The 576,716-nt window shown below is 33.1% G+C and overlaps 11 protein-coding genes and 3 long non-coding RNA genes across 22 annotated transcripts; 7 read left to right on the forward strand and 7 right to left on the reverse strand.

Moving 5' to 3' along the window:
- The first annotated feature begins 17,986 nt into the window (after positions 1-17,986).
- Positions 17,987-31,376, forward strand: LOC145328003 (gamma-soluble NSF attachment protein-like). Of its 2 annotated transcripts, XM_080171538.1 has the most exons (14): positions 17,987-18,132; positions 18,808-18,851; positions 21,068-21,149; positions 21,845-21,948; positions 22,204-22,251; positions 22,898-22,983; positions 23,279-23,360; positions 23,842-23,889; positions 24,372-24,417; positions 25,713-25,772; positions 26,570-26,623; positions 27,988-28,014; positions 28,778-28,845; positions 29,589-31,376. In XM_080171538.1, exons 1-14 carry the CDS (start codon positions 18,076-18,078, stop codon positions 29,701-29,703), a joined length of 921 nt encoding a protein of 306 aa, XP_080027664.1. In that variant the 5' UTR covers positions 17,987-18,075; the 3' UTR covers positions 29,704-31,376. The 2 variants fall into 2 exon arrangements, with proteins under 2 accessions (XP_080027664.1, XP_080027663.1); XM_080171537.1 differs by lacking the exon at positions 27,988-28,014 and having other exon boundaries at positions 26,570-26,650.
- Positions 31,377-33,671: 2,295 nt separating this feature from the next.
- Positions 33,672-35,664, forward strand: LOC145328408 (uncharacterized). The gene is made up of 4 exons (XM_080172048.1): positions 33,672-33,782; positions 34,306-34,983; positions 35,110-35,187; positions 35,503-35,664. The coding sequence occupies exons 1-4, from the start codon at positions 33,672-33,674 to the stop codon at positions 35,662-35,664; spliced, it is 1,029 nt and encodes a 342-aa protein (XP_080028174.1).
- Positions 35,665-35,786: 122 nt separating this feature from the next.
- On the reverse strand, positions 35,787-38,262 carry LOC145327682 (uncharacterized). The gene is made up of 2 exons (XM_080171239.1): positions 37,842-38,262; positions 35,787-36,979 (listed from the first exon to the last, which is right to left on the reverse strand). Exons 1-2 carry the CDS (start codon positions 38,235-38,237, stop codon positions 36,575-36,577), a joined length of 801 nt encoding a protein of 266 aa, XP_080027365.1. The 5' UTR covers positions 38,238-38,262; the 3' UTR covers positions 35,787-36,574.
- A 35,001-nt stretch (positions 38,263-73,263) lies between these two features.
- Positions 73,264-121,198, reverse strand: LOC145327683 (uncharacterized). Its single transcript, XM_080171240.1, has 13 exons — positions 121,043-121,198; positions 114,620-114,656; positions 112,149-112,180; positions 109,479-109,533; positions 108,329-108,379; positions 107,830-107,888; positions 94,318-94,375; positions 93,457-93,518; positions 80,973-81,015; positions 78,336-78,405; positions 75,461-75,531; positions 74,695-74,782; positions 73,264-73,479 (listed from the first exon to the last, which is right to left on the reverse strand). Exons 1-13 carry the CDS (start codon positions 121,098-121,100, stop codon positions 73,288-73,290), a joined length of 876 nt encoding a protein of 291 aa, XP_080027366.1. The 5' UTR covers positions 121,101-121,198; the 3' UTR covers positions 73,264-73,287.
- A 12,077-nt stretch (positions 121,199-133,275) lies between these two features.
- LOC145328012 (uncharacterized) lies at positions 133,276-135,112 on the reverse strand. 5 transcript variants are annotated; one of them, XR_013882312.1, is made up of 2 exons: positions 134,206-135,112; positions 133,276-133,954 (listed from the first exon to the last, which is right to left on the reverse strand). It is a non-coding gene; the product is annotated as an uncharacterized LOC145328012 (long non-coding RNA). The 5 variants fall into 5 exon arrangements; XR_013882311.1 differs by having other exon boundaries at positions 133,276-133,963; XR_013882309.1 differs by having other exon boundaries at positions 133,276-133,970.
- A 6,523-nt stretch (positions 135,113-141,635) lies between these two features.
- PAN3 (Poly(A) specific ribonuclease subunit PAN3) lies at positions 141,636-345,458 on the reverse strand. 2 transcript variants are annotated; one of them, XM_080171543.1, is made up of 29 exons: positions 345,435-345,458; positions 170,885-170,959; positions 170,089-170,169; positions 169,372-169,446; positions 168,094-168,163; positions 167,423-167,479; positions 166,730-166,813; positions 166,008-166,072; positions 164,272-164,403; positions 163,603-163,704; positions 160,925-161,179; positions 160,466-160,546; positions 159,493-159,602; positions 158,951-159,035; positions 156,478-156,551; positions 155,606-155,683; positions 155,100-155,178; positions 154,281-154,363; positions 152,337-152,390; positions 151,960-152,021; positions 151,295-151,369; positions 150,758-150,903; positions 150,167-150,279; positions 148,954-149,036; positions 148,346-148,415; positions 145,489-145,593; positions 144,729-144,768; positions 144,185-144,268; positions 141,636-142,073 (listed from the first exon to the last, which is right to left on the reverse strand). In XM_080171543.1, exons 2-29 carry the CDS (start codon positions 170,891-170,893, stop codon positions 141,939-141,941), a joined length of 2,487 nt encoding a protein of 828 aa, XP_080027669.1. In that variant the 5' UTR covers positions 170,894-170,959; positions 345,435-345,458; the 3' UTR covers positions 141,636-141,938. The 2 variants fall into 2 exon arrangements, with proteins under 2 accessions (XP_080027669.1, XP_080027670.1); XM_080171544.1 differs by lacking the exons at positions 163,603-163,704; positions 164,272-164,403; positions 345,435-345,458 and having other exon boundaries at positions 170,885-171,003.
- LOC145328004 (uncharacterized) lies at positions 146,175-147,728 on the forward strand. Its single transcript, XM_080171539.1, has 2 exons — positions 146,175-146,771; positions 146,916-147,728. Exons 1-2 carry the CDS (start codon positions 146,431-146,433, stop codon positions 147,631-147,633), a joined length of 1,059 nt encoding a protein of 352 aa, XP_080027665.1. The 5' UTR covers positions 146,175-146,430; the 3' UTR covers positions 147,634-147,728.
- On the reverse strand, positions 172,954-175,203 carry LOC145328005 (uncharacterized). Its single transcript, XR_013882305.1, has 2 exons — positions 174,438-175,203; positions 172,954-173,936 (listed from the first exon to the last, which is right to left on the reverse strand). It is a non-coding gene; the product is annotated as an uncharacterized LOC145328005 (long non-coding RNA).
- UbcE2H (ubiquitin conjugating enzyme E2H) lies at positions 177,082-184,794 on the reverse strand. 2 transcript variants are annotated; one of them, XR_013882306.1, is made up of 9 exons: positions 184,643-184,794; positions 184,254-184,296; positions 183,733-183,909; positions 182,335-182,481; positions 181,770-181,829; positions 181,393-181,511; positions 178,616-178,694; positions 178,011-178,152; positions 177,082-177,231 (listed from the first exon to the last, which is right to left on the reverse strand). XR_013882306.1 is itself a non-coding variant. In XM_080171540.1 (8 exons), the coding sequence occupies exons 3-8, from the start codon at positions 183,802-183,804 to the stop codon at positions 178,078-178,080; spliced, it is 552 nt and encodes a 183-aa protein (XP_080027666.1). In that variant the 5' UTR covers positions 183,805-183,909; positions 184,254-184,296; positions 184,643-184,794; the 3' UTR covers positions 178,009-178,077. The 2 variants fall into 2 exon arrangements, 1 of the variants encoding a protein (XP_080027666.1); XM_080171540.1 differs by lacking the exon at positions 177,082-177,231 and having other exon boundaries at positions 178,009-178,152.
- LOC145328007 (uncharacterized) lies at positions 187,725-221,643 on the forward strand. The gene is made up of 9 exons (XM_080171541.1): positions 187,725-187,876; positions 189,006-189,086; positions 189,465-189,535; positions 189,656-189,713; positions 189,848-189,971; positions 190,387-190,729; positions 190,932-191,114; positions 213,015-213,077; positions 221,143-221,643. Exons 1-9 carry the CDS (start codon positions 187,835-187,837, stop codon positions 221,243-221,245), a joined length of 1,068 nt encoding a protein of 355 aa, XP_080027667.1. The 5' UTR covers positions 187,725-187,834; the 3' UTR covers positions 221,246-221,643.
- On the forward strand, positions 228,582-232,022 carry LOC145328008 (uncharacterized). The gene is made up of 3 exons (XR_013882307.1): positions 228,582-228,711; positions 229,079-229,212; positions 231,003-232,022. It is a non-coding gene; the product is annotated as an uncharacterized LOC145328008 (long non-coding RNA).
- A 20,756-nt stretch (positions 345,459-366,214) lies between the features above and the next one.
- LOC145328010 (brachyurin-like) lies at positions 366,215-368,803 on the forward strand. Its single transcript, XM_080171542.1, has 2 exons — positions 366,215-367,108; positions 367,453-368,803. Exons 1-2 carry the CDS (start codon positions 366,254-366,256, stop codon positions 367,651-367,653), a joined length of 1,056 nt encoding a protein of 351 aa, XP_080027668.1. The 5' UTR covers positions 366,215-366,253; the 3' UTR covers positions 367,654-368,803.
- Positions 368,804-481,170: 112,367 nt separating this feature from the next.
- On the forward strand, positions 481,171-494,478 carry LOC145327684 (struthiocalcin-1-like). The gene is made up of 8 exons (XM_080171241.1): positions 481,171-481,204; positions 481,525-481,614; positions 482,904-482,977; positions 483,532-483,626; positions 483,966-484,043; positions 487,382-487,448; positions 492,390-492,487; positions 494,159-494,478. Exons 2-8 carry the CDS (start codon positions 481,535-481,537, stop codon positions 494,207-494,209), a joined length of 543 nt encoding a protein of 180 aa, XP_080027367.1. The 5' UTR covers positions 481,171-481,204; positions 481,525-481,534; the 3' UTR covers positions 494,210-494,478.
- A 19,300-nt stretch (positions 494,479-513,778) lies between these two features.
- Positions 513,779-548,341, reverse strand: LOC145327685 (uncharacterized). Of its 2 annotated transcripts, XM_080171242.1 has the most exons (12): positions 548,226-548,341; positions 546,089-546,135; positions 545,052-545,108; positions 540,202-540,265; positions 533,522-533,612; positions 528,342-528,464; positions 517,540-517,677; positions 516,680-516,765; positions 516,221-516,299; positions 515,480-515,599; positions 514,940-515,030; positions 513,779-514,347 (listed from the first exon to the last, which is right to left on the reverse strand). In XM_080171242.1, exons 2-12 carry the CDS (start codon positions 546,132-546,134, stop codon positions 514,244-514,246), a joined length of 999 nt encoding a protein of 332 aa, XP_080027368.1. In that variant the 5' UTR covers position 546,135; positions 548,226-548,341; the 3' UTR covers positions 513,779-514,243. The 2 variants fall into 2 exon arrangements, with proteins under 2 accessions (XP_080027368.1, XP_080027369.1); XM_080171243.1 differs by lacking the exons at positions 545,052-545,108; positions 546,089-546,135; positions 548,226-548,341 and adding an exon at positions 544,950-544,962.
- Positions 548,342-576,716: the final 28,375 nt, after the last annotated feature.

The raw sequence follows: 576,716 nt of genomic DNA on the forward strand, positions 1-576,716 counted from the left end.
GTATGTAGCAAAGTTAAAGTAGGGGCCAAGTCCAACTATTATATCCCTATTTAAAACCATAGACTAAATACTAATAGTATTTTAATAGCGTAGCTACTCTATTAATAGGGTGTATCCGTAGGTAAAGTTTGCTAGTTAACGTGTATATTTACCATTGAACATTAATTGTAAATTGGTAAGTACTACTGTTTTGTTAAGCTCAAAATAAAATTATGTATCGTTTCAAAATCATTGCAATACATCGTTAAATCTTTAAATAAAGCTCATCTGATTCCTTGGTTCGTTGTCTGATGTTTGTAAAGAAACGTAAAGAAAAGATTGGATGCGCTGGCATTTGTGACGTCATAAAAATACGTCTAAAAACGAGGGATAAGAGGAGAAGTGGGAAAGGAAACCCCTGAAAATGAGACGTCACACATGACACTTAAAAGATTGAAATCATAAATATAAATATAATAATGTAGCTGAAAAATAAAGTATTACAGAAGAACGGACATACAGAAGAACATAAACCAACGATCACTTATATAAAAGCTTTGCAACTAAAAGACAATCTAAATATTTTCCAGTCTTTGAAAGTGACCATCTTTTGAAAATGGTAGTGCTATTTTCAGACCATTTCAACATTCCCTTCAAAATTGAAAGGGATAAGGCATAGAATCTTTTCAGTTTAGGAAAAAACTAATACTTTCACAAAAGACACAATTGGAGGATTTGTTGGTCTATTTTCATTATATCAGCTTTAAAAACTTTGAATTATTTAAAAACAAGCTTAATTTTCTATGAATCTGAAACGTGGCAAATTTTGAGATGTCAAAAACGTCAAAAATTGTGAAAATTCATGGAGATTTCTCAGTTCTCGGCTTCAGGGACCCATATGGAACTTTAAAACTCATTTTAGAGTATGGGTTGCGCTGACAACCCAAGCTGAAACTTCATTCACTTTCCAAAAAGTTAAAGAACGTTGTTCTAGCTCAACTGTGGTCCTAATAAGAGCCTCCGTGTCTAAGGGTAGCTCGAAAGTTGGGTGAATTTGGATCCTGCGTTTACTCACGTTTCTAAGGAAATGTGGCCTCCCAGCAGCCTGATCTTATTTCAATGGACTTTGAAGCATGCACCAATAGATGTGCCCATACCACTAAGACCTCCCTAATTGCTACTAGGAAGGAGAACATTTTGACCTGGACCTGCCTAATAGTCATATATCTATTCTGCCTCCAAGTTTTTAAAATTCAATAAAATCTTTAAAATTGACGGTTTTATGTTCATTTGTTTAAAAATTGCAGGGTTCCTTTAATCAATGTTTATGACAAAGATATTCTTAAAACCAAACATTTTTGTATTTTTAGAAGCAGTAATAAAGAAATTGTACTTTTAAAAATTGGGTATAGATTTTCAGTCTATTGGGTTACAGTCAAATACATTATGCCAAATAAATGGAGAAAAATAGCATCTTTTCTCTAAATCAAAATAAAACTAAATTTATTCCATTCTTTAAATCCCTTTATTTGATAACCCATTCTGAATGTTGGTAGAACTTGTGATTATTTCAGCGCACACTTCTATATATCTATACTAGCGGCTACGCCCGTAGAGGACTCAAGAGGCACTTGAGGAGGGGGAAATCGAATTTTATAACCCCATTTTTAATTTTAGTTTAAAAAATTTAAAACAATTTTTTGGGGGGTATTTTTTTATTTTTTGGGGGGTTGGGGGTGTCCCACTCCCCAAGAAAATAATTATAAACCTTCCCGGGACCTATGAGAAGCTACCCTGTTATGGAGAACCCGATCGGTTAAGCGGTTAGCGAGATCCTTTGGTACAGACAAACAGACACACAGATACACAAACAGACAAACATCCTGTTACTTTTGTATAAGAATATGTAACATACATTAACCTATAGGATGAGCTAAAGAAAATCATGACAAATCTAAATTTTCAAAATTCAAGCCATCAGAAGAAAAATAACAACCGATGATTACTAAGGGAAGCCATTCTCTCCTTTGCTGTCCAAACACCCGGGGTATTTGGTTAAGTAACACCCAATGGACAACCAAGTCTTTAATAGCACTATCTTTGTCTGAAAGTCTTAACTGTGCATGGTAATAAATTGCGCCTGTTTTGTGCCAAGGAATTCCTCTACTCTAATTATTAACGTCGTGCATCTGACCTAACAGCAATAGGAACCATTTTAGTTATGACGCTGTGCTAGGCCAAAAATCAAACCTTTCACCTCCTCGACGACGAGCGGATGGGCTACATGTTGAGCATCGGTTGCTTTGCTATAAATTCAGCATATAAATACTCTTTTTAAATGGTTACAATGCATGTATTTGTATATTATTTATTGCTATTCCTACACTTACAAAATATATTTTCTCCCATTGGCCCCCCACTGATGAGCCAATCCCTTCTCCCACACCTCTGAATATTGGCCCCCCGCTGGGCAATCATCTATCCCCCCCCCCCTACACAACTCCCCATCCTAAAATCTCCGACGTCACTCTCCCCCCCCCCCCCTTGTCTCGGGTCTCATGATTTTTCTCCATTCTTAAAGAAAAAGAACATTATTCTGAAGAAAAAAAGATAAAGATAAAAAATAGAAAAGCTACTCTATAATTCCAAATATTTGTTTGTCAGTATATACTTTAGAAATATTTTGATTTAGACGTAATTTACTCGGCTTCTATTAAGGATAAACAACTATCTTATGTGTGTGCATACATAAATTTTATTCCTCCAATAATTCTAATGAGAGGAAATGCTATATTGCTGCTTTTTTAAGAAATTGGCTTTCAAAGTTTCTTGTAAAGATAATTATGCACAATCTCCATATCAATTTTTTCCATTATTTATAAGCTGTCTCTTTTCCAAACTTAAAAATTCTCTAAAATATTCCCCATCCCAATGTTTTGAGCTCGCGCCATTTTATAGTATTTATTTATTGCCCTTCCAAATGACTGGTTGATCAGATTAATAGGAAAATTCTCCCTGGTTTTCCCATATTCCACCCCCCATTATAAGAAATTTTCCCCCACTGCACCGTGATTTTTAGAAACGAAGCTACTCCATTATTCACTTTGTCTGTCCGTCCGTAAGTCGGTCAGCCAGTCAGTTCGTAATGCCATCTAGGAAATATAATTTTATCAGCTCTTATACAAGATAGACAGCTGATTCCGTACGTCTATGATAGTCCAGTGTGTAATTTACTTTATCTGTTGGTCTATAAGTCATGCTACAAAATATGAAACTTAAAAATATGTGAGAAAGGTTTCGAGATTCTTGATTTTAACACATGCTCTTTAAGACTTCGTGTCTGTATTCCTATTTATGATTGTTTGTAGTTCGCTACTTATGGATGTTTCATACTTGTTTTTTTCTTGGATACTGTATATACATATATTTCTATTGTGCTTATAACAGAAAAGAGAGAGAGAGATAGAGAGTGTGAGAGATAGAAAGAGAGAGAGAGAGAGAGAGAGAGAGAGAGAGAGAGAGAAAGAAAAAAAAAGAGAGAGAGAGAGAGCGAGAGAAGACAGAAAGAGAAAAAATATGAATCAAGAATTACAAAGTCATTCTCACCTCTACTGATCCAAATATCCTACCAAATATCCTAAACTTATTTACTGTATGATGTTTGGTAAATCATGTCTTTTGGTCAGGGGAATTTTAATAGACAATCTCATAAAACAGTCAAAGGATCAACTTTTTTTTCAATAACTCTAAAATAATAACAGATCTAAGGATAAAGTAAATTGTAAAGGAGATTCTCTATGGTTAAAAATTCATTGCAACTCTTTGGTGAAGAGTCAGTAGATGCTTTTTGATCAGAGCAATAATGGGCAGTTAGAATCATTGGAAAAGTGGGGGGGGGGGGGCAATGGAAGTATGGGGAAATAATGATCAACACAATATAAACAAAGGGGGGGGGGGGAATTGTAAGAAAAGTGCTCAAATGAAAAAACTGAAAAGAAAATAATGTTGATAATGAGATAATGGGGAATAATTTTATGATTGATCAAATCAATACAAAAATACAAGGATGGCAACATCCATAAAAGCGAAATTCAAGAAATAAAAACAAAAATTAAGGCGGACTGAAACTGACATCCTCTCTTTACCTCTTTTAGGTACTATTAGAGTGGCGCAGCCGCTAGTTATTTTTATACCCAATAATAAAGGAATCGCCAATAAAATGAAATAACGTATTACATTTAATTCCTAGTTTATGGCTTAACATGCAAGGTTTATAATCTATAGGATAATTCTAACATGCGTAAAATTTCGATTAGAGCTATCCACAAAAATCGTGCATAAAATTTAAGTGTAGAAAAGTTTTGCCTTTAATAAAAATATGTACAAGAAGAGAGAGAGAGAGAGAGAGAGAGAGAGAGAGAGAGAGAGAGAGAGAGAGAGAGAGAAAGAGAGAGAGACAGTGTGTGTGTGAGAGAGAGAGTAAATGTAAAAATGAGCATTTATTTTGATCTTCGCCTCTCCCTATTGTTATAATTCTCCCACGATAATTCCCCCAAAACTAAGAATAATAAATAAATAAAAGTCAAGAATAATCAAATAAATATAATAACAAAATGATGAATAATGCTTATTACACTATTACATAAAGTAAATAGTGGATTAGTTCGCACGAATTTCTCATTAAGAAATTTATTTTAAAAACTTCAAATTTTTAACTTTATTTAATTCTATGAAATCTTTTTGATAGTAATTTTTATTTACTTATATGATTCTAAAATTACAAAGCAATAAATTGGCTGTCTATCTGCCACAGTAATAGAATGTATGTGTGTCTATCTATCTTGAAAATTTTCCTTAGAATTTAATTTTTTTTTAGCCTAAAGTGTCAGAAAGTGATTTTTAGACGTTCTCAAATACACAAAATGATAGCATTAATGCATTATTTCATTTCAAAAAGGCATAAGTTTAATTTTCATGAAAACTTATTTTGTTTAATAACTAAATTCCTAAATGATTTAATATCAAAGTCTATTTAGATTTTGACCTAAATATAAAAGACTATAAATATATATGGTTTATTTTTTATGAAAAGATGAAATTGGTCATAGAAACATAAACTCAGAAAACGCCATTTACTGCAAGGCTTTGCAGTAAATTTGTTTTCAATTTTAAGTCTGGGATGGCCTTTGGATATTTTATTTCCCTTCTCTCTTTTAATACAAGGCCCCCAGAATTAAATGCTAGAAGTGCATTTGCTATTCCTATTATATGATGTAAAAAGGATCTTTGATTGGAATCATTCGTAATGATCTCGCACTTAATTGATTGATTTCTCCAGTTTAGTGAAGCTTCACATAGGACCCTGAAGTATTTTAGCTAATTTTATTTTCTTAAAGTCTTTGGGTGGTTTTTATGCAATTTTAAGAGTAGCATTTTGTGAGATTAATCTGTATCAAAGTGTTTATGGTTATAAGAAGGTGTATTGAGTGGGTAAGTTACTACTCCCTTGGGAGATATATTTATCAGCATTAAATAACAGGTCAAATAAACATTCAGGATAGATAGATAGATACATAGCCAGGTAGATAGATATAGATGGAAATAAATAGATAGGTAGATAGATGAATAGTCAGATGGATAAACAAAAGGATGAACAGATAGATGGGAAGAAAGATGGATATATAGATAGATATATAGATGGATATATAGATGGATATATAGATGGATATATAGATAGATATATAGATGGATATATAGATGGATATATAGATAGATATATAGATGGATAAATAAATAGATATATAGATGGATATATAGATGGATATATAGATGGATTTATAAATGGATATATAAATGGATATATAGATGGATATATAGATGGATATATAGATAGATATATAGATGGATATATAGATGGATATATAGATAGATATATAGATGGATAAATAAATAGATATATAGATGGATATATAGATAGATATATAGATGGATATATAAATAGATATATAGATGGATATATAGATGGATATATAGATAGATATATAGATGGATATATAGATGGATATATAGATGGATATATAGATAGATATATAGATGGATATATAGATGGATATATAGATAGATATATAGATGGATAAATAAATAGATATATAGATGGATATATAGATGGATATATAGATGGATTTATAAATGGATATATAAATGGATATATAGATGGATATATAGATGGATATATAAATGGATATATAGATGGATATATAGATGGATATATAGATGGATATATAGATGGATATATAGATGGATATATAGATGGATATATAGATGGATATCTAGATGGATATATAAATAGATATATAGATGGATATATAGATGGATATATAGATGGATATATAGATGGATTTATAAATAGATATATAGATGGATATATAGATGGATATATAGATGGATATATAGATGGATATATAGATGGATATATAAATAGATATATAGATGGATATATAGATGGATATATAAATAGATATATAGATGGATATATAGATGGATATATAAATAGATATATAGATGGATATATAGATGGATATATAGATGGATATATAGATGGATATATAAATAGATATATAGATGGATATATAGATGGATATATAGATGGATATATAAATAGATATATAGATGGATATATAGATGGATATATAGATGGATATATAGATGGATATATAGATGGATATATAGATGGATATATAAATGGATATATAGATTGATATATAGATGGATATATAGATGGATATATAGATGGATATATAGATGGATATATAGATAGATATATAGATAGATATATAGATGGATATATAGATGGATATATAGATAGATATATAGATGGATAAATAAATAGATATATAGATGGATATATAGATGGATATATAGATGGATTTATAAATGGATATATAAATGGATATATAGATGGATATATAGATGGATATATAAATGGATATATAGATGGATATATAGATGGATATATAGATGGATATATAGATGGATATATAGATGGATATATAGATGGATATATAAATAGATATATAGATGGATATATAGATGGATATATAGATGGATATATAGATGGATATATAGATGGATATATAGATGGATATATAAATGGATATATAGATTGATATATAGATGGATATATAGATGGATATATAGATGGATATATAGATGGATTTATAAATGGATATATAAATGGATATATAGATTGATATATAGATGGATATATAAATGGATATATAGATGGATATATAGATGGATATATAGATGGATATATAAATGGATATATAGATGGATATATAAATGGATATATAGATGGATATATAGATGGATATATAGATGGATATATAGATGGATATATAGATGGATATATAAATGGATATATAGATGGATATATAGATGGGGGAAAAAAATTATGCAAAATAGCAATGAAGGGCAATGGCCCAGTGAATCCAGGGAATTGTGTCCCAAACCGGTCGCCCATCTATATATCCATCTATATATCCAAATAAACTTTTGTTCATTCTATGTGGACTATATATAGATGGATATATATTCAGTAAAATTATCTAAAGGATCACATAGATAGTTAGATATTCAGATAGATAGATAGATAGAAATATTGTACTGCCTAGGGAGATATATTTAGTAGGATTAGCTAAAGGATTACATAACAGGTCAAATAAGCATTTAGATAGATAGATAGATAGATACATATTCAGATAGATAGATAGATAGATAGAAAGATTGTACTCCCTAGGGAGAAATATTTAGTAGGATTAGCTAAAGGATTACATAACAGGTCAAATAAACATTTAGATAGATAGATAGATACATATTCAGATAGATAGATAGATAGATAGAAAGATTGTACTCCCTAGAGAGATATATTTAGTAGGATTAGCTAAAGGATTACATAACAGGTCAAATATACATTTAGATAGATAGATAGATAAATAGCCAATTAGATAGTTAGATAGAAAGATTGTACTTCCTAGGGAGAAATATTTAGTAGGATTAGATAAAGGATTATTAATAGGCCAAATAAACATTTAGATAGATAGATACATAGATAGATAGATAGAAAGATTGTACTCCCTAGGAAGATATATTTAGTAGGATTAGCTGAAGGATTACATAACAGGTCAAATAAACATTTAGATAGATAGATAGATACATATTCAGATAGATAGATAGAGAATTAGATAGAAAGATTCTACTCCCTAGGAAGATATATTTAGTAGGATCAGCTGAAGGATTATATAACAAGTCAAATAAAAATTTAGATAGATACATACATACATAGCCAAATAGATAGATAGATAGAAAGAAAGATTGTACTCCCTAGGGAGATATATTTAGTAGGATTAGCTAAAGGATTACATACCAGGTCAAATATACATTTAGATAGATAGATACTTATTCAGATAGATAGATAGAAAGATTGTACTCCATAGGGAGATATATTTAGTAGAATTAGCTGAAGGATTATATAACAGGTCAAATAAACACATAGATAGATAAATAGATACATAGCCAAATAGATAGATAGATAGATAGAAAGATTGTACTCCCTAGGGAGATATATTTAGTAGGATTAGCTAAAGGATTACATAACAAGTCAAATAAACATTTAGATAGATAGATAGATACATAGCCAAATAGATAGATAGATAGATACATAGCCAAATAGATAGATAGATAGATAGAAAATTAGATAGAAAGATTCTACTCCCTAGGGAGATATATTTAGAAGGATTAGCTAAAGGATTACATAACAGGTCAAATATACATTTAAATAGATAGATACATATTCAAAAAGATAGATAGATAGAAAGAAAATTAGATAGATGGATTGTACTCCCTAGGGAGATATATTTAGTAGGATTAGCTGAAGGATTACATAACAGGTGAAATAAACATTTAGATAGATAGATACTTATTCAGATAGATAGATAGAAAGATTGTACTCCCCAGGGAGAAATATTTAGTAGGATTAGCTAAAGTATTACATAACAGGTCAAATAAACATTTAGATAGAAAGATACTTATTCAGATAGATAGATAGAAAGATTGTACTCCCTAGAGAGATATATTTAGTAGGATTAGCTAAAGGATTACATAACAGGTCAAATAAACATTTAGACAGATAGATAGATACATAGCCAAATAGATAGATAGATAGATAGAAAATTAGATAGAAAGATTGCACTCCCTAGGGAGATATATTTAGTAGGATTAGCTAAAGGATTATATAACAGGTCAAATATACATTTAGATAGATAGATAGATACATATTCAGATAGATAGATAGAACGATCCTACTCCCTAGGGAGTTATATTTAGTTGGATTAGCTGAAGGATTATATAACAGGTCAAATAAACATTTAGATAGATAGATAGATACATAGCCAGATAGAAAGATAGATACATAGCCAGATAGATAGATATATAGAAAGATAGATAGATAGAAAGAAAATTAGATAGAAAGATTGTACTCCCTATTGAGATATATTTAGATAAACATTTAGATAGATAGATAGATAGATAGAAGATAGAAGATAGATAGAAAGATTGTACTCCCTAGGGAGATATATTTAGTAGGATTAGCTAAAGGATTATATAACAGGTCAAATAAACATTTAGATAGATAGATAGATAGATACATATTCAGATAGATAGATAGATAGCAAGTTGGTGAAATGAGAGATACATATTCTGATGGAAGAAGATTTAATATTAAGGTTTTTTTTGTTTATGCGCTAGATTTCGGGAAGGTTCACATGGGTCTTCGGATGGTTTAAGGCAATCTTATTTAAGTCTTGGTATTATTTTAGGCTATCTTTTGGCCCTTTCTTACTCCTTCGAATGCAAAAATCTATAAGCTTGAGGAACAGCCTCTAATAGGTTATATAGGACCATGATAAAGATAGAATAAGAAGAAATGTTATACTTGTTTTGTAGAGGTTTTGTGATTTTTCCCCACAAACTAGATAGTAGTGATTTATATCTTATCTATAATACAAAGTAGAACGATGTCTGTCTGTCCGTCTGTCTGTCCGTCTGTCTGTCTGTCTGTCTGTCTGTCTGTCTGTCTGTCTGTCTGTCTGTCTGTCTGTCTGTCTGTCTGTCTGTCCGTCTGTCTGTCCGTCTGTCAGTCTGTCCCATAAGATCTCGGTAACCACTGAACCGATCGGATTCTACTCTTCAGGGTATATACCTATTGGTCCTGTGGTGGTTTTAAGCTATTTTCTTGGGGGGTGGGACAACCCCAACCCCCCTAAAAATGAAAAAAATCCCTCCCCCCAATTTTTTTTCTATTATTTAAAATTAGTGGTGGAGTGGGGGCTTCTCACCAGGTACTTAATTTTTTTTCTCATTAATTACCTCTTGGGGCAAAGCACCCAGAGGCTACGGGCGAAGCCGCTAGTTTTATAAAAAGGAAAGTTTTTTTTTGTCTGTATAGCTTAAGATTTTAAAAACTACTGAACCGTATGTGTTATAGATTTCAGGGAGGGTTTATGCTTTTTGTTTTGTGAGGGGATAAAATTAGGGGTTTCATTTTAATTTAATAAGGTGCTTCCAAAATTGTGGGGTTGGTTAGAGCAAAATAAAATTTGTTTTAGGGGGAAGGTAACCACTCCTTTACCTCCCTCCCATTTGGACGTGCCTTGGTGGGGTTTAGTACTCGACTGAGCAATTTTAGAAAACTGACACATATTTGAATTATATATTCTATATCCTTATAATAAAGTAACAGGATGTGTGTTTGTCTGTGTGTTTGTGTGTGTGTACCGAAGGATCTCGCTAACCGCTGAACCGATCGGGTTCTCCTTAACATTGTAGCTTCTAATAGGTCCCGGGAAGGATTATAACTATTTTGAGAGAGGTTACCATGCCAACCTTCCAAGAGAAATCGCCCCTAGAAAAAAATTACCCCCCCACCTCCCAAAAAAAAATTATTTTATTTTTTAATTAAAATTCAAATGGGGGGCATCCCCCCGCCCCCAAAAAAATTTCCCCCCACCCAAAATTTTTTTTTACTTTTTCTTTTAAAATCTAAAATAAAAAATTAGGTTATAAAATCTTCCCCCTCCTCAAGTGCTTCTAGAGGCCTCTAGGGGGCGTAGCCGCTAGTTATTCAAATTTGAACAAAACTATCCTAGTCTTATTTATATTAAAATTATTCCTTTCAACCCTTTTGTTTTAAACTTTGCAAATGCAAGCCCAAATTTTTTAAGTGTAACAAAAATTCAAATAAAATTATATTAAATGTTTTTCTGCTCCTTAAGATTACTATAAACAAGGATGAAAACATCCATAAAAGCGAAGCTCTGAAACGGTAGGACAATCGGACATTAACACTTATATAGTGTCAGAACTGAATAATCAAAATATAAATGTATAAGAGTCGAAGCTAAATTGTAAGTAAATTTGTAGAAAAACTGCTTGATACAGGATAATGATTATGGACATACTTACATTTTTAGGACTTGATTATAAAGTTGCTTCACTTATAATATTTGACTTTGTTGTCCCAGGAATCTAATTACAAAAAAACAGATCAAACAGATAATTAGATCACATAAAAATTCGTTGTTAAAAAAGTAAAAAAATCAACATGTTTAAAATGGACGTACGGACATTCTGGTAATGATTAAGAGTTGCTACGCTTTCTAAATCGTACCTAACTACTAAAGGAATCACCATGCAAAGTTTGAAATCGATAGGACAATTCTAACATGCCTAAATTAACAAAAAAAATATCCGTTACGGACGGACCGACCCTTATTATAGAAAAGCTTCGCTTTTAGAAATTGAAGAAGTAGTTTATTTAAAGAATTGAAACCACCAAACATCCAACTACTTTTTTTTACAGCAAAATATTTTTTCATTTTAAAAATGTTGTGCATATTTGGTAATCATGCAACCATTAAAAAAGTCAAAGGGTTGACTTTTATTGTTTTAATAACAGAGTTTTGTCAATAACTTTATAAAATACATCTTTTATCATGACATAAATGGATCAGTTGCCGCATTTTTTATATTAGCGGGTCGCGGCTAGAATCCATTACAAAGCCGCCAATGCTAATCCGCCAAATACAGCTGCAAACATATAACCTTTTTTGGAGAGAAACTACTCTGTAATTATCTTCGCCTGTCCGTCCGTAATGCTATGGGGAAATAGTGAATTTCTCCGCTGATATTCAAGACAGACCGCTGAATATTTTGGTCAAGATTTCCTATATCCATAAGCATCTAATAAGTAATTTATTTTGTCAACCAGTCTATCAGTCATGCTACAAAAAAAATATCAAAATACATATTAATAGAATCTAACAGTTTAACAGGGTTCTTCTCCAAACTCTTATCTGCAATCAGTTCAAGAGTAAAAGTGCCAGCCCAGCCGCAGTAGAAGAAAAATAGTCGTCCGTCAATCCTTGATGAAATATGCTTAGCAATTAAATTATACCTTTTTATATAATACCAAAATTCCCTCTATCTACCTATCTTACCTTTTGTTATGTGGATTTAAAAAGCTGTTTAATAGGCTACTTTATTTGATGGCAAATTATGAAATTTCTGCTTTAAGTGCGTTCTTTTTATTTACATAACCATCTTACGCTAAGAGTGTCATAAAAAGTAACGCACATTTCTAAGAAAAATTTAAATACAACAAAAAATATATTTTTTTAATATGCAAGTTAGAAGCTAGAAATGCCGCCACTAGTATACAATAATTTTTAAAACAGTGTCAAAACTGAATAAGCAGAATATAAATGCATAAGTCTAAACAAAATTGTAAGTAAATTTGTTGCTTAACTACTTAAATACAGGGTACTGTTTAGGGACATACTTATATTTTTAGAACTTGATTATAGAGATGTCTAGAACACAGTAATAGTGTCTGACTCATTATGACGTAACAAAAAAAATTAGCCAATGAGAGGCCACTATAAATTTTACCATTGGTCAATAACGGCCTCTCATTGGCTAATTTTTTTTTTGTTACGTCATAATCAGTCAGACACTATTACTGTGTTCGATGTCTCGCTTGTACCTTGTGGCAACAGGAATCAGTACTCCAAAAATCAGATGAATATAATAATTATATATAATAGATCTTTTCATGAAAATACACTTTTTCGAATTTTAGTCTTCTGCTAACCTAAAAAGTTACTTTAAGAGCCTAGAAATACATGTACAAAATTTCAGCTCTCTATCTCTACTGGCGACCTAGCGCCAGGCATGTAAAATATCAACAGATAACGGTAGCACGGCGGTTTTAACAATATCTCAGCAATGTGCAGGTTTTAAGCTCTTCTGCATATTTCAATCTAAACACATAAGGACAAAGGTATATTATCCAAAAAATCTTTTGTCAAAGTCTACTCTACACCTAGCGCCAGTCAGTTTTATAAAATCATGTATTTTATACCTGTGAAAATAGAAATCGCCAGCGCTAGGTGTAGAATAGACTTTGACAAAAGATTTTTGGGATATTATATCTTTGGCCTTATGTGTTTAAATTGAAATATGCAGAACACCTAAATTCATCTTTCAAGCCATTCTCTGAGCATTTTAATTTTTTTTTATGAAATAACGGTATTTCAAAACTGCCCTTTGAAAAGGCCTAAAAAATATCTTTTTTTGTCACTTTTTCACTGCTTATAGTTACAACTTTTTAAGATATTATGCTCAGTTAAAAAAAATCGGCGCCTCCAGCACCAAAACCTGCAAAAACTGGCAGTTAAACTTCTGTGCCCCTACTTGCCCCCCTCTTCGGCCAACAGTAGTTATCTCAAGAAGTAAAAGAGATATCACACAGAAAGAAAACTTTTTAATTATAACTGAACTAAGTAACCATTACAAATTTTTATTTTGGGACTTTCCTTCTAGGGGCTTGTGGAGCAAAAGACCCCCCAAAACACTAAAAATATGAGTTCTGAGCTTATTTTTAAAGATATCAACCTGATTGTTTTTGAAAACTTTGTTAACATAATGGAACTCAGTAACATTTACAGATTTCATTTTGGGACTTTCCTTCTAGGGGCTTGTTTGGCAAAAGACCCCCAAAAACTAAAAATATGAGTTCTGGACTTATTTTTAAAGATATCAACCTAATTTTTTTTGAGAAAACTTTTATCACATAACCAAACTCAGCAACCTATACAGATTTTATTTAGGGACTTTCCTTCCAGGTGCTAGTGGAGCAAAAGACCCCCAAATATACAAAAAAAATTGAGTTCTGAGCTTATTTTTAAAGATATCAACCTGATTTTTTTAAAGAAAACTTTTTAAATAAAACTGAGCTCAGTAATGTTTATACATTTCATTTTGGGACTTTCCTTTTAGGTGCTTGTAGAACTCAGAATAAGCTCAGAACTCATAATAAGCTCAGAACTCATATTTTTATTGTGATGGTTTTTTTTGACCCACTAGCCCCTAGAAGGAAAGTCCCAAAATGAAATCTGTAAATGTTACTGAGGTTGGTTATGTTAACAAAGTTTTCAACAAAAAAATCAGGTTGATATCTTTAAAAATAAGCTCAGAACTCATATTTTTAGTTTTGGGGGTCTTTGGCTCCACTAGCCCCTCAAAGCAAAGTCCCAAAATGAAATGTGTAAACAATAATGAGTTCAGTTTTATTTTAAAAGTTTTCAACAAAAAAATCAGGTTGATATCTTTAAAAATAAGCTAAATATCTCTTAAAATAAGCTCAGAATTCATATTTTCATTGTTTTGGGGGTCTTTTAACCCACCTGCCCCTAGAAGGAAAGTCCCAAAATTAAATCTGTAATGGTTACTGAGTTCAGTTATGTTCAAAAAATTTTCATTGAAAAATCAGCTCAATATCTCTAAAAATAAGCTCAGAACTCATATTTTTATTGTGTTGGTTTTTTTTTGACCCACTAGCCCCTAGAAGGAAAGTCCCAAAATGAAAGTTGTAAATGTTACTGAGGTTGGTTATGTTAACAAAGTTTTCAACAAAAAAATCAGGTTGATATCTTTAAAAATAAGCTCAGAACTCATATTTTTAGTTTTGGGGGTCTTTTGCTCCACTAGCCCCTCAAAGCAAAGTCCCAAAATGAAATGTGTAAACATTAATGAGTTCAGTTTTATTTTAAAAGTTTTCTTTAAAAAAATCAAGTTGATATCTTTAAAATTAAGCTCAGAACTCATATTTTTTGTGTTTTGGGGGGTCTTTTGCTCCACTAGCTCCCGGAAGGTAAGTCCTAAAATGAAATCTGTATAGGTTGTTGAGTTTGGTTATGCGAAAAAAGTTTTCTCAAAAAAAATTAGGTTGATATCTTTAAAAATAAGTCCAGAACTCATATTTTTAGTTTTTGGGGGGCTTTTGCTCCACAAGCCCCTCAAAGGAAAGTCTAAAATGAAATGTGTAATGATTACTGAGTTCAGTTTTATTTACAAAGTTTTCTTTTAAAAATCAGGTTGATATCTTTAAAAATAAGCTCAGAACTCATATTCTTAGTTTTTTGGGGGATCTTTTGCTCCACAAGCCCCTAGAAGGAAAGTCCCAAAATGAAATCTGTAATAGTTACTTAGTTCAGTTTTATTTAAAAAGTTTTCTTTCTGTGTGTTGATATCTCTTTTACTTCTTGAGACAACTACTGTTGGCAGAAGAGGGGGGCAAGTAGGGGCACAGAAGTTTAACTGCCAGTTTTTGCAGGTTTTGGTGCTGGAGGCGCCGATTTTTTTTAACTGAGCATAATATCTTAATAAGTTGTAACGATAAGCAGTGAAAAAAGGAACAAAAAAAGATATTTTTTAGGCCTTTTCAAAGGGCAGTTTTGAAATACCGTTATTTCATAAAAAAAAACTAAAATGCTCAGAGAATGGCTTGGAAGATGAATTTAGGGGTTCTGCATATTTCAATTTAAACACATAAGGCCAAAGATATAATATCCCAAAAATCTTTTGTCAAAGTCTACTCTACACCTAGCGCTGGCGATTTCTATTTTCACAGTTATAAAATGCATGATTTTAGAAAACTGACTGGCGCTAGGTGTAGAGTAGACTTTGACAAAAGATTTTTTGGATAATATACCTTTGTCCTTATGTGTTTAAATTAAAACCTGCACATTGCTGAGATATTGTTAAAACCGCCGTGCTACCGTTATCTGTTGATATTTTACATGCCTGGCGCTAGGTCGCCAGTAGAGATAGAGAGCTGAAATTTTGTACATGTATTTCTAGGCTCCTAAAGTAACTTTTTAGGTTAGCAGAAGACTAAAATTCGAAAAAGTGTATTTTCATGAAAAGATCTAATATATAACATACAAAACAATTAAAGAGTTGCTACGGACGGACGGAGTTACTGACCCTAATTATAGAAAAGCTTCGCTTTTAAAAATAAGACATTTTACAGAAGGAATCCGCTCAAAATGTCGTCATACACGGAAAACTTTTAGAGGATTTTCTAAATTAGAGGCTGCTGCACGTAATAGATGGTCCAATAAACCATCCCATAACGTCTCCCAGAGGAGGGGGAAAGGAATGCAAGTGGAAGGGGGGGGAGGATATTCCCCCTGGTATCAGCTGATTTGTCATTCATAAGTAAACATTATAGTAAACTTTTATTTGTGATTCTATTAGATAAAAAAATAATATTATAAATAAATAATTTGATTAATATTTTCCTGTTTTATTTGTTCCATATTGGTTTATGTATTTTGATGTTTTTGTTTTATTCATAACATTATTATTCTTATTCTTTTAATTATTTTGAATATTTTTAAAGATATGAATCATGTGATAATATTTTTGTCAATATTTTTTTTTATATTATTGATGCATTATTTTATATGGTTTTAACTTTTAAAAATAAAATGGTAAATGATAATAAATAGTATAAGTAAAAGAGAAGTAAAATATATTCTAGACAAGGATGACAACATCCATAAGTAGCGAAGCACAAAAATTGTGAATGGGAATACGTAGAAGTAGATTTAAAGTTTATTTATTAAAATCAATAATAGATTTATTGGAGAAAATAAACATGAAACCTTGTTTTATTTTGTATGATGAAGATGGTTAAAGTAAATTACATACTAGATGCACATAACAATGGGAAAAAATATTTTGAAACTGTTAATGCAGAAAAGTTTTAAAATTGGACCAAAAATGCCAAAGATATGGGGAAATATATCAACATATAAAAATAGCCCAAAACCTGCCGCCATTGTTTCTTTTCTTAAAACGCCAGAAATTTAATTTTAATATCTTTAACTGAAAAATTTATGAAAATTGGACTATAAACACCAAAGATATGGGTAAAAATGTGAAAAATATAAAAATAGCCAAAAACCTGCAAAAAGGCAGTCTGACCGTCATTGTTGTTTTCTTCAAATGACGGGAAATTTGTTTTGATAACTTTAACTGAAAAAAGTTTGAAAATCGGACCATAAACACCAAAGATATGAGGAAAATTTGGAAAATATAAAAAATAGCCTAAAACCTGCTAAAAAGCAGTCCGACCACCATTGATGTTATATAGTTAATTGTGCTCCTTAATGATGGGAATGTTGTCAAAAAATTTCAGCTCTCTATCTTTTATAGGAGCCGAGAAAATCACGTTTCCCCCAATTCATTAATTACGGACGGACAGACGGACGGACGGACAGACGGACGGACGGACATTGTGAATTATAGTGTAGCTTCGCTACTAAAAAAAAATAACATGAAGTCTATTTTTTACATTACCAAAAAGTCTTAGTAAATTCTACACGGATATGGTTCTCTTTAACTGTGGAGCTTTCTATAGGTTCCTGAAAGATTACTTTGGGGTATCCTCCTACCGTCAATTTATATTAAATCGTCCCTAGAATTAACCCCTACCCCGCAGTTACCAGGTGATTTATATTGTAAAGACCAAGGACGTCCAATAGGGGGGGGGGGGGGGGTGATTACCCCGTCCCCCATTTATCAATTAATTTTATATTCTTTCAGACAAATAATTTGGCATGAAATATCGATGGTCTCTATAAAGATCTAAAATAGAAACGGATAGAATTTAATTTTTAAAAATCCTTTAAAATGTCATCTATCTTGGAGAAGAAGAAACAAGAGGAGGCAGAAGAGCATGTCAGACAGGTTTTATTTATAGAACTAGCGGCTTTGCCCCTAGCCTCTAGAGGCTTGGGCCAAAAGAGGTTTGATAAAACCAAATTTTTCGTATTTTAGATTTAAAATAAGAATGTAAAATTTTTTTTTATTTTTTGGGGGGGGAGGGGAGGGTATTTTTCATTTTTTAGGGGGGTTGGGGGTGTCCCACTCCCCAAGAAAACAGTTAAAAACCTTCCCGGGACCTATGAGAAGCTACACTTTAAAGGAGAACCCGATCGGTTCAGCGGTTAGCGAGATCCTTCGCTACAAACAAACAGACAGACATCGTTCTACTTTGTATTATAGATAGCTTCGCGTAATACTAGGGGCGTGCGCAAAGATTTGCCAAGGTAGATTCCCTTGAAGGGGGTTAATGAAAATGTCTCTCTCACTTTAATTAAGTTTATAGACGTCCAAGGGTAGGGGTAAGGGTGTTTAGTGTTTCCTCCCTCAAACTTTAAAACCCCTCAATTTACCACCCTCAAACCTTTGAATCGTCTCATTTAACCACCTCAAATTAAAAAAAAGATTACATCATTGCATATTTGCAGTAGGTGAAAAGCCTGAGGCCCTCAAACAAAAAAGTAAACAAAATGAAAAAGGAAGAACCTTTCTCAACAATTCAAAATTTGAAATGCATTGATTTCTATTATTTTTGATTAGGCAGAGAAATATTTGAAGACTTCACCTTTAAAGCTCAAATTTAGGTAAGAATTTATCTATTTTATTTACTAAATATCTCAACCGTTTAGGCCATTTATAGCCGAAAGTGAACCATCTCTAATACAAAGTAGTACGATGTCTGTCTGTCTGTCTGAAGCCTAAGATCTCAGTAACCACTGAACCGATTGAGCTCTACTCTTTAGGGAATACTAGCTGCTACGCCCCTAGAGGCCTCTAGGGGCACTTGAGGAGGGGGGAGTCGAATTTGATAACCCAATTTCTTATTTTAGATTTTAAAAGTAAAAAAAATATTACATTTGACGTTTATGTTTGCGTTGAACTCTCTTTCTAAAATTGAGAACGTAAAAAAATTCGTTTTTTTGTGAATTCTCTTGGGAGGATGGTGGTACCCTCCCCCAAAATAGTTAAAAACCTTCCTGGGACATATAAGAATCTACCCTGTTAAGGAGAACCCGATCGGTTCAGCGGTTAGCGAGATCCTTCGGTACAGACACACAAACACACAGACAAACAGACATCCTGTTACTTTAGTATAAGGATACTGATTCTGTGATTGTTTTAAGCTATTTTCTTGGGGGTGGGACTTCCCCAACCCCCAAAAATGAAAAATCCTTTTCTTTTTAAAAACTAAAATTAGAAACTTTTTTACTGTTTCTTTTTAAAATATAAACATAGGTTGATCAAACCTCTTGGGACAAAGCCCCTAGAGGCTAGGGGCGAAGCCGCTAGTAAATAAATATTATAAAAACGCATTGTGGATGCTTAGTTTTGTTTAATCAAAAGAAGGTGTAACAACTTTTTTTTTATAGCTAGCCGGTTCTTTTAGTAAGTAGTAGATGTAAAATTTTTCATAGAATTCAGATATGCAATCGGTTTTTTTGTAGACCTCTTATTTTTTAAGTAATTTAAGTTTTTTAAAAAAAGATTAAGTCGATTTTAAGGTACTAAAACGCAACAAAAAAAAGGAAGAAAATGTCCATTATGTACAAAAATAGTAAGATCTTTAATTTGACACCTTACTTTTTGAATTTTTCAGGTAATTAAAGAAAAAATTGATTTTTTTAAACCCACGAGAATAAAAACTTTGAACTTAATTTTATCATTTCACAGGTAAAAAAATATGGGTTCATATATACCTTCAGAATCAGAAAAATATTACGAATCCATTGTAAGCAAAATTGAAAAAAAGTAAAAAAATAAAAAATAAACAAATGGCCAATTATATTTTTTGTTCAGGCAACACTTTCGTCTTCCCTTTTTTACCCCCTCTTTACCCCCTTTCCATTTTTATACTCAATTCAAGAATTAAGACGTTGCCTGTATAATATAATATGATGTTTTCATATAATTCCTTTTATTGTAGTTTATATACTATATTGTAAACTTTTTATTTCAATTTTGCTTAGAATGGATTTGTAATACTTTTCTCATTCTAACAGTATATATAATGCCTATTTCTTATGCCTGGGGAATGAAAAAAATAAGTTCAAAGTTTTTATTCTCATGGGTTTAAAAAAATCGATTTTTTCAATAATTACCTGACAGAATTGAAAAAGTAAGGTGTCAAATTAAAGATCTTACTATTTTTGTTCATAATGGCCATTTTCTTTCTTTTTTTTGTTGCATTTTAGTACCTTAAAATCGACTTAATTTTTTTTTAAAACTTAAATTACTTAAAAAATAAGAGGTCTACAAAAAAAACCGATTGCATATCTGAATTCTATGAAAAATTTTACATCTACTACTTACTAAAAGAACCGGCTAGCTATAAAAAAAAGTTGATACACCTTCTTTAGAATTACAAGCCACAAAACAAGAATGAATTTTCCAGTATGGCTTATAAACAGATTAATATCCTCTGAATTAAAAATCATGTAAAGCATCGTATTACAGATAAGTTTTCACGAATATTAAAAGGAAAATCATAAAACCAATACCGGGCTAACAAAACTGTTTTTAATTTTTCATTTTAATATCCGCGGAAATATGTGTATAATACGATGCAAAAAAAACTATTTCTAGTCCCGAGTTTGAGCCAGCAGGAGACGAGTATGGAAGGGCTGGACAGAATTATTTATCTATCTATCTGTCTATCTGTCGACCTATCTATTCTTAGTCCCGAGTTTGAGCCAGCAGGAGACGAGTATGGAAGAGCTGGACAGGCATTATCTATCTGTCTATCTATCTATCTGTCTATCTATCTATCCATCTATCTATCTATTTATCTATCTATTCTTAGTCCCGAGTTTGAGCCAGCAGGAGACGAGTATGGAAGGGCTGGACAGGCATATAAAGTCGCCAAGAAATACAACGATGCACTGGTAACTAATTAATCCTTATAATAAAGTAAAAGGATGTTTGTCTGTTAGTTTTGAAACCTCAATGCCTTTTTCAATATAATGTTATTTTTATATTTAAATGATTCTATGATTCATTCTGTAGGAGTGGAGGTGTGTGATAAAAAGGGTGTGATGTATGATATTTTAGCCAGCTGCAAGTAATCCAAGTAATAATTTATAGAAGATATTATTTAATTTTCACCCAAATCTAGATACAATATACCAAAAGCAATAATGGATATAGCATACGTGGATAGTGTGACATGGAATTTTTTTTTTGTCCCCAATTAAGGTTGCTAATATAGTCCTTAAATATTAGCAAATACATTACTCTATGGTCAGGGGGAGGGGGTGAGTTATAGTCAAAAGGAGCGGTATATTAGCCAGCTCTGAGAACCATTTTATCAGGGTATTGCAATATCCACAATTTCGATATCTATTCCTTGAATTGTATTAAAACTTTGTTCAATTATGTGGATTACAACCAGCTTATACCAACAACGAAATAAGTTCGGAAAAAATCCCTTAACCTAAACGTGATTTTCAACTGTCGTTGGGGGGCAACACTTAGAATTAGAATTGATGACCTTTTTACCTGCCCCCCAAATATTATGTTAGATTTATTTCGCTTGTTGGCAACACCTTTTTCCTGGATTAAAATTCTTTGATTTTTGTAGACATGTTACCTTAAAGCAGTTGACTGTTACAAAGAGGTGCACCAGCTGTTCCAAGCTGCCAGGATGCTAGAGAATAGTGTCATGGTTGCAAAGGATATGGACAGGTAAATAGATAGATAGATAGATAGATAGATAGATAGATAGATAGATAGATAGATAGATAGATAGATAGATAGATAGATAGATAGATAGATAGATAGATAGATAGATAGATAGATAGCCAGATAGACAGACAGGCAGACAGACAGACAGACAGACAGACAGACAGACAGACTGACTGATATATAGCAATATAAACAGTGCTCAAAAATTGTAAATAGTAGAGAAATAAAAACTACTAATATCAATTTCTGATACAGGTTATCCGATATTTCTGACTATGCAAAAAGAGGTGCTTTAATGTACAGGTATACAAAAAATGTTTTTAATAGCACATCTATTCAATAAATAAGGTATGTCCTTCTAAGTCACCGAACTTACATATTTCCTTTGCAAAAGTATAAATTTCTGGGTGAATATTTCCTTTCTTATTATTAAGACATTTTATATTTTTTTGCTATTTGTATGTTTTGTTTATTCTATTGGTTTTACATTTTGCGTGATATATAATCGATATGAACTAATTAAATTGAAGCTTTTTATCAGGGTTCGGAGCCGCGCCTCAGCCGCGCATAAGCCTCAGTTTTAAACCTGCTTGTGAGCAGAAAAAGAAATTTTTGAAAGAAGGATTGTCTACTAAAGAGACAGTTTTATACATCCAGCTAAATTTTATAGTGATAAAATGACGATTTCACTGAGGCTTACACGCGGCTTACGCGCGGCTTCCGATCCCTGCTTTTTATAGTGCATATAAAAATTTACGTAATACTGGCTTACAATTGGTTAATTAAAATGTATACTGGCCTGCCATTGGTAATTTAGTATGTGTATTGTCCTATCATTGGTCATTTGTATTGTTTGACATCATGTTATTAGGCTCTATAATATATGCTGCACTACATATTTGTCATTTCTCTAAACTTTAAATTTAAAAAAAGTTTTATAATTTTAAAGACAAGTGAACAAGCCTGAAGCAGCCGCCCAACTGCTGGACAAAGCCGCCAAAATTGTGGCCGATTCTAGACCAGAAGATGCAATAGGTAATATGAATTAGTTTTCCAGTAAGGCTTCGAAACCGATTAATATCCGATTGATTAGAACTGGTTTTAGCAATGCTGAAAAATCATGTATAGCATCAAATAACAGACAATTTTTCACGAATACTAAAATAAGAATAATAAAATTATTGTCAGTTTTGTTAGCCCGATTCTTTAGCCATTCGGGGCTAACCCCCCCCCCCCCCCCCCCTTCCACCGCATGATTTCGTTTTAGGGTTTTTAAGCTAAAATTAAGGCATCATTTAGTATTTTATCAACCAATTAAATAACTGTTTAGATCTCTACGAGAAAGCAGCTGAGACTGTAGCCGTTGAGGACAGACCAAATGTGGCCGCTGAATATTGTGGTAAAGCTGGCAGGTATAATAATTCAGCAGTTGTAATATCTTAAATGATGGCAACAACAAAATTCAAACAAGTAAGATAACATCAAAAGCAGCGAAAAATATTTAGTAAATTATAAAGAAAATTAATTTTAAATGGACTGACAGAACAATTTATACAGTAAATGCACATTAATCAGAGGTTTTTTGTTTTGTTTTTTAAATGAAATTTCTGAATATAATCTCAAGTAGAAGAAAATAACTCTTCTCCTAACACAGTTCGATATTTACACGGGACTCGGCGGCGCACTCAAGTCTCAAATTAATAAACGTTTGGGTCAGGATGCCTAAAAATATATTGTACAGTGTGTTTTTTTATGAGAACTTATTTGAAAGCAATTTTGCCCCTCTTATTTATTATAAGCTATTAACCATTAAATTCTGATAACTGTAAGTGGGGTAAAATTGCTTCAAAAAGTTCTCATACAAAAAAACACAGTGTAGTTTAATGTTTTCAGAATAGCTGTGAGGTTAAAGGCATGGGACAGAGCCATTACAAGCTTAAGGTAAACAACAACAAAAAAAAACACGGGTGGGTGATTGAAGGGGGCATCAATCTCCTACCCAAAAGTCTGTAAAATCGAGCAATTTGAGCCCCCCTTTCAGCCCAAATTCATTATTATTATTTGATTCTTTATTTGTCTTTATCATTTACTTACAAAGATTACATTAAAAGTATAACAATATTAATTTAAAACTCATTTAAAATATTCAAGTTGGATAAAAATTGTTTATGTACACATATATAAAAGAATATCATTTCAAAATATCAGCCCAAATTCGGTTCATACCCTTTCTCCTGAAAAACAAGATTGCCTAAAATGGCCCTTCGTAACATAATGTACATGTTTTACCCAATGATAAGGCGGGATTGTTCACACTCTGTGTTATTAAAGGTCCAATTTACTGATTATGGATCAGGATCTATTAATTAAGTGCTTAAATATTTAATTAATGGCATACTAGTGCATTTGAATAATTTTTTTAGAAATGAGATTAAATACAGACAAGAAGGAGGCTCAACACCAAAAATGGTAAACAATATTTTTTGTAGAGAAATAAATTCTAAACAAGGATGACAAATCCTTAAAAGCGAAGCTCTGAAAATGTGTGACAGATGAATATTAACTCTTGTAGAGTGTCAGAACTGAATATACAAAATATAAATATATAAGTTTTGACAAAATTATACGTAAATTTGTCGCAAAACCTTTTAAATACAGAATTCTGTTTAAGAACATACTGACATTTTTAGGACTTGATTCGCTTATTATATTGTACCTTATTGTAATAGAAATCAGTACTCCAAAATTCGAATCGATCGGATGATTATATCACATAAAAAATTGTTGTTAAAAAAGTTAAAAATCAACATGTTTACAATGAACGTACGGACATTCTGATAACGATTATAAAGTTGCTATGCTTTCTAAATCGTACCTAACTTCTACAGGAATCATCATTCAAAGTTTGAAATCTATAGGACAATTCTAACATGCCTAAGTTAACGGAAAAAGCTATCTGTTATGCACGGACGGACGTACGGACTGACCCTAATTATAGAAAATATTTGCTTTTAAAATATGAGGGGAGGGGGGCATAACCCAACCCTGCAGTGGCCTAGCCCTGTGGGGCTATCCTATATATCAAATAAAACCATACCTAACTTGACCTATAGAAAACACAAACACACGTTATTGTTTTTAAAAGTGAGGCTTTTCTATAATTAGGGTCGGCCCGTCCGTACGTCCGTCCCTAACGGATAGCTTTTTTCGTTAATTTGAACATGTTAGAATTGTCCTTTGGATTTCAAACAAACTTGGCATGTTGATTCCTGTAGTAGTTAGGTACGATTTAGAAAGCGTAGCAACTCCATAATCATTACCAGAATGTCCGTACGTCCATTTTAAACATGTTGATTTTTCAACTTTTTGAACAACAAATTTTTATGTGATCTTATTATCCGATTGATCTGATTTTTGGTATATTGATTCCTGGGACAACAAAGTACAATATTATAAGAGAAGCAACTCTATAATCTAGTCCTAAAAATGTAAGTATGTCCATAAACATTAAATTCTATCAAGCAGTTTTTCAACAAATTTACTTACAATTCTGCTTTGACTCTTATACATTTATATTCTGATCACTCAGTTCTGACACTATACAAGTGTTAATGTCCGTTTATCCTACATTTTCAGTGCTTCGCTTTTATGGATGTTGTCATCATTGTTGTTATATTAACATGAGGCCGAGGGGGGTCAGTTTCTGTGCTCTTTGAGAGGGAAACTGTCTAAAATTGAATGCATAATCATTAACTATGATTCAGGCTGTTATGGGATTACTGTTGATAGAGCTGAAGAGAGGTGATAGAGTTGCCGCGGAAAAGGTATTTTTTTTATCCCAGTATGGCCTTGAAACCAATTAATATCCACTGGATTAGAACCGGTTCTCAGCCTTACTGAAAAAGCATGTATAGCATAGTATACAAACAAACAATATTCCACGGATATTAATATAGAAACCATAAAATTAATACAAGTAATATCAGCCCGGGTTTTCTGCCCCTCGCTCGGGGATAACAAAACTGGGTTTAATCTTATAGAATTCATTTTTATATCAGCGAAAAGCTGTCTTTATTACGATGCGATAAATAACTATCAAAAAATCATCCAAATGTGCTTAAACTTGGATGTAAATAAAATTATTTAGTAAGTGAACATAAAACAAGGATGAGTTTTCCATACAGACGAAGTTCTAAATCAGATGGTAGGACAAACTAACATTAACACTCGTAAATTGGCAGAACTTTAATATAAGCAGAATAAAACTTTATAAGTGTACACAAAACTTGAATTGAAATCAATTTCTACTGACATAGCAATAGTATACGTGGTACATTAGAGTAAAACACTAGAAGGGGTTAAATAAATATATCTCCCATTCGCAGTGTCCTTGTGCCGACTCTCAATTGGGTCTTTGAAAATCAACCAATGGTGTCGGTTATATGAACACAACCAAGTGGCAGAAAACAATTTGGTAGCAGACAATAAAGGTCATTGAAAAGGGGAGGGAGGTAGTTATCTGTATAATACATCTATACTATGGATCTGTTGGTGATACAATAATTAACGTCTCTTGTATTACACGGGTTGGATCAGACTTTCCAATATGAAACTATTTCAGGTATGGAGAGAGCTTGGAAACTGGTGTGATGGTGACATGGCCAGGGCTGTACAGAATATTATTCAGGGGTATGATGAACAGGTAAGTGTGATGGAGACATGGCAAGGGCTGTACAGAATATTATTCAGGGGTATGATGAACAGGTAAGTGTGATGGTGACATGGCACGGGCTGTACAGAATATTATTCAGGGGTATGATGAACAGGTAAGTGTGATGGTGACATGGCCAGGGCTGTACAGAATATTATTCAGGGGTATGATGAACAGGTAAGTGTGATGGAGACATGGCCAGGGCTGTACAGAATATTATTCAGGGGTATGATGGACAGGTAAGTGTGATGGTGACATGGCCAGGGCTGTACAGAATATTATTCAGGGGTATGATGAACAGGTAAGTGTGATGGTGACATGGCACGGGCTGTACAGAATATCATACAAGGGTATGATGAACAGGTAAGTGTGATAGTGACATGACCAGGGCTGTACAGAATATTATTCAGGGGTATGATGAACAGGTAAGTGTGATGGTGACATGGCCCGGGCCTTACAGAATATCATTCAGGGGTATGATGAACAGGTAAGTGTGGTGGTGACATGGCCAGGGCTGTACAGAATATTATTCAGGGGTATGATGAACAGGTAAGTGTGGTGGTGACATGGCCAGGGCTGTACAGAATATTATACAAGGGTATGATGAACAGGTAAGTGTGATGGTGACATGGCCAGGGATGTACAGAATATTATTCAGGGCTATGATGAACAGGTAAGTGTGATAGTGACATGACCAGGGCTGTACAGAATATTATTCAGGGGTATGATGAACAGGTAAGTGTGATGGTGACATGGCCAGGGCCTTACAGAATATCATTCAGGGGTATGATGAACAGGTAAGTGTGATGGTGACATGGCACGGGCTGTACAGAATATCATACAAGGGTATGATGAACAGGTAAGTGTGATAGTGACATGACCAGGGCTGTACAGAATATTATTCAGGGCTATGATGAACAGGTAAGTGTGATGGTGACATGGCCAGGGCTGTACAGAATATTATACAAGGGTATGATGAACAGGTAAGTGTGATGGTGACATGGCCAGGGCTGTACAGAATATTATACAAGGGTATGATGAACAGGTAAGTGTGATGGTGACATGGCCAGGGCTGTACAGAATATTATTCAGGGGTATGATGAACAGGTAAGTGTGATGGTGACATGGCCAGGGCTGTACAGAATATTATTCAGGGGTATGATGAACAGGTAAGTGTGATGGTGACATGGCCAGGGCTGTACAGAATATTATTCAGGGGTATGATGAACAGGTAAGTGTGATGGTGACATGGCCAGGGCTGTACAGAATATTATTCAGGGGTATGATGAACAGGTAAGTGTGATGGTGACATGGCTAGAGCTGTACATAATATCATACAAGGGTACGACGAACAGGTGCAGTGATAATTTTATAGTAGCGATGATACTCTATAACGGTAATTTTTAAAATTCGTTCATTATCTTCATTGATTGTCATTTTACTTATGGCCATTCATCCCTAATTGCAGCAATAAATTGAAAATCTATGACCCTCATAGCATTATCTAGAGACTGGAAACCAAAGTGTTATAGAGATGATTTTAATTTTCCAGAATCAAGAACACTAAACTAATATAGCATTACTAATGTTAAACCAGCTGCTAGCAAGAATATGACTGCCCCTTTTTATTCTGTTTATTTCTCTTGCCCCTTACCCCACCTCCCTTCTCCCTTCTCCCCGTCTGCTACATTCCAAACTAACACAACGAGTGTTTATCTCCCTTGCCCCCACTTCCCTTATCCCTTCTCCCCGTCTGCAATATTCAAAACATACATAACGAGTAGCGGCATTTCATGCGCAAGTCCCCAAACTCAGTCAGAAACTGCTAAATTCTTGCACATTCCCTTTACGCCAGTCCCCAAAGTCTGAGACTCATAAAAATTGAATATTTGATCCATTGTCCCCTCCCTTACTCCCTGATTGATTATAGTGTTGCTACGGTTTCTGACTTGTACATGCAATATTATTACAGAAATCATAAAGCCAAGTTTTAAATCAAAAGGACAGAGCTGAATTAACGATTGGATCTATCCGTTACTGACGGATGTACGGACAGACACTAAATGTCAGATAATTTTTAATAACAATCCTAATGATTAACCTTTCTGTATTATTAAGGATGGAGATATGGTGAGTGCTGGCATTGATTCTCCTGTTATTCGCAATCTGGATCTAGATTTTGCAAGGTAAAACTTTGTAAAACATGATGAAAATACGATCAGAGATCTTAAGGGATAAGAAAATGGACAATAAGTTGATGTAAACCCCTTATTATGATAAACAAAATGAACCATCTTAAGTTTAGACTAAATGTCGAGCACAGTCCCTTATTTTGAAAGTTAGTTTTTTGCTTTTTTGTTTAATACTTCAGATCACGTAAATTTGGGTGCTGGGTAGTTTCGCAGGGTTAGGTCATCGCAGGCAGGAGTAGACCCTGCAGGGAAAGTACACCCGCGATGGTTAGGCATACAAGGGAAAGAACTACCACACCGCTTATTTTCAATTTATTTTAAAAGATATTTTTACGGTGGGGGTCAGTGCACAAAAGACAATTTGAGGAATAGCACAAATTCGAGAAATGAATAGGCATCTTAATATATATTTTCTCGTATTCATTTGAATCCGGTGGATAGGAATTGGTTCTCATCCATACGAAAAAAACTATGTCTAGCATCGTATTATATCCAGCTTCCTACTAATATATAAAAATGGACAATCATAAGATTAAAACCAGTTTTTTAGCCCGTGCCTTCAGCACCTAGGGGCTAAAAAAACTGGTTTTAATATTATAATTGTTCATTCCATATCCGCGGAAAGCTGTTTATAATACGATGCGAGAAATAACTATTACATGTTCAAACACTTGTTCACAACAGTCAAATTTAAATTTCATTTAAATCAAGCAAATTACTTTTCAAAATATTTTTAGATTATCCCGCGAGTTGCCGCGTCCAGCTTCCAAAACAGCTGACGGAGGAGATGGGGAAGGCCAAGGGGGAGGGGAGGGCGAAGAGGATGATAATGGCCTCAGTGGACTTTGCTAGAGAGGGGGGGGGGTGGTAACAAGGGGGAAAAGTTTTATATACTTTGGTCTTTTTTCCCAAAGAGCCTAGCGACCACATAAACAACCCCCAATAATGTTTTTTGTAAATAAATTGAAAAAAGGGACCTTTTTTCTCTGCGTGTCTAACCCCTGCGGGGCTAACATATACACTATCCAATATCACCAAACCTAACCATCATTTTACTTAAACACACAAAAAAAAATTCTCCACTTATTTTCAATTTATTTCAAAATAAGGAAAGGGATTTATGTTTTCGGGTATCGTTCCTTTCGTGGCAGCTCACCTTAAGGGGCGATTCTTCGTATTTTCACAGTAGCTTTCCTCCTATTTCTAGCCATTTTAAAAATACGACGAATCCCCCCTTAAGGGGCGTTGCCACGAAAGGGACTATTCCCATGTTTTCCACTGAGTACTATTATGGAAACCAACTAAGAATGATTCCCATTTACATTTTCGTGACAACTTTCCTAAAACAATTAGAGACTTGGATTAACTTAACAATCATACATAGACAAAATATTATTACATTTACGTCACAAAGATAAAAAGTTAGACACTATTACTAGGTTCTTATGCTTATTGTTAAGGATCTAGTGCAGTTAACGGTAAAATGTTCTGGGGTGTTAGCTGGTAAACGGCTGAACGTAAATGTCATATACACCGGTTTAAGCGGCATGAAAGGGCCTATAAATAATCTGCAATAGCCAAGATCCAATGAAGCACTGATTATTTGTAGGCCATCTTTCTTTCGGTTAGAATTTCATGCTAGCATAATTTTCGGGTAGTTCATAGATTTTTTGAGATAATCGTTGCCAGGAACATTTTACCGTTAACTGCACTAGATCTGCCGTTTGAATCCACCCTTTCCAATTGTTAAAAGCGAAGCTTTTCTATAATTAGGGTCGGTCCGTCCGTACGTCCGTAAGGAGTAGCTTTTTTCGTTAATAAAGGGTAGCAACTCTATAATCATTACCAAAATGTCCGTACGTCCATTTCAAACATGTTGATTTTCTTACTTTTTACTCAACATATTTACTCACAATTTTGCTTCGACTCTTATACATTTATATTCTGATTAATCAGTTTAGACACTATATAAGTGTTAATGCCCGTTTGTCCTACCGTTTCAGTGCTCCGCTTTTATGGATGTTGTCATCCTTGTTTATAGGAAACTACATATGATTGTTTGTTAACTTTTAAGGGTGTTTCACAATGTTATATAATTAAAACACTGGCATTTTTGGTATCTATGAGTTATTTCTCCCCTTTAAATATTACGTGATAAATAGTTATTTATCGCATCGCATTATAGACAGCTTTCCGCGGATATACAAAATTTGACCCTCGGGGCTAACAATACTGGTATTGATTTTATGATTTTTTTATTATTCGTAGAAAATTGCCTGTAATACGATGCTATGCATGTTATTACAGTATGACTTAGAACCGTTTAATTGGTTTCGAAGCTATACTTCAAATATTTTTGAAAAATTATTTTGAATTTTTGTGTGAAACGAAAAATATTATCATGTCAGTTGTATAATAGACATTCAATTAAATTAATTGTAAATGTAGATTGCCTATAATTTATCATTGTCTTTTGTTATAACATTGTTGCAGTTGTTTTAAAAATAATAAAAAGATTAAAAGTATTGTAAATTTTTTTTAAAACTTGATATTTAAAAAAAAGTTTTCTATAATTAGTGTCGGTACGCACGTCCGTCCGTACGTAACGGATAGATCTTATCGTTTATTTAAAAAAAAACAAGGATGACAACATCCATAAAAGCGAAGCTCTGAAATGGAAGGAAAAACGAACATTAACACTTGTGGAGTGTCAGAACTGAATAAACTTGATATTAAGTCTATACAAAATTGTAAGTACATTTGTTGCAAAACTGATTAAATTCACAATACTGACGATTTTAGGATTTGATTATAAAGATGCTTTAATTATAACACTATACCTTGTTGTAATAGGAATCAGTATTAAAAAAAATCAGACGAATCGGATAATTTTAACATACAAAAATTTATTGTCAAAACAGTAAAAAATCTGCTTGTTTTAAATAGATTACATAAAGTATTAAGATTTTTTTCTGAAGATTTCTATACGTACTTACAGAACTAATTGAGTTCTTCCTTTTAGGGAAGCATAGGTCCCGGAATGGTTTTAAGCTATTTTATGTTTGGATTTTAGCCTTGGAATGGTTTAATGCTAGTTTTTCTGCTCCTCCTTAACCCTTTGAAGACAAGAGTCCCTAGATGCATGGGGGCACCTGCTAGTTTATTATATAATAATTAATGCATAAAGTTTTTTTTTCAATTGTTACACTGACGGATCTTGCTAACCTTTCAATGTAGCTTCTCTAAGGTCCAGTGAATGTTAAAAAAACCCTAATAATTATTATGATCAGTTATATTAAATTACACCCCCCCCCCTGAGAGTTTGTCCTTTCTTTAAAACTAAAATTAAAAATTGGCAAGGATTAACACCATCCGCCCCCCACCCGTCAAGTGATCAAAGAGGTCTCTATGGGTATAGCCGCACGACTTATATGATTTGATACTCATTATGAAGCTAGATATTTTTTGAATTATCCTTCATTAACACATTCCATTATCTGGCCAAACATGTATTCGGCACAACCATAATAAAATGTACATTATTCAAACAATTCAAACCATTTTCCAATTCAAAGTGGAAATTTGCAATGAAAATAAATTTATTTTATGTAAAAATTATAGCAAAATGAAATAGAAAAATAAGTTTTATATTTTTTACATATTTCATAAAACAGCCAAAAAATATTAAATAACTATTATTTTTGTTGATTATTTGCAACAATAGAATAATATTCCTTATGTTGATGAATTTAACATTTATAACAAAAATGACCTGGTAAAAAATATTGTCAAATATTGATTTTTCTGCACAGTTTTAAAAATACCCCTCAAAATTAATTAGTTTTTATGAGTATAATATCTTTTAATGTTATATTTGCAAAATTTTAGTCAGAACATACTTGCCGACATGAATAAACTTAAAGGTTTCAGGTGTTTACTTCAGGTATGGCGTAATAAAATTAAAGACAATTTTAGCAATTTTAAATATCAATACAAATTTTTATGAAAATCTATGTGTGTGTTTAGCCATAGTTTCTTAGGGTTTGGACCTAGTCATGGAGTAGAACTAGACACTTTTGAATAGCTACAAGGGCCAATTCAAGCTCCATGTTCAAGTACATAATGACTTGACTTGTTGTCACATGATAGTTACTCTTTATTAACTCACTTTTACTGAGTATGGCAGGTGTCCTAAATTAAGTCACTGAAACGAATGATGCTCTTTGCAGGGATAAGGGCAGTACTGTTATTAAGTACAAAACCAAGGGGAAGTTGCTTGAATGTATTACAACTGCAAAAATTTAAATTCTTGAACTCGAACAATGACCACTGTAACTTGGTGCATTGTTACAACTATCATGGATGCAAGTTCGAGTCTCACCAAAATCAAATTGAAAAATAGCTTTTTGATGTTGCTACAAAATTATTTTAAAATATTTTTTGTTTTTTCCAAATATTGCTTAGTATCTCAGAGAGTGAAATGATATTTTGTGTATGGAGTTCTGATATGAAAGCCTTCAGACTGGAACTGATAAAGGCTTAATTGAAAGTTCAACTCTACCACTGAGCTATGATGTCCGACATTTAAAAATATTTTGTGTAACTTGTCTTTTTTGCACTGAGTCTTAGCTCATCTATAGAATGTTGGTTACTATACCCATATGTCGCCTGTTTGAACCTACCTGAGAGGGGAGGCTGTTCTGTAATTATTCAAAATTAGAAGTTTCTGTTTAGTAAAAATTGTCGCAAATATAGGTTGTAAATGATATATTTAGGTGATTGCAACATTTATGTTTCTATATCAAATGAGAGATGCAATAATGAAGATGCAGAAAGTACCAATGATGCTATCAACAGATTCACTTAACATAAAAGATGTTAATCCGCCACTGCTAACTATTTGCCCTTTGAGACAGTACAATGTTTCTAAGGTTTGTTATATTCATTTTGTTTTTTCTCAGTTGATCAAAAGAGGTTGATATTTTTAATGCCTTTTTGAAAAATCATTTGTATACCCTCTGGGACCTATAAATCAGCAGGAAACATAACTCTGATTTGATATATTTTTTAATAGTGCAAGCTACTCTATAACTAACCAAGGTCTGTACATCCAAAAAAAACTCTAACATTGGCCATAGCTGGGCTATAATAATGGTTCCTGCAGTTTTGAATTCATATAATAAAGCCTAATCAATTTATAGGTATATATAACTTGGGTCAGTTTATCTATCCTTTTTGTACATCTTTCTGTCCAAGAAAAGTAACAAATAGATTGGTATGTATATAATAGATCAGAAATAAGCATTATACCTTTGGCTAAAGTATAACTAGACAAATGGTCTTTAATGTTATTTTATTATTTCAAAAGGCATCAGTTTTCATGAAAAGTAATCTTATTTTCAACAATATTGCTATAATATATTGATTTATATTAATTGCAATATTATTATTTAGATGTCACGTTTTGGCTATGATCATGAGTACTTTTTGTTACTTGGTGGCGATGCCTTTGTTGATGAAGAAAGGAATTCCTCGTCTTGGGGAGCACATGTTAACATGACCTTTCATGATTTGGTTGCTAATAGCACTGATCATCATGATCATTACAAAATTATAGAATATAATGAATATCTTGAATTAAATCCAATTCTCAATCCAAAATTTGGATACTGCCTGGAAAGCAAAAACTACTCTTTGGATGTAATATCAATTAATCTTTTTGAAAAATTGGATAATGATATGGTTATCTTTCTAACCGACAACTCTATGAGCTCAAACTATGGAATTTACTACCCATCACAAGATGGAGTAATGAAAATTGAGACACAAAAATCTCTTGTCTATACATACAGAGCTGAAATAACCAGCTATGATAAGAAACTTTCAGCTGATGAGGATGGATGTATTAATGATAAAAATTACAAGCTTAGCCAATGCATTGAAGAAGAAACATACAAGGACTTGAACACCAAGTATGGGTGTGTACCTGCTTGGCTCTCATCTAAAAACCCATGTGGAGTTGTCATAAGTACACCTTTTATGGAGTACTTTTCTTTGAACTATGTTGAACAATACTTTTATCTTCTGGATACAACAGCACAAAAGAAATGTAAGCTACCATGTGAAGAACAGGTATAAATCATTGTTATCATTTGGAAAGATTTTTACAAACTAAACCAATTTGAATTTTTCATACAATAATACTTTTTTGTAACATATGTTTTAAATAAGTCATTGGTGAATTTTTATTTTCTCCAGAAAATCAAAATCCAAGTTTTGGGAGCCCACCCTAATTCAGCACCTGGATCATTCATCAAAATTGAATTTAATCAGAGGGTATGTATATTTTGAAATAAATAGTAAGGTTTTTTATTGGAAGCTAGAGATCTTCATATTTTCTGGTCCAAATTGGTTGTACTTCTTAGGGAAGCCTTAACATTTGGTGGTTTCTTGACCTAATATATTTGGGTGATAGAGTTTGGCATCCAATTGATAATGCTCTGGCTTCTCTAGAGTATAACTTAAATCCCAGGAGAATCCTGCGCTAATGGTAAATGTAATTCTTGACCTCCCTGGGTACTTTCCTAGAGGCTAGGAGTGAATCAACTAGTTGTTTAAATAGCAAAACGAGCAAATAAAGATCATTCTTAGGTAACCAGATTTGTAAAGCTACCTAACTACAACATACTCAACTTCTTGGTGGATGTTGGCAGTTCAATGGGATTGTGGTTGGGACTTTCTGCATTATCTCTTTATGATAATGGAGTAGGAACTATCAACTATTTCAAATCTATTGCAAGAAAATTTTATTGATTTCTTTTATGTGTATTATACCCAATAAGTAAGAATCTAGATTTTTTTATTGATACTGTCAAGCATTATGTTAAGTTTAATTTATTTTTTTTTATCTTGAGGATTGCTTCTAGTATCTGATATCTTTATTTAACAAATTACCATAATATAACATTCACTAAACTTAGCATAGTTGAATACAAATAGTTACTTTAAAACACATTTATTGATTCTGCTAATTCACAATATCTAGAAAAGTCGTCATACTTTGGTATGTGGGTAAGAGAAAAATATATTGCCTCTTTCTTTTTTTATAAGCTAAATGTAAAGTTAAGATTAACACCCCTTCCTTCCCTCAAGTGCTCACAGAAGTCTGTAGAGTCTGTAGTAAGTATAGAAGTAATAGATTACAAGTGACTGGTTCAGCTTTGATAAGTTCCCCATACTTACTTTTGAAATAGTAAGCTTTTTTGTCTGTAGCGAATGATCTCGCTAACCACTGAACCGATATGGTTCTCCTTTTACAGTGAAGCTTCTTATATGTCCTAAGATGGTTTTAGGCTATTTTATTCTTATAAATTAGTTTGTTAATGGTTTTAGGTTATTTTTCTGCCCTTCCATATCCCTTTTGAGTATATAGCTCCTAGATGCTAGGGACGCAGCCGCTAGTTTTAAAATAAGGAAGAAGGTGAGTTTATCAGTGCATAAGAGTTAATTTTTGTGATAGCGCCAGCTTAGTTACTGAATTGTGCTGTTAACTTCATAATCTTCATAAGCTGGTGGCTGTTGGATTATGCTTTAATTAAACACAGTCAAAATTATTAAATTGGAAGATAGATACTGGTGCAGGCAAGAAAAAGGAGTTATAATTAGTATGCCATATGATGATTCGGCTCCTGTAGGAAACTGTCTTAGTGGATCATAGTCATTATCAGACTACATCTTCATTTGGTTCAATAACGCCATTCGCCTGTTCTTCTGGATTGGTACTGAAGTTAGACAACACAGCTGGAGTCTGAGTCAACTGTGTTGGTAGTGATGACGTCATCGCAGCTGGAGTCTGAGTCAGCTGTGTTGGTTGTGATGACGTCATCACAGCTGGAGTCTGAGTCAGCTGTGTTGGTTGTGATGACGTCATCACAGCTGGAGTCTGAGTCAGCTGTGTTGGTTGTGATGACGTCATCACAGCTGGAGTCTGAGTCAGCTGTGTTGGTTGTGATGACGTGGCAAGATGATTTCCAGTGCAGGGGCAGCAGGCTGATACCACAACCCTTTCAATATCATGCTCTCCTGGATTGCATTCTGGACATATGCAGTATGCCATCAACTTAAAGACCTGAAAAGAAATTATGAAATTAATTTTCATTAATAGTGGAATTTCAACTCTTAATGTAATACTATAAATTTTACTGACAACTTTCTCATATATGTGGTTTCTTATGTTTAAAGCGCCATAGTTAGGTAATTGATGATTTTGTATTATTACTAGCAGCTACGTCCTTAGAGGCCTCTAGGGGCACTTGAGTATGTAGGAATTGAATTTAATATCTCAATTTTTTGGCTTTGAGAACAATATCGGATAAGTGGTTAGCAATATCCTTCAGGACTAACAGACAAACATCCTGTTACTTTATTTTAAGAATATATTAGAGACTAAAGCACATACATACCTAAATCTTTTATTTTAGGAAAAGATATGAATAGTTATTTCTCGCATCGTATTATGAACAGCTTTCCGCAGATATGAAATGTACAATTATTTTAAAGATTAAATTAAGATTAAAACCAGTTTTTTAGCCCCGAGATGCCGAAGACACAGGTTAAGAAAACTGGTTTTAATTTTTCGATTGTACATTTTTATATTCATAGAAAACTGGATACAATACGGTGGATGAGAACCGATTCTTATCCACCGGATATTATTCGGTTTTGAGTGAATACAAGAATAGTTATTTCTCGCATCGTATTATAAACGGCTTTCCGCGGATATAGAATGTACAATCATAAGATTAAAACCAGTTTTTAAGCCCTGAGGTGCCGCACGGGCTAAAAAAAACTGGTTTTAATCTTATGATTGTACATTTTCATATTCGTAGAAAGCTGGATATAATACGATGCTCGACATAGTTTTTTTTGTATGGATGAGAACCGGTTCCTATCCACCGGATTCGAATGAATACGAGAAAAATATTTCTTACCACAACAAACAAGATGAATGGTAGCATTAGTACTTCAAAAGAATTGCAAGCAGCAAAGGCCACCAGGTAAAGTTGTGTTCCACTCAACCAGTAGCCATCCCCCAGGTAAGCTTCTGGATTGTTCATGTCTCCTCTCATAAAGGGCACCAACAGAAGAGAGATGAGTGACAGCACAAAATTTAGCAGAAACCCAATATAAAATTGACCCTTGTTGACCAAACAACATAAAAGTATGGTTATGAAGCTTATTGTAACTGCCATAAAAAGAACTGGCGGAATAATAAAACCGTTCAGATTCGCAGTACTATCTACTATGATGACTATCAGGTGAAGAATTAACATAAACAAATATTTTATGTAACGAGCTTTAACCTTCTCCAAAATATTACAATTCATTTTGTGTAATTTAATGTTTGTTTAAAAGATGGGATTATCTACTGACTATAAAACAAAAATCTACTGTTTTATATTCTAAAGATAACAAAATTATGGAATAAGGGATAATAGCTAAACATTTCTAAATAGGAAATAACTGTTTGTACAGATTTAAACTTTTTTCCCCCCAAAATACTGATATTAGAATAAAAAAGAATGACAACATCTATAAAAGCGAAGCTCTGAAACGGACAAACGAACAATAACATAAATAGAGTGACATAACTATAAAATCAAAACATAAATATGTAAATGTCGAATAAAAATTTTAAGTAGATTAGTTGAAAATCTGCTTAAATATAGGATAATGTTTAAGGACATACCTACGTTTTTTGGACTTGATTATAGAGATGCTTCGCTTATAACATTGTACTTTGTTTTCCTAGGAATCAGTATTCCAAAAAACATATCAATCGGATAATTTTATCACATAAAAATTTGTTGTTAAAAAAGGTTATAAATCAACATGATTAAAATGGACGTACCGACATTCTGGTAACGATTATAGAGTTGCTACGCTTTCTAAATCGTACCCAACTACTACAGGAATCACCATGCAAAGTTTGAAATCGATAGGATAATTCTAACATGCCTAAATTATCGAAAAAAGTTATCCGTTCCTGACGGACGGACCAGCCATGGACGTCCAAGCTTTTTATTTGGGGGGGTTAAAATGGCGCGCGAAGCGCGCCGCAAATTTTTGTTACCCCCCCCCCCCCAAAATTTTTACTCGGGGGTAAAATTTGCTTTGGGGGGGGGTATCTACCCCCCCTGAAATCTGTTGGCACCCCCCCCCCTAAAATGTAAATGGGGTGGGGTATAAAATGAAAAAAAAATTTGGGGGGGGGGCTAATCACCCCATTACCCCCCCCCTTGGACGTCTATGGGACCAGCCCTAATTAACGAAAAGCTTCGCTTTTTAAAACTTAGTTTTTGCATACATAAGCCCTGAGATTTGATAATTCTAGTAGCCATCAAACTATAGCAAATCATAGCATCAGAAATTAACTGATTAAAAAAACAAGGATGATAAAATCTTGAAATTATTTTTAAAATATTTATTAAGGATTCTATCTCATATAGAAGCCAAATTAAACAAACATAAAGAGTTATAGATCAGATACCATTTAGACAAAATTGTATTCCTAAGAAAATTTCAGCTTTCTTTCTCTAATAGCAACAAAGTAAATCACGTTTACCCTCATAAATTACGATTAAATTCCTTTTGGTCACGTACCAAAGGACGCTCAAAGGTGTAGGGCGAGGTAGGTGCCCTACCCCTCCCAAATTTATTTTTTTTAAAATACACTTGGAAATGTTGTGGACACCATCAAAAATGTTCGAAATATGTTAGATTTTATCCCTCCCCCTATTCCAGAAAAAAATCTGAATTACACTTTTCCTATTAAGACCTCCCCCCTCCGCCCCCCCGCCCCCCCCCCCCCCCAACAAAAAAGGTCGGACGTTCTTAGCCTAACCCCAATTGAAGAAATGTCTTGTACATAACGTAGGTAGGTTACACATCAACAAGGATGACAACATCCATAAAAGCCAAGCTCTGAAACGCTTGTAAAGTGTCAGAACTGAATAAACAAAATATGAATATAAAATTTTTGACAAAATTAGACGTAAATTTGTTCCAAAACTTCTTAAATACAGAATTCTGTTTAAGGACATACTGACATTTTTAGGACTTGATTATACAGATGCTTCGCTCAAAATATTGTACCTTATTGTAATAAAAATCAGAAATGCAAAAATCTGATCAATCGGATGATTTTATCACATAAAATTTTTTTGTTAAAAATGTAAAAAATCAACATGTTTAAGATACAAGTACGGACATTCTGGTAACGATTATAGAGTTGCTACGCTTTTTAAATCGTACCTAACTTCTACATGAATCATCATGCAAATTTGAAATCGATAGGACAATTCTAACATTCTTAAATTGACGAAAAAAGCTATCCGTTACGGACGTACGGACTGACAGACGGACGGACTGATGGACGGACTGACTAACTGACTAATGAACAAAGTGAAATATAGAGTAGCTTCGCTACTAAAAATTACGTTGATAACAATTATGACGATGCTATAATTAGGTAAATATAGATTAGTTATTTTAATGACATAAATGATAAGGTCATGCGTATTATATATGCAGAAATGACATATTTATTTTATGACAGATTTTAAAACTTCCAAAAATCAAAGCTAACAGACATGTACTCAAATAAAGTGAAAGTTGTAGCTGGCTAAAATAACGATAAACCACTTTACCCCATCCCCTACCCTCCTACTGGATGAACGAACTGACCAATAAATAACGTCCCATGTTAGCAACCTAAATTGAAGACATTTTTTACCCTGTCATAATATCCACGTATATTCTACATCCATTGCAAACTTACATCTTAAGAGTGATTATAGATGAACTTCGCGATCTATGTACATTTATTGATCTAGCCATTTCACAATATCTGTAAAAGTCGTCATACTTTGGCTGTAAAATCAAGGATGACAACATACATAAGTAGCGAAGCTCAAAAATAACAAATAGACATCCAGAAAAAAACGAACTATTGAGCAGTGTTAGGAAAAAAACATTAAAAGTAAAATAAATCACAAAACCTTTTATATTTATAATGTAAAAATCTAGGAATCAATCTAGCACTCCAACGAATAAGCAAATCTTAATGAAACTATGTGGGAATATGTTAAATCTAAATTTATTTAACCCCTGAATTTTTTCAGCCGTATATTTTGAATAGAATTATAAAAACTTAAAAATCTAGGAATCGAACTAGCACCCTAACTAATGTGCAAATCTGACGAAGCCCAAATTACATAACTTTTGCACTACGTCGTCTTCCTGTGACGTCATATTCTCCATCTCTTTTTTTGGGATTTTCTTTTCCACTTCTCCTCTCATCTCCCTCATTTTATGACGTCACAGGAAGACAATGTGGTGCAAAAATTATGTATTTTGGGCTTCGTCTGCAAATTTCAATGAAACTTGATATAAGTATGCAGAATTTGGTCTTATCTTGAATAGGAGCCGAGAAAATCATGAAATCATAAAAATCTGGGAATCAATCTAGCACCCCCAGTAATTGACGAATCTTAATGAAACTTGGTGAAAATATGAAGAATGTAAACTTATTTAATCCCTGAAAATTTTAGTCGTCTATCTTGAAAAGGAGCCGAGAAAATTACGTTTCCCCCATAGCGTGACGGACTAACGGACAAAGTGAATTATAGAGTAGCTTCGCTACTAAAATTTATGGTGTAGTAACTATTCATTAAGTTGACTTATCAATATCATGAAAACTAATTTCTGAAATTGTTACTATACTACATGGCATTTAGAATTTAAATTATTAAAAACGCTCTAAAACTTATAAAATGCGCAACATCTGGCAATTTTCTTGTAAATTTTCTGCCCTAGGCGATTTAATATATTTTTTTCTGATTCTATTGATTCTACTGACAAAGATTGTGTAGCCAGCCTATTTGCCAGCTACCTAGCGGCTTTTAAAGTTATTAGCTCGAAACATTGATATTGTCATTTGGTCTTGATCCGTTAATATGAAAAAATCAACTACTATATAAAAGCACTAGCGGCTGCACCCCTAGCATCTGGGGGCTCTTTTATATCTAAGGAATATGGAAGGGCAGAAAAATAGCCTAAAACCATACCTACCCAGACCTTTTTATAAATATGAAATAGTCTAAAACCATCCCGAGACCTATAAGTAGCTTCACTGGTAAGGAGGACCATTTCGGTTCAGCATTTTGAAGAAAACTTTAAAAGGTTTAGTGATTTTTTTTAGAATTTATTGTTAGAAGAGCTACCCCTGTACTGAACAGTAATGTACAGAAACTTTAAGGGATAAGACAATGGAGGTTACATTGATGTGTACATCTAAAATGATGATAACCTAAATTATACCTTCTGTAGATTTATATTCTGGATGAAATGTTTTGACAATATTAGTTTAGAGCCACCCAATCACAATTCAATAAAAGTACCCAAAGTTTTTGATACAACAAGTAAGATAACATTGTTATAAAACTTTGGACACCAGTGTAATTTACAATTTAATATCCCCTCCCCCTGCTAATGTATTAACAATTAGGAAACAAATGTTATTAATGAATATTAATAATTATAAATATTTATGAAAAATTATGCAATATTAGTCGTAATTGAGATCAACTGAAAATTGATTACCGATTTCTTACTTAATTTCCGAAGTTGTACAACAGATAACCCAACTATTGTAAACGCTTCTCTGATCAAAGGAAAAAGCGATATAATGTATAAACGATTTAGAAATTATACATTCAAAATTTTAATTTTTCAAATTTAATTTTTTTTGGAAGTTTAAAGCCTTTTTAGCTAGTAAATATTGAGATAGGATAAGGGTGCTATGTACACAATCGGAAACTAGACTTCAGCTGAACGTAATTGATTCATATTTGGTTATTTAAAGCAATGCTTCCTACTGTGCTTCGCCCATAGCCACTAGAGGCATTTATTTTGAAATTTTAATACAGATATAATGGTAACAGGATGCCTCACTGACTGTCTGTACCAAAAGATCTCATACACCTAACATTATTTGTATCTTATTATTTGAAAATTTATTTATAGTATGGCTTCGAAATTGATTAATATCCGCTGGATTAGAAATGGATCTCAGACATACTGAAAAATCCTGCATAGCATCGTAGTGCAGACAATTTTCCAAGATTATTAAAATAAAAATCATACAATTAATACCAGTTTTGTTAGCACGGGCCTTTTTCATTATAATATCCGCGGAAAGCTGTCTATAATACAATGCGATAAATAACTATTATAAATTGATTGATTTGTATATACAAAAATAGATGGATATAAATTGATTGATATGTAAATTAACTACAAGAGTATTCTATTAGGTGTAAGAAATAAACGTCTAACAATGTTACTAAATCCTTATACTAAAATAACAGAATGTCTGTCTGTCTGTGTGTGTACCGAAGGATCTCGCTAACCGCTGAACCGATCGGGTTCTCATTAACAGGGTAGTTTTTCATAGGTTTCGGGAAGATTTATAAGTATTTTGGGGGAGGGTACAACCACCCTCCCAGGAGAAATCGTCCCTAGAAAAAAAATTTACAATTTTTTTAACTAAATTTAAAAATGGGGTTATCAAATTCGACTCTCCCCTCCTAAAGTACCCCTAGAGGCCTTTAGGGGCGTAGCCGCTAGTTAATATATAAGCCAAGAAGATTTATGATAATGACTCTTTTTGATGACTAATTTCATTGGTTTAAAAGTTTGGACTCTACTAGTTTGGAACCAACTAATTAAAATCTAATTGAAGTACCCAAAGTGTTGGAGTCTAAGAATACAAGCCGTCTTTTAGATCTAAACTTACAAACATACACTGTCAAATACAATACTTAATACAAGGGACATAACTTCTGTATTAAAATGACTCTACTGTAAAAGATCTCGAAAACTTCTGTTCATGGGGTGAATTTTGAAGATGATTAAAGTCCCTCCACAGATTATGACGTCATACGCTAGAATAACCAATGAGAGGCCAGCATAAATTTTACCATTGGTCAATTACAGTGTATACTGGCCTCTCATTTGCTATTCTATTGTATAACGTCATAATCTGTGGAGGGACTATAATCATAATTACAAACTTGCTAAATTGTATGAACATACAATTTTCTAGAATAGTTGGGGAATGGATATAAAACACGTGGATATATTAACAGGGGAAAATTTGTCGTCAATTTAGGTTGCTAATATGGACCTTATTTATTGGTCAGTTCGTTCATCCAGTAGGAGGGGAGGATATGGGGAAGTGGATGGGGGTAAAGTTATTTTAGCCAGCTGCGAGTATCACTTTATTAAAATGTGGTGCAATATCCAAGTAATTATATATCGGATGGTTGGGGTTACACATTTCTGACCATTTTCTTAATGTATTGTGTTAAAGCCAAGTTTAACATAGATAGATAAATAAGACACAGGGTGTCTACTTAATGAATATAGAAATCTTATCACAATGATTTCGAAGGTGCTTTGACTTTTGTGTCAGAACCTAAATTGGGACATTTCATTACCCTATGTTAGGTAACTTCATTTCACTTTTCAATAAAATTTAAAATGCAGCGGTTTTTGAGAAAATTAGATTTGAAAATTTTAAGTTAAATTTTCATCCCCTAGGAGTTATCGCATAATTATGACAAGAAAAGCAAAGATTAATTGATGCGCTAGTACCCAAAGTCAGGCAGATGCACATTCCCTTTAAGCCAGTACACAAAGTCTGAGACTCTTAAAAATTGAATATTCGATCCATTGTCCCCTCCCTTACTCCCTGGGTTTTGTGATTTTATATTATTTATCCTTTTCTTATTGTTCCTCGCTTTTTAAGCCCACAGAACACTTTCTCTATTACTTACTTTGTCCGTTTAACCATCCATGATATTTCTGTGCTACGCTACTATGATTGTAATTGTCCTTTTTAACATTGAAAGACAGAGATAAAATTTATTGGACACACTGTAAAAAAAAATAGATAGATAGATATTTGGCAATTTCTCTTCAACTGTTTGTGGACCACAAACACACTTCTAACACAAAACGAGTTAGAATTGCCCTTTACATTTCAAACTTTTTACAGCAATTTTTTGAATGATATAATTAGCCTATTCTTATGATTTTTTAAACAAAGATACAATAATTCAAGCGAAGCATGCCTACACTGAAGTCCTAAAAATGTAAGTATGCCCTTAAACAGAATCCTGTAATTACCCAATTCTGCAATTTGCTTATGTTTTGGGTTCGATATTGTTAAGATTTTAGAAAATATTTAAATGAACCGAGAGGGATTATGGGTGTAATGTGGTCTAAATTCCGGTTTAAGGGATTATACCATAGATAGAGATAATGTATTGTATCTTAGCCAAGTAATTAGTCAAGTATTTACCTCATATGAGAGATAATTAGAGTCATCATACCTGCTACAAGTAATTAGTCAAGAATTTACCTTATATGAGAGATAATTAGAGTCATCATACCTGCTACAAGTAATTAGTCAAGTATTTACCTCATATGAGAGATAATTAGAGTCATCATACCTGCTACAAGTAATTAGTCAAGTATTTACCTCATATGAGAGATAATTAGAGTCATCATACCTGCTACAAGTAATTAGTCAAGTATTTACCTCATATGAGAGATAATTAGAGTCATCATACCTGCTACAAGTAATTAGTCAAGTATTTACCTCATATGAGAGATAATTAGAGTCATCATACCTGTTACAAGTAATTAGTCAAGTATTTACCTCATATGAGAGATAATTAGAGTCATCATACCTGCTACAAGTAATTAGTCAAGTATTTACCTCATATGAGAGATAATTAGAGTCATCATACATGTTACAAGTAATTAGTCAAGTATTTGCATCATATGAGAGATAATTAGAGTCATTACACCTGCTACAAGTATCTAGTCAAGTATTTACCTCATATGAGAGATAATTAGAGTCACCATACCTGCTACAAGTAGTTAGTCAAGTATTTACCTTATATGAGAGATAATTAGAGTCATCATACCTGCTACAAGTAATTAGAGTCATCATACTTGCTACAATTAATTAGTCAAGTATTACCTCATATGACAGATAATTAGAGTCATCATACCTGCTACAAGTAATTAGTCAAGTGTTTACCTCATAAGAGAGATAATTAGAGTCATCATACCTGCTACTAGTAATTAGTCAAGTATTTACCTCATATGAGAGATAATTAGAGTCATCATACCTGCTACAAAAAATTAGTCAAGTATTTACCTCATATGAGTGATAATTAGAGTCATCATACCTGCTACAAGTAATTAGTCAAGTATTTACCTCATATGAGAGATAATTAGAGTCATCATACCTGCTACAAGTAATTAGTCAAGTATTTACCTCATATGAGAGATAATTAGAGTAATCATACCTGCTACAAGTAATTAGTCAAGTTTTTACCTCATATGAGAGATAATTAGAGTCATCATACCTGCTACAAGCAATTAGTCAAGTATTTACCTCATATGAGAGATAATTAGAGTCATCATACCTGCTACAAGTAATTAGTCAAGTATTTACCTCATATGAGAGATAATTAGAGTCATCATACCTGCTACAAGTAATTAGTCAAGTATTTACCTCATATGAGAGATAATTAGAGTCATCATACCTGCTACAAGTAACTAGTCAAGTATTTACCTCATATGAGAGATAATTAGAGTCATCATACCTGCTACAAGTAACTAGTCAAGTATTTACTTCATATGAGAGATAATTAGAGTCATATTTTTGCTCTATCACACCATTATCAGTTTAAATCTTATCTTATAATCTTAATCAGAGATCTTAAGGGATAAGACAATGGACAATAAATTGATGTGCATCCTAAATAGAGATGAACATAATAGGCCTCCTATAGATTAAGATAACTAGTTGAAAAGATTGAATATTATTAGATAAGATGTTTATAAAACTTTAGGTACCAGTATATTTTACAGTCCAATGTCTCCCCCCCCCTCCCCCCTGCTTTTTAATCCCTTTTCTTTAAAAACACTTAAAACATCGGAAGACCTGGTTCAATGTTCATGTTGTATCGAGCAAATTTTTCGGATCTTTTACAGTAAAATTTACCAAAAATAAAACTATTTCTAAGAGCAACAAACGAGCACCGATTGCGGGTTTCTTTTTTTACAGGCGTTTAATAAGAATTATCTAATATTAGATAATCTAGATTATTTGTAGGCCTTCTTAGGCAATGTACAGGCAGATAGCAAATAGCACCCAATATTTTTTTTAAAGCGAAGCTTTTCTATAATTAGGGTCGGTACGTCTGTACGTCCGTGACGGATAGCTTTTTCCGTTAATTATGCATGTTAGAATTGTCCTGTCGATTACAAAATTTGTATGGTGATTCCTGTAGTAGTTAGGTACGATTTAGAAAGCATAGCAACTCTATAATCATTACCAGAATGTCCGTACGTCCATTTTAAATATGTTGATTTTTTACTTTTTTAACAACAAATTTTTATGTGATACGATTGATCTAATTTTTGGTATACTGATTCCTTGGACAAATACAATATTATAAGAGAAAATGTAAGTATGTCCATAAACATTATCCTGTATTAAGCAGTTTTTCTATAAATTTACTAACAATTTTGCTTCGACTCCTATACATTTATATTCTGATTATTCAGTTCTAACACTATACAAGTGTTAATGTCCGTTTGTCCTACCGTTTCAGTGCTTCGCTTTCATGGATGTTGTCATTCTTGTTTTGTAAATAATCACGTCTAGCAATATTTTACTTTTAACTGCACTAGATCCAAAATTTCAACATCTTTTTTCTCTCAGGGATAAGGTAGAACAGTTCATATGATTTTCTGAGCTTCTGTTTAAGATAGACTGCTCTATAACTAACTTTGTCCGTTTCTCCATATATGATTTTTGTGCTTCGCTATTAATGGATGTTCTCATCTCTTATATTAAAGAAAATAAGAAAATAGTCCTGGCCTAAAATATTTTTTAGAAATGGATCAAAACATTTTATTATTCTACACCCTTATCTATACACTTTTTCTCTCTCCCTCTCTCTTTCTCTCTCTCTCTCTATCTCTCTCTCTCTCTTTCTCCTTCTCTCTCTCTCTCTCTCTCTCTCTCTCTCTCTCTCTCTCTTTCTCCTTCTCTATCTCTCTCTCTCTCTCTTTCTCCTTCTCTTTCTCTCTCTCTTTCTCCTTCTCTTTCTCTCTCTCTTTCTCTCTCTCTCTCTCTCTCTCTCTCTCTCTCTCTCTCTTTATCTCTCTCTCTGTTTTATTCTATTAAACTTATTTTGCTTTCATCTTTTGTAAATCTTGTAAAAGAATTTGGAAAATTCAATCAATACCATGGAGCAAATATTTAAAGAGTTGTATACAAGCCACAGTGGGATCTTTTGCCAAAAAACGGGACATTTAGAGTAGACAAAAGTAAACTTCAATAAATAAGCTTGTATTTGAAGAAATGATGTAATTTCTTTTGCTTTAACTCGGAAATAACTTAAATTTTGCCTCTGTTAACTTCTAATGTGCATTTGGTACGTACGTCTTGCTGTTTTGGAAGCTACCCTATTTTTAAAAAATCTATAAAACTTCATAACTTTAGTTAGGATAGGAATATTTTAACAAAATCAACGTCTATGTAAATATTTCTTCAATGCAAACAATGTTTGTAAACAAGAATATGGCGTCAGGTGCACCCATTTCGAGTCCCGGCATTTTTAGGTAGGTCCAGTATAAGTAAAATAGGACACTTATAAGGCATGTTTTCAAATATTTTTTTTTACAGATATAAACAACAATAACATAATTTTCAAAACACTTTTGATTTTGTGTTAATACCTTTATTCTAGGTCTAGCTATCTTCATTTAAAGTTTGTATAAGAATATAAGCATAATTACTTAAATTATATTCTCTCTCAAAGCGTATATTTCTCTCTCTCTCTCTCTGATGCGTATATAATGTTTTTGCAATATTATAATTAATCTCCAATTTGAATTTCTGCTGGACCAAAACCAGTTAGAACTACAAATTTTTTTAAAACACATGAAATTTAGCAAATTTAATTGCTAAAATAAAAGTTTTTTAAGTCATCTTTATTTAACGACTCCTTTATCCCTTAAATGTCCATTAAAACCGCGAGAACGGCAAAAATCGTTAAAAATCACGCCAACGGCGGCAAATAACGGCGAAACGGTTCGCCAGAGGCAAATGATGCATGAGTCAAGAAAGATCCGCCTTAATAAGCTTGAAAATATTGCAGAGATGACTTTGGGCTCTAAAATGACTCCTTCCCCCTCTAACGGGGAAAAATTTGAAATTAACAAGAACGAAATTGTTCAAACCATGCAATGTAAAATGCTCAATTACTCAAAAACGGACAAGAGGCCCTAGGTTGTGAAAACTGTTTTATACACAATACATGTTGTATATTAATATTATTATTGCAAAACCCGGGGCCTCCTGTCCGTTTTTGGGTAAAATGGAGAAAACTGATTTTTTGGGGTTAAAAATCTTAATATTTTTGGTGAAATTTTCTCACAAAATGTCAATTTACACCACCAAAAAAATATTTTTTTAAATTTTTTCTTTAATTAGACATTGGTACAGGTATCTGAAAAGTACCTCAATAAATTTTTTTTTCATAAGATGAACATAAATGTATTTTTTGTTGCCTTGAAAAAATTGTGTTTAAAAATCTGGAAAATCATCAAAACTGAAAAGAAAATTTTCACTACCTTTTTTAAAAATGGCATAAACCGGCCAAAAATTAATATTTTTAAAAAATTTCTTTTCTAGCTGTCTACTTACAGCCATTATTAGGTCCTAGGATAGATAAAAGTCGATTGGATGTCCCGATTTTTTTCAAAAGATCCCACTGTGCAAGCAGAACAATCAATAGCATGAAGCAAATATTTAAAGAGTTATATACAAGCAGAACAATTAATAGCATGAAGCAAATATTTATAGAGTTGTATACAAGCAGAACAATCAATAGCATGGAGCAAATATTTAAAGAGTTGTATACAAGCAGAACATTCAATAGCATGGAGCAAATATTTAAAGAGTTGTATACAAGCAGAACAATCAATACCATGGAGTAAATATCTAAAGAGTTGTATACAAGCAGAACAATCAATATCATGGAGCAAATATTTAAAGAATTGTATACAAGCAGAACAATCAATAGCATGGAGCAAATATTTAAAGAGTTGTATACAAGCAGAACAATCAATAGCATGGAGCAAATATTTAAAGAGTTGTAAACAGGGCAAATACTGATCTTATTATATAAAGTATTGTAGGGAGACAAAGTCACTAAAAAATCCGCCACGTGACGTCATAAAAATTAGGGATTATCCATCTCTTTTTTAGGGGTTTTCTTTCCCACTTCTCCTCTCATCTCCCTCATTTTAATGACGTCATGTGTCTTATTTTTTATGATATTTATGATCTCCATAACTACTGAAACGATTAAGTTCTTTATTTTAGGTAGGCTTCACATAGGTCCTTGGTCAAAAAAAACTTTTCCGAATTTCATTCTTCTGCTAACCTAAAAAGTTATTTAAGGGGTCTAGAAATACATGTACGTGTACAAAATTTTATCTCAATATATCTACTGACCAACAAGCGCCAGGCCTCTAAAACATCAACAAAGAATGGTTACCAATATCTCAGCAATGTGAATGTTTTTAGCTCTTCTGCATATTTTAACATATATGGCCAAAGATATGGAATAAAAAAAAGCTTTTGTCAAAGTCTAAAACTAGCATCAGTCAGTTTTCTAAAATCATGCATTCCATCTGTAAGAAAAATCTCCAGCGCTAGACTCGTAATAAAGGCACAACAATATTAATGGCATTTTCTAATTTAAAGCAAGGTTGACAGCATCCATTAAAGCGAAGCACTGAAACGGTAAAACAGACAGACATTAACACTTGTATAGTGTCAGAACTGAATAATCAGAATACATATAAATGTACAAGAGTCGAAACAAAATTGTAAGAAAATTGGTAGAGGATAATGTTTATGAACATATTTACATTTAAGGACTTGATTGTAGAGTTGCTTCGCTTAAATTATTGTACTTAGTTGTCCAGGAATCAATATATTAAAAATCTGTTCAATCGGATAAATAAATCACATAAAAATGTGTTGTTAAAAAAGTAAAAAAAAAAACATGTTTAAAATGGACGTACGGACATTCTGGTAAGGATTATAGATTTATAACGCTTTCAAAATCGTACCTAACTACTACAGGAATTACCATGCAGAGTTTGAAATCGATGGGACAATTCTAACATGCCTAAATTAACGAAAAAAGCTATTAGTTCTGGATAGACGGACGGACCGACCCTAATTATAGAAAAGCTTCGCTTTAAAAAAAATCTGTAGAACCCCTAAATTCATTTTACAAGCCATTCTAATAAGTCTAAAAATGTTTTATGAAATAACGGGGTTTCCAATTATTTTTTGAAAAGGCCTATCATATTTTTTTGTCACTTTTAACACTGTTTAAATTTTTCCTAGCAGAATGATGTGCACGCCCTTGGGAAGATAGAACGCTGAATATGAAAAGGGTTGCCAATAATGTCAATAAACACGTGAATAGAATACAAATTGATACATTCAAATTAAAATCTTAAACAAAAATTTCAAAACTGAATTTTCAAGAAATTGAGTTTTTACAATTTTGACAGGTACGTTAAACAGATGCAAAAATTATATTCCAGAATGGCTTTGAAAACGATTAATATCCGTTGAGTTAGAACTGGTTCTCAGACAGGCTGAAAAATTATGAATAGCATCGTATTAGAGACATTATCATTTCCACGAATATCAAAATAAAAATCTTAAAATCAACACCAGTTATCTTGGGACTTCAGCCCTCGGGGCTAGCAAAAATTATTGGGAATAGTCCCTTTCGTGACATCGCCTCATAAGGGGCGATTTGTCGTATTTTTAAAATGGCTTTTCATAGGTTATTTTAGGTTAGGTTAGGTTATATTGGGTTAGGTGATTGCCCCTCAGGGTTAGGTAATTGGCCCCGCAGGGGCTAAAAATACGAGAAAAGCTACTTTGAAAAATACGAAGAATCGCCCCATAAGGTGTGATGTTACGAAAGGGCCTATACCCAAATGATTTTAATCTTATACTTCTTTATTTAAATATTAAATAATACGATGCAATAAATAAATATTCTGCCATTGATCTTCCTCTCACTTGAGAATTTGTGATTCTTATTGGTAAGAAAAGCCAAGATAATTGAATATAACTTTTACATGTAACACACAGAGAAAGGAAATAGAATTAACCAACACAACTTTTTGGTTGGGAGGGGTCACCCAACCTTCATTTTAATATAGCCTTAAAGCCCCAATAGTTAAGGGGGGAGGTCTCTACGATTTTTTTATTTTTCAAAAACAAATAACAAAAAGATTGCTTGATTTTGAGAAACTAGCCTAAAAAAGGGTTTATTTTACACCTCTCTTCAGAATTGGAGGGCATGTTTACTCTTTTTTCCATACCCTTAAAACTCACATTCCAATGGCCTAAAACATACTGAAATTTAAATTAAAGATTCTAAAAATTGTAGACCTTCAGTTCAGTGTTTATAAAGATTAACATTCACACAGACAAATGTCTACTTTAATAATTTTTCAATAAAACGTAATCTTTTCTATGGTAAGTGCATTTACCCAGATATGAAAGAAATCTTTAGTTTATCTATTAAAGTAAAACACTAGAGGGAGAAAGGGTTAAATAAATGTATCTCCCCATCGCAATCGTCTTGTGCAACTTTTCTATTGGGTCATTGAAAATCAATGGTGTCGCTTATATTAACACAGCCAAGTTGCAGAAAATAGTGTAGAAGCAGAAGAAAGAGGTCTTTGAACAATGAAGGGAGGTAGTTGTCTAAATATACAATACATCTATACTATAGATCTGTTGTTTATCTAATGCTAAAAACTAAGGGATAAGGCAATAGGTATAAATATCAATATGTAGATAAAAAATTAATGTCAAATCTAACTTTAATTTGGTGGGAATCACAATAATCTAACCCCCTTCCCCCTCCCAATTAGAGGCACAGACAGGAGACACATTTCCCCTCCTACTAAACCTAATTGGTATAAATATAATTGCAATTGTAAATAAACAAGGATGACAACAAAAAAAAATTATGGATGAACAGTTTTATAAAAAAACATTAGACTAAAAAATCACGAAACCTTGTAAGATTTATAGTATGAAAATCCAGGAATCGATCTAGCACCTCAACTAATAAGCAAATCTTAACCCTTTACAGTCGGGCCCCTTGCCGCACCTTAATCAGTCGGGGGGGGGGCGTTCAACGCCCCCCCCTATTATCTCAGTTCCTATTAGAGCTAGAGGGCTAAAATTTTTTGTGCAAGTCCCCTGTGTTATGATGAATTTTCGACCTTTTGTAAGTCAAGGTCAATTTTCGCTTCCTTCACCCTTTTATTTAACAACCTTTGTTTTTAGGTCCTTTTTTACTTAAAAATTTCAAACGGCTGTAATTTTTTTATTTTTGAAGCTAGAAGAAAATTTTTTTTGCAGAAAATGTTTATTTTTATGTAAATTTTATGTTTGAAATATCAAAACATAAATTTCAGCGGCCGCAGCTGTACTTGGCAGCTGCCAGCCGCCGCAGTCGGCGGTCGGCGGGAAAACGGCGGCGGATCTTTATGAAATTTTAATACATTATGTAGACATGTAAGAAAAGCTTAAGTTTAAAATTTGAAGTCTCTAAGTCAAAAATTGCGGCCACAGGAGCCTTTTAAAGATTTCTGGAGACCTGGAGGATCAGGACCTGCAGGATCATACCTGGAACCTGAAATTGACTTGAACACCTGTATTTAATATGAGGATGTACTACTAGAGGATATTTTAGTATTTTGGTAAGATAAAATGCTTTGTTTAAGTCAAAAAAAATATTTTTGATCTTTACCTGGATGACCCTGCCAGGTTTGCTGGCATCCTGTGCCCGCCAGGATGGAGATATTCAAAAAATTCCAACTTTCAGTTATGTGTCATACCCAAACTTAAAAAGTCAAGCAGTTTGGGCCCTTTATCTTTCACACACAGAAAATGAGATAGAAAAAACCGGAGGGGGGGGGGGCGTTCAACGCCCCCCCCCCCCCCCCCCGACCGTTAAGGGTTAATGAAACTTTGAAGAGATATTTGTATTTTTTTACTTATTTAATCCCGAAAAATATCAGCCGTTTATCTCAAATAGGAGTAAAGAAAATCATGAAAACTTAAAAATCTAGGAACCGAACTAGCAGCCCAACTAATAAGCGAATCTCGATAAAATTTGACAATAACATGCAGAATATGAAAGTATTCAATCCCTGAAAATTTCAGCCGTCTTTCTTGAATAGGAGTTGAGAAAATCATGGAAAAGTATGAATAATGTTAACATAATTAATCCATGAAAATTTCAGCTCTCTATCTTTAGAGGAGCTTAGAAAATCACGTTTCCCCCTTTCTTACTCTGACAGACGGACGGACATTTAGAATTATAGAGTAGCTTCGCTACTAAAAAAAATCAATGTTTAAACCTAACTTTAATTTGGTGGGAGTCACAATAATTTAACCCATTAGAGGCAAAGAAGGCACAGATCCCCTGCTGCTAAATCCCTTGCAAACAAGGATGACAACATCAAGCAAAGCAATGAAACGGTAGGACAAACGGACATTAACACTTATATAGTGTCAGAACTGAATAATCAGAATATAAATGTAGAAGAGTCGAAGCAAAATTGTAAGTAAATTTGTTGAACAAACTGCTTGATACAGGATAATGTTTATGGACAATGACATACTTACATTTTTAGGACTTGATTTTAGAGTTGCTTCGCTTATAAAATCATACTTTTATGTCCAAGGAATCAACATTACAACATACCATAAATCAGATCAATCGGATGATTAGATCACATAGAAATTTGTTGTTAAAAAAGTTTTTTTAAAAATCAACATGTTTAAAATGGACGTACGGACGTACGTAATGATTATAGAGTTGCTACACTTTCTATAGGTTAGAATTGTCCTATCGATTCCAAACTTTAGCAAGTCTATAACCGTTACCAGAATATCCGTACGTCCATTTTAAACATGTTGATTTATTTTATACTTTTTTTAACAACAAATTTTTATGTGATCAAATTATCCGATTGATGTGATTTTTGGTATACTGATTCCTGGAATAATAAAGTATAATGTTATAAGCGAAGTAACTCTATAATCAATTCCTAAAATTGTAAGTATGTCCATGAACATTATCCTGTATCAACAGTTTTTCCATTTTGCTTCGACTTTTATACTTTTATATTCTTCTTATTCAGTTCTGACACTATATAAGTGTTAATGTCCGTTTGTCCTACCGTTTCAGTGCTTCGCTTTTATGGATGTCGTCATCCTTGTTTTTTTTTCATGAATTTAGGTCTGAATGGATAAAGCAAAAAATTGTAATGTAATAGTAAGACAACAGGAAAAGTGCATTTCTGGTTTCTGGTAAAACACCAAAAGTTTGCTAAAGTTTTCACACATATATCAATACAAAATGTGTTGAAAATGGATTGCCTATTTCTTCCCTAATTTCCAAAGTTGTACATCAGATAACCCAATTATAGCAACCGCTATTTTCAGCTACTCCGGTCAAAGTGAAAAGCGATATAATGTATAAATGATTTATACATTGAAAATTTTAATTTTTAAAATTAGATTTTTTTTAAAGTTAGAAGCTTTTTTAGCTAGTAGCAAATATTGAGATAGAACGCGGAAGTTAGGTACACTTTCGGAAACTAAATTTCAGTACATCCAATACAAACTAGAGAGAGATATTTCATTGGAAGAAACTTTTTTTGTGTTAAATTTTTTCATCTGTCAAAATTAATTTTATTTCATTACTTACAAAAAAAATGTACTAATAGTTATTTACTGCATCGTATTACAGACATCTTCTTGTAGATAATAAAATTAAAAATTATAAGATTTAAACTAGTTTTGCTTTAGTCCTGAGGGAAAATCCCAATCCTAACAAAACTAGTAATGATTTTATAATTCTTATCTTAATATTCCTTGTAAATTGTCTGAAATACGATACTATACATAATTATTTAGTATAGCTTAGAAACGATTCTGATCCAGCGTATATCAATCGGTTTGAAAGCCATACTGGAAATGATATAAAAAATATATTTCTTGTATTTTGTCTTTTTGAACTAATAAAAGAAAAGAAATGATTCTTATTTAATGTTAATGAAGCTGTTATGAATTAAATAAAAAGAAATTTACAGTCATGCATTATAGACAGACTTAAAGGGACTGTGAACGTAAATTTTTCTCATCTTAATATTAAATCTTAACATTATCTCATTCATAATATCTCACAGATAGAGCAAAACGCGCTTTTGTTTGCTTAAAAAACGGCTTTTTCCGACGATTTTTATAAGGCACAGGGAAAGGAAGAAATTTTCCGTATTATATAAAATGTGCATTAAATTGCTTTTTTCTTCCATTATAGCTAAAATTAAACTTTTTCACATAGTTCCTGATTTCCTAACGGTTAAGCTGACTTTTAACATAATCCTTGCTTTAAACCAATGTATAGTTACTTAGAAATTGATAAAATAAGCAATATTTTTTATTGAAAACCAAATACAATAACAAAGCTATAAACAGGTTTTTTTTATTAGTATCCAATTAACTTTAGATGACCCATCTCTCGCCCACCTTTAATTACAAATTTGTAAATAATAAAGACGCAATATTTCTTTATAAACAGTCTGATAAAAGTGTAAACTAATTCTCCAAAGTGGGTTATTTATTGTCCAACACAATAAAAAAGGATATTATTATTTTAAATAACCTATGAGATTCAACCCTTTGTAGACAGTGAGGTATTTTTTTGTCAATAATACGAATTTAAAATAGGTCTTTATTATCTAATTACTACGTTATAAAAAGACTAATTGGCAATTTTATATCATAAAACAAATCCTTAACAGTAAGTTAATTGTTTCAACTATATATGACAAGTTAAATATCCCTACAAACATTATAAGAAACAAAAACGTTCAGATTTTCCCTGTTTTTTTCTTTTTCCCTCCCAAAATACCATAAAATCAAGGCATTATTCCTGGATATTTTTGTCAATAGGACGTTTTTGGTTGATCAGCGTAGTGAATTATGCTTAGAAAATGTTAAGATTTGATAATCAGATGAGAAATATTTACGTTCACACTCCCTTTAAGGGCAGACAGATAATGAAAGGGAAGGGAAGTTAAGAAAAATACATGAACTTACGTAGTATCCTCATAACACCATAAACAAGTTTAAAGTAGCTTAGCTAAAAAATGACAAAATTAATAGGTAAACAAAAAATTATTGTTTAAAAAGTTTGTAAACTACTAGTTTGGATCTAACTAATAAAAAATCATTAAAAGTATTCAAATTTTCGGAGCCAACGAATTAGATAAAGGGGGGCTATAAATCTTGGGTACTAGTGAATGAGAAAAGAAGAGATAGAGAGATAGTAGGATATCCAAAGAGCAAAAAATCAGACATGTTACGTCCTAAAAATGAGAGATATGAGTGGGAAAAAAAACTTCACTCATTTTTATGACGTCACATGTCTGATATTTGAGTGACTTTCTCCATTTACAAAATTGTTTTCAAATTATTTTTCTCTTTCTAAATTTGATGATTGGAAATATAATTTTTGGATTTTTAATTTACTTGTCCATCTATCTCTGAATACATATATAAGTTACAGACCAGTCCTTAAAATATTTAAATTCCTGTGATCTATGTGCTATGCATGTTCCTTCTTTTATTCCTCTGATAATACTCGGCCGTATTGCAGATTATTAAAGTTTAAATGACAGCACTAGGTCTGAGAGGTTTTGGAATATCCAATATTATCTTCAGTTTGTTCACATTTTACAAGGTTTTCATCCAGGATTATTCAACCTCGGGTTGACACTTTTCTTAATAATGAGGCTACTTGATCATATTTTAAAACCTAGGATAAATCTTGTATCAGAAAGCTTGAAGGCATATATAATTAAAAGATTTACAATTTATATTATAAAAAACTATGAAATAATGCAACATAAATACTATTTAATTATTTACTAAGTATATTTGCGATTACTTTTATTTAATAGATTTTTCCAATTTTTAACATTTACAAAAGGGCCTGCTTTATTGCTTCAAGATCCATGTCAGATCTATATAGGAAATAAATGTCTATAAACGAGCTCAAGTTTTCCAAGGAATAAATGTTTAAAACTCATAGTGCTCCAATAATCCATAATAAACTCTCATTGCCCAGAACAATAAAACCCAATATTTTACTTAATTAAGAATAAATTATTTTTTTTATTTCATCTTGCTATTTACATAATATTGAAGTATTTTATTACTATTCTTAAAAAAGAAAATTTAAATTCATAATATAGTAAATTTAAGAAAACTTAGTTTTAAAATGAGTTGATTCTAGCGCCCCTCCCTAATGTGTCCAAATTTTGAAACAAAAATTAAAAACATTTTAACCCTTTCCTGACGGTTATAAAAAAATATATATTGGAAAATAAATTCCATAATTTAAATTGCATTTTTGAAAGAATGAAAATGGCTTTATTACAAATACGTATTTGAAGATTAAATTAAGAAATCAAAAGAAAATGGAAGAAAAAGTAAGTTAGAGAGAGGTTTTTTTTAAAAACAAGAAAACGCTAAGGCAGAATGTTAATACGTTCATAGTATCAAAGGCTTTTATTATAAAATAAATAACTAAAATCAGCCGGACAGAAATTCTAACGTAAGTAGTTGAACTTGAAGTAATCTTTATGTGTAAGTTAATATATTTATCTCTTTCTATTCTAAATGCATAAGAATATTTCAAACTAGCGGATGTGTACCTAGCATCCAGGGGCTCTCAATTAAAAGGGGCAGAAACAGGCTAGAAAAAATAGCTCAAAACCATCTGAAAATGAAATAGCCTAATACCATCATGGGACCTATTTAAAGCTTACCTAAAATAGAGAACCCAATTGCTTCAGTAGTTATTGAGATCTTAACCTTCATAAAAAAAGTGGAAAAACATATTTTTGCAGACAGACTGACGGGCCAATTGAGATGCAGAGTAGATGCTCATCAACCCTGTAAAATTTTACCAGGGAAAAATTCATCTTTCTATCAATCAAATGACAATCAGAGCATTACCAATAGACTGACTGACCAGGTAAATTATATAATGGATGCTTATTTGTAAAGGAGAACCATATCGATTCTGCGTTTATAGAGGTCTTTTAGTCAGACAGACACACACACACACCGAGATCCTTTTACTTTATTTTAAGGACTATAGGCTAGACTTCTATTTTCAATAGAAGAAAAGGCACATTTCCCTACAGAAATTGATGTCATCTGGAGGGTTACAGACAGACTAACCGACTAAATAAGGTAAAGAGTAGATATTCATCTATCCGGAAAATCTTCTCTAGAAAAATCAGTCGTGGTCGTCTATCTAATTTAGAATTTGATAAATAAAATTTTTACATTTTAAATTAAATGCCTTGCAGGGTATTTCCGACAGGCTGATGGAATAAATAAATCACATATTGGATGCTTAAAGGGTATATTCTCAAAAATTAAAACCGTCTATCTTTAATAGCAGATGGTGAATTATGTTTTACCCTCAGACGGACATTTCTAATTAAAGAGGGGCTTCGCGTAAAAAATATCATATTTAATAAAAAAGCAAGGTCAGCCAAAGTGAGGATTAGGGTGCTTTCCCATATCGAGTGCATATCGAGCATTGAAAATACACTTCCATATTATATAAATAAATTGTAAATTAGAAGGGATAGTTTTTTTTTTGCATAAGCCTAACTCCTGCAGGGGGCCCTAACCCACCAAGGTTTACCCTTGATGTGCCCTTACTCTTGATAAGATATTAATTATAGAACATATAGAATTTCTTAGAAATTTTAAAGCTAAACAAGGATGACATCATTTATAAGTCCTTAGTAAAGCTAATAAACATGGAAATCTTTACAATAGAATTTATATAATATCTTTGATAGTAGATGCATATCAAAGCATTCCAACAGACGGACGGACAAAGTAAGTTCATCAGTATGGGGATGTTTTTAATTCCAGCCATTGATCTTTTATAACTGAAGAGAAATTTACATTTACTTCTTTACGGTTTCTTTCAGACAGACAGACAGACATTTCAATTAGAGTACCAAGAAACATATGATAACATCCATAAACTTTGTGAAGTTAATAAAAATCTAAAAAAATAGACGGACAATATGGTTAAAACATTAGATGTCAATAGAAATATATACAGTAAACTTAAAACATAAAATACCATAAAATCTAATTACTAAAACTTTAGCATAATGGACGGACTGACTGACAAAGTTAATCAAATATATATGATGCTTTTTAGTCAGCGAAATCCTCACAGACAAATTTGCTTTTCATTTTTAATTTTAAGTAAATCATAATTCTGATTTTGTACCAGACAGACATACAAAGTTCAAGTAAGATTTTCTACTAAAATATTTTTTAGTAGAGAAGCTACTCTATAATTTATAATATAATAATTTTTCCTAATAACTCGGACCCTAAGGCGGCCTGAGGCCGCTTCGTCATATCTTAATAATTGCATTAGCCTTCAACCTTTCCAGTACGGATATTTAATATTCTCAAGAGCATTTCAGACCAGCGAACAACGTGAGCTGTAGGCTAGTTATAGATATCAGAAATTCCCTAGCCCTTTTAACACCACCCTCCCCTCGCTTTTTAAAATAAACAAGGGTGACATCATCTATAAAAGCAAAGCTCTAAATTTAGACGTTATGACAAACGCATATAAACCCTTGTAGAGTGTCAGAACTTAATAAGAAGAATACAATTTTTTAATTCTATATAAGATTGTTTAAATTTTTTTTTGAAATAATAGGATAATGTTTATGAACATTATTAGGACTTGATTATGAAGATGCTTCGCTCATATTATATATATTGTATCATTTTGTTCTAGTTAGTTCCCCATAGAGGTTAGGCACGTACAGAAATGGAAACTAACCCCCAACCCTTTCTTATTTGAATTTATTAAAGAAATTTATATGCTGCTATGTACAAAGCAAAATATAGACAAAGCCCAAATTGTGTTAAAATTGTGTCAAAAATGATCCATGTCTTTTTTAAGGCTTTTCTTTCCCACTTCTCCTCTCATCTCCCTCATTTTATTACGTCACATGGATCATTTTTGACACAATTTAACACAATTTGGGCTTTGTCCAAAATATAACCTACCACAATTTACAAAAATCCTATAGAATATGAATCCTGGATATAGCTGGAACAAAACTATCCATGTATAAAGACATGCCACTATCAGAGACCCTGTAGCCATTATACAATTAAACTTTCCTACATACAAATATATATGCTATAATTGGATATATGTACAATATACATGGATATTATAACAGGTGAAAAATTGTCAATTTAGGCTGTTATCGTGGATTTCACTTATTGGTCAGTTCGTTCATCCATTAGGCGGTGAAGGATGGGGTAAAGAGGGTTGATGGGGGGGGGGGGGGATATTTTACTTTATTAGAGTACATAATAATCTGGTGTAATAAGATCCAAGTAATAATAAATTCATTTTTCCTACATACAAATATATATTTTATACATTTCATGATCATATATATGTTTAATTCAAGATTCAAATGTTTTTTTTTTTTTATCTAAAATACAAAGTAGCTTGATGTCTGTCCGTTCGTCCTTCTGAAGCTTAAGATCTTGGTAATCACTTAACTGATTGAATTCTACTCTTCAGGGAATATATCTACTGGTGCTGTGGTGATTTTAAGCTATTTTCTTAGAGGGTGGGACACCCCCCCCCCCCAAAAAAAAATAAAATAAAAATATTGTTTTTTTCTTTACAGTGAAGCTTATTATGGGTCTAGAATTTAAAGAAGAGAAATGGCATCTAAAGACAAATTCATAGAGATACATTATTAGATTTTCGGGTATTGTCCCTTTCGTAACATCGCACCTTAGTATTTTTCACAGTAGCTTTTCTCCTATTTCAAGTCCCTGCGGAGGGCTTTAACCCTGCGGGGCCAATTACCTAACCCTGTGGGGCAATCACCTAACCCAATATAACCTAACCTAACCTAAAATAACCTATAAAGCCATTTTAAAAATACGATGAATCTTAAATTTTCCAGTATGGCTTATGAAACGACATTTGTCCGCTGGATTAGAATTTGTTCGTATCCATACTGAAATATCATGTATTGAATCAAATTACAGAAAATATTTCACGAATAATAGAGTAAAAATCATAAAATTAATAAAAGTTTTGTTTTATTTTACTATCCATGGAAAGCTGTCTATAATATAGGATGCGATAAATAACTTATTGACCTATATGACAGACAAAAATATATGTAAAGTAGGTCTGCGCTACAATAAATGTATAAATAATTGAGTATAACCAAGACAACTACCTAGTCCAAGTGGTCGGAATCTTTTTCATATACTTTATATATGCTTTTAGCGACTTGGCTGTGTTTATATTGTCGACCCTATTGGCTAATATTCAAAGACTTAAGACACAAGGTTCCCACCCCGCAGTTAGAGTTACATAAACATATAGCTCGTGCCCCCTCTATTCTTTTAGTTTTATTTTCTTTTATTGTGCAAACGAAGGTTTGATAATATCCCGCTTAGGTTAGCAAAATTGCTAATGTAAATTAGAACAAAACATGATGGATTTTATGAGTTCTAAATGTATAACCATAATAACAAGTACAGGTGTGTTTTATCATTTCAGTTTATAGACAGTAAGCTCTTATAATGAAGGATTACAACATCCAAAAATATCGAAGCATGCAAAAGAAACATAATGATTTATTTAGAAATTTTATTTTGATCGATACCATTAACAAAAATATCGACACAAAATTTTTTTTTACCGATGAGAAATCGATGTTGTAAGAATCTCAACAATGACTTATATAATGTCATATTAGTCGACATACAAAAATTGTAATGAAAGTCACTTTTATTTAATGCCAAATCTTCGACTTTTGAGCTTTGTATGTCAACAGAATTCCTACATCTTTGAAGTTGCTTATTTCCATTTACTGCAATTTCTTAATTCACATTCACGGACATACGAACGAACGGGGATACTAAAAATGAAGAGCAGCTGTGCTGCTAAAAAAAAAAATTACACATGAAGTGATAAATAGATATGTAGACATGATACTACTACACAGTATGAAATAAAACAGGTATACCTGAGCTGGATCTTTAAATGTGAAGAAGTTGCCGTTGCCGCTGCCAGAGGTACAGCCACTAATTTTATAGTCTTCTTTAAATAAAATTGGCTAAGCGTAGCCACAAAGACAGCTACTTTTGGTATTTTTATCATAAAGCCATGGAAATTGAGGTTTTTAAAAATAATAATTAAATGTATAAATTGGTATACAGAACCGGGATGAAGAGAAAAAAAAGTACATTCACGGCAGTATTAAGTATGTTGCCTGCCTTACCATGTAGGGGACAATTTAAAATAAATTTATACTAAAAATATACGACAACGGCTACAGCTAGGGCCATGGCTACAGCAACGGCTACACATTTTAAGATCCAGCTCTGGTGATAAATAGATGCTTTATGGCCAAAATATGGAAGTTCAGAGAAAAGGGATAATGTATTTTCTCGTATTCATTTGAATCTGGTGGATAGGAACCGGTTCTCATGAATACGAAAAAACTATGTCTAGCATCGTATTATATCCAGTTTTCTACGAATATAGAAATGTACAATCATAAGATCAAAACTAGTTTTTTTAGCTGGTGCCTTCGGCACCACGGGGCTAAAAAAACTAGTTTTAATCTTATAATTGAACATTCTATATCCGCGGAAAGCCGTTCATAATAGGATATGAGAAATAACTATTCTCGTATTCATTCGAAAACGATTCTAATCCGGTGGATGATTTCAGGCTATTTTCTGTCCTTCTTATTATCCCTTTGAATACAGAACTTCTAGTTACTATAGCCGTAACTATTAATATGTATATCAAGTCAATGTCAAAAATGACCCATTAACGACTAAACCTAAAATTTAGTATTGGTTCACTGCAGTTTTAAACCCTTATAATCACAACCTCAACAATTGTATAACTAAAACTCAGATACTATACCTTGATTAATGTCTTGTGATGTAATATTTACACCTCTACTGATACCATTGAGTATCCTAATAACCCAACCTGAATGTAATAGCCCTGGCAGAGTTCTGAGTAGTGTTATATGTAATATTTACACATTTATTAATAACATTGAGCATCCTAATAAACTAACCTGAATATAATAACCTTTGTACAGGTCTGGGTAGAGTCAGATGTAATATTTAAACCTTTATTAACATTAAGGATCCTAATAACCCAACCTGAATATAAATATCCTTGATATAGATCTAGATAGAGTTAGATGTAATATTTACACCTTTATTAATAACATTGAGCATTCTAATAAATAAACCTGAATATTATAACCTTGGTACAGGTCTAAGTGTGGAGTCAGATGTAATATTTACAACTTTATTAATAACATTGAGCATCCAAATAATCCAACATGTACATAAAAACCTTGGTTGAGGTCTGGGTAGAGCTATATTTAATATTTACACCTTTATTAATAACATTGAGCATCAAAATAACCTAACCTGAATATAAAAACCTTGGTACAGGTCTGGGTAGAGTCAGATGTAATATTTAGAGAATTATTATGATTAATTATACTTCAAATCAGAGATACCATCAGAGCAAGAAGAGAGAGAAAGAGAGAGAAAGAGAGAGAGAGAGAGAGAGAGAGAGAGAGAGAGAGAGAGAGGGAGGTAAAAGCAATGGGGTGCCCTCCGTTGAGGGTATTTCTGTTAGGGTGTACAAAAATATCACACATTTTTAAAAGGATAGCATTTCTATACTTAGGGTTCGTCCGTCCGTTACAGTTAGTTCTTTTCATCAATTTATGCAAGTTTGAATTGTCCTATCGCATTCAATCTTTGGCTGATGAATCCTGTAAAAATTAGAAATTACAGCAACTCTATAATCGTAACCATAAAGTACGTAAGTCAATTTAGAACAGGCTAATTTGTATTTTTTGACAACATTTAATTGTAGGATATAATTATTGCGTATATCTGATTTTTGGAACAATGATTCCTAGGACAACAAAAAACAATATTTTCAGCGGGGCATCTCTATAATTAAGTAAAATAATGTAAGTATATCCTTTAACAGAATTATGTATTTACGTAATTTTGCTCAAGTTTTTTTTTTACAATTTTGTTGGGTTACGGCACGGAATGTGTAGGCCCCGCAAGGAGCTTAGTCCTAAAGAAAAACATGATTCACCCTCTTAAAAAGATAAGGGAGTTCTATGCTTCTAGGCTCTTTGAGGAAAAGCACCCAAATCTGTAAAAAAAAAAGGATGACAACATCCATGAAAGCGAAGCTCTTAAACGACATGACAGACTTACATCTGACACTCTTATAGAGTGTCAGAACTGAATTTACAAACAAACAAAAAAGTTTTGCATAATTATACGTATATTTGTTGCAAAACTTCTTAAAATACAGAATTCTGTTTAAGGACATACGGACATTTTTAGGACTTGATTACAGAAATGCTTTGCTTGTAATCTTGTACCTTATTGTATTAAGAATCAGTACTCCAAAAATCAGATAAATCGGATGATTACATCACATAAAAAATTGTTGTTAAAAAAAGTAAAAAAAATCAACATGTTTAAAATGGACCTACGGACACTCTGATAACGATTATAGGGTTGCAACGCTTTCTAAATCGTGCCTAACTACTAAAGGAATCATCATGCAAAGATTGGAATCGATAGGAAGGATTGAAGGACGGACGGACTAACCTACCGTAATTACAGAAAAGCTTCGCTTTAAAAAGTTACTTTTTTCATTCACCCTTGGACATAGTAAGGTAAGAATAATTGGTTGAAAATATTATATGATGATTGATTATGCATGGTTCACTAGATCCTAGCCAAAAAGGTTGGGATAGGTATACAGTTCAGGGTATATAAAGGGATAAGACAATGGCCGATAAATTATGCATGGTTCACTAGATCCTATCCAAAATGTTAGGATAGGTATACAGTTCAGGGATATAAAGGGATAACACAATGGCCGATTGATGATGCACAAAATACCCCTAATGTAGATTAAAATTAGTGGTTGAAACGTTGGAACACTCAAATAAAACAACAAACATTCACTGAAGTCCCGAAAGTTTTAAAGCCAACGAATAAGAATAGTTATTTCTCGCATCGTATTATAAACGGCTTTCCGCGGATATAGAATGTACAATTATAAGATTAAAACCAGTTTTTTAGCCCCTAGATGCCGTAGGCACGGGCTAAAAAAACTGGTTTTAATCTTATGATTGTACATTTCTATATTCGTAGAAAGCTGGATATAATACGATGCTAGACATCGTTTTTTCGTATGGATGAGAACCGGTTCCTATCCACCGGATTCGAATGAATACGAGAAACACTATTATAAAACTTTTGGGACTAGTGTAATAAACAGCCCATTGTCCACTCTCTAAAAAATATACAGTTACATTGGCATTTGTAATAGAATGATTTAGAAAACGTTTGATATCCGCAGGATTAAAACCAGTACTAAGCCAAACTGATAAATCATGTATAGCATCGTATTACAGAAAATTTTCCACGCATGTCAAAATAAAAAAAAAGAACCCATAAAAGTCTTCTTAGCTAAGGCCTTCGGTCCCTCGAGGCAAACACAATTGGGTTTAATCAAATGGTTTCATCAAAATTTGAAATCGATGGGACAATACTAAAGTTCCTAAATTAACGAAAAACGATATCCGTTACGGACGGACGGACCGACCCTAATTATAGAAAAGCTTCGCTTTAAATAACAATTGAAATTTCCAGTATGGTTTCTAACCCAAATCATATCCGCTGGATTAGAACCGATTGTCATCCATACTGAAAAATCATGCACATATCGTATTACAGACACCTCGGGGACAAACTGATTTAATCTTATATTTTTTATTTCAACATCCGCGGAAAGCTGTCAATAATTCGCTGCGAAAAATAATTATTAGTACCAAAAATCGTTTTCAATTAAAATTGTGCTAACGTGTGTTGTGTATCTATTTAAATAAATATGAATATGATAAGTAAATAATAATGCAAAAATGTTGGGTACCGGAAACAACCCATTTCCTATTCCATATTTATTCTATGTGTATCTGTCTTTCAAGCTTTTTTCAATGCGTAGACAATGGATTTATTATATTACTTGGATCTTACACCAGATTATCATGTATTTTACTCTAATAAAGTAAATCTTGTAGCTAGCTAAAATAACAATCCAACCCCTTTACTTACTGAATGAACGAATTGGCCAAATAATGATGTCCATGTAAGACAATTTTTCCCTTGTCATAACATCCATGTAAATTCTATATTCATTGCATATTCCAATTTTAGCAAACAACTTTGAACAAGTATGACAACATCCATCAATTGCAAATGATTGATAACTCCGGTAACTATTATGAAGCTTCCTAGAGTAAAACACTAGAGGGAGAAAGGGTTAAATAACTGTAACTCCCCATCACACTGTCTCAATTGGGTCATTGGAAATCAACCAATAGTGTGGTAAGTATTAACACAGCCAAGTAGCAGGAAATAATTTGGTAACAGACGAATAAGGTTATTGAAAAAGGGAGGGAGGTAGTTATCTGTATATACATTTATACTATAGATCTGCTGTATACCTAATTGTCACAACAAACACCGTGCAAGACTTTAAATCGATTGTACGATAATTTAAAGTTGCAATGTAATGATATAAACTCCCAATGGCTATTTTTAGGGGGATGTGTAACGTTCCAGTTTAGAGCTTTATTACAGACTAGTGGCTTTTCCCTAAGAGGTTTGATCAAACAAATTTTTCGTATTTTAGGTTGTTTTTTTTGGGGGGGCGGGGGGGTATTTTCATTTTTGGAGGGGTTGGGGGTGTCCCAACCCCCAAGTTATAAACCTTTCCGGGACCTATGAGAAGCTACCCTGTACAGGAGAACCCGATCGGTTCAGCGGTTAGCGAGATCCTTCAGTACAGACAAAAAATGCTTACTACTTTATATAAAACTAGCGGCTTCGCCCCTAGCCTCTAGGGGCTTTGCCCCAAGAGGTTTGATCAACTTAATTTTTCGTATTTTAGATTTAAAAAGAAAAAGTAAAAAAAAATTTTTTTTTTTTTTGGGGGGGGGGTATTTTCATTTTTTTGGGGGGGTTCCACCCCCCAAGAAAATAGCTTAAAACCATCACAGGACCAGTAGGTATATTCCCTGAAGAGTAGAGCCCAATCGGTTCAGTGGTTACTGAGATCTTAAGCTTCAGACGGACAGACAGACGGACAGACATCGTTCTACTTTGTATTATAGATAAAAGGATTACAGATGTAGAGCGGCACCCCAACCTGGATACACCCCTCTTATACGCGCTTATAAATTTAAGTGAATTAGCATACATAGACCGGGATAAGACAATGGCTGATAAATCGATGTATGTCCCCAATGATGATAAACAAAAGTAGATTATAATCAGTGGTTGAAACATATGGACACTCAACTAAATAAACCAACCAATTAAATTCCATAAAAGTCCCCCCTAAAGTTGTTGAGACAACGAATGAAGATTAAATTTGGGGACTAGTGTAATAAAGAACCTAATGTCCCCTCCCTCCCTGGCATGTACAGGAAGGAAGCAATAAATATTGGCAAATCTAATGAAGCAATCTATTTAATTATTGTTATTGTTTAAATTCAAACTCCACGGCCAAATAGCTAGACCAAACTTGGGCAATATAATGGTAATTAAAGATTCATATTTGCATATTTCAGTAATTAACTTGGATAGTAATCATTGATTTAGCAAAGGGGGGGGGGGGAGGGAAAAAACTCCATACATTAATGTATCTTTGAGTTATTAAAGTAAAACAATAGAGGGGCATGGAATTAAATAACTGTATGTCCCCACCCTATGCTGACTTTCAGTTGGGTCTTTGAATATCAGCCAATAGCGTCGTAAATATCAATAAAGCAAGTCTCTACAAAAGAGAAGAAAGCAATATTATAGCAGACGAGAAAGGTCCGCAACTCTGGTGTCAGGAATGTGATTCTGACAAACAAATCTAAGTGAAAATTTTCCCTCTTATCCACTTCCCTTTCAGTTACACCAAAAGAACAAGTTAAACTCCAACAAAATATTTAATTTGATATGGAATTAGTTAGCTGAATAGCAGGAACTGGGTGTCATGGATATACATCTATACTGAATACTAGGGATTGTGTAGTGGGGCTCACTTGAGACACTTATAAAATATAGCAGAATGACATTACGATATTCTAAACGAGTGGACAGATTTTTATGAAATTAGTAGCATTTTAAAGCATTTAATTTTCTCTATTGATTTTACTTTTATTTGCATTTTTAAGCCCACAAACGACGGATCTCGTAATTGATTATAAAACTTAGTACTTTTAGTATTCTGTAAAATTGTATGATTTTATCATGTGATCTCTGGAAAATTTCCAAGAAATCAAAATACATATTTCTGCGCAGCATAAATATGTATATTTGACCTTTTAAGTCTACGCGTGTAGGTTTTAAGAGATATCTAATTTTGTACTCTTTATTAGAAAGGCACCCAGATATCCAGGGACGGCATCCTCAATGCATCACGGAGATTTCCCCGGCACAACTGAACGTGACTATTCGGGAAACTCAACATACACTCCGGCCTGCTTAAATGTCATGTGCAGACCTACGTGTATCCCTAGCCATCCCTGTATGATCAGAAAACGCCCACCAATACTCTGTAATTTTCCTATATGTATTATGTATTCATTAATTTGTGTAAACTATGATTGTCTATTAAAAATATATCAGTTCCGCAGAATCAGTCTTTATTGGAGGATCTAATTCCTAATTTTTGCGCAGCTACTACTAGCTGCTATTAACTATCCAGAAACCTATAAGTCCCCTGTGGGCACTCGTGAATAGTTGTGTTATTTGCGTATCGGAGACGTTCAACAAAGGGATCGAGTCGCTTCGCTCTTGTATTCTCTCAGCCGCAACGTTACCAAGTCAACGAGTAGCTCCGTCACCACCGCTCGAGGCGGGCTATTTTGCTTTTAAAAAATCCAACAAGAACGTCAGATCCGTTACAGATGGCAATCCGTCAAATATTTGGACCGGATTCTGACAAGAATCTGTCCAAAAAAATGGCGGATTCCGGATTCTTATTTTTGGCGGATTCCTGATTCGAAATACGTATTCTAGCAATATTTTAATAGGCTTTTTTTTTAAATTAAAAAAATAAGTGCATCATATGTCCTAAAAATTGATGTTCTCTATAATTCACTTCCAATAATCGAACCAGATTTTAAAAGATATTTTATATAATGATGATAATGACAAGTATTAAAAACTCAAGACGCTGATTTTAGCCTACCAATTAAGAATCCAAATCCGCTATTAATAAACAAATTCCTGATTCGGATTCCCAAATTGGGCGGATTCCGGATTGCCAACCCCTCTGAATACATTTATTGTTGAGTTTAACCCCATTAATGAATGATGCTGAAACAAAAATTATTTTCACCTTTTTAAAAACGAAGCTTTTCTAACCCTAATAAAAAAAGGTTTGTCCGTCCGGAACTATTGAATTTTAAAATTGTCCTATCAATATGTCATTAGAGTAAAACACTAGAGGGAGAAAGGGTCAAATAACTGTATCTCCCCATTGCAGCCCTCTTGTGCAACCTTTATATTTGGTCATTGAAAATCAACTAATGGTGTCGCTTATATTACACAGTCAAGTAGCAGAAAATATATTAGAAGCAGACGAAAGAGGTCTTTGAAAAATGAAGGGAGGTAGTTGTCTGTATATACATCTATACTATAGATCTGTTATTTGTTCATCCACTAGGAGGGGAGGAGATGTGGTAAAGGGGGTGGCTGAGGGGTCTCTTTATTTTAGCCAGCCTTATATATTAATTTTTTAGAATACATGAAAATCTGTTGCAACATCCAAGTAACAATACAATGATTAGCGGATACACGGACATTAACACTTGTATAGTGTCAGAAATGCATCAGTACAAACAAAATTGTAAGTAAATTTTGTTGCAAAACTGCATAAGTAGATGATACTGTTTAAGGGCATAATTACATTTTTGCGACTTGATTATAGAGTTGCTTATAATATTGTACTTTGTTGTCCCAGGAATCAGTATAACAAAAAGAAGAACAATCGAATAATTAGATCACATAAAAATTTGTTGTTAAAAAAGTAAAAAATCAACATGTTTAAAATGGACGTACGGACATTCTGGTAATGATTATAGAGTTGCTACGGTTTCTAAATCGTACCTAACTACTACAGGAATCATCATGCAAAATTTGAAATCGATAGGACAATTCTAACATGCCTAAATTAACGAATAAAAGCTATCTATCTCGGACGGACGTACGGACGGACTGACCCTAATTATAGAAAAGCTTCGCTTTTAAAAAATATATCAAACGCAATGCTTTAGTCAAGCTGGCATTAAATAATTCACGAAAATCTTGAAATCTCCAAAAAGAAGAAATGTATAAAAAATATTTATTAAAAGATTCCGAGCTAAATGGTAACATATATATTTTTCTTTACATAATCACATAATATTAATAACTATAGGTAACAAATTGTATAGAGTGTTTTTCATACAAGCATCTTCCCAATAAAGGAGTGAAATCAACCCCGTAACCTTCAAAATTAGTTTTGAGGGAGAGGACATTGGGACTGTAAATTACAACATTTACTGATACCCAAGGGCGACCAAGCTTTTTCATTTGGGGGGGGGGTGGGATGGGGTAAAAATTCAAAATTTTAGGGTTGCCTACGGCCCCCCCCCAAAATCCATTTTGGTGGGGGGGGGGGGGGGGGTAATCTTTATATCATATAGGCAAGCTATTTAATTTTGGGGAGGGTTAAAAATACATTTAGGGGGGGGGGGGGGTAATCACCCCTTTACCCCCCCCCCCCTCATTAGACGTCCTTGCTGATATCCAATGTTTTATAACTGCGATTTTGTATTCGTTGACTGAAAAACTGTTAATGATTTTTGATTGGTTGGTACAAGTGTTTAAACTTTTCAACCAATAATTTTAGTATGTAAACCCTTACTATGATAATCGCAGGGTAGGAGGGGCAGTTTTAATGCTACAGGATTTTTCACTGCTTTACTTGGAAGGATACTTTATAATAATTACATAATAATATAAATACTAATTACTATTATTTACATACATAATTAGTCATATAGTTGCCAGAAAAAAAAATAGGAAATTTTTTTTTAACATATTATTATTTTAAAAAGACATAAAAATTATATTTATCTTTAATTTTAATTAAAAAAAAATACATGATTCTTGATTTTAAAAATATTAAACAGAAAAAAATACTGGCAAAAAAGTTAGTAGGTAGTAAGTTTTTAAATCAGTAAACCCACCCCTCCCCTCCCTCTAAACTTTACAGTTAGGTTGCATCCAGGAGAACCCTGCAGGGAAAGAAAGTCCCCGTAGTGGGTCTCCAAAAAGAATAGGTGGGGGGGGGGGGGGGGTTATTATGGGTCCATTGACCAAAAAAGTACATGTACCAAAAAAAAACTAAATAATGAATTTTATACATAATGTAGAAAAAAAATGAATACAGGATGGTTAAAAAAATTGTTAATACTGAAAAAAAGTATTTAAACATACTGTTTTTAAACTCTTATTTACATAATGAAAGAGACTGAGAAACAATGAAAAAACATCCAAATTGTGTATTTTTTCTTTAAAAAACTGTCCCTATAAAAAAAAACTTAATGTAGATGTAATTTGGCTTTGAAATCAGCTTAATAAACACAAAAACAAAAGCAAAAAAATGGCTGAGACATTGCGCTTTTTAGCTGGTGTTAATAACGCAACAAGGACGAGTATTCTTATAAGCAGAACATGGCAGCAAATGAAAATCAGAAAGAACACAGAAAATTATTGCCTTTGAATTCATTTTTCTCTAGTCATCATTGATCTGATGTTAGAGGTAAAAAAGCTTTTCAACGAATGAAAAATCCCCTTATTCTACTCTTTTTTTTTTATAAGAATAATTGTCTTACTTAAAACAAAAAAAGAAACAGAATTCAGAATACGCTAAGTGCAAAGCTAGTGGTCGCAAGAACAACACACTGAAGTCCGAGAAATGTGAGGAGGTTTGGACCGGTGGTGGCGGAGGCTAGGCCGGAGAACATGGCGGGCAAATATCCGCGGATAGAGGGGTGGCTGGGGTGCAGGCTCACCTTCACCTCCTCTATGCTTGTCTTCCAATATACTTCCTATAAAAAAACAAGGATGACAACATCCATAAAAGCGAAGCTTTGAAACGATAGGCAGCGGACATTAACACTTGTATAGTGTCAGAACTGAATAATCAGAATATAAATGAATAAGAGACAAAGCAAAATTGTGAGTAAATTTGTTGAAAAACTTCTTGATACAGAATAATGTTTATGGACTTTATTATAGAGTTGCTTTGCTTATAACATTATACTTTGTTGTCCCAGGAATCAATATACCAAAAATCAGATTAATCGGATGATTAGATAACATAAAAATTTGTTGTGAAAAAGTAAAAGATCAACATGTTTAAAGTAGACGTACAGACATTCTTGTAATGGTTATAGAGTTGCTACACTCTCTAAATCGTACCTAACTACTACAGGAATCACCATGCAAAGTTTGAAATCGATAGGACAATTCTAACATGCCTAAATTTAAAAAAAAGCTATCTGTCTCGGTCGGACAGACCGACCTTAATTATAGAAAAGCTTCGCTTTTAAAAATAATGATTTGGTGACATAAGGGGACAGGATTTAACCTATTTTTACGTAATTAAACTATCTAAATCATTAGGAACCACTCTAAATATAGATTTTAAAAACAAATCAAAATAAACTTGAATGACATAAAATGTTTGTTGGGATTAGAACTTTTTAAGTAGCTTCAATACAGAGGAGAACCAAATGAGTCCAGATACTGAGCTACAGACTTACATCCAAGGGAGGGAAAAGACATTAGGCTGTGTATTAGTCCCCAAATTTTGGCGTTATCCTCTTTTGAAAATTTAAGTACCACCCGAGCGCTGCGGCTAGGCAGGCAAGGGGGCCGAGCGCTGCGGCTAGGCAGGGTAGGGAGCCGAGCGCTGCGGCCAGAGTTCATAGTTCGCTGTAGGGGGGGGGGGGGGGTACTAAAATTTTCAAAATTAAAAAAAAATTTCCAAGAGCATAATACCAAAATTTTTATAATAACCTTTTCTTATTCGTTGGCTTAACAACTTTGGAGACTTCTATCGAATCTAAATTGGTTGGTTCAATAAGTTAAGTGTACAAACGTTTCAACCACTGTAATATTGTAAGTTACATAAGGGGTAATTTTGTGTATCAACAATGGGGATGTACATCAATATAATGGACATCGTCTTATCCCTTTAGATCCCCACATACATCCTATTATTTTTATACAAGGATAGATCAACTGCAACAATTTCTCACCTTATGACCATCCTTAATTTTGACGGAGCACTTAAGAATCATGTCATCCTGTTCATAACCGTGCAGGTGATGTTCAGACACGTTGAACCTGGAACAATGGATGTAGAACAGGGTTGGACCGGATATCCGGTCATTTTCAATATCCGGCCGGTTACCGGATATTGAAACTATCCGGAAACCGGATGATTTATAATGCCGGATATCCGTTTATCCAGTAATTTACAGGATATCCTGTATCCGGCCAAAAAAAAGTTTCCGGTCCATCCCTAATATAGAATATACGTGGACAGTTCGTTCATCCATTTGTAGTGGAGGGGATGGGGAAAAGGGGAGGGTTACATGGGAGGGATCGGTATTTTAGTTGCCAGCTACAAATTTCACTTTATCAGAGTACACAATAATCTGATGTAAGATCCAAGTAATACTAAATATATTATTCTGTAAAACCTACCATGTATATGAAGTAGTAATAAAAAATATGTATTGCTTTGAAAAAATGACGCTTCTCCAAGAGAAGGTTTTTAACTATTTTAGGGGAGGGTATCACCGTCAAACCAAGAAAAATCTTCCCTAGAAAAAATTGTCTCCTCCCACCAAAAAGAAATTAGGTAGTTTATTTTTAAAAAACTAAAATTAAAAATAGAGGGTCGAATCCCCACCTCCTTTTACTCAACTGCCCCTAGAGGCTTCTATGGGGAGGGGGGGGGGGCATAGCCACTAGTCATATTTTATGTTAAAATACTAAAATAAATCTCAAGAAATTGACCTTAATGTCGAATGGAATGTAGTTCTATTGGTTACCATATCAGGACTCACAGCTGCATCATTTATCCACCACTAATAATATAAACAAAACATTATGATAAAATAAAACAAGTACAAATAAATCGTTTAATGGGACTAGAAATAGGAATAAATAGGAATACACACAAAAAATCAGAATCACGGTTAAATTTCACATAAAGACACTAAACAGATGGAGGGACAATTGGAAGCAGTTTTGTCAAAGCAGCTGGATTTGGAACTGGTTCTCAGCCATATTGAAAAATTATCATAGACAATTTTTCACGAATATTAAAATAAAAATCATAAGATTAATCTGCGGATAGCTGTGTTTACTATGATGCGATTAATAACTATTACAGCATCATTTAAATGACAATATATAAAATTCTTTGATGAAAACAAAATTATTACTATTCATAGAAATCTGAAATTGATAGGTTTTTGCCCCGAACAATTTTTCAATCTTTTCTTCATATTAATGATAAAATTATTCCAAACTTCTATATTAACCCAATATGAGCTTAGAATAACATATTAGAACTCAATTCTATTTCACTATAATTCATCTATCTTTTTATAAAGAAAAATATTACAGGGCTTGGCAGCCGCGCGTCAGCCGCGACTATGTCTCAAAAGGGACTGTGCACGAACAAGGGCAAGTGATTGTAAGCCCTTTTTCAGAAAATGTAAAGGCATTTAAACTTAATTTAGTGAACCGCATATTTTTTCCTGGTCAATTGGTTAAACTACATTTATATAGCATATATTTGAAAGAATTTCAATTTTCTACCACGTAGTTTTTAAAATATCAAGACTTGAAAATCGTCTTTTTAAATTGCATATATCACAAAAAGACGATTTTCAAGTCTTGATATTTTCAAAACTGCGCGGTAGTAAATTGAAATTCTTTCAAATATATGCCATATAAATATAGTTTAACCCATTAATTAGCAAAAAATCACTAGGTAAATAAAGTTCAAATGCATTTCGTGAAACCACCCTTTTAGAAAGGGTGAAAGTTACTTGTAATATTGTAAACAGTTTAATTAATGTACAGCATTTGATGATTTTTTGCATATTATTTTATTTTGTTATTTGAACCCAACAAAACATTTGATAAAATTGCGCCAAAAATAGGTAACATTTCAAAGTTTCTATCATATAAACCCATGGTGAAACTTAATTTTTTTAGTCGATATAATTATAGTCCTAACTTCAGAGAATCTGGCTACAACAACAACATAACTATAAAGAGAGATTGCCATATTTGGGTCAGGTTTAGACTTCTGGGTGACTATAAAATGGCAAAAGGTTGACACAACACTATTAGAGATTAAGGACTAACCTCAGACAACTAACAAATTTCTAACTCTCAAATCTTTTTATCTATCCATCTATAAATGATACCTTGTGGATGGAGGTTTCCTAACTTCAAACAAACAATGATATATCTATCTATAAATAATACCTGTATTGTAGATTTAGGTTTACTGACTTCAGACAAACAATCATGTATCTATCTATCTATAAATAATACCTCTATTGTAGATTGAAGTTTACTGACTTCAGACAAACAATGATATATCTATCTATCTAAAAATAATACCTCTATTGTAGATTGAGGTTTACTGACTTCAGACAAACAATCATGTATCTATCTATCTATAAATGATACCTCTATTGTGGATTGAGGTTCACTGATTTCAGACAAATAATCATGTATCTATCTATCTATAAATAATACCTCTATTGTAGATTGAGGTTTACTGACTTCAGACAAATAATCATGTATCTATCTATCTATAAATAATACCTCTATTGTAGATTGAGGTTTACTGCCTCAGACAAACAATGATGTATCTATCTATCTATAATTAATACCTCTATTGTAGATTGAGGTTTACTGACTTTAGAAAAACAATCATGTATCTATCTATCTATAAATAATACCTCTATTGTAGATTGAGGTTTACTGACTTCAGACAAATAATCATGTATCTATCTATCTATATATAATACCTCTATTGTATATTGAGGTAAACTAACTTCAGACAAACAATGATATATCTATCTATCTATAAATGATACCTTTATTGTAGATTGGGGTTTACTGACTTATGAAAAACAATGATATATCTATCTATCTATATATGATACCTCTATTGTAGATTGAGGTTTACTGACATCAGACATCAATAATGTATCTATCTATCTATATATGATACCTCTATTGTAGATTGAGGTTTACTGACATCAGACATCAATGATGTATCTATCTATCTATATATGATACCTCTATTGTAGATTGAGATTTACTGATATCAGACATCAATAATGTATCTATCTATGTATAAATGATACCTCTATTGTAGATTGAGGTTTACTGACTTCAGACAAACAATGATATATCTATATATCTATAAATGATACCTCTATTGTAGATTGAGGCTTACTGAATTCAGACAAACAATCACATATCTATCTATCTATAAATAATACCTCTATTGTAGATTGAGGTTTACTGACTTCAGACAAACAATGATATATCTATCTATCTATAAATAATACCTCTATTGTAGAATGAGGTTTACTGAATTCAGACAAACAATGATATATCTATCTATCTATAAATAATACCTCTATTTATGTTGATTAAGGTTTACTGACTTCAGACAAACAATGATATATCTATCTATCTATCTATCTATAAATAATACCTCTATTGTAGATTGAGGTTTTCTGAATTCAGACAAACAATGATATATCTACCAATCTATAAATAATACCTCTATTGTAGATTGAGGTTTACTGACTTCAGACAAACAATGATATATCTATCTATCTATAAATAATACCTCTATTGTAGATTGAGGTTTACTGACTTCAGACAAACATTCAGCCTTAACTTCTTCTCCAATAATGTATCTAAAATTAAAACAAGGATGACAACATCCATAAAATTTAAGCTTACTGGTAATCAATGGTATTTATTTCCTTCTGATTGCCCTGAGGCCTACGGATTGAGGCTATCCAGTGCCGAGCCCTGCTAATTATCTGACCTAGCTGTTTAAGAGTACTTCACTTGTATTTAAAGCGAAGCTTTTCTATAATTAGGGTCAGTCCGTCCGTGGACCGTAACGGATAGCTTTTTTCGTTAATTTAGGCATGTTAGAATTGTCCTATCGATTTCAAACTTTGTATGGTGATTCCTGTAGTAGTTAGGTACCATTTAGAAAGCGTAGCAACTATATTTTTTACTATTTTGATAACAACTTCTATTTGATCTAATTATCCGATTGATCTGATTTTTGGTATACTGATTCCTGAGACATTACAATATTACAATATTATAAGCAAAGCAACCCTATATTCAAGTCCTAAAATGTAAGTATGTTATTGTCCATAAACATTATTCTGTATCAAGCAGTTTTTCAACAAATTTACTTACAATTTTAATTCGACTAGGTATTATACATTTTTATTCTGATTATTCAGTTCTGACACTATACAAGTGTTAATGTCCGTTTGTCCTACCGTTTCTGTGCTTCGCTTTTATGGATGTTGTCATCCTTGTTTTTATGTGTAATCTGTTATTATCTTATTATTGCTGCGCTACTCATTCTTGTTAGTATCAATATACTAAAGCAATTTTAATGGATAAACATTTGATTTTAATTCTTTAAAAATTTAAAATGTCGCAGAAAGTGCCAAAACCAAATGATTTGAAAATGTTGAAAACTTTAATGGCCTTTTCTGGTGGAACAATCATATTTCCATCTACCTCTCATCCGCAGACAGGGACCAATGTAACCAAAAATTAAGGAAGTACCCAAAGTTTTTATCTCTATAAACTTTGGGTACTTTGTGGTTTTTGATTGGTTGGTTCCAAACTAGTAGTGTCCAAAATAAAAATTTTTCTCGTATTCATTCGAATCCGGTGGGTAGGAACCGGTTCTCATCCATTCTATATCCGCGGAAAGCCGTTTATAGTACGATGCGAGAAATAACTATTAATGTATTCAAGAGTTGTTTGTTTATTATTATTGGGGCTTTAAATCAGTTTATCGGCCAGTGTGGTCCAGACTCGAACCCGACAACTCCCCAACAGCAAGCGGTCACGTATTCTATTATTCTAATGCCTCGGGTTTCTGAGAGTTTATGTCTTGATTACTGTTTTGAAGATAGGTATTAGCTTTAGAAATAAAGGGAATGTGACTTTTTCTAAAGTTTGAAATTAAATGGGAAGAAATTTAAAAGGAAAATTAAAAAATTGGTTTTGGTTAATATTGAAATTTCTTTAACTATAGATGGGTATAGTCCCTTTCGTGGCAACGCCCCTTAAGAAGCGATTCTTCGTGTTTTCACAATAGCCTTTCTCCTATTTTTAGCCCCTATTTCTCCTATTTAGGCTCTAACCATGCGGTGCTAAATACCAAACACTGCGGGACAACCACCTAACCCGATATAACCTAACCTGACCTAAAATAACCTATTAAAAGCCATTTAAAAAATACGACGAATCGCCCCTTAAAGCGAGTTACCACTATAGATTTGGCTCAACCATTAAAGCTTGTTTTTTTTATCTTTGTTGTTTCTAATCTCTGTGATTATGAAATCGTTCAGAATGAAAAGTTACATCTAAATGGAGATATCTTCAAATATAATTGTGCAGTTAGGACGTCATCATTCATCTCAGTTTTATATTAAACATTATTTTAGACACCTTTCCGCGGATAACAAAATAAAATAAGATTAATTCCAGTTTTTCTAATTTTCTTAATCTAAGACGTGACTATAAGAAGAATTAACACTTTTGCTTAACCATTAACAGTCGGGCCCCTTGCCGCACCTTAATCGGTCCGGGGGGGGGGGGGGTCAACGCCCCCTTATCCTGTGCCCTTTTCAAAAACTCTCAGTTATGTGTCATACCCATACTTAAAAAGTCACGCAGATTGGGCTCTTTTTCTTTCACACACAGAAAATTAGATAAAAAAACGGAGGGGGGGGGGGCGTTCAACGCCCCCTCCCCCCCCCCCCCGACCGTTAAGGGTTAAACCAATTTCAAACAAGGATGACAACATCAAAAAAAGCGATGCTCTGAAACGGTAGGACAAACGAACATTAACACTTGTAGAGTGTCATAACTGTATAAGCAGAATATAATTCAATATCAGTCTAACCAAAATTGTAAGAAAATTGTAAGAATCAGTATTCCCATAATCAGATAAATAAGATGTTTATATCTTATGAAAAATTGCAGTCAAAAAGGTTAAAAAAACCACATGTTTTAACTATACGTACGGACATAATGGTAACGATTATAGAACTGCTATGCTTTCTAAATATTACCAACTACAGGTACTACACCATGCAAACTTTGAAATCGATAGAACAATTTTAACATGCCTAAATTAGCTATAAGAGCTATTCGTTACTGACAGACCGACACAAATTATAGAAAAGCTTCTCCATGTAAAAATGTACAAGTTTACCTGGGTCTCACGCCAGTTATGATTGGAGGATTTCTTGGAAGTTCTAAATAAATAGATAATCATTAGTATATAGTATAAACAAGATTAAACATATTCAAAAGTCGAAATTTGATAATTTGTAGTATTTTATTAATAATAATCTTATTCTGAGTTATAAGAATTTATACTTAAAAGAAAGGCTGGCATTTAATATTATCATTAGCAAAAGGGGACAATGTAAAGAATAAATGTACAAGTTTAGATGTATAACTAATTTTTATAAGTACAATATAATTTCAAGGCAACGTTTCTTTAAATGCTCTTTCAATATTGTCACAAAGGATATATTGACAGGGAAAATTTGTCGTTAATTTAGGTTGCTACAATGGTCCTCATTTATTGGTCAGCACGTGTATTCAGTAGGGGGGGGGGGGGGGGGTCGGGAAAGGTTAAACGGGGTGGATGGCGGGTATCATTATTTTAGCCTAGAATCACTTTAATAGAGAACATGAAAATCTTGTGTAACATCTAAGTAATAATATATCGTTTGTTGTGACGTACCGACTACCTATACTCTAGAGTAGCAGTGCTACCAACTTTATTTGAATAATATTAATGGTTAATCAGTTGACTATTCAATATTATGTCTAGTTATTCATAAGGGTTGTGTCAAATTCAAATTAATTCATAAGTAACAGTATGTCTGTTTGTTTGTAGCGAAGAATATTGCTGGTCCAGAGAGGGTTTTTTTTAGGAGGGTGCCCTCAACATCTCAACTCAATAGAAATCGCCCCCCAAAAAATAATAAATCGCCCCTCCAAAAAAAATGTATTTACATTTTCTATTTTAAAGTTGAAACTGGAAGGTCGACTTCAACATAGCCATTTCCTCAAGTGCCCCTAGAGGCGAATACGCCAGTTTATAATAAAGAGACAAAATGACTGTCTGTTTGTCTGTAGGATCAAAGATCCTGATATGGTTCTCCTTTACAATAAAGCTTTATCCATGTTCTTTAATTTTAACTTAAATCATTATTGTTTTTTTTTATGTTCTCAGCAAATTAGAGTAAAACACTAGAGGGAGAAAGGGCCATTGAAAATCAACCAATGGTATCGCTTATATTACACAGCCAAGTAGCAGAAAATTACTTAGAAGCAGACGAAAGAGGTCTTTGAAAAATGAAGGGAGGTAGTTGTCTATATATACAACATCTACATATACTATAGATCTGTTCTCAGCAATATAGTCAGTAAGATAATCATAGATTTTGATTTTTCATTTTGATCCAACCCTTTAAACAATAATCGTCTTTGGCACAGTTGAGCCTAAACAATTGGGGTGATTACCAAAACTATCCTTAACTCATAATTGTGATGGCTTCATAGTCAATTTGATAGCGAAGCTACTCCGGAATTACAAATGTTATTGTTCATCTGTATGAATCATAATTTTCTCGGCTGCAAGTTAGTGTAGACGACGATTTTTTGTGAAGATTCCTCAGACAATAAAAAAACTTTTGCCCCTCTAAATTTTTAGTTTGCCTCACTGATTTTAGTGGGGCAAACTGATTTTAGAAGGGTAAAAGTTTTTTAAGAATCCACCTCTGGTCAATAACTCGCTTGATATGCCAGCAATAGAATAAACTGTTTTTTACACGGCTGATATTAGAGATATGAAGCTAAATTATCCTTTAAGCTTTCCCGACAAATAAGTATCTGCTCTATACCTCCTTTAGTTGGCATTACTTGTCTGACATAATTAATTTGAGCAATTTTATTTATTTGTACCGAAACTATATTATTTTGAGCTTTGCTAGTTACTATGTTACTACTGTAATGAATAGAAAAATTATTTTAGCAAAACAAGACAAGACAACAACGTCTTAATCATTTTTCAGCCGTACTTTTCTGAGAAACTGGAAAAAAAAATGTATAGAATAATTTTAAGCATTGCATTATGATTCCTGCAGCAAAAGCAAAGATACTCTTCATTCGAATCCGGTGGATAGGAACCGGTTCTCATCCATACGAAAAAACTATGTCTAACATCATATTATATCCAGCTTTCTACGAATATAAAAATGTACAATCATAAGATTAAAACCAGTTTTTTAGCCGGTGCCTTCGGCACCTCGGGGCTAAAAAAACTGGTTTTAATCTTATAATTGTACATTATATATCTGCGGAAAGCGGTTTATAATACGATGAAAGAAATAACTATTAAAGAATCATCTAATTTTGTTAAAAAATCATTAGTATCTTACTGAATATTGCGAAAGATAAATAAAATAGAAGCTGTTTTACTATAAAATAAAATATATCCTTTGATATGTAATCCAAATTATCTCCTGAATACCTGTCCCTGACTCCAATGCAAGCCATAACAATTGCTCATTCCTTTTGATTCAGTAACTTTAGGTAATTATATGTGATTTATGGACAGGTCTAGAAATTATAAATTAACTGGCAGGGATGGGACAATGGCATACAATTTTATCTCCAAACCGATTGTTACAATTTAAAAAAAGATGAATTGGGGTAAGATTTTATTTTAAACTTATAATAACTTTTTAAATCATACAGTCTAACTGTTTATTAGCCTAAAAAATCTAAAAATATTTCAAATTAAGTACAAATGACAATTTTTCAGTACATTTAAGTACATAGCTAGATATAATAATAACAGCTAAACTAAACTTGTCCAACAAAGTTTAAAATATTTCATTGTTAAAAGGTTTATAAATCTAGTCTTCTCTTAGGTACATTATGTATATATACATCAGAGAAGAGGGAAAAAATTTATTAATATGTTTTGATGAGAAAAAAAACTTTATGTAAAGTGATAAAAGGAGTTTAACAATTGATAGGTAATCAAAATTATTGTCAAATGTATTTAAACATGCTAAAGTTGAATAAGTTATTTGTTTACATATTTTACTTTACCGTCCTTCAGGCCATTCAATATCTCTACTAGTGGTTTCGCCCCTAACCTCTAGGGGCTGTGCCCCAAGAGGTTTGGTCAACCTATTTTTGTGTTACTTAGATTTCAAAACAAAAAGTAAAAAAAAATTGGGAAAGGGGGGTTGTCTACCCCCCTTTTTTTAATTTTAGTTTTATAAAGAATTTTTTTTTGGGGGGGAGGTATGTATTTTTTATTTTTTGGGGAGGTTTGGAGTGTCCCACCCCCCTAAGAAAATAGCTTAAAACCATCCCAGGACCAGTAGGTATATTCCCTGAAGAGTAGAGCCGAATTGGTTACTGAGATCTTAAGCTTCAGACAGACAGAAAGACATCGTACTACTTTGTATTATAAATTACTCTAAAAGAATATTTGTCTCTTTCTTTTTATATCCACTATCTACTATAAACAGGGATCTTAAGGGATAAGACAATGAGCGTTAAATTTATGTACCACACAATTATTTTAAACATAATTATCACTATATATTCAATTAGCATTGGTGGAAATTCTTGGACAAAGCTAATTTGTACAGACAAAACATATATCAACCTTAACCACTTTAAGGTATAGTCCCTTTCGTGGCAACGCACCTTAAGGGGCGATTCTTCGTATTTTTCACAGTAGCTTTTCGCCTATTTCTAGCCCCTGCGGGGGCCTCTAACCTTGCGGGGCCAATTGCCTAACCCTGTGGTACATTCACCTAACCCAATATAACCTACCCTAAAATAAAATAACCTATAAAAAGCTATTTTAAAAATTCGACAAATTGCCCCTTAAGGGGCGTTGCCACGAAAGGGACTATTCCCCCACTTTGGATTTCAAACATACAAATGGAAGATCGTGTATATAAACTTGAGTTAGAGTAAACATTTACAGTCCAACGTTCCCTCCCTTCCTGACTATACAGTTGTTTAAAGTATATTTCAAATATTTTTCTCTATGAAACTCTTTAAGGAGTGTTTCTTTAAGTTTACAAAAACTGGGACATAAAAATTAATTAGATGCTAAAAGGTATTTGTTATTATTAAACTCTTGGTAACAGTTTGACCTAATATTGATTTTAAAAAATAGAATTGTCCTGTCGATTTCAAAGCATTTCTATAATCGTTACAAGAAACTCCATTCGCCTAATAAAAACATGCTGATTTGACAACAATTTTTTGTATAAAATAAGTTATTCAAAACACTCTAAACGTGATTATGTTAGTTTGCTCACCATTTTATTTCAGAGCTACGCTTTTATGGAATTTGTCAGTTAAGTACTAAACTACTAAATAATCTGCTAAAATATAAATAACTTTTTTCTGTGTAATGTATGGTATATTTAAGAAAAGAAATTAACACAAACGGGTTAATGTCCTTTTATTGTGAAGAGATGGGGCTATAGCAATTACACATCCAGCAAATTTACAGTTGATGTATTTTTGGCAAAAATACATCCAATATTTTTAAACATATGTCAAATATACATCTGACACTGGCATTTACACATCCATACTTTTTCAATTATATGTCATAAATACATCCAACTCTGACAAATATACAACTAGATTAATTTCTATGAATATTTATTTACAAATTAATTATATTTTGTACTGTATGTATAGTTTTTAATTTTTTTGCCCTATTTTAGTTACTCTCCCCCTATTTACTTATGTATTTTTGACATATGTATAAAAATATTGGATGTATTTTTGCCAGTGTTGGATGTATTTATGGCATGAGAATCGATTTTACTGTCATTTATACAGTAAAAACTCAGTTTGTCATAAATACATCCATTGCACTGGCGAAAACACATCCACTGAATATTTGCTGAATGGGTGAATGGCAGTCCCCCGAAGAGATAGTTGAACACACATACCAACAGACCAACACTAGGAAAATATAAGGTTCAAATTGGTAATATCTCTATTTTTTTAAGAAAGAAAACCCGCTAAAATTTAACGTTATACAAACAAAACTGCAAAAATTATCGAAGAGATTCAACATATTGAATACAGAATTTAAGGCTTTAATTGCTATAAAATATGGATATAGTCCCTTTCGTGGCAACGCCTCTTAAGGGACGATTCGTCGTATGTTCAAAATGGCTTTTGATAGGTTATTTTAGGTTATGTTATATTGGTTTAGGTGATTGTCCCGCAGGGGCTGGAAATAGGAGAAAAGTTACTGTGAAAATACGAAAGGGAATATACCCTAAAATAGCCCAAAAAATCGATATTTTAGAAATTTTAGGTTTCATGGGATGGGTATTTTACTAGTGCAGTGGTTATTTCCCATGCGAGATCCTTTGGTACATACAAATATTCTACCTTAATCATTAACAATTTGAAGTACCTTACAATTACAGCAAAAAGTTGATAATATCTCTATTTCAAAACTTGAAAAAAACTCAAACTTTATTCATAGCTATTTTATTAAAAATATGGAGAAAAAATTTATTTGCGAATAACTTAGAGCGTATGAAAGATATATAGGTTTAAAATGATTCCCAAATGGCAGTTTCAAAAATGTTTTTTTTTTAAATTTTAGGATTGGGTATTTTCCTATCATGAGGAATCTATCAGTATATTATATCCAAAGAGACAGACTTTGTACCTATATTATCAAATGATTTATAGTAGCAATTACAGAAAAAAAGTCGATATTCATTCATAAGCAAAAAAACCAGCTATGTATCAGTATAATATAGTAATTAAAGACAAGGATGACAACATCCATAAGAAGCGAAGCTCAAGAATTATAAAGGGATATCGGGAAAAATTTACTGTAGAGCAGTGTCATACAATAAACATTAAACTTGATAAAATTTGGAAATCACGAAACCTTGAAAATCACGAAAACTTAAAACTCTATTAAACAATCTAACACCTCAAATAACAGACAGATGAACAAAACAATTTATAGATTAGATGGGCATATGTAATGGAAATTTTCACTAAAAAATTTTAGCTGTGTATCTTAAATAGGCACCGAGAAAATCACTTTTCCCCCATGGCGTTACGGACTGATGGACAAAGTGAATTGTAGAGTAGCTTCGCTTCTACTAATAAAATAATATTCAATATGGCGTTTTGAAAGTTGGGCTTACTGTGAGTCTATAGAATTTATTCTCTTTTCTATGTGAAAGTTTGGCCGTTTCTGGGGCTTGCAAATGCGACTTAGAGACAGTTTTAATAAGCAATATATTCAGATAATGAGACATTATGTAATATACACACTAGGGGCGTGCAATGTGCACCCAGGGCGTGCAGTCTGCATCCTGCAATTTAAATATTATTTAGTTTCTATTAGGTATATGCTTTGTTTGTCAAAATGTTAAAAAATATACCTACTTGTTAGAATAGGTAGAAAAAAACGTTGAAATACTGCAATTAATCGGTATTCTTAACATTTTAATCCACCTCTCCCTAGCAAGGGAGGGGAAATTGGATAGTAAAATTTATTATTCACAGAGTTCTATAAACACGTTTATTCTGCAGACTGTGTAACTTTGTTTATCACTATTTGGGATCTACATCAATGTATTTTCCATGGTCTTATCCCTTGAGATCCCTGAAAAGTAATAAATACCTACAAAAACAATCTAATTTAATAGGTAGTATCTAAATTAAGCTTAACAAGTGTTTATTTATCTGCAAATTTTGACCATTTGGTTAATACCTAATCTAAAAAAAGAAACATTGACCACTATTATAAAATGAGAAAATTTATTTATGGTATTTATATAAAAATATTAAACACAGCTTTCCGAGTATATTAAAATAAAATAAAAACTGGTATTAATTTTATGATTTTTTATTTTAATATTCTTAGAAAATTGTCTGTACATGATTTTTCAGTATGGCTTGAGAACCGGTTCTAATCCAGCGGATATTAGTCGGTTTCGAAGCCATACTGGTACAGTATTTCGCAAAAATCTTTTTTATTAAATTATTGTGAACTAATGTTTTTTTTAAATCTGCCAAAACAGGTTTGAAAAATCTATCAAAATAAGAAAATAGTCTTTTTCTTTTCAAAAATCTTGAGATTAAAATAAAAGATTATACCCCAAACTAGATATTTATATTTAACAGAAGATTGCCTGGCTTCTGCAGGGAAAAGGGTTCTAGTTTCTTTTTAACCATTAACTTTAGTTTATTTAAATACCTAAAAATTCATTAAATACTAAGGTCTGTTGTATAGAATATATGATTCTTGGTTTTGGAGCGTTTCGTTGTATTTTCACAGTAGCTTTTGGTAGGTTATTTTAAGTTAGGTTAGGTTAAGTTGGGTTAGGTGATTGACCCGCAGGGTTGGGCAATTGACCACGCATGGTTATAGCTCCCCACACTCAGAGGCTAGACATAGGGGGAAAACCACTGTGAAAATACGACGAAACGCCCCTTAACAGGCGTTGCCACGAAAGGGACTATTCCCAAAGATTCTAATAAATTTTCCTTATCCCTGGTCTAATCTTGTAAAAGCTAAAAGGCGCAGCCTGCTATCAACAACAAAATGTACAATTATTCTGAAAAATAAATAAATAGTACAGGAGGGGGGGGGGGGGTGGACAAGACTTTTTGACAAGACTTGCTTATCTACATTATTTGTATATTTAAATAATAGTTATTAATTGCATCGTATTATAGATGGCTTTACGTGGATATTTAAATGAAACATTATTAAGAAGGCCCCCGGACAAACAAAACTGGTATTAATCGAATGTTTTTAGTTTAATATTCGTAGAAAATTGTCTGTAATTCGATGCTCTACGTGATTTTTACATGTGTGTAGCCATGGTATTCTAATCCAACGGATATCAATCAGTTTCAAAGCCAAACTGGAAAATATTATATTTCTGCTATTTGTTTACTAGAATATCTGTCCCAGACACCCACCCTGTCAACTCATATTCACACAAACACTCCAGGTTTTAGGCCAGGCAAAAACTTCCATATTTTCATTTTAATTCAGGAGGAAATAAGGAAGACTCAGCTGGATGAAAAAACAAGGAAATATTTGTCTGTCCTTTATAATGTGTATTAAATGCTATCCTTTTTATTAAAGTATTGAGTCTGAATGTAATTATGTCAAATTAAATCACTGAAACGATTGGTTAAAAGGGGGAGGTTGGTTGTGCTAAAATTCCGTAAATGTGTGAGTTTTAAGAATTTAAAATAGAAGTAGAATTTTAAATTTTGGCATGGCACTTGCTTTAATGGGATATAACGTGGATGTACTATGTACTATGTTGTACTATACTAAAACAACTGCCATACAAAATTTAGTATTCTTTTTAAATTCTTCGTATTTCAGATTTTTAAAAAAATTTCTTTGGGGGGGGGGAATTTTTTTTTTTTTTGGGGGGGGGGGTAGTCGACCCCACTATTTTGGTTTTAGTATTAAAAAGAAGAAAAAAAATTTTGGGGGGGTTGGGGGTGTCCTACCCCCCAAGAAAATAGTTATAAACATTCCCGGGACCAATGAGAAGCTACCCTGTTAAGAAGAACCCGATCGGTTTAGTGGTTAGCGAGATCCTTAGCTACAAACAAACAAACAAAAAAACAAACAGACAGACATCGTTCTACTTTGTATTATAGATATAATGATCATATAATATTGCTACTTTCTGAATAAAACAATCCTTGTTTTAGTTATGACACTGCACTATATGTGAATGACTAAACAAACACCCTGGGTAAATTCCCTCATTTAGCCAGTTGATCATGAATAACTCCCCGATTTTTTTTTTGGAAATCAATATTATTTACTTTTTTCTGCTTCCTACTTGCAAAACCTGATTGGTAACTACTGTTGATATGTCAGACACAACCATCACTAATATGAGTATGGGATATATTGTAGCACAAAAACATTCTTTAACAACTAGTTAGTGCTAGGTTGTTTTACAACATGAGGCACTCCATAGCTGTTGTAGGCAAAAAGTGACAAGAAATCACTGTCCTGCTCCTTGTTAGGAAACATGGGATTAACAAAGTTAGGTATAATTCAGAGAATTAAGGCAGGGACTTTTAGACTAGTTTTAAAATTCAAAGAATGGGGTTTATGCTTGATCCCATGGCAAAATAATGTATATGTCAAACATTCTTGGTGTTTTGTATTCAATTGGTGTCCATGGTTTTACACTTCTGGTAAGGGTCAGTGAGAGATAGGTCAAGTGTAGAAGATTATTCTATACATAATATACAGGTAACTGAGGCTAATATTTAAACAATGTGTGTATCTTATGACTCTAAAATCATTATGAGCTCCTAAACTTTGATTCCTAATTCTGTAATACATTATGCCTTTCGAAGCTTAAAGGTATTCAAATCTACATTATATGCAGCTGATGGCAAAATCTTATCAGTTCAGCTATATGCGAGATTCAGACAGTAACCTTTTATTTTTACACCATATCTATTAATAACTGGTGAACAATTTTATTCTTTTTACAAAAGAAGTTTTTATTGCTCAAAAAATTCAATTGTATGTAAGACTTACAAATGAATTTATTTAACAATGACAACTATGTTTGAATCCAAGTTTCTTTTTCTATTACTAAGGGTGTCCCATAGTGTAGTGGTTAGCGCACTACCTGTGGTTGGGAGAAACCAAGTTCAAGTCCTAACATAGACTTTGCACTTGGTTGACAAATGCTGTCGCAGTTTGTCAGATTATGATCACGCAACCTACCCTGATATGACCTAAGTTTGTAAGGAGGGAGATTTGTAGGAAGTTAGGATTCTACCAATCAAGCAGCTTTAACCATGCATTCCCTCATCCATGCTCCTCGGAAGAGAGTGCAATTAATTAGGGTGGCTTAATATGGAACACCTGCCAAAACTCCAGGCCAGGGTGGTGTAATAATTGAGTAGCTTCTACAAGAATTGCGGGTCAGCTTGTAATGTAACATAGAATACAATCAGCTGTGCGCAAAGCTTACCAATCTAAGATTGGCCAAAGGATTCTCACTTCCAGTCTCCGTGTGCATCTGTGTCCTAACTTCAGAGAATCAAGGCTACAACAACAACAACAACAACATTTCTATTACTGAATATTAATTAAAAACCTGAGATTCAGAATCTGTGAATCTATATATTTATTAAACTATATATGTATCGCTGCCTTACTGAATTTTATCTCCTGCCCTGAGGCTAATAAAGAAGAGGACAAATAACAATTCCGACTATGTATCTATGTAACTATGCATCCATGAATCTATGTAACTATGCAACCATGAATCTATGTAACTATATATGTATCCATGCCTTACTGAATGGTATCTCCTGTCCTGAGGCTAATAAAGGAGAGAACAAATAACAATTCTAATTATGTATCTATGTATACTATGCAACCATGAATCTATGTAACTATGTATCTATCCCTGCTTTACTGAATGTTATCTACTACCCTGAGGCTAATAAAGAAGAGGACAAATAATAATTCGAACTATGTATCAATGCAACCATGATCTATGTTTAAATGAATCTAAATACCTATGTATCTGTCCCTGCTTTACTGAATGATATCTCCTGTCCTGAGGCTAATAAAAAAGAGGACAAATAACAGTTCCAACTATGTATCTATGTAACTATGCAACTATAAATCTATGTAACTATGTATCTATCCCTGATTTACTGAATGATATCTCCTGTCCTGAGGCTAATAAAGAAGAGGACAAATAATAATTCCAACTATGTATCTATATTTCTATGCAACCATGAATCTATGTAACTATATATGTATCCATGCCTTACTGAATGATATCTCCTGTCCTGAGGCTAATAAAGAAGAGGACAAATAACAATTCCAACTATGTATCTATGCATCTATGCAACCATGAATCTATGTAACTATGTATCAATCCCTGCTTTACTGAATGTTATCTCATACCCTTAGGCTAATAAAGAAGAGGACAAAATAACAATTCCAACTATATATCTATGTAACTATGCCACCATGAATCTATGTAACTATGTATCTATCCCTGCTTTACTGAATGATATCTCCTTTCCTGAGGCTAATAAAAAAGAGGACAAATAACAATTCCAACTATGTATCTATGTATAATATGCAACCATGAATCTATGCAACTATGAATCTATGTAACTATGTATCTATCCTTGCTTTACTGAATGATATCTCCTATCCTGAGGCTAATAAAGAAGAGGACAAATAACAATTCTAACGCCCACAAAAATTATGGTGTTTTTTTAAGCTCACAAATTTATCATTACAGCATACTCTGTGGTGGAAAACGAAAGTTTAAGGTTAATAAGTATCTTTTAGTGAAACTATGCAACCATGAATCTATGTAACTATGTATCTATCCCTGCTTTACTGAATGATATCTCCTGTCCTGAAGCTAATAAAGAGGAGGACAAATAACAATATCAACTATGTATCTATGTAACTATGCAACCATGAATCTATGTTTAAATAAATCTATGTAACTATGTATTTATCCCTGCTTTACTGAATGTTATCTAATGTCCTGAGGCTAATAAGGAAAAGGACAAATAAAAGTTCCAACTATGTATCTATGTAACTATGCAACCATGAATCTATGTAACTATGTATCTGTGTAACCTATCTATCTATCCCTGCTATACTGAATGATATCTCCTACCTTGAAGCTAATAAAGAGGAGGACAAATAACAATTTCAAATATGTATCTATGTAACTATGCATAGTATGCAACCATGAATCTATGTAACTATGTATCTATCCCTGCTTTGCTGAATGTTATCTACTACCCTGAGGCTAATAAAGAAGAGGACAAATAACAATTCTAACGCCCACAAAAATTATGGTGTTTATTTAAGTTCGCAAATTAATTATTACAGCACACATTGTGATGGAAATTAAAAGTTTAGGGTAAATATCTAGGTAGTTAACAGAAAATCAGAAGATTAAGTCCTTTTTTCAAAAGCTTTGCTAATCTCAAAAAAAACTTTTTAAAACCTTGCTAAGAGAAATATAAGATCTATAAAAACAAATAAAAAAACTACCTACTATAAAAAGAAGACATATTGAATTTAAAATAGGCAAGACTAAGAGATTTCTGAAATGCTTTCTTTTAGTTTGATTCTTACCATAAACTTCTATGCTAGTGTGATTGTATATCTAATGTAATTTTATGCTAAAATGATATTTACACAATTTTGATTGATTTGCTGATGTGATATTTTAGCGGGGATGAGTAAACATCCCAAAATTATTTCCTCTTTCTCTGTCAACATTTTTTCATTAAATTTCAATATACAGTTTCACACTCATTTTTTTCTCGTGTCAAGAGTAATAGGATGTCTTTCTGCAAGATAGGAGTTCCAAAACAGGTGGACTTAAAGTGATTTGGTTCATTAATTTCTTTTTTCATTATATTCAGTTAATATTGAAGTAATATTTAAGAGGGGAGTAATCAATGGTATTTTTAAAAATTTTGAGGGAATCAAAATTTGGTTGGGGGTAAACACCCCCACCCTTGGACGTCTATGACTGAGACCAACACAAGTTAGTTGCACAGAAGCTTAAAAACAAATAGTGAAATCTTACCTACGAGTCTCAGTTTTATCTTGGAACTTTTTGGTACATAAATTGTTGGATTATTCAGGTCCCTAAAAAACAAATTTTTAGATATGTTGCTGATACTCATAAAGCCCCGATTTTTATGGTGTTATAGTAAGGACGTCGAAGCTTTTTATTTTGGGGTGGGAAATGACTTATATCAATGTCATAACCTGTATAATTGAAAATGAAAATCAAACAAAATTGTTAAATAACTTCATTTAAATTTGAAGTTTATATTTTAAAACATATGCTATGAAGAAAAAAATTGAGGATAGAACAGCCTAAGCGTGAATTATAGAATAGTTTCACTAAAGCAAAGATGACAACATCCATAAAAGCGAAGCACGGTAGGACAAACAGGCATTAAAACTTGTATAGTGTCAGAACTGAATAATCAGAATATAAATGTATAAGAGTCGAAGCAAAATTGTAAGTAAAATTGTTGAAAAACTGATTGATACAGAATTATGTTTCTGGACATACTTACATTTTTATTTGATTATAGAGTTGCTTCGCTTATAATATTGTACTTTGTTGTCCCAGGAATCAGTATACCAAAAATCAGATCAATCGGATTATTAGATCACAAAAAAATTTGTTGTTAAAAAAGTAGAAAAATCAACATGTTTAAAATGGACGTACGGACATTCTGGTAATGATTATAGAGTTGCTTTCTAAATCTTACCTAACTACTACAGGAATCACCATGCAAAGTTTGAAATCGATAGGACAATTCTACAATGCCTAAATTAACGAAAAAAGCTATCCGTTACGGAAGGACATACGGACGGACCGACCCTAATTATAGAAAAGCTTCGCTTTTAAAAATGTGTATAACATACTTACAAATATTTAGTGACTTCACAGGTGTAGATTCCTTCATATTCTTTGCTTACATTCAACACTGACAATTATCAACAATTAATTGATTGATGCAATTTTTAATTCGTTTGTTTTGGCTATGTATCTACTCAATATAATTGCCCTAAATGATTTATACCTCATGAATATATTGTATTGTGTTATATTTTGTCGAAAACAATAAATATTTTAATTTACTCTCAGGAGGGGAGGGGACAGTAGGCAGTAAATTACATTGGTACACAAATTTGTATAACCAAGTTATCCCATTCGCTGGTTTAACAACTCATGGTACTTTTATTGAATTGTGATAGAAAGTAACATAGAATTAATTATAATCTCCTGAAGGGGTAATTAAGTTATCATCATCTAATTGTCTTATCCCTTAAGATCCATATTACTAAGAAGAATCGTTAATAATATAAAGATTTTTGAAGATATTCATCTCAACTGTAGCAACTTTTCTAGGTAATGAATTAGATCTGTTATGGGTCAAAGTATTAACCCTAAAATGCTGAAGATAAAATAGAAACATTCTTGTTTAAAAGCATTATGAAACTAATGAGATAAATATGTATCATTCAAGCATTAAATATTTTAATTCAGTTAGAGTTTATATGAGATTATGTGTAAAATGAGTAGAAAAGGAAATGTTTGGAGTTTGTTGCAGTTAAACTTTAACTTTACATGGATAATATCCCAGATTTTTAAACAGGAAAAAAGCTAGATTTTATTTACTAAATAAAAATGTAAAAGTTTTCCGATACCAACATGGCGAGCAATAAGTTTATATTTCTATTTGTTAGGCACTGAATATTCAATGAATAGATTAATATAAACAATGAGGGGTACATACAGGGAGTAAGGGAGGGGACAATGGGCAATTAATTCAAATTAGGAGTTTTCGCTGAAAAGCAATGAAAACCAGATTTATCCAGAAAATTTTACCAAAATTGTAAAGGGATCATGGTAATATAATAAAGAACAAAATTAGTTATAAGAAAAAATTCATTTACTTGAAAATTGAATTACTAATATATCACAATGTAGCTAGTAAACATTCTGTAATTAATCACTAGAAAAATTTAGTTTAGAACTTCGTCAACCCTTCTCATATATTTTTAACTGACACCTAAATTCAAGGGGTTCTTAGATTGTGTAATACAAAAATATCACAGTAGAGCTCTATACATGAAATGACATTTTTTTGGGAAAAATATTTGGCAAAACCAGCCATCTAATACAAATTTTTCTGTCTCCTATATTCAAAACTAACTCAGCTAGTAAGCGGGGTATTGATGCGCTAGTACCCAAAGTCAGTCAGAACCTGCTGAATTCTTGCACATTCCCTTTAAGCCAGTACCCAAAGTCTGAGACTCTTAAAAATTAAATATTCGATCCATTGTCCCCTCCCTTACTCCCTGGGTACCTAGATAAAAATCATTTAATTGAACATGGATCTTAAGCTGATAATTTGCTACACCAACGTGTCTAAGTAAATTCTAAGACCCTCAGGGCAGGAGATAAATTTATAAAGACCCCAATTATGATAACAAAATTACCCATTCTATAGCTTTACATTTTTGGTGATATATTTTAAACAATGCTAGTTTGTACAATCAAAACTAGATATAAAAAAAAGACTTCAAAGTTTTCAAGTCACAACATGAATTGAATAAAGCTTTGGGACCAGTATTATTTACAGTCCAATGCCACTTTTATGATTTAGCAATAAAAAAGCTTCTAGTGTAATATTATTTCAAAAATAATATGAAATGTATTAAAATAGTGGTTCAACACAAACTGTAACTGAGTTGGAATTATAAAACTTTTCATGTGATTAAAAGTATGAACTTTGATGGTAAAATACATAGATGATATGATTTACAGGAAGGTAGAGGACAATAGCAGTTAAAGTTATCTTCTCTCTATCTCAGATGAAGACAAACTTTTAGGTTCTCATGATAAAAATTAGCTTATTGACCATTGCCATTTTCCTGAATTATATACCTTAGGTATTGGGATAGGACAATAATAGATAAATAATCTTCTATTCCCAATTATCATAAACAAAATTACTTATTTGGTAGATTAAAATTATTAGTTAGAAGAATGAATCACTATTATTTATCAATTTTTCTTGATCCTAACCTTACTCACTCAGACCAAATAATTTTAATTTTTTGTGGGGGGGGGTTTAGACATTATTTATAGTCCATTGTCCAATCTCTGTGTGTAAAATACAGACATTAAACAATATTGTCTCTCCTTAGTAAAATTACACAATTTTAAATATAAAATATATCTCCAGACAAGACTAAATCATATTTTCAATAGCATAGCAACTTTGCTATATGTTTGCTTTGATCTGGATGTCGGTCTGTTTTGCTCATTGATACAAAAGTTCTCTCTGTAGTCAAGCTATAATAATTTAATTCCCATGATTCGTCTCTATGAATACAATAAAATTTACTTCCATATGAGTTACTCAGGGTTTCGGATCCGCATTGATTTTATGCGGATCCGGATCCGGATCCGGATCCTCAAAATTTGGTCAGTGCAGATCCGGATCCGGATCCGGATGCGGATCCGGATCCTACTGGATCCGGATCTTTGACAATAAAAATAAAATCACCAAATTTTTCAAACAAATTTTATTCTTTAATTCGAAGTCAAAAATACTTTTAATTTTCAAGTCTGAACCTAAACCTTAAAGATTGGCTCTCATCAAGAGAATGTCTGAGATTTTATATAAATTTAGGTAGATTTTTCCATTTTTCCCGCATTTTTTGGAGTCTAAGGATCCGGATCCTTGGACTCAAAAATATGCGGATCCTTGCGGATCCGGATCCGGATCCAGATCCGGATCCGAAACCCTGGTCAGTTACTAGTGGCTTTGCCCCTAGCATCTAAGGGCTTTGCCCCAAGAGGTATTTAAAAAAAATAAGTACCTCTGGTGCTGCAACCACTAATTTCAAATTATTTTTTTAAAAATTGAGTGGGACTCTTTTTTGAGGTGGTTGGGGATGTCCCATCCCCCAAGAAAATAACCTAAAACCTTCACAGGACCAGTGGGTATATACCCTGTAGATTAGAACCCAATCGGTTCAGTGATTACCAAGATCTTAAGGGACGGACTGACAGACAGACATCAAGCTACTTTGTATTATAGATATTAAAGATATATCTTGTGAATATTTCCCTTAAAAATTATCTATCTTTTAATTTTGTACATCTCATCCTGTAATTTTTTTTAAAAATTCAAAGCATTTCCTAGTGCTTTGTTTATTGCATAGTGTTTTATTTTATTAAAAACTATCATTTCTTTTAAATAATAAAATAAAATATAATATAGGGCACTGTGCTAAGATGAGATTACCTATTTCTTTAGTTAAGTTAGAAAATGCAAAAAGCTGAAAAAATGAAAGCATAGACAATCCATACATCAAAACTGATAATCTTATTTGCATGGTAACTCAGTTGTGCTGTGAAGAGAAGTAAACAGATTGCAAAAGGAACAATATTGCAATAGTCAGATCTTGAGATGTGCAGGAAAATGTGGGGAATAACTAATCTGTTGCATGCATAACAGACACACATACAGTAACACAAATAAACTTTATTGAGCCACAAATTTTCAAGAAGTACAATCCTTAAAAAAGCATAATCTATTGGGTCATGTCAAGGAATTTGAGATGTTATTTACTAAACTTAATATTTTTTTTCGATTTAAAGAGGACTATCCACGAACAAGAGCACGTGATTCTAAGTACCTTCCAGCATTGATCCTGAGTATTTTCTTTCAGAATATAATAGGTCACTATTAATAATTAATATATTGACGAGAAAATTTATGTTTCACCACTTCAAGTTGAAGAAAAGTAAAAAAATGTCCACCATTTTTCGTTAAAATTCTATCAAACGTTTTGTTGAGTTCGGGGTGTCTTTAATTGTCCATGTTGTCAAATGATAAAAATTAAAAAAAGTCAAAAGCACATTTACTATATCTTATATGTTATGTTTAAATTAATGCTAATATGTATTAATTTACAATCTATATAACACGAGTATTCGCATATGTATTATCAAGTATCCATTTTATTAAAATAATTAGCTTCTTAAAAGTTTTCAAAATCAATTAAAATACCTAAAAAAACATGGTGAAACATAAATTTTCTCGTCAATATATTAATAATATATGGTGACCTATTATATTCTGAAAGAAAATACTTAGGATCAATGCTGGAAGGTACTTAGAATCATGTGCTCTCGTTCGTGGATAGTTCTCTTTGCCTCATTTGTTATTTAATTTAAAAAAAAAAATTAAAAGTTGTATTTTTTTTTATCTGTTACAGAGTTGTATACTTTTCTAACATTGCCTTTTTTAAGAATTGAGGTGATGCATAAGAAAACAATCATATTTGTGAGGTAAATCTCTAAAAAATATCAAAAGCATTTTAATAAATCTTATCTTTCTTCCCTTTCCACTTTACTGGGGTCTGTGTAACCTCCAAACTTTTATGAAATATTTATCTTCTCAGTGCAAAGGTGTTCCAATTCACTTTTAGAAGATTTAGGGCCCCTTTTCTCATTCTACATTCCAACTTTCTCTACACCTATCTCTTTTAGAAATGCCTCTTTATTGAAAAAGTTTGTCCACAGTTTTTGCAAATATAAATGGTGTAAATTTGGTTTGTGGGTAGATTTAAAGTGTGGCCATTTTATAGCTTAAATGTTTCTAAATAAACTTTAGTTTATTTAGATTTAATTGAAACAATAAGAAAAACATTAGAATAACAAGCTACAATAGTTGTGTATATATTTGAATTTTATTACAAAAACCATGCTAAAATATGATGAGGGAATGGATTATGCAGCCACATTCAAAACTTTACAAATATCAAAGTGAATTAAACTGGAGAAAATTTGGATATGCCAGCTTGAAAACTTTTTCACTTTGAAAGCAATATCTCAGGTTTTATTTCTTTTTCTTTCATCACAACTTTAATGTATAAAAACAAATTTGGTTTAAGGTATTTAGACTTATTATAAATAAATTAAGATAGGTTTGACAAGGTTTCAACCTTATATAAATGTTTACAAGAGACATTAGTGTAAACTAATCAAACTATCTAGCTGAAACGGTTTAAAATATGATGGGCTAGAATTAGAAGAAATACAACAAAAAAACTATAAGAAAAACAGTAACCTAATTTCCTTAGTTTAAATAACTAACAATCCTAATACATAAAGTAACTAGCGGCTACACCCTTAGAAGCATGTAGGGGCATTTAACTAAGGAGGGGGAAAAGTCAACCTCATCCAATATAAAATTTGAGTTTAAAAAAATAAAAAAAAATATTTTTTGCGTTGGAGGGGGTTGAAGACACCCTCTCCAAAAATAGTTTAAAACCTTCCCAGGACCTATAAGAAGCTTCAATATCGGCTTAGCGGTTAGCGAGATCATTCGGGACAGACAAAAAACGCTTACTACTTTATATAATAGAATAAGCTTTTAGTGTCTGTAGCAAAGGATCTCGCTAACCAATGAACCGATATGGTCCAACTTTACAGTGAAGCTACTGATAGGTCTCAGGATGGTTTTTAGACTATTTTTCTGCCCTACCATATTCTTTCAAATATAGAGCCCCTAGATGCTAGGGTTGCAGTCCATAAATTACTAAAGATGGTAAATGTCTGATAAGACAGCTAAAATTTTCAATAATAATTCCCATTATAAATGAGCATACCTACATTTCTCCTTTGTAAATTAATTAAATATGTTGTCTTCCTTGTTTCTTAGACAAACCAGTTTAAAGCACAACACAAAAAATACCTTTTTATTAAATTGTCAAACTTTCAGGTCCAATTAAAAATTGTTTGCTTTGAACAAAATATAATAATTTTAATTAAAAATTTGCCAAATGTTTCAACATGTATGATAATTATTTGGTAAGTGTAAAAATCAACTAGGTAGACAACATTGGAAAATCCATTAAAAAGGCTTGAATTTCAGATTTATATATTCTTTGAGTGAAATCTCTTTGAACGCAGTCCAACTAGCCCTAGTGTTGATAAAAATTTCTGCAAATCACTGGCTGCCAATCACTGCTGTTTCACACAGCCAACAAATTTTCTCATCAAATACTGCCAATTCAGACAAATTGGAATCTTTTGAGACATTGATACTTTTTCCTACAGGTTTCCAATTAAAATTTAAAAAAAAACATGATATCAAATAATTCAAAATGGTCTTTAACAAACACACCTTTTACATGAAGGTTTACAAACTACACCTCTCCCCACCACTTAACTTAAATTGGCAAACACTTTTGTGAAAAAAGTAATTAATTTGTGTTTAATAAAAGATCAATAATTTTAATTAAAAAAAACTCATAAAGTACCTTTATTCAAATAATTATTCATAGATTGAAAGCAGTTTCAGTTAACACCTATTAAACTAAACAATATAACCTTTAGAAAAACTATGGAAGATGGAGTTTTGTTAAGAAAATTGTTTCAAGTTGTTACAATTGGAGTTTTTATATACCAAGTGCAGGACTCTCTACAATATTATTTTGATGAAAATATAATCCAAACAGTAAGCCACCTTCAATTAAAAGATGTTAAGCAGCCTGATATTTACATCTGTGAAGATCAACAGTTAGACTACAGGCAGCTCAGAGAGATAGGTTATCAATTTATGAATACTTTGCTCCCTGGAGAAATATCTAGTTCTGACAGGATAACATGGAGAGGAAAAAATGGGAATTTGACCTTTTCAGAAATACAAAATGCTGTGTTCAAAAATGACTATTCAAAAATATTTGTTTTACCTTATGGGTTTTGCATTAAATTATCTAAATCTGTATATGACACAATTGAAAACGTGGAAAGATCCATCTTACTTATTGATGATCCTTACAAAGGAAACAAACTAAGAATGACTGAATTAGTAAATTTCAACTTTGGCCCAACAGGAAAGGATACCTTTGACAGTTCTGTTATTGTAGTTGAATACAGCCTCTTTGATTCTTCACTTCAGGATGGTAAAACTTGCAAGGATTATGAAAAATATAACACAACTTATGGTGATTGTTTTATAAGTGTCCTAAAGACTCAACTTTTAGAGTTGTATGACTGCCTTCCACCTTGGTTCCCTGACAACACTGAAATTATCTGTGAAGAAAATATAAAAAGAATTACAGTTGACAACAAAACTTTGATGAATAAGACAAAACAAGATTTGGAAAGAATTGTAGAAGGAAGAAAAATCGATGCAAGTGACAAGTGTATGAAGCCTTGTAAGGCACTTAAAGCAAGTTATAAGAAAACACTCCACATTACAACAAGACTTGATAAGACTGTTTTAACTTATGAAATTCTGGATAGTGTAACAGTTCACACAGACATGTACGAATCTGATTTGTTTGATCTTGTTGTTGATCTAGGAAGTGCACTTGGTCTCTGGCTTGGTATGTCAGCCTTGTGCATTTTTGATTTTATTCTGATCATCTACATCAAAATAATTAAAAACTTCATTGATTAATTGTAAGTGTTATTTTTAAGCATGAAGTTTGACTTTCATGCCTATGGATTTAAATTACACTTAATTGTGATTTATAGTACATATTTATGTTTTTTAATTGCATTAAAAGATGTTTTATGAAAAATTTTGTAATAGATCTATGTTTCTGTGCTTTAATGTATATAAACAACTTGGTTTAAGGATTTAGACTCATTACAAATAAAATTAGAATAAACAAAAACTGAACAGAAAATTTTCATTTGTTAGTTTAAATTTTTTAATATAAATAAAATCATTCTCTACAAATCTCATTTAATCATGTTTTTCTAATAGTACACTATGTGTCTGTAATACTAAGGTTTCTATATGAATTGGGTTGTTTTTCTATAGGCCAATACTTACTAATAAAAAAAGAAATTTTTTAATTAGAAAGGCAAACTTCAGTTCTAATTGAAAATTAATTTTTTGCTTCAATTCAACAGTAATGATTTTTATTAAAAAGTTACCAAACAATTTAACAATCATTATAATTGTCTGCTTTTCAACAGCTGACAGGAATACAAAATCCAAAAAAGAAAGCTTTTATATATATGAGATTTAAATAATATCAAGTTTAAATGAAAAAAAAAAAAAAATAACCAGAAAAATAATATTGTCAGCTTTTGTTATCAATGAAATATAAACAGTTGTCAGTTCATTTAAAATCTCAACGTTAATAAACGACTATTAAAAACAGAAGCTAATTTAATTTGAATGATTTAGATAAATGATAAAATTAATTTCAAAATCAATTACTATATTCACAACTTAATAAACAAGATTGGTTTTAAGAAAAGGTATGTCTTTTTAAAATTAAACTAGGATGATGACATTGTCCATAAGTAGTGAAGCACAGATATGTAAAGTATTAATGACAAATTAAGTAAAGTTTTGAAAAAACCTTTCGTCTCAAAATTTCTATATTGAATTTTAAGCTTACAATTATTATTTTCATTAGTCCTACTTCTACAAATGAATTTCCAATTCTACAATTGACGTAAGTCTCTGTAAACACTAAATGATAAGTGTTACTTTTAATCAACCGTAACAAACATTCTTAATGACATAAAAGAAAGGTTGGTGGTGTGGAGTTGGGGCATTATATCTATGGAGTCAAAACAGTTACAGCTTAAGCCTATCAAACTAAACACTTTAAGCAAATAATAAAAATATGGAAGAAGGGGCTTTGTTGAGAAAACTGATTCAATTGGTTACAATTGGAGTTTTTATCTATCAAGTGCAAAACTCTATTCAATATTATTTTGATGGACACATAATTCAAGGAGTAAGCATCCTCCAATTAAAAGATATAAAACAACCTGATATTTACATCTGCGAGGATCAACAGATGAACTACAAACAGCTTAGAAATATTGGCTACCAATATATGAGTACATTATTACTTGGCGAATTATTCAGTTCTAGAAGGATTACATGGCAAGGTACAGATGGCAATTTGTCATTTTTAGATATTCAAAACTCTGTGTTCCTAAATGATTATTCAAAACTGGAAACCATACATAATACAGCTGAAAAAACATTTGTTATACCTTATGGGTTTTGCTTTAAATTATCCATATCTTTTGAGGACAGAGTTAAAAATGTAAAAAGATCAATATTACTAATTGATGATCCTTACAATGGAAACAAAATAAGAATGACTGAACTTGGAAAAGTCCACTTTGGCCCAACTGGAGAAGATACATTTGATGATTTAGTAATTGAGGTTGAATACAGCCACTTTGATTCTTCAGTTCAAGATGGAAAAACATGCAAGAATTATGATATAGAGAACACAACATATGGGGAATGTTTTTTAAATTCTGTAAAGTCTCAATTTCTAGAGTTGTACAACTGCCTACCACCCTGGTTCCCAGACAACAATGGAGTTATCTGTGAACAAGATAAGATAATATCTGATACTGACGGCACTTTGCTTACTAAAACAAAAAATGACGTTTTCAGGATTGTAGAAGGAAGAAAAATTGATGCTCATGACAAGTGTATGAAACCTTGCAAATCTTTGAAAGCAAATATAAAGAAAACATTTCATCTTGCAACCAGGATTCAAAATGCTATCTTAAGCTATGACATTCTGAATAGTGTAACAGTTCACACAGACATATATGACTATGATTTGTTTGATCTTGTTGTTGATCTAGGAAGTGCACTTGGTCTCTGGCTTGGTATGTCTGCCTTGTGCATCTACGACTTTATCCTGATTATCTACAAAAACATAATTAAAAAATTCATTGATTGATTGTAAGCATTATATTTAACCATTAAGTTTGACTTTGATGCCTAAGAATTTAATTGCACTCAATTGTAATTTATAGTACATGGGTATTTATGTTTTTATTTGCAATAAAAGATATTTAATCATAAAGTTAACCTGTTTGTATAAGACATAAGTTATTATAAAAATATCAGCTCTAACTGAAAGAGTTATAATTCTGGAGTTATACCATAAAACCTGTAGATTATCCAAAACTCTTTAATTTCCTTCATTTCTTCCCATTTCCTCCCTCCTGCCCTATTGGAAGTATGGAGAAGAATAGGAAACCCAAACTTGAATTCTAATCAAGTTTTTGATTAAAATGTTGAGAAAGAAGATGGTTTGGATTGACTTGAATACAGGGATAAATATGTATTAGAATAAATTTAAATTTCAAAAAGAAAAAAATGAAAATTAGATAAAAAAAAATAATTTTGTTTACCTTAATCATAAATAAATAAATATATGTTAAACCAAAATAATTGGAATTCTGCCTAGATGCATTAACTTAAGATCTTATAAAAGTATGGAGATGTATTATGCTACAGAAAAGATATTCTTTTAAGGAATCCATAAAATTACAATAAAAATATCAAAACTGATTTATTACTAATCCATAATTCTATAATAAAAGGTAAACTGAAACTATTTTTACTAGGGGCTCTGGACCTTATAAACCTCTGAGGCTGAAGTTACTTGATATTGAATGTAACTATTAGCACTGAAAAGCAAATCCACCTAATTTTTTTTGTATGTTTTTACTTAGGTTGATATTAGGTATATTTTGCATGCAAATATGATAATTTAGGTGTTCTCTAAAATGATTAAAACATATCTTAATAAATGGGAAAAATATCCAACCCTGAATTAGTTCTGTGTCCTTAACCCTTTCAACTTTTCACATACACTAAAACTTTACCCTTTCTTTTTTCCTTAATTCATGTTTAAAATCTAAAATTAAATGTTTTCCATGATTTGGCAATAATGAGGTTGTGCGAAATCTAAGCTCATAAAAGTACTCATTCTTATGACGGATATGTTTTAGACAAACCAACCATTTATGATTTTTTTGGGGGAAATTGAGATTGTTGGGTTAGGTATAAAATTGTAAAAGTTTGATTTCCCTGAGGCTTGCAAGAGGCTGCCGAGCCCTGATTTTGATGTTAATATCAAATTAAAAATGTTAACAGATTTTTGCCGTCTTGACACATTGTTTTACGGGATCTCTAAATATTTCCTCTCCCCCTTTATCATAAATTTACTACAACATGTTTTACTATCATTTTAACTTTAAATATAAAAGTAATGTAATTGAAGAAAATCTTATTTCCCCCCTTCAATGAGAATTTCTTAACTTGAAGCAATAAAGATTATTCTTTTAATCAGGGACAGGGGTATGGAATCTAAAGAAAAATTATTTTTACTCAATCTTTTATATTTAACAACTTGAAATAAAAAAAATGTTAGTTTTTTTTATTGTTGATAATACTAACATAATTTTGTTAGTTATACTGTTAATTTTCATAGTGTGTTAAAATTTTAATTTAGAGGACAAAATAATATGAGAAGGTGTTGTATCATTATCCTAGGGAGGAAGGGAGGGGACAATGGGCAATTAATTCAATTTTAGAGTTTTAACTCAATATCTTTAAAACCAGATATATAGATGGAAAATTCCAAAATTTTAGATGGAGCAATCTTTATTTGATTTGTATAATAAGAAATTATTAAACACTAAAAGAAAAGTATTTAACATTAGGAAATCCTGTCTTATTTTCCTGTGAATAGTCTGTAATTTATATTAAGAGGTATGACCTTAGTACTGGCACCATAATTGGGGATTGTTTTCATATTTGACAAGGGGTTGATTAGAATGGATAGTTACAGAAGTATCACAGTAGAATTTCTGGTTTATCCCACCCATTCTTAGAAGAAAACTATTTTGTTTAAAAACCAAAATAAACTTGTTTTGAATTTTTAAAAAAAATTGTCTGCTGGTATTTATATTGGTTAGTTCAGTAAGAGTTGTCTGCTTTTGGAAATAATTGTTTTAGCGGCATTCTTTGCGCTTGTACCCAAAGTCTTTGGAATTTGCCAAAATAATAAAAGTTGCATGTGTTCTGGTACCCAAAGTCCAAGACTGTCAGAAATATGAATTTTAGATCCATTGTCCCCTCCCTTCCTCCCTGCATTATCCAATAGACAAAATCTAGATGCATACTCTCTAAATCAGCCAATATGGAGAAACAATCCGTCCATATTTGTACAAATTTAGTTACAAATGGTGTCTGTTATTTTTTTCAGTTCGTTCGCATAATGAGTCTGCTATAAATACTCGCATTTCTAAGGATAAAATTATCTTTTATGAAATCATATCGTGGAAAAGTTTTGTAGCTCGTATTATTAGAATGAATCAAAATAGGTACACAAAGGTTTTTGTCAACTAGAATTATAACGATTTTTGGGGCCAGTTTGATCATCTAGATATACTAGATGTATTGACTAGCGGCTACGGCCCTAGAGGCCTCTAGGGGCACTTGAGAAGAGGGGAGTCGAATTTGATAATCCATTTTATTATTTTAGATTTTAAAAGAAAAATTAAAGAAAAAAAAAAGTTTTGTGAGGGGGATTTGGGGGGGGCGTGATTTTTCTAGGGGCGATTTCTCTTAGGAGGGTGGTGTTACCCTCCCCCAAAATAGTTATAAACCTTCCCGGGACCTATGAGAAGCTACACTGTTAAGGAGAACCCGATCAGTTCAGCGGTTACCAAGATCCTTCGGTACACACAGACAAAGATCCTTTTACTTTATTATAAGGATTATCCATGTCCTTGTTCCCCATCCATCCATCTGTAATGAATAAACTTATCATAATTATAAACATAATCTCAGAATTGAAATGAAAACTAATCCTTTAAATGGCTTCCCATCCTTGCAGTAATTTTAAACTTCTAAAGAGACAAAATTATTTATAAAACAATTTCTAAGAAATTTTAATTTTCAGTACAATGTGTTTGAAATTTTTTGAGACATTTATCAGTTGTAGCCTGACAAATTCATAAAACAAAATATCTGAACATTTACAATAAGGAATAAAGGATAGTTGCACGAAGTGCAGTTAACTTGTAGAAGTGAACCTTTAATTATTTTTGTAGTAAATGAGATATAAATTGATTAGCTATGAAGATTTTTGAAATAAAATTAAACTTTTACAAGGCAATTTTTGAGTTACGTCCAAAAATGTCTATTTTGTGTAGGAAAAAGTCACGATTTCAGTCTTGATAATTTGCAAACTGCATGGTAGAAAATTGAAATTCTTTTTAAGTATATGCCCTATAAAGAAAAAAAATATGTGGATCACTAAATTCAACTTCAAATGCATTTCATGCAAATACTCCTTTGAATATCTTTGGAAAGAAATGAATGTCTTTTTAATCTTACTCCTTAAATCTGTTTGAATAATATACAACTATGAAATTAAACTTTAGTGGAAAAATGAAAAGTAAATATACTGCAAATTATGAAAAAAAAGATACACTTTACCTTTACATAACCTGTTATGAGAGTGTCCTAATGTTTCAAGCAATTTATATTACTCAAAACTCAAAAGACAATATCTTAATATATAGGATTTTAATAATTTTATTTGTTGATTCCTGATATCTTTTGTGTTGGTTTCTCTGCCACAATATATTTGTCTGATGAACCGATGTACCTTAAAAATAAATACAATTAAATGTTATAAACCTAAAACAAACAAAAAAATTATTCTTTACATGCTGATTTTTAATTTGAATGGCAGGGAACTGAGATGGGTTTTTGAGAAAGAATGCCGCGTTTTTTCGACATGTCGAAAAAACGCGGCATTCGCGAATTTAAACAGTGTATACAACTATTTATTTAACATACCAATGACAGGATGCGGACAGCCATAGCCCTAGATTGATTAGACTTAGCTACAACGTTTTTAAAACTATAAAAGCCATTCTTCTAGATAACTATACCTAGTTAAGAGTTAGTGTCAAAAAGTGTAACAAATTGGGACGGATAGACAAACTTTTTGAAGACCATAGCATGCATTGTTTTAGATGTCCCATGGGAAGAAGTGAAAACAATATGCCCTTTTTTAAAACAGACATAAAAATATAAACTTACTTTAGTCTTTGTGAAGATTTTGAATATTCCAGGATCTGATCGAACTTTCCTCTGATTAATAATTAAAATCAAAATATTTTTTCTTGTGTTTATAGCTTTTAAGGCTAAATTTGTATTGTAAAAAGCTCGAATCTAAAAAGAAGTTGGAGGTTTCTCTGAGTTACTTCTCATGTTTTCTTTTGCACTTTTGATGGTGGTCATTAGGTAAACCCTTCCATCATAATATTTTAAGGGGGGGGGGGGGAGGGAGTGGTGCGTATTGACATCTGAACTTAAACATTGAGCAAAATGGTCTAAATATTGAGCTAGATTTTTGAAAATTGGTACATAAGCCTAGTCCTATATGTACTACACCTAAATGAAAAAAATTCAAATTTTTTATTATTTTTAGGTTAGGTTAGGTACGATAAACCCTGCGGAAATTGGTTTTTTATGCCTTTTTTTTGGCTTTTTAACACTAAAGAATAAATAGAGGTTTTACCAACAAAAAAACTTCCGTCAAAGTAAATATTTAGAATATTAACAGCTACGCTCTAAGATGCCTCTGGGGGCGCTTAAGGGAAGGGAGGGGAGGGGGCATAAACTTTCGATTTTTGTTTAAAAAAGAAAGTGTTCTTTTTAGGGAAATTTTTTCCTTAGAAGGAAGGATAAAAACACTCCCCTAAAAGATTTATAAACATTTCCTAGACCTATAAGGAGCTTCACTGTAAAGGAAAACTACATCAGAGGTGGATTCTTTAAAAAAATTTGCCCAACTAATCTCTTAGTGGGGCAAAATTGTTTTCGAGAAAAATCCTCCAAAATCGCATAAAAAATCTACAAAAATTAAATAAAATCTTAGGTTCATGAATCATAACCCTTATACGATTTTGTAAATTTTTTTGTAGATTTTTAACGTGATTTTAGTGGATTTTTCACAATTTTGCCCCACTAAGCGATTAGTGGGGCAAATTTTTTTTAAAGAATCCACCTCAGGTCAAATCCTATGTTTACATAAGGATGCATATGAAGCCTACTATGACGTGCAAAATAATCTAATTAATAATTCTGTACTTCGCTTAATATGAAAATTAAATATTTTCCAAATATAATGGATTGAATAATAGGTAAAAAGGATCAATGTTTGAAAATAATGGATATAAAATTATTCCTGTGCCACTTGACTCCGTGTAACTCATCATTACTTGGAAACTCTCCAGGACAAACTAAAATAACAAGGATGTTTATTAACAAGTAGCGAAGGTTTTGTGAGTTATTTTTCTTTTATTCCAAGATAACTGTGATTATTCAATTTCATTCTAAAAGAAAAAAACTTTTTTTAAAGGGGAAAGGCCGTTGTAAACCATTTTACAGATACGGAACCGCCTCTATCACCTCTATCACTCTATTTTTTTGGCGGGAAACGGCGGTAGCGGTGGTTTCACCAACTTTTCTTTACAGTTCAACATTGGACCTCTTTAAAGCGACTGTAATTACAAATTTCAGTGCTGTAACTCTTTTTTAAGTTGAATTCCTGTAGTTTTGGTTTCAAAAAGTGTCACAGTCCCCCCCCCCCCCTTTATATAAAATACCAAATGATTTGTTATACAAAGATAGTTAACTAGCTAGGAGCTGATTTTGTAATAACTTTTATAAATGAACAGTTATTATGTTACTAACTTGTATGATACTCAAATAATAAACTTCATATTAAATGTCATAAAATTAGGACCAACAGTTTTGACTGGTATTATACCTATCCAAGGATCGAAAGGGATAAGACAATGGATGATAAAATGATCCAAAACCCTCAATGATAATTATACTTACTCCTGTAGATTAAAATTATTAATTGAAAAGTTTGGACACTGCTAGTTTTAAGAAAAAAAAGAGACTTAATTGACATAATATAAGTATCCAAAGTATTTAAGCCAACAAATAGGAGATATCGTGATTATAAAACTTTGGATACCATAATGATCTACATTCCAATGTTCCCTACCCCCCCGACTCCTACCCTATAAACGGTCAACTGAATTGGAGTTTCTGATTGTCTACATAGCACTCTCATTCTATCTCAATATTTACTACTTGCTAAAAAAGCTACAAACTTCCAAAAAAATCAAGATTTGAAAGTTTGAAGCTTTTTATCTAGTAGTAAATACTGAGAAAGGATGAGGGTGCTATGTACACAATCGGAAACTCAAATTCAGTTGGCCCTATGGACTGGTCAAATAATTCAGGGAAATGGATATGGAAACTGAGGAAAAACTTGTAAATTTTGTTGTTAGTGTACCCAAACTTTTACAAACACGTTTTATCATTCGTGGGCTTACAAACTTTAAGACATTTTTCATAAATCCTGATAAGTTTTTAATGGGTCCAAGCTTTTCAACAAAAAATAACCCTAATCTTTATACTTTGGGGTCATTTTGGTTATTATAATTTGGTCTAGGGTTTGGCCGGATATCTGGCCAACGTTCGATATCCGGCAAATTACCGGATATCCGACATTATAAATCAGCCGGATATCCGGTGACCGGATAGTTTCATTATCTGGTATCCGGCATTATAAATTAGCCGGATATCCGGTAACTGGATAGTTTAATTATCTGGTATCCGAGCGGATATTGAAAATGGCTGGAAATCCGGCCAAACCAGATATCCGGCCCAACCATAACTTGGTCTCTACATCAATTTTTAGTCTATATTGTCCTGTCACTTAAAATCTCTTTCCTGGAATAATTTTTTCCCCTGCTGAAATTTTTTAAATTTTTTTCCCTCCTAGTTTTTTTTTCAGCAAGGAAGGGGATAAAATAGAAAAATATTTTCAGAACTCTTTATTTTATTCATATTATTCTTCCGTCCCACATATTCTTTTAGTTTTTTTTTCAAAAAAAAGGGGAGAAAAATGGAAAAAAATGCTCAGTTCTCTTAATTTTTACATTTGTTCCCCCAGCCACATATTTTTTTTTCCCCACACCCTTAGCAGGGTCAAATTTGCAGAATATACATCCCTGAATAATTCCCAAGTCAAATGTGAAAGAGAAGTTGGTAGTAAAAATTGTGTGTAAAATGATAACGCTGTCATAGCAGACAGACAGTTTCAACCTTTTTCCTTTTTAAAAACTTTATAATTACAGGGTTTTCATATTGGGCATTTTTTTCGATAACGGGCCACCCAATTGCCCAAAAGGAGTTTTGGGCAAATATTGTAAAAAGCATATAAAATGGTTATAAAATAGCCTAAAACCATAGCGAGACTTATTATTAGAAATAAAATAGCCTAAAACCATCTCAGGACCTATAAAAGCTCCACTGGAAAGGAGAACCATATCGGTTCAGCGGTTAGCGAAATCCTTCTCTAGATACTTCCCTCTTTTTCACCCCCCAAAACGGGGGGTGCCAAATCTGTCCAAAAGGACCGTTAAAGGGCGGCCCATAACCACCTGCCAAAAACCGCCCGCCCGAATTGACAACCCTGTTTATAAAGGAAAAGGAGGGGTTTATAAATGTCACAAAATACATCTTTATGTATCACCTGCTGAGGGTCTACAAAACTAAAATTAATCCTAAAATGGATTCTTAGTTTTCTCAGAATTCCGTAAAGGTGTGTGATTTAAGACTTTAATATAGGAGTAGAACTCTAAAAATTTGCATGGCAGTGGCTTTTAATGGATTTGTGAAAAAATTGTTGCCGAACCGCTGCTACCACCGAAAACCGCCTATCGCGCAGTTTTGCCGCCGTTTCTTCACAGCTCTATATTGTACCACTGAGATACCAAGTTTTACTCTTATTTTACTGTCTTAAAACACGCCTATCATTAACTAATATTCTCACCTAAGGTTACGTTGTCTCCTACTTCAGCGTATCTAAAATATTAAGATTATTTATTTTAAGGGATTAAAGAATATTTATGTATTAACAAGGATGACCAAATCCACAAAAACGAACAAAAAAACGGACATTAACACTTGTATAGTGACAGAACTGAATAATCAGAATATAAATTTGTATAAGAGTCGAAGCAAAATTGTAAGTAAATTTCTTGAAAAATTGTTTAATGCAGGATAATGTTTATGGACATACTTACATTTAAGGACTTAATTATAGAGTAGCTTCGTTAATTATATTGTACTTTGTTGTTTTAGGAATCAATATACCAAAAATCAGATCAATCGAATAATAAAATCACATACAAATTTGTTGTTAAAATAGTAAAAAGATCAACATGTTTAAAATGGACGTACTGACATTTTGGTAATGATTATATAGTTGCTACGCTTTCTAAATCGTACCTAACTACTATAGGAATCACCATGCAAAGTTTGAAATCGATAAAACAATTCTAACATGCCTAAATTAACGAAACAAGCTATCCGTTCCTGACGGACGGACGTACCGTCTAATTACAGAAAAGCTTTGCTTTAAATAAGCAAAACTCCCAGCATAAAAATGATAATAATATAAGCAATGACATTGTACAGTTGGTAACTTAGAAATATAAATAGAGGTACAATTTTCAGGGAATCTTATTACTGGTTCAATTCAGATTAGAGTCTTTTTTTAGGGGGGGGAAAGGGGTCAATTAGGGTTGGGCCGGATATCCAGTTTGAAACTATCCGGATACCGGATATCCGGCTGATTTCTAATGCCGGATGTCCGGTTATACGGCCGGATATCCGTTGTTAATTTGCCGGATATTGAACTTTGCCTAGATATCCAGCCGGAAACCGGATATCCGGAATTAGAAATCAGCTGGATATACTGTATCCGGCCAATATGTCATTTCGGGAGAAGACAAAAAGAACTAGGTAAGGAGCCGCTAGAAAATATTATTTCTGTTTAATACAAAATAAAGACATAGTTACTTTAAAGTAGGGTTGGGCCGGATATCTCTGGCTAACGTTCGATATCCGGCAAATTAACGGATACTCAGGAGGACAACTGGATATCCTGCATTAGAAATCATATATCCGGTTTCCGAATAGTTACAATATCCGGTATCCCGGATTTGAAAATGGTCGGATATCTGACAAAACCGGATATCCGGCCCAACCCTACTCTAAAGAACAATTAAAGATAAGCTTTATATCAACCAGGGAATAAAAGAAACAGTAAACAAGGGAAAAATTGAATAAGACAGAATCATTTTTTCAGAAGTGACAGATTATAAACAGGAGAAATAAAGATGATAATATCATTAAAATAAAAAGAAAAGGTTACGAAAAATAATTTAAATACAAGACCTTTAAGCTGCCCCTTTCCCTACAAAAAATAATATCTATAATACAAAGTAGAACGATGTCTGGATGTCTGTCCGTCCCTTAAGATCTCGGTAACCACTGAACCGATCGGATTCTACTCTTCAGGGAATATACCTACTGGTCCTGTGGTGGTTTTAAGCTATTTTCTTGGGGGGTGGGACACCCTCAACCCCCCAAAAAAATAAAATTTCCCCCCCCCAAAAAAAAAAAAATAAATAATTTTCTTGAGAACACATTAGACTATGAGCAGCACCAGTAGTAATTTTCTTGAGTACACATTAGACTATGAGTAGCACCAGTAGTACCTTATTTTTTTTTCAATTATCTCTTGAGGCAAAGCCTCTAGAGGCTAGGGGCGAAGCCGCTAGTTTATTTATATAGGAAATACATTTCTCTTTGCCCCAAAAATATAAAACTACAGTACTACAAATCTAAACTACATAATCCTCTTTAGAATATAATATGATACGTAAGTCTGTCTGCCAGTCGTGTATTCAAAATCAAATCTAAAGTAGAACTTTTAGATTAGAAAAGACTTCCAAGGGTTTGCCCCCTTAAAACTTTACCTTCCTAATTAGAAAAAAATAAAACTACCCCACTTAAACATTTGAAACCCTTTATCCCCCCCCCCCCCTCAAAATGAAAAGCTCTGACGTCCCTGCTATCGATTCAACCAGAAAACCTGTTTTAACACGAGATTATAAAAACAATTCTTGCTCTACTTAGGTTGTATTAATCTCTTTACGTTTACCTAAGCTTTTCAATCAGCTGTCATAAAACAAGGTTGACAACATCCAGTAAATCGAAGCTCGGAAATTAAAAAACGAGCATGAACACTTTTAGAGTGTAAAACTCAGAATATTAGTTTAAAGGTATATACACAAATAGTATATAAACATGTTACAAAACTGCTTAAATACAGGATTCTGTTTAAGGACACACAAACATTTTTATGACTTGATTATAGTAAGAGCTAACCGTGACGATAATTAACGTAAGTAGAGACCTTAATTGTAGAAAAGCTTCGATTTAAAAAAAACTTACTGCACATAATCAACATCATATTCACTGCCTCGACAAACTGAAAAAATTAAGATCAGATAAATTTTTAAAGTAAGTTCTACTGATGGAACACCTTATAATAAAATAGATAAAAAGGTTAATTATAGTGTTTTAGCAATAAGGTGGTAAAGGGTAACCTCATACCCATGGGGTAATTCCCAATACATTTTATGTCTTATGCTTTCTTTGTTAATGCATGAAGATAGTTCTCAAATATTAAGTCTTTTAGGGTCTATGTTAATACTAGCGGATGAGCCCATAGAGGCATCAAAGGGCACTTGAGATGAGGGGGGGGGGGAGGAGGTCGACCCTAAAATTTTTTAAAGAGTGAAAAACCATTCTTGGGGTTGTGGGGTGGGTCATTTTTACTATGGGCGATTTCTCTTGGGAGGGTGGTGACGTTCTCCTCCAATTATCTATAAACCTTCCCAGGTGTAAGATAAGCTACACTTTAAAGGAGAAACATATCGGTTCAGCGATTAGGGAGATCCTTCATTACACACAGACAGGCAGACAAACATCCTGTTACTTTCATATTATAAGGATTACAGTTTCAAAATACAAGGCAAAGTTTTGATCAAACACGTTACCAAAGTCAAACTAACATTAATTTGATTTGAGTGAGTGAAGTAGTTAAACAGTTTCAATTACGTTTACACAACCTTTGCGCCATTTTCCCGTAGCTTGGTTATAACCTATCCAACTTTTAAAAACAAGGATGACAACATCCATAAAAGCGAAGCACTGAAACGGTAGGACAAACGGACATTAACACTTGTATAGTGTCAGAACTGAATAATCAGAATACAAATGTATAAGAGTCGATGCAAAGTTGTAAGGAAGTTTGTTGAAAAACTGCTTGATACAGGATAATGTTTATGGACATACTTAGGATCTACTGCAGTTCATGGTAAAATATTGCTGGTAACGAATATTGCCAAAAATCTATGAATTTTAAAAGGCTGCTAGCTGCCAAACGGCTGAACGTACAGATCATGCCCGCACACTGTTTTAAACGGCATAAGAAGGCCTACAAATAATCTGGAATAGCCATAAATCAATAATGCATAATTATCTTGCAGTGCAGAGAAATGGGCGAAAAAGGCCTATTTTATGAGGTTTTTTCTTCAGTGAAGCTTTCGCATCATTGGATCTTGGCTATTCCAGATTTGTAGGCCTTCTTATACCGCTTAAAATGGTGTGCGGGTATGATCTGTCGGACAATTTCGACATGACTAAAGTAATGAAAAAGCTACCCATAGAAAAGCTTCGATTTTGATGACTTACAATCCAGAATAATAATTTATAATAGATGTTATTTTAATAAACAGGATTTTCTTACAGGATAAACAATGAAAATCATAAATTGGGACAGCTCAATAGGCAAGTATGTAATTGAAAATTAATATTATTTATACCTAGTCAATAAAGGGAAAAGTAGGTTGCGGGTAAAATCCGTAAAGGTTGTGTGTTTTAAGTTAAAAACAGTAGTAGAATGATAATAAATTATGTTAAATAAAAAAAAATGTTTTTTGTCTATAGTTCTTTTCAATAAGAAATACACATATTTAGTGAATATTATCGTTCTACTACTATTTCTAAGCCTTAAACACGCACCTTTACGGATTTTACCCGCAAACTACTTTTCTCTTTTTTAAATTGGATGCACAATAACAAAGCTTTAATTAAAGATGAAGTTCTAGAAAACATAGAAGTAAATTTAAGTTTATTTAGTTATCACATTGTTTCACTCTAAGATTTATTTTAAATAATTTTGGTTAATTCATCATAGAGGTCAAAGTAACTTCAAAGGTCATTTAATCAATCAAACATGAAAACACTTCAGAAATAAAGAATTATATAGATGTATGATATAAAAAAATTATTTAAGGAAAAAAATAAAAGAACAGTTCCTACAAGGCAGTTTGTATGAGCAAAGGCAAAGTTTAGTTTTTGGTTTTGACAAGCTCTAGAGTTGTACTACGTGTTTGTACATTTGTACACAATGTTAATCTTCAACCAACCACTGGCAATTATAGTTTTAAAAGAAAAAGTTTAATTTAATTTTTTTTATTTCTTTATTAGGAGTGATTTTTCTTGGGAGGGTTGTGGTATTCTCCTCCTAAATAGTTTTAAAAAATTCCCAGAAACTTTTGCATATCCTATTATATAAAGTAGTAAGGTTTTTTGTCTGTACCAAAGGATCTCACTAACCTCTGAACCGATATAATTTATATTTACAGGGTAGCTTCTCATAGGTCCTGGGAAGGTTTATAACTGTTTTGGGGGAGGGTAATATCCCCTTCTTAAGAGAAATCACCAAAAGAAGAACTAGCCCCACCCCCCCCAAAAAAAAAGATTTTTTATTTTGTTTAAACTAAAACTTAAAAAGGGGGGGGGGGTTGTAAACTCTCTAGGTACCCTAGAGTCCTCTAGGGGCGTAACCGCTAGTACATTATAAAGGAGAACCATATAGGTTCAGCAGTTTAACAGATCTTTCGCTACAGACAGACATTCTATTACTTTTATTAAAGGATTAGGGGAGAGGGATACCTTTGACGAGTGTACCATGATAAAAGATGGCGTTTGATGTTATTAAAGGAATAAAAATTTCAACAATTACGGTCAATCTAATATTTTACTTTTTTACCTTACTATCTCCTAGGCATTCTTTATGTGGAAAAAATATTTTTAATTTATAGAATCTAATGAGTAATGAAACTATTGCATAAATCCGCTAAACCTAAATATGTCCTTGAATAAGTTTAAATAAAATAAAATTGACACACAGAACTCTATTGCTCCAACCTAATTGGACATTTTCAGTTGGGATTTAACTGTAAACCACAGAAAAATAAATTTGTAAGAGTGCAAAGAAGGTAGTTTGACTAGCAGGGACCCTTTTGAACTAAGAATAACAAATATAAGAATTAAAGGCTATAAACTTTAAATATCAACAAAAGTCAAGCTAACGTTAATCATAAAGTAGATGCTCTTTTTACAGGAAAGGGGTAGTTGCACGAAGTGCATTTAAACTTGAATTAAGTGAATTCAATATTTTTTTCTGCTCAATAGTTTGAATACGTTTATAAGGCATATATTTGAAAGAATTTCAATTTTCTACCATATAGTTTTAAAGATATCAAGACTTGAAAATCATATTTTTTAGATATATGCGACATAAATGACTGTCAAGTTTTCACAAAAGCAGCATAATGACTATTTTAGTGGTGATTGTTATTTGTTGTTACACAAAATTATATATGTTAGATGGTATTCTTGTAACCTATGCTTGCAAGCAAACTTGTTAGATGCACTTCATGCAACTATCCATTTCCAATGCTTACATTGAACAGCACTTAAAGAGCCCCCTATATAAATCTAAGTTTCTTGGACTGACAAACTAACTGACAAAGCAAGTTCTAAGTTTGGAAACTCAGACTGAAGCCTAGAAAATAATATGTTGCCATAGGACAGACAGACAATATATGTAAGTTATGCAGCATCTTCATCTATTATCTTATTAATAAAGAAACAACTGAAATTCTAATATTTTGTTCCATGGGGTAAATAATTCTATTCCCATATTTCTTTCTGTTCATCCAGAAAGGGAGGGGACATTGGGCTTTTTATTACACTAGTCCCCAAAGTTTTATAATAACGTTTTTTTATTCATTAGCTCAACAACTTTGTGGACTTTATTGAATTTTGATTTCTTGATTCATTAAGTTGATCGTCCAAAAGTTTCAACTACTAATAGTAATCTACAGAAGGGGTAATTTTGTATATCATCTTTGGGGATGGACATCAGTATATCGGTCATTGTCTTATCCCTTTACTTCCCTGTGTTTATCTCTCTCTCTTCATATATGTACTTGAAAGAAAATAAGGCTTTAAACATATTATTTGTCTACCTTTCATATTTAGCAAACTGATTTTTAAAACTTTATCATATAAAATAAGTATTTAAATTAGTTATTTTTTTATAAATGAATACCTATCCTTTTAGATTTTATTGATGATATTTTTACATAATTATTTTAAGTTTATAGCAAAAATATGGCCTTAAAATAACATGCCTCTATAATATCATTATTAACATCTTTGTACCTATCTAAACAAAGATTGATATACTAAATCAAAAATATAAAATCGTCTTTAAAACCTTAAAACTAAATGTGTTTTTGCTATAAAATATTTACTAAAAAGACTAATTTTCATGAAAACGGAATTCCTTTTGAAATATAGAAGATATATTCGGAAACTTATATACAAAGCAATTTTTACTGTCCCTTACGCCTAGAAGAACCATTCTTCTTGCCCTTCGAAAACCACAGTTAGTTTTTTTTTCAAAAAGGCATAATTGAGGAAACATTCAAAAATATTTATAATACTTATATTTTTATGGAATAAAGTTGAACTACCAAATAAATAAAAAAAAAAGAATTTCACTTTTTCCATTTAACAATTTTCCTTGAATTTACATGGAAATTAGACAAAATATTTTTACACATATTTCCTCTTATTTTCAAAACTTTTATTATACAATGTGGTTTTAGTTGAGCAATGTATTATTACATAATATGAAGGGTAAAATAGCACATTTAAATAAATCTTCAGCAAATTGTTCCTCCAATATTTACTTACAACTTCTTGTTTTTTCGCTTCCAGTTTCTAGGAGTGGGGGGGGGGGAAGAGTAGAAAGTAGGGGGGGGGGGGGGGGGGGGAAGAGTAGAAAGTAGATTATAACTTCAAACTACCCCTAGATTTTTATAAAGCTACCTTGAAAAGTAAAAATAATTTGGACCAGAACTTTCTACGAGCTTTAGCATACCACATAATACCACATACCACTTAATATGTAAGATAAGGCGATTTGACTTTATGTTCTATTTTTTTTATCTCTTTTCTGTGTATGATAATTTTTAAAAATAATCCATGAAGTTAAAAGTTTGAGTTTTGACTCTGATAATTTTTTTTTACTATAGTCAAAACATTTAAGGGATGTGCCACTTTTCATAACCAGACCAAAATGCAACCAAAAAAAAAAAGAGATACAGCCCTAGAAATTAACATGGCAGTTATCTAAATGAGTTACAATGTGAAACTGTGATGAAAACTGCCGTTTCTCGAATAAAATGTTTTTTACTTTTCTTCCATATGCAGTTGTAGTAAAAATGAGAATGCTTAGGAACTGCCAATGCATTCCTATAATAAAGGGTGTGCAAAAAAATGCGGACCTTTTTAAAATTTAGATTGCGCGGCTTGTGTTAATAGTAGAAAAACGTTATGCATACCATTAGAACCGTTATGAAGTCTATTTTTTGGAAATTTAAAAACGATTCCTGTGCTACATATAGTTTAGGAGCGATGTGTAAAATGTCTTAAAACTTGACTTGCGAGTAAATCATTAAAGATTAAAGTATATAAAAAAATATACCATTAGAACCGTTATGAAGTCTATTTTTTGGAAATTTAAAAACGATTCCTGTGCTACATATAGTTTAGGAGCGATGTGTAAAATGCCTTAAAACTTGACTTGCGAGTAAATCATTAAAGATTAAAGTATATAAAAAAATATGTACCTTTTTAAAATTCAAATTAAGCGGCTTGTGTTAATAGTAGAACAACGTTATGCATACCGTTAAAACCGCTATGAAGTCTATTTTATGGAAATATAAGAACCATTACTGTGCTACTTATAGTTTAGGAGCTACGTAGAAGAATGTCCCAACTGACTTAAAACTTGACTTGAGAGAAAATCATTAAAGATAAAAAAAAGTGTGTGCAAAAATGCGGACATTTTTAAAATTCAAGCTGCTCGGCTTGTGTGAATAGTAGAAAAATGCTATGTATATTGTTAGAACCGTCATAAGCTCTATTTTTTGGAAATATAAGTACGATTTTTGTGCTATTTTTAGTTTAGGAGCTGTATTGATAAATGTGAGAAAAGTGGAAAAATTTCATCTTCAATGATTTACTCGCAAGTCAAGTTTTAAGTCAGTTGGGACATTCTACCACATAGCTCATAAATTATACGTAGCACAGGAATCGTTTTCATATTTCCAAATAATAAACTTAATAGCAGTTCTAATGGTATGCATAACGTTTTTCTACTATTAACACAAGCTGAGCAATTAGAATTTTAAAAATGTACGTATTTTTATTTGCATACCCTTTAATTTAATCTTAAATGATTTACTCGCAAGTCAAGTTTTAAGCCAGTTGAGACATTTTACCACATAGCTCCTAAACTATACGTAGCATAGGAATCGTTTTTATATTTACAAAAAATAGACTTCATAACGGTTCTAATGGTAGGCATAACGTTTTTCTACTATTAACACAAGCCGCGCAATCTAAATTTTAAAAAAGTCCGCATTTTTTTGCACACCCTTTACTTACCTCCAGAAAATACAGGATACAGCATGAGAATCGCCCAAATCTGGTGGTACACTTTCATCTTTTTAGTATGGTTAAAAGTTGTGGGGTCAAAATTGTGAAAATTATTGTGTCAGGGTTATGTTTTATTTTGTCACTTTTTTTGTTGTCTTAGTACATTAGTCTGAAAAAAGGAACAAAATTAAGCAAAATAAAGCTGTTTTTTAATCATATATTTTAAATAATAATAAAGCATTGTGTATATAAAAAAAAACAGATTATTGCATGTATACAGAATTTTACAGAACTAACAATTTTTTCTGCATTTTTTTATAATATCAAAGCAATTTCCGTAGGAACACATTGAATTTTTTTTTGTAAAAATATAGTACTGGTTATGAATTGCATCGAAATATAGAAAGGTTTTTCCGCAGACAGCAAAAGTAAAAACTATAATATTAATTCCAGTTTTGTAAGCCCCGCGGGACTGAAGGCACGGGCTAACAAAGTTGGTTTTAATTTTATAATTTTGTTTTGTTATTCGTAGAAGTTGTTTAAGATACAATGCGGTACATGATCTATTAGTACGGCTGCGGATTTTAAGCGATTTCAAAGCCATACTCTAAAAATACTGTTTAAAAAACTCATGGAACTATCCCTTCCTCATAATACAGTGATGAATTTACGTTTCTAAAAAATGTAAACTAAGGCTGTTGTAAACTCTGCTGAGTTAAAATGGATATAGGATATATATGGATATATTGACAGGGGAAAATTTGTCGTCAATTTAGGTTGCTAATATGGACCGCATTTATTGGCCAGTTCGTTCTTCCAGTAGGAGGGAAGGTGATAGAGTAAAGGGGGGTAGATCACTGCCAGCATCACTTTATTAGAGTACATGAAAAACTGATGCGACATCCAGGTAATAATATATAAATTCAAATGAATAATTCTACCTAAACTTATTTTCATAAACATATAAAGAACATCCTAAACAACAATGTAAATATGAATAAACTATAAACTCCTAGCACATTCATTGAAAGGATATAACAGTAGTAGGGTTGGCAATCCGTATCCGAATCCGGGATCCGTCCAATTTTGGAATCCGAATCCGGAATCCGTTTTTTAATAGCGGATTCGGATTCTTGATAAGTAGGCTAAAATTAGCGTCTTAAGTTTTTTCTTTCAACTCCTCCTTTTTTAAGGCAAAGATTATCATCATTATATATAACATCTGGTTCGATTCTCGAAAGTGAATTATAGAGAACACCAAGAACATTAATTTTTAGGACATATGGAGCCCTTAAATTTTTGATTTTTCAAAAAAGCCTTTGAAAATATTGCTAGAATCCAGAATCCGAATCCGGAATCCGCGGGAATCCGCCATTTTTCGGACGGATTCTTGTAAGAATCTGAATCCGGTCCAATAATTTGACGGATTGCCATCCCTACTTAGAACATTACAGGGATATTACTGCTGTAGACGATAAATCAAAATTTGCTTATATTACAATTAAGACGCCATTGTGCTTTCCCTCCCTGATAGCATTTAAAATAAAAAAACATTTATGTTCATAACTTTTTGGCATTGTTACAGTTACAAAATGAAAGAGTCATATTATTTTGATTTTACATACAATGAAAAAGGATGATTTGGAATTTAGAGATAATACTTAGATTAGACCTGTACAATGATTAGAGGTTTTGGCCCCCTGAATTGCAATTAGGGTAGAATCTGAATCGGAAAAAAAACCTTAATTGTCGATTCTCAAACTATTGAATTAAATCAAATACAAATAAATGATAAAAAACTCTCTTAGAACATTTCTTAAAATTGAATCCATTATATAAGGGGGCCGGGGGAAGGGGGGTTAGTGCAACCATCTCGTAATCAATGATTAAATGGCACTTGGAATTCGAATTTCGATCTGAAATTTTGCATGAATAATCCTTGGTAGGTCTTTTATCCATAATTCAAACAAAAAGTTGGAAAAGTAACGGCTAACGGCTCAGCCTTTTTGCCATTTTTTGGCTATCTTAAGAGCAAATTAGTCACGAAACCTATCTACACATAATAATTTTATGTCGCTCAAAAACCTTATCAAACGGTTGAAGCCGGTAGCTGGTGGTACAGGAAATTTAAAGATGGTTATTGCTATCATTTAACACGAATTAAACCAAAATATGTTTTTAAAAGTTGATTCCTACGTAATTAATGATGAATTTGCCCTGAAAATAGGAAAAATTCGGCTAAACGGCTGAGCCGCCAGCCGTTACTTTTCCAACTTTTTGTTCGATTTAAGGAAAATAGACCTACCAAGGATTACTCATGAAAAATTTCAGTTCGAAATTCGAAATCTATGTGCCATTTAATCATTGATTACGAGATGGTTGCATTAAAAGATTTTTTACAAATACTTCAACAGATAAATAGATATCACTTTATAAAAAAAGGGGGGGGGGGTTTAATGCAACCATCTCGTAATCAGTGAGCAAATGACACTTAGAATTCAAATTTCGATCTGAACTTTTGCATGAGTAATCCTTGGTAGGTCTATTTTCCCTAAATCGAACAAAAAGTTGGAAAAGTAATGGCTAGCGGCTCAGCCGTTCAGCCGTTTTTTGCCTATTTTCAGGGTAAATCCATCATCAATTACGTAGGAATCGACTTTTTAAAACATATTTTTGGTTTAATTCATGTTAAATGATAGCAATAACCAATTTTAAAACTTCTAGTACCAACAGCTACCATCTAGAACCGTTTGATAGCGTTTTGGAGTAGAAAAGAGTATTATGTTGAGAGAGGTTTCGTGACTAATTTGCAATACAAATATAAAAAAATGGCAAAATAGCTGAGCCGCCAGCCGTTACTTTTCCAACTTTATGTTCGATTTAGGGAAAATAGACCTACCAAGGATTACTCATGCAAAATTCTAGATGGAAATTCGAATTCTAAGTGCCATTTGCTCACTGATTACGAGATGGTTGCATTAAACCCCCCCCCCTTACATCCATCTAACTTATCCTAGGGTCGAATATAACACTTTCTTTCAAATATCATACAGTTTTAACAATGTAAGTATAAAAATTTATCTTATGCAAAAAAAAAGTTTTGCTCTAAAAGGTATATTTTATTTATTTTTTTCATAAATGTTACAAATATTCAACCAGAGAAGTTAATATTCTTCAACTAGTTTATGAATATAATCATAAGAGATTTAAAACTTAATCCGTTGACTCAATATAAACTAAATTGAATAGAGTACTAATTGAAATAAGGAAACTTTTTAGCAGAGCAGCTTCTCTAAAGCTCAACAGTATGTCTATATGTCTGATTAGGTTAAGATGACTAACTTTCTTGTTATTTGACAGTCACAAATCATAATATCTTAATTGCAATTAACCTTTAAACAAAGATGTAACTTATTAACTGCTAATACCATTTTATATTTTTTTCTGTATTATACTTAGTTGTATTTTTTATCCATAAAAAAAACTTATCATTGGTGAGCAATTATGTAGAACATATCTTTGTTAGGTTTGAAAATAATTGTGCATATTTAACAAGTTTCAGCAGGGGTGTATATTATGCACAAGATTTATTTTTTTCCCCTGCTACAAATTTTTTTATTTTTTTTCCCCCCCTAGTTTTTTTCTCACCAAGTAGGGGGGGAAATGGAAAAATATTTAAAGAACTCTATTTTATTTATTTTTTTCCTCCTATCACACATTTTTTTATTTTTTTTTCACCAAGGTAGGGGGGGGGGGGGGGAATGGAAAAAATGTTTTCAGTTTTCTTAATTTTTACATTTTTTTCCCTCCAACCACTTATTTTTTATTTCCCCCCCCCCCCCTGAGCAGGGGATCCCATGTAGAATATACACCCCTGTGTTTCAGTTATTCTAATAATATCAGGAGTCTAGAGTTATCTTTATAGCAGATTTAGAAAATTAATATAATATTAATAAATTGGCGTTATTTTAGAAAAATAAGAAAACTTAAAACATGTTTTAAAGCGCTTTCTTAAAGATACAATTTTGATGCAAAAAATGGTAGAGAACCGGTTAGGTATTTCATTTCATGTTTAAGTAGATCCAGTGAGGGGTGTAGCCCTCTTAGAAGAAAAATAATATTAGAACATTTTTTCTAGTATAGCTTCGAAACCGATTAATATCCGCTGGATTAGAACCGGTTATCGGCCATACTGAAAAACCATGTATAGTAAAATAACTATTCCCCAACAGTTACATATTACAGTATCAAATATTTGGGTATAGTCCCTTTCGTGACAACGCCTCTTAAGGGGCATTTCGTCGTATTTTTACAGTAGCATTTGATAGGTTAGGTTATGTTAAATTAGGTGATTGACCCGCGTGGTTAGACAATTGGCCCCGCAGGGTTGGAGCCCCCCCAAGAAGCTACTGTGAAAATACGACGAAAAGCCCCTTAAGAGGTGTTGCTACGAAAGTGACTACACCCCAAAATTTTCTTGAATGGTGACATACAACTGTACACTATTACGTTTCAATCAAGATAATTTTTAGCTTGTAAAAAGCTAGGGATATAATAGCTTTCTTGGATGCCATGATTTCTAATTGGAAATAGAATCGAGTGTGTGTATGCTTCGAGTCCTGGTCCGACTAAATAAAATAACAACACCCCCCGCCAAATACCTTAAAACCACCCCATACCTGGTACAGCCCCCCCCCCCCCCCCCAACAAAACAGAGTTTATCCTACAAATGATTATAAATTAACTCAGCTTTCCTTTTATCTCTCTCTCTCTCTCTTGCACGATATTTTTCTAATGCAGCAAAGTTATAAACAGCTAAATTAAACTTGAAGAAACAATGCTTGTCAGTAAGGAAGGATATAAATAAAGTGTAACATTAATATTTATAGAAAGTCTATGGCTTAAGATGAGTTTCCACTAAATAGTTCTTTGAAAAGATTTACAAATATACATTTTTAAAAAGTAATTTTTGAATTAATGATACATAGTATTAAAATAGATATGTATTTAATTGATGCACTTTTGACTTAAATAAAACATTTAAGCGAATTTAAAGATTCTGTTTATACATTCAGAATTATTAATTAGCAAAATTGTGCGAAGACTATTTCTCCGCATCAAACTCTTCCCCTCCCACACACACACTCAGTCATATTAGGTTGAATGATAATAATATGCGATACCATCAAATTCTATCCATCTCTCACTCTCAGAGGAGGGAGAGAAAAAGAGAGGGCAGACAGGAGAACTGAAATTCTCCGACCAGGTATAAAGTTCTGTGACTATCTCTCTCGTGAACCTTTTCAAAGCTAGAAGGGATGGTTTCAATAAAGACGGTGTTTCCACAATAATACTTTACACACCCCACCCGAAGGCTTGTTAGGTTAGAAAAAAACCGTGGAAACGGTTTACACAGGATGTACTGGGACCTTATGGTGAGTTCAGAACATACTTTCCCTAAATTGAATTAGTACCTTCCCATAGTAGAAATTTTTAAAATTACTTATGTTGATCAAATTTTAAAATTACTTTTGTTGATCAAATTTTACTTTTATTTTTAGAGTATCTTCACCTAACCTCCTTAATTGTCTTTTTTTGTATTTCATGTTAAACCAAAGTATAATGATTTAGACCAAAGAAAAAATAGGTAAAGAGTTTAAAGCCAAATAGTTTTACGAAAGCATTTGAACATGAATTTAGTGAACCGGATATTTTTTTCTGGTCAATGGTTTAAACTACAGCTATAGTGTATAATTTAAATTTTCTACCACGTAGTTTTATTTTTTTTTTTATTGAAGGTAATACAAAATTATATATGTTTGATGGTATATTTGTAACTTAATCTCGAAATCATTTTTCTGAAATGCATTTTATGCAACTACCCCTTTAAATAAAATCTTAATTAACATATATGCTATTGTTAATAGGCAAAAGGAAGTTTTAGTCAATTATCACCTAGTGGGAGCGTGATCCTTATGTGACTTCAAGTAAAAGTCCCATGATCTTAGGGCATAGTATTTTAACATAAAAGGTGTTGCTCTATCATTTATGAATGTTATTTTAAATATTATCCAACAACCCCTTTACTGGAAGTTCAAAATGTGTACAGAAATTTGCCTGTTTATTTTTACGGGCCAAGGCATTGCTGTAAATCATAAAGAATTGTTTTTTTCTTCTTTTGTTGTATTACAGGCACACCGAGAAGCAAAGGTTTACATTATATCTCCGTGAAATGGACATTTCATTCCTCCGATATCAAAGCATTTATCATCGGAGAAAACAAAATATTCCAAAGATGCCATTATACAGATAGGTTTCGTGCAGGTTTTAATAAATCATACAAGGAAAACTTTTTAGCATAACTTAACTATAAATATTTTATCAATAAAAGTAGACTTTAATTTTGAAGGATAATTTAATTTAAAAAAAAATAGTTTTTTCATGTAAAAATGTTAAATATTAAGATTTATGTATATTAATGTATTTTTAAACATTCCCCTCCCCCCTGCTGATTTTTGTCTCTTGCTAAAAAATCCCTATCATCATAATAAAACAATAAAAAGAAGAAAACTTTGAACCAAGGGGGGGGGAAGTTTGTACACTTATAGGAAATGAAATTCAGTACCAAAGTTTGGGAGGGTCGTATGGGCTTGTTTTTAAAGTTATCAACCTAATTCTTTTTGTAGGCTCTCTTATATGACTTGATATACACGTATTTTTTTGAAAATTGAATTTCGGTACTTTCCTTCTAGGGGCTTGTGGAGCAAAAGACCCCCCAAAACACTGAAAATATGAGTTCTGACCTTATTTTTAAAGATATCGACCTGATTTTTTCTTTATAATACTTTTTTAACATACCCGAATCAACGAACCATTACAGATTTCATTTTGGGACTTTCCTTCTAGGGGCTTGTGGAGCAAGAGACCCCCAAAACACAAAAATATGAGTACTGGGCTTATTTTTAAAGATATCGACCTGATTTTTTTTTATAATACTTTTTTAACTTAACCAAATTAACGAACCATTACAGATTTCATTTTGGGCCTTTCCTCTTAGGGGCTTTTGGAGCAAGAGACCCCAAAAACACAAAAATATGAGTACTGGGCTTATTTTTGAAGATATCAACCTGCTTTTTTTTATATAAAAATAATATTTAAACATAACCCAATCTACAAACCATTACAGATTTCATTTTGGGACTTTCCTTCTAGGGTCTTGTGGAGCAAGAGACCCCCAAAAATCATAAAAATATGAGTTGTGGGCTTCTCTTTTAAGATATCAACCTTTTTTTTTATATAATAAAAAAATACTATTTTAACATAACCGAATCTACAAACCATTACAGATTTCATTTTTGGGACTTTCCTTCTACGGGCTTGTGGAGCAAAAGACCCCAAAAACACTAAAACTATGAGTTCTGAGCTTATTTTTAAAGATATCAACCTGATTTTTTATATAAAAATACTATTTTAACATAACCGAATCTACGAGCCATTACAGATTTCATTTTGGGACTTTCCTTCTAGGGGCTTGTGGAGCAAAAAACCCCAAAAACACTAAAAATGAGTTCTGAGCTTATTTTTAAAGATATCAACCTGATCTTTATAAAATAATACTTTTTTTAACATAACCGAACTAAGAAACCATTACAGATTTCATTTTGGGACTTTCCTTCTAGAAGCTAGTGGGGCAAAAGACCCCAAAAAAATATTTTTAGAGATATTGAGCTGATTTTTTTCATGAAAACTTTTTTCACCACTAATAATTTCATTTTGGCACTTTCCTTTTAGGGGAAAGTAGGGTAAAACACCTCCAAAACAATATAAATTGAGTTCTCAGGTTATCTTAAAAAATAAGCTCAGAACTCATATTTTTAGTGTTTTGGGGGTCTTTTGCTCCACAAGCCCCTAGAAGGAAAGTCCCAAAATGAAATCCTTAATGGTTTCTTAGTTCGGTTATGTTAAAAAAGTATTATTTTAAAAAGATCAGGTTGATATCTTTAAAAATAAGCTCAAAACTCATATTTTTAGTGGTTTTGGAATCTTTGCTCCACTAGCCCCTAGAAGGAAAGTCCCAAATTGAAATCTGTAATGTTTTCTTAATTTGGTTATGTTAAAACAGTATTATTTTTTAAAAATCAGGTTGATATCTTAAAAAATAAGCTCAGAACTCATATTTTTAGTGTTTTTGGGGTCTTTTGCTCCACAAGCCCGTAGAAGGAAAGTCCCAAAATGAAATCTTTAATGGTTCGTAGATTCGGTTATGTTAAAATAGTATTTTTATATAAAAAATCAGATTGATATCTTAAAAAAGAAGCCCACAACTCATATTTTTATGATATTTGGGGGTCTCTTGCTCCACAAGCCCCTAGAAGGAAAGTCCCAAAATGAAATCTGTAATGGTTCGTAGATTTGGTTATGTTTAAATATTATTTTTATGTAAAAAAAAGCAGGTTGATATCTTCAAAAAATAAGCCCAGTACTCATATTTTTGTGTTTTTGGGGTCTCTTGCTCCACAAGCCCCTAGAAGGAAAGTTCCAAAGTGAAATCTGTAATGGTTCGTTAATTCGGTTATGTTAAAAAAGTATTATAAAAAAAATCAGGTCGATATCTTCAAAAATAAGGTCAGAACTCATATTTTTGTGTTTTTGGGGTCTCTTGCTCCACAAGCCCCTAGAAGGAAAGTCCCAAAATGAAATCTGTAATGGTTCGTAGATTTGGTTATGTTTAAATATTATTTTTATGTAAAAAAAAGCAGGTTGATATCTTCAAAAAATAAGCCCAGTACTCATATTTTTGTGTTTTGGGGGTCTCTTGCTCCAAAAGCCCCTAAGAGGAAAGGCCCAAAATGAAATCTGTAATGGTTCGTTAATTTGGTTAAGTTAAAAAAGTATTATAAAAAAAATCAGGTCGATATCTTTAAAAATAAGCCCAGTACTCATATTTTTGTGTTTTGGGGGTCTCTTGCTCCACAAGCCCCTAGAAGGAAAGTCCCAAAATGAAATCTGTAATGGTTCGTTGATTCGGGTATGTTAAAAAAGTATTATAAAGAAAAAATCAGGTCGATATCTTTAAAAATAAGGTCAGAACTCATATTTTTAGTGTTTTGGGGGGTCTTTTGCTCCACAAGCCCCTAGAAGGAAAGTACCGAAATTCAATTTTCAAAAAAATACGTGTATATCAAGTCATATAAGAGAGCCTACAAAAAGAATTAGGTTGATAACTTTAAAAACAAGCCCATACGACCCTCCCAAACTTTGGTACTGAATTTCATTTCCTATAAGTGTACAAACTTCCCCCCCCCTTAGTTTTTCTTGAGGTGAAATATTCCTGAAATAAATATAAATACATCAATACTTGTACTAATAATTCATTTGTAAATCCTCCAAAGTTGCCAAATTCCTTTCTATTATTTGCATGGCAGGGAGGGAGGAGATATTGAACTGTAAATTACACTGGTACCTAAAGTTTTACAAACAAGATACCTATCTTATTCGTTCGCTCAAACTTTTTAATTCAACCAATAATCTTAATATATAAGAAGGGGATTTAGTTTAAATGGAGATTCATAGTCCTTTGTCTTACCCCTTAAGATCCCTGGCTATTTGTACCAGGCAATCAGAATAACAAAGCAAATCTTTTGGAAAAATGTTGGTCAAATCAAATATAAACAAGGACAATTTTTTCATGAATAGCGCAACACAAATAAGCTAAAAATTGATAAAGGAAGTAAAAGGGGGATGTGGAAAATAACCATTTAGGGGGGGGGGGCGGGTGGATTATACTATAGGGTGTTTCTCAGAAACGACTTGAGATAAATGGAGCAAACCTTAGGATAATCCACCCGCCCCCCCCTAAATTAGGGGTTTGGGGGTGGTCAACGATAATTCTAAAATCAAATATAGGCCTACAAAAGTTTAATCCTAAGGTTTGCTCCATTTATCTCAAGTCGTTTCTGAGAAACCCCCTATAGTATAATCCACCCGCCCCCCCCCCCCTAAATTAGGGGTTTGGGGGTGGGTGGGTGGTCAACGATAATTCTAAAATCAAATATAGGCCTACAAAAGTTTTATCATAAGGTTTGCTCCATTTATCTCAAGTCGTTTTTGAGAATCACCCTATAGTATAATCCACCCGCCCCCCCCCCCATAAATTAGGGGTTTGGGGGTGGGTGGGTGGTCAACGATAATTCTAAAATCAAATATAGGCTTACAAAAGTTTTATCCTAAGGTTTGCTCCATTTATCTCATGTTGTTTATGAGAAACACCCTATAGTATAATCCACCCCCCCCCCCCTAAATTAGGGGTGGGTGGGTGGTCAACAATAATTCTAAAATCAAATATAGGCCTACAAAACTTGTATCCCAAGGTTTGCTCCATTTATCTCATGTTGTTTATGAGAAACACCCTATAGTATAATCCACCCCCCCCCCCTAAATTAGGGGTGGGTGGGTGGTCAACAATAATTCTAAAATCAAATATAGGCCTACAAAACTTGTGTCCTAAGGTTTGCTCCATTTATCTCAAGCCGTTTATGAGAAACACCCTATAGTATAATCCACCCGCCCCCCCTCCCAAAAGAAAAAAAATTAGCTCCCTCTAGCTCTAAGGGTTCTGAGCCGCCAGCCGTTACTTTTCCAACTTTTTGTTGAATTTTGGGAAAATAGACCTATTAAGGATTACTCATGCCAAGTTTCATAACGAAATTCGGATTCTAAGTGCCATTTGCTCATTGGTTACGAGATGGTTGCAATCCCCCCCCCCCCCCCTCTTTATCGTCAATAGTCTTACTCTTATCCCTTAAAGTCTCTGAAGTTAAGATAACCTAACACAATGATTAATTAAAATATTAAATTAAGCCAAGACCAAAATATTCTAAACAACAATAGATATAATGAATATTAATTAAACAGCAAATCTTGTTAATTATAATTTCATAAAATATTGAGAATTTTTAAGAAAGCTTATTAGTAAGTCTTAATTAAAATTAATTAATGTTAACAGCGCAGCGACTGTATAAATAGACTCGAATGAGTACAAAACAAGCGATTATTATTTACTCAAAACAGAGAAATTAAAAAAAAAAAAAACTTTGCTTATGATTAAAATTCTAGTGTAACAATTTCCTGTTCTCATTTTGAATGGATTGTTATATTCCACGCTTCTTATGGAATTAACGCCCTTGTTTTGTAAACCTCATTATTATCTTATGTCTAAGTTATTAGCTGAGAGCTTGTTAAACTACCTATAAAAGTCAGAGAAAATGATAATTGTTTTAGATTACCATATGAAAAAAATATTTCCCCCGCGCAGTTCAAGAGAAACAAAAAATGAGTTACTTGCGAGTTACATTTTCAAAAAAAAGATCTAGCATAAATTAAAATAATTCCTTTCGATATTTATATTACAATAAATAACAACTGGGCACCACTAAAATCCTGTTATTAGAACATCAAACTTACCTTTTTATATTTAACATTTTGTATCTAAAATAAAATTATACCTATCATACAAAATCCTAATTTGCAATAACTTCCTAACTTTTGTTTCTATTTTACAAGGTAGTAGTTTATATTTTACCAGGGGAAGCCAATCTAACCAACAATTCTACAAAAAATCACGAAACCTTATGGGGAAGAGGGTTGTGGAGTTATTTGTCAGAATATCATTCCCTGGTCCCTGATATTTTACCTTCATACTTTTATCAGTCACCTGTGATCTGACTATAAATGATCTCTAACCTTTCAGTGTTACCTGAAGTGTCTTTATTAAAAAGGGACTATGTACAAACGAGATCAAGAGATATTGAAGACCTTCCAGCAGTGATGCGCGCTGTGCATTTATTTGGTTGATATTATTATACTTACTTTCTGTTCTACAGGGCTATAGATAAATAAAAGGCTGGTAAACTGCAATATTGTAAACAGTTTGATTAATGTACTTTAATAGCATTTGTAGTTGTTGTCTGTGTTATTACATTTTGCACTTTGAACTCAATGAAACGTTTAATGATATTTTGGGAAAAAATGCTGAACTTTCCAAATTTTTTTCCATATAAGTGAAACCCTTTTTGATTAGCCCATATAACTATTTTAAACATAAACCTTAATATTATAAAGAAAATCACTGCTGGAAGGTGCTTAAAATCACCTACCTAGTCTCTTTAGTGTAACACCCCCTTAAGTTAAATCTATCATAATAACTAGGTATATTCTGTCCAACTACCAACTAAATAAAGACAAAATTTTCAATATTTTATTGCTTTTTATGGAACAAGTTTTTTCGCATATTTTATGTATTTTTTTGTTCAGTTTTGTGTTTTGGTTCTTTTTTTGGTGCCATATATTAAATGTTGGCTTTTTGAGTTTTATTGTTTTTTTTTGGGGGGTTGTGATTTTCTTTCCATTATTTTTTTTAATTACTTCATTAAGATTCTACAAAGAAAGAAATGGTTTGGTTGGGTTAATGCTTGTTTTTTTTTATCAGAGACGATTCTACAAAAAAGGTGTATCTTTTTATTTAAATTAGAAAAAATTATCCTAATTTTGCTCACATGAAATTTTTTTAATTTTTTTAATCATATAAAAAGGGGATGTTAAAAAATGGTTAACTTGTAGGCGCCCTGAAAAAAGAAAATTATAATTCTTTACTACTACACACCCCCAACCCCAAACCAATTTCTAATTGAGAAGAAAAATAAGGTGTAGAGGTACAATAATTAGAGTGAGATATCAGATGCCCCGGCATCAGATGCCCAGGAGATTTAAAATTTCCCGCCTATTTGTAGGTGAATTACTGGTTATCTGAAACAGGGGCTTCTGTATCCTCACACAATTAGCATCACTACAAAACTAAGAACATTTTTCATATCTTAATACATACAAACAGTTAAATTAAAAGTTTATAGATGGCTTTTATTGCTTTAAGATCTTGACACTATAAAAAAATATAATTATGATATAATATGAAGAGTTGCAATAAATAAAATAAACATATAGTAATAAATCAGCTGATAATGCAGATTTTGGTAGACTTTTTATGCGTTAACTGTTCCATAAATTGTTGGTCTTATATAACAATTATCTACTTAAAAAACTGCATTTTTATCACTAATTTAAACTAATATGCCGTCATTTTGTGTGTTACTTATTTTGGTCAAGATCTTGATTACATTTAAAGCCAATTACAATGCAAGTTTTGAGCTTTAAGTATACATTACATATAATAATTATAATTAATAATAGGCCGTAAAATAATGTAGTACGGTTACATTTCAAACATAGGTTATTTTGAAACACAAAACAATGACTTATATTAATAAATATGCATATGCAAGGGTGAAGAAATAATCTTTATAACTAATATTACAACCATACAATAAATTTTCTTTCACCAACAATATTTCATTAAGTAACTAAAATAACTAAATTCACAAAAAAAACTGGATTACTAAGAAATTTTTAAAGTAAGGTATGAACTTTAGTAGTAGGCTCCGACAGACTTTTTATGTTATGAAATAATAATACTTGAAATAACGGTGTTATGTTAATTAGGTTCTTTGGTTTAAAAAGGAGCAATTTTATGTTTTAATGCTTATTTTAAAATAGGACTATCCATGAACGAGATATTAAGTCTTTTGCAACAAAATCTTCAAATTTAAACCTAACTTAACCCCAACTTTCATAATAAGCTGCAGTATAAAAACATTTTCTTTATGATAATTTACAACACACTGATGTCAACAAAGCGTTTGGTTATTTTTCAAGTTAGTTTAATTTACACAGGGTTTTGGATCCGCATTGATTTTATGCGGATCCGGATCCTCAAAATTTGGTCAGTGCGGATCCGGATCCGGATCCTCAAAATTTGGTCAGTGCGGATCCGGATCCGGATCCTACTGGATCCAGATCCGGATCTTTGACAATAAAAATAAAATCACCAAATTTTTCAAAAAATTTTTATTCTTTAATTCGAAGTCAAAAATACTTTTAATTTTCAAGTCTGAACCTAATCCTTAAAGATTGGCTCTCATCAAGAGAATGTCTGAGATTTTATATAAATTTAGGTAGATTTTTCCATTTTTTCCGCATTTTTCGGAGTCTAAGGATCCGGATCCGCATTTTTTTGCGGATCCGGATCCTTGGACTCAAAAATATGCATGCAGATCCTTGCGGATCCGGATCCGGATCCAGATCCGGATCCGAAACCCTGAATTTACATTTAAATTTTGGGGGAAGGACGTATAAGTGAAAGAATTTAGGGGGATAACTCAACATATATATTTTGCCCCCGAGGGGAAGAAATTCTCCGGTGGGGTAAAAAATAAAAAATTTAAAAAAGTGATGATTTTCTGCTGCAATTTTCTATAAATCTCGCTCATGTCAAGTCACGCTAAGTTCAAACCTTTAATATCATACAATTACAAACAACAATAATAATAAATGAACAATACTCGGAATAAAATAAGATTAAAATTCTTCCAAGAAGAAAGGGGTCAGTACAGTAAAAAAATAATATTAATAAACAATAGCATAATAAGTACTTTTAACTAAAAATTTTACAAAATAATTCATCTCAAAATAGCCTTATTTAATATTTATATTTGTAGTCACGGTCATTTAGTTTGGCTTATTTGTAATTTAAAATTTTGTAAAATTATCTTACTTTCATGGACAGGACAGAGATATGGTATCTGAAGAATAATCTATTGTCTCAATCTTTTCCGCCAGTTAAAATTGATCATTTTTCACTTGTAACAAAAATAGGTATAATTCAAAATTTTTGCTATATTGATATAATGTTTGAGCCAAAATAGTTTTTCCTAAAGATGCCATACTCCTATGCATTTTCAATTAAGGTACTTTCAAAATATCAGTTTCATCATTCATGTTCATCATTTTTAATAAATTAGGATAGGTTTTTAAAAAGGGGGGGGGGGGTTTAATGCAATCATCTCGTAATCAATGATTAAATGGCACTTATAATTCGAATTACGATCTGAAATTTTTCATGAGTAATCCTTGATAGGTCTATTTTCCCTAAATCGAACAAAAAGTTGGAAAAGTAACGGCTGGCGGCTCAGCCGTTTAGCCGTTTTTTTGCCTATTTTAGGACAAATTTATCATTAATTACGTAGGAATCAACTTTTTAAAACATATTTTTGGTTTAATTCATGTTATGTGATAGCAATAACCATTTTTTAAATTTCTAGTACCAACAGCTAACTACTAGAACCGTTTGATAAGGTTTTTGAGCGACAATAAGTATTATGTGGAGCTAGGTTTCGTGACTAATATGCTCTTAAAATTGGCAAAAATTGGTAAAACGGCTGAGCCGCCAGCCGTTAACCGTTACTTTTCCAATTTTTTGTTCGATTTAGGGAAAATAGATCTACCAAGGATTTTTCATGCAAAATTTCAGATCGAAATTCGAATTCTAAGTGCCATTTAATCACTAATTACGAGATGGTTGCATTAAACCCCCTCCCCCTTATATAACAGCCGTTTATAGAATCGTTGCAAGTTTTACAAATCATTAATAAAATAATTAAAACTGGTATAGTAGGTGTAATACTTAACAAAATAAATCATTTTAATGACTTTATTTTAAAAAGATTAATATGAATAAAAAGTAGCTTTTAGTTAATACACCAGGAGATTAATACCTATTTTTTGAAATTCACAAAAAGAGCATTAAATATCAAATTATAGATATAAAATAAACAAAATATAAGAAAAGAAAAATAATGTTTAGGGTCCTAAAATTAAGTCTTTTATTGTACTATTGACATTTTAAAATGCAACGCTTTAAAGTTTTGTAATTACAAAATATTTATGTTAAGAGAACTATTCTTTTTAGGTAGGTTGGGTTGAATTTTTGAGCCCTGTTTCATCATTTAAATACACTAATAAAAGAACTTTTTAGGTCAATTTAAATAAAAATTGGAAGGAGTAAGGGTAATGGACACATGGACACTTCAATTAGGCCATAATGAACTGCCTTCCGAGAGCTTTTAATGCACATCCACCACATGTTAATTTTTTTAAACTTTTTAGCTTTGTGTTGTAGAGTGTAGATATAAAAAATCCTTAAAATAGTGTAATCTATGACTAAAATACTGACAAAAAAATCAAAATTTAAAATTTAACATAACAAGATTCATGGTGCGGTGGTGTTAATATTATTTTAATGTTACAAAAAATGTATTATAATAATAATGTATAATAATCTGTTTTTGTAATGTGATGAATAATTCAAATATCATTTATAAAAAAAAATAATGAAAGACTGTAAAAATTGTAAAAGCTTTAAATTCAAAATTTACAAAATCATAGTTTAAGTTAACAGATATAATCTTATTGCTGCTGTTCTAAATATGTATCTCATATGTATCCTTTTTTAACATTGGTCTATTTATATTTCAAGATCTATAAAAATAATTTACCTGATTTTTTTAACAAGTTTATAAATTATTGTTTAAAAAACATATGTAAATGAACGAGGAAAGTGAAATTTTCAGTACAATATAATCAATCTTTTTTTTATTGAAACAGAATTGTTTCTTTTCACTTCAAAAAAAAGGCATTGAAACATACCCTTCGTAAACTTGTCTTAAAAAAAGACGACCTTTTAACAACAGAAATCGACATGAGAAAAATGCCGCGTTGTGTTGCGAAGAACACAAACCATGTGGTAACAGTACACTTGAAATTTTGGTAACACAAATAATATATGTATCTTAGCAGACTAAAGAAATATAATATGGGCAATGTACAATTATTACAATAGTGTATACAATTTCACAGTTATGTTGATTACTTTCCAAAATATTAAAAGAGTATTGCAAAAAATGATATTTAAGTCTTTCATGAAAATTAAAGAAATATATTAAGATACTTCATATAAAAGATGATTTTAAAAATGTCCTTTCATACACCCTAAATATCTTATTTCAACAGGAAGTTAAAATATTCTCACCCCCTCTCTCCTTCCCTTCCTTAATAAAAGTTCCTAAGTTTTCCCACGCAAAATTTTACAACATTTTTTATGTGCTATTTTTTTCTTTAAATTTTGACATTTATTAATTATCTAAATGAATGTTTTGCTGATAAATTAAATAGTGCAAATCAAAACGAAATTGAAAGCCCGTATCTCAGTATAGATTTAAAATGTTCCTATTTTGACAACACACAACTCATTAATAAATTTAAGAATTGCAGGAAGATAAAATTCTTAAGCTGGAATCTTGGTTCCTTACCCTCGAAATTTGATGAATTTAAAGAATATATCAATTTTCTTCTACAAAACAACATTTATTTTGACATAATTTGTATTCAAGAAATATTTTCAATTATTGATCAAGATCTATATAAACTTGAAAATTATAATTTTGTATTTTCATCTAGAAAAAAGGGGAAGGGAGGGGGAGTTGGAATCTATATTCATAAAAAACATAGATTTACTGTAATTGATGATTTATCATATTTTGAAGAAAATCTTTTTGAATCTTTAACATTGAAAGTTATTACTGAACAGAAAAAAAGCAATATAATTAGTTGTGTCTATCGTCCTAATTCTCCAATACAAGGCATGAGTTCTAATGATCAGATGGAATATTTTATTGATAAAATATCAAATTTACAAGCAGCAATGTCATATTATAAAGGTGACTCTTACATCATGTCTGACTTGAATTTAGATCTCCTTAAATTTGAATCTCATTTAAAAACAAATGATTTTATAGAGAACACTTTATCTAACGGGTTTTTGCCTTTAATTACTAAACCAACTAGAGTTACACATGCTTCATGTACATTGATTGATAACATTTTATCTAATTCTTGCAATAATACATTGGAATCTGGCGTTATTCTGAACTCAATTTCTGATCATTTCCCTATTTTTCATGTTAGTTCTCAAACACAAAAAACAGAAAAGCCTAAAACATTTATCAGCAGGGATATAACAAGTGTAAAAATTATTCAATTTAATGCAATGTTAAACACGAACAACTGGGGTAATGTTCTTAATGAATTAAACCCACAAATTAGTTTTGAAAACTTTCATGAAGTATTTGATTGTGCTTTTAATTTACATTTTCCCATCAAAGAAGTTAAATTTAATAAAAATATTCATAAAATAGAGGGATTTATGACGGGAGGGCTTATGATTTCTAGACGAAAAAAACTTGAGCTAGGGACAATTTATTCAAAAAATAAAACACCAGAAAATAACATTGCATATACAACATATAGGGACATTTACAATAAGGCAATAAAAGATGCAAAGAAAATTTTTTACAGGGAACAACTTAATCAAAATAAAGAAAATCTAAGAAAAACCTGGCAAACTTTAAGACAAGTAATCTCAAAATCAAATGACAAGACATCGTGTATAGATGAAATAATTGTCAATGATACATCTTACAGTAATAATCATGATATTTCTAACAAATTTAATACTTATTTTACTTCAATTGCTGATGAAATTGCCAGCCAAATTAACCCTTCCCCACTTAATCCGTGCGACTTTATTCCTGATACAGACAGTGTATTTAAGCTAAGAGAAATAAATATTCATGTTCTTTTTAATTTAGTGAAAAAAATGGAAAATAAAAAGAGCTCTGACATGTTTGGATTATCAAATTGTTTATTAAAACAAATTATAAATAGTATTGCCGTACCTCTTGTTCACATTATTAACCAATCTATTAAAACAGGTCAAATTCCTTCACAATTAAAAATTGCTAAAGTTTTGCCAATTTTTAAATATAGTAACAGCTCTAAAATGGATAAATGTAACCCTGGCAATTATCGTCCAATAAGTTTGCTACCTATTTTTTCAAAATTGTTAGAAAAAATTGTATCTGAACAACTCACAAGATATCTTGAATTTAATCAAATTATCTATGAACATCAATATGGATTTCAAGCAAAAAAATCTACACTACATCCTATGATTCACCTTTTGAATTATCTGGGACAAGCAAAAAATGAAAATTTAATTACTATAGGGGTATTCTGTGATCTTGCTAAATGTTTTGATACAATTTCGCATACAATTTTATTAAAAAAACTTAAAAAAATTGGTATACATGGATTAGAATTAGAATGGTTTAAAAACTATTTAAGTAATAGAAATCAGTTTGTTTATACAAATGGCGAAAAAAGTGATTTATTAGGAATCAGCAAGGGTGTCCCACAGGGAAGTATTTTGGGCCCAATTTTGTTTCTAGTTTATATCAATGATATCAAAAATTGTACTAGCTTAATGACACTACTCTTTGCAGATGACAGTAATTTTTTGATATCAGGAAAAGATTTGAATGAGATAATTGAAATACTCAACATTGAACTTAAAAATATCTGTGATTGGTTTCGTTGCAATGAAATGTCTCTTAATCCAACTAAAACTAAATTTATGATCTTTAATAAAAGGGAGGATTCCATAACTTGGGACCAAATTAAAATTAAATTAGATTTTAATAATGAAAATGAGAATGATACAGATAAAATTAGATATTTGGGTTATATCAACCAACAGAGTGAAATTCCTGCAATTAAATTTTTGGGTGTGTTTATTGATTCTCAACTTAACTTTAAATACCATATTGAATATTTAAGGAAAAAAATATCTAGAAGTTTGTTTTTAATCAATAGAGTTAAGCATATATTATGTGAAAAATCCTTAGTAACACTATTCCACTCTTTTATAAATAGCCATTTATTGTATTGCTTGCCAGCATGGAGCTGTGGCTTAGAATCATCTATTAAGCCTTTAGTAGTTCTACAAAAAAAAGCTATTAGAATTATACACAAATCCGCTTATAACAGCCATACGCCACCTTTGTTTAGGAAAATTAATGTTTTGCCTATTAAGGAGCTATCTATTTATACAAAACTACTATTTTTTTATGATTTTATTCGCTGGAGGCTACCAAATTCTTTTGATGGTGTATGGATTAGAAATAATCTAAGAAATCAGAGACAACTAAGAAATTCTAGTGAGTTTTATATTCCAATAGCCAAATTTAAAAAAATTGAAAGGTTTCCATTATTTTCATTTCAAAGACTATGGAATAATTTTTGTCATGAAAAAGATCTTTTAAATGAGAATATTCCTAAAAAAACATTTGCATTAAATCTTAAAGATGAACTTTTTAAATCTATATGTAATATTGAAGAATGTAATGAATGTACTTAAAATATATTGATTTGCCTGGATTTATTAAAAACCTTACATTATTAATTACAGAAATGGTTTTAAAATTTAAGAAAAACTAGCCTTAAAATTTGTTGTAACCCTTCTTTCCTTCTCTCTTTCCCCTGTCCATTTAATTTTACCTACATTTATTTTGACATTATTATTTCTTATTTTTCTTATTATTTTAATGCCAACCTAAAAAAGGCAATGCAAACATCTCGGATACGCATATTCCTACTTTTAGGGAAGCCTAATCAGTGCCACACATAACATCTAGTGTTAGTCATGCAATTTAAATTTATAAATATTATGAAAAATTGTAAAGTACACCTGGTACTAAGCAGTAGCTTGGTGTACTATTGTATGTACTGCTTCGTAAGACGGGGCGTAATCTGTCACTGAATAAATGTTTTTTATGTTTTATGTTTATGCTACAATAATGAAAACTTCATATATATATATTAAAATTAATCTCTCCAAATGAAACTGTATGAATAATAAACAAGTTGTTATGAAGCTTTTTTTTGATATAACCACCTTGACTTTATGACTTTGAAGACCATAATACGACTGTTGATATTGTATTTTCTGTTGTAAAAAAAATTCTGAAATTGATCCATTATTGGCAAGAACAGGCATTGCACACAGTTCCAAGTAACCCTAGCTCCTTCATGAGTTCCCACACAGTGATTCCCATTTGTTTTACACCGCCAACATTTGCTTGGGTTTGCTGTTGGCTGCTGACAGAAGTTCCCCGAAGCTTCGCTCAAGACAGGTTTTCAATTCGGCGAAGGAGACAACCAGGATGTTCTGCTCGTCACGTGACATCAAGCCGATCTACAATGTTAAAATAAATTGGAGGTAGAACGTAAAAGTGTTTCATAGCAAGGGATAACTTTTAAGAGACAATTTAAATTGAGCTTATGAGTGGGGGTTATTCCTACTAAAGGGGGGTAAAATGGCGCGCCGAATTTTTTTCTATCACCCTCATAATTTTTACCCCAGGAGTAAAATTTTCTTAGGTGGGCAATTAATCCCTCGTAAAATGTTTTCATTAAAGCCAAAACAACTACTAAGCTCTAATTAAGACTGATAACTCTTAAGTTTTTAGGAAGCACTATAATATGATAATCCTTATAATAAAGTAACAGAATGTTTGTGTGTTTGTATGTTTGTACCGAAGGATCTCGCTAACCGCTGAACCGATCGGGTTCTCCTTAACAGGGTAGCTTCTCATAGGTCCCGGGAAGGTTTATAACTATTTTCTTGGGGGTTCGGACACCCCTAACCCCCCCCAAAAAATGAAAAATTCCCCCCCCCCAAAAAAAATTTCTACTTTTTCTTATAGGGTAGTGCGGGGTTAATGCGGTAGGGGGGTCTAATTCCGGTCACTCGGCCAACTTTTTTAAAACCGTTTTTTAACGGTGTTCTAAACGTTTGCGAGAGATCTTCAGGAAAGCAAAGTTGTAGTTTATTGCCTATACTTTCATTTCTTACTTAAGCAAATTTTTGTCAGATCACTCCTTCTAAAAAATTTCAAAATAGGCCATGTTCAATCTAAAATTGTGAAAAAATGGTAAGTCCTATTGACCCCCGGGTTTTTGTAAAATGAAAGATATGGCATTCATTTATCGTTTGCAATTGGAGGCGTTGTTCTAACTTGATTTTTTCATAATTTTTTTTTCGTCTCAAAAAAAGGGTCTATTCCAGTCACTTTTTTTACTTTTTTTTATTACTGTATTTATAAATTTATAATACCCTAATTTTTTTTTCAGGTGATCTGGAAGCATGAACAACCTCAATGCATGACCAAGGCTTTAACATTCCCTTGCCTGTTGTGTGATGTACATTACTAGTCATTTTACTGCTTGTATTATGTCATGTTTTGTTGCCTAAGCTTTTCAATTTGTAAAGACATTAAAAATTTTTCAGACACATTTTTATAGTAATGGGAAGAGTATATCACCCAAAGGAACGCCTTAAATATTTGCCTGAAGATGTATCAGCTGCATTGGCTCATGTAAGAAGGGGTATGTCTATTAGAAAGACCGCTAGAAGATTTAAAATTCCATATGTAACCCTTGCATCTTTTTCGTACATATTCAAGATTTTGTAATTTCAAAATTCCTGTTGCATAAAATGTGTTGAAATATTAGAGTTAGACCCCATATCATTTGGAGTTAATTGTCAGGCATGTAATTCTGCATCTTTAGACACCTTAACCACCCTTGTAGGTCAATCCTAGCCAATTTGAGACAAGAAAAAATGTATCAAAAACTGCTGTCAAAACTGGCAGGATTTTTAAAATTAAATTTTTTTTTGGAAAAAATCACTTTTTTCAAGAAATTCCAAGACCTGCGAATCAGAAATTGCCTCTAATTTATGTATAAAGCTTAAAAAAACCTAATCATACAATAAATAGTATGATTTTTTTTTAAAGTTTGCATGAAAAAAATCGATGTTTTTTTGCGATTTTACCGACTTTTTTAAAATGGGCAAAATGTGGTCAAAAAATTTTCTGATCTGCATGCGACTAGTACCGTTAGAAAGCTAATGACCTCAGTTTTCTACTCATAGTTTAAAATGTTAAAAAAATATTTTAAGGGGGTGTTCCACCCCCCCCCCCCCCCCCAAAGTCAACTGACCGAAAAAGCCCCACCGGTGGGGTTATTCCGGTATAGGCCAACCGCCGCCCTTAAAACCGATTTTTGACTGACTTCTAGTTTAAAAACCGGTAAATGTTTTTGGGAAGTATGTTTTTTTTAAAGTTGAAGCAAAAAATTGACCAGAATAACCCCGCACTACCCTAATAAAATCTAAAATAAGAAATTAAATTATTAAATTCGACTCTCTCCTCCTCAAGTGCCCCTAGAGGCCTCTAGGGGCGTAGCCGCTAGTGTTATATATAATAATATTTGACTATACCAGATGTAAATTGGTTTGCTTACCATATCTGGGATACCGGCGTCTAACCGGTTGAGATTGGTGATAACATGCGCCATGTCCAGGAAAGGTCGCCCATCTTCTGTCACCTATAATTTAACAGAGGTTAATTATTATGATTAATTTATGTACTTTTTTCTTATTATTTATTCTCCGTAGTATTTTATTTACAACATTTTTGTAAAGTTCCCGAAATCCAAGAGATAATATTTTTATAATCATTTCAAAAAGCTAATTATTCATATTTAATATTTATAGCTTTCTATTCTTATAAAAAAGTAACAGGATGTCTGACTTTACCAAAGGATATCGATAACCGCTGAGGTTCTACTTTGCAGGGCCGGGTAGCTTCTCATAAGCCCACCACCCTCCCAAAAGAAATCGCAAAAAACATTAATAACCACATCAAGCGGCCGAGAAAATATTTTTTGTAACAGATGATGTTAACGAAAATAAAGAATAAATATCCTAAGTCCCGCTCGAGTCCTCTAGGAGCGTTGCCGCTAGTAATCACATATTATTAAACAAAAAAGAAGACAAATATCTAACCTGATGAAACAAGTAGTCTCGGAATAATTTCAGCATGTACCTAAAATAAATTAGAAATAATGTTTATAATTTGTAGTATAGCCCATAAAATAAAGAAGTGCGGTTTTATATCTGAAGCTAAAGACCTCGGAAATTAGTGGTCCGAATGGGTTGTACTTTTAAGTCAGGGAAGCTTGATAATTGTCTTGAGGTGATTTAGACAAAAATTACCCCTTCTGTAAATTAAAATTAGTGGCTGAAACGTTTGGACACTTAATAAATCAACTAATAAAAATTCAATTCAAGTCCCTAAAGTTGTAAGCCAATATAAAAGAAAACGTTATTATAAAACATTGGAGACTTGTGTAATAAACAGCCCAATGTCCCCTCCCTTCCCGGGTTCATACCACCCTCTTAGACAACCTACTTGTTTGCAGTATACATAATGCAGGGGTGTATATTCTGCAAAATTAACGCTGCTAAAGGGCTGGGGTGGGGGGATATAAAGAAATATGGGGTTTGGGGGGAAAAATGTAAAAATTAAGAGATCTGAAAACATTTTTTTTTTCATTTTTCTCCCCTCCTTGGTGTAAAAAACTAAAAGATTATGCAAGAGGGGGGATAAAATGAATAAAATTAAGATTTCTGTAAATATTTTTTACCTTTTTTCCTCTTCCTTGCTGGAAAAAAGCCAGGAGGGGAAAAAATAAAAAAATTTGCAGCAGGGAATAAAATGAATCTTGTGCAGAATATACACCCCTGTAATAATATGAATCCTTACCTATCCCCAGTTTCCGACCAAGCCATGTCCAGATTAAATTCCGCTCTGTCCACAACTGTGTTCAACTTTGTCAACAACCGAACCATCCGTCCGTTCTCTATCTCTCTATAATAATAATACAATAATTGAGTATGAAATAAAAAGTAAGGATAATAATAAATAATTGGACATTAAGCCGGCAAGAAAATACAATCATTTTTTCTACATGGTATTTTCCCGTTCTATGTATTTTTTAAAGATATTCTCAAAATATATTTTTTTTCTAAATCTTTTAATTCAGCTCTCCAAAAAAAAATTTGAAATTGATTAAAAATAATATATTTTTCTAGAAGGTTGCGTGATTTAAAAAAATTTTTTTTTTACATTTTCATTTTTTTAACCTTAAATTCGCTTTTTTTGATATTATTTTTATATTCAAATATAAAAATAATTAAAGCAAGAAATATATATCCCTTAATTACAGTGCAAATGCCCCAATTTTCTTATTTAGTATTGCACATATGTGCTGAAGAAAATGCAAATATAATTTCTAGAAGGTTGCGTGATTTTAAAAATAACTCACAAGATCAGAAACTTAAATCTTTGCCTCCACATTGACAGGAAACAGGTCACTCACTTGGATGAAGATGCCAACATAACAGTAACCAGAGAGAGAATTGCCGTCTCTATAACTTCACCTTACCTGGCTGAGACTGATGATATTTTGCTTGGCGTTGTTGTTTGTGATAGTTCCAAGGGTGAAGATCAAGCAGCCGCTGTTCAAGAATTATTGTTGTTTTATGATATCACATCCAACCAAATTTTTGCAATCTGTGATGATACTACCGCTTCAAACACTGGGAGGTTTGTAGGAGCCAATCTTATTGTGTCTGAGTTTCTCCAGAAACCTGTAGCTTGGTTTATGTGTCGTAGACACATACTTGAAGTACACATATCCACTTCATGGAAACCCTTACTGGAGTCGAGACTAAGGCACCACGGAGGGAAATTTATGTTAGGCTGAAAAATGCATGGCCTGTATTGAAACCAAAGCTTGAAGCTAACATGAAAGAACATGGTAACAAAGATCTTGTTAAATTCAACTGGAAATCATTTACTGTTGGATCAGATATCTATAGGATGGCAGAGGAAGCTCGTTCCTTTGGCACAAGAGCCTTAAAAACTTGTCTGTTTGAAAGAGGAGATTATAGAAAAATGGTAGAGCTTGTTGTATTCTACCTTACTCCAGAAGAAGTACATTGGGATTTCTCATTTCACCAGCCAGGTGCCTGCCATGAAGCAAGGTATAATCTTTTAATTAAACTAAACAAACAATTTACAGGATTAACTTTACAGTTTTCAATTTCACTTTTGGTTTATTGCTCAAATAAATAATATCTTTCTAACTTTAAAATTGCTATCGATTTAATATAAATTTAATTTTTTAGATTCATGGCAGATGCGCTGTATATAATGATGTTGAGGATAACTGGTGATGTTTCAAAATTGATGAGCAGTGAGGAGAGTAAGATGATTGAAACAGCTGCTCTGTTTATCTCCATATTCTACTCAGTGTGGTTTCTTAAATCTTACGTTGTCAGTCAAGCACCAAGTAACGATCTTATGTGTTTTCAGCAGGTCATGACAATCAAGAAACATTATCCTGTTCTAGGAGGTGAGCTATTGATCAGTTTGCAGCGTCATACTTGGTATCTTACACAGGAGTGTAGTGTATTAGCTCTAGCAGATGCTGATCTTGACAAAGATATTAGGCAAGAAATGCTTGCAAAACTCTTGAATAATCCAGCGCCAGAAACTTATGATCTTCAGAAACCAGTTTTACCAACTATTTCATCCAGCACAAAACTTCCAGATCTAATTGGCCCTAAGAGCTGGTTCCTGCTGGAGGTTGCTGGAGTAACAAGGGCAGAAATTTTGGCATGGGGTACAAATGGAGTGGTTGATGCATCTTTTGTTACGTGGGTCAAGCAGTTGACAGCTGTTAATGATGCAGCTGAATGTAATATCAGACTTGTGCAGGATTTCTGTAACAGCTATAAATCAGAGGCTCAGAGACAAAACAACTTCCACGTTGTTAAAAACAATAGAAAGAAGCTCAAATCAGACTTCAACCTCTCTGATATAGAAGCCCTGGCTAAAGATTGAGAATATAAATTAGTTTAAACAGCAAATATAAATTAATTTATGTATATAATGTGATCAAATCGTTATTTTTTTACTCAATAATACTAAAAAAATCACGCAACCTTTATATTTTTTTGCATTTTTTGAAAAAAATTATGGAGAGCTGAAATAATAAAAATAAAAAATATTTTTTATCAAAAAACCTCTTTTTATATGTATTAGCACGGGAAAATGCCATGTAGAAAATAATTTTATACAAAACATGTATTTTCTTGCCGGACATCACTAAATTAGTCTTTATGCTGTTTTTTGTGATAATAAGCAAGCTATATAAATTGAGTACAACACAAAAATATGATTTTCAAGTCTTGATATTTTAAAAACTAAATAGTAGAAAATTGAAATTCTTTTAAATAGGTATAAGCCCTGTAAATGTAGTTTTTAAAAATGAATAAAAAATATGAAGTTCAGTAAATTCAAGTTTAAATGCATTTCGTGCAACTACCCCATTAAGTCTTGGTAAAGATTTTAAGCTTATCTTTCTCCCTTTAAATGGGGCCCCTAGATGCTACGCTAGTAGTGAAAAACTAAACTGTAATATAGTCAATCCGTATTAAAAAAAATAAATAAAAAAATTCTATTACAAATGTTATAAAGAAAAAATCTTTTTCTTGAGTTTTCAAATTATTTTAACATTATTAGGTATACTAATATACAAAAGATATAGATATACCTAGCCAATTCTTCATGTAGGCTATCAGCTCTCTGCACTGCGCTCTCCAAAGCAGTATAAAATCTGGCTCCTGTAATATGGATAGCATTTTCTTAATTGTTCTTCTTATTATCGTTACAAAATAGAGCTTCTAATATACCAGACTGTCTATAAAAGCATGGCTAGTACAAATAGATTTAGGAAATACGTGGATATTTTACAGGGGAAAAATAGGTTTTATTTTAGGTTGCTAAAATGGATATTTTTTATTGGTCAGTTCCTTCATCCAATAGAAAGAGGGGGACGGGAGGGTAGTTATTTTAGACAGCTACAAGTTTCATTTTAACAGAGTACAGGATAATCTGGTGTAAGATCCAAGTAAAAATAAACCCATTCTGGTACACCTAGTATATTATCTATTAACAAACCTAAGAAATTATGAATAGGCTGTTCTGCTAATATGTGCACTTTCCTAAAAAAAACACCAATTTGATCAACCAACCATCAAATTCCCCCGACATTTTTATTGGTAAAAACAGACAGTCATACATACCTCTATCATTTTATACAAGGATAAAATTATAAAATATTAAGATCTTTCGAGGGAATCTTTGTCTATGGGCACTTACCTACTCTCGGCATCAGATCATTGACAGATTTAATTCTGCTTGGATTTGTCAGCAGGTACATTATCAAACTTTTCAGATCAGAACTAGAAAAAAAAATAATTCTGCGTTTTTATGTGAACACTCTTAAAACAATTGCAATTACGTACCATATGTTTTAAAAAGCGAAGCTTTTCTATAATTAGGGTCACTCCGTCCGTCCATCCGAGATAGATAGCTTATATTTGTTAATTTAGGCATGTTAGAATTGTCCAATCGATTTCAAATTTTGCATGATGATTTCTGTAGTAGTTATGTAGGAACTCTATAATCATTACCAGAATGTCCGTACGTCCATTTTAAACATGTTGATTTTTCTACTTTTTCAACATCAAATTTTTATGTGATCTAATTATCCGTTTAATCTGTTTTTTGGTAGGTATATTGATTCCTGGGACAACAAAGAACAATATTATAAACAAAGCAACCCTATAATCAATCCTAAAAATGTAAGTATGTCCATAAACATTATCCTGTATCAAGCAGTTTTTAAAAAAATTTACTTACAATTTTGCTTTTATATTCTTATTATTCAGTTCAGACACTATACAAGTGTTAATGTCCGTTTGTCCTACCGTTTCAGTGCTTCGCTTTTATGGATGTTGTCATCCTTGTTTTTATTATAAACTTAAGCTAAAAACAATCATGAAAACTAAGTTAATATCTTATACCTAACGCCAAAGCAATTTTTCAATTACACCATGGAAGCTTTAAAAAATCCAATTAAATCGAATAGAACAATAACCTATGCCTAAATGCTGATCCAATTTGATTCTACTTATGAGGAAAAGTTTAAAAATATCTTTGGGTGGTTTTAGGCTATTTTCCTAACCTCCTTTGCCCTCCCCTAGAGGCTAGGGGACCAACAACTAGTAAAAGTTATTGAGGTAAACATGAAGAATAAAGAAAAGAAAATTGGGGCACGAACTAATCAGGGAGGGAGGGAGGGGATATTGGGCTGTATGATATTACACTAGTCCCAAAAGTTTTGTTATTCATTGACTCAATAACTTTGGGGACTTTATTGAATTTTGATTGGTTGGTTCATTAAGTTTTGATGAGTGTCCAAACGATTCAACTACATTTTGTGTATCATCATTGGGGATTTGCATCAATTTATTGGTCATTGTCTTATCCCTGCAGAATCAGATGTCTGGGTTATTAAGTGAATAATCACCTGTAATTGCTGGCCACCAGTTCCATGCTTTGCTGGACATTTTCTCTCTGGATGGCTACAAAAGAATTGCAGGCAAGGGCCAGCACAATTCTTCCTAATGACACGAGGTCCTCCTGGGTGGAATAAAAAATATTAAGAAATAGAAGGGACAGTAAATTATTCTAGTACCCAACGTTTTATAGGTAAGTTTTCTTATTTGTCGACTTAAAACTTTGGTTACTTTCATTATACCTTGATTATGTAGTACAAACTACCATTGATCAAAATTTTCCAATAACATTTTTTTATTTTCAGAAGAGGTTTAAGACAGGGTTTCCTACGACACGGTACTTTAGATAATTAAAATGATAGGTATTAATATAGAAAACAAAATCGGATTCTGAGTTTAGCTTTTCAAAACTTTTATTTAGTTTATAGAAAGACATAAATCTAGAGGGAAAGAAACTAATATAGTTACCTGTTGATACAAGGACATAGCTGTCATAGGATTATTAGAATTAGGATCATAGGTCAGAACATCATACCTGTTGATACAAGGACATAGCTGTCATAGGATTATTAGAATTAGGATCATAGGTCAGAACATCATACCTGTTGATACAAGGACATAGCTGTCATAGGATTATTAGAATTAGGATCATAGGTCAGGACATCAAAAATTCCCGAACAGTTGAGTAGCAGACGGTGTTTCCCAACCAATAAGATCTTGGTAGGGTCCAGGGTACGACAGGCCAGGCCTAAATACATATTTCTATTTTGGTAACTCATTAAAGTAAAAGAAAAGAGGTGGCATGGGCTATATTGTTACTGCCCGCAGAATAGGGACCCTGTACCGATTTTGAATCTGCAAATAGTGTCTGACATATAAACACAGCCAAGACCTTGCAAAAGAACAGAAAGCAATTTGCTAGCAGATAAAAAGGGTTTCCATCACTTGTCTATATCTATACTTATAAATGTATTGGTAAATCTAAAAAAATTTGTTCAGTTTTAGCTAGGCCTATTCAAGACTTGTATTTTACTCTAATATTTTTCGTTCCCTATGTACGAGGACACAAAATTCAAAACAATCTTAGTTCAAAATTTATCCGCTAGGAGTTGCTATTTCTTATCTAAACTTATTCCTACCTGAACCATGAATATATCTGAGGGCTGATGTTAACTGTATAATGTAATTCCAGATCAATGCTTCTGCTAACAAACCTAAAAATTTGAAAAATGTTTAATTGAATCCAAAAAAAAAGAAACAAAAGTCCTTTTTAACATTTGATCAATTATTAATGAAACAAGGGTATACGTGGATATATTAATAGGGGGAAAATTTGTCGTCCAGTTTGCTTGCTAACATGGACCTTATTTAATAGCCAGTTCGTTCTTCTAGTAAAAGGAGAGGGGATGAGGTAATAAAGGGGGTGGATGGGGGTATCATTATTTTAGCCAGCTGCGAGAATTGCTTTATCAGAGTACATGAAAATCTGGTTCAACATGCAAGTAATAATATATCGATTATCCTATTATATAAAGTGGTAAGCGTTTTTTGTCTGTCCCGAAGGATCTTGCTAACCACTGAACCGATATTGTTCTCCTTTACAGTGAAGCTTCTTATAGGTCATGGGAAGGTTTTAAACTATTTTTGGGTCTTCACCCACCTCCCCCCCCCAAAAAAAATATTTTTAAAACTCTTTTGAAACTAAAATTTTCGACTTTCCCCCCTCCTACCTTAAGTGCCCCTAGAGGCTTCTAGGGAGGCGTAGCCGCTAGTTAATACTAAGTTCAAAATACAAATGTTTTACCTCCCGAGTTGTTGATAGCTGCTTGGTGTCGTAAAAGATTGTTCTTGCTTTGAGAGTACGGTCTGTACAATTAAAATAATATTATTAAAGTTCCATTGAGAAAATCTTAATGTAGGTATTGTTTTTATATTAATTTTTATTTCTTCTGAAGACTTATTTAAGATTAAAACATGGCGATATTCTCTTTTCATCTTAAATAATAACCTTTCTTTTCTAATTGGTTTAAATTTATTTACGAAATTTGCTTATATGTATTTATATCACACTTTGACGTAGTGACTTCTACACATACCTACTTTAGTTATAGAGCAGCCTAGCCAGTAAAAATATGCTCATATAAATATTTATGAGATATCTAAAATTTGAAAAGGTTTTACCGACTAGTGTCTCCGTTAAAGGGGTCAAGAGGTGGCATCTGGTTTGTAAAATGCCTAAATAGAATAAAGGGGGCATAAGCTATATGTAACTCTGCCCACAGGGTGAAGACCCTGTCCCGATTTTGTATTAGGTCGTTGAAATCAGCTAATAGCGTCGGAAATATAAACACAGCCATGTCCCTACTATAGAACAGAAAACAATTTGCTAGCAGACGAAAAGAGTCTCCACCCTTAAGGACCAAGTAGTTGTATGGATTAAACATCCATAATTATAAATTTATTGATCTTCTGTCAGTATTAGTTGTTATTGTAATAAGATTAGCAATCGGGATTCCCATATTTTTAAAAGCAAAGCTTTTCTATAATTAGGATCGGTCCGTCCGTCCGTCCAAGATAGATAGCTTTTATTCGTTAATTTAGGCATGTTAGAATTGTCCTATCGATTTCAAACTTTGCATGGTGATTCCTTTAATAGTTAGGTACGATTTAGAAAGCGTAGCAACTCTATAATCATCACCAAAATGTCCGTACGTCCATTTTAAACATGTTGATTTTTTTACTTTTTTAAAAACAAATTTTTATGTGATCATCCGTTTGATCTGATTTTTGGTATATTGATTCCTGGGACAACAAAGAACAATAGTAAAAGCAAAGCAACTCTATGATCAAGTCCTAAAAATGTAAGTATGTTCATAAACATTATCCTGTATCAAGCAGTTTTTCAACAAAATTATTTACAATTTTGCTTTGACTCTTATACTTACTTATTCTGATTATTCAGTTTAAACACTATACAAGTGTTTATGTCCGTTTGTCCTACCGTTTCAGTGCTTCGCTTTTATGGATGCTGTCATCCTTGTTCTATGATGATTAAGTATTCTAAACGGGTGGAAAAACTATTTTACTTTAAATTATACTCGTACCCAAACTTTTATATGAACGTAATGCATTCAAGGGGGGGGGGGAAGTTCTGACACATTTGCGTAAACGGTGAGTATAGGCTTTATCTTTGGACTGAGAGGATAGGTTATTAGGGATAAAATCATTCTTATATGATGAATTTCCCCCAGATTTAAGATTTTTTGGATAGGCCTCCAGGTTCCGGAGCTCCAGGCCTTCAGGTGGTCTCTGTACAGGTAAAAATGAAGAAAAAAATTTTTTTTTTAAAGTTTAAAATCAACTTATAAAACAAAATATGCATATTTTTTCTTCAAATATGTGAATAATATTAAAAAAGATGCATATTTTGTTTTATAAGTTGACCTGTAACTTTAAAAAAAAATTTTTTTTTTTTCAATTTTACCTGTACAGAGACCACCTGGAGGCCTGGAGCTCCGGAACCTGGAGGCCTATCAAAAAAATCTTAAATCTGGGGGAAATTCATCATATAAGAATGATTTTATCCCTTATAACCTATCCTCTCAGTCCAAAGATAAAGCCTATACTCACCGTTTACGCAAATGTGTCAGAACTTCCCCCCCCCCTTACCTACAAACTTTGGGTAATTTTATTAAATATTGTTTTTTGAATCAGACTAGCAAAGACAAAACTTTTAAGACAATAATTCTGTAAGTCATTATTGGGGATTTTCACAGGGGTGTATATTCTGTACAAGATTAATTTTGTTCCACTGCTCCAAAATTATTTTTTTCCCTTCTAGTTTTTTGCAGCAAGGAAGGGTAAAAATTGAAATCAATAATACCCCCTCCCACATATTCTTTTGTTTTTTTTCAACAAGGAGTGGAAAAAAATGGAAAAGGTATTTTCAGTTCTCTTGATTGTTACATTTTCTTCCCCCCCCCTCCCCCAACCACATGTTTTCTATTTGTTATATCCCCCCTCTTGCAGTGTCAATTTTGCAGAATATACACCCCTGGATTTTTATAAAATTATCGTCATTCTTGTTCCTTAAGATCCCTAACTAAAACTAAGGACCAAACTTACCTTGACATTAGTGTTTCAGCTCCTGGGTAATAATCATAGACAAATAATATGGAGTGATCACTGAAGGATTTACTTGTAAAAACCTAAATAGAATAAAATAGAGTTAATACAAATAATATGGAGTGATCACTGAAGGATTTACTTGTAAAAACCTAAACAGAATAAAATAGAGTTAATACAAATAATATGGAGTGATCACTGAAGGATTTACTTGTAAAAAACTAAACAGAATAAAATAGAGTTAATACAAATAATATGGAGTGATCACTGAAGGATTTACTTGTAAAAAACTAAACAGAATAAAATAGAGTTAATACAAATAATATGGAGTGATCACTGAAGGATTTACTTGTAAAAAACTAAACAGAATAAAATAGAGTTAATACAAATAATATGGAGTGATCACTGAAGGATTTACTTGTAAAAACCTAAACAGAATAAAATAGAGTTAAAACTTTAAGTAAAATTCTGCAACAGAAAATCTAATTTCTCTAAAAAGAATTTTTTCTCTTTATTCACATTAGCTAAGCTAATCTTCTAATGGTTGATAATCTTTTAAAATGTTTTCCAGTATGGCATCAAAGCCGTTTAATATCCAGAGGATTAGAACCGGTTCTCGGCCATACTGAAAAAACATTTGTATGTATAGTATAGAATTGCAGAAATTTTCCTTGAATATTGAAATAATTATCATAAAATTAATACCATTTTGTCAGTCCGGGCCTTCGGTACCTAGAGGCTAACAAAACTAGGTTTAATCTTATTTTTATTTTTATATCCATGGAAAACTGTCTATAATACGAAAAAATACCAGTTTACCTGTCTTAGTGTTACCAGGTTTGAGTGTGCCATCTTTTTCCATTGCTCTACCAGGCCCATACATTTTGTATTTACCAATCTAAAAAAAATAAAAATCTATCAATCAGACAAATAAAATAGAGAAAAAAATCATCCTAACTTGTCTACCGATAATTTCAGGGTAACTTATCTTTCATCATCATGGAAGGGGGGGGGGGGGACACCATAATTTTACTACATCCATTGCTTATTTCTTAAGATCGTGGATTTTTTGTTTATCTTTATTAATATTCATGCAAGCCAATATTAATAAGTAGGTTGTTGTTCAGTTAACAGAACCTTAAAACGAAAGGTTAATTTATTTAAAGTCGCATCTTTTGAATTGAATCAAGGAATATTAGCTCGGTAGTTTTGTTTGTTATTGAATTCTATAGATTAAAAGGTCAAGTAAGAAGTGACACATCTTTAGTATATACCGCGTGGGACAATGATTTTGACAACCATTAAACTCTGCTTCTTTTAAGTACCTGTAATTATGTATCCTTCTGAGACACATATGCTGGCCTGTCTTTATATTCACTGCTTTATACACTGTCGTTACATACCTACAAATAGTCAGTTTCAATCAAAATGGGTAAAGGGATAGTTTCACGAAAAGTTTTTATATCATGAAGATGTTACAATTCTTACAGATGCCTTAATATTCATATATAGCCTAAAATAAACAGACTGAGGAAGCTCAACTATAAATATAAAAATCTTATTTTATCCGAAAAAAAATATTATAATAGAACAGTTTCATAAATAAACATTAAACTAAAAACTTACGAAACCTTGTAAGATTTATAACGTTAAAATCTAGGAATCGATCTAGCACCTCAACCAATAAGCAAATCTTAATGAAACTTTGTGGGAATATGTAAATTGTGAACTTATTTAATCCCTAAAAATATCAGCCGTCTATCTCAAATAAGAGTAAAGAAAATCATGAAAACTTAAAAATCTAGGAATCGAATTTGCCAATAAGGAAATCTCGATAAAACTTGATTAAAGTATGCAGAATATGAAAGTATTCAATCGCTGAAAATTTCAGCCGTCTATCTTGAATACGAGTTAAGAAAATCATGAAAACCTAAAAATGTAGGAATCGATCTAGCACCCCAACCAACTGACGAATCTTAATGAAACTTGGTGAATATATGAAGAATGTTGACATGATTCATCTCTGAAAATTTCAGCTATCTATCTTTTGTAGGAGCCGAGAAAATCACGTTTCCCCATTTCTGTCTCTGACAGACGGACGGACAGACGGACATTTTGAATTATAGAGTAGATTCGCTACTAAAAAATAATAACATTAAAACAATCCATACGTAAACATTTTCCAAAAAGGACTTACCCAAAGGTGGACGACTTTTGTATATGAGAATTTGTAGTTTCCTCCAGGGGACACAGGGATGAGAAATTATCAACCTAAAACACAATTTAATCATTAATAGATATTTATCGCATATTATTAGACAGCTTTCCGTGAATATTAAAATGAATAATTTTAAGATTAAAACCAGTTCGTGGAAAATTGTTTGTAATTCTATGCTATACATGATTTTTCAGTATGGATGACAACCGGTTCTAATACAGCTGATATAAATTGGTTTCGAAGCCATACTAGAATAATACTAAATGCTGATTTAAACGCAGGGTGGCCACAGACTTTTTTTCAAAATAGTATAAAATAGTATGCAAAAAAAGTAAATAGTATGCAATAGTATGTAAAATTTTAAAAAATAGTATGCAATAGTATGTAAATTTTTTAAAAATAGTATGAAATAGTATGCAATTTAAACAAAATAGTATGAAATAGCAAGCATTTAAAACACTATAGGGCCTTAAAATGTTGGTTAGCTATCAGGAAATCATTACTTTCTTGTCTTATTAGATTGAAAAACATAGTAACAAACACCAACATTCTATTCTGAAAAAAAATTTTAAAAAATGAGCTAAGAATTAGTAAAAAAATAAGTTGTTTATTGACTACCTACCTATTAAAAATTTTGGACTAGTAAAATAATTTTGTTGTGCACAGTGTCATAATTCATATCGTATTTTAAAAAGAAATATTATATAAAAAAATTGAAAGTTCAAATATAATAATAAATAAAGGTAAAGTTTCTGACAGGGGCGTGCAAGCTTTTTATTTTTGGGGGGTTAAAAATTTTTTAAGGGGGGGGTAATTCGTTTTTTGGGGGGGGGGTAAAATGGCGCGCGAAGCGCGCCGCAAATTTTTTTTACCCCCCCCAAAATTTTTACCCCGGGATAAAATTTGCATGGGGGGGGTAATTAACACCCTCTGAAATCTGTTGGCAGGGATAAATTTATTTTACCCCTCCCAAAATTTACCCCCGGGGTAAAATTTTTTTGGGGGGGGTAATTTAAATTTTGTTAAATATATAGTATTAAAAATGCGCGCGAAGCGCGCCAAAAAATTTTTTTATTAGAGATTTTTTATTTTGGGGGGGGGGGGGTAAATATCCCCTCCTAAATGGTTTAATAAATAATAATAATAAAAGTTCAAATAATAAATATTTTACAACAAAATGAGAGGATCTTTCTAATGACATAGAGAAACACATTATATTTATATTAGTTTGTTAGGAGTTAATCATAAACCTCAGTAACCTGTAGGATCATTTAATAATAAAAGTACTCCTCAATGATATTAAAATTTATAAGGAGAAATCTTTACATTGAATGTAGAAATACCAATAACTTTCAATAAAGGTACAACAATCTGAACTGAAAGACTACTTTCTTCTGGAAACATTTCTAAAAAAAAATTGAAAACAAAGTAGCGAGTTTGCCGCATTTTCACAGTAGCATAGATAGGCATTTAGGTTAGGTAAGTGTTAATGATTGCCCCGCAGGGTTAGAGCCCCCCGCAGGGACTAGAAATAGGAGAAAAGATACTGTGAAAATGCGATGAAACCTGCTACTTGGCTTTCTTTTCATGATCAAAAAAAATCAGTTTGTTTTAATTACCTAAAAATTGAAGATTTATCTGAAATCCAAAGAAATAGTGGAAATAGTATGCAATTTTGGACAATAGTGGAAATAGCATATTTTTTTGGAATAGTTTGCATAGTATGCAAAAATAGTGGAAATAGTGGAAATAGTATGTTTGTGGCCAGCCTGTAAACGCCCTTTACAACGCCTCACATTCATCAGATTACATTTATTATGATGGATAAAATTAGGGAACCTGAGATTCTGAGATCAAACCAATTAGCAAGTTATGTTAGAAAGAATTCGGATTTGGAATCTCAATTTTAATTATAAATCTACATCAGAACGCGAATTTAAGCTATTAACACTACAGCCCTTTACATGATTTTATTTCATTAATAAAATAAGAACGCTTTATTCAAAACAAAGTCTTGGTGATCTATTTCTCAATTGAACCTATAGGAACACATTGCAGAAACAATCAGAAACAATTTTGTTAGTTATAAATAGTTGAATTTCTTAGGCTAAACGGATTGAATCATAAGTGGCTAAATACAAACGAAAATGGACGGATAATTGTGTTAGATTAATCATCAAGGTTAATAGACCTATTAAAACCGATACAAAAATATATATCCTTTGGTTCAAATAACCTACTAATGGATATAAGAATATACGGGGAAATTTTGACACATGAAAAGTTGTCGTCAATTTAAATTACTAACATGAACATAAATTATTGGTTAGTTTGTTCAGCCAGTAGGAGCAAAGGGGGTGGATCGTTAATTTAGCCAGCTACAAGTTTTATTTTATTAGAGTACAATATAATCTGGCGTAAGATCCAAGTAATAATAAATCTATTGTCCTACCTCAGCTGGAAGATCCTGATTGGTGTCTGGATCCGCTATTGTGTGACAGATCATCTGGCGGGTCAACAGATCCATTTTTGATTCACTTCAAATATAACATTAATTAATCTTTGAGGTAGGTAGTTCAATATTAGTTTGTATTTGTGTCTCTTGGATCATAAAACTATTGGATCTGTAAGTGAAAATTAAGGTGAAGAGTCGTTATTTTTATCTGTATTATGGGTAAAGGGACGTCCAAGCTCTTTATTTTAAGGGGGTAAAATGAGGGGCTTCAAAGTTTGAGGGGAGTAAACAAAATACCCTTTTACCTAAACCCTTGGACGTCTATGTATGGGTGGGTAGAAGGACTTCCACCACCCGTCAAGAAAAATGGCCCACCAAAAAATCAGACACATCCTTTTTTGTCAAAATATTTTTTCATTTAACCAATAAAATCGTAACTGTAATTGAGAACCATATCGGCTCAGAGATTGGCGGGATTCTTGGCTACATAAACTAACAGAAATCTTGTTTATTAAGGACAAAAGTCCAAATATTTTTACCTTTCCTGAATAGCAGTGGGCGCGGCATTGCGCACTTTCATAGCCACCACCTGGCTTGGTGTACCGGCATAGGCAGACCAATTGGGAACCAACAGACTGTTACCAACAACCTAGATTTAATTGTTTCATATCAATATCATATTCTAAAAATTTTGGCTTCCATAAATGTAGGGTCATTTCCCCTCCTACTCAGGGTTTCGGATCCGCATTGATTTTATGCGGATCCGGATCCTCAAAATTTGGTCAGTGCGGATCCGGATCCGGATCCGGATCCTACTGGATCCGGATCCGGATCTTTGACAATAAAAATAAAATCACCAAATTTTTCAAAAAAATTAATTCTTCAATTCGAAGTCAAAAATACTTTTAATTTTCAAGTCTGAACCTAAACCTTAAAGATTGGCTCTCATCAAGAGAATGTCTGAGATTTTATATAAATTTAGGTAGATTTTTCCATTTTTTCCGCATTTTTTGGAGTCTAAGGATCCGGATCCGGATCCGCATTTTTTTTGCGGATCCGGATCCGGATCCTTGGACTCAAAATATGCGGATCCTTGCGGATCCGGATCCGAAACCCTGCTCCTACTAAATGAACGAACTGATCAATAAATGATGTCCATATAATTTACGACTGCAATAAAGAAAATCCATTGTTTTCTGCTAAAAATAGATTATTGTAGAGAATTTTTAATACTAATAACAATATTAATGATCAATAGAATAGAATTATCTTTTATTTGCCTTTCCCTGTATTCTGTTACAAGCGGTTACACCCCTAGAAGCCTCTAGGGACACTCTCAGTGTTTTATAAAATTAAAATATATTTTTGGGGTAGAGGGTAGATACCCTTCCACAAAATAGGACCTATAAGAACCGTTACTGGAAAGAAGAACCATATCAGTTCAGCGGTTCGCGAGATCCTTCGTTACAGACAAAAAAAAACGTCTACTACTTTATATAATAGGATTGTTACCTGTCCCGTAGTTAGCTGACTGGGTAAGGTCTCATCTGGATTATAGAAATAGGTGGTTCCATTCTCACTGAACACTGTCACCTAAACAGAAATTAGGGTTGGGCCAGTTATCCGGGTTGGTCGGATATCTGGCCGCATATCCGGCCATTTTAAATATCCGGATACCGGCAGATTAATGATGCCGGATATCCGGTAATTTGCCGGATATCGAACAATGGCCAGATGTCCAGCCGATAGCAGATATCCGGCATTTGAAATCAGCCAGATATCCAGTATCCGGCCAAAAACGTATCCGGCTCAATCCTAACCGAAATATAGTTGGTAAATAAGTTACAGTATAAACAAGAATGACAACATCCATAAAAGCGAAGCTCTGAAACGGTTAAACAAACGAACATTAACACTTGTAGAGTGACAGAACTTTATCAACATTAATCGTATCTCAGTTTACCAACTTACATTGGCCGCAGCTGCCGCTGCTTGTGCTTCCTGTTCCGACGTCTGCGGCGGCGGAACCCCGTTGCCGCCAGCTCCGCGCATGCCTCCGTTCATACCGCCAACCATACCACCACCAGCAATAGAGGTGGGGGTGCGCATCATGTTGATCGGCGACTGTCTCTGCGAGGAGGTGGGTGGCACCCCGGAGGGGGGCGGGGGCATCCCCCCACCGCCCCCAGGGGCACCGCCTGGTGGTCCTGTTCCGTTTGTACTCGTCTAAAAAATATTAATATTATTTAATATTTTTAAACATTAACTAGAAAAACAATAGGATTCTTTCAAATCAAAACTATATTTCTGCAAAGATTTTCAACTAATTGAGAAATAATGTATATTTGTATTTGCTATTGTACCTAATCAATTTCTATAAAAGACAAAAATTACAACTATATTATAAAAAAAAACATAGAAATTGTGACCATATTAAAGTTTTTTTTACAACAACAAACATAACATAAGGTATAATTTAGTGTTGAAACAAAAAACAAAACAGATTAACACAAAAGTCATACCTATATTTTGTAGCTAACAAAACTACTCTATAATTTGCCTAACCTTCTTACAAAAGACACAGAAACTATGTATTGTTAGTTAGAAATATCTAAACACAAACTATTAAATATAGGCACTTAATGGTCATGAAACTTTTAATTTTCAAAAATCTTATGGTTAATAAAATAGGTAAATACAAAATCCAACACCATGAAAAACAACAATTCTTAACAATCAGTTCTAGTACATTCAAAAAGTAGTTGAACTTCTAGAACTTTATTTCTACTTTAGACGTAATGACACAATTCATGATAGAACTGCTCCGCTAAAAAACAAGGATGACAACATCCATAAGTAGTGAAACTCAAAACTTATGAATAGAAATAAAAAAAAACTAAAAAACAGTGTCATACAATAAACATTAAACATGATAAAATAGGTAAAACAGGAAACCTGTAAGATCACTTAAAAACTTGAAAATCTAGGAATCGATCTAGCACCCCGAATAACAAACAGATGGACAAAACAATGTATAGATTAGATGGGTATATGTTATAGGAATCTTCACTAAAAATTTCATCTGCCTATCTTGAATAGGAGCCGAGAAAATTACGTTTCCCCCATAGCATTACGGACTGACGGACAAAGTGAATTATAGAGTAGCTTCGCTACTACAAATCTCATGACGGAAAGCAATAAAGTTTTTGTCCTTGCCAACGAACCGGTTTAATTCACCATCCATTTTATAGAAACTTCATATACTCTATCTAGGGATGATTTTAAGCCCCCCAACTGCCTAACTAAATAAAAACAACAGTGGCATGTAGAGGAACTATGGTTATTTGTAAAAATTGGTGTAGTAAAATAATAAGTTTTATTTTTAAGTACCAAATGTCCAAAAGAACAAGAATGACAACATCCATAAAAGCGAAGCCCTGAAACGGTATACCAGACGAACATTAACTATTGTAGAGTGTCAGAACTGAATTATTATACAAAATATAAATATATACGTAAATTTGTTGCAAAACTTCTTAAATACAGAATACTGTTTAAGGACAAGCTGACATTTTTATGACTTGATAATAGAGGTGCTTCGCTTATAATATTTCATCTTATTGATATAGGAATCAGTACTCCAAAAATCAGATCAATCGGACGATTATATCACATAAAAAATTGTTGTTAAAAATGCTGAAAAACAACATGTTTAAAATTCTGGTAACCATTATAGAGTTACTACTACGCTTTCTAAATCGTACCCAACTACTAGAGGAATCATCATACAATGTTTGATATCGATAGGACAATTCATCAGCCTAAATTAACGAAAAAAGCTATTCGTTACGGACGTACGGTCCGACCCTAATTATAGAAAAGCTTCGCTTTTAAAAAGGTGTTAGACACACAACAAATAATAGTGAACATAAAACAGTAATGTGTCAAAAATAAACAAAAAGAAAGGGTTAATGATTTTTTTTTAAAGAAAGGAATACAAACTTCTTCCATACAGAATCTTAATTATAAGCCTTCAGATTCTCATACTGAAAGCCAACAAAGCCCGTTTGGGGTATTGTTATTTCAAATGGTCACAAAATCTTTTTTTATGATATTTGCAACTTTTTATGAATTTTATTAATGACACCAATTAATTTTTAAGGTAAAACATTGTGTTAAAAACACACACAAACATTATTGTGGGTTTAATTGAAATAGTTTAAAAGAATTTGATAAGTATTGCATTTATTCAAAAAGCAAGGCTGTAACTCCAGATCAAATATTAGGCCTTTAACTTTATGCCTAGTCAAAAATAAAAATTGAATTAGTTGTAAAACAATTTCAGGAAAACAAATTGTCTTTAATGATCTTTATCCAAAAAGATCACATAAATACAAACTATACTTTTAGAATTGCAATTCTAAAAAATCAAATTCTTATTAAACTATTTTTATCAAATACAAAAAAACACGGTGACATTTTGTGTAGGTATAGGGAGGTAAAATTTACATGAAGAAAAACTATTTTGACTCCATCACTTTGTGGTAATAAAAAAATTTTTTTTGTAGCAAAATGTTGCGAGTAAAATAGTTTTTTCCTTCGTGTTGTATCCCTCGAGTTTGTTAGAGAGTGACATGGTGATGACCTACCCTATGTTCATACCGGTCCTCAAGCAAGGCACCGACCTCCAGAGAGTCCAACCCGGAGGTGGAGACAGAAACTGGAGGTGGGGGTGGAGGCAGAGTGCCAATCTGCTCCAAGGTAAAGCAGACACAATCAGACAAGCATATTTGAAAAGTTGAAATTTCCTAAACTTTGGGTTTAAAATGTTCATTATGATAAAACTATAATAGTTATTTCTCGCATCGTATTATAAACGGCTTTCCGCGGATAAAGAATGTACAATTATAAGATTAAAACAAGTTTTTTTTAGCCCCGAGGTGCCGAAGGCACGGCTAAAAAAACTGGTTTTAATCTTATGATTGTACATTTCTATATTCGTAGAAAGCTGGATATAATACGATGCTAGACATAGTTTTTTCGTATGGATGAGAACCGGTTCCTATCCACCGGATTCGAATGAATACGAGAAAATAACTTTCTATGTGGAAAAAATATAGGTTCTAGTGTTTAGGCCTTTGTATAATCGTATTATTATAATTTTATTCAACAACTTCCCTCTGAGTGCCTTGTCGTGCTGATATCCTCCCCCCCCCCCTTATTTTCAAATAAGATTTTGTGTGTGCGCTGGGTGGGGGTTACCCGAGAAACTTTGCCCAAATGTGCAAAGGAAAAAGTATTAGCTCATTTGATTGTGCCTGCTTGTCCAAGGGGGGCGTATGCGTCCCCTGTGGCAATGGGGGTGTTAATGTTCCCTGCAGGGGTGGGGTTATTCCCCCCTGCAAGGAAAGGGGTATGCCTTGGGGCGGAGGTGGGCGGCTGAACTTTACCTAAATTGGGAATTAATTTTCTTAAAGGTATTACATTAGGTACCTATCTAAAATATTTTTACATTTAGTTCTTGAGAATGGAAATTATTATCTATGAAAACTAAAGAAAAATAATATTGGTTCAATTTTAACAACTAGTAAAATATCCTTCTCCTGACAGACAAATGGAGTAAAAAATACTTATTATCAATGTTGAACTCTCCCTGTCGATAATTCGTAACCATTTCTTATTCTGTCTAGGTATAGAATAAGGACACATTTGAAAATACAAGAATGACGTTGACCAAAAAAATCAAAATATAATGGAAAAAATGAACAATTAAATCGGACAAAATCAATAGGAAAAAAAATAATTTAAGATACAGCAAAAAAGTTAAAATAAACATAGGTAGTATAAGCTTTTATAACCAATTTAATATTGACCAAGATAGACAAAGAGTACTACTTTAATCAATTATAGAGTAGCATCAACAATGAAAAAATAAAAGTATGTAATGTAAGGCTTCATTTAATCATGTAAATCATTAGATCATGTAACGTACGGAAAAAGCACTTCATCTTTTTGTAATAGTATTTTTACTTAGTAAGCGCATAAAATTAACTATTTTTATCCAATTATAAACATATTGTAACAGTTTAATTATGAAAATAAACTTAAAACTTTAATCAAAAATTTAACTGAAAGATTTATGGGAATAAGAAACCCCTAGATGCTAGGGGCGCTTGCGCAAGCATTAATTAATAGGAATGGAAAGGGGGGCGTAATGACATCTAAACTTAAAGAGTGAGCAAAATGGTTTTAATATTAAGCTAGATTCTTGAAACTTGGTACATAAGCCTAGTCCAATAGGTACAAATATATCTTTTCTCTAAAAATCTATTTAGGGGGGTGGGGGGCGTAATGACATCTAAACTTACAAGAGTGAGCAAAATGGTCTTAATATTGAGCTAGATTCTTGAAACTTGGTACATAAGCCTAGTCCAATAGGTACAAATATATCTTTTCTCTAAAAATTTATTTAGGGGGATGGGGGGCGTAATGACATCTAAACTTACAAGAGTGAGCAAAATGGTCTTAATATTGAGCTAGATTCTTGAAACTTGGTACATAAGCCTAGTCCAATAGGCACAATTATATCTTTTCTTAAAAAATCTATTTAGGGGGGTTGGGGGGCGTAAAGACATCTAAACTTAAACAGAGAGCAAAATGGTCTTAATATTGAGCTAGATTCTTGAAACTTGGTACATAAGCCTAGTCCAATAGGCACAAATATATATTTTCTTTAAAAATTTATTTAGGAGTGGGGGGGGGGGGGGGGGCGTAATGACATCTAAACTTAAACAGGGAGCAAAATGGTCGTAATATTGAGCTAGATTCTTGAAACTTAGTACATAAGCCTAGTCCAATAGGCACAAATATATGTTTTCTTTTTTTTAAAATCTATCAAATCAAGTTCTGCTATTAAACTTCATTAATTTTTCTTGGAGAAGATGTTTCATACTTATTATTTTCATTGTTAATAACTTATCTTTATATGCATTATTTTCTGCATGTTTAACAAAATTGTATTGAGGTAAATTCCTGTTTAAAAAAACTATCTTACCGGAAAATTGGGCATAGGACCTTGGCGCGAAAATACAGGGGAACTTCCGCCATACATACCACCTCCTAAAATTAAAATTATAGAGTTGATGCGCTTGTAATTTTCGTAAAAAACGAAATCAAGAAAAAGTTTAATAGAAAGGGAAAAATTACCCAAACATCGACTAATTTAAAGGTTTGTCATCTAATACAAAGTAGTACGATGTTTGTCAGTTTGTCTTAACCTTCAGATCCAGCTTTCAGGTGACATATTTGGTTGTGCTTTTCAGGGAATATCTATTGTTGTCCTTTAGTGAGCTATTTGCTTTCAAATTAACTTTATTTGCAAAGGGGTAGTTTCACGAAATACATTTGAACTTAATTTAGTGAACCGCATATTTTTTCCTGGTTAATTGGTTAAATTACATTTATATGGGATACATTTGAAAGAATTTCCATTTTCTACCACGTAGTTTTTAAAATATCAAGACTTGAAAATCGTCTTTTTAAATTGTATATATCACAAAAAGACGATTTTCAAGTCTTGATATTTTAAATACTACGTGGTAGAAAATTGAAATTCTTTCAAATATATGCCATATAAATATAGTTTGACCCATTAACTAGCAAAAAATATGCGGTTCACTAAATTATTAAGGAAACCTTTAATCTATCTAATAGAGTTATTACCATAGATGGCCAATCTGAAACTTTAAATATCTAAAATCTAAATAAATATCTAACCTGGTGGGCCTGGCATAGCATGACTGACAGGTGAAAATCGTGGGGGAACAAATCCTCCACTAGTTGGGGGCATTTGCCCTAATCCTAAACATAAAATTGTTAATGTTTACGACAAAAAGGATACCTATAGATATTAAAATAAAAGAATAGAGGGGGCATGAGTAACTCTGCCCACAGGGCGGAGATCATGTCCCAGTTTTGTATTGGGTCTTTGAAATCAACTAATAGCGTCGGAAAGATGATCACAGCCAAGCCCCTACAATAGAACATTTGCAAAGAGACGACAAGAAACTCCTCCACTTGGGACAGGTAGTTATCTGGATTATACACCTACACTTCTATTAGGATTTATTGTGGAAACATTCATAAGTATAAAGTACCTTATGCAGCTCAAAGAATTTTTCCTTAACATATTTTTAAAATCCGGTACATAACAGACGAAAAAAATTAATATAATAGATGTGTGAATATTGTGAGATTCCCCGCATACCCTGATAAAATATTTCTCTCAGCTGGCTAATATAGCAACAGACAAGGCAAACATTACTAAGAAAGACTAACAGGTTTTTAAAAAAATGTAAATATCGTTTTTGTCCATGAAGATTTTTGTCTGGAGAATAAAGTATGAATCTAGCCAAATATTTTTTAGAATGAATTTATCTCCCTTGAAACTGCATAATAATGTTTCAATACCTGGTCTATTCATCATTTTAATTGCTTCCATATTAATACCAAGCTTTCCATCTAAACCTAAATAATTACAATTTTTTAGTCAGGATTTAGGTGAAGCTTATTATATATATACAGGGAAGGATTCTAACTGTTTTTTGGAAAGGTACCTCTACCTACTCTAGAGAAATGGCCCCTTAAACCCCCTCCCCAAAAAAAAAATGTAATTCGACGGTCAACCCCCTTTCCCCATTGCATTAAGTGCTCCTGTTTATTACATTACTTGAGAGAATTACCTTAGTTTTAGATTTATGGAGTAAAGGTGACATATGATATGTTAGGGCGTAAAGTATAGTTCAACATAAGATTAAAGCTGCGCAGCTGATCATCTAATGGACTAATAATCAATACATTATTACTTGATTGTTGAACTTGATTTTCATGTACACTCTAAAAAAAGTGATACTTACAGCTTGCTTAAAAAGACACATCCCATCCATCCCTTTAACCCATTTCCTGCACTCATGCTGGACGAACGAACTGGTCAATAAATGAGGTTAATATTAGCAACCTAATATGACAACAATTTTTCCTCTGTCATTATATCCGCAGATTTTATATCAATTGAACTAATATCTAAAAAAAAAGTCTATCGACGGTCTTTTCAGGACTAAAACCTATCTACCAGTCTGTACCTGGTGCCATGCCAGCAGAAGCCATCTTCGCAGGATCCAGGTTCATTGCTCCAAGCTTTCCTGGCATTTCCTAAAAACAAAATTTTCATAATTCTTTTTACAAAATAATGACTCCCTTAATACATAGGTAGCAATCTGCATCAGATTACTTAATCCATCAATTTTGGACTAAATACCTATTGAAATTGAAAATCCGAATTCTATGTTTTTTTTTATCAAAATATTAATCCGCTAAATAGATATCCCTATCTGGTTCAGAATTTAAGAAAAAATTCTAGATTTCTAGTCCCTAATGGAAGCTATAGCCACTAAATCCCCAAAAAGTAGGCCCTTTCCTTCGTCTGGTATTACCAAACTTTTCGTAATTATAATTTCATTTAAGGGGGGTGGTTGACATGTGGCATTTGTTGGTCTGCAAGCAAAATAAGTTACATTGCCTGACATAGAGATAAGACAACTCAGGTGCTTAAGCTTCCGACATGTAAACAAATAAAAAAGGATTAACAGGAACAGGGAAATGGCACCAGCCATTAAATCATTATCAACATAAAATCCATTACTGTAAAACATTCAATAACATAAATAAAGGAAATAATTCACAATGCCGAGAATGTAAACTTAACTGTAGGAATAGTTAAAGGAAAAATTTTGTTCTTCGAGTGACATATTCCTGTCTCAGAGGATTAACCCAAAACTTTGTTAAAAGTAATATTTTAAAGCAAGGTGTTTCTATTCTAATAGTTCGTCCGTAACTCTGTAAAAGATAGATTATTTATTGATAGGGATGGCAATCCGTCAAATGTTTGGACCAGATTCGGATTCTTACAAGAATCCGTCAAAAAATAGCCGATTCTTGAGGATTTCGGATTCTTATTTTTGGCGGATTCCGGATTCTAGCAATATTTCAAAAGGCTTTTTTAAATGAAAAATATACCTAAGTGCTACATATGTCCTAAAAATCAATGTTCTTGGTGTTCTCTATAATTCACTTCCGAGAATCGAACCAGATTTGAAAAGATATTATATATAATGATGATAATGACAACTATACCGATAGATTTATTATTGTTTGGATGGATCTTACACCATATTATCATGAACTATAATAAAGTGAAACTTGCAGCTGGCTATAATAACGATCCCCTACATTCACCCCAACTCCCCTCAAACTATATGAACGAACTGACCAATAAGTGATATCCATGTTAGCAACCTAATTAGACAACAATTTCCCCCCTGTCATAATATCCACGTATTTTTGTTTGTCCATTACTATACCTGATATCCAGGAGATGGAGCTCCTGGTGGAATTCCGGGGGGTCCTCGATTCAGGTAAGTTCCTAGCTTGCTTCCCTGAAAAATATAAATTGTTTGTGGTGGTGGGTAAACTCTAAAATAGGGAGGTAAGAACTGTCATACAGTCAGAGATTCGTTACATTACATTTTCTGTCAATTATATTTTACTAGCGGCTTCGCCCCTGGAGACTTGTAGGGACACTTGTAGTGATTATAGAAGTCGAGCAAATTTTTTGGGGGGTGGGGCTATTTTTTCTAGGGGTGATTTATCTTGTGGGGTTGGTGGTACCCCAAATAATTATAAACCTTCTCTGGACTTACAAGCTACACTGTAAAGAACCATATCGGTTCAACTGGATCCTTCAGTACAGACAGACAGACAGACACAGAAAGATATCTTGTTACTAATATTTATACGGATTATTAGAATGAACTTCAGTAAAACCTTTCCTTACTCAATTCACAATGTTAGAAAAATATGATTTAGATTTCATGAAAAGTGCATGCCCGATATTTTATGGTTTAACCATATTAAGCATTGAAAGTTTGTATTAAAAGTCCTTAAAGTAGTAGTTTATATAATAATACTTACTTAAAAAAATGAGATTAGTATTGATCTGTAAACCTCTTATTTACACTGATGACTATGATAAGGGGTAATATATTATGTCTGTCTCCAATATTTGGAGGTATGATTACCTGAGGTGGACCTACTCCAATGTTTGGAGGTATAATCTGATGTCTGGCTCCCGCCCCAGCGTTTGTGTACGGTAAATACATCTGTCACAATTAATAGTTGACAATACAATAAACACTCTTCTTCAAAATTTATTGACTACAGCATGACCCTTATAAAAGTGATTTTCAGGGTTTGCGGCCCTTTTTGAAAGTCATTGGCATTGTTACTAAAGTGCTATATAAGGTTTTTTTTCTATTATGTTTTTGTTGCCAGAAGAAGATGATTATGATTTACCCTTCTATCTCTTTATCTACTTAGGAACAGATCTATGGTATAAATGTATATACAGACAACTACCTTCCTTCCTTTTTCAAAGACCTCTTTCGTCTGCTTCTAAATTATTTTCTGCCACTTGACTGTGTTAATATAAGCGACACCATTGGTTGATTTTTAATGACCCAATAGAAAGGTTGCACAAGGCAGTTGCGATGGGGAGATACAGTTATTTAACCCTTTCTCCCTATAGTGTTTTACTCTAATTAACTAGGTATATCTAGGCGATTTCCCATGGGTGGGTTTTGCTACCCTCCCCAAAAAATGAAAATAGTTATAAACTTCCCAGGATCTATGAAAAGCTCCTACCCTGTAAAGGAGAACCATTACGGTTCAGCGGTTAGCGAGATTCTGCGGTACAGACAGACAGACACACACACAGAGATCCCTTTTCTTTATTAAAAGGATGTAGCTATATATCTTATCTCATTATCTATCTCATCTATCTATCTATCTATTTATGTGTATTGTCACTATAAGTTCCTGCTCCATTTAACTGGTAGTTTCTATCTTATGAACAGGGAGCCAAATAACCACTACCTCTCCACCATTTTAATTCATCTAAAGCATGATCAAACTTAAAGGGATAGTTGCAAGAAGTGCATTTCAGAAAAATTATTTCAAGCGCTCATCATACCATCGAACATTTATAATTTTGCATTACAGTAAATAACATAAAATTATTGTAGTTAAAACCATTGAACAGGAAATATACCTATACAGTTCACTAAATTCATGTTTAAATGCATTTCGTGCAACTACCCCTTTAAATCTAGGACAACTTTGTCTTACAATATAGAGTAAACAACATTTATCAAATATATTTTATACAGACGGCAAATGTGAATATAAATTAGAGTAGCTTCGCTAAAAATTACAAAAAATGAATGCATGGATGGATAATAATAAAATACCCATGTCAGTGAAAGTTTGAAAATAAAAACAAAACATTTTTAATTTAATATTTTTATTTCTTTAACTGCGAAGCTTATTAACAAAAGATTTTAATTAGGTATTGGTTAATTATTTTGCAATAAAAGCGTATAACTTCTTATTTTAGGTATTTTAAAAATGTTTTTCAATCAAATTATGTTTTTAAATAATAAAAATGTCATAACTCTTGGTTTCAACCAAAAATTCAAATTGTATAATTCTTTAAAGGTGAGAAATAATAGGTGTCTCTGGCTGTCTGTCTGTCCGTAATAATTATGCTTAATTTGACTATATTGCCGTAAGGCAAAATTTGCATATCATTTGACAATTAATAATATTTAATAAAATAATACAATTTCACTAAAACGATAAGTTAGAACAAATAATATAAAATAAATATTAAATAATAAAACAATAAATAATTAATTATCTTTTGTTTAAAACTGCGTTTCAATATATCTTGTCACAGTCTCTATGCCAAACTGCTCAGACAGAAGACAGCTGCCACTTCTTATTTTCATTGTATACTTTATAACGGGAACATCGAGTAGTTTGTTCAGGTGACAGCTGTCGATCAGCTGTTTTTTGCTGCCAATTCTAATAGAGTTTTCGAAGATTTTTTTTTCTTTAAAATATTTCGCAGATTTTTCCTGTTGATAGAAATGTGTAAATTTTCCTGGCCTTTGATCTAAGAGATGGTATCACTCCCCCATTTTATTTAGAAAATTAATGAAAAATTTTTTTTTTCATTAGTCTAATGTTACAGCTGCTAAGAAAAGCAAGCTGTTATTGGGCAGCAGACATAAATAAACAAGGATGACAAATAATAAAAGCAAAAATAAGGAACTAAAGTAAATCAATATGGCTGCGTTTCATTCGATGCTGTCGATTTTCATAGAAAATTTATATATAATAATGATTAAATGCAATCATGCGTGATGGTAATTTGTCATCCCTGACAACTAGAGAACAGCTGACAGCAGTTTAAATTAGCAGCTGTGGGCTAAAATAAATACAACAGCTGTGAAAGTTTATCCATGTAGCAGACTACTTTCTCAGCAGCTTTTTCTTGTTGATTTTTAGCAGACGAAATTAGAAAAAGACGACAGCTAAATTCATTTTGTCAAGAATTCACAAATTTTCTTTCTTTTCAGGAAATCTTCCTATGGGCAAATCTAATTAACGGATACAATATTTGCCTAGAAAATTTATTTCGTGGTTTGAATATAAATGGACGTTCAATCCAATTTAAAGTCCTTTTTATTTCTATCTGATATAATCCTGAAGTATGCCTGTAACGCTCGTTGCTCAGTCTATGAATTCGGAATGATGGATGAATTGTTGATTGAATGTTCCACAAGATTTCAATATTCTATAATAAAGTGAAACTCCCAGCGGGCTAAAAGAACAATATCCCCCATTCCCTCATACTGGATGAACGAATTGGCCAAAACAAAAGTTCCATGTTAGCAATCGAGATTACGAATTTTCCTTCTTTCACGTATATTATAATATTCTAAATCCATATTATAGGAAGCTCTTCAGAACCTACGAAAAATTCATCTTTTACAGAAAATAACTCCTCACAAAATCTGAAAAGTTTACAAAAATATAAAAAACAGTTGAATAAAATTTATTTTTTATTACTTTAAAGAAATACAGGACACAAAAATTTATCATTTTATATTATTTACACCATAATTCATATTTTAATAACGTCAGAGCAAAAATTGTTATTTCATCCATACTTGCAAGGTTTTATTGAAAGGGGTGGATGTTTTAACCCCCCGTGGGACCTCTAAAATTATAATTATGCCCTTGATGTAAGAATTTTCTACACTAATATAAATTGGCTAGATTTGCATTTAAACTGGGCTTTTTTATTTGTGTATGGCTATGTTCACTTTATAAACATGGCATTATTAATTAATTTGGTCAAAATAAAACAAATATACTTCAAAGGGAACTAAACTGATTTATTATAAATGTAAAAGAACTTTAAAGCTTTAATTATTGAAAATTAGACAAAAAAAATCCCTTTAAAGTTTTAAGACAAAATATAAATAGACACATAACACTAGAATTTTCAAAAAATATAATATTTTAAACACTAAAACATATATCAATAACAACTTATTTACTGCATTATAATGTAAAAAAAAGAATGAATTATTTGGTTTAAAAAGAAAACATAACAGAAAAAATATCTAAAATTTGATTATTTTCACTTGTTTAGCTAATTATCTTACTTAAAAGACTTTAATACCTATGCATTGATGCAACTAAATTGAAGATATTTTAAGGCAATTTTCTAGATTTCATAATATTTTAAATAGGTATTACAACGTCACCCTAAATTTTTTTGCATAATTTGTAGTAATAAAAGAATTTACTATCCAAAAAAAATATTAATTCATATAATACACCAAAAATAGGAAAGATCTTTAACATTTACATCATTTGTAATTCAATTTCAAGAAATAACTAGTAACATACACTAAAATTAGTCGATTTTTCATTATCAGAAAATCGGTGAAAATTACTGTACTGCTTACTATCTACATTATAAATCCTGAGTACGACGATTAAACATTCTACTCTACTACAAAGACAGACGAACATAGCATTTGTGGAGTCCCTGCTTTAAACACAAAGTTTAAAATAATTTTCAAAACTTGAAGGGTAGTTTCATAAGGTGTATGTTATAAGTTTAGCTATTTAAGATTGAGGGTCCCCCTTTGTACTTTTAATTAATTCAAGTTATATTTGAGTTGCTGCTTAAAATATCAGAGATCTAAAGGCCCTTTAGTAAAGGGATAAGACAATGGCCGATAAATCAATGTACATCCCCATTAATGATACACAAAATACCCCTTCTGTAGATTAAAATTAGTGGTTGAAACATTGAAACACTCAAATTAATTAAACAACCCATCAAGATTCACTGAGGTCCCCAAAATTGTTAAGCAAACGAATAAGAAAACCTTATTATAAGACTTTGGGGGCTAGTTTAATAAACAACCCATTGTCCCCTCTCTCGCTGTTAAAAAGTAGTATACCAATCTAAGATCAATTTAAATTATAGAACACTCCAAAAAACTACGTTGTAAGGAAGCAAAACTTTTTACAAGCGTTTAAATTTTCTGATATAAAAAAGATGAGATTTATATATACATAGAATTACCTACATTTTAGTTATGAAACAAGACAATACTTTAGATTTGTTGTTTGCATTAGTTTTAGAATAGAAAAAAAATAAATAGGCACCTAGAATATGATTATATGATGTAATGTGTTGTTTTTATTTTATCAGTTCTGTTTAACATTTGAAAGTATTGATTAGAATTCACTCTTACTTGAAAAATCAAATTAAACCAAAAAATATGTTTTGTGCTATAACTATTATTACTGATTTTAATTATTTTTTATGCAAAAATATATTTTCAACTGGTTAAAACAAATAAAAATAACGATCAACAAAAAAATAATGAAAAAAAGTTTGTTGTAATGAAATTTTCATAAAATTGATTTATTCTGGGGGCATTTTTATCACTTTTATAGTTTTAATTTGAATATATCTATATTTGAAGAGGAAAAGACCTAAAAGGTTACGAATTGCCAATACATGATTTATATTATAATATAAGATGTAGCGCATCGTTGGAAAGGTGATGGTTCGAATCTCAGCCCAAACCTTGATAAGTTTTACCTACTACTGCTATATCAAATGCGTGACATTAATGTAAGAGTATGAGGAAACACCCCCTCTAACAATAAAATAACATCCATTTTGCTGTCTGTAATACACCCCCCCCCCCCTCCTCAAGTTTTCATAAGCTTATTTGTGTTTCTATGTCTTAATTATATCAAAATCAAACAAGTTAAAATGCTTGAATATCTGCCCCTGTTCATACTTGGTGTTTATTAGGATATTTATATAAGTTGGAAGGAATTTTAATGTTAGAGGGAGATTTGAAATCTGAATCAAATTCTAAGGATTTTTTTTTTTATAAAATTTGTTTTTTGTATAATTCTTTAGGTATCTAAAAGCGGAAATACAATTTAAGTTAATTAATCTTGACCAATAGGATAGGTGGATTATAAACTACTAAGTGAATGATGTACGACACTTAAGCTTCTCCAATCAGAGCGCAGATAGTTTTCAATCCACCAATCACAGATGTCAAAATTAATTAACTTAAATTGTATTTCCGCTTTTAGATAAAGAATTATACCTACAAGAAACGAATTTTATAAAAAAATCCTTAAAATTTGATGCAGTTTTCAAATCTCCCCCTAACATGAAAATTCCTTCCAACTTATATATCCTGGTGTATATGCAAATAACCAAAGTTATCCTATCATATCAAAGTTTACAAGTTTAGTTGAGTAGAAATTGCTTTTGTTGTTGGAGCCAGAAATTAGATTCTATACTCAGAGAAACGGGGAGAAGATAAATTAAACTGCTCCTAATTAAGATAAACAAAATTACCCCTTTAGTAGATTAAAAATTTGGGCTCTGTCGAAAATTTAGGTTGCTAACATAAAACTTATTTATTGGTCAATTTGTTCATCCAGTAGGAGGGGAAGGAGATGGATTAAAACGGGTAATGGGGGGTAGGCGCAATTTAAGCCCGCTGCGATTTTTCTATGTTAGAAAACATGAAAATCCAAGAAATAATAAATCCGTTATTACTTTGAACAGTCAAATCCATCCCAAAAAAAATATTTAACAAATGTAAGAAGGAGAGTTTACACTTTTAGGGGCGGTAGCATTTACTCTCTATTATCTCCTAAACAATATTAAACAAAAGGACAGAAAATGAAAAATCAGTTCAATTGAGGTGTGTAATATAAAATTAATCTCTTTGATTGAAAAACTCTAACCAACAAATTTCAAGCATTTCTCTATTACATTTGTTTTTATAAATGCTAATCCCTGTCCATTCGAAGGCCTTACTTTCAATATTAATAAGTTTACTTGTTATGCAATATATCAATAACTAGATGTTATAAGAATTTAGGTAGGGCATATTACAAACTGAAAATATTCAAGAGTATGTTATTTACTTTAAGAAGGGGGGGCCAGGGTGGGACCTAATGCTTTATTTCGTAAAGTTATGTACTCTAAGACTTCAAAAGAGGAATAGAACGCTAAAACTTGGCATGACAATTGCTCTTAAGGGGTACAATATGGAACAGTTAAGAATCGGAGGCCGAAACTGCCACTTCTGCAAAAATATTTTATCTAGGTTTCTGTTGCAAAAAAAGACAATTTACCAATCATGTGACAGCAATTTTACTCCTGTATTGAAGTCTTGGAACACATAACTATACAGCAGAAAAAAAGGATACCTCCCCTCCTTCATTTTACCCGTTCAAATAACCCCTGCGGGGAAACTTAACATTCCTCATTACAAAAGCTAAATCCTAATTTGGAATAATTTCAGTATACAAAATAAAATTGCTGGTACTATATGATGCAAGTTGATGTATTTCATTTCAGAGTTTGAAAGCAGAAGTATCTTTAAGAACATCTAAAAAAGGACATCACCCACACAGATTCTTTTTTCATGACGAAGCGACCCATTTATTCACATATTCGTCCGTCTCATAATGAAATATAAATCAAATATTGGCAATTTCCTAAAGTTGAGAATATTCTTGTGATTTCATCCTCTACGCTGATTGGTGGATAAAAAGGGCTTTGGGAGGCAGTAGGCTGCTTTCTAGCTTTGGCTTTATTCTGATGGCAATTACCAGATAAGGTTATAGGTTTTTATAATCAGCCAGCAATGTTGTAACTGCAGTGAAAGCTTTATGATTCACTTTTTCACAATTATTCACAATTTGATAGTTTTTGCTTGAAGATGTTTTATTATTGATGTTTCTTTAGCCTAAATCCAAGGATTATTTTACTTAAGGTTGATTTTTAGATTTTTTCTGTATCTACTATACAGGAATGATTAATATTCTGCCTGTTTGTTTGCTAAGATCTTGTGAACATTCCAGTCGTTCAACAGTTTTCAGGAAAGTCCCAAAATTAAATATGTAATGGTTCGTTGATTCAGTTATGTTAAAAAAGTATTATTTAAAAAAAATCAGGTTGATATCTTTAAAAATAAGCTCAGAACTCATATTTTAGCGTTTGGGGGGTTTTTGTGCTCCACAAGCCCCAAGAAAGAAAGTGACGAAATTCAATTATGTTTTAAGTTTTATGTGTACATCCAGTCATATAAGAGAGCCTACAAAAAGAATTAGGTTTATAACTATAAAAACAAGCCCACACGGCCCTCCCAAACTTTTATACTGAATTTCATTTCCTATAACTGTACAAACTTCCCCCCCCCCCCTTGCACTTACATAAATTCATTATTCTGAAGTCCAAGTTTTTATTCAAAGGGGTTGAGTAAAAACTCTGGAAGGTTGGATATTTACCCTTTTTTTTGGGGGGGGGGGCTTGGGATCTAATATAATTTAAAACAATTATGGGGTAACTAATAACTGTGTCACCCCAAATTTTGATTAGTAGATGGGGGGGGGGGGGACCCTTTACCTCCTCCTTTAGACGTCACTACAACTAATGCTTTTCTGTTCTGGAACACGATATTTCTGTAAAACCCATCACTTAAAATTAAACTGCTGATTTTTCAACCTTTAGATTGATAATCCTTGCCTGGATGTTTTTTTTTAACTGGTGCCCCGTATTTGTCAACCAATGAGCATGAAGTTTAGAATCTGGATCACAACTCCATATCCTTCGCCTCGTCCTCGGAAAAATCTGACATTGAGCTCTCCGCAGAACTGGGAGGGTCGTCCTGAAAATGTTAACAAAAATTTAGCTGCTTGAATGGATCAATGAAATTAATGAATATAAAGTCCACCTACAAGGAGTAAAGTATCTTTAAAATGCAGCATGTGGCTACATTTCAAAATAGCGGCTGTGGCTTTTAAAAAAAAAATAACACAGTTAAACTGGGAATTGATAATGTAAGCTATGACTTATGTCAAAGTGACTGCATATTGCTTTTTTAAATTCGTATATGGTTATGCTTTTAATGGCTTTAAGGAAATATACACCCTTTTTTTCAACAAGACAATTTCATATCATGTATATAACAATCTAATTTCAGTAATTGGACTGAAATAGTCAAACACACACACATCCTAATACTAATCAAAATTCAAATCATGTAGGTATAGGTATAACAATCTAATTTTAGTAATTGGACTGAAATAGACAAACACACACACACACACATCCTCTTACTATATAGTTACCTCAGCGGGGTCTCTCAAAGCCTCTTCTGTTGCATATCTTTTCACAAAGTCTGAAACTTTCTTTTTGTATTCCTCCGGCCTACAATATAATTTTTGCTGATTAAGTACAATAAACATGGATTATTGCACATATGAAAGCAATGATTTGACATTTTTTTTATATCTTTTAGATTAAAATCTAAACTCATTTCTATCTTAATTGGAAATTACGCGACGAGTTTCTAATATTTAGGTAGGATGATTACAGCCAAATTCATGGTCCAATTTTGACTAGGTAGTACTTATTTCATATATACAGACTGGCCAGCCAATTTTGAAAATAAAAAACGTACATAACGTACACAAAAAAAATACGTTACGTACATAAAAAAAGTAAAAAAAAACGTACAAAAACGTACATTCCTAATAAAACTTAAGTTAAATAATTTCCTAGTTACCTATTATCAATACATTTAAGTCTACTAGCAGCTACCTGTAAAGGAGAACCATAGCGAACTGACAGACACAAGATATCCTATTACTCTATTCAAAAGAACTAGAAATTTATTAAGAATGAAAACTAATACAATCCCTGAAAATTACAACCGTCTATCAGGAATATGAGTTGTGAAAATCACAAAAACCTATACATCTAGGAATCGGATAGCACTGCAACAAATAGACAAACCTTAAAGAAACTTTTTGAAAATATGTAGAATGTGAATTTATTTATTCCCTGGAAATTTCAGCCGTCTGTCTTGAATAGAAGTCGAGAAAACCACGGAAAAAAGAAAATCTAGGAATAGATCTAGCACCCAACCAAAAGGCAAATCTCAATGAAAATATGAAGAATGTGAACTTATTCAATCAAAAAACAGGAGCCGAGAAAATCACGTTTCTCCGATAGCATAACGGACTGACAAAGTGATTATAGAGTAGCTTCGCTAATAATTTTTTTAGTGAGGGAAGGGGGAGTAGTCCACCCCCATTTCTGATTTCAATTTTAAAAAGAAAGAAAAAATAGGGGAAGGGTTTTGATTTTTTTCTAAGAGTAGTTTCTCTTGGGAGGGTGGTTGTACCCTCTCCCAGGACCTATGAGAAGCTACCCTGTAAAAGAGAACCATATCGGTTTAGCAGTTAGCGAGAACCTTCGGTACAAATAAACTGACAGAGAGACATACATCCTGTTATTACGTACTAAGTATATTCTATTAAATAAAGTAGTAAGTTTTTTGTCTGATGCTTAAGATTTTCATAACTACTTCACACTGTTACCGAGATGGTTTTAGGCTATTTTTCTACCATTTTGAATACAGGTTCTTAAAGGGATATGGAAGGACAGAGAAAATAGCCTACAACCTCACAAAGATCATGTCAGTTCAGCAGTTAGCGAGATTCTTTGTTACAGAAAAAAAAGGATTTATAGGATAAACATATAATAGGATAAAGATTTAATTTGTCTGTTGCTAAAGATCTCAGAAAATACTAGTCTTTAATACAAAGTAAATCAATGCCTGTCTGTCTATAGCTTAAGATCTTGGTAACCGCTGAACAGATTGGTTTCTAAATTCTAATCTTCAGGGAATATATCTACTAGTCCTGTGGTAGTTTTAGGCTATTTTCTTAGAGTGTGGGAAACCCAACCCCCCCAAAAAAAAAAAATCAATCACCCCTCAATTTATTTTTGTAAACTAATGCAAATTAGCGTGGTGGGGGAACCCCCACCACACCCTGGGGCGAAGCCTAAATGAAAAAAATAATCACAATCTTTTTTTATATTTTTTTTGACAAATTTCCAACAAACGATTCTATAAAAGAGGGATACGAAGCCTCTAATCCTAGTAGAAAGTAAAAAGCTTTAAGTGTCCCTCCCCCAAAGAAAATAGCAAAAACCATCACAGGACTATTAGGTATATTCCATGAAGAGTAGAGCACAATAGGTTCAGTGGTTACTGAGATATTAAGCTTCTGATATACAGACGGACAAGCAGACGGACAGACATCATTCTACTTTGCATTATAGATAATATACTATTTTTGTAATACTTTTTGTACAAATACAAATAAATATACAAATACTTTTATACTTATATTTGATTCTTATTCTTTAAAAACTGAAGATACCAAAAAATAAGACTTCCTAATCCTACACTGTGCACCATATGATATCTCGGAAAATTTACCCAAGTATATAAAGAATTTGAAAAAAATTATCGTAAAATCTATTAAAGGGGTAGTAGCATGAAATGCATTTAAACTTGAATTTAGTCAACTGCATATCTCTTTATGTTCAATAGTTTAAACTATATCTATAGGACATATATTTCAAATCCATAAATTTAAACTGTAAGTTCTAATAACATAATGCATAATTTACATACATATTTTTGTTCTATGAAAATTGAAGATATTACCTATTGAATTTATTTAAATAATACACCTATTGTTTTTGCAAAAAATTTCGTACAAAACATACAAATTACTTTTCTGCTAATATTTGATTCTTATTATTTAAAAAAAAACGTAAAACGTACAAAAATACAAATTTCAAAATACGTTACGTACACATATCAAAATAACGTCCAGAACGTACACAGATTCGATGCGTAACGTACAAAACGTACACTCTGGCCAGTCTGTATATAAAATGTATTGTATATAAAGAAGATTTTCAAAACGAAATAGATATAAACTTTTAGAAGTAATGTTTTAGTTTACTTGCTCTGACGACTCTAACTTTTAAGAATGTTAAAAAAATTATGAAGTTCTATAACATTAACAAATGTATAAATACATACCTATGCAGATACATGGCAGCAGCTTCGCCGTTCAAAGGATCTGTTGGGTTGGGGTAGGTCAGCAACTGGGGAAGGAAGGATTCAAATATGTTGCTAAGATCAAACAGTGCAGTCCATGCCTAAAACATTTTTAGACTTTTATTTCCTACCAATTTATTGAGAATTAAATACTGTATGCTTTTAGTAACATCTTTCATAAATTCTACCTTGTTATCCCACCAAACAGTTAAGTGTACTTTACTATATCTTAACTTAATAAGACATCATAATTTTGTAAAATTGTTACAAAAAAAAGTTTAGATACAAATTCAAGAAATTTTAATGTTTTTTAATCTTTATTTTTATTAGAGCAGCTACTCTATAATTAGGATAATAACCTGATTTATAACATCCAGACAAACTGTACCAGAGACTTCATCTATATTTGGGTGGAAAATCTGAAACATAGGAGATAAAATTTTAAACTTAAAAGCACATTGTAATCTTAAACCTGTATTATATAGTAGTCGTATGTTTAATTGTATGTAATTTAAATCCGTCTGCAGTGGTATGATAGTTGATATTCTTAAAACGAGAATCCCTTAAATTGGTAAAAGTTTTATTAGAAAAAAATAGGAAGGTAAATTATTTATTTGTTTGTGTAGGCATAGTTCCTTAGGTTTTGGACCTAATTAGTCATGAAATTCTTTTTTAATTGGAAGTTGATTACTATTTCTAATGAAAGAAATCCAATAACGGGAAAAACGTTCATAATCAGCAGCTGTTATAGAGAAGGAGCATTTAAAATATTGAGAAATAAAATATTCTAAGATATTTTTTTTATCCATTAGACGTTTAATCTTTCTGATAAACGTGCGTTTGCTTTGCTACCTAGTACATAATTACAAATTTTATACCGTATTAATTAGCATGATTTTTTATGTAGGTTATATTGATACAAACCTTATTGCTGAATCCAATAGAAGGACTTTTGAAAGGATACTGTTCAGGCAGATGGACTCGAACCTTCCACACTCCTCCCTCATAGGGCGTACCCTTGGGACCGTAAAACTTGACCGAGAATTCGTCCAATCCTCCAAGGATTGTGACCTAAGATTAAAAATATCCATAACATTTTTGGTAAGTTTTATTAAAGGAAGGGGGCAAGAAAATGTAATCCATAATAAAGATATAAAAAAATATTTTTTTACATGTTAGGGAAGGAAGAGGACAATTAAAGTCAATTTTTTACAATTCCAATATAAGGGGGGGGGGGGGATGTTTTGACACATTTGCGTAAACAGTGAGTATAGGCTTTATCTTTGGACTGAGAGGATAGGTTATTAGAGATAAAATCATTCTTATATGATGAACTTCCCCCAGATTTAAGATTTTATGGATAGACCTCCAGGTTCCGGATCTCCAGGCCTCCAGGTCCTCTCTGTACAGGTAAAAATTAAAAAAAAAATTTTTTTTTGAAGAGTTAAAAGTCAACTTGTGAAACAAAATATGCATTTTTTTCTTCAAATATGTGAATAACATTAAAAAATATGCATATTTTGTTTCATAGGTTGACTTCTAACTCTTCAAAAAAAAAATTTTTTTTTTTTAATTTTACCTGTACGGAGAGGACCTGGAGGCCTGGAGCTCTGGAACCTGGAGGCCTATCCAAAAAATCTTAAATCTGGGGGAAGTTCATCATATAAGAATGATTTTATCCCTAATAACCTATCCTCTCAGTCCAAAGATAAAGTCTATACTCACTGTTTACGCAAATGTGTCAAAACTTCCCCCCCCCCCCCCCTTATTTACGAATCATAATAATTTCAAACACATTTTCTATTTCCCGCGGAAAACCGAAAAATCTAATATTAACATGTCGTCCTATCTGTTGCTATCTCTAGTTAGAATCCTTATACTAAAGTAACAGGATGTTTGTCTGTGTGTCTGTCTGTACCGAAGGATCTCGCTAACCGTTGAACCGATCGGGTTCTCCTTAACAGGGTAGCTTCTCATAAGTCCCGGGAAGGTTTATAACTATTTTCTTGAGGGGTGGGACACCCCCAACCCCCCTAAAAATGAAAAATACCCCCCCCCCAAAAAAAAAAAAATTCCACCCCCTAAATATTTTTTTAAATTTTTCTTTTAAAATCTATAATAAGAAATTGGGTTATCAAATTCGACTCCCCCCTTCTCAAGTGCCCATAGAGGCCTCTAGGGGCGTAGCCGCTAGTAATATAAATAGCAGTTAATTTAACAAGGAATACAATGCAATGTTAAAACAAATTTGAACGGATTGACGTGCGAATATACTCTCTAGTTACATTGATCTACGATATTCCAAATAAATCTAAATGTAACCTCGTGTTTGCATTCAATGAGCTTCATAACATCCGTGTCCATTCTTCGCTTTCCTGCGCTGGGGGACGACATCTTGGAGGCTGGTTCTTCTACAGGGGAATAGGTAGGTGTACACTAACTTGAATATATCACTAGCTCACGGAGGGTACACAGGGACTTGAACCCTTGAATCCTAACCTGGTTATTTTGATTATAAGAAAGATACTATATACAATGCGATTTTGATAAATTTAACCAAAAATTTAGATTTGTTAATTTTTAATTTTACATCAGTCAAGTATGAAAATATTTTAGAAGAAAATCATCTATTAAATAAATTGTAAAAACTAAGAGTTCTTCATTTATTTTTATCAAATACCTATAACGTAATCATATTTGTTTTTAACATGAAAAACAGAAATTTGTTTTATCATATTTATCTTAATTTTCCTACAGAAACTAACTAGTTATATTATTTACTATTGGTTAAAACGATTAAATGCATAATAAACAATCAAATCATAAAATTAATCAAAATAAACCTAAGTAAGATTATCTTTTCTTGGCAATAATACTAACAATATTCTGAAAAAAATAGCTATTGATAAAAGATCATTTTCTTACTTTTGAGAAAATTTCAAGAAAAATAATATTTAAATATTTTTCTAAATTAATACCTAAATAATGCATATTACATTTTTAAAAATAATTTTTAACAAAAAAAACAAGAAAATATATAGCATTTTTATAAAGATATTGCAAAAACCTTACCCCATCCCAATCCTCCCTGTATGTAATCTATAAAAAGAAACAAAACAAAGACCTTTCTTTCAAGCACAACACAAAATAATGTTTACTTTTAAAATATCCCCATTTTCGTCAAAATTACATAAATTTTTGGGAGGGTTAACTGATCAAAATAGCTACAAACCTTAATTTTCCACCTAGAATTTATGCTTCTTATAAGTCATTTGGTGGCGTAATAGACTTCCTTTTCCTTTTGACACTTAGTGGGCTGAGTTGTGGCAAAGTGAGTGAATTGATTCTAACTACGTAGGACACACACACACACACACACACACACACACACACACACACACACACACACACACACACACACACACACAAGGAAGCAAGCAAAAGTTGACCTTAGGTGGGTTCTATAAACAAAACTGTTACGGTATCGACAGCTGCAAATACGGTATCAACAACAAAAATCTGACGCTAGACGTTCAGAAGTCATCTCACGGTATACGCAATCGCTGTAACATATCGCTGTTATGACGTCATCTCACATTGCTGTAGATTTCTCAGATGGATCAGGGAGATGTACAGCATCTCACAGTACAAGCTATCAAAAGCTGTCAAAATTCCTGCTTTTGCAGACGAAAATTATGTAAATAAAACAATAAATCATGCATTGAAAGCATGGTTTATGATGAAAAAAACGGGGCATTCCCAACAGATCTCTATGCAGGGTATGAAAAATTTTAAGTAAAAAAATTTGAATAATTATTATAAAAATAAATATTTTCAATATAAAATTTTTGATAGGTAATGGAAATTAAATTTTTTTTAAAATTTTGTAGAAAAAAATATTTAATTGAAAAAAAATTAGGTAATCTATAAGTGAGTAAAAAAAATTTTTTCCGGGGGGGGGGAGGGGCATTTTCTTTCCCCCTCTCCCTTCACATTTTCTGTACTTTAAAAAAATAGGGTGAATTGACCAAAATTCAAAGACGACATTTGCTTAACATCCCATTTATTGTAGTTTTGCTGTTGATTTTGTTGTTGATGACAGCTGCAGTATTGCAGTTCTATCACTGTACCATATTACCGTATTATCTCTCACAGTAATGTTTATAGAACGCACCTACACACAAAAATGGCCGCCCGAGGTACCGCAATGTGAGATACCGTGATAGAACAGCAATGTGATAGAACCGTGATCACAGTTCCGACTATAGAACCCACCTCTTAATAAAGAAGTTTAACATCGTGTAGTTGCACAGCTTGGCTATTACAGCTGATTTTAGAAAATAAAGGCTAGATTTTGAAATATCACCTAAATGACTTAAATTAAACAATTTAATAATTTGTTTACTCATAAACAAACATTTCATTTGTATATTTGTAATCATAAATAAAAATAAAAGAAAAAAATATGCTAGACTAGTTTGTATGCTGTTTGAGTGTTTGGCTGCGGAGTAATATTGCTCAGCTGATCTTTGTTTTCAACTTAAAAAAAGAAAATATTTTTAACCCTTTGGGTAAAGTAAACATTTTTTACATTTTCATCAAAGATATTTAAATGTGTAAATCAGATAAAAATCTAATTGCCAATTAATTTTGTATAAATGATAAATAAAATTCATATTGGGCAAAATTTTTCGGCGTCAAAGGGTTAAACATAAAATTACCATTAAATTTGCTTTATAATAATAACTTTTAGTTTTTTTAGAAACGTTTAATTTGCTGTTCTTTTATTTGAAATAAATTCTCGTTTCATAACTTGATATCTATGAACTTTATAAAGTAATAATGGTAAAATTATATAAAAAAAGCTTTCTAAAATTTGACAGTTCTATGTTACTGTTATTTATAAGAATTACTCATGTGAATAGTTTTGGAGTTTCAATTACTAGCTTTTGAATATATAATAAAAATGATTTTATAAATAGAAATACCAACAAAATTAAAATTTAAACTGTTTTTAACCTATTTTTGATGGGGGGTCAAAAAAATACTAGGACACCTATAGAATCAGACTGCAGAGTCCAAATTTGAATTAAGTCCCCAATAAACTTTTTTTGGGGGATTTAAAAATTAATTTTTAGTGTTGCTGTAATCATTTTGACCGAAGCAAAAGCTCTTTTTTTACTTCGGGTAATATTGTGGCTTACGGAACATTTTTATATAATTCACTTTATATTGATACAATAAAAAAAAACATTACTCTGTTCATTGGAAATAATTTTTTTTTCCAAAACAATTAATTTCATTGAAAAATCTAACATTTACAATAAAACAAATAATTCTGAAATCTAACCAATAACAAGTCTTGTTTTATATAATTCTTTACAATTCAAAAAAAGAGTGTTTTCACAAAGTGACGTATTTCCAATGTAGTTAAATATTTTTTATTTAATTAAAATGAAAAGAATGAAAACCATACACATAAAAAATACATACTTTTTAAAATTATTTTAAAAGATAAGTTTGAATAATCTTATTTTATAACACATTTGTATATGTGTCAAAAATAAATTTGTTGTATTGCATAAACATTTGTTGTCATTTAACCCTTTACAGCCATTTTTTATGTTTTCAAAATAAGTGAGAGAACACAAACATGTTAATGTTAATTCGTTGATATATTATAAAGAATTAACTTTTTAGTGAATTTTTATAGTAAAATCATAAGTCCTAATTTTACTCTATACCAGAATACAATATTTATGAAGCAAAACACTCTAAAAGCTACGAATTTTACCCAAATAAAAAAAAGGCCTTTTGCTTCGGTTAAAATGATCACGGCAACAGTAAAATTAATATTTAAATCCCCCCCAAAAAGTTTATTGGGGACTTAATTCAAATTTATGCTCTGCAGTCTCATTCTACTGGTGTCATAGTATATTTTTTATATACGTTTTAAAAATAGGTTAAAAACAGTTTAAAGTTAGACTAGTCTTTATGGATCATGAAGCTGTCGTATCGACAGCAATTTCTATCAGCTGATTCATTTTCACCTTTAATTCTCTAACAAATTTTTCCTATTTTTGTAAAAAAAAATATGATTTTTTGATAAATTGATTTAGACTAAAAATGTATTATCAAGTTTATTTTTTATTTCATATTAGCAAATTAAACAAAATAAATTAATGATAGAGAAAATAGCCAATTCATATAAAATAAAATACTTAGGGAAAATTGTCAACAAAGTTTTTGTTACAATACCTCGTAAACTTGATCAGCTGATCTTTGTTTTGGTTTAACAGCTGATTTATATTTATAATAGAAAAATGTAAACAAAACAAAAATAAAAACTCTTTTTTTTAATTTATTAACATCTAGACGCGAATTATTCTAATTCAATGAAGATAATATTAAATTAAAACCTAATATGGAACATTCTTACTATTTTTCTAAGGATAAAGAAATAAAGGTAGGTATATATTATGACAATTAGAATTTAAAAAATAAAAATATTGATTATATGAAAATTTAAACTGAGTAGGTATCTATAATACAAAGTAGCTTGATGTCTGTCTGTCCGTCCGTCCACCCTTTAATATCTCGGTAACCACTGAACTGATCGGATTCTACTCTTCATGGAATATACCTACTGGTCCTGTGGTGGTTTTAGGATATTTTCTTGGGCGTTGGGACACCCCCAACCCCCCCCCCAAAAAAAAAAAAAAAAAACAGAATAATCCCCCTAAATTTTTTAAAAATTAAATCTTGGAGCAAAGCCCCTAGAGGCTAGGGGCGAAGCCGCTAGTAGGTACATAAAGGATATACAGTGTGTTTTTTATGAGAACTTTTTAAAAAGCAATTTTACCCCACTGATAGTTATCAGAATTTAATGATTAATGGCTTATTTTCTTTGTTTTTCAAGGCAATTAATAGAACAACAAAAAAATATTTCAGTTTTTATTTAAAAAGTACAGTAAAATCTAAATTTCAAAACTTAGGTGTCAACATATAAAAATGGTTTTAGCGCATTTTTCTTTAAAAAATGGATTTTCTGTAGTCGACTTTGGGGGGGCAGTACTCCCTCCCTGGTTGAGATATGACCTTCAAACTTTGATATGTTCTAGTACATGTCCCTAATAGTATCTGTATACATTTTTAGCTCTATATCTCAACTTTGAAGTGTTTAGCAGCCATTCTTGCAAAAGGTTAATTATTTGAGCATAAGAAAAATGCGTTAAAACCATTTTTAGATGTTGACACCTAAGTTTTGAATTTTAGATTTTACTGTACTTTTTAAATAAAAACTGAAATATTTTTTTGTTGTTCTATTAATTGCCTTAAAAAACGAAGAAAATAAGCCATTAATCATTAAATTCTGATATCTATAAGTGGGGTAAAATTGCTTTCAAAAAAGTTCTCATAAAAAAAAACACACTGTATATTTTACATTAGAATTTCTTTAATTATTCGTTTATAGCCTTAGTGTACATGGAGATAAAACCATCTTTTGGCTAATATTTAAGATTTTCTAGATATAAAACAACACACCTAATCCACATTACAGTTATATGTCTTATTATATATATTTTTTTCATTAGGATTTAGTTTGTTGTCCTGTATGTAGACGGCTGTGTTCAAAGCAACGAATCCAGTTACACATTAATAACCAGCACAAACAGGTTTAATGCAAAATTTTGATTTTGATGTACAGGTGTATTTGATTGTGGGGGGAGGGGTGATACTGGTTTCTATCGAAGCACTAAAAGTGTTTGAGTAAATTTTCATGAGAAAGATTGTAAATATTTAATATTCAATATTCTACTTAGGTACGTACATCACATAACTTTTGAATCATAAATATTCATGGTTTTTTAAAGAGCCAGATAGGGCCTTGAATTAAATTAGATATTTTTTGAAATAGAAACTGCGAGAAATTTAAAAGTTATTATATTGACTTTTCACCAATTATGAGAAAATGAGCAGATTTGACTACGTAACAAATAATAGCACTTTTTTATAATAACTGATATTTTTTTTGTAACAACTCTTTTTATTAGGAGAAGGAGTTCAAATGTAGCCACTGTGATTTTCAATCTGTTTCTTCTTTGTACATCTTAAATCATTTGAGGTTTTATTATAATTTTTTTTAGATATAGAATTTCTTAACTTTGTTTAACATATGTAATAGGTATAGGCCTTTATATTAGGTAATAAATAAAAAAACATAATTAAATTTATATGTTTTAAGAAGTTATCATCCTGGTAAGCCAGAAAAAGTTTACAAGATTATTTCACATGGTAGTGAGGTAAATAACTTTTAACTGAAAGTACTCTTATTTTCTTCATGATTATTTCTATAGTACGTTTATTTTACTAATAAAAACATAAATATATACAAATTAAAAGAAGAAAAATATGATGATGTATTATTTTTTTTCAGAAGACTTCAATTTCAACTAATCATGTAAGTAATGAAACCTTCAAAGAAAAGAGCTGTATTAGAAACACAAATAAAACCTCTGAAAACCATGGCAAAGTATGCTTAAAACATTCAACAGAAACAGGTGCATATCATAGATTTGAAGTAATTAAGTTTAGCAATACATGCTACCTACCTAAATGTTTTTTAAAAAAGAATTTTTTCTTTAATTCATCTGAGTTTCGTCAGGTTAGGTAATGATTCTTTTTTTCATCACCACAAGATCTTGTTTTTTTTTATGTAGATGCAATGTATTATAAAGTAAAAGAATAAAGGGGTCACGAGCTATATATAACTAATCGTTTGGTGGGGACACTGTGCCGACTTTCAATCGGGTATCTGAATATCAGCCAATAGTATCTAAAATATAAACACAGCCAAGTCGCTACAAAAGAGTAGAAATCAATTTGCTAGTTAAGGAAAAGGTTTTTTAACCATTTTGGCCAGGTAGTTGTCTGGGTTATTAATCTATACATAAACATTTATTCATTATATTATAGAAGCAGAAATCAACCATGAAACTCAAACAAACGAAACTTCAAGCAACACTTTGATTTTAAGAGATAAACATCAAATTGAAGAACAGGCGGCTATGACTGACAATAATAGTACCTATGAAAACGCTTTAGTAGTTGATAATGATATGTTGCAAGTAACAGATGCTGATACCATGATAGAAACAACTCAAAATGTGACTGAAACTGTTCTAATAATTGACGAGAGCCAAAATAACCAAGAGACTGAAAATATTACTTCTGATTCTGTGATAATAGTTGACAACATCAAAAATCAAGAAATAACCGAAGAAGTTACAATAACTGAAGTTTATACGTCTGATTATCAAGGAATATAAACTACCTAATATATAATTATAAATATTTTACATAGGATTCTATTTAATGATAAATATTAGTCTACTTTTAGACGTTTAAAATGATATTGCTAGCATTCCGAAGGATGAATTTCTATCACGAGTTTGTATTTTATAATAGTATGGAACCTTTTTCCCCCACCCTCTCACTCTTTATAGCTTATATTTTTGTACAGAATTTGAAAATTGTGATAGTTTACCAAGAAATATCAGCAACATATCAAATTATACTAAAGAAGACAGAGAGAAAATAATAATTCCAAGTTCTGGTCACAATGAACAACCTACTCTAGCAAATAATGAGATTTCTGTTCCTGGAAGGAAAGCAAGAAATGCAAAGTTTACTCAGAAACTCAGGCAAAGATTTTTACATTTTTTTCTAAGCATAATGATTATTTAAATAGTCAAATAAAGTTTTTCTACATAATCTTATTATTACCTTTTTAGATGCAGAAACATTTGATTTTCCCTGTTTTTTTCCTTTCCTCCCAAAATACCATGAAATCAAGGCATTATATTCCTGGATATTTTTGTTAATATGACGTTTTTGGTTGATCAGTGTAGTGAAATGTCCTTAGAAAATGTTAAGATTTGATAATCAGATGAGAAATTTTTTACGTTGACACTCCCTTTGATTTAGATTTGTTTAAAAAAAAAATTGGGGGATGAGGAATTTTTTTCTAGGGACTATTTCTTTTGGGAGGGTGGTGGTTTCCTTCCCCAAAATAGTTATAAACCTTCCCGGGACTTATGAGAAGCTACCCTGTAAAGGAGAACCCTATCGGTTCAGTGGTTAGCGAGATCATTCGGTACAAACAAACAGACACACAGACAAACACACATCCTGTTACTTTATAATAAGGATTATTTGATTGTTTTTGTACAAAAGTTGAAAGGGACTGTGAACGTAAATTTTTCTCATCTTAATATCAAATATTAACATTATCTCATTCATAATATCTCACAGATAGAGCAAAACGCGCTTTTGTTTGCTTAAAAACGGCTTTTTTCCGACGATTTTTATAAGGTACGGGGAAAGGAAGAAATTTTCCGTATTATATAAAATTTGCATTAAATTGCTTTTTTCTCCTATTATAGCTAAAATTAAACTTTTTCACATAGTTCTAGATTTTTCCTAACAGTTAAGCTGACTTTTAACATAATCCTTGCTTTAATCCAATGTATAGTTACTTAGAAATTGATAAAATAAACAATATTTTTTTATTGAAAACCAAATACAATAACAAAGCCAGAAACAGGTTTTTTATTAGTAGCCCATCTCTCGCCCACCTTTAATTACAAATTTGTAAATAATAAAGACGCAATATTTCTTTATAAACAGTCTGATAAAAGTGTAAACTAATTCTCCAAAGTGGGTTATTTATTGTTCAACACAAAAAAAAGGATATTATTATTTTATATAACCTATGAGATTCAACCCTTTGTAGACAGTAAGGTATTTTTTTGTCAATAATACGAATTTAAAATATGTCTTTATTACCTAATTACTACGTTATAAAAAAACGAATTGGCAATTTTATAGCATACAATAAATCCTTAACAGTAAGTAAATTGTTTCAACTATATATGACAAGTTAAATATCCCTACAAACATTATAAGAAACAAAAACGTTCAGATTTTCCCTGTTTTTTCCTTTTTCCCTCTCAAAATACCATAAAATCAAGGCATTATTTCTGGATATTTTTGTTAATAGGACATTTTTGGTTGATCAGTGTAGTGAAATGTGCTTAGTAAATGTTAAGATTTGATAATCAGATGAGAAATTTTTACGTTCACACTCCCTTTGAAGTATTGTCTGTATTGCATAAAATGTATAAATGGAGTTCAAATGTTATTAATAAATGTAACTGATTGATTTGCAAGCTACTAAATTAATTCAGATAAAGTTCTGTGTGTGTTTGTTAAAGTTAAACTTTGTGACCTGGAAAAACTTTGAATTAAAATTCACACATTTCTTCAGTAATCTAGGCATGGGGTAAATTGGTAATTTTTTTTTCTTCAAAAATTAGGAATAATATTATTTCACCTGAAGAAAAACTGTTATGCTTAAAACTTTAAAGCCTGTACAAGGTTGCATTTGGGCATCTTACAGAATGTACAGGGTCATTCAAGAGAAATGATTTTTTTTAAAAACTTAATTATGCATAGAAAATAAAACAATTATGTAAAATCCTGTAAATATTTGGAAAACCTATTTTGGGACATTTAAGTTTCAAATATTAAAAAATGATTATTTCAACAAATTATGCCCTAAAAACCGGTTTTTCCAAAGGCCTTTTTTTCGAAGATTTATTGATGTAAAGGTTGTAAAAAATGCGCACCTTTTTGAAATTCAAATTGCGCAGCTTGTTTTAATAGTAGAAAAATGTTATGCATATCGTTAGAACCGTCATAGCCTCTAGTTTTTTAATATATAAGAACCATTCTTGTGCTACGTAGTCGTACAGTATAGGAGCTACGTGGTAAAATGTTCCAATTATTTAAAACTTTTCATCCTTTTTCTCACATTTTTCAACGTAGCGCCTAAACTGCAAATAGCACAAAAACGGGTCTTATATTTTCAAAAACAAGTGTGGTAATACGACAACCAGACGGACGGGCAGTTTACAGAATTGCTACGCTGTGACTTATCATAACAAACCCTCTGCACTAATCTTATTATATCACCATTTATCTCATGACCGATGTTGACCCCGCTATCCAGCGGTCAAACTGGCCTGCCTAAATGTGGGGAGGGGCTCAAACACGCAGCTATCACGCGCCCCTCACGCGCCCCTCACGCGATTATACAACCGGGAGGCGCTGCCTCCCCTTTTACCACAGCTGCCCCCACAGCCGTCTACCGCCGGGAGCTAAGCCCTTGCGTCCCACACCCCCTTCAAACCTAACCATTGTTATAATCTGTTGTATATATATAGTAAACATTCATTGTAAATATTATTCAGTTAAATATATAATTTCTGTATGACTAAATCCTGCTAGTTTGTTTTGGTAGAATAATTCAAGGCTAAGGCTTGTTGGACTCGAACTCGCAACCCTGTGAGCTGAAACGTTCGGCTTACCACATCTTGGTGTCAGCGTGTTTCAATCGAGCCTTACAGAAATTAGCCTATTCTACCTCTGATTGGACCCTTTGGCAAGTAAGGGGACAATCAGCCGCCAACTGAGAAGCCAACTGACCCGTGAGACGGCCTTTTTAGGTCGAATTTCCATCATTTTGAACGCAATATGTGGGCCTTTGGCCTACGGCAAGCAGATTTAGCCTGCTAAAAGCGCCAGTTAAGACGCTTTTTCCGTACCGTGTAGGAGTAGCGCTAGGTGCGCAGCCACGGTAATCGGATAATTTAGCTCAAACGGCTACAGAACTGAGTCTAAATTGGCAAGTGTAGCTGGGACAAGCCCCAGGACACCCAGGCCAAACCTACGAGACAGACAGCTAGGTGCTGGTCTCCCTGAGAAGGCAATGTGTGGCTGCGAAGCTTCAGCACACAAGTAAGGCCTACCACTGCGACGGATAGCAGAATTTGAGCCACAGGCACGGCAGGACGGGACATTCCCTGCCGCTGCCTTCCAGGATTCGAACCCGAGGCGCTGTAGGACGGGCCATTCCCTGCCGCCATCTTTCGGGATTCGAACCAGCGGCGCTGCAGGACGGGACATTCCCTGCCGCCATCACCCCTCTGAACCTTGCAGGACGGACATTCCCTGCTGCCAGTGCTTCCAGAATCACACCTAGAGCTCCTAGTGATAACAACACATAAGTGTGTATAAATGTCAACCAAGTGATAAAAAGCAATATAAAATTGTTGACCCAGTGATAATTGATAAGCTCTAGTGATTCGAAGCTACAGTCTAAGCCACCATGGTAGGCGATACCACCATAGCTGCGGTTCGGCCACCACCGAAGTTTCTGCCAACCCCAGCCGAACGGGAGGCCCCCTTGTCTCAAGGGCAGGACCTCCACTTCCCCTGCCATATCAGGGTGAGGTTTCCCACTCCTGACCCTGCCCAGCATGTACAGGTTGATGCCATGGTCGATTCTGGCAACCGTGTACCAGAGTCTGCTGTAATTTCTGAACACCTCATGCACGCAATGGGCGTGCAACGCATGTTGATTCCAGACAACACCCAAATCCTGACTGCTAACAAGGAAGGCCAGCCCCTCCAGGTAATAGGAAAATTGAAAGAATTATATATGGCAGTCTCACACACCCTTATACTCCATCTGTACCACGTGACTGTGGTACGGAACCTCTCACACCCTCTGAACCTAGGAGGGTATTTTCTCAAGGAGTTCGGAACTAGGCTCTGTTTCGACATGCAACCCCCCTGCTTGTGGGTGCGTGGGGAGTTCATCCCACTCCGTGGCGTCCCCATCGACCGGGAGACAGCCGAGAGAGAGTTGAGTTACGAGGGGCCTCTGCCAGGCCCACTGCCAGAGCAGCCGCGTGTGGTCGAGAAAGGCACGCACTGGGTGGACACTGCACTCAACGCCCATAGGGGGACCAACCTGCTAGCCATGGGGTTGCCCCCAGTGCCCAAGGTGCCGCAGGAGAACCTGCCAACGACGTTTCCTGAGATTGCCAGCCCTCCAGAACCGATCTTCTCCGCCGACACCTTCATCAACGGCCAGCCGTGTCCACCTGGCCCCCTCTACCTGGGGCCCCCAGTCATTCAGCCAGCCGAGTCCGAGGCCAGACCTGTCAAGTCGCGGTTTGATGCACCCGGAGCCACACTCGACTCCCAGGAATCAGCCTCTCCCGGCGCCGTGCCCGTCAAGTCGTGGCCGGCCGCCCCCGGGGCCACGCATGGCTCCGCTGCCTCAGCCTCTCCTAGCGCCGAGCCCGTCAAGTCGCGGCCGGACGCCCACGGAGCCCAGGCTGGTCCCAGCGCCCCGGCCTCTCCCAGCGCCGAGCCCGTCAAATCGTGGCCGGACGCCCTCGGAGCCACACCTGGCTCCGACACGCTAGCCCCTCCCGAGGCCGAGCCTGTCAAGTCGCGGCCGGTGGGTCCCGGAGCCGAAGCTGACCCCGCGCCAGCCACGTATAGGCTAAGCGCTGTCACTCCCACTGATGGCCAACCACCCCAACTCCGCACGGCCAAGCGGGTGGTCTTGCCTGGCCGCGGCGTCATGGCTGTCCCTGTTGAATTAGTGGGGCACCGTACTAAGGATGCCATCCAACTAGCTGCCCCAGAACAGAGGTTTGGGGAGGATCTTGTCATCCCAGAAGGCCTGTATGCCCACAGGCCTGGCTCCGCCAGCGTGTTCCGAGTGCTGGTGGTAAATGAAGGGGAGACGCCCCTCCTGCTGGACGCTGGCCTCCCCGTGGCTGGAGAGCTGGTCAAGCCTGACATTTTAGAGGTTTCTGATAAGCCTCCCCCCCGTATCCACTCGTTCCAAGAGCCTGTTGAGCCCCCAGATATGCAGGAGCTGTGGGAGGCCCTTGAGATGGAGGAGAACGAGTTCCTGCGAAAGGACCCCCTGCTCAAGAAGGAGGTCTGGACCATGTTATCAGAGTACAGGGACGTCTTCTCCAACTTTACCCCCGGCTGCACTGACGTAGTAGAGCTGCAGCTGCGCCTCAAGCCAGGGACCCAGCCGATCCGCCAGAGATTTAGGGATCTGAACCCGCGGCAGGAGGCTGAGCTGGAGAAGCAACTGGACACCTGGCTACAAGAGGGAGTCATAGAGCCTTCAGACTCCGCCTGGAGTAGCCCCCTGGTGCCCATTAAGAAGAAGGACGGGAGCACCCGCTGGGCCGTCGACTACAGAGCCCTCAACAAGTGCCTGGAACTGGACAGCTACCCCTTGCCCAGGATCCAGCAGCTGGTAGAACGAGCGGGAGGACACCGCGTCTATAGTGCCTTAGACGCGGTGGCAGCGTACTACACCATCCGTGTGTCCGAGGACAGCCGGCCCTGAACCGCCTTCACCACCCCCAGGGGCTTGTACCAATGGAAAACCTTTGGCCTTGCTACAGCACCGTCTGTCTACTCCAGATTTATTGCAGGGGTCCTAAACCCATTAGGTACGGCCAACCTCCAGTCATATCTTGACGACGTCCTGACCTTTCACCAGGATACCTGGGCCCACCTGGCGAGGCTCCGGGAAGTCTTGGAAGCCCACCGCAGGGGAGGAATCCGCCTCAAGCCAGCCAAGACCAAGCTGTTTCGAGCCAAGGTGGATTATCTGGGCCACACCCTCAGCCGTGAGGGGATAGCCATGCAAGAGGATTATGTTGACCGTATCCTGGACTGGCCGGCCCCCAGCACCCCCAAGGAATTGCTGGCGCTCCTGGGGTTCTTTGGATACTACCGCGTGTTCATCCCAGAGTATGCCGACCTCACCTACGAGATGAATCGGCAGAAAACGGCCAAAACCCTGGCCTGGACGCCTGAGATGGAAGCCCAGCTGCTACAGCTCAAGGACAAGTTCCGCCAAGCCCCCATCCGAGCGCCGCCTAGGTTTGACTTGCCAGCGGTGTTCCAGCTCACCACAGATTTCAGCAGCCGCGCCATCTCTGCCATCCTGAGTCAATGCTAGGACGGCAAGGAGAGGCTGATTGCCGCCGTGGGGCGCAAGAAAACCGACCCCGAGACTCGCTACCTGTCCTGGAAGGAAGAGATGGCCGCCATTATGTATGGAATTCGGAAATTTCACGGCATCTTGTCCTACCGCAGCTTCCAGATCAACACTGATTCCTCAGCCTTGCTACAGATGAAGTCGCTGAACACATCCACAGGGATGGTGGCTTGCTGGCAGGAGGAGCTAGCGTCCCTAGATTTCACTGTCTGCCACCGTCCTGGCACCCAGAACACCAACGCCGACGCCCTCAGCCGCCGGGAGGACGACAACATGCCGACAGCTACCGCTGAAGAATTAGCAGAGCAAGCTGAGTACATCCACACCCTCTGCCAGCTAGGGGAGTCCGCAGCTGGCCGGCCCCCTGCCGCACAACTGGACCCGGCTAGAGTGTTAGAAGCCCAGACACAGGACCCTCTCCTGCTCCGTGTCCGCCAGTGGGTGGCTGATGGCAGAGCCCCAACTAAGGCTGAGCTGCGCGGCAAGGAACGAGACGAGCAGCAGTACGCCAGCCGCTTCACAGCCCTGGGACTTGACAAGCATGGCTGCCTCACCACCACTGACCAGACCCTGACAGGGGAAAGAACAAGATACCTGCTGCCTTCGGCCCTCCAGCAGGACGCGTTCTTTTTAGCCCATGGGACCCCCATGGCCGGGCACTTTGGAATGGACGCTACTATTGCCCGCGTCAACATGCATTTCTGGTGGCCCAACCTGTCCCGTGACGTCCGCCTGATGGTTCAGACTTGTCCTGAGTGTGTCCAGAAGGTTACCAAGGAAAGGTTGAAGCTAGGAATACATGTGCCCTCCCGCCAGGGGTATCCACAGCAAGTCCTGTTTATTGACCTGGTGGGGCCGCTGCCAGAGACCCCAGCTGGAAACCGCTATATCCTCACCTGTCAAGATGGGTTCAGCCGGTTTGTCAGCCTCTACGCCATCCCCAACAAGCGCACCCTCACGGTGGCTGAAGCCCTGCTGCACCGCCACCTGGCCACGTTCGGATGCCCCCTGAAGATCCACTCCGACAACGGGATGGAGTTCACCGGCCAGGTATTCAAGGAGCTGGCCTCCAAGCTTGAGATTGGCCTGACACATCCACCGCCCTACAACCCACAGTCCAACCGAGTGGAGAGGTTCCATCGGACGCTCAACACAGGCATGCGTCTGTTCCTAGACAGAGACGACAACAACTGGGAGCCACATTTGCCTGCCATTGCCTTCGCCTACAACACCAAGGCCTGCAGATCCACCGGCGTGACCCCGTTCCTGGCCTACTTTGGGAGAGAGGCCAAACTTCCGGTGGACATGGTGCTCCGGCTGCCAGACACAGAGTATGCCTCGGTTCCAGCCAACGTCCAAGCTCTCCTGCAACGCTACCATGCAGTGTATGACGCCATCCAGCAGCGAGAGGAGGGAACCATCCGGAGGAGCGCGGCAGCCTACGAAGGCACGGCCAAGTACGAGGTTGGAGACTTGGTCTGGTACCTGGCCCCCCGCCTGGTGCCAGGGAAGGCAGCCAAGATTACCAAGAGATGGACTGGCCCCTGGAAGGTAGCGCGGCAAGCTACAGACGTCCATTATGTCATCAAACCTGCCTCTCCAACCGCCAGGATCTCGGAAGTCACCGCGCATGTAGGCCGACTGCGCAAATACACTGGAGATGTAACTGCCCATCAGATTCCAACAGACATTCAAGGCGACGAGGATGCCACCGAGCTGCCGGTCGGAGCTGCGGCGCCGCCAGCTAGTGACCCAGGACAGTTCCCAGTGTACCAGCCAGCCGCAGCCGCCCCACAGCCTAGCGGCCAGGATCGTGACCCGGTAGAAGAGAACCTGCAGCATCAACCCAACGAACCACCGCAGCCGCCGCCAGCTCCAGAGCCACCCAGAGATGCCATCTGGAACCCTGATACTGACATGGAGAACCTGCCGGCCAGCAGCGAGCCTGCAGGAGGAGAGGCGGCCACTGCGATGGAAGAGGCGGCCCCAGAGGACGAAGCTGAAGCAATGTGCCCCCTGCTGATGACAGCCATCCCCATCCGAGTAGGAGCTAGGAGGCCCAGCAACCTGGACCAAGCAGGCGCCCCCATGGAATTTTATGCGCCTTCCTCCATCGTTATTCCCCCCTTGGGAGCCTCCAGAGTTAGCCTAGGCCTCCGTGTCCAGTTACCCGCCGAGACAGAGTTAGTTCTGCAGACGAGGCAAAACTTCCAACGACGGGGCTTGGCCGTCGCTAACCCACGGCTGGAAACCAACCGGGAGTTGACAATGCTGATATCCAACCACAGCCAGACAGAGCAGCGAGTGTCCCGCGGAGCCTGTATAGCCAGAGCTGTCCTCCACCGAGCTGTGCCCCAGTACCCTGTCCTGCGCAGACATAGGTTGTCGTATCCCCAGGTTCAAGGTCTGGTGGCTCGAGAGCCCCGCAACCCTTGAAGGGGAGGTTGTGGTAATACGACAACCAGACGGACGGGCAGTTTACAGAATTGCTACGCTGTGACTTATCATAACAAACCCTCTGCACTAATCTTATTATATCACCATTTATCTCATGACCGATGTTGACCCCGCTATCCAGCGGTCAAACTGGCCTGCCTAAATGTGGGGAGGGGCTCAAACACGCAGCTATCACGCGCCCCTCACGCGATTATACAACCGGGAGGCGCTGCCTCCCCTTTTACCACAGCTGCCCCCACAGCCGTCTACCGCCAGGAGCTAAGCCCTTGCGTCCCACACCCCCTTCAAACCTAACCATTGTTATAATCTGTTGTATATATATAGTAAACATTCATTGTAAATATTATTCAGTTAAATATATATTTTCTGTATGACTAAATCCTGCTAGTTTGTTTTGGTAGAATAATTCAAGGCTAAGGCTCGTTGGACTCGAACTCGCAACCCTGTGAGCTGAAACGTTCGGCTTACCACACAAGAGCTTATGACGATCCCAACGGTATGCGCAACATTTTTCTACTATTAACACAAGCCACGCAATTTGAATTTTAAAAATGTGTGTATTTTTTTCACACCCTTAAATCAATAAATCTTCGAAAAAAGACCTTTGGAAAAACCAGTTTTAAGGCATAATTTGTTGAAATAATTATTTTTAAATATTTGAAACATAAATGTCCCATAATAGGTTTTCCAAATATATAAAGGATTTTAAATAATTGTTTTATTTTCTATGCATAATTAAGTTTTAAAAAATCATTTCTCTTGAATGACCCTGTACAATAAATTTATGCAATAATAGACAATTTTCAAATAAACCTAATTTTTAATTTTCTGAAAGGATGACGTCAATTATACTTTATTTTTCTTCAGGCTTCATATCCGCATTTTTTAAATATTCCTTTTCTCGTGTTTTTCTTCCTTCTCTTTTGTTGCTAAAATTTAAGTTTTTTTCTGGGTATTATGCACCACATCATTATTCTTAATTATGTTTTTCTCACTGGCTAAAAATCTGCCTTAAAACAAGCTTTCAATTATATTTTTTTTGCGAAAATTATTTCAATAATTTAGATAATTAATTGATTTTTAATGCTCTACTACATTCATTGTCAATTAGATTTCAGTTTTGTTTCTGCAGATCCTATCTTGCTTATAAATTCACTCAATTAGTTTATATTTTTAATCTATCAATCTATCCTTCATTCTATACTTCCTTATACATGCCATACTTTTCTTGTCAATATCTATCTATGTATATATCTTTCATGAATGCATAACTTTTCATAACAAATGCATCCCTCACTCTCTGAAGTTCCTACATTTTAGCCAGTCATTTTCTTAGCCAAAGGATTAACCCTTGTTTTTCTCTGTTTACTTTTAATTTTTTTTCTCGTATTCATTCGAATCCAGTGGATAGGAACCGGTTCTCATCCATACGAAAAAAACTATGTCTAGCATCGTATTATATCCAGCTTTCTACAAATATAAAAATTTACAAGCAAAAGATTAAAAACAGTTTTTTAGCCGGTGCCTTCGGCACCTCGGGGCTAAAATACTGGTTTTAATCTTATAATTGTACACTCTATATCCGCGGAAAGCCGTTTATAATAAGATGAAAGAAATAACTATTCCACCTCTCCAATGTAGGATTATTCTTTTGACAAAGTTTTATTTCATTTTTAAAACTTAATTGCTTGAAATTGTTTTTCATTTTTTAAATTAAGTGTGTAAATGCTAGGCTATTTTTGCCATCTCTTCCCTTTTTTTTCTACTATTTTAGTTCAATTGTTCAGTATATGACAGCTTATACCAACAATGAAATTAATTCGGAAAAAAATACTAAACCTATACGTGTTTTTCAGCTGTTGTTGGGGGGCAGCACATCATAAAATTAACGACCTCTCCATTTACCCCCCAAATATTATTTTATATTTATTTCGCTTGTTGGTTATACCTGAGTATGTGACCATTTGACAAGTAAGATCTTAAAAACTGGTCTGATATTCATATATTATGGGAAGCTTTGTATTTGTCTTTTTAGACCAATTTTCTTAAAGCTCCCCCTCCATAAAAATTCTTTAAAATCATGCTATCCAAACAAAGACAAAAATGAGAGTCTTAAAATTTTCTGTTTTGTTTAAACACTTTTGTCAGCTCACTAAACCCTTTTTCTTGTGAAATATCAATGAAAGGAGGTTGCTTCGTAAACAGGGCTACAAGGAGTAGTCAATAGGGGTTAAAGTAATCTTTCACTAAATCTTTGAAATTACAGATTAGAAAATTATATGTTGAAAAAGTTTAGATTTTTGTTGTTGAAAATTTTCAATTTTTTTTTGGAGTGCAGCTACTCTTCAATTAGTGTTCATCTGAACGTTCGACTCTGCGCATCATAGTTTAGAGCAGAGACTCTCACATTACAGTTATTTTATCATTTATAAAGATTTTTTTCCTTTAATTTTGTCCTTTTTTCCTTTGACTTATTGCTTATTTTTTTACAGTTAGCTCTTTTCGTTAATTTAAACTGATTAGAATTGTCCTATCGATTTCAAACTTTGCATGGTGATTCCTGTAGTAGTTAGGTATGATTTAGAAAGCATAGCAACTCTATAATCGTTTCAAGAATGTCCGTACGTTCATTTTAAACACGTTGAGTTTTTACTTTTTTAACAAAAATTTGTTGTGTGATATAATTGATCTTATTTTTGAAATACTGATTCCTAGTACAACTAAGTACAATGTTATAAGCGAAGCATCTCTATAATCAAGTCCTAAAAATGTACGAATGTCCTTAAACAATATTCTTTATTTAAGCAGTTTTTTTAACAAATTCACTTACAATTTGTTTCGATTATATACATCTATATTCTGATTATTCAGTTCTGATACTTAACATGTGTTAATGTTCGTTTGTCCTAGCGTTTCAGAGCTTCGCTTTTATGGATGTTGTCATCCTTATTAATGAGAAAATAATGTTGTTAAATCTCGCAGTAATCTATCCCTTTATCCCTGCTTGTAAGATATAGAGTTTTTATCACCTTTCCTTATTCTATTATTGCACATAAAACAAAAGGTTTGACCTGTTGCATTTTAGATAATTCTGGATCTTCTTCTTGTTTTAAAAGAGTTCTTTAAGTTAATTTTAATCATGGCTCAGCAGTAGCGACTTTGAAGAGAGTGATTTATTTGAGTCAGGTTTAGACTTATAGCAGGGTTTTTAAAATTGTAAATGGTTGATTCAATGCCGAGTCCTGATTCAAATATCATTTGTGCTTCCCTTAAAAATAAATATTTCACCAAAGTAAATAAAAATTTGTGTCTGTTTAATAGTTAAAATCAATAAAACATCTTAAGGAGTATTAAAAATAAGACATTGACTGAAAATATTTATTTATCGCATCGTAATAGAGACAGCTTCTCTGAGATATTTAAATAAAAAAAGATGTAGACCAGTTTTGTTAGACCCGAAATCAAAACTGTTATTAATTTTATTTTAATATTCGTGGAAAATTGCCTTTAATATGATGCTATACATGAAATTTCAGTATGGCTGAGAACCGGTTCTAATACAGCCTTATTAATCGGTTTTGAAGCCGTGTTGGAAAATTATTTACATTCCAGCAAGAATAGTATACATATTTATTCAATATTTCCTCTATAAATACCTACAAAATATGAGAATCCGTAGCTCTACACGAGTGTAAATTTTATTTAAAACTAAATCAACTCACCCTTCCTCTTCACTCATATTTAAAGGTTTGGCAAAAACTTATTTTGCACGTTTCTGGTGTTCATATATTTATGGGTAAAATCTGTAGGTATTGTTTAAGAAAAAATTTTGTGTAAGATTATATTAGCACTAGAATTTCTAAGATATTTTAGTTATCAAATCAAATTAAAGATATACAACAACAATAAATCTCCAGCTTTTATGATTATATAGAAATCAAAAAGATTTCATTTTTAATGGAGGGTTGAATTGAATATTTTTCAAAAAACGACTATAACTAAGAATATATAAAAGGACTAACTAATACTATTCATATTTTTACATTTGTTGTGCTTTTTGGCAAGATTTGAATGTCTAAAATTGCGAAAAAGCAATTCCTTAAAGACGAAAGGCAGACATGCCTCTACTTTATTGTATGGACATAATACCAGTGACAAGGATATGATATCTGAAGGAAAACTATTGCTTGCATTTTTTAACAAATGTTTTGATTTTCTTTCATGTGTGGTATTCGGCAACCGTGAGCCATGCCTATGGCAACCCTGACCTGGGTTCGGGGAAGGGCCGAGGGCCCTCCCCCGAGTCCTGGGGAAGGGGTCTGCCGACCCCCTCCATATGCCTAAAATTAATGATAGATTCTGACAGCCTTATTATGGTTAAGCTGTATTGTTAATTCCCCCCACCCTTTCCAGGGATGGGGGATCATGATTGCCCAAACTGACTATTGTATATGTATTATAGTGATTCTGTTTATGATTACTTATTCCTATCTGTGTATTTATTGTTTGTTGTATATAACTTTAGTAAACCTTAGACCCTGAATAAAGGAACAACTGAATAGACTCTGTTTATTATTTAGTGATTGCTAGAGAAGCGTAGCTTCTCTATAGTATAGGTGTCCACGTCTGTTCGCACTGCCGTAGTCATTTGAACTCTGGTGTCTGCCATTTAACCTAGGCGGATACCACAACTTTTGGTGACAGCTGTGTGAGATTACGGCAAACCACAAGTGTAGAGCAGACGCGCAGCTGAGGCTAAGGTACTCCCAGCAGTGAAACTGGCAAAACTGACACAAGCAACCTGAATTACCCACCCTGGATAGCAAGGTCTAACTCTGTATCCGGCAGTTGTGGAAGCGAAACCTAGCGAAAGACCACTAAGTGTGGCAGAACCCGAGCTGCGGAGAGTAGCGAAATCGGACAAGAGACTGCGGAGAGCAGCGAAACTTGACGGAGAACCGCGAGAAGCGCCGACATCTAACGGAGGATTGAGCGCTCAAGGGCTGAAACAGGCCTGCGGACGGGCTGAAACAGGCCAAATAAGTGCAAACGGCTGAAAATAGGCCAACATTTACTGCAAGAGATAGCAGGATCCGAACCAGCGGCGCTGCAGGAAGGGACATTCCCTGCCGCCACCAGCCGGATTCGGACACACGGCGCTGCAGGACGGGACATTCCCTGCCGCCGACAGGCTGAAACAAGCCAAATAGCTGCGAGCGAAAATACGAGTGTAGTGTACCAAGCAGAAGAAAAACTACGTTAACTCCAAGTATCCTGAGAGGCTACAGCGCAGCCACCCATCTAGAAAACAGATATTATATCACATTTTAGGGATTACCACCCTAGTGTGAAAGCTGAACAATAGATTTATGAGCAAGGCTTGGTAAACAAATTTGTTGTGTATTGTGATAAAGCCAAAAATAGAACAGGCTTGGTAAGCAAATTTGTTGTGTATTGTGATAAAGCCAAAAATAGAACCTAGATGTAATATAACAATGCATTGATAAACAATCTAACCCCCCAAGCCTTCAGCACAACAAATCCACCCCTTATCCCAACGGAAGGGGAGGGGCCCACCATAAACTGAAGCAAATACAATTGAGGTGACATAACAATAAGCTCAGGATTAAGGAAAAGGCACAATTACCTCACCATCCAGTTACTTAAAACCTACAGCACCCCCCTCCCCATAGGGGGGAACGGACGATTTTACCCCGTCCCCTCACGCGCTCCCCCTCCTACCCACACTTGAATAAGTCCGCCCACGGTGTGGAGATAGCGACCGGGAGAACAGAGCGCCATTTACGGGTCGCGCAGCAGAGCTTGGGACGCACAAAAAATTCAACGGACGAATAAGACAAAGCGGACCAATGAGAGAGCAGATTGAGGGATAGGTGCGCGTTTTACCTGTGTGCGCAAATCTGACGGCGCGTAGGCGCGTTGCAAGGAAAGGAGATTTCACGCACACACACACACACACAGGAGCGGAGCTACTCCATAGCATCCAACAGAGATATTTTTAGAAAAAAAAAGACTTGCAAGCTCCTCCCTCCTATCTATAGTGTGATAAGGAAAACCAAATCAGTTCCTGACAGCAGTTCAGACCCTCAACAACTATCTACACCTACCAGCCTACTCTACAACTCAGAAGCTAGTGACAAGTACTCTAGGTACACCTAATTTAAATCTTTGTAGTTAAACTACCAACCTAGTGATAAACAGTGTTGGCTGCTAGGCTAGAAAGCCTCAAGTGTAAACCACTTATAGTATTGACTTAAAACTTCGTGTCCCGCCGCTGAACCTTTGACCCGATGGAGCAGCCACAAGCGCAAGGAGGCGACCAGCTCCAAGGATGGCTCCAGGATGATCCCCAGCCGGCTCCAGCCAAGTACCGCAAGCTGATGCTGAGTAACCTGCCGGAGTATCGAGGACCGCCCAAGCAATCCTGGAATTCCCACATCAGGAGATTAGAAATGTCATGGGCGGCTTACCGTGTGCCCCCCCATGACACACTGAATCGCCGCAACGCCCTTTTACTATCCCTGGCGGGGCAAGCGGCGGAGATGGCCTCTCATCTGTTTGGCGAGGCAGGCCAAGCCTTGACATACGAACAAGTCAAGGCCGAGTGTGAAATGTTATTTCGTCCAGCCTATGAATCTCAGACCCTGAAGCAAGCCTTCAGAAATTATAGGCAGCACTCGACAGAACCTATACAAGCATACATATCTACAAAGTGTGCATTATAGGGAGGCCTATAGCCACGAGGATCTTGAATTATTGATCGACGAATTAAATCGTGGCATTCATAACGCTAATGTGAAACGTGAAATGATGAGACATGAGATCGCCTCGGTACCTGAGTACACGAGGCGAGCCATGTTTACCGTGACCAAGCAGCTGAAGGAGGGTGTGTGCCTAGTGGACGCCACCGACGGGCTCACGGGATCGGCCAGCGTCCAGTTGCCCCAATATGATGAGTCGGAGCCAATGGAGATTGGCGCCTTGGCTCCGGGTCTCCACCAGATGGGGAAGGTCGCCCAGATGACAAGATTCCAGGCCGCTGCTATCGCTGCCATGGGAAAGGCCACCGAGTCCGAGACTGTCCGACGCCTATGGAGGTCAGCCTAGAAGAGAGACGCACCCAGCCACGCCGTGACCGTCCTGCCAAATGTGACCGTTGCCATTACGCAGGCCATACGGCGGCCGAGTGCAAGGCTGACTGGGACCAGGTAGCCGGCCGGAGACGCGTCGCTGACAAGGGCGCTCCCTCAGGAAAGCCCAGCAGAGTAGCCAACATGGAAGGGAGCGCGCCCCCAGCCACACTCCAGCAAGCAGCCGCCCCCAACGCAACGGGCCGAGCCGAAGGAATGCCGCAGTTTGGAACCATCCCAGCTAGGATCAACGTGCTGGGAGGAGCGGCTGAACCCAACCGGGTTGGCCTGGGCTTCAGCCTCAACCACTTGGGACCGGAGTTCGTGCAGCCCACCAACATTGCAGAGCCAGAAGTCCTGAGGCCTCAACCCTTCAGCCTCAACATGATGGGGCCTGCCAGACCGAGTCTACCCAGCAAGAGTGGAGGGGCGCTACCGCCACCGCGATACCTGGATCCTGGAACGAGCCAGCAGCCCCAGAGGGAGGGGTGACATCCGTCACCCCCAGTCAGCCAGCGCCACCAGCCAGCAGGGAGGGTCCAGCTATCCATCAGCCAGCGCCACCAGCCCGCAGGGAGAGCCCAGCCATACACCATCCAGCGCCCCCTGCCAGCAGAGGGAACCCAGCTGCCCACCATTCCCAACTGAGCCAGGATAAATTAAATTTGACAAATGTATTGTATCCAAAGTATTGTAACCCTCCAGCCTTGCCTGTGCCTCCCGCACCAGAGGCTGGGGAGATTGAAATTTGGGATTATAAGGACTTGCCTGTGCCACATGCACCTGAGTTCCTAGGGCAGGGGAGGGATGTAATACAAGGCGAGCCTGTGCCACACGCACTCCAGCCCCATGCCACTGGGCATGCCATGGACAAGGGAAGGGACCCCTTGGGGCTAGGGGAGCCGACACCCAGGCAGGCGCCAGTCGCCTGTCAGTCTGTCATTGGGGAGGGTATCGGGATGCCCCGGGCACCCAAAGATAACGCTCAATGGAAATTTATATCTAGCCAGGAGCAGCCTAGCAGTGTCCAGCCCCAAGAAGCAGCCGTGGCCCGAGCCGAGGATCCCCAGATGCGTGCGCGAGGTCGATGGCTGTCTGGTAGATTCTCACACTGGTGGATGGTTCTGTGGGGCCTACTGCTCGCAGCCGTGTGGCCTACAACTAGCTATGTCCTGGTAGGGTGGGACTGTGCCAGCCCCACCCATGTCACAGCCTACAACAAGGAGAAGATGTGTAGCAAGGAGCCGCTACACCAGGAGGTGCCCTTGGGCCATGAGATACATGTCCTGCAGCAAGTCAAGATTAGGGAAACAACGGGATATAGCTTTCAACTCACCGTGTCCCAGTGGACATTTAGGTGTGGAGTATGGGGCCACCTCAAGGTGACCTCGGTCCCCACCCTCATGCGGCCAACCAAGATTGATCCAGAAATGTGCCGAGACCTGGCGAGTCTACACTCTGCTAGGCAAGACCCAGCCATTGACGTTTCAGCTGAACCATCCCCTGTTCTTCACCCTCGATATGGTGGGCGCCTTGGTCAACAGCCCCGAGGGGGTGGGTTGTGAAGGGGAGGACGTCCATTTCGAGGGCCAGCTGTACCGCAATGAATTAGTGCTCCAGGAGCGACGGCTGCTGGTCAAGGAAGAGACCTATGTAGTCGAGAATGGACGGGTGGAGTCCCAGTCTGACCACCTGACCCTAGAGTGTCCCCATTCCAAGCTGTCCTGCATCACTGGAGAGGCCACCTACGTGTGGGACCACCTGGGGAGAGATTGCCCCTTGAGGCTGATCCGCAGCCTCCAGCCTAGCCTGGTGATGGATGCGTTTCTGGTTGACCATCAAGCCCAATTCTTCATCAACATGACTACCCCCACCTCAATAGTGAACTGCGACTTTGAGGCCCATGCCACCAACCACCCAGCATTGTTCGTGGCAGCCAACCCGGCCGCGGCAGCGCTGCCCAGAGTATCGGCCAGGGACGTGGATGTCCCCCTGCAGGCCCAGATACATGCAGGTTACATCGGATTTACCCTGGAAACTCGAATGAGAAGCACCGCAGCAGAAGAAGTAGCGGCCAATTGCTGGAAGCTCCAGCAACTAGACCTGGCCCATCCGGTGCGTGTCCAGGGGAGCACGTTCTCTGTGTTGAGGGGAGATGTATTGCTCCAGCTTACCTGCCAACGCAATAAATATGTTGTCAGGGAGAGCAATGAATGTTGGGACAAGGTGCCGGTGGAGCCCACAGGATTTGTAGATGCCATGACAAAGGTGTATAGCGGCCACGCCACCAAAATTCCCTGCTCCTCCACCTACCCCCTAACTGTACACGCTGAGGAAGGATGGATAGAGCTAACCCCCGCACCTAAGAAGAGGCCACCCCCGCTGGATGCACCCAAGCAGCTGCTGACAGAGCCCTTGGATGACTTCAGTTCGGGAGGCTTGTATTCGCAGGTTGAGCTGAACGACTGGCAGCAGCTGCTAGCGTTCCCAGCGTATAAGGCCGCCATGCTGACCGGCCTGTCATATGGCTCATGCGTTCAGCAAGGTAGCTGTTCAGCCACCGGAGACCATGGGATCGTGTCCTACGATATTGACCGACTGGCGGAGGAAGGAGAAGCAACCCTGGATGTCTGGGCTGGGTTCAGACAGGCTATTCACGAGTGGGGAGATGGCGCAGCCATACTGTGTCTGCTGTTGTTGATCCTCAAGCTGCTGGGAGACTTAACCATCATTTCCCTGGCAGCCGCACAAGGAGGTGTACGGGCCGCCATGAACGCGATGTCACAAGTATTCCTGTACCACCCAACCTTGTATCGCAAGGCCTTGGCCAGAGCCAGGCTCACCCATGCCAAGTCCCGGGACTTTTCAGTAGACTGGGATGCCATTCCTATCGGCCGGGAAGCAGCCGAGGAAATGGTATCCATGCAATCAGCAGATAGTGGGAATGACCGCCCAGGCAGGCCTGGGCCACACTCTGGAAAGCCCCGCGGCCCCTCGGGAGGCCAGGCTGTCGCCCAAATGGTCAACCTGGTAGCCAGTGCCCCAGCCGCTGCCAACAACAACCGGAATGCCCCGTTACTGACCGGCCCCGCAGCGGCTGTGCCCCACGCCAACCTGACACCTGCTGGCGCCGAGCTACGTGTCCAACAAAAGCCAGCCTCTACCTTCTATCCCACGTTGGGGGCCCATCAGCCCTGAAAATCACCACTAGGATTCCATTGAATCATTATCGCTTGTATATAAATTAGCCCTAAGGAGCGGGCCGAAGGCCTCAACCACTGCACTGTCGGAAGTCTGGCAGGGAAACCCCCTCCCAGCCTTCCGAGGGGAGAGTTGTGGTATTCGGCAACCGTGAGCCATGCCTATGGCAACCCTGACCTGGGTTCGGGGAAGGGCCGAGGGCCCTCCCCCGAGTCCTGGGGAAGGGGTCTGCCGACCCCCTCCCTATGCCTAAAATTAATGATAGATTCTGACAGCCTTATTATGGTTAAGCTGTATTGTTAATTCCCCCCACCCTTTCCAGGGATGGGGGATCATGATTGCCCAAACTGACTATTGTATATGTATTATAGTGATTCTGTTTATGATTACTTATTCCTATCTGTGTATTTATTGTTTGTTGTATATAACTTTAGTAAACCTTAGACCCTGAATAAAGGAACAACTGAATAGACTCTGTTTATTATTTAGTGATTGCTAGAGAAGCGTAGCTTCTCTATAGTATAGGTGTCCACGTCTGTTCGCACTGCCGTAGTCATTTGAACTCTGGTGTCTGCCATTTAACCTAGGCGGATTCCACACATGCATAGGAAATTATCCTACTAAAATAGTTTACTTTAAAGATATTGTCATTTTTCTTTAAGGAACTACATATAATGTTTTACAGGAAGATGTACCTGTCCCCACCTACATAATGCACATTTCTTTGATAACTATTCTTCTCTGGAATTGAAAAGTTTATCTTAGTTTAGAGGTGCTTGCCATACCTTCCTAGAATAAAGTGAAATGTAAATATTGTAAAAACAAAGGTTAAAACATCCATAAAAGCGAAGCACTAAAACGGTAGGAGAAACGGACATTAACACTTGTCAGAACTGAATAATCAGAATATAGATATATAAGAGTCGAAGCAAAATTGTAAGTAAAATTGTTGAAAAACTGCTTGATACAGAATAATGTTTATGGACATACTTACATTTTTAGGACTTGATTATAGAGTTGCTTCGCTTATAATATTTTACTTTGTTGTCCCAGAAATCAATATACCAAAAATCAGATAAATCGGATCACATAAAAATTTGTTGGTAAAAAAGTAAAAAAATCAACATGTTTAAAATGGACGTACGGACATTCTGGTAATGATTATGGAGTTGCTACGCTTTCTAAATTGTACCTAATTACTACAGGAATCACCATGCAAAGTTTGAAATCAATAGGACAATTCTAACATGCCTAAAATAACGAGTAATGCTATCCGTTACGGACGGACCGACCTTAATTATAGAAAAGCTTCGCTTTTAATAAGATGACTTCATCCAAAAGAATCAAAGTACATATTTTAACATAAAATATTAGAAGCGGCAGTACAGTCATAAAAACAGACTGACAAATTATGTTACAGTTGTTTGGTGGCAGCTTTCAATTTGATATGTTTAGCATTTTTGTTAACTTTTAAAGTTGATCCTAACATCTGTCCTTTAGTCCCTGCATTTCAAAAAAAAATAAAGTTCATACAAAACAGTCATTAGTACATCTTAGCCTTTTGTAATATATCTATTTTTATACCTCAATGTTTTACTATTTAGCCATCTCCAACGATTTTCTCGTTATTTTTCTCCTTTTTAATATTAAATGCTCTTTGTTTAAAGTTCAGGTTTAAAACTGTAAAATAGATATATTAGTTTTATTTGTTTAAGTTACAGATCAATGGTTTTTACTAAAAAATCTCCCAAAACTTTGTGAGAAAATGTAGGAAAACCTTTTGAACTTTATTTTTTCTCTTCTTCCTACTTTCTGTGTGAATATTGTTATGCACAAGAATATGGGGAGGGAGGGGACAATAGCCTGTTTATTACACTAGTCCCCAAAGTTTTATAGTAACGTTTTCTAATTCGTTGGCCTTACACTTTTGGGGACTTTTTGTAAAACTTTGATTGGTTGGTTTATTAAGTTGAGTGTCCTAACGTTTCAACCTCTAATTGGAATCTACAGTATTTTGTGTATCATAACTTGGAATGAACATCAATATTCGGCAATTGTCTTATCTCTTTAGATCCCTGACAAGAATATGAAAAAATATTTTGTTGGACATAATTTTGTGCAGCACAGAAGATTTTAGCAAGTAAATTAAACCAACAAAAGAATAGGACCATAAGTTCTGGAGAAAAAGTATAGTTAAAAAAACATTTGTTTTCTTTCTCTTTAATCTTTTTTTTCCACTATACAAAGTATATTTACTCTGATAAACTAATACTAGCAGCTGGCTAAAATAATCATAACCCACATCCACCCATTAACCCATTCCCTCCTCCTACTGGATTAATGAACTGAGCAAGCTTGGCGACAAATTATCCCCTGCCAATATATCCTCGTATTTTCTATATAAATCCTGTCAGTTAAAACACACGACCATAGCGTAACACTATGCGAATCCACTCGGTGTTTGAGAGTTGAAGGGTTCTAATCTAGGCCCGAACCAAGTCATAACTAAAGACGTTAAAAGTTATACTGTAATAAATAGTAAGATTAGGGAGAATGCCTTAGCCCAAACCTGGCAAAACTCATTACCTTGCACATTGCATAGTTAGGACTCCCAAATTTTTTATATAAAACCTAATAAATTAACTTAATGAAGATTTTACTTTACTTTTTGTTTTTCATCCAATGACAATTAAAGATGAATAAAAAATTCTAATAGAAAAACAATTCAAACAATTATTAAAATCCATAGTAGTTAAGTGTGTTCGATGCGTTGTAATACCTCTAAAACGGCTAATAATTTTGGCTAGTAAACAAAACAAAGTTAAAAATCGTTTTATCAACAGTGGAAAAGAATTGGAGGCCGTGTTAAAGATAAAATCACAGTGTGGACTTTGTGGAGTTCTGATCAGGAATAATATCAATCTTAAATAGATATATTTAGACTTTTAAACCTGACGTTACAGTTTCATGGACAGGAGCCTCTTCCATTTAAGGTAATGAACGAGGTAAAAATTAAGCAGCTAATCATAATGTTCGTCTGTCTGTCTGTTATGCTCACTGTTTCCTTCACACTGTTTGGCTATTCTTCTTACTTTTATGTTTAAGAGGTTAGTTACTATTAGATGTTTTTATATTATTTATATAATTAGCGGCTATGCCCCTAGAGGCTTTAAGGGACCCCCCGCCACGTGTTTAAAAGAAAAAGTAAAAAGATTTTTTTGAGTGGATCATTATATCAGGGGCGATATCTTTTAGGATGGTGGTAGTACCCTCTCCCAAAATAGTTATACACCTTTCCAGGACCTATAAGAAGTTAAATTGTTAAGCGGAACCATATCGGTTCAGCGGTTAGCAAGATTATTTGATACAGACAAACACACACACAAATTCTTTTTATTTAAGGACTGTGTGTTGCTATTGACATGAATACGTGACATCAAAAGTACATCTGCACCTTAAAATTGCATTATCCTAAATAGCATCCCATATTATATTTACATATTTACTTTTCCTGTAAAACTTTAACTGTGAACAAAAGTTTTTTATTATATTTGAAATGAGTTTGAGTGTACTGTAAATGGTTGTATGTGTACACTATACATATATGTGGCATTTTGATTTTTCTTTTACAAACCCAAATCTGATGCTAAATAGCATGAGTGTTGGTGCCTATATATTTCAGCAAAAAATTAACAATAATCCTCGATAGCTTAGATTTGTGATATAGAGGTTTTAACTTGACGTTGAATAGTTTTAGGCTACTTTTCTCCTTCTCTATTGTCCTCCTTCGCTAAAGGAAAGTCCTTGAAGGTAAAGCACAATTACTGTCAGTTTTTGGCTTCTTTTCTCTTGTCTTTTTTTCTTTTTCCCTTCTTTCAATAAAGTTCCTTAAGACTAGAGGCAAGGTGCAAAGTTGGCTTGATTAGATTTGGTTGTGAAAAGAGCTTTTATTAACTTTTAAAGTACATGAGAGGATAGTTTTGCTCGAGGTATTTTTTTGCTGTTTTAAATGTATGACTAGCCAAATAGCATTTGTGCAATATTGTTGCAATTTACCTGTCAATATCCCTTACATGTGGTTTGTACTAATGCACTCCACCCCCCCCCCCCTTTCATACTTACATACATACACTTAGTTTTATCCTTAAAATATCTCATGGAATGTTTTATAGCACATAAATTATGAAAATTATTAACCAGTTTAATTTTCTTTTATTGAAAGATTCATACAAAAATCGACTTGCTTTTACAAAATATTATTTTTGGTAATTCTTTTAAAAATCAATTTAATCAACTAGCAAAAATGTTTGAAAAGCGAAGCTTTTCTATATTTACTAAGGGTCCTATAATGGTCGGTCCGTCCGTATGTACGTTCTTAACGGTTAGCTCTTTGCGTTTATTTGGTTATGTTAGAATTGTCCTAGCGATTTAAAACTTTGTATGATGATTCCTACAACAATAAGGTACGGTTTAGCAACACTGTACTCTATACCAGAATGTCATATCTAATTTGTATAATGGGATAACAAGGCACAATATTATAAACAAGGCGTCTCTATATTCAAATCAAAAAAATAGAGTATGTCCTTTTACTGTATCCCATGTGTTTATACAAGATTATGAAAAATTTTTCTCTTACAAACTTTAGAAAGTATTTTTGTTTTCTCCTTCCTTCTAATTTTTGAGCTTCGCTTTTATGGATGTTATCATACTTGTTTCTTACAATCATATCTTCTAATATAAAGGTCCAATTAATGAATATTGGAAATTGTTATGAACAACTCCCTGTTGGCCATATAGAACTTGCCTAATTTTCACAACTAATTTTCCTATCTACTCCCCCCCCCATCCTTCTTTTATCCCCTTCACTTTTTATCTTCCATTCTTTTTCTACTTTCAGAAGCATAGCTACTTTAATACTCTAAATGTCTATTCCTTAAGGATAATGAGGAATAGGGAATAAGATATATAAGTTGGAAAGAATTTTAATGTTAGAGGTAGATTTGAAATCTGCAACAAATTTCAAGGACTTTTTATAAGATTCTTTTTTTTGTAAAATTCTTTATCTAAAAGCGGAAATACAATTTAAGTTAATTAATTTTGACATCTGTGATCGGTGGATTGAAAACTATCTGCGCGCTGATTAGAGAAGCTTAAGCGTCGTACATCATTCAACTTATTAGAGCGCAGGTAGTTTTCAATCCACCTATCACGGTTGTCACAATTATTTAACTTAAATTGTATTTGTACCATATCGGTTCAGCAGTTAACAAGATCATTTGATATTAAATTGTATTTGCGCTTTTAAATAAAGAATTATCAAAAAACGAATTTTGTAAAAAAAATCCTTAAGATTTGATGCAGATTTCAAATCTATCTCTAACATTAAAGTTCTTTTTAAAAACTTAAAAACCTAATAGGGAATTTACTGAGCTATTATTAATGATAGACCTCAAAAAAATTATCTAACCAACGAGCATCTGTCTAATAACTTAATTACTCTATATGAATATGATATTTTTACATAAATTATTTTTTAATTGTTCTATTTTTACTTTTTATATTTTACTATTGCTATGAGTTAATAGCTAATGCTCATGTCAATGGGCTAAGAATGGATGTAGAATAATTGGATATTGTAATAGATTCTCGCATAATCTGTGAAAATGTTTTCCCAGCTGGCTGATGTAATTGTCCCCCACCCTTCACCCTTATCTCCCTTGACCGTGGAAGAACGTACACAGCTATCCTCAACAGTTTAGCGGATTTATAACCAACACGCTCCAAGCGGTCAATGGATCCTATAAATAGACATACTTGCTGAATCATACCTGGTTTTACCTAAATTATACCTGCTCCTTCTTCGGGACTATAGGCTTTTAAAGATTTTCACTTAAATTACCCTATTATTTGACTTAAAAATAGCGTTCGACAAGACATCCTGTCGAGCTGTTTATACGTTTTATTACAAAAAAGGAGTCATTTGCATTTAATATATTGATAAAATTGTTAACAGCGTTTGCTAAAACCATTATTTACAGTGTTTGTTTTTATACAAAATTACCATTCAAATATTAGAATGTTAATTCATACATTCACAAAACTTACTACTTAACATTATAAGATTACTAATTGGTCAACCTGATCCTCTAGGTAAGGCGGGGGAGGAGGAAAATAGCCTAAAATAACTAAAAAAAAATTTATTGTGCTTTCTTGAAAAGTACAACCTAACAACTTTTCAGATCTTAAGCTTTATAAAACAAACTGGCTAATGTGAAGGAAACAAAGTTGCGGTTTTCGTTATATTTTCACATTAGCTTTTATCCTATTTCTAGCTCCTGCTGGTGCTCTAACCCGGCGGGGCCAATTGCCTAACCTTGCGGGGCAATCACCTAACCTAATATAACCTTTCAAAAGCTACTGTTAAAATACGACGAAACCCGCAACTTCGTTTCCTTTACATGACCCAAAAAAACTTACTACTTTATAAAGTAGGATTGGTGACATTATGACTACAGTTTTAAGCTGAAATAGATATCAAAACAAAATATGAAATGTAATTAGTAAATTACAGGGCAGTAAGAAAAAAATATCATCAGAAAATGATCTAATGTACGTTTAATTCTCCAGCTAGTCAAGAATAGCGGTTCCTAAAAAATAATTATATTGCCTAAGATTACAGTATAATATACTAACATGAATTTAGGATCAAATTTTTTTATTGGCACAAATGTAAAATGTATTTTATACTTATTCTATTTTTAAGTTTTAAGGTTTTTTTTGTTTGTAGCTAGCTTAAGATTTCAATAACTAATGATTTGATTGAATTCTCGAAATAATGGAAAATTTAAATCGGTCTCAGAATGGTTTTAGGCTATTTTTCTGCCTTTTCCTTCCATTTTGAATACAAATCCCCTGGATGTTAAAGGGCAACCATATGTTTATTTATAGTAATAAAAGACATGTAACAATTTATGGAAAACAAAAGTAGCAGCATGTTTATCACAGGATGATTTTTATTTTTTGAGGAATAAAAGTAGTGCTTAGTTTAACCCACTAACCTCTGTTCGCGCGTTTTTTTGTGCTGTGAACTACAATCTAATACATATTTAATATTATTTCAGAAATCTAAAGACTGTTGACCTGCTGTTTGTATACTTACTGATAACTGCATCAAATATTTTTGGTATATAACGCCCAACACCTATGATAAGAATAGAAAATTAAATTATGCATTACTTTTTATCATATCAAGAGATAAAAATGATAATTGTGAAACTTGACAAGAAATTTATCTTTTGCATACCGATTTTCAATAGTATGCTATAATTAATAGCAAAGAAATTTACAATCATCTAAAAGATTAACTGTATTTTTATCTTGAGGAAAAGTTATAGGCTAGAGTACTAACCTATATATTATAATTGGATTTTTACTCCAGGCATAATATAAGAAAGTGGATGGTAGAAATATGATCAGCTTATTTGACTTCCAATTAAGTTAGCAGAGTATACTTAACATAAATACATCTATGTGTTTTAAGTTTTTAATAGCGAAAATATTACCTAATTGGGGTGGGTTTATCCTTTGATTTCAAAATCCGCGCGCTTGTCATGGGAGCTCTACCGCCCACTGTTAGATATTCATTTAAGTAACATTCAACAGACAACCAACACTTTGTCTGAGAAGGGAAAGGGGACATTGGGCTGTAGCAAAAGTTTTATAATAGTGTTTTCTTATTTGTTTGCTTACAACTTTGGAGACTTTTATTAAGTTTTGATTGATTGGTATTTAAGTTGAGTTTCCAAGCTTTTCAACCACTAAGTGTTAGCTAAATAAGGGGTAAATTTGTGTATCATCATTGGGGATTTACATCACTTTATAAGTCATTGTCTTATCCCTTTAGATTCCTGTCTCCCTACTCTAACTATTTATGCCGCGCACCTAATATAGTAACAGTAGGAACAATTTTTAACTTCTTTAATTGTACCGCGAACCTATCACATCCCCAACGAAGAGCGGATGCGCTACATGACGAGCCATAGTTGCGGGTTAGTAGCAGAACTACTTTATAATTCATCTTGTCTGTCAGTCCATAACAATATGGTAAAATTTAATTTTAACCAATACTATTTCAGATAGATAAGTCAATTTTTGTGAAGATATCCCATAACAAAAAGTAACAGCATACAACGAACTTACTTTGTCTGTCAGTCTGTTGGTCATGCTACATTTTTTATATTTATATTTAAGGGTTTCTCGGTTTTCTTATATATTCTCCTATCATTTTTTTCTTTTATTTCTATTTCCTATTTATTATGACAACTTAACTGATCATTTACTTCATAATTTACTTTGTCCCACCATTATATTTACGTTTTTCTTGAGGTTAACCTTGTTAAACCTTATATTAGATAAAATTACTTTAGTCTTAATACTATACCTCTATCATTAACTTAGTTTTTACTTATCCTCTCAACACTTTTCTTATTTTCTCGTCAACTCTTTCATATGGTTTTAATTTCATGAAATATGGATAGAATCGGCAGAGGGAACCAATAACAATTATATCGGTTAAATTTAAATCTAATAAAAGACATTTGGATGGCCTTAAAAGAAAATAATAACATCTTTTTTGTATTAAAACTTATAAACAGCGACAGGATGTCTTGTCGAACGCTATTTTTAAGTCAAATGATAGGGTAATTTAAGTGAAAATCTTTAAAAGCCTATAGTCCCGAAGAAGGAGCAGGTATAATTTAGGTAAAACCAGGTATGATTCAGCAAGTTTGTCTATTTTTAGGATTCATTGACCGCTTGGAGCGTGTTGGTTATAAATCCGCTAAACTGTTGAGGATAGCTGTGCGTATTGACCAATATCTTAGGACAACAATTGTCGACAAAAGTTTCCAGTCACAATATCCACATATTCTTTATCCATTATCCATAGGGCTAAATAGTTTTTAGAAATATTAATATCAAAATCAGTTTTATCTTTAAAATGAAAAAATATATTAGAATCTTTTCACAAACAGGAAAATATTTAACGTTAGGAAAATTATTATTGAATACCTACACTTTTTCGTATTTACCTAAGCATTCTTGTTCCTGTTTAATAAGGAGGAAAATATTTTTATAATATAGCTTGTGTATAATGTATAGGCCTGTGTTTAAAGATAAGTTTTATTCGATACTTTAGAATTTTCCTTTTTATATGGCAAATTTTCTGTAATGTTAATAGAATCTTTGGGTATAGTCCCTTTCGTAGCAATTCTAACATGCCTAAATTAACAAAAAAAAAACTATCCGTTCCGGACGGACGTAAGGACGGACGGACCGACCCTAATTATAGAAAAGATTCGCTTTTAAAAATATTACAGGGATGTCCGAGTTAAATTAGGGTTTTTAATGGTTTAAGGGGGGTAATCTAAGTTTTTTTATGAGTTTTTTTATGAGCATAATGAGTTTGTTTTTCCACCTCTTTACCCCCACCCTGGACTTCTATGAAACATTACTTATAGATATAGAGATCTTACCGAACAAATTAACAAATACACAACTACGTCGAGGATTAAAATTAAAGATTGTACATAGAGTGTAAAATGTGTTGTTAACTAATGTTTATTCTTGCGAGTACAAATATGAGGGACAACACCACCTGAATAATAATTATCTCACTTAGTTCTGGCCTTGGTTGAGGTTTAGAAATCCCCCAATCTTGAAAAAGAAATTTTTGTAGGGGGGGTGGGCGGGGGGTTAATAATGAATTAATGATTATCTTACTTAGTTCTAGTCCTGGGTAGAGGTTTAGAAATCCCCCAATCTTGAAAAAGAAATTTTTGTAGGGGGGGCCGGGGGGTTAATAATGAATTAATGATTATCTCACTTAGTTCTAGTCCTGGGTAGAGGTTTAGAAATCCCCCAATTTTGAAATTAATAAAAAAATTTGAGTAAAGGAATATTGCATACATGGAAAAACTGTTTTACCTCTAACTAAATAATCTTACTTATCTTACTTAGTTCTTGAGCAAGGACGTCCAAGCTTTTTTTCGGAGAAGGGTGATGTAATGTTTTTCCAAAATTAGTCCGAGGTTTTATTGGACTTTCTTTTCTGTCTTTTTTCCTCAAATTTAAACAAATTGATTACTATGAAAGAGTATTTCACCCAAAGAAAAAACGTTTTGCCTTTTTCCTAGTATAAAAAATGCATTATTGGGTTAAAAGATCAATTATAACGAAAATATTTAATTATTTTAAAATTTTAGGCTCAGAATTCACATTTGGTCAGCCAAATTAAACAGTTAGACGAAACTACCATATAGATATAGACAAACGTTTTGCTAAATTCAAAAATACACAAATACCAACCAAAAAATAGTATTTGTTTTGGTCCAAGATTTTACACTCAAATTTTTCAAACTTAATATTTTAAATCCTTTCGGGACAGTTTGAACCCCTTTCTTATATTTATTCTATTTTAATTTATTCTTTACATTACTTCACCCACACACACACACACACACACCAAGCAATGTTTGTTATACATTTTAATTTAATTTAAATTTAGAAGATGTAAATGTTAATGTTGCAAGATTAGATAAATTCATGTAAGTTAGAAATTAAATTTTTCCTAGACTCAAAAACTCTAAATGAAAATAGTTTGTGAAAGAAAGACAAATAATTTTGAATTTGTCTTGGTTACCAACGAGAACTTTTTTTATGGTTTTATGACGATTAATTGAATACATGATTAGCATAAAAATCCTTTTTACCGATAGGGTTTAAAATTTGGTCTTCAATATTACGATTAGAAAAATATTTATAATATCAAATAATATACAATAAAGTCGTAAGGTTTTTGTGCACAAAGAAATTAAGGAACTGTAACTTAACTTTGAGGATTGGTTTTAGGCTATGTTTGTATAAAGCCAACGGCTAATTAAACATTGATATTGACAATATTTAATTGAACAGTGATAAGTTTGTGGAGCGACATCTGTGGAACAAACACAACATTACAATTCAGAGTTATTCAGCAACAGAATCGGATACTATTCTAGGCCTTTTATTATAAGCATTATAATTCCTGAAATTACAAGTTTAATGTGGAAGGTGATGGGTTTGAGATTCTGCAAAAACCCAGGGGTGAGGAAATATTGGGCTGTTTATTACACTAGTCCCCAAAGTTTTATGGAGTTTTCTTATTCGTTAGCTTAACAACTTTGGAGACTTTTATTGAATTTTGATTGGTTGGTTCATTAAGTAAAGTATCCAAACGTTTCAACCACTAATTGTAATCTAAAGAAGGGGTAATTTTGTGGATCATCATTGGGGACGTACATCAATTTATCGGCCATTGTCTTATCCCTCTAGAACTCTGCAAAAACCGCAGCTTTCAAATAGGTAACATATAGTTGTAGGCAAAAAGTCTTTCAACCTACATTAAACCTGGAAAAAAAGACTATTTTATTATTATCCCCGGCCTTCGGTCGGTCGGTGCTAACAAAACTGGTTTTAATCTATTAATTTTCCATTTTAATATTAGCGAAAAGCTGTCTAAAATGCAATTAGACAAATAAATATTCTCTTATTAAAAGTATCTTTATTATATAGAAAATCTGGGAATAGTCCCTTTCCTGGCAACGCCTCTTAAGGGGCGATTCGTCGTATTTTTAAAATGGATTTTCATAGGTTATTTTAGGTTAGGTTAGGTTACATTTGGTTAGGTAATTGCACCACAGGGTTAGGCTATTGGCCCCGCAGGGTTAGAGCTCCCCGTAGGGGCTAGAAATAGGAAAAAAGCTACTGTGAAAAAAACGAAGAATCGCCCCTTAAGGAGTGTTGCCACGAAAGGGACAATACCCGAAAATCTTTTAATAAAGAGTTCCCGTTTATCTTAATATATTTTTGTGGAAGCTCCATAAAGGTGGCCTGGTTGTAAACCTTGCAATAAAACACAGGGGAGTTCATGTTTTACACAGAGAGAGGGGGTTCCTACAGGGGGTTTGTTGTTAGAAATAACAGAACGATAAGAAGGTAATATAGTATATACTATGGTAAAATATACTGTGATATTAGGTAAAGAAGTGACTTTTATAATCGTTGCTTGCTGAAGATTAGCAGAGGGATATGTCACATGCAGATAATTTTATATCTTAAAGTGGTGATGAATAAATAAATAATTTGATATTTTTAAAAATCAATAACAGCTATCTTTTGGCTATAAAGAAATATTCCATTAAGATTAAGACCTCGCTAATCACGAAACTGAATTCTCCAATTTAGGTAAGCTTTAAATAGTTCTTGGGATGTTTTTTGTCTGTTTCTCTGCCTGCAAATCTCACTATTTGAATACAAAACCCCCAGATACTATGAGCAAAGCGTATTAGTTTTTCTTGAAGTGCTAAACCTCTGTCCCTGGTTGAAGAGATCACTGACAAATGTGTGATTTGTTGTCTGGCAAACAGCCAGTGCAATTTATCTCACATACACTCGGAAAGGAATAGAGGAATAAATAAGTCAAATATTAAGTCTATTGGAAGTAGTTTTGTAACATCTAAATCAATTGAAGATTTTATATATAATAGGTAAGCACCGCAGAGAAATATTTGGCATAATTAGCTTGAATTATTATATGGACAATTTATAATTATTTAAAGACATTTTATTGCTAATTTTTGGCCTTATCAAAGTTCTCTATATAACTTTTGTGAGTACTTGTAAATTATAACTTCACCAAAACATTAGAGTAAAACACTAGAGGAAGAAAGGGTTAGATCGCAACCACCTTGTGCAACCTTTCTATTGGGTCATTGAAAATCAACCAATGGTGTCGCTTATATTAATACAGCCAAGTAGCAGAAAATAATTTAGAAGCAGACAAAGAAGGTCGTTGAAAAAGGAAAGTAGTTGTCTGTATATACATCTATGCTGTAGATCTGTTTTCGAAACCTTTATGGAATCGTTCTGATTCAGGTTTTTTTAACTTAATTTAATTTAACTTAAAAATATTAGAATGTATTTTCTCGTATTCATCGAATCCGGTGGATAGGAACCGGTTCTCATCCATAAGAAAAAACTATGTCTAGCATCGTATTATATCCAGCTTTCTACGAATATAAAAATGTACAATCAAAAGATTAAAACTAGTTTTAATCTCATAATTGTACTTTCTATACCCGCGGAAAGCCGTTTATAATACGATGCGAGAAATAACTAAATTTTGTCATTTTAAAACATATTTTATTATCTAATTAAAATTTGTTAATTCTAAAACTTTTGTAGCTGAAATAAAATGCAAAAAAAAAGGAAAGAGAATGAATGTAAATATGTTGTATAATAAAATGTTATGTATAACACATATATTCGGTCGGCAGCCGCCTTTTTTATTACAGCCAGCTGCCGCTGCGATAAATGCCGAGGCTTAGGTTGTAACTGAACATAATGTTAATGTTAAAAAATATGACTTTTATTGATTTTTTTACTATTGCTATTTTGAGCGGCAAATCTTTTTTTAATTCAAAGTCTAATGGCTGTGTAGAATTGAAAACTTGCTGTTACATGACTGCGGCTGCTCAACCCTGGTACAAAGTTTGTAGGTACACGCAACTAGTTTTATATGTGAGTTACATAAGGATGTCACAATGACTGCGGCTGCCGAGCCCTGGTACAAAGTTTGTAGGTACACGCAACTAGTTTTATATGTGAGTTATATAAGGATGTCACAACGACTGCGGCTGCCGAGCCCTGGTACAATGTTTGTAGGTACATACAACTAGTTTTATATATGAGTTTCACTAAGTAAATAAAAACTTTACAATTGGCTGGCCAGGTTCCTTTTGCAAGTCTGTCCTCCAACTATTAAAACATTTTTAGATGTGATAATTTCTTTAGAGTTAGTTTCATGAAAAGTGTTTAATAAGTTTATATTCATAGTAGGTATTTTTTATCTGAAGTGTCCATGACTATAAATATTAGTTTCAAAAATACAAAACACTTTTTTGGAGCTCTGCAAAAAGAATAAGCATATTTTACAACCTGAAATAATGAGAGAGACAGTGAAAGAGAAAAAAGAGAAACTAAAAAAGATAGTAAAAGTAAGAGAAAGTAAAAAAATGTAGCTATATATTATGTGTAATGTAGATATATTTTTTTTCTATTATATGTACAATGAATGTTTAAGAAAAGCTTCAAAGGTTGATTTCTTTAATGATATCTTTTAAGAACAAAATTATATTCTTTTGATTCATGTTAACCTAAAACATGAAAATTAGTAAATTGTTAACTTTTAAAATTGGTTCAAAAATAAGTTTTTGAAACCAACTTTGATAGTTAATATTTCAACTCTTAAATTACCAATTATTTCTATAGGATCAGAAAGTTTGTGTCATTCCAAAATATTACATTCTAGAAGCAATAATAAATATAATCTAAAAAAAACATAATACTGATAGTATTATGTGCAAACAAAATGTAGGATATTTTTGCATTACATATAGAATAGGACTCAATTATTTACTCTGTATATCCTGTTTGTATATTTTTTAGACAGGTTCATTCAGGGAATAAATTCATAATATAGATGTAAAACCAGACAACTACCTGCCCACCTTTTCCAAGAACCTTTTTCGTCTGCTAGCAGACTACTTTCTGGTCTTTTGTAGCGACTTGGCTGTGTTAATATTCCCAACACTATTCTTTGAATTTCAAAGACCAAATTGAAAGTCGGTACAAGGTCCTTGGGAAGGGGACATATAGAACATTTAACTCCTTCCCCCTCTGGTGTTTTACTCTAATATTCAGGGGAGAATCTTTTATCTGAAGATTAACAATTAAGGCTAAAATTTTGTTCCTAAGGGTTTAAGCATTTTGAATAATTTTATTTTGCAGTATAATATATAATATACGTTATTGTTTTTGTTAAAGAATACTTACTGGATGGTCGAAAAGTTAGAGGTAAAATAATAAATCTATTGAAATTAAAATGCCAATTATTTTGGCCCAAATACCATTTTAGTGTACAGCATAGAATATTGAAATACTGGACAGTCCTAAAAGTATATTACATGTGGTGCATTATTTGCCAAATGTACCACTTTTCTGCACTACCTCTCCGATTTTGTTAATACTCTATATTTTGGTCCGTTGGGTCATTCAAGGATGCTGGATGGCCAAAAAAAAGTTTCAGAGTCCCTGGATGTCTAGATATCTAGCTATCTATGAAGGTAGGTAACAAAAATGTAAAAAACACCCATTTTTTCACAATTTTAAAAATTAATTTTTTCATCAATCTTACATCCAATCTATACATTTTATACACCAAAATGATCGTTTATTCATGTAAAAAGCGCACATAATGCTATTTTGGCCCAAACTCTAATTTTACAGGGTGTCCATCAAAAAGTGTATTTTGGATATCTAGCCTAATACCCAAAATACCTGTCCGAAAAAAATCATTTTTTTTGGCTTAAATCCTGTGTTTTATCTGTGTGCATATGTGGTATATAACGGTTCGGACCACCCGGGACTATAAGGTTGTCAAATTTCACTTTGGGACACCCTGTAAATGTGATTTTTGCGTCTGTAGAGCTAAAACTTGGTCCAAATTGGCTATTTTTTTCAAATTACTCTAATATGTGTCTTAGTATGTTTGGCCATAGTGTTTTCTGACCAGATCAATATTTTCATATTTTTTGGACACCCTGTATTTTCAAAAAAGAGAAAGAAAAATTTTGTTTTTTTAAAATTTTTTTTTCTATTTTTAAGTTACTTAAAACTGTCATATAGATACAGATTTTGACTAATAACAATAATATTTGCCTATTTTACAATTTTACACACTTTTGGGACACCCTGTGCATGTTTTTGAAAAATGATGGTTTTTGCACATTTTTGGGGGGAAGGAGTCGTTTTAGGGCCATAGACTATTTCTTCATTTTTGTAGAACTTTTCAAGACACATCATTTGTTATTTAAGCAAAAACTGCAAAAACCGAGCCGTTTTGCCGTTATTCACCGCCAAAGGCGGAATTTTTTACGATTTTGCCGTTCCGGAGGTTGTAATGGGCATTTGTGGTAAGAAAACGTAGATTTATCAAGATAACTGTGAAATACTTTTATTTAGGCATTTTAATTTACTAAATTACATGTGAAGTAATTTTTTTTGTATATCCAACTGATTTTTGTCAAAAGGAATTTCAAATGCACATGATTTATGTTTCTTTTATCACTTATGTTATAGCAATTATTTATGTTATATTCACTTCATTTTCTTATTTTAACAATTGAAATCCATCTCGACGAAAAAGGGTTAGCTGCACATAAAATTTTACTTAATATGAAATTTAGTAAATTAAATTACCTAAATAAAAGTATTTAAGAGGGATCTTGATAAATCAACGTTTTCTTATCACAAATGCCCATTACAACCTCCGGAACGGCAAAATCGTAAAAAATTCCGCCTTTGGCGGTGAATAACGGCAAAACGGTTCGGTTTTTGCGGTTTTTGCATAAATAACAAATGACGTGTCTTGAAAAGTTCTACAAAAATGAAGAAATAGTCTATGGCCCTAAAACGACTCCTTCCCCCCAAAAATGGGCAAAAACCATCATTTTTCAAAAACATGCACAGGGTGTCCCAAAAGTGTGTAAAATTGTAAAATAGGCAAATATTATTGTTATTAGTCAAAATCTGAATCTATATGACAGTTTTAAGTAACTTAAAAATAGAAAAAAAGTTTATAAAAAAACAAAATTTTTCTTTCTCTTTTTTTGAAAATACAGGGTGTCCAAAAAATATGAAAATATTGATCTGGTCAGAAAACACTATGGCCAAACATACTAAGACACATATTAGAGTAATTTGAAAAAAATAGCCAATTTGGACCAAGTTTTAGCTCTACAGACGCAAAAATCACATTTACAGGGTGTCCCAAAGTGAAATTTGACAACCTTATAGTCCCGGGTGGTCCGAACCGTTATATACCACATATGCACACAGATAAAACACAGGATTTAAGCCAAAAAAAATGATTTTTTTCGGACAGGTATTTTGGGTATTACGCTAGATATCCAAAATACACTTTTTGATGGACACCCTGTAAAATTAGAGTTTGGGCCAAAATAGCATTATGTGCGCTTTTTACATGAATAAACGATCATTTTGGTGTATAAAATGTATAGATTGGATGTAAGATTGATGAAAAAATTAATTTTTAAAATTGTGAAAAAATGGGTGTTTTTTACATTTTTGTTACCTACCTTCATAGATAGCTAGATATCTAGACATCCAGGGACTCTGAAACTTTTTTTTGGCCATCCAGCATCCTTGAATGACCCAACGGACCAAAATATAGAGTATTAACAAAATCGGAGAGGTAGTGCAGAAAAGTGGTACATTTGGCAAATAATGCACCATGTAATAGATATTTGTGCAGAATTTTAAAAAAAGTTTAGTTCAAAGGAAGACTTTCTGTATTAGTAAATCTAAAGGGGGGATAAAAGGATGTGAGAATTTGCTGACAATTAGAATATTTTACTATGACAATATTCAGTTTATTATTAGTAGAGCTGCTCCATAACTTAATAATATTCATTTATAAAGCAAAGCTTTTTGGACACTTTTTTAGGTTTAACTTTTTCTTTATTTATTAGTATGTTAAGTTGTTTTGTAAGTGGTAAATTCCAGGGAATAAAAGGGATAAGACAATAAACTATGAATTGATATAATTCTACAATGATGATAAACAAAATAACACCTTCTTTAGAGTGTAATTATTTGTTTAAAAGTTTGAACTTTAAACACTATAAGCTCGGAACCAACCAATCAAAGTTTTTAAGCCAACGAATAAGAAAGATAAAACTTTGGGCACCAGTGAAATTTACAGTCCAATGTCCCTTCCCTTCCTTCCTTGGTAAATTGACATGTAAACCAAAGTAACAGGATGTTTGTTTGTCTTTTGTGTGTCTGTCTGTGTGTTTGTACCGAAGGATCTCGCTAACCGCTGAACCGATCGGGTTCTCCTTAACAGGGTAGCTTCTCATAGGTCCTCGGGATGTTTATAACTATTTTTGGGGAGGGTAACACCACCCTCCCAAGATAAATCACAATAAAATCGAAAACAATTTAAATATTCCCGCCGCATAGTGTCGCTAGCGTAGTGGCGATGCGTAGAGACATGAATTTCACAGCTGATTTAACATAGACAAATTATTTCTCAAATTAGATGTTTAAAATAAAAAAAAAAACATTTTAATGCCACTAGAAGCCTCTAGGGACGTAGCCGCTAAAATAACATAAGGTAATAAATAAACAAAATAAAAAAAAACACCATTATATTCAATGTATTTCAAAATAAGAGAAAGAGAGAGGGAGGGGGGTGGTCTGTGATCAAGTAGGCACTTCGAGGGAAACCGCCAAAATCTTATATAATAAGATATGATTTCATTAAAAAATGCTCAAACAATAATGTCTAGTAGCTGAACAAAACTCTGACCCTTCTATTCAAGACAAATCATCAAACTCAAATTCTCCAAATCAAAGGTTAGTTATAGTTTTTGGTTGCACTCCTAATAGTTTTTTTTTTGTTTTCATCCTTGCGCCTGTAGATTTGTAATGATCACGTTTTAGGTTTATTTGGAAAACAAACAAAGCCATCTTAAAGTCTTATTTGTTAGTAATGGTTTTGGTGACCCTTTTCGTCTGCTAGTAAATTGGTTTTGTTAGTTTGTAAGGACTTGTCTTTGTTTATATTTTCGATTAGCTAATTTCAAAGACCCAATATAAATGTTCCCCACCCTGTGGGCAGAGTTACATATAGGTCTTACTACCTCTATTATTTTACTTCAATTCCCCCCTCCCCACCACCCTTGATTGTATATAACAGTTTTAATATATCATTTTATTTCAGCCAATCACGTCCAAATCCAGAAACCCAACAAGAGAATCATCAATCTAATAAACAAGAACAACAATATTCAACATCAAATTATCTTCAGCCTAATGACATGAAAAGAAAGTTGTGCTTTCTCAAAGTCTCGAAAGGTATGTTATTAAAGGGAGTGGAAGTTTTGATACATTTGCGTAAACCTGGTGTCTAGGCTTTATCTTATAACTGAGAGGATAGGTATTTCACGAAGTTTTAAGACTTTTTGGATAGACCTCCAGGTTCCGGAGCTGCAGGCCTCCAGGTGGTCTCTGCACAGGTCTAAGTCCAAAGATAAAGCCTAGGCACCAGGTTTAAACTTCCCCCCCCCCCCCTTGGAATTATTATTACTTTAAGCTAACAACAGATTAGCAAGTACTCTAATAAAGTAAAACACTAAAATAACGATCCTCTCCACCCATCCCTTTATCCCCTCCCCTCCTGCTGGATGTACTAATTGACCAAGAAATTATGTCCATGTTAACAACCGAAATTTACGACCATTTTTCCCCTGTCATAATATCCACGTATATGCTATACTATATCCATTGTTATTAATGTTAATTCTTTTGGCATTAAATTAATATATCTAAATTTCAAAGAGCAGGATCTGGAGGTGTCTCTAAAATTCTCGCAAACGACTGATTTGATTTTTTCAAAGCTTCATAATGTTCATGAAGAAGTTTTAGGCTGATTTTAGGGGGGGGGGGGTAGAGAAATGACCCACTGATAGGAAAAATTACAATGTCCTATTTATCAAAAATATACCAGCAAGCCGCATCCTTCTTTTACCTGCCGACCTGCTGCTCCAAACAGTGGAACGGGCTCAGGGAGGGAGGGGGCATTGGGCTGTATATTACACTAGTCCCCAAAGGCAAATTCTTCTTCATTGATTTCACAACCTTGGAGACTTTCAGTAATTTTGATTGGTTGGTTCATATAGTTAGGTGTACAAACGTTTCAATTCCTAATTGTTATCTACATTATTATGGATGTACATCAATTTATGCTCATCTAAAATTTAGCCGTCCGACATCCATCTCTTAAAATTTTCGCTGCTTTAATCTTTAGTTTTGTTGAATACATGATAATAAGATATATAAGTTGGAAAGAATTTTAATGTTAGAGGGAGATTTGAAATCTGCATCAAATTTTAATGATTTTTTTTATAAAATTCGTTTTTTGTGTAATTCTTTATCTAAAAGCGGAAATACAATTTAAGTTAATTAATTTTGACATCTGTGATTGGTAGATTGAAAATTATCTGCGCTCTGATTGGAGAAGCTTAAATGTCGCATATCATTCAACCAATTAGAGCGCAGGTAGTTTCCAATCCACCTATCCTCTTGGTTAAAATTTATGAACTTAAATTGTATTTCCGCTTTCAGATAAAGAATTACACAAAAAACGAATTTTATAAAAAAAAAATCCTTAAAATTTGATGCAGATTTCAAATCTCCCTCTAACATTAAAATTCCTTCCAACTTATATATCCTAATGTATAAGTATAGATATATAATCCAGATAACTACCTGGATCCAGTTTTGGGGATATTTTTCGTCTGCTAGCAAATTGCTTTCTGCTCTCTTGAAGTGACTTGGCTGTGTTAATATATCCGACGCTATTGGATGATATTTAAAGACCCAATTGAAAGTCGGGGTGGAGATATACAGTTATTTAACCACTTCTCCCTCTATAGTTTTACTTTAATGTAGGGTTGGGCCGGATATCTGGCCAACGTTCGATATCCGGCAAATTTTCGGATATCCGGCATTAAAGATTAGCCGGATATCTGATATCCGGATAATTTCAATATCCGGTATCCGACCGGAATTTGCAAATGACCAGATATCCAGCCGGATATCACGCTAAGCCGTATATCCGGCCCAACCCTACTTTAATGTTTCAGGACACAAGATGTGCGGGAAATGTGGACAAATTTACCTCAAACTAAAACTTCACAGAAAGAATTGCACAGGATAATATTGGAGGAAAGGTTTCGTTGGAGTGTTTTAGAGATATGTATGCATTGGTGTGCGGAAGGGGGTTTAGGGGATGTTGACATTCACCCCCCTCAATGGTGAAGCGCTGTGCACGCCACTGCATATAAAGGGAGTGCAAAAAAAATTGAAATTGCACAGCTTGTGTTAATAGTAATTTAGGTTTATTTCAACAGTATCTGGAAAAAATGTGTAAATATGATGGCAAATAACTTAAAAATTCTTATCATTCATTATTAATGTTATCCATAGATTTTTGACTATTTTTTTACTGTTTTTTTTACTCTCTTTGTAATATATTAATAATTTATGTATGTAGGTATTGCAATTAAGTCGAAAATATAAAATATATCTTTTGTGATGGCTGCTTGCGATCAAACGGCTGACCGCGTTACCCACGCTAAGACTACAATAATCTCATTCTATCATATGGCAGAAAAAATGACAATATAAAATGTAAACAGAAGGATTTTAAGCGCATTTTATCTAGGCATATGCTACTTTAGCAATATTTCGCAATTGCTTCTTTTTTATGTCTTTTTAAGCTGCTTATTTTGATGTGTGTGAAATGTTGGAGTTTAGATAGCAGTTAGCCGCCCTTACAGCCATTTTAAACTTTTTTCAGTATGGCTTCGAAACCGATTAATATCCGCCGGATTAAAATCGGTTTTCAGTCAAAAAAAATCATGTATCGTATTACAGAAAGTTTTTCCGAATATTTACACAAAAATATGATTTGTGATTTTAATTTTAATATCCATGGAAAGCTGTCTATAATACGATGCGATAAATAACTATTATTATATATTTCGACTAAATAAAATATTCTGAAGTTTTATAATGAATTGTTATCTGTTTAAAATTTATATTCTTTTAACAATATATTTCATTGGCTGTGAAAGGTGAAATAATATATTTCCTAAACTAAAGTTTCTTCTTCTTAGTTGAGTTTAGCTACTCTATACTTTACTTTGTAGTAGAGGACATTTAAATTTTTTGTGGCCACACAAAAAAATATTCGGGTATAGTCCTTTTCGTGACAACGCCTCTTAAGAGGCGTTTCGTAGTATTTTCACAGCAGCTTTTGATATTTTATTTTAGGTTAAGTCGGGGGCTAGAAATAGGAGGAAGGCTACTTTAAAATTACGACGAACGCCCCTTAAGAGGCGTTGTCACGAAATGGACTATGCCCAAATATTCTAGCAGATGAAGCTTAATAAATATAATCAAAACAAACAATAGTAGACAATATGAATACAATTTGAACAAAATTCAAAACAAGAATATTTTGATTGGTTCCTACGAAAATGTTTTTTCCTAGTAGCTGTGATGCTTCTAGTTTATACTGTGATACTTCTATTAACCAATCTAATCAACCAACCCCTTAATCTATCTCTTAATCATACCTTTAAACTTTATAAAGTTATGACCAGCGTTTCGGAGCCGGGAGCAGCAAATTTTTGTTGGAGCCGGAGCCGTATTTTTCGTTAATACGGCTCCGGCTCCAGATTAGCTAAAAATGATTTTTTAAAGTAATATTATAATTTGGCAACGGTCTATTTCCATATAATAAACTGAAAAACTATTATTACTTAACAAATAGACACACATCCTTCTACTTTTATATAGCTTTAATCAAATAAATGCAAAATATTTTATATTATTTATTTCATCAAATTCAATAAAGAACAAAAATTGATATATTAATTTTAAGGTAGGAGCCGGAGCCGCATCAAAATTAAACGGCTCCGAAACGCTGGTTATGACTATTATGAGCAAATCTGGCATTGAAGACTATGAAGATATAACTTTGAAATTAATTTAAAATTCCATTGTCCCATCTTTATATCTCTGAGGTGTATAATAGCATCATATCATAGACAACTTTCCGCGGATAGCATAACGATAAATTATAGGAGTAATTCCGGTTTTGTTAAAACCTAGGGGCCTAAGGTGCTTTCTAACAAAACTGGTATTAATCTCATAATTTTTCACTTTATTATTTGTAGAAAATTATCTATAATACGGTACTATACATGATTTTCAGTATGGCCGAGAACCGGTTCTAAACCATAGGATTTTGATCGGTTTCGAAGCCATAATGAAAAAATGAATACTGTTAATTCTCATTCTTTTCTTCCTCAGCCTAGCAATTGCCATCCTTGTTGAAAGTTGGAATAAAGTTTCTGAATTTGGTAAATAGAATTTACCCATAGCACTCTAGAGAACACAGGAATAAGGTATGCCCATGAAGCGAAATAAATCTAAAATGATATTTGGGGAGCAGATAGAAAGGTCGTCAATTTTACTATGTGTTGCCCCCAACGACAGCTGAAATTTAAATTGATTTCGTTGTTGGTATAAGATGTAGAGGACTACTAATTTAAGGATGGGGGATATGACAGGTGAAACCTTATATAAAAGTAACAGGATATATGTTTGTCTGTTCTACCTTCCCCACACCTTAGGTGCCCTTTCAGGCCTCTAAGGGCGCAGCCGCTAGTAAAAGACCATATATTTTGCTACTTTTCGGCCAGTCAATAATAATATTTGACTTGTTGAGAGTATTAGGACTCAGTCGAAGAAATTATTGCGTAAAATAGTTTTTTACAGTATGGCATCAAAACCGATTAATATCTGCTGGATTAGAACCGGTTTTAGCTATACTGAAAAATTATGTAAAGCATCGTAGCATGGACTAATTTTTCACAAATATCCAAATAAAAATCAACAAATAAATACAAGTTTTGTACGACAATTTAGCCATTATAATTTTTAATTTTAGTATCCGCGAAAGGCTGTCTATAATACGATGTAATAAATAACTATAACTCAGATACAATATCCTTTGTTACTGCCAAAGTTAGATAATTTTATTACAATGAAAAGACAAAATTTCAAGTTGAAAATTTACTTAAAACAAAAACTTTTGTTTTACTTTTTAATGTCTTTTCTCGTATTCATTCGAATCCGGTGGATAGGAACCGGTTCTCATCCACACGAAAAAACTATGTCTAGCATCGTATTATATCCAGCTTTCTACGAATATAAAAATGTACAATCATAAGATTAAAACTAGTTTTAATCTTATAATTGCACATTCTATATCCGCGGAAAGCCGTTTATAATACGATGCGAGAAAGAACTATTTTCGTATTCATTCGAATCCGGTGGATAGGAACCGGTTCTCATTCATACGAAAAAACTATGTCTAGCATCGTATTATATCCAGCTTTCTACGAATATAAAAATGTACAATTATAAGATTAAAACACGTTTTTTGCCCGTGCCTTCGGCACCTCGGGGCTAAAAAAATGGTTTTAATCTTATAATTGAACATTCTATATCCGCGGAAAGCTGTATATAATACGATGAAAGAAATAACTATTATGTACATCAGCGGCTAGGCCCCTATACTTTAGAGACCTCTTTTCGATGGAGGTTATTTAGAAAACAGCCTAAAACCATGTATATCTGAAAATTGATACAAGCCGTCTCCGATATAATTTGCTTCAGACAGCAATATTTTGTGTGTATGTATTTGTCTATTACTTAATGCCTCTGAAACGGCTGTTTTGGCACTACAGATTTTTTTTGAAAGAGCTCTATTATTTTTAGCCTTTAGCCTAACAATAGCAATATTATTGCATTATAAATAGCAAAGCTTTTGAAGTATAAGGATTTTGTTTTAAAAAAATTAGTGTAGAATAGTTGGATATTCTGACAGGAGGAAAATTGTAGTCAATTAAGGTTGCTATTTCCGCTGTCACTTTTTTTGGCATTCATCCAGTTTATCCATTCATCCAGAGTAGGGGATGGAGAAATTGTTATGTTAGCCCGCCACAAGTTTTACTTTATTAGAGTACATGATAATCTGGTGTAAGATCTAAGCAATAATAAAGACGTTTGGCTTCTAAGGGTGAGAAATCTAAAATTTTTAGGGGGTAAGATGAGGGATTTTTAAGTATGAGGGGATTAAACACCCAGCAATCCCAACCCCTTGGACGTCTATGAAACAAACGCTCAAGTCCTGTTTTTAAAAAGATTATTTTTAAATTATCATTCTCTAAAACACAATATTAAAAAACAATTCTATTTAAAGTTTAAAAGTAAACAAATAAAATGGATGAATCTTTCTAGTTTTCTATGAAAATATTTTTATATCAACATTGTATATCATGAACTGTCAGCCGCAGCTGTTTTATAACTTCTTTTTTTAATAACAATTTAGCTGCCATAATAATTTTAACGGCTGAAATAAACCTCAGCCGTTTTCAATATTATTACAATCTATAGCATCTATGAACTTATTTTTTTTCAGCCGCTTTATTTTGTTTATCAACCAGCTGCCAGTCGTAGTCATTGATTTTTCCGTCGAGAAAATTTAATCTAAAAATAAGCCGCCCCTTTTTCGCGGCCAAGCCGCATTTTCCAAATACGCGGCTGCTGATCTCAGTTGTTTATATTTGATATATACCGTTGTTTGTTGTTATTTGGTCAAAACTAAATTGTTACAATAATATTTACTTTAAGAGGTTACTCTCAAGTTTTTTTTTTGTTATTTGTTTTTGTAATCTTTATATTTTATTAAGGGATAATATTTTTTTAATATTTAAGTTTTGTTATGGTTTTAGGCTATTTTTCAATTTTATATACTAGGGTTATAGCCTCTAGTTCTTATATAAGGGGGTAGGATTACTGGTTGTAAAGAAAGATTTTGCTAATTGCTTGTACCCTCCCCCAAAATAGTTATAAACCTTCCCGGGACCTATGAGAAGCTAACCTGCTAAGGAGAACCCGATCGGTTCAATCTTTTAATAATTTTTTTGGGGGGGTTGGGGATGTCCCACCCCCACAAGAAAATAGTCTAAAACCACTACAGGACCAGTAGGTATATACCCTAAAGAGTAGAATCCGATCGGTTTAGTGGTTACCGAGATCTTAAGGGACAGACATCAAGCTACTTTGTATTATAGATTGCCTTCCTCGTTTTTTAATTTCCAAAGAACATATGTCATGGGTATATGAAAACCTAAGCAGATATTTTTAAAAGGGAAAAAACAGAGTTTCTCTTCTAGCTAGCTTCTGCTCTTATGTTGAGATATAAAATTGTAGAAGACACAAGATGAATTGTTTTTGTTTTTATTTAATCTTACAACAGATGCGGTAATAGTTATTTCTCGTATCGTATTATAAACGGCTTTCCGCGGATATAGAATGTACAATTATAAGATTAAAACTAGTTTTTTAGCCCCGTGGTGCCGAAGGCACCGGCTAAAAAAACTAGTTTTAATCTTATGATTGTACATTTCTATATTCGTAGAAAACTGGATATAATACGATGCTAGACATAGTTTTTTCGTATTCATGAGAACCGGTTCCTATCCACCGGATTCAAATGAATACGAGAAAATCCTTTATTTTACCCACCAATAGTTTAGAAACACCTCTCCCCTTGATTTTGTGTTTCTTGTAGCAAAGCTACCACATAATTCGAAATATTCGCTGTAAAAACTCTCCATCTTGGCTGATATTAAATATAAAGTTTCAAAATTAATTCTTAGGATTCTTATGTAAATCTAATCTATAACTTACTTTGTTCGTATCTCTTATTTATCTCACATTGTCTGTAAGTGTGTTCTTGATATTTCAATATAAGAATTATAGTTATGTGCTCCGATATTTGTACGTACAAAATATGATTTGTTTAATATTAATAAAATTTTGATATTTTTGGCTAGGACACTTCAAAGATGAGCCTATTCTAGATATATTTGAAATATGGGGTTCTATGAATGGTCAACTTGCGAAGCAAGTTATTTACAACGGCTGGTATTACACATGACTCCTGAAATAAGTTTAGAATTAAGTAATCTGTACTGAATAACATTTAAGAACAGGTAACTTTGACTGTCATTTTGATCCGTCTCAAGATTACTGTTTTAAATGATACATAACACCAGGGAGTAAGGGAGGGGACAATGAGCAATTAATTCAATATAAGAGTTATCAAAGAAAGGGCATGAAATCCAGTTTAATCCAATAAATTTGTAGGAAATTATAAAGGGATTGTTAATTGAATAATAGATTTCCATAGCATCATGTAAAGTGAAATCACAACTTGTTTTTGATGAAATATATTGAGGTTTTTTGGTGTGATTTTTATATTAAAAGATTATTGGACCCGGCCAGCTGCTAGCAAGAATATGACTGCCCCTTTTTATTCTGTTTATTTCCCTTGCCCCTTGCCCACACCTCCCTTTTCCCTTCTCCCCGTCTGCTACATTCCAAACTAACACAACGAGTGTTTATTTCTCTTGCCCCCACTTCCCTTTTCCCTTCTCCCCGTCTGCAATATTCAAAACATACATAACAAATAGCGGCATTTCATGCGCAAGTCCCCAAACTCAGTCAGAAACTGCTAAATTCTTGCACATTCCCTTTAAGCCAGTACCACAAGTCTGAGACTCCTAAAAATTGAATATTCGATCCATTGTGCCCTCCCTTACTCCCTGGAAAAATTAAAGACTTAGGAAACAATAACCTCTGGTCTAGCCTAAGAAATTTAAAAGGCTTACTCAAACATTATAGTCATGTAAGATATCTTTAATATATTCAAGAGAGCAGTGAAGTAGAGAGAAAAATAAATCCTTGAAGCTACAAATCAAGACATACCAAAGCCTTTTAGACGAATCTATTTCAGTTTCACGATAGATAGATAAGTATATTATACAACATGTTGAAAACATACTTTTGATGTTAGGATAGGTTAAGTAAAGTAAGAAAGTATCACATATAAGGAGGGCCCTGCAGTGTCGAGAATTATGTTTTTCAAAAATGCAATATTTGAGGGTGGTGGTTTGATAAATAATTTAATATAAATTTTGATTAAAGGAAGCCTGCAAGAAATACCACGCTTTAACTGCTGAAAGACTGCCACAAGTAGACCAAATACCCCAAATTTGAAGCCTTCAGCTTCTATAACAAAAAAGTTCTAGGCATTTTAAAATGACATTTTATGTACAATGGAAATTTTGAAAGAAATGCAATGCTCATGTTGAAAACTTTGAAATTAAACTACGTGGCCTAGAAACAAAATTATAAGCTTATTTTTGTCATAAATTTAGGTTTCCAGTAACTAATTATATTTTTACAATAAAAATACCCATTTTTATAGTCAAAATCATTTTAAAAAATTAAGTTTTACTTGCGTTGTACCGAATGTACTGCAGCCAATCAGAAGGCTGAATCAGCTTAACAACCAATCACAGCTAAGCTTGTATTAGTTTACCCCTTTGTTTCCGCTATGATTTTCGTTTAAAAATGCAATTTAAATCGAATTTTTTTCATAGATTTTGACTATGAAATGTGGTGTTTTTATTGTAAAAATGTAATCAGTTACAGGCAATCTAAGTTTCTGACAAAGATAAGGTTATAATTTTATGTCTAGGCAACGTAATTTAATATTGTTTTTTCTTTTATGAGCATTGGAAATCTTTCAAAATTCCATTGTACATAAAATGCTATTTTGAAATGCCTAGAACTTTTTTGTTATTGAAGCTGAAGGCTTATAGTTTGGGTATTGGGTCTTCTTGTGGCAGTCTTTTAGCAGTTAAAGCGTGTCATTTCTTGCAGGCGTCCTTTAAGCAACCACTTTTTTCATGCGATTTTTCCAAATATATGTAGTTATAAACTGAAAATTGAAGTGAAATGAATAGGGAATTCGGTTATCCAGTAAAATAAAGCACAACATCTGGAGACAAACCTAAAAAAATTATGTTTACATGTTATATAGGTATTTGATTTATTATAGTTATATAAACCTGAACAAAAATCTATTTTTTTCAGAAATCTTCATGAAAAGTTTTAAAATTTTAGTGGGTCAAAATTTTTTTTAAAGAATTCACCTCTGTTTTAATTTCCTTATTTTTTTTCATTATTATCCGCTGAAAGCTGTCGTTAATACGATGCGATTTTGAATGTAAATCTATCCTGTCCTAATATTTGTCTCTATGTGTAGACTCTAATCAAGGACGTTCAAGCTTTTTTATTTGAGGGGAGGGGGGCAAAAAATAAAAAAGAAGTGGGAGGGGAGTAATTTTTATATCATATAGGTAAGAACGTCCAAGCTTTTTGGAGGGTGAGGATAAAAATAAAAATTAATTGGGGGAAGGGGGGTATTCACCCCTTTATACCCCCCACCCCGACAGGACGTCCCTGACTCCAGAAGGAAGAAGGTAAACAAAAAGTTTAATTTGTAAGGAATGCGGTCTTTCAACAAACACACAGGGACAGAAATGAATATTCAGAGATTTTAATCAATTGTTATAATCTATACCCACACTCTCTGAATCAACCAATAGAAAAAAGTGGATAAACAATCAACCAATAGAATAACAGTGGATAAACAATCAACCAATAGGATAACAGTGGATAAACAATCAACCAATAGGATAAAAGTGGATAAACAATCAACCAATAGGAAAACAGTGGATAAACAATCAACCAATAGGATGACAGTAAATAAACAATCAACCAATAGGAAAACAGTGGATAAACAATCAACCAATAGGAAAACAGTGGATAAACAATCAACCAATAGGAAAACAGTGGATAAACAATCAACCAATAGGAAAACAGTGGATAAACAATCAACCAATAGGATAACAGTGGATAAACAATCAACCAATAGGAAAACAATGGGGGACAATCTGGAAATATTATTGGTTAGAAAGTTTATAGAAATTGTTACGAAAGGGCAGTTTTTTTCATCTAAACCAAAAATAGTCATATTTTCTTATAATGAAGCAATTCTTGATTAAATATTTTTTGGAAATATTTCTTCCCTCGTGTATAATGTGAAGCCTATGACAAAACAGATTTTTAAAGTTAGCTATGAGTTATGTTTCTTTGGAAAATGTACTATATCTATTTTTAAATATATAGTTATGCGTTTATGTTTGATTGAATTTGTTATGGATAAGTTACATTGATTCACATTATAAGCATTTTATTATTTTCTCAATTCGCAGCTGAGCCGCCCCATTAACGTTTTATGATATAACAGCGGCTAAGATGCTTGTTTGTTCTAATAGTTTTTAGTAATGCCTTTATATTGGACGGCTACTGCTTTTCACAATTTACAACTCTTTATAAGTTTTAGAAGTTGTATCACTGTTCTTTAACACAGGGAAGGAGTGGACAATGGCGCTGAAAATTATCTGCGCCCTTATATATATATATATATATATACTAGCGGCTTCGCCCCTAGCCTCTAGGGGCTTTGCCCCAAGAGGTCATAAAATTTTTTTTTTGGCGAATTTCGTAAAAGGACCAAGGAAACCTTCAGCAAAAAAAAAAATGGGGGGAATTTTGTTTTTGGGGGGTTGGGGGTGTCCCAACCCCCCCCTAAAAAAATAGCCTAAAACCACCACAGGACCAGTAGGTATATTCCCTGAAGAGTAGAATCCGATCGATTCAGTGGTTACCGAGATCTTAAGGGACGGACGGACAGATAGACGGACAGACATCGTTCTACTTTGTATTATAGATAGATGTATATTAGTTTTCAAAAGCAGATTTTTACACTTGGTAGAAAGTTATATGTTTCGGTACTTGGGCCGAATATCTCGGTACTTAGGCCTACGTGGCCGTCTACGATCCCTTAAGTGCATGTAGCACAATCATCCTCACTACTTCCAATAAATAAGGCACTGATGCAGTTACAAATAGTGTATTTACACTATGAAACGGTGGGATCTAAAAAGATAATAACAAAATTAATACAAAATATTAAAAATGTTTCAACGAATAAGAAAACGTGCATATTTTTTAATAGAAACTGATAAATTTCAAACAGAATCATTTTAAAATATATAAAATTATTCGTAGGTAAAAATAAGTCAATGATTTGGTCTATTTTAATGAAAAAATAAAGAAATCAATTTGCTATATCTTAAACCAAAAAAATCACTATAATCTTCAAAATTCAAAGGTTAAAAAGAAAGAATACTCACCAGTCTTAATTCATATCAAGCCAGGAAGTATATAGAGGTAAAAAAATCACACAGCTAACCACTCATTCTATGCAGAACAGGATTTTTCGTCACATAACATGTGCCGTGCTGAGGGCATCAAACAATACAAAGGAAGAAAGCGCGTGGGGCGCACACATATGGCTATGCCGCGCTTCGTTGCTTAGATAATATGATTTCAAACTACAAAAGTCGTCTTCTACTCATATTTCTAGTAAGGTTTAGGTAAAATTAGGTGGGGGTGAGATCCCACAAGGAATACACTATGAAAGTACCAAGACATTATATAAATGTATTGCTCATTATCTTATCCCTGCATTTTTGGTAACACCAAGAACCAAATAGACAGAGAGAAAATAAATTAGGACACACAGATTGTTTATTTGTATTTGTAACCCTGTTTCTTGGTTAATTTCTAGTAGCAAAGGTACTCTACAATTATAAATGTATGTATGTCCTATACGAAATTTCAATTCTATGATTAAAAATGTTTGATCTACTGCAGTTCACGGTAAAATATTGCTGGTAAGCAATATTTCCAAAAATCTATGCATTTTAAAGGCTGCTAGCTGCCAAACGGCTTAATGTACAGTTCCTACCCGTACACCATTTTAAGCGGCATAAGAAGGCCTACAAATAATCTGAAATAGCCAAGATTCAATAATGCACAGAGAAAGCTTCACTGAAGAAAAAACGCGTAAAATAGGTCTTTTTCGCGCATTTCTCTGCACTGCGAGATAGTTATGCATTATTGATTTATGGCTATTTCAGATTATTTGTAGGCCTTCTTATGCCACTTAAAATAGTGTGCGGGCATGATCTGTACATTCAGCCGTTTGGCCGCTAGCAGCCTTTAAAATTCATAGATTTTTGGAAATATTGTTTACCAGCAATATTTTACCGTGAACTGCAGTAGATCCAAAATGTTGACATTCTATCAATATGAAATTTCAAGGGTTTATATCTCTACGTTTAAAGACGAAGAAAGTCGCTCAATGTGACTTCATAAAAATGAGGGATTACCCATCTCTTTTTTAGTGGTTTTCTTTCCCACTCCTCCTCTTATCCCTCGTTCAACGCCCCCCCCCCCTCCCTATTATCTCAGTTCCTATTAAAGCTAGAGAGCAAAATTTTTTGTGCAAGTCCCCTGTTTGATAATAAATTTCCGTCCAATTATAAGTCAAAGTCAATTTTCGCTTCCTTCACCCTTTTATTTAACAACCTTTGATTTTAGGTCCTTTTTTACTTAAAAATTTCAAACGGCTGTAATTTTCTTATATTTGAAGCTAGAAGAAATTTTTTTTCTAGAAAATGTTTATCTTTATGTAAATTTTATATTAGAAATATCAAAAAATAAATTTCAGCGGCCGCCGCTGTAAATAGCAGAAAATGAGATAGAAAAAACCGGAGGGGGAGGGGCGTTGAACCGTAAAGGGTTAAAATTGGCGGAAAGAACGTGTCCTAACATTTGTGATTTTAAAAAAATAGCTAGTCAGTGTTTTTAGTAAGTAGTAGATGTAAAATAATCCATAGAATTTAGATATGCAATCGGTTCTTTTTATAGACCTCTTATTTTTGAAGTAATTTAATTTATTTTAAATTAAGTTGGTTTTAAGGTACAAAAACGCAACAAAAAAAGAAGAAATTGCTATTATGAACAAAAATAGTAAGATCTTTAATTTGAGACCTTACTTTTTTAACTCTGTTGAGTAATTGTTGAAAAAATCTATTTTGTTAAAACCCGGTGAATCAAAACTTTGAACTTTGTTTGCTCGTCACGAGTGGGTTAAAACAAAATCACAAAAGTTAAGACACGTTCTTTTGTATATGTTATTTATTGTCAGTTTGACTTTAGCAAGGCATGTGATTGAATATTAGTTTTGGTAATTTCTTTCTCTCTCATATTTTTAAAACTCTTAACAAATGTAACATACAAACATCAAACTACAAGTCCATAAGCTTCGCTAGCAACTTGAGTTTTCATCCTTGTTTAAACATTATTCATACTTCTTACCCCCATTTTTTCCTATACCTTACATAAAACAACAATAGAAAATCCAAAGAAGTTTTTTTTTTAAATTAAGGATTCAAATAAATAAGGCTGTAGTAAAATATAAATAGACCTAGTCGATATTAACTTGCAAAAAAAGAATGCCAACAGACTTTAAAAACGTTGCTTTCCCTCAAATTACCTATCGAACACGGAAAACCTATGCCTAACTTTTTCGTGAGGGGGGGGGGGCTGTCCCTACGGGGCCTATACCTGAGGTGACTTACTCTACGGGGCTACCAAATACTCAATATTACCTAACCTGACCCAAGGTAATAAACAAACAAAAAACTACTTTATTCATTTTTTTTAAAAGAAGGGGGAGGGATCCACTGCTCAACTAGGTCCTTCATGGGCAATACGCAAAAAAAATATCAATCATGAATAAAAATAAAACCTATCATTTTGATAGAAAAACTTCGCTTTTTAAAATATATTTAGATTTATTCCAACTATATTGAAACAAGAAAGTGTTTGAATATAAGAATATTTAATAGACAAGTACTAGAGACAGACCTATTTCAGTGACATCTGAAGAATATTTTTAAAAGCGAAGCTTTTCCATAATTAGGGTCGGTCCGTCCGTAACGGATAGCTTTTTTCGTTAATTTAGGCACGTTAGAATTGTCCTATCGGCTTCAAATTTTGCATGGTGAACCCTGTAGTAGTTAAGTACAATTTACAAAGCGTGGCAACTCTATTATCGTTACCAGAATGTCCGTACGTCCATTTTCAACATGTTGATGTTTTCACTTTTTTAACAACAAATTTTTATATGATTTTATATCATCCGATTGATCTGATTTTTGGTATACTGATTTGGACAACAAAGTACAATATTATAAGCGAAGCAACTCTATAATCAAGTCCTAAAAATGTAAGTATGTCCTTAATCTTATCTTTTCAACAAATTTACTTACAATTTTCTTCGAATCTTATAAATTCTGATTATTTAGTTCTGACATCATACAAGTGTTAATCCCCTTTTGTCCTACCGTTTCAGAGCTTCGCTTTTATGGATGTTGTCATCCTTGTTACATTGACTTTTTATAATAAAAAGAAACTTAAAATACAACATTATGAAATACATAATTCTTAATAAAAAGAAAATTTTTATAACCAAACCTTTTATTGCTTGACCACTGTGAATTTTATTAAAATGTTCCTTTTTGTTGACCATGGCATTACCCGAACGGCTACAAAGTAAGGCGTCTGATTAACCAAGCTGTAGTAGGAATATTTCTTTATGTAATACTAGTTGCCTCGCCCCTAGTCTCTAGTGGCTTAGTCCTATTAGAGGAGTAATCAAGAAAGTTTCACAACATTTCTAATGTTTACAAAAAAAAACTGGGGGGGGGGGGGGGAATTTCTTGACACTCAACAAAATAGATTAAACCATCACAGGACCTCTGTCTTTATTTCCCAAAGATTCGAGCCCATTTGGTTCGGTGGTTACTGAGGTGTTAAGCTTCAGACAGACGAAAGTTCAGGCATTACATTTTAGATTATCAACAATAAAAATACTCCAATTTTTGGAAGAGGCTAAAATATACCTCCTTACTTTGGAATATAATGTGCAGTCTTTTTACTTTGTAAGTTTACTCTGTTAAATAAATAAGAGAGTTGCTTCGCCTGAGTTTATAATGTAGTTCATGTAAGAGGGATAGGTATAGGTTAAGAAAATTAGATATAGGATTACATGGATATATTGACAGGTGAAAATTTGTCGTCAATTTGGGTCGGACCCCATTTAGTGGTAAGTTTGTTGATCCAGTAAAAAGAGATGGGGTTAAGGTGGTGTGTATCTTTATTTTAGCCAGCTGCGAGTATCTCTTTATTAGGGTAATACAAATCTAGTGTAACATCCATGTAATAATATATCGATTTTAAGAACAATACCTGTCAAGAAGCGCCAGTTATTTTCATTGCTGAAAATGTAATTTTACTGAAAATATCTATGCGATTAAAATTTGCTAGGTGCTAAAAAATTGTTTATCACAGTACCATGCTTATAATGACTATTATGGTACCTAATAATGCTATAGATGATATTTCATTTAAGATTAGTGATACTAGTGGGTCTCCTATGTCTTATACGCTAATGAAATGCTTTACTATGCTACAATGTAAAGTTAGGAATTGTAGAAAAAGGGAAGCTCTATATAGTGCCTAGAAAAAAGGGGATACTTCACTAAGAGTTTAAAATTCATCCCATTTTTATAGGCACTATAAAGAGCTTCCCTTTTTCTACAATTCCTAACATTGTAGCATAGTAATGTATGCATGCAGCTTATGAGGTAGTCCCAAAACAAAGATTGTTTGAAAAAGGATTGTTATGTATTGCCCCTTAAGTAAGCAAGTTTAATTAACAAACCCTGCTAAAAAAACCAAGTTCAATAATTAAATATAAACACTGATTTCATTTGACACGCAAAAATTATTCTTTTAATTTACTTACCTATCTCTTAGTTCTTGATCATAACATTACACACAGAAAAATATTATGGAGATTATAAACTTTACAATATGTTTAACGGACTGGCGATTATTTTAGATTTGCTACAACCGATCTCTTGTATAGATGAATATATAGATAACTAACCCGCGACCATGGCTCAACACGTAGCGCATCCGCTCGTCGTCGGGAAGGTGATAGGTTCGAATCTCGGGCCGACACCGCGTTGTTGTTGTTGTTTGTAGCCAACTTCTTCTCATCCATTATCATCATTTACATCTGTTGCCAGGTTCAGGAACCTAGCTGCTTCCTTAGGTCTATGCCAGAGATCAGTGACCGCGAGTTCGGTCACGTTGCTGGGACACGTGAAGAGGTGCTGAGTCGTGTGGGAGTGGTTATTGCAGTTGGGGCAGGTGTCGACAATAGTTGGGTTTAAACGGGCCTTGTAACTGTTGAGAAATTTGCTGTAGCCAGAGCGAAGTTGGGCCAAGGTGGCTCTGGTGTGTCTAGGTAGGTCCTTTTCAGACACATTTATTGGGGGTGGCGCAGATTGGAGAACTTTATTGGGCTCCATATTATTTAGGGCCTCTCTGACAGATTTAGTGTGAATAATTTTCAGCTTACTTTTGAACTCATCCTCAGGGAGATCAGGACGGGACATTTGTCTGATTTCTTCTCCAAATCTGGAGGAGAGAGTCTGCTCCATTTGACGTGGAGGGGGGGGTCTAGAGAGGTTTACTCTATTGGGATGGTGTGGCTTCTGAGTAGCAAGTAAGAATTGCTTGCTAAGCATCTCACAGTGAGGTCGGACTTTCATGACCTTCGTTTCTGAATGTAGATGGTCTTCATTGGTCATTAAATGGCAGCCGGTGGCAGTTCTTAGGGCAGCATTTTGTGCTACCTGGAGGCCTTTCCAGGAGGTGTTGCTGAGGGCTGGAGTCCAGATATTACAGCAGTAATTTAGTAGTGGCCTGCCTATGGCCTTGTAAGTATTGACAATCGTTTCTTTCTCTTTGCCCCAGTCTGAACCAGCTAAAGCTTTTAAGACATTTGTCTTAGTTTGGACTTTAGTTTTAAGATCTGTGGCATGCTGTTTAAAAGAGAGTAGATTGTCGAAAGTGACCCCTAAGAATTTAGGTTTTTTCACTGTGGGGACCTTTTCACCGTCAATCTCGATTGCAAGTTCTAAGTTACATTCATTGGAGGCTGTTGTGAATAAAGTAGCAGATGATTTAGCAGGCGAGATGTGAAGGTTGCGGTTTTTGAACCATATGTTCAGGGTGGCCAGGTAAGAATTTAATTCTTCTACAACGGGTTCAATGACAGGTCCAGAATTTAGAATGTTCGAGTCGACGGCATATGTCTTCAGAACTATATTGCCTGGTGGTGTTGGCATGGAGGACATATATAGGTTGAAGAGGATCGGGGAGAGTACACCTCCCTGTGGAACTCCTTGTTTCATCTTACGGTATTTTGAGGTGGAATTTCTGAATACCACGTAAGTATGACGACCTCTGATATAAGCACAGAGAAACCGTTTAATGTGGTCGTTTAGGTCGAGCTTGTCAATATCTTGCAGCAGGATGGTGTGGTCGACCGTGTCAAAGGCACGGGAAAGATCAATAGCCACATTAACGGTCCTGTGGACAGGTTTTTTCCTGTTTAGACCATTGTTTATGTGATCCAGGATACTCTGTAAAGCTGTACCTGTCGACCTGCCCTTCCGAAATCCATGTTGATGGTCAGCAAGTTGGACTGCTTCTGTCACGGCAGTGGAGATGCGATCCTCAATTTTCAAATTCTTTGAACGTACATACAAGACTTTTACAGAAATGCTTCGCATCCAAAGCTATCTATCTATGCTTGATATAAAGTCAACACTTTATAGAGCAGATTATGAATATTTGATTGACGTGTGCCCCGCAATTATCCAGTAGCAATCAGGCGCAAGACACAATTACTTTAGCTAGGCCCAAGGCAATATTTGTATCCTTTTATGCATTCATAGGCCTATCTCTACCTATATGACACCATATATGGGTAACGCTAGCCTATTCATGGTAATTTGTATGTGATTTGCTAATAGTATATGTTTATTAAAGACATTATGTTTATTGTTAAAGTAATCATGTAAATAATCAGTACAAATATGTATGCCTACAACCATGCCTGATTTACGTCACATATTAACACACAGACATTTAATTGTACAGACAAACACTAAGATCCTGGTCCAAAGCTAATGTTATAGCATGTACCTCTTAAATTTAGTTAGTTATTTATTGACTCTCCTACCATCAACTTCTCTTTCTGGCTTTAAAAGGTAATGACTTAGTTGTTTGGCATGCATTGTAGTTTAAATTTAGGCCCCTTAGTACTTAGCATGAATTGAGCTTAGGCCTTATGTTAGAGTTCTAACACTTAGCACAATTCACTGCTTGGGACTTAGGGCACATTTCTGTCCTACTCTACTTATAATTTTAACACTTATCCTGTAAATATTTTCATACTTAACTTATGCACTTGTAATATAAATACACTTTATAAAAACATTTTCCTTCCTTAATACTTAATATACTTATATAATTCTGATCGAATATCAAAACCAACCATTTATTCTTAGATTAAAGCAACATAATACTTCGCGTGGGTCTTTTGTTGAGCTTCCACCAGCTCAACCAAATTCGTATTATACTTGTGGGAATAGAGGGTTAAGCATTCTAAACAAACGAACCGACGATGAGAATGTCTATGTGTATTGCAGTAAAAGTAGGTTTTTAGTAGTACTCATAGAAGAGCGGTCTCCATACCTAAATTTGGACAAACGCCCCATTCGCACACACAATGGTGCAACTTACCGGTTGTATCTTGGAAAAATTTTACTTCATAAATTTTTTTCTTTTTTTTCCTTACCGTACCCGAACCGCCTAAGGCAGGTATTTTTACCAAAATCGAATAATTGTAGTTATGGCAAAATCGGATTTTCCAAAACCTGTGAAACTATTTGAGAGCAAGGTTAGGACTATGAGGCGTTTGAAGAGATAGGGACTGAAAGGCACGACACAAATGCAATTGAGAGCCTCGTGTACGAGCAGTTGCACTAGCTGACACTCTAGAGGCCCTAGAGAATGCTAGCATATTTGTGGCCATTGGTCGCCGCCCTATAAGGACACTCGCACTGGTTGACACTCTAGAGGCCCTAGAGAATACCAGCACACCGGCACCTCCATGTCCGCCTCTCTTTAGTAAAACACTTGGGTTGGAATAATCTATGATGAATTTTCCAACTTTGGACTTAGAGTAATTCTATTTTATTTTGACTTAGAACGTCTTTAATTCAATCTTAACTTAGAAAATTTTTGTTTGTGTGTTCCCTACAAACATATACATAAATACAATAAACAGTTCACTCAACAATAAGTAGGACATGAAAACTAAATTTTTACTTACTTTGTTAATGCTAACATTTCTATTTCATGTACCACCAGGATTCAGCAGTGAAAGTGAAGACAAGTTAATTACTAGTGATAGTGACCATTAGTGATATAAAAGTATAGTCAACAATATAGGCCCTATATGTATTGAATAGCACGCTTTAAGAGACAAAGTTCTATAAACCAAACGCAGCAGGAGGTTGCAGCAGCCTACCTTGGGAGATTAGGACGTCTCTAAAAGAAGTAGCAGAAGTACTACAGAAAGTACCCTACTGTCTTTAAATATCCGGAATTATCATAAAAAAAAAAAAAATTTTTATATATCGAGAAACGTATGTTTACTTAGGCTTATTAGCATACAGACTATAACCAAGTAACATAAAAGTGTGTCTACATATAGCCCAGAGTTCTTATAACCTAACAGAATACCTTTAGATAAATAAGAAAGAAGTGCACTAAAACCAGTTGGATTAGTTTTCAAAAGTATAAGTGTATGTTTAATTCAAAGTTGATAGGTTCCTTTGAAGTTTGATTGACAACCTCCACAATATAGGTTGGCCACCTAGTGTAGGATCTCACATTTCCTCAGAGTAAACTTGCACTTGAATATTGTGCTACTATTAATTATAATTAGATTACATCCGGTTAGATAATTTTGAAAACAATCTTTACATATATAAATATAGGTGTATCTAAATTGTATATCTTACTACAGTTATAAGAATTGAAGTCATAAGTGAAGCCCCAATTTTGCGCAATTTACTTTATAGGATTGGAAGGAAAAACCCCTAATACAACTATAAGTAAGAGGTGGCGAGATCTTTGACATTCAGGCAAAATTGTTGCAATATTATTAGAATATAGACGATCCTTTGGGAGTGAACCTTAGTAAGTTATATTCATAATAGCCTTACAGGAATAAGTAGATCGTAGGCTATAAACACATATCCTTAGAGTGAAGTAAGAATTCAACAAGGATTATAAATTGCTGTTTCTTTTTCTCGACAACCATAATTTGCTAGGAAAGTCGACTCCTGAGCAAACTAAAGTTAATTTGTGATAGTATATAAGCATACCCAAATTAACTCTGCTGCAAACATTACTTAACTTGATAACTAATTTGAATAGCTAACTAGCTCAAATTGACTTCATAAATAAACCTATATAAAAGTTAAGTAGAGGTGTTCCTACAGTTGAGCTTAATTAAGGATAAGGGTGCATTAGCGCACACTTCAGAATATCAATCAAAGCTCACACACAAGTATATACGACGTAGAAACAACTATAGGTGAAGTAAATACCACACCCATCTATAGCTAAGCAAATTCAAAGAAAAGAATTGTTAGTTTAAACAGATTCTTGACCGTTTTAGACTATACCCATTATTTGTACTCCTCTCGAACTTTCGCTATTTTTATCTTAAAAATAGTACCAACATCTCACAGGCTTTTAAAGAACTTACAAATAGTTCTAAGGCTTTACAGCAACTACCATGTCATCTTCCTGTGAACAAGGCAAGAAGAATGATGAAGCTGATAAGGAAACCACTCCTTGTCGGGGACGCTCGACAATACCTGGTACAAGAACCCCTTCAGCTAACACAGACACTAGAGACTCTGATGCTTATGAGGAGATACAAATATCCAATCTAGAAGAGCCAGAACAAATTGGTGAGAAGAATATGAGCCCTGAATTGAATGAGATATCTCTGGACTCACTATCAACTCAAGCTAACTCACCAGACTCGTGGAAAACTGATTCCCGTGTGCAAACAACAGTAGCAGAGCCAGCAGAAGAACTTCTACTCTCACAGAAACTGAACACGATACAACTTGGTAGACCTAACACGAGTGGTTCACTTGAAGTTGGGAGGAATCTCTGCACAAACTGTACAAAGAGTGTAGTGCACAAGAGAACCAACAACACCAACAGTTCGAAGTCTAAAGAGAGAAGAGCTAACCACAGAGACAAACAAACTGCCAAGATAGAGGCCATCTCAAATTATTATAAAAGAAAATCCACTGTTAGAGAATTGGCTACAAAATCACCCAATCCCAAACCTTATCACAGGGATAACAGGAACAGGCAATTTCAAAGGAATACCAAGCGGGATTATCAGGCTTCTTATAGATTATCACCTGGACGCTACTGTGTAGCATGTGGACAATATTCTCACAACATATCAGATGGATGTAGATTATTGTGTGATGATACAGGAAGGTTATACCCAACTGTATTGACATCAGCATTCTGCACAAACTGTTATAAGATATATGGTAAAGAGTTATACCATTCTCGACACCTATGTCCTGGAAGGCCAGCCATGATGGAACTGTACCATAGTGGTAAGGTGAAACCTAGTGGCGTATTCAGGCAAACATATGAAGAATGGGCTAAAGCCAATGCTAAGGAATCACCTAAAGATTGTAACCTCAGTAGAGTCAAAGCTACCACAGCGGAAATAATTCCCAATGAGCCTAACGATCAAATAGGAGACAACATTACACCAACTAAGGAGGAAGAAAGGAAATTGTACCTTCATTGCTCTGGTTGTATGCCAGAAGAAATAGATTGTAAATATGACTATGACGTACGTATGACAGCCTTACTTGACTCAGCAACAGATAAAAACATCATATCAGCCAGGTACTATAGCAAGTTGTTTGGCATAGTAATGAACGATGATAAAAATCAGTTGGAAGAAAGTCATGAGCCACCAGTCACATGTGCAGATCACAAGATCCCCGAACCCGGAGATGTAACTCTTATGATTCGTCCCACATCATTTTCAAGCCGTCATTACCCAATTCTCTTTTCAATTGTATCTGAAGACCATGAGGATGTCGCACCTATGATAATTGGACTGAATGGTATTAGAAGTCTACAACTAACATGGACTCCCTTCACAGACAAGTACCGATTAGCACCGTGTTTGTATTCTATTCTTCACCCTGAAGGACCACTGAGCAGTATCTTCTGTTCTGACTTCGAGCTCCAGCTCTGTACAGGAGTAGTTAAAAAGATCAAAGCTAAAGAAACCCAAGTGATAGTGATGAATATCAACCACTTTTTCAACCTGGCACCTGGAACACAAGTGATCCTCAGCGACGATCATATTTCAAACGGAAACGCAGGAATTAAGATCTTACCTGGACAAACACAACTCATTATCAATGATGATGGACAACTCAGTGGCAGAGCTCTAATAATCAACAACTCCAATCACACTATCACCAATACAGTTATCACTGGTTACATAGAGTCCAGCGACCAATCCATTGTCAGAGAGGTAGTCGTTGATTTCGATTTCACAGGATCATTCATATATGGACTACCTATGCTACCAGAAATAGATGATTCTGATGACGAATTGGAGCAACTTGCCATAGCCTGAAACACACCAGCTATTAACTAGATCACTCTAGTTACTAGTAACCAACCCAATAATATTCTTATACCAATCTGAAACACAAAATCATTAATCAAATCGAGTAACTTCTCAAGCTGATAGATACACTCTAAATCATACAGCTATCGAACAGGGCACTCACATATCATGAGTGATCTTAATCTGATTATCATCTTACTGCTAATAAAATTTCTAGTCTCATCTATTCCTGAATGCAGTAAATTCGTTGAAAACAGAGATGATGTTGTAGAGTTTAGGTTAAGGTATATGGTTAAGATTGGCAATCTCACACACTAATATTTTAAATCAATATACAAAATTGGGTAGTAATAAAGCTAATGTTTTAAGGTATAGCTCTAGAATCTTCATACATTCACAAGTAGACAGAAAAGTCTTGGACAATCAGCTGTGCCAAAATGACTCTGGGACTTTGCCTAATGACTGTTATTACTTGTGAAGCAAACCTTACACAAAAATTCAACCTATGACAGATATGACAAAGTTGTATGAAACAAAAAAAAAATAATATAGGACATGACCTAGATAATATATTCCTCCACCCCAGGAGCCCAGTATACTTAGGGAATATCATTAAATTGATTGAACTATCTAAGGCCGAAGTCTGAATCATTGAGCGTACATTTTAAATATTCTGAAGAAAGTTGTGGAAAAATACGCACATAAAAGAGAGAAAATTAGTTTAAGAAAATTTCACTTACTTTGAAAAGTTGTGACTTTTCCTTGGTTCTAAGTTTACATGTCTATCGCAGTATAAATTGAAAGCAAGCATAGCAGTTTTCAAAAGATATATGGACTTACAGATTTTACTGAAATAAAACTTTTTATGCGCATATTCACAACAGTATGCATAAACGAACCAATAGCACACTCGATCTCACTTATATTTTCAAGTTAAATAAAACTTTTGTCTCAATTCTAGCACAAAGGTGAAGCTTAGAGGACATTAAGATAATCTTGGCAGCTGGATCAATTTTAGTTAATTAACTAGCATATTGACATGTAAAATAATCCTGTCAAATGAAGCTGGCACCACCTCTAGCTTTTATGCAGTAGTCTTATTATAAATTGCATGGCCAGATCTCACAGACTACTTTTATCACCTGATCTAATCCTTATATAATCATACAATACTATATCATTCCTGGTGCAAAATACCAAGCTTATCGTTGCGTTTGCAAGTCAAGGAAAATAGTATTGGAACACCTAAATTTAAGATTTCTTTTTGTTATCCTGAAAACCCTATGAGTTATAATTCTTAAGTAACCTTGCAGTCATCATTAGGTCTAGGAAACACATGTCGGATACTTAACCTATCAACATATAATAATGCCTGAAATATATGCCCAAAACCATATTGCGACAAAAGTATATCTAATTTGTATATAACAGTAATAAAAATAACTATCGAGTGAAGATCTGTGCGAACAAAACTATACTTTCATGCTTTTATTATGAGAACACAGCAACAGTATATATTGTGATATACCACAATCTCACCCATCAATGATTTTATTTTTAAGATCTAGTAACTAAGCAAGAAGCCATTGCATACCCTCAAAGAAAATTTCAGTCAAACAAAAAAAAAATTTTTTTTGCATTGCATATTGTACTCAGACATCTTTGAAAACTTAAAAATTTTATGCAAAAATTCATTCAGAACTTTAATATAACCCAAATACCAATGCATCTTGTCAACGAATGAATAACGGGTTTATTACATTTCTAACCAAAGTATATTTAGTATCGCTGAATATACCAAAGAATCAATTTATTACTTGTTTAACCCTAAGACTAAAATAACAATATCCTTCCTGAGAAGAAAGGACAAGTATCAATTCTTAGCAGAGACACATAAAAGCTAAATTAACAAGCCTAAAAATAATGCAGTAACAAATACTCATAAAAACTGACTTTAAAACAATAGCCCCAATGTAAAGGCTTGAATTGTTATAACAACAAACACACTTAATAAAAATGCCATAAAATATTTAAGTTGTAAACGCATATAAGCTAAATTATATTTCATTCTATAAGAAGAGAACACTTTCGCTCTTCTTTCCTTAAAGCGATATTATATGCTGTACGCAATTTCTGATAAACAGGGATAGTTAAAAGTTTAAATAACAAAATTCCCCTAGCTCTAATTTAAAAATACCAAAACGTATCAAAACCTGCTTTAGTTGCTAATTAAAAGTGCAAATACAACTAAAACACATAAAAATATAAGGTAAATTTACAAAAGGTTCGTGGAATTAATTAAAGCAATACTTGCCACATAAAACCAACTCTAAACATCACACATATCCTTTCACAGTATATAGTAAATTGCAAGTTTTCAAAATAAACATGGTTGAAAGGAGCTCTGATATAAATACAGACAAGTTAAATACCCTTTCAAAATCAAAGGATTTCAAACCAATTGACGAATATTTTGACACTTTCATAGAGAATACAAAAGAGTAATTATAAAGTCTTACAATAAACTCATGGACTAAAAGATAATTATATTAACTAAACGAATACGCTTCCGCTTATATTTCCGGCTAAAGCAAAACCTGCAACCAGAAATATGTGCACATTCATCTCTTTATGCACAAATAAGCAGCGAAATGATTACCATTATAACAAAAATGCAAACTTAAATAATACAAAACCTATAATTCTGAACACGTACCGAGTTCATAGCTAAGAAACATTGAACATAAATTATAAATATCAGATTTCAAGAGGTATAAGTTCACTCCAATAGCAATTACTTACAATTCCGTTTACCCTGTAAACTCGGGAACAATATAATAGTATGTTATTCTAATCTGATAACTGAGATATCATAATTTATGTAGAATTTTCCCACTCAAGGTTATATATCCAGTGGTAAAATTTACGTCTTCTCTATTGACAGGGGGAGACCAACCATATACAATACACGTCGACTAAATAAGTCGATCCCTTCAAAAATATTTATACGCAAAAATATATAGAAGGTAAATTGTATATGTATAAGTTTTGAATCTGTATAGTCTAAACAGAATCAAACGAGTAATACAAACTGTACAAATATACGCATGGTACTACATAACCCAATATATACAGAATTGAGTTAAAACACCTAATATAAACCATGTAAATTACACAGGCATAACAATATTATTAGACAACCTATATATATGCCTTGAACTGAGATGAACTTGATTAGTTATTAAGCCTATAACCAATCTACATACAAAAAATATGTCAAAACTTTAATTATAGTTAGAAACCGGAAACGCCCACTCAGAATCTAGCAGTAGCGAAAGTGGGATAATAAATAGATTTTGGAAAAATAAGTTAGTTTATCATAGAACTCCAAGCAGTGAAGACCTTATTTATTAGTGTAAGTGTATCAATCAGAAAAGTAACTTTTGATTTTGGATATAAGCATTTACTAAATAAACTTAGCTGTTTAACAATGTATCCTAAGATAATATTAATAATACTAAGTATGTACTACTATAGTACAACAGCAAACACAATGACAGATTTGATACCCACTCACTATCAAAGTGGAGAGTATATAGGCTACACAGCGGTAGCAATTCAATCCATTCAAGTTGATATATCTATAGGCAATACAGCGCCTGAAATAGCAATCTATGATGGCCTGAAGACGCAATTAGACATTAACTACGACAGACGCACATTCACCTCAGCACAAACTAAACTCATAGGCAAGTTATATACCAATAAGATTAGGGACTTGCTTATTGATGTAATGGAACTTATCCGCACGATCAAGGAAGCTATTGAAACAATAACTCCCTTAATAAGTTCTAACCGTATTGAAGTGACTAATAATGTAAATAAACTTTCTTATAAGCTAGATCATGATAAGTTTGACTTTACACAGTTATTGCTTGCGGAGATAGTACCACAAATCGTAAGTGGTATAACTCTTCATGCCAAAGCAGCTAACTTTGTGCAAACAGCAGAATATTCTTATTTTGATAGCCTGAGCAACCTAGCCATCACAAACTTAGAAGAGCTTAAAGCAGACTTAAACTTCAGACTTACTCTAATTCAAGATCTTGCAAAAACGGACATCACAGACACTATTAAAACTTTTGTAAGGCAAGAGCTTAAACTGGACTATATTCATAATCTCGGATTGGAAGTCCAAAGCCGTTTAAGTGGTGGTACAACATCATTTACCACTATACTATCCATGGAATTAAGCTCTGAGCCAATAAAAATCTACAGATATGCACCAATTCCTTAAAAAAATAATAAAAAAAAAAGAGTATACAGACAATCTTACTATAACGCTTATCTACCGGTTGAGGCTGACCAGTGCCTTAAGGGACTACTTAGCGTTAATGAGACATTGATAACCAAGCACTGTCCTTTGGCAAAACAGACTTATCCTTATGCTCATGTGCAAGATGGAATTGTCTTTACTAGCTTGAGTGAGAATACTAATCACAGTTTAGGGAATGCATCAATAACTATTACATCCACTCCTTTTATTATAACAGGAGGATCATATAATCTCACATTGGGAGATACGATCACACAGTTCGCACTAGGCTATGACCGACAGACCACGGCACGAACTTTACCATTTGCATCGGAATCATTGTGCCCACCTAAACCTAAAGAACCATTGACCATTAGAACCATCTTCGCTCATATAGAAGAAATAGCTATATACGTGTCGATAACAATTATCATGGTTATAATATTAGACAGGGTCACTACATTCTTAGTCAGACTCTTGAAAAGAATATTGAGATTATTTCAGAGGAGCTTGCGTATACGTGGTAGAACGCTTGTCCCTCAACGACCAGATGCACATCATCATAACCTAATGGTAATCTACGGCAGGAGAGGTCACCCCGCCGCAACTACCGCTAGTTATCGACCTAGAAACTCAAACAGAATAGTCAGATAAACATACAAGTTAACCTGATTCCTATGACTTGATTTCTAATGTATCCAGATAGGAAGACCTACGGACGCTCCCCAATGATATAAAAGACTTTGCCTAACGGAAATATAATACTTTCGTACTTACCTATATAATATTGTACTTATATTCTCGTATGTTCTTATAAAATTCTCTACGTAATTATTATATGATTTATCTTAAAAGGTAGTGATAGAAACGGTAAGAAATAAATCGCATATATAGTAACTATGATACCAGAAGAACATAGCAGGTAATGTTATTACTTATTTAATCGTTATAAAATAAGCGAATTTTAAAACTAGGCTAAACGCTTCATAAAGGTAACAATTTAATTTAATTATTATCATTACTAACGTGACAAACAAACAAGTAACACTTATAGAGTAGCTACGTAGATGGGAATTTTACACAACATATATTAAACCAGTAATTAACAAGTATATATGTTACTTAAAAATCTCTATATTTATTTTAACAAAAGTAGATAATCTTTAGAAAAAGGTATAAAAATTTGACAAATATTTCTCTTTGGTGAAAATTATAAAGTTAAAACAATTTTGAAAACAGAATATAAACTTTTATTTAACAAATCTTTGGAAATAAAATTGCGATAATAAGAAAAATTTCTGACAAGATTCAACAAATTTAGTTAATATACTTTTTGGACTTAAGCTGTATACTGGCACATAAGAAAAACTTCGAGATCATTGAAAATAATTGAGCGATAAATGCAAAAACTTATAAATATATATATATAGGCACATAGCCTATCAACGATTCTACTCGAATCAGGAAAATTCTATTTGGTGGAAATAAAACTTAAATTTAGCTTTAATGACGGACCTAAGAAAATTTTACCCCGAAACTTAAGTTTTTCGACTATTGTAGTAAGAATTAAAAGGGATGTTAAGTTCTATAATTTTGAAGGGAAATGATATTTACTCTAAACCTTACTAATTAAACAACTCTTCCTTAATGAGATTACCCGATCAATGATACTACTTTAATTGCTCAAATATTAAAATTACAAACAGTCTTTACATGAGATCTCTTAAGGGTACTTGAATAAGCGTATTTAAATAGCTTTGTCTAACGTCAGTCCTTCAGTCTACTTAGATATTGGTTACAAAAAAAATATATGCTATTTACAAGTCCTCTCTATATCACAGCACAATTAAAATTCACGATTAATGCACAGGGATGGATATAAATGAAAGATTAGAGAAAAGGTACTGAGGCGCAAGTTCGACTAAATATCTATATATACATAACCCTTAAAAGCTAACAAGAATGAATAAATTGTGACATAAGGCTGAAATTAAAGTTGTTAATATACTATTGAGAAAAGAAATTTAGTTCACTTACGAAGAAAGTAATTGAGACTACACGAAGTTTTAAATTATGGGCAAAAGAAAATACAACCTTACATCATTACTTCCTTACATACTAAGTTCCTTACAAGCTAACATGTATATACATAACAAAATAGCAACGGTGTAAATTATTTGGTCTTGTACAGTATAAAAGTCATAACGTCTAATATTTTACTAAATAGTGATCACTACTTGACTAGTTACATAGATTAAGAGTTTTGTCACACATGTCTGAACAGTTTTTGTCTAATAAAATCGCAGTGTCTACAACCAAGTTAACAATCGCCACTTCAACGCGTACGCTTAGGGCCGGCAGAACCCCGTCGCCGAGGGACACCCTCAGCATCGGACTCCTCCCTGCTATTATCTGACGAACGCGCAACTGAATTCAGGCTAGCCGTCTCTGAGGCAGTCTCTGGCGGAAGGGCTGGGGTTGGGGTCTCAACTGTAAGACGCAGCCGTTCTAAGCCTCCAACAATTCTCTCCGGCAAAGGGAACTGAATCTCACTACCCATAGAACCGAACTGGCTGGATGGGATATCGATCTCGAAAACGTCCACTAGAGGAATTGTACTTTCCGCTTCCTAAAATAGGGAAGTAAATATTAATTAAACAGAAAGTCTTAGCAAATATTAGGGAGAAATATAATAATGTCTACCCATATAGATTATTGGGCAATCCTGATACTTTTAGAAAAAAAAAAAGATTATTACATGAATCATCCAAATTCATAATACTAACCATTGGAAAGGGATAAAACTATAGTTAAAATAAATTATTGTATATAAGCATAGCTAAACCCACCAAATCCTTTACTTTAAGTCACGTAATTTTAGCAAATAATAATATTAAAAGAATTTAGCAAACTTACCGCTGAAAGGTCTGCTGCAGATGGAGAATCAATGCGACTAAGGCATAAAGATGAACTATAGCTGGATCTCTCCGCGGACCCTCCAGTACTGGGCGGGCTAAACCTTAGCATGGTTGTATAATGCTGCTCCAGGTTAACTGAATTCGTAGCCTAAAATAGAATAATAGATTTTATTAGTTTAATCGCAACACTAAAACAGAATTCAGGAAAATCAGGAAATGAGAAGGCCTAAAATCCTGTAAAGCTATATGATTAGGTAGCGACTCAACCCACTTTATAATAGAATTAAAATCTTAAAACGGTTCAAAAATGCTTACGCAACCATACATTTTAAGGTTAATATTCTACCAATATAAGAATCTTAGTTACAAACACTTCTAGATACGTGTACAAAGATACAGCCTCTTTCTGAAAATTAATATAGAAAAAACTAAAGCATCCATACTTACATGAAGACGCTCTGATTGATCGAATATCAATGGGCGGAAGCCAGGACTTCCTGACGGGCTGTCCAATCCCACAGGCACATTACTTCCAGTAGGTCGATCCTCGGTGGCAGATAGGCGGTGTACAGCAAACAGCCCAACTCTGGACCTCACCTCGGCTGGAGTTGATGGACTAACAGAGGGAGCCTAAAACAAAAAGAAAATATTAAAGTCTTGAAATAACTTCAAAACCCCCAATGAGAAGCGTGTGGCACGAGCAGACTCTCAACCTTCCCAGAGGGAAATAATATTAGTTTACTAATTAAGATTATAGTAAAAGTTAACTGGTATCTCAATTTGATTGCGGTAACCGAGCGGATTTCTCTGGTGACATAAAACGATGACAAGCGGTGAGCGATATATATGGAAGAGCCAAAAGTCAACGTTGAGGAAGTGAGAATAGGACAGAACAATCCTGCAACAACATGATGCTTTACTAGACAAAACGGGTGGCTATACAAAAAAAAGAATACAAAACAGAAAAAAAAGTACAAAAGAAGAAAAGCTCACCTGTGTATCTGACAGAATATCATCCATCACAGAAGACGCGGCTTCGTAGATGCCTGTATCCGACGGCTCCACGGTTGGCGACGCAACTCCAGATCTAGTCCTGTTACCGCAGTGAAGAAGCTCAATGGTCCGGACGCCTATATCACGGAGGCGCGTACATACATCTCTTATCCAGCGAGCCAGCGACCTGTCTGAGGTGTTATCTAAACGAGTTAAAGTCTCAAGCCCTACAGCGCCGAAGAAGACAACTAAGAGAGCACAAGAAAATAAGCCTAAACCCAACAACATGTTGAACAAGCCATCCATGTTGAGTGCGTCCAGACTCGTCTTCTGGTCTCTCCTCGACTCGGCAGACCCAGAATCACCTCCGACAACATCGTCACCAATGTCACCGCAGGAATTCCGCATCACCGAATTGAGGAGAGACCAGATGATCTGTATCGTTCTACTAAGCATCAGTGAGAGATGCTCGTTGCCAAACATCTCCCCTTGATCCCTTTCGGACTCTGCAGTATCAAAAGTACTCCCATAGTCATCAACGTCAGCAAGGCTTGATACCCCAGACGCGTCGCTGTACACTGAACTCGAGTCGTCTAAGGAGGTTTCGAGAAGCGAGGAATTGGCGAGAGTGGCCGCAGCCGCTCTCATCGACTCCTCGAATCTCTCCTTAATATTCTGATGCGCGTCCAGGCTGTCCGGAATATACATAATGAGCGGATGTAAATTTAAAAATAAAGGACTAGTGATTCTGAAAGGCAATATAGTAAAATTAATTTTATGAAAAAGACTGTATACACGAATTTTTTTCCCTAGTATTTAAAGCAACTATGGTTGAGCTACCTAACCATTAAAACTTTGATTTATCATTTAAAAGTAAACTTACTTAAGTTAAAGAATGTGTAATTAATCTTACATAATTTAACGCTTAAAAATAGCTATCGTAAAGCTACCTAACCATTAAAACTTTGATTTATCATTTAAAAGTAAACTTACTTAAGTTAAAGAATGTGTAATTAATCTTACATAATTTAACGCTTAAAAATAGCTATCGTCAAGCTATCTAAACATTAAAACTTTGATTTATCATTTAAAAGTAAACTTACTTAAAGGAAGCATGCAAGAAATACCACGCTTTAACTGCTGAAAGACTGCCACAAGTAGACCAAATACCCCAAATTTGAAGCCTTTAGCTTCTATAACAAAAAAGTTCTAGGCATTTTAAAATGACATTTTATGTACAATGGAAATTTTGAAAGAATTGCAATGCTCATGTTGAAAACTTTAAAATTAAACTACGTGGCCTAGAAACAAAATTATAAGCTTATTTTTGTCATAAATTTAGGTTTCCAGTAACTAATTATATTTTTACAATAAAAATACCCATTTTTACAGTCAAAATCATTAAAAAAAATTAAGTTTTACTTGCGTTGTACCGAATGTACTGTAGCCAATCAGAAGGCTGAATCAGCTTAACAACCAATCACAGCTAAGCTTGTATTAGTTTACCTCTTTGTTTCCGCTATGATTTTCGTTTAAAAATGCAATTTAAATCGAATTTTTTTCATAGATTTTGACTATGAAATGTGGTGTTTTTATTGTAAAAATGTAATCAGTTACAGGCAATCTAAGTTAAGATAAGGTTACAATTTTATGTCTAGGCAACGTAAATTAATATTGTTTTTTCTTTTATAAGCATTGGAAATCTTTCAAAAATTCTATTGTACATAAAATGCTATTTTGAAATGCCTAGAACTTATTTGTTATTGAAGCTGAAGGCTTATAATTTGGGGTATTGGGTCTTCTTGTGGCAGTCTTTCAGCAGTTAAAGCGTGACATTTCTTGCAGGCGTCCTTTAAGTAAAAAAATGTGTAATTAATCTTACATAATTTAACGCTTAAAAATAGCTATCGTCAAGCTATCCAAACATTAAAATTCTGATTTGTCATTTAAAGTGGCTGTGAATTTGCAAATGACGTTATATATATAGGTAGATAACTGACAATTGAAGATAAATCTTTAAAAATGTTGCCTTAAAAAAATCACAAATATCTAATTAGATGAAAAAGAATTTTCAAATTTTGTGAACAGTTTAATATCGTTCGTATCATTTTTATCAAAACTGAATAATAAATGCATTAAATAGGAACAATGGCAGTGTTTTATAGAGAATTGCATTCATAATAGGTAAAGCATTGTGTGTTTTTTTAAAATGTCATTTAAAAGTAACATACATGACAATAATTTTAATGATAAAAAATGAAAAAAATAAAAATAGCCAATGGTTCGAAATTTAAAATCTATTTTACTGTCATGGGATTTCCTCTCTCTCTCTTTCTCTCTCTCTCTCTCTCTCTCTCTCTCTCTCTCTCTCTCGATCGCTCTCTCTATAACTCTCTCTATAACTCTCTCTATAACTCTCTACCTACCTTGGTAGCTCAGTGAGTGTGTCGTGTGTGTGTGTGTGTGAGTATAAGGGGAGGTATATAACAAAACTATCTATGTATCTATCTATCTCTCCATCTCTCCTCTTTCTCTCTCTCTCTCTCTCTCTCTCTCTCTCTCTCTCTCTCTCTCTCTCTCTCTTCTCTCTCTCTCTCTCTCTCTCTATCGCTCTCTCCATAGCTCTACCTTCCTTGGTAGTTTAGTGAGTGTGTGTGTGTGTGTGTGAGTAATGTACGTAGTGTGTGTGTGCGTATAATGTAAGGTATTTAACAAAACTCGACATATTTAAGAAGATTTGTAAAGAAATAAAAATGAATATTTTTATGTATATATTATAGACGGCTAAATGTTTTGCTGGATATGTCCCGCAAATATTATTTGTTTATTCGATTTAAACAATTCAATTCTTAAATATCATTCTTTCTAGGGATTTAAACAATTTTTCTATTGTCTTTATACCAACTGAAACATACCGAAATTTGGTTAATGATTTTATAAAATAAACCAAACTTTTTCATTACATTTTAAAGAAAGTTCGAAGACAAATATTAATAGAGGTTTATTACAAAATTATTTCCTAAGTATTGATTTTTTTGTTTTTATCTGCAAGCGAAGAAATGGCTTATTTTCTTATAGTTTAATTTTTGCTCAAAGTTTAACGTTAACTTCGTGTTGAATTGAACTTGGCATTTTAATCAAATTTTTTCCTAACTTCTTGGAGCTTTTAAGAAATTATTCTATGAAAATTACTTAAAATATAAGGAAAGGTTAATAAAAATGAATTCTGAAAAAACTAATTCGTGATCTCTTTAAAAGTAGATTCCATTAGGCTAATAGAAGTGTAATTAATTTTACATAACTCAAAGCTTAAAAATAGCTATCGTTAAGCTATCAAAACATTTTCATTATGATGTATCAAGCAACTAAAACTTATGTACTAGCTAAATCTGAATATTTTTTTTAATGATGTTTTAAAAGTACCTATAACTGAGCTACCTAAAACATACTCTTATGAACTATTTATTTAAAAGTACCTACGATGAAGCTAGCTAAATATAATTTTGTAAGCGACCATTTTAAAATAAATATGGTTGAGTTACTTGTAACGTAAATAACCTATTAATTAAACGTAATTATAACTGAATTAAGTAAAACGAAAATCTTATTTTAAAATCTATAGCAAAATTGTTTTAGAAGATTTAAGTCAATATTCAATAAATTTTGATTACAAAAAGGGACGCTGTAATCAAAAGTTAAAACGAATAAAATGATGGAACATATCTGTGTCAATATAAGTTTTGCTTACGATGAACAAATTTAACTTTTGCAGACGGAAAACGTAAACAAAACAAGGTACGTCAATTTACCTGATGATTCAGATATGTCCTATCAAAACTACAAATATTATATAAAACAAAATCGTCGTAGATTGAAAATATACCCATATTGTTTCTAACCCACTTTTGATCAAAAATATAGTGATAAAGGCCTTATCGACGAAGAAAATATACTTCCTGAGTCTTAAATAGTGGCTAACGAATGCAATAATGGGCGTATCAACAATCTAGAACATAAAAAACATTTATATAAAACAAACGAATTACTATATTTTATCACTTTTATATAAATTCTCTTGAAACTAGCGGTAAAATTAAACACTCGAACGCAAGCTCCGCTCGCAAAGACAATTGTTGTTAAAATGAGCATAATTATTGGGCCGCCAGCTATTTATAACCTCGCTCAAATCCAACCCCTATCACTTTTGACCGCCCAAACATAAACAAAGGGTTGACAACTTATTGTTACGCAAATTTTAATTACGGACGTCGAACGAAATATTTCATAGACATTACGTCTAAAAAGTATACTTGACAGCGATGTAACGTAAGATATTAGTTTCAAATTGATTAAAATTTATTCATGTTAAAAATAAAATGAAATACAGCTAATACCAACAATGGTATAAACCATATGTACATATACAAAATATACAAACAAGGGTTACCAACTATTGTTAGTAAAACCTTATACTTATACATATATACGAGTAATGTAACCAAAGAAATTAATACGATATGTAAATATTAATTGTACTTATAATTTTATATAAAATATTGTTTAAATTCAGGAAACAGTTATATTTAACAGAGATAGAGATAACTAATCAATCCATTATAGGTCTATCTGTAACGAAAAGAATTTCTAGAATATCCCAGGGATAAAATGATTAATAAAAGATTATTAAAAGTTCTTTTGTTTAGATTACCATAGCCAGGATACCCCAAGGAACTGGTTGGAGCACGCGCACTAACTCTTTTTAGGATCTACCATGGACCAGCCTGGAGATAACCTAGATGATCATGGAGTAGTGGAGCCCTACCACCACCCTACCTTGGACGGATTACGTTTGTGTTCCTGTCAACACCTTGACGCTATAGACGAGAACAACAACATTATCACCACACCGGAGTACGATGGATTCTCAGAGAACTTGTCCATCACCATTAGGAATTTCTTGTTAAATACAGCCCTGAATACCAGAGAAGAGGGTAGAGTGGAGACCGATAGTGACATTAGTTCCAGCAGCACACTATCCCTCTCTACCGATGACCTCAACCAACTCTACTATGACCTTGAAAATCACTCAATCACCTTGGACGAGAATGGCAACGAGGTAGCACAAGTGGACGCCCTTAGCTACATATCTACCTCACCCCCAACCTCAGTCTACACTTCGAAAGAGAGCACTTCACCACCCAGTTCATCATCAGAAGAAGCTGAATTATCCAGAATAACCAAAGCAAAAACATTTATTGATGTGACAATATTAGATAAAACTAAACCCCTCAAGAAAAGAATGTGTTCTATTTGGGAGGTTTATCATCTTGTATACCCAGCCATGAAAATACGCAAAGCTTACTTTCTTAATGGAAAGCGTATTTAACTTAGCTTGGAATACATACTTATAGTTTATTATATATGCCTATACTGGGACTACTAAACTTTTTCTTTTTCTCTTTTTTCTTTTTTAACAACTTACCCCCATTGGAGATGCGATCCTCAATTTTCAAATTCTTTGAACGTACATACAAGACTTTTACAGAAATGCTTCGCATCCAAAGCTATCTATCTATGTTTGATATAAAGTCAACACTTTATAGAGCAGATTATGAATATTTGATTGACGTGTGCCCCGCAATTATCCAGTAGCAATCAGGCGCAAGACACAATTACTTTAGCTAGGCCCAAGGCAATATTTGTATCCTTTTATGCATTCATAGGCCTATCTCTACCTATATGACACCATATATGGGTAACGCTAGCCTATTCATGGTAATTTGTATGTGATTTGCTAATAGTATATGTTTATTAAAGACATTATGTTTATTGTTAAAGTAATCATGTAAATAATCAGTACAAATATGTATGCCTACAACCATGCCTGATTTACGTCACATATTAACACACAGACATTTAATTGTACAGACAAACACTAAGATCCTGGTCCAAAGCTAATGTTATAGCATGTACCTCTTAAATTTAGTTAGTTATTTATTGACTCTCCTACCATCAACTTCTCTTTCTGGCTTTAAAAGGTAATGACTTAGTTGTTTGGCATGCATTGTAGTTTAAATTTAGGCCCCTTAGTACTTAGCATGAATTGAGCTTAGGCCTTATGTTAGAGTTCTAACACTTAGCACAATTCACTGCTTGGGACTTAGGGCACATTTCTGTCCTACTCTACTTATAATTTTAACACTTATCCTGTAAATATTTTCATACTTAACTTATGCACTTGTAATATAAATACACTTTATAAAAACATTTTCCTTCCTTAATACTTAATATACTTATATAATTCTGATCGAATATCAAAACCAACCATTTATTCTTAGATTAAAGCAACATAATACTTCGCGTGGGTCTTTTGTTGAGCTTCCACCAGCTCAACCAAATTCGTATTATACTTGTGGGAATAGAGGGTTAAGCATTCTAAACAAACGAACCGACGATGAGAATGTCTATGTGTATTGCAGTAAAAGTAGGTTTTTAGTAGTACTCATAGAAGAGCGGTCTCCATACCTAAATTTGGACAAACGCCCCATTCGCACACACAGCAGGAAGTAGCAGGGCTTCAAGAATTTTGATAGCAGGTGACAGAAGGGAAACTGGGCGGTAACTAGGTCCTTTATCTGCAGGTTTTCCAGGTTTCAGCAACGGTATAATTTTACCTGTTTTCCATATGTTGGGGATTATGGATTTCAGTAAACATTCGTTGAAAAGATTGGTCAGAAAATTGATGGCATTTGGACCAATATGTTTCAACATGACTGGTGATAAACCGTCTGGACCGTGGGCCTTGGAGCTCTTAGACTTCTTAATGGTGGCTAAGACTTGAGCTGGGGTGAAGATGACAGGGGGGTCCTTTGTTTTCTTTTTAAGAGAGCGAAGGGTGGATCTGAGAGTCTTAGCAGGCTTGGTTTCAGAGTGGGGGGTATATTGTTTATTAAAACTGTTAGCCATGGATTTAGCACAATTTGAAGTTTTATTATTAAAACTGATACCTTGGTTGTTGGGCTGGTGCGGCTGATTATTAAGACTTTTTATTGTGCTCCAGAGTTTTTTAGATCCAGGTAAACATCCAGATAGATGTTCTTCCCATTTAGCTTTCCGATGTTCTCTGATTTTCTGGGTGATGTCTCTGTTTAACTCTGGTATTCTTGGATCAGCTGGGTTCTGTTGTCGGATGTTGTCTCTATCACTAATGAGTCTAGCAGCTTCCGTTGGGAGGGCATTGTAGGTTTTGGGTATTCTGCTGGCAGGTATGTATTTTTTGGCAGCTTTCTGAAGGGTATGTCTAAAGTAAACTTCCGCATTGTGGACATTATTAATTCTGCGGCATCTTTTGAATTTATTTTCTACATATTTGTTGAATGAAGACCAGTTTGCTTTTGAGTAATTAATGAAGGTGACATCTTTGGCGTTTGTTTGTTTTAATTCTGCTGTTATACTTATGGTGATAGGTAGGTGATCTGAACTCATTTTGTTTGTAATCTTCCAGGTGGAACAAGGGATCAGGTTAGATGATACTATACTGATATCTGGAGCAGTGGAAGCAAGGTCAGTGACTCTGGTGGGCAGGTCTTCATTGATGACACCACAGGAACGGTTGGAGATAATATCTGCCAAAGCATTGCCTCTGGGATCATTAGTGGCTTCACTATGCCATAACTGGCTGTGAGCATTAACATCACCAAGAATCATATAAGATTCCCCTAGCCCATCAAATAGATGATCTAGTGGGGGAACATATTGTGCTTCGCAGCTGCTGTGTGGAGGAATGTAAACGTTTCGGATGTATAGAGGTTTATTGTTGGCGCCAGGTAGACTGATGGTGATGGATTCCAGGTACGGGTCCTGTTCCAGGCGGTTGGGGGTTGGTTCTAAGGAGAAGTTCAGGTCCTTGTGTACCAAGAAGGCTAAACCTCCGCCTTTATTTGTACCTCTATCCTTCCGAACTAGAGTGTAGTTTGGTGTTTTAAATGGCTTGGAGTTTTTAGTTAGCTTGGTTTCCTGAATAGCAGCTATGGGGATGTTGTCGGCCTCCATATGATGGAGGAGCTCGTCGATTTTGCTTAAGATGCCGTTGATGTTGTATTGAAGGGTATTCAGGTTTAAGCTTCTGTTTGTAGAGAAGGGGGTGTGATTGCGGGGGGGTGATGGTGGTGGGGGTGGGGGAGGGGGGTTCCCTGGGGGGGCGGGGGGGATTGATGTTTGGGCCGGGGGTCCAGGTGTCGTGGTCTGTTCGCAGCATGGTCCAATCCAGGTCTTGAATTTTAATCTTGCTTTGGCTGATTTTAATTTGGAGCATTTAATATGGAGCCATTGCAAACAGGTTGTGCATTGAACTGATGTTTTTGTTAAAGTTTTGGAACATATTTTACAGTAGTAGATGTCAGGGCCAGGGTTCTGTTCGATGCCAGCTCTTATCAGAAGAAGCCGAATAAGACAGGCTGGTGTTGTCTTATTCTTTGTCAGGTAAGTTAAAAACTCGAGTCAGCTGAGGGAAAATCCTCTTTGTCTTGCATGTTAAAAAACCGTCGGAAGCATGATGGTAAATGATGATGGTAAGGAAGGTTGGAGATTGGAAGTGTTTGCTCTTGGCTTCTTCTGCTGCTGCTGATGGTGTTGCTGCTGCTGTTGAAGGTAGTTCCGCGGCGTAGACGCGGCAAACGTAGGAACACCGCGTCATAACTAAAGACATTAAAAATGATTCCTACTGCTGCTATGTCAGATGCGCGACATAAATAGTTAGAGTAGAGGGAATGCCTTGGCCCAAAACAGGCGCAACTCGTTACCATGCACAGTTGGGACTTCTCAGACAAAGGTCGTGCATCACAGAGAGTTGGTTGTCTGTTGGATGTTACTTAACCTAATATCCTTGGGTGTTTGGACAGAGAAGGGTGCATACCAGTCATCCTTAGTTTTCCTGGATTGCTGGTCCAGGACCTAGACAGTACACCAAGTCGAAAAGGTCCTGGACTGTAATCCCGCCCGTACGAGGTAATCATATAGATAACTACCTCCCTCCCTTTTTCAATGACCTTTTCCATCTGCTACCAAATTGTTTTCTGCTACTTGGCTGTGTTAATATAGACCACTCCATTGGTTGATTTTCAATGACCCAATTAAGAGTCAGCACAAAGACAGTGCAATGGGGAGATAAATTATTTAACCCTTTCTTCCTCTAATGTTTTACTCTAATTTTGCTACGGTTATCGTAGCTTATTGTAATAAGAATCAACATTTATGTTTAAAATCGACTCTGGAATCTTTGTTCATGACTAAAAAACGATCAGAGCTATCCTTCGTTTTTTAAAACTTTAATACAATTCTTTAAGACTAAAACTTACCAAAATTTTCTACTGTCCAAAAAAATGAAGACCTCAGTGAATGAATTGAATTTGAAATTGATTTTTTTTTCTTGTTGGTTCAAGACAAAACTTTTAGTCGGTGGGAGAAAAGAATGGGGGTTTATGTGTGGATAAAAGAACGTAATTTTTTAAAACCCCGTTAACTTTTACCTAGAAAACCCCCCCTGGCTGTTTTAGAGGATTGTAGACCTTTGTCAGATATTAGAACTAAAATTATAAGATTTAATTTCTTAGCCCCGAAAGGGGTTGAAGAGTAAGACCCGAGCTAACAAAACTGGTATTAATTTTATGAATATCATCTTATTATTCGTGAAAAATTGTCTGTAATACGATGCTAACATGATTTGTCAGTATCGCTGAGAACCGGCTCTAATCCAGTAGATATAAATCGGTTACAAAGCCACACTGGAAAATGTCTTCATTTCTTATTTAATTGTCTAATCTGCTGACTTAGATAATATAAAATTTAAATTATTTGAAATTGTTTTAATATCCTATAGCTATTATAACGAGGCTACCCGGCCCCACCCCCTCTTCCGTTTATAGATACTTGATTTTGTCAAATTTTATTAAGAACGATATTGCATCTGTTATTTTTCTACTTTCTACAAAAGAGTTCTTAGTAAAATAAGGATGACAATATCAATCAAACCGAGAAATTTAAATAAGATATTAATCATTTACTTTTTGGCTACATTATATATTCTTAAAAGCAAAGCTTTTCTATAATTATGGTCGGTCCGTACGTCCGTCGGTCTGTATGTCCGTCCGTCCGAATGTCCGTCACAAACGGATAGCTTTTTTCGTTAATTTAGGCATGTTAGAGTTGTCCTATTGATTTCAAACTTTGCATGATGATTCCTTTAGTAGTTAGGTACGATTTAAAAAGCGTAGCAACTCTATAATCAAAACAAGAATGTTCGTACATTCATTTTAAACATGTTGATTTTTTTACTTTTTTAACAACAAATTTTTAAGTTATCTAATCCTCCGATTGATCTGGTTTTTGGTATGTTGATTCCTGGGACAACAAAGTATAATGTTATAAGCAAAGCCACTCTATAATCAAGTCCTAAAAATGTAGATATGTCCACAAACATTATCCTGTATCAAGCAGTTTTTCAACAAATTTACTTACAATTTTGCTCCGATTCAAATAAATTTATATTCTGATTATTCAGTTCTGACACTATAAAAGTGTTAATGTCCGTTAGTCCTACCGTTTCAGTGCTTCGCTTTTATGGATGTTGTCATCCTTGTTTTAATTATGTTTAAAGTTGTAAAATTTACCATAACCAAACTGACGTTTTTTATGACATTGTATTAAATTGCCACGTTTTAGGTTAAATGGCCGTAATTTGGTCAAAATGAAGAAAAATGGAAACTTTTACCAAATTTTATTTCCCGAAATTGTCTTTTAAATTTACATAATTATTTAATTCAGACATTAACACGGTCCGCTTTCAATTCTGCAAGTTAGGGACTAGAATTAGAAAAAAAGGATGACAAAATCATAGAAGGGTTATTAACATAAGATTTTATTTAATTTTTGTAGATTTTTTTATGTGATTTTGGAGGATTTTTCAAGAAAACAATTTTGCCCCACTAAGCGATTAGTGGGGCATATTTTTTTAAGAATCCACCTCAGTACTCCAAAAATCAGATCAATCAGATGATTATATTGTACCTTGTTGTAAAAGGAATCAGCTTCCAAAAATCAGATCAATCGGATGATTATATCACATAAAAAATTGTTGTTAAAAAAGTTAAAAATCAACATGTTTAAAATTAACGTAGGGACATTTTAGTAATGATTATAAAGTTGCTACGCTTTCTAAATCGGACCTAACTACTGCAGGAATCATCGCTTATAACGGCTGAACCAATTGAGTTCCCTATTTTAGACAATCTTCACAAAGGGATGGATATAAGCTATTTCATTTTTAAATTTAAGTCGTAGGTTGGTTTTATGCTATTTTCAGTCATTTGCTACTCCTTCTATTATAAACAGAACCTTTCAATGTTAAGGGTACAGCCGCTAGTATTTTAAATGTTAATCTAGGGTTGGGCCGGATATCCGGCCGGATACCGGATATTGAAACTATCCGGCCGGATATACAGACGTACGTTCAGACATTGTATTATAGATTATCAACAATGAAAATACTCCAATTTTTGGAAGAAGCTAAAATATACCTCCTTACTTTGGAATATATACAGATGTACGTTCAGGCATTGTATTATAGATTATCAACAATGAAAATACTCCAATTTTTGGAAGAAGCTAAAATATACCTCCTTACTTTGGAATATAATATGCAGTCTTTTTACTTTGTAAGTTTACTCTATTGAATAAATAAGAGAGTTGCTTCGCCTGAGTTTATAATGTAGTTCATGTATGGGGGATAGGTATAGGTTAAGAAAATTAGATATAGGATTACATGGATATATTGGCAGGGGAAAATTTGTCGTCAATTTGGGTCGGACCTCATTTAGTGGTCAGTTTGTTCATTCAGTAAGAAGGATGGGGTTAAGGTGGTGGGTATCTTTATTTTAGCCAGCTGCGAGTATCACTTTATTAGAGTACATGAAAATCTGGCTTATTTTACTGCTTAAAACGTGATTTTAATGAAAATATCTATGGGATTAATATTTGTGGTAAATTACCCAATTTTTCCTCAAAAAGTTTTCACTGTCCTCAAAAAAATGAGGACCTCAGTGAATAAAAAAGATAAATTAAATTGATTTTTTATCCTTGCTGGTTCAAGACAAAACTTTTTTTAGTGGGAGAAAAGAGGGGTTTATTTTTTGATAAAAGATGAAAAATGAAAACTTTTGAAAAGTCTCTTGATCTTTGTCGGATGTTAAAATAAAAAATAACAAGATTTAATTTCTTAGCCCCAAGAGGCCAAGGCCCCGAACAAACGAAACTGGTTTAAATTTTATGGATATTATCTTATCATTCGTGAAAAATTTTCTGTAATACGATGCTATACATGATTTTTCAGTATTGCTGAGAACCTGCTCTAATCCAGTGGATATAAATCGGTTACAAAGCCATACTGGAAAATGTCTTCATTTCTTATTTAATTGTCTAATCTGCTGACTTAGATAATATCAAATTCAAAGTATTTGAAATTGTTTTAATATCCTATAGCTATAATAACGAGACTATCCAAAAATAGTTTTAATCTTATAATTGTACATTCTAATTCCGCGGAAAGCTGTTTATAATATGATGCGAGAAATAACTATTATTATCTTAGAATTTAAAAAGTATAAAGTTAAATTAAATGTCCGTAATTTGGTCAAAATGAAGAAAAATGGAAACTACACGCCCATTTGATTTGCCTAATTTGTCTTTTACATTTACATAATTATTTAATTCAGACATTAACACGGACCGCTTTCAATTCTGCAAGTTAGGGACTAGAAAAAACAAGGAAGACAACATCTATAAAACTAAGCTCTAAAACGGTGGATATACAAATATTAACACTTGTAGAGTACGAGAACTAATTTGCAGACTACAGATCTATAAGTCTAAACAAAATTGTATTATTTTTTTAAAGTCTTGACTTAGCCACAGACAAGACAATAGACGATAATATATGGACAACCTCAATGACGATAAACAAATTAATCCCCTCTGTAGATTAAAATTTTGTTTAAAAAGTTTGTACACTTCTACTTGAACAAACACAATTAAGATTCAGTAAAAGTATCCAAAGTTACAGTCTTATGTTTCCTCCATCCATGTGATTTATCCTTTTTTGTAGCGAAGCTACTCTATAATTCGAAATGTCCGTCCTTCTGTCCGTCCGTTAGAGACAAAAAGGGGAAACGTGATTTTCTTGGCTCCTATTAAAGATAGAAGGCTGAAATTTTTAGGAATTAAATATGCTAACAGTCTTCATATTTTCACCAAGTTTTATTCGTCAAATAATTGGGGTGCTAGATCGATTCCTACATTTTAAAGTTTTCATGATTTTCTTAACTCCTATTCAAGATAGACGTCTAAAATTTTCAGGGATTGAATACTTTAATATTCTGCATACTTAATAAGTTTTATTAAGATTTGCTTAATGGTTGGGGTGCTAGTTCGATTCCTCGATTTTAAGTTTTCATGATTTCCTTTACTCCTATTCGAGAGAGACGGCTAATATTTTTACAGATTAAATAAGTTCACAATTTACATATCCCCACAAAGTTTCATTAAGATTTGCTTTTTGGTTGAGGTGCTAGATCGATTCCTAGATTTTCACGTTATAAATGTTACAAGGTTTCGCGATTTTTTAAGATTAATGTTCTTTTTGAAACTGCTCTATAGTTTTTTTTCCAGATATCCATCCATAATTATTGAGTTTCGCTACTTATAGATGTTATCATCCTTGTTTTTAACCAACGAAAAGTAAGAAATACATTTTTTCTCTTCTTGATGATAGATAATTTGGCTGATTCTCTAGTGGACGTATTTAGCAATATTATTTACATAGTATTCTTTCCAGTCAATATCCGCTGGATTAAAACTGGTTCTGAGTCTTACTGAAAAATCATGTATTACATCGTTTTATAGACATTAAAATAAAAAAATCATAAAATTTATACCTGTATTGTTCGCACTGATAGTTCAATTTTCAATTTTACTATCCGCGGAAGGCACTATAAGAATTTGTTTTTTTATGTTTTTTTTTTACATATGGACTTTATTGTCCTAGTATGTCCTATTATTTAAAGTAATAATTATTTTGTCTGTAGATTTAGATTTCGATAACGGCTGAACCTATTGAGTTCCCTATTTTAGACAATCTTCACAAAGGGATGGATATAAGCTATTTTATTTTTAGATTTAAGTCGTAGGATGGTTTTATGCTAATTTTTATGCTACTCCTTCTATTATAAACAGAACCTTTCAATGTTAAGGGTACAGCCGCTAGCATTTTATAAAGTTAATCTATTATTAACTAGGGTTGGGCCGGATATCCGGCCGGATACCGGATATTGAAACTATCCGGCCGGATATCCGGCCACACCGGATATCCGGCCCAACCCTATTATTAACAAACTGTCTAAATTTTACCTCTATTTTCCAGGTATAAGAGTAGAGATTTATTTCAGCTCATACCAATAACGAAATTAATTCGGAAGAAAATCACGAAACCTATGCGTGTTTTTCAGCTGTCGTTGGGGGGCAACACATCATAAAATTGACGACCTCTTCATTTGCCCCCCAAATATTATTTTAGATTTGTTTTGCTTGTTGGTTATACCTTATTCCTGGATTTATTTATCTAAACAAAGAACGATTACATCCAAAGGTAGCGAAGATGTTTGAAATCCCATAGGCAAAATATAAGGCTAATCATTGCCTGAGAGTGTTAGAAAAGGAAGAAAGAGAAAACAGTAAAAACAAGGATGACAACATCCATAAAAGTAAAGCTCTGAAATGGTATGACAGACGAACATTAACTATTGTTGAGTGTCAGATCTGAATATACCAAATATGAATGTATAAGTTTTAACAAAATTTTACGTAAATTTGTTGCAAAACTTCTTAAATGCAGAATTCTGTTTAAGGACATACTGACATTTTAGGACTAGATTATGTAGACTTCGAAATATTGTACCTTATTGTAATTGGAATCAGTAATTCAAAAATCAGATCAATCGGATGATTTTATTACCCTAGAAATTGTCGTTAAAAAGGTAAAAAAATCAACATGTTTAAAATGGACTTAACGACATTCTGGTAACGATTATAGAGTTGCTACGCTTGCTAAATCTTACCTAACTACTATATAAATCATCATACAAAGTTTGAAATCGATAGGTCCATTCTAACATGCCTAAATTCACGAAAAAAACTATCCGTTACGGACGGACGGAAGTACGGATTGACTGACCCTAATTACTTGAAAGCTTCGCTTTTAAGGAGAAAGAAAGATAAAAGGATATACTAATAGAACACTGATTCCAGTAATTCTTTGAATCATATTAATATTCGCTGGATTAAAACCGGTTCCACGTATTAAAGACAATTTTCCACGAATATTAAAATAAAAATCATAAGATTAATTCCAGTTTGCTAATCTTGAACCAACAGAGCAATTATAAACGTTAACAAATAACTAATTTTGGATATTTTTATGAAAATAACACTAGAACTTGATAGAAATAAGTTATATAGGAGCATAAAATGACGTCGATTAAAAACATATTGATAATGCCAAAAAAAAATGTAGAAAATTGAAAAAAATAAGACAGACTAACAGACTTACACACCAACATTTAATGCCATTTTTAACATAAACAATTTTTTTTCAGTAACTTTTTCGCGCATCTGTGATATTAGTGAAAAATGAGTGCATGCAAAAATTCCTATCATTTATCTTTTTTGCACTATGCTCTATGCAAATTAATGTCAAAAACAAGGAAAATTACATCCATAAGAAGCTCAGCAATAACTAATATCTATAATACAAAGTAAAATGATGTCTGTCCGTCCGTCTGTCTGTCCCTCAAGATCTCGGTAACCAATGAACCGATCGAATTATACTCTTCAGGGAATATACCTACTAGTCGTGTGGTGGTTTTAGGCTATTTTCTTGGGGGGATGGGACACCCCCAACCCCTCCAAAACAAAAAATCCACCCATCAATTTTTTAAAAATTATTTAAAATAGTGTTGGAGTGGGGGCTCTCCAGGTAATAAAAGATGTAATTATACATCTTGGGGCAAAGCCCCTAGAGACTAGGGGCGAAGCAGCTAGTCTTATATATTTTGTTTATAACGTAATATCAAGAAGTAACGGCTACACCCCTAGCTTCTAGATGTTTTTTTTCGAAGGGGCAAGAAGGGAATAGAAAAATAGCCTTAAATATAAAAAAAACTAAAGACCAGCCTGCAACCTGTGTAAAGTTTCCTTAAAAGAGGTTCATTAGACATTGAAATCTAAAGTTTCAAAAAACCATACTACTTTATTTAATAGGATATATATATAGGACAGAAAACGTCTATTTATAATAGCTAAATAGCCTGAGGACATTTAATTAAGAAAACTAGCCGCTACTAATAATACATAAGTGGTTTAGAATTTCGTGGATTTTACAAAAAAAGTTGTTGGTAGATTTTTACAATTTTTAATATTGTTTTTATAATTTTTAGTATGGTTAGGTTAGGTTATATGGCTAGGGGACCGAGCGCCCACGGCTAGGCAGGCCAGGGTGCCAAGCGCTACGGCCAAGATCATTATTATCAGTTGAGGCTGTTTTCATTAAGAGGATATTTTGTCCTGAGGATAATTTGTCCGAGGCTATTTTGTTCAAGATCCCCCTATTCAATAATAATTCTTAAGATGTAAAAGAACTTTTGAAATCGGTTTGTTACTTTAATTTGTTAAATAAATTAAATAACCTAGGCATACAGTAAAAAATATATAAAATTTTTAAGAAGTTGCGTTACTCACAAACTAGATTCCCCCTTGACAACCTTTTTTTTGGAGGGAATAATTCAGGGAGGGAGAGGACAATGATGATTTGACTAGAATAAAACCCTTCCTTTCCAACTAATTTTTATAAGCTTTACATGTCAAATGGTTACCAATATAAATTTGGAAAAGTTTAATGTAACTTCTATTCTCCTATCCCTGTTTACGCATTTTTGAAGTTAATTTAGATTACATTGTATGAAAGTCAAATTAGAGAGAAAAATTTCAATACATTAATGCAACTGATAATTCAAATTCTAATTAAAATTAAAAGGAATATTGCAGTTATCTTTAAATTAAATATTTTATATTTCCTTTTAGATTTAAAAGTTTTTTCGTTTTTGTTTTTTGGATTTGGATTTGGACCACGCACCTGCTGGGCATAAGGAAAGAGATCCTCGCTTATTTTTATTTATCAAAAAAATAAGATATGTTGGGTTTCAATGCACTTAGCTTTTTGTAGTCCAAAATAATTACACTTCTAGATGAAATACTATTTCTAACATTGTTCTAGCTTTATAGTGTTAAATCATAACGAGGTCAAGTAGGGCATAGATAGGCTTAATTAAAAATTTGATGACTGCCGCTAAGGCTGGCTTAGGTTGAGATTTTCTGAGTGTGACTAAATATGAGTTATAGGTTGACTTATAGATATATGTATAAGCTTTGCAACTGACAGTCAGCCTTTTGTAATATGTGCAGCTTAAGCTGCCTTGATAATTGTCGTGGGAACCATTTTTGTCTGCTCGCAAATTGCTTTCTGTAAGACCAAATACAGGGTAGGCAAAGGGTTCCCGCGCCGTTGGTTGAGTTACATGTTATTATCTTTAATGGAATAATACACGGCAACGTTGTTAAAAAGAGACTATCCAAAGAAAAACACATAGCTCAATTTGTAGGAATATATTTCGATTAAATCACACCTAATCCTTGTCAACCTGCACAAAATTAACCATATTTTATATATTTATAGTAAAATCAGATACATATTTTAAAAATATTGGTTATTTTAAAGTAAAGAAACAACAAAATAATGAAAAAGTGCTTGAAAATACAAAGAAAAAAATGTATTATAATGAATATGGTTATCCCTTCTTTGACATTATTTTCTTTAATGCCATGACCTTAAGTCATTCTACTTAAATTACGGTTGTGACGGACGTACGGGTGTGAATTCTAGCTACAGAGCAACTGGAACATTCTTAATATTTACAATTAGAAAGATGCTTTAAACACAACTGTCCTTGTTTTTAAATCATCATTCATTTTCTTTATTTCTCTTTCTTCACTATTTTCCTTTCCAAATTTTTCTTTTCTTGTTCAATTTATTGAGTAGAATCCTTCTTGATTAAAAGTTTACAAAACTTAATCCCCCCTTCCTATTAGTTACCCAAAAGGAAGCTCTAAATGTGTCAAGCTGACAAAAAGACAGCATGTTATAATCATTTCTCGTATTCATTCGAATCCGGAGGATAGGAACCGGTTCTCAATCATACGAAAAAATATGTCTAGCATCGTACTATATCCAGCTTTCTACGAATATATAAAAATGTACAATCATAAGATTAAAACCAGTTTTTTAGCCTTAGGCACCACGGGGCTAAAAAAACTGGTTTTAATCTTATAATAGTACATTCTATATCCGCGGAAAGCTGTTTATAAAACAATGCGAGAAATAACTATTATTTCACGGCTCGGCAGCTTTGCATCAGCCACAAATTAAAAAAAAACTTTTGGATGTTTGGAAATTTTTTTTTAAAAGGGGGATAAAACTATTTGGGACCTGTTTTTGATAATGCCAAAGTTGATTTTTTAAGGCTTACAGGTGGCTGACGCACGGCTGCCAAGCCCTGATTTCTTTTAAAAACCTCAGTTTGTAAAAATATCCATATGAATGATAAAATTAAAATAATAAATGGTTCACTAGCTATATGTAACTCTACCCATTGAGTGGGGACCCTGTGACGACTTTCAATTGGTCTTTGAATATCCGCCAATAGCGTCAGAAACATTAACACAGATTAGCACAGCCAAGTTAGTACAAAAAAAGCATAAATCAATTAGCTAACAGTCACGTTTTCTTTATTTCTTTAGTGCTCGTATCTTGGTAGTTTATCTGAAATACTTCAATTTTATTGATTTTAATATCATTGCTTTAAAAATGTGTGGGAAGGGGGGAGGGTATGGATGATCCACTAAAGTTTAAAGAGAAATTTTAGTTTGTGAGAAGAAGTGTGAAGTAATGTTGAACTTATTGTTGGAATTTGCACTAGAACCAGGGATACAAGGAATAAATATTTTATCCAAAAATATGCGTTGAACAGTAATATTTTGATTAAACTATTAAATTAATAATAGTTATTTCTCGCATCGTATTTTAAATAGCTTTCCGCGGATATAGAATGTACATTTATAAGATTAAGACCAGTTTTTTAGCCCTGAGGTGCCGAAGGCACGGGTAAAAAAACTGGTTTTAATCTTATGATTGTACATTTTTATATTAGTCGAAAGCTGGATAGAATACGGTGCTAGACATAGTTTTTTTGTATGGATGAGATTCGGTTCCTATCCACCGGATTCGAATAAATACGAGAAAAATCATTATTATACAACCTGGGAGTGGTTATTTATCACATCGTTCTGCGGATATTAAAATTTATAAATTATGAGATTAAAACCAGTTTTGTTAGGCCAGAGGGGCCGAAGGCCCGTATTAACCAGACTGATATTAATTTTATTTTTATTTTATTTATATTCATAGAAAATTATCTGTGATACGATGTAGAGGCCGCTAGCACACATATAACAAAATAGATTTAAACAAAGTAAAGTAAATGAATAGTAAAGTATCAATTATGCCCTTACAATATTTTATTTGGATTGAGTATCCACATAGTCCCTGTAATGAAAATAATGAATTTGTGTGCAAGATAAAGTTGAGGAAGAGAAAATCCAGAATAAAACAAACATGTGTTGGTTAGTTAGGTTTCGGTAGCAATCATTCTCTATAATTCATCAAGTAAATATGTCCAAAATACCTGGGATCTAAAGGGATAAGACTGATAAATTGATGTACATCCACGATGATGATACACGAAAAATTCCCCTTCTGTAGATTACAATTAGTGAGTGAAAAAGTATTGGACACTAAACTGAATGTACAACCAATCAAAATTCAATCAAAGTTCCCAAATTTGATGAGCCAACGAATATAAACCGCTATTATAAAATTTTTGGGACTAGTGTAATACAAAGTCCAATGTTCGTTCCATACCTACTAAAATACTCATTTGTAATGCATATGTATAAAGCACAACGTAAAATATAGCTATGTTCTCTACTAATTTTACATTATATGAATATGAGACAGCGAAAAATGGCCCCCCAAAAAATGACGCCATACGATAAAATAACCAATGAGAGGCGAGTATATATTTTACCATTGGTCAATTACAATGTATACTGGCCCTTATTGGACAACCTTTTTGTATGATGTCATTTTTTGGTGCCCTTTTGCGCTGTCTCTATGAATATTCCAGAATTGACAAGTTGAAAATTCGGCATAATTTTATCATTTAATGTCACATGTTTTGTCAATGTCAAAAAGACATTAATTAATCGTTTACTTTAACTTTAAACAAGGATGACAACATCCATAAAAGAGAAGCTCTGAAATTAAAGGACAAACGAACATTAATACTTGTAGAATGTCAGAACTTAATTTACAAAATATAAGTATAAAAGTTTTTATAAAATCATACGTATAATTGTTGTTTAAGGAAATACTGACATTTTAGGACTTGATCATAGAGAAGCTTCACTTGTAATATTGTACTACAAAAATCAGATCATTCGGATGATATCACATAAAAAATTGTTGTTCAAAAAGTTAAAAATCAACATGTTTAAAATGGACGTACGGATAATCTTGTAACGATTTTAAAGTTGCAACGCTTTCTAAATCGTACCTAACTACTCCAGGAATCATCATACAAAGTTTGAAATCGATAGGATTATTCTTACATGCCTAAATTAACGAAAAGAGCTAACCGTGACGGACTGAAAGACGGACGCACCGACCCTAATTATAAAAAGCTTTGCTTTTAAAAACCTCCAAACGCATATCTTACTTCCACCCTTTACAAATTCAATATTAAAGCGCATAAAGTTCATAAACGAAAAATAAAGCATTAAAATATGTGACCTAAACACATATCCATTCACTCCATAGACAAAATTTATTTTCATGTACATAAGGACTTGGAAGGCCTGACAGACCAAATGCGTTTTAAAGTTGCTTCGTTGTTAGCACCACAATTAATGGACAAATCTTAATGAAACTTGATGGAAATATGTAAATTATGGGTAAAAATAATTCATGGATAATATCAGCCATCAATCCTGAATAGGAATCAAGAAAATCTAAAAAACCTAAAAATCTAGGAATCGATCTAGCACCCAAATTAATAAACAAATCTTAATAAAACTTTTTGAACATATGTAGAATGTAAAATCAATTATTCCCTGAAAATTTCAGCCCTCTATCTTGAAAAGGAATTGAGAAAATCACGAAAACTTAAAAATCTAGGAATCGATCTAGCACCCCAAATAACAGACAGATGGACAAAACAATGTAAATATTAGATGGGCATATGCCATAGGAATCTTCCCCAAAACTTTCAGCTGTCTATATTGAATAGGAGCCGAGAAAATCACGTTCCCCCCAATTCATTAATTACGGACAGACGGACCGACCGTAATTATAAAAAGCTTCGCTTTTTCAAGATGAATACTCGCAATATCTTTAATGTCCTTAATGTAGAACAGATACATAATAACCATAGCATAAATACCAGGTAAAAGGACAGTCCAACATTTAAAGTTTTCCTAGCCAAGCCTGTAATAACTCTTTGAAATTTATTTGTCTTGATTAAACTTTCTTCTCATACCCTTTCAGACTTTTCCTTCGTAAAGTATGTAGCGTGAAGAAGGAGGGTGTATTTATCCCCTTGGTTAAATAGTTCATGATTAATACACAACTCTAGAAGACCCCCCTTAAACAGCCAATGAAGATGTAAACCTAGAAAAGTCAATCCACAATCACCTTGACAATACTATAGCATCTTTCTTTTTGTCTCATTTAATTTATGTGCGTGTCACGATTTACAGCTGCGTTTCGTGTACCCCCCCCCCCTGGCCAAAATCCTGTGCATGCCACCAGAAAGTATAGAGTTTTGTAGATAAAAAGATCATTACATCTTAAATTTGGCCATTCTTCTAACATTTTTATGAATTTTAAAACCTTTTAAACCAAAAAGCACATAAAGTTAATGAAAACGATGAAAAGACAGTACCTTTAAAACATATAAATGTTCTCATTCCACAATAAAAGAAAGCCGATAATCTTTACTAGAACATTTAGTTGCAATAATGGACACATTACGAATTGAATACAAATATAACTTTGTGTTAGATCATAACAAGAATACAGACCAATCAGAAAATGCGCTAAATTTGAAAGAAAAAATCAACCAATAACATTTAGAAACACACAGACAGGCATCCTAGACGGGACTGAATATAAGGATACATATACCTGAATTGCAATATGACTGTATTACTTGCTAGCGGCACGCCCCCCAAAGGCCTCTAGCGGAATGTAAAACGTTTTCTTTTAAATTTAAGTTAAGACCAGCTGTTAACTAAAAATTATCTAAACCCTAGTTTTTTAGAACTCGTTTTTTGCGAATTTTTCTTGTGGGGGTGTTGATAACAACCCCCCAAAATAGTTATAAACCTGCCTAGGACCTATGAAAAGCTACACTCTAAAGGAGAACCGTTAGAGAGGTCCTTCGGTACAAACAGAGAGACAGATATAGAGATCCTATTACTTTACTAAATGTATATCCTATTGGTCTATAACCCCATACTCTAATATTTTATGTTAATATTGTAATATATCACAATTTTCATGTTATTATCCTCTGTATTGCCTTTTATTAGTTGCATAGTTACTATATAACTCATTTTTACACAAATTTAAACTGTATCTCAATGCACAAATAAGTACATACATATATGCAATTGGGGCTATACAAATAGCATAAAAACCATATCAAGTCTTCAATCATAAAATAAATAGCTTGAAACCATCACATAACTTATGTGAAGCTTAACTAAATAGATAACCCAGTCGGTTCAGTAGTTATTGTGATCTTAAGCTTCGTACAAAAAACACTTAATAACATATCCGTCTATCTGTTCAAATGTTAGAGTAGATTTTGAAAACTTGTAGTATTACAAGAATGTCCGTACGTTCATTTAAAATATGTTGATTTTTTACTGGTTTTACAACAAGTTTTAAATGTGTTTATAGTCCCTTGCCTGCCTAGCCGCAGCGCTCAATTTTTAAAATTGTAAAAATATTTCTAAGAGGAGAACGCCCTCTAATTAAGTGGTGTCACATAATACGACATATCTTATGGTAAAATATACACAAGTTTTATTTCAAAGGATTTAATTTTCAACCTTACAATTAAAGAACTATAGTCGATTTTGCGGATCATGGAAAGAAAATGCAGCAGCTGGTTTCCTCGTATTTTTACAGTAGCTTTTCTTTTATTTCTAGCCCCTGCAGGGCAATAAATAACATTTATCTTACCTAACCTGAAATAGCCTATCAAAAGCAATTGTGTAAATACAACCATACCCGCTACTTCGTTTTTTTCCAGGATCCGATTTTACTATGCATTATTATGTTTACTAATGCTTTGCTATTATCAAACTTACATAAATTAAACTACAATTTAATTCAATACTTTTAAAATATATTGTTAGTTTGTATTACTATTCTACAATCGAGGATTGTTCGTTCAACAACCATAAAATAAAAATGTTAAGTTTATCGGTTCTTTCTACGATACAAAGTGAAATGGTGTTCGTCCGTCTTTAAGAGCTCGAAAACAGCCAGACGAAATAAATTACACTACCCCACTCACCCCTCCATCCACAGAAAATTAGTCTATTATAAAACCTCTTTTTTTACTCTACTCCTCTTTTAAATGTTTTGCGCTCTGCGCTTCGATTGTTTAATAATGGATAAAACTTACTCTTCCCCAAATTTCTTTTTTTTGGATGTTGTCCTACTTGTTTTAACCCATTGAAAATATATTTATAGGCAATTAAAATACTTTGAAAGAATCTTTTAACTAAATCAAATATGAAATAAGTTTTGATATAATATATTTGAACATGCCCAAATGTACATTTAGTTTAATAAGTTGGATAACTTTAACACAAGTGTGTTACCATCCATAGGCTTATGGGGTAGGGGGTAATTTTTTGAAGGACGATTTCTATTGTAAGGGTTGTGGTACGCTACCCTAAAATAGTAATATACCTATGATAACCTGCATTGTAAATGAGGTTCTGTCGTGAGATATTTTGTTGCACACAAATAGACGGACACACTAAGACTTCCTGTTACAAGGATACACGATTTGCTTTGCTAAAAAATCATGCTTAACACTTAAATTGAATGAAGATGATATCATATTGATTTTGTTCTATTTAATCTACTGGTGGCTTTGCTCCTTGCCTCTAGGTTTTTCGTCCCAAGAGATAATTTTTTTTCAGGGTGTGGTGAAGTCGTCCCATCCGCCTTAGATATTTTAATTTTTGGGGAACTGGGAATGTCTCATACCCTAAGAAAATCTTTAAACCTCCGGGACAGGTAGCTATTTTCCCAGAAGAGTAGAGCCCAAACGGTTCAGCGGTTACAGACATCGTTCTACTTTGTATTATAGATATTTAATTGTACTTTTATAACAAAAGTTAATTATTCAACGGACAAAGTTATTAAAAGAGTAGCTCTGCTTCCACTAAGTTGGGTAAAGTTTAATATTAGTTATATTACTGGACTTTATGTCACCATTTACCATTTGTAACAGAGCAAAGGTGTCCGTATAAAGTTGGTCAAATTTATACACTTGATATTTAGCAGAAGAAAAGCTGAAAAATATCAAGGGAGAAAGGGATTAATGAATTGATATTTATACTGGCCCCAAAAGATTTATAAGCACGTTATTTCATTCATTTTATTTTTAAATTTTAATTTATTTATACAAACTAGCAGTGTTCAAACTTTTCCGCCGATAAAAAATCTATGGAAGGCGTAATTTTATTGATCACAATTTGGGTTGTATGCATTTCAATGTAATATTCTTTTATCATTAAAACCCACGAGCTCGACTAAGCTAATAACTATTCATAAACATTTTGTTGTTTACCCAAGAATATCTTTTTAAAATCTTTAAGATTGTGGATTAAATTATCTTTATAAAATGGTCGCTTTATACTTCATGATTGTATATGTATGATAAAATCATCAGCCCCTAATACCAAAAAAAAACCGCTTTTATTTAATTAGGTATTATATACTGCTTATCTAAAATTAAAATTTTGTAAAAACACTTTACAACGTAATATTGGTTTCTAAAGCTGTTAAAAATTAGATGTTACATTTTAATAAAGTTCCCACTTAGAATTTTATTTTAGTGTAATAATATAACTGAATACAATTTGTAGAGCTATGATAAGCTTCATCCGAGACCATTGACATGACACACAACCCATTTAAGGTGCTCTTACAAAACCTGATTTCACATAAAAAATCAAAATGTTTAAAATGGACGTACGGACATTTTGGTAATGATTATAGAGTTGCTACGCTTTCTAAATCGTACCTTAATATTACAGGAATCACCATGCAAAGTTTGAAATCGATAGGACAATTCTAACATGCCTAAATTAATGAAAAAAGATATCTGTCTCGGACGGACGGATGGACTTACCGACCCTAATTATAGAAAAGCTTCGCTTTTAAAAATTGCTCAAAGTATCTTTTTTTGTCATTCATGTTACATAGTTAGAAAAATCGATATAATATCACGTGGATGTTTCACCAGATTTTGATGTACTCTGATAAAGTGGTGCTTTCAACTGGCTAAAATAGCGACACCCTCCACCAATCTCCCCTTTACTACACTCCTTACCCTCCTACTGATTGAACGAACTGGCCAATAAATAAGATCAATATTAGAAAGATAAATTGTCGAAAAATTTTCCTCTGTCAACATATCCACGTATATCCATTGGTACTAAATAAAACAATTTTTTTTATTTCAATGAAGAAAGGGCAAATATTTTATACATAAAAATTTAGTCAAAATTCTTCACATTTTCTTTTAGTTTTAGATGCAATAGCCATACAAACTTAATTTTTTTCACACTTTAAATAGCAATTATTATTGTCATTTTTGTACAGTTTAGATACAATGTTTGAGCACCATCCATTCAATAGCTCACCAACTTTTAATTGAAAATCTGAGGGAAGCTTTTCATATATTGTTGTGAGCAATCCAGGGACCATGCTGACTTTGTTACACACTATTCAAAATTATTTTGAAAATCTAGGGACCAAGCTGATGATAAAAGAACAGCAAAATCTAAAAAGAGTTACCAATTTTCTTAATTTAAAGTCTAAAAGCATAAAAAAGAAATTGAAATATAGTTAAGGCTCTTAATTGGTACAATAATAATTCATACTCATTCATTAAAGAGGAATTGTAAACAGTAAACTGTTATACAGCAATATCTTAGAAGAGTGAATAAATTTTATGATTTTGTTTATGCCTGATGTGTCTTTTCTATGCTTAAAAGGTCTATAAGACATCTTAATCCAGTCATAAACATTGATTCTTTGGATCTTAATTTTTTTGTTATCAAAAATATGTTATACTTTGTCCTAACTTCTATTGTAAAATTCAAATAGTAGAATTTTTAGATTTTCAGGAATTATTTTTTACAGTGCATGTGTTTATTGTTTAGAAACTAACCATAATATTAGGGCAATAAATTGTTGATGTCCTGAGAAAAGGGTTTCTATATTGGTGGGTGGTGGGGGTTCCCCGCTGAGCTTATTCAATTACTGACAATGATTGACTTCCTCATTGTTTAGTTATATAAATATGTTAGTTTTATCGTGATGTGAGATGCTTTTGAAATTGTTGTTATATGTTGAAATTCATAAAATATTAAGCGTATAGGTTTATAACCCAAATGTTGGGAACCTTTTTTGTCTTCTAGCAAATTGCTTTATACTATTTTGTAGCAACTTGGCTGTGTTAATATTTCCAACACTATTGGCTGATACTCAAAAACAAAATTAAAAGTCAGGTTCACAACCTGTGGGTAGAATTACAAATGCCATGTACAGGTTAAACTCATAATAATTATACATATTTTTTTTAATGTTAGAAAAAAAGTAAATAATACAAATGGTCAAAATATCTTATAACAAAGTTTTCTTTGAAAAGATTTGATAACTCTAAAAATTTCTAATGTTATCTAGTTTTTAAAATCCATTTTAACCTAAATCATACATAATTCTATTCTAACACCTTAATGATTAAATAATTCGCCATACTCTGCATAAATTCTCAATATTACTAGATACTGTAGAATTTATGGAGACCTATTTTTCCTTATCAAGATGCATATTTTCTTAGTGTTGAGTTGACAGAATCTTCAAGAATAAAAAAAAGTTTCCTGAAATTATTTCCTCTAGAATATAAAAGTTGCAAACTAGCTCATAATATTTTATTAAAATAAAAATAATTATTCTGTAATACATCTTTAAAGATTTTTTTTAATAAGAGGCCATACAAAACTTAAAGAATAGTTTAATTCATTTATGTTTGATGGATACTATGCTGGTCGTGGCTTTAATGTGTATCCACATAAATCAGCAGCATATGGAGCCAAATCTTGCATACTACCTTACCTTTGTATCATATTTGATATTTTTATACTTTCTGTATTTTAAATGAATGATTAAACTTTAAAACTTATTTTTGCATCAGTAATACAAATTTTAAACTTCTTATGAATGAAAATTATTCTAGTAGAATTAATTTTTATTTCAAAGGCTAGCTACTCTGTATGTGTATACTTGTGAAAGGTTTAGATTTATATTCACTATCATCTACATGCCCCCAAATTTTATATTAATAAAAGTGCCCTGCCGAAAAATCCTTTTTGAACAAACACAAATACACTTATATGCTTCATAGTGTAGGGTATTTTTTTCTTAGATGTACTGCACCTGCATTTTCACTAAGCTAAGAACAAACATTTTAAATTTTCAACAAAAGAATGAATAAGTTCTGCGTAAGCTGTAAAAACTTTTTTTGCTTCAATTGTTTAAAGTACATTCTGAAAAATATTTCATGAATGACCAGATAAAAGATATTTTGGACACCTTGCAGAAATAAGGAATTTGATTAATTTCATCATTTGTTCTGGGTCTTGAACTTGTGAAATAACAAACACATGCATGCTTTGTTTGACAATATTTATTAGAATTATAAAAGATTGTAAGCTAAATATAAACCTAATTATAAGGTATTTAGATATCATTCTTAATAAGCTACATTAAGGCACAGCACAGAATTATATCTATTCATTTGGGAGCGGTTGGAGTTATGTAGTAAGTCTTTTTTTTCTGCCTCCTTTGGTACCTACTAATGGTATTTTTAAAAAAGTTTTAAATCCCATTAGAAGAAAATAAGGGCAAAGTTGCACTATAATTAGGTAATTCAAGTTTTATAGAAAAAAGTAGACTTTGATTTGACTATGCAATCTTGAAATGTTTTATGTTTCAGTGATTTGAACCAACAGAATCTTAAAAAAAACAGCTTAAAACCTACCTTGAATCATTAACAGCATCCTTAAATATTGCCCATCTGATCTTTTAGTAACAGAGATTACTTATTTCTCCCTATTAATATATAAAAATTATCTTCAATGACAAATACATAAAAAACATGCTGTTTAAATTACTTGACATTGTATAAAAATTCGGTCCATGTTAGAGAAAAGTTGTTATATATTGAACATTAATTGATAAATGGCCTTCTTCTATGTAATAACACAATACTGTTATATTCTCCTTCATATCTATCTATCTATCTATCTATCTATCTATCTATCTATCTATCTATCTATCTATCTATCTATCTATCTATCTATCTATCTATCTATCTATCTATCTATCTACCTTTCTATCTAACTATATATCTATCTATCTATCTATCTACCTATCTATCTAACTATCTATCTATCTACCTATCTATCTATCTATCTATCAATCTATCTATCTATCTATCTATCTATCTATCTATCTATCTATCTATCTATCTATCTATCTATCTATCTATCTATCTATCTATCTATTTATCTATCTATCTATCTATCTATCTATCTATCTATCTATCTATCTATCTATCTATCTATCTATCTATCTATCTATCTATCTATCTATCTATCTATCTATCTATCTATCTATCTATCTATCTATCTATCTATCTATCTATCTATCTATCTATCTATCTATCTATCTATCTATCTATCTATCTATCTATCTATCTATCTATCTATCTATCTATCTATCTATCTATCTATCTATCTATCTATCTATCTATCTATCTATCTATCTATCTATCTATCTATCTATCTATCTATCTAACTATCTATCTATCTACCTTTCTATCTAACTATCTATCTATCTATTTATCTATCTATCTATCTATCTATCTATCAAAAATAACTTTTTCCCCCTTTATACCAAAAGATTTGTTACATTTAATAAAATTAACTTTATGTTTACAAATTTTGTCAATATTTAGATATATTGGGTATAGTCCCTTTTGTGGCAATTCGTCGTATTTTTAAAATGACTTTTAATAGGTATTTTAGGTTAGGTTAGGTTATAATGGGTTATGTGATTGTCCCGCAGGGTTAGGCAATTGACCCCGCACGTTTATTGCCACCCGCAGTGGCTAAAAATAGGAGAAAAGCTACTTTGAAAATACTAAGAATCGCCCCTTATGGGGCGTTGCCACGAAAAGAACTATACCCGATATATTTACTATTTCTTTCCTTAAAATACTGGGTAAGGTCAATCGAGATAAATTAAATCTCATATGTTAAATTTTGTTAAGCTTATAATCATTAGGGTGAATAAATAAAATAAATTCAGTTTCATTGTCCTTTCCCTCCGTATTTTCCCCCTCTGTTGACGGGTAATTAGAACTAATTTGTCGGGTAAATTAATTAAATATATACAAACACAATGGATTTATTATTACTTGGATGTTGCACCAGATTTTCATGTACTCTAATAAAGGGATACTCACAGCTGGATGAAATAGCAATACCACCCATCCATCCCTTTTACCCCATCCCCTCCCCCTACTAGATGGACGAACTGACCAATAAATAAGTTCCATATTAGCCAGCTAAATTAAAGACAATTATGCACTGTGAATATATCCACGTATATCCTATATCCATTGACACACTATCGTCAAAGGAAAACAAATTAGAAATAAGGATGACAACATCCATAAAAGGAAATCTCAGCAAAAATGAGACTCTACAAAGTGTCCGAAAAAGTGAGCCGTGTGACGTCATAAAAGGGAGAGATGAGAGTAGAAGTGGGAAAGGACACCCCTAAAAAAGAGATGGATCTATTGACGTCACATGGCTCATTTTTCGGACACTTTGTAGGGTCTCAAAAAATTGGTGTAAAAAATTGAAAATAAAATATAAATCAATTAAAACCAATTGAAATTACTAAATATCCATTTTAGAATTTGCTATTCTTTGGCAAGATTTCAATACATTTTCAAGGATTTTTAACAAATGCACATCAAATAACCTTTATCAGATGCAATATTCAATTCAAATTATACAAAAATCACAATAAAGGAAATATTTTAAGATGAAATTAGAGTTATAATTGGACAATATGCATATACAGACAACTACCTCCCTTTCTTTTTCAAAGACCACTTTCGTCTGCTTCTAAATTATTTTCTGCTACTTAGCTGTGTTATATTATTTATAATTTTTTACATATATCTAATTTTCTCTCTTGCTATTAAAGATATATTGCTGATATTTGTAGTTAAGGTTCCATTTTACAATAGATCTATAACATAGATGTATATACAGAAAACTACCTCCCTTTCTTTTTCAAAGACCTCTTTTGTCTGCTTCTAAATTATTTTCTGCTACTTGGCTGTGTTAAATAAGCGACACCATTGGTTGATTTTCAATGACCCAATTGAAAGGTTGCACAAGGTGGTTGCGATGGGGAGACAGTTATTTAACCCTCTCTCCCTCTAGTGTTTTACTCTAATTTCTCTTCGAAGAAACCACTCCCCTCCCTCTTATGCTTAAAATTAATTAAAAATAAGGTGTAGCTTTTCGTTTGCTTGTTTATTTATTACTTTAGCTCAGGTTAATTTAGAATTAGGGGAGGAGGAAGGCGGGGAGTGCTCCAAACGCAATTAGAGGGAAAGCACTGTTTAATTTTTCATTCAAACGAAGAGAAGGGATTATTAATTGTAAGATTATAAATTTACTAGCGGCTTCGCCCCATTTGATCAAACTAATTTTTCGTATTTTAGATTTTTTTAAAAATTAAAAAAGAAAAATAAATTTTTTTTTTTTTGGGGGGGGGGATTAGTCGACCCCACTATTTTAATTTTAGTTTTAAAAAGAAAATTTTTTTTTTTTGGGGGGGGATGGGGTATTTTTCATTTTTTTGGGAGGGTTGTGGGTGTCTTACCCCCCAAGAAAATAGTTATAAACCTTCCTGGGACCTATAAGAAGCTACCCTGTAAAGGAGAACCCGATCGGTTCAGTGGTTAGCGAGATCCTTCGCTACAAACAAACAGACAAAACACAGACAGACATCGTTCTACTTTGTATTATAGAAAGGAGATGTAGGGAAGGGAAGAGTGGATAGATGTAAAATATCTCAAAAACTTACAAAGAAACACCAAGAGACTTCCAGTTTGACTTGTCTGACTTCCAGTTTTGTCTAATTTGTGTATCTTAGACTATAGCAAGACATTTGATTGAGGTGGGGAAATTCATGTTTCATCCATAAAAAATAGTACAATGTCTGTACGTCCAAAACTAAATAGGTTCTGGGAATTATAAGGATATAACGAGGATAGACTATTAAAAAATAACAGTTCTTTATCTCATCGTATTATAGACATATTTCCGCGGATATTAAAATAAAAATTTGAGATTAAAACCAGTTTTGTTAGCCCAAAAGGCAATGGCTAATGAAACTTGTATCAAATTCATGATTTTATTTTAATATTCGTAGAAAATTGCTGTTAATACGTTGTTATTCATGATTTTTCAGTATGGCTGTGAAACGGATATCAATCAGTTTCTCCTATATTAATAAGTTTCGAAGCCATACTGGAAAATATATCCCAAACTTAATATTGTTCTCATTTTCATAATATCTCTTTTGTTTTAAAACAGATGGGGAATAAGAGAAATTATATTTTAGATTATATGCCATATTTTTTTCGAGGATTTTTATTCAAAAGTCAGAAAATCAAACAGGTTTTGGATTATGATGCACACAGTATCCAATAGTTTAAAGCTTTAAATTTTATAAATAAAAGTAAAAACGCACAATTATATCTAAGTAAGACTTGTTATTATTATCAGCATAAGACTTTTTATATAATATTATTAATTATACATTTAGGATCCCATAATTATCCTTTCTTAAAAAGTGGTAATGTTTTTTTTTGTCTGAAGTTTAATATCTCAATAACTACTGAACCGATTGAGCTATCATTTTAGGCCAGCTTCATTAAGGGGCGTTATACTCTTAGAAATTTTTTTTCTCAACTTTTTTCAATTTTGTACCCCCCCCCCTCCCCCCCCCCCCGACTACCGACGAACAACTATTTTAGGTTAGGTTAGGTTTTAGGCTAGGGAGCCGAGCGCTGCGGCTAGGCAGGCAAGGGGGCCGAGCGCTGCGGCCAGAGTTCATAGTTCGCTGTCGGGGGGGGGGGGGGGGGTTTCAAATTTTCAATATTAAAAAAAAAAAAATCTAAGGTCCTGGGATTATTTTAGGCTAATTTTAATAAATGTTTTAAAGCTCTTTTTTCTAGCCCGTCGAAATCAGAGCCCTAGGAAGCTAGATGCTAGGGAAATGTCCACTAGTTAATTATATTGAACTAGCGGCTTCGCCCCTAGAGGCCTCTAGTGGCATTTAAATGTTTTTTTTTTATTTTAAATATCTAATTAGAGAAATAATTTGTCTATGTTATCAGCTGTTAAATTCATGTCTCTACGCAGTGCGACTACGCTAGCGACACTATGCGGCGGGAATATTTCAATTTTTTTCGATTTTATTGTGATTTCTCTTGGAAGGGTGGTGGTACCCTCCCCCAAAATAGTTATAAACCTTCCGGGGACCCATGAGAAGCTACCCTGTTAAGGAGAACCTGATCGGTTCAGCGGTTAGTGAGATCCTTCGGTACAAACAAACACACAGACACACAAACATCCTCTTACTTTGGTATAAGGATAGTAGGAAAAAAGGTCTCGTAACGGTTTAAAGTGTTTAACTTAACATCGACCAGTTTTAATAAGTAATTATTTGCTTGTAAAGAGCATCACCATTAAAAATGATACTCTAATCTGCTTATTATTTTGCAAAATCAAGATTCAATCTTTTTTAACGGCGGAAAGGTTATCAGCAAGAAACCTGTATTTTCTTGAATTTAAGTTTCATTTTCCAAAGCCAAATGCATGATTTTTCATGCAATTTCTGTGTATGTGTGTGTGTGGGTGTCTGTGTATGTGTGTGCACATTTTGTACATATTTTGTATAAAATTTGTGTAAAAATATCTACATGTATAATGTCATATCCAAAGTATTTCTGTAAAGTTTTAGAAAAAAATATGATTAGAAATATAGAAATTAATAGGGACATGACAGCTGAAGAAAAATTAACTTTCCATCCAAAAATTATTTTTACATGCAAATTGCAAAAAGGTCGGAGTTATAAAATGCTTTGGTTCGTACATTTAAACTAATTAGAGACTACTGGAACCAACTTCTTCTTACTCGAATTCATATTCTTAGCCCCTTCGGATGTTTTAGTATAGCCCTGTTTTTCATATTTTACTAACATTGTGTGTATCCATCATAGAATAAGGAGGAATAGGAATGAAAACCCTAAATATTTCTGAGAAATTTGAAGGAATCTTTGACTTGCGCAGTAAAGACTATAATGCTAAAGTACAAATCACAATGACTAGTTGGACAAAACTAGAAGAGTTTAATTTGTATCAAAATCTAATACAGGGTGTCCCTCATAAACTGGTTTTTTTGAAACGCTTATTACTCCCTTAATATTTGAGCTATCTTAGTAAAATAAAAAGTATTTGGCAGCCTACTACTGACCATTTTATGGAGAAATGATGAAAAATCCACAAAATAAACAGAAAAAAATCTACGAGGCATTACATAAGAGGTTCATTTTATTGAATATAGACTAACCCACAAGAAAATATTTGCTTTGTGAACTTTAAGGGTCTAAACAGCTGGTCGCTTAGACTTTCTAAGCACAAAAATAGAACAGACTTGACATAAAATACCAGAAATCCTCAATATTCAAGAATCTGAAGTGTAATATAAGTAAAAAACATGTAAAAATAGGCATAATATTGATCTTCTTTGTTAATTTTTCATGTGAGCTCGCTTCAAATGCACACAAGAACATGAAATATACCAGATATTTTAATTAGACTACAATGCCAGTTCTTATAATGTCTGGAGTAAGTCTTTGTGATCCACCGTTTGACCACCGGCTGCTTTAAAAGTTAACTAAGGCATATTTTTCTTGTGGATTAGTCTTATAATGACTAAAATCAGCATGTTATGTATTACCTTGTAGATTTTTTTCTGTTAACTTTGCGGATTTTTCATCACTATATCATTAAATGGTCAGTAGTAGGCTGCCAAATACTTTTTATTTTACTAAAATAGTAGAAATATTAAGGGAGTAATAAGCGTTTCAAAAAAACCAGTTTACGAGGGACACCCTGTATATACTGTTAGATATTTGTTTAAACTTCATGCTTTTAAATTTTGTGATGTGGTATAACACACTTGAATCTAGAACATTCTTGTACAATTCTAATCGGAAGGTATTTATAACCCATACATAATATAAGTTTGACTGGGACAGTATCATGTATAAATCAGCTGTTTAAAAACAAACATAAGAGCGCAACCTAGTTTTATAAAATAAATACTAAGACCAATATTTTTTGTAAATTTTCTTACATAATTATTTTTAACGGCTTAATATGCACATTAAATTCATTTTTAATCCATTGTGAATAGGGAAGAGAAAGCTGGATTCTTGGCTACATGGCTTTTAGTAAATTATTGGAAAAGAAATTTATTTTGAATATTTTTTCTGAATTATTACTGAAATCATGTTATTTACTAACAGCCTTGTAGCCGTTTTGGTCTTTCAAAAGTTCCAATTTTACTTCAGGCTAGCCAGGCAGAATCTTCTACCAGGATTCTATTCTATACTTTATCTTCTTTGGTATCCATCCATCCTTCCATGTGTCCTCAACACACATCTTTCTTATTTCATTTCACACAGGGAGGGAGGGGACATTGGTCTATAAAATATACTAGCAAAGATTTATAATTAGTCTAAGTCATAGTCTAATAAAATTTGGGAACTTTTTATAAGGTATGGTGTAATGGAAAGGAAACGTTCCTTGAGTCATTCGGCGTTCTCTTTGTGAAAATCCTTATGTCTCCTAAACCTTGTTCCGTTGAGTCAGAAAAGACGACATTTCCTCTAAATTTACCTCCGATAGTGCGGCATTTAAGTGCAGTTTGACTGAATGTGTAAGATCTCGAAGTCATATCGCGGTGATTCATATGGTTTTGGGCAAACTTTCAGTGTACAATTTTTTCTACCAATGATATAATCTAAAGTTTGATTAAAAATTGAGGTTGTATTTCTAATACGGTCTATTGTCCTATTGTCTTATCCCTTAATTTCCTGATTTTACCATAGATAGTATAGCATAGATAGATGGAATAAAACAAGGATGACAGCATAGAGAAACAGCGCAGCAAAAATAACCAATGTTATCCTATTATATAAAGTATTAAGCTTTTTTTGTCTGTAGCGAAGGATCTCGCTAACCACTGAACCGATCGGGTTCTTCTTAACAGGGTAGCTTCTCATAGGTCCCGGGAAGGTTTATAACTATTTTAAGGGTGGGTACCACTACCCTCTTAAGAAAAATCACAAACATATAAAGTGCCACTAGAGGCCTCTAGGGGCGTAGCCACTAGTACAATTACATTTCGACATAAATAGGGAGGGTTTATAAATTTTTTTGGGTATAGTCCCTTTCGTGACAACGCTTCTTGAGGGGCGTTTGGTCGTATTTTCACAGTAGCTTATCTCCTAATTCTAGCCCCTGCGGGGCCAATTGATTAACCCTGCAGGGCAATCACCTAACATAACCTAACCTAAAATAACCTATCACAAAGCTACTGTAAAAATACGACGCAACGCCCCTTAAGAGGCGTGTTCACAAAAGAGACTATGCCCATATTTTGTTTTGTCTGTAGAATAAGATTCTGATAGCTACTGAACCGATTGAGATCTAAAAATTCTGGAAGTTTCACATTGATCCAAGGATGGTTTTAGGCTTTTCCTACCTTTCAAATACACCTAGATCCTACGGGCGCATCCGCCTGTAGCAGTTAACAAGGATAACGATTCCAATTACGTCATATACGTTTCGGGAAAGAAAAAGGGAAGGGGGGGGGGGGGAGAAAATCTCTTCAAAAGAGATGGGAGAAAAGGGAAGAGATTTTCTTCCCCCATTCCCTTTTTATATGACGTCACAGGAATCGTCTCGCTCAAAACTGGGACAGTTTGGGGTTTGTCCGGATACTAGGTTAATGGCTTATTACAAAAAGATAATTAAATGGTAAATGTAGTGGAAAGTTACATAATTCCCCCCCCCACCCAAAAAAAATCAAAATAGTTAGGGATTTCTGTTCCTTAACCCCCCCCCCCCCCTATTAATGAGATGCTTATAGGCTTATAAAATAAGTTATGGAGTAGTCACGGTTAAAAATTTGTGTTTGAAAATGAGCCAATATGGTATGTGAGGCAATATGGTATATGAGGCATGTGTTTTATCTGCCGCAATTGTCAAATGCAATATCTATTTCTTATTTTATTAATAGAGGCATAGCATTTATACAACTATCCTTTTATTTAAAGTTTGCTAGAGGTGGGCCGAAGGTGAGCCACAGCCACTGCTAAAAAACATTGATCTTTAAAAGAGTTTTGGCGCGGTCCGATCCGCGCCAGTACAACTTTATAATAAAACAATATTTAATTTATTTTAAAAATAATTATAAAAATGTTTAACTGGGTGCGCCGGTTCGCCTATGCCATTTTGATTTAAAGATTGATATAAGGTGCGCCGATCTGGACCATTTCTGGCGCGCCCCGATCTGGCGCACCACTAAATAATTTAAAGATCCAGCTCTGGTCCGAATGGGTTGTACTTTTTAGGGTTGCTTTAAAAATATCTTGGATTTAGGTCATTTTCCTGACTTTCTTTACCATACCCTAGACGCTAGGCACGAATTAACTATTTCTATTATATAAAAGTAGTAAGGTCTTTATGTCTGAAGCTTAAGATTTCAATAATTACTAAACTGATTGATTTCTATTTTGTTGGTAAGTTTTACAAATGTTACAGGATGGTTTTAGGCAATATTATCCACGATAAGCTCCTTGAAAATATTCAAGGGACGGTTTAAGGCTATCATATTCTTAGAAATAAATCTAGAGATGATTCTAGACTTTTTTTTACTATTCCCTAGCCCTTCGAATACACAGCCCTTAGATTTTCGCTTTCAATAAATTTTTGAGATAAATAAAAGCTATTTTTTTATTAGATAGTTATATATATAAACAAATCACTAAACCTATCAGAATTTTTCTCTAATAATTCAAATATATATGACTAGCGGCTACGCCCCTAGAGGCCTCTCCCCCAAAATAGTTATAAACCTTCCCGGGACCTATAAAAAGCTACCATGTTAAGGAGAACCCGATCGGTTTTAGCGGTTAGGGAGATCCTTCGGTACAAACACACAGACAAACAGATAGACATCCTTTCACTTTAGTATAAGGATAAAGATGAATGTTAAGTAGGATATCATTCTGTCTGTCCGCCAGAACAATATTAGTGGGTACTTCATGTGTGTGTGTGTTTGCACGCATGTGGGTGTGTTGTATGTGTGTGTGTATGTGTGTTATGTGTGTGTGTGTGTGTGTGTGTGTGTGTGTGTGTGTGTGTGTGTGTGTGTGTGTGTGTGTGTGTGTGTGTTTGTGTGTGTGTGTGTGTGTGTATGTGTGTGTGGGTGTGTGTGTGTGTGAGTTTGTGTATATTTGTGTGTGTGTGTGTTTGTGTTGTGTGTATGTGTGTGTGAGTGTGTGTGTGTGTGTTGTGTGTGTATGTGTGCGTGGGTGTGTGTGTATGTGTGTTGTGTGTGTGTGTTGTGTGTGTGTGTGTGTGCACGCATGTGGATGTGTGCATGTATGTGTGTGCGTGTGTGTTTGTGTGTAAGTGTGGGGTGTGTGTGTGTTTGCACGCATGTGAGTGTGTACAATAGTGTATGTGCTAAATCTTTTAGCCTATTTTACAACATTCTAAATCTTGTTTTCAAAGTTTAACAAATTTTAAGTTCATTTATGATAGGGTTGATGCAGTATTTTAGAGTAGCAGTTGCACCCCTAGCACCTAAGGGCTCTTTATTCAAAGTTGGCAGAAAAATAGATTAAAACCACCTTACTGCTTATATCTAAAAATAAAATAGTCTAAAATTATCTTTGGATCTATATAAAGCTTCCCTTGGAGGGTGAACTCAAACAGAAGTTTTTGAAATCTTAAGCCAAAGAAGAAAAAATTTCTACTTTATATAATAGGGTATTAAACCTCCCCCCCCACCTACCTTCCCTAATTTAAAAAAAATCGAAAAAAGGGGGGAGAGGTGTAGTTCTTTGTTTGTAAACTAGCGGTTTCGCCCCTAGCCTCTAGGGGCTTTGCCCCAAAGGTTTGATTTTTTAATTTTAGTTTTAAAATTAAAATTTGTTTTTGGCGTTTTTTTTCATTTTTTTGGGGTTGTTTGGGGTGTAACACCCCCCCCCCCCCTAGAAATTAGCTTTAAACCATCACAGGACCAGTAGTAGAAATATTCCTTGTAGAGTAGGTTCAGTGGTTACTGAGATCTTAAGCTTTAGATGGACAGACAGACGGACAGACAAACGGACAGACGGACAGACAGACAGACAGACAGACGGACAGACAGACGGACATACGGACACACAGACGGACAGACAGACTGACAGACAGACGGACAGACAGATGGACAGACAGACGGACAGACAGACGGACAGACTGACGGACAGACAGACAGACGGACAGATAGACGGACAGACAGACATCGTTCTACTTTGTATTATAGATTACATTAGGTGGTTACTATGTTTGAAGGCTTGGTGCTTCATAATTTTTATATAGGGCAGGATATCTATGTGTTTGTCTGTGTATTACAAAACAACCACTGGACCTATTGGGATATCTATATAGAAATATTCTTCTGTATCAAAGTAATTAAATATTAGTCTGAACTAAACCAAGATTATGCATGTTTATTAGAGTTTCTTCATAGCTGTACCAATTTGAAATTTTTTTTTGCAATATTTGGGTATAGCCCATTTCTTGGCAACGCCTCTTGAGGGGCAGTTTGTCGTATTTTCACATAAACTTTTCCCCTATTTCTAACATAAAATAACCTATCAAAAGCTACTGTGAAAATACTACGAAACGCCCCTTAAGAGGCGTTGCCACGAAAGGGACTATACCCACATATAGCATCTCTAAAATTATCATTAATAACACCTCCCTCACTCAGTGATTTTCTGACTTGGGATATTGTTATCTTATGTAAATACATATATCGTAAATTTGCCCAATATATATAAATTTACATAAAACACTTCAAAGTATCATTTGACATAAACTTATTCAACATACAGGTACACTTGGTTAAAGAAAACATTGACATAAAATTTACGCTCAACTTTGTTAATAAAATTGACATATGTTTATAGCATATGAGATTAATAAAATGGACATATGGAGTGGACTCACTATTTATGATGATGGAATTGATTCAAACGTATGCCTTATTGTTTCAGGAATTGTCTCACAAGGTTGAAATTTATATGACACTTTGATGCTTGGAGCTGTACGGGAAGGACATCCAAATAGACACTTGAACGAACTCTAAATGTAAACAAGGATGACGACATCCAAAAGTTGTGAAGCTCAAAAATAATGAATGGATATCGGGAAAAAGTTTCATACACTAATCATCAAAATTGATAAAATAGGGAAGTCACAAAGCCTTTAAAATCACGCAACCTTTGAATCATGAAAACGTAAAATCTATGAATCGATTTAACACCGCAATTAATGGACAAATCTTAATGAAACTTGATGAAAATATGTATAATATAAGCATATTCAATCCCTGATAATTTCAGTTGTCAATCCTGAATAGGAATAGAGAAAATCACGAAAACCTAAAAATCAAGGAATCGATATATATAGCACCTCAAGTAACAGACAGATGGACAAAACAATGTATAGAATATATTGGCATATGTCATAGGAATCTTCACTAAAAAAATCAACTGTCTATCTTGAATAGGGGCCAAGAAAATCACGTTTCCCTCATAGCGTTACAGACTGAAGGACAAAGTAAATCATATAGTAGCTTCGCCACTAAGGACAAATTTAATTTTAAAGTAGCTGTTATAGATTTTAATTTCTAGTTGTTTTGTTGAAATGTTTTGTGTTGAAATGTAATGAATAATTAATTTGTGATGCAGTTCAGCTTTTGTTACACATGATTGTTGATAGTCACATCAGGGATCTAAAGGGATAAGACAATGGCAGACTAATTAATATGCATCCCCAATGTTAATACACAATATCACCCTTCTGTAGATTACAATTAGTGGTTGAAATGTATGGGCACTCAATTTAATAAACCAACAAATCAAAATTAATTCAAAGTCCCCAAAGTTGTTAGGCCAACGAATAATAAAGCTTTAGCATAAAACTTTTGGGACTGGTGTAATAAACAGCCCATTGTCTCCTCTCTCTCTGAAGTTAGATAGATAGATAAATCTCTGTTTATCCATGGAACACACGTCATACTAGAGATGTAAAAATCTATTACTGCTAATTTATCATATTGTTAGATTTGGAGGTGGCACAATACGTATATACCATAAACAGTTAGGACCTCCAGAGAAAAGGTCTTGCAATTAAAGGGGGGTATGTAAGGTATAGATGACCTAAAGACTAGATTAAGCATGACAATCTTATATGAAAGTAATAGGATGTTTGTCTGTGAGTTTGCTAACTGAAGAACCTATATTGCTCTCACTGTGATTTTTGAAGTTTCTTATAATGCTCAAGAAAATGTGTTAAGCTATTTTTAAAAGCGAAGCTTTTCTATAATTATGGTCGGCCCGTCCGTCCGTACGTAACGGATAGCTCTTTTCGTTAATTTTAGAATTGTCCTATCGATTTCAAACTTTGTATGATGATTCCTATAGATGTTAGGTACGATTTGGAAAGAGAAGCAACTCTAAAATCGTTGCCAGAAAGTCCATTTAAACATGTTGCTTTTTAATTTTGTTAAACATAAATTTTTTATGTTATACAATTATCCGATTGGTCATAATTTTGGAATATTGATTCCTAGGACAACAAAGTACATTGTTATAAGCGAAGCATCTCTATAATAAAGTCCTAAAAATGTAAGTATGTCCTTAATATCCTGTATTTATGCAGTTTTTCATCAGATTTACTTACAATTTTGTTTCGTTCGACTTTTATATTCTGATTATTCAGTTCTGACACTATACAAGTGTTAATGTTCGTTTGTCCTACCGTTTTAGAGCATCGCTTTTATGGATGTTAGGTTAGGTTGAGTTAGGGTTTAACTTGTCTACTCTCAAGTGCTACTAGAAGCCGAGGGAGGTAACCGCTAGTTCAATTATCTATCTATCTATCTACCCTTTTTGGTATTTTGCAAAGTTTATAATCACTTAAACAAATTTAAGACAGACGGACGGACATACCTCAGACGTATAAAAGCTTCGATTTATGTGTTTGTTACCAGACAATTATAACGAAAAAGTTTTTCAGTATTTTAACAGGATATGAATTTGAATAAATTTTTTATTTATGATTGCAATTATTTTTTTTCTTAGAATCATTATCTCTAATATATATCAAGAATAAAAACATCCATAACAGAGGGAAAGAAGAAATAAAAATCAAATTTATTAATTAATTAGTTATAATTCCTTTTTGTGGCAACTCCTCTTGTGGCAACTGTGGGGGGCTCTAACCCTGCGGGGTATTTTCCTAACCCAACTAAAATAACCTACCAAAAGCTACTGTGAAAATACGACGAAAAATAAGACTATACCCAATTAATTTACTAATCGTTGGTTTTACAAAAAAAAGCAAGCGTTTTATGAAGCCGCATATTTTTTCATTTTCTTATTCGCGGACAATTAAATGTCTATAAGACCATAATAACAAAATAATGTTTTTTTTCTCTTATTTTTGTTTTTGTATTTACTTTTATAAATTTAAATATAATAAGGATATATAGTCGAGTGAGATTTTCACTTTCCTGCTAATAGAAATTATGAGATAGAGAGATGCTTGGATTTTTGAAAAAATGTTAAAATTGTCCTATCAATTTAAACAATTGTTCCTAAACAGTTACAATTTAGAAAGCGTAGCAACTCTATAATAGTAACCAGAAAGTCCGTACGTCCATTTAAAACATGCTGACTTTAAACTTTTGTTACAACAACTTTTTATAAAATCATCCTATTAATCTGATTTTTTGAACAACAAGATAAAATATTCAAGCTAAGCATCTAAATCACCATTAAAATGATTTAAAGATCCAGCTCAGTTCTGTTAGCCCCGGCGGGGATAAATCAGTATTTCAAAAAGCATTTAAATAGAATAATTCTATCACACGAAAAAATATTTAAAAAGTACAAAGCTACTAAAGAAATCACAATGCAAAGTTTCAAATAGATAGGACAATTCTAATATATCGTTTTTAAAATAATTTTATATTTTCTTTCTGATTCCCTTGACTTCCTGGTTTGTGATATGTACGGCTTTACAAAATCCTTTTAAATCTAAAAGTAGAAAATGCACTGAAAATGGATTGTGTGTATGTGTGTATGTGTGTGTGAGTGTTTGTGTATGTATGTGTGTGTGTGTGAGTGTGTGTGGGTGTGTATGGTTGATGTTTACATTCACATTAGCTAGAACTTTAGAGGGTAAACAAAAAGTCAACCAGATAGATTGATAGATAAGTAGTTTATTTAATGTATATTATTATAATATTCAATATATAGATAGATGAATAGAGAGTAGATAGATAGATACATATACGGGTGGTTTGATGGATTTATATGTAGATACAAGTTTTACATAGATGGTTTGATGAACAAATAGATTGATAGATGAATAGATAGATTGATAGATGAATAGATAGATGGATAGATGAATAGATAGATAAAAGTTTTACATATATGGTTAGATGAATAGATAGATGGGTAGATGATTAGATATATTGATAGATGATTAGATAGATTGATAGATGTTTAGATAGATGGATAGATGATTAAATAGATGAATAGATAGATGAATATATAGATGGATAGATGAATAGATAGATGGATAGATGAATAGATAGATGGATAGATGATTAGATATATGGATAGATGATTAGATAGATTGATAGATGTTTAGATAGATGGATAGATGATTAAATAATTGAATAGATAGATGAATATATAGATGGATAGATGAATAGATAGATGGATAGATGAATAGATAGATGGATAGCTGCATAGATAGATAGATAGCTGAATAGATAGACGGATAGATGAATAGATAGATGGATAGATAAATAGATAGATTGGTAGATAAATACATAGACTGGTTAGTTGATGGAAAGATATAAACATTGAGATGTATAACAATTTGATAGTTAAATGGTTTGATAAATGCATAGATATATATAAATATTTAGATAAAGTTGGGATAAAAAATAAGTTTTAAAAGATAAAAGGATGATTGTATATATGTAGACAAATTGTGAATTGTATGGATAATTATTATTAAATAGATGATAATTAAAACAAGGATGACAACATCCATAAAAGAGAAGTTCTGAAACGGTAGGACAAACGGACATTAACACGTGTATCGTGTCAGAATTGAAAATCAAAATATAAATGTACAAGAATCAAAGCAAAATTGATAGTAAATTTTTGAAAAAACTGCTTGATACAGGATAATGTTTATGGACATACTTATAATTTTCGTACTTGATTATAGAGTTGTTTCGCTTACAGTATTGTACTTTGTTGTTCCAGGAATCAGTATACCAAAAACCAGAACAATCGGATAATTAAATCACATAAAAATTAGTTGTTAAAAAAGTAAAAAACAACATGTTTAAAATAGACATTCTGGTAATGATTATAGAGTTGCTACGCTTTCTAATTTGTAACTACTATAGGAATCATCATGTAAAGTTTGAAATCGATAGGACATTTCTAACATGCCTAAATTAACGAAAAAAGCTATCCGTTACGGACGGACTGACCGACCCTAATTATAGAAAAGCTTCGCTTTAAATTAATAGATGGCTTAATAAAGGGGTTTAGGAACATACATATTCCCCTAGCTTCAACTTTAAGTTTGAAAATTTGATCTGCTTTTTTATCTAGATATGTTTTAGTTACTCAAATAATTAGTGCCAACTAACACAAGGACAAATATTCTAAAAATGGATTTAGGATATACGTGGATATATTGACAGGGAAAGATTAATCGTCAATTTGGACCTCATTTATTGGTTACTTTGCTCATCCAGTAGGAGGGGATGGTGTAAAGAGGTTGATGGAGGGTATCGTTATTTTAGCCAGCTGCAAGTGTTACTTTATCAAAGTAAATGAAATTTTGGTGCAACTTCCAAGGATAATAAATAGATTATTGTAAACAAACAGACAATGAGGAAATTCCCCTTCCCTTAATACTTATTTTAGAACAAGGATGACAACATCCATAAAAACGAAGCACTGAAACGGTAGGACAGTTATATAGTATCTGAACTGAATAATCAGAATATAAATGTATAAGAGTCGAAGCAAAATTGTGAGTAAATTTGTTGAAAAATGGAAAAATAATGTTTATGGATATACTTACATTTTTAGGACTTGATTATAGAGTTGCTTCGCTTATAACATTATACTTTGTTGTCCCAGGAATCAATATATCAAAAATCAGATCAATCTGAAGATTAGATCACATAAAAATTTGTTGTTATAAAAGTAAAAAAATCAACATGTTTAAAATGAACGTACGGACATTCTTGTAATGATTATAGAGTTGCTACACTTTCTAAATTGTACCTAACTACTACAGGAATTATCATACAAAGTTTAGAATCGATAGGACAATTCTAACCTTTTTAAATTAACGAAAAAAGCTATCCGTTTGTGACGGACGGACGTACGGACCGACCCTAATTATAGAAAAGCTTCGCTTTTAAAAATTGGAGTTTATTCTTATCTTACTTTAAAGTAATGTTAAGTAAAATTTGAAAGCCCCAAGTGATAAGGGAAAATGGGGAGTGGGGGGGGGGGGGGTAGGGTATAAGTGCTTTTTAACAAATTCGCCTATAAAGGGCAAATAATATCAATCATATGTCAAATTATTTATCAATTATTACATTAGAACAAACTGCCTCTTACCTTTCGTTTTACTTCAATTTCTTTTACCATTTACATTCAAAATTTGCGAGTGAAAATAGTTTTTCATATGGTTGGGCCGGATACTTTTTTGGCCGGATACCGGATATCGGATATCCGGCTGATTTCAAATGCCGGATATCCGGTAACCGGCCAAATTACTAGATATTTACGTAGTAAAAAAAATTTCTTCAGAAATCTTATATAAATTTACATAAAGTTAAACTTATTCAGAAAAAATGTTCTTCTAGCTTCAATAATAAGAAAATTATAGCCATTTAAGATTTTAAAAAGCAGAGATTGGTGTAAAGTATAAAAAATTATAGAGCCGGATAGTTTCAATATCCGGTATCCGGCCGGATATTGAAAATGGCCGGATATCGGAAAAATTAAAGTTAATAATGACAAAAATGACAAAAAATTGGGTGGCCTATGTTAGGTTAGGTAAGATTGATATAGGGCAGTCTCACAGGGTTGTAACCCCAGTTTTTGTTTGGAAAAAAGATGATGTAACTTTGTTAATAGAAAAAATCATAAAAAAATAGGCTTTCCTTGAAGATGATTAAAGTCTTTACACATATTATGACGTCATACGATAGAATAGCCAATGAGAGGCCAGTATACACTGTAATTGACCAATGGTAAAATTTATGCTGGCCTCTCATTGGTTATTCTATTGTATAACGTCATAATCTGTGGAGGGACTTTAATCATTTACATTTCCTTTCAATTTTAAAGATAAAAAAGTATAGAACATCACGAAACAGTAATAATAGTTATTTCTCGCATCGTATCATAAACGGCTTTCCGTGGATATAGAATGTACAATTATAAGATTAAAACCAGTTTTTTTTAGCTCCGAGGTGCCGAAGGCACAGGCTAAAAAAACTGGTTTTAATCTTATGATTGTACATTTTTATATTCTTAGAAAGCTGGATATAATACAATGCTAGACATAGTTTTTTCGTATGGGTGAGAACCGGTTCCTATCCACCGGATTCGAATGAATACGAGAAAATATCTTATTTTTTGTTGAGTGACTGACGGACCGACAAATAAAGTAAAGTGTATAATGGATGATTTATGAAAAGGGTTATCTTTGAAAGAATCAGCAATCTGTCTTAAATAGCAGCCAAGATAAAGGACCATAAGAAAAAATCCTATTACATTTCCTATACCATTATACTCCTCTCACTAATATTTTTAAAAGGGAAGCTTTTTTATAATTAGGGTCGGTCCGTACGTCAGTACGTCCGTCCGTCTATCCGAGACAGATAGCTTTTTTCGTTAATTAAGAAATGATAGAATTGTCCTATCGATTTCAAACTTTGCCTGATGAATCATAACAGTTAAGTACGATTTAGAAAGCGTAGCATTTCTATAATCGTTACCAGAATGTCTATACGTCCATTTAAAGCATGTTGATTTTTCAACTTTTTGACAAAAAAGTTTTTATGTCACATAATAATCCTTTTCATATCATTCTTGGAATACTGATTCCTATTACAACAAGGTACAATGTTATAAGCGAAGCAATTCTATAATCAAGTCCTAAAAATGTTAGTATGTCCTTAAATGGTATCCCATATAAAAGCAGTTTTGAAACAAATTTACTCACAATTTTGTTTCGACTTATACATTTATATTTGCTTATTCAGTTCTGACACTCTACAAGTGTTAATGTTCGTATGTGATACCATTTCAGAGCATCGCTTGTATGGATGTGGTTATCCTTGTTTTCAAAAGAAAGTCGGGAAGGGGGAATTTGTACACGCTCCGAGTATTAAAAGTCCCGAATATTTAAATTTGAAAGTAATTTAACATCTTGGATGAATTCAAGTGATATCTAATTAATTAAATTCATCTAACACTTACATTTTAACTCATATTTCATTTTAAATATTTAATTTTAGAATATTTTTTTTGTAGTGTCAAGATATTTTACTTATTTAATTAATTTTGATTAAACTTAAAATATGTTTTTAATTCTTCTAAATCAAATTGCTTGAAATTTTTTTCGAACATTTAATCAATTTTTAGTTTTAATGTAAATTAACTGAAAATGCATAAGTGTCATAATCAACAATTGAAGAAATCGAATTTTATATTGGATCTTTGAAATCAGCTTTCAGTTTCAGAAAATTTAAACACAGCCCGGTCTCTACAAAAGAACAAAAAGCAAACGAAAAGCGTCTCTGCTATTTGGGTAATTGTCTGGATTATTCATCTATACATATACATTTATTATCAGATAGATAATAAGATCAGGTTAATTAATAGCTACCGAAGGCAGAATATACAGTATGACCCTCGAAAAAGTATTTTTAAGCATCTGCAGCCCTTATTTCTCAATGAATTATTTTAAAATGCATATGATCTTGTTCTCCATAGTATTCCACGTAAGTAGATATAAAAATATTTTTTTTACCTCCATTAACACCGGAGATTTTTAGTGCTAAAGTTTTGAAAAAGTGACTGAGGAAAAAGTAACTTTTAACATGAAACGACTTTTTTAGCAAAATTAAGCTAGAAATCCTTTTATTTTTGTTACTAGCAGAATTTTTATACAAAAATGAAATAAAAAATTTAGTTTTTGAGTAACAAGCATTTTTTTACAAATATTTTTTGAGTCTTTTTAGTTTAATGATATTTTGAAAAACTTACTTATTAGGCAAAATTGTTTAAGATTAAAAAACCAAATAAATCTCTATGAATATAGCAGGAAAATTGTTTTTGTTTCACAATCCTAACATTAATAACAAAAAAGTTATAAAGAAAATAAAAATAAAACATAATGATTTTTTAGTCTAAAAAGCTTAATTTACCCCCTATTAAATAATTGAGATGTCAGAAAAGTAGGCGGAGCATCTGTCATAATTAATCCTTTTCTATAAATAAGGGTTAATAAATAACCTAAAATTTGCAAATAATCAATTCATTCAGTAGTATTTTTTGCCATTAAAAATTTATATTTTTTGGTGGAATAAAAAAGAAATATTTAGTTAACTTGTTTTTCTTTGTGTCTCATTATTCAGTTGCCAGAAAAACATAATATAACCATCCAAAAAATAAGAGAAACAAAAAAAAATTCTTTTTCTCAGTCACTTTTTCAAAACTTTAGCTCTAAAAATCTCCGGTGTTAATGGAGGTAAAAAAAATATTTTTATATCTACTTACGTGGAATACTATGGAGAACAAGGACATATGCATTTTTTAATAATTCATTGAGAAATAAGGGCTGCAGATGCTTAAAAATACTTTTTCGAGGGTCATACTGTACATCCACTATTTTTGTTATCATTTACCAGAAAAATTATATACTTTATAAATAAGTATTTGTTATATAACAAGGATGACAACATCCATAGAAAGGAAGCTCTGAAATGGTGAAACGAACATTAACACTTGTAGAGTGTCAGAACTGAATAGAGAAAATATAAGTTTTTAAGTTTAAACAAATTTTAAGTAAATTTGTTGCAAAACTGCTTAAATATGGCATTCTGTTTAAGGACATACTAACACTCTAGGACTTGATTATATAAAAGCGTTGCTTGCAAAATTTGCGGATGGACCGACCGACTCTAATTAAGAAAAGCTTCGCTTTTAAAATTATCAGTTACAAAGGAACAATTGCTTACAAATTCATTTGCAACCCTATAATTATACAGAATAAATTTTTGTTTGCAGAAAGATTTGAACACTGTTACTTTGTACAACCCAATTAAGATTCCACCTTAACCACCAATGTTTGTAAGCCTGCAAATTGTGGAACGTGTTTAAAACTTCCGTTGCGCAGTTTATACTATGATATACTAGCGAAATGTAATTACTTGGATGTTGCACCAGATTTTCATGTACTCTAATTAAGTGATACTCACAGCTGGATAAACTAATGATGCCCTTTATACACCACCTTTACACAATCTTATCCTCTCTTGCTGGATGAACGAATTAACCGATAAATGAGGTAAGTCCATATTATCAACCTAAATTAATGTCAATATATCCACGTGTTCTATATATATTAATATATTATACATTTCTGACTCAGTTTCGATGGTGGAAGTTGGAGTTCACAGACATCTCAGAATTATTCAAACCTGTTTTACTCCTTCGCCTTTTCCTTTCCCTATGAACTGGATATTTCTGGAGAATCTAGAGGTGTTTATACAAATGCAACAATTTTTTTTATAAAATTAAAAATGATATCTGTTTGGTTTTCCTTTGCAATTAAGCTTTTTTAGTGTACAGGGAAGGTTTTTAACTTTTTTGGGAGAGCGTATCTCCATCCTCCCAATTTAAAATCCCTCCTCCCCCCCCCAATTTTTAAAAATATTTCTTATTAAAACTCAAATTAAAAAGTAGAAGGGCGGTTGACTTATCCCCTCCCACCTTAAGACCACCTAGAGGCTTTTCTTATTTTTCTTATTTAATTGTTATCCTAATAGGATAAAAGTTATGCTTGAAAATTGTTTTAATAGCTATTATTATATGTTGCATTTAAAAAAACGAAAAAAATTGAGATCAGAATTTGTGTAAATTTTGTACATTTGCGTAAATTTTTATTTTCGGATTTTTAAAAAAAAACCATCTCAGTTTCTAGGATTAATTATAAACCAATTAAGATCTAGTATAGGTTCTATTAATGTTATGTGAAAATAATATAACATTACAATTAAAGTCTAATTTAAGAACACACATACCTGTTATATTGAAACACTTATTATCTCTAACTGTTTTGGATAAAAAATGACTTTTCACACTGAGTAAATTGAATTACTCCTCTTTAATATTACTCTATGAAAAAAAATGTACGCTGTTTAAAAATGCCTATAAAATCAACATTTTTATTTAAAAAAAAAATATTTTTAGCTTAAAATAAAGAGAAAATCGTTGTTTTTAAGAAAATAGTAAAATCGAATTTTTATTGAATTTTTAAAGAAAGTACATTCTTAAAAACCGGTTTTCTAAGTAAACAAACAAGGGTATAAAAAGCCAGTGTACAGCAGATTAATCAGTAGTAGCACATTGTTTTTTAAGTAGTAGTAGTAGTAGTATCTCATTATTTGTCTTTAAAGTAGTAGTATTTTAATTGTCTTTTAAATAGTAGTAAACAGTAATTGTCTTTTAGAAATTAAGTACACATCAGAGATTTATTTGTGTTAGTTAACTCAAATTATATCTAAGTTTAGTTTAAAGTCTGTGTATTTTAGTTTAATTCAGTTGTATTATAAGGCAATTTAATTGTATTAATAACTCATATTTGTAAAGGTCCTATTAAGAATTAAGAATTTAGAAGTAAACTGTGTTGAGTGAACCTAGTGGATAAAAGTGTAACTAATAACCAATCCTCTACAGAAAGCCCCATGCCTGCAACTAATTGTTCAACAATGGTTAGAACTACTGCAGTTTGAAGATTTTCATCAAACCTACCTATTTTGTTGTTATTAATAGTTTGTTGTTTGATTAATTAAATGTAAATACACAAAATGTAAAGACAAACGTTTTATTTATTTAAATTCTGGTATTCAAAATTAAAGGTGTTCTATAATGCTTAAAAGGGGCTTAAATTTCACAAAACACTAACCCATTTTCTCTAGTTAGTAAAGGTGTTTAATAAAATCTGCATAATAAACATTTTAGTTGCAGGGCTACTTCAAATTAAGTTTATCTGTCAGTACTTCAGTCTGTAACGCTATGGGAAAAATGTGATTTTCTCAGCTGCTATTCAAGACAGGCGTTTTTTTAAGATTCCCATGTGCATCCAGTATGTAATTTACTTTGTCCATTGGTCTGGCAGTCATGCTACAAAATATAAATTAAAAAATACAGAAGGAAGGTTTCGTGATTTTTCTCTCTGAAATAAATATATTTTTTGTTAACAAATACTCTTTGAATCTCCTTGTCTGCATTTCCATCATGTTTTTTTATATACTAATGGATGTTGTCATCTATAGATAAAATGATCAATTTGTATTAAATAATTTATCAAGTCAAAAACAACACAAAAACAATTTATTAATAGAACCTTTTATTACATATATTGTATTATAGTTACGCTACTAAAAATTGCTGAAATGATAAAATACCCTGTACTTGATTAGGGGATGTATTACACCGTATGACTGTACAAGAGAATTTGATATCTCTAGTTTATTCCAGGGATTTAAAGGGATAAGACAATGGCCTATAAATTGATGTACATCCCCAATGATGATACACAAAATACCCCTTCTGTAATTTACAATTAGTAGTTGAAACGTTTGAACACTCAACTTAATAATCTAACCAATCAAAATTCACTAAGGACCTCAAAGTTGTAAAGCCAAAAAATTAAAAAACATTATAATAAAACTTTGGGGACTAGTGTAATAAACAGCCCATTGTCCCCTCTCTCTCTGGGATGTATTACATGCACTGTATGATTGTACCATGGAACTTGATATCTCTAGTTTATTTACACAATTGAGATGTAACATTAGAAGGTTAGAAATAAAAGGAAATAAAAGATATTGCATATGAACATGAATATTAAAGCTTAGATTTATTTCACCAATGGGTAACAATTAACCACAAAACAGGCAAAATATTTATCTTACTTAAGAACTGGAGTAATCAGATTCTTGATCAGCTGAACAACAATAGTTGGAGAAATTTTTAAAGTCAACAAATAAGACATTTAAAGATATTTCAATAACTAGAAGACATAACATTATATTTAAACAGATGAAAGTCAAGCTTTATATTGACAAATTTTTTTTTTAGATCTTATTAAAGCGAAGTCTGTCTGTCCATCTGGAATGGATAACTTTTTGGGTTGATTTAGGTATATTAGAATTGTACTATTGATTTAAATTTTGCTTGGTGATTCCTATAGTAATAAGGTACAATTTAGAAAGCATAGCAGCTCTATAATTGTTACCAGATTGTCCGTATGTACATTTCAAAGATGTTGATTTTTAACTTTTTTTAATGACAAAATTTTTATAAAATTATCTGATTGATCAGATTTTTGGAATATTAATTCCTAGGACAACAAAGTACAATGTTATAAGCTAGGCATCTCTATAACCAAGTCCTAAAAATGTAAGTATGCCCTTAAACATCCTGCATTTAAGCAGTTTTTTTAACAAATTTATTTACAATTTTGTTTGGATTTTTATACAATATTCTGATTATTCAGTTCTAACACTCTACAGGTGTAAATATTCATTTGTCCTATACTCAATGCTTCACTTTCATGGATGTTGTCATCCTTGATTTCTAATAACTATCTTTTATCTCAAATTAATTTTAAAAACTTAAGATGTTACAAATAAATGATAACCTAAAGTTTAATAGTTAAAATAGTTATTTATTGTATTGTATTATAGACAGCTTTCCATGGATATAGAAATGAAAAATTATAGAATTATAAGATTTGTTAGCCAAAGAAACCGAAGGCTGGGGTATCCTAACTGTTATCAATTAAATGATTTGTTTATTTAATATGATGCTATAAATGATTTTTCAGTATGGCTGAGAGCTGGTTCTAATCCATAAGAGATTCAAAACTACCATAATTTCTTTAACTTTAAACACAATACAATATACAAATTTATCTTTTGTGTTGAATAGACAAATAAAAGATATCTCTGTAATCTAATCTAGTGATACTAAAAGTTGTATGTGTATATCCAAGACTAATTTATTCTTCTATTTGTTGAAAGAATAAGATTGTTACAGAGCGGAGTAGTTGGAGAGTATATATGTATACAGAAAATAGAATTGTTTCTTTTCTATTTTGTTATTATTTTCTCTTCTTGCACATTAAAATAAAATAGATACGTTGGAAAATAAAAGTTCATAGATGTTCTAAACAAAATATTTTTATTTAAGATATTATAAGTATAGATGTATAATCCAAGCAACTACCTGGCCCAAGACCCTTTTCTTCTGCTTTGTGTTTGTTTGTAGGGGCTCTGATGTGTCTAAATTTCTGATGCTATTAGCTGATTTCAAAGACCTTATACAAATCGAGCAAGGGTCATCACCCTTTGGAAAGGTTACAAGTAGCTAATGCCCCCTCAATTATTTTACTTTAATATCAAAGTGATAATCAAAATTCAAAAGTCATTTTCCCCCTTGAATAAATGTTTTGAACTTAAAAATTTGCAAGAGTTGAGTAGGATTCACCCAACCTAATAAATCCAGCCATTTTAGAGTTTTTTTTTGTTTCAGATATAGATAAAAGTAAAATCACTTTTAACACAGATAAAAAATCTTTGTGAAATAGCAACCCAAAGTTTTTTAAGCCCATTTATTCTCCTTACATTTACTAAAATATCATGAATCTTACATAGCAGCAGTTTCAATATCTGTGAATTATCAATGTCTGAATAAAGAATCGAACCAATCCCCCTGGCTAAACGCAGAAAGTTTTATGCTATAATGGGTTGTAAAACTAGCTTGCAATAAAGATACATATTTTTTTAACACTCTATATTTGACATCTCAATTACAAGAATAAATCCGTAAATGGAAAGTTGTTTGGTCTTAGCTTAATTTTTATGTCGGTAGTGTACGTTGTTTTGTGTAGGTTTTCTTCCATTATCATTCATTGGAAAAAATTTTAAGAACGTGTTCTAACTTTTGTGATTTAAAAAAAAATAGCTAGCCGGTGTTATTAGTAAGTAATAGATGTTAAATCATCCATAGAATTTAGATATACAATCGTTTTTTTTGTAGACCTCTTATTTTTGAAGTAATTTAATCTTTTTAATTAAGTTGGTTTTAAGGTACTAAAACGCAACAAAAAAAGAAGAAAATTACCATTATGAACAAAAATAGTAAGTTATTTAGTTTGACACCTTACTTTTTAAATTCTATTAAGTAATCATTGAAAAAATCTTTTTTTTGTTGAATAAAACTTTGAACTTTGGGAGCTCGTAACGAATTTGCTAAAAAAACACAAAAGTTAGGACACGTTCTTTTGCTAATAATAAAAAAATATTATAGGAAATAGAAGGGATGAATTCTTTTGAGAAGTTTTTGGTAGCATCTCTCAAATATCACTACAAAGGAACAAAACAAAAAGGACTCATTTTTGAGTACCCATAAAAAGTTGAGCTTAACTAATCCAAGAAGAACTCAGGGAAGCTGTAAGTGCAAATACATTGGTCTGCAAGTTTTAAGAGTACATAAAAAAAGTAATTAGCCGTTTTTATAATCATTGATCTTTATCAAAGATTTCATACAATTATATGGTACTAGCGGCTTCGCCCCTAGATTCTAGGGGCTTCTTCCTATGAAGTAAGGGGAAGTCAACCCTCCTATATAGAATTTGTTAAAAAAATAGGCACTGCTACAGGATATCTACTGCTACAGCCAACTGCTCCTAAAAAAAGAGGGTAAACGAGTTATTGTTTTTGGGGGGGTTGGGGGTGTCCCACCCCTCAAGAAAAAAGCCTAAAACTACCACAGGACCAGTAGGTATATTTCCTGAAGAGTAGAATCTAATCGATTCAGTGGTTACCAAGACCTTAAGGGACGGACGGAAGGACAGACAGATGGACAGACACACGGACGGAGGGACAGACGGACAGACATCAAGCTACTTTGTATTATGAAAGATACATATCCTAGATGGTATAGTTGTTTATCGTATTTTGGTAATACTAATCATATTGGTATAGATATTCCAACTATTCTGGCAATGTGCAATCACATGGCAAAATTTAAAATACGATGCTACACATGATTTTTCATTATGGAGGAGAACCGGTTTTAATCAAGCGGATGATAATCGGTTTTGAAACCATATTGAAAATGAGTTTTAAAAAAATAAGGAGGGCTCCGTTTAACCGTTAGGGGAAAATACCATCATATTTAAAGTTTTGAAAAATAGATTTTACAGTTTAAACAAAACTTTTCTGTTTGTACTTCTTATTTAAACATTTTTGATATTTTTGTGTTCATATGAAATTTTATATTTATCCAGACAAGTATTTTAACAATTTATACTTATAAAAAAATACACGGTGTCAAAAAAACTGCGTGAAAAAACTAGTCATAGGTCCATATTCTCTGTAAAATGTATAAAACATAGCAAGGAGCTCTTTAGGTTCTTCAGTATTTTGTTTTTCTATTTCGCTATGGTAAAGTAATTTTTATTAAAGAATATCTATCAATACTGTGCGCATTGATAAATAAAGCAAGAAACTTTTTATTTTATTTCAATATCTTAAAAAATAAGCAAGTTATCTTATTTTTAAAATGTCATTTAAAAAGTTATTTATATTTGTTATCATAGTTAAAGCAAAATAAAATTGGCTATTTATTCTTAAAAAAAAAACATTATTAAAATTAGATTTTAAATGTAATTACTAGAATATTTAATTGAACATGCTATAATTTTGTTTTCAAGTAAAAAGAAGTTTTTAATTGAACGTTATAGACCTAAATTCAACAAGAATAAAGCAACACACGTACATTTTGAGTTCTTCAAGCTCTAACAAGGATGACAACATCCATAAAAGCGAAGCACTGAAACGGTAGGACAAACGGACATTAACACTTGTATAGTGTCAGAACTGAATAATCAGAATATAAAGGTCAAATCAAAATTGTAAGTAAATTTGTTGAAAAACTGCTTGATAAAGGATAATGTTTATGGACATACTTACATTTTAGGACTTTATTATAGAGTTGCTTCGCCTATAAAATTATACTTTGTTGTCCCATTAATCAGTAAACCAAAAATCAGATCAATCGGATGATTAGATCATATAAAAATTTGTTATTAAAAAAATTAAAAAACAACATGTTTAAAATGGACGTACGGACATTTTGGTAATGATTATAGAGTTGCTACGCTTTCTAAATCGTACGTAACTACTAAAGGAATCACCATGCAAAGTTTGAAATCGATAAGACAATTCTAACATGCCTAAATTAACGAAAAAAGCTATCCGTTACGGACGTACGGACGGACCGACCCTAATTATAGAAAAGCTTAGCTTTTAAAAAGAGCTTTTGTTTTAAGATATATTAAAACAAGGATGACAACATCCATAAAAGCGAAGCACTGAAACGCGAGGACAAACGGACATTAACACTTGTATAGTGTTAGAACTTAATTATCATAATATAAATTTATAAGAGTCAAAGCAAAATATTAAGTAAATTTGTTGTAAAACTGCTTGATACAGGATAATTTTTATGGACATACTTACATTTTTAGGGCTTGATTATAGAGTTGCTTCGCTTATTACATTATACTTTGTTGTCCCAGGAATCAATATACCAAAAATCAGATGAATCCGATGATTTGATCACATAAAAATTTGTTGTTAAAAAAGTAAAAAAATCAACATGTTTAAAATGGACGTACGGACATTTTGGTAATGATTATAGAGTTGCTACGCTTTCTTAATAGTACCTAACTACTACAGGAATCACCATGCAAAATTTGAAATCGATAGGACAATTCTAACATGCCTAAATTAACGGAAAAAGCTATCCGTTACGGACGTACGGACGTACGGACGGACGGACGTACGGACGTACGGACGGACCGACCATAATTATAGAAAAGCTTCGCTTTTAAAAATACCTCTTATAAAGTTGATGCATATTTTTTTTATAGAGAATAAGAATATAAAATTTTTTTTCTTCATATTCCTACTGTTTGTTTCCCAAAATCATTCAACTATTCTCATAACAAGCATTTGTCATATTTAAACCTGAAAAAAAATAATATCTTTAACTGCTTTTTAGCATGTATTTTTCAGAGTACTTAAAAATCTGATGCAATATCCAAGTAATCACATATCTAATTATGTCTTTAAAATATAAACTTTATCTAAAGAATGACGGGGAATAGTTCCTTTCGTGGCAACGCACCATAAGGGGCGATTCGTCATATTTTCAAAATTGCTTTTGATAGGTTATAATATGTAAGGTTAGGTTATATTGGGTAAGGTGATTTCACCTAAGGGTTAGGCAAATGGCCCCTCAGAGTTAGAGCTAGAAATAGGAGAAAAGCTACTGTGAAAATACGAAGAAACTCCCCTTATGGGGCGTTGTCACGAAAGGGACTATAGCCGAATGACTTTTTTGGATGGAAAGGGCGGGGGGAAGGGGTGGGATTCTGTGGAGGTTTGAGTATTTTTTTTTCGAACAATATTTCGAGGTTGTTGATATTAATCATTCTAAAAGTTTATAGGAAAATATACAACAGTTAATTTCGCATCATATTAAAGACAGCTTTCCGCGGATATTAAAATGAACCAGCTTTGTTATCTTTGAGAATCGGTTTTAATCCAGCGGATATTAATCGGTTTCGAAACCATGCTAGAAATATAATTACAAAGCATTTTTACAGTAAGAATAAGATGAATTATAACATCAAAATATGATAAATCTCAATATTAACATAAATTCATTTAACATAGTTGTAGGTGTTCCGATTTGTCCTCTAAAATCTTTAATATTGTTTGACCGGTAATTATATAATTTTTAGGGTTGGGCCGGATATCCGGCCGGATAGTTTCAATATCCGGTATCCGGATATCCGGTGTGGCCAAATATCCGGCCGGATAGTTTCAATATCCGGTAAACGGGTATCCGGTGTGGCCGGATATCCGTTTCAATATCCGGTATCCGGCCGGATATCCGGCCCAACCCTAATAAGTTCCCATGGCTTTGTTTTTATCATTGTCAGATTATGAAACTCAATTTTTAAAAGCGAAGCTTTTCTATAATTAGGGTCGGTCCGTCCGTCCATACGTCCGTCCCTCCGAGATAGATAGCTTTTATTCGTTAATTTAGGCATGTTAGAATTGTCCTATCGATTTCAAATTTTGCATGGTGATTCCTTTAATAGTTAGGTACGATTTAGAAAGCGTAGCAACTCTATAATCATCACCAAAATGTCCGTACGTCCATTTTAAACATTTTGATTTTCTACTTTTTTAACAACAAATTTTCAAGTGTTTTAATTATCCGTTTGATCTGATTTTTGGTATATTGATTCCTGGGACAACAAAGAACAATATTATAAGCGAAGCAACTCTATAATCAAGTCCAAAAATGTAAGTATGTCCATAAACATTATCCTGTTTTTAAGCAGTTTTTCAACAAATTTAACTACAATTTTGATTCGACATTTATACATTTATGTTCCGATTTTTCTGTTCAGATACTATACAAGTGTTAATGTCCGTTTGTCCTACCGTTTCAGTGCTTTGCTTTTATGGATGTTGCCATCCTTGTTATGTTTGAATTCGAGATCAAGGAATGGATCTATTATAACTTGGATCTTACAACTCTCTAATAAAGTGAAACTTGTAGCTGGCTAAAATAACAATCCCACTCATCAACTCCCTTTTCCTCATTCCCTTCCTTCCTACTTTAAGAACAAACTCACCAATAAATGATGTCCATGTTAGCAACCTAAACTGACGACATTTTTTCCTCTGTCATACCCTACCTCGTAAGAGCGGGATTCTCCTTCGATTTTTAAGTGGTCATCTAAAGAATCCAGAGCATTATCCGCGTGTAATGGGATGAATTACTCTAACACCCATGAGATAACCATCTTGTTGATTGCACGTCCTAACTGTACATGTAAATTCTAAACAATACATACATACTATTGTAATAGGTATATTATAAAACCTAGATAATCTTTGCTATGCTATGGATATCTTTATCCTTGTAAATAACTTTGTATTTTGATATAGATCTATATCAGATATGAATTTGAAAATTCTATTGTATAGGGATAACTCTCAGCAGATTGTTTAGCGGATAAACAATTAAACTTTAGAGAAAGGTATGTTAATAAATGTATAAATTTAGATGTATAACTCAGACAAATACCTGGCTCAAATGGTGGGGACCTTTTTTGTTTTCTTGCAAATTGCTTTCTGCTCTTTTTTAACCACTTGGCTGTGTTTATATTTTCGATACTATCAGCTGATATTAAAAGACACAATTGAAAGTCGGCACAGGGTCCCCACCCCGTTTGTAGAGTTACATATAGCTCGTGTCCGCTCTATTCTTTTGTTTTAATAATATTTTGAAATCATATTAGAGATAAATATGTCTCAATTGTGGATTAGTATGCCTATAAAGAGATGTACCTTTATTTCAGTCTTTTTTTGAAAGAGAAAAGTATATTGCTCTGCGAGTATCATTTTATTAGAGTAAAACACTATAGGGAGAAAGGGTTAAATAACTGTATCTCCCCATCGCAACCACCTTATGCAACCTTTCTATTGGGTCATTGAAAATCAACCAATGGTGTCGCTTATATTAACACAGCCAAGTTGCAGAAAATAAGTTAGAAGCAGACAAAGAAGGTTTTTAAAAAAGGAATGGAGGTAATTGTCTGTATATACATCTATATTATAGATCTGTTATCAATTCAATGAGCAATTAGTTCAAGCTTTTAGCGGCTGCGGATACTTGATAAAACAGCTGTATAGCTTTAGAATAGAACTATGCTTCGACCATTTCAATTCTCTTTCATGTAAATTGGATTCGGGGTGGAGAAAGTTATTGGCATTGTTGTCATAACAATATGTATTCAGATCCCAATCCTTAAATTTGAATGTCACAAGTCTAATTCTTAAAAAAATAAAATCTTATGTTATCTATCATATTTAGCAAGATAATGAGATAACTTTGCTTTTATAAAGTTCTTCATAAAACCACTCCTGAAGGGAGTTAATTAATGGTCAATTTTAACAGTTGCTTTGCTAAGATCACGGAAATTCAGCCTTAAATAAATCATATATAGAGAGGTTCTATGAAAGACTTCAAAATTTTAAATAAATAATCTTTTTTTCTTGTCATGATTTCAAATCTAATTTTCTCAAAAAGGCCTCATTTTAAGATTTTCTTTTATTAAACTAAATTTATATGTTCATTGGGACATTTTAGAAACAGTTGGCCTTATGCCTGGGAATTTTTTTCTCTTACTGTCGCTTTGAGTGAACTGTGTATGGCAATACAAATCTAAATTAGATTTTTTATCTTGAGGCTTAAAGATTAAAATTATGTTTTCAAATTATAAAAGATTGGCTTTTATAATAAAAAAAAATATTTTGAAAAATTATATGAGTATTCACACATAAGAAGCAAATGCAAATATTTTTTACCGTTAGACAAAACTTAATTCTGAAAATGATTCGATTTAAAGAATGATTTCTAGATTTTTTTTGAAAAGTTTAACTTTTTGTTTTGTTAAGACATGTTAGGTTAAGTTTGAAGTTACTACAAATTATTAAAGACTTTTGCAGGAAAAGAGCAAAAAGTGTTCAAGCTAGGGTTGGACCGGATACTTTTTTGGCCGGATATTCGGTTCTGGCCGGATATCTGGCCATTTTTCGATATTTGGCAAATTTCCGGGTATCTGGCCGAAAAGAAAAGGGGCGTTGCCACGAGAGGAACTATACCCGTCTTTTTTGAGTGTCTTGAAACCTTATAAATATCTATCAAGAAATTATTTTCTTTATCTTATTTTTCACACAAAATCCTCTATTCCTGATCAAAGTTTGAAGTTAAAGTTTAACCTTTTTCTCTTTTTCAGTTTTTGGAAATAATTTACTTAAGTGGTTAAGTTAAACATTATTGATTGAAAAAGATAATATTAACACATTAAACAAATTTGGGGTATAGTCAATTTCGTGGCAACGCCCCTTCATTATTTTAGGTTATGTTGGGTTAGGTGATTGCCCCGCAGGGGCTAGAAATAGGATAAAAGCTGTTGTGAAAATACGAAGATTCGGTCCTTAAGGGGCGTTGCCACAAAAGGGACTATATCCCAAATTTGCTTTGTATATATCTTTAGAAAGTTTGGTTCCATAAAAATAGATATCATCTAATACAAGAAAAGTACTATGACCGTAAGTTCATTGGGTCATTCTGTATATTCCATCAAAGTGCTTTTGAGCAATGAATTCCCCTCTCCCTTTAAGGGAGGGGGTGGGTAGGTTGGTATTTTTTTTGTGTATTACTTCATGGTATGTTAGTTTAGGTTATATTTGGTTAGGCCCCCCTTTAGGGCAAAGGCATAGCATAAAAACTCTTATTTCCAATCAAAAATTAGTGGAGGGGGTCCACCAGTGTTCTACAGGCACTTTGTGGTAAAGCACAGGTTATTCAAACATCCTTAGGATTCTAATCATTTTCAACAAAACTTTTATTTTCATATCTGCGGTAAACAGTATAAAAAAAATTATATTTATATTTCTAACATAAATATAAACAAATATATATTGTAAAATTCTACTAAAATCAAACATAAATCAATAAAGTTAAAATATCCTAATTCAATACTTTTATATATCATTAGATTACGTTTGATATCCTGTAATGCCAAATAAAGAGTTTCTTTCTCAAAAGCTTTGAAATAATTTGACTGTATTAGCGGCTGCGTTCCTGGTTTTGAGGGATATTAGAAGAGATAAGAAAAGGCGGAAAAAAGCTTAAAATCAAACAATGATTTTTTTAATGAAAATAAAATAGTCTAAAACCACCCCAGGACCTGTAAGATGCTTCACTGTAAAGGAGAACCATATCGGTTCAGCGGTTAGCGAGATCCTTTGCTACAGACAAAAAAGCTTACTACTTAATAATATAGGATTAACAGATTTTTTCTGTTTCACTGATTAAAAGGGTTCAGTTCAAATTAAATTTTTTAACTCTGGGATTTTTGAGAAGTAATTTTTTTAGAATATACCCAAAGAACCCTTATTTAAAATCTTCTCTAGGCATTACAGTCTTTCTTTAGTAGCGAAGCTACTCTATAATTTTTAATGTCCGTCTGTCCGTATGTCCGTAAGAGACACATTGGGGGAAACATGATTTTCTCGGCTCCTTTTCAAGATAGACAGCTGAAATTTTTATTGAAGACTCCTATGACATATGCCCATCTAATCTATACTTTGTTTTGTCCATCTGTCTATTCTTTGGGGTGCTAGATCGATTCCTAGATTTTCAAGTTTTCGTGGTTTTCTCAACTTCTTTTCAAGATAGAGGGCTAAAATTTTCGTTATTTCCCTATTTTATCAAGTTTAATGTTTATTGTATGACACTAATCTATAGTAATTTTTTTCCCAAATCCATTTATAATTTTTTTAGCTTAGCTACTTAAGGATGTTGTCATCCTTGTTTATTCAATGCTTTGAAAAAAATACAACTAAAACTATATTTACCGGAATTTCTCTCAGGAAGAAACAGCTGGAAATTTAGTTGTTGTTGACAGAGACGTCAAAGCTTTTTATTTTTATGGGGTATAATAAGGGTTTTTTTTTGGGGGGGGGGGGGATAAAGACCCTTTACCCCACCCTTGGACGTCTTTGGTTGTTGAATTTAAAGCATTCCAACTACATGGTACTTCATGAAGTGATCTATCCTAAATCCTTATAATAAAGTAACAGGATGTGCCTGTATGTTTGTCTGTACCGAAGGATCTCGCTAACCGCTGAACCGATTAGGTTCTTTACTACAGGGTAGCTTCTCATAGGTCCCAGGAAGGTTTATAACTATTTTGGGGAAGTACCCCCACCCTCTTAAGAGATAATACAAAAAAAGCTAATTTTTTTACGTAGAGACTTGAACACAACATATATATGTTACGTATTATTTTTTAAAAAACCAAACATTTAAAGTGCCAGAGGCCTCTGGGGGCGTAGCCGCAAGTCTAAAAGAAACTAAAAAGAAGAGTTTAGCTTATATTACTTATTAACTTACTAACTTGAAGTAATAAATCCCTGTAATATCTCAATGTATTGAAGGCTAAAATTGAATTTTGTACGGGGTAGACAAATATGGTACAATATAAACATAGCACCGGCTCCAGGCAATTTATTGCAATTCTTGACTCTTAGTTTAACAACAGGGGTGCCGCATTTATAGTTTTAATATCCGTAATATGTTGTCAAATTTAAACAAATAATTTGGATCACCAGCCAAATAATAGAGAATTGTAAAAATTATTATTGAGAAATAGTTAGAATCTATAATTCATTAAATAAAAGATGTATAAAATCTTTTAAACCTATACCTAAATTATTTATATTTTAGAAATAAAAAAAATTTTAAAATATGTATTCTTGCCGTCGCTTTATGGCAAAATGTCCGCAATTATGGTATGGTTAAGTAAAAATAGATTCATAATTTAGCACTTCAATTTACCAGCTTACAATAATGTTTCAATATTGCTTGATCTAAAGCAACAGAAAATACACTTGTCATTAAAATTTGGTCCTCATAATTTAACAATAACACTCATCCCTCCCAACTAATTACTTTTAATAAAGCCATTCAGAGAGTAATAATTACAAAGAAGTGAAACACTGTGAACAGCTTTTTTTTTGTTAGTGGCTACGTCCCCAGATTACTCTATGAGCACTTGAGGGAAGGGCAGACACTTTATTTTTTATTTCAAAAGAAAAATGAGTTTTTTTTCCAAAGGCGATTTCTCTGGGGAGAATGAAGGTACCCTCCCCCAAAATAGTTATAACCTAACCTTGTCCTCTGAGAAGATCTACTGTCAAGAAGAACCTTATCGGTTCAGCGGTGAAATAAGATTCTTCTCTACAAATACACAGACAGACAAACATCCTGCTAATTTTGATTATATTTTAAACGTTTTTGAAATAGACATACGACACCCTTGTCTAATGGTTCAAAGCAATATTTCACAAACACAATTTCCCGAATCAAAATCTTTCCTCCCCCAATTTCAAAGTGTTCAATAGAGATTTATGAATTTTGTGAGCATTTTATTTTCTGTAATAGCCGATAATTTTATATTTTTACAGTTTTATTTAGCAATCGTTGCACTCTATTTCTCTCTCTCTCTCTCTCTCTCTCTCTCTCTCTCTCTCTCTTCTCCGCTTTCTTTCGATTCAAATGTTTATCTTGTAGTTAAACAAAGTTTTGCTTCTATTGAACGAAATTGTCCTTGTTTTTATTACTGTCGTGTTTAACTCGCAAATATGGCTGAGTGGTTTAACGTCCGCTTATCTGTTGGGGAGGTGTCGGGTTCGAGTTCCCAGACCGCATCAATACTAAAGATGTAAAATTAGTACCTACTGTTGCTCTTTCAGGCGTTAGAGATTTGGAGTAAGAGTAGGGGGGTTTCCTTAGCCCTAAATCAGGTATGCATGGGTGGTCCTTGGCATGGTGCACTAGTGATCGAAAAACGCTGTAAGGTCAAAGGTTGATTGAAAAGTCCTTGTGGACTAGCATTGTGTAGTAGCTCACTAGTGTATTAGTGGCGTTTGTTAGTTCAACGACTAGGAGTCATGCTCGAATCCTAGGTTGCATTGAAAAGTCCCAAGGATTTGTTTGGGCTTTAGTCATTGCTAATACAGCATCATGTTCATGCTTAGGTTGCATTAATTGTCGCAATAATACCGTGACCGAAAAATCACGAAACTTTAACTCTCCACCAATAAGGTTGAAGTGTAAATCACCCACAAGTCCTAATTAAAGTGCCAAGGAAATTGATGGGAAAGATGCAACTCGAATCCGCATCATACCAAAGACGTTAATACTGGTACCTACGTGCTCTGTTCAGCACAGGACATTAAAAAGTAAAGTAGGGGGAATGCCTTGGCCCCAAACAGGCGCAACTCATTACCATGCACAGTTAGGATCTCCAGACAAAGATCGTGCAATCAAAGGGTTGGTTGTCAGTAATGTACTATACCACGGGTATGAGGTGAAGGACCAAGAGTCTGGCCTTGAGTTGACAAGTTGACTGTTCAGTCCAGGTGCAACTCACCCACACAACATTAACATTATTACTGTTGTGTAGGGGATATGCAATGGCAGATAAATTAATGTATAATCCTAATAGTGACCCACAAAATTACCCCTTATAGTGGTTGAAACGTTTGGACTCTCAACACAATAAACGTTGTCAAGATACTGAAGAAGTAAACGCTATTATAAAACCTTGGGGGACTAGTGGAATAAACAGCCTAATGTCCCCTCCCTCCCTGGGAGTCGTATGGCGTAAAAAAGATAAGGGGCCTTTTTTGTCATGACAAAGAAACAATGACAAAAGCTCATCAGATAATATTATCTTTTTAGAAGCAAAGTCACTCTATAATGAAGACTTGTTGTATGTATATTTTTGCTGTCCACAATCGATACTAATCAAGTGTAAAGTCTTGAAATTTGTTTTAGTTTATGCTTTGCTCCAAGAGATTATTAAAAAAAAAAAGAAATTTACATGTGGTGCAGCACCAAACAGTTGGTATCATCTGCATCATCCAAAATAGTTTGTATCATCTGCATCATAAAAATAAAAAAAAAAAAATTTATGGGAACTTTTATTTTTTTGGGGGGGTTGTTGGTGTCCCACCCCCCAAGAAATTGCCTAAAACCACCACAAGACCAGTAGGTATATTCCCTAAAGAGTAGACTACAATCGGTTCAGTGGTTACCGAGATCTTAAGGGACGGACAAACATCATGCTACTTTGTATTATAGATAGCCAGGGAGGGAAAGAACATTAGATTAAAAATTAAACTTATACCCAAAGTTTTATACAACAACGTTATTTTTTTGTGTTGAATTTCGTTTGGTTGGTTCCACACTAGTAGTGTCAGAACTTGTCAACCATTAGAGTAAAACACTAGAGGGAAAAGAGGTTAAATAACTGTATCTCCACATCGCAACCGTCTTGTGCAACCTTCCTATTGGGTCATTGAAAATCAACCAATAATATCGCTTATAATACACAGCCAAGTTGTAGAAAATAATTTAGAAGCAGATGAAAGAGGTCTTTGAAAAATGAAGAGAGGTAGTTGTCTGTATATAAATCCATACGATAGATCTGTTTTTTAATCTACAGAAGGGGTAATTTTGTTTAATATATTTAAATATGTGTTACATAAGAGAAAAAATAAGCTATAATTAATAGACCAATTAAAAATGGAGCATTAGTCACAAAATTATCATTAAACCTTATTTTTCTTTAGTTTACTTAATGTTCTACGTCCATTTACTTATCTATCTATTAAATCTATTCTATCTTTCTATCTATCTTTCTATCCATGAAACTATGAAACAATATAACAATATAAATGTATCCTAACTGTGTAACTATATAACCAGTGTAAAGAGAATTAAGTCTAATCCCTAAAATCCAGTAATGAATCCAGTAGAGACTTTGCAAGGAATTAAAGGATATGCTACAGGTTCGATACTTTAAATATTTTGCAAATTACTTGTTTTTGATACGAAAGTGTATTATGTATTACTAAATGATTTCTTTTGAATGTTTATATTAATATGCGTTATAATATTATATTGAATGGTGGATTAAATTCAACAAAATCTTTTACTTTATAATTAAAATTCTAAATACTGCGCACGTTTATTTTTAGTTCCTAATTAATTCTTAATCAAACTTCTATACCTTGACATGTGAAATAGAAATCAGTATTCCAAAAAATTAGATGAATCGGATAATTTTAACAAACAAAAAATTGTTGTTAAAAAAGTAAAAAATGAGCATGACGTAAGGAATTTCTGGTAATAATTATAGGGTTGCTGCGCTTTCTAAGTCGTACCTTAATGTTATAGGAATCATCATTTAAAGTTTAAAATCAATAGGACAATTCTAATCTGTTTAAGTTAATGAAAAGAGCTAACCATTACAGACGGACGGACCGGCCATAATTATAGAAAAGCTTCGTCTTTAACATAAGAACATCTTTATGAATTTGTAAGACTTATTTAAGGATTGAACTCGAACTAAATCTCTGGCTCACAATATAATATTTTATTTGCAATTCTGTAAGACAATGATAATGGAAGTAAAGAAATATATATGGCGGGAGTGCCTACTGAACAGTCAAATGCCCGGCCTATCAAGAATGACCGCTGAAATCTGCGGCAACTCACAGCTGACGTCAAAAGGATCCTGTTGGCTACCTAGTTCCATGCTATATCATGAAGAAGTTAGTTAGAGAACATGAAAGTATGCATTTCCCTATTCAGGGCTTATTAATTTGTTATTATAGCCAAAACAATCCGGAAAAAATTGTTGTTTTGAATAAACATAAGTTATAAAATACATAAGAAAAAAGTCGGTACAAAATAAGAAAGACAACGCCGGTACATTTAAGATATGTTCTTTTACCCCAATACCTGTAAGGGAAGAAGTTTAACACATGATAAATTGATGAAAAATTAACCCCTACCCTATTCCTGTACTTATTTTGAGCAATTATTTGGCTATTTGTCGGTTAACGTTATGATTTTTTTTAGTATGGAGGAGAAGCGGTTCTACTCCTGCGGATATTAATCGGTTTTGATGCAATTCTGGAATATGTAATATGGTATGAAAACATGTTTTGTTATTTTGGTATGTGCAGATTAGACTGCTTTTCACTTTTCGCTACAAATCCAAGTCTAAAAATGGAATGTTTTGTAACCGATAAAAATTTGAATGAGTCGGATCACCATATTCAGTTCTAGAATATGGTTGGAATTTCATTTGAAATCTTATTTTTAGATCTACTATAAATAATGTTTTAGGTAATTGATAGAATATTTAAATTCATTCTCTATCCAGTGGGCAAAAATCCACCAATTGGAAAGCATCTAGCCTACAGAGCTGTGCATAAATATTATGAGTGCAAACAATGAATCAACATATTTAGAAAATGATGATCATATCATATTATACAATTATGCATTCATCATTCAATATTATTTCAAAACTATGTATACTACACTTTAATCATGCAATATGTGTTCTATAAAGATTAATTTCTCACACTGTAACGACATAATTAAGTTAAAATTGTTGTAATTTTTTAGAATCATTATTTTAATTACATCTAAATTAATCTTTACTTTAGTATTGAGATGTGACGATTTTTTTCGTCTAACGCTGAAGATACCAAAAAGATCAGATCTATATTTTTCTGGCAACCCAATTTTAGCTTTCTTTTTGTGACCATAGTTATATGCTATTGATCAAGATATTGTACATTTTCGTTGCTTAATTAATACACACTAGCGGCACTTAAGGTAGGAGGGGTAAAAGTCGACTCAATCCCATGTTAAATTTGAGTTTCATAAAAGGATGCTGTGAGTATTGGTGCAAAAAATGGGGACATGATTCCAGTGACGTCATATTTTTCTTTCCCGAAAAATGGAAGGGGTGAAGAAAATCTCTTCAAAAGAGATGGGGAAAACCCCCTTTTCTCCCATCTCTTTTTTTCTTCCCCCCTTCCCTTTTTCGGGAAAGAAAAATATGACGTCATTGGAATCATGTCCCCATTTTTTGCAACAAATTTTTGTTGGGGGGGGGGGGGAAGGTTGGTAAAGACACCTATAAGAAGCTTCACTTTAAAGAAGAACAATATCGGTTCAGCGGTTAGCGAGATCCTTCGGGACAGACAAAAAACGCTTACTACTGCTGTTCTTCATAAATCCTATATAACTAATACCAATTGAAGAAGATAAAAATATAGTAGAACAAGGATGACAACATCCATAAAAGCGTAGCTCTAAAACGGTAGGACAAACAGACATTAACACTTGTTAAGTGTCAGAACTGAATAACCAGATTATTATTGCAAAAGTATAAACAAAATTGTAAGTAAATTTGTTGCAAAACTGCATAAATATTTACATAATACTATTTAAGGACATACTTACACTTATACTTACAATTATAGAGATGCTTCGCTTATAACATTGTACCTTGTTGTAATAGGAATCAGTATTCCAAAAATCAGATGAATCGGATAATTCTAATGACTATAGAGTTGCTACGCTTTCTAAATAGTACCTGACTACCACAGGAATCACCATGCAAAGTTTGAAATCGATAGGATAATTCTAGCATGCCTAAATCAACGAAAAGAGCTAACCGTAACGGACTGACTGACGGACTGACCGACCCTAATTATAGGAAAAGCTTCGCTTTTAAAACTATAACATTAGTAAAACTTGTTAACTGTTTCCAACTCTCATCATGCTTGTTCTAAAGTTGAGCTGATGTAACATTAGGACAAAATTACCAAATTATCTAAAGCTGGAGCATTTTCAGTAATTTTATAACATTATCCTTAAGGTTTTTCTTAGTAGGATAAAACACAGATCTTTAGTATAGATGTATATACAGACATCTACCTCCCTTCCTTTTTCAAAGACCTAAATTATTTTCTGCTACTTGATTGTGTTAATATAAGCGATACTATTGGTTGATTTTCAATAACCCAATAGGAAGGTTGCACAAGGCGGTTTCGATGGTGAGATACACCCTTTCTCCCTCTAGTGTTTTACTCTAATGGATAAAACAGGATATACTATATCTTATGTAAACTTCACATATTAAACACTAAAATATTTCAAAATCTATTAAAAAAACCTTAAAAAAATAGTATTATCAAAAAGTTTGGGTTTTAATCAAAGTGTCAATTTCCTGACAAATTTGGTGATAAAATAATTTTAAATCAAGTTTGAGAGAGATTGGTTCAATTGGTGATAATTTATATCAAGATAACTTCACAGGGAAATGAATCAGGGATATTAAGGGATAAGACAATGATAATAAAATAAATTAAACCTTCTGTTAAAAAAAATTACTGTTGAACAGTTTGGACAATACTAATTTAGAAGGTTCCACGCCAAACTTAGGAGTCCCAAACGTAGGAGTGGAAAAACATCGGAGTGTACAAACGCAGGAGTCTCTAACGTCGGGGTGGGACAAACGTCGAAGTGGACAAACACAGGAGTCCCAGAAATTTTTTTTGAATTTTGAATTTTTTTTTATACAAACCATTTCCCCTTATTTTTCTTAGTTATGTAAGGTTAGGTTATAGTCCGAGCGCTGCGGCCATAGTCATTATTTTGTACAGAAGTATAAAAATTTCAAAATTGTCATATTATTAGAATAGCGGACACTCCTAGGTTTTACTTAAGCAATGTCCAATCTGACGTTTGTCCACTCCGACGTTTGTCCCACTCCTACGTTTGGAACTCCTGCGTTTGGGACTCCTGCGTTTGGAACTCCTGCGTTTGTCCACTCCGACGTTTGGGACTCCTATGTTTGGGGTAGGACCATTTAGAAACAACCAATCAAAATCCAATAAGAGTACTTAAAGTTTTTGTGCCATCAAATAAGATTACTTGGTTAAAAACAATTGGTATCTGTCAAATTTACTGTCTAATATCCCCTCCCTCCCTGAAAATTAATATAAAAAACGGTTGAAAAACTTTATTAATGTAGAATGAGGATAAAAATTTCAAGTCTTAAAGTTTAGAAAAATCACATATTTCTACCTAACTCATTGTAATCAGGGAATGGATAAAGCCAGATAAAAAAATACTAAATAGTGTTGCTTTAAATAAATATGTATAGTTGTATTTGAATGGACTACAGATCTATAGTTTAGATGTATAATTAGATAACTACCTCCCTCCCTTTTTCATTGACCTTTTCTGTTACTTGGCTGTGTTAATATTCCCAACACCAATGGTCGATTTTCAACGACCCAATTGAGAGTCAGCACGAGGACATGTGAGATACACTTCCCTTTCTCCCTCTAGTGTTTTAATCTAATAAATGGACGTCTAAGGTCAACCTTTGAAACCCCTGAATCAAATTATAAAATTTTTGGAATAAAATATAGATAAAGAAAGAGATATCAAATATAATGTAGTAGATATATATTATAAAGTATCTGGTAGATAGATATTATGCCATACATCTTTGTAATTTGGACTGGAGAGTTGGCTGCACAACATTTACATCAATGGGTTACATCTGGCGCACCAGTTTCAATTCTGGGAGAGTCTTTATAAATATTTTCCTTGTATTCATTCAAATCCGGTGTATATTACAACATTCAAAATGTATAAATAAAATAGATATAATAATCTTTGAAAATACACCTTTAAGATAGTGTCAAATAGATATTTCATAATTTGTTTCAAGTACCTTTTAAAAGTAGGGAAATTATTAATTTAGTTTTATAACTGAACTTAAATATTATGCAGTAGAAAGAAACATATTTCCAGGGCTCGGCAGCTGCGTATAAGCCTAAGGGATATCAACCAACAGCTTTAAAATTTCAACAATCAGCTGGAAGTTCAAACCTGACCAAATATGGCAATCCCTTATATTAAAAATATTTCCAAATGATCCAAAGAGGTTTAAATTTTAGGTTTATTCGCAGCTGACAGCAGCTGCCGAGCCCTGCATATATCTATGGCAGTGTCTCTGGCTGTAATAACCAATTATGTTGCACTTTTGCCTTAGTTAGTTTACAGTTTAGCTAAGCTGCACAGAAAACAATACAAAGTTTAAAAACTGGTCCAAGGCTATTCCATGGGTGTACCTACATTTCAACATTTAGCAGAAAATTTATTGTAACAAGTAATAAATATGTTTAAAAGTTACTCATATTTTTATTATCGTTCATGTTAAAAGTCCTCTGCTTTGCAATTATTTTCATAAAAAAAACTTTAATTAATATTGAGTTGAATATTTTTATTCAATATTTTCATTTAATTAATCAATTAATTGGCAAAAATAGTAAACAATATTTTGCCAAAAAAAAAATATTGAAAATATATAACTCTAAAATTAATTTTTGCATGTTTGTGTGTTTCACATTTCCACTAGTTCTTGGCCTAAGTTTTCTGGACATATTTAGTTTTGCAAAAAAAATTTGTAACATTTTCCTTTCTGTTTTAAATGGCCCCTTTTAAAACCTGCCTCTCTTCAAAAAATTTCTAAGTTCAAATGAAATTTATTTTAACAAAATTAGGTTAAGCTTTTACTCTCAAATGTAGTGGCAGCTTCAATGAGAAAAAATAGATAAAATCATTACTCAAAACTTTAATAAATTATAAAAAAAATGCTGAGAATAACAAGTAATATAATTTTCATAAAAGAATACAAAACATCAAGCATCTGAAACTCCCAAAAAACTGAATTTGATAATTAAACCTTTAAAAAATCAAATTTAACAGTTTAAATAATATTAGCAAAAGAAAAATACATATTTTCTTAGATTAAAATTACCATGTAGGTGTTAAAAATAAATATAAGAGGTAGGTTTGACTATTATCCAAGGGATTGTTCTAAATTGTAGCTGTTTTGCATAAGATGAAATAAAAGATGAAGACATATGTACAAGAGAACAGAACAAGCTAAAATAATTCCCAAACCTTTAACTTAAAACAAATACAAATGTTGCATCACTGAAAAGTGGTTCCCTGAGTGTTTTTAAATGAAAAATTACACCAGAGTTAGGCACCATTTTATATGGAAACAGTATAGTAATTTATTAAAGTGAAAACCATATCTTAATGTATCTCTTATTTTTGCAGCCATCTAAATATTTATGTGAAAATGAAAACAATTTTGATGTAAAATTTTACTTTTTTAACTCATATATTCATTCTTTAATTCTAATAAGCAAAAAGATTTTTTTTATTCCTTCAGTTATCAATAAGCCTATAAAATAAAAGAAACATATTACAAAATAGAACGTCTAGAAAAAATAACTATTTAATTTAAGAGAATTTCAATTAAGATCGGGGTGCTTCCACTTTTACCACTAGGAAAAATACAACCACTGTGTTTTTGACAAAAAATGGGTGTATTTTTGTCAATATGTAGGTGTATAAATTGCCAGCAAAACTTTGAATATGACAGTGCAATAACTGTATTTTTGTCATACCCCCTAAAAATGCAGGTGTGAATTTGACAGTAAAACTGTGTTTATAACAGTACTATCACTATCAATATTTTTGCTAGTGGTAAACCTGCCATGTACCCTAAAGATCTATCATTGATATTAAACAAAATAGATAGATATTTAGGAATATATAGAAAGATTGAGACAGAAAATGAGAATACTCATCAAGGAATACAATTCTTAATGATTATTTCAATTTCCTTGCTTTAAACATCAAATTCAAGTTTTTAAAAGTAAAACATCTTTTTTTTTTGCTAATAATGGTGTTATAAAATGTGATAAAAGCTTTTTTAAATAGCTTATCTTACCAAGATCAAAGAAGGTAATTTTTTCGTAAAATTTGGTGTATCATTGTAGTCAAATGCGCTAATTAAGTCAAAATGTTCTTAATTATAACTAAATAAAATGGTCCATGATTAAGAACAGTTTGACTTAATAAGAGCATTTGACTACAACCCAATATCCAACTTTACAGAAATGCGCAAAAAATAAACCACTTTTAAAAGAGAACTCTGAATTTTATCTAAACTTGAAAAAATTAAAGAATTTAAATTTAAAAACTGAATAACCTATTTAGGAGAACGTTACATAACAGTACCTTACTTTCTAAATCTGTGTGAATAAATTTTGTTTTTATTAAACTTTTTACAAATTACATGGAACTTATTCTCAGTATTTTATTTAAAAAACTAGTGGCTACCAGAAAGAGCGGGGACAATGGGCTGTTACACTAGTCCCCAAAGTTTTATGATAACGTTTTTTATTTGTTGGCTTCACAACTTTTGATTGGTTAGCTCAGTAAGTTGCGTGTTTAAACGTTTCAACCACTAATTCTAATCTACAAAAGGTTTAATATTGTGTATCATTATCGGGGGTGTACACTGTACATCAATATATAGGTCATTGTCTTGTCCCTTTAGATCCCTAGGTGGCTACGTGTATTGTAGTTCTTTAGAGGTGATGGTACCCTTCCCAAAAATAGCTATACATCCTTCCATAACCTATAAGAAGCTACATTGTAAAGGAGAAACATATCGGTTCAGTGGTTATCGATATCCTTTGGTACAGACACACACAGACAGACATAGATATCCTGTTTCTTTTATATAAGTATTATACATTCGTCATACATACATACAAACAAGGATGAATGTTCGCGTAGATTCCACATACACTGCGAACCAAAAAAAAGGCAAATCTGAATTTTTAGAATAGCAGCTTTATTATTCATTAAGGATTATTTTAATGTAAATATGAAATTTTTATTATTAAAAAGTACAGTAAAATCTAAAATTCAAAACTTAGGTGTCAACGTCTAAAAATGGTTTTAGCGCATTTTTTTATGCTCAAATATTCAACCTTTTGCAAAAAAGGCTGCTAAACACTTCAAAGTTGAGATATAGAGCTAAAAGTGTATACAGATACTATTAGGGACATGTACTAGAACATATCAAAGTCTGAAGGTCATATCTCAACCAGGGAGTACTGGCCCCCCAAAGTCGACTACAGAAAATCCAATTTTTTTTCTTGCAAAGGGTAGAAGATTTAGGCATAAGAAAAATGCGCTAAAACCATTTTTAGAAGTTTTGAATTTTAGATTTTACTGTACTTTTTAAAAAAAACTGAAATATTATTTTGTTGTTCTATTAATTGCATTAAAAAACGAAGAAAATAAGCCATCAATCATTAAATTCTGATTACTATAAGAGGGGTAAAATTGCTTTCAAAAAAGTTCTCATAAAAAGAAAACAGTATTTATCGAATTGTATTATATACAGAATTCCACGGGTATTAAAATGAAAAAAATTATAACTTAAACCAGTTCTGTTAGCAGAAGACCCTATCTAACAAAACTGGTATTTAATTTAATGATTTTTATTTCAATATTCATGAAAATTTTCTGTTATACCATGCTATACATGATTTTTTAATATGGCTGAGAACCGGTTTTAATCCAGCAGATATCAGTCGGTTTCGAAGCCTTACTATAAAAAATTCCTAACTTTTAACCTTTTATATATGTAAGTAGGGGTTAGCAACCAAATAAGTTGTTGTTAAAAGTGATGAGAAAAGTATATCACAGGGGGATTCTTAAATTTTTTTTTTGCTTACTGCCTCACTAAAATTAGTGAGGCTCGCTCAAACTTTTGTGAAAAATCCTTCAAAATTGCATTAAAATCATAAAAGGGTTATTATCATAAGATTTTGGAGGATTTTTCACAAATTTTTTTAGCAAGCCTCGCTAATTTTAGTGAGGCAGTGAGCCAAACAGGTTTTTAAGAATCCACCTCAGGAAACAGTTCTTACTATACAATTTCAATATCTAAAAATCACTGAAGACCTTTATGCATATTTTTCTAAAAGGAATTAGAATTGTATTTATTATTATAGAATGATTGTTATATCTTGGTATCTATGTAAAGTAATCTTATAAATATGTCTGAAGCTTAATATCTCAATAACTGCTCAACCGATTGGGTTCTCTATATTAGGTAAGCTTCACATATTTTCCGTCATGGGTTTAGACTATTATTTTTTAGGATTTAAGATTTGGGATGGTTTAAAGCTCTTTTTATAAAGTTTTAGCTCCTTTATGCCTTTTTAAATACAGAGCTACTAGATAGCTGGTGGTGTATAAATGTATAGAATGTTGTTTCCTTAGAGTTTTAAAAGGCTTTGCTTTTTAGGGAGGATTAAATTTATTTTTGGGGGATTAGGTCATTACTCCTAATTTCTGTTGGTCTCTTAAAATACATTAAAACGATGGGAAAAGAAGCATTTAAGTTTCGGGTAGGTTTAAAGAACCCCAGTTCAATGTTTTTAAGGAAATATTTCAATTGTTCTGACAAGGATTTTATTAGTTATTTTTTTTGGGGAAATTTTGACCCTTCCATCTGAAGGCCTAAGGTTATGACACTGCATTAATATATTGCAATATTACACAAAATATTTCTACAATATATTGGATTATGCATAATTGAAAAAAAAACTCGACTTGTTTTTGGAAAAAAAAAGATTTGTTTGTATTTTATTTGAGACGCTATTGCCTGATTTCCAAGATAATATAGGTCATGCCACCTGTATTTTTTACTTTTAGAAATTTAAGATTATCTACCTAATCATCAAAATGTAAAATATAATAAACCAAAATGTAAAAATCATCAAAAAATAAAGTTAATTTACATAAATAATTTACTTTTAAAACAAAAAATCCTGCAAATGTATGAAATGCCTGTAATATACAAATATACATAAATATAAAATTTAAATAGTTGAAGTGTAAAAGTTTAACAATAACTGCCCTCTAGTACTTAGGAAGAAGGTTTCAAGGTGTTTTATATACCATATAAAAAATGGCCTGGTTATTAAAACGTATGCTTTAATTTTACAATATAATGCTTAAAATCAAATAAAATGTCTGACAAAAATAAATCAGATATAGAGCCCTGCTACTTGTCTTTTTAAATGGTTTTAATGATGACAAATATTGGCCAGAAAATGCCATTAATAGTTTTATAGGGTTGTATTTTAAAAATTGACTTTTAATATCATTTTTGTTTGGTGAGGTAAATGTTAATGATTGCCCATTAGAATTAGAAAATAAGTCCCGCAGGGTTAGAGCCCCCACAGTGGCTAGAAAAAGTAGAAAAGCTACTGTGAAAATACGACAAAACCCGCTACTTCGTTTTATTTTCATGATCCAGAATTTCTTTATTTTTCAATTTTTTACAAGAGCATCCTTGAAGTGAAGTTAAGGTATGGCATGCAGATTAACTTGACCAACCCCCTTATACAGTATAGGTACACCTCTTCAAAACTTAGCCATCCCGCAGGGTTTAGGGATAATTAATGAATATATTGTGTTAAAGTCTTTATAGTAAACATTTTTAGGAGGTTTTTTTTCTCTTGGGAGAGTGGTGTTACCCTCCCCCAAAATAGTTATAAACTTTTCATTAAGACCTATAAAAAGCTATCCTATAAAAGAGAACCATATCGGTTCAGTGGTTAGCATGATCCTTCGGCACATACAAAGAAACAGATAGACATCCTGTTACTTTATTATAAAATACTGAAAATAAATTCGAAAACTTTTTTTAGTACTATAATTGTTTAATATATTCAGTATTTAAAAGGGTTCCCAACAAAGGTGTGCAGAGAGTTTTATCAGTTTTGACATATCCCCTTACAATTCCCTTAAACAAAAAACGAGGGGGTGCACGGGGGGAGTAATACATACAACAAGAAGGGTGTAACTTTATTAGGTAAACATATAGGGGGCTGAATATAACTTCTAGGTGTCTACCTTCTAAAATAACTCACCTAATGGGGACGTTTCCTCCCCCTTTGCCCGCCTCTGGTAACCAAAGTTTATAATGTTTCTTCTTTTAAGGGATTTCTAGTAAGTTAATACTAGAACACAAACAGAAATATTATTTTGTTGCATCCCATATCCGTGTGTGGAGCACCATCCTGTGAAAATTTGAAAAGGTAATTTAGTTTTCCGGATCAAGTACTTAGCAATCTATTCACTCTGCTCAACCAAGGATAGGACCATTGATGATAAATTATTATTTCTTACTAGAGTTGGGCCGGATACTGGATACCGGATATCCGGCTGATAGTTTTCCAGATCAAGTACTGAGCAATCTATTCACTGTTCAACCAAAGGATAGGCCAATGGATGATAAATTATTATATCCTACTAGGGTTGGGCAGGATCCTTTTTTGGCCGGATACCGGATATCCGGCTGATTCCTAATGCCGGATATCTGGTATCGGCCGGATATCTTGCCAACGTTCGATATCCAGCAAATAGTCGGATATCCTGCCGGATAACCGGATATCTGGCATTAGAAATAAGCCGTATAACCGGTATCCGGCACAACCATATTTCTTATTCTTCTTTCATAAAACCATTGATACATGGAGGAGACAATTGACAAATCTTCAATAAATTTTGAAATATGGAAATTTTAAGAGGTAGTGATACGATAATGGATGATAAATTAATTAATCTTTAACAAAGAATCTTCAAATATACTTAGCTAACCAATTTTAAAAGCGAAGCTTTTCTACAACAGAGTCGGCCCGATCGTCCATCTGCAACGGTTAGCTTTTATTGTTAACTTTGGCATGTTAGAAGTGTCCTGTCAATTTCAAACTTTGTATGATGATTCCTGTAGTAGTTAGGTACGATTTAGAAACATACATAGCAACTCTATACTCGTTACCAGAATATAAGTACATCCATTTTAAACATGTTGATTTTTAACTGTTTTAACAACTATTCTTTATGTGAAAAAATAATCCGATTGATTTGATTTTAGAGTACTGATATCTATTACAATAAGGTACAATATTATAAGCGAAGCATCTCTATAATCAAGTCCTAAAAATGTAAGTATTCTGTTTTACAACAAATTTTCTTAAAATTTTCTTAAAACTTTATGTTTATATTTTGCATATTCAGTTTTGACACTCTACAATTGTTAATGTTCGTTTGTCCAACCGTTTCAGAGCTTGGCTTTTATGAATGTTGTCATCCTTGTTAATCTAGTGTTTGTTATCTTTTGAAAATGTTTAAGTCAAGTGTGTGAATTCTAACATCAGGCGCACAAATTTTCATAGAAATGAGAAAATATGTGTGTTTGTGATTTTAGACGGGTTCTGGCGAATTTTATAGGAACCATAATGACAGTGGAAATTCTCTCAATAAAAAAAACATTATTTTATAAACCATTTAACGGCCAAGCCCCTAGTATCTAGGGTCAAAGTGTGACTAGAAAGCTTACCTAAAATCAGCTTACACCAACAAAGAAATTAATTCGGAAAAAAAACTCAGCTGTTTTTCAGCTGTTGTTGGGGGGCAACACGTCGTATAATTGACGACCTCTCCATCTGCCCCCCAAATAATATTAAAGATTTATTTTGCTTGATGTTTATACCTTATACCTGACCTAAAATAGAAATTTCGGTATTATCCTCTTAGAATTTTTTTTTCAATATTGAAAATTTGAGTACCCCCCCCCCCCCCCCCCGACAGCGAACTATGAACTCTGGCCGCAGCGCTCGGCTCCCTAGCCTAAAACCTAACCTAACCTAAAATAGTTGTTCGTCGGTAGTCGGGGGGGGGGGGGGGATGGGGGGGTACAAAATTGAAAAAAATTGAAAAAAAAATTTCTAAGAAGATAACGCCGAAATTTCAATCGGTTGAGTAGTTAGTGAGATCTTGAGTTTCAAACAAACAAAAAAACCTACTACTTTATATAATAGGATCATTTAATCAGTGGACAAATTAGAACACATGACTACAGCCGCACATCATTAACAGTGTTGCTCAATTTTTAAATATTAGAGCTGCCGGCCAACTGCTAAAACTTCTAGAGCAACTGCCTAATTTTTAGACGACAGTCAGAAGTAGTTTTCAATCCGACATTTGACGCATAAAAAACTACTGTGACTTTTGCCCGTACTGCCTGTTTACTTTAGGAATCTAATTTAATTCCTATTTTCCCTCTCTCTCTCTCTCTCTCTCTCTCTCTCTCTCTCTCTCTCTCTCTCTCTTTCTCTTTCAACACTTTCACTCCCAAAAGCTTTAAAGATTATCTATCATTCTATCTAAAATCTTTTATACAGCGTGAATAAAAAAAATGAGCCATATTTTAAGAAAATATCTGATGATATTTTTGAAAGCGAAGCTACTCTATAATTCGAAATGTTTTCATTTGATTTAATTTCATACTCTTATTATTAGCTCTTATGTGCTCTTTTATAATGTGTCATCAGCATACTTCGGCTGCAGCTCAGTTCGTTCATCCAGTAGGAGAGTAGAGGATGGGGTAAAGAGGGTTGATGGGAGGTATCAATATTGTAACCAGCTAGGATCACTTTAATAGAGTGAATGAAAATCTGGTGCAACAGCCAAATAATAATATATCAATTGAAATTGAAATGTGCTGCAGGTTAGTTAGTGGTTGTGGCTGTAGCGGGACTAAGTGTCTCAAAATCAGCCATGTGACGTCATAAAAATAAGGCAGATGAGAGGAGAAGTGGAAAAGAAAACCCCTAAATAAAGAGACGGATAATTACTCATTTTTATGACGTCACATAGCTGATTTTTGAGACACTTTGTCCCGCTACATGTGGTTTCTTCTGCGGAAAACAATTTACTGTAGAAGCTGAATTGTTAAAGCGGTTGATGGTTGGCTCAAGGATTGTTGACTTAGAAAATAATATTACGACGTACAGTTGAGTCTTTTTAGTAGCGAAGCGAAGCTACTCTAGAAAAAATGGCAGTCAGACTGCCTTTTAGCAGGTTTTTGGCTATTTTTATATGTTTTACATATTTCCCCATATCTTTTGTATTTTTGGTCAGATTTTCAAACTTTTTTTTTGCAATGGCAGTATCAAAATATATTTTCCCATTGTTATACGCAGTCCACATTTTTTTGTGCTTCACTACTTATAGATGTTGTTATCCTTGTTTATTACTGCCTAGACCGGAGAATTGAAAAAAGCACTTTTTGTCCATACTGTAATAAATTATTGTGTACACCAACTGTCTCAGTACTTTTCAATATTTGCAACTTGAAAGGATTAAATTAAAACATTTCCTTCTATAAAATACACATACATGATTGCGTCAATAAAATGTAAATTAGTTTGTACTCAAGGAACTTTAAACCTTCAAGCTATTTTCATAAACGTTTCTATCTTGTAAGGAAGGGTGAGGGGGTTAGGTATGTCTATATTCGCGATAGAGTTTAATTTAAAGTCAAGAAAATAAAATGATAGCCGGTTCTACCCCATTCCTTATTCTCTTCCCCACTTTCAGTTTAGAAGGGTGACGCAAATTTCAGATCCCAGATTTTGCGATTTGAATAAAAATTATCTTGATATTATAGCAAATTGAAATAATCTTGCAATCATCGCTTTTATCTAATGAAGAAAAATAGTATATCAAACGACGAAAACTGAGATCTGAAATTTGCGTCACCCTCCAATATGACGCATGACCGCTACGACCGCGAGACATGGCAATATTTTGTCCACTATCCCGATTCGCATCTATTTTTTTTTTTTGGGGGGGGGGGGAGGAGGGTAAAAAGGGAAATTTGAGGATTTTAAGAACTACTTGGTAAAATACTAAAAGGTCAGTTTTTGATTAAGGTTATTTATCAAGAAAAGCTTAGTTTAAGGTACAATATAAATAAAAAATTTTCAAGGAATATCCATGTAGCCATGTATATAACACCCCCCCGTCTTATAAACATAGCATTAACTGTGAATAAATAACTGATTGTTTTGTCTCATTATTCGTTGTTTAATTCAAATTTAAACTTTTAGATAATTCAAATTTGAGCTTATTTGTTGCTTTCCCACAAAGTGCATAATTGTTATTTCTCGCATCGTATTATAAACAGCTTTCCGCAGATATAGAATGTACAATTATAAGAAAAAAAAACAGTTTTTTTAAACCCGAGGTGCCGAAGGCACCGGCTAAAAAAACTGGTTTTAATCTTATGATTGTACATTTTTATATTCGTAGAAAGCTGGATATAATACGATGCTAGACATAGTTTTTTCGAATGGATGAGAACCGGTTCCTATCCACCGGATTCACACCTGCCATACTCGGCGAGGGTGAGGTAATAATGAGTAGCTCTCATGAGATAGCGGGTCAAGTCATAATGTGCTTGAACGTGGAGCTTGATAGCCCTAGTGGCTATACAAAAGTGTCTCAGCCTACTCCATGACTACTTAGGTCCAAACCCTAAGAGACTATGGCTAATCAATCAATGAATACGAGAAAAATATTTCAATATGTTGCACTTTCCCTGCGGGGCTACCCAGTGAGCAATATAACCTAACATTACCGTAAGTAATGGCGTAAAGTCGGACTTACGGACGGACGGGGTTAGTATAGAGTGGCCGTTGCTTTTTACCAATAATTACACAAGTATCAAAGTAACTAATTTATTAACATGAATACATTTATATAGGATTTAGATAATTAAATAGGTAAAGATGTATACTGATGCAGAGCTGTGGCATCCTGCCTGGCGGCAACGTGGTGAAATGCTCGCGGAGAATGGATAAATAAGCCGCGATAGAACCTAATGATCTTCGGCTAAGAAAGGCTTTGATATAGGAGAATCCTACCAACACATAGCACTACAAAGAACTGAAGAACTCTCTGGTGAAGATATATTTGTGTGGCAGGCGAGGAAGCTGGGAAGAGCTGGAACTACCTAGGGGGTATCAAGGATATGGACAGAGATTGTAGTATCTCTTTACCACAGTAATTAATATTTAAACGAACGACTACGCGCTCCCCCTTATTTTCAATTTTTTGAGGTATTGGGAAGGGAGGTTTATTTGTGTTTAACAAGGCAATTTGAGTGATAACGCCGATTAGTTTTTAGTCATAACTTTACAAATAAACCCGTTTTGCTATCAGTACTTGAAAATTTAAAATCAAATTTACTTGTAATGAAAAGTATGGCAGTATTTAGTTTAAATTGAGAAAAATGACGTCATACAATACAATTGACCAATGATATGCCAATACACAGACTAAATTACCATTGGCAGACCAATAAACATTCTAATTGACCAATGTAGGCCAGTATAAAGTTATTTTTTAAAAAAGCTTCAAACTTGTCACCTACCCAACAGCTAGATGTAGCTCTTAATTTGGACAAACGTAGCAGTTTTAGAAGAACAATGTAGAACTATTTAAATGTCTACATTAAGTTTATAATGTGATTAAATTACAAGGTATTAAATCAATGTTGTCTCACTGTGTTAATTAACAAGGATGACAACATCTATAATATGGGAAAACTAACATAAAATTCAAGATCTTTTATAGACGCAATTACTTTTTAAGTTGTTACAGAAATGTAAGATGTTACTTTCTTATCATCGTTCCTAATTGTTATAGAAATCACCAATTACAATAAATAATTGGAATGATTAAAAAAATATACCTAATCAAAATTAAATGATTTTTAAAAGCGTACGTCCGTCCGTCCGAGATAGATAGCTTTTATTCGTTAATTTAGGCATGTTAGAATTGTCCTATCGATTTCAAACTTTGCATGATGATTCCTGTAGTAGTTAAGTACGATTTAGAAAGCGTAGCAACTCTATAATCATTACCAGAATGTCCGTACGTCCATTTTAAACATGTTGATTTTTCTACTTTTTTAGCAACAAATTTTCAAGTGTTTTAATTATTCGTTTGATCTGATTTTTGGTATATTGATTCCTGGGACAACAAAGTACAATATTATAAGCGAAGCAATTCTATAATCAAGTTCAAAAATGTAAGTATGTCCATAAACATTATCCTGTTTTTAAGCAGTTTTTCAACAAATTTACCAACAATTTTGATTCGACATTTATACATTTATGTTCTGATTTTTCACCGTTTGATCTGATTTTTGGTATATTGATTCCTGGGACAACAAAAAACAATATTATAAGCGAAGCAACTCTATAATCAAGTCCAAAAATGTAAGTATGTCCGTTTGTCTTACCGTTTCAGTGCTTCGCTTTTATGGATGTTGTCATACTTGTTTAAAATCAACGTACAGAAAAATTGATAACAACTGCAGATTATTCCTATAATCATTACATAAGGAATAATAAGGAATAAGGTTTTACACCGATAGAACAATTCTTAATAAGAATAGACTTACGACACATTTAAATGTAGAAAATCTTGGCCTTTAAAAATTAAAATCCTTTAATTTAGTTGAAACATAAATTGTAAATGTTCAGGACAAAGCTTTTAGAATATAGTTTTTAAAATGTTAAGCTACGTACTAAGCCTCAGGTGTAACTCATAAATTACATTTGGTAAAATTGACATAAAATGTTTTGGGTATAGTCCCTTTTGTAACATCGCACCTTATGGGGCGATTCTTCGTATTTTTCACAGTAGCTTTTCTCTTATTTCTAGCCCCTGCGGGGTAAATTACCTAACCCTGTGGAGCAATCACCTAACCCAATACAACATAACCTAACATAAAATAACCTATTAAAAGCTATTTTAAAAATACGACGAATCGCCCCTTATGTGACAATGTTAGGAAAGGGACTATTCCCAATGTTTTTGTGTTGACGATAAAATGGTAATATAAAGAAAAAAAGATTCAGTTAGAAATCTTTCTCAATCCAATTTAAAAGAAAAATTTCTACTTAATCATTCCGTATATTTCAAGTAAAAAATACTTATTATATCAATCGCATCTCTTAGTGAAGTGAATCAAGAAATTATTAAGATAAAGGATTATTTTTAAATGCGATGCTATAATTATGGTCAGTCCGCAAACCATAACTAAAAGCTCTAATTGTTAATTAAAGCATGTTAGAAATGTTCTATCAATTTCAAACTTGGCATGCAATGTAGATGGGTCTGGTTTAGAAAGCGTAGCAACTCTTTGATCATGACCAGAATGTCCATACATGCATTTAAAACATTAAGATTTTTAACTTTTTGAATAATATTTAATGTCATACGTTCTGTTCATCGGTTTATGAAATACTGATTCCTAGGACAACAAAGTACAATGTTAAGTCCTAAAAGTTTAAATATTTACTTACAATTTTGTAGACTTTTAAATTTGTAATTTGTTAATTTATTTTTGACACTCTACAAGTGTTTGCCTTTAGAGATGTTGCCATCCTTGTTGGTATAAGATTGAACTGCTAACTTAGATCTGAAGGGATAAGACACATAAAGATATATTGAAGTACAACCCCCAATTGAACCCACTCCCAATAAATGAACAATGATGAAATATTTTAATTGAATAAAATGAGCATGACAAGAATTACAACAAATTACTAGTTTAATTACAAAGAACATGTCCTAACCTTTTTGATTTTGTTTTAACCCATTCGTGACGAGCTCCCAAAGTTCAAAGTATTGATTCACCAGGGTTAAACAAAATAGATTTTTTAAAAAATAATTACTCGACAGAATTCAATAATTAAGTTGTCAAATTAAAAATCTTACTATTTATGTTCATAATGTCAATTTTCTTATTTTTTTTGTTGCTTTTTAGTACCTCAATTTAAAAAAAGAACTCAAATTACTTCAAAAGTGTTGTCGCTGAATTAAATTGCAGTCTTTGAGTTATTCCAATTCTGTTGGGAAGAGATTAGTAGTGGATTATTCTAATTCTAGTTTAGTGGCGTGGATAAACAATTGGATTAAATTCACAAATTACCAGAGCTGGATCTTTAAATCATTTCAATGGTGCGCCAAATCGGATCACTCAATTTAAAAAACAACTATTTAAAAGACCCAAAAGTTGGTAAGCCAACGAATATTAAAACGCTATTGTAAAACTTTGGGGACTAGTTTATTAACAGTCTATTGTCCCCTCTCTCTTTGCTGTCCTGTAGTATTTAGGACATTAGGCCAGGTTTTGAAAATAAATAATAGATTTAAGATAAAGTTAAGTAGATATTATCTTATTTAAAGTTTACGTTTTTTAATTTTTTTATATCTGAAACATTTTAAGTCGTATTTTAAACCGTGTTCGCTAGTTTTGAGACTCAATTAAATCTAAAATTAGGTTAGAAAGAATGTTTTTGCTAATTTACATTTTTTAAGGGTTAAAGACAAAGTTTGTGTAATGAAAGGTTTGTTAATAAATAAATACAGTGTGTTTTTTTTATGAGAACTTTTTTGAAAGCAATTTTACCCCACTTATAGTTATCAGAATTTAATGATTAATGGCTTATTTTCTTCGTTTTTTAAGGCAATTAATAGAACAACAAAAAAATATTTCAGTTTTTATTTAAAAAGTACAGTAAAATCTAAAATTCAAAACTTAGGTGTCAACATCTAAAAATGGTTTTAGCGCATTTTTCTTATGCTCAAATAATCAACCTTTTGCAAGAATGGCTGCTAAACACTTCAAAGTTGAGATATAGAGCTACAGATGTATACAGATACTATTAGGGACATGTACTAGAACATATCAAAGTTTGAAGGTCATATCTCAACCAGGGAGGGAGTACTGGCCCCCCAAAGTCGACTACAGAAAATCTATTTTTTTAAGAAAAATGCGCTAAAACCATGTTTTCTTATTCGTTGGCTCAACAACTTTTTTAAAATTTTGATGGTTGAGTGTTATAATGTTTCATCTACTAATTGTAACCTATAAAAGATAATTTTCTATATCATCATTTGGGATTTACATCAGTTTATTGGCCGTTGTCTTATCCCTTTATATCCATGTACAAAAAGTTACTGCAAGGCTCTCTGGTTAAGTTTTCATAAATAGTTATTGCTAATTCTTGTAATTGCACTTGATTTTGCTAAAAGATGTTAAAAATAAGTTTAAAAAAATACTCTCTTTCAAATCCTTGAATTGAATAGTTTAAGAAAAATCAATAATAGTAATTTACAGATAAAGTAAAATTATTGATTTGTTAGTTAAACGCTTTGTTAAGTTCAAACTAACAAAAATAAAACTATTTATTATTTTGTTATTTTGATACTTTATTGTTATTGTTATTTGAGTATAAGACACAAACAAATTTTATTAAATATTGAATATTAGTGTTTTGGAAATGATTATTTAACAAGGATAACAACATTAATAGACAGCGAAAATTTTCATTTTAACAATAGTGTCTTTAGAGTAGGGTTGGGCCAGATACCGGATATCCGGCTGATTTATAATGCCAGATATCCGGTATATCTGGTACACGTCAGAAATCCGGCAAATGAACGGATATCCGGCATTAGAAATCAGTCGGATATCCGGATATTGAAAATGGCCGGATATCCGGCCCAACCAGATATCCGGCCCAACCCTACTTTAGAGTATTGCAGACAACCTAAAGAATCAAAAGAGTCAATGATTATATGCAAAATCAGCCAGCTTTCTGTAATATCAGCCGTTTAAATTAATCACATTTTTACAATAGTATGGACAAACGAACTGACAGTTGAAGCTTATTAAGATTATTAATTCCAGTCTTTTATTTTACAATGTTTATTAAAAAGAACGATATTGTAGAAGATTAAATAACATGTTATTGGAAAGTACAGCTGTTGACAATTAGCAGCTCAGCTCAGCAGTCTAAAACAATGGAAGGCATTAAATTAATATTACAGATTACATATTAAATAGGAATCAGCTTATAGTGCATGATAAAAAATGACGTTATACAATACAAATGACCAATGATAGGCCAGTATATATTTTATCATTGGTCAATTAAAATGAATACTGGCTTATCATTGGTTATTTGTATTGAATAGCGTCATTTTAAATTAGGTACTATAAGCTGCTTCATTAAATTGGTCATATTATTACAAGGTTTTAAAAATAAGAAGACTATTATGATTGCACGGGTTCGAATCCCTAGCTAGGACTGGAAGCATTTGTCGATTTATTTAGTTGCTCACACCACATTTGCATGAAGCTATTTAACTTGCCTGTAAAAAATGACGTCATATCAGAATAGCCCATTATTTTAATTTGACGTAATATGGAATTTTCTGCTAAAAAGTTTTAAATAAGTGCCTATAAAAAGGGGATAGAATTAAAAAAACTTTTTGCCAAAAAATCCCAAATTACGCCAGTTTAGAACAATGGACTATTCTAATAATTATGACGTCATTTTTTATAGGCACTATAAAGAGCTTCCCCAGTTGCCTCTCCCTTTATTTAAGATTTATTCCTGTTTTAATCTTGCGTTGAATGGAATTATTAAAAAGAATATGGATTCATCAATTTGATTATGCACAAAATGACTTTGACAAAATGCTGCCTTTGTCATCTCACTTTCTCTCTCTCTCTCTTATTCTCTCTCTCTCTCTCCATCTCTTATTCTCTCTCTCTCTCTCTCTCTCTCTCTCTCTCTCTCTCTCTCTCTCTCTCTTCTGGAAATAGCGGATATTCCCCTAGAGGCCTCTAAAGCCACTCAATATAAAGTCGACCCCGGCCTTTTAATTTCATTTTTAAAAAGAAAAAGTTAAATTTGTTTAGGGGGTTTGGAATTTTTGCCTAAAGATGTGATTGCCCTCCCCCCTTTTCATTTAATTTTGCCTTAGTATTTTTTTCTTGGGGAACTTTGCTCAACAGAGTGGTGAGTGGTTATATTTGTTTGATTTTTTTGGGTGGTGTGTCCCCTCCCCCCAAGAAAACCATTACACTATTAATTAAAGTACTCCATTAGAAATAGCGGTTACCGAGATTTTAAGCTCCAGCAATCTTTTTCTAAAATGTTCTTTTCTTTTTTCTTTCTCTCTCTCTGTTAAAATACAGTCCAAATAACGATTACGCGTAAGAGACACAAAAAAGTTAATGGTTTTGGCTGAACAGTTTTTCTCTAGATTAAATATCCCTTGCATCGCATACACACTCACACACATACACACACACACTCTTTCATATTATACCTATTCTTGCATGGCAAATCAGCTTAAACAGAGAGAGATAGAGAGAGCGTGAGAGAGAGGGAGAGAGAGAGAGAGGGGGGGAGGGAGGGAGGGAGGGGGGAGGTGAATAAGTTAAAGAATCTTCATATAATAATAATTTCAATTTCAAAGTGAAAATTTTAATCAAAAATTTTGAAGGGTTGAATAGAGTTTTAATAGAATAAAAGTTTTGTGACACTGTCATTTTGTATAAATCTACTCAATAGATTCTTTGTTTAATTCTTTAGGCCTTTCAGATTCAAGGTTCTATTAATAGGAATTTTGGAAACATACAAATTGCATGCCAAAGACAACATAGTACTGAAAAAAATAATAATAGTTAGTTTAGTAGAAAGATAGACAACTAACTAAATAAAACTTTATTCTTTTCCTTCAATTTTGTAAAGTTTTCTGAAACGCTGGAAAGTGTCATGTGTGACATTAGAGTAAAACACTAGAGGGAGAAAGGATTGAATAACTGTATCTCCCCATCGCAACCGTCTTGTGCAACCTTACTATTGGGTCATTGAAAATCAACCAATTGTGTCGGGAATATTAACACAGAATAGTAGCAGAAAACAATTTGTTCGCTGACGAAAAAGGTCCTTGGAATAGGGGGGCAGGTAGTTAGCTGTAGATACATCTTTACTATTCTTCCAAAAAATGTAAATTACATGTCAAAGACAACATAGTACTGAAAAAATAAGCTTATGTTAATTATCAGACATTTATAAATACATTCTTGTAGTGATTATAGAGTTGCTACGCTTTCTAAATTGTACCTAATTACTACATGAATCACCATGCAATGTTTGAAATCGATAGGACAATTCTAACATGCCTGAATTAACGAAAAAAGCTATCCGTAACGTAAGGACGTACGGACGGACGGATCGACCCTAATTATAGAAAAGGTTCGCTTTAAAAAATCATACATATAAGAAGAGTAGCTATGCTATTAAAATCTCTTTATCTATTTAGTGCACTCAGGCCTAGCTATTCTAACCATCAATTCTACAAAAAAAAATCACAAAACCATTGGAAGTTAGGTTGGGGTATATCTTTTTTTTCCATGTAACTGAAGAGTGGTGGGTATGAAGGGGGAGAAAAGGGAAAGAGGGTTGTGAGAAAATTTTCCTTTAGAAATGGTTTGTCAGAATCACATTCCCTTTTCCCTGAGTGTACTAAATCCTAACATCAAAGATAAAAACAGATTAAAGTAAGTAAACAAGGCTTTAAAAGGTTTGAAATACTTTAACGTACAAATAGCAAGGACAGAAAGATATTTGTATGACAGATAGCCAAATACTTTGTTAGATAGATAGATATAGCGATATATAGATATAGAAGTAGCTAGATAGAAAGGGATAGCTAAGTTAGATAGAAGCATAGATAGAGATAGCTATAGATAGATAGCCAGATAGATAGGTAGGCAAATAGATAAATATAATATGTTTACAAAGAGACTGTTTGTACAAACAATCTTCCAATCTGCGCTGAGTTGGGTTTTTATAACAAGAATGCCGCGTTTTTTCGACATTTTTTAGGCATACAACAAAAACAGATTTCGCGGCATTTTCGCTTAAACTAAGAAACGACGAATGTGTCTCCGTTGCTTATTTATTATCATTATAAATAAGATAACCGGAATTTTATAAGAACCCACCTCAGAGATGGGTTCTTAAAAAAGAATGCCGCGTTTTTCGACATTTTTTAGACATTGATTTATTAAACGAAGACAAAGTATACAACTCAAGAATTAAAAATTTTAAAATTATTATTTTAGCCATTTGTATAATTCGCTTTTTTTGGTACGGCCTTCATAGAAAGAAAAAAAATTTTCTTGAATCCATTTTTGCTGCATATTAATTAATGCATCTTTTTAGAGCTGTATTAGACATTATACAAATGGCTAAAATAATAATTTTAAATTTTTTAATTCTTAAGTTGTATACTCTGTCTAATGATATCGTCTTCGTTCAATCAATCAATGTCCTAAAAAATGTCGAAAAAAGTCGGCATTCTTTTTTAAGAACCTAACTCAGAGGTCTAATACAGATCAGGGTAGGAGGAGACATGTAACTGGAAATTAAACTGGTACCCAAAGTTTTATGACCATATTATCGTATTTGTTGGCTGAAAAACCAAGGGTAATTTTTTAGAATTTTGATTGGTTTTCAAAAACTAGTAGTATCAAAACATTAAAATCGATATTTTAATCTACAGAAGAGATAATTTTGTTTAGCATTATTGGGGATGTGCATCAATTTATCGTCCATTGTCCTATTCCTTAAGATCTGTGTCTACAGATAGAGACAAATGTGCATATGAGACAACTAATAACTTAAATTCAAGATAATATAAAAAATTTATAAATAAAAGTTAATTTTTTTGTCGGCCCGGCATTTTCCGTAAATAAAATAATAGATTTTGCTAACAACTTACTTTTCATGACCTGTCAGTCGGTCAAACATGCCTTTTATTCAACCAATTAACTAAAGCAATATATTTATTATTACTTGGATGCTGAACCAGATTTTTATGTACTAAGATAAAGTGATATTCGCAGCTGGTTAAAATAACGATTCCCACCCCTATTACTTTTTTAACCCCCCACCCTCCGACAAAATGAACAAACTGACCAATAAATGAGGTAAATATTAGCAAGCTAAGTAGACAAAAAAATTTTTGTCAATAAATTCACGTACTTCCTATAGCCATTGTAATTTATTGTAATAATTATTGTAATTTATTCATATTTCATTTCTCTAAAATCCTTAATTTATTATTTCTTTATTACAACAGAGTTGCTAAGATTTCTAAAGTCTACCTAATTACTACAAGATTCACTATGCAAACTACATTTTTAGTACTTGATTATAGAGTTGGTTCACTTATAATATTGTACTTTGTTGTCCTAGGAATAATTATACCAAAAATCTGATCAATCGGATAATAAGATCACATAAATTTGTTGTTAAAAAAAGTAGGAAAATCAACATTTTTAAAATGGACGTACGGACATTCTGGTAATGATTATAGAGTTGCTACGCTTTCTAAATCGTAACTAACTACTACAGGAATCACCATGCAAAGTTTGAAATCGATAGGACAATTCTAACATGCCGAAATGAATGAAAATTATAGAAAAGCTTCGCTTTTAAAAATAGTTTCACAATTTTTTGCTGGAATAAATTAACACAAGTGATAGATAGAGTGAAAAGATGAAGTGATGTCAGACACCATCACAAACAAACAACAATATTTTTAAAACATGGACAGTGCGAGTTTTAGAAAGAAGTCCATGTTCTATGTTTAAAAATACATCAAATTTATGTGAGATTACTAATAATTTAAAACGACCAAGTTTATATTGCCTGATTCACTTCTACAAGAGATGCGATTGATAATGAAGATTTTTTCAGTAAAATATATTTCCTTATGAAGCAGCAGTAGTTACTAATTTAAATTTTATGGTTGAGATTTATAACTGTTAAAGTGTTTATTAAAAAAAACACAGATAGGGGGTAAAATAGCGTGCAAAGTACCTATAAATACCCCCCCCCCTCATACCTCAAAACAGTGACAGGCAGAGTGTTTCACCCGGGTGGTGTAGAACCTTGAGAAGAAGAAATAAAAATATGTGAAATTATACAACATGCTTGAAAAACATATTTTCTACTCACTTCTTTTTTCAAATCCTACATAAGAAATAAGCCTCATAGACGCCCAAAGGTGGGGGTAAATGGGTGTTTACACCCTCCCCCTACAAACCCTTAAAACCCCTCATTTAACCCACTTCAAAATACAACCCTAGGACGTCAACGATAAGCCTCCTTCGATAATGGAATGTTCTGGTTCTGTGTAAAGTTTTAAATATTATATTTGATAATTTAATCAAGATTCAGCCTTGAAGAAATTGAAACTTCACTCAGAGAATCACAAATAAATGGAGAAGTAATTCTATTACTAACCGCTGAACCGATATGGTTCTTCTTTACTATCTAGCTTCTCATATAATACTATTGAAGGTTAAATGCTATTTTAGGGGAGGGTACCACCAATTACCTCTAGCAAAAATAACTCATGAAACTAAATTTTTCTCATAAACTAATATTAAAAATGGAAGGGGGGAGAGTCGAATACATCTTAATTACCCCTATAGAGGTTTCTAGGCTTTACTGTAAATCATGCTGGTACCCAAAATTTGATAAACATGTAATATCCATTCGTTGACTTAAATACTAGGGGTGTGTGGGGGTGTGTGGGAGTGTGACCCCGCTGTAGCCTAGTAAATGGTTAAAAATTGACAATTACTACACAGATGCACAATAAATTATATTGATCTATTCACAATGGCTTCTCCCCTAGCTATAAGGAAATTAACAGAAAATTGGGGATAGAGCTGGGAAGCGTAGCTATACTACAAGTCCGATAAAGTGAAGACGTCCTATAGGTGCTTTATGAAATATTACTTTGTTGGTTCACACTAGAAGTGTCCAATTTTTTTAACCAATAATTTCAATATAGAAGGGGTAATTTTGATAATCATTATTGGGGATATATATTAAATCATCTTAACCCTTACATTCCATGATGAATACAAAAAAAAACAATTATTAAACATTAGTTAGCTCAATGATAGCCATTAATTAAAGCTATGTTATAGTAAGATATATGTATAAAAATGTATTTTTTTGCTCACTAAATGATGAAGACTTTCTCTATCTCTTTATCCCATGAGTTAACAAAGTATGAGAATTCAAGTTGATGTTAAGAATTCCAGGGACAATTATTCTCATAGTAGCGCAGCTTATAACCTTCCAAATGCTATGATAATAGATCTATAGTATAGATGTATAAACAGATAACTACCTCCCTTCATTTTTCAAAGACCTCTTTCGTCTGATTCTAAATTATTTTCTGATACTTGGCTGTGTTAAAATAAGCGACACCATTATGTTGATTTTTAATGACCCAATAGGAAGGTTGCACGGTTGCGATGGGGAGATACAGTTGTTTAACCCTTTTTCCCTCTAGTGTTTCACTCTAATGCTATGATAAATTAATATCTGCTAGTTGTTTTTTCTGTAATGGAGTTCACTTGTATAGGTATAAGATACAGCTCAAATTGAATTGTTTTTGGTATAGAGATTCCTAGAATCAGACTTCTTAGAGATAAATCGATATATAATTATTTTGAATTTTTTAGTCAATATGTGGTATCCGCCTAGGGTAAATGGCAGACACCAGAGTTCGAATAAAGACTACGGCAGTGTGAACAGACGTGGACACCTTACTATAGAGAAGCTACGCTTCTCTAGCATTCACTAGACAAGAATCAACATCTATTTCAGTTGTCACTTTATTGAAGGTTTAAAGGATACTGAAGCTATATACAACAAACAATAACTACATGGATAGGAATAAATGATCATAACATAAAAGCATTATAATGCATATACAATAGTCAGTTTGGGCAATCATGATTCCCCATCCCTGGAAAGGGTGGGAGGAATTAAGAATACAGTTAACCATAATATAAATACATATGGATTAGGAATAAAGATAGTTAAAGATAAATCATACAGTAAAACATAGATAATTGCAATGGTTAGGTAGATGGCTATCCCTGTCTGGGGCAGGCAGGATAGCCCATGGAGCAGCACAATAGGTAGATAAGCATAGAGGGGTTGAGTGGGAGGTCTGGGTACTAAAGAGGGAAGGTTTGATGATTACTTGTGACAACAACAGTCTGTGTGGGGGTGATTCTATCAGGTGAGGGCAGGTTTAGATCCTTTATCCTCAGGGTTGAGGTGGTGCTGATAACTTGGTGGTTGAAGGGGAAGGTTCCGGTGCTTAAGATGGGAGAGGGAGGGGTAACACCCCTCCCTCCATTTGCAGGACAACTGAGAGATGAAATCAGTACCGTTATCTGACATATTTTCAGGTGGCTTTATAATTGTAGAATAACAGGATTTAGCTAGGTGCGTAGCATCACTATAATGTCTTGGTTTCTGCTTGGTCCAGAGCTGCCGCATACCACAACTCTCCCCTCGGAAGGCTGGAGGGGTTGTCTGCACCGCCAGACTTCCGACAGTGGTTGCGGCCTTCAGTTTGTTGTCCTTGTGGAATGGGTCCGCCAGGATACCAGTTGCTGGACGGTGGTGGACTCCAGCCCTCCCCAGGTCTAACGGAATCGGCTATATCTGCTGGAGTAGCTGGTCCTGTTGGATATTCTGGCCGTTGGATGTGTACCTCTGAGGCCACCCTGGCAACCTCCAGGGGTGGCACAGCACATGAGGGGGCTTGGACCAACAGCCGCCTGGTATACACCTCTTCAGGCTTCTCCACTGGGCTGGTGGTCTCCTTCGTGTTGGTCACCTTGCTGCTGGCAGGCTGGCTACTGGATGCAGGCGCAGTTTCTTCGCCCTCGGGGCTGGTCAGGTTCATTCGGCTTCCAGGGTCTCTGTCAACGCGGGCAGGTGGTGGTTGCCATACTGTAGGAGCGTTGCCTCCTTCAGGCTCATTCTGGACATTGGCAGGGTGGTGCATGGCAGTCCGACCTGCGGGGTAGGGAAAGGTAACAGTCCATCCTTTATGCCGGAGGCTGTCTTGGATCTGCAAGGGTGGCTCCGCTCTAGTTGGCTGGGAGACAGGCCCATCCACGGACACTGCTGCTGGTGGACTGGAGGCACAAGGCTCCGGATTTCCTCCCCTAGCCTGAAGGGGTCCAGGCACATTGTCTCCATCTTGGGTAGACATAATTGTTGGGGATCCTCTACTTCTATGGTTAGGCTCGGCACTTGGCGCATCTAGTTGTGTTACTCCCCAGGCAGCGGTCAAAGCTTCTTCAGTGTGGCTGGTAATGGCTGATACCCTGGCTCCTGGGGCAGATGCAGGGGGCGCAGGCAAGTTTGGCCCAGCCCAAACTTCCTGGTACACCAGTGCAATACAATTACCCTGGCTTGGTTGAGGGAGGTAGACAGCTGGATGCAGTTGAGGGTGAGGGACAGCTGGACTCTCCCTGCTGGCTGGGGGCTCTGGCTGGCTGGGGGTGACGGGTGTCACCCCTTCCTCTGGGGCTGCGGGCTCATTCCGGGGTCCAGGTATCTCGGTGGCGGCGACGGTTGTCGCCCCAGGCACCAGTGTGGGGGCGCTGGATAGCACCCCCCAGTCTTCACAGGGGTCCAGGTCTCTCGGTGGCGGCGACGGTTGTCGCCCCAGGCACCAGCGTGGGGCGCTGGATAGCACCCCCCAGTCTTCACAGGTGGCGGCGACGGTTGTCGCCCCAGACATCAGCTTGGTGGTGCAGGGAAGCACCTCTCGTTCCTTCCAGGTGGCGACGCCGGTTGGCGTCCCATACATCGACTCAGACTCGCTGGCTAGCACCTCTTGCCTCTCCCACTCGGCGGCCGCCAGGGCCTCCCCGTACACCGTCCCGGTGGCGCTGGGTAGCGCCCCTCGGCTCTTGCTGGGGGTGACAGGGGTTACGGACACTGGTCCCCTGTGGTTGCGGCTGAGGTCCAGGCCAACCCGGTTGGGTTCAGCCGCTCTTCCCAGCACGTTGATCCTGGCCACCATGGTCCCAATCTGAGACACAGACTCCTGGGTAGCCGCGGCCCCAGCGGCGGCAGCTAGTTGGGGTGACGGCTGGGCATCTCCCTCCAGGTGGACCTGGGTGGCAGACTGGTTGCATGCAGGTTGTTGGGCGGCCTGGTGTTTCTTCATTGCCCGGTCCCAACCGGTTCTACACTTGGCGGCTGTGTGGCCGTTGAAGCGGCAGCGCCCCTTCGTCCAGCTGGGTCCCATCAGGCCGGCTTCCCCAGGGTGTATCAACCTGCCAGGTCTCTCCTCCTCCAGTTGGGGCACCAGCTGACAAACAGGGTCTCCCCTACTAGGGGTCAGGCGGTGCTGGGCTGCTTGTGGTGGCTCCTTGGTTACATTCAGCCTCCTCTCCATACACACAGGTTCCTTCCATCCAACAGCGGCTCTCCTCCCCTGGGTGGCGAGGCCAGCCTCGGCCTTAGCTTCTGCAGGTGCTTCTCCACATGAGGGATCCTGCCTCTGGGTATGCCAGGTGGTTGGTAGCAAAGGCCGTTGATGGTGCCAGTCGGAAAGGGGGCTATGATCTCTGGGGGGGTACCTGTGGCCAGTGTGTGGACAGGTACCCACAGGTGGACCAGCAAGGCCCAGAAGATGCCATACTGATGGTAGCCTGAACTGTATTCCGGACTGTCAGCAGACTGTTGGTAGCCACCTGAGTTGGGCCAGAGTTGCCAGCTGGTATTGCGTCCCTGCCAGGCTCCGTCAGCTGCTGGTGGGGAGCCCCTGCGGTGGTTCTGGTTTTGGCAAGGGGTGGCCTTCTTATTGACTTCCCTAGTTGGAGCTCTGCATCCTGGTGGGCCTCCATCTTCAGCAGCATGGGGGAACTTGGCTGGGACATGTGCAGTGGTTCAACAGAGTAGCGGCATCTGGTCTTGGAGTGTGGGGGAACAGCCTCACTGCTGCTGGTCAACCCTGCTCCCTCCGTGCTGGGTAAAGTCTTCCACTGCAGCAGGTCACCAGTCCCCATCCTTAGGCCGGTCCCCAGTCGTTCCATGCCTGGGGGCTCCCAGGGAGGCTTGGGTGGCGGCTCCCCCACCCCCAGGTACGCGTCGGGCATCTGGGTGAAGAGCCTATTCCCCTGGGACAGCTCCCCATCCTCCAGATTGGTGAGGCCAGTGCCAGGGAGGACCTTTCCACCCCAGAAACAGGTGGTACTGGCCCTAGGGCTGGGCCCCTTTGAAGTCTCAGTTCTGGTAGTAGTGTCCATCTTGGGGCTGGCCACTAAGTCTCTGAAGCTTGTCACCTTCTCATTAGGCTCAGTTGCATCGTTCAACACCCCCAGGAGGACACCTACAGGTTCAGCAATCCCCAGTCCAGTATTGCTATTTCTCGTGCGTTGAGCACCAACTGAACAGGAGCGGTGCAGCGGACATTCAGTCACCCTTCCAGACAAGGGCATCTCAGGGACCAGGGGTCTGTGACCTGGCATGTGTTTGATGTTCACTGTACTCAACACAGTAGGCCAGAGTAATAACAGAAGCAGTATCGTGTATGGAGAAGCAGAGAGTGGTGGGGTACAGATGTTGGTGGTTCTGGTCCAAATGAAGACTTCTGTCCACCACAGTGTCAGCAGCAGGCCTAGGCACACAGTTAATGCCCAATCATGAATGTCTTCTATTTCCGCACGTCGGGCTAGGGGCTGCCAAGTTCTTATCTTGTAGATGTAGGAGCAGAGTAGAGTAGCCGCGCCGCAAGGAGGTTCGAGCCGGCTCACCCCTAATATAAATACTATAGCTGTGTAATTAGGGTGGTAGTCCACGTAGCCGTAGGCTCGGTCCTCCTGGCTCAAGAGTTTCTGTGGCTGGCCCGTCCCCATGATAAGTAGCAGGGGGTTGGTCTGTTGGTGCCAGCGTCTTGTTTAACTGTTGAGCCTGAGTTGTTCTCCTTTCCAGTATAGCTCTTGATTTTTGTGATAACCAGCGGATCTTAGCTTAAAGGTAAAAGGAATATGTTAGGTATCCACAGATGTCTCTAGGAGCGTATCCGCTGGTAGATATATGGATAGGTAGGCTAACTATATAGATATATATATATGGCTACACTCCCATATATATATATACGTGTATAAGAATACCCCCAGAGCTAGCTAGCTTTCCTCCTTGCTCCAAAAAAAATCACGCTTCCTCTGTATAAAGTTCACAACTATGAGGTCGATGGTCCAGGTACACACCACCACTGCCCAGTGTGGGGCATCAAGTCAGGCTATGTCCACAGGGTGGGCGTACTTTCGTTCAGTTACCATATCAGTTTCCAGTGTTGTATGGTGGGGTTAGTATTCACTTACTTGCACCCATGATACAAAAAAAACAACACTACTTGTCTCTTGGGTATTTATATATATGCATCTAGCTTCTATTTTTGTCCTTATCACAATTACATAACAGATTTGTTTACCAACCCTGTTCTATTTTTAGTTGTTATCACAATACACAGTAAATCCAAGCCTGTTCTATTTTTAGTTTTATCACAACACAACAAATTGTTTGCCAATCTTTGCTCATAAATCTATTGTTTAACCATCACACCAGGGTGGTAATCCCTGCAAATGTGATATAATATCTGTTTTTCTAGATGGGTGGCTGCGTTGTAGCCTCTCAGGATACTTGGAGTTGATGTAGTTTTCTCTGCTTTGGTGCACTACACTCGTATGTTGGCTCGCAGCTCGCAGCTATGTGGCGTGTTTCAGCCTATCGGCGGCAGGGAATGTCCCGTCCTGCTAGCGCCGCTTATCCAAATCCAGCTGATGGCGGCAGGGAATGTCCCGTCCTGCTAGCGCCACTGGTTCGGATCCTGCTATCTCTTGCAGTAAAATTGGCCTATTTTCAGCCGTTTACACTTATTTGGCTTGTTTCAGCCGGTCCGCAGGCCTGTTTCAGCCTTTTGAGCGCTCAATTCTCCGTTAGATGTCGGCGCTTCTCGCGGTTCTTCGTCAAGTTTCACTTCCACAACTGCCGGATGCAGAGTTAGACTTGCTGTCCAGGGTGGGTAATTCAGGTTGCTTGTGTCAGTTTTGCCAGTTTCACTGCTGGGAGTACCTTAGCCTCAGCTGCGCGTCTGCTCTACACTTGTGGTTCGCCGTAATCTCACACAGCTGTCACCAAAAGTTGTGGTATCCGCCTAGGGTAAATGGCAGACACCAGAGTTCGAATAAAGACTACGGCAGTGTGAACAGACGTGGACACCTTACTATAGAGAAGCTACGCTTCTCTAGCATTCACTAGACAAGAATCAACATCTATTTCAGTTGTCACTTTATTGAAGGTTTAAAGGATACTGAAGCTATATACAACAAACAATAACTACATGGATAGGAATAAATGATCATAACATAAAAGCATTATAATGCATATACAATAGTCAGTTTGGGCAATCATGATTCCCCATCCCTGGAAAGGGTGGGGGGAATTAAGAATACAGTTAACCATAATATAAATACATATGGATTAGGAATAAAGATAGTTAAAGATAAATCATACAGTAAAACATAGATAATTGCAATGGTTAGGTAGATGGCTATCCCTGTCTGGGGCAGGCAGGATAGCCCATGGAGCAGCACAATAGGTAGATAAGCATAGAGGGGTTGAGTGGTAGGTCTGGGTACTAAAGAGGGAAGGTTTGATGATTACTTGTGACAACAACAGTCTGTGTGGGGGTGATTCTATCAGGTGAGGGCAGGTTTAGATCCTTTATCCTCAGGGTTGAGGTGGTGCTGATAACTTGGTGGTTGAAGGGGAAGGTTCCGGTGCTTAAGATGGGAGAGGGAGGGGTAACACCCCTCCCTCCATTTGCAGGACAACTGAGAGATGAAATCAGTACCGTTATCTGACATATTTTCAGGTGGCTTTATAATTGTAGAATAACAGGATTTAGCTAGGTGCGTAGCATCACTATAATGTCTTGGTTTCTGCTTGGTCCAGAGCTGCCGCATACCACAAATATACGTTGCTTATATGGACCTCATTTATTGGTCAGTTCGTTCCACCAGTAGTATGAGAGATGGGGAGTTAATTAGTCGGACAAAGCCCATATTATTCTGTTGTGACGTCATAAATTTCGGGAAAGGGAAAGGAGAATTTCATTTCTCCCATCTCCTTTTAAGAGATTTTCTTCCCCCCTTTCCTTCTCCTATACCAAAATTTATGACGTCACAACAGGACAATTAGTCGTCCATAAATTTTTATCTGCCACGTAAGCCAAGGCCTGAGTATTACAGGTTTCACTCAAATAAAACATTGCTGTGGAGAAATAAGTTTTACTTTTGTAAATTTTCTTTGGTAATTGTATTGTCTACAGAAATGAAATTCAATTACACACATAGGAATATATATACCAACATAGATAGATAAAAAACAATATATATTCTTCTATAAAAGAATACTAGCGACTTCGCCCATAGCCTTTAGTATAGCCCAAAGAGGTGATCAAAAAAATTTTAAGGTGAAATTCGTAAAAGGACCAGGGAAATCTTCAGCAAAAAAAGAAAGAAAAAAAGGACCAAGGAAATGTTCTGCAAAAAAAGGACCAAGGAAATCTTTTGCAAAAAAATGGGGTGGGGGTGATTTTTTTGTTTTTTTGGGGGTTGGGGGTGTCCAACCCCCCAAGAAAATAGCCTAAAACCACCACAGGACCAGTAGGTGGTTACCGAGATCTCAAGCTTCAGACAGACGGACAGACAGACGGACGGTATTATAGATAACAGTATGTCTGCCTGCGTTGGTGTCTGTATAGCGAAGGTACCAGTTTACTGCAGAACTTGGTTTTCCTTTAAAGGTTCAGAGATGGTTAATAACTGTTTTGGGTTGAGGGTTCATCCAACCTCCAAAAAATGACCCCTTTAAATTTGTTTGAAATTTTTTTTTATTTCTGAATTTTGACTAGAAAGTACTTTTAGGAGGGGCGATTCGTCGTATTTTTAAAATGGCTTTTGATATGTGCTTTTAGGTTAGGTTAAGTTATATTGGTTAGGTGATTGCCCTACAGGGTTAGGCAATTGGCCCCGCAGGGTTAGAGCCCCCCGCAGGGGCTAGAAATAAGAGAAAAGCTACTGTGAAAAATACGAAGAAGGTGCGTTGCTACGAAAGGGACTATACCCAAAATTTTTCTTTTTGAAACTTATCTGGAAAGTGGCCTCTAGTATATAAAAATTCTAACATATAGATTGATTGATATTTAGAAGAATACATTATTTAAGAGAAAAAATCAAAATAAATGGCTGGAAAGGTTGTTGATTTGATAGAAAATTATTCCTTAAAAATTGAAATAACACCAAATGGTTTATTGATATAGATAGATAGACAGTTATACAGTATTTTCAGGTAAACTTTCTTTTTGTATTCAAAGACTAACATAATGATAAATTATATAGTAGCTAAGTTCTAATAAACAAGGATGACTACATCCATAAAAACGAAGCTCTGAAATTGAAGGACAAACTAACATTAACACTTGTAGAGTGTCAGAACTGAATAAGCAGTTATTATTGGATAAGTATAAACAAGAGTGTAAATAAATTTGATGCAAAATTGCCTTATTACATAATACTGTTTTAGGACATACTTACATTTTTAGGATTATAGAGATGCTTCGCATATAACATTGTACCTTGTTGTAATAGGAATCAGAATTCCAAAAACCAGATGAATCAGATAATTCTAACATTCAAAAATTTGATGTAAAAATAGTAAAAAATAAACATCATTAAAATAGACAAACGGACATTTTGGTATTGACTATAAAGTTGCTTACGCTTTCACGATAGTACCTAACTACTACAGGAATCACCATGCAAAGTTTGAAATTGATAGGATAATTCTAACATGCCTAAATTAACGAAAAGAGCTAACCGTGCCGGACTGGCGGACGGACGGACCCTGAATTTAAAAAAACTTCGGTTTTAAAAAAGTCTTTAATATTCATTACTAAACAATGAAAGGGGAATCATTGTTGAATTTTTATGACTTTATTTTATTTTAACAAAATCAATAACAATGAAATTGATATTTGAATTATTCAATTTCAACAAAGATGTCTTTAGAATAAATATTTAAAAAAATCAAAAGCGTGCATGCGAAGCAACTCTATAATCAAGTCCTAAAAATCTAAGTATGTAAATAAACATTATCCTGTAATAATAATAATAATAACTATACAAGTGTTAATGTCCATTTGTCCTACAGTTTCAGGGCTTCGCTTTTATGGATGTTGTCATCCTTGTTACTTTTCATTTTAGAACTATTTATTTCGAATATTGACATGACCGCAATCTCCCGCTCTACCTATAAAGTAAGAACCTAGAAGCCTAGCCTCTAGGTGCGAATTAGCAAGTTTATAATAATATTTGATTATAATATATAATCAATTCTACATGTCAAATAGTCTATACTATAAATCATTTTTTCTTTTGACTTTTGTCTGCTAAAATATTAACAGTTGTTTTATTAACGAAGCAAATCTATAATCAAGAATTTCAGTCAGAATGTCTATACTTATTTATATTTTAAGTAAGAATTGTGAATGTGCTAGGTTTAATTATAAGTTAAATTTTTCTATTTTCATTCTTATCAGATAATCAGATAATAAATGATTCAATCGTCGTTTAATTTTCAATGAATTTGGGTCAAGGCAGGTTTTAGGCTATTTTGCTGTAGTTAGAAGGTTCTTGACCTTGTATTTGCCCCTTATTTTCCATTAAACTAGAAATAAATAAATAGGTTCTTATACTAGAATCTAGTAAATAAAATACTAGTCTGGTTGTATAAGTTAATTTAAAAAAAAACATGGAAATATGCTGGAGACAGTTTAGCCGCGTTTCGTTTGGATGTTTTTGTTCTTTTACATTGTCTATACTGACAAATGTTTTATCTTATTATTATGTTGTTTAATTGGTTATTAGTTAATATGAAGGGATAGTCAGTAGTTTTAGTTTGGGTTATTACAACTCTGATATATCTAAACAAAAAAGTACATAAATTTGTTGCAAAATTGCATGAAAACAGGAAAAGTAAAAGGACCTGTTTCATTTTTAGGATTTGATTATAAAGATGCTATGCTTCTGATATTGTCTTAAGAATCATTATTTCAAACATTATATGAATAAGATAACTATATCATACTAAAAGCTATTGTCAAAAAGTTATAAAGCAATACGTTTTAAATGAATGTAACGATTTTCTGGTAACGATTATAGAGTTGCTACGCTTTCTAAATCGTACCTAGCTGTTATAAGAATTATCATACAAAGTTTGAAATCTATAGGACAACTCTAGCATGTCTAAACTAATGAAAAGAGATAACTGAAACTGATGTACGGACGGACCGACCCTGAAAAGATTCGTTTTTAAAAATGGTATACAACCTGCTACTCTAAAAATATCATCTAGAGTCATTAAAATCATTACGTGTACGCCCATGAATGTCCATTAAAAACTTATTTCAATTCTATAAATATTTGATTCATATTGAGCTGCTAAAAATGGACTTGGTACTCATACTATTTAAAAAAAAGAATGTCAATATCCATAAAGCGAAGCATGCCAATCTGAGGAAAAAACTTGAAAATATCTTAAAATAATGTAAGCAAATAAAAAAGAAACTATGAGTTTCCTTTCATAGAGCATAAATATAGGGCAGATCTCATTATTATTTGCAATTAGCCTACATTCTTCAGAGAAGGAGGTATTAACATATTTTTGTGTGTAGATACTTATTAATTCAAGTTAAATATATCATTAATACATCTGTCTTGTCTTATAGCAAAAATCAGAGATAGGATAATGAACAATTAATTAATCTCCAACAAATTAATCCTTTGGTAGTTATACAGGGTGTTTTAAGAGAAATGTCTTTTTAAAAAACTTAATTATGCATAGAAAAAAAAACAATTATACAAAATTCTTCATATACTTGGAAAACCTGTTCTGGGGCATTTATGTTGCAAATATTTAAAAATGATTATTTCATCAACTTATACCTTAAAAACCTGTTTTTACAAAGGCCTTAATTTGGAAGATTTATGGATTTAAAGGTTATGCAAAAAATGTGTACATTTTTGAACAGGTTTTCCAAATATAAAAAGCATTTTGTATATTTTTTTTCTTTGCACAATGAGTTTTTAAGAAAGACATTTCTCTTGAAACACCCAGTAATTATTTCAGGGAAAGTTTTGGACTGTAAGAATTTCAATTTATTTCTGCCTTTTACTCAATGTTTTAATTTAGGATGGATTGGAAGATTATTTTCATATGGGTGTTTCCATTGGGTTCTTTGGGAAATCATGAAGATATTAATAAACTTGGAGACTATGCTATTGCCTACAATTACATTGATGAAGATGCCATTTCTAAGCTTGAAAGTCAACACAGTCATTCTCAGGAACAGTATACTTGGTTTAATTTTTACATATGTATTAACAACAATAGTATTGTTGAGACAAAAAATGTGAATTTTGTGCAAAAACAATAAGTTTTTGAAAAACTATTTCAATTAGGCTTTCTAATACCTTTTAATTAGATGCTATTCTTGATTTTTTTTACTTTAGAGGATATTTCTAAATCTACCATATACCTCACTTATTTCTAATCAGAAGTCCTATCCCCCTTTGTCAAAAGTTTTTGCCTGCAATCTATAACGATTGATTGTAATACATTCTAAGATCTTTTCTGAGTATACTATGTAAATAGGATAACCGATACAGTCTGAGATCAGAAGAAGACCTTCACTTGTCACCGCTAAGTGACAGGGGTGTTGTAAACTGTGGAGCTACCATAACCAAGCTTAAAGTGGGCACTGTTGGATACATTAGATCTCCCAACTATCCAGAACCATATCCAGCTAATATCAAGTGTGTTTGGTGGCTTAAGGAAAGAATATCATAAAAATCATAGTTGACCAAAAAAAATTATGTAGGATTAAATTAGGTTTTAATTTTAATTTTTTTTTATTAGATTTCATAATTAGTAAGTAAAAAAAGGTTGATATTCTATGTCTAAAGGCTGTTGATGAAGGAAAGATTTCAATGACCTGCAATGATGTAATGACCCAGAACTGTGATGATGGATACTATGACTATGTCCTAGTTGCTCCTGACTGGGCCTGGGAAAAATACTACCTGCTCTGTGGAGATTATAACAAGTTTACTCCTTTTACATTGACATCTTCTGAGAATTTTCTATCAGTGTACTTCAGGACAAGTTTTCAGAAGAACTACAGAGGGTTCCAATGTAGATATGAAGTTCTTGGTGAAACTACAACTACCACCCCTCCTCCTGATAATAGCATATCAAATGGAGCTTCAACAACAGAGATTGAATTCAATGGAGAAGAAGGTTGTGGGATTCCTGTAGAACAGGTGCGAATTGTTGGAGGTGTTCAGACTACTCCGAATAGGTACCCATGGATGGTTGGATTATCTTTTAATGGTAGATGGTTCTGTGGTGGAACTTTAGTCAACAAAGATTGGGTACTTACAGCTGCTCATTGTACACATGGTGCTGATAGCTCCTATGTATACCTTGGTGCTCATAATCTTTACAACGAGGAGGAGGGAAGAATTATTGTGCAGAGCAAGGAATTTGTTCAACATCCTGATTATGACATTGAGAAGATTTCCAATGATGTTGCTCTGATCAAATTACCCAAAGGAACTCTCAAATCATATACTGCCAAGATAAGACCTGTTTGTTTGCCACCAAGAAACACAAAGGATTCAGATTTGACAGAGGGTAAGTTTGTAGCAGTTGGCTGGGGTAAAACTGACAATGGTGCAACTATTTCTCCAGTTCCGAATGAGTTAAGCGTAAAGTTAGTGAAGAATGATATCTGTGCTCAGAGTTATGGGGATATCATCAGAGCAACCAATGTGTGTGCTCAGGTAAGATAAAACCATAAAATAATATGTTTTCTCGTATTCATTCGAATCCAGTGGATAGGAACCGGTTCTCATCCTTACGAAAAAACTATGTCTGGCATCGTATTATATCCAGTTTTCTACGAATATAGAAATGTACAATCATAAGATTAAAACCAGTTTTTTTAGCCGGTGCCTTCGGCACCACGGGGCAAAAAAAAACTAGTTTTAATCTTATAATTGTTCATTCTATATCCGCGGAAAACCGTTTATAATACGATACGAGAAATAACTATTCTTGCAATATATTATTCTTAACATACTGCACTGTATCATATAAACATCTTAGTTAAAATCTTTTTTTTTAGGGTTCAAATGGTACAGGAACCTGCCAAGGGGATTCAGGAAGTAGCCTACAGGTGACCACTAGACCTGGGCTGGTTATACAGTATGGTATTGTCAGCTTTGGGGCTTCAACAGGATGTGGCACAGGTCATCCTAATGGATATTCCAGAATTACAGAATACCTGGATTTTATTGCACAAACTGTTGGAGCTGTTTATAACTAAGAATTTTATTTTAAAAAAACTGCAATAGATCTTTTTATTTTAAAAACATTTTTGGTTAACATCATTTTCATCAAACTCATCAAATAACTACTAAAAAATGACTTATGACAAAGATCTTATAATATTTGACTATGAACAAAGAACTTAGGAATGACCTAATACAAATGACAATAGATGAATAACAAATGACAAATGACTTATCATTAATGACTTATGACAAATAACTTATAACAAATGACAAATGAAAAATAATTTATGACAAATAACTAATTACAACTGATTTATGATAAATCACTAATGACAAATAATTTATGACAAAAGACTCATGACAAATGAATCATGACAAATGACTCATGACAAATGACTTATGACAAATAACTTATTAGAAATGACAAATGAAATATGAATCATGACAAGTGACTCATGAAAAATGAATCATACTTATGATAAATGACTTTTAAAAGATGAATTTTGACAAATGACTTATGACAAATGACTTACAACAAACGACTTATGAAAAATGACTTATGGCAAATGACTTATGACAAATGACTCATTACAAATGACTCATGACAAATAATTTTTGACAAATGACTAATTACAATTGGTTTTTGAAAAATTACTAATGACAAATGACTCATGAGAAATGACTCATGACATATGAATCATGACAAGTGACTCATGAAAAATGAATCATGACTTATGATAAATGACTTTTAAAATATGAATTTTTACAAATGACTTATTACAACAATATATGACAAATGACTTATTAAAAATGACTTATGACTAATGACTTATGACAAATGACTTAAGACAAATGACTTATGACAAATGACTTATGACAAATGACCTATGATGAATGACACAATATATGACAAAGAAATTATTTGATTTTACTCATATAGAAGGCTTAAAATAAATATCCACTGTTTTCTTTAACATTTTATTTGCAGTTAATCCTTTTTTTATATATATTTTGGAATTTCAAAAAAGTTATCATTACTAAAAGAAAAATTCTGAAATTTTTAAAATTGAGAAAATTTTTACAAGTTTATCTGTATTTGTGATTGACAATTGTAATTCATTATATGACTACATTTTTTTACGTTTTGACTATTGACTTTTGACAAATAAAAGTAAATACAACTGTTTTCATACTTTTTAAAATCCCCCCCCCCCCCTAAAAAAGTTGATAATTTATGTAAAATGATGTAAGTTGAAGGGTGTTTGTCAATCTATCTGTCTATTGAGATGATATTGTTTAGGTTAGGCATTTTTAAGCTAAAGGGGAAAGCCCTTTAAGGCTAGGCACAAAACCAACTGTAGTCTAATAAACAAGAAAAATATGAATTCGAAAAAAGTGAAGAGCTATAGAGATTTTTTTTTACAATTTTGGGCAACGCCCATTAAGGAGCGATTCGTCGTATTTTTAAAATGGCTTTTGATAGGTTATTTTAGGTTAGGTTAGGTTATATTGGGTTAGGTGATTGCCCCACAGGGTTAGATATAGGAGAAAAGCTGCTGTGAAAAAAACGAAGAATCGCCCATTAAGGAGCGTTGCCACGAAAGAGACCATTCCCCAATTTTTAAATCCCTTCTACACACTCTATTGTAAGGTCCTACGACAAACGCAGGAGTCCCAAACGTCGGAGTGGACACTTAACCAAACCTAACCTATTTTTGACCATCTTATAGGTTTTTTAAATGCTTAACCACTGCGGGGGGCTTATTTATTCATTCATATCTTAACCTAACCTAATCTGTATAGAAATACTTAATAAAATTAATATTTTAACACTCCTGCATTTGTCCACTCCGACGTTTGGGACTCCTGCGTTTTTCCAGGAACCTATTGTAAGACTTTGAGACTGACAAAATAAAGTTATAGAATAGCTGCTCAACCAAAAAGACAGGTTATGTAGTGTCCCTGTTCGGAATATAAATTGTCCAAAATGAAGCTTTTCAATAATAAGGGTTGGTCCGTCTGAATCAGATTGCTAGGCATATAAAAATCGTACTCTACACTTTGCATTATGAACCTATAAACGGCCACAGTAAAAGTGTCTGACTATGACGTCAGAAAAAAATAACAATTAACCAATGAGAAGCCAGTATTCACAATGGTAAAATATATAGCGGCTTCTCATTGGTTAGTTGTTAATTTTTTCTGACGTCATAGTCAGACACTTTTACTGTTTTCCTATAAACAATTAGGTATTCATCAAATGCATATTTGTCATTTGAAAGTCGTACCGTAAATTTATAACATGTGTTTTTAGCTTTTAGCTATCTTTTTACTATAATAATCTTAATAATTTAATTATTTTTGGATGGGAATTCCTTAAACTATATAGCATAATATTGAAATTTATCATCTCTAAAATCATGTCTTAATGTGCAATTAGTATGTTCTTCCAAAAATATTCCATTTACTTCACTCTTGAAAGAACTATCACCCTCAAATTTGAATGTTCATTTGTCCGACCAAGGACGACGTCCAAGCTTTGTCGTGTCCTGACTGTCTTATTTGTCAAGCTTTTCTTTTATGAATGTTGTCATCCTTGTTGATATGGAATAGCGGAGAAGGAAAAGATTTATTTGTCCCCAGGGGGAAATTTTACTTGCAAAAATTAAATGATCATTCCAAACTTTTCTCTCTTTCTACTTTCATATTCTGTCTCATTTAATCCATCCCCTACTGAACATGGAAACTTTGTGTTGACTTTGAAAGAAAGGTGTTCAATTTTTTGCGCTTCGCGCACACCCCTTGCAATACTCAACGCCACTAGTTAAATAAATATATTTCTTAAGAAGCGTTTTATAGTGCATATAGCAAATGCCATCATATTGGCCTACGATTGGTCAGTCAAAATTTATACTGGCCTGTCATTTGGTAATTTAGGCTGTGCATTGGCCTATCATTGGTCATTTGTATTGCATGACGTCATTTTGTATAGGCACAATAAAAAGCTTCCTTTTTTAAAAGTGGTCATGGCTCATATAGTATCAACATGCAGTTTTTAGAACACCCTTTTGGCTACCTATATCTACGAAGACTGTATGGCTATATAAATAGGGTTGGGCCGGATATCCGGCCATTTTCAATATCCGGCCAGATCTGGTCATATTCAATACCCAGCCAGATACCGGATATCCGGCTGATTTATAATGCCGTAAATCCGTTTATCCGGCCGGTTATCCAGTAATTTGTCGGATATCGGGCCATTTTAATATCCGGCCCAACCCTAAATATTAATAGAGGTAATGGCTGACATTAAAACAACATATCGGTATTGAATATTCCAATATGACTGTGTGGATGTTTTCTAATATTGACATTAAAACTACACCGGGGACAGACAACCGACATTAATCGATATTTTATTACTTGAATGTTGCACCAGACTTTTCATGTACTTTAATATAGTGAAATTTATAGCTGCCCAAAATAACAAATCCCCTTATTCACCATCTTTACCCTATTGATGTCCATGCTAGCAACCTAAACTGACGTCATAATATCCACATATATTCTATAACAAAAAGGTACAAAATCATAACGATACACCATCAAAAGTCTATAACGCCTAAAAATGTTTGTCTTTCTGTTGAGTTCTTTTTTTATTGTCATTTTTAAATTCAATCCTACATTCCTCTAACCAAGAATTCTATATCTCTTTATTTGTGAAACACAAAATGAGACCTCTGAATTATCTGGAGGTAAAACTTTCCCCCTGCAATAATTCATGAAGATTACAAGGAGAAAAAAGTCCAAGGCTATGCAGCATTGAGAGCTTGAAACAAATAAATAAGATTATTCCATCAAGTTGCCTTAATTTCTGAAATGAAAATAAGATAGGGGGAGGGAATTTATAATTTTTTTTGTTTGTTTGTTAATTCTATGCAAGGTTAGGTTATATTGGGTACTGGGTAGCCATGATGGGTACGTGTATGGCAGGTATAGCATCCGCAGGGTTAGGCAAAAGAAAAAAACGTCCCACTAATTTTTCAGTTCTCGATATGACCGATTCAGTGCTCGATATGCTCTTTGAGGAAAAGCACTGATAAATGTATTTCATAAAAGTATAAATATTTCTAGGAGTGATATTGAATTCTCATTAATTTTTAATTACTCGATGCGATCGTTTCAGTGCTCTATATTCATTTTGAGGAAAAGCACTGATAAATGTATTTCATAAAAGTATAAATATTTCTAGAACTAATATTGAATTCTCAATATTAAACTTATTTTCAATAATATTTTGTAATAACAATAATTAAAATCGTGTGTGGTGTACTTTTTCAAATTATGAACATTTCTTACTCTTTTTTTTTTTTTGGGGGGGGGAGGTATTATTTTATATACTCTTGTAAAAATGTTTGGTTATTTTGTCAATATTAGTATTTAGTAATTGTTATTAGAATACCATCAAGTCGATAATTTGTCAGCTATGACAACTTTTATTTGCATCATTTAGACATTAAAGATTGTCATTATTGCTATTCTATCTAACTGAACTGCAATTAACTGAACTGACCCAATTTAACTAAATATACAAATATTGCTTTCAATAGGCACTAATCTATTGGGGATGGGCCGGATATTAAAAATGGCCCGCTATCCGGCAAATTACCGGATATCAAGCCAGATAACCGGCTGATTTATAATGCCGGATATCTGGTATCAGGATAGTTTCAATATCCGTTATCCGGCCGATATTGAAAATGACCAACCAAACCGGATATTCGGCCCAACCCTTTTCTCTTTAGAATATAGAGAGATAAACTTCAAATTTGTATATACAAGTATTAGGATGTTAAGACGTTTGTCTCTTCCAAAAGATATCAAAAGCCACATATTGCCTTTTTTTAGGTTAGATATCTCAACCATACCGGTAGTAATCATAACAAAAATGTTAGGCCATTGGTCAACATCACCTTCACATTCCCTTTCTTTCAGAGCTATTAGAAGCCACTAGGGGCGTAGCCGCTAGTGTCTACTATATTATATGCTCAACAATCAAACAATAAAACTTTACAAATTGATCCCAGTGTTTCAAACTTTTCTCAATTGTTCCATATTGGCAATAGAGTGTATAGATTAGAGTAATATACACCATTGTTACAAACTTTTCTCAATTGTTCCATATTGACAATAGAGTGTATAGATTAGAGTAATATAAACCAATGTTTCAAACTTTTCTCAATTGTTCCACATTGGCAATAAAGTGTATAGATTAGAGTAATATACACCATTGTTTCAACTTTTCTCAATTTTTCCATATTGACAATAGATTGTATAGATTAGAGTAATATACATCATTGTTTCAAACTTTTCTTAGTTGTTCCATATTGACAATAGATTGTATAGATTAGAGTAATATACATCATTGTTTCAAACTTTTCTTAGTTGTTCCATATTGACAATAGATTGTATAGATTAGAGTAATTTACACCATTGTTTCAAACTTTTCTCAATTGTTCCATATTGACAATAGAGTTTATAGATTAGAGTAATATACACCATTGTTTCAAACTTTTCTCAATTGTTCCATATTGACAATAGAGAGTAGATGTTAGAGTAATATACATCATTGTTTCAAACTTTTCTTAAGTGTTCCATGTTGACAATAGAGTGTATAGATTAGAGTAATATACACCATTGTTTCAAACTTTTCTCAATTGTTCCATATTGGCAATAGAGTGTATAGATTAAAGTAATATACACCATTGTTTCAAACTTTTCTCAATTGTTCCATAATGGCAATAGCGTGTATAGATTAGAGTAATATACACCATTGTTTCAAACTTTTCCTAATTGTTCCATAATGGCAATAGAGTGTATAGATTAGAGTAATATACACCATTGTTTCATACTTTTCTCAATTGTTCCATATAGACAATAGAGTGTATAGATTAGAGTAATATACACCATTGTTTCAAACTTTTCTCAATTGTTCCATATAGACAATAAAGTGTATAAATTAGAGTAATATACACCATTGTTTCAAACTTTTCTCAATTGTTCCATATAGACAATAGAGTGTATAGATTAGAGTAATATACACCATTGTTACAAACTTTTCACAATTGTTCCATATTGACAACAGAGTGTATAGATTAGAGTAATATACACCGTTGTTTCAAACTTTTCTCAATTGTTCCATATTGACAATAGAGGGTTTAGATTAGAGTAATATACACCATTGTTTTAAGTTAAAATCCTTAATGATTGAGCGGTAAGTTTTGTGATAATCATTTCTTGAAAATTATGAATAAAATCTATAAAATTGAACTTTTAGTAAAAGACCCTTAAAATAAGACTTAAAGATAAGGGTTGCTAAATTAATCTAAGATTTTTAGACCTCTAACAATAAAAGCAATCGGATATGTGGGGGCAGGGCAAAAAAACTCAAATTCAGGAATATTTTTGCACCTAATCCTTGTCAACCTTCTGTAGTCATTTCTGTACATAAGGTTGTTTCAACGACTTGATCACAATGCATTGTATTATAATATAGCCTTATTGTTATCAGAATCATCAATAAAGAAATAAGGTTTAAAAATAACAATACCTTAGCAAAAAATGGTATAAAAAGCAAGATGTTCTAAATGGAAATACAGACCCTTTGGTAATGATTATAAAATTGACCTTTCAAAAAAAAGTACTTTAATGTAACAAAAATCTTTTTATAATTGGCAAATTATAAAGGATGATTTTGACTGTTGTCCCTAAATGTAAGAAAGTTTTGCCTCTCAAGAAAACTGGGCCAAGTTATAATGGTCTATTAATCAGTAATTATTTTCTTTAATGTTAGAAAGAGTGATAGAAACTTGTTTACTACATAATATATATACATTTATATTAAGAGTACAAGGACGAATTAGTGCACTTCTAGCACCTAGGTGGCAGAAAATACCATAATACATTCCCAAGAATTAAATAAAGATGAAACAGTTTAAAACCTTCTCAGGGACTTTATCAAAGTTTACAACATACTACACAACAGAAGAGACAGACATACAATCTCAAAGAATATGTTTGCTGCAATAAGTACATTTCAAAATGATCAACTATAAGAATAAATTAGTTGTACATTTTTTTAATTAAAAGTCTAAAATGCCTGGTATATGATATAATAAAGACTATGTTTATTTATCATATATGTACAGTTTTCCGCGGGTAGGTAAATAAAAATTAAACCGTTTAATTCCTAAATATTTTTGCCATTAGTTATTGTCTTTGCACTCTACCTTGCAGTGTAGAATCGCTGTGTTTTAGTTGGCGCTCCTTATATCTCACTATTCTATAGTATAAATGAAAAAGATTCAAGTAAGATTTTAGAATATGCCTTTCGACCCTTAGATGCTATCCTTATATAAAAGTAACAGGATTTGTAAGTCCCGAAGTATCCCGCTAACGGCTGAGCTGATATGGTTCTCCTTTACAGTGTAGCTTCTCATAGGTCCTGGGAAGTTTTAATACTAATCTGGGGAGGTTACAACCACCCTCCCAAGATTATTCTTCCCTACAAAAAATGAACTACCTAATTTCATTTTTTTTCTTACAAATTGTAGTCACTTCCCTAAAGCGTCCCTAGCCTCAAGGGGCGTAGCCGCTGGTGTACAGTATAAAGTGCTATTACAGAATATTACAGAATCTTCTTATTATAAAGTAGCAATGCTACTGAAATTAAATGTACACAAAGTTAGGTCCTAATATTGTTCATGTATGGAAAAGGGTAAAGTCTTAACAAAAGTTGCAAAGATTTACCAACTGCTAAGTATTGCACTTTTAGGTGTTTCACTGAACGCACAAAAAATGCCATAATTTTCATACGTTTGACATAATAGTATTTTACCGTAAAATAACAATTTTTAACTACCTATAATACACAGTAGAACGATGTTTGTTTGTCTATTTGTTTGTTTGTAGCGAAGGATCTCGCTAACCGCTGAACCGATCGGGCTCTTCTTTACAGGGTAGCTTCTCATAGGTCCCGGGAAGGTTTATAACTATTTTCTCAAAAAATGAAAAATACCCCCCTCCCAAAAAAATATTCTTTTTAAAGAAATTTTTTTTCATTTTTCTTTTAAATCTAAAATACGAAAAATTGGTTTTATCAACCCTCTTGGGGCAAAACCCCTGAAGGCTAGGGGCGAAGCCGCTAGTGACACATAAAAAAAACTGACATACATTAGGGTGTAAAATGAAATATATATTAAATGCGTTTCTAAAGTCTAAATGACTCAAATTAATTGTGGAACCATTTTTGAAACAAAGATGATACAATTCATAAAAGCTAACTTAATGGTCAGATAAACCGTAATTATAACTTAAAATAAAATGCTCTATAGAAGAGCATCATCCACGTGTAATGGGATGCGACACTCTAACACCCAAGGATATTAGGTTAAGTAACATCCATGAGACAACCAACCCTTTGATTGCCTAACCTTTGTCTTAGAAGTCCTAACTGTGCATGGTAGTGAGTTTCGCCTGTTTTTGGGCCAAAACATTCCCCCTGTTCTTACTATTTATGTCGCACACTTGACATAGCAGCAGTAGGAACCCTTTTTAACGTCTTTAGTTATGGCGCGGTGTAAGCCCGAGAGTCGAACCTATCACCTTACGACGATTGCACTGCGTGATTAGCCACCCTAATTATAGAAAAGCTTTGCTTTTAACAATCAGAGCAATCCGTATGTGTGGATTCGACCGAAACTAAATACAGAAAATGTTGGCTTAAAATAAAAAAAGGTCAGTTGTGACCATCTTTAGTAAGTGATTAAAACATTAAAATTAAAATTTCTATCTAACATTTATTCCTAATCTAAATTATATCTAAATAACAAAGAAGTACATTGTCTATTTTTTAGTGCGTCGGAATAAATACTAAAGGTTTCGTTTTTAATCCCCCCTCCCCCCCCCAAAAAAATCTATAATACAAAGTAGAATGATGTCTGTCCATCCGTCCGTCTGTCCCTTAAGATCTCGGTAACCACTGAACGGAACGGATTCTACTCTTCAGGGAATATACCTACTGGTCCTGTGGTGGTTTTAGGCTATTTTCTTGGGGGGTAGGACACCCCCAACCCCCCAAAAAACAAAAAATTCCCCACAATTTTTTAAAAAATTATTTAAAATAGTGGTGGAAGGGGGGCATCTCAAGGTAATAAAAGATGTAATTATACCTCTTGGGGCAAAGCCCCTAGAGGCTAGGGGAAAAGCCGCTAGTAGTTTATATAAATTTGTAGCAGTTTTGTAAGACAGTGGACTCCCAGTTTTCTCCATTATTCTCATTGACACAAGTAACAAGGTTATGGGATTTTACTTAAAAAATACATTATTACATAAGTGTACTAAAAACATGGGGTATAGTCCCTTTCGTGGCAACGCCCCTTAAAGGGCGATTCGTCGTATTTTTAAAATGGCTTTTAATAAGTTATTTTCGGTTAATTTAGGTTATGTTGTGTTAGGTGATTGTCTCCCGAAGAGTTAGGGAATTGGCCCCTCTGGGTTAGAGCCCCCCGCAGGGGCTAGAAATGGGAGAAAAGCTACTGTGAAAAATACGAAGAATCGCCCCTTAAGTAGCGTTGCCATCAAAGGGACTATATCCAAAACATGAAGGGTAGGCGCTGATATACAGAAAAATGGAATTACGATTAAGACGTGTTATTGAATGCGAAATGCCTTTGTTATTGAAGTTTATTATGAAGATATGAGATAACAATTATTGAATGCCCTTTTCTCTGTCTATTGGTGTCACTTGCTTATCATAGTAATGATATTTACAATTGTTAGGCCTCTAGTATCACATAGGTTAAATTAAATGATATTTAAAAATTCATAAGCATAAAAAATTCTTACTTTTTAAAAAAATTATCATAGACTTAATCTCTAAGGCCTTCGACCCCGAGATGTGGTATATAACCCCTATTTTTATTCACCTTATTTTGTTGTTTAAAAAAAGTCTTTCCCTGGACCAAATAATTCATTCAATAACAATTTTGGAACGATAAGTCCATCTATTTACGTGATTTTAGCGGACTCACATATCCTTAAAATAAAGAAAAAGGATGTGTGTTTGTCTGTCTGTACCGAAGGATCTCGCTAACCGCTGAACCGATTGGGTTCTCCTTAACAGGGGAGCTTCTTATAGATCCCGGGAAGGTTTATAACTATTTTGGGGGATGGTACAACCACCCTCCTAAGAGAAATCACAAAAAATCGATCAAATTTTAAATATTCGTAGAGACTTGAACGCAACCTAGAAATCGCACATTTTTTTCAACTTTTTTTAAAAGTTGGCCGTTGGAATTCAACTTCCCTCTTCTCAAGTTCCCCTAAAGGCCTGTAGGGGCGTAGCCGCTAATAATCTATACAGTTAGAAAGACATCCTATCTTTTTATTCTATATGATTTTCTTGTAACAGAAATTAAATCTGCGATAATTAAATGAAAAAGTGAAAGGGTTCATTAATGTGGAAAGTAAAAGATAAGATAACAAGGATGACAACGTCCATTAAAGCGAAGCTCTGAAACGGTAGGACAAACGAACAGTGTAGAGTGTCAGAAAGTAAATTTTGTAAAAAATTGATTAAATACAGAATATTGTTAAAGGACATACCTACATTTTTATGAATGATTATAGAGATTCTTCGTTTTTTAAGATGTACTTTGTCGTCCTAGGAATTAGTATTCCAAAAATCAGATCAATCGAATAATTTTATCACATAAAAATTTGTTTTTAAAAAATTAAAAGTCAACATGTTTAAAATGGACTTAATTACGAACATTCTGGTAACGATTATAGAGTTGCTACGCTTTCTAAATCGTACCTAACTACAACAGGAATCACCATGCAAAGTTTGAACTCGATAGGACAATTCTAACCTGTTTAAATTAACCAAAAGAGCTAACTGTTTGTGGCGTTTGGACGGACTGACTGACTGACCCTTATTATAGAAAAGCCTCGCTTTTAAGAATGTCTGTCTTCCTACAGGGAGGGAGGAGACATTTTTATTTTTATCACAATAGTCCCCAAAGTTTTATAACAACGTTTTCTTGTTCATTGACATAACAACTTTGAATAATTTTATAGAACTTTGATTGATTTGTTTATTTAAGTTTCAGCCACTAATTGTAATCTATAGAAGGGGTAATTTATTGTATTATCATTGGGGATGTACATTAATTTATCGACAATTGTCCAATCCTTTTAAATTCCTGGTTTTCTACCATCTTGCCAGAAATATTTTATCATAATTAACACACAATAGTTTTTTTTATAGACTGCTTTCCGCAGATATTAAAAAAAAAGATGAATTTAGTCTGAAGATCTACTGAATCGATTGGGTTCTTTACATCGGTCCAGGGATGGTTTTGGTTTTAGGCTATTTTATTTTCAGATTTGAGTCTTAGAAAGGTTTTAATATTATATAGCTTCTCTCTGTCTCTTCCAATAAGTATCCCCTTGATGCTTGGGTCGTAACCGCTAGTCTATTCACAAATAAGAGAATAATACAATTTAGTTTGGCAAGGTTGTATTATGAAGAAGGAAAAAAAGAAATATTTTGGCTTAATTTTATTGGCAATTTGATTTGCTGATTACTTCTAATGGGTCCCAAATATATATTTATTACAACATTTTCCTATTCGTTTCATTTTGCCTCAGTCTTTTTAAAAGTGAAGCTTTTCTATAATTAGGGTCGGTCCGTCCGTCCGTACGTACGTCTGTAACGGATAGCTTTTTTCATTATTTTAGGCATGTTAGAATTGTCCTATCGATTTCAAACTTTGTATGGTGATTCATGTAGTAGTTGGGTACGATTTAGAAAGCGTAGCAATTCTATAATCATTACAAGAATGTCCGTGCGTCCATTTTAAACATGTGGATTTTTAAAAATTTTCAACAACAAACTTTTGTGTGATCTAATTATCTGATTGATCTGATTTTTGGTATACTGATTCCTGGGACAACAAAGTACAATATTATACGCGAAGCAACTCTATAATCAAGTCCTAAAAATGTAAGTATGTCCATAAACATTAACCTGTATCAATCAGTTTTTCAACAAACTTACTTACAATTTAACTTCGAATCTTATACATTATGATTATTCAGTTCTGACAAATTACAAGTGATAATGTCCGTCTTACCGTTTCAGTGCTTCGTTTTTATGGATGTTGTCATCCTTGTTTACAGATAATTTTCAGATACAATGAAATCTCATGTTGTTTTTTTCTATGGTGAAGATTTGTATAGATTATATGCAGGTTTTTAGTAGCGAAACTACTTTACAATTTACTTAGTATTTTCATCCGTCAGTCAGTCCGTAACGATATGTGGGAAATATGATTTTCTCAGCTGCTACTTAAGATAGAAGGCTGATTTTGTGTGAAGATGAACATCCTGTATGTAATTTACTTTGTTCTGTCAGTTATGATACAAAATGTAAATTAAAAAAAAAATACTTGAGGTTTCGTGATTATTTCTCCTTGTTATTATCTATTTTTCTTAAATGCCCCAAAATTCTTTTCTCTATTTTCTTTCTTTTAAAAGCTTAATTTATGAAAGATTTTTAAGTCCCATGCTTGAAGCGTAAATTGAATCGCATTTACGCATTCCAAGGGTTAAATGTTTTGGCAAAACTTCAACAAAAATAAAGATATGACAGACGGACAGACATACTTCTAATTTATATAAATAGCTAAGCTAAAATTTTATGAGAAAACTACTAGAGCTATCCATTCCATATCCCTTTTGCTTCTTTATTTAGTATTTATTTGAATGCCATGCCAGGTTTAAATCCAAGATATCATTGCTATGCCAGAAGGCGGGAAAAATTTAGGCAATTTCACTTTAACCCAATCTGGACCACTAACTAACTTTGTATAATATCTTAACTTTGGTTAGGTTAGTTAAGGACTAGAAGTGTGAATACAGGGTTTAAATAAAGAAGGGAGGTAGGATAGGGGTTGGACCTTAGACATTCATTCGTTGGATTTAAAACTTTTGGTACCTTTTACGAATCTTGATTGGATGGTAAACAATAGCAATAACTATTCACTTATGATATTGATCTACACAAGGGGTATGCTTCTGCTTAGTTATCATCATTGGGGATGTACATCAATTTATTGTCCATTGTTTTACCCCTCGGGAGTCTTGATTTATACGAAAAAACTTTTGATAATTCCATTTTAACTAGAAAACGGTAATTTTGATTCATACTTATGGTAAGGATAAAATGGAGTTAATAGAGCCCCGCTGGATAAAAGTTGCCCGCAGGTGTTTCTGCAGTAAACAATAATAACTTAAATTTATTTCACAAAAAAACAGCATCGATTTAAAAACTGTTTATAAAAGATTTACAGTAGACGATCTTTTTAGACACCAAATATGATAGAAAGGGTGTTGAAAAAAAACCAATCGCTTCACTTTTTTCAATATAAACCATACAGATTTGGTCCAAAGCTAATACAAATTATACATTTCATGCCCAAACAATCACAATGAGAAAATAATTTTGAATCTACTCACCTTTCCAGAGTACTAGAGCTTAAGACCTAGCTCTTGCAGAGAAATTTACCCTACGCCGAAAGTGCATATTTTTAAGACAAAATTGTCTTATTAAAAAAAGAACATACCGTCTTAAGTAATTAAAATCTTGTAGATAGACCCAATAATGTTTGGAGTTTTTGATGGGGTATGTAAAGACCTTTCTATAGACACCTAAACAAGGTTTCTAACACAATCTTAGCTAATTTGGCACCAAAATAAAAGACCTGGCAAACATCAAGAACTAGAAATAGACAGTTCTTATGGTGGTTCAAATTGTGAGCGATTGGTTTTTTTTAACACCCTTTATATGTACTGCCATGTTCCAGTTACATATGAATGTATTCTTTAAAATATCTTCACCTGAAGGGACTACATTTAAATTCAAGTGTTCTTTACAAGTTACATTAGGAATTCTAAAACAGCTAAATTACGTTCATTGATTATATTATGACAAAGATTTTTGTCTGTCAGTTGCTTATAATCTCGCTAACCTGTCTACGTATATGGTCCTTCTTTAAAGTTAAGCTTTTTTGAGGGAGGATACCGCCACCCTTTTGGGAGTAATAATTGAAAAGTTGGATTCGACGTAACCACCTCTAAAGGCCTCTAGGGGCATATCTGTCTAATCATATAGTAGCTACAGTACTGATCAAATAATTAAAGTTAAAGTATATCAAATAAGAATGACTACATCCATAATTAACTGAGCACAAAAAGTAAAAATGAACAAAGATTATGTGTTATTTTCAGACAAAATGTTTAGGAATAAAAAAGCAAAAAAGAGGAAAAAAAAATAACTGGATGATTTCAGACAGACATACAATTTCCAAATTTTCAAATTTTTTTATTTATCATATCTTCTTATAATTTTTTCATTTTACTATCTGCGGATCAATGTTTATAATACGATGCAACAAATAACTACATTACCTAAACTCTTAACAAATTGAAAGCAAATATAAAATTTAAATACCAAGAATTGGTGAATTTGTTCTATGCTGCTTAAAAGATGACCAGCGACTAACTTCAAGTTTTGTTATGGTTGTACTTTGATATACATTTACAATATTCATTCTCAGATTTGATTTCCTCCATTATATTGTATAAAGAAGTAAGCTAAAGATTTTGATAACTACAAAATTGATTGATATCTCCTGTTTTGAAGCTTCACATAGGTACCGGGATGGTTTTTGCTATTTTATTATTATAAGCCTTGGGATGGTATCAGGCTTTTTTTATGTAATATTCTAAATACTTTAAATACATGCAAGGGGTGCAGCAGCTTTTATAAAGATAAAGATAAAGAAAAGAACATGAAATTGTGTTACAGAAATAAAAGATATCAATTTAGACAAGTTCTGAAATAAATAATTAGATTACAAGTATAATGAAAATTACAGTTACTGTTAAAAAAACACAAAATGACAAATAAAATAAAGTCAAAAGTGATTTGACTAAAAGTTAACAAAAGCTAAAAAAAGAGTTGCTGCTATCTAATCTTTCATTTCTTTCATTCTTACTTGACAGTACCAGGGATAAGGGATGGGAAACGTAGGAAAATATTATTTCAGGCCTATTTCAAGCCTAGGCCTATTTCTAGCCTAATAAACCAGTTTTGGGATGGCGCATTGGTTCGTATAAAACGCTAATAAATAAGCTGTGTGTGTGTGTGTAGATAAAGAATAGAATCAAATTCAGGTAGCTAGTTTAAAGTAAAAAACATAACTTTTTATAAACCTATATATTAATGGCTTTTGTTAAAATGAAGTTTTTTCTCTCCCAAAATTTTTTTATCTTTTACTTTGGTAATTTGAACTGTCAGAAAGCTATCGTTGGGTTTCCCTCAGACAGATTTTAGTTTGTATTATTTGCATTTTTATTAATGAGTAAAAATTTTATTTGAAAATTTCATTGCTAATTAAAATTCAAAATAAATAAATTAATATGCACTTGGGTAACATTCTATCAAGTTCTTTGGATACTATTAATTAGTGATAGATTTGTACTGTGTTGTATTGTACATATATTAGGGTTTAGGTGTTGTATCAATTCCGTATTAAATTTTTAAAATTCAAAATACAACATCTAATTTATAAACTATCAAATGAAAATTCGTAGCTACCTTCTTTCCAAAAAATAATCCCGTTATTTTTGTTTTTTCTGTATGGCCCTTTTTTAATGTTAAACTCTAAGCAGATTTAATAATTAAGCAAATGTGATCTAACACCATTTATATTTATTTTTTATTAGCAGACGAAATCATTAATTTTTCTATAATTGTCTGCTTCTAAAATTTTCGCCAATTGGTGATTGGTTGTTAAAAACAGGCCGATTCTTATTGGTTTAGAGCGATATTTACTTGGGAGCATCCGCCAGTTTGATAGTAATTTGTAATAGTTGCAATATCCCTTTAGAATCTAGGCCGGGACCTAATTAATGGCCAGGTTTCCTATCCCTTATCCCTGGACAGTACAAGTTGCACAAATATTAAAAACAAAGGGGTAGTTGCACGAAATGCATTTAAACTTGAATTTAGTGAACTGCATATTTTTTTGCAGTACAATTGTTTAATTTACATCCGATGGGCATATATTTGAAAGAATTTTAATTTTCTACCATGTAGTTTTAAAAATATCAAGACATAAAAATCACATTTTTATGATAACTTATATGACTGTCTTATTTCACAAAAAAAACATCATTCCCGCTATTTAAGTGGGGCCTAATAGTTAAATACTTTTTGTAATATAAAAAGGGAGGGGGGGTTGATGCAACCATCTTGTAATCAGTGAGCAAATGGCACTTAGAATTCGAAATTTCGATCTGAACTTTTGCATGAGAAATCCTTGGTAGGTCTATTTTCCCTAAATTGGAACGAAAAGTAACGACTGGCGGCTCTACCGTTTAGCTGTTTTTTGCCTATTTTCAGTGTAAATTCATCATTAATTATGTAGGAATCAGCTTTTAAAAACATATTTTTGGTTTTATTCATGTTAAATGATAGCAATAACCATTTTTAAAACTTCTAGTACCAACAGCTACCCTCTAGAACCGTTTGATAGCGTTTTGGAGTGGAAAAGAGTATTATGTGGAGATAGGTTTCGTGACTAATTTGCAATATAGATATCCAAAAAATGCCAAAACGACTGAGGTGTCAGCTGTTAGCCATTACTTTTCCAACTTGGAAAGATGGTTGCATTAACCCCCCCCCCCCTTAATATGCTAGACGTTTTTCTTGTAACTTATAATGTGCAACTATCCCTTTAATTTATCTGCTTTACAGTACACTTTATACAAATCTTGGAAACATTTGTAGCATTATAAGAAATGCATAATAATTAATGTAATGTGCAATCTGTACAAATCTTGCAAAAAAGTTACAAGTTACATACAGTTCAGGACAGTACATAATGTACATAATTGTACTGCACTGTAAGTTAAAATTAAGTACTGGGAAGTACAATAGTGCGATTTAGTGTTGATAAGACTGTACAAATTGTACAAATTTGACAATTAAATGTTGTTGATATACTTGACATGACATGAAGTGAAGGTTTGAAATCCTTTGTCCGATATAATTTTCTTTGTAAGATTCTTCATACAATGCTGTGCTATATAAGTAGTTGTGTATTCTTAAAGGTTACTTTTCAAGCAAGCTTTGAATTTGTTCTGGTTTTATGATTATTTCTATGGATACAAACACCTTTACCCCCTTGTCTTTTTGTTATACTTAAAAGGCTAGGATTGGGGTTTTAATGAAAATTATGTGTGATTGTTTTTTTTTACACACGCTTTATCCTATAATATAAAGTAGTAAGCGTTTTTTGTTTGTCCCGAAGGATCTCGCTAACCGCTGAACTGATATTGTTCTCCTTTACAGTGAAGCTTCTTATAGGTCCTGGGAAGGTTTTAAACTATTTTTAGGGAGGGTGTCTTCACCCCCCTCCCCCCCAAAAAATATTTTTTTACTCTTTTTATCTCAAATTTAAAATGAGATGAGGTCGACTTTTCCCCCTCCTACATTAAGTGCCCCTAGAGGCTTCTAGGGGCGTAGCCGCTAGTAACTAATAAGTTAATAACGTTCCTTATTTTCAAAAATGAATACTAAAACACGGAGAAGGTGTACTAGCACACCCAGGGTTGTAGGGGACATTGGGCTGTTTATATCACTGGTTCCAAAAGATTATTTTTTCTTATTCGTTGGCTCAACAACTTTAAGGACATTGTCAAATTTTGATTGGTTGATGCTTTAAGTTGACTGTTCAAACGTTTCAACCACTAATTTTAATCTACATAAGGGGTTATTTTGTGTATCAACATTGGAGATGTACAGCCATTGTCTTAATTCTATAGATCCCTGTAGCACGCCACTCATCAAGGGTAAACTTTAGTTGAATGCAATGAACGTCATTCTTTGTTAAAACACATTATTAAAATGTCCAAGCAAATAAGTATGTAAGCATTTGTTTATCTAGTACCTTGTGCATAAATATTTATCAGCTGTGTGTCCAACAACTGAATTAATTCAAATAAATTTGATAATTTCAGAGCTGGATCTTTGAATAATTTTAGTGGTGAGCTAGATCGGGGTGCGCCGAATTTCAGCCAATCACAGCGCGGCATTTCATAAAATGCTGTGCTCTCATTGGTGGAAAGTTGGCTCACCTCGATCTGGCTCACCACTAAAATGATTTAAAGATCCAGCTCAGCTGTATCCAACAACTAAATTAATTCAACTAAATTTGATAATTTCAGATTATTTTTTTCTCTCGTGTTTTTGAGTGGCAACACATCGTAGTAAAGGCGATTTTTAACAATATTATTTTAGATTTATTTCGTTTGTTGGCTATTCCTTGGCTTTTATCGTGAGTACAACAAATCATTTACATTGACGATTATCTATTTTTTTTTAGAAAAAAATATTCTGTAAAAACATATATTAAAGAACGCCTGCAAGAAATACCACGCTTTAACTGCTAAAAGACTGCCACAAGTAGACCCAATACCCAAAATTTAAAGCCTTCAGCTTCAATAACAAAAAAGATTTGAAAGATTTCCAATGCTCATAAAAGAAAAAAACAATATTAAATTACGTCGCCTAGACAAAAAATTATAACCTTATCTTTGTCAGAAACTTAGATTGCCTGTAACTGATTACATTTTTATAATAAAAACACTACATTTCATAGTCAAAATTCGATTAAAATTGTATTTTTAAACGAAAATCATAGCAGAAACAAAGGGGTAAACTAATACAAGCTCAGCTGTGATTGGTTGCTTAGCTGATTCGGCCTTCTGATTGGCTACAGTATACTCGGTACAACGCAAGTTAAACTTATTTTTTTTTAATGATTTTGACTAAAAATGGGTATTTTTATTGTAAAAATATAATTAGTTACTGGCAATCTAAATTTATGACAAAAATAAGCTTATAATTTTGTTTCTAGACCACGTAGTTTAATTTCAAAATTTCTAACATTAGCATTAAACTTTTTTCAAAATTTTCATGGTACATAAAATGTCATTTTAAAATGCCTAGAACTTTTTTGTTATAGAAGCTGAAGGCTTCAAATTTGGGGTATTGGGTCTACTTGTGGCAGTCTTTCAGCAGTTAAAGCGTGGTATTTCTTGCAGGCTTCCTTTAATAAGAGGTTATAATTAAAATGAAAAAATTACAATATCATTCTTTTGAATACCTTGAGCTTTAGAACATTTACTTTTACCCCCGTACATATATTTTGTTAATTTGCGTCAAATTGAAAATATATTTTTCTTCAATAAAATACTAAGGGTATTTGTCAAAAGCCTTTTTAAAATCTTTGTTTAGAATAGTAAAAAAAAGAAAATACAATTAAAGGAATTCTGTCTTTCGTAAAATATCTTATTTTAAAAACATAATTACAAAAAAAGCAAAAAGAAAAACTTAATTTTCCTCAAATTACCTTGTTGATCACTGAAATCCTCCCAATTGAAAATAACAGAGTGGGGTAAATTTGGTTGGATACTGGATAACCCCGCAGAATTTAGTAACCCCGTTGGGGTTAGTCATATAAAATAAGTTGCATTCCCTATTTTCAATTTATTCATTTAGAGAGGGGGGGGGGGCGCGGCGGGGGGGTTTGAATCCCCTGATTTAAGTGCAAATTATAAAAGCTTAGTAAGGATGATGGTAAAAAAAACTTATTGGAAAAAAAGTTTTATGCTATAGGTACTTTAACTGTGTGTGAGTGTATGCTATATAGGGGGGGGGGGTGGGAGTGGAGGCGAAGGGCTATAGTTTGAACGCCATTGTCCTCTCCCTTGCTATGCTGACAAACAATAGATAAACATATTTACATATTTGGTTAGGATATCATATTTGAAAGTGTTTATACAGAAGCACAGAAATACTATGGGTAGAGTTTCTTACGTGGCAACGCCTCTTAAGGGGCGTTTCGTCGTATTTTCACAGTAGCTTTTGGTAGGTTATTTTAGGTTACGTTAAGTTGGGTTAGGTGATTGCCCCGCAGGGTTAGACAAATGGCCCCGCAGTGGCTAGAAATAGGAGAAAAGCTACTGTGAAAATACTACCCAACGCCCCTTAAGAGGCGTTGCAACGTAAGGAACTATACCCAATATTATTATCGAATCATAAAAGTATGCTTATACTACTAGGAGCATTTCTAACCAATGGAGAAGTTCCATTATGGCAGAGGCGTAAAGAAGGGGTGTAGATACACCCAAGAACTTCCAAAGGGGGGTGGATGGGTAAAGGGATGATTACCCCTCACCAAGCCTCGACAAATGAATTTGGGGTTGCAATAGGCACCCCCAAAAGTTTGAATTTTGAATCCCCCCTCCCCCCAAATGAAAAAGCTTGGACGCCATTGGATACACCCCCTCTAGTTATCCATCCCTAAACCCCTATCATCCCCCTGACAATAAAATTACTACACTCTTGTTGTCTGTATTATACCCCACTAAAGCTCCTACCTACCCTCCTACTCACCTTTTAAGGTGGGTGTCCATTTGTTTGGTGCAGAGCTTATCTAAAAAGCAAAACAAAACCAAAATTAATTAATAAAAATGGCTGTATAATTTTTTTTGTCAGATTTCGAGGTGTAAAATATTTGGCAAATCTAGCCTTGAAATTAGGGATTGCAATTCAATATTGAATTCGAATATATGTACAATACCATACAAACTTTTAACATTGGATATTCTAAATATGGATATTGGATTAAAATCTAATTTTTACCCCTGCGAACGTTGCTTAACACCGCTACAAGACAAAAGACTTTAAAAATAGTTCCTACTGCTTCTATGTCAGATGCGCGACATTAATAGTAGGACAAAACGGTAGGACAAAAGTGCATCAACACTTGTATAGTGTCAGAACTGAATAATCAGAATATAAATGTATAAGAGTCGAAGCAAAATTGTAAGTAAATTTGTTGAAAAATTACTTGATGCAGGATAATGTTTAAGGACATACATACATTTATAGGACTTGATTATAAGGTTGCTTCACTTATAAAATATTGTACATATAAAAATTTTTTGTTAAAGAAGTGAAAAAATCAACACATTGAAAATGAACGTCTGGACATTCTGGTAACGCTTATAGAGTTGTAACGCTTTCTAATTTGTACATAACTACTACAGGGATCACCATGCAAAGTTTGAAATCGATATGACAATTTTAACGTGCCTAAATTAACGAAAAAAGCTATCCCTCACGGACGGAGGGACTGACGTACAGGCGGACCAACCCTAATTATAGAAAGGTGTCGCTTTTACAAATCAACTAATAAGGGCTGAATTAAATGATAACTGTCTTTTTGTATTAAAATGTTTACACTTTCTAACTATATTGTAGTCTGTAGGATTATGGAAACAGTTATCTATAATACAAAGTAGAACGATGTATGTTTGTCTTTTTTTTTTGTTTGTTTGAAACGAAGGATCTCGCTAACTGCTGAACCCATCGTATTCTCCTTAACAGGGTAGCTTTTCATAGGTCCCGGGAAGGTTAATAGTTATTTTGGGGGAGGGTACCACACCCCTCCCAAAAGAAATCGCCTCCAGAAAAAATTACCTCCCCCCCCAAATTTTTTTTTTTGCTTTTTCTATTAAAATCTAAGTTAAGAAATTGGGTTATCCAATTCAATTCCCTTTTTCTCAATTGCCCCTAGGGGGCGTAGCTGATAGTTCTATTTATAGAGTTACTGTGTTTGAAATGTTTTATCCATAGTTATTTAGTTTTGTAAAACTTTGTTGCTCAATATTTGGTAAGAATTTATGTTATTTTCATGTACATAACTTTTATATCCAAAATAAACAATAAACATTATAAACAATTATATAAGTTTTTTTTGTGTCAAAGCTACTCTATATATTGATTAAAATAAAAAAAAAGTTTCAAAAAGTTTTCAAAAGATTTACTCACAATTTTGACTCTTATTCATTTATATTCTGATTATTCAGTTCTGACACTATACAAATGTTCGTGTCCTGCCATTTCAACGCTTCCCTATTATGGATGTTGTCATCCTTGTTTTTATATTATTATTGTTTCTTTTGTTTATCACATTATGACATCAAATACTTGAGAAAACAAATAAAACTATTTTTAGACAAACAATTTTATTGTTTCTTGGTAGCGAAGCTTATATCCTTATGTTAAAGTAACAGGATGTCTGTTTGTCTGTCTGTGTGTTTGTATGTTTGTACCGAAGGATCTCGCTAACCGCTGAACCGATAGTGTTTTCCTTTTCAAGTAGCTCCTCATAGGTCCTGAGAAGGGAAATAAAAATCATGAAATGTCTATTAGTCAGTTGAACTAAAGGTCCAAGAAGAAATATATAAATTTATTGAAAATGTGTTTTAACTTTCAATTTAATTGTTTAACCTAAATGGTTCGAAATAATAAAAGGTGGATCAACTGAAAGTGAATTGCCTATTTCTTCCCTAATTTCCAAAGTTGTACAGCAGATGACCCAAGTATTGCAAACGCTATTTTCAGCTACATCATCATTAATTTATAAATAAATAATAAGACGACTTATTAATTTTTCAAATTTAGATTTTTTTGGAAGTTTGAAGCTTTTTTAGCTAGTAGGAAATATTGAGATACGATGAGGGTGCTAGGTACACAATCGGAAACTCAAATTCAGCTGACCAAAAGGTGAATGTAGAATAACAAGGATGATAACATCTGTAAAAACAAAGCATAGACATCCAAGGGTGGGGGTAAAATGTAGACTACAACCCACCTACATAAAACCCCTCATTTTTCCCCCTAAAAATAAAAAAAATACATTACATTACCCCACTTAAACCTCTGAACGCTTCATTTTACCTCCCTCAAAATGTAATAAGCTTAGACGTCCTTTTAAAAAATCTGACAACGAGTTTCAATTTGATTAACAATTAAATAATAATTTATTATAATTAAGTTAAGCAAGGTTATTAGGAAGATTCTAATTTAATGATCATACCTGTATCTGTTAAAGACGTACATACTGACCCTAAATGTTAAAAATCTACACTTGTAAAAGGGAAGATGCAAAGGGAACAAAAAAGCACTTTTACTTAAAACAAAATGAAGTTCTCACAAATGCAATGTTCATGCAAAAAATCCAATATGGCAAAAAAAATACACGAATACAATTAGTGGTTGAAACGTTTAGATTCTCATCTTCAATAACCAACCAATCAAAATTCATTAAAAGTCCCCAAAATTGTAAAGCCAACGAATAAGAAAACGTTATCATAGAACTTAGGGGACTAGTGTAATAAACAGCCCAATGTCATTGCGTTGTTTTAAAATAACATCCCCTTAAACATTCTTTACAGAGATACCTGTATAGGATAATTACAAAAAAAATCTTACCAATTTTGATATATAAAATTTAGATTTTTGATTTGTGATCATAGGAAGAAAGAAAGGAATGTAGATTAATTTATCCGTCATTAACCCCCCCCCCCCCTCCATGAAATATTTCCCTTTACTTCTTTTGGAATTGCAGTTTCCTACCATCCTTAAATGGAAAGAATTTGGGTGTTTACACTATCCCTATGAATATATTATAGCTACAAAAAAGCAAATCCGTAGCTATTTAAAAATAGAATATACGTGGATATTAAAGGGTGTCAAAAAAACCAATCGATTTTCTTTTTTCAATATAAACCTTTGGTCCAAAACTAATAAAAAATAATACAATCCATGCCCAAGCAATGACAATAAGAAAACAATATTGAATTTTGAATCTACTCACCCTTCCAGAGCACTAGAGCTTGAAACCTAGCCCTTGCAGAGAAATTTGCCCTACCTCGAAAGTGCATATTTTATTATAAATTAAGACAAATTTGTTTTTTAGAAAAGAGAACAACCCGTCTTAAGTACTTGAAATCTTGTATATAGACCCCATAATGTATGGGGTTTTTGATGGGGCATGTAAAGACCTTTCTATAGACACCTTAACAAGGTTTCTAACACAATCTTAGCCAATTTGGCATAAAAAAGAAAGACCTGGCAAACATCAAGAACTAGAAATGGACAGAGCCGTCATGCTTCAATATTTGATGGGTCTGTCTTTTTTTATGCCAAATTGGCATAGATTGAGTTAGAAATCTGGTTAAGCTGTCTATAGAAAGATTTTTACATTCCCCATCAAAAACTGTAAAAATTATGGGGCCTATCTCCAAAATTTGAAGTACTTATGGTGGTTCAAATTGTGAGCGATAGTTTTTTTTAACACCCTTTATTACAGGGGATTAATTGTTATCAATTTAGGTTGCTAACCTAGAATTTGTCAGTTCATTCATCCAGATGGAGGGGAGGGGATGCAATAAAGGGGGTAGATTTGTGATATTGTTATTTTAGCCCGCTGCAAGTTTAACTTTATGCTTATATTGTTTGGTATAAGCTGTAAGTCATGCTATCATACGATATCAGATTTGCATTTTTAACATTTAAGTAAAAAGTAGAGGGGGCATGGGTATGTTCACAGGATGAAGACCATGCGTCGACTTTCAATAGTGTCTTTCAAAATCAGCCAATAGCGTTGGAAATATTAACACAGCCAAGTTGCTACAAAATAGAAGAAAGTAATTTGTTAGCAGGCGAAACAAGTCTCCACTACTTGAACCAGGTAGTTGTCTGGGTTAAACATATATACTTATATGTACATTTATTTTCATACCTAAGTTTACTTCTAAAGCAATTATCATCAATCTGAATATTAGAGTAAAACAATAGAGGGAGAAAGGGTTAAATAACTGTATCGCAACCGTCTTGTACAACCTTTCTATTGGGTCATTGAAAATCAACCAATGGTATCGCTTATATTACACAGCCAAGTAGCAGAAAATAATTTAGAAGCAGACGAAAGAGGTCTTTGAAAAATGAAGGGAGGTAGCTGTCTGTATATACATCTATACTATAGATCTGTTATCTGAATAACTAGATAGCTTTTTACTAACTAATGCAACTAGGGCATAGGGAACAAAGGAACTTGATGTCTGTCCATCTGTCTGTCCGTCTGTCCGACTAAAGCTAAAGATCTCAGTAAACATTGAACCGATCGGATTATTCAGGGTATATACCTGGTGGTCCTGTGGTGGTTTTCAGCTATTTTCTTGGGGCGTGGGACACAAAAATGAAAATTTCACACCCCAAAAAAAAGTTTCTGGGGAAACTTATTCACAAGAAATTAGCAGCACCAGAAATCTTTTTTTTTTAAATTACCTCTTGGGGCAAAGCCCCTAGAGGCTAGGGATGAAGCCGCTAGTAACAGATAACTGAGAAAATTATACACCCATTTTACTTTTCCATGTTTTCTACCGATATTGCCATTTGTAACGATAAATAAAGGTGCCATAACGGTAAAATAATTCTTTCTAACCTTATATAGGAAATAACTTTGCTTTCGAGTTACTTGATATCTTTAATAGTTTTCGAGATAGAATGGGGACAGATTAATGCCCCCCACTCCCCTGGAATAGTGATAATTTGGAGCCCACCCGGAATAGGTTTAAATCATTGATACACACATAAATCACATCAATATATGGTAGCTCGGATAAAAGAATGTGTCCCGCGAGGTTTATATTTAACAAATCTGACCTAATCCCCTAACATAAAAAAAACAGGAACTTCTTTTCAGAAAAAAATCTCACATTGAACTAAATGCATTGTTTTTAGTGTCGAAGCTACTTCATAATTCACTTTGAATATCCGCCAGTCAGTGCTTCTTTCTATGATAGTTTGCTGTTTTTTTTTGTCGAAGGCCGTCCACCAGTACGTCCTAAGGCCGTCCATAAATTTAAGGGAGACTGCTGATTATTTTTTTACCAAAAGCAAAGTCAAAGAAATTGTAAAAGATAAACTTTACAGATCCTAAAGTTTATTTTTGTCATGAGCAACAAAAAAATAATTATTCTTTAGTAGGGAATATAACCTACAATAAATATACGTCAATTTGTTTGTTTGTATATTTTTTGGGGGGATTATCTTAGCTGCTACTAGAAATATCTGATTATTTTCGGTAATTCTAATGATTAAGAGTTAATCTACTAAATATATTACATATTTTTTTTCTTATCTTATCTTATCTTATCTTATCTTATCTTATCTTATCTTATCTTATTTTATCTTATCTTATCTATCTTATCTTATCTTATCTAATCTCATCTCATCTTATCTTATCTTATCTTATCTTATCTTATCTTACCTTATCTTACCTTATCTTATCTTATCTTATCTTATCTTATCTTATCTTATCTTATCTTATCTTATCTTACCTTATCTTACCTTATCTTATCTTATCTTATCTTATCTTATCTTATCCTATCTTATCTTATCTTATCTTATCTTATCTTATCTTATCTTATCTTATCTTATCTTATCTTATCTTATCTTATCTTATCTTATCTTATCTTATCTTATCTTATCTTATCTTATCTTATCTTATCTTATCTTATCTTATCTTATCTTATCTTATCTTATCTTATCTTATCTTATCTTATCTTATCTTATCTTATCTTATCTTATCTTATCTTATCTTATCTTATCTTATCTTATCTTATCTTATCTTATCTTATCTTATCTTATCTTATCTTATTGGCTAAATAATAGCCACTGCGGCTGCTTATGGCTAAATTTGCAGTTTTGAAAGAGAAGATTATATTTATTTTTGTATTTAATAATATTATAAAATGTATTTTCACTAAAATACAAACAAATATCTTGGAGACAAAAGGCAAACAAAATATTCAGAGATAAAGAATTTTCTATTCCAGTATTGCTTCAAAACCTTTTCATATCCGCTTGATTTGATTTGAATCAACCACACTGAAAAATTATGTATAACATCGTATTACTGAAAATTTTTCACTTATATTATAATAGAGATACGAAAATTTCTAAACTTAAAATTTTCATTTTAATGTTCGCGGAAAGCTGTCTATAGTTCAAAGCGATAAATAGCTATTGGTGTCAAATTTATAATCTAAAGTATTTTAACCGTTCTGATCTTATAATTTAGTGTTACATATTAAGGAAGTTTTATGTTGTGCATAGGGCAGGTTTTCCTATATTTTATTTCATGGTTGAACCAAGAGGCTAAAGTGAAAACAAAGATATGCTACTTTGTTGTCAATCCTGATATCTATAATACAAAGTAGAACGATGTCTGTCTGTCCGTATGTGCGTCTGTCTGTCTGTCTGTCCGTCTGAAGCTTAAGATCTCAGTAACCACTGAACCGATTGGGCTCTACTCTTCAGGAAATATACCTACTGGTCCTGTGATGGTTTTAAGCTATTTTCTTGTGGGGTGGGACACCCCCCCCTAAAAAATGAAAAATACCCCCCCCCCAAAAAAAAATTTTTGTTTTACTTTTTCTTTTTGAATCTAAAGTACGAAAAATTAGGTTGATCAAACCTCTTGGGTCAAAGCCCCTAGAGGCTAGGGGCGAGGCCGCTTGTAAAATGAAAAGTAACAGGATCTATGTGTGTGAGTGTGTCTCGAAGAATATACCTAATCAATAGACCGATATGTTTCTCTTTTAATATGTAGCTTCTCATAGGTCTTGTGAAGGTTTTTAACTATTTTGGGGGAGGGTACCACTAACCTAACAAGAGAAATACTAAAAAGTGACAATAGTGGACTTCAATGGAATAAAAAACATTTTAAAATGCCGCTCGAGGCTATCATCAAATTATGCCAAAAGAGTTTTTTTTTATTGTAAAAATTCTCCAGATCAAAGAGCATCTGTGGTAATACGACAACCAGACGGACAGGCAGTTTACAGAGTTGCTACGCTGTGACTTATCATAACAAACCCTCTGCACTAATCTTATTATATCACCATCTATCTCATGCCTGATGTTGACCCCGCTATCTAGCGGTCAAACTGGCCTGCCTAAATGTGGGGAGGGACTCAAACACGCAGCTATCAGGCGCCCCTCACGCGATTATACAACCGGGAGGCGCTGCCTCCCCTTTTACCACCGCTGCCCCCACAGCCTGTCTACCGCCGGGAGCTAAGCCCTAGCGTCCCACACCCCCTTCAAACCTAACCATTGTTATAATCTGTTGTATATATATAGTAAACATTCATTGTAAATATTATTCAGTTAAATATATAATTTCTGTATGACTAAATCCTGCTAGTTTATTTTGGTAGAATAATTCAAGGCTAAGGCTCGTTGAACTCGAACTCGTTACCCTGTGGGCCGAGAACGCTCGGCTTACCATAACTTGGTGTCAGCGTGTTTCAATCGAGCCTTACAGAAATTAGCCTATTCTACCTCTGATTGGACCCTTTGGCAAGTAAGGGGACAATCAGCCGCCAACTGAGAAGCCAACTGACCCGTGAGACGGCCTTTTTAGGTCGAATTTCCATCATTTTGAACGCAATATGTGGGCCTCTGGCCTACGGCAAGCAGATTTAGCCTGCTAAAAGCGCCAGTTAAGACGCTTTTTCCGTACCTTGTAGGAGTAGCGCTAGGTGCGCAGCCACGGCAATCGAATAATTTAGCTCAGACGGCTACAGAACTGAGTCTAAATTGGCAAGTGTAGCTGGGACAAGCCCCAGGACACCCAGGCCAAACCTACGAGACAGACAGCTGGGTGCTGGTCTCCTTGAGAAGGCAATGTGTGGCTGCGAAGCTTCAGCACACAAGTAAGCCCTACCACTGCGACGGATAGCAGATTTTGAGCCACAGGCACGGCAGGACGGGACATTCCCTGCCGCTGCCTTCCAGGATTCGAACCCGAGGCGCTGTAGGACGGGCCATTCCCTGCCGCCATTTTCGGGATTCGAACCAGCGGCGCTGTAGGACGGGTCATTCCCTACCGCCGTCACCCCTCTGAACCTTGCAGGACGGACATTCCCTGCTGCCAGTGCTTCCAGAATCACACCTAGAGCTCCTAGTGATAACCACATATAAGTGTGTATAAATGTCAACCAAGTGATAAAAAGAAATATAAAATTGTTGACCCAGTGATAATTAATAAGCTCTAGTGATTCGAAGCTACAGTCTAAGCCACCATGGTAAGCGATACCACCATAGCTGCGGTTCGGCCACCACCGAAGTTTCTGCCAACCCCAGCCGAACGGGAGGCCCCCTTGTCTCAAGGGCAGGACCTCCACTTCCCCTGCCATATCAGGGTGAGGTTTCCTACTCCTGACCCTGCCCAGCATGTACAGGTTGATGCCATGATCGATTCTGGCAACCGTGTACCAGGGTCTGCTGTAATTTCTGAACACCTCATGCACGCAATGGGCGTGCAACGCATGTTGATTCCGGACAACACCCAAATCCTGACTGCTAACGAGGAAGGCCAGCCCCTCCAGGTAATAGGAAAATTGAAAGAATTATATATGGCAGTCTCACACACCCTTATACTCCATCTGTACCACGTGACTGTGGTCCGGAACCTCTCACACCCTCTGAACCTAGGAGGGTATTTTCTCAAGGAGTTCGGAACTAGGCTCTGTTTCGACATGCAACCACCTTGCTTGTGGGTGCGTGGGGAGTTTATCCCACTCCGTGGCGTCCCCATTGACCGGGAGACAGCCGAGAGAGAGTTGAGTTATGAGGGGCCTCTGCCAGGCCCACTGCCAGAGCAGCCGCGTGTGGTCGAGAAAGGCACGCACTGGGTGGATACTGCGCTCAACGCCCATAGGGGGGCCAACCTGCTAGCCATGGGGTTGCCCCCAGTGCCCAAGGTGCCGCGGGAGAACCTGCCAACAACGTTCCCTGAGATTGCCAGCCCTCCAGAACCAATCTTCTCCGCCGACACCTTTATCAACGGCCAGCCGTGTCCACCTGGCCCCCTCTACCTGGGACCCCCAGCCAGTCAACCAGCCAAGTCCGAGTCCAGACCCGTCAAGTCGCGGTCTGATGCACCCGGAGCCACACTCAACTCCCAGGAATCAGCCTCTCCTGGCGCCGTGCCCGTCAAGTCGTGGCCGGCCGCCTCCGGAGCCACGCATGGCTCCGCTGCCTCAGCCTCTCCTAGCGCCAAGCCCGTCAAGTCGCGGCCGGACGCCCACGGAGCCCAGGCTGGACCCAGCGCCTCGGCCTCTCCCAGCACCGAGCCCGTCAAATCGTGGCCGGACGCCCTCAGAGCCACACCTGGCTCCGACACGTCAGCCCCTCCCGAAGCCGAGCCCGTCAAGTCGCGGCCGGTGGGTCCCGGAGCCGAAGCTGACCCCGCACCAGCCACGTATAGGCTAAGCGCTGTCACTCCAACTGACGGCCAGCCACCCCAACTTCGCACGGCCAAGCGGGTGGTCTTGCCTGGCCGCGGTGTCATGGCGGTCCCTGTTGAATTAGTAGGCCACCGTACCAAGGATGCCATCCAACTAGCTGCCCCAGAACAGAGGTTTGGGGAGGATCTTGTCATCCCAGAAGGCCTGTATGCCCACAGGCCTGGATCCGCCACTGTGTTTCGAGTGCTGGTGGTAAATGAAGGAGAGACGCCCCTCCTGCTGGACGCTGGCCTCCCAGTGGCAGGGGAGCTGGTCAAGCCTGACATTTTAGAGGTTTCTGATAAGCCTCCCCCGAGTCTCCACTCGTTCCAAGAGCCTGTTGAGCCCCCAGACATGCAGGAGTTGTGGGAGGCCCTTGAGATGGAAGACAACGAGTTCCTGCGCAAGGATCCCTTGCTCAAAAAGGAGGTTTGGACCATGTTATCAGAATACAGGGACGTCTTCTCCAACTCTACCCCCGGCTGCACAGATGTAGTCGAGCTGCAGCTGCGCCTCAAGCCAGGGACCCAGCCAGAGATTTAGGGATCTGAACCCGCGGCAGGAGGCTGAGCTGGAGAAACAACTGGACACCTGGCTACAGGAGGGAGTCATAGAGCCGTCAGACTCCGCCTGGAGCAGCCCCCTGGTGCCCATCAAGAAGAAGGACGGGAGCACCCGCTGGGCCGTCGACTACAGAGCCCTCAACAAGTGCCTGGAGCTGGATAGCTACCCTCTGCCCAGGATCCAGCAGTTGGTAGAACGAGCTGGAGGGCACCGCGTCTACAGTGCCCTAGACGCGGTGGCCGCATACTACACCATCCGTGTGTCTGAGGACAGCCGGCCCTGCACCGCCTTCACCACCCCCAGGGGCTTGTATCAATGGAAAAGGATGCCCTTTGGCCTGGCTACGGCACCATCTGTCTATTCCAGATTTATTGCAGGGGTCCTAAACCCATTAGGCACAGCCAACCTCCAGTCATACCTTGACGACGTCCTGACCTTCCACCAGGATACCTGGGCCCACCTGGCTAGGCTCCGGGAGGTCTTGGAAGCCCACCGCAGGGGAGGAATCCGCCTCAAGCCAGCCAAGACCAAGCTGTTCCGAGCCAAGGTGGATTATCTGGGCCACACCCTCAGCCGTGAGGGGATAGCCATGCAAGAGGATTATATTGACCGTATCCTGGACTGGCCGGCCCCCAGCACCCCCAAAGATTTGCTGGCGCTTCTGGGGTTCTTTGGATACTACCGCCTGTTCATCCCAGAGTATGCCGACCTCACCTACGAGATGAATCGGCAGAAGACGGCCAAGACCCTAGCCTGGACACCTGAGATGGAAGCCCAGCTGCTGCAGCTCAAGGACAAGTTCCGTCAAGCCCCCATCCGAGCGCCGCCCAGGTTTGACTTGCCAGCGGTATTCCAGCTCACCACAGATTTCAGCAGCCGCGCCATCTCTGCCATTCTGAGTCAATGCCAGGACGGCAAGGAGAGGCTGATTGCCGCCGTGGGGCGCAAGACAACCGACCCTGAGACGCGCTACCCGTCCTGGAAGGGAGAGATGGCCGCCATTATGTATGGAATCCGGAAATTCCACGGCATCTTGTCCTACCGCAGCTTCCAGATCAACACTGATTCCTCAGCCTTGCTGCAGATGAAGTCGCTGAACACATCCACAGGGATGGTGGCCCGCTGGCAAGAGGAGCTAGCGGCCCTAGATTTCACTGTCTGCCACTGTCCTGGCACCCAGAACACCAACACTGACGCCCTCAGCCGCCGAGAGGACGCCAACATGCCAACGGCCAGCGCCGAAGAATTAGCAGAGCAGGCTGAGTATATCCATAACCTTTGCCAGCTAGGGGAGTCCGCAGCCAGCCGGCCCCCTGCCGCCCGACTGGACCCAACTAGAGTCCTAGAAGCCCAGACACAAGACCCTCTCCTGCTCCGTGTCCGCCAGTGGGTGGCTGATGGCAGAGCCCCAACCAAGGCTGAGCTGCGCGGCAAGGAACGAGACGAGCAGCAGTACGCCAGCCGCTTTCCAGCCCTGGGACTTGACGAGCATAGCTGCCTCACCACCACTGACCAGACCCTGACAGGGGAACGGACAAGATACCTGCTGCCTTCGGCCCTCCAGCAGGACGCGTTCTTTCTAGCCCATGGGACCCCCATGGCTGGGCACTTTGGGATGGACGCGACTATCGCCCGCGTTGCCATGCACTTCTGGTGGCCCAACCTGGCCCGTGACGTCCGCCTGATGGTTCAGACTTGTCCTGAATGTGTCCAGAAGGTTACCAAGGAAAGGTTGAAGCAAGGGATACATGTGCCCTCCCGCCAGGGGTATCCACAGCAAGTCCTGTTCATCGACCTGGTAGGGCCACTGCCAGAGACCCCAGCCGGGAACCGCTATATCCTCACCTGTCAAGACGGGTTCAGCCGGTTTGTCAGCCTCTACGCCATCCCCAACAAGCGCACCCTTACGGTGGCTGAAGCCCTGCTGCACCGCCACCTGGCCACGTTCGGATGCCCCCTGAAGATCCACTCCGACAATGGGATGGAGTTCACCGGCCAGGTATTCCAGGAACTGGCCTCCAGGCTTGAGATTGGCCTGACACATCCACCACCCTACAACCCGCAGTCCAACCGAGTGGAAAGGTTCCATCGGACGCTCAATACAGGCATGCGTCTGTTCTTAGACAGAGACGATAACAACTGGGAGCCCCACTTGCCTGCCATTGCCTTTGCCTACAACACCAAGGCCTGCAGATCTAACGGCGTGACCCCGTTCCTGGCCTTCTTTGGGAGAGAGGCCAAGCTCCCGGTAGACATGGTGCTCCGGCTGCCAGAAACAGAATATGCCTCGGTTCCAGCCAACGTCCAAGCTCTCCTGCAACGTTACCATGCAGTGTATGATGCCATCCAGCAGAAGGAGGAGGGAGCCATCCGGAGGAGCGCGGCAGCCTACGAAGGCACGGCCAAGTATGAGGTTGGAGACTTGGTCTGGTACTTGGCCCCCCGCCTGGTGCCAGGGAAGGCAGCCAAGATTACCAAGAGATGGACTGGCCCCTGGAAGGTAGTGAGGAAAGCTACAGAAGTCCATTATGTCATCAAACCTGCCTCTCCAATAGCCAGGATCTCGGAAGTTACCGCGCATGTCGGCCGACTGCGCAAATACACTGGAGATGTGACTGCCCACCAGATTCCCGCAGACATTCAAGTCGACGTGGACGGCGACGAGGATGCCACCTAGCTGCCGGTTGGAGCGGCGGCGCCCGCAGCTAGCGACCCAGGACAGTTCCCAGTGCACCAGCCGGCCGCAGCCGCCCCACAGCCCAGCGGCCAGGATCGTGACCCAGTAGAAGAGGACCTGCAGGAGCAACCCAACGAACCACCGCCGCCGCCACCAGCTCCAGAGCCGCCCAGAGATGCCATCTGGAATCCTGACACAGACATGGAGCACCTACCGGCCAGCAGCGAGCCTGTAGGAGGAGAAGCAGCTACTGCAATGGAAGAGGCCGCCCCAGAGGACGAAGCTGAAGCCATGTGCCCCCTGTTGATGACAGCCATCCCTATCCGGGTAGGAGCTAGGAGGCCAAGCAACCTGAATCAAGCAGGCGCCCCCATGGAATTTTATGCGCCCTCAGCCATCGTCATTCCCCCCTTGGGAACCACCAGAGTTAGCCTAGGCCTCCGTGTCCAACTACCCGCTGAGGCAGAGCTAGTCCTGCAGACGAGGCAAAATTTCCAGCGCCGGGGCTTGGCCATCGCCAACCCACGCCTAGAAGCCAACCAGGAGCTGACAATGCTGATATCCAACCACAGCCAGACAGAGCAACGAGTGTCCCGTGGAGCCTGTGTAGCCCGAGCTGTCCTCCATCGAGCTGTGCCCCAGGAAGAGCCTGTCCTGCGCAGACATAGGTTGTCGTATCCCCAGGTTCAAGGCCTGGTGGCTCGAGAGCCACGCAACCCTTGAAGGGGAGGTTGTGGTAATACGACAACCAGACGGACAGGCAGTTTACAGAGTTGCTACGCTGTGACTTATCATAACAAACCCTCTGCACTAATCTTATTATATCACCATCTATCTCATGACCGATGTTGACCCCGCTATCTAGCGGTCAAACTGGCCTGCCTAAATGTGGGGAGGGACTCAAACACGCAGCTATCACGCGCCCCTCACGCGATTATACAACCGGGAGGCGCTGCCTCCCCTTTTACCACCGCTGCCCCCACAGCCTGTCTACCGCCGGGAGCTAAGCCCTAGCGTCCCACACCCCCTTCAAACCTAACCATTGTTATAATCTGTTGTATATATGTAGTAAACATTCATCGTAAGTATTATTCAGTTAAATATATAATTTCTGTATGACTAAATCCTGCTAGTTTATTTTGGTAGAATAATTCAAGGCTAAGGCTCGTTGAACTCGAACTCGTTACCCTGTGGGCCGAGAACGCTCGGCTTACCATACATCTGCTATATTTCTCACTTTTAAAGTCTGAAGAAGTATTACGCTTAACTGCAAACTTCCTAAGAAACAATTTGGATCATGGAAAGAAAACGAAGTTTCCAGTTTCGTCGTTTTTTCACAGTAGCCTTTCTCCTATTTCTAGCCCCTGCGGGGGGCTCTAGCCCTGCGGGGCAATCATTAACATTTACTTAACCTAACCTAACCTAAAATAACCCTACAAAAGCTACTGTGAAAATACGATGAAACCGGCAACTTTGTTTTCTTTCCATGATTTAGAAATTTAGTTGTGGTTAATTAATTTAAAAATCATTGTTTTCTTCCTGTATCCCTGTTAAAATATTGTTGTTCTAATTTTTGTTTTTCTTTTCCTGCACACTGAGTATTTCATGTTTTGTTTTCAGATAGAGAGAGAGAGAGAGAGCTAAGTGGTAGCCACTTTAGATTAAGCATAGATACTCTACAACCAGTACCCGCGACCGTAGCTCAACACGTAGCGCATCCGCTCGTCGTCGGGAGGGTGATAGGTTCGAATCTAAGTCCGACACCGCGTCATAACTAAAGACGTTAAAAAAGGTTCCTACTGCTGCTATGTCAGGTGCGTGACATAAATAATTAGAGTAGGGGGAAACTCAAAACCATGCACAGATAGGACTTCTCAGACAAAGGTCGTGCAATCAAAGGGTTGGTTGTCTGATCGGCCGCAATCATAGAGCTTAGGGCTGACAACCCTATCCAATATCCATAAAAAAGCCACATTGTTACAGAAACACTGACAAATTGTTATCGGCCTATGCTCCTCCTGTGGAGTTAAAAGGGCTTTTTTTTTTTTTTTACTCTACAACCAGTGAATGGCCATCCGTCACTGATATGAAAAGCTAACAGCAAAGCCTCTATGCAATTTAGGTTTACTTTAAGTCGGTCTTTCTTCTAAATAGGGTTGAGCCGGATACTTTTTTGGCCGGATACCGGATATCCGGCTGATTTATAATGTCGGATATCCGGTACCCAGCCGGATATTGAAAATGGCCCGATATCCGGCAAATTACCGGATATCATTAGAAATCAGCCAGATATCTAGTATCCGGATAGTTTTAATAGCCTGTATCCGGCCGGATATTAAAAATTGCCGTATATCCGGTCAAACCGGATATCTTGCCCAACCCTACTTCTAAAACTAATTTGTGATTTGTGAATATTTGATTTTCAGATTGCTAAAGGAAGACTAACGAGAATAAGTTATACATACATATATAATTTTTGTTCGTCTGTCTGTCTGTCTGTCTGTCACGGACAAATTTTGTATTGTTTTAAGGTATACAGAATAATAACTATAAAATCGAAGCTTCACTAAAATGTATTTATTTATTTTTATACCTATTACCGTCTATCAATTGCATTATGAATGGTAGGACAAAGACCAAAGTATGATAAAAATCACCCATATGACGTAATAAAAATGAGGGAGATGAGAGTAGAAGTGGGAAAGAAAACCCCTAAAAAAGAGATGGATAATAATTCCCCATTTTTATGACGTCACATTGGTGATTAGGTCTTTGGTCTTTGTCGAATGGTAATCCTTATAATAAAGTAACAGGATGTTTGTCTGTATGTTTGTACCGAAGGATCTCTCTAACTGCTGAACCGATCGGGTTCTCCTTTACAGGAAAGCTTCTCATGGGTCCCGGGAAGGTTTATAACTATTTCTTTTGGTGGCTGGGACACCCCCAACTCCCCCAAAAAAATGAAAAATCCCCACCCCAAAAAACTTTTTTAAAAACTAACATACAAAATTTTTTCGCCCCCCCTCAAAATTTTTTTTTTACTTTTTCTTTTAAAATCTAAAATAAGAAATTGGGTTATCAAATTCGACTCTCCTCTCCTCAAGTGCCTCTAGAGGCCTCTAGGGGCGTAGTCGCTAGTACGTAATATTATGCAAAGTTACAAAGTCACACTCATGGGATAAGATAAAAGACGATAAACTGATTTGGACAAAAAACTAATTAAAGCAAAAGCTATTTATCGGTGAAAAAGTTTACACTGCTTTTTAGTTTTTTTTATACTGTTCAATCAGGGCAATCAAGACCAGTATTGTTGATGAAAGGACAGGTAGCCTAAAAATGTTTTATAATTTATTTCTGTATTTAAAAGCGAAGCTTTTCCATAATTAGGGTCGGGCCGTACGTCTGTACGTAACAGACAACTCAATTCGTTAATTTAGGCATGTTAGAATTGTCCTATGCGATTTCAAACTTTGCATGATGATTCCTATAGAAGTTAGGTAAGAGTTAAAAAGCGAAGGAACTTTTTATGTATAATCGTTCTTTAATATTACTGTACTTGGCTACTGGATGTTGTCTTTCGACACAACCCAATCTTTCCCGATTTTGTATAATTTTTTTGAGGAACACGACTCCAGTGACGTCATATTTTTCTTTCCCGAAAAAGGGAAGGGGAGAATAAAAAAAAGAGATGGGAGAAAATGAAGAGATTTTCTTCCCCCCTTCCCTTTTTCGGGAAAGAAAAATATGACGTCACTGGAGTCGTGTTCCTCAAAAAATTATACAAAATCGGGAAAGATTGGGTTGTGTCTTGTCTTTCTTGTTTTTTTAGTTAAAGGATACAAATATTAACATAAAGTTGTAAAAAATGATAAAATAAAAACTTTCCATTTAATTTTTTTCTGAATTGTATAATTCTTCTTTTGTTGAGGGGATGTGAGATCCAACTTATGTTTGCTTTCCAGGAATGTAAGGTTAGGTTTAATACCATTCTAAAAACATCAAAACTTTGTTTCGTATTTCAATCCCAATTACAAGTCGACTATTAGCTATTGGGTGATATTTGCCTCGATATTATAACAACGAAAACAACTAATTAGCATGCATCTAAAAAAAATCCTTTTTTTGTGATTTTTTATCAATGTTAAGAGTGTGATATGATGCAAAACAATAATATGGGATTTTTACCCCTAAAATATTGAAACCCCTTATTTTGCCCCAGTAAAAATTTAAAAAAACAAGGATGACAACATCCATAAAAGCGAAGCACTGAAACGGTAGGATAAACGGACATTAACACTTAGTGTCAGAACTAAAAAATAATCAGAATAAAAATATATAAGCAAAATAGTAAACAGTTTTGATGAAATACTGATTGATACAGGATAATGTTTATGGACATACCTACATTTTTGGGACTTGATTATAGAGTTGCTTCGCTTATAACAGTATACTTTGTTGTACCAGGAATCAATATACCAAAAATCAGATTAATCGGATGATAAAATCTCATAAAAATTTGTTGTTAAAAAAGAAAAAAAAAACAACATGTTTAAAATAGACGTACGGACATTTTGGTAATGATTATAGAGTTGCTACGCTTTATAGATCGTACCTAACTGCTAAAGGAATCACCATGCAAAGTTTGAAATCGACAGGACAATTCTAAAATGCTTGAATTAACGAAAAAAGCTATCCGTTACGGACGGACGGACCCTAATTATAGAAAAGCTTCGCTTTTAAAAATACTTTAGATTACACTCCTCAAACCAATGAAACGTCTTATTTAACCATCTCAAAATAAAAATCTTGGACTTCCCTGATCATGCCGATAATATGTCATCCGTGACAACTTTTATTTAACCCTATATGGTTATTAGAAAAACAAAGCAACACAGTAATAGTGTCTGTCTGATTATGACGTAACAAAAAAAAATTAGCCAATGAGAGGCCGTTATTGACCAATGGTAAAATTTATAGTGGCCTCTCATTGGCTATTTTTTTTTGTTACGTCATAATCAGTCAGACACTATTACTGTGTTCAAAACAAAGCAACCAAATTCTGTAATTTTTTTGCCAAATTTTTATCCAATTAAAATATCCTTTATGCTTCAGTTTCTTTGCACACAAACACACCCACCCACCCACACACACACACTCACACACACACACACATACACACATACACACACTCACACACACACACAAACTTGACTCTCTGACCTTAATTGAAGAAAACATTTTCAGTGTAGGTGAAAATAAAGTATTAGGGTTGTGGGAAAACTAAAAGAAAAATTTAAATATAAGAATAGTTATTTCTAGCATCGTATTATAAACGGCTTTCCGCGGATATAGAATGTACAATTTTTGGCACCTCGGGGCTAAAAAAACTAGTTTTAATCTTATGATTGTACATTTTTATTCTTTATATTCGTAGAAAGCTGGATATAATACGATGCTAGACATAGTTTTTTCCTATGGATGAGAACCGGTTCCTATCCACCGGATTTGAATGAATACGAGAAAAGAAGTTTAAAAAGGCCTAAATATCTAAATCTTATTATAAATAGTGTGTACACTGTACAGTGATTCACCTTGGGTGTGTGAATCCATTAGTGGGTGAACAAAGAGTTAAGATTATTATTTGTAATCTATGGGCAAATAGTTTTCTTTTGTTACCAAATCCATTTATAGTTTAAGGGGCGACATTAGGCTGTTTGTTTAACTAGTCCCCAAAGTTTTATAATATTTTTTATTTTATTTGATGGCTTAACAACGTTGGGTACTTTTAATGGATTTTGATTGGTTGGTTATTAAACGTTTCAACCACTTATTCTATTAGGTTTAATTTTGTGTATTTTTAAAAATACTTTTGCCACAAGTCTATCTTTGTACAAGAAATGGGCCGGGTGGGTCTGCTTTGTTTTTAATACTCGTTCAGAATATAAATGAAGCGTAGAGGAGATGATGGCTAACAAGTAGACCTGTAATGTACACAACTAAAAAAGTACAAGTGGAAGTAAGCATCAAAATTCTGTACTTGATTTACTTGATATTTGTTTTGAGGAATGTCTGTGCTTCATATTTTAGTACCTACCAATTATTAACTTTATTCGGGCGAGTCTGCTGACAATGAACGTTTAACGTCAGGTACATCAAGGTCCAAGGATAACCAAATAACTCCTTTTCTGTCCAAACATCTGGGTTATAAGGTAAAGTAAGACACAATAAAACAACCAACTGTTTGATGGCATGATCTTTTTCTGAAGGTCCTAGCTGTGAAGGGCCAAGGCATTCCAAGGGAGTAAGGGAGGGGACAATGGATCGAATATTCAATTTTTAGGAGTCTCAGACTTTGGGTACTGGCTTAAAGGGAATGTGCATGAATTTAGCAGTTTCAGACTGACTTTGGGTACTAGCGCACAAAATGCCGCTAACTCGTTTGTTAGTTTTGAATATCGCAGACAAGTATAAATAAACTTAATTTGTTATGATATGGCAGGTTTTAACAATTTTTCTCTCTCCAGAAAATATCATTTCATAGATAAAAACTTTATTGTGATATTTGTTTAATAAACAATCTAAGAATCCAATTAAATTTTGGGTTATGGGGCTATGGGATTGAATGGGTTCCAGGGAGATTTTTCTAGTTATTAACTACAGAATGGTTATGTCAGTCTATAATTTTCAAATGAATGCTCTTTTCTTGGAACTTTCTTCTTATTTCATAGTTTTCTGTATTGTGTTAACTGTCCCTTTACAATTTCCTCCTTATTTTCTGGATTAATCTGGATTTCAAGGTCTTTCAGCAAATACTCTTAAATTGAATTAATTGCCCAATGTCCCCTCCCTTACTCCCTGGGCATTCCCCTTACTATGTCTTTTAGTATCGAGCATCTGACAATGCAGTAGTAGGAGAAGTTGCAAATTTTTGTAAGAGAATTGAGTTTTAAAATGGAAAAAACCCAAAATTGGACCCTAAATTAACCCGCCATCCTTCGAGGAGATACTATGAAATGTATACCATTAACACTATTTTACTTTATTAAGGAGAATCTAGATTTTTGTATTTTTTACACTGAAAGAATGAATACATTTTCTGCATTAAAGATTAAAAGTTACTTTAAAGTGTTAAATAGCGCAGTTTTCTTTTTGCCAAAATCACACAATATAACATGGATTGGCAGCCGCACAAATGCGGCTGAATAGAAATTTGTGGCTGTTGTATGTATAGGCTTCTTTGGTGGCTTTGAAAGCAGGGCGGCTGATGGTAGCTCTGGCTTTGGCTGTATCACCAATTGTTTAATGCGAATCAGTAGGTATTTCTAAATGTTAATTTTATCTCTAGTATATTACAAATTATGATAATTTATTATTAATTTAATTGTCCTTGTTTATTTATAAGGCTTCTCTACAAATTAACCATTTTAGTCTGTATGTCTATCAGTTAAAATGTGAACTATTTCCCCACACTATTAATAGTTTTGACACATTTTATACCATTTTTAAAAGCGAAGCTTTTCTATAATTAGGGTCGGTCCGTCCGTACGTCCGTCCGTCCGTCCGTCCGTACGTCCGTAACGGATAGCTTTTCCCGTTAATTTAGGCATGTTAGAATTGTCCTATCGATTTCAAATTTTGCATGGGGATTCCTTTAGTAGTTAGGTAGGATTTAGAAAGCGTAGCAACTCTATAATCATTACCAAAATGTCCGTACGTCCATTTTAAACATGTTGATTTTTTTTACTTTTTTAACAACAAATTTTTATGTGATCAAATCATCGGATTGATCTGATTTTTGGTATATTGATTCCTGGGACAACAAAGTATAATGTAATAAGCGAAGCAACTCTATAATCAAGCCCTAAAAATGTAAGTATGTCCATAAAAATTATCCTGTATTAAGCAGTTTTACAACAAATTTACTTACAATTTTGCTTTGACTCTTATAAATTTATATTATGATAATTAAGTTCTAACACTATACAAGTGTTAATGTCCGTGTGTCCTACCATTTCAGTGCTTCGCTTTTATGGATGTTGTCATTCTTGTTTTTCTTAATTTTGGTTGTATATACATTTTTGGTTGATTATTTCAAAGGCTTTGCATATATTACATGTAAATGTCCTTGGTGTTCTTTATAGAACAAACAAAAGGTTGCTTAATCTTGCATTGAAAAAGGCAAGGTATAATCCTCAAAGAATATTTTCTTAAGTACACTATTCAGTATAAGACCTAAAAATCTTCTAAATTGTTAAACTCAAAAAAATGTTAGTTTCAAAATAGGTACAATAATTACATTTCTCTTTATGGCTTCGAAACCGATTAATATCCTCTGGATTAGAATCCATTATCAGTCATACAAAAAACTATATAAAGCATCGCTTTACTGACAATGTTCCACTAATAATATGAACATCATAAAATTAATACCCGTTTTATTTGCCCGAAGGAGCTTTAATATTATAACATTTCATTCGCGGAAAGATGTCTATAATACGATGCGATAAAAAATAAAATGATTATTGAACTGCTTACATAGCTGTTACGACTACGTCTAAAAAATTGGACTTGCAATTTAGTTTTAAACAGGAGAGAATATTATCACGTTATAAATCACACAGTGCAAATTAAAAATAAAAGTGGCTTTTCGAGATGCTATACATCTCAAAATGTTATAAGATAGATGAAAGTATAAAAAAGATGAAAAACCAAGAATAACAACATCCATAAAGGCGAAGCTCTAAAACGAATATTAACTCTTGTAGAGTGTCAGTCCTGAATATACAAAATATGAATATATAAGTTTTGACAAAATTATACGTAAATTTGTTGCAAAACTTCTTATATACAGAATTCTGTTTAAGGACATACTGATATTTTGGCGGTGCTACAAAAGACCAACCTTACAAAAGACCAACACCTACAAAAGACCAACTCTACAAAAGACCAACAATACAAAAGACCAACAATACAAAAGACCAACAACTACAAAAGGTTCGATTTTTTAAAAGCATGGTTGTATCAGGTTCGAAACTATTCCGTTACGTAGCCAACACAGACCTTGAACAAACTGTCGGACGGAATTTTAAAATTCAGCCCGTGGACAAAGTTATTCAAGAAAGAAATTTTTGTTTTGAATTTTGTCCTTGTGTTTTTATCGCCATATTGGATACCATTAAAATTGGAAGATTTTTTCTTTAAAATTTAGAAGTTTTTTATACAACTATTTCATTACATATTGATAAAAAAAATTCTGTTTCTTCTCGTAATTGTGTCGTTTATAATCTATTTATAGCATTCATGTTATTAATTTGATCAATACAGATATAATGGTAGATAATTTGCAGCTTTAGATTTTCCATCATTACGATTTTTGTAGGTGTTGGTCTTTTGTAGGTGTTGGTCTTTTGTAAGTGTTGGTCTTTTGTAGTGTTGGTCTTTTGTAGAGTTGGTCTTTTGTAGCAACGCCATATTTTTAGGACTTGATTTTAGAGATGCTTCGGTCAAAATATTGTACCTTATTGTAATAGGAATCAATAATCAAAAATTAGATCAATTGGATGATTTTATAACATAAAAAAATTGTTGGTAAAAAGTTAAAAATTCAACATGTTTAAAATGTACGTACGGGCATTCTGGTAACGATCATAGAGTAGCTACGATTTCTAAATCGTAACTAACTACTAAAGGAATCATCATGCAAAGTATAAAATCGATAGGACAATTCTAACATGCCTAAATTAACGATAAAAGATATCCGTCACGGACGTACAGACGGACGGACCGATCCTAATTATAGAAAAGCTTCGCTTTAAAAAAGATGAAAAAAAACTCCGCAGTTTGCATAACCTCCATTATTTTCAATACCAATTTTAAACATCAAATAAAGTCAATTTGCATATATCCGAAGGGTAAGAAACAAGTATTATAAAACAAGAACGATTTTGTCAAGAAGAAGCAAGGCCTTTGAAATGAAAATCAGACAAACATACAAAACAACTGTTAAATGCATATCAATCTAGGTATATAAAAGTAATAAAAGGATTTCTATCTGTAACGAAGGATCTTCCTCAACCGATATGTTTTTTAAACCTGAAATTTGAAGTGTAGGGTGTACCACAACTCTTTTTCATAATCCCCCTAGAGGCCTATAGGGGTATACCCGCAAGTAGGAAATAAAGGAGTACAAAAATACTTAAAGAGACGGAAAAAATATAGTTGTATAAAGTTACAGACATCGAGAAACAGACAAAATAAATTGTTAAGTCGATAAGTCCTTTCATGTATGTACGTTAAATATTCTCAGAGCTGACTTAAAGATGAAAGGAAAAGCGAAGTAATAATCTTTTTTATTGTATAAAAGTTATTTAGTTAGATTTCTTACTTATTACTTGAAACTTTAATTAAATTCAGTTCCCTAAACCTTGAAATTATCAAATTAGACCAGACCAATATTTGAATGGGCATTAGCGAAGTTTTGCTCATATATGAAAAAAATGCATATCTAATTTACATATATAAGTAAGATGTAATAATGATTGAACGAACTTACAAATACAATAATATATTTAAATTTCTACATAAAAAATTTAAATTTTCTTTTAGATAAGTAAGATTTAAGCATTTCCTTTTTTCCTTTTCTGTGCTAACAGCAAAAGATATTTGATATCACTCCAAAAAATTATTAAGTTCCTTGCCATGAAAAAAAAATTTCTCATATGAATGAAATTAATGTTGTCATATTAATGCAATTAATCATGATCCATTTTCTATTTTTGTTGCGATTATTTCATGAAATATAGAAATTTACGCTTTTATAAGGTTTTTCTTTTTATGACATGAGAATTACATAAAATATCATGTTTTGACTGTGTATGTTAAGTATATTTATTAGGGGATACGCCCTAATATCTAGAAGCTCTCCAGTCCAAGAGGCAAATGAAAAATAGCCTAAAACCATCATATTTAGAAACAATGTGACGCTTACCTTATATACCTCGGATCAATCGTTATTTTTACCATAAGCTTCAAACAAAAATCTTTACTTCTTTATGAAAGAGGATATATAATTTTTTAGTCTAGGTAACTTTGAAAATGCCAATAGTCTATCTATTTATCTGTCTGTCTGTAGGTATATTAATTTTTTTATAAAATAATCTTTCTATCTTTCTAATTAATATCTGTTTCTGGGATATATAGCAGAATTTATCTAACTTTTTTGCTATTTATTTGTATATCTGTCAAACAAACTACTTATTGAACTCTTTAACTATCTATCAAAATGCCTGTAATTGAATCCAACTGCCTAATTTAACCTAAAATATTAAATACACTGTTAAAAAAGTTTAAATCATAAAAAAACAATTAATTTGTTTACAATAAAAAAAACCCTTGTTATTTACTGCACTACTTCATTAAAACACTAGCGGCTAAGCTTTTTTTCTGGGGGGGGGGGGGGTAAAATTAAAAAAAACACCTCCTAAATTTGTACTCTATTTTATTTGGAGGGATGGGACATCACATTTGTACATATTTAGATGGTTTTAGGCTATTTTCTGTCTTGTTGCTAAGTAGAATTATGATATACGAAACGTTGTAATTAATATTTATGCCCAAATAAATATATTTATGTTTTTATGTTTATACTATTTCACAATTTAAAAGTTAAGAGAAGGATAACATAAATAGCTAAAAACCATCCGAAGACTTCAATTTAAAAAAATAGCCTAAAACCATCCATGTGGAGTTTTCTTAATATGGAGAACTCAACCGGTTCATTGATTAGCTAGATCTTATCAAATAAACAAAATAAATATTTCCTCCAAAAATAGGACACCGACCACAATTATAAAACGTTATCAGACAAACACCACATTCTGTCTCTGTAGTGATCATTAATTTTGAGGAAAAATAGTTTTTCTTTAAATAAAATATCACTTTTCAGCTGTTTAAGTTTTTATTTCACTCTAATTCTTAAATTTATGTTTGTCAAGAGAAATTTGTATTATATATAGTTTGTAATTTTGGCGCTAGGTGTCTCAAAGGCATTTTTAAAATCTTCTTTTTTCTTCATTGTTTCAACTTATATGATGGTATATTAAATTTTGGAAATATTAGATATTTAAAAATTTTTTTATTAAATTTTTATTTATATCCAATTAACAATATAAAAGAAACATTTTATTTTGAGTTTTATGCAAAATAAATACATATTGAAGTCATATTTACACATACGACTGCTCTCACCTTCTGACTCACAAGTTCTCGATGTACTTAACTATATTTAGAGTCCCCATAATTGATATATAAATCATAGTGGGACAGTATAGTCAATTATGTATTAGTTATTTCCTGCGCCCCAAGCACAGGGCAGAAAATAGTCTAAAACCATACTCAAACATATTTATAAAATAGCCTAAAAACCATCTAAGTAATATATGAATCGTCACTGTAAAGGAGAACCAAATCGGTTCAGCGGTTAGCGAGATCCTTACTACTAAAAAACTTTTATTTAATAGAATTAATAAGGAAAAATGCATAAAAATTGTAGCTTAATGCTTGATTAAATACTTCAAAGAATTATATATAATTAAAATGCACAAATTTTCAATCCTTATACTAAAGAAACAGGATGTTTGTTTGTCTGTGTGTCTGTCTGTGTGTCTGTACCGAAGGATCTCGCTAACCGCTTAACCGATCTGGTTCTCCTTAACAGGGTAGCTTCTCATAGGTCCCGGGAAGGTTTATAAATATTTTCTTGGGGGGTGGGACACCCCCAACTTCCCCCCAAAAAAAATTCCACCCCCCAAAATATATTTTTTTACTTTTTCTTTTAAAATCTAAAATGAGAAATTGGGTTATCAAATTCGACTCCCCCCTCCTCAAGTGCCTCTAGAGGCCTCTAGGGGCGTAGCCGCTAGTAAAAATATAAAATATGTTCATGTATATAAGAAATGTTTATTCAATTACCTTTTTAAAATTTAAATTCTTTTCCTGACCTAAAATGTTTCTTTGGTATTCATGTCATTTAGACATCGTATTATAGCTATATAACCATTTTCTTAACACAACATATTATCAAAGTTGCATGTTGATAACGTCGTTTTTTTATTTGAGACAATTAACAAATTATTAATTTTCATTTAACTGCTATCATAAAACTATTATATATTTAAACATGCAAAATACTTATGTACTGCCATTAAGACCAAGCTAATTCTAGAGTAGCTGCGCTGGGAAAAGATATGCATATCTATAACAGTTAGGGAGTTGAATCCATTTTTATAAAAGCAGAAATATAATCTATGTTTACGGTTTTGACCCCCTAAAAAACGTAATCTACCATTCCACTTTCCCCTCTCTTGGTGATGATATCATCAACGCCAATACGATTTTTGAAATGTACGATTCCACTTTCAATAGTGGCAAAACTAGAATGGTACATTTATGTCGATATTAAAAGTGTAAACCACAATTCCAGTTTTGCCTCTCTTGAAAGGGGAATTGTACATTTCAAAAATCATTTCGGTATTGCTGATATCATCACCAAGAGAGGCAAAATTGGAATGGTAGATTACGCTTTTCAAGAGAGTCAAACCGTAATCATAGATTATATTTCTGCTTCTATAAAAATGGATTTAACTCCCTAACTGTATAAGTACATCCAGACACCACATAAAATGTGTTTTTTTATGTACACAATATGATATGTAGATTATGTCAGGGATTTTCAATGATGGGACAATAGACGATAAATTAATGCACCCCAAATTATGAAAAATTGTAGCTAAGCAAAGTGTCTAAAAAATCTGCCACATGACGTCATAAAAATGAGAAGGAGAAGTGGGAAAGAAAACCTCTAAAAAAGAGATTGATAATTCCTCATTTTTATGACGTCACAAAGTCACTTTGTCCAGCTGGGAAAAATTGAATTACCCATTATTTACACTAATCAAAATAATTTGTGGAAATGTTTGAACACTTCTAACCTGCACAAATTAAACATGAAACAACCCTACGCTACGAAAAAATTAACCTAAAAAATTGTAGAAATATTTGATAACTATTTTTGTTCCCTTGTTCCCTTTCTCCCTGGTGTTATGTATATAGTGTAAAGTATAAGTATAATATCTTAATAACAGTGTGTATACAAAGTGACAAAAACATAGGATCAAATCTCTTTAAAACAAGGATGACAACATTTATAAAAGCGAAGCACTGAAACAGTAGGACAAATGGACATTAACACTTGTATTGTGTCCATACGCGTCCAAGGGGGGAAGGGGTAATGGGGCGATTACCCCCCCAAACGAATTTGGGGGTGCCGTAGGCACCCTCAAAATTTTTTTCATTTTACCCCCCCATTTAAAATTTACCCCTACCCTGGGGGTGCCGTAGGCACCCCCAACCATTTAGGAGGGGGTATTTACCCCCCCCCAAACAATTTTGGGGGGGTAAATACCCCCCCCCCCAAAATAGAAAATCTCTAACAAAAAAAATTTGTGCGCGCTTCGCGCGCATTTTTAATACTAAATTTTTGATAAAATTTAAATTACCTCCCCCAAAAATTTTACCCCGGGGGTAAATTTCAGGGGGGTAATTACCCCCCCCCCCCAAGCAAATTTTAACCCCGGGGTAAAAATTTTTGGGGGGGGTAAAACAAATTTGCGGCGCGCAATAAAAAGCTTGGACGCCCCTGATTGTGTCCGAACTAAATAATGTATAAGAGTCGAAGCTAAATTGTAAGTAAATTTGTAATAGAACTGCTTAATACAGGATAATTATTACGGACATACTTACATTTTTAGGACTTGATTACAGAGTTGCTTCGCTTAGAATATTATACTTTGTGCTCCCAGGAATCAATATACCAAAAATCATATCAATCATAATTAGATCACATAAAAATCTGTTGTTAAAAAAATAAAAAAAATTAAACATGTTTAAAATGGACGTACGGACATTCTGGTAATGATTAAAAGCTTTTAAATCGTACCTACCATGCAAAGTTTAAAATCGATGGGACAATTCTAACATGCCTAAATCAACGAAAAATGCTATCCGTTACGGACGTACGAACCCTAATTATAGAAAAGCTTCGCTTTTAAAAAGTGTGATATAAAAAAATGTATTTTTATTAGGGTTGGGCCAGATATCCGGTGTGGCCGGATATCCGGCCGGATATCCGGCCATTTTCAATAACCGGCCGGATACCGGAAATTGAAACTATCCGGCCGGATATCCGGCTCTATACTTTTTTATACTTTACACCAAAAATCTCTGCTTTTTAAAATCTTAAATGGCTATCATTTTCTTATTATTGAAGCTAGAAGAACATTTTTTCTAAATAAGTTTAACTTTATGTAAATTTATATAAGATTTCTGAAGAAATTTTTTTTACTACTTTAATATCTGGTAATTTGGCCGGTTATCCGGTAATTTGGCCGGATATCCGGCCGGTTACCGGATATCCGGCATTTGAAATCAGCCGGATATCCGGTATCCGGTATCCGGCCAAAAAAGTATCCGGCCCAACCCTAATTTTTATATACTAGGCGCTACATACATAAAAGGACAGGGCGTTTTTGTTATTGTTGACATTTTGACCCTTGAATAGGCTAATTACTTGCGGATAATTGAAGGACTTTTAAAATACTTGGATGAAATGTACACTTAAAAAAGTACTGATTAGGCTTTTCATTATAGAATTAAAATTGATAGCAAAAGTGTAAATCCAACTTTAATATAATGATACTATTTTTAGTTATACATTGTTTTGATCATGCTCATTGGTTAAAAGTATTTGAAAATTATCTATTGCCATCATAAAACTGACAATAACCTAATTATTTACAAACAAAAAAAAGTTGACCGATAAAATATTTTAGTTCTACATCCGTTGCCAGATTGCAATGACAGCTTAATAATTTTGATTTACATGAAAGAATTTATAACAATTTGTAATATGATTTATTTGGATCAGTTTTAAATGCTTGCAATATGTTTGGTCAGAGTTGATCACATTTAAAAATATTTTCTCTGTCAAAGTTAGCTATAAGCTTTCAACAGATATATTTATAAAACAAAGTTGGTGAAATTTAGGGCATTTATTTTCTAATGACTCTTTATACAAGAATATTGCTAAATAATTCAATATTTCTCACAGTATTGTAATAACACTGTATACAAGAATTCTGCTAAATAATTCAATATTACTCACAGTATTGTAATCACACTGTATACAAGAATTCTGCTAAATAATTCAATATTCCTCACAGTATTGTAATCACACTGTAAACAAGAATACTGCTAAATAATTTAATATTCCTCACAGTATTAAAATCACATTGTATACAAGAATTCTGCTAAATAATTCAATATTCCTCACAGTATTGTAATCACACTGTAAACAAGAATACTGCTAAATAATTTAATATTCCTCACAGTATTATAATCACACTGTGAACAAGAATACGGTAAATAATTTAATATTCCTCACAGTATTGTAATCACACTGTAAACAAGAATACTGCCAAATAATTCAATATTCCTCACAGTATTAAAATCACATTGTAAACAAGAATACTGCTAAATAATTCAATATTCCTCACAGTATTAAAATCACACTGTAAACAAGAATACTGCTAAATAATTTAATATTCCTCACAGTATTGTAATCACACTGTATACAAGAATACTGCTAAATAATTCAATATTCCTCACAGTATTGTAATCACACTGAATACAAGAATACTGCTAAATAATTCAATATTCCTCACAGTATTGTAATCTCACGGTAAACAAGAATACTGCTAAATAATTCAATATTCCTAACAGTATTATAATCACACTGTAAACAAGAATAATGCTAAATAATTCAATATTCCTCACAGTATTGTAATCACACTGTAAACAAGAACACTGCTAAATAATTCAATATTCCTAATAGTATTGTAATCACACTGTATACAAGAATACTGCTAAATAATTCAATATTCCTCACAGTATTGTAATTGCACTGTATACAAGGATACTGCTAAATAATTCAATATTCCTCACAGTATTGTAATCACACTGTAAACAAGAATACTGCTAAATAATTCAATATTCCTCACAGTATTGTAATCACACTGTAAACAAGAACACTGCTAAATAATTCAATATTCCTCACAGTATTGTAATCACACTGTAAACAAGAACACTGCTAAATAATTCAATATTCCTCACAGTATTGTTATCACACTGTAAACAAGAATACTGCTAAATAATTCAATATTCCTCACAGTATTAAAATCACACTGTAAACAAGAATACTGCTAAATAATTCAATATTCCTCACAGTATTGTAATCACACTGTAAACAAGAATACTGCTAAATAATTCAATATTCCTCACAGTATTGTGATCACACTGTATACAAGAATACTGCTAAATAATTCAATATTCCTCACAGTATTGTAATTACACTGTAAACAAGAATACTGCCAAATAATTCAATATTCCTCACAGTATTGTAATCACACTGTAAACAAGAACACTGCTAAATAATTCAATATTCCTAATAGTATTGTAATCACACTGTATACAAGAATACTGCTAAATAATTCAATATTCCTCACAGTATTGTAATTGCACTGTATACAAGGATACTGCTAAATAATTCAATATTCCTCACAGTATTGTAATCACACTGTAAACAAGAGCACTGCTAAATAATTCAATATTCCTAATAGTATTGTAATCACACTGTATACAAGAATACTGCTAAATAATTCAATATTCCTAATAGTATTGTAATCACACTGTATACAAGAATACTGCTAAATAATTCAATATTCCTCACAGTATTGTAATTGCACTGTATACAAGGATACTGCTAAATAATTCAATATTCCTCACAGTATTGTAATCACACTGTAAACAAGAATACTGCTAAATAATTCAATATTCCTCACAGTATTGTAATCACACTGTAAACAAGAACACTGCTAAATAATTCAATATTCCTCACAGTATTGTAATCACACTGTAAACAAGAACACTGCTAAATAATTCAATATTCCTCACAGTATTGTTATCACACTGTAAACAAGAATACTGCTAAATAATTCAATATTCCTCACAGTATTAAAATCACACTGTAAACAAGAATACTGCTAAATAATTCAATATTCCTCACAGTATTGTAATCACACTGAATACAAGAATACTGCTAAATAATTCAATATTCCTCACAGTATTGTAATCACACTGAATACAAGAATACTGCTAAATAATTCAATATTCCTCACAGTATTGTAATCTCACGGTAAACAAGAATACTGCTAAATAATTCAATATTCCTAACAGTATTATAATCACACTGTAAACAAGAATAATGCTAAATAATTCAATATTCCTCACAGTATTGTAATCACACTGTAAACAAGAACACTGCTAAATAATTCAATATTCCTAATAGTATTGTAATCACACTGTATACAAGAATACTGCTAAATAATTCAATATTCCTCACAGTATTGTAATTGCACTGTATACAAGGATACTGCTAAATAATTCAATATTCCTCACAGTATTGTAATCACACTGTAAACAAGAATACTGCTAAATAATTCAATATTCCTCACAGTATTGTAATCACACTGTAAACAAGAACACTGCTAAATAATTCAATATTCCTCACAGTATTGTAATCACACTGTAAACAAGAAAACTGCTAAATAATTCAATATTCCTCACAGTATTGTTATCACACTGTAAACAAGAATACTGCTAAATAATTCAATATTCCTCACAGTATTAAAATCACACTGTAAACAAGAATACTGCTAAATAATTCAATATTCCTCACAGTATTGTAATCACACTGTAAACAAGAATACTGCTAAATAATTCAATATTCCTCACAGTATTGTGATCACACTGTATACAAGAATACTGCTAAATAATTCAATATTCCTCACAGTATTGTAATTACACTGTAAACAAGAATACTGCCAAATAATTCAATATTCCTCACAGTATTGTAATCACACTGTAAACAAGAACACTGCTAAATAATTCAATATTCCTAATAGTATTGTAATCACACTGTATACAAGAATACTGCTAAATAATTCAATATTCCTCACAGTATTGTAATTGCACTGTATACAAGGATACTGCTAAATAATTCAATATTCCTCACAGTATTGTAATCACACTGTAAACAAGAATACTGCTAAATAATTCAATATTCCTCACAGTATTGTAATCACACTGTAAACAAGAACACTGCTAAATAATTCAATATTCCTCACAGTATTGTAATCACACTGTAAACAAGAACACTGCTAAATAATTCAATATTCCTCACAGTATTGTTATCACACTGTAAACAAGAATACTGCTAAATAATTCAATATTCCTCACAGTATTGTAATCACACTGTAAACAAGAATACTGCTAAATAATTCAATATTCCTCACAGTATTGTGATCACACTGTAAACAAGAATACTGCTAAATAATTCAATATTCCTCACAGTATTGTAATCACACTGTAAACAAGAATACTGCTAAATAATTCAATATTCCTCACAGTATTGTGATCACACTGTAAACAAGAATACTGCTAAATAATTCAATATTCCTCACAGTATTAAAATCACACTGTAAACAAGAATACTGCTAAATAATTCAATATTCCTCACAGTATTGTAATTACACTGTAAACAAGAATACTGCCAAATAATTCAATATTCCTCACAGTATTGTAATCACACTGTAAACAAGAACACTGCTAAATAATTCAATATTCCTAATAGTATTGTAATCACACTGTATACAAGAATACTGCTAAATAATTCAATATTCCTCACAGTATTGTAATTGCACTGTATACAAGGATACTGCTAAATAATTCAATATTCCTCACAGTATTGTAATCACACTGTAAACAAGAATACTGCTAAATAATTCAATATTCCTCACAGTATTGTAATCACACTGTAAACAAGAACACTGCTAAATAATTCAATATTCCTCACAGTATTGTAATCACACTGTAAACAAGAACACTGCTAAATAATTCAATATTCCTCACAGTATTGTTATCACACTGTAAACAAGAATACTGCTAAATAATTCAATATTCCTCACAGTATTGTAATCACACTGTAAACAAGAATACTGCTAAATAATTCAATATTCCTCACAGTATTGTGATCACACTGTAAACAAGAATACTGCCAAATAATTCAATATTCCTCACAGTAATGTAATCACATTGTAAACAATAATACTGCTAAATAATTCAATATTCCTCACAGTATTGTAATCAAACTGTAAACAAGAATACTGCTTAATAATTCAATATTCCTCATTGTATTGTAATCACACTGTATACAAGAATACTGCTAAATAATTCAATATTCCTCACAGCATTGTAATCACACTGTAAACAAGAATACTGCTAAATAATTCAATATTCCTCACAGTATTGTAATCACACAGTAAACAAGAATACTGCTAAATGATTCAATATTCCTCACAGTATTGTAATTACACTGTAAACAAGAATACTGCCAAATAATTCAATATTCCTCACAGTATTAAAATCACATTGTAATCAAGAATACTGCTAAATAATTCAATATTCCTCACAGTATTGTAATCACACAGTAAACAAGAATACTGCTTAATAATTCAATATTCCTCACAGTATTGTAATCACACAGTAAACAAGAATACTGCTAAATGATTCAATATTCCTCACAGTATTAAAATCACATTGTAAACAAGAATACTGCTAAATAATTCAATATTCCTCACAGTATTGTAATCACACTGTATACAAGAATACTGCTTAATAATTCAATATTCCTCACAGTATTGTAATCACAATGTAAACAAGAACACTGCTAAATAATTCAATATTCCTAATAGTATTGTAATCACACTGTATACAAGAATACTGCTAAATAATTCAATATTCCTCACAGTATTGTAATTGCACTTTAAACAAGAATACTGCTAAATAATTTAATATTCCTCACAGTATTGTAATTGCACTGTAAACAAGAATACTGCTAAATAATTTAATATTCCTCACAGTATTGTAATTGCACTGTAAACAAGAATACTGCTAAATAATTTAATATTCCTCACAGTATTATAATCACACTGTAAACAAGAATACTGCTAAATGATTCAATATTCCTCACAGTATTAAAATCACATTGTAAACAAGAATACTGCTAAATAATTCAATATTCCTCACAGTATTGTAATCACACTGTATACAAGAATATTGCTAAATAATTCAATATTCCTCACAGTATTGTAATCACACTATATACAAGAATATTGCTAAATAATTCAATATTCCTCACAGTATTGTAATCACACTGTAAACAAGAATAATGCTAAATAATTCAATATTCCTCACGCCTATTACAGAACCCTTTTGATATAAGGTGCGATTTGGTAATTTAACCCCCAGCCCTTATTATTTTATCATTATTGCTTTCTGCTCTTTTGTAGCGACTTAGCTGTGTTAATATTTCCGATGCTATTGGTGGATTTTGAAGATTTAATTAAATGTCGGCACAGGGTCCTTGGGGTGTGAACATACAGTTTTTTAACCCCTTCCCTCTCTATTGTGTTACTCTAAAAAGGCACATTCACAATCATGATACACAAAATAATCCTTTCTGTGAATTAAAATTAGTTGTTAAAACGTTTGAACACTCAACATAATGAATCAACCAATCAAAATTCAATAAAGTCCCCAAAGTTGATAAGCCAATAAGAAAACATTATTATAAAATGTTGGGGACTAGTGTAATAAACAGTTATTGTCTAAAAGTTCTCCTTCCGAATATACTTGTTCATATTGTCCATATGTGATAAGATTATTACATGAGCACAGACAGATGAACCTTCCTGTAAAACTAACAAAAATATATAGATATAGAAAAAGCTAATAATATTAATAATTTTGTTAACAATAAGAAGTTAAAGTAATATAAAAACTTTAATTTTTAATAGTACTAAATTGATAAAGTAATTTAAGACTAATACATAGCTTTCAGAAATAATCAACCCTGCTGTTCTTGGGTTTTATGGCTTTAAAATTTCATACCTTTTCTTAGGCTATGTTTGTTTAACCTTTAAAAAACAAATTGTCCACAAAACAATCATGTTCCCACTAAAACCTTTAAGGGGTTTAATAGCTCTAACCTTGCATGCCCTAACCGAAAAAAATATAGTAAAAAAATAAATGTTTTTATGTTTATTTGCTGTATTGTAAAAGCCTTGGTATAATGTCATGGAAACAAACATTGGATAAATAACAACAACTAAATAAATAAACAAAAAAATACAAAATAACAGTTAGGGAGTTGAATCCATTTTTATAGAAGCAGAAATATAATCTATGATTATGGTTTGGACCCACTAAAACTGTAATCTACCTTTCCACTTTCCCCTCTCTTAGTGAAGATATCTTCAACGCCGATACGATTTTTGAAATATAAGATTCCACTTTTGTCTCTCTTGTTGAAGATATCTTCACCAAGAGAGGCAAAAGTGGAATCTTAAATTTCAAAAATCGTATCGGCGTTGAAGATATCTTCACCAAGAGAGGGGAAAGTGGAATCTTACATTTCAAAAATCGTATCGGCGTTGAAGATATCTTCACCAAGAGAAGGGAAAGTAGAATCTTACATTTCAAAAATCGTATCGGCGTTGAAGATATCTTCACCAAGAGAGGGGAAAGTGGAAAGGTAGATTACAGTTTTAGAGGGTCCAAACCATAATCATAGATTATATTTCTGCTTCTATAAAAATGGATTCAACTCCCTAACTGAATAAGATGAAGATATTATGTGTCTTTTTTTGGTATAGATGTGTACTTTTATATGAATAAATATTAAAGAAAATGGATAGATAGATAGATGGATGTTAATATGCAAGTAAAGTTATTATTTGGCTAAATAGATGGATAGAAAAATGATGACATAAATAGGTTTTAGTGTTAGGTTCATATATAGATAAATGAAGGGATAGATAATTAAATATATATATATATAAAATATATATAATAGAAAGGTAATAAGTAGATTGATGGATAAATAGACAGATGGATCGATAGAATGAAAGAATATTAGATAGATTTTTAAAAAGAAATATAGATTGCTAGATTGACATCTAGATAGAACGATAAGTATATATTTAGATAGATTGAATTGATAGAATAATGAATTTTCTGAATGTATTAAAACAATTTTGTGACATGAAATTGCTCCTACTATCTTCTACATTCACATTCGAGAAATAGCGTGCAGAGGTTTTTGCAAGAGGGGTAAATTTTTTTATACAACCCCCTTAGACCTAATCGAGTGGGGTGTGAGCTGTAGGGGGTTATACTACACACTACAAGAGGTATATTTTTTTAGTAATAGAGAATGGACACATCCCCCTTAAATCTAAGGGGGTGTGTAGCTTTTAACCTTAAAAGCCCCCTTTGCTAAATTATGGGGTTGTGTCAGGGAGTTAATGGTGTAGTGGGGTTTATAAATTTTCCCTAATTTTTCCAGGGGAATGGTTACATCTCCTAATTTCAACCTGTGCACGCCTCTGCATTCGATAAATTTTCAGAAAAGAAAAACACATATATTTAAAAAAAATACGTTATGAATATAATACTTTAAAAAGCTTACAGATCTATTTAACCAAAAGTGGAGCGCAATGAAAAGAAAAACAATTCAGGTTTGGATATATGTATTTAGTTAAAAGGGACCCACAATTTAAGGGGGCTACCAGTATTAGAGTAAAACACTAGAGGGAGAAAGTTATAAATAACTGTATCTCCCCATCAAAACCACCTTGTGCAACCTTTCTATTGGGTCATTGAAAATCAACCAATGGTGTCGCTTATATTAACACAGCCAAGTAGAAGAAAATAGATTAGAAGCTGACGAAAAAGGTCTTTCAAAAAATTAAGGGAGGTAAGGTAAGGTAGATCTGTACTACCAGTAATGACTAAAACTCGTTATTAATAGATTACATCAAAAACTTTCTAGTTTAATTATTGTTTATCTACCAATTGCTTCTTATTTATAATTGTCCTGGTTACAGCTTAAAAATAAAAAAAAATCTTACAATGCTTCATGCTTTAGTCCTGGTTTTCAATATTACACTATTATCGGGAACATTAAGAGTGACATTTCACATTGTCTTTATATTTATATATGTTCATACAATACGGACAATATTATTTCTTATTGTCTCAGTCATTATGCGAAGAGCCTTGGAAGAGCCTTATCCTAATATATAAAGTAGTAAGCTTTTTTGTCTGTAGCGAAGGATCTTGCAAACGGCTTGTCCAATTTGGTCCTCCTCTACAGTGAACTATTTATAGGTCTCGGGATGGTTTTAGGCTATTATTTTTATATATAAAGTATGGGTAGGTATAGTTTTAGGCTATTTTTCGGCCCTTTCATATTCCTTAGATATAGAGCCCCTAGATGCTAGGAGTATTACAGGAATTGTCATGTTATCGACGTAATTATTACGTAAATTGATACATTATCATTAATACAAATGTTAATACAAAACAACAATCAAATGACACATGAATTATCTCACCAGCAGTGACCATTGTGTGTCTTTGGTAATTAAACAAATTATTCTTTGAATGACGGTTGGACGGACAAACCCTAATAATAGGGATGGAGAGGAAATTGGGATGTAAATTACCTCGAGAGTAATTATTTATTCCTTTGACACGCATATTCATTTTTTGTCTCATGTGGATATTATTAACCTTGTTATTATACTGTAATTAATTAATCATGATCAATTTTACTGCTTTTTTGTGATTATTTATGTCATGTATTGTGTATATGTTTGTCTATTTTACTATGTGTCATAAAATAATAATTTCACTTTTTTTAGAAGGAAATATTAGAGGACTTCTATCTCCTTTTGATTGTAATGTTCAAACGGGCAGTGTCATAACTTTTCAACCAATACTACGGAAGTTGGTGTATATTGTACATCAAATATCATACAAATGTCTTATCACTTAAATCCATGTTGATAATGTAAAAGCTGCACCATTTAAAAAACAAGGATGACAACATCCATAAAAGCGAAGCACTGAAACGGTAGGACAAACGGACATTAACACTTATATAGTGTCAGAACTGAATAATAAGTATATAAATGTATAAGAGTCAAAGCAAAATTGTAAGTAAATTTGTTTAAAAACAGGATAATGATCATGGACATACTTACATTTTTAGGACTTTATTATAGAGTTGTGTCGCTATTAACATTATACTGTGTTGTCCCAGGAATCAATATACCAAAAATCAGATCAATCAGATGATAAGATCACATAAAAAGTAAAAAAATCAACATGTGTAAAATGGACGTACGGAATTTTGGTAATGATTATAATATAGAGTTGCTACGCTTTCCAAATCGTACCTAACTACTAAAGGAATAACCATGCAAAATTTGCAATCGATAGGACAATTCTAACATGTCTAAATTAACGAAAAAAGCTATCCGTTACGGACGGACGGACGTACGGACGGACCGACCCTAATTATAGAAAAGCTTCGCTTTTAAAAAATTAATTATATTTAAGAAACACTTTTTCTATATTTTGACATCGGGCATTGTTTGAAAATAAATGTTCCATTTACTGTCATTCATATACACACACACACACACACACACACCAATAGAAATTAAAATTAAACCAGGATGTCAATAACCATGACAAGAAAGCAAATTCTGTATATGTGAACTGAAGAAAACACGTAAAGGTTATTCTAAAAAGCTTAATTTCCTTCACAAAAAATGAAAAAAGTTATTTTATTGTTGTTTATTGGCATTTTACTTATTTAATTATAAAATTCAGCTACAATTTTTCTTCTGCTAAATTTTGTAGTATTGTCGTCTATGACAGCTAATAATCTTGTGACTTAAACCTACCTAAAATGTATATTGCATGGCTTTATTAAAACTGCTAGGCTGCTAGGTCTATAAATATTAGGGAGGTCTTCTAAAATTACGAAAACTACTACATGTACTTTTTGTAGCGAAAGTACTATATAATTTTAAACGTCCACCAGTCAATACGTGTATCTGAACGTCCGTTTGTTTGAAAGTTAAAGGTATTTTGTGATTAACAGCTGTTGAATGTTGTTATCCTTTTTTTACACTGATTGGTAGATTGTCTTAAATCATTTATTTAATATAAAAATGTTCTTTTGTTCTATTTAAAATGTCTGAATTATTTAAAAAAAAGAAATTAAATAAACCTATTTAAATCTAACATAAAACAAGCTTTGATTAAAATATAAACATAGAATATGCAAAAATAAGTTTAAACTTAAGTTATATAAATATCATGACAACAAGGGTAAATTAAATTCAGAGTTGCACAACAATAAAAGTAAATCAGTATATCCTTGTAAGACAGGCTATCTTGAAAAAAATTATTAATAACCCTATAAGATTGCATCAACCAGCAGTCAACCTTTGAATTTTCGAGGATTTTTAATTAGTCTATAATTTGTTTTCTGTTGGATGTTACTTTATATGATACCATAATGGTTGAGCAGATAATACAGATAATGCTTTCAAGGACGTCCGGGGGGGGGGGTAATGGGATGATTACCCCTCCAAATAAATTTGGGGGTGCCTTAGTCACCCCCATATTTTTTTTAAATTTATAACCCCCCCCAAAAAAAAATAAAAAGCTTTTACGTCTTTGCCTCTATGATATAAAGATTACCCCCCCCCCGTAGGCACCCCCAAAATTTAAATTTTTAATTTTTTACACCCCACCCCCAAATCAAAAAAGCTTAGACGCCTTCGAATGCTTTTCTTATTTAGCCTTGGCTGCTAAAAGGGATTGTATAAGAAATTTTGAATGTCCTTAAATTGTTTGGCAGTATAAGCTAAACTTAAAATGTAATTTATACGTCGTACATACCTCGTAAATTATAGAGCAGCCACAATTGTAATAAATTAGATTTTCTTTGATACAGTCCCTACATCAAAAAAATGTACATACACTAATTAATCTAATAATAAATAATATAACAAGTACAAATAATGTTCATGGATAACGCAATACAAAATAAAACAAGGATGGCAATATATATTAGTACGAAAGATAACAAATTTTACCAAACGGATGGTAAAAACAATTTTATGAGTAGTGTTAAAGGAATTTATGGCATCTAGTTTTGATAGCATCAAAGATAATCTCATTTCTATCTAATATATTAATCTATAGATGGGTTATTCACCGCCCCCCCCCCCCCTTGCTAGAATGAAGTGTACGCCCTTATTAGTAAATTATATTAGTAGTTATTCGTAGCACTAGTTGTACATGTAATGTTCTCAAAAATTATTTGGATATATTTTCACGGACATAAATAAGAACACAAACTAACTGAACTACCAAAATAATATGATATTACTTTTTAAAAGCAAAGCTTTTCTATTATTATGGTCGGACTGTTAGTCCGTCCATGATGGCTAGCTCTTTTCTTTAATTTAGGCATGTTATGATTGTCCTATCGATTTCAAACTTTGCATGGTGGTTTCTGTAGTAGGTAGGATTTAGAAAGCGTAGCAACTCTATAATCATTACTAAATATTTTAAACATGTTGATTTTTAACTTTTTAAACAGCAAATTTTTATGTGATATAATTAATTATTCGATTGATCTGATATTTGGTATACTGATTCCTAGGAGTGACCCCTATTTCTTAACTGTGTAAACAGCTTTGCAATTTTAGGATTTAATACTACAGAGCGCTTCACAGCTATCTAAAAGATCTTAATCAACATATGGAGATCATATTATATGTAAACACAGTTTTCCAAATAATTATGTCCGTCCTGGAATGGTTAATGGTGTACCAATACAACACATAAAATATAAATGAGTACTCACACATACACACATACACACACTAACACACATACACACACAAACAAACATAAATGTATAACATAGTAGACATATGTTTTTCGGGGGTGAAAGGGATACTTACTTAACTTTTGTAGGTTTCCTTGAAGTGCAAAGACAAGCACAAAAAGTCAGGTTAGGTTAGGTTATATTGGTTACAGGGTAGCTCTGAATGGTTATAGGCCCCGCATGGGTTAGGCATAAGAAAGAATTACAACTTTTCTCAATTTTAGTTTTCAAATGCTATGCTGTACAAGTTGAAGATGATTAAAGTCCCTCCAAAGATTAAGACGTCATAAATTTTACCTTTGGTCAATTACAGTGTATTGTGGACTCTCATTGGCTATTCTATCGTATGACATCATAATCTGTTGAGAGATTTTAATTATCTTCGTACAAATTTTACAAATACATTTTTTAATAAAAAGGGGAAACTTGATTTTTAATTATCAAAGTTATCTATTACTTTATTCTTTATTTTCCATCAACAATTAGATTACAAGCGATACATTTTTCTAATATAACATGATTATGAGACCAACACACAAGCAGACACAGACACACACACACGCATAAACACACACACAAAGATACACAAACTCACACATACACACACACACACAATTGTCTTCAATAAAAAACAAATATCCATAACACAAAGTAGCTTGATGTCTGTCTGTCCGTCCGTCTGTCCCTTAAGATCTCGGTAACCACTGAACCGATCGGATTCTGCTCTTCAGGGAATATACTTACCGGTCATGTGGTGGTTTTAGGCTATTTTCTTTGAGGGTGAGTCACCCCCAAGTTAAAAAAAAATGTGGTTGTTGTTGCACCAGTGTTACTTAATTTTTTTTTAAAATCACCTCTTGGGGCAAAGAACCTAGGTGCTAGTGCCACTAGTATTTCATAAGTTGAAGGTCCAATTAAAATACCTTTTATAACAAAATTATAGACTATTATAGGTGAAAATTACATTCGATTGTTGCTTTATGCAAAGTAAAATGGAGAAAATTCAGTAATATATATTGGTTTTAATGTCAAACGTTTTGTTAAAATCAAAAGTGTTACAATTAGCGCTTAAATACAACAAGTTATTAATTATACCAAATGGCGGTGTTACTTATACAAAACTACTTAAAACTTACTACTATTTATAAACAAGGTTGACAACATCCATAAAAGCGAAGCTCTAACAAATGACCTCTAAAATTGCCGAGTGTCAGAATATAATTTATAAATAAAACCAAATTGTTTCTTAAGTTTTTACACTTAGATACAGGATTCTATTTATGGACATAATATTTCAGGATTTTATTACAGATAAGCATTGATTAAAATGTTATACTTTGTTGTCCTTGGAATCATTATTTCAAAATCAAGATGAATAGGATATTCACCTGACACAAAAATTGTTGTCAAAATAGACTAAAACAGTATGTTTGTACTTTGTGGTAACGAATATAGAGTTGTTACGCTTTCTAATTTGTATCTTAATGTTATATGAATCATCATGCAAAGTTTAAATTGATAAGATAATTCTAACATGCCTATATTAACGATACGAGCCGATAGATTTGGATTGACAGACGGACGGACGGGCTGTATATGTAAGAACACGTTATTATGATTTATAGCCTCCTTAAAAATGATAATTATAGAGTAGCTTCGCTACTAAAAAGAAGCCTAAATTATATTCATTTGTATGCTATATAATACGTGTTAATGAAATGAACAAGGTCTTACTAGCTGAATATTATGAATGTACAATATACATGTGTAGACTGGTAAGAATGCTGGCATCTTTTTTATGAAACTAACGTTATCATTTAAGTTTAAGTGGGTCTTTAGCTTGATAACCGCTAGACCTATATATTTCTTCTTTTAGTGAAGCTTTCTTTAGGTCCAGGAAAGGTTATAACTATTATGAAGAAGAAATCACTTTGAAATAAATTAATCCTCCCACCCAAAAATATTTTTCTTTAATAAAAACTAAATGAAAAGTCGAGGATCAACTTCCCCTTTTCTTCCTTCCATCTATAGGCCTCTAGAAGCGTAGCCACTAGTACCATTAAAGCAAAAGCAAAGCTCAGCAAATCAGAAAATAAATCTGTCAATACTAACATTTATAGATCGCCAGCATTTTGAGAAATAGAATAATATTTAGTAAATCTATCGCTAAAAAACTATCACAATTTGTTAAAGCAACAGAGAGACATATATTTAATAATTTTTAAAAGCGAAGCTTTTTTATGATTAGTGTCGGTCCGTACATCTGGAAGGGGTAGCTTTTTTCGTTAATTTAGGCATGTTAGAATTGTTATATCGATTTCAAACTTTGCTTGGTGATTCCTGTATTAGTTAGGTATGATTTAGAAAGCGTAGCAACTCTTTAATCATTACTAGAATGTCCGTACGTCTATTTTAAACATGTAAAAGTTTTTACTTTTTAAACAACAAATTTTTATGTGATCTAATTATCCAATTGTTCTGTTTTTTGGTATACTGATTCCTGGGACAACAAAGTACAATATTGTAAGCAAAGCAACTCTATAATCAAGTCTTAAAAATGTAAGTATGTCCATAAACATTATTCCGTATCAAGCAGTCTTTCAAAAAATTTAATTACAATTTTGCTTCGACTCTTATTCATTTTTATTCAGATTATTTAGTTCTGACACTATATAAGTGTTAATGTCCGTTTGTTCTACCGTTTTTATGCTTCGCTTCGCTTCGTTGTCATCCTTGTTATAGAGTAGCTTCACTACTAATAATGGTCATACTAAATTGTATTACTGAACTAATATAACCTCATTACTCCGATATTTAGAACCCTAAGAAACTTAGTAGGAATATTTAAGTGGGGAAATTTCTTAGCATAATTTTTGGAACAGGGATATTGCAACAGAGGATAAATACAGTGTGTTTTTTTTATGAGAACTTTTTTGAAAGCAATTTTACCCAACTTATAGTTATCAGAATTTAATGATTAATGACTTATTTTCTTCGTTTTTTAAGGCAATTATTAGAACAACAAAAAAATATTTCAGTTTTTATTTAAAAAGTACAGTAAAATCTAAATTTCAAAACTTAGGTGTCAACATATAAAAATGGTTTTAGCGCATTTTTCTTAAAAAATGGATTTTCTGTAGTCGACTTTGGGGGGCCAGTACTCCCTCCCTGGTTGAGATATGACCTTAAACCTTTGATATGTTCTAGTACATTTCCCTAATAGTATCTGTATACATTTTTAACTCTATATCTTAACTTTGAAGTGTTTAGCAGCCATTCTTGCAAAAGATTGATTATTTGAGCATAAGAAAAATGCGCTAAAACCATTTTTAGATGTTGACACCTAAGTTTTGAATTTTAGATTTTACTGTACTTTTTAAATAAAAACTGAAATATTTTTTTGTTGTTCTATTAATTGCCTTAAAAAACGAAGAAAATTAGCCATTAATCATTAAATTCTGATGACTATAAGTGGGGTAAAAAAAACACACTGTATAACTGTTTTGCCAGTCAAATGTAAAATTAACTATATTCCTTTTGCAGCTTTTCCAAAAATGATAAACTTTAGTTGTTATCATTAAAAAAAAAATACAATATCATTAAATAACTTGATATATTAAAGAACCAATATTAAGTATTTCATTAACTTAAATTGGTAGACATCTGATTACTTTGTTTTATGTTCGTTGTTTCTTCCCTAGCATATAGGAGCATCACCCTAAGAGGGTTATTGACCCACCCTTTCAATTCAGTAAATTTTCAAAGGGACAAATTACCTACAATGTGGGAGCCACCAACTATAACCCCTAAAATTATGAAGCTTTTCTTAAACGAAGGACTCAGTTCTTTTAGGAAATCAACGAGAACAAAAGACAGACAGACAAACATTCTACCTCTTTAATGTTAAGATAAGAATCATGTACATAAGATTTATATCCCTCCTTTCATAGAATAAAAGTTTAAAAAGTTCAAACACCTTCAAGATTAAACCAATCAATTAAGATTTAATTTAAAGTAACCAACGTGTTTAAGTCAAAAAAGAGCTTGCAAAACTTTGGGTATCATGGTAATGTACAGTCCAATATCCCCTCCCTCCCTGGTTGAGATGAAATGATATTGATATTTTACCCCAATCTGTCTCCTTACAATTTCCCCCATCTGTTGCATATATGTAACAAAGATGACAACATCCATAAAAGCGAAGCACTGAAATGGTAAGACGAACGGATATCATCACTTGTATTTTGTCAGAACTGAATAAGCAGAATATAAAAGTATAAGAGTCGAAGCAAAACTGTAAGTAAATTTGTTGAAAAACTGCTTGATACAGGATAATGTTTATGGACATACTTACATTTTTAGGACATAATTATAGAGTTGCTTCTCTTATAATATGGAACTTTGTTTTCCCAGGAATCAGTATACGAAAAATCTGATCAATTGGGTAATTAGATCACATAAAAATTTGTTGTTAAAAAAGTAAAAAAATCAACATGTTTAAAATCGACGTACGGACATTCTGGTAATAATTATAGACTTGCTACGATTTCTAAATCGTACCTAACTACTGCTGGAATCGCCATGCAAAGTTTGAAATCGATAGGACAATTCTAACATGCCTAAATTAATTAAGAAAGCTATCCGTTGCAGACGGACGTACGGACGGACCAACCCTAATTATAGAAAAGATTCGCTTTTAATATTGATCTTGTCCATTTTCCTTAACATGTCACCTGTAGCGAGTATATTCTTTAATCTTTTTGTCGTAGCGACGTTTAGTAATCTGTCGTTTAAAATAGCTTGAAACCTTCAGCGGAACAACTCTTATTGTTTACGAGTAGTACCTTCGTTAAACCTGCTATTGAACAATTTTTATTTTGTTTATTAGTCTGACATCCTAATTACCCTTATTCAAAATAGATTATAACCTGCCATGAAAAAATAGATGACATTTGGATATTTCTTTTTATACAATCATGAAATTATTTTGTGATTTTTTCCGATTTATATTGTTATTTACGATCAATGTCAAATAAAGTAATCGTTATTGTTGTAAAATTCATAATAAATTTTATGTATTATAACAATATTTTCCTTATTTTCAATTAATCTAACTAACTGTCTACCTAGAAATCTATTTCTGTATTAAACATATAAAATATCCGCTGGATTAGAACAAGTTCTCATCCATACTGAAAAATCATGTATAGTATCGTATAACTGACAATTTTCAACGGATATTAAAATAAAAATCACAATATTTATTCCAGTTTTGTTATCATAGGCCTTCGGCTCCTCGAGGATGACAAATCATGTTTAATTTTTTTTCAATTTGATTTCCGCGGAAAGCTGTCTATAAGACGCTGCGATAAATAAATATTTTAAGATGTTTGATATTATTGATTTTGGCTGATATAATCATGTAACTTTAAATCCCTATTTAATTGAACAATTTCTTATGATTTAAAAACTTTGTATAAATAATTGAAAGCAAAGATTTTCTATAATTAGGGTCAGTCCGTCCGTCCGTAACGGTTAGAACGATTAGCTCTTTTCGTTAATTTAGGCATGTTAGAATTGTCCTTTCGGTTTCAAACTTTGCATGATGATTTCTATAGTAGTTAGGTAGGATTTAGAAAGCGTAGCAACTCTATAATCGTTATAAGAATGCCCGTACGTCCATTTTAAAAATGTTGATTTAAACTTTTTTGTCTGCTGCTGATATTGGCTTGGACAACGAGAGACTATGGCTTAGAGCTCCTGTTTTTCTCAAAGCAGCCCAGCTTTCTATAATCTACATGGCTTTTTGCAGCTGTGATGGCGGCTTTGTCTAAGCTGCATCAAGTGCATGAATGCGGTTGCAGCTATAGTTTCTATAAAGACAACTGGCTGAATGTGGTTGCAGTTAATGTTGAGACATAGTATGTGAGTTATTAAACTGCGCGACTAATTGTAAGGCTTATGCACAGCTGCCGAACCCTGGGTTTATAAGAAAACCTTCGCTCTTCTGGTGTATATAATGTCTTACAGTATTATAAGAGTATGTTATAATGTCCAATGTAGATTCTTACATACATTCTACATAGAATTTGGATAAGCAATTTCCTAGATATTTTGTGCGGACTTTTTTGGGCTCCATTTAATGGTAAAAGAATATTTAGGTCTAAGGTATATTTATCCATGAAAGACCTGTATGATCATATTTAAACTGAGTATAATAGTTAATTGGTATTTTGTTCAAATACATAAAAAAATAATGGTCAAATAAGTGGAATATGATAGGGTCCAATATAATATACTTGGATATTGCCTTTCCATATATATTGTGGTACTACTACATGTAACATGTGTAATAGATAGATGTGGACATAATACTACCATAGTATTACCTCCCTAATATAATACCATATGATATATAATATATAAATAGATAGATGTGGACACAATACTACCATAGTATTACCTCCCTAACATAATACCATATGATTTATAATATATAGATATGGACAAAATACTACCATAATATTACCTCCCTAATATAATACCATATGATATATAATATATAAATATATAGATATGGACACAATATTACCATTGTATTACCTCCCTAATATAATACCATATGATATATAATATATAAATAGATGGATATGTTTGTCTGTGTGTTTGTGTGTTTGTACCGAAGGATCTCACTAACCACTGAACCGATCGGGTTCTCCTTAACAGGGTAGCTTCTCATAGGTCCTGGGAAGGTTTAAAACTATTTTGGAAAAGGGTACCACCACCCTCCCATGAGAAATCGCCCCTAGAAAAAATCCCCCCCCCCAAAAAAAAAAAATTAATATTTTAAATTTATTTTATAACTAAAATAAAAAATGGCGAGGGGAACCTCCCCCCCCCAAAAAAAAATTAAAAATTCCCCCACCAAATTTTTTTTTACTTTTTCTTTTAAAATCTAAAGTAATAATCTATAGTAATATATAAACCCTTCTGATACAGAAAGTAAGGAAACCTATGGATTCAAATCAAACAGAAGTGTCCCACAGTTTGATGAGCTTAAACAGCTACGAGGTTTTGAAGATGATTTGATTAATCTGATTGAAAATATTAGATTTAAACCTGTAACAAGCCAATTTCAACAAAAGCTGCAAGATGATTGTAAAAAAGTAAAAGACAGCAAAGATGTCATAGTGAGTGCAGATAAAACTTCAAACCTGTATGAAATTCCTGTGGCCAAGTACAATCAACTACTTAAAAATAATATTACCAATAATTATAAGAAGTGTGATGCCAACAACATTGATGAAGTTAACATGGAAGCAGCCGAGATAGCAACTGAACTTGGACTTGCTGATAGAATCGAAGTTCTAGCCAAACCTTCCAGCTATGTAACCGTTAAAGATCATAAAAATAGCTTTCCTGGACGTGTAGAATGCAGATGGATCAATCCAGCTAAAACAAAAATTGGTATGATTTCAAAACAAATCTTAGACAATATAAATAAATGCATAAGATCAAGTACCAACTCTAACCAGTGGAGAAGCACAAAAGACACTCTTGATTGGTTCAACAATTTACAGAACAAGAATACCCTCAAATTCTTCCAGTTCGATATTGAAAGTTTTTATCCTAGCATCACGGAAAGCCTTCTTAACAAAGCTATTGTTTTTGGGTCCCAATTTGTTAACATTTCTGATCAAGATAAACAAATAATTTTTCACTCCAGAAAAACATTCCTGTTTTCAGACAATGAACCTTGGGTAAAGAAAACTGGCCACAAGTTTGATGTTCCTATGGGTGGATATGACTCAGCTGAAGTGTCAGATCTAGTTGGGCTGTACCTTCTTAACAAGCTAGAAGCAGTGTTCCCTCAAGAAAATGTTGGTTTATACAGAGATGATGGGTTGGCAGTCTTATCGGTATCTGGGCCACAAATAGACAGAATCAGAAAACAAGTTATTGTGGTAATACGGCAACAGACGGACGGGTAGTTTACAGAATTGCTACGCAGTGGCTTATCATGACAAGCCTTCTGCACTAATCCCATTATATCACCATTTACCTCATGACCGCCGGTGACCCCGTTGCGCAGCAGTCAAACTGGCCTGGCTAAATATGGGGAGGGGCACAGACACGCAGCTATCACGCGCCCCTCACGCAACTATACAACCGGGAGGCGCTGCCTCCCCTTTTACCACAGCTACCCCCACAGGCTGTCTACCGCCGTGGGCTAAGCCCTTGTGTCCCACACCCCCTTCAAACCTAACCTATTGTTATAATCTGTTTGTATATATATAGTAAACATCCATTGTAAATGTATTCAGTTAAATATATAATTTCTGTATGACTAAATCCTGCTAGTTTGTTTTGGTAGAATACTTCAAGGCTAGGGCTCGTTGGATTCGAACTCGCAACCGGTGAGCTGAAACGCTTACCACATTATCAACATTTTCGGACAAGAAGGCTTAAAAATCACAGTAACTACAAACATTAAAACCACAAATTTCTTAGATGTCAACCTGGATCTGGAATCGGGCAACTTTAAACCCTACAGAAAACCGAATGACAAACTTAACTACATCAACATCAAGTCTTGCCATCCACCATCTACCAAGAAAGACCTGCTTACAGTGGTTGAAAAACGGTTGGTTGATCTTTCCAGTAATGAAGAGCTTTTCAATTCTGAAAAACAACAGTATGAAGACGCACTCAAGGCATCAGGCTACAATAAAACTCTCAACTATCAAAACAATAATGCTCAACAAGGAAATGAAAATAGACGGCAAAGGAGCAGAAAAGTTCATTGGTTTTGTCCTCCCTACAATTCAACATTGGCTACTAACATTGGTAAAGAATTTTTGAAGCTCGTAGATAAACACTTTTCAAACAATAGAGAAATGAAAAAATACTTTAATAGAAATACCATCAAGATATCTTACAGCTGTATGCCTAACATGTCCAGTAAGATCTCCAGCCACAACAAAAAGATCCTGGGTCAATCTAACAACCTGACTGAAGCTGGATGTAATTGCAGGAGAGGAACAGTGTGTCCGCTAGATGGTAAATGTCTTACTGAATCCTTAATCTACAAAGCTACTGTAGAATCTGACCAGACATCATCAACCTATATTGGTCAAGCATCTACAACATTCAAAACAAGATACAATAATCACAAATCTTCATTCAACCTTCTCCATCTTCAAAAAAGTACACGGCTTTCTGGTTTTATTTGGAATTTGAAAGAAGAACAAAAACCTTACAATATTAAATGGGATATTGTTTCTTTGCAACCTACTTTTGATCCTGGATCTAACAAGTGTCAGCTTTGCTTAAACCATTAGTGCCGAGCGCCACTTTTATGGGCCGATCGAGCTGAAAGTTTCAGGGAAGCTTTATAATGGTCAAAACGGAATTCGTATTTTTTTGTTTTGCTCTAGTGGCGTGCACAGGAAAGTTGCAAAAAAACCCGGTTCGGCTCGGCCATAAATACCAACCAGGCATTATTACCCGTTTTTGGTGCTTTCCCCCGGCGTTAAAACCCGGTTTTCCTGTAAAAACCCGGTTATTTTGACCAAAAATCGAAAAATGTAATTTTTGAACGCCAAAAGTGAGATGAACACTTTTTAGAACTTTGATATGATCCGTAATTGAAAACTACACAACCTCATGTAATCTATAGAGCTACAAGTATAATACGAAGCGATTTATTTCAAATTTAGTGTTTAGCCGGCGATTTCGGGTAAAAAAACCCTGTTTTGTTGTTGTTGTCAAAAAAGATCTATTAGTGAAACCGAAAATAAAAATTTCAGACTCCAAATGGAAATGCCAAACCGGGCTTATATAGGGCGTAAAAAAACGATAAAAAAATCATATAAAAAATAATAATTTAAATAAAACGAATTCACAAATAGATGTACTTGTCAATAAACTTTAGATTTAACGAAAAAAATCAGCGACTTTACTATAAAAACAAAAAAGTTAGATGGGGTATTTTGAATTTTCATGATTTTCAAACTTTGTTGATCTATACCGGCAAACCGAAGTAAGCAAAACTACCTGCTCCAGGGGGAAATGAAAGCCAGGGTAGTAGAGGGGGGATTCATACTGAGAATGATGCAATTATGAAGCCGAAAACCGGTTTTTTTTTACATTTTCTGGAACCGAGTTTTAAAACCCAGTTCGGCACTAATGGGTTAATGGAGAAAGTTTCAATTCTCAATTCTGACAAAAACTCATCTATCAACAAGCGGCATGAAATTTTCTCTAAATGTATTCATAAATGTAATCATCTTTTGGCAAGACTGTAGCTGTTTAGCATAGTTCTTTTTTATATTTTGTAATACAATTTTTTTTTTAAATCCTCTAAAACATTTGTAAAAAATCTACGTATTTATTTTTAATGAAAAAAATAGTTTCTTTCTGATGATTGCAAAAGCATGAAACTCTGAGTAAAAGAAAATAAAAATTTAAGATAAAATGTTGTTTTACTTTTAAGTAATATATAAATAGATAGATATGGATACAATACTACCATAGTATTACCTCCCTAATATAATACCATATGATATATAATGAAAAAAATAGTTTCTTTCTGATGATTGCAAAAGCATGAAACTCTGAGTAAAAGAAAATAAAAATTTAAGATAAAATGTTGTTTTACTTTTAAGTAATATATAAATAGATAGATGTGGACACAATACTACCATAGTATTACCTCCCTAACATAATACCATATGCTTTATAATATATAGATATGGACAGAATACTACCATAGTATTATTTCCCTAATATAATACCATATGATATATAATATTTAAATAGATAGATATGGACACAATATTACCATTGTATTACCTCCCTAATATAATACCATATGATATATAATATATAAATAGATAGATATGGACACAATACTACCATAGTATTACCTCTCTAACATAATACCATATGATATATAATATATTAATAGATAGATATGGACATAATACTACCACAGTATTATCTCTCTAACTTAATACCATTTGTGGGTTTATAAGTATTCTGTATACTTGATTTGTTCGATATCAATAATTTTTTTTGAATATTTAGGTATATATTTATGGATCCACAAGATGATTATTTCTCTCTCTTACTTTTATTATAGATTACTTGAACAATATGTCTAGCGTATCAAGAAAGGAAAGGGCATTTGCGATATAATAATCTACACCAATGTTATCCCCCAAATCTTCAAAAACTAAATAATAAATCAGTTATCATAAGTTAAAATGTTCATTAATAATATTCATATTTATATTTTTTTACGCTTTCTCAACAATTTGACCTAAACAAAACATTTGATACAAGTTCATATAAAAACGATGGTTATCTATTTATAAAAGTAACAGACTGTCTGTCTTTGTGTTTGTACTGAAGGATCTCGCAAACTGCTGAACCAATAAGGTGAAGTTAAACATAGGTCCAGGGAAGGTTTAAAATCATTTAGGGGACGATACCTCAGCCGTCTCAGGAGAATTCGCCCCTAGAAAAAAAATTCAATCCTCTTCAAATTTTCATTTCAATAGGCCAAACAGCCAATAATATACAAAACAATTTAGTGAATAGTACCAGTTAAATGGATATAAATCTGGATTATAATTAGAAAATAACATAAAAAGCTTGTCGGCCATTTGTTGACATAACTATCCTTGTTGATATTAAAAGGTAAATGTGGCAATAACAATTTTTGTAATGTAGTGCATTGCTTACCCTAATTTCAACATTTTACTCAATAATTTCCCAGAAAATTAAATTGTAGGCAATAGCCTCCCCCCCCCCCCAACCAATCCTTATATGAAATAAGGCTAATCATAATTTCAACTTACTTTGACTATTTTATAAACATAACTAACATAACTAACATAATTAACATAACTAACATAACTAACATAACTAACATAACTAACATAACTAACATAACTAACATAACTAACATAACTAACATAACTAACATAACTAACATAACTAACATAACTAACATAACTAACATAACTAACATAACTAACATAACTAACATAACTAACATAACTAACATAACTAACATAACTAACATAACTAACATAACTAACATAACTAACATAACTAACATAACTAACATAACTAACATAACTAACATAACTAACATAACTAACATAACTAACATAACTAACATAACTAACATAACTAACATAACTAACATAACTAACATAACTAACATAACTAACATAACTAACATAACTAACATAACTAACATAACTAACATAACTAACATAACTAACATAACTAACATAACTAACATAACTAACATAACTAACATAACTAACATAACTAACATAACTAACATAACTAACATAACTAACATAACTAACATAACTAACATAACTAACATAACTAACATAACTAACATAACTAACATAACTAACATAACTAACATAACTAACATAACTAACATAACTAACATAACTAACATAACTAACATAACTAACATAACTAACATAACTAACATAACTAACATAACTAACATAACTAACATAACTAACACAACTAGCATAACTACAATTGCTATGTCTAAACGTGACACTATTAGTAAAAGTAAGGGGGATTGCTTTGGCGCTAAACAGAAGCAACTCATTATTATGCACAGATAGAACTTCCAGAAAAAGGTCGTGCAATCAAAATTCAGTTTCGGTGTTTAGACAATAATAGTGTAATGCATCTAATTGTTATGAAAAAAGTCCTTTCAATCCCTAATTATTTTTGGTCAGTATTTAAGTCATACATACATTAAAAGGACTCTCCACAGAAAAATCAACTTTAGATTTTTGAAAATCTAACCTGAAATTATTATTCTCTGTTCAATTTTAGGCATTTTTTGTTTTTGTGGCATCGCGATCGAAGCCCTTTGAAATTTTTTACCTCCTTTAAGTGAATCCTCCCGCCATTTAATTTATGCTGCTTTAGTGATTTTTAGCTTCTATTTTTGCCGCCATTGCCGCATTCATCGCCCTTCTCCGCCGCTACTCCACTGTACGTCGCTTTTTAATACATGCTCCCCTCTCCCTTGTTCAGAAATTAAATGGAGGCTGGGGTGTTGTGTATAGCTACGTACGCAATGTATAGCGGAGTAGCGGCGGAGAAGGGCGATGAATGCGGCAACTGCGGCAAAAGATGGTTATATTTGGCGGAGGCGAACACAAAATGGAGGCGGCAGGATTGTCCAGTCAAGGAAGAGGATAAATCGTAGAGCGGCCGGTTGCAATGGAGCAAATGTTCTTTAGCGGCGAACACATATTGAGTGGAGGAAAGTGTAGTATATATTTTTATAGCGGCAGTACAAATAGGTGGCGGACAAAATTTTCAAAGGGCTTCGATCGCGATGCCACAAAAACAAAAAATGCCTAAAATTGAACAGAGAATAATAGTTTCAGGTTAGATTTTCAAAAATCGAAAGTTGATTTTTCTGTGGAGAGTCCTTTTAAGAGGGAACACAGTAATAGTGTCTGACTGATTATGACGTAAAAAAAAAAAATAGCCAATTAGAGGCCGTTATTGATCAATGGTAAAATTTATAGTGGCCTCTCATTGGCTAATTTTTTTTGTTACGTCATAATCAGTCAGACACTATTACTGTGTTCATTAAGAGGGAGTTAAAAAAGAGACAAAACAAGTTTAATTGAATATGTTATATTATTTTGCTCAACATTTACCTCATTTATTTTGACATAAAAACATGTAATTTTACAATGTTACTATTAGAGTATATTTAGAGTATGCATTTTTGATGTCTTCGCCTTTGACTTCTGAGATTCAGCATGATATTCAAGACTTTACAAAATTGTATTAATAATATCTGTTTCGTTACCTTCCCAAACTGTGTTTTAAATTTTTCAGAAAAAAAATTTATGGTATTTTATCGATTGTACAAAATGTTTTTAAACAACTGGTATTAACTCTGTTTCCTAAAACGTTTTTATTTTATTGTCATGAAGACTCTATATTCCGTCTATTGTGGACAAATAGTCAATTATTTTCTTTTTGCAAATTAATTGAAAAGTTTAGATTATAACAATTAGTTCAACAACCTTTTAACAAACAACTGTTTACTTTTCAAAGGCAAAAGAACTAATGTATGCTATTTTATTAGATTCAAACATTACGATGGTTTTAGGCCTTTTTCTGCCTCCTCCTTATCCCTTTTAATACAGAGCCATTAGAGGGGAAAGTGTACGGGGGTTGGAAAGGGGGGGTAATACCCATCAACAACAAACTTCTTGGGGTTACACTCATTATTCTTAATAACACTGTTACTAACTGGTTTTAATCTAGCTGAAATACCTGCTAGATTACTGTAGACATACATAAATATTCTTTGCTTGTATATACTGTTTTATAAAGGAGTAAGATTGTACTGAGCCGTTTGGGTTATCTATTTTAGATAAGATTTACATATGCCCTATGACGAATTTTGACTATCATACTTTCAGATTAAAGTCGTAGGATGGTTTTAAACTATTTTGAAACCCCTTTGAATACAAACAACCTAGATGTTAGTGTCGTAGCCGTTAGTATAAACAAATAAGGAAAAACAAAGGAAAATTGTTTTCCTAGGAGGAAATGGCTTTTATGTTTATTACCCAAAACAACAGGTTGTTCAATTAAAAATTACAAAATCCGCATTTTAACAAAATGCATAGGGAGCGTTTTTATTCTGAGCTGGATCTTTAAATCATTTTAATGGTGATTTAGATCAGGGTGCGGCATTTTTAAAATGCCGAGCTGTGATTGGCTGAAATTTGGCGCACCCCGATCTGGTTCAACACTAAAATGATTTAAAGATCCAGCTCTGGGCTGCAATTTTAGGTAGAAATACACTCGACTAAATGGCATTTAGTTTATATCTGGTTTTGTTAATTTAGATATGTTAGAATTGTCTTATCGGTTTCAAACTTTGTATGATGATTCCTAATAAATTTAGGTACGATTTAGGAATTTCCGTACGTCCATTTTAAGTATATTGTTTGAAAATTTTTTAACAACAAATTTTTAAATGAGAAAACTCGATTGATCTGACTTTTAAAATACTGATTACTAGAACAACAAGTAAAATTTTATAAACGAAACATCTCTAAAATAAGTCCTAAAAAAATAAGTATGTCCTTAAACATTATCCTGTTTATATGCAGTTTTTCAACAAATGTACTTACAATTTTGTTTCTGATTATTTAGTTCTGACACTCTACAAGTATTCAAGTTTGTCCTACCGTTTCAGAACTTCGCTTTCATGGATGTTGTCATCCTTGTTACTCTATGATTTGAATAGAAATAAAACATCACAATATTCTTAGAAATATGTTTAAAAAGGGGTTTAAGAATATTTTGGTCGAGCTTACGCAAATCCCCCAAGTAAATAAAACATTATAAATCTATAATAGTGTCACAAATTATCTAAGTTTTTGTTTTATTGCGAAGCTACACTATAATTAAAAGCTTGTGTTTGTCTACCGATGGAGGTTTCAGATAAGCTATTGCAGGACTAGGCGGCCAATGATTTAAAAAGCCTTACTATCTTTAACCCTTAACATATTTCTAATAATGTTGTAAAAATAAGGTATAAACTTTTTGATAATCCAAAGTGTCTAAATAATAAGGCACGGAGTACAAAGTTCGATTCAAAACAAGTTTGTATTTACAATTTTATATAGACGTTAAGACATTCATACAATCAGAGATAGATACATTTATAAACATTCAGGTTTTTTTTTGTTGTTGAAAAATTTCGGACAGGTAATTTTATGTTGTGTAACGATAAAAAATATGACGTTTTTATTCAATTTTTATAAGTTGATTCAAACTAACAGTGTGAAACTTTTCTAAGATCTTAATCTTTAGATGGCGTGACTATATTTTTCATAATTGAGGATATAACCAACTAACAAGTATTTGAATATGCAGTTTATTTTGCAATACAAATTGTTTTAAAAACAGACTAGTGGCTTTGCCCCTAGCTTCTAGGGGCTTTGCCCAAGAGATAATTAAAAAAAATATAGTACATGTGGTGCAGCACCAAATAATTATCATCTGCATCCTCAAACAAAATTAATGGGGATTTTTTTTTATTTTTTGGGGGGGTTTGGGGACCCCACCCCCCAAAAAAATAGCCTAAAACCACCACAGGACCAGTAGTTATATTTCCTGAAGAGTAGAATCCAATCGGTTCAGTGGTTACCGAGATCTTAAGGGACCGACGGACGGACAGATAGACAGACAGACAGACAGACAGACAGACAGACAGACAGATAGACAGACAGAATGACAGACAGACAGACAGACAGACAGACAGACAGACATACAGACAGACAGACAGACGGACGGACAGACAGACGGATGGATAGACAGACGGACGGACAGACAAACAGACGGACGGAGAGACAGACAGACGGACGGACAGACAGACAGACAGACGGACGGGCGGACGGACGGACGGACGGACGGACGGACAGACATTATTCTAATTTGTATTACAGATGTCTACATTCTTAAGATGCATAATATAAAGAGCACCATTTTTTCAGAATTCCGTATATTTGGATGCAAGCTTCCAATCAAATGCGCTTATTATGTCAAACTGTTCTTGGTTATGCGTTTAATTATACTATGCGTTTGGACATAGTTAAGAACAGCTTGACCTAATAAACGCATTTGACCGGAAGCTTGAACAAAAATTTTCGGAATGATACTCTTTATCAAATAATACATTATATAGATTGATTAAAATAAATGAAAAATTGTCCCTGTAACAACATACATACAACAACAAACATATTCATATTCTTTATATTCTATTTCTGTACAATGTATTTTTTCCAGGAATCTATAGGCATATATAATATACGTTGATGCATAACAGGGGAAAATTTGTCGTCAATGTAGGTTGCTAATGAGGACATCATTTGTTGGTCAGTTCAATCATATAGTAAGAGGTGAAGGGGAAGGAGTAAAGAGGATGGATGGGTGGTATTGTTATTTTAGCCAGCTGCGAGTATTACTTTATCGGAGTACTTGAAAATCTGGTCAACATCTAAGTAATAGTATAATGATTCAAAAATATATTCATATTCTTTATATTCTATTGTACATTGTAGTTCTTCAGGGTTTCAGGGAGATGAGAAGATTATCTAAAATCATTTTTTTTAAATTAAAGTAAAAGAGCCATTTGTAACTACCCACGGTGTGGGGTTCCTGTGCCGCTTTTCAATTGGATCTTCGGATATCAGCCAATTGTGTACAGAAATATAAAAACAGCCTAGTCGCTACAAAAGAGCAGAAAGAAATTTTCTAGCAGACGAAAAAGATCTCTACAACTTGGGCCAGGTAGCTGTCTGGGTTATACATATGTCTGTTATACATTTACTGTCAGAAATTAGGTAAATGAAAGAAAACTGAAATAGCAAAGCTCATGATGATATTTTAGATTCTTGTTTTATCATTATTTAAGTAGTGAAGCTACCTCGTTATAAAACTTGCGACTACGCCCCTAGAGGCCTCTAGGGACACGTAAAATTGTTTCTTTTTAATTTATTTTAAAATTAGCTATATACCAAAAATATTTTTTTTTCGCCGATAGATGGTGTTGTTTTTAGCTAATTGCAAAAATGATCGCAGGGTTGCGTCTTTTTACTTTTTATTTTTGTCAATTTCTCTGGAGAGGGTGGTGGTACCTTCCCACAAAACATAAACCTTCCCGAGACCTATGAGTAGCTACCCTGTTAAGGAGAACCTGATCTGATCAGCGGTTAGCGATATCCTTCGGTACAAACAAACAGACAGACATCGTTCTACTTTGTATTATAGATATGTCCTTTTGCTGAAAATTATTAGCCTTTCTAAAGAAAATGTCCTATTCTATGATTGATTGACAGTACCTAAACTAATATTTTAACTTAATAAGACTTTTCTGTATTTTCTTCAGTTTATGTCCTTACAATTATGGGCAATGGTGCTGCTTTTAAACCAATAGTTTTGACACTTACAGATAAATGCTATTTAATCAAAGGGTTTTAGGTTTGCATACATTAAGTTAAAGAATACAATTTTTAATGGTCATATTCTAAATAAGATGTGCTATCATCCATTTATCTTATTTCAAACATGATATACATTTTATATATTCTAGTATTTTATTGTATACTTTTGAATACATCACCTAAATCTCTAAACGTCATACCCTAGATTTTATTTACCATAAGAATAATCAGGATAGAATTATTATACATGTAGAAATATATGTAATTAGTCATAAATATAAAATCTAATAAAAGGACTTATACTTAAGTTCTGAATATTTTATTAGAAATTGAATTTTATTAAAATATGGAGACAACAAGGATGATAACATCCATAAAAGCGAAGCTCTGAAATGGTAGGACAAATGAACATAACCACTTGTAAGAGTGTCAGAACTCATTAATCAGTATATAAAAGTGTTAAAGTCGAAAAATTTTTTAAGTGAATTTGATAAAAACTGCCGAAATACAGGATAATGTTTGAGGAAATATTTACATTTTAAGGAATTGATTATAGAGATGCTTTACCTATAACATTGTACTTTGTTGTCCTAGGAATAAGTATTCAAAAAATCAGATCATTCGGATAATGATATCACATACAAATTTGTTGTTAAGCTTTCATTGATAATAAAGCAGCCATATTGTTGCCAACTGATTCTGCATCTGCAAAGGTCAAAATGGCATTCTAGCAATATTATTCTATGCTTACAATGTAAAACTTTCCTTGAAGGTATTTACCTATATAACTTTATAGTTATAATTATATCAACAAATAACGAAAAAAATTTTCTTATTGGAAGTAGTAATGGTAATATGTAATAATATTTAGCTCTTTTAAGATCATGTAAAATATGTAAATTATGTTCATTTTATAAGCTGATATAAACTATTATAATTAGATGTCAACAAGATGATACCAAGTTTAGCAGAAGAAATGTATTGGTAAATATGAATGGCAAGGCTAGGAAAAGGATTTTTATTACATCATAAGATAAATAGATTCTTATACAGGAATCAGAGGTATTGGGTATTTATTATTACAGGTACTGTATAACTTACTAGCTGATGCACCCTTGCATCTATGGGCTATGTATTCAAAGAGACAGAAAGGGGCTAAAAAATTGCCTGAAAACATCCCAAAACCTAGAAAATAATATTAAATAGTCTAAATCCATCAATAGACCTATGTGAAACTTAGTCATCGACATCCTAAGTTTCATACATAAAAAAAACTCTTTTTATAATAGGACAGACAATAAAGAATCTACTGGTATTAGTTTTTTTTCCCTTCAATTTTACACGACAGGTATGGGGTGCTATAATATTTTTAGCAATAGAACCTGATTTTACCTTCTGTGGCCGCCAGGATTGTTGCATAAAATAATTGTATCAAATTTTCCATGATAACCTTGTTGGAGAAAGGGTTGGGCGTCGCTTCTTCCTTTTCTGTTTCTAGAATTGGAAAACACTAAGATATGTGATACGTAGAATCAGCCTTTCAAAAAAACTTAATGACATGAGTAGAGCTAGGCATTTTAAAACTTGTAAATCTTGTAAACCGGCAGAAATTGACCCAGAATGAACAAGACTAACCAATATAGTTGAATTTAAAGGAAGTTTTGCCACTTTTCTTCAAAAAAATACTATTGTACAATAAATATATATTATTTGATTCTAAATCCCTTTATTTTTTTTAAGATGGAACATTTGGTTTAATATATGGATATATGTCATTTTATATCTACAATGTGAGCAACAAGTTTATGCAAAACTGGTGGCCTTGCCCTCAGCCTCAAAGATGCTGTACATTTGAAAGTTTTTACTCGCAGCTTAAAACTATTCATAGTATTATTGAGGATTACTTGAAAAAAAAAAAAAAAAATATAATAGATCTACCCTTTTTAGAAGTCTTAGGCTTCATGATAAAATTTCTAAAAATCAAATTAAAAAAAAACAAAATGATATTTTTAAATTTTTTTTATATGAATAGCATCTCTATAAGTATCTGCTTCCCTCAATGACTGAATCACTCAATCCTTCAATTAAACAGAAAAGTTGTATACTGCATCTATGGCCTTTTTGAAATAAAGCTCAATAGCAGAAATTGGGAAAAGTAATTGAAGATCTTAATTTTTAAGTAAAATAGCATAAAACTATCCCAAAACCAATGTGAAGCTTCTCTTTATGGAGAACTTAATCGGCACAGTAGTCATCAATATCTAAGGCTTCAAACAAAAATAAAAACCTTACTACCTTATAAATATTAAGAAAGAGATAGATATAAGGTACATTTATAATTATATAAATTGTATTTTATTAAGTAGAAATGAATGAAATAATTATATTGTTGGTTTTTCTTCATAATTCAATTACTAAGAAAATTGTTACATAACTTTTTCGTGAAAATGAATTATATATAATACTTGAAATAAAAAGTTACAAAATAAAAATATACCATAAATATTATTTTGATAAGTTTAAGAAATCAATGGATCAAAGGGGTTGTAGAGGGGTGTCTACTCCCCCATTAAAATTGAAATATAACCCCCAGTCCACTCCTCCCACTTTTTTGTCTCCTCCCAGTTTTTTTCTGTCTCCGCCTTCAACCAAACTCACCTATCTAAAACTCCGCCTATTTCCTAACCATCCAAAATCCTTTAATAAAAACTATGCCCCACCCCATAACTCAAACAAGGCCAAGAATTATTCCCTACTCCTCCTGTTTTAAAAAACTAATGTTTTAATCTTTTATTTCAAACTTTTTCAGTAATCATCTGTATTTTATGGTGATACCCAAGATCCAAAATAATTTGTGACATTGTTCTATATAAATGTATGTTTAATATCTTTGATCATATTTGCTGTTATCTAATGTCTCATACCTATATCTTTTTAGACGAAATGAATTGAAAATGATTGCTAAAATCGAAATATATCTTCATGTCTTAAAATAGTGTATTTTTTTAAAGATAGGTTGAAAAACATACTAACTTTAAAATATAAAATATGGAAGGCATTATCTACCCTCTAACGATTTCACACATCCTTGATGAATAACTATGCATGACACTGCTCGGCATTTACGTATCGGCTGGCGAATGTGATAGCCTTGATCGCGAGCTACTCTGCTGTGGTTGAAATTTGTTTTAGAAAGGTTGGTGTAAATCTGGTGAGACAAATCATCCTGTTATATCAAGTAGTGATGCTGTATGAAACTTGTGATTTCAATAACTACTGAACTGATTAGTTCTCATTTCTAGGTCAATATTAATACAAAAATCATAATATTAACACCAGTTTTATTAGGCCTGACCTTCTGCCCCTTTAGGCTCACAAAAATGGTTCTAATTTAAAAATTTTGATTTTAATATCTGCGAAAGATGTCTATAATACGATGCGACGATTAACTATTCTTACTAAAAATCGATTATAACTTTTTAGTTGATTAATATTGAACTAGGCAAACTTTTAGCATTAAAGCATAAAACCATTTCTGGTATTATTTAAAAATAGAATGGCTGGTAAAATTCCCCTCCTGTCTTGCTGGTTTCATGTATTTTGCTTTGAATAATGGACTTTATTAGACCTACCAATTAGAGTTATATTCACCATATTTTAATATTTTAATTCTAGAGGGATTAGAATAAAGGCTCAGCAGAAGGCTTTGTGTGTTTACAGGGCTGCAGCTAATACATATTAAGTTGTAAGTTGTAAGAATTTGGTGGTGCCGTAGGCAACCCTTACAATTTAGGAGGGGATAATTATCCCCTTCCCCAAACAATTTTGGGGGGGGGGGGGTAAAAAAAATACCCCTGCAACAGATTGCTGGGGGATGGGGGGGGGGCTAATTATTCCCCCCAAGCAAATTTTACCCCCGGGGAAAATTTTTTTTTGGGGGGGTGTTAAAAAATATTTGCGGCGCGCTTCGTGCGCCATTTTACCCCCCCCCAAAAAAAAAAAAAAAAAATTACAGTACATGAAAATCTGTTAAACATACAAGTATTAACATATTACACTGCCATGCTTGACTCATTTAATAATTTTTAATGCAATTTTTCATTGTTAATATGTTTGTGTGTTATAACTTTTAATTGTTTTTGTATGAAAGTCTAAAAATAAGTAACATCTAAAATAATTCTAAAAGCCAAATTGATATAGTCTTTTGTTAAGCACTCTACCAAAACTCTAATGTTATGGCCATTGAAAAGTTTTCAACTAAACAGGGAATAAATATGTTTTGACAAATTGTCCATTTCAATTAGAACAATTTAGGGCGTGCATATGACAGGGAAAGGTTATCTGAAAATAACTCTAATAAACTTAAAGATTTGGGTTGACATACAATCTAGATAATTTATAATGCCAAATTGTTATTTTCAAAAAATGACATTTCTAAGCAAAGCTTTTCTTGTAAAATTCGACTAATATATTTTCCTTTTACACTTTCTGGCCAATAATGTGGTAGGACTATTCCTACACTGTGTTTCTATTGGTCCAATTAAAGGATTGATCATCTAATATTTCTATATTTATTATGTTATTCTTTAACTGTTTATATTATACTAGTGGCTTTGCCCCTATCCTCTAGGGGCTTTGCCCCAAGAGATGATAAACAAATGTTAAGGTGAAATTCGTAAAAATAATAAGAAGGACCAAGGAAATCTTCTACAAACAAAAAAAAAGGACCAAGAATATCTCCTACAAAAAAAATGGGGGAGGGATTTTTTTTTTATTTTTAGGGGGGTTGGGGGTGTCCCACCCCCCAAGAAAATAACCTAAAACCACCACAGAACCAGTAGGTATATTCCCTGAAGGGTAGAATCCGATCGGTTCAGTGGTTACCGAGATCTTAAGCTTCAGATTATCCCTGCTTCAGATGGACAGACATCAAGCTACTTTGTATTATAGATTACTAGCATCTACGTTGGCCCTCAACTTTTGCTTTAAGTTATTTGCTAGTGGCGAATTTTTTAAAGAGAATTGGTAATCCCTAAAATATTTATAATCCATCCCTGTATATTTAAGAAGCTTCACTGTGAAAAAAAACATATCAGTATATGCGGTTAGAGAATTCTTAACTACAGAAAGACAGACAAACCACCTATTACTTCTATATAAAGATAACAAGCAGCTACGCCCCTAGAGGCCTCTAGGAGCACTTGAGGAGGGGAGAGTCGAATTTGATAACCCAATTTGTTATTTTAGATTTTTTTTTTTGGGGGGGGGGTATTTTTTTCTTGGGGCGATTTCTCTTGGGAGGGTGGTGGTACCCTCCCCCAAAATAGTTCAGCGGTTAGCGAGATCCTTCGGTACAAACACACAGACAGACAAACATACATCCTGTTACTTTAGTATAAGGATTCAATTCCCTTCAACTAGAAGCAACAATTTTATTTTGTCAACTTTCCTATGTAGTATGTATGTTACTTTCAATTTACTTTGGAATGAAATAGAGGAAAATACATTTTTAATATTATAAAAGGATTTTCATTGTATTTTCATAATATTGAAATGACCACATGCTTTTTAGAATAATTGGTCAAGCGGCTGTAGCTGAAAATTATTTCAAGTTTGGCAGCTCATTGGTTTAATACTTGTTGAGCCGCTACCCTTAAATACAATTTTAGTCCGTCAGTACGTCCGTAACGTTATGAAAGAATTGAGATTTATTCAGCTGTTGTTAAAGGTATACCATCTCAGATTCCCATAATTATGAATTATTTTCGTTTGTAAATACATGTTTTAGTACTTTGCTACTTATGGATGTTCTCATCCTTGCTAGGTAGTAACGTGACGCCATAAAAGATAATTTTCTTTCCAGTATGACAGCATTATAAACAGTTCTCAGCTATACTGAAAAATAATTCTGATTACAGACAATTTTCCACGAATATTAAAATATAAATACCAGTTTTTAACACTCTAGGATAATAGAACTGGTTTTTATCTTATAATTCTTTAATATCCGTCGAAAGATGTCTATACAACGATAGGATGAATAAATAGTCCAAATTGTTTGTTTAAATTTTTATAAAAGTCTATAAATAATTGACAGAGTCACACCTATAAATGACTGCAGTGGAGGAAAAACTAGGCTAAAATTTTATATTTTACCTGATTTTCAACTTTTAGTTTATCGTAGCCACTATATAATTGATTTTATTTTCCAGTATGGTTTTTAAACCGATCAATAGCCGCTGGATTATACCTGGTTCTCAGCCATACTAAATAATCTTGTGTAGCATCGAATTACAAAATTGTTTTCGGTGCTGACAAAATTTGTTTTTTTAATTTGATTTAATGATTTTTCATTTAAATATCCGCGGAAAGCTGTATGTAATACGTTACAAGAACAACTATTCTAACATTTTGAGACAAATTTCCACGTTTTACTTTCAACTGTTTATTATCTGATTTACTTTTATAGTAAAGGTGATCTTTGAATACTACTTCCTTGGGCATTTATAGACAAACTTTTGGATTGGGTGATTTTTTCAACAAATCCTGTATTGTGGTCTTTTAAAGCAAAAGCAAGTTTCCACATTTTGAAACAAATCTTCTTAGTTTCTATTGAAAACATTCGTACTTTTGTAAATTTGTTAAAAATTGTTTTGACAGGTTGAGTCACTTCTGTAGTGGCTGCAGATTGAGACAAATCTTATTTCATCTGCATTTAAATTTGTCCTACTTTCAAAGGTTTAGGCATAAAAAAATTACATCCATGCATTGAAACATTGAAATAGGATTTGTCGTGGACCAGTGCAGTGCAGTGGTGGTGAGAGTTTCACTAATATTCTTGGCTTATTTTTGTATGTCTTATCGCCTAAAGAATCAATTGATAAGGATTATAATAATTTATATCATATAATATGATGCTGACTTTCTGGTAATGATTATAGGGTAGCTACATTTCCTGAATAGTACCTAACTGTGTAGCTGGACAAAGTGTCTGAAAAAATTAGCCTTGTGACGTCATAAACATGAGAGATTATCTTTCTCTTTTGTTAGAAGTTTTCTTTCCCACTTTTCCTCATTTTTATGACGTCATATGGCTGATTTTTGAGACACTTTGTGCAGCTACCTATAAACTGTTACAGGAATCACCATGCCAAGTTTGAAATCGATAGAACAATTGTAATCTACCTAACAAATGGTATTTTATGGACAGCAGAAAGAACGTAGAAAAGCTTTGTTTTTAATAATCTACTAACACACTGTACTTTTTAAAAGCGAAGTTTTTCTATAATTAGGGTCGGTCCGTCCGTACGTATGTCTGTCCGTAACGGATAGCTTTTTTCGTTAGTTTAGGCATGTTAGAATTGTCCTATCGATTTCAAACTTTGCATGGCGATTCCTGTAGTAGTTAGGTACGATTTAGAAAGCGTAGCAACTCTATAATCGTTACCAAAATGTCCGTACGTCCATTTTAAACATGTTGATTTTTTTACTTTTTTAATAAAAATTTTTTATGTGATAAAATCATCGGATTGATATGATTTTTTTATTAAAAATTTCTATTACAATAAGGTACAATATTATTAGCAAAGCATCTCTATAATCAAGTATTAAATGTCAGTATGTCCTTAAACAGAATTCTGTATTTAAGAAGTTTTGCAACAAATTTACATATAATTTTGGGAAACCTTATATTTTCATATTTTGTATATTCAGTTCTGACACCCAACAAAAGTTAATGTTCGTCTGTCATATCGTTTCAGAGCTCCGCTTTTATGAATGTTGTCATCCTTGTTCCAGAAATGAAAAATAGGATAAAATATGAAATTAGTTCAACTCATTAAGCTCTCTCTCTCTCTGCAAAATATTTTTATTAATTTCATTTTCTTTTAATAAAATTATTTCATCTTCAACTGTAGGTGTAACAATCCTAATGTAGTGTTTGTCTGTCTGTTTGTTTGTACCGAAGGATCTCGCTAACCGCTGAACCGATCGGGTTTTCCTTAATATGGTAGCTTCTTATAGGTACCGGGAAGGTTTATAACTATTTTGGGGGAGGGTACCACCAACCTCCCAAGAGAAATCACAAAAAATTAAATTTTTAGAGTCCTAAATGCAACATAGATATGTTACGTAGAGACTGGAACGCAACATAGAAATGTTATGTATTATTTAAAAAAAACATTTAAAGTGCCACTAGAGGCCTCTAGGGGCGCAGTCACTTGTCATTTGAATAAAAGAGTTGGATGTTCTCTGTTGTGTAAATACTATCAAAATACTGTAAATAATAGAAGAATATAATAATTCTTTTAAAAAAACAAAAATTTTTTTTTTTTTGGGGGGGGGATTTTTTCTAGGAGGGATTTCTCTTGAGAGGGTTGTGGTATCCTCCCCCAAAATATATATAAACCTTCCTGGGACCTATGAGAAGCTACCCTGTAAAGGAGAACCCGATCTGTTCAGAGGTTAGCAAGATCCTTACAAACACACAGATAAATAGACATCCTGTTACTTTAGTATAAGTATACTTTAGTATAAGTCCCCTCACTTCCTGAAATTTTAAAAGCAAAAATTTTCTATAATTAGGGTCGGCCCGTCCATCCGTCAGTCCGTAACGGATAGCTTTTATTTGTTAATTTATGCATGTTAGAATTATCCTATCGATTTTAAACTTTGCATGATGATTCCTGTAGCAGTTTTAGAAAGCGTAGCAACTCTAAAATCTTTGTTAATTTTTATCTCTAAATAAACATTAATATTATAAAAAATAACAATAAAAAGTAACAAAATTGTACAAATCTTTCATATTATAGTATAAAGTTGTAAGCTTTTTTTTGTCTCTATCGAAGAAACTGATATGGTTCTTCTTTACAGTCAAGCTTAGTACCTTATACCTCCAAAGAATAAAATAACAAGCAAGAGAAATCGCCCCTAGAAAAAATCACCCCTTCTCTCTCATTTTTTTACTTTTACTTTAGAAAAATTTCTAAACTCAAAACCCCCCGCGGGCCGCCCCCCCCCCCCTACCACCCTCCACACCTTGAGTGTCCCTGAAAGCTTCCAGGGGCGTAGTTTTATTAATCCTTAAAACAAAGTAACAGGATGTCTGTTAGTTTGTGCGTCTGTCTGTCTGTTTGTCAGGATCTTCCTAACCGCTGAACCAATCGGGTTTTCCTTAATATAGTAGCTTCTAAGAGGTCCCGGGAATGTATATAACTATTTTAGGGGAGGGTATTACCACCCTCCCCAGAGAAATCGACAAAATAAAAAACGCCGCCTGTGGACATTTTTGCAATTAGCTAAATACATAACTAACACATTCTATCGACAAAGAAATATTTTTAAATATATTGAAAAGAAACAATTTTACGTGTCCCTAGAGGCCTCTGGGGGCGTAGCAGCTAGTAGACTTATTAAAATTCACAAATTGATATCAATATGGTCATGTTCTATGTATAGAGGAGATTTAAATAACAAAATAATTCCTGGCTTAAAAAATATTCGACCATGTATCATCTATGGGGATTTACATCAATTTATTTATTGTCTTATCACTTACTAGCGGCTTTGCCCCTAGCCTCTAGGGGCTTAGCCCCAAGAGGTAATTTAAAAAAAAATAAGTATTTCTGGTGCTGCAATTTTATGTTTTAGTTTCCCCAGAAAACGATTTTTTTCCTTTTTGAGGGGTTTGGGGGTGTCCCACCCCTCAAGAAAATAGCTTAAAACCACCACAGGACCAATAGTTATATAACCTGAAGTGCAGAATCCGATCGATTCAGTTGTATCTGAGATCTTAAGCTTCAGATGGACGGACAGACATAAAGCTACTTTGTATTATAGAAAAACATCTTCTAGTAGAATAAAGGTAGATGAAAAAAAAAATTTAGTTCAATTTCAAATCTAAAGATATTAAATTTTGCAAGATTATGTCAAATAAGATATTTTATTTAATTAAAATACCAGACAATTTGATAATAATAACAAAATATGAAAATATGGGATTAAGATTAGTTTCTCTGAAGAGGGTTATTTCAAGTGGAAAAGCCCACAAAAAATTGAGAAAATCCACGTTATTCTGGGTTTTTAAAAGCGAAGCTTTTCTATAATTAGGGTCGGTCCGTCCTTCCGTCCGTCCGTAACGTATAGCTCTTTTTGTTAATTTGTTAAATCGTTACAAGGAAGTACGTACGTCCATTTAAAACAAGCTGATTTTTTTTTACTTTTTTGACCACAATTTTATAAATGTTTAAATTATGATATTTATCCGATTTTTTAGATACTGATTCCTATTACTAAAAGGTATAGTGTTATAAGCGAAGCATCTCTAGAATCAAGGCCTAAAAACTTAAGTATGTCCAAAAACATTATCCTGCAACAAGCAGTTTTTCAACAAATTTACTTACAATTTTAAATCGACTCTTATACATTTATATTTTGATTATTCGGTTCTGACACCATACAAGTGTTAATGCCCTTTTGTCCTACTGTTTCAGAGCTTTGCTTTTATGGATGTTGTCATCCTTGTTATATTAAACAAATATGACATCACTTATAGGTAGCGAAGAACAAAAAAACATGGATTCGTAGACATAAAAATTGAGTCATCATAAGGCATAATTTGACAATTTTTAACGTCACTAGAATTAGGCGTAAGAGATGTTCCACATTTTGAAGCTAAAACGTTAATATTTGCTTTATTTATTAAATAAAACATATAATTTATAACACAATAAAAATAATTTGCTATGCTATCAGTGATGTTGACTTACCAAATTGCAGGATATATATTTTATTTACTTGTAGATTTTACAATAAGTATTTACTTAATTCTACATATTTTTAAAAGCGAAGCTTTTCTATAATTAGGGCCGGTCCGTCCGTACGTCCGAAACGGATAGCTTTTTTCGTTAATTTAGGCATGTTAAATTGTCCTATTGATTTCAAATTTTGCATGATGATTCCTGTAGTAGTTAGGTACAATTTAGAAAACAACTTTATAATCGTTACCAGAATGTCTTTACGTCCATTTTCAACATGTTTATTTTTTCACTTTTTTAACAACAAATTTTTATATGATCTAATTATCCGATTGATCTGGTTTTTGGTATACTGATTCCTGGGACAACAAAGTACAATATTATAAGCAAAGCAACTCTATAATCAAGTACTAATTTCAGTATGTCCTTAAACATTATCCTGCATCAAGCAATTTTTTTAACAAATTTACTTACAATTTTGCTTCGACTCTTATACATTTATATTTTGATTATTCAGTTTTGACACCATACAAGTGTTAATGCCCTTTTGTCCTACTGTTTTAGAGCTTCGGTTTTATTGATGTTGTATCCTTGTTAACATGCAAAGCCTGTTCTATATAGCTTCGTGTGGTATTGCATATTTTCTGTAAAATTAATGTTTTTAATTGGAAAGAATTGAATAGATAATAAAGTGAGTGGGTGGTTCATTTGTTTGTTTTTTACTTTGGTCAGGTTAGGTTGGGTTATAAGGTATAATGGGTATTCACGCAGGGTTAGCCATATAAATAAAAATCCTCTCCTTATTTTAGTATTTACAAAAATAGGGGGGGGGGTAGATGGGATATCAACAATCACTTTATTTGCAAAACCAGTTATCCATTTAATTATAAAAGAATATCCAAATCAGGGGTAGCTATTCTAACAATCAATTCTACAAAAAAATCTCGAAACCTTTTAAAGCATGGTGGGGGTATATTTTTTATGGAACTGAAGAGGGTTGGGTAAGAAGGGGAGGAAAGGGGAAGAGGGTTGTGGGGAAATTTTCCTTTAGAATTGTTTGTTAGAATATCATTCCCTTTTCCCTGATCCCAATGCATGTTATTACTTGGATCTTCACCAGATTATCATGTACTCTAATGAAGTGAAACTTGTAGCGGGCTAAAATAACTACCCCCCTCCCTCAAACAATAAATGATAGGGTAAATAGCAACCTAAATTGACGATATTTTTTTTCATTATATCAACGTATATTCTAGCAGGGTTTTGACATCGTTCTTGGTTTATCCATACGATACTGGTCATACTTTTATCTTTATAATGCTTTTAATTTTAAAAAAATGTAAAATGGAATAAATCTGTCTGACCACATTTTGTAAAATTCCACACAACAGCATAGTTTGATAACCTTAAATTATAAATTTATATAGAAAAGATGATGTTTTTCTCTGAATTGGTTTCAATGTTTTCAAATTTCAGGAAAAGATTCCTTTTTCGCCAATGGACCTCCACCACCCCAATGAACTTTTGAACTAGTGGCAGTTTAACCCATATGAATAGGGAAAAAAATAATAAAAGCTGATAAAATGTTAGACATTTATACTTTTATTTCTTGAAATAAAGTTAAAATTGTAAGTTAAAGACATGTTTAAAAAAAAACTAGATCTATAGTATAGATGTATATTTAGACAACTACCTCTCTTCCTTTTTCAAAGACCTTTTTCGTCTGCTTCTAAATTATTTTCTGCTACTTGGCTGTGTTAATATAAGAGATTGGTTGATTTTCAATGACCCAATAGAAAGGTTACACAAGGTTCATGCAATGGGGAGATACAGTTATTTAACCCTTTCTCTCTCTAATGTTTTAATCTAATATTTAAAATTGTAATGCTTATTTTAGGTTAGGTAATGAGAGCCCCCAAAACATAAAGCAAATTAGAAACAAGCCTTTTAAATAAGAATTAGGGGTCTTCAAAGGTTTAAACATTAAAAGGGGATTCTAACAAATTTTCTAAACATCTTTTCTGGAAAGTTTTTGGAAAGTTTTTTATCTCATTCTTCATTCCTCTCCCCCAGACCCACACACACACACCCAGGCACACTCACATTCATACACACACAGACACACACACACACACACACACTTTTTTGGGAGGGTTAGTTGTCAACATTTTGGAATATGTAAAAGAACTGAGAAACACTTAGAATAATGGATTTTATGTAACTTATGGCTTTTATTGAGGTCAAAAGATATTTTATTATTTTATTAGATGGTTAACTTTTTTACGCCCCATTTCATATACAACCATTATCATTTAAATTAATAAATAAATAAAAGCTTATTCATTGGCATGTGATTCCTGAGGAAATTTTAAATCAATCTGACAATATTAAGAAATTAACCCCTTACAGTCGGGCCCCTTGCCGCACCTTAATCAGTCGGGGAGGGGGGGGGCGTTCAACGCCCCCCCCCCCTATTATCCTAGTTCCTATTAAAGCTAGAGGGCTAAAAATTTTTGTGCAAGTCCCCTGTGTTATGATGAATTTCCGACCTTAATTAAGTCAAGGTCAATTTTCGCTTCCTTCACCCTTTTATTTATCAACCTTTGTTTTTAGATCCTTTTTTACTTAAAAATTTCAAACGGCTGTAATTTTTTTTTTTAAAGCTAGAATTAAATTTTATATTTTAATATTAAAATATAAATTTCAGCGGCCGCAGCTGCACTTGGCAGCTGCCAGCCGCCGCAGTCGGCGGTCGGCGGGAAAACGGCGGGGGATCTTTATGAAATTTTAATACGTTATGTAGACATGTAAGAAAAGCTTAAATTTGAAATTTGAAGTATCTAAGTCAAAAATTGCGGCCACAGGAGCCTTTTAAAGACTTCTGGAGACCTGGAGGATCAGGACCTGCAGGATCATACCTGGAACCTAAAATTGATTTGAACAACTGTATTTCATATGAGCATGTACTACTAGAGAATATTTTAGTACTTTGGTAAGATAAAATGCTTTGTTTAAGTCAAAAATATTTTTGCTCTTTACCTGGATGACCCTGCCAGGTTTGCTGGCATCCTGTGCCCGCCAGGATGGAGATATTAAAAAAATTTCAACTCTCAGTTATGTCTCATACCCACACTTAAAAAGTCACGCAGTTTGGGCTCTTTATCTTTCACACAGAAAATGAGATAAAAAAAACCGGATAGGGGGGGGGGGCGTTCAACGCCCCCCCTCCCCCCCGACCGTTAAGGGTTAATGGACATATATTTCTTTATCAAAACACTTTTGAAACTTGCTTTTATCTTCTTGTTAGTTATTTTTGCATTTTTATATAATTGATATTTATTATGATGCAATGGCAATATTACTTTTGCCTTTATCCGTGTTTCCGAAATTTTGTTCTTTATAAATTTAACCCAGTTTAAATTTTAAATAATTTACACATATACTCTGGTCCTAAACAAATTTTAGGGGGGAAAATTCACTATAAATTATCATGACTCAAAGTCTCATAAAGATATTTTATAAAGTCTTTTAAAAAAGTAAATTTAGCAGTTTTTGTAAATTGTTTTTTTGAAAGCAAAGCTTTTCTTTAATTAAAGTATATCCAAACGTACGTAACGGTTAGCTCTTATAGTTGATTTATGAATGTTTCGGTTTTAAACTTTGCATGAGGTATGATATATAAAGAGTAGCAACTCCATAAAAATTACATTTTAAAAGTCCATTTTAATTTTGTACAACAATTTTTATACAATATTTGTATGCAAATTTTTAACAAATCTATATACAATTTTTTATAGACTTAATATACTGCTTATTACATTCTGACACTCTACAAGCGGCTACTGAACCATGTTTGTTTAGTTTGGTTATTCAATTTGTGTTCTATTTGAATAGTTAAAGAAACTTTTCCTCCTTCTATAGAAATGGATATAATATGCATGGATACATTGACAATGGAAAATTTGTCGTTGCTAATATGGACCTTATTAAGTGGTCAGTTGTTTAATCCAGTACAAGTGGAGGGTATAAGGTAAAGGGAGTGGACTTGGTGTACGTTATTTTATCCAGTAGTGAGTATAACTTCATTAGATTACATAAAAATCTGGTGCAACATCCAAGTAACAATATATCGATTTCTGTAGACTTTATACTTTCAACATTGTCTATATAGTATATTATCATTTTATATTATTTTGTTTAATTTCATTTTTCCCCATTTTTTTATTTATCATATTTTTAAGATGGTTATTAATGGATGAGTTAGCTACAATATTTTAAGAAAAGCAATTTTTATAATCAATTCTCAAAAGCTATTCTATATCAGAGGTGGATTCTTAATCGCTTAATGGGGCAAAATTGTTTTCGTGAAAAATCCACCAAAATCACATTAAAATCTTCAAAAATTAAAGAAAATTTTAGAAGCGTTATTAACATAAGAATTTATTTAATTTTTGTAGAATATTTATGTGATTTTAGAGGATTTTTCACGAAAACAATTTTGCCCCACTAAGCGATTAGTGGGCAAATCTTTTTTAAGAATCCACCTCAGTTAAAGTTTGTTTGTAAGACTTGTTATAAGCATTTTTAAGCTTTGGTTTTATGAATGTTCTCATCACAATTCTTATTTTAAGTCTGTTTAGCTGTTGCATTCTATTAATCCCAGGGGTTGCTAATCTAACAATCAATTCTACAAAAAATTACGAAACCTTATAAAGTATGTGGAAGTGTATTTTAATGTAACTAAAGAGGGGTGGGTAAGAAGAGGAGGAAAAGGGGAAGGGGTTGTGGGGAAATTTTCCTTTGGAATGATTGATAGAATATCATTCCCTTGTCCCTGATTAATTCCTACCCCCTCCCTAAAAAAAATAAAAGAAAAGAAAATCTTTGACTATTGGGACTTTTATAAAACTTATATTGTGATTAAAAACCACCAGCATCCAAAATTTTCCACCAATTTTTTAAAACCATAGTAGGAGTAATTTTGTTATAATTCTCTATTCATTTACAAGTCTGAAATATCTACAAAACCTCCACTGTTCAGGTTTAAACAAGTGCTACGTCGTCTGAAATAAAATCAAAGTAGCTGTGGCTGCGACTGTAAAGCTGCGGCTACTGTAAAGAATAAATAGTTTTAATCTATAGAGTCTGCAGCTGCTAGGCTATGAAAAAAATAATCAACCCTGTTAGCTTTTCATATATTTAAGACATAAGACAATGGACCCGGATGTGCGACCCGGATCATCTTATATAGTTTATAACAATTGGTAATAAAGTTTAGACCCTGCTAGCCAACTAAAATGAACTTATCAATTAAGTAACCAAAGTGCTTTCAAAAGTTTGAGGACCAGTAAAATTTAATGTTTTGTTTTTGGAAAAAAAGTGAAACTTGTGCGATGATAGGCTTTATATCTGAATGTTGACAGGGAGGTAAAATATGTATTAGACGTTTTCTGAGCGTTTTTTTATATATGCTTTTTGAAATAGGCGTTTTTTAAGATGGGCGTTTTTTGAGATAGGCATTTTCTGAGATAGGCATTTTTTGAGTATAGCCGGATAAATGCATTTCTAATCAATTAGAGAATTTGGGTTATCTATTTCTACACCAACATTGACATTATAATTGTTTTCAAGATAGAAAGTTATATATCTATCTATCTTTCTGCCTCTTTATCTTTTTCTTTCCCATACCAAATTATTACATTGAACAAACACATTTCTGCTTCGTTTTAAAAGCTAAGCTTTACTTTAGGGTCGGTCCGTCCGTTCGTCCGTCCGTACGTTCGTCCGAGACAGATAGCTTTTTTTTGTTAATTTAGGCATGTTAGAATTGTCCTATTGATTTCAAACTTTGCATGGTGATTTCTGTAGTATTTAGGTACGATTTAGCAAGCGTAGTAACTCTGAAATAATTACCAGAATGTCCGTAAGTCCATTTTAATCATGTTTTTTTAAAACTTTTTTAACAACATATTTTTTTATCTAATTATCCGATTGTTCTGATTTTTGGAAAACTGATTCCTATAACAACAAATGCAATGTTATAAGCGAAGCATCTCTATAATCAAGTTCTAAAAATGTATGCATTTCCTTAAACAATATCATGTATTTAAGCAGTTTTTCAATAAATTTACTTACAATCTCCAACTTTTATCTTTTAAATTTTGATTATTCAGTTCTGACACTCTACAAAAGTTAATGTCCGTATGTCCTACCGTTTTAGAGCTTCGCTTTTATAATGATGTCATCCTTGTTAATTCTGCCTTTTCCCCGTTTAAACTTGGTTCAATAACATACAAACGGCTACGCATCACGCATCTAGAGGGTCTGTATACGAAGGGTTAAAAAGTAGGTAGAAAATAGTCTAAACCTTGAAAAGACTTCGTTCTAACGGCTAAATAGCCGTAAACTATCCTAAACGCTACCCCAAAATGGAATACTCAATCGGTTCAGTGAATAGCGAGATCTCAAAAAAATACCACACTATGAAAATAATAGGATAATTGTTTTTTTTTTATCCATTAAACTACTTAAATTTATATTCACTACTTATCTTTTCATTAATATTTATCTTTGCATCTATCTATCTTTATATTTAGCTAACAAAAAAGATACCTTAAACCTCATCTACATAAAATATCTTTGTAATAATTGTAATGAATAATTACACAATATTGGAGTTTAAAATATTGAACAAAGTTTCATATGAAAGTAAAATCAGGTCAGCTGAATTTGAGTTGCCGTTTGTGTACACAGTTTCCTCGGTGTTTCCTCATTCTATCTCAATATTTACTACTAGCTAAAAAAAACTTCAAACTTCCCAAAAAATCAAAATTTGATTATATATTTAACATTTTTTTTTTATAAGTTTGAAGATTTTTTTTAGCAAGTGTAGTAAATTTTGAGATAGAATGAGGGATCTATATACACAATCGGAAACTCAAATTCAGCTGACCTAAAATCAGCATCCAAGTGTAAATGCAGGGAGAAAGGGGAGGTTAAGTAAGGAAAATAATGTTCATATGATAGTATAGAAAAAAAATATATGAATAATTAAATTATAGAAACTTAAATCTATATATATCCATCGGCTAATTTATATCTGTAATCTATTATCCAAAGTAGCTTGATGTCTGTCAGTCCGTCTGTCTGTCCCTTAAGATCTCGGTAACCACTGAACCAATCGGATTCTACTCTTTAGGGAATATACCTACAGGTCCTGTGGTGGTTTTAGGCTATTTTCTTGGGGCGTGGGACACCCCCATCCCCCCCAAAAATAAAAAAAATCTCCCTCAATTTTTTTGATGATGCAGATGATTAAGATAAAGATGCACCACGTGCACTAAATTTCTTTTTAATTACCTCTTGGGGCTACGCCCCTAGAGGCTAGGGGCGAAGCCGCTAGTATATTCACTTTTTACATTACTAGAGTAACAAATAGTATGTTCTAACAACCAAGGATAACTAATGGGAGCCAACCACGTGGTATTTGGTTGAGGTTGGTTAGTAATCAACAAATCTTTGATTGCACGACCTTTGCCTGGTAGTCCCAATTGTATATGGTAATGAGTTGCGCACTTGACAAACCAGGAACCAATTTTAACGGCTTTGGTTATGGCACGGCCTCAGGCTGATATTCGAACCTAAATATAATCTTCCGGATAATGAGTGGGTTTTGTCCTCTCTTTTTTATCCTTTTTAAAGGCGAAGCTTTTCTATAATTAGGGTCGGTCCTTCCGTCCGTCCGAGACAGATAGCTGTTTTCGTTAATTTAGGCATGTTAGAATTGTCCTATCGATTTCAAACTTTGCATGGTGATTCCTTTAGTAGTTAGGTACGTAGGAACTCTATAATCATTACTAGAATGTCTGTACGTCCATTTTAAACATGTTGATTTTTTTAAATTTTTTAAAAACAAATTTTTATATTATCTAGTAACCCGATTGATCGGATTTTTGGTATATTGATTCCTGGGACAACAAAGTATAATGTTAAAAGCGAAGCAACTCTATAATCAAGTCCTAAAAATGTAAGTATGTCCATAAACATTATCCTGTATCAAGCAGTTTTTCAACAAATTTACTTATAATTTTGCTTTGACTCTTATAAATTATATTCTGATTATTCAGTTCTGACACTATACAAGTGTTAATGTCCGTTTGTCCTACCGTTTCAGTGCTTCGCTTTTATGGATGCTGTCAACCTTATTCTAAAATAAAGAAGACACTAGTGTAAATATTCCTGATTTATTCGAATATCTAGGGCGTTCAGAACAAACTTAGAATTCACAAATCTTATGTCAGTACAATGTGCACAAATTTTAGGCATAAAAACTTGCCAAAAACCAACATGAAACTTTCAATAAAAGCAAAGTATGATATGATAAGATGTCTAATACCTTTTGCATTTATCTTAAGATTCTCTTATTATACTAAATACAATCGGCTTCACCCCTAATTAAAAAAATTAAGTTTTTCTGGTGCTGTCATTTATTTTGATGTAATTTCCCCAGAAAACAATTTTTTTTGAGGGGGGGGGGATTTTATTTTTTGGATGTTGGGGGTGTCCCATCCCCCAGGAAAATAGCTTAAAACCACCACAGGAACAATAGGTATATACCCTGAAGAGTAGAATCCGATCGGTTCAGTGGTTACCGAGATCTTAAGTGACGGACGGACAGACAGACCTCGTCTACTTTGTATTATAGATAAGTTTACAAATTTGGTTGTATCCTGAATTTATTTTAAATCTAATTCTTTCCAAATACAAGCTTTTATGCCAGGATTTGTGTTTATACAAAAGATACAAATATCTAGAGATATAGCACTACTATTGTTGAGCTAGTAAAAAAGGACAATTTTCGGGTACAGTCATTTTCATAGCAACGCCCCTTAAGAGGCGTTTCTTCATATTTTCACAGTAGTTTTTCTCCTATTTCTAGCCCCTGCGGGGGGCTCTAACCATGCCTGGTCAATTGCCTAACCCTGCGGGGCAATCACCTAACCCAACATAACCTAACCTAACCTAAAATAACTTATCAAAGGACATTTTGAAAATACGACGAATGGCCCCCTAAGGGGCGTTGTTACGAAAGGGCCTATATCCCAATGTTCTTACAATGGACATCGAATATATAAAATGAAATTATCGTCCATTTAGGTTTCTATCATAGAACTCATTTATTGGTCAGTTCGTTTATACAGTAGGAAGGGGGTTGATGGGCTGAATAGGGGTGTGTAGTTGATATCGTTTTTTTAAAGCCCTCTTCGAGTTTCACTTAATTAAAGAATATGATAATATGGTGTAACATCCAAGTAATAATATATTCATTGCTTCTACCGTTGACTAATGATATTTCCTCAGCTGTTATGTCAGACAAGTTTCTGATTATCCTATTATCTATAATACAAAGTAGCTTGATGTCTGTCCGTCTGTCAATCTCCATAAAAGTAAAGTACAATAACTTTAGAGCTTTGGTTGTGTCACTTTATCGTCCCCCCTCTCACCCCACTCTTTCAAATGCACAAGCCTTACATCAATTTATCGAAATATTAAATGACTTTCTAACTTATCTCGAAGATTTCAATTGCCCAATTATATTTACTGGTGATCTGAATATAAATCAATTTTGTTTAGGTGAAAACAATAATGGATATAATGAATTAATGGAGACACTCATTGCAAATGGCTATATACAGACAATAATGCGTGCAACCAGAATTGCACTCCCCTCATTTTCCTTGATTGATCTTTTTTGCATTAAAAATTTGTTACCTACTTTTTCTGGCGTCATATGCAATAAGAGATATAAGTTTTCCGGAATTGTAATGTAGGGAGTAGATTTGAAATCTGCATCAAATTTTAAGGATTTTTTATAAAATTCGTTTTTAGTATAATTCTTTATCTAAAAGCGGAAATACAAATTAAGTTAATTAATTTTGGCATCTGTGATTGGTGGATTTAAAAAATCTGCGCTCTGATTGGATGTCGTACATCATTCAACCAATTAGAGCGCAGGTAGTTTAAAATCCACCTATCCTATTGGTCAAAATTAATTAACTTAAAATGTATTTTCGCTTTTAGATAAAGAATTTTACAAAAAACGAATTTTATAAAAAATCCTTAAAATTTGATGCAGATTTCAAATCTACTCCCTACATTAAAATTCCGGAAAACTTATATCTCTTAATATGCAATGATGTGTCTGATCATTTCCCTATATTTAATATTTTTAAAGTCTCAAACCTAAATGTTAAGAAACCTTTCCTAAAAAAGCTAGGATAATGTCAAAAAGAAATATTGAAAACTTTAAAATTGCTTTAAATAGACAAAATTGGCAACCTGTCTTAGATTCAAATGAAACTAATCAATCTTATGAAATATTCTTGAAAACCTTTTTAAATCTCCTCAATGAACATATCCCCGAAAAAATTATAAAAACCAACAAGAATAAAAATCCTTTAAACTCGTTCATGACCCATTCTATTCTAAAAAAACTAGTTCTTGCTAAAAGAGCCGCCAGGGGTATTTATATTTTGTATAGAAACACCTAAAATAAGTTGATAAAAACATCAAAAAAACTTAACTACAGGGATAGAATAGTTAAAGCGAAAGGTAATAGTAAAAAAGTATGGGAGGTAATAAAGGACACAATGGGCAAAAAAGAAGGAAAATGATTGTATAAATAAAATAATTGTCAACAATACAGAAATTACAGATAGTACAAAAATTGCAAATGAATTTAACTTACATTTCCGGGATTTAGGACCCAACCTTTGCCCTTCAATCCCAAGAACTGAAATAAATTTCAAAGACTATCTGCCACCCAGGAACCCAAATTCTTTTTTCTTTCATCTCTTAATCCCTGCAGATATTAGAAAGTATATTTTATCCTTCAAACCTAAAAAATCTATTGATGACAACTCTATATCTATGTTTTTATTAAAGAAAGTTGCTGAGGAGATATCAGGTCCACTTTGCCACATCTTTAATCTTTCACTTTCAAATGGCAAATTGCCAAACTTAATGAAAATCAGTAGAACATTACCCATTTTTAAAGGTGGACTTGCTTATCTCCTCGACAATTACAGGGGAGTAAGTTTAATTTGTAACTTCTCAAAAATATTAGAAAAAATTGTATATGAAAGGCTATTTAAATTTTTGAATGACAATAATATATTAAATAAGATGCAATTTGGTTTCAGATCAGGGGTAAGCACCACGCACGCCATTCTTAACATGGTCAATATGATCACGGACTCCCTGGCATCGGGTGGAATGGCCTTGGCTGTTCTGCTCAATGTCAGGAAGTGTTTTGATCTTATTGACCATGACATTTTATTGGTAAAACTAGAAAATTATGGAGTGCATGGTGTTGCACTTGACTGGTTCAGGGATTATTTTACAAACAGGAAACAACGTGTCCATGTGAAAGTGTTCACGAAGCTGAGAAAAAGTTGATATATGTCACTAATTAATGTTTTTTAAGAGTACTATTTTGAGAATTAAGTCTTAATTACTTCCCATTTAAAAATAAATCAAACTTTAAAAAAACGAATTTTTTTTCCTTGAAAACATTGATGTATTTTGAGTTTTATTATACATATCTTAAAACCTATCAAAATTGACAAATAACAATCTTTTTGTTGAAGTTTACTTGCAAATTTAGAGTAGAATAAATTCTTTTGTTACATTCATATTAAACTAACCAAAAAAGTTTGTAATATCTTTTTACGGGGAGATTAAACGATTTCTACCGATAATCAAAACGATATTACCAAATATGGGTATAAGGTCAGCTGATTTATAGTTGTCGATCTTGTGAACATAGCACCCTCATCCTATCTCAATATTTACTACTTGCTAAAAAAGCTTCATCATACTGCAGAGCTAAAAATATGATTAGGCCCCCACATAATTTTAAAGTTTTTACTATAGATAAAATCTATAAAAAATATTTAAAAGAAATTTAAAACATGAATTAATTAAAGGTATAAGCGTTTTCTGAGTAGAGCCAGGTTGTATAAAATACACACACACAAACATACATAGGACTCCACAGAACTTGATTGTTTAATACTTCAAAACATGGAATAAGATAAAGAGCAAACAAATTATATTCTTTTAATATTAATCTGTTATTTATGGATGTACATTAATTAAAGCAAGGCTTTTATCTTAATCCTAAACACAATGTAAAGATGGTTCCTGAGGTAATAAATCAGTCAGCAATAAACCTATACAAAAAAAATGAAATAAAATAACATGTTTTTTCAGTTATGGGAATAAAATTATTTACTTTTTATAGCTATTGAAATTTTCCCGTACTGGTCCAAACTTACAACTTAAAATACACTGAAGGGACTGCGACTTTTACAATATTCAGTAATGTTTGGTTTCTATACTTCAACTTAACAAAATTCGTTGGTACCAAACGAAAGATAAGGAGGGGGGACGGAGAATGGAAGGGGAAAACATGAGAATGGAAATGTAAGTGAGTGAGTGTAATTGTGTGTATGTGTGTGTGAGTTAGGCAGGTATTTAGACAGGTATTTTATTAAATTCGACACATTACGAGGAATATTTTACATGATAAAATGCTTATTTTTATGTAAATACTATAGAAACGCGCTATATTTTATGCTATATTTTATGCAATTATTATTTGTTTATTCTATTTAAACATTTCAATTCTTAAATATCATTCTTTCTACAGATTTAAACAATTTTTCTTTTGTCCCTATACCTGCATAAACAAAGCGGTATTTGGTTAATGATTTTATAAAATAAACCAAACTTTTTCATTACATTTTAGAGAAAGTTCAAAGATAAATATTAATAGAGATATATAACAAAAATATTTTCTAAGTATCAATTTTTTTGTTTTTATCTGCAAGCGAAGAAATAGCTTATTTTCTCTTAGTTTAATTCTTGCTCAGATTTTAACATTATTTTCATGTGAAAATACTCTCAGCATTTTAAACTGATTTTTTTCTAACTTAATTGAACTTTTAAGGCATAATTCTTTGAAAGTTACTTAAAATATAAAAAAAGGTAAACGAAAATGCATTTTGAAAAATTTAATTTGCGATCACTTTAATGGGTTTGTGTCAGAATTCTTATGTGATATAGATTTAGGGGTGTTACAAGGGTCAATTTTAGGAATAATACTTTTTTTATGCTTCATAAATGATATTTTTTATTGTAGCAATGAAATAAATTGTAACCTTTTTTGTGATGATAATGGTTGTCTTATTAAAGCAAGAACCTTTAACGAGTTAATAGCTAAATGTACAACTGAACTGCCTAAATTAATTTCTTGGTATTGTGCTAATCGGTTACTAATTCATCCACAAAAAACTAAGGGTATCTTATACACCTCCCCCAGAAGTAGAATAAACCTAATCAATAAAAGAATTAATTTCCCTGTTGCTTTAGATATGAACAATTATGATGAAAATTTGCCCGAAAACATTACTCCTCTAGACATGATCCCCAATCAAAAGGAAGATTCAACAAAATTATTAGGTCTAATGCTTGATAATAAGTTAAATTGGAAACCTCATTTTAAAAAAATGAATGCAAAAGTTGCAAAAGCTGTCTATTCTTTAGCTCAAATGAAAAATATTTTGGATAAGGCTCATTTAAAGTTGTTATATAATTCATATGTAAAAAGTAACTTACAATATGGCAGCTGTTTCTTTTTTATGGCAAGTGCACATGTTAGAGCTCCTATTTTTAAATTACAGAAACAATCTATAAGAACAATTTGCGGAGTTGGGCACTTAGCTCATACTGCTGAACTTTTCAGGGAAGAAAGGATATTACCTTTTGATCAACTTATTAGGTACAACATCATTAAACTTATGTTTCATTATAAAGCAGGCAAACTTCCTGAGATATTTAATGGTTTTTGGAAGTTAAACAGTGAAGTCCATAATTTAAATTTAAGAAACCAACATGATTTTCACATTCCCAATTTTCCTGCTGTTTATCTTAGCAATCATCCAAGATATAAGTTTGCCGCTGAGTATAACTCAATCCCTGAAGGTTTAAAGAGTATTAATAACAAGAAACAATTCTTAAAAGGATTATTTAACTTCTTATTAACTACGATTAACCATTAATATAAACATTCCCACATTTTTTAATAGTTTCACTTTAGCTTTTTATCTTTAATCAAATTTTTCTTAAAATGCTTTTTCAAAAAGTTGCAACTTATAAATTATTTTAGAGTTCTAACCAGATATATTTGGGGTATCTCTCATTCATTGTATTTGCTCTTTTTTTTCAAATAAATCCTCTTTTTCTTTTGTTGGTGTTAATATCGAGCTAACCTTTTTTTCTTTCGTTTTCACACTCTCAGTAGAATAAATTTTTGTGTAATTTTATAACTGCTTTCCTATTTCAGTTGCTAGTCTGCGTCACCCAGCATCCATGTCCAATGTCACTGTGCCCTCCTGCTATGTCAAATGATCCATGTAGTTAGCCATGGCTACATGAGTGGGCGAGATCAAGGAACACACAGATACTGCTACTAAGCACCTGGCTCTTGTACGTGGGGCCGCCACATTTTTAAGGTGGTATCCCCAACATCTTAATTAAGTACACCGTGGTCAACTAAGTGTGAACCCGCACAAAATTAATATCAAATTCAATAAATTTTGAATCCTTCACTAGGTAGCTAATCATTTTTATTATTAAACCAATTGTAAAGTGCAGCAGGTACTTAGCAGTAGCCTGCTGTTCTATTGTATGTACTGCTAAGTTTGTGCGGGGCGTAATTTGCACATTAATAAATCTAATCTAATCTAATCTGTCTGTCCCTTAAGATCTTGGTAACCACTGAACCGATCGGATTCTACTCTTCAGGGTATCTACCTATTGGTCCTGTGGTGGTTTTAAGCTATTTTCTTGGGGGGTGGAACACCCCAAACCCCCCCAAAAACCAAGAAATCTCCCCCATTTTTTTTTTTTTTTTTTTTTTTTAAGAAATATCCTTGGTCCTTTGTAGAAGATTTCCTTTGTGGAAGATTTCCTTTGTAGAAGATTTCCTTTGTGGAATATTTCCTTTGTAGAAGATTTCCTTGGTCTTTCTTATTATTTTTTTTTTACAAATTTCACCTTACACTTTTTTTACCATCTCTTGGGGCAAAGCCCCTAGAGGCTAGGGGCGAAGCCGCTAGTTATGTATATAAAGTAGTAAGCTTTTTTTGTCTGTCTCAAAGGATCTCGCTAACCGCTGAACCAATATTGTTCTACTTTACAGTGACATTTCTTATAGGTCCTGGGAAAGTTTTAAATTATTTTTGTGGAGGGTGTATTCACTCCCCTCCCCCCCACAAAAAAAACTATTTTTAAAATCTATTGAAACTTAAATTTAAAAAGGAATAAGGTCCAATTTCCCCCTCCTACCTTAAGTGCCCCTAGAGGCTTCTAGGGGGCGTAGCCGCTAGTTACATATAAGGTACATATTTGATAAAAAAATTCACAATTTCAGGTAGCGAAAAATGTCCTCTCCCCGCTATCGTTTCACATTAAAAACCAAAGTTATTCATTTTTAAAATTGCTATTTATTTACTGTAAAAGAAGCCTTGTAGAATAAAATTTATATTAGTAATATTTCTCTATACTGTAATATATCTATTTTGTATTACATATAAATATAAGAAAATGTGTAAAACTGTATACAAACAAACTTACAATTCAAAGCTTTAGGTGTTTATGTAAATCAGATGACATCATCCATAAAATGAACGAACAACCATTAAATAGCTTTTTTTTTTGAAGAAACGAAGTATCAATAAGTCAGAACAAACATTTGGGGTATAGTTCGTTTCGTGGCAACGCCACTTAAGGGGAGGTTTGTCGTATTTTCAAAATGGCTTTTGAAAGTTTGTTTTAGGTTAGGTTAGGTTATATTGTGTTAGGTGATTGCCCCGCAGGGTTAGGTAATTAGCCCTGCAGAGTTCGAGCCCCCCGCAGTGGCTAGAAATAGGAGAAAAGCTACTGTGAAAATACGAAGAAACGCCCCTTAAGGGGCGTTGCCACGAAATGGACTATACCCAAAAATTTGAGATATACATATGTGTTGAAAAATAGCTTGAAGAGAATTATTTACATTACTTATAGCTTGTTTATAGAAGTTTATAGAAATCTTTTGCTCATTACGCTGGCGGCTGAGGATTAGTCATTTCTATTTATAAATTCATGTTAATATATTGGTTATAAAATTTACAAAATTGATGAAAAATAGCTAAAAACATAATTCATTTGATTGTTACAGGAATCAGAATGCAAAGTTCCAAATACCTGGAACGATTTTAACAGGCTATAATTCTCAAATGATCTGTGTTACAGTTTAGGCTTTAGCACGATGTCTTAAAAAAATGATGATATCCTTATATAAAAGTAACAGGATGTCTTTCTGTGAAGGATCTTGATAATCGCTGAACCGATACGGTTTTCCTTTACAGTGAAGCTTCTCATCTGTTCCTGGAGTGTTTACATAGGTTGCTTCGCTAGATAAGCATTGGTGACTTTTTTTTTAATTTTAAAGGTTTTATTTGTTGGTTAAAACGAACATTATAACGATAGTATTGAACTAGTTTTAAAATATGTGTAAATACAGTTTTCTTTTTACTATTCATGTTATGCTAGATGTCTTTGTAACTTCTGAATATACAATAAATGGATATAGTATAAGTGGATATATTTACAGGAGTAAATTTGTCGTCAATTTAGGTTTCTAATATGGATCTCATTTATTGGTGGTTTCGTTCACCCAGTAGGAGGGGAGGTGGTCTACGTTGATTTAGACAGCTGTGAGTATTACATTATTAGAGCACGTGAATATATGGTGCAACATCCATATAATTATATGTCGATTGATAGAATAGTTATTTCTCGCATCGTATTATAAACAGCTTTCCGCGGATATAGAATGTACAATTATAAGATTAAATCCAGTTTTTTAGGCCCGAGATGCCGAAGGCTAGGGCTAAAAAAACTGGTTTTAATCTTATGATTGTACATTTTTATATTCATAGAAAGCTGGATATAATACGATGCTAGGCATAGTTTTTTCGTATGGATGAGAACTGGTTCCTATCCACCGGATTCGAATGAATACGAGAAAAACTATTCATTTTATGGTTTATCCTTCCGTACCAATTCTAAAGCATTCTCTTAACCCTTAACGGTCGGGGGGGGGGGAGGGCGTTGAACGCCCCCCCATCCGGTTTTTTCTATCTCATTTTCTGTGTGTGAAAGATAAAGAGCCCAAACTGCGTGACTTTTTAAGTTTGGGTTTGACACATAACCGAGAGTTGGAATTTTTTGAATATCTCCATCCTGGCGGCCACAGGATGCCAGCAAACCTAGCAGGGTCATCCAGGTAAAGAGCAAAAATATTTTTTTGAATTAAAAAAAGCATTTTATCTTACCAAAATACTAAAATATCCTCTAGTAGTACATCCTCATCTTAAATACAGGTGTTCAAGTCAATTTCAGGTTCCAGGTATGATCCTGCAGGTCCTGATCCTCCAGGTCTCCAGAAATCTTTAAATCTGTGGCCGCAATTTTTGACTTAGAGACTTCAAATTTTAAACTTAAGCTTTTCTTACATGTCTACTTAACGTATTAAAATTTTAGAAAGATCCGCCGCCGTTTTCCCGACGACCGCCGACTGCGGCGGCTGGCAGCTGCCAAATACAGCTGCAGCCGCTGAAATTTATATTTTGATATTTGAAATATAAAATTTACATAAAGATTAACATTTTCTGCAAAAAAATTTTATTCTAGCTTCAAAAATAAAAAAATTACAGCCGTTTGAAATTTTTAAGTAAAAAAGGACCTAAAAACAAAGGTTGTTAAATAAAAGGGTGAAGGAAGCGAAAATTGACCTTGACTTACTTAAGGTCGGAAATTCACCATAACACAGGGGACTTACACAAAAAATTTTAGCCCTCTAGCTCTAATAGGAACTGAGATAACATGGGGGGGCTGATTAAGGTGCGGCAAGGGGCCCGACTGTAAGGGGTTAATTTGCAAATTATGAAACTTAATGGTTATTTTCACTCAAATCGTTGATCAAGTTTTTAAATCTTTATAATAAAGTAAAAAGATGTTTGTCTGTACCGAAGGATCTCGTTAACTGCTAAACTGATCAGGTTTTCCTTAACAGAGTAGCTTCTCATAGGTCCCGGGAAAGTTTATAACTATGTTAGGGGATGGTACCACCACCCTCCTAAGAGAATTCGCCCCTAGAAAGAATTACCCATTCTAAAAAAATTTAGTCAACTAAAATTAAAATAGGGGTTGGGTACCCCCCTACTTCAAAAAAGAAATAAATCCCCCCCCCCAAAAAAAAAAATAAAAATTGTTACTTTTTCTTTTTAAATCTAAAATAAGAAATTGGGTTATTAAATTCGACTCTCCCCTCCTCTAGGCCTCTAGAGGCGAGCCGGTAGTTGAAAATAAGGAAGAGGGGTATTTTGACTATGCCTAACTCTTGCGGAGGCTCTAGCCCGTCTTTTAAGGTAAGTAGTTTAAAAATAAACACTAATAATAAAAAAGTTGTACACAAAAAAAAAATATAAGTAGAAAATACTCTAAGTCTTATCTCAAAAATTATATTAAACAAGGATGAAATAATCAATAACCAGCGAAGTATACAAAGAAAAACAATTAATAAAAAAGCTTTTAACAATTGTATGAAGATTGTGAGTTACAGAAAAGATATTGATTGACCCTCAAAAAAATCTTTGGAGCATACGTTGCCCCGGACAGACAAATAAGTTTTAGTAGATCATTAAACATTGGAATATTTGCAATAGATAGATTCTTACCTGGGGACTTAGCCTTTTATTTGTATATTTAAAAAACATTAGAAATTAAGACGAAGAAAGTCATTCAATGACGTCATAAAAATGAGGGATGAGGAAATGAGGAGTAGGAAAGAAATCCCCTAAAAAAAGAGATGGATAATCCCTCGTTTTTATGACGTTTTTGTACGTTGAACAAACGGCCGTACAATTTAAATTATAGAGTAGCTTCTCCTCTAAAAAATAACATTTACTTAAATAAAGTGTATTACCTGCTAAAGTTTAAAGTAGGTGTGAATGATGTCATATTTTAAAAAAATTCTAGATAAAGCTTCTCTGAAAGTCATAAGTGTTTAATGTTTTACGTTCTTTTATTTTTAACATAACATAGATGCTGTGAGTATTGGTGCAAAAATTATGACGTAACAAAAAAAAATAGCCAATGAGAGGCCACTATACATTTTACCATTGGTCAATAACGGCCTCTCATTGGCTAATTTTTTTTGTTACGTCATATTTTTTGCACCAATACTCTTAGCATCCATAACATAATCTATGGCTGTTACACTCAAACAATGCAAAGCTTAATAAAATGATATTCTAAAATGAAATTGAAAAGGGCACAAATCTAGATTCCTGTAATAAAAAAGTGTTAAGATTTTCTTTGTCTGAAGCTAAAGATGTCTTTATTTCCTGTACATTTAAATAAAATTTATCAATGTATTTAGGTTGTTTCTTTTTATGACTACTTCATTTCGTCACTATAAGTGCTAGGGGCAAACAACAACAAAAAAAAGGAAAGAGTAGTAAAAGAAAAAATCTGAAAAAAGGAAACAGCAAACTAGAGCAGATTCTAACTAAAATCCTAACTTGATAGCTTATTTATCTAAAGGGATAAGACATTAACAATAAATCATCTCTAATGATGGTATACAAAATTAATGTAGATCAAAATCATTGATTGATAAGTTTTTACACCGGTGGCTTTGAACCAAACAATCAAAATTCAAAGTTCCAAAAGCTTTAGAGTCAATATAAAAATAGTTATTTCTCGCATCGTATTATAAACGGCTTTCCGCGGATATAGAATGTACAATTATAAGATTAAACTAGTTTTTTTTTAGCCCCGGGGTGCCGGAGGCACCGGCTAAAAAACTGGTTTTCATCTTATGATTGTACATTTCTATATTCGTAGAAAACTGGATATAATACGATGCTAGACATAGTTTTTTCGTATGGATGAGAACCGGTTCCTATCCACCGGATTTGAATGAATACAAGAAAAATATATTTATATATTTTATCTGAGTACCATAGTAATTTACAGTCCAATGTCCCTTCCCCCTCTGCATTTATACATCATAGACTATTATAGCAAATGTTGTCACTTTAAACCTTAACAACTTTATAATTTATTCAAAATCCTAATTAACATTGGATATTATTACCTGGTAAACAATCAAAATAGTATACATTATAAAGCAAACAAGAAAATCCTTAAAATTTATTTTATCAAAGTCTTATCTTTGTCAAAGAATAGTTATTTCTCGCATCGTATTATAAACGGCTTTCCGCAGATATAGAATGTACAATTATAAGATTAAAACTAGTTTTTTTAGTGCCGAAAAAGAATATAATAATTCTAAATAAACAGGAAGTGTACTCAAAAACAGGGATCTAAAGGGATATGACAATGGCTGATAAATTGATGTACATCCCTAATGATGATACATAAAATTACACCTTCAGTAGATAAAAAAATGGTTGAAACGTTTGGATACTTAACTTAATAATCCAACCAATCAGAATTCACTAAAAGTACCAGAAGTTGTTTTTACCAAACAAATAAGAAAACGTAATTTTAAAACTTTTGGGACTAGAGTAATAAACAGCCCATTGTCTCCTCTCTCCTAGAATTTTTCATATTCCTTTCCGCGCACAATTGTTTACAATAAGTTGTGTCATAGATAGAATAATGTATTGGCTGTTTTGTCCAAAGCAGATTTATTTGTTGTTCTAAAACAAAACATATACTTTGAAATTATTTTACTATATCACAATTTACTCTTCTTTTTTATTTCTGTTTTCAGACTGTCCTATTCTTTAGGCTCTAAGAAGAAAATATTTAAAATATAAAACTTAAATTTGATGACATCATGTTGAACTAATAAAATTAGTTAAGGAACAAAGTTTAAGGTTTAAAGAAAAAGTTGCAATAGCAATTCAGTTAAATTGGAACGCTCATACCGACCCTCTCCTTTGATGCAATAGTATTATTTTAAAAAAAAAAGGTTAAATTAAAAAGCAATTTCAAAGCCATAAATTTTAAAATATTAGTTAATAAATTAATGTATACACATCCCGATTAATATTAACAAAATAACCACATCTGTAAATCATAATTATTTATAGAAAAAATAATTAGACATTTTGTCTAAACTATAGCTATACCCACCAATACTTTATATTTATTGAAACAAGGATGACAACATCCATAAAAGCGAAGCTCTGAAACGGTAGTACAAAAGGACATTTACACTTGCATAATCAGAATAATGGGAAAGAGTCAAAGCAAAATTGTGAGTAAATTTGTTGAAAAACTTAATGATACAGGATAATGTTTATGGGCATACTTACATTTTAAGACTTGATTATAGGATTGCTTTGCTTATAATATTGTACTTTGTTGTCCCAAGAATCAGTATACCAAAGTATGTTGTTTAAAAAGTTAAAAATCAACAATCATGTTTAGAATTGACGTACGAACATTCTGGTAATGATCATAGAGTTGCTACGCTTTCTAAATCGTACCTATCTGCAACAGGAATCACCATGCAAAGTTTGAGATCGATAGGACAATTCTATCATGCCTAAATCAATGGGAATAACATATCCGTCTCGACCCTTATTTTAGAAAAGCTGCGCTTTTAATAATTATAGAAAAGCTTTGCTTTTAAAAAGGCGGAGAGAGGTTCTGTTGTTTACACTAACTGTTGAAGAATTTTTCTGAGAAATTTAAAACTTTAGAATCAATATTTTCATGAATGTGCTATAAGATTATGTAAATGGTTATTTAAGATCAAAGTAATTTTAAAAAGGGGAAGGAGGAGTAATATTTACTACGTCCATTTTAAAATCGAGCTTGGCATGATGAATCCTATAACAGTAAGGTACGCTTTAGGAAGCATAGCAACTAATTGATTATTACGTCAATCCAAAGAAATTTAAAGCTATTTTGACAACAACTTTTTGTATGATATGATTATTCTATTTATCTGATTTTTAGAATAATGATTCACAGGTCAACAAGGTACTATATTATTTGCCCTTCCTTCTGAAAGTAGATTTTCGTTTTTATGGATATTGTTATCCTTGTTCCTTTTTACATTTACCCGTCTCAAAATATAGATAAAAATCAACTTACAACTTAATTGAAACATTTCAGTAAAAGATAATTTAATTAGTCTGTTAGACCATTGTTGAACATCCTATCACTTTAAAGTAAATAAGATAAAACATTTAAAAGCCAAATTTCTCGAAAATGGCTGTTCAGATGTGGTTTTATTTAGCTTTTGGGTGTTATATTTTAAATCCTTTTAATTGTAAAAAGGTATCCGGAATTACCCAATAAATTGACTTTTGAACCGTACTAAAAATATGATTCATATAAGAATAAATAAAAAAGGTAGATCACGTTTTTCCTCATTTTTATGTTCAATTTTTGACATTCAAGTGTTAATCCAGAGTTATTTTTACCTTTTTTTCTTACTAGAAGTCAAGGTTTGTATATTAAAGTTAATATAGAAGTTGAGCTAAAATACAAGCATAAGTATTTCCATAACATTTTATTACCTCATTGAATCGGAAGCGATTATCTAGAGAACCCAAAGGATGCAATACTCTAACCATTGGATATTAGGTTAAGTAACATCCAACAGACAATCGACCCTTTGAATTCCTGACCCTTTTTGAGAAGTCGTTACTATGAATGGTAATGAGTCCCGCCTTTTATGGGCAAAGGCATTCCCCCTATTTTAACTATTTATGTCATGTGACATACCAGCAGTAGAAACCATTTTATTGTCTTTAGTTATGACACAGTGTATGGCTGAGATTCAAATAGATCACCTCCCCGACGACGAACAAATGCACTATGTGTTGAGCCACGGTCGCGGGTTAGAATAACAATCTTTACTAATGCTTTAAAATAGTATACCTAAAAAAATCTATTACCATGAAATTTCGTATAATATAATCATAAATAGTTATAATCATACTTTTTAAATTTAATTTGAAATTTTTTTCTAAATTTAGAAATATATAAATAGCCAGAAAAATTTATACTGCTTCATATCAATTTGGACCCTCTTCAAACTAACACTAAAGAAAGGTAAAATTTACGAATTCTTAACAAAAACAATAGTTTCCTGGATCTATTCGAAGTTTAAATGTTAGGGAAAGACTAGATGATCTCAAATCGTTTAGCAAAACAGAAAGAGACTAATCTACACACACAGACAAACTACCTATTTATAAGTTAAGAATAGATTTTTTATGTCATGAAAGTAATATACTATTTTTAACGTCTCTAGAGTGACATGACTTCTGACTTATTTAAAAAAAATATTGAATAAATGGCCAATTTGTCAGATTTTTAATTCAATTTAAATAGAATTTTTTATAAGAATTAAATTTTTAATATATATTTAGACAACTGACAATGCTCGGATATCTTGTATTGGCTACAGTCTGCTTGGCCTCAGCTCTAGCTGATCCCATGGCTAACAAGCTAAGACCCAGGTATAGTTATCTATCTATCTTGTAGTGGCTACAATCTACTTGGCCTCAGCTTTAGCTGATCCCATGGCTAACAAGCTAAGACCAAGGTATAGGTATCTATCTATCTTGTATTGGCTACAATCTGCTTGGCGCCTCAGCTCTGGCTGATCCCATGGCTAACAAGCTAAGACCCAGGTATAGTTATCTATCTATCTTGTAGTGGCTACAATCTGCTTGGCCTCAGCTCTGGCTGATCCCATGGCTAACAAGCTAAGACCCAGGTATAGTTATCTATCTATCTTGACGTGGCTACATTCTGCTTGGCTTCAGCTCTGGCTGATCACATGGCTAACAAGCTAAGACCCAGATATAGTTATCTATCTATCTTGTAGTGGCTACAATCTGCTTGGCCTTAGCTCTAGCTGATCCCATGGCTAACAAGCTAAGACCCAGGTATAGTTATCTATCTATCTTGTATTGGCTACAGTCTGCTTAGTCCCAGCTCTGGCTGATCCCATGGCTAACAAGCTAAGTCCCAGGTATAGTTATCTATCTATCTTGTAGTGGTTACAGTCTGCTTGGCCTCAGCTCTGGCTGATCCCATGGCTAACAAGCTAAGACCCAGGTATAGTTATCTATCTATCTTGTATTGGCTACAATCTACTTGGCCTCAGCTTTAGCTGATCCCATGGCTAACAAGCTAAGACCCAGGTATAGTTATCTATCTATCTTGTGTTGGCTACAATCTGCTTCGCCTCAGCTCTAGCTGATCCCATGGCTAACAAGCTAAGACCCAGGTATAGTTATCTATCTATCCTGTATTGGCTACAGTCTGCTTGGCCTCAGCTCTAGCTGATCCCATGGCTAACAAGCTAAGACCCAGGTATATTTATCTATCTATCTTGTATTGACTACAGTCTGCTTGGCCTCAGCTCTGGCTGATCCCATGGCTAACAAGCTAAGAACCAGGTATAGCTATCTATCTATCTTGTATTGGCTACAATCTGCTTGGCCTCAGCTCTAGCTGATCTCACGGCTAACAAGTCCCAGGTATAGCTATCTATATATCTTGGTTAAGTATCTTTTACAACAGTTCTAGTTGTTGTCATTATCAAAAAGCTATTCACAGGTTCACTTTTGAACTTTAGACAAAAATTTGATATCTATCCATCTATATATAGTTAATATCTAGCCATCTTACACATCAATATCACACCAGTTCTCGTTTGATTGAGGTGATTTTAATTTTATATAAAGAAATAATCATCATTCCTGGAACTTTACTAGATTCTCATTAGTAATGATTTTAGGCAGTTGGATGAGTTCTCTACTGGGTTCATGAAGGAGGATGGAGTTCTGAGGGGTGCTGCTCCTGAATGCAGAGGTAAACTATTCTTTATCACTACCTTTCTTCTGACCCTCAATTATTCAACTTTTTAGTAGTAATTTTTAAAGGCTATATTTCTATATTTTGTATGATAAATTGAAGCATAGGTTAACAATGTGTTAGTTCAATCTGTTTTGTTAAGTTTTTTTTTTGTAATAAAAGGGTGAACCAAATCCAATTTTGTAAATTATCATAACTTTTTTTGAGATTATTACTAAATCAGTCAGGTTTCTTATTGGATTATTTCATGTCTTACCTCCTTTTAACTTTATAGTTGTTAATATATAGCTAAAATAATAATTGTATAAGAATAGACGTAAAACCCAGACAACTAACTGGTTCAATTGGTGAGGACTTTTTTGCTAGCAAATTTTTTTTTGCTCTTTTGTAGCGACTTGGCTGTACTGATATTTTTGACTCTATTTGCTAATATTCAAAGATTCAATTGAAAGTAGACATATGGTCTTAACCCTGTGGACAAAAAGATATTTAGCCCAGCTTCCTCTATTCTTTTTCTTTAATGCTAAATATTAATTGTTCTCCATTAATAGATCAGCTTGGCTGGGTGTACCACAAGGGTAACTGCTACATGTTCACCAGTTATCACGAACCCTTCCTCAGAGCTGAAGAACTCTGCAATGAAGTTGTAAGTATTATATATTTTTATATATCCACAAACAATTACGAATTTAATTTATAAGCAAAATTTGAAGATAAGATGATTAGTTGTCATCATGCTTTAGAGTTATAATTCCTTTTACCTGACATATATGTATAGGGTGCATGATCTTTCATGGGAGGAATCACAAAAAAAAAATAATATTGCCATGCTGACAAGGTGTAATAGACAAATTAAGGATTTCTTTTTGTCCTGACTTCTTGGAGTTTAACCAAAAAAAAATATACTTGTCCCTTAGTTAGCCTACTTTACAAAAAGTCAATGGTTATTCATATTTAAAAGATAAACTATATATTTCTATATCAGGGTGGATACTTGGCTGATGTCTTAACCCAGGAAGAGAATGACTTTATCAAGAGTGTTCTCAATGTGATCAACCCCAAGGTAATCATCAAGCTTATTGAATTAATTATCTAGTAAGTTATTAGGTTTCTTGTACACATAATTGTTCGGGGTACATCATTCTTGTGGAAGCGATAATCTAGATTTCATATAAATAGTTATATTCAAATAACCTATCATATACCCACTGAATATGAATAGAACACATGTCAAGCTTAGGTAATAATGGGGTTTTAATGTGGGTTTTGCCTAAAATAAAAAAAGTTTTAAAATTTTACCTTTAAAGTATCCATAAGCTGTATTATTATTACTTTCCTAATTAGGCTCATTAAATATAAATATGAAAACTGATATAATGTACCTTCATTAGAATATACTTTTATATTGCATATTGTATGTAACATACATTATCTAGTATAGCCAGGAATCCTAAGGGATAAGGCAATGAAAAATTAATTCATGTACAATATCAATTATTACTAGGGTTTGGCCGGATATCCGGCCATTTTCGATATCCGGCCGGTTACCGGATATTGAAACTATCCGGATACCAGATTAGTATTGACCTAATATTTGTATCATAAACATTTTTTTAAACTCTTAATGACGCTTATTTTTCTTTCTAGAACTTACTGAAGTTCTATTTTTTTAGTATAAAATTGGTATATTTTGAGAATAGATTATAGAATATCTTGGAATAATCTTTATTTAATATTGTTATAATAACTCTTATAATTCAGATGTAAACGTTTTTTATGTATATAATTAAGACAAATAAAGAATCAAATAATAATAATAAGATATCCGGCTGATTTTTACAGCCGGATATCCGGTTATCTGGCCGGATATCCGGTAATTTGCCGGATATCCGGTATCCAACCAAAAAAGTATCCGGCCCAACCCTAATTATCACCCTTTCAAAAATATGAGTTAGGACAGTTATAGTTTATACCAAAAAATTAAGATTTTATAGACATTCCTAAAAGTCATGTCATGTTTAAGTATTATTGTAATTTACAGTCTAAGGCCCCCTTCCTCTCTGAGTATAGCTAATCAATAAAACATTGTGTCTGCAAAAGTTTGAGTAATATTATCCACTCTTTTAGCTCTCTTATTAGTAGTACAAACAAACTTTTATACAGAGCATAAGATATGGAGATTTCTAAGAAAACTATTAACATTAACAAACTTATTTTGAAGCCTATAAAACAAATTATTTGTAATTAGGTTTTAGGCTATTTTTTGGAAGAAACTTTCTTAGAATAAGTTCCTGAGAAAAAATAAAACCTTATAATTATCTTCAATTTCCAAATACATAAGGTACCTACTGCTGAATGTCCCTGACTGCTGATATATTAGGAATATGATTCTAATGGTAGGTCTAAATGCCTTTCCTCAAAAACTGGCATAACTAATAACCATGAACAGTTATGACACCTGGACAAAGGTGTTGGGTCTGTCTATCTCTGTGTGTATCTGTTTGTCAATGTCAAAGGATCTTGCTTACCACTTACCTGATATGGTTCTACTTAGCAGTTAAGCTTCTCATAGGTTCTGGGAAGGCGTATAACTGTGTGTTAGGATACTACTATTGCGAGAAATTGACTCTACAAAAAAATGAACCCATTCATATTTTTTTCTTTATATTTTTAAAACAAAAACATAAAAATTAGAGAGTTGACTTCTCTATCCCCCAACCCCCTACCTCAAGTGCCCCTTGAGACCTCTAGGGGCGTAGCCACCAGAAATTATAGAAGAAAGAGAGAGAGAGTGAGAGAGAGAGAGAGAGAGAGAGAGAGAGAGAGAGAGAGAGAGAGAGAGAGAGAGAGAGAGAGAGATACTGTGTTTGATTATGAGAGATAAAAGGTGGTTTGAGAGATTTGTTCTCTGATATCATATTTATTATTCATAGGATAAAGTTAATATCAAAGCTCTCTATCCCACTTCTCTCTTTCTCTTTGTCACTCTCTCTTTATCATCTTTTTCCTTTTATCCTCTTGTATCTTTATTTCTTTAGTTTCATTTCTAATTTCATTTTTACTGTCATCTTTCTTTTTTATTTTGATTTACCATTTTCTATCCAAAAATTTATGAATAATAATAATATAAAATCAATAACGAACTAAAAATGTCGGTAAATGTGATTAATTTATTTGATATCCTATTATATAAAGTAGTAAGCGTTTTTTTGTCTGTCCCAAAGGATCTCGCTAACCGCTGAACCGATATTGTTCTCCTTTATAGTGAAGCTCCTTATAGGTCCTGGGAAGGTTTTTAACTATTTTTGGGGAGGGTGTCTTCACCCCCCTCCCCCCAAAAGAATATTTTTTTACTCTTTTGAAACTCAAATTTAAAATAGGATGTGGTCGACTTTTCCCCCTCCTACCTTAAGTACCCCTAGAGGCTTCTAGGGGGCGTGGCCGCTAGTTTAAGTAAAAGAGAAGAGACAAGTGGCTGTTTGTTAAACTAGTCCCCAAAGTTTTAAAATAAAGTTTTTTTTTCATTTGCTATTTAACTTGTGTAACTTTAGTGAATTTTGTGTTGTTCAATCGTTTCCATAACTAAATTTAATCTAAGTGCTAATTATTTGTATCATCATTGGAGATGTACACCAATTTATCGGCCACTGTCTTTTCCCTTTTGATCCCTTAGGCTGATACATGAATTGACAAACAGACAGACATCATAAATGTTTGTTTGTCTATATATGTTCGGGAAAATTAACACATAACTACAATATTATGAATGCCAATTCCTAACATTTAAAAATATGAATGTACACCATGATTTAATAACACAAGCTAATTGGTTTAACCAAGAGTATTTTTTCCAAGTGGTTTTTAAATAATTTTTTGAATTTAGCAAAAATAAATCAATTTTCTGAAAAAAAAGAATGAATAATAATATAAAGGTTAATTTGTGTTTTCGAGAGAAAAACATTAATATTCAATTAACTGCATAGGATAAATGAAGAGATTTAACAAGAAATATAAAAGAAATTTTAAAAGATCCTTAATTCTTTAAATAGAGAAATTTAACACTTTGGCACTTTTGTGGTTTTTATATAAAAAATAATTGAAACAAAGCCTTTCCAAGTTGAACTATAAACATCTATCGTATGTCCAAGAATTTCTCCAAAGTTGAAACCCATGCTTGTCTTAATGTCTTAAATTATATAATCTATTGTTCTGAGTTTGTCATAATGGATAAAAGAGGTTTCATCCAGTAGGGTTCCAGTAGGATTGTAATTAGGGTATTATTTCCAACAATTAAGATCAACACTTATTTTATTTCTCTTGTAACTCTAAGACATCCAATAGTCTAACTATATTAATATAACTTGTATGTTATGCATTAATGACTTTCATTTTGATGTTTAGGATGGTACTGACTACTGGCTTGGAGGACTTGATAACAACAGAGACAAGGAACTCAGATGGATGACAGGTAATCTTTACTTGGAGAACTTGATAACAACAGATACAAGGAACTCTCATGGATGACAGGTAATCTTTACTTGGAGGACTTGATAACAACAGATACAAGGAACTCTCATGGATGACAGGTAATCTTTACTTGGAGAACTTGATAACAACAGATACAAGGAACTCAGATGGATGACAGGTAATCTTTACTTGGAGGACTTGATAACAACAGAGACAAGGAACTCAGATGGATGACAGGTAATCTTTACTTGGAGGACTTGATAACAACAGATACAAGGAACTCTCATGGATGACAGGTAATCTTTACTTGGAGAACTTGATAACAACAGATACAAGGAACTCAGATGGATGACAGGTAATCTTTACTTGGAGGAATTGATAACAACAGAGACAAGGAACTCAGATGGATGACAGGTAATCTTCATTTAGATAAAAAATAAATCATTTTACCCTCAACAAAATAAATAGACCTACTGACTACTGGCTTGGAGGACTTGATAACAACAGAGACAAGGAACTCAGATGGATGACAGGTAATCTTTACTTGGAGGATTTGATAACAACAGAGACAAGGAACTCAGATGGATGACAGGTAATCTTAACTTGGAGGACTTGATAACAACAGAGACAAGGAACTCTCATGGATGACAGGTAATCTTTACTTGGAGGAATTGATAACAACAAAGACAAGGAACTCAGATGGATGACAGGTAATCTTTACTTGGAGGACTTGATAACAACAGAAACAAGGTACTCAGATGGATGACAGGTAATCTTTACTTTGAGGATTTGATAACAACAGAGACAAGGAACTCAGATGGATGACAGGTAATCTTTACTTGGAGGAATTGATAACAACAGAGATAAGAAACTCAGATGGATGACAGGTAATCTTTACTTAGAGGATTTGATAACAACAGAGACAAGGAACTCAGATGGATGACAGGTAATCTTTACTTGGAGGATTTGATAACAACAGAGACAAGGAACTCAGATGGATGACAGGTAATCTTTACTTGGAGGATTTGATAACAACAGAGACAAGGAACTCAGATGGATGACAGGTAATCTTTACTTGGAGGACTTGATAACAACAGAGACAAGGAACTCAGATGTATGACAGGTAATCTTTACTTGGAGGATTTGATAACAACAGAGACAAGGAACTCAGATGGATGACAGGTAATCTTTACTTGGAGGAATTGATAACAACAGAGACAAGGAACTCAGATGGATGACAGGTAATCTTTACTTGGAGGATTTGATAACAACAGAGACAGGGAACTCAGATGGATGACAGGTAATCTTTACTTGGAGGAATTGATAACAACAGAGATAAGAAACTCAGATGGATGACAGGTAATCTTTACTTGGAGGATTTAATAACAACAGAGACAAGGAACTCAGATGGATGACAGGTAATCTTTACTTGGAGGATTTGATAACAACAGAGACAAGGAACTCAGATGGATGACAGGTAATCTTTACTTGGAGGAATTGATAACAACAGAGACAAGGAACTCAGATGGATGACAGGTAATCTTTACTTGGAGGATTTGATAACAACAGAGACAAGGAACTCAGATGGATGACAGGTAATCTTTACTTGGAGGAATTGATAACAACAGAGATAAGAAACTCAGATGGATGACAGGTAATCTTTACTTGGAGGATTTGATAACAACAGAGACAAGGAACTCAGATGGATGACAGGTAATCTTTACTTGGAGGAATTGATAACAACAGAGATAAGAAACTCAGATGGATGACAGGTAATCTTTACTTGGAGGATTTGATAACAACAGAGACAAGGAACTCAGATGGATGACAGGTAATCTTTACTTGGAGGAATTGATAACAACAGAGATAAGAAACTCAGATGGATGACAGGTAATCTTTACTTAGAGGATTTGATAACAACAGAGACAAGGAACTCAGATGGATGACAGGTAATCTTTACTTGGAGGAATTGATAACAACAGAGACAAGGAACTCAGATGGATGACAGGTAATCTTTACTTGGAGGATTTGATAACAACAGAGACAAGGAACTCAGATGGATGACAGGTAATATTTACTTGGAGGAATTGATAACAACAGAGACAAGGAACTTAGATGGATGACAGGTAATCTTTACTTGATGGATTTGATAACAACAGAGACAAGGAACTCAGATGGATGACAGGTAATCTTCATTTAGATAAAAAATAAATCATTTTACCCTCAACAAAATAAATAGACCTATATATTCAGGTATAAGTAAACTTCACAAATATAACTCTTTTTATGTGACTAATAATATCTGAAATTTATTTATTTTAACTCTTGTATTTTCATCATATTAATTCATTATATGTTTTCATATTATGAAATTGGATTCTTATCTAACCAATTTTTCTATATAAATTTGCAACCATCAATGATTGCCTGATACTAAGCTGGTGACATTTTAATTTTGTCAATATTTATTTCTTTACAACAAAAATGCCAAGAGGAAGTTCTAACTTTTAGTTAAGGGTTCAGTTTTTAAATGTACATTTAAAAAAAAAAATCATTCAATAGTAATAAATGTCTTTTATAAGTTAAATTAAAATCTCTACCTACATATATTTGGAATTCATTTATATAAAAAAAAATAGATTTAGTTCCTTATATATATCCAAATGAGTAAAAAAGGGGAAGGATATTTTTATAGACTGATCTTTGTTAAATAAGAAAGAAAAGAAAAAGTGAAGAGAGAAGGATTAGAAAAGAATAGAGAAATACAAAACAAAAGGAGGAGGGGAGAGAATCCCCCCTTCCTTGTTAGCGTAATATTGAAAGTTTGGATCAAGTTTCAAATTTATCGAAACATTGAATGGTAAAGTTTAAATTTGATGCATAATAATATTATTGATGCATACTTTAATGGCCAATTTGCAGCTCTCTAAATATTAACCCTAGTTCATTATGATAATCTTAGTTATACAATGAAAATTATCTCCAATTGTTCAATTAAATATAAAATATAAAAAATGTGGAAAGGGGGTGGGGTGTTCTGTTATTTTGCAGTTAGGAAGCAAGGGGACATTCACTAGTCCCCAAAGTATTTTACTACCGTTTTAATTATTCGTTGGCTTAATAACGTTTGTGAATTTTGATTGGTTGTTTTATTATGTTTAGTGTCCAAACGTTTCAAACACTAAAGGTGTAATTTTGTGTATCATCATTTGGGATGTACATCAATTTGTCTATTTTTATCACTGCGTCTCTTTTAAATATTCTAAATCAACCTAAAGGGTTAACTTGTTGATAATGCATTAATTTTAAAGAGGTTTGTTCTGCCAAGTTAGTCATTATTATTAATAGAGCAATGATGCTCAGCCTTTTAGAATCATCACGGATACTAAGGAATAAGACAATAGACAATAAATTGATAACACAATGGTACCTCTTCTGCAGATTAACATTTGGATCTACTGCAGTTCACGGTAAAATATTGCTGGTAACGAATATTGCCAAAAATCTATGAATTTTAAAGGCTGCTAGCTGCCACACACCATTTTGAGTGGTATAAGAAGGCCTACAAATAATCTGGAATAGCCAAGATCAAATAATGCACAGGGAAAGCTTCACTGAAGAAAAAACGCGTAAAATATACCTTTTTCGCGCATTTCTCTGCACTGCGAGATAATTAAGCATTATTGATTTATGGTTATTCCAGATTATTTGTAGGCCTTCGTATGCCGCTTAAAACGGTGTGCGGGCATGATCTGTACGTTCAGCCGTTTGGCAGCTAACAGCCTTTAAAATTCATAGATTTTTGGCAATATTCGTTACCGGCAATATTTTACCGTGGTTTGCAGTAATTCCTAACATTTTTTATTGAAAAGTGTTTACACTACAAGTATAAACCAACCACATAAGACTTACTTAAAAGTATCCAAACTTTTAAAGCGATAAAACTTTTGCTACGAGATTTATGTAGATCCCTGTGTCCTGGCCCTACCTCACTGAAAAAGTTCATAAAATATGAATGTTATCTATATTCATTCAGAGATTTTTTTTCTAATTCTGTTTTATTAGAATTCTTGGATCTTTTGCAGTTTACTGTAAAATACAGGGAGTTAGGGAGGGGACAATGAATCGAATATTCTAATTAACCTGGTTTTTATTGCCTTTTAGCGAAAACACTTAAATTGAAGTAATTGCCCATTGTCTCCTCCCTTACTCCCTGGTAAAATGTTACTGGAATCGATTATTTCCAATATCTAAGCACTTTAAAGGCTACTACCTAATAAACGGCTTAACATCATTACATGTGGTAAAATATATTCTACAAGTTTTTTTTAAATAGACAGTTTAAATAATGCACATGACTAAATTCTGAAAACCTGCATAAAAAATGCCTTTTTCATACTTTATGTGCACTTTTAGATAAATGTGCATTATTGAGTATTGGCTATTCCATATTTTATAAGGCCTTGTTTAATCGGTTATAGTTATATACAAACATAATAGGAGCATTTTGTCGTTTAGCCGCTAACAGCTTTTTAAAGCTATAGAGATTTTTAAAATGGATTCCAGCTAATTTTTGCCATGAAATGAACACGAAACGAATTGACATATTGGTTTATTTACAACTGGCTTAGATACAAAATATTAAATACTAGCGGTTTCGCCCCTAATAAGAGGTATAATTACATCGTTTATTACCTGGAGATCCCCCACTCCACCACTATTTTAAATATTGAAAAAATGGCGGGTGGATTTTTTGTTTTTGGGGCGGTTTGGGGTGTCCACCCCTAACCCCAAGAAAATAGCCTAAAACCACCACAGGACCAGTAGGTATATTCCCTGAAGAGTGGAATCCGATCGGTTCAGTGGATACCGAGATCTTAAGGGACAGACGGACAGACATCATTCTACTTATTATTATTATAGATATGTTGTTTTTGCTTAGGTGAGGAGATGGCGTTCACCAACTTTATCAACGGAGAGCCTGCTGGAAACCCTTATCTACACATGAACTTTGACAAAGGGTTCAGCTGGGACACCAAGGTGATTTTAAATCGTGATTTTAAGATAAGGATAATAATCATATCACATAAAAATGTTTAAAATAGACGTTCGGACATCCTGGTAACAACTATAGAGTTGCTAGGCTTTCCAAATCGTACCTAACTACAGCAGGATTCACCATGCAAAGTTTGAAAGCGATGTGATAATTCTAATGTGCCTAAATTAACGAAAAGGGCTAACCGTTACGCACTGACGGACGGACCTACCCTAATTATAGAAAAGTTTCGCTTTTAGAAATTGAGGACTGTAAAAAGATGGCTCCTATTAAAAACGGCCACAAAAAAGGTTGTTCAATAAATGGGTCCAATAAGCAAAATCTTAAAAAGTCTATACATTTTTTAGTCCTCTAACTCTATTAGTAGCTGTACGTTGAACGCCCCTTACCTAACCAATAAAGGCCCCAAAAAAGGGCTAATAACCTAAATTCGTTGTCTTCCCTGTTAAACGCGAAGTTTTCTAAAATAAGGGTCGGTCCGTCCGTCGAGGACGGATAGCTTTTTTCCATTTATTTAGGCATGATAGAATTGTCATATCGATTTCAAACTTAGCATGGTGATTCCTGTTGTACGATTTAGAAAGCGTAGCAACTCTATAATCATTACCAGAATGTCCGTACGTTCATTTTAAACATGTTGAATTTGATTTTTAAATTTTTTCAACAACTAATTTTTATGTGATCTAATAATCCGATTGTTTTGATTTTTGGTATACTGATTCCTGGGACAACAAAGTACAATATTATAAGCAAAACAACTCCATAATCAAGTCCTAAAAAGTAGGTATGTCAATAAACATTATCTTGTTTCAAGAAGTTTTTCAACAAATTTACTCACAATTTTGCATTGACTTTTATTCATATACATATGTTTTGATTATTCAATTCTGACACTATAGAAGTGTTAATGTCCGTTTGTCCTACCATTTAAGAGCTTCGCTTTTATGGATGTTTTCATACTTGTTATTATACAACAAAACATTTCACATTTTAAAGGTTATCCTATTATATAAAACTAGCGGCTTCGCCCCTAGCCTCTAGGGGCATTGTCCCAAGAAAAAAAATAATTTTCTGCACCAGCACCAGCAGCACCAGCAGCACCAGCTGCACCAGCTGCACCAGCTGCACCAGCAGCACCAGCTGCACCAGCAGCACCAGCTGCACCAGCAGCACCAGCTGCACCAGCAGCACCAGGAGTATTTTTTTGGGGGGGGTAAATTTTCATTTTTGGGGGGGTTGGGGGTGTCCCACCCCCCAAGAAAATAGCTTAAAACCACCACAGGACCAATAGGTATATACCCTGAAGAGTAGAATCCAATCGGTTCAGTGGTTACCGAGATCTTAAGCTTCAGACAGACAGACGGACAGACGGACAGACGGACAGATATCAAGCTACTTTGTATTATAGATAGTTTTGATAACTACTAAACCGACTGAGTTCTCCATTTTAGGAAAGTTTCACACAGTTCCCTGAATGGTTTTAAGGTATTTTTTAGAGTAAAGACTTGGGATAGTTTTCAGCAACTTTCCGCCCTTCTATACAACAACAAATATGCTAGTCTAGTTAAAATATTATTTTGATAGTTTGTCACAGGACTCAGTCCTGAATATTACTGCGCTACCTAAGGACAGATAAAAATATTTTGCTCATTTAGGATGATGCTAATGACAAAGACAACGGATTTGTGTGTAAGAGAAAGGCCTAAACAGACCAATCTACCGACCAAGGCCTAAACAGACCAACCTGACGACCACCATGCCAGCTGGAGTTCATAGTTTGATTATTGAGAAAAAAATGCCAAAAATTATGATTATTTATTTTTTTATCTTTCCAAAAAGTAATGTATTTATGAATTAATGAATCAAATACTTTAGTTCGATTTCTTTGGTTATTTTTGTTTATATTTTAATTGAAATTTATGTACTATGTAAATTGACTTCTTAAATGTTGAAAAAATATATTTAAGCAATACAACTTTACAATTCCTGCAATTTACGTTTTCAGTAGAAAATAAAAAAAGTCCTGTACGTTATCATCGCAATGATTAAAAGTATGAAAATAAAAAAAATACGTGAATAATTCCAGTTCTGTTAGTCCTTGGGGACGAAGGCCCGGGATATAACAATACTGTTATTAATTTTATTATTATTATTTTAATATCCGTGGAAAATTTCTATAATACATTGCTTTGCTTGATTTTTCAGTATATTTGAGAACCGGTCCGAATCCAGCGGATGTTAATCGGTTTCGAAGCAATACTGGCAAACATTTTAAGAGTTATCAATTAATTTATATATTGATTATTTTTATTTTCATCATCTTATGTTGTATTTAACCAAAACTCATGGAAAAAGAAGAATTACTGTAAATTACACTGGTACTCAAAGTTTCATAACCGCATAATTTTGTTAGTTGGCTCAAAAACTTTGGGTAATTGTATCGAACTTTAATATCATAAGGAGTAATTTGTTTTATCATCATCGGGGGTGTATATAAATTATCGTTCATTGTCTTATCCTTTAGGAACCCTGCCAAAAGAAAAAATATTCAGAACTGCATAAATTTACCAACCCCCTTTTGTTGTAACCCCAATATTGGGAGAAAGAAAGTCATGTAGATTAATCTAACCATCATAGTCATATCACTCCCTGATAAGTTGGATGTTAAATATTAAATACCAATTTGTTTAAACTGATACAACCTAAATGACAATGCGACGATTCTAAGAAATTTAAATGCCAAATTTTACTTTTTTATCAGCAAACCTACTCTACAAGCCTTTAGCTACTGGTGGTCTGTACTCTATTCATTGGAAAACATGTTTCACTCTAAGATATTAGGTTGGCAATACAAGTGCACAAAAGAGGGTGTATCACCGCGATTTAACTTGAGATCTTTTATGTTCAGTCAAACCGCTGACCCACTACTTGCAGTTCCCAATGAATGCCGCACTATCAGAGGTAAATTTAAAGGAAATGTCGTCTTTTCTGTTTCAAAAGAGTAAGGTTTAAAAGGCATAGGAAATTTACACAAAGAGAACGACGAATGACTCAAGGAACGCTTCCTTTCCGATACAGAGAGTGATGGGTTAAATAACTGTATGTCCCCACCCCATAGACCCTGTGCCGACTTTCAAATGGGTCTTTAAATTTTCAAATAGCCTCGCAAATATTAACACAGCCAAGATGCTACAAAAGAGCAGAGAGCAATCAGTTAGCAGACAAAAAAGGTACCTAATACTGGATACAGGTAGCTATATAAATCATATTTCTAAGCTTATACATTTATTGGTTGACATACAGCTTGAATGAATGATCTTCGCTCACAGCATTATATAAAAGTGGTCATAATTTTGTTAGCACTATTAGAAACCTAAAGCTACGGCATACCCTTGTCTAATAATGAATTTAAAATCAATTAGATTAATGTATTTTTTTGGCAACAGATCAATACAAGGACGTCCAAGCTTTTCTTTGAAATGTTTATAAAATGTTATAGCCTTGTTTATATGGTTTCTCTATTCCTTGTTGTTACTACTTTACATTTCTGGCATTTGAAACTTTTCAACAAGAACAATTATTTCCAAAAGTAGTGCTCTAAAAACAAACTTTCCGCTGATAGTAAAATAAATATTTTCAGATTAATTCGGTGACAACAAAACGAGTATTATTCTATAATTTTTAATTTATTTTTCTTGAAAATTACCTCCCAATATGATAATTGTTATTTCTTTCATCGTATTATAACCAGCTTTCCGCGGATATAGAATGTACAATTAAAGGATTAAAACCAGTTTTTTTAGCCCCGAGGTGCCGAAGGCACGGGTTAAAAAACTGGTTTCAATCTTATAATTGTACATTTTTATATTCGTAGAAAGCTGGATATAAAACGATGCTAGACATAGTTTTTTTCGTATGGATGAGCACCGGTTATTATCCACCGGATTCAAATGAATACGATAAATGAATATTCAGTATGCCTCGGATCCAGTTTTAATTCAGGAGATATCATTCGGTTTTGAAGCCATACTGGAAAAAAATTGCTTAGCCTAAAGTAAAAATCTGCGCAATTCTTAATTATTGGAGGGAAATCTAATTAATTTTAAATAACTATAATTAGTCTCTGTATTCGAGGGTGTGAATAGAGAAATAGCATAAAACCAACCAAAGGTTCAAATCCTTAAGTAAAATAGCCTGGTAGATATGTGAATTTTCCTTATATAGAGAACGAAATCGGTACTGTAATAATTAAGATCTTATGCTGCAGACAAAAAAACCTTACTGCTTTATATAATACTAGCGGCTTCGCCCCTAGCCTCTATTGGCTTTGCCCCAAGAGGTGATAAAAAAAATTAAGGTGAAATTCGTAAAAGGACGAAGGAAATCTCCTGCAAAAAACAAAACAAAAGGACCACGGAAATCATCTGCAAAAAAAGAAAAAAAATGGGGGGGGGGATATTTTTGTTTTTTGGGGGGTTGGGGGTGTCGAACCCCTCAAGAAAATAGCTGAAAACCATCACAGGACAAGTAGGTATAATCCCTGAAAAGTAAGGCCAATCGGTTCAACGGTTACTGAGATCTTAAGCTTCAGACAGACAGACAGACGGACAGACATCGTTCTACTTTGTATTATAGATTATAGTAAACTAGCGGCTTCGCCCCTAGCCTCTAGGGGCTTTGCCCCAAGAGGTTTAATCAAACCAATTTTTCGTATTTTAGATTTAAAAGAAAAGTTTTAAAAAGTTAGTCGACCCCACTATTTAATTTTTAGTTTTAAAAAGAAAAAAAAATTTTGGGAGGGGAGGTGTTTTTCATTTTATGGGGGGTTGGGTGTGTCCCACCCCCCAAGAAAATAGTTTAAAACCATCACAGGACCAGTAGGTATATTCCCTGAAAAGTAGAGCCCAATCGGTTCAGCGGTTACTGGGATCTTAAGCTTCAGACGGACAGACAGACGGACAGACGGACAGACGGACAGACAGACATCGTTCTACTTTGTATTATAGACAAGAAAAAGCTTACTCCTTTATATAATAGGATAGTAAATAGTCTAAACTGCGATGTTTAGAAATTTAATAACAGTTATTCATGAAATTTTTTCTTAAAATTGTTATAATTATAAAAATTCCTAGACTCTTTATATTATTTTTATTTCTTCTTGAAATCAGAATAATGAATATTATATTAAATTTTTATGTATAAAAATAAAAAAAATTTGAAACATTTTTCTCGTATTCAGTCGAATCCGATGGATAGGAACCGGTTCTCATCCATACGAAAAAACTATGTCTAGCATCGTATTATATCCAGCTTTCTACGAATATAGAAATGTACAATCATAAGATTAAAACCAGTTTTTTTAGCAGGTGCCTTCGGCACCTCGGGGCTAAAAAAACTAGTTTTAATCTTATAATTGTACATTCTATACCCGCGGAAAGCCGTTTATAATACGATGCGAGAAATAACTATTAAATATATATTTATTGTATAGTTTTATATACAGATTTTTAAAAATAATAAGAAAATTTAGCCATTTCAACCTAACCATCAAGTATAATTAATGATTCTTAGAACATCCTTTCAGAATATCTTTGAAAACAAACATAGAGGTTTTCCAGCTATAATCAAATGTATAAGATACCTAATGTTAGGTAATAATAAAGTATATTTAATATATGAAGCAAGCAAGGGCGTGCATGTTATTTTGACTTGGGGTAGCATGGTGATGAATAAGTTTTCTCAAAGGGAAGAGATACTACCCCAAAAAAGTGTTTTTTTTTAGGTGAATTGGTAACAGAATGGCGGCAGAATAAAGTCTTGAATTAAGCCCTCCTCCCCTCGCTAATTTCAAAATTTTGTGTGAGGTTGGTGAGGGGGGGGGGAGGAGAAGGTACCCTCTTGACCGGGGGCAAGACACTCCTTCCCATAGGTTCGCCTACGGGTGCAAGTGTGTAGTAATTTGAATTAATGGATTTACACATTTACATAATGGAGACAAATTATTCATATGTATCTCACTAGCTGTGGCAAGATAATGGATGTAGAATATACATGGATATTATTCATATGTATCTCCCTAGCTGTGGCAAGATAATGGATGTAGAATATACATGGATATTATTCATATGTATCTCCCTAGCTGTGGCAAGATAATGGATGTAAAATATACATGGATATTATTCATATGTATCTCACTAGCTGTGGCAAGATAATGGATGTAAAATATACATGGATATTATTCATATGTATCTCCCTAGCTGTGGCAAGATAATAGATGTAAAATATACATGGATATTATTTATATGTATCTCCCTAGCTGTGGCAAGATAATGGATGTAGAATATACATGGATATTATTCATATTAGGGTTGGGCCGGATACCCGGTGTGGCCGGATATCCGGCCGGATATCCGGCCATTTTCAATATCCGGCCGGATACCGGATATTGAAACTATCCGGCCGGATATCCGGCTCTATAATTTTTTATACTTTACACCAAAAATCTCTGCTTTTTAAAATTTTAAATGGCTATAATTTTCTTATTATTGAAGCTAGAAGAACATTTTTTCTGAACAAGTTTAACTTTATGTAAATTTATATAAGATTTCTGATGAAATTTTTTTTTGCTACTTTAGTATCTGGTAATTTGGCCGGTTATCCGGCCGGATATCCGGTAATTTTGCCGGATAACCGGATATTTGCCGGATATCCGGCGTAAGCCGGATATCCGGCCGGTTACCGGATATCCGGCGTTTGAAATCAGCCGGATATCCGGTATCCGGTATCCGGCCAAAAAAGTATCCGGCCCAACCCTAATTCATATGTATCTCACTAGCTGTGGCAAGATAATGGATGTAGAATATACATGGATATTATTTATATGTATCTCACTAGCTGTGGCAAGATAATGGATGTAGAATATACATGGATATTATTCATATGTATCTCCCTAGCTGTGGCAAGATAATGGATGTAGAATATACATGGATATTATTTATATGTATCTCCCTAGCTGTGGCAAGATAATGGATGTAGAATATACATGGATATTATTCATATGTATCTCCCTAGCTGTGGCAAGATAATGGATGTAGAATATACATGGATATTATTCATATGTATCTCCCTAGCTGTGGCAAGATAATGGATGTAAAATATACATGGATATTATTCATATGTATCTCACTAGCTGTGGCAAGATAATGGATGTAGAATATACATGGATATTATGACAGAGGAAAAATTGCTGTCAATTTAGATTGCTAGTTCCCTTCTCTTATACTGGCCAGTTCATTTATCCAGTAGAAATGAGGTCGAGGGAGGGGGTTTGTTATTTTAGTCCGCTGCTTGTCTCACTTTATTAGAGTATCTGATAATCTGGTGTATGACCCAATTAATAAAAAATCCATTGAAGAAAGTTTTAGTTTATTTCAGTTTCTTTAAATCGCTATGTTCGTCTTTCTGTCCTTCTGTCTATTGCAATTTTCTCAGTGCCAGTAGTTTTATTAGTAGCGAAGCTACTCTATAGCTTGCAATGTCCGAATGTCTGTATGTCCGAATGTCCGTATGTCTTAGTTTGGAGGAAACGTGATTTTCTCGGCTCCTATAAAAGATAAAAGGCTGAAATTATTTGACAACATTCCAATTATTCAGGAGCACAATTAACTATAAAACATCAATGGCGGTTGGACCGCTTTTTAGCAGGTTTTAGGCTATTTTTGTATTTTTTACATTTTTGTAAATATCTTTGGTGTTTATGGTCTGATTTCCAAATTTTTTTTAGTTATAGTATCAAAATTAAGTTTCCTGTATTTTCAATAAAACAATTATGACGGTCAGACTGCCATTAAGCAGGTTTTAGGCTATTTTTGTATTTTTCACATTTTTCTCCATACCTTTGGTGTTTATGGTCCGATTTCCAAAGTTTTTCAGTTATAGATATTTTATTTTAAAGCAGGTTAGCTAGGTTAGGTAAAAATAGGGACAATATGGTAAGATTTCACCCACAATGGTTAGATATAGGAAATTAAGAAATAACCCCAACCCCCCTTATTTATACCTCATTATCCGAAAAGCTTCGCTGATATTGGAGTCAATAGCCCTTGTTAAAACTATAAATCTTTATGAGGAAAATTGGTTATTTATTATTATATCACCATTAATTGTATAAATCTTTTTATAGTACGGCTTCGAAACCGATTAATATCCGCTGGATTAGACCGGTTATCAGCAATACTGAAAAATAATGTACATCATCGGATTAATACGTGATTTTCAACCATACGGGGCTAACAAAATTGGAATTAAACTTATATTTCTTCATTGAACTGTCCATAATACGAGGCGATAAATAACTATTCTGCCATTCTCATAACACCTACATATATATACCTTTCCATATTAAATCCTAGAAATGTATATTACATATTCATATCTATTCATGACATTAATCAGAGGCGTGTACTTGTAAGGGAGGGGGGGGGGGGGGTGTTACTGCCCAACAATCGATAATTTCATGGAGAAAAAAGTTAGTTGATAGTTATTTTTCGCATTGTATTAAAGACAGCTTCCGAAAGATATTACAATTAAAACTGCTATTAATAATATGATTTTTACTTTAATATTCGTAGGAATCTGTACATGATAAGATATGATACATAATTTTTCAGTATGGCTTCTTATCCAGAAGACATTAATCGGTTACTAAGCCATACTGGATAAAACTTTTAAAATCATTCCAATGATGGGGGTTGGTAAACATATCTTTTTATCCCTCCCCACCCCTCCCCCCCCCAAAAAAAAAAAAAAATATGTTGAGCTTGTTCTTAGTATTAATTACTTCTAATTTTCCTAATTAATCAAATTATTATATCAAAGCAAGCGAGAGAAGGATACATCTCTTTCCGTATAAATCTTTCATTTATACCTTTTTCACACACACAAGTGTTATATAAAGCATAGCTTCTTACTATGTCTGTATAATGTTGAAATGGTCCTATCAATTTAAAATTTCGCAGGATGATCCTGTAACAGTTATTTACAGTTTAAAAAGTATAGCAACTATATAAGCAATACCAGAGGTGGATTCTTAAAAAAATATGGTCGCTCTTATAAATTGAGGTGCTAGATCGATTTCTAGATTTTTAGGTTTTCATGATTTTCTCTATTCCTTTTCGGGTTTGACGGCTGAAATTATCAGGTATTGGATTTGCTCGTATTCTACATTTTTCCATCGAGTTTCATTAAGATTTGTCTATTAATTGTGGTGCTAGATCGAATCCTAGATTTTTAAGTTTTCATAATTTTAAACGTTTCTTGATTTCCCTATTCTATCAAGTTTAATGTTTATTGTATGATTCTGCGCTTTATTAAAATTTTTGAGCTTCGCTACTTGTTGTCATCCTTGTTTTTAAGTATAATTTGATTAGATTTGCTTTCATAAATTTTGTTATTCTTGTTTGGTTATTATTTATTCATCTAGATCATTGTTTTGTCTGTACATAAAAAGAGGGGTAGGTTTCTAGTAGAATCCGTAAAGGTGTGTGTTTTAAGGCTTAAAAATAATAGTAGAACGATAATATTCACTAAATATGTGTATTTCTTATTGAAAAGAACTATAGAAATTTTTTTTTAAGTTAACATAAATTTTTATCGTTCTACTACTGTTTTTAACTTATAACACATAACCTTACGGATTTTACCAGAAACCTACCCCTCTCTTTATTGAAATTAAGTTGTCCGTAAATTATAAACATTTTAAACTAAATCTGTAAACGAGTCAGTTTGTCAGAAGAGGAACTAAGAGCAAAGAAATGGTTAACAAAAGAACTATTAGGCACTTTCCTATCTTTTTAATCCGCCCCCCCCCCTCTTCCATAAAATCATCTTTGTACAGAATGGATGTAGAATATATGTGGATATTCAATTTAGGTTGGTATTTCCCATGTCATATATTGGTTAGTTCGTTCAAACAGTAGGAGGGGAGGGTTATGATGGAGATCGTTATTTTAGCCAGCTACAAGTTTAACTTTATTAGAGAACATGAAAGTTTGGTGAAGATCCTAGTAATAGTAATGCATTGATCAGGGACGAATTTTATCATATTTACCTAGTAGGGGGCGAAGTTTGAAGTAGGTTTTGGCCGGATATCCGGCCATTTTCAATATCCGGACGGATACCGGTTATTGAAACTATCCGGATACGGGGTATCCGGCTGATTTTTAATGCAAGATATCCGGTAATGTGCCGGATATCGAACGTTGGCCAGATATCCGGCCAAAACTGGATACCCGGCATTAGAAATCACAACATTTAATGTATAGTTTAACCAATTATAGGTAAACAAAATTCTTACATCTATAATACAAATTAGAAGCTTAAGATCTTAATAATCACCAAACTGATGGGGCTCTACTCCTCAGAGAATATAGCTACTGATCCTGATCACGCATTGTGGCGAAGCCCCTAGAGGCTTGGGAAGAAATAACTAGCAACTCTAAATGTAGGACAATTTGTTTTCTGACTAATAAGGGGTCCTTACATATGTGCTTACTAAGTTGCAAGGAAAAACTAAATTTACCATTTGACACAACAATAGAAATTCACTTCGTTCATTCGAAACAAAATGAAAATACAAAATAGTTATATTTTGTATTTTTTAATAAATTAGATCATTTCCTTAGATGCTTAATTTTTTGGGTTTAGTCCCTTTCGTGACAACGGCTCTTAAGGGGCGATTCTTCGTATTTTCATAGTAGCTTTTCTCCTACTTCAAGGGGGGCTCTAACCCTGCGGGGCAATCATCTAATCTAACTTAACCTAACCTAACCTAACAAACTTATATAAAAATCTACTAAGAAAATACGACAAAACGCCACTTAAGAGGCTTTGCCACGAAAGGGACTATACCCTCAATTTTTAATCTGTAAACCTCATAATACTTTGGATTAAAAAATACTTGCTCTTTTCCAAATAAAAAAAGGCTTCGCCTCTACAAAGGGTAGAATGCATATGATTGAAGATTAATCTTTGAAATCCATCTTGACATGCTTCGCGCATTTATGTGAGCTAAAAATACCGATTTTAAAAATATCAAAATAGTTTTTCGTAAAGACTTGTTTGTGTTTTTATCCAAAGAAAAAGAATTTAAATTGAAAGGATTGCAAATTTGTTACAACAATTGTGTTTATGTAAGTTTACAATTCTTTTTACATACATATCACGGATTCAGAGATAAGTAAACTGTAAATGATTATTATTTGAAAACCTTTTTTTAATAATTGCGTTGACTTTTAAATTTAATGGTTTACTTTGTCGACTTTGCCACATTGAATAATAACTTATTCTAATTTACATTTACTTGCAAAAATTATAGTTATTTATCACATCGTATTATAGACAGCTTTCCGCAGATATTAAAATGAAAATTATAAGATTATAACAAGTTTTAATAGCTCCGAGTGGCCGAAGGCTTGGACTAACAAAACGGGCATTAATTTAATTTTTTATTTTAATATTCGTGGAAAATTTTCTGTAATACATTTCATAATATTTTAGTATGGCTGAGACCCGGTTATAATCCAGCTGATATTAATAATCTTTTTAATTAGTTTAAAAGTATTTATAGCCGGCATACTCTTTTTAATAATAAGTTATATCTATAACCATGTAATAATATTACATTAGCACAAAAAGCATAACTAAAATTAAACTTAAAGTTTGATCAATCTTCTCAAATACTTTTAAAAATTCTAAAGGCATATCCCTGTAAACTCTAAAACACATATACATAAAAGGATTTACAGGTTCAAGTGTAGAAATAAACTAGATTTATTATATTAAAATCTACCCATTTAGAAAAAACAAAGCTTATTATCATTAAATTGGTGTCATCTTAAAAGATTTTTAAATCAAGTTAGAATGACCCCAACCCTCGTTTTAATCTTTACATGGTGATTCTGATACTGATGGTCAATTCAAAGGTATTCCAATCTTGCTATAGAATTAGTTTATTTTTTGTACTCCTTCTTTGATGTTTTGCTTCGTTTATATTTAGGTCATTAGTGTTCAATTAACACATGGGTAAATGAACCGGACAAAAAAGCCAAAAACTAAAATTTTTAAAATCCTTAAATAATTTTAAAAACTTTCTTTGCAGTATATTTGGAGAATTTTTCATGACCTCCCCTGTCTTTCCCAATAGGCTAGGGGCAAAGCAACTAGTGTTTATAATATAACCTCTTAATTAGTTAAGCTATTATTGTACAATTAAAGCCTTACAAGTAACCGTAGTATCTAAATATTATACCGTGGTAATTCAACAATCTTCAACCAGCGCAAATCAAAATTCGCAGCTTGGCAACCTGAATGCCAGCTGCATTAACCCTTTACAGTCGGGCCCCTTGCCGCACCTTAATCAGTCGGGGGGGGGGGGGCGTTCAACGCCCCCCCTTATTATCTCAGTTCCTATTAGAGCTAGAGGGCTAAATTTTTTTGTGCAAGTCCCCTGTTTGATAATGAATTTCCGACCTTTTATAAGTCTAAGTAAATTTTCGCTTCCTTCACCCTTTTATTTAACAACCTTTGTTTTCAGGTCTTTTTTTACTTAAAAATTTCAAACGGCTGTAATTTTCTTATTTTTGAAGCTAGAAGAAAATTTTTTTTGTAAATTTTACATTATAAATATCAAAATATAAATTTCAGCGGCCGCAGCTGTACTTGGCAGCTGCCAGCCGCCGCAGTCGGCGGTCGGCGGAAAAACGGCGGCGGATCTTCATAAAATTTTAATACGTTATGTAGACATGTAAGAAAAGCTTAAGTTTTAAATTTGAAGTCTCTAAGTCAAAAATTGCGGCCACAGGAGCCTTTTAAAGATTTCTGGAGACCTGGAGGATCAGGACCTGCAGGATCATACCTGGAACCTGAAAGTGACTTGAACACCTGAATTTCATATAAGGATGTACTACTAGAGGATTTTTTAGTATTTTGGTATGATAAAATGCTTTGTTTTAGTCAAAAACATATTTTTGCTCTTTACCTGGATGATCCTGCCAGGTTTGCTGGCATCCTGTGCCCGCCAGGATGGAGATATTCAAAAAATTTCAACTCTCAGTTATGTGTCATACCCATACTTAAAAAGTCAAGCAGTTTGGGCTCTTTATCTTTCACACACAGAAAATGAGATAGAAAAAACCGGATGGGGGGGCGTTCAACGCCCCCCCCCCCGACCGTTAAGGGTTAAGTAATACCACTTCAATTACCTTTTACGGAGGAGGCTGCTGACCTTGATAATCTAACGTCATGTCTAACAATTGATGATAATTAAGGGGAGCCTTTTCTCTCCTTTTCTGTCCAAAAACCTGGGGTATTAGGTTAGGTAACACACAAAAGACAACCAACTCTTGCACGACTCTGATATGGAAATCCCATCTGTGCAGTGTGCATATATTAATGAGTTGGGCCTGTTTTAGAGCCAAGGCACTAACACTTCTCTAACTCTGACAAAGTAGCAGTAGGAACCATTTTTAGCGTCTTTAACTATGACGTGGTGTTAAGTCATGATTCGAATTCATCACCTACTCTTGTCAAGATTCGCGGATACTGCATAAAGGCATACTAATACTTTTACGGACCCATTTAGGCCTGAATATTGTTTCATGAGTTACTTACATTAATGTTTATTATGAATATTGCACATTACATAGTATTATTAGTTACAGTTTCTTTTATGTTACTTCGTCCCTAGCATCTAGGCAATATCAATGCCAAACCCTTATCTCAATTCAATAATTTTGAACAATAATAAAAAAATGTTTCGTAACAGATGGTTCGATGGCTTATTATTTTTTGTAGCCAATGCAATGGTCAAGATATTAAGCATTATCCAGAAAGATAGTTGAAGGGGCGAAGGCGCAATATAGCAAAAACCAAGAAAAGTAACCTGAAATTGTGGTGGTGGCGGGCGGTAGGTATAATTTTTTAAAAAGACGTACCTTAACTATATTCTCTCATAAACACATCCTTGTCAGTTCAGCGGTTAGCATGTTTACAAGCCTTAGAAAAATGGACGGACGGACGAGCATTCAACATAGTTTAATAATGTATTATAGATAGACATTCGACTAAAACATTAAATGTGTGTATATACAATATACATACATATATTACTTTTTTTAAAAAAAGTATGTACCTTCCCGTGTGGCAAGCTGTCAAAAGATTGTCTAATCTCCATTTTGCTTCATTTTACCTGTCATTTAGCTTTTGTATATATTATAGGCTTCTAGGGATAAGACAATAGTTCAAACTAATAAAGGGAACAGGGGTTAAATAACTGTTTGTTCACAGGGTGGAGAACCTGTTATGAATTTCAATGGGGTCTTTGAATATCAGCCAATACGGTCGGAATTATTAACAAAGCCAAGTCGTTACACAAGAGCAGAAAACAATTTGCTAGCAGACGGAAAAATATCCACCACTGGAGCCAGTTTGTTATTTGGTTTATACATTTATACTCATACATGTACTGTAATAATAAGGGCGGGCAAATGGGTTGTAGATTGATTTAACCATGTATATCCCCTCCTTAGAATACATTAACAGCATTAACGCGACGGTAGCTTTATTCGTTATTTATTTTCTAGGTAATACATTATTCAGTTGTGGATATTTTTTTTTGAAAAACATTATGTTGTCTAAACACTTTCTGTCTACTCATCAATCTATTAAACTATAAAATTTTCGATTTTATAGTTATTTCTCTTAGTAGGGTGGTGGTACCCTCCCCCAAAATAGTTATAAACCTTCCCGTGACCTATGTGAAGCTACCCTGTTAAGGAGAACCCGGGTAGCGAGATTCTTCGGTACAAACATACAGACAATCAAACATCAGGTTACTTTATTATAAGGATATATCCATCTATCTATCTAAATATCTGTCTCAAAAAGTATTTATACAATACAACGAATATATTTTCCATACAAACAATGATTGAAAACATTACAGTATAGATTTAGTAATAATGATAATTAGAATAATAAAATAATTTCTTCATATGTTAGTATCATCGTAGTAAGTAGTAATAAGATAAGATCACAAAAAGAGATTTTAACATACATGCAGAAAAAGATATTTCAACAGAAAAAAATGCCAGCCAAAAAAATTTACTTAAATTGTATGTGGTACTAGTACTAGCAGCTTCGCCCCTAGCCTCTAGGGGATTTGCCCCAAGAGATTTGATAAGCCTAATTTTTCGTAGTTTAGATTTAAAAGAAAAATTAAAATTTTTTTTTTTTTTTTGGGGGGGGGGGGTAGCCGACCCCACTATTTTAATTTTAAAAAGTAAGTGGGGGATTTTTCATTTTATGGGGGGGGGAGTGTTCCCCCCCCCCCAAAAAAAATTGTTATAAACCTTCCCGAGACCTATGAGAAGCGAGATCCTTTGGTACAAACAAACAGACAGACAGACATCGTTCTACTTTGTATTATAGATATGGTAATAAAGTTTTAATTTCGACTGAAAATATTTTTGTTCAGATGATATATCTCTTCTGCTTACATTATTTAGTAGCTCAGCTACTCTATAATTTATTTGAATAATTAATAATGTATTTCTTATCAAGACCAATGAACTTTCTTAAACAAAATACAAATGCATAATAAAATAAATCACATTTCTCGAATCAAAATCAACAAAACAATACCTATTGGTAAAATTTAATAGCCCTAATTTTGTATTGTCCTCCATTTAAAAGATTTTTTACTTTTCACAAAATAAAATCTTTAAAAAATGAAGTAAATTAAAAAAAATATCAATTCAATTTTTTAAAGGTAGATATACTAAAATCTTAACTATTTTAATTCAATGACGTATAAACTTTGTTTAAAAAATAATTGATTTATTAAGAGTTCTAAAACGAAAATAGATTAATTAAAGTTATTTTAAGATTACAAACAGATTTAAATAAAATCAAGTTGTAGGGTAATTTTTTCCTGAATTTTATATAAAATTAAATAAAATTTGGTCCAATATTTGGTTAGTAACATGTTTTTTTTAAGGTTTATAAATATTACGTGGAGCTTCTCTATAGTTTTATTTTGTCTTTTTAAAATTTAACAACAAAGTGAATTATAATTTTAAGTCGATAGAAATAATGTATTGAAATTCTACTTATAACAAATATGTAGCTACCTCCCTCTCTTTCCGATCAAAAAACAAAAAAAAATAACTTGAATTTTTAAATATACTTTTGTGTGTATTATTTTTAGGATTCGTACTTTTTTCTTTTGCAAGACGATTAAATATGAAAACCTTGATTTTTATTTAAGATATATTTTTGGCCTTTACAGAGATGTTTGTTTGTTAACGTAGCCTTGGGTTGAGATAGACCAATAGCCTTTTAAGCTTTTTGTTTTTTTATCTGATAAAGAGATGAATTTGTAAAAAGTATGAGTTTGAACTAGACAAGGAGTTGATATGTATATGTAAATATTGTGAAATATGCATGCATACCACTGTCAGTGCATAGCACAGCAAATATCCTTGTCAATTCAGTTTGACCCTTATAAAGATTAGTGGTTATGAGTTGCACCTGTTTTGGGTCGAGGATTTTTTTTTCTTTACTCACTATTAGAGTTACGCGCTAGACATAACAAAAGTTATAATTTTGACATCTCTGGGTGGTGTGGTGTGGGCCAGACTCGAACCTGAAACCATTGTCATTGCCGCGGGTTCAAAAAAGGTATACAGAAAAAGCAATAAAAAATAAAATTTGTGTAATTTTTTGGATATGCTCAAAATAAACGCAGAAAAAACATTAACAAATGTTATTGACAAAACATTTGACAACTTTGATTTAACCGATTGGGAAAAAAATATAAAAAGCCTTATTTTTACGTCTGTTTCAAATTATGTTAGGCAAAAAAGGATAAAATAACACCCCAGGGTTAGAGATCAAGGACATCCAAGCTTTTTTGAGTGAGTAAAATGAGGAATTTCCAAGATTTGAGGGTGGTAGTCTTCTATATTTAAAAAAAAATGATTGGTGAAATGAAGGATTTGAAAGAAGACGAAGTAAGTCCCTCAAAAAAATAAGCATGTTACGTCATAAAAACGAGTTTTTCAGAGGTTTTCTTTCCCACTCCTCCTCTGCTCATCCCTCATTTTTATGACATCATTGAGGGACTTTCTTCGTCTTTATTTTAAAGTTTGAGGGGGTTTATTTTCCTCCACCCCCTTGGACGTCTGAATTAGACATTCCTGAAATAAATTTTCTAAAAGGTTGATATAGAGGAAGTGTGTTGGTTAAGTGGTCCATTTTTCGTTATCGGGAATTTTCCCAAAAATTGTGCAATATTTTCATCTGGAGAAAAATATTAAAACATTTCCTCCCACATCTTTTACATATATACCACATTAGATAAAACATAACAAGAACGAGAAATTTTAGGGCTCGACAGCCGTGCGTCAGCTGCCTGTAAGCCTCAAGGAAATCAACCTGTTTTCTAATTTTAAAACTCAGCTAGAAATCTAAACATAATCCAAATATGGCAATTGAAAGAAAAAAATCAAAGGATCCAAACGGCTTTAAAATTGAGGCTTAGTTGTGGCTGCCGAGCCCTCATCAATTTCCCTAAAGTTACGAAAAATATTGAAAAGTACGTTTTGATAACATGCAACTATGTTAAAAATCTAAATAGAGCAGACATTTTTGTAACTTAGACCTAAGTATAGCATTTGATACGTAAAATAACAATTAAAAAACGTAAAAACGTAAAAAAACGAGAGAGAGAGAGAGAGAAAGAGAGAGAGAGATGGGAGAGAGAGAGAGAGAGAAATTAAGACAAAAAAGATTTTAAAAAGCAAACCAACAATTGTGCATTTTTATTAAAATATGCATAAATAAATACAGGGTGCGGCACATACATCCGGACTTTTTTAAAGCGGCCATAGCGCCAAGACTACTTGACCGATCAGGACGTTTGACCCCACTATGGAAAGCTTAGGTAATGAGCTTTTTACCCATAAAAAGCTTTGAACGATGTAGGACGTGTACTCCGAGCTGGCTGCGCATATGTTCAACCAAGCAAAGGTTGCTCATGAAACTTGCTGAAGGTACTGTTAGATACATAAGTTAGGTACTAGAAATTACTAGAGTTCTCTATTGAAGTTGACTTGCCCGTGGTACTCCGGCAAATTGACACATGGCATATTGTAAGATGTCAAAAACGCCAATAATCTTTAAAATTTCACGATTCTCGTCTACAGGGTCCCATTTGGAACCTTGAATCTCGTTTTAGACTATAGGTTGCGCTAACAACCCTAGCTAAATCTTCATGCCATTTCCAAAAAGGTATAAAACGTCGTTCTAGCTCAACTGTGGCCCAAATAAAAGCCGCCGTGTCGAAGGGTAGCTTGAATGATGGGAATTAGGATCCTGCGGTTACTCACGTCCCTAAGGAAATGTTGTCCCCAGCAGCCCAGATCTTAATCCATAGACTATTTGGCCCATACCTACTTTGAAGCATGCACCAATAGACGTGCCTATATCATCAAGACCTCCCTCATTGCCACTATCAAGGAGAACTTCGCCAGTTTGTACAGGGTCATGGTGACCAGGGCCTGCAGGCGGTTCAGGGGGCGGGTAGGGGCGGTAATTCCGGCTGTCGGCGATTTTATTGAATAATCTAATAGTCATATACCTATTTTGCCTCTTAGTTTTTAAAATTCTATAAAATCTTTAAAATTGACGATTTTATGGTCATTTGTTTACAAAATAGAAAAAGTCCGGATTTATGTGCCGCACCCTGTATATACGCATTTTTATTTTCTTCTTTTTCATTTTAAATAACTCTGAACTTTTTAAAATTTTGTAAAGATAGTCTGAAAGGATTTTATTCAAAACATGTAGCTCAATTTAAACTATTTCAGACCGTTTCATGGATTTCTTTATATAAAAATAGTTTATTGAAGGATTAAAATAATATAAAAAATGTTGACTTTAAACTTTTTTTGGGAAGGTGCTAGGTTTGATATCTGTCAGATGAATGACTTAAATTATGAGAAGGGGAAATGGCTTAGTCCAAAAGAGGCGCGACTCATTACCTTGACCAAATATGCAACTAAGGGGTTAGTTCAGGGGCGTCCAAGGTAGGAGTAAATTTTACATAGGGGGAGGGGGGTAATCACCCTTTTACTTCCCCCCCTTGGACGTCCTTGGGTTGGTTGTTAGCAATAGGTAAGCTAAAAATGCCGTAGATTTTATTAAAAAGTTTAAAACGATATTATATCAAATGTAACTTAAAACAAACTATCTAAAAAGGAAAGTTTCATTAAGTGTGTTCAAAAGTTTAGATTATTTTTATTTAAATTAATTTTCGCTACTTACAAATATGATTATTCTTGTTCTAATATTTGTGTAGTTAACATATAAATGCAGATATTTAAGGCTAGGCCAATGGATGTAAATTAAGAGATTTATTTGCATACTAGCGGTCACGCCTCTAGAAGCATCTATGGCACTTGAAAAAAAGGAAGGTGAGAGTTAGGGAAATAGGTCGAGATGTCATCACAATTTTTAGATTTACAAAGATATCTACAAAATTCATAAAAAAATCATTACGGCTACTTACACACAGACATCTAATACATGCTCTATTACTTGTGACTGCGACCCTTGCATCAAGAGGCACATCACTCAAAGGGGTAAGAAGAGGGTAGAAAAAAAGGCTAAAGCCATCTAAAGGCTTAAATTTATAAATAAAGTAGCCTATAACCATTTAAGGACCTTTGATTATTCTTGATAAAAAGTAGAACTTAATCATTTTAGTAGTTATTAAAATATTAAGCTTTAGACAAAAATCTTTTATGTTATAGAACAGATCTAGATTATAGATGTATATACAGACAACTACCTCCCTTCATTTTTTAAAGACCTCTTTCGTCTGCTTTTAAATTACTTCTGCTACTTGGCTGTGTTAATATAAGCGACACCATTGGTCGATTTTCAATGACCCAATAGGAAGGTTGCACAAGACGGTTGCAATGGGGAGATACAGTTATTTAACCCTTTCTCCCACTAGTGTTTTACTCTAATACTTGGGGGAAGATAATTTATTCCCCATTGGCCTATCCTTTATCCCTGTAGTAAAAGGAAACATTGAGATTCTTATTTGAGTGGAAGACAAAAGAAACAGGGCACGACAGCCGCGCATAATATGTCCGTAAGCCGCGCATAATATGTCCCACAGCCGCGCATATAAAGTCTGTAAACCGCGGGGAAATCAACTATTTATAACTTTCCAAATCAGCTTGGTGTACAATTCGGTTCTTATTGTGATAATTTAATCGTTTTATACAATTTTAAAGAACTTATACGCATTTCAATCGGCTACTTATGCTTGGCTGCCGGGCCCTGCCATAAATGAATGAAAAAAATTCTGATACATTTTTTTCCTTGGATATGTTTTATATTTGCCAAAATGATAATTTTATGATAATTTTTGTTAGATATGTTATATTTTAACGTCAAACTGATATCATTTTAATTTAGATAGATTTTATGGAATAGTTTTTAAACAATTGTCATAGGACATAAAAGACTTAAAGAGAAAGTCTTAAAAGTCGGATTTTCTTCTCTATAGTCTTTTTTTTTAAACGAAGCTTTTCTATAATTAGGGTCGGTCCGTCCGTCCGTCCGTAACGGATAGCTTTTTCGTTAATTTAGGCATGTCAGAATTGTTCTATCAATTTCAAATTTTGCAAGCGTAGCAACTCTATAATCATTACCAAAATTTCCGGACGTCCATTTTAAACATATTGATTTTTTTTACTTTTTTAACAACAAATTTTTATGTGATCTAATCATCCGATTGATCTGATTTTTGGTATATTGATTCCTGGGACAACAAAGTATATTGTTATAAGCGAAGCAACTCTATAATCAAGTCCTAATTATGTAAGTATGTCCGTAAACATTATCCTGTATAAAGCAGTTTTTTAACAAATTTACTTACAATTTTGCTTCGACTCTTATACATTTATATTCTGATTTTTTAGTTCTGTCACTATATAAGTGTTCATGTCCGTTTGTCCTACCGTTTCAGTGCTTCGCTTTTATGGATGTTGTCATCCTTGTTATAATGATTTTTTGATAATTACAAAAAAATACACCACGAGTTTTAACAATATAGTTGAAAAGCACATGAAATTTTAGATTTTAAAGTATTTTAATTAACTATATTTTACTTTTAGAATTATGAAAAAAGAAAAATTCTTTTTAATAATTCTAACAGTTATAAACAGTATTATAAACAGCTTTCCGCGGATATAAAATGTACAATTATAATTTTAAAATCAGTTTTTTAGCCACGCTTTTCCAAATTGACGGGCTAAAAAACTTGTTTTAATCTTATGATTGTACATTTTTATATATTTATAGAAAACTTGATATAATACAAAGCTATACATAATTGTTCAGTAAGGCTGAGAACCGGTTCTAATCCAGCGGATATTAATCGGTTTCGGAGCCAAACTGGAAAATTTTAGTTGATGAATATTTGTACTTGTTGATATTCTCTGAAAGAATTTTATTTTTATTAATAATTATATTTATACACAACTTTTATTTCACTCAATTTTCTTTCTCACTTTTTTAGTTTTTTTTTATTCACAAATAGTTTGTTTTGTGTTCTTTAACATTTTTCACTTTAAATAATTGTCAAATTTAATTTGATTTATTTTAGTTTAATTAACTATAGCGGCTAGCAACAGTACTAATATCTGACAGCTGAAAGCAGCCGATAGAAAATGTGTTGGACAGCTACTGCTTATTCCAAATCCCATACCTCCTAACATTTCAATATCTCATTATCTTTATAATTAACGTTTTTAAAAAAGGTATTCCTTTGTCTGTCTTTTTCAAAATTAGGCTTAAGGACAAACGAAGGAGTGACAAACGTCGAAGTGGACAAATGCAGTATTGTAAAAGTCTAAAATATTAAGTTAATGAAGTATTTCTATACAGTATAGGTTAGATTTAGGTGTGACTATACAAAAAAAGCCAGCCACAGGGGTTAGGAATTAATAAAAAAAACATATAGGATGGTTTAAAATAAGTCAGGTTTCCACTCCAACATTTATAACTCTGACGTTTGTTATAGGACCCAAAATTAGTCGTCAGCGGCAGGAATGCCGCGTTTTTTATATCTCCATCCGCCAATTGGCTATTGGTTGATACGAAACAGGCTGATCCTTATTGGTTTAGAGCGATAGCTACTTAAGCGTCCGCTAGTGACGAAATTTATTTAGGAATTGGTAAAAGTTGCAATATCCCTTTTGAATCTAGGCCGGGACCTAATTAATGGCCAGGTTTCCTATCCCTTATCCCTCCCTGGTCAGCAAAGGAATAAATATTTGAAATAAAAGTAATGATAACATTGCCTTGAGATTTAACAGCATTACTATGAGATCTCTGAGGATTAAATAGACCCGTCTCTATACTGTAATCTAGGCTTGGCGTGTCTGCAGAACCCTACAATAGAAAATGTGCATATTAATTGTTCTATAAAAGTAAAAGGATGTCTATTTGTCTATCTGTACCATATGATATTGCTAGCTGCTGAACCGATGAGATTCTCCTTTACCAAGGGAGGATTTTTATCTGTTTTGGAGTAGGGAGAAATCGTCCCTTTAAAAGTCGACTTTAAACCTCCCCCTTACCCAACCTCAAGTAACCCTAGAGGCCTCTAGTGGTGTACCTGCTATAATTTCTATAATTTAATAACGTAAAAGCTTAAAATTTATATATACAAAAAAAATCGTAATAAAGCCATTTTTTAGACCCGAGGTTTAACAAAACTGGTATCAATTTTATGACTGTTATTTCAGTATTCGTGGAAAATTGTCTGCACTACGATGATATACGTGGCAGAGAACTGGTTCTAATCCAACAGTTTCCAAGCTGCACTGGAAAAATGTTACCTGTTGACTACTGGGCTGTGAAAGAACTGATTTCTGTCTAATTTGTTCTACTGTCACCTCCTTGCTCCGCATAAATATGACGTCAAGGAAGGCTGTACATTTTAAGTTCAACTTGCCATCCTAAAAAAATTATATTTTAGATTTCATCCCTAGAATCTAGATGCACTGCACATAAATGAGAAAATAGTCTAAAACCATGCTAAGGCTTTAATTTAAATGTAATATAGCTTAAAACCACATCACTTCAAATTTGAGATGATTAAAGAAGTACCTACTTGTTACTTCAGGTGCGTGACATGCATTGTAATAGGTACAGGAAAACTCTGGCAAAAAAATCTATTTACCATGAACAGTTATGTCTTCCACACTAGAGTCGTGCAATCAAAGGGTTGAAAGTTAGATAAGTATTTGTTAAACTGCTGGGTCGTTTGGTTGACATGTCCTGGAGTCTGTCAACAATGGCCGAAAACAATGAATCCTAAACTTTTAATTTTCCTGTCTATTTATCTATACAAATACATTTCTAGAGGTCTATGTTTATCAGTGCTGGGCAGCAGCGCCTCAAATTTAAACCCACTTGTGCGAGAGAAAAAAAATCCGAAATAATGGATTGTCTGTTTTGAAACATCTTTAAACATCCAGATGGATTTTAAAGTTATAATATAACGATTTCACCGAGGGTTACATGCAGTTGACGCGCAGCTGCCGAGCTCTGACGTATCTATATATCTATGTTTGAACCTGGAAATGAGAAAGAGTAAGGGTGAAAGATAATTCTAGATGTGAAGTAGTCAGATTACCAGAACTGTAGGTCTGTAACCTAATCAAATACATTTTTGTTCGTAATATTGAATATTTATTTATGGAATATATACAGGTCCTGCTCCTGTGGTGGCTATATTCTTGGAGGGTAGGGCACCATTAACCTCCAAAAAATGTTTTTTTTAGGTTAAAAACTTAAAAGTATTTTTATGTTTTCATAATTATTATAGGATACTCCTAGTTTTTACAAATCAAGATTTGTTATGAAACCTATAGAGCCAATAATTATGTAGAAAAATGAGTTTCTTTAAAGGCCAATGTCCTCTCCCTCCCTAGATTACCATTATTTTTAAATAAAGCTTTTTATAACCCTTGGAGTGGAGTTTTATGGGTTTATTAGTTTTAAAAAGTTTATCATTATTTGAACAAAAATGATGCCTAGAGACTGGAGGTTGAACTGTGTTAACTCCGGGGTAGGTGTAGGTCACGCGTCTGTCATACCGGGAATCCTCTTTTACTGGGGTCTGAAATAATACAATATATATTATTCAATATATTATATTATGTAAAATTAAAAAAGGCAAGAAATACACAAAAAAAAGATTATTTCCTGCTGTTATTTCAAGAGTGTTCACCAAATCCTTATATAAAATTAACTGGATGCTTTTATATCTGTCTGTAGCAAAGGATCTCGGTAACCATTGAACCGATCTGGTTCTCACTTAAGGCGCCTGTTTTATGAATGCCAAGGAAAGGTTTATAACAATTTCTGGGGGGACTACCTCTAACCTCTTAAGATAAATCTCCCTAAGAAAAAAAGAGCTTCACAAATTTAAACTAAAATCAAGTTGAGGTTCGACTATCAACCTTCCCCCCTTGTCCCTTTGGGCGTTGTAAATGATTTAGACATAATTCAATTTTCTTCTAAAACTAAAGTATTGCATTAAAACTAAATTTTATGCAAAGCTTTGGAAAATTTAAAATTCTGCTAAAACAAACTTTAAGTGATTTTCGTAACAGGGAAGAACAAAAAAGTAAAATTATTTTATCAGAAAAAGTTTGCATTTAAAGTTAAAGTTAAACTATACAAAAAGATAAAAAAATAAAATTGAAGACTTTTAAAAGTTTTTCTATCTTTTTGCACAAGATTTTAATGTTATTCATATTTTAAAAATGAAAAATATGATTTGTAAATTTTGCTTTTTGTGCTATTTTAACTTATATAAGCAAAGCAATTAAATTGAACAGCGAAACAAATCATGCAAAGAGATTAATTTCGACTAATGCAAAGAGCTCACCTTGTTGATGTACCAAATGAGAGAGGCAGCAGGCAAAGAGTCATAAGCAGAGCAGTTGGCTTTCACAAGGTCTCCGGGAGAATAGGTGGTCTCTAATCCAGTTAAGTGTGGTCCTTTTGGTAGGGATATGACATCAACCTAAAAAATCACAATTAATCAGGAAACTTAATATTTGATTGGGCAGGTAATATGCAGGGAAGGAGGGGAACTTGGGCTGTTTATTACACTAGTTCCCAAAGTTTTATAATAATGTTTTCTTATTCCTTGGCTTATCAACTTTTAGGCTTTTTATTGAATTTTGATTGGTTGGTTTATTGAGTTGAGTGTCCAAATGTTTCAACCAATAATTGTAATCTACAGGAGGGAAAATTCTGTGTATCATCATTGGGGAAGAGCAACTTTTTAGTTTTCTGAATTTTATAGCAATTCTTCAAATAGTCAGTATATGTCTGTCAGTCAGTACTTTTGCGTGTCTACCTTAATTTTCTTAATTTTTAAGAAAATTAAGAAAATTCACTTGTTTTAATATATTAGAATATGTATATAAATAACACACATATTAATATTTCTCCTTGACTTTGAATTTTAAATTCCTCTAGGTTAAGAATGTTTATGCTCTCAACAAAGTTTAGATCTTTGAATAATAAGATTAAGAGTCGAACTTATAAGTCTAATGAAAGCTTTATTTTTCTTATTATTGTCATTTTAAAATAGTATTACTAATATTGTGGTGATTAAAAGTCAATTAGACCCCCATTCTAACTCATTATGATGTATCAAGTATCATGATGTAAAAGTAAAGAGTACAATTTACCTATAAAAAATGCCATAAAATCTTTCTTTTTCATAATCAATGTTAAATATGATTTTAAAAATGATTTATTGATTTATCTATTTTATTGATAATGATATAATGCTTAATTCCTATTAATTGATTAGAAAATTCAAATTATATTTTTCCAGAATAAAATAAATCCAATAACGATTATTTTACTCCATTCAAAGGTTAGCCCTTTTTGGGTAGAAGGTGGGAGTAAGAATAGCCCAAAAAACCCTCAAAAATTATTGTAGGACAAACAGCTGACTAAATTTAGAGAGCTGGTTCTACTCTTAGACTAGTTACTCAATGGTTAAAATAGAGGATCTTGGTTTAAAATAAGATATGATGTGTTTACATTAAGAATTCTAAAAATAAAAATTTTAAGATAAAAAATAAGAGTGTCATAAAATATAGAAAAATAAGTATATTTAAAAATACTTAATTCCTAATAGTGATAAAAGATAAGTATTAGGGTTGGACCAGATACTTTTTTGGCCGGATACTGGATATCCGGCTGATTTCTAATGCCGGATATTTGGTTCCGGCCGGATATCTGACCAACATTCATTATCTGGCAAATTATCGGGAATTTGGCCGGATATTCTGATTAAAAATCAGCTGGATATTCGGTATCCGGTCGGATATTGAAAATGACCGGATATCCGGCCCAACCCTAATAATTATTTTATGACTGTTATCCAATTATATTAAAGAAAACGGATATTTCTGTACTAATAAGCAAAGAGAGAGAGGGCAACGGGCTCTTTTGACACCAGTACCCAAAATTTTATAATAACGTTTACTTATTCGTTGGCTTAACAACTTTAAGTGATTTTGATTGGTTTATTAATTTAGTTGATTGTTCATACATTTTTACCACTAATTCTAATCAACAGAATGGGTAATTTTGTGTACCATCATTGGGGATGTACATCAATTTATCGGCCATTGTCTTATCCCTTTAAGTAACTGCCTTATTATAAATATTATTCTTTAACTGTACTCTAGTTATTTACAATAGTAATATTATTAAAACACAATAGCCTGCCCATGGGGAGAAAAGTATTAAGAATTTAGCATTAATTGTCTTATCTTTATATTATATGAGTAGTAATTATCTAATACCATTTGTAATAATGTTAATCTTTAATTATTTATGAAGCAATTATTGTTAGTACTTATTATCATTTTTATTTGATTTACAAGATATCATACAATATAATAGTTGCTTCACCCCTAGCTTCAAGAACCTAAACAATAGGAAGAGGAGTGAAAGATGATAAAAGTCTCTCCACAGATTATAACATCATACGATAAAATAACCAGTGAGAGGCCAGCATAATTTTACCATTGGTCCATTAAGTGAATACTGGCCTCTTATTGGCTATTCTATCGTATGAAGTCATAATCTGTAAAGGGACTTTAATTATGTTCATAGTAAAACACACAATTAAAATATAATGAGTTCTATTTTGGTGCCTAACAAGGACCGAAAACCCCCTCTAAACAAAAGCCTAACCCCTGCTAGGGGCCCTAAACTGGAGGGGTCTCTAACCACCTGCAAGGCCTCCCAGAATCCAATATAACCTGACCTAAAAAAATAAACAAAAAATAAACAATAAAATGATAACAGTTAAAAACAAACTAGCTTTATTTTCTATAATTCTTAAATTTTCTCTTAATTATCTGAATTGATGTAGTCTTGACTTTACAAAAGCATTTAACACAATAAAAAATTGTAGGGATATTTCAGCTGACCAATGCTAATTATTTATTCGTAGTGCTGTAACAAAGTAAAGAGTAGCTGCACTTCTGAAAGATGTTACATAAACGTTTTCATGTATTTAACTCATAGGGTTGAGAATACGGACATTTATGAAATTCTGGATAAGAAATATTTCTATGTTTATGCAAGACATGCAATATTACAAATTATCAAAAACTGAATATACTGACTCTTTAAATATTTTTTACAGAACCCTTGCCCCACCCTGTCTAATAAAATTCAATAAGAAATTTAGAGTTTTTACCCTTGTGGACAATTCAAATAACAGGACTACTGCTTAAGAATTTTGGGTCATAGAAAGAAAACGAAGTTGCGGGTTTCATCGTATTTTCACAGTAGTTATTGGAAGGTTATTTTAGGTTAGGTTAGGTCAAGTAAATGTTAATGATTGCCCCGCAGGGTTAGAGCCCCCCCGCTTGGGCTAGAAATAGGAGAAAAGCTACTGTAAAAATGTGACGAAACCCGCAATTTCGTTTTCTTTCCATGATCCTGAATTTTTTATAGTTGTTTTTAAGGTATTTTCCTACTAAAATGTAAGAACATTAATGTGGATAAAGATTTGATTTATAGGCTTCTAAATAAATCTTTTTATGGTAGAAATTGCACTCCCCCTATATATTATTACTACAGTCGATATATTATTACATGGATGTTGCACCAGATTTTCAGGTAATCCAATAAAGTGAAACATGCATCTGGCTGAAATAACGATACCCCCATCCACCATTTTTAATCACATTCCCTATCCCCCTTAAGATTGAAAAAATTGACTAATAAATGATGACCATTATAGCAACCTAAATGGATGACAAGTTTTTTTTTCCTGTCAATATATCCACCTAAACCTATATCCATTATACGAATACGTGCTCGCGAATAGCACAGGGCTAATTTATTTATCTGTAATTGTTCAGATTTTTAAGATTTAGTTGATCACTGAACCGATTGGGTTCTGTTTTTCAGAGAATATTACTACTGTGATAACTCCCTCCAAGAATAAATTGTATTTTCATGGGTGAAGGTATATGTATGTTTTAACAATAAAAAGTGTGTCACCTTTTTATATGTTTCATTATTATTTGGCCACAACTTGGTCAAAAATGCTCACAAATCAGACCTTTTTCGACCAAAGATACTCAAATGGTTCCTTTACAAGCCCAATCAATAAGTTTTAAGATATCTTTATATTTCAAGGAAAATTGATGAAACATATAAAAAGGTAACACACTTTATAATCAATGTTGATGAGTTACCACTCTTCTCCAGTCTAGTCTATGGGAGAATCCAGTGGCTTAAAATAAATTATGTATGATGTAAATTATCTCAGAAATGACAGATCGAGTTAAGATTTTAGGGTCTGAGCTTGTTTTAGGGAAGCTTTATATTGAGGTTTTTCTGCAATTATTTAGCCAATCATCAAAAGCCATTACAAAAATCTAGAAGAAAAGATTATTCAACTATAATACAAAGTAGAATAACGTTTGTCCGTCCGTCCCATCTTGGTAACCACTGAACCGATCAGATTCTACAATTCAGGGATCATATCTACTGGTCCTTTGGTGGTTTTAGGCTATTTTCTTGGGGAGTTGGACATCCCCAACCATCCCCCCAACCAAAAAAAAAAAAATATTTAAAAATTGAAAAGAAAGCGTTATGGGGAACCCAAAATTTTATGGTTTGCAGCACAAAAATATGTTCGTCATAAGTGGTTACATCTCTAATTTTTTTAAAATTACCTCTTGGGGCACAGCCCCTAGAGGCTAGGGGCGAAGCCGCTAGTATTCAATAATTTAGTTCAAGGAAGAATTGATCTATGTTATGTAATAAGTAAATTATAAAGCAGTTGAGATCACAGTAATTGGCTTAAATTTGTATTGAAATATTGTTTGGTCAATTTTGTGCAGTGCAAGATTTAAATTTGGTCAAGCAGTTTGCATTATAGATGTATATTTTGACGTTCTGCTTACATTTAGTTAGATTTATCGGTATTGTTAAAAGCTTTCCTCGTATTCATTCGAATCCGGTGGATAAGAACCGGTTCTTATCCATACGAAAAAACTATGTCTAGCATCGTATTATATCCAGCTTTCTACGAATTTAAAAATGTACAATCAAAAGATTAAAACCAGTTTTTTAGCCCGTGCCTTTCGCACCTCGGGTCTAAAAAACTGGTTTTAATCATATAATTGTACATTCTATATCCGCGAAAAGCTGTTTATAATACGATGCAAGAAATAACTATTCCAGTGTGGCTTCGAAGCCGATTATTATCCGCTGGAATTGAACAGATTCTCAGAATCGTATTATAGACAATTTTTTATACGAATATTAAAATAAAAACATAAAATTAACAAAACTGGTTTTTATCTCATAATTTTTCATTTTGTTATCCACGGAAAGCTGTCTAAAATACAATGCGATAATTAAGTATTATTTATTTAGGTTTGTGCGTTTTTCAGTACTTTTTCTTAAGTTTATGAAAGTTAAACTCTTTTCTTTATAAAAACGTTGTTGGTATTTTGAAACCTTTCCAAAAGGCAGCGCCTGTATATTAACGTTGTAGTAGACAATATGTTTTTACTTACAATGTATTTCACATTTTTAAGAATACACAAAATACTCAACATTTTGACTAGGGATATGTAAATGCGTGTATAACATTTATTTAACGTTATTGTTATCGTAAACGCTATTACATATATATTCATATTTTAATTGCTGATGATGTTTTGGACGTAACCAATATCGTTATACACACAATAATATTTATCGTCCATTGTCTTATTCCTACAATCCATGATCACACCGAAAGTTTTTGACAGATTTCAAAAGTTATGTTATATTTCTAATTTCTTATATTGCTGTACTTTTTTACTTTCTCAGTAGCGAAGCCACTCTTTGACGTGTTTGTAATTATTGTTTCTTCCCACAAAAAAAGTAATATTTCATAGTCAGTTATAGCTAAATTGAATATAAAAAATAAAATTTAAAAATAGCAATTTTTATTTCTTGGGATGTCTAAAACGACCAAGTTAATATTTCTTGATTCACTTTTACAAGAGACAAATGAGTTGAAAATGATTGATAAAATTCAAATATATCTTCATGTCTTAGAATAGTGTATTTTTTAAAAATAGGTTGACAAATATAGTAACTTTAAAATCGGAAGTATAATCATAATACACTAAGACATTGTAGACTTCTATTTCTATTCGAATATTTTAATAAATGTATAAATGCCTTATTAATGCTAATTATGGCAAGGTATTATTTAACCTTATGCTTTAAACCAAGGCAAAATAGTTTTTATTCTGTTGCAAAATCCCACCCTTATATAAAAACAAATTATAAAATGAAATAATTCTAACTTGTTAATTGATGAAAAAGCAAATTTACTTTCTAAATTTGAAACTAACAATGTTGCTTTGTGTATGTGCCATCACTAACGCCGAATGTATCATATCAACAGAACATCCGTTACATACTTATCAGTAAAGCTAATTTTCAATTATTTCCCAACGATACCCTACAAATGCTCACTATAAATAAAGCGGAGCAACTCTATAATCATTACCAGAATGTCTTTACGTTCATTTTAAACATATTGATTTTTAATTTTTTAACAACTAATTTTTATGTGTTTTTGGAATAATGATACCTAGGACAACAAAGTACAATGTTATTGGCGAAGCATCTCCATAATCTTGTCCTAAAATTGTTAGTATGTCCTTAAAAATCTTCATCTATTTAAGCAGTTTTTGATCAAACTTACTAACAATTTTGTTTCTACTTTTGTTCATTTATATTCTGATTTTTCACTTCTGTCACTCTACAAGTGTTAATGTTTGTTAGTACTGTTTTAGAGTTTCGTTTTTAAGGATGTTGTCATCCTTATTCTATTTTTTTTACTATTGTGTCTTTTTGCAATTCTAAAAAACTTTGTGAGTAGATAAAATTGGGGAATTGATAGCATACCATTGTTTTTCCACAGAAGAGAGAATAAGGGGGTAGTTCACTACCATTTGGAAAAATATACTTTGGTAAAAGTTAGATTTTTATAGGATAAAAGGAGTGGTAAAATTCATGAATTACTGAAATAAGGAACTATTTTGTATTGGAGCATTTCTTTAGAATATCCTGGGCTAGATATGGTTTCCTTAAAGTTATATAATGGAATTTGTAAGACTAAGAAAACAAAATTTGGCCCATTAACTTTTTCAAAAAAGACCAGTTAACAGGAGACTTTTGAGGGTCCACTTAAACTTTCCTTAAGATTTCCTTAAATGTTTAAAGGTTAGCTTATGTCTATTTTTCAAAAGACAGCTACGGTCTCAAAAAAACTTGATAGTCAACCTGTCCTCCAGAAGTTATCCAAGTTTTTGAATCAGTTACCTTTTCCCTTAAACACGGATGTTTGTAACAGTATTGAATGTTAGGCTTTTCTGGTATTTTATCATTTCAACACGATTTAAAAAATAAAAGAACATCCTACTTCTACCTACATTTGTGTTACTAGCTACTACGCCCCTAGAGGCCTCTAGATAGCTTAATTCGACCTCTCCTCATCTTTTATTTTAGTTTCAAAGAGAAAAATATAATTTAAGGAGGAGAATTTTTTTTTTTTTGGGGGGGGAGTGTTTGATGGTACCCTCCCCTAAATAGCTATTAACCTTCTTAGGACCAATGAGAAGCTACACTGTGAAGGAGAACCGTAGCAAACTAGCAGAGATCCTGCGCTACAGACAAAAACACCTTACTACTTTATATTGTAGAAAGGATTTTCAAATACTCAAAGGATGACAACATCTACATGATGATATGAGTTACATTTTTTGCAACATTAGTAGAACATACTGATATTGGTAGAGTTCAGTTGTGGTTAGCTTGTTGCCATTCCATAATTGCGTCCATACAAAGCGGTAAATTTTAACCCAAGGAATTAGTTAAAATGGCAAAACTTGCCCATTTGCAATATTTCAGTTAAGTTTAGTGGTAAAAACAGTACCTATAACTTTAAAGTCAGTCGTGTGACATTAAAGTAAAAGTATCTAAAATGCCTTGGCTTAAAAACAGGTGCAACAGATGTTCAGTAATGTTGTGCAATTATAGGGATATTTGGCGTTTGGGTGTTATTTAAAATAACACCTGGATGGATGTATAAAGAAGGATATATCTCACATTTTTGGATAATTGACGGTACAGACAAATAATCTGTTCCTTTTAGGTGAAGATTTGAAACCAATTACATTATCTGGAACATTTTTTTCAGGTATGCAATTAATATGTTAATGTTAACATCCAATTAAATGCTACAATAGGCAATTTTCTATGTATGAATTAAGACTTCAACTATGAATAGAAAAACCGGTTTTTTTTATTTTCTTTAAATACTTCATTGTAAATCTTTGTATTTATTTTATATTATTTGATGTTTGATGTGGACATAAATATTGCCATTTGATGCAATAATTCTAGCAATCTGGCTATCTACAGGGTGTCTTTGCCTTTTTTGAAATAAGGAAAATTTTGCCAAGAGAAAAATCTAAAGCAATATTTTAACGTTTTGTTTTTAACTTACAATAGTCAAGGATAATTATTTTTGATAAATTAGTTGGTTTCAACTTTTAGTTTTTTTTAAATTTAACAAAAGGGTTTATCTGTTTTAGGATTTAAACGTGCCAACAAAATATGAATTAATTAATATTGAAATAATTTTGTACTGTATATGTGTTTTCACTATGGTTGATAACTGGTTTTAATCCAGCATATATTAATTGGATTCAGAACAATAGAGTAAAACATTAGAGGGAGAAAGGGTTAAAAAACTGTTTCTCCATATCGCAACCGTCTTGTGCAACCTTCTTATTGGGTCAAAAATCGACCGATGGTGTCGCTTATATTAACACAGCCAGGTAGCAGAAAATAATTTAGAAGCAGACGAAGGAGGTCTTTGAAAAATGAAGGAGGTAGTTGTCTGTATATACATCTATATATAGATCTGTTTTCAGAACAATGATGTAAAACTTCAATTTAACTTCAAACCAACCATCATAACAAAAGGGAGGAGTAGTTTGTGCTTGTAATGAACACAGTAATAGTGTCTGACTGATTATGACGTAACAAAAAAAAATAGCCAATGAGAGGCCGTTATTGACAAATGGTAAAATTTATAGTGGCTCTCATTGGCTATTTTTTTTGTTACGTCATAATCAGTCAGACACTATTACTGTGTTCCTTGTAATGCGTAAAATTCGTGAGTTAGCTTCATCGAAAACGATTATTAAGTCTAAGTGTTATTAAATATGCGTTTAATTATACCATGGATTTTGTCAATATTAAGAACATTTAGACTCTATGATCTCGTTCGATGACTAACTCACGGATTTTACGCAATACACGCAAAACTACTCCTCCCTTTGTCAAAAATTTATGTGTGGGGAAATATTGAAATTTTTGGGATTGAAATTTTTCACCCTGTACCCATCAATGATTCTAGCAATATAACTGCAACAAACTTTTTTACAGCAAAACAATAACAATAACATACACAAAAATTAAGACGAAGAAAGTTGCTCAAAAAAATTCCGACGTCGTAAAAATGACGGATGATGAGAGGAGGAGTGGGGAAGAAAACCCTAAAAAAGAGATGGATAATCCCTTATTTTTATGACGTCACATGCTGATTTTTTGAGCGACTTTCTTTGTCTTCCACAAAAATCTATCATAATTTCTTCTTTGCTGTGCCCCTAGCATCTATGGGCTCTGTATTCTAAGATTGAAAGACCAAACTATAAGAATCAAATAGCCTAAAACCCACATGAGACCTATAGCTTCCCTTAAAATAAAGAACTCTATCCAAAGCCTTACTACTTTGCATTCTAGATATTCTGAACCGGGAAAAATTGTCGTAAATGTAGGTTGCTAACTTGAAGATCATTCATTGGTCAGTTCGTTTATCCAGTAGGAGGTGAGGGGATGGGATAAAGGGAGTTGGTGTGGGGATCGTTATTTTATCCAGCTACAATTTTCACTTTATAAGAGTACACGATAATCTGGTATAAGATCCAAGTAATAAATCCATTGTTAAGTTATGGTTTATTTAGAAATATCTTCTGCTGGAAAATTTTTGGATTTTCTATTTTGTAAGAAAGAGTAGATTTTGTTTTCAAGTAAAAATAATAACATTATCTTATGTTTTTGCAATACAGTCAATATTTAACATTAATAATATAATAAACAAGGCATATGTAGTACCCAGACCCGAAATGTAGGTTAGCTGTGCAGTTATTTAGTATTCTTTGATAGCATTGGCCATTATCATCCTTGTTTTTCGGTTTTGTAAAAACTTTCTAATATATTTTGAGACAAAATGTTGAGAATCTCTTTATGAAGACAAATATACGGACACATAAATCATAATAAACAGTGATATGGAATTTTAAAAAAGTTTTTGTTCATTATTTTATTATAATGGTCATGATGCAAAGTATAAATTTGGAATAATTTAGCACTTTTTTTGCCATTTGAGGATTATTTTCAATGGCAGAAGAATTATTTATGGCATTTTGCCATAAACAGGTTTCTGCGGATATAAAAATATACAATTATAAGATTAAAACTAGTTTTGTCAGCCCTGAGATTCCTGAGGCACAGGCTAACAAAACTGGTTTCAATATTATGATTTTAAATTTTTATTTTCGTGAAAACTGGATATACTACGATATGATACGATACATGATTTTTCAGTATGGCAGACTACTGGTTCTAATCCAGTGGATATTAATCGGTTTCGAAGCCATACTGAAATATCTTTTTTCTTCAGTTGCCATATTCCTGCATCCTGTAATACTACTGAACTTGATAATATCCAAAGATCTAAAGGGATAATGGACGAAAAATTTATATTTATCCCCAATGACGAGAAACAAAATTTGCACTATTGTAGAGTAAAATAATTGTTTGAAAAGTTTTAACAATGCTAGTTTTAACCAACCAATACAAATTTAAAATTTTTTAGCCAGTTATTTTTACAGTCCAATATTCCAACCTCCCTTAAAAAATCTCAGAGAAAATAAGAGTTTTATAAAATTATCATTTTGATATTTTAGAAGCTTATGAAAAATCTGTCTGTAATTTTATTAGGAAGAGCGGGTATTTTATATGGATAATATGATGCATTTTCTAACAAAAGCCTACCTTAAATTCTTCTGAGATGGTATCAAAATCTGGCGCCTCTGTGGAAACTTCGCATCTGTACATTCCTCCGGTTGACAGCTGGACAGACGTCAGGTGTAGCTGGTGAATATTACTGTACTGTACCTAGTATAGATATAGTTATATAGTGGCTACACTACTAGACATACTTCCTATAGTAGGTATGTCAGGTGTAGCTGGTGAATATTACTGTACCTAGTATAGATATAGTTATATAGTAGCTACACTACTAGTCATACTTCCTATAGTAGGTATGTCATATGTAGCTGGTGAATATTACTGTACCTAGTATAGATATAGTTATATAGTAGCTACACTACTAGACATACTTCCTATAGTAGGTATGTCAGGTGTAGCTGGTGAATATTACTGTACCTAGTATAGATATAGTTATATAGTGGCTACACTACTAGACATACTTCCTATAGTAGGTATGTCAGGTGTAGCTGGTGAATATTACTGTACCTAGTATAGATATAGTTATATAGTAGCTACACTACTAGACATACTTCCTATAGTAGGTATGTCAGGTGTAGCTGGTGAATATTACTGTACCTAGTATAGATATAGTTATATAGTAGCTACACTACTAGACATACTTCCTATAGTAGGTATGTCAGGTGTAGCTGGTGAATATTACTGTACCTAGTATAGATATAGTTATATAGTAGCTACACTACTAGATATACTTCCTATAGTAGGTATGTCAGGTGTAGCTGGTGAATATTACTGTACCTAGTATATATATAGTTATATAGTAGCTACACTACTAGACATACTTCCTATAGTAGGTATGTCAGGTGTAGCTGGTGAATATTACTGTACCTAGTATAGATATAGTTATATAGTAGCTACACTACTAGTCATACTTCCTATAGTAGGTATGTCAGGTGTAGCTGGTGAATATTACTGTACCTAGTATAGATATAGTTATATAGTAGCTACACTACTAGACATACTTCCTATAGTAGGTATGTCAGGTGTAGCTGGTGAATATTACTGTACTGTACCTAGTATAGATATAGTTATATAGTAGCTACACTACTAGACATACCTCCATAAGGTGATAACTATACTGACATTACTGTATTATAACAATTATAGAGTCGCTGCGCTCTTTAATGTTATTTTAAAGTTTAAGCGTTTAAGAAGCGTTTCTTCGTATTTTTACAGTAGCTTTTCACCTATTTCTAGCCCCTGCAGGGGGCTCTAACCCGGCGGGGCCATTTGCCTAACAATCAAGGCAATAACCTAACACAATATAACCTTACCTAACCTAAAATAACCTATTAAAAGTCGTTTTGAAAATACGACGAATCGCGCCTTAAGGGGCGTTGCCACAAAACGGACTATTGCCGAAAATTGTATCTTTCAATCTTGGTGAAATTTACACTTTGTACCTCCTTAAATTAATCTCTAAAAAGTTTTCTTAAATGCACTTAGTTTAAAAGTCTCTTAAGTTTATTTTTTAATTTTCAGATTATAGAAAGTCAATACTCTGAAAGAGGAAAAATCCGGGAGGAAGGGATTTTACTTCTTTGCTAAAATCTATTATTTATTTGTTTATTATCAGAAGCACTTGTTCTCTATATAATTCCACATCAGAATATAAAAAAAAATGTTTTACATAAATCAACAGCGGAGATTCTTTTATTTCTTGCCTTAAAACTCAATTATTAAGTATGATATTTTTGAAATACTTCATTTCACATGAAAAAAATGACCAAACTGAATATTTAATCAATGAAATGACAAAAAACTAGAAGATTAATTTTATGATTTTTATTTTAATATTCGTAGAAAACTGGCTACAACACGATACGATACATAATATTTTCAGTATTGCCTTGACCCGGTTATAATCCAGCAGATAGTGTTCGGTTTCGAAGCCACGTTGAAAAAATACTTTATTCCCTGTAAAAAGTGTAATATTTTGTAACAGCTTAAAAGTTAAAGTTTTTTTAAAAGTTACAAAAATTAAGGTATATGTTGCTCATGAAAGAAATATTTCACAACAAACTAATTAATGTAATTGAAATAAACAGATTAGTTAGAATATTGCTTTATCATCTGAACAGATAAGTTGGAGCAAGATTAATAAATTGCCTCTACATATTATGACGTCATATGATAGAATAACCAATGAGAGGCCATCATAAATTTTACCATTGGTCAATTACAGTGTATACTTGGCCTCTCATTGGCTATACTATCGTACGACGTCATAATCTGTGGAGGGACTTTAATCATCTTCAGTTGGAGGCAAAAAGTTTTTCTAAGATCACCATATTCCTGACTACTGCTACTTTGTGTAATCAGCTAAAGAAAAGTTTTGGAATAAAAAATGAACTTGTTGTTAAACACGGATTTAGTGCGTTAAGTACATTGTAATCAGGCATCTTTAAAATATCAACAATTTATGTTGTTCAATTTCAGGTCTTGATTTTATAATAATAGACATATAGACACAGACAAGGTGACTTGATGAAGAGTAGATGTCCGGTTTTAAAAATTCTTAACTATAAGTTACAAGCGTCTATCTACAAGATTAAAACCAGTTTTGTTAGCCCCAGGGGGACAAAGGCTCGGGCTAAAAAAAACTGGTATGAATTTTATGATTTTTTTCTTCAATATTTGTGAAAAACTTTCTGTAATGCGATGCTATACATGTTTTTTTCATTATGACTGAGAATCGGTTCTAAACCACCGGATACTTATCGATTTCAAAGCCATACTATATATATATATTCCCTGAAGAGTAGAATCCAATCGGTTCAGTGGTTACCAAGATATTAAGGGTCAGACAGACAGACGGACAGACAGACAGACGGACAGACAGACAGACGGACAGACAGACAGACGTATTATAGATAAAGATAATGGCAATTTTTACAATATGATAAATGATTATGAAATGGTTGGGCAAACTGATAGAAAATATATAGAAAAGCTACGCAACGTAAAAAAGCCCTTGTTATAAAGAAAAAAAGATTACTAGTATTGCAAAAAAAAGTTTTCAAAAACTTATTTTTTATAATATATTCTTTTTTGTGTATGTTTATATAATTTAAATGGGATATTTATATACATAAGTAACAAAATAAATAAGAAAATATTTTTTTTTGAGATATATATTCAGGGCTGTTAGTGGGAAAATGACTAATAGTTTACACATTAGAGTAAACACTAGAGGAAGAAAGGGTTAAATAACTGTATCTTCCCATCGCGACCGTCTTGTGCAACCTTTCTATTGGGTCATTGAAAATCAACCAATGGTGTCGCATATATTAACACAGCCAAGTAGCAGAAAATAATTTAGAAGCAGATGAAAGAGGTCTTTGAAAAAGGAAGGGAGGTAGTTGTCCGTACATTTATCTATACTATAGATCTGTTTTTTTTACACAGCCTATGTATGCCTGTGAGTCATTATTTTTAAGGTAAGCTATCACTCCGGGGGCTCTTCAAACGTATTTTTAACCTTACCTAACCCAATATAAATAATTTTGGTCTTATCATATTTCAGATTATTCTAATATTCATATATCTATAAACATAACTGAAGAGAAGCTTTTTTAGCTTTAAAAACAACAATAAATGAAAAACGTAAACAACTTTTTATTGTATCTATTGTATAAGATCAATAGATTTTTATATATTATGCATACAGCAAAAAAAACATTTTGAAAACTACTTTTAAAGGTTATAACACACAAAGAGGCAATAAAAACAGGCATAAACTAAGCTGTTTTGGGCCAATGCATTTCCCCTATTCTATTCATAAATTTCGCGCACCTGACATAGCAGCAGTAGGAACCATTACCAACTTCTTTAGTTATGGCGCGCTGTTTGGCAGAGAATCGAACCAATCACCTTCATGATAACGTTCGGAAGCGCTACGTGTTACGCCACAGCCATGGTTAAACCCTAATAGGGTCAAACAGAAGAGATAGTTTAAATCTACTAAAACGTAACTTTGTTTAAACATCCATAAAAGCGAAGCTCTGAAACGGTACGACAAACGGACATTAACACTTGTATAGTGTCAGAACTGAATAATCAGAATATACAAGTATAAGAGTAGGAGCAAAATTGTAAGTACATTTGTTGAAAAACTGCTAGATATAGGACATACTTACATTTTTAGGACTTAATAAAAAGATTTGCTTCACTTTTAATATTGTACTTTGTTGTCCCAGGAAATACTATACCAAAAGTCAGATCAAACGGATAATTAGACGTACGGACATTCTGGTTATAGAGTTGCTACGCTTTCTAAATCGTACCTATCTACTACAGGAATCACCATGCAAAGTTTGAAATCAATAGGACAATTCTAACATGCCCAAATTAACGGATAAAACCTATCTATCTCGGACGAACGTACGGTCGGACCGACCCTAATCATAGAAAAGCTTTGCTTTTAAAAAGAAAATTTATAAAATAAGTTACATTTTTTTCCTTTTTTCAGACAATTATGTAAGAGAAATTTTTTCTTCGGCGAACAAAATATTTTCTCCTCTATATCAAAAGAATCTTGGATTTCTAAAAATGTGCCATTATCCCATTATGTTTAAAATGAACATTGTATGGCCACTTCTGTAAGTCTCTTTAACAATAGGTATTACTACTGGAATCCCATATCTCCAATTTACAGTTATTCTAATTGATTTTTGGTTTTAATTTTTCATTCTTTTATAAAAGGTAGTTAATGTCTCAACCTCATCAATAATTATTTTTTAACGTTTTAAAACAAAAATTAAAGTTTCAAGGGGAAAAGGCAAAGAATATACATAAGTGTTCCTAAAAGTCTTAAAATTCTAAAACAGTAAGGTGGTAACACCTATAAATACCACTCAATAATATGAAATTGCACAAAAAATAGTTGAAGAATTTTTAGAATTTGTCCGTGTATGTAAACTAAGACAATAATTGTTTGCACGGAATTTTCCTTGCAATTCTTATTTGAACTACAACCATTTTTTGTATTTTTCAACAACTAAAATTTGTACTTTAATAAACATAAGCTTCCCTATCGTTAAATTTAAGTATCGTTGCATGTAAAAATCATCTTATTTACCTCAAAAGAACAATCTTTCGCTTTTTTGTGACGTACGTATAAACATATTATATAGAGAAGCTGCGCTACAGAACAAAAAACTTACATCTATGATAACTCCTGGCACATCGAAAACAGTAGTTGGATGTTCTAGTTGTCCGGGCATATAGCGGTAGAACTCCCGTCCATTTTTATACCTAGATAGATAGATAGATAATTAGGTAAGATAGATATATAGAATACATGATAGATAGATAGATGGATGTTCTATTTGTCCAGGCATATACCTGTAGAATTCCCGTCCATTTTTATACCTAGATAGATAGATAGATAATCAAGATAGATAGATAGATATATAAGATATATGATAGATGGATAGATAGATGGATGCTCTAGTTTTACGGGCATATACCTGTAGAATTCCCGTCCATTTTTTACCTATATAGATAGATATATAATTAAGATAGATAAATATAAAGAAAATTAAGATAGATAGATAGATATATAGAATATATGATAGATAGATATATAGATGGATGTTCTAGTTGTCCGGGCATATACCGATAGAATTAACGTCCATTCTTATACCTAGATAGATAGATAGAGAATTAGGCTAGATAGATATAAAGGATACATGATAGATAGATAGTTGGATGCTATTGCATTAAAATCCTCAAAATAAAGTAACAGGATGTTTGTCCGTCCGTATGTCTGTTTGTATGTGTGTCTGTTTGTCTGTTTGTACCAAAGGATCTCGCTAACCGCTAAACCGATCGGGTTCTCATTAACAGGGTAGCTTCTCATATGTCCCGGGAAGTTTTATAACTATTTTGGGGAAGGGATACAACCACCCTCCCAAGATAATTCTCCTAGAAAAAAATTACCCCCCCCCAAAAAAAAAAAAAAATCTGAAGTATGGCTGAGAACCGTTTCTAATCCAGTGGATATCATTCGGTTTCAAATCCACACCAACCTGTTGATTGCAAAGAAAAAGTGTAACGAAGAAAGTGGAAGATAAAAGCAGTAAAATGTGGTAAAATTGCTTTTTTTACGGCAAATAAATCAGACATTGAGGTTACAAAAATAGACTTCCCATAAAACAGCAAAGAACCATTTTTGACCAGCAAAAAACTGAGAGGCAAAGCTGTCTTACTTATGACTACTAGCGACTTACCCCTTTGAATTGGTTTTGGGTTGAATTTGACCACTCAAATTTTTATTTCAGTTTCAGATAGAACAGAAAAAAGGGGGAGGTTGGAGGATGGTGGTGGTTGTACCCTCTGAAATAGCTATAAACCTTCACGGGACCTATGAAGAGCTAAACTGTAAGGGAGAACCGTATCGGATCAGCGGTTAGCGAGATCCTTTTGGTAAATACACACACACAGGTCCTGTTACTTTTTTATAAAGATAATATTATAGAAAATCCAATAACTTGATTTAATAATAGTTTTCATTGTTCAGTTTAAAAGAAAATGATTTCATTTTTATTATTATCTAACCATTTTAAGATTACCGAGAAATTACTTATTTCAGACAATTTATTATTAATAATAATAAATCCGCCAGTATTAATTTAACATAGTGAAAATAGTGTTTTCGTTTCTTGAAAAAGCCAATATTATTATGTTGTGACGTCATAAATTTCGGGAAAGGGAAAAGAGAACTCATTCTTCCCATCTCTTTAGAAAAGATACTCTTTCCCTCTTCCCTTCTCCTATCCCGAAATTTAAGACGTCACAACAGGACAATATTGGCTATGTCCCTTTCTTTTAAGGTATATTTCAATCATACAATTTTTTTGATTTTGTAAAAACGTCTAACTGAAAAAAAGGTAATTGGATAGTGCACAATCTTAAACACAGATAGATAGATAAACTTCATGTCACAAAAACAAAGTAATTTTATCCCTGTCAACAGCCTTGCTTAGGTCAGAAAACCAGCTCAAGTAAGCTTGATGTCTTACGTCGTATGGTTGAGTTGCATTTGAACTGAACAGTTAACTTGTCAACTCAAGGCTAGACTCTTGGTCCTTCACCCCATACCCGTAGTGCAGTACATAGCAGACAACCAACCCTTTGATTACACGATCTTAGCTTAAGTAAGCTTATAATCAGTGTTACTTTGTATTTGGAGCTAAAGAGACATAAATAATGTGTTTTGGTATTTTTCTGGCATCTTTTAAAATGTACCTGGATTTTGAAAAGATCACATAGCGCCAGAATGGATGGATTGAATTTTATTCTTATCAAAAATTGCGTATTTGTGTTATTTTAAAAACTCTTTTAGTTGTACAGAAAGCTTTCCATGGATATTAAATATATAAGTCTAACCCAGTTTTGTTAGCCCCGAGGGGCCTAAGGCTTAGGTTTACATAACTGGTTTAAAGTTTTAATATTTTAATATTGGTGGAAAACTGTTTGTAATACGATGCTATACATGATTTTTCAGTATGGCTGTGAACCGGTTCTAATCTAGCGGATACTAATAAGATTTAAAAAATGGGGTGAAAGATAGATAGATAGAAAGAATATATTGCTCTAAAGATTTATGTTCGGAAGTTCATGTTGAAAATTATTCATATTTTTTCCCTTCCGGCGTTCAAACATTTAGATAGAGAGAGAGACAAAGACCAAGGACAATCACTCTGAAAAGTAGAGCAACAATAACACCAGCTGTGTATAATGTATCAGGGCGGAGGGGTCATTTGGCTATTTATTACACTAGTCCCAAAACTTTTATGATAAAGTTTTCTCATACGCTCAACAACTTTGGGGACTTTTTAGAATTTTGATTGGTTAGTACATTAAGTTTCGTGTCCAGACGTTTCAACCACTACTTTTAGCCCCGATGTGCCGAAGGCACCGGCTAAAAAATTGGGTTTAATCTTATGATTTACATTTTTATATTCGTATAAAGCTGAATATAATACGTTGCTAGACATAGTTTTTTTCGTATGGATGAGAACCGGTTCCCATCCACCGGATCCGAATAAATACGAGAAAATTATTTAAAATTTGTATTATCTAAAATAAATCTCTCTCGCAGTGAAAGAGTTGGCTCATTCTTTGTTTTTATGCAAAGTTTTATAATATTTTTGTCATAAAACATAAAATATCTCATTTCTGAGTTTTTTAAAGGAAATATTTAAATGATTACTAACCATAAAAGAATTGTATGCACATTTTAAAACTTAAATATCTATTTATCTTTATTAAAATATGTGAAAACTGTATCTCCCCATCGCAACCACCTTGTGCAACCTTTCTATACTATAGATCTGTTAGTAAAGCTACTCTATATGCAACCCAAAAGTTAAGAAGGCCAATAAAGTGAATCCTATTTTGACTGAATTAAAAGTTACTTACACTTCTACAAATTTCATTTAAAATATTGAATGTATATATCATAAATTTACCTATTTAGAAGATCAATATTCGGGTAATAAAAAGGGTTATTCTTTTATTTTTGCCGTAAATATTTTAAAATTTTAAAATCAATGGGACATTTATCTATAATACAAAGTAGAACGATGTCTGTCTGTCTATTTGTTTGTCTGTTTGTACCAAAGGATCTTGCTAACCGCTGAACCGATCGGGTTTTCCTTAACAGGGTAGCTTCTCATATTTCCCGGGAAGTTTTATAACTATTTTGGGGGAGGGTACCACCACCCTCCAAAGAGAATTCGCCTCTAGAAAAAAAATCCTCCCCCCAAATTTTTTTCTTTTAAAATTTAAATTAAGAAATTGGGTTAAACAATTAAATCACTCCCTCCTCAAGTGCCCCTTGTGGCCTCTAGGGGACGTGGACGCTAGTTCATTGACAAAGTAAATGGACCCTATTATTGTATATAGAGACCAATTATTTGTTAGATGAAATCTTATCAGATCCTTTGATGCTTTATTAGACAACGTTTTCACTTTTTAGACCATTCAAGAAAGATACTTGAAATTTCTTATTATCCATTACAAAAATCAACATATTATTACTTGGATGTTGCAGCAGATTTTCATGTACTCTAATAAAGTGATTTTAGCAGCTGGCTAAAAAAACGTTACACCCCATTCAACCTCTTTATCACATTTCTGCCCTACAACGAATTGATTAATTAATGAGTTACATATTAACAAGCTAAATTGAAGACAAATTTTCTCCTGTCAATATATTTACGTATGTCATATACTTGTGGTATTTAAACTAACATAATCATCAGTAATCTCCACATAATCAATAGCTGTATGTGGGCTTTTTGACTTACATAAGTTTTTAACGTAAAATTCTTTTTCTCCATAAAAATTATTACCCCCCCTCCCCTAAAGTTAAATGTTTAACTTTAATACAAAACACAAGTGTCCCCATCTAAATTCTACACTTTGTTGTAAAAATCAAATTACCAGACGAAGTAAACCGTTGATTTTCCGGTCATTTTAAAGATAATAGACAATTTATATTTATTCTAGAAGATCTGAAAAAGTATAAAAACAGGAAGACCTTTTTTCTATTCAATTATAAAAATACAAAAATACTAGCGGATTCGCCCCTAGACTCTAGGAGCTGTGCCCCAAGAGGTATTTAAAAAAATGTAGTACATGTGGTGCAGCACCAAATAGTTAGTATCTTCTGCATCTTCAAAAAAATTGATGGGGATTTTTTTTTTGGGGGGGGGGTAGGGGGTGTCTCATCCCCGAGAAATTAGACTAAAACCACCACAGGACTAGTAGGTATATTTCCTGAAGAGTAGAATCCGATCGGTTCAGTGGTTACCGAGATCTTAAGGGACAGACGGACAAATGGACGGACATACAGAGGTGATAGAATCAGATAATTATTCCTTGGCATTCGCAATTTTTGTATTTTATTATTGAAGTATACAAGGTATTAGAAACTATTGCTGAATAATTTAAAAATAAATGTATAAATTTGAATGTATAATCCAGACAACTATTTTTGTCTGCTAGAAAATTGCGTTATATTTTTTTTAAGACTCGACTGTGTTTATATTTCGGAAACTATTAGCTGATTTCAAAGAGTCCACTATTTTCTTTGAGTTTTTTTTTGAAACCTTGAACAATATTATTCTCTTAAGTCCTATTACAATTTTAAAAAGTTAAGTGGAGAAAATTTAATTTTTATTTTGAAGTCAAATATATAGTGCAAAAAATAAAATCAAAAAGATAAAAAAATCAACAAGTTACGTTTCAATGGACACACTTAATTTATGGGGAAAAAAAGAAAAAAAGGTAAAAAATCTTAGAAGATAAAAAGGTGAAAATCACATAATATTTTCACTTTGAAGTTGGATCACACACACAAAAAAAAAAGCAAATTCCTTTATAGCTCAATGTGCAACCAGCAAACCTCCCCCCCCCCTTAAACATTCGTTAAACGGTTAGAAAAATTATTGATAGTATTATTAAATTTACCCCTGACGCCAAATTAATGTCCAAGGGTGGGTAAAATTGGCTGTTAAACCCCCTAGGCTTTAAAACCCCTAATTTTACCCCCTTGAAATTTGTTACCCCTCCTCAATCCTTGAAAGTCAACATTTTACTCCCCTTAAAATAAAAAGCTTGGACGTCCCTGTGTTACAGAAAATGACCAAAAGAGAAATCAGTAAAAATGATCCAACCCGCCATTTTGACATAATTCCTGGGAAAAATTTACCTTTTATCTAGAATTAGAATTTAGCTTCTGATTTCTCTGTAAAGGATCATAAACTTATAAGAATCTGCACATGAAACGGATCAGGGACGTCCAAGCCTTTTAATTTGAGGGGGGCAAAATGTGGGGTTTAAAAGTTTGATTATATAATGCATTTTTAAAATATAGGTTCGGTCCGTCCGTCCGTACGTCTGAGATGGATATTTTTTTTCTCATTAATTTAGGCATGTTAGAATTGTCCTATCGACTTCAAATTTTGCATGGTGATTCATGTAGTGGTTAGGTCCAATTTAAAAGGCGTAGCAACTCTATAATCATTACCAGAATGTCCGTACGTCCATTTTAAACACTTTTTTACATTTTTAACAACAAATTTTTATGGATGTTATCATCCTTGTTTAATTTAGAGGATGGCAAAACGATTGATTTTAATGTTTTAAAAGATGTAAAACCCCACTACCCTTGCACGTGATGTATCCACTCTATGCCTTTGATGTGTTAGGTACGAGCCGTATCAACTTTATAATGTCGAACAGATGTATAGTATAGATGTACATATATACAGACAACTACCTCCTTTCCCTTTTCAAAGACCTCATGCGTCTGCTTCTAACTAATTTTCTGCTACTTGGCTGTGTTAATATGAGCGACATAATTGGTTGATTTTAAAAGACCCAATAGAAAGGTTGCATAAGACAGATGCGATGGGGAGATACAGTTGTTTAACCCTTTCTCCCTCTTGATTTACTCTAATCATATATTAGCATTAGATGGAGAAGAATGCCATGGCCAAAAATAAGCCAGAATCAATACCAACGGTTTTTAATGATTCCAGAAAGATATTTTGCTGTTTAACAATTTAAATACATTTCCAGTATGGCTTTGTAACTGATTAACATTCGCTAGATTGGGACCGGTTCTCAGCCATACTGAAAAAGCATGTACAACATCGTATTATAGACCCCTTCTACAACATTAAAAAAATTCAAACAAGCTTTGTGTTTTGTTTATATTTCAATGTCTGTGAAGAACTGTCCATAATACGATAAATAACTATAAAAAGTACAAAAGTTGTTGATGTTTAGTTTGTGTAGGTTAGACTAAAACAAAGCATTTGATACTTACCATTTCAATGAGTATAATTCGGCACCTTCCATGTCGAACTGGCACAACAGTTTTGCGTTTTGACCTAAATAATACAAAAATTAATAATAATTATTTATCGCATCGTATTATTAAAGCTTTCTGCGGATATACAAATGTACAATTATAAGATTAAAAACAGTTTTTTTAGCCTCGAGATACCGAACGCGTGGGCTAAAAAAACTGGTTTTAATCTTATGGTTATAAAGATATATGTAGATTATTATGTATTTGACTTTAGTATATTTGTTTAGTTTGATAGATTTTTTTTTCAAATATTTATAGATTGTTGGATATAAGGTAAAAATTAAAAGCCATTAGTTAGAACAATATATGTATATATATAAATCTAGCTATTAATCTAGTTGATCACTCTGAAAATCAAAAGTACATGATATCTATATCTTAAGTAGTAAAGATATCTACCTATTGCGAAATGATAGAAGAATCATGATGATATAAAAGTTATCTACCTTACTATTTAGTTAAAGAATAAGAAAAATGGAAAGATAGAAAGATATCTAGAAGTTAAGATAGCAAATTTTCTATCTTTCTATCTAGTTAAGTAGTGTGTTGTGCATCAAAGCAAATCTTGAAAATTTTGGTTGCTTATCAAAGGAGAGAAAAGCAGAAAGGATGACTCGCAAAATAACTAAAATTGTAGGAAAACGACGCTTCTTAAAAATTAAGTCGTTGATATTAGAGCATTTATATTGTTAAAATATGTCTTAAGTTTTCAATATTTTGCAAAACATGAAAGATGATTTTTAATGCATTTTGAATAATAAAGAAATAATTAAAACCAAATTTACAACTAACTACCTGTTCTATAATAAAAAGTAGCTTGATGTCTATCCGTCTATCCGTCCTTCCGTCCGTCCGTCTGAAGCTTAAGATCTCGGTAACTACTGAACTGATCGGATTCTACTCTTCAAGAATATTTCTACTGGCCCTGTGGTGGTTTTAGGCTATTTTTCTAGGGGCGATTTATCTCGGGATTGTGGTGTTACCATTTCCCAAAATAGTTATGAACCTTCCAAGGACCTAGGAGAAGCTACAATGTAAAGGATAATGATATCGATTCAGTGGTTACCAAGTTCTGTAAGTTTACACATATACACAGAAATATATTCTGTTTTATTAGGATAACAATCGGAAATGTTCTTCAACTTGAAGATTTAAATTTAAATTAATTTGACAAAAAGTGAGTTGCTAAAATTAAAAAATATCTGTACTGTAAAAACATATTTTCCAGAGAAGTTGTCTTCAAGTTTAAGCAGATGTGACAGAATAATCAGCTATAGCTGTACACAGCATAGGTAGATAGATACATATATACACATAGACATATAGTTAGGTAGATAGATAGAGTGTCTTCAAGTTTAAGCAGATGTGACATAATAATCAGCTATAGCTGTACACAACATAGATAGATAGATACATATATATACATAGACATATAGGTTGATAAATAGATAGATTATCTTCAAGTTTAAGCAGATGTGAGAGAATAATCAGCTATAGCTGTACACAACATAGATAGATAGATACATATATATACATAGACATATAGGTTGATAAATAGATAGATTATCTTCAAGTTTAAGCAGATGTGGCAAAATAATCAGCTATAGCTGTACACAGCATAGATAGATAGATACATATATACACATAGACATGTAGTTAGGTAGATAGATAGATAGATATAAATATATATATACATAGACAGATAGGTTGGTAGATAGATAGATTGATAAATATTTATACATAGACAGATGGATTGGTAGATAGATAGATTGATAGATAGATATATAGTTAAATATAAATATATATAGATAGATAGATAAATATATATACATAGACAGATAGATAGGTAAACATATAAATATATATACATAGACAGATAGGTTGGTAAATAGATAGATAGGTAAACATATGAATATATATATATAGACAGATAGGTTGGTAGATAGATAGATAGGTAAACATATGAATATATATATATAGACAGATAGGTTGGTAGATAGATATAAATATATATACATAGACAGATAGTTAGGTACATAGATAGAGTGTCTTCAAGTTTAAGCAGATGTAAAATATTAATTAGCTATAGGTTTACACAACATAGATAAATAGATACACATATATATACACATAGACAGATAGGTTGATAGATTGATATATAGTTAAATATATAGATAGATAGATAAATATATATCCATAGACAGATAGGTTGGTAGATAGATAGATGGATACATATGTATACATAGACATATAGATTGGTAGATAGATAGATAGAAAGTGATTTAGATACTAGATAAATAAATAGATTTATTGAAGTACATATGGTTTTACTAAATTTTGACACTCCTCTAAAATCAAAATCGAAGAAGACGAAATTAGGGGTCTAATTTTATTTTCAGGGGAACTTATACCCCAACATAATAATTATTCAACACGTCCTTTGAATTTGATCAAACCCTCCTTAAAGTTGAGAGTGTTGTAATTTTTTATTCTGACACCACAACTTTGCTTATAAGGATGTATCAGTTGGGTGGTATTCATTACAAATAAAAGCTTTAGATAGAGGATATCTCCAACCTCCCCAGTAAAATCGTCCTTTAAAAAACCTCACCACCACCCTAAATTCTTTGTACTTTTCTTGAAGGTGAGGGTTCATTCTATCACCTAAAATACCCTAGGGGCGTAGCCACGAGGCTTATATTAGATATAAGAATAAAACAATTAACAAATACTGCGCAATAATTTTTTTTATTAATTAGGCTAATGTAATTTATGAAGAATATATAATTTATAACAGGGTGCTTAACATTTTCTGGACAGAACTAAAAAATAATGAATCAAAATTTTTTATTGATTCTTAAAATTCTATAGAAAAAAGACAACACCTTTTAAATATAGACTCCATTAGGAGGGTGGGGGGGGGGGGGGTTAAAGAGTGTTTTTGACCCCCACCCCTAGAACTTTGAGAACATTCATTTTACCCCCCTAAAAATTTATAATAGACAATATATTACCCCGTCAAACTTTGAATGCACTCATTTTCCACCCCTAAAATAAAGCTTGAAAGTCCTTGCTTTTATATTTGATTTTTAAACAACTAAAATTGAAGTATAGGTTTCTAGTAGTGATACTAATTATTTGGTTTAAAAAGTTGTATATTTTTGTTTGTGTTTGTTTATATCATTCCTGATGTCAAGGATATTTGATACAAGAAGAATATTATTTATAAGGTCAATAAGAATGGCCTAAAACCACACTCAGAAAGACCTAAAGTTGATTCACCCTGTATATAATATCTGGATGTACATCCATAATAAATTGAATATTAGATTAGCCAACAGATCAAAGACAATATAAAGTTTATATTTAATTTCTCAGATGTAATCAAGACTTTACATATAGTTGTAAGAATAGATAGATAGACACAATGCAATGGAAGGTATTGTATTATCAGCAGTGAAAATTAAGGTTAAAATTATGCTGTAGAAAACTACAAGAAATTGTTTGATTTTATTAATAATTGTGGAAAATTGTATGTAGTACGATGCTATAATTATTTTTCCGTTTGAAAGAGGACTGGCACTAATCAAGCGGTTATTTATCGGTTTGGAAGCCATACTGGAATAAATTTTATCCCGGAAAAGTATAAAAGGGCTAAAGAAGTGAAGAAATTAAACAGGAAAAAAGTTAGAGTAACATCAGGGGTCGAGCGATACCCATCTAAAGTGAATTAAATGCCATGAAACTTGAACGTTGTTACCAAGAGCTTTGAGTAACTTAGTATGTAACTTAGTAAACGATTATTTACCGAGAATCCTATAATATAAAGTAGGAAGTTTTTTATCAAGGTAACCGCCAAATTTATTTAGAGTTAAGTTACTTATAAGTCTAGGGAAGGTTTTTAACTATTTTGGGTGAGGGTAACACCAACCTCCGAAGAGAAACCACCCCCAGATAACATATTAGTTAAATAACCCTTTGAATTCACAGTTCAGATGTAGAGAATTGCATTAGTTAAAGAGCCAATTTATCACCCCTACCATTACACTTCACATGCTTGACATAGTAGCAGAGAGTACCCATTAAAATGACATATTTGTTTTCGGATTTTTACCTATGCTATACCTATCCTTTAGTCACTGTAACTATTAGTAAAGAAACGGTGTGAGAAAGTTTATTGAAAAAGTTTACTAACAATCATTTTTCTTTACCTCACCTACCATTAGAGACATTTTTGGGATACATTATACATTGAGGCTTGATATACACAGTGCGATCTAGTGGGACATCCAAAAAAATTAAAATCGACTTTTATATATCCTAGGAATTAATAAGCTATAAGTAGACAGCTATAAGTAGACAGCTATAAAAGAATTTTTTTAAAAATTTAAATTTTTGGCGGATTTATGCCATTTTTTAAAAAGGTAGTGAAAACTTCTTGTCAGTTTTCATGATTTTCCAGATTATTTTACCCATTTTTTTCAAAGCAACAAAAAATACATTTACATTTTGCTTTTGCAAATAATTTTTGATTGAGGTACTTTCCACCCCCAAAAAATTGTTAAAAACTTTTTTTTAAATCTAAAATTAGAAATTGGGTTATCAACTTCGACTTTTTTTTACACAAAAGTTTTAGGCTTATGCGCGGCTGAGCCGCGGCTGTAGAGCCCTGATAAATAGATAGATGATTATATAAGTTTTACCTAAAATCATTTTTCTTGGCATTTTCCCAAGACAAGATAGATAGATTGATAACTAGATATGTATAGATATATAAATAGATAGATAATTCTACAAAGTTTTACCTAAAATCATTTTTCTTGGCTCCACCCCGACTAGAGATAGTTTCAGGCTTGTCAAACCTAGATAACAAAACTTTGTTAGTTACAGGGATATAAAGGGATAAGACAATGGCCGAAAAATTAATATACATCCCCAATTATGATACACAAAATTACATCTGTAGAATAAAATTTTTGGTAGGACACTCAACTGAATGAACCAACCAATCATGATTTAATAAAGGTCTCCAAAGTTGTTAAGACAACAAATAAGACAACTTTAAAATAAAACTGTGAGGACTAGTGTAATAAACAGCTCAATGTCTTCTCCCTCCCTGTTAAGTACAATTGTTGAACAGAGTTGTCCTTATTATATCGTCAAGCAAATTTTAGCATGCATATAAGAAAAATAGCTTTAAAGTAACATCATACTAAATAATAATTATGAATCATAAACCATCAGTAGGTTTTAGGCTTTTTTTCGGCAGAGAAAGAGAGGACAATATGCTGTTTATTACAATAGTCACCATAGTTTTATAATAACGTTTTCTGATTCGTTGGCTTAACAACTTTGAGGTTTTTGATTGGTTGCTTCATTAAGTTTCAACCGCTAATTTAATCTACAGAGGGGGTAATTTTGTGTATCATAATTGGGGATGTACATAAATCTTAAAGCTATTGTCTTATCCCCTTTTTGGCATTAGGTTAAAAATAAGTTTATATTTCTATATTCTTGAGTGGAATTAATTTGCCAAATTGTCTATCAATTAATTTCAGTAATGATAGATATTAGTACAATATCTTTAAATGTAAACAATTATTTCTAATTTTTAATTACATTATTTCAAATCAATCAATTATCATTTTTACCTTATTATCGAAGTTAAATATGAGGTTATTGCAATTGTTTTCTCCTTATCCGTCAGTTAAAAAAATGATTGGCAACAAACATTTTCTGTGCATCTTAGTTAAAATTGTCCACAAAGGACATATACGAAAATAAATTTACAAATTTAAGACTTATAGAACACATGTTGCACTGAAATAAAAAATGTACTTACATCTGACCAGGTTGAGAAAGAACAGTCCGTGCAGTAGGAACGACATTCTAAAAAATGAATAGGTTAGGTTATATTTAATATTGGTACATGTGGTAGCCCTACAGGGCTAGGGTACCTCAGGATATGCCCTGATATATATAGGGTTGGGCCGTATACTTTTTTTTGGCCGGATATCCGATATCCGGATATTCGGCCAACGTTCGATATCCGGCAAATTACCGAATATCCGGCCGGATAGCCGGATATCCGGCATGAAAAAGCAGCCGGATATTTGATATCCGGAAAGTTTTAATATCTAGTATCCGACCGGACATCGAAAATGGCCGGATATCCGGCCCAACCCTTTTCTTATATTCAATTTATTTAAAGTACGGAGATTTATGTGCTCTTTTAACACTTTGAGGGAAAGCACCAGTAAAAGAAATATTAGTGAAATAAGTAGAAGTAATAAATAGTTATCTAATAATTGGCTTGCTTACTGATATAAGTTGATAGTGAGGTAAGTTTCAAGAAGTTTAATTTATTCTTTTTACTAAAAATATCTTTACAAAAGCCAATATGAACATTAAATTAGGAAAAAAATTGAATTTCAACAAATACACTGTTAAAAACTGTTCATTTAGGATTATTTTTAATAACCTTTATACTATAAAAAAAAACTTGTTTTCTGATTGTTTGACTCTTTTCTGCGGGGGATGAAAGGATTAATTAAACGCCCCACCGTACCCCTCACAAAATTTTTTGAGGACTAGAGATTTTCAGGAGCCCCACTGGATAGGGTTAATATGACTATAATTTTTAAAAGAAATTTTAGCTCTGAACTTGATAAACTCCAAAATGACTATCTGATTAATTTTTATAATACAATACCCAAAAAGAACTTAAAACATTAGAGTAAAACACTAAAGTGAGAAAAGGTTAAATAACTGTATCTCCCCATTGCAACCGCCTTGTGCAACCTTTCTATTGGGTCATTGAAAATCAACTAATGGTGTCGCTTATAAAAAGGAAGGGAGGTAGTTGTCTTTATATATACATCTACACTATAGACCTGTTCTTAAAACTAAAAACTATAATAAACATTTTTAAATATGTGAATATTTTTTACAGTGTAAATTATAGATCGAGGCAACAAGGCAGTGAGAGGAGAATTAACTTTGTTTTCCCAATCAAAAAAGTTGTCAACAAAATTTTAAACTTTTCCACGGGTTGAAAAAAAAAATGTTTGGGATAGTTAAAGCCAACTTTAATGCGGTGACAACCAGGGGAGTTAGGGATAAGCAATCAGAGACAAAAATCTTCTAATATTTACTTAGGAGAGGGAAAGGACAATGTCAGTTAAATTACAACCATTTATTCCCCCCCCCCCCATATTAACAAAATACCGAATACAGTAAGCGGTTTGAGGAGAAATTTTGAATTTTTTTAAGGACCTTTATTCCTGTTATTTACAAATATGTATACAGAAGCATATAAAGATGTTTTGTTAAAATTAAATATTTTAAAAACATACAGTTTTATTTTCAAATTCAAATAATTAAGTAGACTTAAGGGGCTGTGACCTTAAGATAAGTACATATAATAAAACTACAGAGGAGGTGTAATTTTATGGTCAGAGGGGTGTGAGTCAAAGGATTGTGGACAATTTACTGCCACGTCTCGCGGTCGTAGCGGCCATGCGTCATATTTGAAGGGTGACGCAAATTTCAGATCTCGTTTTTCGCTGATTTTTCTTCATAAGATAAAAGCGATGCTTGCAATATTATTTAATTCGATATAATATAAAGATAAATTTTTCTCAAATCGCGAAATCATGGATCTAAAATTTGCGTCACCCCCTCAACCTGAAAGTGGGAAAGAGAATAAGGGAGGGGTAGAACCGGTTATCAAAATGTTTAGTTGTCTTGACTTTAATTTACACTTAACCCATCAAAGGGTGTTTTGATGTAAGAATGTCTTTCGGTTAGTGGAATATACTGAAAGACATACATTTTTTTATGAAACACCCTTAATTTCAAGGGGTAAGACCTTTTTTAATTTACTTCTCCCTTTGCTGCATTAGGGAGTGAAGAGGGAATTGACACACCCTCCCACACACCCCTTTTGCAATATTATTAATTTTGTATGAAAATGGTACCTGGGTATGAATGAAGATTAGAATGGTAGTTGTATCAGATTCCTCTACACTCAAAATAAAATATTCTTTTCAAAACAATTTCTATCCACGAGACATTTTCTCTTTTATATAATTCTGAAAAAAAGTACAGGATGAGACATTTTTTTTTGCATTTAGATTGTACAATAAGATGACCACCCTTTGTAGAATAAAAAGCAACAACTTCTGTTGATTTCTTAGGTGTATGACAAGCGACATCTTATTCAATATATTAGTACTTTTATTTTCCACCTAATTTTCATGTACTCTGATAAAATGATGCTTGGAGCTCGCTGAAAAAAAATACCCCTCATCAAACCCATTTATCCCATTCCTTCCCCTACTACTGGATGAACGAGCTGACCAATAAATGAGGTCCATATTAGCAAGCTTAATTGACAATTTTGATAAAAAAAAATCATCCAAATAATAACAAGAAAATCTGGAAATTGTATCAAAAGAAGGTGGTAATATTTAGTCCAAACCAAATTAATGAGAAATTGTATGTTGGATTATATGAAAATAAATTATGATGGCATAAACAAATTATTCCTGTAATAATATGTCTTCAACAACTTATATACATCTACAATTATCTATCTATGTATTTATCTTTATAGTACATAAATATCTATCGTTCTATCCATCCAACTACAATTACAAATATATATTCATCTATGTGCCAACGTTTTTTTGTCCTTATTGATTTTTAAAAGATATTAGAGACTTTGCGCATAGCATCTATGGGCTCTGTATTCGAAGGAACAGGGAAAAGCTAAAATATAGCTTCAAACCATTCCAAGACTTAAATCTTTAAATTAAATGGCCTAAATCTATAACAGGAACTAAATGAAGAATACCTAAAATAGAGAACTAAAGGGACTTTTCCTAATCTAGTTATATTGAACTGGTTCTTCAACTTTTTAAAATAAGTAAAATATACAACAAAAGAAAATATTTAAAACTAATAAAAAGAATTCTTAAGACCATCAAAGGATTTAACAGAATAATACTTGATATTTTAATCCTTTAAAAAAATTAGGATTTTAAACAAACTAAAGATCAGACAGAAATTTTAAATCCTTGAGTATCCATTCTGATAAATATTGACACACACAACGTGTTTCCAATAGTCATAAATCTAAAATTATAGATAAACTTTCAATAGATACAACAACAATACATAAATTCTTAAACTCACACACAAACACTTCTTTTTCCCCTTCCCTTAAGATATGACATACAAAACAGACAAAAAACAAATTTTTTAAATATGGTAAGTTTTTGTTGATACAATTAAAATATGAATTTAATCAAAATTAACCTTGCCAACCTTGAGCCTTTATAGAAGATATTCGGCATTTTCTTGAATTTAGCAAAACAAATTAGCAAAAATAGTCCAAAAATAAGAATACACATTTCAAATGTTTCATGTTTTTCAGATCTGTAAAATCAATTTCAAGTCAGTTTTTAATCACATCTAAATTATCCAAAAATATAAGTTATACATTTAGCTTCATCAAATAAACATATCCCACAATGTAAATTCAAAGCCGATAAAAAGTTATTGAATCTTTACATTTTGTGAACAGGTTCGGAGAGAAAGACACAAATTCTCTCACACTACACAATACATTACATAACAGCTTATAAAACAACAATCTACATAATAGAAGAAAGCTTTAAAATTTGCAACAAACCAAAGTTTCTTTGTAGGAAATCTAATAAGCAAATCTCGTATTCTGAAATTAAAATATTGTCTTCTCTGACAGAAATGGATTTGTTTTAACCTGTAAGAACCACAATATAAATGATTTTTATTCTCAATTTAGGGAGTTAGAAGGTGTATAATTATAATCCATGCTTACCTAACGTCTGATGTTAAAGTTTAAATGTAAACAGTAATAGATCATTTGATTACAATTCTAAACATTTTTTTTTAACTCTATAGAAAAAGTACACATTGAAAAGACTTTATAACAGTCTGTATTTTTTAGGCTGTAAAAATGCATGCAAAAAATTCACTTTTGTTTTGGTTAATCCTCCAATTTCCAATTACAATTTAACTTTACCGATCTAGGACGTTAACCTCAGTAAACCTGGGGCATTAATTTACTTTATAAAAAAAGTTTAAAACATTAGGAAATAAAAAATGTGTAATTGGTTGCAAAGAACTTTGTAACACTCTGTGTTGGTAATAAATGCATTAAATTCAATTCTATTCAACTTCTAGTTCAAACAATGCTACACAAATACTTCAATGTTTTTTCAATGAATATTTTACACAACAATTACTTTTTTTTAAATTGACCATCAGAACAAAGATATAACCTATAGAGATATTATTTGACAATATCTTGGGTCATTCTCAAAAGCAACATTTCAATAGCTTAACTTTTGTGAAAAAGGCAAAATCTTGCATTTTGAGAGAGAAAATAAAACTATTTGCCTTGAATGCAGAAACAGTATTTAGAACTGAGCCCAGAATTCTCTAGCTAACTTTTAGCACATGAAAGCACCAGGAGTGAGGAGAGAGATAACTTTTGTTGCTCACAATCTTTCTATCTTCAGGATAAAACAATCCAACTAAATGTATTTTATATAAATATAAGTGTAGAAGGTTTTGTTGATCAATATCAAGGACACATTTATATAAAAATTAGAATATGAATATATCTAAAATACTTCTTTTTAGTATTTTTTTGGCAGTTCACATTGATAAATATTCAGTGGAATATCCTTTCAAGAGCAAGCAATAAATAAATGTTCTATAATCAATTAAACACTGCATTTAAATCTTGGAGACTTTAGATTTAGAAATGTGCATTAGTAGAAAGATGAAACAAGAACAAGTTTGAAGCACATTACTCCACAGAAGGAGATAAATTATTCTGGTTGGTTAATTTAGTTTGAGCCAATTTGTAGATAAATAACTTATAATTAAGTGGTATGAGAACAGGAAATATAGTGTCAAATAGTAACTAAACTCTGCAGGAATGCAGTTGTATAAGTATCAGGTGTACTAATGTCCTCTGGCATAAAAAGATAAAACTGCTTGTAGAACTGTATACCTATACAAGCTATAAATCCAAGAACTTTTCTGAAAACCACCAAATTTACTAATGGCTTAAAAATATAGGCAATATATATAAAAAAAATCAACGAAATCCAGTGCAGGGGTCAAGAAAAACAAGCATCTTTCCCTATAAGGCAAGATAAGCCATTTTATTTAGAAAATCAGCTGATAGCATGAATTTATACTGTATTGTAGGCACAACTTGTGTACATCTAAATGCAAACTTTACTGCAATAAATGAGTAAGTATTGCAAGTGAAAACCAACCACATTTTTTTAAATTGTGATAATTTTCATAACCCTCTTCTAGGTCATTGTGAGCTATTTAAGATTATACTTCCATCATAATAGTATCATTCAGTGAATACTTTTATTGTACTGATATATTACATTTGCATGGTCTGTGACTGGTCTATTAATAACTGTTTACTATATGTGCAATTAAATGACTTTCCTTGTAAAATTCATGTAAAGGTGTGTTTGCATTTACAAACAACCTTTCACACATTAACCAAAGCAATACTTAATTAAAATATTTTTATTTATAAAATAAATTTTTCTTATATTAGGTTTGAAGTCTTACATAATGTAATATTAATACCAGGATATAAGCAAATATTACACAATTAGAAACATAATTATTGAGAAACTTTATACTCAATGATGCTATTGAAATTAAATTTCCAAGTGGAAATATAACTCTAAATTAGATCTGAAACTAAATATTGTAACTGTTAAATATGTATAGTTACTTAATAATCAGATGTAGTATTCTGTTGAATAAGCTAAAAACATAAATGATCAAGTTAGCATGTTTTACATTTTTTATAATATTTTCTTTGTATATTGATGTATTTAAAATTAGTATCTATAAACCCATCTAAAAACTTTTATTAGATAATCTCATAGTACTGATTTTAATTAATCTTACATGATTTTAATCTGATTATTACAGTGTTAAATCTATATACCAGATGCTAAGCAAGCCTGTGCAGAATCTGTGTTCAAGGTATTTCTGTTTAGAAATTGACACTGCATCTAACAAACTTGGATTTTCGGTTGCTGAAATAACAAAAAAATAATGTCTAGGTAGAGTAAAATAACTAAGAATTTATCATTTTTCTACAGTTATGAAAAAAGGCTTTTAGAAAAGCAAGATATAATCAGGCAAAATTGTGTATATTATTACTATGACTGACTTAATTTTTAATGATAATGTATCAGGAGCACCTTTGATCATCGACGTGCTGTTGGACGGTGTCAACAGTCCACTAAAAATTTTTTCACATCCAACTGTAAATCTCTGTGCACACCACTGCCTTATATATATAAACTGTTTAACTCTTTCTGAAATACTTGTATATAAAACTTTGATTTATACTTGAAAAGGAAACCCTTTTACCAATTTCCGTCCTTATTATTAAGAATTCTATAGAACTTGCTAAATTTTCGCGGAGGAGAAAAAAAACTAAAAAGTGCAACAAAAATTTGGACCAATAGGTCAGCAGCAAATTATATTGTTATTGTATTGAATTATTAAGGACAGGGAAATGTCATCCTTAGAGAAACTTTATTGCTTCTTATTTCTAATTATATATTATTAAAAGCGAAGCTTTTCTATTTTTAGGTTCGGTCCGTCCGTACGTCCGTCACAGACGGAGAGCTTTTTTCGTTAATTTAGGCATGTCAGAATTGATTTCAAACTTTGCATGGTGATTCCTGTAGTAGTTAGGTACGATTTAGAAAGCGTAGCAACTCTATAATCATTTAAAGAATGTCCGTCCATTTTAAACATGTATAATGTATAATGTTATAAGCGAAGCATTTCTATAATGAAGTCCTAAAAATGTATTTTTGTCCATAAACATTATCCTGTATCAAGCAGTTTTTCAACAAATTTACTTAAAATTTTGCTTCGGCTTTTATACATTTATATTTTGATTATTCAGTTCTGACATTATGTAAGTGTTAATGTCCGTTTGTCCTACCGTTTTAGTGCTTCGCTTTTATGGATGTTGTCATCCTTGTTTTTAATAAAAAAAGGTAAATCTTACCACCCAATATATGATTTAATTCTATAATTTTTTTTTATTTTTAAGCTTAAAATAAGTTATTCTTTTCATGGCTCTACTTTTCCCCCATGAAAATGGCAACAATTAATCTTTGGACGTTTCAATAAAATCGAATTTTGTTTATTTAATGGAACAAGGACAAACAGATTATCAGGATCTGCACAGCAAAGTTTACTTTAAGTAGTGAAGCTACTTTATAAATAGGTATGTCTGCAATACCATCCCTCGGTAAGCAATTTGACTACCTACTTTTTTTATACCCACATTTCAATCCTGTAGTCTATTCTTGCCTATGCTCTATTATTTATTACATTTTACTGTTATTTTAAATTCATTTTTTTTCAAGTTAAATTAACAAACAAATTATTTTAACGTATGTAAAAAAGTAACTAGTAGCATGGCTACGCTGAAATAATGTCCCTTGGCCGCTCATGGTTTAACTTTATCCCCTGTTTTCTCCATGCATAAAGAAAAAGGTAAAAAAATACTTTGGTCTTTAAACAAACTTTTTTTTACTATTTTCCCTATTTTAATATGCAAATATCCATAAAACAGGCTCAAATCATAAAAATAAATATACAATAAAATTAAATGAATTATCCTATTTCATAAAGTAGTAAGTTTTTTTTTGTATGTAGCAAATCATCTAGCTAACCGCTGAACCTTAATAGTTTTCCTTTACAGTGAAGCTCCTTGTGAGTTTATAGACAGGTTTATGACTATTTTGGGGGAGTGGTGCATCTCCCTAGATAAATCACACCTAGAAAAACATTACAATATAAAAATAATCATTTTTCACCTTTTCTTTTTAAAACTTAAATTGAAAATTGGCGAGGTCACTTCTACCCCTACCCCCATTTTAAGTGCCCCTAATAAAACTTACTAAATATTTATATGACTACTTACTATTCCTTAAAACCCTGCCTTGAATAGATGGAAAAAAATGGTTGAGAAATAATTGAAGTCAAATCCCCCCTGGAATCCATAGATTTTTCTGCTGATACATACATTAATATGTTGTGATATGCCTTTCACCAAAATAAAAAAGTTTTTTATATTTACAAAAGATAGCGTAACAACTTTTTGATCATTACCAGAATGACATTTCATGCTATTTTTTAACTTTTTGACAACAATTTTTCTTATGATGTTATTATCCCATTCATCTTATTGTTTAATCAATGATTCCTAGGACACAAAGGTACAATATTGGAACCGAAGCATCTTTATATTTCAGTTCTACAAATGCAAGTAATTATGTTCTTAAAAACTATCCTATAATTATGCAATTTTGCAATCAATTAATAAAATATTAAGTTTAAACTTTAAATTAATATTCTACCTATTAAGTTTTGACACTCTACAATTGTTAATTTTTATGAATGTTGTCACCCTTGTTTATTGTAAAGTTTGTTCGCTTTTGGACATAACTGTTTTTGTTGTGTATCCTATAGTTTAAAGTATTAAGGTTTTTTTGTCTGAAGCTTAAGATCTCAATAACTACTTAACTTATTGGGTTCTCTATTTTAGGTAAGATTCAGTTTTAGGATATTTAAATTTAATATTTAAGTTTCTGAATGGTTTTAAGTTCTTTTTCTAGCATCTTTCTGCACCTATGTATAGAGAAACCCTAGACGCTAGGGACGCAGCAGCTAGTTGGAAATAAAACATTAAACCAAAAAATTCTGTATAATAAAAAAGTATAAATAAGGTTTCAAACTAAAATTTGAACATTGTTTGTTTTTCTCAATATTTGATTTTAGAATAAAATATCTCTATACACAAAATTATTGTGCAAACATAAAAAAAACTTTTATAATCCTTTTTTTACATTATTTTGTATGTTTGATATTAAAAAAGGGACCTATTTAGAAAACCAAATTTTACAGTTAATATCAGGTAAATTATGACAATATTGAAACCTAATGGACAGACAAACAGGTGTATTGTCTGTCCATTGAGATCTCGTAAACCAATACAATTTATGAAAAATATTCACTTGATGGTTTTAAGCTATTCATGAACCCTCTTCCAGACCCAGTAAATCAAATTTTTATTAAATCTTTTTCTTTAAAAAAATTTGTTACTTTAATAAATGCTATTTTGAATTATTTTAAAATTTGGGAGTGGGGTTTTATGCTCTACTCGGCAATTTGGTGTAAACCACCGTTACGCTTTATGTGGATATATTAGCCTTGTTTTAAGTCCACTTAAACTTTGAATCAATTTATCATAAAAATCAACATTGGTTTTACAAAGCTTAAGCCTTAGATTTTTTACTTAAAAGTCGAAGAATATTTGTTTATCGTATCGTATTATAGACAACTGTCCGCGGATATTAAAATGAAAATTATAATTTTTAACCCAGTTTTGTTAGACCGAAGGGGCCAAATTCGAAAACTAAATCACTCTTACCCTTATTCTCAAATAAATTTAATTTTATGTAAAATTGTTACAAAAATCCTTAAATAGTAATTTGTCATCGAAACAACTACTTTAAACAAGGATGTCAATTTCCATAAAAGTGAAGCTCCGAAACGGTATGAAAAAACGGACATTAACACTTATATAGTGTCAGAACTGATTAATCAGAATATAAATTGATAAGAGTCAAAGCAAAATTGTGATTAAATTGGTTGAAAAACTTCTTAATACAGGATAAAGTTTATGGATTACTTACATTTTTAGGACTTGATTATAGAGTTGCTTTGCTTATAATATTGACTTTGTTGTCCCAGGAATCAGTATACCAAAAATCAGAACAATTGGACGGACGGACCGACTTTAATTATAAAAAAGCTTCGCTTTTGAAAATTGAAAGATTACCATTGGAGAAATCTCGTGTGAGAGGAATCCCGTATGAAGGGAGGCATTTTTTAAGCAACACTTTCATAAATGTTATCAACAAAGTCATATTTCTATACTTTTAAGTATGAAGCAATTTTGTATAATTTTTACCCAAACTAATGATTTTATATAAATAATTAATTCAAGCAAATGTTACTTCTTATAAAAAGGGTAAAAGGCAAAACCACAGGTATATCATTTGCTAAATGCACAGCTTATATATAATTTAGGTATATACTTATTACGTAACAAATTTTATTTCTTGTATATATTTGAATAAAGATAACAAAATTAAAAAGATTGTTGTTTAATTATTAACTTTGTCTAGGAAACCTCATTTAATACGAAATATAAACTTTTACTTTGGTTGTTAAAAGTTAGAATTCCTGTAAACTGACGAAAAATTAAAAGAGCACAAATCAAAAACTAATTAAAGGGAATCTTTATTTAGGTCCTAATCAGGAGTTAGGCTACTTTAGACTTTACATAATAGTAAGCATTATGAGATACATTTCAAAAATGAAATGAAAGTATTGAGGGGTTGGGGTTAAATAACTGTATATAACTGTAGAAACCCTGAGCCGACTTTCAATTGGTCTTTGAATATCACCCATTAGCGTCGGTATAATAAACACAGCCAAGTCGCTATAAAAGAGCAGAAAGCAATTTACTAGCAGACGAAAAACTGGAACCAGGTACTTGTCGGAGTTATACATCTATACTTATACATTTATTTTTCCAAATAAAAATTAAGAGAAGTATAATTTATCGTCTATTTCCATATCTCCATATCCCTTAACGTTTGCTAAATATTCCTAAATGTTGGTTTGTGGGAGAGAACAAAACTGTAAATGTAGATTTTCTGGCTTTTTATGATGGTAATTAGTTTCTGAGAAGTGAGCAATTAAAAAAATCCCATTAATCTAAACCATACAGCAGACTCATTAAAAATAAACAATGCTAAAGTTTGTATAATGTAGCAAGTAAATATTTATATAAATAGTTATATTTATATATCAGTAGCGAATATACTATATTAAATGTATAGATGTATAACCAAGACAATTACCTGGATCCAGTGTTAGTGATCTTTTTTGTCTGATAGCAAATTGGTTTCTGTGTTTTTGTAGCGACTTGGATGTGTTAATATTTACGACCCTATGGTTGATATTCAAGACCCAATTGAAAGTCGGCACAGGGTCTAGAGGGTGGGGACTTACAGTTATTTAACCCCTTCTACCTTTATTGTTTTAATTTAATTATATTATAAAGTCTGTAATTAAAATGTTTTTAAATGTTTGAAATTTTTCTATTTTAGCTATAAAAAGATTTCTTTGGGCAATGAGAATCTATTCTATAATATAAGTTTAACATGTCTTAATTTTTATTTTTAGGGATTTTCTAATGTTCATAATTTTCTAAAGTAGAGCTGTTTTTTAAAACCTAACCAAACCATTAAAAAATATATTTGTGACAACAAATGAACTTACACTTGTAGCTTTGCTCATTAATAGCAAACAATTAATTGTCCAATATTGATTTATAATAAATTAATACAAGGATGACAACATCCATAAAAGCGAAGCACTGAAACGGTAGGATAAACAGACATTAACACTTGTATAGTGTCAGAACTGAATAATCAGGATATAAATGTATGAGAGTCGAAGCAAAATTGCAAGTAAATTTGTTGGAAAACTGCTTGATACAGGATAATGTTTATGGACATACTTACATATTTAGGACTTGATTATATAGTTGCTTTGCTTCTAACATTATAATTTGTTGTCCCAGGAATCAATTTACCAAAAATCTGATCAATCGGATATTAGATCACATAAAAATTTGTTGTTAAAAAAGTAAAAAAAATAACATGTTTCAAATGGACGTACGGACATTCTGGTAATTATTATAGAGTTGCTACGCTTTCTAAATCTTACCTAACTACTAAAGGAATCATAATGCAAAGTTTGAAATCGATGGGACAATTCTAACAGGCCTAAATCAACGAAAAAAGCTATCCGTTACGGACCGATCCTAATTATAGAAAAACTTCGCTTTTAATAAAAATTTCTGATAAATTGTTTTTACTATAAAGTAATTTACATTTAACTTAATGATTCAGCTTTTTACGTTTTTATACTAATTGAATATCATTTTAAACTTAATGTTCGTTTCTTTTTATGCTTTTTTAACAAATTATATAAAGGTATATCAAAAACATTTCATTCAAATGTAATTAATTAGATATGACGAAAAAATGTACCTTATAAACATATTCTTTTTTACTATTCATTCCATTATCAACTTAAGTCATAATTAAAATATATTTCAATGTAATACATTTGACTTAAAAGGTTTTGTAAATGTGCTAAATTTAATAACAAATGATATATTTTTAAAAGCGAAGCTTTTCTATAATTAGGGTCAGTCCGTCCGTACGTCCGTCCGTCCGTACGTCCGTCCGTAACGGATAGCTTTTTTCGTTAATTTAGACATGTTAGAATTGTCCTATCGATTTCAAATTTTGCATGGTGATTCCTTTAGTAGTTAGGTACGATTTAGAAAGCGTAGCAACTCTATAATCATTACCAAAATGTCCGTACGTCCATTTTAAACATGTTGATTTTTTTACCTTTTTAAATAGCTTTTTTCCGTTAATTTAGGCATGTTAGAATTGTCCTTTCGATTTCAAATTTTGCATGGTGATTCCTATAATAGTTAGGTACGAGTAAGAAAGCGTAGCAACTCTATAATCATTACCAGAATGTCCGTACGTCCATTTTAAACATGTTGATTTTTTTACATTTTCAACAACAAATTTGTATGTGACCTAATTATCCGATTTGTCTGATTTTTGGTATACTGATTCCTGGGACAACAAAGTACAATATTATAAGCGAAGCAACTCTATAAACAAGTCCTAAAAATGTAAGTATGTCCATAAACATTATCCTGTATCAAGCAGTTTTTCAACAAATTTACTTACAATTTTGCTTTGACTCTTATACATTCGCATTCTGATTATTCAGTTCTGACATTATACAAGTGTTAATGTCCGTTTGTCCTACCATTTCAGAGCTTCGCTTTTATGGATGTTGTCATCCTTGTTACTTGAAAGTTCCAACAGATTTTTATGTACTCTAATAAACAAAAGCTCGCAGCTGGCCTTCTTTACCCCCAACCCCTCCCCTCATACTGGATAAACAAACTGACCAATAAATTACCCCCTATTAATATGTCCATGTATAATTATATCCTATATCCTTTATGATAACAAAACTGATAATTTTTTTTGAAATATAAAGAAAATGTGATTAAATTAAAAAGCTAAAAAATACTTTTTAAAATTATCGCGCATTTTGTTGTACTGCGCCATTAGAGTGGATTTTTACTTCTTGTCTATTGCTTGTATTGCTTGTTTCCTTTAGATCTTTTAAATACCGGTTCAAATGATATCTGTACAAAGACTAAGCTGCCAGCAGTTTGGGAACTGGCTGCGAATAAAGTTATTTAGTCAGAAAATTTACATTGGTTTTGGTGTTGGGCTATTATATTTTAAAATCATATTCTATGGTTTTTGAGGCATAATTTGTTGAAGACTGCAAAATATTTTTTTATGATACAAAACTTTCCAAGCCAATGAAGGAAATAAGATATTGATTATTAATTTCTGTCAATGGTAAGTGGGTTAAATTCAGTAATACCTTTTCCATTCAAAAAAACACACTGTATAATTTAAATATAATATTAATTGGTTTTGCTACATACGTAAGTGATATAACTAATATGGATCAAGTCAGACATGCGAATGAACGTGTATACTAATACAATTATCTAGCTGTTATAGCAGATAACCGTCTAGAAGAAAATATAGCACGTTATTTGCAAGATTAAAAAGACCCTTAAGTTTATTGTTATATAGCTAGTGGCAAGACAATGGACGTTAAACTGAGCTGGATCTTTAAATCATTTTAGTGGTGAGCCAGATCGGTTCGGCTCACCCCGATCTGGCTCACCACTTAAATGATTTAAAGATCCAGCTCTGGTGTTTAGGCACTGCTTGATTATACAGACTAATAAATTTTTTTTTTAATTTTCCTTTTGCCTTTTGTCTCTATTTAGATTTGAGAATTTGTTTTTAAAACTTTGGGTACCAGTATAAGTTACAGTGCATCATATGCGTATTTAGATTGTGGCTACTTCTATCTTTAAAGATCTTATTAGTTAAAAAAAAGCAAATATTTTCGTGTCTCCGACTGAATCCACTAACAGAATAAATAAATATTATGTTAGAAAAACAAATTTTCAATTAATTTTAGTCATTTTTAACTAAAAATTGACGTATATATTCAACAATCCTATAATAAAAAGTTATATGTTTTTTCTGTTTAAAACTAAATATTGTTAAAATGTTTTTAGCCCCACGGTAGGCTACGGGCGAATCCACTAATATAATAAAAGTACGTTAAAGGAAATTTAACATTTCTTAACTTCCTGAATCATTTACTTACCATTAAAATGTTTAAATAATGTATTTGTATAAAAAATTAAAAGCGTTATTTCTAAGATTTGATAATTAACAGGTTAACAAGTTAAAATGTTATGTGTCAAAACACCCGGGGCATTGGGTTAAGTAACACTCAACAAACAAGCAACTCTTTGATTGCATGACTTTGTCTGAGAAGTCCTAACAATGCATGGTAGTGAGTTGCGCCTGTTTTGGGCCATGGTATTCCCAAACCCTGTCTACTAATGTGGCGCATCTGACATAGCCCGAATAGGAACCATGTTTAACGTCTTTATTTAGGACGAGATTCGAACTCAACACCTCCCCTACGTCGAGTGGATGCGCTACGTGTTGAGACACAGTCGCGGGTATAGCCTAGAGTAGCTTCGCTCTGAATAAATTTGAGATGCTAGACTTTAACCCGCATTTTGAGGTTTTAATTAAATTTTATACCGTGCAAACTTTGTGTAGTACACTGGGAGGGAGGGGACATTGGACTGTTTATTACACTAGTTCCCAAAGTTTTATAATAAAGTTTTCCTATTTGTTTAAAACCTGTGAAAAGCACAGAAGAAATAAATACTTTTTCAGTATGGCTTTTAATCCTATTGATATCCGATGGATTAGAACCGGTTCTCAGCCATATTTAAAAATCATGTATAGCAGCGTATTACAGACAATTTTTCACGTAGACTAAAATGAAAAATCATAAAATTGATAACAGTTTTGTTGATTTGGGGTCTCGTCCCTTCAGCCAGGCTAACAACACTGGTTTAAATCTTAATTTTTTTTTCATTTTAATATTCGCAGAAAGCTGTCTATAAAACAATGCGATATATAACTATTCCTCATTTACTGAGACTCAACTAAACTTGCAAGCAACATACAATAATCTAGATTTTATCAACAAAAAAGTAATTTTCCTTTTTTTCTTTTCTTTTTGCTAGTTACAACATTAGAAAATTGACATTTACCGTCAATAAAAGAGTAAACTAAGATACAGTAAAGTCCTTGCTTTTATTACTTGGATGGTGCACCAGATTTCCATATATGATTTTCATGATAAAGTAAAACTCGCAGCTGGCTAAAATAACTATAGACCCCATCCATCTCCTTTACCCCAGCCCCTCCACTTCTAATAAATGAACGAACTGACCAATAAACAAGGTTCATTATAGCAACCCAAATTGAGGACATTTTTTCCCCTGTCAATATATCCACGTGTATTATACATCCTTTGAAATTGCTGAATTTATATATCTGTCCGTGATTGGTCTAATGTTTGTAAAAACCTCTGTTTGATTGATTTGATTGTGAGACACAAAATGTCAATAAGAACGAGGATCAGAAAATCCACGAAAAAAGTTTCAAAAATTTTATTTTATCCACCAAAGCATGAGTCTTAAGGATTTAGGCAATGGACAATGTATGGTGTACAACCCAATTTTGATAAACAAAATTATTGGTTTAAAAGTTTTCTCACTGCTAGTTAATGAACAAACCAATAACAATTTGATTTAAAAGTAACCAAATTGTTAGGCCAACGAATAAAAAAAGGAATTATAAAACCTTAATTAATAGTGTAATTAACAGTCCAATATATCCTCCCTTCCTGCTACAAAAGTAACGTTAGGATCTCTAAAACTGTTTTAATGATTGTCTAATATTTTGCTTGTAAAATATTTCTGTAGTAATCCTATCACCATAAGACTGTCGTCATTATTATAATAGCGTTATAAGATAATGCATTTATTATTACTTGGATTGGATCTAACATAATGAAGTGAAACTAGCAGCGGGATAATATAACGATTCCACCCTATCACTCCCTTTACATCACACTATCCACTCCTACTAGATGCAGGAACTGGCCAATAAACAAGTTCCATGTTAGCAACCTATATTGACGACAATTATCCCCTTTCATAATATCCATACAATATTCTAAATCCATTTATAAGACAGAAAAAGCATATTAGTAAACAAAATAAGTTTAGATACATAATATAAATTAATATATTTTGATTGAAGTGTTGTATATGTCCTAAATAGGTAATTAAAGAACTTACAGTACAAGTTTATGTAAACAAGGAAAACTAAATTTGTGCCTCTTAAAATTATTTTAAGCATTCATGCATGTATGCATATATTACAGGAATAACCGATATAAAGTACAAAAAAATAATTAACTTGCGTGTTTTTTTTTATATCTTTGGAGTTGTACATGCCTACTAAAACAGTACAAGACCATTACAAATCTTCCCTTTAAAAAATATTGCATAATATTTTGAATACACCTAAGATTTATGCATTAACCCTGTGTAATCTTTTACTGTATCAGTTGTTCTTACAATATTACATAACAAGCGGCTGCGCCTTTAGTATCAATGATTCTATATTCGAAGAGCATTCCAATACTAAATCTAGGAGAAGGATAGCCTAAAACCATACAAGAACCTAAGTGAAGCCTCAAGTTTTTGGAAATTAAATTTGTCAACCAAAATTAGTTTAAAGGGGAAACAATGTTTATGTTAATAAATTTTTTTGTGGATTTTCTTTCTTAAAATTCGAAGATTTAAAAAAAAGAGTCTACATTAAATACAATTTAGCTAGAATGAAGAAATATACATAGATGTGTTGCTTAAACTTAATTTAATGCAAAATTATTACTTAAACGAAATATGAATTAAATTCGTTTTAGACTTTTACTTTTACAAAATGTAGCGCATATACTTTACATTTTCGGCACGTGTGTACGTTCGCCCAAATGTCCGCACAGTGCCTTCGAAGGTGCTTTGACTTTAGTGTCAGAACCTAAATTGGGACATAGTGCATTTCATTACCCTAGGTTAGGTAACTTCATTTCACTTTTCAATACAATCTAAAATGCAGCGGTTTTTGAGAAAATTAGATTTGAAAATTTCAAGTTCAATTTTCATCCATTAGGAGTTACCGCATAATCATGACAAGAAAAGCAAAGATTATTTATTTAAAATTTTAAACAAGTTTGCTTTTATAAAGTCAGTCATAAAACCTCTCTATATATGATTTATTTAAGGCTGAATTACCTTGACCTTAGCAAAGCAATTGATAAAAATGGCCATTAATTAACTCACTTCAGGAGTGGTTTTATGAAGAACTTTATGAAAGCAAAGTTGTTAAAAATTTTCAATGAATAATCTTTGCTTTTCTTGTCATGATTATGCGGTAACTCCTAGTGGGTGAAAATTGAACTTGAAATTTTCAAATTTAATATTCTCAAAAACCGCTGCATTTTAGATTTTATTGAAAAGTGAAATGAAGTTACCTAACCTAGGGTAATGCACTATGTCCCAATTTAGGTTCTGACACTAATGTCAAAGCACCTTCGAAGGCACTGTGTCCGTCCATGCAAAACGGCTACACTAGCACATACAATTTTTAATTATGACACTTTTTCTGTGGTTTAGTTTTTTAGTTTATTAGATTTAATAATATATTATTTATTCAACATTTAATTGCACGCCTTTGTCTGAGGTCCTAATTAACATTAACCTATTACATTTAATTAGTCTATCTAAACGAAGCAGCTTATAATGCCTAAAAAAATGACGTCTTACAATACAAATTACCTATGATAGGACAGTATACATTTTATTTCCCCAATGGGTAAAATGTATACTGGCCTATCATTGGTCTTTTTGATTGATTTTGATTTTTAATTTGACACTATAAATTGCTTCTATTTAAACCATCATGTTTAACCGATAAACTAATTTGAAGAGTAGAAAAATTTATGTACTTTTGGAAGATATTAGGGAAAATAAAAGATTATCTAATATGAATGCAATCATGACCCTCTTCTTCAAATTGTGGGGAGAAGGTCTGCTCGGCTGTTATTTCAATTATTTGTGTGCTATGCACTATGGAAAAAATAGATAGATTTGGACATTTAAACAATCCTTTAATTTTTAAACAGATCTATTTTATGGTATATTTCTAAATATCCTATTACATAAAGTAGTAAGCTTTTTTGTCTGTAGCGAAGGATCTCACTAACCGCTGAATCAATATTGTTCTCCTTTACAGTGTAGCTTCTCATAGTTCCCGTGAAGGTTTATAGCTATTTGTGGGGGAGGGTACCATTGTAAGAGAAATCAACCTTAAAAATCACCCCCTTTAAAAAAAACTTAAATTAAAAATAAGTTATCGAATTCAACTCCCCCCTCCTTAAGTGTCTTTAGAGGCCTCTAGGGGGCGTAGCCGCTAGTTTCTTATTTTGTAATAAATTTTGAAAAACCTCTTTTTAGAAGAACTTCTAAAATTATATTGTCAGTTGGGGGGGGGGGGGGGTGCTATAAACCCCACGCGACTACTACAGCCCAAGCAAATAATGGTGAAGAGAAAATACATAAATTAAAGTGCAGAAAGGGGCAGATAATAGAATTGATAGAATTCCAATGAAAACTTTTTAGGCTAGAAACAACCCCCTTTGTGTTTATAAATTAACCAAAAAATATTATCTGTATTCGTTAGTATGTAACTAATATCCCTGTAATAAAGTAACAGGATGTGTGTTTGTCTGTGTGTATGTACCGAAGGATCTCGCTAACCGTTGAACCGAGCGGGTTCTCCTTAACAGTGTAGCTTCCATAGGTCCCGGGAAGGTTTATAACTGTTTTAGGGCAGGGTACCACCACTCTCCCAAGAGAAATCACAAAAAAATCGAAAAAAATTTAATATTTAGATTGACTGGAACGCAACATTAAGAGGTAACGTAGACCCTTGAAAAAAAAACATTCAAAGTACCACTAGAGGCCTCTAGGTGACGTATCCGCTAGTATTTTAATAAAGTGAAACTACTCTATAAGTCATTAGATTTTCTAGTATACAAGTTGAAACTAGAATTAATTCAGCTGCTATTTGAATTAAGATTCCAAAATTCTATATAAAGAAATCCTTAACAAATAATTTTGATGTTTAATATTTGTAGGGAGGGAGCGAACATTGGAAAGTAAATTGCACTGGTATCCAAAGTAATACTAATACTATTTGCTGGCTTAAAAAGCTTTGGGTACTTTAATCTATATAATAATTTATTTTACATAGGATTGTTTATTATCATTAGGAATGCAAAAGAGAGGTGGGTTAGTATTTTGAAGAAGAAAAAGAAAGGATATTGTCAAGAATTGGATGCAAGATTATACAATAAAACCCACAAATATATGTAATGTATATCTTTCTACACATACACACACACACACACACATACACACAAACACACATACACACAAACACACACACACACACACATACACACACACACACACACACACACACACACACACATACACAACAAGTACAGGGTGTCTATTTTCTTAAAATTGATTTAATACCTGTGGAACAATTAGTTTGCCTTGAACTGCTTTTCAAAAGCATGCTTAAATTGACATCAATATCGTAAAAGCAAGATATCACATTTGAACCACATTACATTGCAGACCAAATAGTCTTTCATAAATTAATTTCTCCCTTTGTAAAAGCAAGATTTACCACAAAATAGTACAAAACTATTTATAGAATTGCCACTATTCTAAATGCTAATCAGGTAATAGCATCAAAATCATAAACACAGCCGAGTTCATACAAAATAACGGAAAGGAATTTACTTGCAGACAAAAAGGGTCTCTACGGCTTTAGCCAGGTATACTTATACATTTATTGGTATAAAATAACAATTTCAAACGAAAATTTGTTTTTAAAGATTGAAACCCCCTGTAAAAATGTTTATTTGTGTATAAGAATAGCTTTTGCTGCACACACAAATAAAAAAAACTCTTAGATAATCCTCTAAAACCTATTTTGCAAACTTTTTACATACTTTTAAATAATTTATCATGTAATAAAAGTAATTTAAATAAAGTTGTTGAATGTCGTTTAAAACTCAAAAATACATTAATTAATAAATTAGTTTTCAACAGAATGAAAATACTTTAAAAATATTGACATTATAATTTTTTAGGAATTAGGACGATTTCACTGAGGCTTATACGCGGCTGCCGCGCGACTAGAGCCATTTTAAAAAGTTATTTATCTGTGCGTCGCATGTTGTTATCCTTGTTTAAATACTTGGTAACATTTAAAAATTGTGATGATCACTAGGAAAAAATGCAAAAATTGTTTTTATGCGTTTAATTAAAATAAAAATGCATTTTTCTTAGAATGGGTAAAAAGGTTAGATGTGAGTTAGGGCGCAATACGAAATAATTTTCCGGGACAGTTTTAGATAAAATGAAGAAATTAAAAATATTGTATAAAAGTCAAATTTTAATCTTAAAAACAGGAAGTATTGTTTATATAAAATTTTAATAAAAATAAGGTATAACCAACAAGCGAATTAAATCTAATAAAACATTAGGGGGGCAGATGTAAGTAGAGGTCGTTAATTCTACTATTTGTTGACCCCCAACGACAGCTGAATTTACGTATAGGTTTCGTGATTTTTTTTGATTAATTTCATTGTTGGTATAAGCTGCAATTTTAATGTTTTTTTTTCTATTATTAGGTATAGTTGGCAATGGATAAATTTCATTTCATTAACTAATAAAAAAGTAGACATTTAACACTATCAAAAATACCTTTTAAAGGGTGGGGGTAATAACTAAAAACGATTTATTACCCAATTTCAAATAATAGAAAACTATTGGTTTTTGATATTAGATCATGATTTTATTTTAAAAACTTAAACTTATTAATTTGAAGATGATTAAAGTATCTCAACAGATTATGACGTCATACGATAAAATAACCAATGAGAGTCCAGCATAATTTTTACCATTGGTCAATTACAGTGTATACTGGCCTCTCATTGGCTACTCTATCGTATGACGTCATAATCTTCAATAAGTTTACTGGTAAGCAAAAGCTGAGAAAAAAATGTAGACGTTATTTTCATTAAACTAATTTAATATATTACGTATTGTTTTTTTCTAAACTTAGAATGAATATAATATGATAATTTAACTTTAATTTGAAGTGATGTAATGTTTTAAAGAAAAAAATCGATTCTATGTTCATCCTATTCTAACTACGATTACAAGTCATATATATCTCGTTGGTGGGCCGGGAGGGTTTGGGACACCTTACCCCCTTAAAAGGCAAAGGTTATAGATGCTAAATGTTAATATATTGAGTTTTAAAACTTTCTAGACATTTCACTTTTATTAAAACTTTATTAAAATTTATAATTATGTGAGTATTATTTGTTTAATAAATTCAGTGGTGTAATGAAGCAGGTAATTACTGTAATAAATCAACCTTTATGTAAATAAATTACAAGGGAAAACGTGAAATATATATTAGTCAGAAAGTTTTTGAATTTTAAAGAAGATGATTAAAGTCCCCCAACAGACTATGACGTCATACGATAGAATAGCCTATGAGAGGCCAGTATACACTGTAATTGACCAATTGTAAAATTTGTGCTGGCCTGTCATTGGTTATTTTATCGTATGACGTCATAATCTGCTGAGGGACTTTAATCATCTTCATTTTAAATATAAAATCCTAAAATTAAAGTAAGAGGATGACTGTACCGAAGGATCTAGCAAAATGCTGAGGGTGATATGGTTCTCCTTTACAGCGTGGCTTCTCTTAGGTACTAGGAAGGTTAATAACTACTGGGGGGTGGGGGGTTAGTGGCACCATCCTCCAAAGAGAAAACGCCTAATGAAAATACATTACTTCCCCCCCAAATTTTTTTTAATTTGATGAATTTGATAAGGCATATTTTTCTACTCTTTTCTATTGAAAAAAATAGCAATATACTGTATTTACAGGGCTTTTTTCTCTGGCAATTAATAAGGTGTCAAGTAATTTAAATAATTTTAACACGCACAGAGCTGTCCTTAAGAAAGTGATAGTAAGATAGATAAATAGATAGAAAGAAACAAAGAAAAAAAGAAAGAAAGAGAGAGAGAGAGAGATACAGAGGGTAATATAATTAGGTATATAATTATTTATTACATTGTATTATAGACAGATTTCCGCGGACATTAAAATAAAAAACTATAAGATTAAAACTTTTTAAAACTTTCGATGCAAAACTGAATTTTTAAAAACATTCAGTAAATTTAGAATTTAAAGATATTTATTTATTATTTTTAAATATTTTAGCATTCTTAAAAAATAAAAAAAGAAATTAATGAGTATTTTAAATTTAGAATACCAATAAAGGAATAGTTAAAATAAGAAATAGATAGATAAAACGAAATAAAATAAGGCCTTTAGGGGCATGTTGGTAGAGGGTTGGGGGTTATTTAAACCCCCACATTTTCAAATTTTAAAAAAGTGATATGGGTAATTTTTCTTGGGAGGGTGGTGAAAAATAGTTATAAACCTTCCCAGGACCTATTAGTGAGGTTGGGAAATTGATAGATAGATAAAGAGAGAATAAAGGAGATTATTGAATAAACTAAAGAAGATGAGAAAAATATAGATAGATAAATAGAGGGTAAGAAATACGTAGATAGATAGATAAGAAAATGGAATGAGAAAGATAAAATGTGCAAAAAAAAGAAGAAATTTGAAGAATATTGCAACTTGCAGATTAAGAATGTGTTGCACCTGTCACAAAATACAAGATAATACATACACACATACATAGATAGATACATACAGAGATAGATAGATATATAAAAAAAAGATAGATAGATCAAAAGACAGCAATTGAACTTTCTACCTAAACTTTCAAACTCACTTATTGTCGAGCAGTTGTAAAATCAAATCGGATGATTATATCACATAAAAAATTGTTTAAAAAGTTAAAAATCAAAATGGATATACGGACATTCTGGTAAAAATGATAGAGTTGCTACGCTTTCTAAATCGTACCTAACTACTACAGGAATCACTATGCAAAGTTTAAAATCGACAGGACAATTCTTTGCTTTTAAAAATAGATAGATAAACCGATAAATATATTATAAAATAAAAATTTTAAAAAGATATTACTTTTTTGAACTAGTATGCCCTTTGGCTGTTTTTTGGCGGTGTATCCGCCCCCTTTTTTACAAGCTTCTGTCTTTGAACCAAAAAAATAAAGGAGAAAAAAAAGAAAAGGATTCATTTTAAAAAAAAATTTCCTAAATGTCATAAAGAACTAGTCGACTCTTAAGAATTTAATGAAATGTCAAAATGAAGGAATTAGAACGAAAAATCTTTTGTCTTCAAATTTTCTTTTGTCAAATATATTGTTTGGTAATTTTAATTAAATTTCTGCAAAACAAATATGATGAAAATATTTTTTTTATAGATAGATTTTTTTGTAGTTTATAAATAAAATAACTACTTTTTATACTAATTCTGTATATTAGTTTATTGTTCTTATTTCATCTAAAATAGGATAGTAATGTTATTTTCAGCTACTGCATAGTAAAATTTTCCTTTTTAAAAAAATTGAATTAATGTATATTTAACTTAAGCATGGTGTTTGATACATAAATATGAAATAAATTTTAGTAATATGGGTTAATTAACTTTTAAACCATTCAAAGAGATTTTTTTAGGATTAATATCATTGCATCTACTAGAAGTCAAAAAATGTTGAATACAAGGCTGAATCCTAAAGATATAAATAATGGTTTCTCCTGCTAATATGTCACGTGCACAATCGAAGAACAGTTTCCAAAAAATTATGATTTTCACTACTTGATATTAAAATAAAAAGTTTCTTCTTTAGAAAATTTATATTTAGAATAAACGAATCTTGTTATTAACATCTACATAAATTCCCATTGGACTACCTTAATTTCACCTCTACCCAAAGAAAAAAGGTAGGTCCTTTCACACAATGCATTTTGTTGAGCTCCGATAACCCCATATTTATTGATTGATTGTTGATTACTTTAAGTCAGGTTAGGCTAGGTAATATTGTGTTCTTGGTATATCTACCGGGTTAAAGCCTTTAGCAGGGATTATGCATATTAATCCCCCTCCCCTATCTTAAACAAAGTAAAAATACCGCAGCGGACCATTTATACAGAGCTAATTTAAACCTATCTCAACCTAAACTAAAGAAACATTAAAAGGATTCAAAATAATTAAAGATGGTGTGTTGCGATGTTCCACTAACGGAAATTTAAAAAAAAAATATTTTCTTAATAATTTTCCTCTTTCTTGAGTGAGTTGCTAATGGCAACACATTTTTGTTGATGGATTTATACAAAATCAGAATTATCATCCTTTAATATATTTTAGTTAATTTAACGCAAACTATTGTAAGTTCATATAAATAGTAAGTAAGTGATTTTTGTCTGAAGCTTGAGTTGTATGTTTTTGTTGTGTAACCTATTGAATAAAATAGTAAGAAGCTTAAGATCTCAATAACTACTGAACCGATTGGGTTCTTTATTTTTAGGTATACTTATCCTATGTAATGTGGTAATTTAAAAAAAAAAACAATTAAGTACCTCTAGTGCTGCACCACGTGTGCTACATCTTCTTAAAAAACAAAAAAAATATTGAGTGGGATTTTTTGTTTTTTTTGGGGGTTTGGGGTGCCCCAAAGAAAATAGCTTAAAACCCCCACAGAACCAATAGGTATATTTTCTGAAGAGGAGAATCCGATCGGTTCAGTGGTTTACGAGATCTTAAGGGACAGACGGACTGGCGGATGGACAGACAGACATCGTTCTACTTTGTAATATAACTAGTTTTATGTATGTTATCATCCTTATTTTTATTATTTATTAATCATATGGATTATTAATTAATTAATATTATAAAGATTTATAATTAAATTATCCTATATTTGATATTTTATCTAATATCTTGTTAATATATAGTATAGTATATAGTATATTAAGATTTAGTTTGAGGATTATTTTTTCTTTTTATTTCGAATATAATAAAAGCTTTCAAAGGAAAAAACAATGAAATAAACCTTGGAAACCTACAGCTGTTTTATCCTAAAGTAAGTTTATTGTAAATCTTATTGAACTTTTAAATTTTTGGTATGGCGACCCTATCTCTAATATGCTCCTTCATTATATTTACAACATGGCAACCCTATTTCTAATATGCTAAATTATAATATTTGCAGCATGGCAACCCTATCTCTAATATGCTAAATTATAATATTTGCAGCATGGCAACCCTATCTCTAATATGCTAAACTATTATATTTCTAGCATGGTAACCCTATTTCTAATATGCTAATTTATAATATTTGCAGCATGGCAACCCTATCTCTAATATGCTAATTTATAATATTTGCAGCATGGCAACCCTATCTCTAATATGCTAATTTATAATATTTGCAGTATGGCAACCCTATCTCTAATATGCTAATTTATAATATTTGCAGCATGGCAACCCTATCTCTAATATGCTAATTTATAATATTTGCAGCATGGCAACCCTATCTCTAATATGCTAATTTATAATATTTGCAACATGGCAACCCTATCTCTAATATGCTAATTTAAAATATTTGCAACATGGCAACCGTATCAACTCATATCTGCTTCTTTTCATCTAAAGTTAGTTGATGGTCAAGAGTGCAAAAATGTTTCATAAATCATACAATATGCTCTTCCAGTGTTTACACAAAAAAATCTTGAATTTCGCATTAAAAAAACGAGAAAAAGTAAGACAGAGTATATGGCTTCACTATTGAGACCCTTTTCGTCTGCTAGCAATTTGTATTTTTTTTGTTGGGACTCGGCTGTGTTTTTATTTCCGACGCTATTAGCTGATTTCAAAGACCCAATACAAAACTGGGAGAGGGTCTCTGCCCTGTGGTAAGAGTTAATATAGTAAATACCTCTCAATTATTTTACTTTAAAGATGAAAAAATGATTTTAAATAGGGTTTAGCAAATCTTTAGATTTTTTGCAAAGATACTGGAACTGTTCTAAAGTTGCAGTTCATCATCATAGATTAATTGGTCATAGACAAATTATTCTCCAAATTACAGAGAAAGGATGCATAGTTCATCATCATAGATTAATTGGTCATAGACAAATTATTCTCAATATTAAATAACGATGATACATAGTTCATCATCATAAATTAATTAGTCATAGACAATTTATTCTCAAAATTAAATAGAAAGAAAATAGAGGTCTCAAACTCAATCATAGAACTATTTTACTATAGTAAAACACAATATACTCTCAATATTAGAATTAGTTGACATTGAGGCCATCATCATAGATTAATTTGTCAAATTATTTTCAAATATTACTAATATAATCATAGATTGTTATTATCATAGACAGATTATTCTCAAAGTTATATATCAATAGTTTTTTTTATCGCATTGTATTATAGACAGCTTTCTGCGGATATTAGATGAGAACAAAACCAGCCCAGAAGGATCAAAGGCCCAGGCTAATAAAACTGGTATCAATTTTATGTTTTTTTTTGTGTTAATATTTGTGGAAATTTGTTTGTAATATGATGCTATGCATGATTTTTTCTGTATGGCTGAGAGCTGGTTCTAATCCAGCAGATATTAATCGGTTTAGAAGACATACTGGAATAGTTATTTCTCGCATCGTATTATAAAGAGCTATCCGCGGATAAAAAATGTACAAAATGGTTTCAAAGCCATACTGAAGAAGGAAATCTTGTATTAGCTGCACAACTTAATTTGAGCTAGGTATCATTACATATCATTTTGCCTGTCAAGTTATATGTCTTTAAATAGATTATCTTAGTACAATAAGGCTTTGATGCATACATACACTCAAAGGAATACGCATTCTCAAAAAAAGTAGAACAAAAATATAAAAAAAAACAATATATTTTGTAGAAAAAAACCCTACTTTAGTTAAGGTTGTAAGAATTTAAAAGTTAAATTTTGATTTTTGCTTTCTTTAAACTCTAATTCTTATTACTAGAGAAGTTACACGCGACCGTGGCTCAACACGTAGCGCATCCGCTTGTCGTCGGGAAGGTGATAGGTTCAAATCTCGGTCCGACACCGCGTCAAAACTAAAGACATTAAAAATGGTTCCCACTTCTTCTATGCTAGATGTGCGACGTAAATAGTTAGAGTGGGGGGAATGCCTTGGCCCAAAACAGGCGCAACTCGCTACCATGCACAGTTGGGACTTCTCAGACAAAGGTCATGCATCTCAGCAAGTTAGTTGTCTGATGGGTGAATGAACGCTCTCTTCTCTTCTGTTAAGTATTGTACCTGACAAGTTAGGAGAATTCCTTGGCCCATAGAGAGGCACAAACTATTTTCTATACAAGGAGGAGTTGTTTGTTTGATAAGTGGATAACTTTAAGGAATAAAACACATTAAAAATAATCTAGAAAATGTATTTCTTATCTAATGTTAATTTAAATTATATAAAAAATCTAAAGCTCTAAAATTTTCCAAAATTTAAGTAGTGAAGCATTTGGTATTATTTTTACTGTATCTCATTTCCCTATTCCTGTCCAGAGTTAGGATGATAATATCATTTATTCCGGAGGGGTTTATACTGCAATGCATCACCACTTTCTAGTTTGAGGGGACGGGGGGGGGGGGGGGTGGAGGTGGGGGGTTTAGTGTACAGAAGGTACTGACAATCTAACATTAATTTGGACATGATTAAATTTCTTAGTTTTTTAAACTTTAGTGCTGAATTTGATAAGTTTAAAGAAATAACTATGATTGAATTATCCCACAGTATTGCATAAAGATTGTCTTAAATCTAATATTTCATTTAAGTTATCCCTAACGGCTACGCCCCTAAAGACACTTGAGTTAAGGGATGGTGGTACCCTTCTACAAAATAGTTAGAAACCTTCTCAGGGCCTATGAAAAACTTCGGATATAGTCCCTTTCGTGGCAACCCCCCTTAAGGGGCGATTCGTCGTATTTTTAAAATGGTTTTTAATAGGTTATTTTAGGTTAGGTTAGGTTATATTGGGTTGGGTGATTGACCCGCAGGGTTAGAGCCACCCGCAGGGGCTAGAAATAAAGCTACTGTGGACAATACGAAGAATTGCGCCCCTTAAGGAGCGTTGCCACAAAAGGGACTATACCCGAAACTTCACTTTTAAGGAAAAACATATCGGTTCAGTGGTTATTAAGATACTTCGTTGCAGACTTACAAACACAGATCCTATTATTACTTATTCATATTTTTTTGTAAGTACATGTATTTATAATATATTTTATTTTTTCTGGATAATGTTTAGTTTGCTATTTTCTAATAAAATTTATTTAGCTTTGTTTGAACACCATAAGGACAATGGCAATCTTATGTCTTATTAAGATATATGTATTGGTAATATAATATATATATCATATTTCACCTGTTTTCTATCATAAAGAATTATCATTATCATTATAGTCATTAATTTGAAAAGAATAGCTTATAGTTCTTGCGGGGCGATAAAGTGGCAGGACATTATTAATCTGGGCTTTCCTAACTTATATTGACTAACTAAACCCCGAACCACTTCATTATGCAATCTACATTTTCCTAGATATTTTGTCTACGGTAGACCATAAGTGTACAGCTTTACAGTACATTGTTTCTATTTGTTAAAGCAACACGTATGATAAAAAAAAAAGATTCTGTTTAAAGTAAAATGCTTATATTTCAATCAAAATCTATATTTTTTTATTTTTTACCGATCCACGTCATTATGCAAATCAAAAGAAAATCAATGAGAAAACGTTTGTTTTGCCCTTTTCTCCACTTTTAAAAAATAATTCTGATAAAATAACAATTTTTTAAGGGATTTATGCATTAATTATAATGAAAAACAGTTTAAGGTAGATTTTATTGATTTTTCTAAATAAGAAATAATTGAAAAAAAGAAATTCTATCCCTATCACTTTAGAGGACAGCTGCCGACCCCCAGTCTTATGGATGAAGCTAAATACATGTAAAGAATATAAATTTGCCTGAAAAGTATACAAAAATGTTTTTTGATGTGTTAAAAAAATCCATTTTAAAATCTTGATTTTGAGGATGATTGCTTTTAAGATGCTCTTACTGGTGGTGATGGTGAGCTAAATGTTATCAAAGTGCATGCCCTTGAAGAAAACTTATATATTGAACTATGGTCCAATTTTTGTAGTCATAGCAGCCTCCCGCCAAGCAATATTAAAAAAGAAAAAAATTGCAATTTTAATTACTAAAATTCATAAAGTAAATAATGTAGTTTTTAGATAATGGTTATATTTTATGTCGAGAGGCTCCACTGGAGGCTGCTATGACTACAAAAAATGGTACATAGGTTAATAGACAAGTTGTTGTAATGGTCATGTACTTAGATGACATTTAGCTCACCTTCACCACCAGTAAGAGCATCTTAAAGGCCATCATCCTCAAAATCAAGATTTTAAAATGGATTTTTTTAACACATCAAAAAACATTTTTGTATACTTTTTAGGGTAATTTTTATCTTTAACATGTATTTAGCTTCATCCATAAGACTGGGGGTCAGCAGCTGTCCTCTAAAGTGATAGGGATAGAATTTCTTTTTTTCAATTATTTCTTATTTAGAAAAATCATTAAAATCTACCTTAAACTGTTTTTCATTATAATTAATGCATAAATCCCTTAAAATATTGCTATTTTATCAGAATCATTTTTTAAAATTGGAGAAAAGTGCAAAACAAACATTTTCTCATTGATTTTTTTTGATTTGCATAATGACGTGGATCGGTAAAAAATAAAAAAATATAGATTTTGATTGAAATATAAGCATTTTACTTTAAAAAGAATCTTTTTCTTTTATCATACGTGTTGCTTTAACAAATAGAAACAATGTACTGTAAAGCTGTACACTTATGGACTACCGTAGACAAAATATCCAGGAAAATGTAGATTGCATAATGAAGTGGTTCGGGGTTTAGCTTCATTAAAACTTAACAGGAAAAGTAAATTTTAGAGTCCATTCTGTTATTGTGAAATTTCTTAATCTGATAAAAACCTATATATAAAATTATAAGTGAAGCTTTATTTTGTTTTTGTT

The sequence above is a fragment of the Acartia tonsa genome, chromosome 9 (genome assembly GCF_053477335.1).
Source record: "Acartia tonsa isolate MP-2025a chromosome 9, ASM5347733v1, whole genome shotgun sequence".
In the NCBI taxonomy this organism is placed as follows: domain Eukaryota; kingdom Metazoa; phylum Arthropoda; class Copepoda; order Calanoida; family Acartiidae; genus Acartia; species Acartia tonsa.

Bases quoted from the DNA above. Each gene is read 5' to 3' on its own strand.
- LOC145328003 (XM_080171537.1), top strand. From the start codon at position 18,076: ATGTCATCTATCTTGGAGAAGAAGAAACAAGAGGAGGCAGAAGAGCAT. The intron at 23,890-24,371 runs GTAAACAACAAC...TAATTTTTTTAG, and splicing joins AGAGCCATTACAAGCTTAAG to AAATGAGATTAAATACAGAC. The intron at 28,846-29,588 runs GTAAAACTTTGT...AAATATTTTTAG, and splicing joins CTGGATCTAGATTTTGCAAG to ATTATCCCGCGAGTTGCCGC.
- LOC145328408 (XM_080172048.1), top strand. From the start codon at position 33,672: ATGAAGATGCAGAAAGTACCAATGATGCTATCAACAGATTCACTTAAC. The intron at 33,783-34,305 runs GTTTGTTATATT...ATTATTATTTAG, and splicing joins GACAGTACAATGTTTCTAAG to ATGTCACGTTTTGGCTATGA. The intron at 35,188-35,502 runs GTATGTATATTT...GATCATTCTTAG, and splicing joins AAATTGAATTTAATCAGAGG to GTAACCAGATTTGTAAAGCT.
- LOC145327682 (XM_080171239.1), bottom strand. From the start codon at position 38,237: ATGAATTGTAATATTTTGGAGAAGGTTAAAGCTCGTTACATAAAATAT. The intron at 36,980-37,841 runs GTAAGAAATATT...ATTTCTTTTCAG, and splicing joins CATTCATCTTGTTTGTTGTG to GTCTTTAAGTTGATGGCATA.
- LOC145327683 (XM_080171240.1), bottom strand. From the start codon at position 121,100: ATGAAAGTGTACCACCAGATTTGGGCGATTCTCATGCTGTATCCTGTA. The intron at 78,406-80,972 runs GTAAACTTGTAC...TTTTAATTTTAG, and splicing joins ATAACTGGCGTGAGACCCAG to ATACATTATTGGAGAAGAAG. The intron at 73,480-74,694 runs GTGAGAAATTGT...GTTTTTTTATAG, and splicing joins AAATTAAGGATGGTCATAAG to GAAGTATATTGGAAGACAAG.
- LOC145328004 (XM_080171539.1), top strand. From the start codon at position 146,431: ATGGAAACCCTTACTGGAGTCGAGACTAAGGCACCACGGAGGGAAATT. The intron at 146,772-146,915 runs GTATAATCTTTT...TTAATTTTTTAG, and splicing joins GGTGCCTGCCATGAAGCAAG to ATTCATGGCAGATGCGCTGT.
- PAN3 (XM_080171543.1), bottom strand. The intron at 161,180-163,602 runs GTAGGTCATCAC...AATATTTTTTAG, and splicing joins AGGACCGGTATGAACATAGG to ACGAGTACAAACGGAACAGG. The intron at 151,370-151,959 runs GTAAAACATTTG...TCAAATTTTTAG, and splicing joins AGCTATCAACAACTCGGGAG to GTTTGTTAGCAGAAGCATTG.
- UbcE2H (XM_080171540.1), bottom strand. From the start codon at position 183,804: ATGTCGTCCCCCAGCGCAGGAAAGCGAAGAATGGACACGGATGTTATG. The intron at 181,512-181,769 runs GTTATTATCCTA...AAAATGTTTTAG, and splicing joins GTCTGGATGTTATAAATCAG to GCATGGACTGCACTGTTTGA. The intron at 178,695-181,392 runs GTATGTATTTAT...ATTATATTGTAG, and splicing joins GCTGCCATGTATCTGCATAG to GCCGGAGGAATACAAAAAGA.
- LOC145328007 (XM_080171541.1), top strand. From the start codon at position 187,835: ATGGAACATTCTTACTATTTTTCTAAGGATAAAGAAATAAAG. The intron at 189,972-190,386 runs GTGCATATCATA...ATTATATTATAG, and splicing joins AAAACATTCAACAGAAACAG to AAGCAGAAATCAACCATGAA. The intron at 191,115-213,014 runs GCAAAGATTTTT...TTTTATCAACAG, and splicing joins AAGTTTACTCAGAAACTCAG to TGGAAAAGAATTGGAGGCCG.
- LOC145328010 (XM_080171542.1), top strand. From the start codon at position 366,254: ATGACCTGCAATGATGTAATGACCCAGAACTGTGATGATGGATACTAT. The intron at 367,109-367,452 runs GTAAGATAAAAC...CTTTTTTTTTAG, and splicing joins CAACCAATGTGTGTGCTCAG to GGTTCAAATGGTACAGGAAC.
- LOC145327684 (XM_080171241.1), top strand. From the start codon at position 481,535: ATGCTCGGATATCTTGTATTGGCTACAGTCTGCTTGGCCTCAGCTCTA. The intron at 482,978-483,531 runs GTAAACTATTCT...CTCCATTAATAG, and splicing joins TGCTGCTCCTGAATGCAGAG to ATCAGCTTGGCTGGGTGTAC. The intron at 492,488-494,158 runs GTGATTTTAAAT...TTGCTCATTTAG, and splicing joins GGTTCAGCTGGGACACCAAG to GATGATGCTAATGACAAAGA.
- LOC145327685 (XM_080171242.1), bottom strand. From the start codon at position 546,134: ATGTCGTTCCTACTGCACGGACTGTTCTTTCTCAACCTGGTCAGAT. The intron at 528,465-533,521 runs GTAAGTTTTTTG...TATCTATACTAG, and splicing joins TGCCAGGAGTTATCATAGAT to GTACAGTACAGTAATATTCA. The intron at 515,031-515,479 runs GTAACATTTTTC...TTTCTATTGTAG, and splicing joins CACAGCCCAGTAGTCAACAG to GGTTCTGCAGACACGCCAAG.